Raw genomic sequence first — 555,627 nt, 5'->3', positions numbered from 1 at the left:
ACATCCCACAGAAAAACTTAATTTTACCTGGCGCAGTGTCCTGAGCTTTCTGGAAGGTCTCCCTGAACTCCTGAGAGGATTTGGCGGAATCTTTACTTTCCTTGCGATACTCACTCCCAACGTCCAAGGATTTCTAGGCAGGGTGAAGGGAAGAGCACAGAGACAGAAATGAATTATTATACTGCACCTTCAATCTAGTAGACTGCAGTATCCATCACTGTATAGGTAGTCCCTGACTTATGACGTTGATCCGTTCCTACGGGTCATCGTAAGCTGAATTTCGCGTAAGTCGGGATATTCTAATTCAGTGTTTTTCAACCATTGTGCCGTGAGACATGGTCAGGTGTGCCGCGAAGAAGGAAGCTCAGGTTCTGGTCTCACAACTTTTTGCTGAGAGAAAGAAAGAGTGAGAGAAAGAAAGAAAGAGAGAGAGAAAGCAAGAGAGAGAGAAAAGAGAGAGAGAGAAAGAAAGTGAGAGAGAAAGAAAGTAAGAGAGAAAGAGCAAGAGAGAGAGAGAAAGAAAGCAAGAGAGAGAGAGAAAAGGAGAGGAAGGGAGAGAGAGAGAGAAATGAGCAAAAAGGGGAGGAAAAAAGAGAAATGAGAAAATGATTGAGACAGAGAATGAGAGGAAAGAGAGAGAAACAAAAGAGAGAGAGAGAAGTGACTCTTGATTTAAAGCATATGATAAAAAGCACCCAAAAAATAAGAGAGAAAAAACCCAGCGCTCACCTGTTTTTAGAAATGGTTCAAGGGTATGTATACACACACACACACACACACACACATACAAGAGGGAGGAGACAGGGATGGAAAAAAGAGAGGAGAGTGTCTTAGTGTCGTTTTGTTTCCTTTTGGTTGGTGGTGTGCCCCAGGATTTTGTAAATGTAAAAAATGTGCCGTGGCTCAAAAAAGGTTGAAAATCACTGTTCTAATTTACACGAACGGAGGCAGCAGCAGAAAGGGATGAACAGCTGGTCCTTCTCGGCGCTGTGTTGCTGCAGCCTCCGAGGCCACCCACCACGGAGATCCCCTCGCCCGAACGGAGGCAGCAGTGGCCTCCGAGGCTGCAGCAACGCAGCGCCTAGAAGGACCGGCTGTTGATCCCTTGGAGCCGCCGCTGCCGCCGCTACCTCTATTCAGGCAAAAGGGTCTCTGCAGGGTCTCCGAAGCTGCCGCCGCCCACCACGGAGGTCCCCTCGCCTGAACGGAGGTGGTGGCATGGCTTCGAGGGAGCTTCGCCTCCGCTGCTGTCCTAACAACGAAACATCGTAAGTTGGGGATGACATAACCCGGGGACTACCTGTAGTTGAAAAATGAGAATTTTATTTATTTTATTTATTTATTGGATTTGTATGCCGCCCCTCTCCATAGACTCAGGGTGGCTAACAACAATGATAAAAACAGCATGTAACAATCCAATTAATAAAGCAACTAAAAACCCTTATTATAAAACCAAACATACACACAAACATACCATGCCTAACTTGTAATGGCCTAGGGGGAAAGAATATCTTAACTCCCCCATGCCTGGCGGCATAAGTGAGTCTTGAGTAGTTTGCGAAAGACAGGGAGGGTGGGGGCAGTTCTAATCTCTGGGGGGAGTTGGTTCCAGAGGGCCGGGGCCGCCACAGAGAAGGCTCTTTCCCCGCGGCCCGCCAAACGACATTGTTTAGTCCAGTGTTTCCCAACCTTTTTTGAGCCGCGGCACATTATTCACACTTACAAAATCCTGGGGAACATTGAGTGGGGGGGAGCGGGGGGGAGCGAGGGGGCTAAAAAGTTTGGACAAAAAAACCCTCTCTTCCTCCCTTTCGCCCTATTTCTCTCTCCCTCTTTCTTTCCCTCTCTCTTCATCCCTCTTTCTTTCTTCCTTTCTTTTTTGCTCTTTCTCTCACCCTCCTTCCCTCCCTCTTTCTCTTTTTCTTACTTTCTCTCCCTCTCTTGCATTCTTTCTCTCTCTCTCTTTCTCTCTCGTGCACCATGCCGGCAACAGAGGGAGAAAGAGAGAGCGGAGAGAGAGTGGAGGGTGGCTTGCCGGTCCACGGCCCCCTGGATCAGCGGCCCTGCATGGTCCCAGCGCGGACTCCGCCATCACTTTCGCCTCCGCCTAAGAGGCAGCAGCCACATTCAACCCTTCACCCTCCCAGGTGTCCATGGCGCTCAGCGCCCGGCCACGTGCCGCCTCCGCCTCCCACCCGACTTCTACCTGCAGGAACGGGTGGTGGGGCGCCACGAAGGGCGGCGCTTTGAGGCCACCACGGCACCGTTGTCATCACGGCGCAAAGCCACGCAGTCCCGGATTGCTTGCTTCTCCAGCTAGCAAGCCGGCTGCCTGGGAAAGCGGCGCGCTTTTGAAACACGTGCTTTTGAAACGCGGCGCTTTCTTGGGCAGCCGACTTTGCTGGCCGGAGAAGGAAGCGATTCAGGACTGCGTGGCTTTGCGCCACTTCAAAAATTTCTGCAGGGGCGGGGGGTTCCTAATAGCTGTGCAGGCGCACGCCCACGCAGCTTAGAAACAACAGTGGCCGGCGCCCTCCCACCGGGCCCCAAAAGTTCACTTCCCGTCACTGCCAGGGAAGCTCCAGCCAGGCCAGGCTCGCGGGACACCTGGCCATGTCCCGCGGCACACTAGTGTGCCGTGGCACACTGGTTGGGAAACACTGGTTTAGTCGACAGGACCCGCAGAAGGCCAACTCTGTGGGACCTTATCGGTCGCTGGGATTCGTGCAGCAGCAGGCGGTTCCGGAGGTATTCTGGTCCAATGCCATGTAGGGCATTAAAGGTCATGACCAACACTTTGAATTGTGACCGGAAACTGATCGGCAGCCAATGCAAGAATGGAAGAATTGCTCCAAATACATGGGAGAATAAAATAACTGGACAAAAAATTCTGCTACAGAGGAATTGACAACTTCAGTGGGATCGCCCTTAGAACAATTGACCCGATTACATTCTCCCACCTGCAACTCTTCTTTCATCTTTTCCTCCTCCTGGGTCAGCAAGAAGCCTTCGGCCAGGGACACCGCCTGGGAACTGGTCTCTGCTCCACACTCCCGCACCCATGTTGCCATCTCTGGGGGAAGGACTGCCAGCAATTGCTCCAGGAGCACCAGGTCCAGCATCTGAGCCTTGGTGTGTTTCTCTGGCTGCAGCCACTGATGACAAAGGTAGTGAAGCTGAGTGCAAACATCTCGGGGACTCTTCCCTTCCTGGAACTTCACTTTCCTGAACCGAAAGTGTTTGACTTCTGATTTGTTGGCTTCCTCTTCTTGAGTCTTGTGTACATTCTTCCCACAGCTCCAAGACCGAGTAGCTTTAAAGCCTTTTCCAGTTACTGTATCTGCTGGGTGTTGTCCCTCCATCTTCTTTCTGGTCTCTAATCCTACTCTGCAATGGATGGATGGTCTTATTAATCGCCAAAGATCTGGACAAATCTTTCAACCTTCTTTCCACACTAGATACTTAGGACTTCAACGGAACCAGGGAAATTTCCAACTTGCATATCTGAAATGAAAAACAAAAGAAACTTCCAGACATATTGGATGACCAACATAACAACTGAACATCCTGAAAATCCAGAATAAGAAATTATCATTTATCCACCAATATGCTGGAGAAATCTCTCAGTAAGTAGACCAATGTATCTCTGTGTGGAGAAAATTCTGTAGTATCTTCTGGATCAACTTTTATCAAACATAGAAACATAGAAACATAGAAACATAGAAGTCTGACGGCAGAAAAAGACCTCATGGTCCATCTAGTCTGCCCTTATACTATTTTCTGTATTTTATCTTAGGATGGATATATGTTTATCCCAGGCATGTTTAAATTCAGTTACTGTGGATTTATCTACCACGTCTGCTGGAAGTTTGTTCCAAGGATCTACTACTCTTTCAGTAAAATAATATTTTCTCATGTTGCTTTTGATCTTTCCCCCAACTAACTTCAGATTGTGACCCCTTGTTCTTGTGTTCACTTTCCTATTAAAAACACTTCCCTCCTGGACCTTATTTAACCCTTTAATATATTTAAATGTTTCGATCATGTCCCCCCTTTTCCTTCTGTCCTCCAGACTATACAGATTGAGTTCATTAAGTCTTTCCTGATACGTTTTATGCTTAAGACCTTCCACCATTCTTGTAGCCCGTCTTTGGACCCGTTCAATTTTGCCAATATCTTTTTGTAGGTGAGGTCTCCAGAACTGAACACAGTATTCCAAATGTGGTCTCACCAGCATTCTATATAGCGGGATCATAATCTCCCTCTTCCTGCTTGTTATACCTCTAGCTATGCAGCCAAGCATCCTACTTGCTTTCCCTTCCGCCTGACTGCACTGTTCACCCATTTTGAGACTGTCAGAAATCATTACCCCTAAATCCTTTTCTTTTGAAGTATTTGCTAACACAGAACTGCCAATACAATACTCAGATTGAGGATTCCTTTTCCCCAAGTGCATTATTTTACATTTGGAAACATTAAACTGCAGTTTCCATTGCTTTGACCATTTATCTAGTAAAGCTAAATCATTTACCATATTACAGACCCCTCCAGGAATATCAACCCTATTGCACACTTTAGAGTCATCGGCAAATAGGCAAACTTTCCCTACCAAACCTTCCCCTATGTCACTCACAAACATATTAAAAAGAATAGGACCCAGAACAGACCCTTGTGGCACACCGCTTGTAACCTGACTCTGCTCAGAATACTCGCCATTAACAATAACTCTCTGATGTCTATGCTTCAGCCAGCTGCAAATCCATTGAACTATCCAGGGATTAAGTCCAATCTTCACTAATTTATCTATCAGCTCTTTATGTGGAACCATATCAAAGGCTTTGCTGAAGTCCAGATAGGCAATATCCACGGCACCACCTTCATCCAACACCTTTGTGACATAGTCAAAGAAATCAATGAGATTAGTCTGACATGATTTGCCTTCAGTAAAGCCATGCTGATTTGGGTCCAATAAGTTATTGTTTTTTAGGTGCTGATTTATCCTCTTTTTGAGTAGAGTCTCCATCATTTTAACTACAACTGATGTCAAGCTAACTGGCCTGTAGTTACCAGCTTCTTCTCTACTGCCCTTCTTGTGAATAGGCACAACACTGGCCATTCTCAAATCCTCAGGAACTTCTCCTGTTAACAAGGATTGGTTAAACAAATCAGTCAGGGGGGTAGCAATGACAGATCTGAGTTCTTTAAGAACTCTGGGGTGGATGCCATCTGGACCCATTGCCTTATTTATCTTTAATCGTTCAAGTTCTTCTAAGACATTGGCTTCTAAGATCACTGGAGCTGAATCCGTACAGCTGGAAGCAATGCTATATCCCTCTATAGTATTATTTTGTACGGTGTCTTTTGAGAAAACTGAACAGAAGTAGCTATTGAAATGGTCAGCGATCTCCTTATTCCCATTAATGCATGTATTATTCCCGGTACTAAGTTTCGTGATGCCGCAGTTTTTCTTCTTCTTATCACTAATATATCTGAAGAAGGTTTTATTCCCCTTCTTTACAGATTTGGCAATTTCTTCCTCTTGAGGCTTTAGCAGCATATATTATCTGTTTCGCCTCCTTCTGTCTCATTTTATACACCTCCCTATCAGCTATACTTCCAGACTCTTTATACCTCCTATAGGCAGCCTTTTTTTCATTGACTATAGCCCTTACATCATTGCTAAACCATAGCGGTTTCTTCTTCCTTTTACCTTTAGTTATTTGTCTTACATACAGTCCAGTGGCTTTTAAGATGGCCTTTTTAATACAGTCCACTGGGTGCTCACTCCTGCCATTTTATCCCTCCCCTTTAATTCATTTTCTAAATATTCCCCCATTGCATTAAAATTTGTTTTTCTGAAATCCAATACTTTGGTTGCATTATAGGATTGCTCACAATTAGTTTTTACATCAAACCACAAACATAGATGGTCACTGCATCCTAAATTTTTTCCCACCTTGACATCTGAAACCCAATTCCCATTCGTAAAAACTAAATCTAGAATATTCTCCCCTCTAGTTGGTGTCTTAACCAGCTGTGCCAGAGCTGCTCCTGTAAAGGCCTCTACTGTACTATATTCTTATTTTTGCATGTTAGGGCACTGGGGATATTCCAGTCAACATCAGGCATGTTGAAATCACCCATAACCACAATATCTCCCTTTACTGCCATTTGGGTAATTTCATCCACCATCTTGTTGTCATATTCCTCGGATTGCCCTGGAGGCCTATAGATCACCCCAATTCTAATGACAGAACCTTCTTTATTTTGCATGCAAATCCAGAGAGTCTCTAGATCTTGACATGTATTGTGAATTAGTGTTGTTTTTAGACTTTCTTTAATATAAATGGCTACTCCACCTCCCCTTCTCTCTATTCTCTCCTTCCTATACAGTGTATATCCTGGTATGGATATTTCCCATTCATTAGAATCCTTAAACCATGTCTCAGTTATGGCAACCAGGTCCAAATTATCTCTATATATTATGGCCATTAATTCACAGAGCTTGTTGCTCAAGCTTCGAGCATTCGTGCACATTACCCGAAGAACATTATTTTCATTATTAGTTTGCCCCTTATCATCAACAACTACATCTATTTCATTTGCAGCTCCCTTTTCATAAGCTTCCAAAAACTGCTTTATCCTCATTGGTCGGGGACAGGGACTAAAACATATTTTAAAAGTATTTAAAGTATTTAAACGTTTTAGATTTCTGTATATTTATTGATTGATTGATTGATTGATTGAATGATTAATTAATTAATTGGATTTGTATGCCGCCGCTCTCCGTAGACTCAGGGAGGCTCACAACATGTCAATAAAACAATACTGCATACAAATTACAATCGGATCCAATTAATATAGCTAATTAACTAAAAACATTATAGAAATTAAGTATCGCAATCATTCATTCAGTACAACCAAACATATTAGACATTCAATGGCCATACAATGGCCTAATGATTTATTCATATAGTTCTGAGGGCCGATTGTAATGTTAAAAAAAATAACCTCTGTAGAATCCAAATCATAAATGTCTCCGGTCACGCACAGCAATTGAACTGTTTTTCTATATTTTTAATCAATATTTGAACTTCCAGTATAATTTTAGACAGCAGTACCCCATTAACCTCCTGGCCCAAACGGCTATGGATACTCTAGAAATCACAACAAACACAATCTAATATAATCCTGAGAGTCAGAACGGTTGATCAGTGGAACAGCTTCCCTCCAGAATGTGAATGCCCCCAACACTGGACGTTTTTAAGCAGATGTTGGATGACCATCTGTCTCAAGGGTTTCCTGCCTAAGCAGGGAGTTGACTAGAAGACCTCCAAGGTCCCTTTCAACTCTGTAGTTGTTATTTATTATTATTATTATTATTATTATTATTATTATTATTATTATTATTATTATCACCCATTCCCTCCCATGTTGACGGTATGACTGTAACTTGTTGCTTATATCCTAAGATTTTTATTATTATTGCTTCTTCATTGCTTATTTGACCCCTATGACAATCATTAAGTGTCGTACCACATGATTCTTGACAAATGTATATTTTATTTTATGTACGCTGAGAGCATATGCACCAACACAAATTCCTTGTGTGTCCAATCAAACTTGGCCAATAAAAATTCTATTCTATTATTATTATTATTATTATTATTAATTATTATTATTATTATTATTAATAATGGAATAATACCAAAACCAATAAACCAGCTATGGCTTAACATGATGTTTTGATTCATGAATCTCCTGGAAAGAGGCTTCCCACTTTTAACCTAATCCTGAATGGCTGTCAGATTCCCATGGTGCCAGGCATGGTGCCAGGCAGAACTTAGTAGGAGGTGTTTTTGAATTTAAATTTGGCTGACCCTTTGCTGGGTGTTGGTGGAAACAAAGAGCTTTGGGCAATTCCTAATATGGCTGTTGTTTGTTATGTAGAATAGATGGCCCAGCTATTAACAAAGGTGAGCTGGGCCATTCCTTGATGACCCATTGACAAAGGTGGGGGCTACTAGGAGTGAGGCTTTTTATAGAAACATAGAAGATTGACCTCAGAAAAAGACCTCATGGTCCATCTAGTCTGCCCTTATACTATTTCCTGTATTTTATCTTAGGATGGATATATGTTTATCCCAGGCATGTTTAAATTCAGTTACTGTGGATTTATCTACCACGTCTGCTGGAAGTTTGTTCCAAGGATCTACAACTCTGTCAGTAAAATAATATTTTGCTTCTGATCTTTCCCCCAACTAACCTCAGATTGTGCCCCCTTGTTCATGTGTTCACTTTCCTATTAAAAACACTTCCCTCCTGAACCTTATTTAACCCTTTAACATATTTAAATGTTTCAATCATGTCCCCCCCTTCCCTTCTGCCCTCCAGACTATACAGATTGAGTTCATTAAGTCTTTCCTGATAAGTTTTATGCTTAAGACCTTCCACCATTTTTGCAGCCCGTCTTTGGACCTGTTCAATTTTATCAATATCTTTTTGTAGGTGAGGTCTCCAGAACTGAACACAATATTCTAAATGTGGTCTCACCTGCCCTCTATACAGCGGGATCACAATCTCCCTCTTCCTGCTTGTTATACCTCTAGCTTCCTTGCATAAAAGCATGTTTCTGGGGATCTTCTATATTTATTAATTTATTATATTTATTTATTTATATATTGGATTTCCGAGGACTCGGGGCGGCTCACAACATATAAAATATGCAATACATAATATAATGCAATTAACTAATTAAAAACCTAACCCACCCACCCCCAAAACCATAAAAATACAACCCTTCCATTCACTCCACATTTTTCCAGCGCATTCACTGGGCAGGGGGCAAAGATCTAATGGCCCCATATAATGTTCTGCCTTTTAAAATATTTCCTAGAATATTTCATTTTCCTAGAAGAGGGGTGGGAGCTCACTTCCTACACTGATTTTCCTCCTGGAGGCAACGCAGAGGGTCTGGAGCTTTGGTTTCTTCCCTGCCTGCTCCATGCATGTACCGGGGCGGCAGGGCAACATGGGACAACGGGCTCCCCGCCTTCCACGGCTCCATACCTGATGGAAGACTTACATGCCTCCACGCACGGTTCAGCCCAGGAAGTTTGGCAGGATAGAAAAGTTCTCGACCCCGGAGTCAGCTCTTGGTCCCCACGCTTCCTCGCGGCTTCTTGGCTTCGTCGAAACGCTCCGCCTAAGCTCTCAGCGAAGACCGTGGAAAGGTCGGACTCGCTCCCAGACTTTTCCGAAAAAAGTCCCGCCTCTCTCTTTTAAGTTTGAGGAAAAAAGGCGGGCGCATGCTCAGTTCCCACCACACTATTCCAATGCCTGCGGACAGAGCCCCCTGGTGGATACGGCCCTCAATGCAAGAGTTCTATGCAAGGGGAGAGGCGATGAAGTTCCATGGCTCTTCAATAACATTTTCTTCATTGGGTTGTCAACCCGATGAAGAAAATGTTATTGAAGAGCCATCCTAAGATAAAATACAGGAAATAAGTATAAGGCCAGACTAGATGGACCATGAGGTCTTTTTCTGAGGTCAATCTTCTATGTTTTTATGAAAAAGACTCACTCCTAGTAGCCCCCACCTTTGTCAATGGGCCATCAAGGAATGGCCCAGCTCACCTTTGTTAATAGCTGGACCAATCTATTCTGCATAACAAACAACAGCCATATTAAGAATTGCCCAAAGCTCTTTCTTTCCACCATCACCCAGCAAAGGGTCAGCCAAATTTAAATTCAATAACACCTCCTACAAAGTTGCTTCTGCATGGCACCATGGGAATCTGACAGCCATTCAGGATTAGGTTAAAAGTGGGAAGCCTCTTTCCAGGAGATTCATGAATCAAAACATCATGTTAAGCCATAGCTGGTTTATTGGTTTCGGTATTATTCCATTAATAATAATAATAATAATAAATAATAAATAATAAATAATAATAATAATAATAATAATAATAATAATAATAAATAACAACAACAACAGAGTTGGAAGGGACCTTGGAGGTCTTCTAGTCCAACCCCCTGCTTGAGACTACACTACTTGAGACAGATGGTCATCCAACATCTGCTTAAAAACGTCCAGTGTTGGGGGCATTCACAACTTCTGGAGGCAAGCTGTTCCACTGATCAACCGTTCTGACTGTCAGGATTATATTAGATTGTATTTTGTTGTGATTTCTAGGGTATCCATAGCCGTTTGTGCCAGGAGGTTAATGGGGTACTGCTGTCTAAAATTATACTGGAAGTTCAAATATTGATTAAAAATATAGAAAAGCAGCTCAATTGCTGCTCGGGACTGGAGACATTTATGATTTGGATTCTACAGAGGTTATTTTTTTTAACATTGCAATCGGCCCTCAGAACTATATGAATAAATCATTAGGCCATTGTATGAAACATAGAAACATAGAAGACTGACGACAGAAAAAGACCTCATGGTCCATCTAGTCTGCCCTTATACTATTTCCTGTATTTTATCTTACAATGAATATATGTTTATCCCAGGCATGTTTAAATTCAGTTACTGTGGATTTACCAACCATGTCTGCTGGAAGTTTGTTCCAAGGATCTACTACTCTTTCAGTAAAATAATATTTTCTCATGTTGCCTTTGATCTTTCCCCCAACTAACTTCAGATTGTGTCCCCTTGTTCTTGTGTTCACTTTCCTATTAAAAACACTTCCCTCCTGAACCTTATTTAACCTTTTAACATATTTAAATGTTTCGATCATTTCCTCCCTTTCCCTTCTGTCCTCCAGACCAGTGTTTCCCAACCGTTTTTGAGCCGCGGCACATTATTCATATTTTCAAAATTCTGGGGAACACTGAACGGGGGGGAGGGGGGGGCTAAAGAAAAGTTTGGACAAAAAAAAATCTCTTCTTCCATTTCACTCTATTTCTCCCTCCCTCTTTCTCTCTCTTCCTTCCTTCCCTTCTTTCTCTCTCTCCATCCCTCTTTCTTCTTTCTCTCTTTTTTGCTCTCTTTCTCTCTCCCTCCTTCCCTCCCTCTATGTCTTTCCCTCTCCCTCCTTCCCCCCTCTCTTTCTCTCTCTCTCTTGCTTCCTTTCCCTCTCTTTCTCTTTCTTTCTTTCTCTCTCATTCTCTCTCCCCTCCTTTCTCTCTCTCTCTCTTTCTCTCTCGTTCACTACACCGGCAACAGAGAGAAAAAGAAAGAGAGAGAGAGAGCTGGAGCCCCTCGCCCTCCCAGACCTCCCAGCGCCCGGCCACGCGCCACCTCCCGTTAGCCCGGCCGACTTTTCCCTGCTGCCGTTTTCTCTTCATGGCGCAAAGCCACACAGTCCCGGACTCCCGGATCGCTCGCTTCTCCGGCCAGCAAGCCGGCTGCCCGGAAAAGCATCGCGCTTTTTCAATGCACGGCGCTTTTCTGGGCAGATGGCTTTGCTGACCGGAGAAGCGAGCGATCTGGGAGTCAGGGACTGTGTGGCTTTGCGCCATGAAGAGAAAACGGCAGCAGGGAAAAGTCGGCCATTTTCTCTTCATGGCGCAAAGCCACACAGTCCCGGACTCCTGGATTGCTCGCCCCAAGGCAGGAGGCGGCGGCGAAGGAGAGGGGGCGGATCGCGCCCCAAGGCAGAAGGCGGCGGCGGAGGAGAGGGGGCGGATCGCGCCCCAAGGCAGAAGGCGGCGGCGGAGGAGAGGGGGCAGATCGCGTCCCAAGACAGGAGGTGACGGCGGCGGAGGAGAGTGGGCGGATCGGGCGGGCAATGGGGCAGGGTGGAGAAGCCAGGGGCGCGTTTGGCCGGAGGCACCGTGGGGAGGCAGAGGCGGCCGCGGCTCCCTTTACTCCTACTGCCGCACCTCCCCGCCCCTGCCTCCTTTTTCCCGCCTTCCTTCTTTGGGGCCCAGCAGGAGAACGCCGGATACGGCGGTCCGGCAGTGCCCCGCCCAGCTGGAGCTTCTCTAGGTCCTAGCTTCGCGGCACACCTGACCGTGTCTTGTGGCACACCGGTTGGGAAACGCTGCTCCAGACTATACAGATTGAGTTCATTAAGTCTTTCCTGATATGTTTTATGCCTAAGACCTTCCACCATTCTTGTAGCCCGTCTTTGGACCCGTTCAATTTTGTCAATATCTTTTTCTAGGTGAGGTCTCCAGAACTGAACACAGTACTCCAAATGTGGTCTCACCAGCGCTCTATATAAGGAGATCACAATCTCCCTCTTCCTGCTTGTTATACCTCTAGCTATGCAGCCAAGCATCCTACTTGCTTTCCCTACCGCCTGACTGCACTGTTCACCCATTTTGAGACTGTCAGAAATCACTACCCCTAAATCCTTCTCTTCTGAAGTTTTTGCTAACACAGAACTGCAAATACAATAGATTGGGGATTCCTTTTCCCCCAAGTGCATTTTTTTACATTTGGAAACATCAAACTGTCTCTTCTCATTCTTTCCCTCTTCAATAAAATATAAAAGAAAATGGAGTTCTTTGCTTGTCTCAGTGTAGCCTTTCCCTGTCCTTTCTTTGAGAGAGGAGTGGCCCCAATGCTGAGAAAAAAGATGTGCTTCTGCCTGGTTTTGATCCAAGGACCTTTTGCATGTGAGGCAAATGCTATAACCACTGCACCACTGAAACCGCAGATATGGGCTGTTCTCAGCCAGCATGCCCATATCTTTTATAAGGGCAGACTAGACGGACCATGAGCAGTGTTCCCTCTAATTTTTTTGGAAGGTGGGCGGAAAAATATAGTGTCTGAGCGGCAGTCCCTTCAAGACTGGGCGGTACAGAAATATTAAATAAACAAACAAACAAACAAACAAACAAACAAACAAATAAAAAACCCACCCTGTTTTGCATCAGAGAATTTCAAAATAAAATACTGTACTGTGTGTCTATAACAGTGAGCTCATAATACGGCAACTCTATCAATATCAAAATGCCACTTAAATAGTTGAGCTAGTTTCAAACTAGATTTTGATTTTCTTTCTCTCTTCCGTACTCCCATTCTTTTTCTTTCTCTTTTCCTTCCTCTCTTTTTTCTATCTGTTTCTCTCTTCCTCTCTTCCTCTCTCTCTCCTTCCCTCTCACTCTTTCCCTCTTGGCTTCTGGGCAAGTTTGAAAAACTCTGAGTTGATGATGATTTTTAAGTGAGCAATTGCTCACTGCTCAGCTTAGAGGGAACTATGACCATGAGGTCTTTTTCTGCCGTCAATTTTCTATGTTTCTATGTTTTGCTGGCCATCCCACAGCATAAGAGGGGAGATGTTAAGGAGATGTTATTTTTTATGTTTCCTCCCCCTTTTACATTCTGAAATAAATACCTGTAATACGATTATTTAAATCCTAGCAAGAAAAAGCACTGACTGTGAGAGAATCCAAACCCACAAACTTAGATCTCTGTATCATGCCATCAAGCAGGACCCCCCCTCCCCCGGGTGGGCTCGAACCACTGGTTAACAGCCAGATGTGCTAACCCCTTGCATCACAGAGACTTGGCACAGGGCTTGGCATCAGCCTCCCTCAGTCAGGGGATGCATACCTTGTGCAAGGTTGAAGGTAACTACTTCACCTTCAACCGCAACAACACACGAGCACATAATAGATACAAACGAAATGTTAACCGTTCCAAACTAGACTGCAGAAAATACAACTTCAGCAATAGAGTGATCAGTGCCTGGAATGAACTACCTGACTCTGTGATTTCTTCCCCAAACCCCAAAATCTTTAACCTTAGATTGTCCACAGTTGACCTCTCCCCTTTTCTAAGAGGGGCGTGCACAAGTGCACCATTGTGTCTATCATCTCTGTCCTACTGTCTTATTGTCTTATTCTTTTATCTGTTATCTAATGCAGTGTTCCCTCGATTTTCGCGGGTTCAAACTTCGCGAAAAGTCTATACCACGGTTTTTCAAAAATATTAATTAAAAAATACTTCGTGGTTTTTTCCCTATACCATGGTTTTCCCCGCCCGATGATGTCATATATGTCATTGCCAAACTTTTGTCCGCCTTTAATAAATATTTTTTTAATAAACTTTAATAAATAACCCTGGTGAGTAATAATCTAAATGGATGCTAAGGGAATGGGAAATTGCAATTTAGGGGTTTAAAGTGTTAAGGGAAGGCTTGTGATACTGTTCATAATCAAAAATAGTGTATTTACTTCCGCATCTCTACTTCACGGAAATTCGACTTTCGCGGGCGGTCTTGGAACACATCCCCCGCAAAAATCGAGGGAACACTGTACATGCTTGATGAAATTTTTTTTAAAAAGTGCTTCATTTTGGCTTTCGTACTGTGGATTTCTTTCTCCCACTGAAAACAAAATCTGGGATGGAACTTAGAAGGGATTGTTCTTATTGATTGTGTGTCTTCTGATCAATGTACATTATTGCTGTCTACCCAGCCCCACTTATAGATGCTCAGGTGGAGGGAGCTGAGGGGGAAGCCTGGGCCAGGTCTCTGTGGCGCAATGGGTTAGCGCGTCTGGCTGTTAACCAGAAGGACGGTGGTTCGAGCCCACCCAGGGATGGCCTGCTTGAGGTTTCAAATATGAAGTGGCTGGATTTTTAATGCACTAGGTCAGTGATCGTGAACCTTTTTTTTCTCGGGCGCCGAAAGAGTGTGGGCATGAGCTATTGCCCTTGCCCGAGTGCCCACATTCATAATTCAATGCCTGGGGAGAGCAAAAACAGCTCCCCCTGCCCCCTGGAGGCCAGAAATGGCCTATTTTCCAACTTCTGGTGGGCCCAGTAGGCTCGTGTTTCACCCTCCCCAGACTCCAAAGGCTTCCCTCGAAGCCAGGGGAGGGTAAAAATGCCCTCCCCATCCCCCAGAGGCTCCCTGGAAGCCAAAAACACCCTCCCAGAGCCTCTGTGCAAGCCAAAAATCAGCTGGCCGGCACACTCATGCATGTTCAAGCTGAGCAAGGGCAACGGCTCGCGTGCCAGCAGATATGGTCCACCATCACTGCATTAGGCTCTTCATATGAGGGCTTCAATTCCCATCCTGTCAATGCTTTTTTTCCCCCTTACTGAAACATAAATATTTGTTCATCTATTGGATCAGCTTTATCTTCCCAAAGGCATAAGGGAGATGAAGACACTCTAGGCAGGGCTGGGCAACTATGGCAACTTTACGACCTGTGGACTTCAACCCGAAAGTCCAAAATTCATAATGTTGCCATAGTTGCCCACTTCTGCCTATTAGTATCTTTTTGTGGGTTACTGCTGGCCACCCAACGCCCTTTTTAGGCAAAGTTAACGCAGCCCAAATGAACCTGGGCTGGGCGCTCTCCTTGGTCCTGAAACACTGGCCCTTTCCCAATAGCAAGCTCTTTCTTTGAGTCTGTCCTTATGCAATCCATGGCTTTCTTGCGACTCCTTGAATTAGAATCAGAATAGACCTGGACATTGGAGCAGTGGTGAAATCTACTTATCTTCTGTTGTGGTTAGCTCTGGCCCAGCTCCTGCCCCTAGGACTGTGGATGTGGGGGAGACATCCACATGCTGCAGGCCTGTTTTGCCCCCCCCCCCCCCGTGGAATCTGCTGATGAAGGCTCCTCTGAACAAGAAGACATGAGTGACAGGGAGGAGCAGAGTGGGGCAGACAGCTCAGAAGGAGATCAATTATCTAGCTCCTCCTTGGATTCAGAACAAGAGTTAATGATGCAGCCACGCATGCGGAGAGCGATGCATAGGCAACAATAACTGAGAGATTATTATCAAAGAAAATGAGGCCACCTGTGGTTGGGTGGGGCTGTGGTAATTAGTGAGGCTGCTATAAATAGCAGCCTGGGGTTTGGCCATTGTGGAGGATTATCTGATCGTTGTGTTTCATGACTGCTTTACTGACTTTGACCTTTTGCGTGCTGATTTTCCCCCGCTTTGAAACTAAACCAGAGCAAAGTGTGTGTCACTTTGTGAAAGAAGAAGGACTGTGAATTGCCTCACAGCTGCAAGCTAAGTATCACAGAACTGATAAGGGACTTGTACAAATTACCAGTTTGTTTGGAGACGAGTGCTCTTTGCTATACCAAAAGAGGGCTTGGTTTAAGTGAATTTTCGGTATAAAGAACATTGTTTTGAATTTTCAAATGTGTGTGTGTCTGAAATTTGTACCTGTGAATTTTTGGGAGGATTCTACCAGAGAGCCCGACAGAACATCTTCCCTACTGGTTCAGAACCGCACCCTTTGAGGATGCGCACCCACCACCATTGTATGCGCTTTTTCACCCTCTATGCATGCACAGAGTGTTAAAAACAAGAAAATGGTGATGTCTATGCAGGTGGGTGGAGCCTCATGCTGCTGCCACTATGGGTTCTCTGAACCACTGATGGCTACCGCTATCAATAAACCGGGCCAAACCAGTAGCATTTCATCCCTGCCTTCTAGCCCAACTCCCTACTCAAGCATGAGACCATACCATTTCATACAGGTGACTATCTAGTGGCAAGCTGTTCCTCTGGTTAATTGTCATCACTTTTAGGAAGTTTCTCCTCAATTCCTAATTGTTTCTCACCTTGATTAGTTTCCATCCATTATTTCTTGTCCTGCCCTCTGATGCTGTTGGAAGAAATTTCCATCTGTCAAGCCGGTGCAGAAGTTGGTGATAAATCAATGGCTTGCCACATTATCTATAGAAGACCTGATGTTTATGGGAACTTATAATGATAATAATAATACAAGATCACAGGTGGGCCACCATTTTGAACACCCCTTAATTAAATCCTTAAATCCTCCACTATCCCATCAGAGCTGAAGAAGCGTCCTGGATGAGAAGCGAAACATCTTCAAAGAAAAAAGAACAAGAAAGTCCAGTTGTCTCCTGAAAAAGCACCTTTGGGACAACCATGACATGGATGCCTGAGAATCTCTACCGACTTTTGGACACATAGACATTAATGACATCTATAGATTGTACAGTACGTACAGTATGACTGTAACTTGTTGCTTGTATCCTAAGATTTTTATTAATATTGATTGTTTCTTCATTGCTTATTTGACTCCTATGACCATCATTAAGTGTTGTACCTCATGAGTCTTGACAAATGTACATTTTCTTTTATGTACCCTGAGAGCATCTGCACCAAAGACAAATTCCTTGTGAGTCCAATCACACTTGGCCAATAAAGAATTCTATTCTATTCTATTCTATTCTGTTCTATACTATACTATTCTATACTATACTATTCTATTCCTGTCTACTCTACTCTATTCTAGACTATGCTATGCAAAGGAGAATAACACCCAGCCTAAAAAAAAAAGATCAAAAAGATTCAACCACCTCTCCAGCAGCAATCAGCACCCAGATCAGCGTGGGTTAACTCCAAGGTTAACATCAGATCAATAATCAAGTAAACAACAACCCAGAGGTCTTCAAACTTGGCATCTTGAAGACTTGTGGACTTCAACTCCCAGAATTCTCTATGCTGGCCGGAGAATTCTGGGAGTTGAAGTCCACAAGTCTTCAAGTTGCCAAGTTTGGGGACCCCTGTCCAGAGATCTTCAAACTTGGCAATTTTGAGACTTGTGGACTTCAACTCCCAGAATTGTCCCGCAAGCTGCCTGTGGAATTCTGGGAATTGAAGTCACAAGTCTTAAAGTTGCCAAGTTTTTGAGTCCCTGTTCTAATCTAATGTCCACAATCCCAGACCCCCATTGGAACATAATATCCTTGCAGGGTCCTCAAGCTTTGCGCACAGGATCCTACAGGATCTCAGTGGTCCCTCTCTCCCCGGATCCTCTCTCCCCGGAAGAGCTCCCTCCCTATCCCCGCCTTCCAAGAGAACTGAGCATGCGCCGGCGTCTTCTCCAAAACAGAAACAGAAGGCGGGATTCCCGAGGCTTTTTCCAGCAAAGACTTGAAGAGCTGTTCGCCCTTTCTGCGGTCTCCGGTTGTGCGCTCCCCTCACACACACAACTGTGAGTCTTCCTAGGAAACGAAGAGGCTGCAGGGAAATGTTGCACTTGGAGATCGGGGTTCAGTGATGGGCGCTGGAGGCTCTTTGCATGGAGGGGGAGGGGGAGAGATCGTCTTTGCAAAAGAGAGATTCGAGCCTCTAAGTCAGTGTTGACTCCTGGACAGTTTCCCTGCCTATTTCCTGGCTCCGTTTCCAGAAGGGGTTTCCCTCCCCTCCCCCTTCCAAGGACGAGAGAAGCGAGCAGTCGGAGTCCCTCCTGTTAGCTTTGCATGCAAGGCTGCCTCTCCACGTGCGAGGAGCTGGTGCAAGGACTTGTTCTTAACTATGCACGTTAGAAATGATATCACACTATCTTTTAAATTGTATTAAATATATAAATATTGTAAATTATATCATATTAAATTATGATTAGGCAGAGAGAGACATTTGGTTCAAGCATAATGCTCAGAAACCAACTTTTGGCATAAAAGCATGGAGCCCATCCCAGCTCTCAGCCCAATCTGCTTCACAGGGATGTTGTTCTGGGGAAAGTAGTAATGTATAAAAATAACAAGAAGACATAAGAATAAAAATTAATTTTTAATAAAAACTAGGAAGTAGAAATTAAAAATACATGGATGAGGGTCGCCCAGAAAGTAATGCACCACATTTTTTCCTCTCAGCCTACAGTAATGGTATGGATGCGAAACTTTAGATATACATTATTTCAATTGTCAGGAGTGCGTGTGTAAATTTTGTGTTTATTCAGACAGCGTAGCAGTTGTTTGAAATGGCGTCTGTTCGTGATGTACGTTACAAGCGTGGGTCATCACTGAATTTCTCACTGGAGAGAAAGAAATTGTTGGGAACATTCAACAACATTTGTTTACAGTTTATGGAGAATCTGCAGTCGACAGAAGTACGTTTAGTCGCTGGGCACAGAGGGTGAAGATATTAGAAGACGGAAATGCCTTTGTGACCAGAACAAGGAGTGGTACTTAAAGGGCATACATGACCTTGTATCTCGCTGGTGGAAGGCCATAGAACGGGATGGAGATTACGTTGAAAAATAGGGAGTGTACAAAAAACATCATTATTTCTTCTGTATAAGTTTCATTATCTTCAATAAATAATTGTTGAAGAAAAAAATGTGGTGCATTACTTTCTGGGCAACCCTCGTAAATGTGTTTTCCAATATTTTGATAGACATTGATCTTGAAGGGTTCACTGCAATGTCCCCCATATGTAGGCAGTGCAAGCTAAATACAGTGTTCCCTCGATTTCCGCGGGGGATGCGTTCCGAGACCACCCACGAAAGTCGAATTTCTGCGAAGTAGAGATGCAGAAGTAAATACACCATTTTTGGCTATGGACAGTATCATAAGCTTTCCCTTAACACTTTAAATCCCTAAATTACCATTTCCCATTCCCTTAACAACCATTTACTCACCATTATTACTGGTATTCACCATTGAATAAGACACTTAGTGATCCTGATATTTATAAACATAATTATTTATTAACAATAATTATTATTTTTGATATTTATTTGCAAAAATTATTAGTTTGGCGATGATGTATGATGTCATAGGGCGGGAAAAACTGCTATAGAAAAACAACCGCAAAGTATTTTTTAATTAATATTTTTTGAAAAACCGTGGTATAGGCTATTCGCGAAGTTCGAACCCGCGAAAATCGAGGGAACACTGTAATAAGATTTCACCTCCTTCCAAGACTTTGGTGGGTGGACACATATTTCTTCACTTAATCTTCCCTTCCCTCTCTTTCCCATTATTCCATTTTTTTCCATTTCAGGTATCTAAGCTCAAAATATTTTCTGCTTCTTCTGGAATCTTAAGTATCTTGTCTGGGAAGAGAGCTGAATGGCCTTGCAAAATTTGGCCCCACCTCTATCTAACGGAAAAACCTATGAAAATCCTTGGGTCCATTTTGGAGCTGGATTAGAGATCAGAAAGAAAATGGAGGGACAACACCCAGCAGATGCAGAAATTAGAAAACACTGTCCAGCTGCTCAGCCATGGAGCTGTGGGAAGAACGGGGCAAGTCCTGGGCGGAAGAGCCACGAAGAGGCTTCCAATAGTCCAGAGGTTCAATGCTGTCACTTCAGAAAAATGCAGTTTCAGGAGGGGAGTCGTCCCCGAGATATTTGCACTCGGCTTCACTACCTTTGTCATCAGTGGCTGCAACCAGAAAAACACACCAAGGCTCAGATGCTGGACCTGGTGCTCCTGGAGCAATTGCTGGCGGTCCTTCCCCCAGAGATGGCAAGATGGGTGCAGGAGTGTGGAGCAGAGACCAGTTCCCAGGCGCTGTCCCTGGCTGAAGGCTTCTTGCTGACCCAGGAGGAGGAAAAGATGAAAGAAGAGTTGCAGGTGGGAGAATGTAACCATGGCAACTCTAAAGAGGATCCCTCTGAATTTGTCCATCCTTTTGTGGCAGAGTTTTCTGGGATTATTATTAAGGGTATTTGTTCTATTTTTCCAGACGATGTATTTGATGCAATTCTTCCATTCTGTTTCAGCAATGGACATTGGGGTCTGCTAGTTTGAAGGTGCCATATGATAATTCAATTCTATCTCTGTGTTCTTCTTTTGTTTCTTGTATTAAATCATCTGCAGAAATCTGTGGAAGCTGTGACTGAGTATAGAGAGGAGGGGAAAGATTCATTCAGATCTTCTCAAGAGTTGATCTTCAGGGAGAACTTCCAGAAAGATCAAAGTCAAGACACTACGCAAGGTAAGAAAAGCTCTTTCTGTATGAGGTGAGATTTCAACATTTAGCTGATTCTTTTGTTCCACTTTATTGGAGTGTCCCTCTTTAACAAATCTGCTTCCACCGTTTTTTAATCTTTCTCGCAGAGAGTAGAAAGCTGTCCTTGGATTCTTTAGATTCACCTCTTTGTGATGGAGCTGAAACGCTACTTCAGGTAAGGAGGAGACTCACAAAAGGCCCCTGGATCAGAAGGCTCCTCCTTCTGTCTCTCAGGGTTTTTCTCACGCACCATTACAAAAAATATACAGTGAACCCTCGATCATCGCGAGGGTTCCGTTCCAGGACCCCAAGCGATCATCGATTTTTCGCGAAGTAGCGGTGCGGAAGTAAAAACACGCACATGCGCAGATGGTGTTTTTACTTCCACCGCCCTTCGCCCGCCCACCCCGTTGCTCGCGCCTGGGGTTTCCCCGCGCGCGCGCCGCCCGCCCACGCCATTGCTGGGGCCGCTTCCCAGCTGGGAAGCGAAGCTGGGGTCCCCGCGCGCGCGCCCGCCCACGCTACGAGCGGCATTTCACCTTCCCTCCCAGGCAAAAAGATGCCGGCATTCTGGGCTGATGGGGTCGGACTTCCCAGGCGGAAGGCGTGCCCCTCTCCCCGCATCTTTTTGCCTGGGAGGGAAAGTGAAATGCCGCTCGTAGCAGCTGCTAGAGCCGCCGGCATTTCACTTTCCCTCCCAGGCAAAAAGATGCCGGGGCACGCCTTCCGCCTGGGAAGTCCGGCCCCATCATCCCAGAATGCCGGCATCTTTTTGCCTGGGAGGGAAAGTGAAATACCGGCGGCTCTAGCAGCTGCTACGAGCGGCATTTCACCTTCCCTCCCAGGCAAAAAGATGCCGGCATTCTGGGCTGATGGGGTCGGACTTCCCAGGCGGAAGGCGTGCCCCTCTCCCCGCATCTTTTTGCCTGGGAGGGAAAGTGAAATGCCGCTCGTAGCAGCTGCTAGAGCCGCCGGCATTTCACTTTCCCTCCCAGGCAAAAAGATGCCGGGGCACGCCTTCCGCCTGGGAAGTCCGACCCCATCAGCCCAGAATGCCGGCATCTTTTTGCCTGGGAGGGAAAGTGAAATGCCGCTCGTAGCAGCTGCTAGAGCCGCCGGCATTTCACTTTCCCTCCCAGGCAAAAAGATGCCGGCATCTTTCCCTCGCTGCAGCCGCGCGCCCCTCGCCTTCGCCTCACCTGACGGAGCCTTCTCCGTCCCTTTCCTGCTGCACCGGTCTGGGGCCAAGTGGGCGGGGGGCGGCCGGGACCTCGCCTGTCTCCGCCGCCCGCATCGCCCCTCCGGCGGGCCGGCCTCCCCCGCCCGCCTCTGCTGCAAGCGCACGAAAAAAAAGAGAGAAGGCTTCTACCAGAAGCCGGGGACGGCGGGCAGGGGCATGAAGGATCTCTTGCGGGGGAAAAGCCGCTAGCCAGCTTTCGGAGCTCCTCCGCCATCACCCGCTTCTGGTAGAAGCCTTCTCTCTTTTTTTTCGTGCGCTTGGCGAGGAAAGGCAGGCGGGGAGGAGGCGACGGGGCCAAAGGGGGCCGAGGGAAGCTCGGCTGCGGTCGAGAGAGAAACGGCTTGGGCTCGCCGCAAGAAAAAAAAGAGACAGGCTTTTAGTTTTGGCTGCGGGGGGAGGGAATCCCGCCGCAAGGTAAGCTTCGGGGCGGGGCGGGCGGGGCCCTTTTGTGCCAGTCGGGGAGGCGGTGGCGGCTGCAGCAGAGGCGGGCGGGGGAAGCCGGTCCGCCGGAGGGGCGATGCGGGCGGCGGAGACAGGCGAGGTCCCGGCCGCCCCCCGCCCACTTGGCCCCAGACCGGTGCAGCAGGAAAGGGACGGAGAAGGCTCACTGGCAGCCCTTGCCCATCGCCGCGCCTTCGCTTCCCCCCCTCCCCCGCTGGATCCGGCAGCGTGCTGAGGGGAATTGCCGCGGACTGGAGGCAGTGAGGCAGACCGGCTCCGAGGCGAGCGGCCGGAGCTGCGCCCTCCTTCGCCCGCCAGGTGAGGCGAAGGCGAGGGGCGCGCGGCTGCAGCGAGGAGCCGAAGATCCGGGCGGGGAAGACCCAGGGAAGGTTCCTTCGTCCGCCTAGCAGCTGATCTGCTTGGCAGCGCAGCACCAGCGAGGAGCCGAAGATCTTCGGCTCCTCGCTGCTGCTGCGCTGCCGAGCAGATCAGCTGCTAGGCGGCCGCTCGAGAGCAAGAGGGGGAGAGATAGAGAAAGAGAGAGAAGGAAAGAAAGAGATGAGAGAGGGAGGAAGAGAGTGTGAGAGAGGAAGAAGCAACATAGAGAAAGAGGGGGAAGACCCAGGGAAGCCTCTGCCCGGCGGGGAAACTCCACCATCTACACATGCGTGGAAGGGCACGCATGCGCAGATGGTGGAGTTTACTTCCGGGTTGAAAACTAGCGAAATAGCCCTTTCGCGATCCTTGAGGACGCGAAACTCGAGGGTTCACTGTATATCCTTTTTTGCCCTTTGAAAAGCATATTCGGGACGGTCGTCACCTGGTGATTGAGAATCCCCCTATAGGCATATAGAGTTCTATTGCAACCTCTTTTAATTCCTCCATGAGGGTGTTGGTGTTGGAGTCCATTAGTCCCTGAGTGGATGAAGTGAGCCATTGGAAAACACGTCAGGTGGGTTTTGCCAGTATTTTGCTCTGCCCACTCTGAAAATAATAGAATAGAATAGAATAGAATAGAATTTTATTGGCCAAGTGTGATTGGACACACAAGGAATTTGTCTTGGTGCATATGCTCTCAGCGTACATAAAATAAAATGTACATTTGTCAAGAATCGTGGTACGACACTTAATGATTGTCATAGGGGTGAAATAAGCAATGAAGAAACAATATTAATAAAGCAACAAGTTACAGTCATGGGAGTCACGGACCAGAATGGGAGTCACGGACCAGGAGTGGATTTAAGACCCAACTACCAATTGACCAAGAATATTGAAGAATGGGATGCTCTAAGGCTGTGGTGGTGAACCTATGGTACAGGTGGTACACGAGACGTTGCCCTAGCTCAGCTCCAACATGCAGGTGTGTGCTGGCCAGCTGTTTTTTGGCTTGCACAGGGGCGTTTTGGGCTTCCAGAGGGCCTCTTTGGGGGGGTGTCTTTTTAGCCTCCCTCAGCGCCAGGGAAGCCTTTGGAACCTGGGGAGGGCGAAACGTGAGCCTACTGTTGTTCTGGTTTCTGGTAGAAATTTAGCAATTCCAAATAACTCTTATTAAATGTATTGTTTCATGAATAAAGAAACTCCATTTATTTCTCTGCTCTTCTGGAATTCAAACACATTCCATACAGGCACTTGGTCCGTTATCTCCCGTAGCTGCATTTCTCACATTCCTTCTCCTGCTCCATTTAACAAGATTTATTGTCCTAACAGCATGATTTCTAAAAACAGCACAACTGTTGGCTAACAACAAAGAATACTTTTTGTTTACTTGAGAGCGGCAAGAAGCACCTCCATTTTTCCCTGTGGCAACATTGAAACTCCACCCTTCTTCTCCACTGACCCCCTGATGTGCCAAATACATCACTACAGTATTTAGCCCATTCCTCTCCTTAATATCTTCTTTCAGACCTCTGTTCTCTACGTTTTTGGGCCCTTCTGAATTTAGGGTTAACCCAGCGAGCGTCTGATTCTCCCTCGCTAGATCCTGAACCCATAGCCCCATCCTGTGGCTGGCCTCCCACCTGTTCTACTACCTTTAACCCCGGGGCCCCCACTAATTCATAAACGCTATCTGAATCCGAGTCCTCAATATCTTCATCATCCTCCAACTGATCAGGAGTATGTACAACAACTGTGCCCACCAGATGTAGGGAAACAGGGTAATTCCGGTAGCAGGCGGACCCAGACTTTTGGCACCTGAGGGAAAAAAGCTTCGCCATCACTGCCCTAAGGCATTGCAAACACTCCCAGCTTCATCAAACATGATTCATTTGGTCCATCAGCCAAAAGTGGTGAGATCTCATTCTGAAATCTGCAGAAGGTACCAATTTTGTCCACGTAATCTCTTTTCCTAAAATTGGTGAAAGAAAACTATAAAATTGTTATTGGAATTATCTGTTAATAAGGAAACCTTTGTCCTTGCTCAGGACGTTCTGTCTTTGGAGGACGTGGCTGTGTATTTCTCAGAGGAGGAGTGGTCTCAACTGGACGCTGACCAAAAAGCCCTCCATGAAAAAGTCATGCTGGAGAATTCCAGGAATCTGTTTTCACTGGGTAAGAAGACATTTCTGTGCTCAGAAATAGAAGAGAGTTAAATGTTATTTCTGGGGAGGGAAATCCTTTATTGACAGTGCATTCAGCAAGCATTCATAGCCTCTTCACTGTGTAGAATTTTGTTATGAGTCTACAGTTGTTGAAATTCATTTTTTTTCTTATTCATCTACACTTGGTACCTGATGATGATGATGATAGTAATGTGAAAACAAAAAATTTAGAAATCTCTGTAAATGTATTAGTTTCTAGCCTAGAGTTTTAATCTTTTGAGGAAACCAACTTTATAGAAAAAAGAAATTTATTGAAAGAAAGATTGGCAGACTGCCTAGCCTGGCTTTTTACCTAAAGAATTTTCCTAAAGTGTTCTGCTCATGAAATACAATTTTATGGGGTCCCTGAGGTGTAGAGATGGGGGCCAGGTGGAGGATGTGTGTAGCATATGGTGGGAGAGTTTTGCACATGCGGAAGGTAAACCCACCAAGTAGCCACGGTTAATCACTGTACCTAATTGAAGTCTTCAAGGAAAAACACTGCAGCAGGCTTTCTTGTAAAAATATATTTTACTTTTCTTCTTATCAAAATACTTCTCTAAATAAACTATCAACTTTGCATTTAATCACTTTATCAAACTATCTACAATACCCTCATATAACTCTTACTACATCCACCACTGCAACCACTAAGCAGTAATTACTAACTACAAACCACCCAGCACAAAACCACTCTGTTACAAACCACACCCATGCAAGGATGTTACTCCTATTATATAGGTTACAGCCAATCAGGTTGCAGCACAATTAGCAAACCCATGATTACATACTGATTATGGCTGACATCAGCCTCCCCTATGGTTGCAAACCATTTAAAGCAGTACGTCATGATACGAACCTCTCATCATACTAACTTTTTGAGATACGAACACGGGGTTCGGAACTTTTTTCACCTTATGAACCTGCCGCCGTGAGCACTGAACCCGGAAGTTCGGCAAAGGTTCGGATTAGGAAGGCCTCCGAGAAGCGCTGCCGCCTGTCTGTCACCTTCCGAAACAGCTTGGGGGGCTTCTCGGAAGTTAGGCAAAAGTTCGGGTTTGGGGTTTGCCCGGCTGTCACCTTCACAGAAGAGCCGTGGAGCTGTCGGCTGGTTTGGAGGCTCAAACAGAGGTGGGGAATCCCAATAGGGAATTCCAGGGGTGGAGCTTTGACATCACGGAGATGTCCTCCCTGACCGGCCGAAATCTGGACTCCAGACAATGCTCTTGTTTTTTCTATCTTTTGCTGCTTGGGAAACTACAAAAAGCAATAAACACTATGAAGGAAGTCAGAGATCTGTGCATCCTGCCACAATTTGCCTCTGAGGAAGAGGCTGAATGTACTGAGCAAGGTTCTGCCTACCAGGATTCAGGATCCGTGATGGCCCTTAGTTGCCTTAACTGACCGGATGACCTCTGGGAGGGATGTTTAGAGATATGCCCACTTGTGTACCGAGTTGGTCGTTAGTCTTAAGTTGAGGGTGGGGAGATAGTGCCATCCAGAAATTCCCCCTGACTTTCAAAGATTCTGCTCTGTAGACAGGTGGAGATCAGACTTTGATTGAAGATGGGATCTGGTGGGTAGGTTGCTGCCCCAGCATGACAAGGTGTCCGATGCGCTTTGAAAGTTTGTGGCACACGGAATTGTCCCAGGTCAAAGATGAGATCAGGGCTGCCATCCCATCCTGTTATAGGGCTATGATTTCACTTGGAAATGGGTCTTTCCTATAGTCTTTGTTTCGGCTCTTCAAGTTTGGGAACAAAACCACTGAAATCCATTTATGATTCTTTGGCTAAATTTCAGAAGAAAAGTTTTGATTGTTCCCTTTTCTTGCTACAGTTTTTCTTTTTCTCTTTCAAGGTTTTAATGGGCAAGAAAACAAGAATTGCAAGGAGGAACACCAAGCAATCCATCACACAGGAGATTATCAATGCATAGAGTATGGAAAGAGCTCTACCCGTAGTACTGGTCTCAGTTCCCACAAGAGGAGCCACACAGGAGAAAGACCTTATAAGTGCATGGAGTGTGGAAAGACCTTTATTTCTACCGCTGGTCTTAATTCCCACAAGAAGATCCACACAGGAGAGAAAGCCTATCAATGCATGGAGTGTGGAAAGAGCTTTGGCCATAGCAGTGATCTTCTTCGACACAAGAGGATCCACACAGGAGAAAGACCTTATAAGTGCATGGAGTGTGGAAAGACCTTTATTTGTACCACGGGTCTTAATTCCCATAGGAAGATCCACATAGCAGAGAAATCCTATCAATGCATGGAGTGTGGAAAGAGCTTTACCCATAGTAGCGGTCTCTCTTTCCACAGGAAGAGCCATACAGGAGAAAGACCTTATCAATGCCTGGAGTGTGGAAAGAGTTTTGTCTGTAGCAGTCAACTTCTTCGACACAAGAGGAGCCACACAGGAGAAACACCTTATAAATGCATGGAGTGTGGAAAGAGCTTTGGCTGTAGCAGTGATCTTCTTCGACACAAGAGGAGCCACACAGGAGAAAGACCTTATAAGTGCATGGAGTGTGGAAAGACCTTTATTTGTACCACTGGTCTTAATTCCCATAGGAAGATCCACATAGCAGAGAAATCCTATCAATGCATGGAGTGTGGAAAGAGCTTTACCCATAGTAGCGGTCTCTCTTTCCACAGGAAGAGCCATACAGGAGAAAGACCTTATAAATGCATGGAGTGTGGAAAGAGTTTTGTTTGTAGCAGTCATCTTCTTCGACACAAGAGGAGCCACACAGGAGAGAAATCCTATCAATGCACAGAGTGTGGAAAGAGCTTTACTCGTAGTAATGATCTTGATTTTCACAAGGGGAGCCACACAAGAGTCACATAAAAGTTTGAAGTGTGGAAATGGCTTTCAAAAGAGTTATGATCTCACTTTACATAAAAGGTTCCCTTTGTGAGAAAAAAAGACATGGCTCCATGGAGTGAGGAAAGAATTTGTAAGGAGTAAAGCTCTTACTTGCCATAGAAACATCCACACACAAGATCAACGATATGAATAAAGGAATTGTGGAAAAAGCTTCAATAGAAATTTCTGAAAGAAAATCAATATGGTTTCTGTAAAGGCAAATTGTGTCTTACTAAGTTGTTAGAATTCTTTGAGGGTGTTAATAAACACACAATGAGGGTTTTTAGTGGGTATATATCTATATACACATAGTAAAATACATGATGAAGGTTATAGAGGAGATACTCATAGTAAAATATATCTAAGAAATAATAGAAAAGAAGGTATAGTAATAGGCATACAAATCCAATAAATAAATAAATAGAACATATCAATGAAAGAATAGAAGAAGAGATGTAGGAATAGAGGAAAGGTATAGGAGATGTAGGAGAGCAATAGGACAGGGGACAGAAGGCACTCTAGTGCACTTGTACTCACCCCTTACTGACCTCTTAGGAATCTGGATAGGTCAACCGTAGATAATCTAAGGGTAAAGTGTTGGGGGTTTGGGGATGACACTATGGAGTCCGGTAATGAGTTCCACGCTTCGACAACTCGGTTACTTAAAGTCATATTTTTTACAGTCAAGTTTGGAGCGCTTAATATTAAGTTTAAATCTGTTGTGTGCTCTTGTGTTGTTGTGGTTGAAGCTGAAGTAGTCGCCGACAGACAGCACGTTGCAGCATATGATCCTGTGGGCAATACTTAGATCTTGTTTAAGGCATCTTAGTTCTAAACTTTCTAGGCCCAGGATTGAAAGTCTAGTCTCATAGGGTATTCTATTTCGAGTGGAGGAGTGAAGGGCTCTTCTGGTGAAGTATCTTTGGACATTTTCAAGGGTGTTAATGTCTGAGATGCGATATGGGTTCCAAACAGATGAGCTGTATTCGAGGATGGGTCTGGCAAAAGTTTTGTAAGCTCTGGTAAGTAGTGTGAGATTGCCAGAGCAGAAGCTACGTAGGATTAGGTTTACAACTCTTGAAGCCTTCTTGGCTATATTTTTGCAGTGGGCTTTGGTACTTAAATCTTTTGTTATTAGTATACCAAGGTCCTTAACCGAGTGGGGATTGTCTGTGATAATTTGATTATTCAGTTCGTATTTGGAGTTCAGATTCTTCTTCCCAATGTGTAGGACAGAGCATTTGCTAGTTGAGATTTGGAGTTGCCATGTGTTAGACCACTCAGAAACAGCGTCAAGGTCTTTTTTGAGAGTACTGTAGTTGTGTTATCGGTGGTGTTGAAGAGTTTTACATCGTTGGCGAAGAGGACACAGTTTGTTTGTTTGTTTGTTGATTTGATTTGATTTGATTTGTATGCCGCCCCTCTCCGGAGACTCGGGGCGGCTAACAGCAATAATAAGACAGCGTACAATAATAATCCAATAATAAAAACGATTAAAAACCCATTAATATAAAACCCAAACATACATACAGACATACCATGCATACAATTGTAAAGGCCTAGGGGGAAAGAGTATCTCAATTCCCACATGCCTGGCGGCAGAGGTGGGTTTTAAGTAGCTTATGAAAGGCAAGGAGGGTGGGGGCAATTCTAATCTCTTGGGGGAGTTGGTTTCAGAGGGCCGGGGCCGCCATAGAGAAGGCTCTTCCCCTGGGTCCCGGCAGCGGCATTGTTTCGTTGACGGGACCCGGAGAAGACCCACTCTGTGGGACCTAACTGGTCGCTGGGATTCGTGCAGCAGAAGGCGGTCTCTGAGATAATCTTGTCCGGTGCCATGAAGGGCTTTATAGGTCATAACCAACACTTTGAATTGTGACCAGAAACTGATCGGCAACCAATGCAGACTACGGAGTTTTGGTGTAACATGGGCATATTTGGGAAAGCCGATGATTGCTCTCGCAGCTGCATTCTGCACTATCTGAAGTTTCCGAACACTTTTCAAAGGTAGTCCCATGTAGAGAGCGTTACAATAGTCGAGCCTCGAGGTGTGAGTGACTGTGAGCAGTGACTCCCGGTCTAAAGAGGGTCGCAACTGGTACACCAGGCGAACCTGGGCGAACGCCCCCCTCGCTACAGATGAAAGATGTTTCTCTAATGTGAGCTGTGGATTGAGGAGGACGCCCAAGTTGCGAACTCTCTTTGAGGGGGTCAATGATTCTCCCCCCAGGGTAATGGACGGACAGATGGAATTGCTTGTGATGTAATCGCAAAGGTCATTGATGTAGAGAATGAAGAGCGTTGGTCCCAGTACACTACCTTGGGAACACCGCTTTTAACTGGGATGGGGGTGGATATGGTGCTTCCTATTTTGACCACTTGTTGTCTGTTTGACAGGAATGCTGTAATCCAGCTATGGAGGGATCCTGAGATGCCATAGGATTTGAGTTTTAGGAGTAGTTTGTCGTGGACCACTGAATCAAAGGCTTTGCAGAAGTCAATATAAATTGCATCTGTAGATTTCCCTTGAAATCTACAGGGGAGAGGCAGATATGGCGGGGGACACAGAGCTAGCCGTTCCAGGGGAACAAGAGATCGTTGCGTAATAACGATCCCTTGTTCCGGCTCTGTGAACCCAATCCTGGGTGCTGGTGATGAGTGTAATTCTGGCCCTGGGCTCAAGCTGCTGCTACTCAATGCCAGGTCGGTGGTAAATAAAGCTCTCCTCATCCGGGATCTGATCCTGGATGAGGAGGCCGACCTGGCATGTGTTACTGAAACCTGGCTGGGCCCAGAGGGAGGAGTCCCTCTCTCTGAAATTTGCCCAGCCGGGTTTCAGATATGGCATCAGCCTCGACCCCAGGGAAGGGGGGGAGGAGTGGCTATTATAGCCAGGGAGAGCCTTGGCTTGCGTAGACTCGTTGCTCCAGAGATTGCGGGCTGCGAGTCCCTCCTGGTGAAGTTGGACTTAGGGGTCCAGGTGGGCTTGTTTCTCACGTACCTGCCTCCCAGCTGCGTGTCACAAGCCCTGCCTGTGCTACTCGAGGAGGTAGCCGGGTTGGCGGTGGGGTTCCCCAGACTTATTGTCTTGGGGGACTTTAACCTGCCGTCGCTCGGTGAAACCTCTGGACTGGCACAGGAGTTCATGGCCACCATGACAGCCATGGACCTGACCCAAGTAGTACAGGGTCCGACTCATGAGGGGGGGGCATGCACCCGACATGGTATTCCTCTCTGAGCAACTGAGTAATGGTCTGAGACTAAGAGGCTTAGAAGTGTTGCCTGTGTCATGGTCAGACCATTTTCTACTGCGGCTTGACTTCCTGGCTCCAATCCTTCCCCGCAGGGAGGCGGAACCGATTAAGCTGTTCCGCCCCAGACGCCTGATGGATCCAGAGGGCTTTCAGAAGGCGCTTGGGGTTATTCCAGATACACTCGTACACAGTTCGGCAGAGTCTCTGGCTGAGGCCTGGAACAAGGCTGCAGCGGAGGCTCTTGACCGAATTGCGTCGTTGCAACCTCTCCGCGGCACTAGACCCCGTAGAGCTCCATGGTTCAACGAGGAGCTCCGGGAGGTGAAACGCCAGAAGAGACGTCTAGAGAAGCGATGGAGGAAGAGTAAGTCCGAATGCGATCAAACACTTGTAAGAGCACATGTTAAGACTTACAAAGTGGCGCTCAAGGCGGCAAGATGCGCGTATCATTCCGCCTTGATTGCATCAGCGGAATCCCGCCCGGCCGCTCTGTTTAGGGTGACCCGCTCCCTTCTTAATCAGGGGGGAGTTGGGGAGCCCTTGCAGAGTAGCGCCGAGGATTTTAACACGTTTTTCGCTGATAAAATCGCTCGGATCCGAGCGGACCTCGACTCCAATTGGAATACAGAGTCGACTGACAACGAGTCAGTTGAGGTGACTGGGGCACGTACTTGTCCACCTGTCTGGGAAGAGTTTGATCTGCTGACACCTGATGAAGTGGACAAGGCCATTGGAGCTGTGAGTTCCGCCACCTGTTTACTGGATCCGTGTCCCTCCTGGCTGGTTTCGGCCAGCAGGGAGGTGACACGGAGCTGGGTCCAGGAGATTGTCAACGCTTCTTTGGGGAGGGGGTCCTTCCCGGATCCCTACAAGGAGGCACTTGTGCGCCCCCTCCTCAAGAAGCCTTCCCTGGACCCAGCCATTCTCAACAACTATCGACCAGTCTCCAACCTTCCCTTTATGGGGAAGGTTGTTGAGAAGGTGGTGGCGCTCCAGCTCCAGCGGTCCTTGGAAGAAGCCGATTATCTAGGTCCTCAGCAGTCAGGATTCAGGCCCGGCTACAGCACGGAAACTGCTTTGGTCGCGCTGATGGATGATCTCTGGCGGGCCCAGGACAGGGGTTTATCCTCTGTCCTGGTGCTTCTTGACCTCTCAGCGGCTTTCGATACCATCGACCATGGTATCCTTCTGCACCGGCTGGAGGGGTTGGGAGTGGGAGGCACTGTCCTTCAGTGGTTCTCTTCCTACCTCTCTGGCCGGTCGCAGTCGGTGTTAGTGGGGGGTCAGAGGTCGACCTCTAGGTTACTCCCTTGTGGGGTACCTCAGGGGTCGGTCCTCTCCCCCCTACTATTTAATATCTACATGAAACCGCTGGGTGAGATCATCCAAGGGCATGGGGTGAGGTATCATCAGTATGCAGATGATACCCAGCTTTACATCTCCACCCCTTGTCCAGTCGGCGAAGCAGTGGAAGTGATGTGCCGGTGCTTGGAGGCTGTTGGGGTCTGGATGGGTGTCAACAGACTCAAATTCAACCCGGATAAGACAGAGTGGCTGTGGGTTTTGCCTCCCAAGGACAATTCCATCTGTCCATCCATCACCCTGGGGGGGGAGTCACTAACCCCCTCAGAGAGGGTCCGCAACTTGGGCGTCCTCCTCGATCCACAGCTCACATTAGAGAAACATCTTTCAGCTGTGGCGAGGGGGGGCGTTTGCCCAGGTTCGTCTGGTGCACCAGTTGCGGCCTTATTTGGACCGGGAGTCACTGCTCACAGTCACTCATGCCCTCATCACCTCGAGGCTCGACTACTGTAACGCTCTCTACATGGGGCTACCTTTGAAAAGTGTTCGGAAACTTCAGATCGTGCAGAATGCAGCTGCGAGAGCTATCATGGGCTTTCCTAAATCTGCCCATGTCACACCAACACTCCGCAGTCTGCATTGGTTGCCGATCAGTTTCCGGTCACAATTCAAAGTGTTGGTTATGACCTATAAAGCCCTTCATGGCACCGGACCAGAATATCTCCGGGACCGCCTTCTGCCGCACGAATCCCAGCGACCAATTAGGTCCCACAGAGTTGGCCTTCTCCGGGTCCCGTCAACTAAACAACGTCGTTTGGCGGGACCCAGGGGAAGAGCCTTCTCTGTGGCGGCCCCGACCCTTTGGAATCAACTCCCCCCAGATATCAGAGTTGCCCCCACCCTCCTAGCCTTTCGTAAGCTCCTTAAAACCCACCTCTGTCGTCAGGCATGGGGGAATTGACATGTTCCTTCCCCCTAGGCTTATAAAATTTGTGTATGGTATGCTAGTGTGTATGATTGGCTTTTAACTTGTGGTGTTCTTAAAATTAATTTAATATTGGATTTGTCTTGTATTGCTGTTGCTGTGAGCCGCCCCGAGTCTGCGGAGAGGGGCGGCATACAAATCTGATTAAACTTAAACTTAAACTTAAACTTGATCTAGATGAGTTGTCCATATATTTTTGCAGTGGAGGAGCTTCAGGTTGCAGGATAGTTTTTTTCTGAAACCAAATTGTTTGTTAGAGAGCAAATCATTAGTTTCTAGATGGAGAGTAATTGATTTGTTTATAATTGATTCCATGACTTTGCATAGGACGCAGCATAGTAAAATTGGTCTGTAGTTATCTACAAGAAAGGGGTCTCCTTTTTTGAAGATGGGAATGACCATTGCTTTCGACCATAGCTTAGGAAGTGTGCTGGTTCTGAAGGATTTTTCAAAAATTATGCTTAGTGGTTCAGCTATGGCAGAAGAGAGTTTTTTTAGGAAGTAAGCACATAGACCATCTGGTCCGACTGATAGAGAAGGTTTAAGGTCACGTAATGCTTTTTCAACTCGGTCTTCAGTGAAGTCTACTTGGGTTAAGTCGTTGAGGGAGTTTGAGGTGCGATTGATGAAATTGGGGGATGAGCCATTGCTGTTAACCAAGACAGAGCCAAAGAAAGAGTTGAGGAGGTTGGCTTTGGATGAATCATCATGGTATTCTTTGTTGTTGGGTCCTTTGAGAGGTGGGATAGGTGTAGAGTCTTTGAGTTTATTATTGACAAAGTTGTAGAAAGCTCTATTAGATTTGGTGCGTTGGAGGTTTTCCTCTTGTTTGTTTGTTTATTTATTCGATTTATATGCCGCCCTTCTCCTTGCTGTAGTAGTTAAGGGCATTCTGTTTTTATTTTATTGCAAATGCTTTTATATCGGCTTTTGAAATGGGAAACTTGTCCTTTTTTGTTTTTCCTCCAGAGAGATTTTTTTCTTGTTTGTAATTTTCTTATTGAGATGGGGAGGTTATTTTTTTTGTTTATGGTACATGTTAGAGGTACATGAAGTCTGATGATAATTTTCATTTTGAGTAGGAATGTGTTGTAGAGGTCATCAGTAGTGTAGCATTCAGAGAATAGTTTTCCAGTTTAATGTTGAGAGGTGGGCTTCAATGAGTTCGTAGTTTGCTTTTTTGAAATTTGATTTTTGCTGTTGTATTATTTTGGTGGATCATAGTGTGGCTTAAGTTGAGACTGAAATTTATCATGCTGTGGTCGCTGCTGGAAAATGGTTCTGTTATTTGTAAGCCATATATTGCACTTTTGCTGTTGCAGAAAAATGAGATCCAGACAGTTATCAAGTCTGGTATTGTTAGTTACCAATTGGTCGAGTCCCAGATAGGTGACGGTATTATATATAGTAGAATGGATGGGTTCCATTTAGTTGATATTGTAAATTTTGACTTTCAAAAGGCTTTGGACAAAGTCCCTCACCAAAGGCTCCTAGAAAAGCTCTTCAGCCATGGAATTAGAGGACAGGTCTTGTCCTGGATTGGTAACTGGCTAAATTGTAGGAAGCAGAATGTGGCAATAAATGGACAATTCTCAGGATGGAAAGAAGTGAGAAGTGGTGTACCCCAAGGTTCAGTTTTGGGACTTTTACTTTTTAATTTATTCATTAATGATCTGGATGTAGAAGTAAATAGTGAGGTAGCAAAGTTTGCTGACGACACTAAATTGCTCTGGTTAGTGAAATCAATGTTCCCTCTAATTTTTTTTCGGGGTGGGCGGAAAAATATAGTGTCTGAGCAGCAGTCCCCTTGGGACTGGGTGACAGAAGTATAAATAAATAAATAAATCCCTTCTTTTTATTAAAATAAATTAATAATAAAACAAAACAAGAATGTATTACTATTAAAACTAAAACAACCATCAAAACCAAAAACATAACTATTAATAAAAACAGGTCAGGGCTGGGTTTTTTTAAAATCTGTTATTATTTCAGTGCTTTTAACATATGGTTTAAATCAAGAGTCACTTCTCTTTGTTTTTCTTTCTTTCCTGTCATTCTCTGCCTCAATCATTTTCTCATTTCTCTTTTTTTCTCCCATTTTTTCTATAATTTCTCTCTCTTCCTCCCACTCTTCTCTCTCTTGCTTTTTCTCTCTCACTCACTCTTCCTTCCTCTCTCCTCTTTCTTTCTTTCTTGCTCTCTCTCACTCTCCCTTCCTATCTTCTCTTTCTCTCCCCTTTTGTTCTCTCTCTTTTTCTCAGTTTGTCTCCCTCTCTCCTTTCTCTCTCTCTCTCCCTTGTTCGCTTTCTGGTTTTCTTTCTCTCTCTCTCTCTTGTTTTCTTTCTCTTGCTCTCTCTCTCACTCTTTCTCTCCCTCTCTTGCTTTCTCTCTCTCACACACACATTTTCTCTCTTGTTCTCTCTCTCGCTATCTCTCTCCACCCTTTCTATCTCTCTCATTTTCTCTCTATCTTGCTCTGCTATTCTCTCTTTCTCTCTTCCTTTCTTCTCTGCGGAGGCCGGCGAAGGTTTTTACTTTGAATGTTCCGGGTGGGCTGACAGGGGGATGGGGAACACACGCAGCCACGCGCCCGACATTCAAACTAACCTTCGCCGGCCTCCGCTGTGAGAAGAACGCCTGCCCCACCTCTCCTGCAGCCCCTTTGCTGACAGCCCGGGCGAAAGTGCTCTAGGAGAAGGGACTGCGAGAGGGACGGGGCGGGTGTCGCAAAGCGTTCGGAGCGGCCGGATCAAGAGGACGAGAAGGAGGAGTAGAAAGAGGGGTGGATCAGGCGGGCGGGCGGGGTGCAGCGGAGAAGCCAGGGAAGTGAGGGATCCGGAGGCACTGGGGGGGCGGGGGCGGCTGTGGCTCCTTGCGCGGCCCTGAAAAGGTGCGTGGGGGGCTGTTTTGGGGTGCGCAGGCACACACCTTAGAGCAGTGATTGTCAACCTTTTTTGAGCTGCGGCACATTTTTTACATTTACAAAACCATGGGGCACATTGAGGGGGGGGGCTAAAAAAAGTTTGGACAAAAAAATTCTCTCTTTTCCTCCCTTTAGCTCTATTTCTCTCTCCCACCTTCCCTCCCTCTCTCTCTCCTGCTTTCTTTCTTTCTTGCTCTCTTTCTTTCTTTCTCTCTTGTTCTCTTTCTCTCTTGCTTTCTTTCTCTCTCTTTCTTTCTTTCTCTCTCTCTTGCTTTCTTTCTCTCTTGTTCTTTCTCTTTCCTACTCTCTCTCTTTCTTGCTCTCTCTCTTTCTTTCTCTCTTGTTCTCTTTCTCTCTTGCTTGCTTTCTCTTGCTTGCTTTCTCTCTCGTTCTCTTTCTCTCTCTTTCTCTCTCTCTTGTTTTCTTTCTCTCTCTGAGCTTCGCGGCACACCTGACTATGTCTCGCGGCACACTAGTGTGCCACGGCACACTGGTTGAAAAACACTGCCTTAGAGGATACAGTGATAAAAAGTGGAATTGTCAGGAGCTCCAGAAGGATCTCTTCAAACTGAGTGAGTGGGCAACAAAGTGACAAATGCATTTTAACCTAAACAAGTGCACAGTTATGCATATCGATTTTGGGGTTTTGGTGGACAGCTCAATGAAGATGTCAACCCAGTGTGCAGCAGCAGTAAAAAAAGCAAATTCCATGCCTGCCATGATTAGGAAGGGAATTGAAAATAGGTCGGCAACTGCTGTATTGCCTCTGAAACCAGGTTGCAACGCCTTAGTCACTTCAGCCTTGAAAGATGGCGTTGAAGAGATGACTTGATCGAATCTATATATTATTATTATTATTTTTAATTAAAATTGTATGCCACCCCTCTCTGAAGACTCATGCATGGGATAGAAAAGATGGATAGAGAAATATTCTTTTCTCTATCACACAATACTAGGAGGTGGGGGCACTCCCTAAAGCTCTTAGGTAAGAAAGTGAGGAGAAAGGGAAATATTTCTTCACCCAGAGAGTCATTGGTTTATGGAATTCACTTCCAGAAGAGGTCACGACAGCTGTCAGCCTGGATAGCTTTAAGGCAGGATTAGACAAGTTCATAGATGCCAAATGTATCTGTGCTTATTGAAATGGATGTCCAAGTGTCACCTCTATGTTGGTTGAGGCAGGAAGGGTTCCCTTGGGTACCATTTGTTGGGTGTCAAGGAAAAGGGAGGGTTTTGCCTTCTCTTTCTGCTCAAGATCCCCATGGACAATTGGTGGGCCACTGTGTGACATAGAATGCTGGACACGATGGGCTTTGGCCTGATTCAGCATGGCCCTTATGTTCTTAAAAATCCAGGAGCATCTCGCCTTATGAGTGCAATTGACCCCAGTTTTTAAATATCCCCCTCCCCAATTTTATGACTGTTCTAGCCCCGTTTCTTAAGTGAATCACCGGAGTTAGGACCACTTGTGAAATGAATTTGCCTTCCACATTGGCTTGGCTTGTCATAAGGTTACAAGAGGTGATGACATGATCCAGGGATAATGCAACTGTCTTGAATCGGTTGCCAAGCATCCAAAGTTTGATCAGGTGATCTTGGAGGGTCATAAGTTTGAAAAGTGGTCATAAATCACTTTCTTCAGTGTTTCTGTAAGTTTGAGCAACTTATAAATTGTAATAAATCGACAACTGTGCCCATACTTGTCTAAAATTTAATATACCATAACTTAGTACAATTTATTTGTGGTTATCTGATACCTCTTGCTGCTTCCTCAGTACTTTTATGGGCCAAATATCTGGACCGAGCCCTTTCTCTGGCTGTTCTGCCATTCCCATCCTTACTTGTCTGAGGAAGGCTCAAGTGAGAGGTCGGATTTCTCCTTCCGGATTGTTGGCTGTTGCACGTAAAGTAGTTCAGTTTCCGAGGATCACAGCCTGTTCCTTTAGCAGCTAAGATTTATTTTCACACACAGTTACTTAATGAGTCTGTTGAGTCTGAACTGATCCCACCATTGCCACCACATTTGTCACAGGATCTTTTTAAACTAATTGTCCTCACCCCCCCCAGACGGTGGCGTGTTTGGAAGTGGGTCACGCAAATAGTGTATGAACCTATTTCCACTTGCACAAGTAGCACGGAAATCTCCATTTGTGTGAGAGGGGGATGTGTGAGCCAGCTGCTTCCACAAATGGACCTGCACACACAACCATGTTCCTGCGGGTTGTAGAGGGCCATCCTCTCTCTCCGACCCTCCCACCGGTCGCTGGGCTACCAAACCCAGTCCTCGGAGAGGGGCGAAATACAAATCCAATAAATAAATAAGAAACAAACCAAATAATGTTGAAACTCATAAGAAAGAGTACAGAAAACAGCAATCAACATGATCAGGGTTAGGAAGCTAAAAAGTGGTGAACTATTGCAGGAAATGGGCATGTCTAGTCCATTGAAGGACCAGGGGAAACATGATAGCAGTAGTCCAGTCCTTGAGGGGCTGCCACAGAGAGGACGGGGTCAAGCTATTTTCCAAGGAGGGGGTCAAGGAGAGATTCAACCTGGGAGTAAGGAGAACTTTTCTGACTTGAGAAAAATCAACCAATGGAACAGATGTTGCCTTCAGAAGTTGTGGGAGCTTCATCACTAGAAGCTTTGAAGAAGAGACTGAATTGCCAGCTGTCTGAAACGGTGTAGGGCCGTGATGGTGAACCTATGGCAATGATGGCGAACTAAGGAACAGGTGCCACAGGTGACAGGTGGAGCCATATCTGCTGGTAAGTGATGTGTTGCCCTCGCTCAGCTCCAACGTGCATTTGTGTGCCGGCAAGCTGATTTTTGGCTTGCACAGAGGCTCTGGAGGGGCATTTTTGGCTTCCAGAGAGCATCCGGGTGGTTGGGGGAGGACGTTTTTACCCTCCTGCATCTGAAGGGAAAGCCTTTGGTGCCTGGGAAGGGAGAAACACAAGGATTCTGGGCCCACTAGAAATTGAGTAACAGGCTGTTTTCAGCTTCCAGAAATCCTCTGAGGGTGGGGGAAGCTATTTTTACCCTCCCCAGGCATTGAATTATGAGCGTGGGCACTCGCGCAAGCACAATAGCGTACACACATGCTCCTTCGGCACCCAAGGAAAACAACGTTCGCCATCACTGACCTATCGCATTCATGGCACAGGTGGCACCCATAGTCATATTTGTTGGGACACAAGCTGTTCCCCATGCTCAGCTCCAAAGCTGAAGGAAGGACTTTGGTGCCTGGGAAGGGTGAAACACGAGCCTGCTGGGCCCACTAGAAATTGGGAAACAGGCTGTTTTCAGCTCCAAAGCATGTGTGGGCACTTGTCAACTGATTTTTGGCTTGCATGGAGGTTCTGCGAGAGCCTTTTTGCCCTCTGGAGGGCCTCCAGGTGGGCAGAAGAGGGCTGTTTTGCCCTCCCCAAGCTCCATGAAAGCCTTTGGAGCTGGCGAGGGCAAAAATGGCCCTGCTGGGCCTGCTGGAAGTCAGGAAATGGGGGACCGTGGGCACGTGGAGGGGTATTGAATATGGGTTTGGGCACACTTAGAACCCACCCCTTTTATGACATTACATGACATACTACATAACATCATATATCAGCTTCTCTAAAGACCTATGTGTACTAATCAGGAACTTGCGAATATACAGTAATAATAAACCTTGGTTCAACTCTCAAAACAACACTACAGAGCACTGCACACTAAGACAACTTGACACAAGAATAGATTTTTCCTTAACGCCATCACAAATTATTCTCTCAACACTGTCAAACTATTTACTAAGTCTGCACTATTATTACTGCTAGTTTTTTTCCCATCATCCCTATCACCCATTTCCTCCCTCTTGTGACTGTATGACTGTAACTTGTTGCTTGTATCCTTAAGATTTTTATTAATATTGATTGTTTCCTCATTGCTTATATGACCCCTATGACAATCTTAAATTCTATAGTCATGATTCTTGACAAATGTATACTTTGTTTTATGTACACTGAGAGCATATGCACCAAAGACAAACTCCTTGTGGGTCCAATCACACTTGGCAAATAAAGAATTCTATTCTATTGTAATTAAAAATTAAAAATACATGAAACTTTTCAAATTATTAGTAGGAGAGAATACTTCAGGTTTTCAGCTTCCTTAAAATATTCAAATATTGTTCATTGACAATTCCATTGAAACATGTGTCAGCAATGTGCAACAGCTGCCAAAAAAGCCAACCCAGTTCTTGGCTGCATTAACAGGGATAGAATCAAGATCACGTGAAGTGTTAATACCTCTTTATAAGGCCTTGGTGAGGCCACATTTGGAACACTGCATTCAGTTTTGGTCACCACAATGCAAAAAGGATGTTGAGACTCAAGAAAGAGTACAGAGAAGAGCAACAAATTTGATTAGGGGACTGGAGGCTAAAACATGAAGAATGGCTGCAGGAACTGGGTATGTCCATTTTAATGACAAGAAAGACCAGGGGAGATTATAGGTTTTTAAGAAGATGCTGGATAATCAATTGTCTGAAATAATGTCGGGTGTCCTGCCTATGCAGGGGGTTGGACTGGAAGGCCTTCAAGTTCCCTTCCAACATTATTATTATTATTATTATTATTATTATTATTATTATTATTATTATTATTATTATGTTGCTTCTTAACCATAATTTTTCCTCCATCCTTTCTTTCATTAATTGCAGCTCAATCTCCTTTTTCTTCAACCGTCATCTCCAAATCCAGACTAATCTTTTCAAACCACTGAAATGTGCATTACTTTTGGCAAGAAAAAAAATATTCTTCTTACACCAAAGGTTCCTGCTAAAATTTGCTGAGGCGTATTCTCTACTGAACACCAGAATAAAACTCTTCATGTCTCTTATTTACTGTTCCCTTGCATTATTTGAGCTTTATATTTATTTTTCAGCATTTGCCTTCCTTAATTTTCCAGTTTTTCTCTAGTTACATATGTGACTTTATTCCCTCTGTGTTCATTTGTCCATAATCGGGCCTTGTTCTGAGGTAAAAAAATTTGAAGGTCTACACGTTTGAGGTTTCCCTTCATTTTGGTACTTTTCTTTTGATGCCTTTTTTTATCAGGATCGATACTTCAGGATTATTCACATTATTACAGTCTGCCTTTGGTGTTTCCAAACCTCCTTGTCTGCCCAAAGGCATCCAGGCAGCTATAATAACTGAACTCGTTAAAGAAAAAATACAAAAAAATACAAGGGGCGAACATAAGTGCACTGATGTGCCTAACGTCCCCTGTCCAATTACCTTTCCTTTTCTCATACTGTATATCCTATATATTCTCTCCCTCTCATCCACTCCTCTTCTTTTTTACTTACTATCCCTATATATACTACTTAATGTTTATTTCATTCCATATGTATTGTATATTGGACAAAGCATAAATAAAATAAAATAAAATAAATCTTAATTTTCCTCAAAGTGTCTCCGCCTTCCAAGAGAACTGAGCATGCGCGGGCCTCTTTCCTAAATAGAAACAGAAGGCGGGAATCCCGAGGCATTTTCCAGCAAAGACTTGAAAAGCTGTTCATCTTTTCTGCGGTCTCCGGTTGTGCTCTCCCCTCACACGCACAACCGTGAGTCTTCGGGCGAGTCTTCCTAGCAAACGAAGAGGCTGCAGGGAAATGTTGCACTTGGAGATCGGGGTTCAGTGATGGGGCTTTTCTCCCGCGCTGGAGGCTCTTTGCATGGAGGGGGAGGAGGAGAGATCGTCTTTGCAAAAGAGAGATTCGAGCCTCTAAGTCAGTGCTGACTCCTGGACAGTTTCCCTGCCTATTTCTTGGCTCCGTTTCCAGAAGGGGTTTCCCTCCCCTCCCCCTTCCAAGGACGAGAGAAGCGAGCAGTTGGAGTCCCTCCTGTTAGCTTTGCATGCAAGGCTGCCTCTCCACGTGCGAGGATCTGGTGCAAGGACTTGTCTATGCACGTTAGAAATGATATCAAAGTATATTTTAAATTATATTAAATATATAAATATTGTAAATTATATCATATTAAATTATGATGAGGCAGAGAGAGACATTTGGTTCAAGCACAAGGCTTAGAAAGCAATAGATTTCTAGTCCAACTTTTGGCATGAAAGCCTGGAGCCCATCCCAGCTCTCAGCCCAATCTGCTTCACAGGGATGTTGTTCTGGGGAAAGTAGTAATGTATAAAAATAACAAGAAGACATAAGAATAAAAATTAATTTTTAATAAAAACTAGGAAGTAGAAATTAAAAATACATGGATGAGAGTCGCCCAGAAAGTAATGCACCACATTTTTTCCTCTCAGCCTACAGTAATGGTATGGATGCGAAACTTTAGATATACATTATTTCAATTGTCAGGAGTGCGTGTGTAAATTTTGTGTTTATTCAGACAGCGTAGCAGTTGTTTGAAATGGCGTCTGTTCGTGATGTACGTTACACGCGTGGGTCATCACTGAATTTCTCACTGGAGAGAAAGAAATTGTTGGGAACATTCAACAACATTTGTTTACAGTTTATGGAGAATCTGCAGTCGACAGAAGTACGTTTAGTCGCTGGGCACAGAGGGTGAAGATATTAGAAGACGGAAATGCCTTTGTGACCAGAACAAGGATTGGTACTTAAAGGGCATACATGACCTTGTATCTCGCTGGTGGAAGGCCATAGAACGGGATGGAGATTACGTTGAAAAATAGGGAGTGTACAAAAAACATCATTATTTCTTCTGTATAAGTTTCATTATCTTCAATAAATAATTGTTGAAGAAAAAAATGTGATGCATTACTTTCTGGGCAACCCTAGTAAATGTATTTTCCAATACAGTGGTACCTCGAGATACGAGTTTAATTCGTTCCGGACCTGGGCTCTTAAGTCGAGCAGCTCTTATCTCGAACGACTTTTCCCCATAGGAATTAATGTAAATAATTTTAATTGGTTCCAGCCCTCAAAAAACTCACAAAGTTAGTCTAAATTATGCAGAAAGACATGTTTTTAATGAAGAAATGTACATGTACACATAAATGAATAATGAAGTTTCTTTCACTTAACTTGTAAACTTTCTTAAACTTTTAAATTTACATATGTTCAACTTCTCTGCCACCCAATCCTGTAGGACAGAGGTCCCCAACCCTTTTTGCACCAGGGACCGGCTTTAAGCGATCAAGAGAGGAATGGGTGAATGAATGGACGGAGGGTGGGAAGGAAGGAAGAAAAGAGGGAAGGGACAGGAACAGAGGAAGGAAGCAAGGAAACTTATGAAAGGGGAGAGTAAGAGAGGAATGAGTGAAGGGAGGGAGGGAGGGAAGAAGGTGGGAAGGAGAAAGAAAAGAAGAAATAGAGGAAGGGAAGGTAAAAGAGAGAAAGAAAAAGAGCAAGAAAGAAAGCTGCAAGCACCCCCCCGAGCCCCCCAGGCCGGCTGCAACCTTTTAAAACACGCGCGCCGCTTCGCAGCTGTCTCCTGAAGCCGAACGCGGAAGTTAGCGTTTGGCTTCAGGAGACAGCTCCTTGGCGCTTGTATCTCGAATTTGGGCTTGTAAGTAGAACAAAAATATCTCTCCCCTCCCAGCTCTTATCTCGAGTTGCTCTTAAGTAGAGCAGCTCTTATGTCGGGGTTCCACTGTATTTTGATAGACATTGATCCTGAAGGGTTCACTGCAATTTCCCCCATATGTAGGCAGTGCAAGCTAAATAATAAGATTTCACCTCCTTCCAAGACCTTGGTGGGTGCAGACATATATCTTTACTTAATCTTGCCTTCCCTCTCTTTTCCATTATTCCATTTTTTTCCATTTCAGGTATCTAAGCTCAAAATATTTTCTGCTTCTTCTGGAATCTTAAGTATCTTGTCTGGGAAAAGAGCTGAATGGCCTTGGAAAATTTGGCCCCACCTCTATCTAACGGAAAAACCTATGAAAAATCCTTGGGTCCATTTTGGAGCTGGATTAGAGATCAGAAAGAAGATGGAGGGACAACACCCAGCAGATGCAGAAATTAGAAAAGACTCACCAGCTGCTCAGCCATGGAGCCGTGGGAAGAACGGGGCAAGTCCTGGGCAGAAGAGCCACGAAGAGGCTTCCAATAGTCCAGAGGTTCAATGCTGTCACTTCAGAAAAATGCAGTTTCAGGAGGGGAGTCGTCCCCGAGATGTTTGCACTCGGCTTCACTACCTTTGTCATCAGTGGCTGCAACCAGAAAAACACACCAAGGCTCAGATGCTGGACCTGGTGCTCCTGGAGCAATTGCTGGCGGTCCTTCCCCCAGAGATGGCCAGATGGGTGCGGGAGTGTGGAGCAGAGACCAGTTCCCAGGCGGTGTCCCTGGCTGAAGGCTTCTTGCTGACCCAGGAGGAGGAAAAGATGAAAGAAGAGTTGCAGGTGGGAGAATGTAACCATGGCAACTCTAAAAAGGATCCCTCTGAATTTGTCAATCCCTTTCTGGCAGAGTTTTCAGGGATTATTAACTCCTAAGGGCATTTGCTCTCTTCTTCCAGAGGATTTGGGGCAATTCTTCCATTCTGTTTCAGCAATGGACATTGGGGTCTGCTAATGTCAAGGTGCAGTATGAGAGATAATTTATTTCCATCTGTGTTCTTTGTCTCTCGTTCTGCATCATCTCCAGAAATCTGTGGAAGCTGTGACTGAGTATAGAGAGGAGGGGAAAGATTCATTCAGATCTTCTCAAGAGTTGATCTTCAGGGAGAACATACAGAAAGATCAAAGTCAAGACACTACGCAAGGTAAGAAAAGCTCTTTCTGTGTGAGGTGAGATTTCAACATTTAGCTGATTCTTTCGTTCCACTTTATTGGAGTGTCCCTCTTTAACAAATCTGCTTCCACCGTTTTTTAATCTTTCTCGCAGAGTGGAAACCTGTCCTTGGATTCTTCAGATTCACCTCTTTGTGCTGGAGCTGAAACGCTACTTCAGGTAAGGAGGAGACTCACAAAAGGCCCCTGGATCAGAAGGCTCCTCCTTCTGTCTCCCAGGGTTTTTCTCACACACCATTACAAAAAAATATGTCCTTTTTTGCCCTTTGAAAAGCATACAGTGGTACCTCTACCTAACAATGCCTCTACTTAACAACCTTTCTAGATAATAACCGGGTGTTCAAGATTTTTTTGCCTCTACTTAAGAAACATTTTCTACTTAAGAACCGAAGCCCAGAAAAATTTCCCAGGAAATTTGAGAGCGGCACAAAGGCCTGGCCAGTTTCCTGCCATTCCCCCTGGGTTTCTCCCTCTGGCGCAGTGTATGGGAGGCAGCCTCGCACTGGGTGTATGGGAGGCATGTGCTCCTCCTTGCTTCTTCAGGGACCCCCCCCCCCTTTTTAAGCCTCTGCTTCTTCCTTTAGCAGCAACTGTCCTCCTCCTCTTCTTCCTCCTCCTCCCACCCAAATTCTGAGCTTTTATTTCTTTCCTAATGGGTTTGCACGCATTATTTGCTTTTATATGGATTCCTATGGGAACAATTGCTTCTACTTACAAACATTTCTTCTTAAGAACCTGGTTACGGAACGAATTAAGTTCTTAAGTAGAGGTACCATTGCATTTGGGACGGCCGTCAGCTGGTGATTGTGAATCCCCCATAAGCATATAGAGTTCCATTGCAACCTCTTTATTAATTCCTCCATGAGGGTGTTGGAGTTGGAGTCCATTAGTCCCTGAGTGGATAAAGTGACCTTTGGAAAACATGTCAGGGGGGTTTTGCCAGTATTTTGCTCTGCACACTCTAGAAAGAAAAGAATAGAATAGAATAGAATTTTATTGGCCAAATGTGATTGGACACACAAGGAATTTGTCTTGGTGCATATGCTCTCAGCATACATAAAATAAAATATACATTTGTCAAAAATCATGTGGTACGAGACTTAATCATTGTCACATGGGTCAAATAAGCAATGAAGAAACAATATTAATAAAAATCTTAGGATATAAGCAAAAAGTTACAGTCATGGGAGTCACGGACCAGGAGTGGATTTAAGACCCAACTACCAATTAACCAAGAATATTAAAGAATGGGATGCCCTAAGGCTGTGGTGGCGGACCTATGGCAAGGTGGCACACGAGACGTTGCCCTAGCTCAGCTCCAACATGCAGGTGTGTGCTGGCCAGCTGTTTTTTGGCTTGCACAGGGGCGTTTTGGGCTTCCAGAGGGCCTCTTTGGGTGGGTGTCTTTTTAGCCTCCCTCAGCTCCACAGAAGCCTTTGGAACCTGGGGAGGGCGAAACGTGAGCCTACTGTTGTTCTGGTTTCTGGTAGAAATTTAGCAATTACAAATAACTCTTATTAAATGTATTATTTCATGAATAAAGAAACTCCATTTATTTCTCTGCTCTTCTGGAATTCAAACACATTCCATACAGGCACTTGGTCCGTTATCTCCCGTAGCTTCATCTCTCACATTCCTTCTCCTGCTCCACTTAACAAGATTTATTGTCCTAACAGCATGATTTCTAAAAACAGCAGAACTGAGGGCTAACAACAAAGAATACTTTTTGCTTACTTGAGAGCGGCAAGAAACACCTCCATTTTTCCGTTCAACAACGTTGAAACTCCACCCTTCTTCTCCACTGACCCCGACGTGCCAAATACATCACTATAGTATTTAACCCATTCCTCTCCTTAATATCTTCTTCCAGACCTCTGTTCTCTACGTTTTTGGTCCCTTCTGAATTTAGGGTTAAACCAGCGAGTGTCTGATTCTCCCTCGCTAGATCCTGAACTCATAGCCCCATCCTGAGGCTGACCTCCCACCTGTTCTACTACCTGTAACCCCAGACACCCCACTAATTCATAAACGCTATCTGAATCCGAGTCCTCAATATCTTCATCATCATCCAACTGATCAGGAGTATGTACAACAACTGTGCCCACCAGACGTAGGGAAACGGCAATTCCGGTAGCAGGCGGACCCAGACTTTTGGCACCTGAGGGAAAAAAGCTTCATCATCACTGCCCTAAGGCATTGCAAACACTCCCAACTTCATCAAACATGATTCATTTGGTCCATCAGCCAAAAGTGGTAAGATCTCATTCTGAAATCTGCAGAAGGTACCAATTTTGTTCACGTGATCTCTTTTCCTAAAATTGGTGAAAGAAAACTATAAAATTATTATTGGGATTATCCATAATTAAGGAAACCTTTGCCCTTGTTCAGGACGTTTTCTCTTTGGAGGACGTGTCCGTGTATTTCTCAGAGGAGGAGTGGTCTCACCTGGACGCTGACCAAAAAGCCCTCCATGAAGAAGTCATGCTGGAGAATTCCAGGAATCTGTTTTCTCTGGGTAAGATCCTCTTTCTGTGCTCAGAAATAGAAGAGAGTTAAATGTTATTTTTGGGGAGGGAAATCCTTTATTGACAGTGCATTCAGCAAGCACTCACACACCCCTTCACTGTGTAGAATTTTGTTATACTGCGGCATGAGTCTACAGTTGTTGAAATTCATTATTTTTCTCATTCATCTACTTTTGATACCCAAAGATGACAATGATGTGATAACAAAAATTTGAGAAATCTCTGTAAATGTATTAGTTTCTAACCTGGTGTTTTAAGCTTTTGAGCAAACCAACTTTATGGAAGAAAGAAATTTATTGAAAGAAAGATTGGCAGACTGCCTACCCTGGCTTTTTACCTAAAGTGTTCTGCTCATGAAATACAAAATGCCTATTTCATATAAGATTTTATCAAGCCCCTGAGGTGTAGAGATGGGGGCCAGGTGGAGGATGTGTGTAGCATATGGTGGGAGAGTTTTGCACATGCGGAAGGTAAACCCACCAAGTAGTCACGGTTAATCACTATACCTAATTGAAGTCTTCAAGGAAAAACACTGTAGAAGGCTTTCTTGTAAAAATATATTTTATTTTTTTTCTCATCAAAATACTTCACTTTACATTTAACCACTATATCAAACTATCTAAAATACTCTCATATAACTCTTACTACATCCACCACTGCAACCACTAAGCACTAATTACTAACTACAAACCATCCAGCACAAAACCACTCTATATCAAAACTACTCTATAACAAAACCACTCTATAAGAAGCCACTCTTTAACAAATCACTCTATAACAAACCACACCCATGCAAGGGTGTTATTCCTATTATATAGGTTACAGCCAATCAGGTTACAGCACAATTAGCAAACCCTTGATTACATACTGTTATGGTTGACATCAGCCTTTCCTATAGTTACAAACCATTTTGATTTGTAGGTTTTTATTGTTCCTTTTTCTTGCTACAGCTTTTATTTTTTCTTTTTCAAGGTTTTAATGGGCAAGAAAACAAGAATTGGAAGGAGGAACCCCAAGCAATCCATCTTAATTCTGACAAGAGGATCCACACAGGAGAAAGACCTTATAAATGCACAGAATGTGGAAAGAGCTTTAGCCATAGGAGTAATCTTCTTCGACACAAGAGGAGCCACACAGGAGAAAGACCTTATAAATGCATGGAGTGTGGAAAGACCTTTACTTGTAACACTGGTCTTAATTCCCACAAGAAGATCCACACAGGAGAGAAATCCTATCAATGCACGGAGTGTGGAAAGAGCTTTACCCATAATAGCGGTCTCTATTTCCACAGGAAGAGCCACACAGGAGAAAGACCTTATAAATGCATGGAGTGTGGAAAGAGCTTTGGCCGTAGCAGTCATCTTCTTGAACACAAGAGGAGCCACACAGGAGAGAAACCCTATCAATGCATGGAGTGTGGAAAGAGCTTTGGCCATAGCAGTGATCTTCTTCGACACAAGAGGAGCCACACAGGAGAGAAACCCTATCAATGCATGGAGTAGGGAAAGAGCTTTACTCGTAGTGATGGTCTCAGTTCCCACAAGAGGAGCCACACAAGAGTCACATAAAATTTGAAGTGTGGAAATGGCTTTGAAAAGAGTTGTGATCTCACTTTACATAAAAGGTTCCCTTTGGGAGAAAAAAAACATATGGATCCATGGAGTGAGGAAAGAATTTGTAAGGAGTAAAGCTCTTAGAAACATAGAAACATAGAAGACTGACGGCAGAAAAAGACCTCATGGTCCATCTAGTCTGCCCTTATACTATTTCCTGTATTTTATCTTACAATGGATATATGTTTATCCCAGGCATGTTTAAATTCAGTTACTGTGGATTTACCAACCACGTCTGCTGGAAGTTTGTTCCAAGGATCTACTACTCTTTCAGTAAAATAATATTTTCTCATGTTGCCTTTGATCTTTCCCCCAACTAACTTCAGATTGTGTCCCCTTGTTCTTGTGTTCACTTTCCTTTTAAAAACACTTCCCTCCTGAACCCTATTTAACCCTTTAACATATTTAAATGTTTCGATCATGTCCCCCCTTTTCCTTCTGTCTTCCAGACTATACAGATTGAGTTCATTAAGTCTTTCCTGATACGTTTTATACTTAAGACCTTCCACCATTCTTGTAGCCCGTCTTTGGACCCGTTCAATTTTGTCAATATCTTTTTGTAGGTGAGGTCTCCAGAACTGAACACAGTACAGTGTACTCCAAATGTGGTCTCACCAGCGCTCTATATAAGGGGATATAAGGGGATAGTGAAGGTAACTAAATACCACTACTGGTGCAGAGACTCATACAGATTTCCTCCTGTGGTGAGACTTCTGGGGTCTAACCAGATTGGAATTCTGAGTAAAACTTTTACCACAGTCAGAACATTCAAAGGGTTTCTCTCCTATATGAGTCCTCTGGTGTTTTACTAGGTTGGAATTCTGACTGAAACTTTTACCACAGTCGGGACATTCAAAGGGTTTTTCTCCTGTATGAATCCTCTGGTGCTGAACCAGCTCGGAATTATAACTGAAACCCTTCCCACAGTCAGGACATTTCAAGGGTGTCTCTCCCATATGAGTCCTCCGGTGTCTAACCAGGTTGGAATTCCTACGGAAACCTGTCCCACAAAGAGGACATTCAAAGGGTTTCTCTCCTGTGTGAATCCTCTGGTGTTGAACCAGGCTGGGACTTTGACTGAAACCTTTACCACTCTTACTTGTCATAGAAACATCCACACACAAGATAAACCATATGAATAAAGGAATTGTGGAAAAAGCTTCAATAGAAATTTATGAAATAAAATCAATATGGTTTCTGCAAAGGCAAATCATGTGTTACAAACTTGTTAGAATTCTTTGAGGGTGTAAATAAACACATAGATGAAGGGGAACCGGTTGATATTGTATATCTTGACTTTCAAAAGGCTTTTGACCACGTTCCTCACCAAAGGCTCCTAAAAAAGCTCTTCAGCCACAGAATTAGAGGACAGGTCTTGTTCCAGATTGGTAACTGGCTAAATTGTAGGAAGCAAAGGGTGGCAATAAATGGATAATTCTCAGGATGGAAAGAAGTGAGAAGTAGTGTACCCCAAGGTTCAGTTTTGGGATAATTTATTCATTAATTATCTGGATGTAGAAGTAAATAGTGAGGTAGCAAAGTTTTCTAAATTGCTCTTGGTAGTGAAAAGTGGAACTGTTTGTCGGGAGCTCCAGAAGGATCTCTCGAAATTGAGTGAGTGGGCAACAAAGTGGCAAATGAATTTTAATCTAAACAAGTGCAAAGTTATGCATATCGGGAGAAAGAACCGCAATTATAGGTACCAAGCTTTCTGAGAACCCAAGAAAGGGATTTTGGGATTTTGGTGGACAGCCCAATGAAGATGTCAATCCAGTGTGCAGCAGCAGTAAAAAAAGCAAATTCCATGCCTGCCATGATTAGGAAGGGAATTGAAAATAGGTCGGCAACTGCTGTATTGCCTCTGAAACCAGGTTGCAACGCCTTAGTCTCTTCAGCCTTGAAAGATGGTGTTGAAGGAGAGACTTGATCAAAGTGTATATAATAATAATAATAATTTATTAAATTTGTATGCCGCCACTCTCCGAAGACTCATGCATTGGAGAGAAAAGATGGAGAGAGAAATATTCTTTTCTCTATCACACAATACTAGGAGGTGGGGGCACTCCCTAAAGCTCATAGGTAAGAAAGGACAAAGGGAAATATTTCTTCACCCAGAGAGTCTTTGGTTTATGGAATTCACTTCCAGAAGAGGTCGTGACAGCTGTCAGCCTGGATAGCTTTAAGGCAGGATTAGACAAATTCATAGATGCCAAATGTATCTGTGCTTATTGAAATGGATGTCCAAGTGTCACCTCTATGTTGGTTGAGGCAGGCAGGGTTCCCTTGGGTACCATTTGTTGGGTGTCAAGGAAAAGGGAGGGTTTTGCCTTCTCTTTCTGCTCAAGATTCCCATGTACAATTGGTGGACGACTGTGTGGCATAGAATAATAATAATAATAATATATTAGATTTGTATGCCGCCACTCTCTGACGACTCGGAGTGGCTCACAACAACAACGTGCAATAGAAATCCAATGATTAAAAACAAAACAGTTAAAAACCCTTAATTTAAAAACAATCGGTCACTGGGATTTGTGCGGCAGAAGGCGGTCCCGAAGGTATTCTGGTCCGATGCCGTGAAGGGCTTTATAGGTCATAACCAACAGTTTGAATTCTGACTAGAAACTGATTGGCAACCAATGCAGAGTGTTGATGTGACATTGGTATATCTGGGAAAGCCCATGATTGCTCTCGCAGCTGCATTCTGCACGATCTGAATTTTCCAAACATTCTTCAAAGGTAGCCCCATGTAGAGAGTGTTACAGTACTCGAACCTTGAGGTGATGAGGGCATGAGTGATTGAGCAGTGACTCCTGGTCCAGGTAGATCCGCAACTGGTGCACCAGGTGACCCTGAGCAAACACCCTTCTCGTCACAGCCGAAAGATGGTTCTCAAATGTTAGCGGTGTATCGAGGAGGACGCCCAAGTTGTGGAGCCTCTCCGAGGGGGTCAATAATTCCCCCTCCCGGGTAATGGACGGACAGATGGAATTGTCCTTAGGAGGCAAAACCCAGAGCCTTGTCTTGTCAGGGTTGAGTTTGAGCCTGTTGACACCCATTGAGACCCTAACTGCCTCCAGGCACTGGCACATCACTTCCACTGCTTCGTTGACGACATGGGGTGGAGATGTACAACTGGGTATCATCAGTGTACTGATGATACCTCACCCTATGTCCCTGGATGATCTCACCCAGCGGTTTCATGTAGATATTAAATAGCAGGGGGGAGAGGACCGACCCCTGAGGCACCCCACAAGGGAGAGACCTAGAGGTCGACCTCTGACCCCCCACTAACACCGACTAAGTCCAACCGGAAAGGTAGGAGGAGCACCACTGAAGAACAGTGTTCCCCACTCCCAACCCCTCCAGCCGGCACAGAAGGATACCATGGTCAATGGTATAGAAAGCCGCTGAGAGGTCAAGAATCACCAGGATGGGATAAACCCCTGTCCCGGGCCCGCCAGATATCATCCATCAATGTGACTAAAGCAGTTTCCGTGCTGTAGCCAGGCCTGAGTCCTGACTGCTGAGGGCCTAGATAATCGGCTTCTTCCAAGGACCGCTGGAGCTGGAGAGCCACCACCTTTTCAACAACCTTCCCCAAAAAGGGAAGGCTGGAGACCGGACAATAGTTGTTGACAATGGCTGGGTCCAGGGAAGGCTTCTTGAGGAGAGGGCGCACAAGTGCCTCCTTGTAGGGAGCCGGGAAGGACCCTTCCCCAAAGAAGTTTTGACAATCTCCTGGACCCAGTTCCGTGTCACCTCCCTGGTGGCTGAAATCAGCCAGGAGGGACACGGATCCAGCAAACAGGTGGCGGAACTCACAGCTCCAATGGCCTTGTCCACTTCTTCAGGTGTTACCAGATCAAACTCTTCCCAGACAGATGGACAAGGATGGGCCCTAGTCACCTCGACTGACTCGTTGTCAGTCGACTCTTATCCAATCGGAGTCGAGGTCCGCCCGGATCCGAGCAATTTTATCAGCGAAAAATGTCTTAAAATCCTCAGCACTGCTCTGCAAGGGCTCCCCAGCTCCCCCTGGTTAAGAAGGGAGTGGGTCATCCTAAACAGAGCAACCGGGCGAGATTCTGCTGATGCAATCAAGGCAGCATGATATGCGCATGTTGTCGCCTGGAGCGTCACCTTGTAAATCTTAATGTGAGCTCTTACAAGTGTTCGGTCAAATTCGGACTTATTCATCCTTCATCACTTCTCTAGACGTCTCTTCTGGCATTTCAACTCCTGGAGCTCCTCGGTAAATCATGGAGCTCTACAGGGTCTAGTGGCACAGAGAGGTCGCAATGGCGCAATCCGGTCAAGACCTTCCGCTGCAGCCTTGTTCCAGGCCTCAGCAAGAGACTGCCAAACTGTGGACGAGTGCATCTGGAATAACCCCAAGAGCCCTCTGAAAGCCCTAAAGGTCCATCAGGCGCTTGGGGTGGAACCACCTAGTTGGTTCCGCCTCCCTGCGGGGGAGGATTGGAGCCAGGAAGTCAAGCTGTACTAGAACATGGTCTGACCATGAAAAAGGCAACACTGGACATGATGGACTTTGGCCTGATTCATCATCGCTCTTCTTATGTTCTTAGAAATCCAGGAGTATCTCGCCTTATGACTGCAATGGAGCCCAAAATTTCTGTTGTTGAAACAGTTTTTAAATATCCCCCCCCCCAATTTTACGGTTTCTCTTGCCCCATTTCTTAAGTGAATTGCTATAGTTAGTACCACTTGTGAAATGAATCTGGCTTCCCCATCGACTTGTTTGTCATAAGGTTACCAAAGGTGATCACATGATCCAGGAACAATGCAACTGTCTTGAATCGGTTGCCAAGCATCCAAAGTTTGATCAGGTGACCTTGGGTATGTTGCAACCATCGTAAGTGTGGAAAAGGGTCATAAATCACTTTCTTCAGTTTTTCTGTAAATTTGAGCAAATTGTAAATGAATTGTAGTAAATCGACAACTGCCTATGGTTGTCCAAAATTTCATATAAGTACCATTTTAGTAATAATTCACATGAATTGTATGCCTTAGATATGCATCTATAAATTGCCTTTCTAGTGCAATAGGGAATAAAGTGAATCCCTAATCCTGATTGTGGTTTTTGCAAAGTCGAACTACTCAAAAGTGTCCTCTACATCAGCGCCGCGAGACACGGTTAGGTGTGCCGCAGGAAGCTCCAGCTGGGCGGGACACTGCCAGTGCCGGACCGCCAGTGCCTCCGACCTGGAGCTCCCACTCGCAGCTGTCCCCCAGCTACTGCCCGATGCAGCTGTTTCCGGTGCTCTCCTGCTGGGCCCCAAAGAAGGAAGGCAGGAAAAAGGAGGCAGGGGTGGGGAGGTCCGGCAGTAGGAGTAAAGGGAGCCACGGCCGCCCCTGCCTCCCCACGGTGCCTCTGGCCAAACGCGCCCCTGGCTTCTCTTCCCTGCCCCATTGCCCGCCCGATCCGCCCACTCTCCTCCGCCGCCACCGCCTCCTGTTTTGGGGCGCGATCCGCCCCCTCTCCTCCGCTGCCGGAGAGAGAATGAAGGGCGCCGTTGTCTTCGCCTCCGCCCCCCGGCTCCCCTCGCCCTCTCAGACGTCCCCAGCGCCCGGCCACGCGCCGCCTCCCGTTAACCCAGCTGACCTTTCCCTGCTGCCGTTTTCTCTTCATGGTGCAAAGCCACACAGTCCCGGACTCCCGGATTGCTCGCTTCTCCAGTCAGCAAAGCCATCTGCCCAGGAAAGCGCCGCGCCGCGCTTGCTGGCCGGAAAAGCGAGCGATCCGGGAGTCCGGGACTGTGTGGCTTTGCGCCATGAAGAGAAAACGGCAGCAGGGAAAAGTCGGCCGGCTAACGGAAGGCAGCGCGTGGCCGGGCGCTGGGGATGTCTGGGAGGGCGAGGGGGCTGATGGCTCTTAGCTGCAGAGCCGGTGGGCGGAGGCGAAGACAACGGCGCCCTCCATTCTCTCTCCAGCTCTCTCTCTCTCTTTCTTTTTCTCTCTGTTGCCGGCGTGGTGAACGAGAGAGAAAGAGAGAGAGAGAAAAAGGAGGGGAGAGAGAATGAGAGAGAAAGAAAGCAAGAGAAAGAGAGGGAAAGAAAGCAAGAGAGAGAAAGAGAGGAGGGAAGGAGGGAGAGGGAAAGACATGGAGGGAGGGAAGGAGGGAGAGAGAAAGAGCAAAAAGGAGGAAGAAGGAAAGAAGGATGGAGAGAGAGAAAGAAGGGAAGGAAGAGAGAGAAAGAGAGAGGGAGAAATAGAGTGAAATGGAGGAAGAGATATTTTTTTGTCCAAACTTTTCTTTAGCCCCGCCCCCCTCCCCCCCCCACCCCCCCTTCAGTGTTCCCCATAATTTTGAAAATATGAATAATGTGCCGTGGCTCAAAAATGTTGGGAAACACTGCTCTACATGGAGAAGTATTCTTGATCTTTTTTTTTTCATTATATTGTTCCTGATATTCCAAAATATCAAACACAATTATCACATTATTCTTCAAGTATGTTTTAGATAAAAAAACAAGCCACAATTTTCCTAGAGGTTATCCGATACCTCTTGATGTTGCTTCAGTACTTTTGTTGGACTAAGAATCTGGGCTGAGCCCTTTCTCTGGCTGTTCTGCCGTTCCCATCCCTGTTCCTCTGAGGAAGGCTCAAGTGAGAGGTCTGGGTTTCTCTATCCAGATTGTTGGCTGTTGCTTGCAGTCTTTGTGTGAGGGACACATTCTGTTCCTTTAGCAGCTAAGACTTTTTTTCACACACAGTTACTTAATGAGTCTCTTGAGCCTGAACCGATCCCACCATTGCCACCACATTTGTCACAGGATCTTTTTAAACCAATTGTCCCCAACCTCCCAAAGAGTGGCGTGTTTGGAAGTGGGTCACGCAAATAGTGTATGAGCCTAGTTCCACTTGTGCAAGTAGCATGGAAATCTCCATTTGTGTGAGAGGTGGATGTGTGAGCCAGCTGCTTCCACAAATGGACCTGCACGCACAAACATGTTCCTCCTGGTTATAGAGGGTCATCCTCTCTCTCCCACCCTCCGACCGGTCGCTGGGATACCAAACCCAGTCCTCGGAGAGGGGTGGAATATAAATCCAATAAAAAAGTAAGAAACAAACCAAATCATGTTGAAATTCATAAGAAAGAGTACAGAAAACAGCAATCAAGATGATCAGGGTTAGGATGCTAGAAAGTGGTGAACTATTGCAGGAAATGGGCATGTCTAGTCCAGTGAAGGACCAGGGGAGACATGATAGCAGTGGTCCAATCCTTGAGGGGCTGCCACAGAGAGGACGGGGTCAAGCTTATTTTCCAAGGAGGGGGTCAAGGAGAGATTCAACCTTGGAGTAAGGAGAACTTTTCTGACTTGAGAAAAATCAACCAATGGAACAGATGTTGCCTTCAGAAGTTGTGGGAGCTTCATCACTAGAAGCTTTGAAGAAGAGACTGAATTGCCATCTGTCAGAAACGGTGTAGGGCCGTGATGGTGAAACTATGGCAATGATGGCGAAGTATGGAACAGGTGCCACGGGTGCTGGTAAGTGATGTGTTGCCCTCGCTCAGCTCCAAGATGCATTTGTGTGCCGGCCAGCTGACTTTTGGCTTGCACAGAGGCTCTGGGAGGGCATTTTTGGCTTCCAGAGAGCATCGGGGTGATTGGGGGAGGAGGTTTTTATCTTCCCGCAGCTGAAGGAAAGTCTGGTCCCTGGGAAGGGAGAAACACGAGGATACTGGGCCCACTAGAAATTGAGAAACAGGCCGTTTTCAGCTTCCAGAAAGCCTCCGAGGGTGGGGGAAGCTATTTTTGCCCTCCCCAGGCATTGAATTATGAGTGTGGGCACTCGCAGAAGCACAATAGCGCGCAAACATGCTCCTTCGGCACCCAAGGAAAAAAAGGTTTGCCATCACTGACCTATCGCATGCATGGCACAGGTGGCACCCATAGTCATATTTGCTGGAACACAAGCTGTTCCCCATGCTCAGCTCCAAAGCTGAAGGAAAGACTTTGGTGCCTGGGAAGGGAGAAACACGAGCCTACTGGGCCCACTAGAAATTGGGAAACAGGCTGTTTTCAGCTGCAAAGCATGTGTGGGCACCTGTCAACTGATTTTTGGCTTGCACGGAGGCTCTGCGAGAGCCTTTTTGCTCTCTGGAGGGCCTCCAGGGGGGCAGAAGAGGGCCGTTTTGCCCTCCCCGAGCTCCATGAAAGCCTCCTGAGCTGGGGAGGGCAAAAATGGCCCTACTGGGCCCACTGGAAGTCAGGAAATGGGGGACAGTGAGTACGTGGAGGGGTATTGAATATGGGTGTGGGCACACTTAGAACCCACCCCTTTTATGACATAACATGACATACTACATAACATCATATATCAGCTTCTCTAAAGACCTATGTGTACCAATCAGGAACTTGCGAATATACAGTCATAATAAACCTTGGTTCAACTCTCAAAACAACACTACAGAGCACTGCACACTAAGACAACTTGACACAAGAACAGATTTTTCCTTAACACCATCACTCTGCTAAACAAGTTATTCCCTCAACACTGTCAAACTATTTACTAAGTCTGCACTATTATTACTGCTAGTTTTCCCCCCCATCATCCCTATCACCCATTTCCTGCCACTTGTGACTGTATGACTGTAACTTGTTGCTTGTATCCTTAAGATTTTTATTAATATTGATTATTTCCTCATTTTTTATATGACCACTATGACAATCTTAAGTGCTGTACTCATGAGTCTTGACAAATGTATATTTTGTTTTATGTACACTGAGAGCATATGCACCAAAGACAAATTCCTTGTGCATCCAATCACACTTGCCAATAAATAATTCTATTCTGTTCTTTTCTATTCTATACTGTTCTGTTCTATTCTATTCTAACTAAAAATTAAAAATATGTGAAACTTCTCAAATTATTTGTAGGAGATAATAGCTCAGCCTTTCAGCTTCCTTAAAAATATTCAAATATTGTTCATTTGAAAGTTCAGTATTAAACAGGTGAAAAGTCACTGATTATGGTTTCCTAATCATTATCGCATTTTTTTCATAATGGAAATGATACAATTAGACAGGTTGAACGTGATATGTAGAGAAACGTGCTGGAAAGAACAGAGCCAGAATAAGAAGTTACGGCCATTCTTTAAGTTAAGGCTCTACATTTAGGCAAGAAAAACAAAATGCACAGGTGCAGTATATGTGGCACATTCCTCAACAGTAGTAATTGTAAGAGGCCTAGTAGATAACCATTTAAATATGGTTATCCATATTTAATTATCCATATCCCCCAGTTAGTTGGGGGAAAGATTAAAAGTAACGTGAGAAAATAAGTTTACTGAAAGAGTAGTAGATGCTTGGAACAAGCGTCCAGCAGACATGATTGGTAAATCCACAGTAACTGAATTTAAACATGCCTGGGATAAACATATCCACCCTAAGATAAAATAGTATAGACTAGATGGACCATGAGGTCTTTTTCTGCCATCACTCTTCTATGCTTGTATGTTTCTAAATATGAGCCAGAAATGTGCAGCAGCTGCCAAAAAAGCCAACCCAATTCTAGGCTGCATTAACAGAGGGATAGAATCAAGATCACGTGACATGGTAATACATCTTTACAAGGCCTTGGTAAGGCCACATTTGGAACACTGCATTCAGTTTTGGTTGCCACAATGCAAAAAGGATGTTCAGACTCTGGAAAGAGTACAGAGAAGAACAAAGATGATTAGGCGACTAGAGGCTAAAACATATGAAGAACGGTTGCAGGAACTGGGTATGTCTAGTTTAATCAAAAGATGGTTTTACAGAAGTTGTAAATACACCAACACTATATGTTTTTAAGATGTTGGATAATCATTTGTCTGAAATAATGTAGGGTGTCCTGCCTAAGCAGGGGGTTGGAGTAGACGGCCTCCAAGGTCCCTTCCAACTTTATTATTATTATTATTATTATTATTATTATTATTATTTCAATACAACACAGCAAACGAAATCACTGCTGGATTTCGTAATTCATCACCAGTCGGGCGCTTCCCAAGCATCTAGGACTGCGTGATGTAGCGGCGAATTATGTTTGCCGATCTCAGTAAAGTGGCCTTTTGCAATTTACAGACAGAGATTTTGTCAATTCCGAGGGTTTTCAAATGTCCGCTGAGATCCTTTGGCACTATGACCAGCGTGCCAAGTACCACTGGGATCACTTTCACTGGCTTATGCCAGAGATGTTGCAGCTCGATTTTTAGATCTTCGTATTTCACTAATTTCTCTAGTTGCTTCTCCTCAATTCTGCTGTCCCCTGGGATTGCGATGTTGATGATCCATACTTTCTTTTTCTCCACAATCGGGATGTCTGGTATGTTATGTTTCAGAATTCGGTCAGTCGGAAGTCAGAAGTCTCACAGTAGATTTGCTTCGGGCTTATGATCCCACCAGTTCTTTGCATTGGTTAATGGTAGTTCCATTTATATAATTATTAATTATATTATTATTATTATTATTATTATTATTATTATTATTTTGCTTCTTAACCACAATTATTCTTCCCTCCTTTCTTTAATTGCACCTAAATCTCTTTTTTCTTCAACGGTCATCTCCAAATCCAGACTAATTTTTTCAAACCACTGAAATGTTCATTACTTTTGGCAAGGAAAAAAAATTCTTCTTACACCAAAAGTTCCTGCTAAAATTTGCTGAGGCGTATTCTCTACTGAACACCAGAATAAAACTCTTCATGTCTCTTATTTATTTTTCCCTTGCAATATTTGAGCTTTATATTTATTTTTCAGCATTTGCCTTAATTTTCCACTTTTTCTCTAGTTACATATTTATTTGTTTATTTATTTGTTGGACTTGTATGCCGCCCCTCTCCGAAGACTATGTGACTTTATTCCCTCCGTCTTCATTTGTCCATAATCGGGGCTTGTTCTGAGGTAAAAAAAATTGAAGGTCTACACGTTTGCGGTTTCCCTTCATTTTGGTACTTTTCTTTTGATGCCTTTTTTTATCAGGATCGATACTTCAGGATTATTCACATTATTACAGTCTGCTTTTGTTGTTTCCAAGTCTCCTTGGCTGCCCAAAGGCATGAATATTAAAAGGCAGCTGTAATAATTGAACTCGTTAAAGGAAACGCAATACAAATCTTTATTTTCCTCAACCTGTCGTTTCTTTTTGTCCAGAGATCTTCAAACTTGGCAACTTTAAGACTTGTGGACTTCAACTCCCAGAATTGTCCAGCAAGCTGCCTGTAGAATTCTGGGAATCGAAGTCACAATCCCTATCTCCGCCTTCCAAGAGAACTGAGCATGCGCCGGCGTCTTCTCCAACACAGAAACAGAAGGCGGGATTCCCGAGGCATTTTCCAGTAAAGACTTGAAAAGCTGTTCACCTTTTCTACGGTCTCCGGTTGTGCTCTCCCCTCACACACACAACTGTGAGTCTTCAGGCGAGTCTCCCTAGCAAGCGAAGAGGCTGCAGGGAAATTTTGCACTTGGAGATCAGGGTTCAGTTATGGAGCTTTTCTCCCGCGCTGGAGGCTCTTTGCATGGAGGGGGAGGAGGAGAGATCGTCTTTGCAAAAGAGAGATTCGAGCCTCTAAGTCAGTGTTGACTCCTGGACACTTTCCCTGCCTATTTCTTGGCTCCGTTTCCAGAAGGGGTTTCCCTCCCCTCCCCCTTCCAAGGACGAGAGAAGCGAGCAGTTGGAGTCCCTCCTGTTAGCTTTGCATGCAAGGCTGCCTCTCCACGTGCGAGGAGCTGGTGCAAGGACTTGTTCTTAACTATGCACGTTAGAAATGATATCAAAGTATCTTTTAAATTATATTAAATATATAAATATTGTAAATTATATCATGTTAAATTATGATTAGGCAGAGGGAGACATTGGGTTCAAGCACAAGGCTTAGAAACCAAGAGGTTTCTAGTCCAACTTTTGGCATAAAAGCCTTGATCCCATCCCAGCTCTCAGCCCAATCTGCTTCACAGGGATGTTGTTCTGGGGAAAGTAGTAATGTATAAAAATAACAAGAAGACAACAGAATAAAAATTAATTTTTAATATAAACTAGGAAGTAGAAATTAAAAATACATTTTGTGTTTATTCAGATAGTGTAGGTGCAGCAGTTTTTTGAAAGGACGTCTGTACGTGATGTACGTTACAAGTGTGTGTCATCATTGAATTTCTCACTGGAGAGAAAGAAATTGTTGGGAACATTTGCCAATGTTTGTGTACAGTTTATGGAGAATCTGCAGTTGACAGAAGTACGGTTAGTCGCTGGGCACAGAGGGTGAAGCCATTAGAAGATGGAAATGCCTTTGTGACCAGAACAAGGAGTGGTACTGAAAGGGCATACATGACCTTGTGTCTCGCTGGTGGAAGGCCATAGAACGGGACGGAGATTACGTTGAAAAATAGGGAGTGTACAAAAAACATCATTATTTCTTGTGTATAAGTTTCATTATCTTCAATAAATAATTGTTGAAGAAAAAAATGTGATGCATTACTTTCTGGGCAACCCTCGTAAATGTGTTTTGCAATATTTTGATAGACATTGATCCTAAAGGGTTCACTGCAATTTCCCCCATATGTAGGAACAGCAAGCTAAATAATAAGATTTCGCCTCCTTCCAAGACCTTGGTGGGTGCATACAAAATTCTTTACTTAATCTTGCCTTCCCTCTCTTTTCCATTATTCCATTTTTTTCCATTTCAGGTATCTACGCTCAAAATATTTTCTGCTTCTTCTGGAATCTTAAGTATCTTGTCTGGGAAGAGAGCTGAATGGCCTTGGAAAATTTGGCCCCACCTCTATCTAACGGAAAAACCTATGAAAATCCTTGGGTCCATTTTGGAGCTGGATTAGAGATCAGAAAGAAGATGGAGGGACAACACCCAGCAGATGCAGAAATTAGAAAACACTCTCCAGCTGTTCAGCCATGGAGCTGTGGGAAGAACGGGGCAAGTCCTGGGCAGAAGAGCCACGAAGAGGCTTCCAATAGTCCAGAGGTTCAATGCTGTCACTTCAGAAAAATGCAGTTCCAGGAGGGGAGTCGTCCCCGAGATATTTGCACTCGGCTTCACCACCTTTGTCATCAGTGGCTGCAACCAGAAAAACACACCAAGGCTCAGATGCTGGACCTGGTGCTCCTGGAGCAATTGCTGGCGGTCCTTCCCCCAGAGATGGCCAGATGGGTGCGGGAGTGTGGAGCAGAGACCAGTTCCCAGGCGGTGTCCCTGGCTGAAGGCTTCTTGCTGACCCAGGAGGAGGAAAAGATGAAAGAAGAGTTGCAGGTGGGAGAATGTAACCATGGCAGCTCTAAAGAGGATCCCTCTGAATTTGTCAATCCCTTTCTGGCAGAGTTTTCTGGGATTATTAACTCCTAAGGGCATTTGCTCTCTTCTTCCAGAGGATTTGGGGCAATTCTTCCATTCTGTTTCAGCAATGGACATTGGGGTCTGCTAATTTCAAGGTGCAATATGACAGATAATTTATTTACATCTGTGTTCTTTGTCTCTCGTTCTGCATCATCTCCAGAAATCTGTGGAAGCTGTGACTGAGTATAGAGAGGAGGGGAAAGATTCATTCAGATCTTCTCAAGAGTTGATCTTCAGGGAGAACATCCAGAAAGGTCAAAGTCAAGACTCTACGCAAGGTAAGAAAAGCTCTTTCTGTGTGAGGTGAGATTGCAACATTTAGCTGATTCTTTCACGCCACTTTATTGGAGTGTCCCTCTTTAACAAATCTTCTTCCACCCTTTTTTAATCTTTCTCGCAGAGAGTAGAAAGCTGTCCTTGGATTGTTCAGATTCACCTCTTTGTGATGGAGCTGAAACGCTACTTCAGGTAAGGAGGAAGATCACAAAAGGCCCCTGGATCAGAAGGCTCCTCATTCTGTCTCCTGGAGTTTTTCTCACACACCATTACAAAAAAATATATATCCTTTTTTGCCCTTTGAAAATCATATTTGGGACTGCCGTCACCTGGTGGTTTAGAATCCCCCATGGGCATATAGAGTTCTATTGCAACTGCTTTTAATTCCTCCATCAGGGTGTTGGAGTCAGTCCATTAGTCCCTGAATGGATAAATTGAGCCATTGGAAAAGATGTCAGGTGGGTTTTGCCAGTATTTCGCTCTGCCCACTCTAGAAAGAATGGGAGTCACGGACAATGAGTGGATTTAAGACCCAACTACCAATTGACCAAGAATATTTTAGAATGAGATGCCGTAAGGCATTCCAAACACTTCCAGCTTCATCAAACATGATTCATTTGGTCCATCAGCCAAAAGTGGTGAGATCTCATCTGAAATCTGCAGAAGATACCAATTTTGTTTACGTGACCTCTTTTCCTAAAATTGGTGAAAGAAATCTATGATCCCGCTATATAGAGCGCTGGTGAGACCACATTTGGAATACTGTGTTCAGTTCTGGAGACCTCACCTACAAAAAGATATTGACAAAATTGAATGGGTCCAAAGACGGGCTACAAGAATGGTGGAAGGTCTTAAGCATAAAACGTATCAGGACAGACTTGATGAACTCAATCTGTATAGTCTGGAGGACAGAAGGAAAAGGGGGGACATGATCGAAACATTTAAATATGTTAAAGGGTTAAATAAGGTCCAGGAGGGAAGTGTTTTTAATAGGAAAGTGAACACAAGAGCAAGGGGACACAATCTGAAGTTAGTTGGGGGAAAGATCAAAAGCAACATGAGAAAATATTATTTTACTGAAAGTGTAGTAGATCCTTGGAACAAACTTCCAGCAGACGTGGTAGATAAATCCACAGTAACTGCATTTAAACATGCCTGGGATAAACATATATCCATCCTAAGATAAAATACAGAAAATAGTATAAGCGCAGACTAGATGGACCATGAGGTCTTTTTCTGCTGTCAGACTTCTATGTTTCTATGTTTCTATCAAATTGTTATTGGGATTATCCGTTAATAAGGAAACCTTTGTCCTTGCTCAGGACATTCTGTCTTTGGAGGACGTGGCCGTGTATTTCTCAGAGGAGGAGTGGTCTCACCTGGATGCTGACCAAAAAGCCCTCCATGAAGAAGTCATGCAGGAGAATTCTAGGAATCTGTTTTCTCTGGGTAAGAACCCCTTTCTGTGCTCAGAAATAGAAGAGAGTTAAATGTTATTTCTGGGGAGGGAAATCCTTTATTGACAGTGCATTCAGCAAGCATTCATAGCCCCTTCACTGTGTAGAATTTTGTTATGCTGCTACTGTTGTTGAAATTCATTATTTTTTCTCATTCATCTACTCTTGGTACCCAATAATGATGATGATGTGAAAACAAAATTTTTTGCAATCTCTGTAAATGTATTAGTTTCTAGCCTGGTGTTTTAAACTTTTCAGCAAACCAACTTTATGGAAGAAAGAAATTCATTGAAAGAAAGGTTGGCAGATTGCCTAGCCTGGCTTTTTACCTAAAGAATTTTACCTAAAGTGTTCTGCTCATGAAATACAAAATACCTGTTTCATATAAGAATTTATGGAGTCCCTGAGGTGTAGAGGTGGGGGCCAGGTGGAGGATGTGTGTAGCATATGGTGGGAGAGTTTTGCACATGCAGAAGGTAAACCCACCAAGTAGCCACGGTTAATCACTATACCTAATTGAAGTCTTCAAGGAAAAACACTGCAGCAGGCTTTCTTGTAAAAATGGAGGAGGAATGTCAGGCCGAGGAAGAGGGAGAACAGCCTGAGACCCCCGGGGGGATCTCTCCCCAGCGAGTAGCCTGGAGTCCTTAGATGAGAACGCACAAGCCATCATCGATATGAGGCAGAGAAGAGCAGCACAACGAAGGGGACAATTAGCCAGGTATTTCCATCCCTAATAGGCAACAGCTGGGTTTGCATGTGGTTATCCCCAGAAAGGTTGAAAAGGCAGGCCCGCCCTTCCTGTATTGTGGAGAGTTATCTTTTGGGAGTTCTGTGACCTTGCTTCGATCCTTGGCATCTCTGATTCTGGTTTGTGGCTTCGAAGGCTGAAAACTTGGGGGAGGCGTGGGTTTTATTATCTACAGTGGTGTGTGTGCCAGCAAGAAGCCTGTTGTATTGTCTGGCCATCGTGACTCTTCTGTGAAGCCTCATAGCATTCCAGTTTGTAAGAACAGTTTTTGTTCTCTGTGTTTGTTTTCAAAGAGATAAAGTGACTTTGCTTTTTACCAGCGTGTCTGGCTGCTTTTTTCAGTTGGTGTTGAAGTCTGGGGGTACCCAGACAGAACACTTGCGAACTTTTTTCGCCTTACGAACCCGCAAGCGCTGAACCCAGAGGTTTGACAAAGGTTCGGGTTCAGGAGGCCTCGGAGAAGCGCCGCCGCCCATCTGTCACCTTCCGAAACAGCCGGGGGGCTTCTCGGAAGTTAGGCAAAAGTTCGGGTTTGGGGTTTGCCCAGCTGTCACCTTCACAGAAGAGCCGTGGAGCTGTCAGCTGGTTTGGAGGCTCAAACAGAGGTGGGGAATCCCAATAGGGAATTCCAGGGGTGGAGCTTTGACATCACGGAGATGTCCTCCCTGGCCGGCCGAAATCTGGACTCCAGACAATGCTCTTGTTTTTTCTATCTTTTGCTGCTTGGAAAACTACAAAAAGCAATAAACACTATGAAGGAAGTCAGAGATCTGTGCATCCTGCCACAATTTGTCTCTGAGGAAGAGGCTGTATCTACTGAGCAAGGTTCTGCCTACCAGGATTCAGGATTCCCTCCTGAACCTGGTCGCTGAGTCCGTGATGGCCCTTAGTTGCCTTAACTGACCGGATGACCTCTGGGAGCGATGTTTAGAGATATGCCCACTTGTGTACCGAGTTTGTCGTTAGTCTTAAGTTGAGGGTGGGGAGATAGTGCCATCCAGAAATTCCCCCTGACTTTCAAAGATTCGGCTCTGCAGACAGATGGAGATCAGACTTTGATTGAAGATGGGATCTGGTGGGTAGGTTGCTGCCCCAGCATGACAAGGTGTCCGATGCACTTTGAGAGTTTGTGGCACCATGGAATGGTCCCAGGTCAAAGGTGAGATCAGGGTTGCCATCCCATCCTGTTATAGGGCTATGATTTCACTTGGAAATGGGTCTTTCCTATAGTCTTTGTTTCGGCTCTTCAAGTTTGGGAACAAAACCACTGAAATCCATTTATGACTCTTTGGCTAAATTTCAGAAGAAAAGTTTTGATTGTTCTCTTTTCTTGCTACAGTTTTTCTTTTTCTTTTTCAAGGTTTTAATGGGCAAGAAAACAAGAATTGCAAGGAGGAACACCAAGCAATCCATCACACAGGAGATTATCAATGCATAGAGCATGGAAAGAGCTCTACCCGTAGTACTGGTCTCAGTTCCCACAAGAGGAGTCACACAGGAGAAAGACCTTATAAATGCACAGAATGTGAAAAGAGCTTTATCCATAGCAGAAATCTTCTTCGACACAAGGCGAGCCACACAGGAGAAAGACCTTATAAGTGCATGGAGTGTGGAAAGACTTTTATTTGTGCCACTGGTCTTAATTCCCACAAGAAGATCCACACAGGAGAGAAACCCTATGAATGCGTGGAGTGTGGAAAGAGCTTTACCCATAGTAGCAGTCTCTCTTTCCACAGGAAGAGCCATACAGGAGAAAGACCTTATCAATGCATGGAGTGTGGAAAGAGCTTTGGCTGTAGCAGTCATCTTCTTCGACACAAGAGGAGCCACACAGGAGAAAGACCTTATAAGTGCATGGAGTGTGGAAAGACCTTTATTTGTACCACTGGTCTTAATTCCCACAAGAAGATCCACACAGGAGAGAAACCATATCAATGCATAGAGTGTGGAAAGAGCTTTACCCATAGTAACGGTCTCTATTTCCACAGGAAGAGCCATACAGGAGAAAGACCTTATAAATGCATGGAGTGTGGAAAGAGCTTTGTCCATAGCAGTAATCTTCTTCGACACAAGAGGAGCCACACAGGAGAAAGACCTTATAAGTGCATGGAGTGTGGAAAGAGTTTTGTCTGTAGCAGTCAACTTCTTCGACACAAGAGGAGCCACACCAAAGAGAAACCCTATCAATGCATGGAGTGTGGAAAGAGCTTTGGCTGTAGCAGTCATCTTCTTCGACACAAGAGGAGCCACACCAAAGAGAAACCCTATCAATGCATGGAGTGTGGAAAGAGCTTTGGCTGTAGCAGTCATCTTCTTCGACACAAGAGGAGCCACACAGGAGAAAGACCTTATAAGTGCATGGAGTGTGGAAAGACCTTTATTTCTACCACTGGTCTTAATTCCCATAGGAAGATCCACATAGCAGAGAAATCCTATCAATGCATGGAGTGTGGAAAGAGCTTTACCCATAGTAGCGGTCTCTCTTTCCACAGGAAGAGCCATACAGGAGAAAGACCTTATAAATGCATGGAATGTGGAAAGAGTTTTGTCTGTAGCAGTCATCTTCTTCGACACAAGAGGAGCCACACAGGAGAGAAACCCTATCAATGCACAGAGTGTGGAAAGAGCTTTACTCGTAATAATGATCTTGATTTTCACAAGAGGAGCCACACAAGAGTCACATAAAAGTTTGAAGTGTGGAAATGGCTTTGAAAAGAGTTATGATCTCACTTTACATAAAAGGTTCCCTTTGTGAGAAAAAAAGACATGGCTCCAGGGAGTGAGGAAAGAATTTGTAAGGAGTAAAGCTCTTACTTGCCATAGAAACATCCACACACAAGATAAACCATATGAATAAAGGAATTGTGGAAAAAGCTTCATTAGAAATTTCTGAAATAAAATCAATATGGTTTCTGCAAAGGCAAATCATGTCTTACTAAGTTGTTAGAATTCTTTGAGGGTGTAAATAAACACACAATGAGGGTTTTTAGTGGGTATATATCTATATACACATAGTAAAATACATGATGAAGGTTATAGAGGAGATATTCATAGTAAAATATATCTAAGAAATAATAAAAAAGAAGGTATAGTAATAGGCATACAAATCCAATAAATAAATAAATAGAACATATCAATGAAAGAATAGAAGAAGAGATGTAGGAATAGAAGAAAGGTATAGGAAATATAGGAGAGCAATAGGACAGGGGACGGAAGGCACTCTAGTGCACTTGTACTCACCCCTTACTGACCTCTTAGGAATCTGGATAGGTCAACCGTAGATAATCTAAGGGTAAAGTGTTGGGGGTTTGGGGATGACACTATGGAGTCCGGTAATGAGTTCCACGCTTCGACAACTCGGTTACTGAAGTCATATTTTTTACAGTCAAGTTTGGAGCGGTTAATATTAAGTTTAAATCTGTTGTGTGCTCTTGTGTTGTTGTGGTTGAAGCTGAAGTAGTCGCCGACAGACAGGACGTTGCAGCATATGATCTTGTGGGCAATACTTAGATCTTGTTTAAGGCATCTTAGTTCTAAACTTTCTAGGCCCAGGATTGAAAGTCTAGTCTCATAGTCTCATTCTATTTCGAGTGGAGGAGTGAAGGGCTCTTCTGGTGAAGTACAGTGGTACCTTAAGATACGAACTTAATTGGTGCCGGGGGGGAGGTTCGTAAGACGAAAGGTTCGTAAGATGAAACATTGTTTCCCATAGGAAACAATGTAAAGTCAATTAATCCGTGCAACCAAACCCCCCCCCCCCCGCAAAAAAACGGCTTTCCGGCTGTTTTAAAAGGTGACAGCCGGCCTGGGGGGCTTCCCAGCACCACCCCGAACCCGGGTTCGGGGTTCGGGGAGGTGCTGGCAAGCCCCCCAGGCCGGCTCCGACCTTTTAAAAGAGCCGCGCCGCTTCCCATCTGTCTCCTGAAGCCGAACGGCAAAGCCGAACTTCCGCGTTCGGCTTCAGGAGACAGCTGTGAAGCGGCGCGGGTGTTTTAAAAGGTCGCAGCCGGCCTGGGGGGCTTGCCAGCACCCCCCTGAACCCCGAACTTTTGCCGAACTTCCGGGTTCGGGGTTCGGGGGGTGCTGGCAAGCCCCCCAGGCCGTGTGCGACCTTTCAAAACACCCGCGCCGCTTCGTAGCTGTCTCCTGAAGCCGAACGCCAAAGCCGAACTTCCGCGTTCGGCTTCGGGAGACAGCTGCGAAGCGGCGCGGGTGTTTTAAAAGGTCGCAGCCGGTCTGGGGGGCTTCCCAGCAACCTCCCGAACCGAACCCAGGGTTCAGCAAAATTTTGCCTCTTCTTACGAACTTTGTTCGAGTTACGAACCGGCATTCGGGAGGCTTCTGGGAAGCCCCGCCGCCCGGCTGTTACCTTTTAAAACAGCCGCGCGGCTTCCCAGCAGTCTCCGAACGCAGGTTCGTAACTCGAAAAAAGTTCGTAAGAAGCGGCAAAATTTTTCTGAACCCCGGGTTCGTATCACGAGTTGTTCGTAAGACGAGGGGTTCGTATCTTGAGGTACCACTGTATCTTTGGACATTTTCAAGGGTGTTAATGTCTGAGATGCGATATGGGTTCCAAACAGATGAGCTGTATTCGAGGATGGGTCTGGCAAAAGTTTTGTAATCTCTGGTAAGTAGTGTGAGATTGCCAGAGCAGAAACTACGTAGGATTAGGTTTACAACTCTTGAAGCCTTCTTGGCTATATTTTTGCAGTGGGCTTTGGCACTTAAATCTTTTGTTATTAGTATACCAAGGTCTTTAACCGAATGGGGATTGTCTGTGATAATTTGATTATTCAGTTCGTATTTGGAGTTCAGATTCTTCTTCCCAATGTGTAGGACAGAGCATTTGCTAGTTGAGATTTGGAGTTGCCATGTGTTAGACCACTCAGAAACAGCGTCAGGGTCTTTTTGAAAAGTAGTTGTGTTATTGGTGGTGTTGAAGAGTTTTACATCGTCGGCGAAGAGGACACAGTTTATTTATTTATTGATTTGATTTGATCTGTATGCCGCCCCTCTCCAGAGACTCGGGGCTGCTAACAGCAATAATAAGACAGCGTACAATAACAATCCAATAATAAAAATGATTAAAAACCCATTAATATAAAACCCAAACATACATACAGACATACCATGCATAAAATTGTAAAGGCCGAGGGGGAAAGAGTATCTCAGTTCCCACATGCCTGGCGGCAGAGGTGGGTTTTAAGTAGCTTACAAAAGGCAAGGAGGGTGGGGGCAATTCTAATCTCTGGGGGGAGTTGGTTCCAGAGGGCCAGGGCTACTACAGAGAAGGCTCTTCCCCTGGGTCCCGCCAAGCGACATTGTTTAGTTGACGGGACCCGGAGAAGACCCACTCTGGGATCTAACTGGTCGCTGGGATTCGTGCAGCAGAAGGCGGTCCCTGAGATAATCTGGTCCGGTGCCATGAAGGGCTTTATAGGTCATAACCAACACTTTGAATTGTGACCAGAAACTGATCGGCAACCAATGCAGACTGCGGAGTGTTGGTGTAACATGGGCATATTTGGGAAAGGCCATGATTGCTCTCGCAGCTGTATTCTGCACGATCTGAAGTTTCCGAACACTTTTCAAAGGTAGCCCCATGTAGAGAGGGTTACAGTAGTCGAGCCTCGAGGTGATGAGGGCATGAGTGACTGTGAGCAGTGACTCCCGGTCCAAAGAGGGTCGCAACTGGTGCACCAGACGAACCTGGGCAAACCCCCCCCTCGCCACAGCTGAAAGATGTTTCTCTAATGTGAGCTGTGGATCGAGGAGGACACCCAAGTTACGAACCCTCTCTGAGGGGGTCAATGATTCTCTCCCCAGGGTAATGGACGGACAGATGGAATTGCTTGTGATGTAATCGCAAAGGTCATTGATGTAGAGAATGAAGAGCGTTGGTCCCAGTACACTACCTTGGGGAACACCGCTTTTAACTGGGACGGGGGTGGATATGGTGCTTCCTATTTTGACCAATTGTTGTCTGTTTGAAAGGAATGCTGTAATCCAGCTATGGAGGGATCCTGAGATGCTATAGGATTTGAGTTTTAGGAGTAGTTTGCCGTGGACCACAGAATCAAAGGCTTTGCAGAAGCCAATATAAATTGCATCTGTAGATTTCCATATATTTTTGCAGTGGAGGAGCTGCAGGTTGCAGGTTCTGAAGGATTTTTCAAAAATTATGCTTAGTGGTTCAGTTATGGCAGAAGAGAGCTTTTTTAGGAAGTAAGCATATAGACCATCTGGTCCGACTGATAGAGAAGGTTTAAGGTCACGTAATGCTTTTTCAACTCGGTCTTCAGTGAAGTCTACTTGGGTTAAGTCGTTGAGGGAGTTTGAGGTGCGATTGATGAAAATGGGGGATGAGCCATTGCTGTGAACAAAGACAGAGTCAAAGAAAGAGTTGACGAGGTTAGCTTTGGATGAGTCATCATGGTATTCTTTGTTGTTGGGTCCTTTGAGAGGTGGGATAGGTCTAGAGTCTTTGAGTTTATTATTGACAAAGTTGTAGAAAGCTCTATTAGATTTGGTGCGTTGGAGGCTTTCTTGTTTATTTATTTATTTATTCGATTTATATGCCGTCCTTTTCCTTGCTATAGTAGTTAAGGGCATTCTGTTTTTATTTGATTGCAAATGCTTTTATATCGGCTTTTGAAATGGGAAACTTGTCCTTTTTTGTTTTTCCTCCAGAGAGATTTTTTTCTTGTTTGTAATTTTCTTATTGAGATGGGGAGGTTATTTTTTTTGTTTATGGTACATGTTAGAGGTACATGAAGTCTGATGATAATTTTCATTTTGAGTAGGAATGTGTTGTAGAGGTCATCAGTAGTGTAGCATTCAGAGAATAGAGTTTTCCAGTTTAATGTTGAGAGGTGGGCTTCAATGAGTTCGTACTTCGCTTTTTTGAAATTGAATTTTGGTGTTGTATTATTTTGGTGGTTCATAGTGTGGCTTAAGTTGAGACTGAAGTTTATGATGCTGTGGTCGCTGTTGGAAAATGGTTCTGTTATTTGTAAGCCATATATTGCACTTTTGCTGTTGTAGAAAATGAGATCCAGACAGTTATCAAGTCTGGTATTGTTAGTTACCAATTGGTCGAGTCCCAGATAGGTGACGGTATTATATATAGTAGAATGGATGGGTTCCATTTACAGTGGTACCTCGAGATACGAGTTTAATTCGTTCCGGACCTGTGCTCTTAAGTCGAGCAGCTCTTATCTCGAACGACTTTTCCCCATAGGAATTAATGTAAATAATTTTAATTGGTTCCAGCCCTCAAAAAATTCACAAAGTTAGTCTAAATTATGCAAAAATACATGTTTTTAATGAAGAAACTTGTAAACTTTCTTAAACTTTTAAATTTACATATGTACACAGTAGCCTAATCATCTGTTTTTGCCTTTTTGGCTGCACTTTCACTTGGAGCAGCTCTTTTTGTAAAAAATGTGTCCAATGACATCTGCTTTTGCCTGCTTTTCAAAATGTTGCGAAAGTGAGTCAATGAGGTGTCATTGAAAAGTGCTGCTGAACGACTCGTGGCTACTTTCTCTGGGTGATTTTTTTCCACAAAACTGACAACGTTCTCCCATTGCGCTAGCATCGCTTTTATCTCACTGGTAGGAATGGCTTTCTGTGGTTCCTGCATCTCTTCCTCACTGCTGCTCATCTCTTGGGTCAGATCCGTCTGTTGCATCTCATGGAGCGCCTTCAGGTCCTCTGTAGAGAGCGGTTCTTCATGCTCTTCGAGAAGCTCATTGATGTCACCCTCGTCTACCTCCAGACCCATACACTTACCGAGTGACACAATCTCCTCCAATGGGGTGTCAGTCTCGGTGATGTCCTCGGTCTCACCCTCGGGCTCAGCAGAGTCCCTTGGTGCAACAGCAGCAGGCCACAACTTCTTCCACGCCGAGTTCAGGTTTCGCCTTGACACTTCTTGCCAGGCAAGGTCAATGATGTTAAGGCAAGAAACGATGTTAAAATGATCCTTCCAAAACTCACGCAGTGTCAAGTTGGTGTTCTCTGTTACATCGAAACATCGGCGGAACAGATGCTTCGTGTACAGTTTCTTGAAGTTAGCTATGACCTGCTGATCCATTGGTTGCAGGATTGAAGTCGTGTTGGGTGGGAGAAAGACAACCTTCACAAATTGAAATTCTTCAAGGATGTCGTCTTGAAGAGCAGGTGGGTGGCCTGGAGCATTGTCGAGCAGCAGTAAGGCTTGTAGGGGGAGTTCATTAGCCAGAAGATATTCCTTCACCGTAGGACCAAAAGCAAGATTTACCCAGTCCACAAAGAACTGCCTCGTTACCCATGCCCTTGCATTGGAGCGTCACAGGACATGGAGTCTTTCCTTTAGGATTTTGTGCGTCTTGAACGCGCGAGGATTCTCCGAATGGTACACGAGAAGTGGCTTCACTTTACAGTCACCCGACGCGTTTGCACACAATGCAAGGGTTAGACGGTCCTTCATGGGCTTATGTCCTGGCAGGCTCTTTTCCTCGGCAGTAATGAAAGTCCTACGGGGCATTTTCTTCCAAAACAGCCCAGTCTCATCACAGTTAAAGATCTGTTGAGAGACATAGCCTTCTTGTTCAACCAGGCTAGCAAAATGCACAACAAACTCCTCCGCTGTCTTGATGTCTGCACTCGCTGCCTCCCCATGCCGAACCACTGAGTGAATGCCACTTCTTTTTCTGAACCTGTCAAACCACCAATTGGCTTGCCTTGAACTCATCTGGATCTCCCGACGAGGATGGTTCATTGCTCTTCAGATCGGCGAATATCGCACGAGCCTTCTCGTTGATGACCGCCTCTGTTATTGTATCTCCGGCCAGCTCCTTTTCTTTTATCCAAATTAGCAATAACCTCTCCATCTCTTCATGAACAGACGTCCTGAGTTGGGAAATTATTGTCGCTCCTTTTGCTGGTTTAACACCTTTAAGGATGTCCTTCTGCTTCAGGATTGTACAGATGGTGGATGTGCTGCGTTGGAACTTCCTCGCAAGGTCAACAACACGAGTCCCTTTTTCGTGCAAATTAATGATCTCCTGCTTCGCTTCTATGGATATCATCATCTTCTTCTTCTTCTCAGCGGCCTTTTTTGGAGCCATCCTCGCTCTAAACACCGACACCACCGAGACAACTGGAAGCCAACTAGGAAGTTCGGCTCCTATCCCGAATTTGCCTGCAAGCAGAAAAATTAAAATCAGCCAAGTAAGAAAGTTTTAATGCCAACACTTAGAAGGTCCTATTGGTCAGCACTTTGACCCACAAGCCTATTTGCTCCTTCTGGGGGAAGCCTCTGACCATCCTTTGATAGGACTAGAATTAGAGAAAGTGGATGTAGAAATCCTATTTATTCTATGGTCTCAGAAATGGAGTGCAGAATGAATAAATCATTAAAGCTGATGTTTCTTCTGACCTTGCTAGGCCAAGTCAGGAAATGTAGACATTACAAGAACTTAATAAGATGATAAGCTGAGAGCTTTCCTTCCCTTCCTCTTTTTACCCAAAACAATCAACATGGCAAACTTTCAACTTCTCTGCCCCCCAATCCTGTAGGACAGAGGTCCCCAACCTTTTTTGCACCAGGGACCGGCTTTAAGCTAGACCAGTTTTCCATGGCCCGGTGGTGGTGGGGAGCTAGCTGTCAGCGGCGCCGTAAAAGGGGTGATCAAGAGAGGAATGGGTGAATGAATGGACGGAGGGTGGGTGGGAAGGAAGGAAGGAAAGAGGGAAGGGACAGGAACAGAGGAAGGAAGCAAGGAAACTTATGAAAGGGGAGAGTAAGAGAGGAAGGAGTGAAAGAAGGGAATGAGGGAGGAAAGAAGGGAGGAAGGAAGGAGAGAAAGAAAGAAAGCAAGAGAAAGAAAGAAGAATGAAAGAGCAAGAGAGAAAAAGAAAGAGAGAAAGAAAGAAAGAAAGAGAAAGAAAAGAAAGCAAGAGAAAGAAAGAATGAAAGAGAGAAAAAGAAAGCGAGAAAGAAAGAAAGGAGAAAGAAAGAAGAATGAAAGAGCAAGAGAGAAAAAGAAAGAGAAAGAAAGAAGAATGAAAGAGAGAAAAAGAAAGAGAGAAAGAAAGAAAGAAGGAGAAAGAAAGAAGAATGAAAGAGCAAGAGAGAAAAAGAAAGAGAGAAAGAAAGAGAGAAAGAAAGAAGGAGAAAGAAAGAAGAATGAAAGAGCAAGAGAGAAAAAGAAAGAGAAAGAAAGAAGAATGAAAGAGAAAGAAAGAAGAATGAAAGAGAAAGAGAGAAAAAGAAAGAAGAATGAAAGAAGAATGAAAGAGAGAAAAAGAAGAATGAAAGAGAAAGAAAGAAGAATGAAAGAGAAAGAAAGAAGAATGAAAGAGAAAGAAAGAAGAATGAATAAAGAGAGAAAGAAAGGCAACTTCAAAGAAAGGCTCACTGAGCATCTCTCACTCTCTCTCTCTCTTTCTCTCCCCCCTCTCCCTTTCCCTCCCTCTTTCTCTTCCTTCCTTCCCTTCTTTCTCTCTCTCCATCCCTCGCCCTCTGACTTCCCTCCCTTGCTGCTGAAGGGACGAGCGCGGGCACGAACGTGCGCGGGGGCCGCTAGAAGAAGGTTTTTTGCTTTTTTTCCCCCCGCGTCTCGCAGCGAAAGTGCCCCGGGGTTTTTTGCTTATTTTTTCTTGCTTATTTTTTCCCGCGTCTCGCAGCGAAAGTGCCCCGGGTTTTTTTGCTTATTTTTTCTTGCTTATTTTTTCCCGCGTCTCGCAGCGAAAGTGCCCCGGGTTTTTTTGCTTATTTTTTCTTGCTTATTTTTTCCCGCGTCTCGCAGCGAAAGTGCCCCGGGTTTTTTTGCTTATTTTTTCTTGCTTATTTTTTCCCGTGTCTTGCAGCGAAAGTGCCCCGGGTTTTTTTGCTTATTTTTTCTTGCTTATTTTTTCCCGCCTCTCGCAGCGAAAGTGCCCCGGTTTTTTTGCCCCCCCCCCCGCCTCTCGCAGCGAGTGCTTGTCCGTGCGGTTTTTTTGCCCCCCCCCCCCCGCGCGCCTCTCGCAGCGAGTGCTTGTCCGTGCGGTTTTTTTGCCACCCCCCCCGCCCGCCTCTCGCAGCGAGTGCTTGTCCGTGCGATTTTTTTGCAACCCCCCCGCCCGCCTCTCGCAGCGAGTGCTTGTCCGTGCGGTTTTTTTTGCCACCCCCCCGCCCGCCTCTCGCAGCGAGTGCTTGTTCGTGCGGTTTTTTTGCCCCCCCCCCCGCCCACCTCTCGCAGCGAGTGCTCGTCCGTGCGGTTTTTTTGCCACCCCCCCACCCGCCTCTCGCAGCGAGTGCTTGTCCGTGCGGTTTTTTTGCCCCCCCGCCCGCCTCTCGCAGCGAGTGCTTGTCCGTGCGGTTTTTTTGCCACCCCCCGCCCGCCTCTCACAGCGAGTGCTCGTCCGTGCGGTTTTTTTGTTCCCCCCCCCCCCGCCCGCTTCTGCACCCCCAGCAGAAGCCAAGGACTCACCAAGAGCTGGATACTGAGAAGAGCCAGGCTGGTTTGCTTTGCTTCCGAGCTGATGCAGAGCCGAATAAAGCGTCACGCCCCCCTGACGCTTTTGGCGGCAAAAGAGCCCAGCATCGCTTCGGAAGCCGCCGAAAGCGTCAGAGGGGCGTGACGCTTTGTTCGGCTCTGCATCAGCTCGGAAGCAAAGCAAGCCAGCCCGGCTCTTCTCGGCTCGTATCCCGAATGGAAGCTCGTGAGTCAAGCAAAAATTTCTCTACTCTCCCAGCTCGTATCTCGAGTAGCTCGTAAGTAGAGCTGCTCGTATGTCGGGGTTCCACTGTATAGAGGTCAGTATTTCATTTCATAGTCACAAATAATTAATTCTAGGAAAAAAATCTTACTGAAAATGTTGAAACTAGATTAAAGACTGCTAGGTTTTAGCCATAAAAATTTGTTGCCATGTAGGTATGAGAAAACTTTATATAACTTGCATCAAGCTGGCAATTGAAAATATACCGAAGATTTTTGTAAGGAAAATGTTAATTTACTTTCATTAATATTAACCACAACTTTAGAAAGCAATTTAAACTGAATACATTATAACATTTCTTGCTTAAATCATTTCATAAATCAACTACATCTGTTGTTTTAAAAATTATTTATTTTTTAAAAAATCTGTTGATTTAAAAATTTTTGTCCAATTTCTCACATGTCAGTATTGACAATAACAGAGAAACAGCAAGTTCCTGAATTTAATTATTGATGTTAGAAATGCTGGAAGGTTCCCCTTCCCCTGCCGGATAAAAACTTGTAACTTTTACAACCTCACAATATGCTGAAATCTGGTAAATGAACATTTTCTCATTCCTCTGCTTGCCTATCTACTTACCATACATCTGTTAAAGCTAGAGAGGTTTTGCAGCAGCAATCACAGAAAGAAATTTATATGTACCGAGCAGAAGAAACATATTACCCATATTACATTAGCTAATTTGCCTTCTGTCTAACTTGGCGCATCTTCATTTAACGGTATATTCTAAGATTAGAGGCACATAGTTTCAGTTCAGACAGCTATAAACCTTGAACTAATTCCTGTAATGAGAAGGGTGTAGCTACAATTGGAATCTCATTTAGTTTATAGTGCTAAAGATTTCCAAGAGTAAGCATTTTTATCTGTTTCTCAGAAGAGGTTATTCAGCATATCAGAGCACCATAGCTTATTCTGCAGTATTGAATAGGATAGATAAAGTTACTTTTCAGTTTTGGTTACATAAATCCTTGTCCTGTTTTAATGATCTTTGAAACAATGCTGTAACAGCTCTTTTGTAGCGTCTCAAAAATGGAAAATGGAGTGGCGGTACCTGATGATGTCAAACAACCTGGAGGGCTGGCGCATAGAGTGAATACTTATTTTTAAGGACAGTTAAATTCAGAGTACTGTAGTTGATATTGTAAATTTTGACTTTCAAAAGGCTTTGGACAAAGTCCCTCACCAAAGGCTCCTAGAAAAGCTCTTCAGCCATGGAATTAGAGGACAGGTCTTGTCCTGGATTGGTAACTGGCTAAATTGTAGGAAGCAGAATGTGGCAATAAATGGACAATTCTCAGGATGGAAAGAAGTGAGAAGTGGTGTACCCCAAGGTTCAGTTTTGGGACTTTTACTTTTTAATTTATTCATTAATGATCTGGATGTAGAAGTAAACAGTGAGTTAGCAAAGTTTGCTGACGACACTAAATTGCTCTGAATAGTGAAAAGCAATGTTCCCTCTAATTTTTTTTCGGGGTGGGCGGAAAAGTATAGTGTCTGAGCGGCAGTCCCCTTGGGACTGGGTGACTGAAGTGTAAATAAATAAATAAATAAATAAATCCCTTTTTTATTAAAATAAATTAATAATAAAACAAAACCAGAATCTACTACTATTAAAACTAAAACAACCAGCAAAACCAAAAACGTAACTATTAATAAAAACAGGTCAGGGCTGGGTTTTTTTTCTCTCTGTTATTATTTAAGTGCTTTTACCATATGCTTTAAATCAAGAGTCACTTCTCTCTGTTTTTCTCTCTTTCCTGTCATTTTGTGCCTCAATCATTTTCTCATTTCACTTCCCCCCTTTTTTTCTATCACTTCTTTCTCTCTCCCTTTCTTCCACTCTTCTCTATCTCTCTTGCTTTTTCTCTCTCTCTCTCTTTCACTCTTCCTTCCTCTCTCCTCTTTCTTTCTTGCTCTCTCTCACTCTCTCTTCCTTCTTTCTCTCCCCTCTTGTTCTCTCTTTTTCTCAGTTTCTGTCTCCTTGTCTCCTTTCTCTCTCTCTCTCCCTTGTTTGCTTTCTGGTTTTCTTTCTTTCTCTCTCTTGTTTTCTTTCTCTTGCTCTCTCTCTCACTCTTGCTCTCTCTCTCTCTTGCTTTCTCTCTCTCACACACACATTTTCTCTCTCTTGTTCTCTCTCTCTCTATCTCTCCACCCTTTCTATCTCTCTCTCTTTCTCATTTTGCTCTGTCTCTTATTCTCTCTTTCTCTCTCTTCCCTTCTTCTCTGCGGAGGCCGGCGAAGGTTTTTTAGTTTGAATGTTCCGGGTGGGCTGGCAGGGGGATGGGGAACACATGCGCCCGACATTCAAACTAACCTTTGCCGGCCTCCACTGTGAGAAGAACGCCTGCCCCACCTCTCCTGCAGCCCCTTTGCTGACACCCCGGGCGAAAGTGCTCTAGGGGAAGGGACTGCGAGAGGGGCGGGGTGGGCGTTCCCAAAGCGTTCGGAGCGGCTAGCGGCCGGATCAAGAGGACGAGAAGCCGCAGCTGCCACTGCTGCGGGAGGAGCTGCGTCCCAAGGCGGGAAGCGGAGGAGTAGAAAGAGGGGCGCATCAGACGGGCGGGTGGGGTGCAGCAGTGAGAAGCCAGGGGCACAATGGGGCCGGAGGCACTGGGGGGCAGGGGCAGCCGCGGCTCCTTGTGCGGCCTTAGAAAAGGGTGCGTGGGGGGGCTGTTTTGGGGTGCACAGGCACATACCTTATACAGTGATGAAACGTGGAATTGATTGTAGGGAGCTCCAGAAGGATCGCTTCAAATTGAGTGAGTGGGCAACAAAGTGGCAAATGCATTTTAACCTAAACAAGTGCAAAGTTATGCATATCGATGTTAGGTTTTTGGTGGACAGCCCAATGAAGATGTATACCCAGTGTGCAGCAGCAGTAAAAAAAGCAAATTCCATGCCTGCCATGATTAGGAAGGGAATTGAAAATAGGTTGGCAACTGCTGTATTGCCTCTGAAACCAGGTTGCAACGCCTTAGTCTCTTCAGCCTTGAAAGATGGTGTTGAAGGGGTGACTTGATCAAAGTCTATATATTATTATTATTATTATTATTATTATTATTATTATTATTATTATTATTATTATTATTTAAATTTGTATGCCGCCCCTCTCCGAAGACTCATGCATGGGATAGAAAAGATGGATAGAGAAATATTCTTTTCTCTATCACACAATACTAGGAGGTGGGGGCACTCCCTAAAGCTCATACGTAAGAAAGTGAGGACAAAGTGAAATATTTCTTCACCCAGAGAGTTATTGGTTTTTGGAATTCACTTCCAGAAGAGGTCACGACAGCTGTCAGCCTGGATAGCTTTAAGGCAGGATTAGACAGATTCATAGATGCCAAATGTATCTGTGCTTATTGAAATGGATGTCCAAGTGTCACCTCTATGTTGGTTGAGGCAGGCAGGGTTCCCATGGGTACCATTTGTTGGGTGTCAAGGAAAAGGGAGGGTTTTGCCTTCTCTTTCTGCTCAAGATCCCCATGGACAATTGGTGGGCCACTGTGTGACATAGAATGCTGGACACGATGGGCTTTGGCCTGATTCATCATGGCCCTTATGTTCTTAAAAATCCAGGAGCATCTCGTATTATGACTGCAATAGAGCCCAGTTTTTTAATATTTCCCCCCATTTTATGACTGTTCTTGCCCCGTTTCTTAAGTGAATCACCGGAGTTAGGACCACTTGTGAAATGAATTTGGCTTCCCCATTGGCTTGTCTTGTCATAAGGTTACAAAAGGTGATGACATGATCCAGGGACAATGCAACTGTCTTGAATCGGTTGCCAAGCATCCAAAGTTTGATCAGGTGATCTTGGAGGGTCATAAGTTTGAAAAGTGGTCATCAATCACTTTCTTCAGTGTTTCTGTAAGTTTGAGCAAATTGTAAATTGTAGTAAATTGACAACTGCCCATAGTTGACTAAAATTTAATATACCGTAAGTACAATTTATTTCTGGTTATCTGATACCTCTTGCTGCTTCCTCAGTACTTTTATGGGCCAAATATCTGGACCGAGCCCTTTCTCTGGCTGTTCTGCCTTTCCCATCCTTGCTTGTCTGAGGAAGGCTCAAGTGAGAGATCGGATTTCTCCTTCCGGATTGTTGGCTGTTGCACGTAAAGTAGTTCAGTTTGCGAGGATCACAGCCTGTTCCTTTAGCAGCTAAGATTTGTTTTCACACACAGTTATTTTATGAGTCTCTTGAGTCTGAACTGATTCCACCACATTTATCACTGGATCTTTTAAACCAATTGTCCCCAACCCCCCAGACGGTGGCATGTTTGGAAGTGGGTCACGCAAATAGTGTATGAACCTAGTTCCACTTGCGCAAGTAGCACGAAAATCTCCATTTGTGGGAGAGGTGGATGTGTGAGCCAGCTGCTTCCACAAATGGACCTGCACGCACAACCATTTTCCTGCTTGTTGTAGTGGGCCATCCTCTCTCTCCCACCCTCCCACCGGTCGCTGGGCTACCAAACCCAGTCCTCGGAGAGGGGCGGCATACAAATCAAATAAATAAATGATTAACAAACCAAATAATTTTGAAACTCATAAGAAAGAGTACAGAGAATAGTAATCAAGATGATCAGGGTTAGGAAGCTAAAAAGTGAACTATTGCAGGAAATGGGCATGGCTAGTCCAGTGAAGGACCAGGGGAGACATGATAGCAGTGGTCCAATCCTTGAGAGGCTGCCACAGAGAGGACGGGGTCAAGCTATTTTCCAAGGGAGGGGGTCAAGGAGAGATTCAACCTGGGAATAAGGAGAACTCTTCTGACTTGAGAAAAATCAACCAATGGAACAGATGTTGCCTTCAGAGGTTGTGAGAGCTTCATCACTAGAAGTTTTGAAGAAGAGACTGAATTGCCATCTGTCAGAAACGGTGTAGGGCCGTGATGGTGAACCTATGGCAATGATGGCGAAGTATGGAACAGGTGCCACAGGTGACATTTGGAGCCATATCTGCTGGTAAGGGATGTGTTGCCCTCGCTCAGCTCCAAGGTGCATTTGTGTGCCGGCCAGCTGATTTTGGCCTTCAAAGAGGCTCTGGGAGGGCATTTTTGGCTTCCAGAGAGCATCCGTGTGATTGCGGAGGACGTTTTTACCCTCCTGCAGCTGAAGGAAAGACTTTGGTGCCTGGGAAGGGGGAAACCCGAGGATACTGGACCCACTAGAATTTTCAGCTTCCAGAAAACTTCCGAGGGTGGGGGAAGCTGTTTTTGCCCTCCCCAGGCATTGAATTATGAGTGTGGGCACTCGCTCCTTCGGCACCCAAGGAAAAAAAAGGTTCGCCATCACTGACCTATCGCATGCATGGCACAGGTCGCACACATAGTCATATTTGTTGGAACGCAAGCTGTTCCCCATGCTCAGCTCCAAAGCCTCTGGAGGTGGGGAGGGCAAAAATGTCCTTACTGGGCCCACTGGAAGTCAGGAAATGGGGGACTGTGGGCACGTGGAGGGGTATTGAATATGGGTGTGGGCACACGTAGAACCCACCTCTTTTATGACATAACATGACATACTACATAACATCATATATCAGCTTCTCTAAAGACCTATGTGTACCAATCAGGAACTTGCGAATATACAGTAATAATAAACCTTGGTTCAACTCTCAAAACAACACGACAGAGCACTGCACACTAAGACAACTTGACACAAGAACAGATTTTTCCTTAACACCATCACTCTGCTAAACAAATTATTCCCTCAACACTGTCAAACTATTTACTAAGTCTGTACTACTATTACTACTAGTTTTTTTTCATCATCCCTATCACCCATTTCCTCCCACTTGTGACTGTATGACTGTAACTTGTTGCTTGTATCCTTAAGATTTTTATTAATATTATTTCCTCATTGCTTATAGGACCCCTAGGACAATATTAAATTCTGTACTCATGATTCTTGAAAAATGTATGCTTTGTTTTATGTACACTGAGAGCATATGCACCGAAGAAGAATTCCTCGTGGGTTCAATCACAATTGGCAAATAAAGAATTCTATTCTATTCTAATTAAAAATACATGAAACTTTTCAAATTATTATTAGGAGAGAATACTTCAGGCTTTCAGCTTCCTTAAAATATTCAAATATTGTTCATTGACAATTCCATTTAAACATGTGCCAGCAATGTGTAACAGCTGCCAAAAAAGCCAACCCGATTCTAGGCTGCATTAACAGGGATGGAATCAAGATCACGTGAAGTGTTAATACCTCTTTATAAGGCCTTGGTGAGGCCACATTTGGAACACTGCATTCAGTTTTGGTCACGACAATGCAAAAAGGATGTTGAGACTCAAGAAAGAGTACACAGAGAAGAGCAACAAAGTTGATTAGGGGACTGGAGGCTAAAACATGAAGAATGGCTGCAGGAACTGGGTATGTCTAGTTCAATGACAAGAAAGACCAGGGGAGACTATAGGTTTTTAAGAAGATGTTGGATAATCACTTGTCTGAAGTAATGTAGGGTGTCCTGGCTATGCAGGGCGTTGGACTGAAAGGCCTTCAAGTTCCCTTCCAACATTATTATTATTATTATTATTATTATTATTATTATTATTATTATTATTATTATTAATTAAGTTGCTTCTTAACCACAATTTTTTCTACATCCTTTCATTAATTGCAGCTAAATCTCTTTTTTCTTCAACCCTCATCTCCAAATCCAAAGTAATATTTTCAAACCACTGAAATGTGCATTACTTTTGGCAAGAAAAAAAATATTCTCGTTACATCAAAGGTTCCTGCTAAAATTTGCTGAGGCGTATTCTCTACTGAACACCAGAATAAAACTTCATGTCTCTTATTTATTGTTCCCTTGCAATATTTGAGCTTTATATTTATTTTTCAGAATTTGCCTTCCTTAATTTTCCATTTTTTCTCTAGTTACATATGTGACTTTATTCCCTCCGTCTTCATTTGTCCATAATTGCGGCTTGTTTTGAGGTAAAAAATATTTAAGGTCTACACGTTTGAGGTTTCCCTTCATTTTGGTACTTTTCTTTTCATGCCTCTTTTTTATCAGGATCTATACTTCAGGATTATTCACATTATTACAGTCTGCCTTTGGTGTTTCCAAACCCAAAGGCATCCAGGCAGCTATAATAACTGAACTCGTTAAAGAAAAAATACAAATCTTAATTTTCCTCAAACTGTCTCCGCCTTCCAAGAGAACTGAGCATGCGCCGGCATCTTCTCCAAAACAGAAACAGAAGGCGGGATTCCCGAGGCATTTTGCAGCAAAGACTTGAAAAGCTGTTCACCTTTTCTGCGGTCTCCGGTTGTGCTCTCCCCTCACACACACAACTGTGAGTCTTCGGGCGAGTCTTCCTAGCAAACGAAGAGGCTGCAGGGAAATTTTGCACTTAGAGATCGGGGTTCAGTGATGGGGCTTTTCTCCCGCGCTGGAGGCTCTTTGCATGGAGGGGGAGGGGGAGAGATGGTCTTTGCAAAAGAGAGATTCGAGCCTCTAAGTCAGTGTTGACTCCTGGACAGTTTCCCTGCCTATTTCCTGGCTCCGTTTCCAGAAGGGGTTTCCCTCCCCTCCCCCTTCCAAGGACGAGAGAAGCGAGCAGTCGGAGTCCCTCCTGTTAGCTTTGCATGCAAGGCTGCCTCTCCACGTGCGAGGATCTGGTGCAAGGACGTGTTCTTAACTATGCACGTTAGAAATGATATCAAAGTATCTTTTAAATTATATTAAATATATAAATACTGTATTGTAAATTATATCATATTAAATTATGATTAGGCAGAGAGAGCCATTTGGTTCAAGCACAAGGCTCAGAAACCAAGAGATTTCTAGTACAACTTTTGGCATAAAAGCCTTGAGCCCATCCCAGCTCTCAGCCCAATCTGCTTCACAGGGATGTTGTTCTGGGGAAAGTACTAATGTATAAAAATAACAAGAAGAGATAAGAATAAAAATTAATTTTTTATAAAAACTAGGAAGTAGATATTAAATTACATGGATCAGGGTCGCCCAGAAAGTCATGCACCACATTTTTTCCTCTCAGCCTACAGTAATGGTATGGATGTGAAACTTTAGATATACTGCACATTATTTCAATTGTCAGGAGTGCGTGTGTAAATTTTGTGTTTATTGAGATAGATAGTGTAGGTGCAACAGTTGTTTGAAAGGGCGTCTGTACGTGATGTACGTTACAAGCGTGTGTCATCATTGAATTTCTCACTGGAGAGAAAGAAATTGTTGGGAACATTGGCCAACGTTTGTGTCGTTTATGGAGAACCTGCAGTTGACAGAAGTACGGTTAGTCGCTGGGCACAGAGGGTGAAGCCATTAGAAGACGGAAATGCCTTTGTGACCAAAACAAGGAGTGGTACTGAAAGGGCATACATGACCTTGTGTCTCGCTGGAGGAAGGCCATAGAACGGGACGGAGATTACATGGAAAAATAGGGAGTGTAGAAAAAACATCATTCTTTCTTGTTTGAAAATTCCATTGTGTTCAATAAATAATTGTTGAAGGAAAAATGTGCATTACTTTCTGGGCAACCCTCGTAAATGTGTTTTCCAATATTTTGATAGACATTGATCTTGAAGGGTTCACTGCAATTTCCCCCATTTGTAGGCAGTGCAAACTAAATAATAAGATTGCACCTCCTTCCAAGACCTTGGTGGGTGCAGACATATTTTTTTACTAAATCTTCCCTCTCTCCCATTATTCCATTTCCCCCCCCCCATTTTAGGTATGTAAGCTCAAAATATTTTCTGCTTCTTCTGGAATCTTAAGTATCTTGTCTGGGAAGAGAGCTGAATGGCCTTGGAAAATTTGGCCTGACTTCTACCTAACGGAAAAACCTATGAAACTCCTTGGGTCCATTTTGGAGCTAGATTAGAGATCAGAAAGAAGATGGAGGGACAACACCCAGCAGATGCAGAAATTAGAAAACACTCTCCAGCTGCTCAGCCATGGAGCCGTGGGAAGAACGGGGCAAGTCCTGGGCGGAAGAGCCACAAAGAGGCTTCCAATAGTCCAGAGGTTCAATGCTGTCACTTCAGAAAAATGCAGTTTCAGGAGAGGAGTCGTCCCCGAGATATTTGCACTCGGCTTCACTACCTTTGTCATCAGTGGCTGCAACCAGAAAAACACACCAAGGCTCAGATGCTGGACCTGGTGCTCCTGGAGCAATTGCTGGCGGTCCTTCCCCCAGAGATGGCCAGATGGGTGCGGGAGTGTGGAGCAGAGACCAGTTCCCAGGCGGTGTCCCTGGCTGAAGGCTTCTTGCTGACCCAGGAGGAGGAAAAGATGAAAGAAGAGTTGCAGGTGGGAGAATGTAACCATGGCAACTCTAAAGTGGATCCCTCTGAATTTGTCAATCCCTTTCTGGCAGAGTTTTCTGGGATTATTAACTCCTAATGGCATTTGCTCTCGTCTTCCAGATGATTTGGGGCAATTCTTCCATTCTGTTTCAGCAATGGACATTGGGGTCTTCTAATGTCAAGGTGCAGTATGACAGATAATTTATTTACATCTGTGTTCTCTGTCTCTCGTTCTGCATCATCTCCAGAAATCTGTGGAAGCTGTGACTGAGTATAGAGAGGAGGGGAAAGATTCATTCAGATCTTCTCAAGAGTTGATCTTCAGGGAGAACATCCAGAAAGATCAAAGTCAAGACTCTACGCAAGGTAAGAAAAGCTCTTTCTGTGTGAGGTCAGATTTCAACATTTAGCTGATTCTTTCACGCCACTTTATTGGAGTGTCCCTCTTTAACAAATCTGCCTCCACCGTTTTTTAATCTTTCTCGCAGAGAGTAGAAAGCTGTCCTTGGATTCTTCAGATTCACCTCTTTGTGATGGAGCTGAAACGCTACTTCAGGTAAGGAGGAAGATCACAAAAGGCCCCTGGATCAGAAGGCTCCTCCTTCTGTCTCCCAGGGTTTTTCTCACACACCATTACAAAAAATATATATCCTTTTTTGCCCGTTGAAAAGAATACAGTGGTACCTCTACCTAAGAATGCCTCTACTTAACTACTTTTCTAGATAAGAACCGGGTGTTCAAGATTTTTTTGCCTATTCTTAAGAAACATTTTCTACTTAAGAACCCAAGCCCAGAAAAATTTCCCAGGAAATTTGAGAGCGGCACGAAGGCCTGGCCGGTTTCCTGCCATTCCCCCTGGGTTTCTCCCTCTGGCGCAGTGTATGGGAGGCAGCCTCGCACTGGGTGTATGGGAGGCATGAGCTCCTCCTTGCTTCTTCAGGGACCCCCCCCTTTTTTTAAAGCCCATAAGCATATAGAGTTCCATTGCAACCTCTTTTTTAATTCCTCCATGAGAGTGTTGGAGGTGGAGTCCATTAGTCCCCGAGTGGATAAAGTGAGCCATTGGAAAACATGTCAGGTGGGTTTAACCAGTATTTTGCTCTGCCCGCTCTAGAAAGAATAGAATAGAATAGAATTTTATTGGCCAAGTGTGATTGGACACACAAGGAATTTGTCTTAACTACCAATTGACCAAGAATATTTTAGAATGGGATGCCCTAAGGCTGTGGTGACGAACCTATGGCACAGCTGGCACACGAGACGTTGCCCTAGCTCAGCTCCAACATGCAGGTGTGTGCTGGCCAGCTGTTTTTTAGCTTGCACAGGGACGTTTTTGGCTTCCAGAGGGCCTCTGGGGGGGATGTAAAGGCAAACAGCCCTCCCCCAGTGGGTCGACCTCTAGGGAGGCACAGAATGCCATGATTGCCACATCAGAATGAAGCAGTGGAGAAAGTTTTCTCAATGAGACGACCTCGATTGTATCAAGATCTCTCCTTTTATTGTATTTTACTTTTCCTGACATGTGGTACAGAATAACCAATCCGCGAACGCCACATACATTAAACCATCCTCCAACTACCATTCACTCATGCACTGTATAAGGCAACCTCCTCGTGACTTCCCTATAGATAATTAACGGAAGCTCCAATCTTTGCCTTTTCCTCGATTGTGTGTTTACTGGTGATTAGCAAAGGAATGAGAGTAAGGCATATATTTCCTTATATGGAAGTTAGCTATAGGTTTTCTTCATGTTGTATATCAAGTTAATTATTTTCCACGTGGTCATGGATTCTGCAGCTTGCTTACTCAGTCTGGACTTTGCTGCCTTAACCCTGCTGTTCTGTTCGAAAAAAGTTCCTAATGTTATGTTCCCGGGTCACCCTGACCCGGACCGAAAACTCTTCATTTGCAGTGCTTATGTTTGGTCTTTTTGAAAGCTTTTTTCACCTGGAAACATGTTTGAACATTTCTGCACACAATGGAATGAAAATTGAACTGAAAAAATTAATCCTTATTGGTTTATTTTGCACATAAATGTGCCTCCCCCCCCGTTTTTGTGAAAGTTTTTTCAATTTATGGATAGTTTTGCTTGCAAAATCCATTCTATTTTACTAAAGTTGGTGTGGGATTGGTAGCTTGAACATTTCTGCACACAATGATATGAAAATTGAACTGAGAAAATTAATCCTTATTGGTTTATTTTGCTCATAAATGGGCCCCCATGCTTATACTCAAATAGGCTTATACTCGAGTAGGCTTATACTCGAGTATAAAATGATATGGTCTTATATTCAAAAATAAACCAATAAGAATCATTTTTTTTCAGTTCATTTCTATTTTTCTTATGCTTAGGATTGTTCAATTTAGTATATCAAAACTTTTGAGTTTATTGATAATTTTGCCTGCAAAATGCATTCTATTTTACTATTCTATTTTGGTGTGGGATTGGTAGCTTGAACCTTTCTGAACATAATGATATGAAAATTAAACTGAAAAAATGATCCTTATTGGTTTATTTTGCTCATAAATGGGCCCCCATGCTTATACTCAAATAGGCTTATACTCGAGTAGGCTTATACTCGAGTATAAAACAATAAACCAATAAGAGTCATTTTTTTCAGTTCATTTATATTTTTCTTATGTTCAGGATTGTTCAATTTAGTATATCAAACCTTTTGGGGGAAAATTCCTTAGGGATTTGTAGCCTTAAAAAATATAAATTGACACGAAATTCAGAAAGGATGGGGGGAGGGGCTTTTTGATCAAAATAAAAATATAAGTCTCAATTTTTCCAGTTCAATTTTCATATCATTATGTTCATAAATGTTCAAACTAGTTTTCCAGTTGAAAAAGTTTTCAAAAAGATTAAATTCAAGTACCTAAAAAAAATATTTTTGGTCCTGTCATATACAAACAGAAACAGATTTGAAGTTATGATTTTTTTTTGCCCAGAAAACAATTAGCCACCACCCCAAAAATATTTTTTGATGACCAGCATTGTTAAATTGAGTAAATGAATGCCTAAGATTTTAAAGAATATTTCGGATTTGGAGCATAAAAAAATAAAAAGTGAAAATGATTGCAAGCAGCCGAGGGGGGGGGGGGAGGCCTTATTTCTGATGTTAAAAAACCAGTAAGAATCATTTTTTTCAGTTCCTTTATATTTTTCTTATATTCAGAAATGTTCAAGCTACCAATCCCACACCAACTCCAGTAAAATAGAATGGATTTTGCAAGCAAAACTATCCATAAATTGAAAAAAAATCACAAAAACGGGGGGGGGCGGCACATTTATGTGCAAAATAAACCAATAAGGATTAATTTTTTCATTTCAATTTTCATATCATTGTGTGCAGAAATGTTCAGACTACTTTCCAAGTGAAAAAAGTTTTCAAATTGACCAAACATAAGCACTTCAAATGAAGTGTTTTCGGTCCGGGTCGTATGTGACCCGAACATAACATTAGGAACTTTTTTTGCTCAGCAAAAACTAAGCCCCCCACCCCCCCAAAAAAATTCTCATAGAGAGAACCCCTGAAATGATGAAAAGTCATGAAATTTCAAGTTTCAGATATGCAGGGAAAATTTTTTACAGGGACTCAAACTTGGCTTCGGGTCGCATACGACCCGAACAGAACAGCAGGGTTAATATAGTGGAAAAATAAGGTTTATACAGCACCCATTAGGCTAAAACATCACCCTCCAGTAATATTCCATGCCTAAAAACTTATGATTACAACATGGGTGTGTCTTTTTAGCCTCCCTCAGCTCCACGGAAGCCTTTGGAACCTGGGGAGGGCGAAACATGAGCCTACTGTGCTCACCAGACGTTGTGAAACAGGGCAATTCCGGTAGCAGGCGGACGCAGACTTTTGGCACCTGAGGGAAAAAACCTTCGCCCTAAGGCATTGCAAACACTCCCAGCTTCATCAAACATCATTCATTTGGTCCATCAGCCAAAACTGATGAGATCTCATTCTGAAATCTGCAGAAGATACCAATTTTGTTTACGTGACCTCTTCTCCTAAAATTGGTGAAAAAAACCTATAAAATTGTTATTGGGATTATCCATTAATAAGGAAACCTTTGTCCTTGCTCAGGACGTTCTGTCTTTGGAGGACGTGGCCGTGTATTTCTCAGAGGAGGAGTGGTTTCAACTGGACACTGACCAAAAAGCCCTCCATGAAGAAGTCATGCTGGAGAATTCCAGGAATCTGTTTTCTCTGGGTAAGATCCCCTTTATGTGCTCAGAAATAGAAGAGAGTTAAATGTTATTTCAGGGGTGGGAAATACTTTATTCACAGTGCATTCAGCAAGCATTCATGCCCCCTTCACTGTGTAGAATTTTTTTATGCTGCGGCATGAGTCTACAGTTGTTGAAATTCATTTTTTTCTCATTCATCTACACTTGGTACCTGATGATGATGATGATAATGATGTGGAAAAAAAGTTTTAGAAATCTTTGTAAATGTATTTGTTTCTAGAATATTGTTTTAATCTTTTGAGCAAACCGACTTTATGGAAGAAAGAAATTTATTGAAAGAAAGCCTGGCTTTTTACCTAAAGAATTTGTGTTTGTAGCATATGGTGGGTGAGTTTTTCACCTGCAGAAGGTAAATACATCAAGTAGCCACAGTTAATCACCATTCCTAATTGAAGTCTTCAATAAAAAACACTGTAGCAGGCTTTCTTGTAAAAATATATTTTACTTTTCTTCTCATCAAAATACCTCTCTCACCTTTACGTTTAACTACTATATCAAACTATCTACAATACTCTCATATAACTCTTACTACATCCACCACTGCAACCACTAAGTACTAACTACAAACCATCCAGCACAAAACCACTCTATAACAAAACCACTCTATAACAAACCACACCCATGCAAGGATGTTACTCCTATTATATAGGTTACAGCCAATCAGGTTGCAGCATAATTAACAAACCCTTGATTACATACTGTTATGGCTGACATCAGCCTTCCCTATAGTTACAAACCATTTTGATTTGTAGGTTTTTATTGTTCCCTTTTCTTGCTACAGCTTTCATTTTTTCTTTTTCAAGGTTTTAATGGGCAAGAAAACAAGAATTGGAAGGAGGAACACCAAGCAATCCATCTTAATTCTGACAAGAGGATCCACACAGGAGAAAGACCTTATAAATGCATGGAGTGTGGAAAGAGCTTTGGCCATAGCACTAATTTTCTTCGACACAACAGGAGCCACACAGGAGAAAGACCTTATAAGTACATGGAGTGTGGAAAGACCTTTATTTGTACCACTGGTCTTAATTCTCACATGAAGATCCACACAGGAGAGAAACCATATCAATGCATGGAATGTGGGAAGAGCTTTACCCGTAGTACTTATCACAGTTCCCATAAGAGGAGCCACACAGGAGAAAGACGTTATAAATGCACAGAATGTGGAAAGAGCTTTGGCCATAGCAGTAATCTTCTTCAACACAAGAGGAGCCACACAGGAGAAAGACCTTATAAGTGCATGGAGTGTGGAAAGACGTTTATTTGTACCACTGGTCTTAATTCCCACAACAGGAGCCACACAGGAGAAAGACGTTATAAATGCACAGAATGTGGAAAAAGCTTTGGCCATAGGAGTACTCTTCTTCGACACAATAGGACCCACACAGGAGAAAGACCTTATAAGTGCATGGAGTGTGGAAAGACCTTTATTTCTACCGCTGGTCTTAAATCCCACAAGAAGATCCACACAGGAGAGAAACCCTATCAATGCATGGAGTGTGGAAAGAGCTTTGGCTGTAGCAGTGATCTTCTTCGACACAAGAGGAGCCACACAGGAGAGAAACCCTATCAATGCATGGAGTGTGGAAAGAGCTTTGGCCATAGCAGTAATCTACTTCGACACAAGAGGAGCCACACACGAGAGAAACCCTATCAATGCATGGAGTGTGGAAAGAGCTTTGGCCGTAGTGATGGTGTCAGTTCCCACAAGAGGAGCCACACAAGAGTCACATAAAATTTGAAGTGTGGAAATGGCTTTGAAAAGAGTTGTGATCTCACTTTACATAAAAGGCTCCCTTTGGGAGAAAAAAAACATATGGATCCATGGAGTGAGGAAAGAACTTTGTAAGGAGTAAAGCTCTTACTCGCCATAGAAACATCCACACACAAGATAAATGATATGAATAAAAGAATTGTGGGGAAAGGTTCAATAGAGATTTCTGAAATAAAATCAATATGATTTCTGCAAAAGGAAATCATGTCTTACAAATTTGTTACAATTCTTTGAGGGTGTAAATAAACACATAGATGAAGGGGAACTGGTTGATATTGTATATCTTGACTTTCAAAAGGCTTTTGACCACGTTCCTCACCAAAGGCTCCAAAAAAAGCTCTTCAGCCACGGAATTAGAGGACAGGTCTTGTTCCGGATTGGTGACTGGCTAAATTGTAGGAAGCAAAGGGTGGCAATAAATGGACAATTCTCAGGATGGAAAGAAGTGAGAAGTGGTGTACCCCAAGGGTTCAGTTTTGGGACCTTTACTTTTTAATTGATTCATTAATGATCTGGATGTAGAAGCAAATAGTGAGGTAGCAAAGTTTACTGACGACACTAAATTGCTCTGGATAGTGAAAAGCAATGTTCCCTCTAATTTTTTCCGAGGTGGGCGGAAAAGTATGGTGTCTGAGCGGCAGTCCACTTGGGACTGGGTGACATAGAAGTATTAATTAATTAATTAATTTATCCCTTTTTTATTAAAATAAATTTATAATAAAACAAAACCAGAATCTATTACTATTAAAACTAAAACAACCAGCAAAACAAAAAACATAACTATTAATAAAAACAGGTGAGCGCTGGGGGGAATTTTCTCTGTTATTTAAGTGCTTTTACCATATGCTTTAAATCAAAAGTCACTTCTCTCTCTGTTTCTCTCTCCTGTCATTCTCTGCCTCAATCATTTTCTCATTTCACTTTTTCCCCCTTTTTTCTATCACTTCTTTCTCTATCTCTTCCTTCCACTCTTCTCTCTCTCTTGCTTTTTCTCTCTCACTCACTCACCCTTCCTCTCTCCTCTTTCTTTCTTGCTCTCTCTTCCTTCCTATCTTCTCTTTCTCTCCCCTCTTGTTCTCTCTCTCTTTTTATCACTTTCTGTCTCCCTCTCTCCTTTCTCTCTCCCTTGTTCTCTTTCTCTCTCTGGTTTTCTTTCTCTCTCTTGTTTTCTTTCTCTTGCTCTCTCACTCTTTCTCTCTCTTGCTTTCTCTCACACATTTTCTCTCTAGTTCTCTCTCTCGCTATCCCTCTCCACTCTTTCTATCTCACTTTCTCATTTTCTCTCTCTTGCTCTGTCTGTTATTCTCTCTCTCTTCTCTCTTTCTCTCTCTTCCTTTCTTCTCTGCGGAGGCCGGCGAAGGTTTTTTAGTTTGAATGTTCCGGGTGGGCTGGCAGGGGGATGGGGAACACACGCGCCCGCGCGCCCTACATTCAAACTAACCTGCGGCCTCCGCTGTTAGAAGAACGCATGCCCCACCTCTCCTGCAGCCCCTTTGCTGACAGCCCGGGCGAAAGTACTCTCAGGGAACAGATTGCAAGAGGGGCGGGCGTTCCCGAAGTGCTCGGAGCGGCTAGCTGCCGGATCAGGAGGACGAGAAGCCGCAGCCGCCACGGCCGCAGAAGGAGCTGCGCCCCATAGCAGGAAGCAGAGGAGTAGAAAGAGGGGTGGATCAGGCGATCGGGTGGGATGCAGCTGCGAGAAGCCAGGGGCACGAGGGGGCCGGAGGCACGGGGGGGCGGGGGCGGCCACGGCTCCTTGTGCAGCCTTGGAAAAGGGTGCTCAGGGGGCTGTTTTCCGGTGCGCAGGCACACACCTTAGAGGATACAGTGGTGAAAGGTGGAATTGATTGTCGGGAGCTCCAGAAGGATCTCTTCAAATTGAGTGAGTGGGCAACAAAGTAGCAAGTGCATTTTAACCTAAACAAGTGCAAACTTATGCATATTGATTTTGGGGTTTTGGTGGACAGCTCAATGAAGATGTAAACCCAGTGTGCAGCAGCAGTAAAAAAAGCAAATTCTATGCCTGCCATGATTAGGAAGGGAATTGAAAATAGGTCGGCAACTGCTGTATTGCCTCCGAAACCAGGTTGCAACACCTTAGTCTCTTCAGCCTTGAAAGATGGCGTTGAAGGGATGACTTGATCAAAGTGTATATTATTATTATTATTATTATGTCAGTACAAAACAGCAAACGAGATCACTATGCTGCATTTCGTATTTCATCACCAGTCGGGCGCTTCCCAAGCACCTAGGACTGCGTGATGTAGCACCGAATTATGTTTGCCGATCCCAGTAAAGCGGCCTTTTGCAATTGACAGGTTGAGATTTTATCAATTCCGATGGTTTTCAAATGTCCGCTGAGATCCTTTGGCACTGGGCCCAGCTTGCCAAGTACCACTGGGACCACTTTCACGGGCTTATGCCAGAGTCGTTGCAGCTCAATTTTTAGATCTTCGTATTTCACTAATTTCTCTAGCTGCTTCTCCTCAATTCTGCTGTCCCCTGGGATTGCGATGTCGATGATCCATACTTTCTTTTTCTCCACGATCACAATGTCTGGTGTGTTATGCTTCAGAATTCGGTCAGTCTGAAGTCCCACAGTAGTCTTGCTTGCTCATTTTCGACCACTTTTTCAACCTTATGATCCCACCATTTCTTTGCCACTGGTAAATGGTAGTTCCGGCACAAGTTCCAGTGGATCATCTGTGCCACAGCATCATGTCCATGTTTGTAGTCAGTCTGTGCGATCTTTTTGCAGAAGCCGAGTATGTGATCTATTGTTTCATCTGTTTCGTTACACAGTCGGCACTTTGGATCGTCTGTTGATTTTTCAATTCTGGCTTTGACAGCATTTGTTCTAATGGCCTGTTCTTGTGCCGCCAGTATTAGACCTTCTGTCTCCTTTTTGAGTGTTCCACTTGTAAGCCATGACCAGGTCTTTACTTTATCCACTTTGTCTTCAATCTTCTTCAAGAACTGCCCATGCAATGCTTTGTTCCGCCAACTGTCCATACGACATTGAGTTACAGTTTTTCTGTACTGGTCCTATGTTTGCTTCACCTTGAGGCATATTATTATTATTATTATTATTATTATTATTATTATTATTATTATTATTTATTAAATTTTTATGCCGCCCCTCTCCGAAGACTCATGCATGGGATAGAAAAGATGGATAGAGAAATATTCTTTTCTCTATCACACAATATAGGAGGTGGGGGCACTCCCTAAAGCTCATAGGTAAGAGAGGACAAAGGGAAATATTTCTTCACCCAGAGAGTCATTGGTTTTTGGAATTCACTTCCAGAAGAGGTCACGACAGCTGTCAGCCTGGATAGCTTTAAGGCAGGATTAGACAGATTCATAGATGCCAAATGTATCTGTGTTTATTGAAATGGATGTCCCAGTGTCACCTCTTTGTTGGTTGAGGCAGGCAGGGTTCCCTTGGGTACCATTTGTTGGGGTGTCAAGGAAAAGGGAGGGTTTTGCCTTCTCTTCCTCCTCAAGATTCCCATGTACATTTGGTGGGCCACTGTGGGACATAGAATGCTGGATGTGATGGGCTTTGGCCTGATTCAGCATGGCCCTTATGTTCTTAAAAATCCAGGAGCATCTCGTATTATGACTGCAATTGAGCCCAGTTTTTAAATATTTCCCCCCCCCCCCATTTTATGACTGTTCTTGCCCCGTTTCTTAAGTGAATCACCGGAGTTAGGACCACTTGTGAAATGAATTTGGCTTCCCCATTGGCTTGTCTTGTCATAAGGTTAGAAAAGGTGATGACATGATCCAGGGACAATGCAACTGTCTTGAATCGGTTGCCAAGCATCCAAAGTTTGATCAGGTGATCTTGGAGGGTCATAAGTTTGAAAAGTGGTCATTAATCACTTTCTTCAGTGTTTCTGTAAGTTTGAGCAAATTGTAAATTGTAGTAAATTGACAACTGCCCATACTTGTCTAAAATGTAATATACCGTAAGTACAATTTATTTGTGGTTATCTGATACCTCTTGCTGTTTTCTCAGTACTTTTATGGGCCAAATATCTGGACCGAGCCCTTTCTCTGGCTGTTCTGCCTTTCCCATCCTTGCTCGTCTGAGGAAGGCTCAAGTGAGAGATCGGATTTCTCCTTCCGGATTGTTGGCTGTTGCGCGTAAAGTAGTTCAGTTTGCGAGGATCACAGCCTGTTCCTTTAGCAGCTAAGATTTGTTTTCACACGCAGTTATTTAATGAGTCTCTTGAGTCTGAACTGATTCCACCACATTTATCATTGGATCTTTTAAACCAATTGTCCCCAACCCCCCAGACAGTGGCGTGTTTGGAAGTGGGTCATGCAAATAGTGTATGAGCCTAGTTCCACTTGCACAAGTAGCACGGAAATCTCCATTTGTGGGAGAGCTGGATTTGTGAGATAGGTGCTTCCACAAATGGACCTGCACGCACAAACATGTTCCTGTGGGTTGTAGAGGGCCACCCTCTCTTTCCCACCCTCCCACCGGTTGCTGGGCTACCAAACCCAGTCGTCGGAGAGGGGCGAAATACAAATCAAATAAATAAATAATAAACAAACCAAATAATGTTGAAACTCTTAAGAAAGAGTACAGAGAATAGCAATCAAGATGATCAGGGTTAGGAAGCTAGAAAGTGGTGAACTATTGCAGGAACTGGGCATGTCTACTCCAGTGAAGGACCAGGGGAAACATGATAGCAGTGCTCCAATCCTTGAGGGGCTGGCACAGAGAGGACAGGGTCAAGCTTATTTTCCAAGGAGGGGGTCAAGGAGACATTCAACCTGGGAGTAAGGAGAACTTTTCTGACTGAGAAAAATCAACCAATAGAACAGATGTTGCCTTCAGAGGTTGTGGGAGCTTCATCACTAGAAGCTTTGAAGAAGAGACTGAATTGCCATATGTCAGAAACGGTGTAGGGCTTTGATGGTGAACCTATGGTAATGATGGCGAACTATGGGACAGGTGCCACAGGTGACAGGTGGAGCCATATCTGCTGGTAAGTGATGTGTTGCCCTCGCTCAGCTCCAACGTGCATTTGTGTGCCGGCCAGCTGATTTTTGGCTTGCACAGAGGCTCTGGGAGGGCATTTTTGGCTTCCAGAGAGCATCTGGGTGGTTGGGGGAGGACGTTTTTACCCTGAAGCCTTTGGTGCCTGGGAAGGGAGAAACACGAGCCTACTGGGCCCACTAGAAATTGGGAAACAGGCCGTTTTCAGCTCCAAAGCATGTATGGACACCTGCCAATTGATTTTTGGCTTGCACGGAGGCTCTACGTGCGCCTTTTTGCCCTCTGGAGGGCCTCCAGGGGGGCAGAAGAGGGCCGTTTTGCCCTGCCCAAGCTCCATGAAAGTCTCGAGCTGGGGAGGGCAAAAATGGCGCTACTGGGCCCACTTGAAATCAGGAAATGGGGGACTGTGGGCACATGGAGGGGTATTGAATATGGGTGTGGGCACACTTGGAACCCACCCCTTTTATGACATAACATGACATACTACATAACATCATATATCAGCTTCTCTAAAGACCTATGTGTACCAATCAGGAACTTACGAATATACAGTAATAATAAACCTTGGTTTAACTCTCAAAACAACACTACAGAGCACTGCACACTAAGACAACTTGACACGAACAGATTTTTCCTTAACGCCATCACTCTGCTAAACAAACCATTCCCTCAACACTGTCAAACTATTTACTAAGTCTGCACTACTATTACCACTAGTTTTTTTCATCATTCCTATCACCCATTTCCTCCCACTTGTGACTATATGACTGTAACTTGTTGCTTTCTTTTATGTACACTGAGAGCATATGCACCAAAGACAAATTCCTTTTGGGTCCAATCACACTTGGCAAATAAAGAATTCTATTCTATTATATTCTATTCTATTCTAATTAAAAATTAAAAATACATGAAACTTTTCAAATTATTAGTAGGAGAGAATACATCAGGCTTTCAGCTCCCTTACAATATTCAAATATTGTTCATTGACAATTCCATTTAAACATGTACCAGCAATGTGCAACGGCTGCCAAAAAAGCCAACCCGGTTCTAGGCTGCATTAACAGGGATAGAATCAAGATCACGCGAAGTGTTAATACCTCTTTATAAAGCCTTGGTGAGGCCACATTTGGAACACTCCATTCAGTCTTGGTCACCACAATGCAAAAAAGATGTTGAGACTCAAGAAAGAGGACAGAGAAGAGCAACAAAGTTGATTAGGGGACTGGAGGCTAAAACATGAAGAATGGCTGCAGGAACTGGATATGTCTAGTTTAATGACAAGAAAGACCAGGGGAGACTATAGGTTTTTAAAAAGATGTTGGATAATCACTTATCTGAAATAATGTGACTGTATTACTGTAACTTGTTGCTTGTATCCTTAAGATTTTTATTAATATTGATTATTTCCTCATGACCCCTAAGACAATCTTAAATTCTGTACTCATGATTCTTGATAAATGTATACTTTGGTTTATGTACACTGAGAGCATATGCACCAAAGACAAATTCCTTGTGGGTCCAATCACACTTGGCAAATAAAGAATTCTATTCTATTCTATTTTATTCTAATTAAAAATTTAAAATAAATGAAACTTTTCAAATTATTAGTAGGAGAGAATACTTCAGGCTTTCAGCTTCCTTAAAATATTCAAATATTGTTCATTGACAATTCCATTTAAACATGTGCCAGAAATGTGCAACAGCTGCCAAAAAAGCCAACCCGGTTCTAGGCTGCATTAACAGGGATAGAATCAAGATCACGCGAAGTGTTAATACCTCTTTATAAGGCCTTGGTGAGGCCACATTTGGAACACTGCATTCAGTTTTCGTCACCACAATGCAAAAAGGATGTTGAGACTCAAGAAAGAGGACAGAGAAGAGCAACAATGTTCATTAGGGGACTGGAGGCTAAAACATATGAAGAATGGCTGCAAGAACTGGATATGTCTAGTTTAATGACAAGAAAGACCAGGGGAGACTATAGGTTTTTAAGATGTAATGTAGGGTGTCCTGCCTATGCAGGGGGTTGGACTGAAAGGCCTTCAAGTTCCCTTCCAACATTATTATTATTATTATTATTATTATTATTATTATTATTATTATTATTATTATTATTATTATTATTATTATATTATTATTATGTTGTTGTTGTTGTTGTTGTTTCTTAACCACATTTTCCAACATCCTTTCATTAATTGCAGCTAAATCTCTTTTTTCTTCAACCGTCATCTCCAAATCCAAACTAATATTTTCAAACCACTGAAATGTGCATTACTTCTGGCAAGAAAAAAATTCTTTTTACACCAAAGGTTCCTACTAAAATTTGCTGAGGCGTGTTCTCAACTGAACACCAGAATAAAACTCTTCATGTCTCTTATTTATTGTTCCCTTGCAATATTTGAGCTTTGTATTTATTTTTCAGCATCTATTTATTCATTTATTTATTCCCTCCATCTTCATTTGTCCATAATTGCGGCTTGTTTTGAGGTAAAACATTTTTTAACGTCTATACGTTTGAGGTTTCAATTCATTTTGGTACTTTTCTTTTCATGCCTCTTTTTTATCAGGATCTATACTTCAGGATTATTCACATTATTACAGTCTGCCTTTGGTGTTTCCAAACCTCCTTGTCTGAACTCGTTAAAGAAAAAATACAAATCTTAACTTTCCTCAAACTGTCTCCGCCTTCCAAGAGAACTGAGCATGCGCCGGCGTCTTCTCCAAAACAGAAACAGAAGGCGGGATTCCCGAGGCATTTTCCAGCAAAGACTTGAAAAGCTGTTCACCTTTTCTGCGGTCTCCAGTTGTGCTCTCCCCTTACACACACAACTGTGAGTCTTCGGGCGAGTCTTCCTAGCAAACGAAGAGGCTGCAGGGAAATTTTGCACTTGGAGATCAGGGTTCAGGGATGGGGCTTTTCTCCCGCGCTGGAGGCTCTTTGCATGGAGGGGGAGGAGGAGAGATGGTCTTTGCAAAAGAGAGATTGGAGCCTCTAAGTCAGTGTTGACTCCTGGACAGTTTCCCTGCCTATTTCTTGGCTCCGTTTCCAGAAGGGGTTTCCCTCCCCTCCCCCTTCCAAGGACGAGAGAAGCAAGCAGTTGGAGTTCCTCCTGTTAGCTTTGCATGCAAGGCTGCCTCTCCACGTGCGAGGAGCTGGTGCAAGGACGTGTTCTTAACTATGCACGTTAGAAATGATAACAAAGTATCTTTTAAATTATATTAAATATATAAATACAGTATTGTAAATTATATCACATTAAATTATGATTAGGCAGAGAGAGCCATTTGGTTCAAGCACAAGGCTCAGAAACAAGAGCATTTGGCATAAAAGCCTTGATCCCATCCCAGCTCTCAGCCCAATCTGCTTCACAGGGATGTTGTTCTGGGGAAAGTAGTAATGTATAAAAATAACAAGAAGACATAAGAATAAAAAATAATTTTTAATAAAAACTAGGAAGTAGAAATTAAAAATACATGGATGAGGGTCGCCCAGAAAGTAATGCACCACATTTTTCCTCTCAGCCTACAGTAATGGTATGGATGCAAAACTTTAGATATACATTATTGGAATTGTCAGGAGTGCGTGTGTAAATTGTGCATTTATTCAGACAGCGTAGCAGTTTTTTGAAATGGCGTCTGTTTGTGATGTATGTTACAAGCATGTGTCATCACTGAATTTCTCACTGGAGAGAAAGAAATTGTTGGGAACATTCGCCAACGTTTGTGTCGTTTATGGAGAATCTGCAGTCGACAGAAGTACGGTTAGTCGCTGGGCACAGAGGGTGAAGCCATTAGAAGACGGAAATGGCTCCATGACCAAAACAAGGAGTTGTACTGAAAGGGCATACATGACCCTGTGTCTCGCTGGAGGAAGGCCATAGAACGGGACGGAGATTATGTTGAAAAATAGGGAGTGTAGAAGAAACATCATTCTTTCTTGTGTGAAAATTCCATTGTGTTCAATAAATAATTGTTGAAGAAAAAAATGTGGTGCATTACTTTCTGGGCAACCTTCGTAAATGTGTTTTCCAATATTTTGATAGACATTGATCCTGAAGGGTTCACTGCAATATCCCCCATATGTAGGGACAGCAAGCTAAATAATAAGATTTTACCTCCTTCCCAGACCTTGGTGGGTGCAGACATAATTTCTTTACTTAATCTTGCCTTCCCTCTCTTTTCCATTATTCCATTTTTTTCCATTTCAGGTTTCTAAGCTCAAAATACTTTCTGCTTCTTCTGGAATCTTAAGTATCTTGTCTGGGAGGAGAGCTGAATGGCCTTGGAAAATTTGGCCCCACCTCTATCTAACGGAAAAACCTATGAAAATCCTTGGGTCCATTTTGGAGCTGGATTAGAGATCAGAAAGAAGATGGAGGGACAACACCCAGCAGATGCAGAAATTAGAAAAGACTCACCAGCTGCTCAGCCATGGAGCCATGGGAAGAACGGGGCAAGTCCTGGGCGGAAGAGCCACGAAGAGGCTTCCAATAGTCCAGAGGTTCAATGCTGTCACTTTAGAAAAATGCAGTTCCAGGAGGGGAGTCATCCCCGAGGTATTTGCACTCGGCTTCACTACCTGTGTCATCAGTGGCTGCAACCAGAAAAACACACCAAGGCTGAGATGCTGGACCTGGTGCTCCTGGAGCAATTGCTGGCGGTCCTTCCCCCAGAGATGGCAAGATGGGTGCAGGAGTGTGGAGCAGAGACCAGTTCCCAGGCGGTGTCCCTGGCTGAAGGCTTCTTGCTGACCCAGGAGGAGGAAAAGATGAAAGAAGAGTTGCAGGTGGGAAAATGTAACCATGGCAACTCTAAAGAGGATCCCTCTGGATTTGTCAATCCCTTTCTGGCAGAGTTTTCTGGGATTATTAACTCCTAAGGGCATTTGCTCTCTTCTTCCAGAGGATTTGGGGCCATTCTTCCATTCTGTTTCAGCAATGGACATTGGGGTCTTCTAATGTCAAGGTGCAGTATGACAGATAATTTATTTCCATCTGTGTTCTTTGTTTCTCGTACTGCATCATCTCCAGAAATCTGTGGAAGCTGTGACTGAGTATAGAGAGGAGGGGAAAGATTCATTCAGATCTTCTCAAGAGTTGATCTTCAGGGAGAACATCCAGAAAGATCAAAGTCAAGACTCTACGCAAGGTAAGAAAAGCTCTTTCTGTGTGAGGTGAGATTTCAACATTTAGCTGATTCTTTCATTCCACTTTATTGGAGTGTCCCTCTTTAACAAATCTGCTTCCACCGTTTTTTAATCTTTCTCGCAGAGAGTAGAAAGCTGTCCTTGGATTCTTCAGATTCACCTCTTTGTGAAGGAGCTGAAACGCTACTTCAGGTAAGGAGGAAGGTCACAAAAGGCCCCTGGATCAGAAGGCTCCTCCTTCTGTCTCCCAGAGTTTTTCTCACACACCATTACAAAAAAATATGTCCTTTTTTGCCCTTTGAAAAGCATACAGTGGTACCTCTACCTAACAATGCCTCTACTTAACAACCTTTCTAGATAATAACCGGGTGTTCAAGATTTTTTTGCCTCTACTTAAGAAACATTTTCTACTTAAGAACCGAAGCCCAGAAAAATTTCCCTGGAAATTTGAGAGCGGCACAAAGGCCTGGCCAGTTTCCTGCCATTCCCCCTGGGTTTCTCCCTCTGGCACAGTGTATGGGAGGCAGCCTCGCACTGGGTGTATGGGAGGCATGTGCTCCTCCTTGCTTCTTCAGGGACCCCCCCCCCCCCGCTTTTTTAAAGCCTCCGCTTCTTCCTTCAACAGCAACTGTCCTCCTCCTCTTCTTCCTCCTCCTCCCACCCAAATTCTGAGCTTTTATTTCTTTCCTAATGGGTTTGCACGCATTATTTGCTTTTATATGGATTCCTATGGGAACAATTGCTTCTACTTACAAACGTTTCGTCTTAAGAACCTGGTTACGGAACGAATTAAGTTCTTAAGTAGAGGTACCATTGCATTTGGGACGGCCGTCAGCTGGTGATTGTGAATCCCCCATAAGCATATAGAGTTCCATTGCAACCTCTTTTTTAATTCCTCCATGAGGGTGTTGGAGTTGGAGTCCATTAGTCCCTGAGTGGATAAAGTGACCTTTGGAAAACATGTCAGGGGGGTTTTGCCAGTATTTTGCTCTGCCCACTCTAGAAAGAAAAGAATAGAATAGAATAGAATTTTATTGGCCAAATGTGATTGGACACACAAGGAATTTGTCTTGGTGCATATGCTCTCAGCATACATAAAATAAAATATACATTTGTCAAAAATCATGTGGTACGAGACTTAATCATTGTCACATGGGTCAAATAAGCAATGAAGAAACAATATTAATAAAAATCTTAGGATATAAGCAAAAAGTTACAGTCATGGGAGTCACGGACCAGGAGTGGATTTAAGACCCAACTACCAATTAACCAAGAATATTAAAGAATGGGATGCCCTAAGGCTGTGGTGGCGGACCTATGGCAAGGTGGCAAGGTGGCACACGAGACGTTGCCCTAGCTCAGCTCCAACATGCAGGTGTGTGCTGGCCAGCTGTTTTTTGGCTTGCACAGGGGCGTTTTGGGCTTCCAGAGGGCCTCTTTGGGTGGGTGTCTTTTTAGCCTCCCTCAGCTCCACGGAAGCCTTTGGAACCTGGGGAGGGCGAAACATGAGCCTACTGTTGTTCTGGTTTCTGGTAGAAATTTAGCAATTACAAATAACTCTTATTAAATGTATTATTTCATGAATAAAGAAACTCCATTTATTTCTCTGCTCTTCTGGAATTCAAACACATTCCATACAGGCACTTGGTCCGTTATCTCCCGTAGCTTCATCTCTCACATTCCTTCTCCTGCTCCACTTAACAAGATTTATTGTCCTAACAGCATGATTTCTAAAAACAGCAGAACTGAGGGCTAACAACAAAGAATACTTTTTGCTTACTTGAGAGCGGCAAGAAACACCTCCATTTTTCCGTTCAACAACGTTGAAACTCCACCCTTCTTCTCCACTGACCCCCTGACGTGCCAAATACATCACTATAGTATTTAACCCATTCCTCTCCTTAATATCTTCTTCCAGACCTCTGTTCTCTACATTTTTGGTCCCTTCTGAATTTAGGGTTAAACCAGCGAGCGTCTGATTCTCCCTCGCTAGATCCTGAATTCATAGCCCCATCCTGTGGCTGACCTCCCACCTGTTCTACTACCTGTAACCCCAGACACCCCACTAATTCATAAACGCTATCTGAATCCGAGTCCTCAATATCTTCATCATCCTCCAACTGATCAGGAGTATGTACAACAACTGTGCCCACCAGACGTAGGGAAACGGCAATTCCGGTAGCAGGCGGACCCAGACTTTTGGCACCTGAGGGAAAAAAGCTTCGTCATCACTGCCCTAAGGCATTGCAAACACTCCCAACTTCATCAAACATGATTCATTTGGTCCATCAGCCAAAAGTGGTAAGATCTCATTCTGAAATCTGCAGAAGGTACCAATTTTGTTCACGTGATCTCTTTTCCTAAAATTGGTGAAAGAAAACTATAAAGTTATTATTGGGATTATCCATAATTAAGGAAACCTTTGTCCTTGTTCAGGACGTTTTCTCTTTGGTGGACGTGTCCGTGTATTTCTCAGAGGAGGAGTGGTCTCACCTGGACGCTGACCAAAAAGCACTCCATGAAGAAGTCATGCTGGAGAATTCCAGGAATCTGTTTTCTCTGGGTAAGATCCTCTTTCTGTGCTCAGAAATAGAAGAGAGTTAAATGTTATTTCTGGGGAGGGAAATCCTTTATTGACAGTGCATTCAGGAAGCATTCACACACCCCTTCACTGTGTAGAATTTTGTTATACTGCGGCATGAGTCTACAGTTGTTGAAATTCATTATTTTTCTCATTCATCTACTTTTGATACCCAATGATGACAATGATGTGATAACAAAAATTTGAGAAATCTCTGTAAATGTATTAGTTTCTAACCTGGTGTTTTAAGCTTTTGAGCAAACCAACTTTATGGAAGAAAGAAATTTATTGAAAGAAAGGTTGGCAGACTGCCTACCCTGGCTTTTTACCTAAAGAATTTTACCTAAAGTGTTCTGCTCATGAAATACAAAATGCCTATTTCATATAAGATTTTATCAAGCCCCTGAGGTGTAGAGATGGGGGCCAGGTGGAGGATGTGTGTAGCATATGGTGGGAGAGTTTTGCACATGCGGAAGGTAAACCCACCAAGTACCCACGGTTAATCACTATACCTAATTGAAGTCTTCAAGGAAAAACACTGCAGCAGGCTTTCTTGTAAAAATATATTTTATTTTTTTTCTCATCAAAATACTTCTCTAAATAAACTATCACTTTACATTTAACCACTATATCAAACTATCTAAAATACTCTCATATAACTCTTACTACATCCACCACTGCAACCACTAAGCACTAATTACTAACTACAAACCATCCAGCACAAAACCACTCTGTTACAAACCACACCCATGCAAGGATGTTATTCCTATTATATAGGTTACAGCCAATCAGGTTGCAGCACAATTAGCAAAACCTTGATTACATACTGTTATGGTTGACATCAGCCTTTCCTATAGTTACAAACCATTTTGATTTGTAGGTTTTTATTGTTCCTTTTTCTTGCTACAGCTTTTATTTTTTATTTTTCAAGGTTTTAATGGGCAAGAAAACAAGAATTGGAAGGAGGAACACCAAGCAATCCATCTTAATTCTGACAAGAGGATCCACACAGGAGAACGACATTATAAGAGCATGGAGTGTGGAAAGAGCTTTGGCCATAGCACTAATCTTCTTCGACACAAGAGGAGCCACACAGGAGAAAGACCTTATAAGTGCATGGAGTGTGGAAAGACCTTTATTTGTACCACTGGTCTTAATTCTCACAAGAAGATCCACACAGGAGAGAAACCCTATCAATGCATGGAATGTGGGAAGAGCTTTACCTGCAGTATTGATTTCAGTTCCCATAAGAGGAGCCACACAGGAGAAAGACCTTATAAGTGCATGGAGTGTGGAAAGACCTTTACTTGTACCACTGGTCTTAATTCCCACAAGAAGATCCACACAGGAGAGAAATCCTATCAATGCACGGAGTGTGGAAAGAGCTTTACCCATAATAGCGGTCTCTATTTCCACAGGAAGAGCCACACAGGAGAAAGACCTTATAAATGCATGGAGTGTGGAAAGAGCTTTGGCCGTAGCAGTCATCTTCTTCAACACAATAGGAGCCACACAGGAGAGAAACCCTATCAATGCATGGAGTGTGGAAAGACCTTTGGCCGTAGCAATCATCTTCTTGAACACAAGAGGAGCCACACAGGAGAGAAACCCTATCAATGCATGGAGTGTGGAAAGAGCTTTGGCCATAGCAGTAATCTTCTTCGACACAAGAGGAGCCACACAGGAGAGAAACCCTATCAATGCATGGAGTGTGGGAAGAGCTTTGGCCGTAGCAATATTCTTCTTCGACACAAGAGGAGCCACACAGGAGAGAAACCCTATCAATGCATGGAGTGTGGGAAGAGCTTTGGCCGTAGCAATATTCTTCTTCGACACAAGAGGAGCCACACAGGAGAGAAGCCCTATCAATGCATAGAGTAGGGAAAGAGCTTTACTGGTATTGATGGTCTCAGTTCCCACAAGAGGAGCCACACAAGAGTCACATAAAATTTGAAGTGTGGAAATGGCTTTGAAAGGAGTTGTGATCTCACTTTACATAAAAGGTTCCCTTTGGGAGAAAAAAAACCATATGGATCCATGGAGTGAAGAAAGAATTTGTAAGGAGTAAAGCTCTTATTTGCCATAGAAACATCCACACACAAGATAAACCATATGAATAAAGGAAATGAGAAGTAGTGTACCCCAAGGTTCAGTTTTGGGAACTTTACTTTTTAATTTATTCATTAATGATCTGGATGTAGAAGTAAATAGGGAGGTAGCAAAGTTTGCTGACGACACGAAGTTGCTCTGGGTAGTGAAAAGTGGAACTGTTTGTCGGGAGCTCCAGAAGGATCTTTCGAAATTGAGTGAGTGGGCAACAAAGTGGGAAATGAATTTTAATCTAAACAAGTGCAAAGTTATGCATATCGGGATAAAGAACCCCAATTATAGGTACCAACTGATAGGTACCAAGCTTTCTGAGAACCCAAGAAAGGGATTTTGGGGTTTTGGTGGACAGCCCAATGAAGATGTCAACCCAGTGTGCAGCAGCAGTAAAAAAAGCAAATTCCATGCCTGCCATGATTAGGAAGGGAATTGAAAATAGGTCGGCAACTGCTGTATTGCCTCTGAAACCAACGCCTTAGTCTCTTCAGCCTTGAAAGATGGCGTTGAAGGGGTGACTTGATCGAAGTCTATATATTATTATTATTATTTTTAATTAAAATTGTATGCCACCCCTCTCTGAAGACTCATGCATGGGATAGAAAAGATGGATAGAGAAATATTCTTTTCTCTATCACACAATATAGGAGGTGGGGGCACTCCCTAAAGCTCATAGGTAAGAAAGTGAGGAGAAAGGGAAATATTTCTTCACCCAGAGAGTCATTGGTTTATGGAATTCACTTCCAGAAGAGGTCACGACAGCTGTCAGCCTGGATAGCTTTAAAGCAGGATTAGACAAATTCATAGATGCCAAATGTATCTGTGCTTATTGAAATGGATGTCCAAGTGTCACCTCTTTGTTGGTTGAGGCAGGCAGGGTTCCCTTGGGTACCATTTGTTGGGTGTCAAGGAAAAGAACCGTTGTACCTACCTGAACGGTCTTCTCAGTGCACTGGAAGGAGAGTCCAATATGGGTTATTCTCAATCCTATTGGTCGAGACTGAGTTTAAAATTAACATACTATTAGGCACCGCCCCTTGCCTGCCCCCAGTGAGCTCAGTTTTAAAACGAAAGGTAGTATAATCCAACACAATTTTATTGAACCATTATCTATATATATATATAACAATAACAACCAACCAAGCCCAGCTTCCCTGAAACAATCTAATGCTGGGTGGGTTTGGACTCTCCTTCCAGTGCACTGAGAAGACCGTTCAGGTAGGTACAACGGTTCTTCTCCATTGCATCTGGAAGGAGAGTCCAATATGGGATATACCCAAGTTCCAATCAAATGGGAGGGAGATTGTTAGTCAGGGCAGCTGGAGAGGAACACACCCTCTGTAATACCCTTCTCCCAAAAGATGCCTCAGCTGAAGCATAGGCATCCAGTCTGTAATGTCTAGTGAATGTAGAAGGAGTCTTCCACGTCGCAGCCCGGCAGATGTCCTCAATCGAGGCTTGAGTCCTCCAAGCCGCAGACGTGGCTGCACTGCGAGTAGAGTGCGCCGTGACCCCTTGAGGTGGATCCTGAGCTCTAGCCTTATACGCCTCCCCTATGCAGTCCCGGATCCATCGACTAATTGAACTGGGGGAGACGCCCAGACCCTTTTTTGGATCTGCAAATGATACAAACAATGACTCGGACCTTCTAAAGGCCTCAGTCCTTCTGATGTAGATTTTAACAGCTCGCCTAACATCTAGTTTGTGCCACCTAAGTTCTGTAGGATGGCTCCCCTGCGAGCAAAAGTCCGGCAAAATTAGTTCTTGCTTCCTATGGAAAAGCGAGTTGACCTTAGGAAGGAATGACGGGTCTAAACGTAGAACCACCCTGTCCGGATAAAATATACAAAGGTCTGGTCTGATGGATAATGCAGACAGATCCGATACACGTCTGGCTGAAGTGACAGCCACTAAAAAGGCCGTCTTGATGGAAAGAAATTTGAGCTGAACAGATCTTAGAGGCTCAAAGGGAGGCCCAGTCAAGGCCTTCAACACCAGAGATAAGTCCCACGATGGAAGCCTATGAAGAGGCGGGGGATGGCTGTTTGAAGCTCCTTTTAGAAAGTCCCGTATCCAAGGGTGAATCGCTAAGGAGCGGAACTCCGGTAGTCTGATAACGGTTGCCAATGCAGCCACCTGTCTCCTAAGAGTGTTTGGAGACAGTCCTTTTTCAAGGCCTGACTGCAAGAATTCTAGGACTGTCAGTATCTGGGCTCTTTCTGGTTGTATGTCTTTCCCGGTGCAGAACTTACAGAAGGCCGACCACGTGGCCTGGTAAATCCGGGATGTTGACGGCCGTCGGGCGGCCTGCATTGTGTCAATGATGCTGTCCGGCAAACAATGCTCCCTCAGTTTGTTCCTCTCAAATGCCAAACGGCTAATTGGAGCCATTGAGGGTCTGGGTGGAATACTGACCCCTGACTGAGTGAGATTATCTTGTCTGGAATCCTCCAAGGTGGGGAGATCGACAGGGCTACTAAGTCCGAGAACCACGGGCGGCGTGGCCAATGTGGTGCAACCAGTAGCACTTCCGCTTCCTCCAGTATAATCTTGTCTATCACTCTCTGGACCAAATTTGTCGGAGGGAAGGCGTACAGCAGACCGCGAGGCCAGCTCGACCGTAGGGCGTCTGCCTTCTCTGCCATGGGAGAGTGGAACCGAGAATAGAACCTGGGGAGCTGTGTATTGTTGTGAGTGGCGAACAAGTCCAACAGCGGTGTCCCGAATCGTAGTGTGATCTTGTGGAACAATTGCGGGTCCAGCCTCCACTCTGTGGGGTCCAAGGTGGTTCGACTGAGCCAATCGGCCTGGACATTGTTGACGCCTGCTATGTGCTCCGCGGATAGAGAAGCCAGGTTGAACTCGGCCCATGTGAAAAGGGCCATGGTCTCCCTCATGAGGCGAGGGGACCTCGTGCCTCCCTGATGGTTGAGGTAAGCTTTTGTGGCCACATTGTCCGTTAGGACTAAGACGTGTTGACCCCGAACCAAGGTTACAAAATGCTGGAGCGCTAAAAACACAGCCCTGAGCTCTAGAAGGTTGATGTTCACAGGAAGGAGATCCTCCCTGGTCCAGAGTCCCTGGGCTACCTGGGAACCGATGTGTGCGCCCCAACCCGACAAACTTGCATCTGTAGTCATGACTAGTTGGTCGGGAGCCAGGAAGGAACAACCCTGGAACAGTGCTGGAGAAGTCCACCAGTCCAAGGAGGTCTTGACGCTCCTTGGTAGCCTGATCAGCCGGTTTGACTGGCTGAGTTTCGCCTTCTGGGCCGGTAGCAGCAATCCTTGTAATGGACGAATGTGATGCCTGGCCCATGGCACAATCCCTATACAGGAAACCATGGTTCCCAGAACCCTGGACAAAAGGGCTAGGGATACCTTTGGTTGTCTCTGGATGGAAGTTATCAAGGCCAAGATATTGTCCAGTCTGTCTGGAGAAAGCGACACTGTGCACGTCGTGGTGTCTATCACTGATCCCAGATGTAGAAGTCTTGTAGCCGGGATCAATTGGCTCTTGGGAACGTTGATGGTAAAGCCGTGTTCTTCCAAGAATGTCATCGTAAGTTGGAGATCTCGGTGCGCTCCTGCCTGGGACTTGGACAACACGATGATATCGTCCAAGTATGCCATCAGGCGGACGGACCGTGTACGAAGATGAGCTGTGAGCACATCGAGTAATTTTGTGAAGGTACGAGGGGCCGATGATAGGCCGAATGGCATGGCCCGGTATTGATAATGCTTCCCTTCCACACAAAATCTTAGATACCTGCGATGTGGGAATATCGGCACATGTAAATAAGCTTCCTTCAGATCCAAGGAAGTGAGAAAGTCCTGAGGCCGTACTGCCGCCAGAATAGTATGCAAGGTGTGCATCCTGAATCTGCGGTAGAGGATGAATTGATTTAACAATTTCAGATTCAGAATTAAGCGACAGCCCCCGGATGCCTTGGGGACTATGAACACCATAGAATAAAATCCCCTGCCCTCTGTGTGTTTTGGCACAGGCTCTATGGCTTGAATCTGAAGGAGGTGACTTACTTCCTGAAGCAATTCCTTCCGTTTGGAAGGGTTCTTTGGCGTGGGACAGTGTAAGAATCGGTTGGGCGGGGGCTGAATGAATTCCAACCGTAGTCCTTGTGTCACTGTCGATAGAGCCCATTTGTCTGAAGAGGTGGCCAGCCAGGAGGCGCTGAAAAGGTGTAATTTCCCTCCTACTGGCTGCGTCAGAGCAAAGTCATTTGGATCGCTTAAACCCACGCTGGTTGGAACCTCGAAATGGGCGTCTGTTAGACTGATAGCCTCTGGCCCTGTCTTGAAAGGGGGTACGGTCATTCCTGTAGGTATTCTGACCGAAGTTGCCCTGGGGAAAAGATCTAAACTGCTGGTTTGACCGTGAGGTGTCCCAACGAAAGGACTGACGTCGGTTGTATGGAGTCTGACGACGATCCTGACCCCTCCTGGACCTGGGAAGGATCTTCCGTTTGTCCTTGTCCTCTATGAGGACCTTCTCTAATATGTCGCCAAACAGCTGAGACCCCTGAAAAGGCGATGATGCCAGACGCCATTTTGATTTGGTGTCAGCTTGCCAACTGCTCAGCCATAGTAGTCGGCGTGATGCAAGAGTAGCAGACATCCCTCTCCCCGCAAACTTGGCAGCATGTAAGGTGGCATCGGCGGAAAATTCTGCCGCCGCCAACAACTTACTAAGGTCCTGGCGCATCCGTCCTTCCTCCGGCCCCAGGCGAGACATCATGTCCTCGATCCAGACGATGGAGGCTCTATTAAAAAACGATGCAGCCGCTGCTGCGCGGAACCCCCATCCGGCCATCATGTGGGTCTTCCTGAGGAGCACCTCAGCCTTCTTGTCCTCTGGCTTCAAGTTATCACCCATCTCTGCGGGAACCAGAGCATTGGAAACCAGTGTCACCACCGGTGAATCTATTGGGGGGAATTGGAGAAGAGCCTCTACTTCGTCGTCAAACGTGTAGAACTTCCTCTCTACCACTGATGGCCCCTGGGCTGCTGCCGGATATTGCCACGGTCTTTTAATACTTTGTACAAAAATTTCCGATGCCGGAACATGGTCTATTTCAGGCTTAGGCTCCTTCAGCAGAGTAGAGGATCTAGATGGCACGGCCTGCGATGGTTGGGCCGGATCCTTCAACTCCATAGTCTGTCTTGCCTTATATAAAAGAGTCCTGAAGGAGGACTGCTTGAACAGTCCCGCCACTTGAGGTTGTTCTGGAGGTGCCTCATCCTCTGACATATCATAGTCTTTATCACTATCCTCCATTAACACAGGTTCCTCAAGTACAGATCCTAAACCCGAAAGGGGCGGTGCAGACCAGAGGTCCCGGGTCGTGGCTTGCCTTGGCTGTTGGGGCCCTTGCTGTGCTCCCACTGCTATGCCCTTGGTATAGACATTGGAAAGTAGTTCCTGGAAGGCCGGTGGCATATCCTGCCACGTATCAGGATTGTCCCTGAGCCCCGCAGCTGTAGGGGTGAAGGTAGCTGCTGGGACAGCTTTGGCCTGAGGTGAAAAACCCCATACAGGTCTCTCCTGGGTGGCTGATCCCGGCCTGCTTCTGGGAACCTGAAGCTGAGTCAGGGCTGGGTGATCAGGAGACCAGTCTCTCTCCACCCTCTCTCTTGGGGTTTGTGGGCCAGCAGGCACATCAAGGCATAACGATGGTCCAGGCCTAGGCAGTGGAACACTGTGGAGTGCAGCCTCCAACTTTTGTTCAAGGGCCTGAATTCGCCTCTCGGCCTCCTTGATGGCTGAGGAAGAGGACTGGGATGATTTAGCCTTTATCTTCCCCTTATCTTTGGGCTTGGCCACCGGGGCAGGAACTGCAGATCCCAAGACAGGGGCTGGGTCTGTATTGCCACAGGAATCCATAATACTCACAGTATAAGTAGGAATCAGAGTATTAAAAGCAATTAACGCACAGAGCTGAATTAATTATGCTCTCTCTCCTCAGATTGATAAACTCCCTCAAAATGGCTTCTCGGAGCTACTGCGCAGTGCGCATGCGCCTGTCAGCCCTTCCAACCGTTCTTCGCGCCTAAAACAGGACGCTGAGACAATGAAGGGAGAGGAGGGGGGGGGGGAAGTTCCCCTTCGGGCGCTCAAAATGGCGGGCGCTGTCTGAGGCAACATAAAAACAGAGGGTTCACAGCCCTTTCCTTCGCCGGCTCTTTCCCCCTGGCGGATCCTGCCTCCGCATTCTCGGCTTGCCGCGAGGCCTCTGGAAAGCGCTCTCCTTGCTTCCGGCGCTCGGCTTGGCCGCCGAACATATGATCGGCGGTAGGAGCACTTTGAAGAAGCCGCGTTGCTTCTGAGAGCGGCGGCAGCGTTCCCGGCGGCTCCGAACTAGCGCCAAACAGCAACTGATTCCCCTGGGTACAGGGTAGTGCTGGGAGAAGTAAATTGTCTTCGGGGGACTCCGCGTCCCCGAGTCTCCCAGTGGGGGGGGCGGACCCCCCCACCTTCGACTCCCAGCCGAGTTTGGCCACGGAGGCCAGTGACACCAGGCTGCTCCCCTTATGGGACGGTACCCTCTATGAGGGAAGAGGTCTCCTGGGGAAAACTCGGTGGGGGAGTCTGCCCACGGAGGGCAAAAACGCCTTCCATCCTTTGCATCATCTGTAGAAACAGAAACAAAAGGAAGAAAGGCAGTTAAAACAAGTAAAAAACAGAATTAAATAACATTTTCTTTATTACAACTAACTCATACGTCTCGATACTTAGACTGAGTTTTAAAACTGAGCTCACTGGGGGCAGGCAAGGGGCGGTGCCTAATAGTATGTTAATTTTAAACTCAGTCTCGACCAATAGGATTGAGAATAACCCATATTGGACTCTCCTTCCAGATGCAATGGAGAAGGGAGGGTTTTGCCTTCTCTTTCTGCTCAAGATTCCCATGTACAATTGGTGGACGACTGTGTGGCATAGAATAATAATAATAATAATAATAATAATAATAATAATAATTTATTAGATTTGTATGCCGCCACTCTCTGACGACTCGGAGTGGCTCACAACAACAACGTGCAATAGAAATCCAATGATTAAAAACAAAACAGTTAAAAACCCTTAATTTAAAAACAAACGGTCACTGGGATTTGTGTGGCAGAAGGCGGTCCCGAAGGTATTCTAGTCCGATGCCGTGAAGGGCTTTATAGGTCATAACCAACAGTTTGAATTCTGACTGGAAACTGATTGGCAACCAATGCAGAGTGTTGATGTGACATGAGTATATCTGGGAAAGCCCATGATTGCTCTCGCAACTGCATTCTTCAAATGTTAGCGGTGTATCGAGGAGGACGCCCAAGTTGTGGAGCCTCTCCGAGGGGGTCAATAATTCCCCCTCACGGGTAATGGACGGACAGATGGAATTGTCCTTAGGAGGCAAAACCCAGAGCCTTGTCTTGTCAGGGTTGAGTTTGAGCCTGTTGACACCCATCGAGACCCTAACAGCCTCCAGGCACTCCCACATCACTTCCACTGCTTCGTTGACGACATGGGGTGGAGATGTACAGCTGGGTATCATCAGCGTACTGATGATACCTCACCCATGTCCCTGGATGATCTCGCCCAGCGGTTTCATGTAGATATTAAATAGCAGAGGGGAGAGGACCGACCCTTGAGGCACCCCACAAGGGAGAGACCTAGAATTCGACCTCTGACCCCCCACTAACACTGACTACGTCTAACTGGAAAGGTAGGAGGAACACCACTGAAGAACAGTGTTCCCCAGTCCCAATCCCTCCAGCTGGCATAGAAGGATACCATGTCCAATGGTATAGAAAGCCGCTGAGAGGTCAAGAATCACCAGGACAGGGGAAAAACCCCTGTCTCGGGCCAGCCAGTGATCATCCATCAACGTAACTAAAGCAGTTTCCGTGTTGTAGCCAGGCCTGAGTCCTGACTGCTGAGGGCCTAGATAATCGGCTTCTTCCAAGAACCGCTGGAGCTGGAGAGCCATCACCTTCTCAACAACCTTCCCCAAAAAGGGAAGGCTGGAGACTGGACAATAGTTGTTGACAATGGCTGGGTCCAGGGAAGGCTTCTTGAGGAGGGGGCGCATAAGTGCCTCCTTGTAGGGAGCCGGGAAGGACCCCTCCCCAAAGAAGTTTTGACAATCTCCTGGACCCAGTTCCGTGTCACCTCCCTGGTGCCCGAAACCAGCCAGGAGGGACACAGATCCAGCAAACAGGTGGCGGAATTCACAGCTCCAATGGCCTTGTCCACTTCATCAGGTGTCACCAGATCAAACTCTTCCCAGACAGATGGACAAGGACGGGCCCTAGTCACCTCGACTGACTCGTTGTCATTCGAGTCTTATCCAATTGGAGTCGAGGTCCGCCCGGATCCCAGCAATTTTATCAGGGAAAAATGTCTTCAAATCCTCAGCACTGCTCTGCAATGGCTCCCCAGCTCCCCCTGGTTAAGAAGGGAGTGGGTCATCCTAAACAGAGCAGCCGGGCGAGATTCCGCTGATGCAATCAAGGCAGCATGATATGTGCATCTTGCCGCCTTGAGCGTCACTTTGTAAATCTTAATGTGAGCTCTTACATGTGTTCGGTCAAATTCGGACTTATTCATCCTTCATCACTTCTCTAGACGTCTCTTCTGGCATTTCAACTCCCGGAGCTGCTCGGTAAACCATGGAGCTCTACAGGGTCTAGTGGCACAGAGAGGTCGCAATGGCACAATCCGGTCAAGAGCCTCCACTGCAGCCTTGTTCCATGCCTCAGCAAGAGACTCTGCCGAACTGTGGACGAGTGCATCTGGAATAACCCCAAGAGCCCTCTGAAAGCCCTAAAGGTCCATCAGGCGCTTGGGGTGGAACCACCTAGTTGGTTCCGCCTCCCTGCAGGGGAGGATTGGAGCCAGGAAGTCAAGCTGTAGTAGAAAATGGTCTGACCATGACAAAGGCAACACTGGACACGATAGGCTTTGGCCTGATTCATCATCGCTCTTCTTATGTTCTTAGAAATCCAGGAGGATCTTGCCTTATGACTGCAATTGAGCCCAAAATTTCTGTTGTTGAAACAGTTTTTAAATATACCCCCCTCCCCAATTTTACGATTTCTCTTGCCCCGTTTCTTAAGTGAATCACCACAGTTAGTACCACTCGTGAAATGAATCTGGCTTCCCCATCGGCTTGTCTTGTCATAAGGTTACCAAAGGTGATCACGTGATCCAGGAACAATGCAACTGTCTTGAATCGGTTGCCAAGCATCCAAAGTTTGATCAGGTGAACTTGGGGATGTTGCAACCGTCGTAAGTGTGGAAAAGGGTCATAAATCACTTTCTTCAGTTTTTCCGTAAATTTGAGCCAATTGTAAACGAATTGTAGTAAATCGACAACCACCTATGGTTGTCCAAAATTTCAGATAAGTGCCATTTTAGTAATAATTCACATGAATTGTATGCCTTAGATATGCATCTATAAATTGCCTTTCTAGTGCAATAGGGAATAAAGTGAATCCCTAATCCTGATTGTGGTTTTTGCAAAGTCGAACTACTCAAAAATGTTCTCTACATGGAGAAGTATTCCTGATCTTTTTTTTTTCCATTATATTGTTCCTGATATTCCAAAATATCAAACACAATTATCGCATTATTCTTCAAGTAGGTTTTAGATTAAAAAACAAGCCACAATTTTCCTAGAGGTTATCCGATACCTCTTACTGTTGCTTCAGTACTTTTGTTGGGCTAAGAATCTGGGCTGAGCCCTTTCTCTGACTGTTCTGCCGTTCCCATCCCTGTTTGTCTGAAGAAGGCTCAAGTGAGAGGTCTGGTTTCTCTATCCAGATTGTTGGCTGTTGCTTGCAGTCTTTGTGTAAGAGACACATTCTGTTCCTTTAGCAGCTAAGACTTTTTTTCACACACAGTAGTTACTTAATGAGTCTCTTGAGTCTGAACCGATCCCACCATTGCCACCACATTTGTCACAGGATCTTTTAAACCAATTGTCCCCAACCCCCCAGACAGTGGCGTGTTTGGAAGTGGGCCGCGCAAATAGTGTATGAGCCTAGTTCTACTTGCACAAGTAGCACGGAAATCTCCATTTGTGTGAGAGGTGGATGTGTGAGCCAGCTGCTTCCACAAATGGACCTGCACGCACCAACATGTCCCTGCTGGTTATAGAGGGCCACCCTCTCTCTCCCACCCTCCCACCGGTCGCTGGGCTACCAAACCCAGTCCTCGGAGAGGGGCGAAATACAAATCAAATAAATAAATAATAAACAAACCAAATAATATTGAAACTCATAAGAAAGAGTACAGAGAATAGCAATCAAGATGATCAGGGTTAGGAAGCTATAAAGTGGTGAACTATTGCAGGAAATGGGCATGGCTAGTCCAGTGAAGGACCAGGGGAGACATGATAGCAGTGGTCCAATCCTTGAGAGGCTGCCACAGAGAGGACGGGGTCAAGCTATTTTCCAAGTAGGGGGTCAAGGAGAGATTCAACCTGGGAATAAGGAGAACTTTTCTGACTGAGAAAAATCAACCAATGGAACAGATGTTGCCTTCAGAAGTTGTGGGAGCTTCATCACTAGAAGCTTTGAAGAAGAGACTGAATTGCCATCTGTCAGAAACGGTGTAGGGCCATGATGGTGAACCTATGGCAATGATGGCAAACTATGGAACAGGTGCCACAGGTGACATGTGGAGCCATATCTGCTGGTAAGTGATGTGTTGCCCTTGCTCAGCTCCAAGGTGCGTTTGTGTGCTGTCCAGCTGATTTTTGGCTTGCACAGAGGCTCCGGGTGATTGGGGGAGGACGTTTTTACCCTCCCGCAGCTGAAGGAAGGACTTTGGTGTCTGGGAAGGGAGAAACACGAGGATACTCGGCGCACTAGAAATTGAGAAACAGGCCGTTTTCAGCTTCCAGAAAGCCTCCGAGGGTGGGGGAAGCTGTTTTTGCCCTCCCCAGGCATTGAATTATGAGTGTGGGCACTCGTGCAAGCACAATAGCGCATACACACGCTCCTTCGGCACCCAAGGAAAACAACATTCGCCATCACTGACCTATCGCATGCATGGCACAGGTGGCACCCATAGTCATATTTGCTGGAACACAAGCTGTTCCCCATGCTCAGCTCCAAAGCTGAAGGAAGGACTTTGATGCCTGGGAATGGAGAAACACGAGCCTACTGGGCCCACTACAAATTGGGAAACAGGCTGTTTTCAGCTCCAAAGCATGTGTGGGCACCTGTCAACTGATTTTTGGCTTGCACGGAGGCACTGCGAGAGCCTTTTGGGCTTCTGGAGGGCCTCCAGGGGGGCAGAAGAGGGCTGTTTTGCCGTCCCCGAGCTCCATGAAAGCCTCTGGAGCTGGGGAGGGCAAAAATGGCCCTACTGGGCCCACTGGAAGTCAGGAAATGGGGGACCATGGGCACGTGGAGGGGTATTGAATATGGGTGTGGGCACACTTAGAACCCACCCCTTTTATGACATAACATGACATACTACATAACATCATATATCAGCTTCTCTAAAGACCTATGTGTACCAATCAGGATCTTGCGAATATACAGTAATAATAAACCTTGGTTCAACTCTCAAAACAACACGACAGAGCACTGCACACTAAGACAACTAGACACAAGAATAGAATTTTCCTTAACAAATTTCTCTAGCTGCTTCTCCTCAATTCTGCTGTCCCCTGGGATTGCGATGTCGATGATCCATACTTTCTTTTTCTCCACAATCAGGATGTCTGGTATGTTATGTTTCAGAATTTGGTCAGTCTGAAGTCAGAAGTCTCACAGTAGATTTGCTTCGGGCTTATGATCCCACCAGTTCTTTGCATTGGTTAATGGTAGTTCCATTTATATAATTATTAATTATATTATTATTATTATTATTATTATTATTATTATTATTATTATTTTGCTTCTTAACCACAATTATTCCTCCCTCCTTTCTTTAATTGCACCTAAATCTCTTTTTTCTTCAACGGTCATCTCCAAATCCAGACTAATTTTTTCAAACCACTGAAATGTGCATTACTTTTGGCAAGAAAAAAAAAATTCTTCTTACAGCAAAAGTTCCTGCTAAAATTTGCTGAGGCGTATTCTCTACTGCGGTGTTTTTCAACCAGTGTGCCGTGGCACACTATTGTGCCGTGAAACATGGTCTGGTGTGCCGCGAAGAAGGAAGCTCAGGTTCCAGTCTCGCAACTTTTTGCTGAGAGAGAGAGAGAGAAAGAAAGCAAGAGAGAGAGAGAAAGAGAGAGAAAGAAAGCAAGAGAGACAGAGAGAGAAAAAGAGAGTGAGAGAGAGAAAGCAAGAGAAAGAGAGAAAAGAGAAACAGAGAAAGCAAGAGTGATAGAGAGAGAAAGCAAGAGAGAGAGAGAGAAAAGGAGAGGAAGGGAGAGAGAAATGAGCAAAAAGGGGAGGAAAAAAGAGAAATGAGAAAATGATTGAGACAGAGAAGGAGAGGAAAGAGAGAGAAACAAAAGAGAGAGAAGTGACTCTTAATTTAAAGCATATGATAAAAAGCACCCAAAGAATAAGAGAGAAACCCCCCCCAACCCTCACCTGTTTTTGGAAATTGTTCAAGAGTGTGTATACACACACAATGGTGGGGAGGAGACGGATGGAAAAGGAGAGGAGAGTGTCTTAGGGTGTCATTTTGTGTCATTTTGGTTGGTGGTGTGCCCCAGGATTTTAAAATGTAAAAAGTGTGCCGCGGCTCAAAAAAGGTTGAAAATCATTGCTCTACTGAACACCAGAATAAAACTCTTCATGTCTCTTATTTATTTTTCCCTTGCAATATTTGAGCTTTATATTTATTTTTCAGCATTTGCCTTCCTTAATTTTCCACTTTTTCTCTAGTTACATATGTCAGAGGTCCCCAACCTTTTTTGCACCAGGGACCGGCATTAAGCTAGACCAGTTTTCCATGGCCCGGTGGGGGGGGGGGGGCGCTTTGGTCATATGGGGGTGGGGTTCATTTCCTCTTTCTCTCATTCCCTCTTTCTATCCTTTCTATCTCTCACTCTTTCCTTCTCTCCCTCCCTTTCTCTCTCTTTCCTTTCTCTCATTCCCTCTTTCTATCCTTTCTATCTCTCACTCTTTCCTTCTCTCTCTCCCTTTCTTTCTCTTTCCTTTCTCTCATTCCCTCTTTCTATCCTTTCTATCTCTCACTCTTTCCTTCTCTCCCTCCCTTTCTCTCTTTCCTTTCTCTCATTCCCTCTTTCTATCCTTTCTATCTCTCACTCTTTCCTTCTCTCCCTCCCTTTCTCTCTTTCCTTTCTCTCATTCCCTCTTTCTATCCTTTCTATCTCTCACTCTTTCCTTCTCTCCCTCCCTTTCTCTCTCTTTCCTTTCTCTCATTCCCTCTTTCTATCCTTTCTATCTCTCACTCTTTCCTTCTCTCTCTCCCTTTCTCTCTCTTTCCTTTCTCTCATTCCCTCTTTCTATCCTTTCTATCTCTCACTCTTTCCTTCTCTCCCTCCCTTTCTCTCTTTCCTTTCTCTCATTCCCTCTTTCTATCCTTTCTATCTCTCACTCTTTCCTTCTCTCCCTCCCTTTCTCTCTCTTTCCTTTCTCTCATTCCCTCTTTCTATCCTTTCTATCTCTCACTCTTTCCTTCTCTCTCTCCCTTTCTCTCTCTTTCCTTTCTCTCATTCCCTCTTACTCTCTATCCTTTCTATCTCTCACTCCTTTCTCTCCCTTTCTCTCTCTTTCCTTTCTCTCATTCACTCTTTGTCTCCTGGGGCTGCCTGCGCCTGCCCTGCACCCCCCACCGCGGAGGGAAAGCATTTGGTATCGGCACCGCCAACCCCCCCCTCCACGAGCAGCAAAAGCCTAAGCGGCGGGGTGCGCCCTTTGCATTTCGGCATTGGCGCTCTCCCCTCCACGAGCAGCAAAAGCCTCAGCGATGGAGCAGAAAGGCAAACGACGCGATCAGTCGCTGAGGCTTTTGCTGCTCCTGGAGGAGAGAGCGCCAATGCCGAAATGCAAAGGGCGCACCCCGCCGCTTAGGCTTTTGCTGCTCCTGGAGGGGGGGAGGATTTAATCCTCCCCGCCCCCCCGGCAGCCAAACCTCGCTGAGGCTTTGGAGTTCGGGCAATCCGACGGAGTTCCCGCTCCCACCAACGCTCTGCAGCCGCGCCAGAGCCACCACCACGAGAAAGCTTTCCAAGACCCATCAACGTCCCGCTGGAAGCTGCCCTCCCGCCAGCCGCGCCGCCCCGGAGCCCCGAAGGCTCGCAGCAGAGGGAGGCAAAGCGGCGCGCGGCAGCCACAACAAGCCCGCACTTGTTGCGCGATGGGAGCGCGAGGACGACCGCAGGCGCGACCCGGGCAGCCTTTCGACCGACTCGCTTTCGCCGCGCCCGGATAGCGGCGGCGTCTCCTGGGGCTGCCTGCGCCTGCCCTGCACCCCCCACCGCGGAGGGAAAGCATTGCCGAAATGCACCCCGCCGCTTAGGCTTTTACTGCTCCTGGAGGGGGGGAGGATTTAATCCTCCCCGCCCCCCCGGCAGCCAAAGCTAGCTGTCAGCGGCGCCGCGGACCGGCTGAAAAACCCCAGCGGCCCGGGCCCGGTCCGCGGACCGGCGGTTGGGGACCTCTGACATATGTGACTTTATTCCCCCGTCTTCATTTGTCCATAATCGGGCTTGTTTTGAGGTAAAAAAATTTCAAGGTCTACACGTTTGAGGTTTCCCTTCGTTTTGGTACTTTTCTTTTCATGCCTCTTTTTTATCAGGATCTATACTTCAGGATTATTCACATTATTACAGTCTGCCTTTGGTGTTTCCAAACCTCCTTGTCTGCCCAAAGGCATGAATATTAAAAGGCAGCTGTAATAATTGAACTCGTTAAAGGAAACTCAATAAAATCTTAATTTTCCTCAACCTGTCATTTCTTTTTGTCCAGAGAACTTTAAGACTTGTGGACTTCAACTCCCAGAATTGTCCCGCAAGCTGCCTGTGGAATTCTGGGAATCGAAGTCACAAGTCTTAAAGTTGCCAAGCTTTTGAGTCCCTGTTCTAATCTAATGTCCACAATCCCAGACCCCCATTGGAACATAATATCCTTGCAGGGTCCTCAAGCTTTGCGCACAGGATGCTCCCCGGTCTCCCCGGATCCTCTCTCCCCGGAAGAGCTCCCTCCCTATCTCCGCCTTGCAAGAGAACTGAGCATGCGCCGGCGTCTTCTCCAAAACAGAAACAGAAGGCGGGATTCCCCAGGCATTTTCCAAGAGAGAGTTAAAAAGCTGTTCGCCCTTTCTGCGGTCTCCGGTTGTGCTCTCCCCTCACACACACAACCGTGAGTCTTCGGGCGAGTCTTCCTAGCAAACGAAGAGGCTGCAGGGAAATTTTGCACTTGGAGATCGGGGTTCAGTGATGGGGCTTTTCTCCCGCGCTGGAGGCTCTTTGCATGGAGGGGGAGGGGGAGAGATCGTCTTTGCAAAAGAGAGATTCGAGCCTCTAAGTCAGTGTTGACTCCTGGACAGTTTCCCTGCCTATTTCTTGGCTCCGTTTCCAGAAGGGGTTTCCCTCCCCCTCCCCCTTCCAAGGACGAGAGGAGCGAGCAGTTGGAGTCCCTCCTGTTAGCTTTGCATGCAAGGCTGCCTCTCCACGTGCGAGGACGTGTTCTTAACTATGCACGTTAGAAATGATATCAAAGTATCTTTTAAATTATATTAAATATATCAACATTGTAAATTATATCATATTAAATTATGATTAGGCAGAGAGAGCCATTTGGTTCAAGCACAAGGCTTAGAAACCAATAGATTTCTAGTCCAGCTTTTGGCATAAAAGCCTTGAGCCCATCCCAGCTCTCAGCCCAATCTGCTTCACAGGGATATTGTTCTGGGAAAAATAGTAATGCATAAAAATAACAAGGCATAAGAATAGAAATTATTTTTTTAAAAAAACTAGGAAGTAGAAATTAAAAACACGTGGATGAGGGTTGCCCAGAAAGTAATGCACCACATTTTTCCTCCCAGCCTACAGTAATGGTATGGATGCAAAACTTTAGATATACATTAGCGTAGCAGTTTTTTGAAATGGCGTCTGTACGTGATGTACGTTACAAGCGTGTGTCATCATTGAATTTCTCACAGGAGAAAGAAATTGTTGGGAACATTGGCCAACGTTTGTGTACAGTTTATGGAGAATCTGCAGTCGACAGAAGTACGGTTAGTCGCTGGGCACAGGGTAAATCCATTAGAAGACGGAAATGGCTCCGTGACCAGAACAAGGAGTGGTACTGAAAGGGCATACATGACCTTGTGTCTCGCTGGAGGAAGGCCATAGAACGGAACGGAGATTACATGGAAAAATAGGGAGTGTAGAAGAAACATCATTCTTTCTTGTGTGAAAATTCCATGGTGTTGAATAAATAATTGTTGAAGAAAAAATGTGCATTACTTTCTGGGCAACCCACGTAAATGTGTTTTCCAATATTTTGATAGACATTGATCCTGAAGGGTTCACTGCAATTTCCCCCATATGTAGGAACAGCAAGCTAAATAATAAGATTTCACCTCCTTCCAAGACCTTGGTGGGTGCAGACATATTTCTTTACTTAATCTTCCCTTTCCTCTCTTTCCCATTATTCCATTTTTTTTCCATTTCAAGTATCTAAGCTCAAAATATTTTCTGCTTCTTCTGGAATCTTAAGTATCTTGTCTGGGAAGAGAGCTGAATGGCCTTGGAAAATTTGGCCCCACCTCTATCTAACGGAAAAAACTATAAAAATCCTTGGGTCCATTTTGGAGCTGGATTAGAGATCAGAAAGAAGATGGAGGGACAACACCCAGCAGATGCAGAAATTAGAAAACACTCTGCAGCTGCTCAGCCATGGAGCCGTGGGAAGAACGGGGCAAATCCTGGGCGGAAGAGCCACGAAGAGGCTTCCAATAGTCCAGAGGTTCAATGCTGTCACTTCAGAAAAATGCAGTTTCAGGAGGGGAGTCGTCCCCGAGATATTTGCACTCGGCTTCACCACCTTTGTCATCAGTGGCTGCAACCAGAAAAACACACCAAGGCTCAGATGCTGGACCTGGTGCTCCTGGAGCAATTGCTGGCGGTCCTTCCCCCAGAGATGGCCAGATGGGTGCGGGAGTGTGGAGCAGAGACCAGTTCCCAGGCGGTGTCCCTGGCTGAAGGCTTCTTGCTGACCCAGGAGGAGGAAAAGATGAAAGAAGAGTTGCAGGTGGGAGAATGTAACCATGGCAACCCTTGTGCCTGTACAATATTGTTTTATCACTTGTTGTGAGCCGCCCCGAGTCTTCGGAGAGGGGCGGCATACAAATCTAATAAATTATTATTATTATTATTATTATTATTATTATTATTATTATTATTATTATTATTAAGAGGATCCCTCTGAATTTGTCAATCCCTTTCTGGCAGAGTTTTCAGGGATTATGAACTCCTAAGGGGCATTTGTTCTGTTCTTCCAGAGGATTTGGGGCAATTCTTCCATTCTGTTTCAGCAATGGACATTGGGGTCTGCTAATGTCAAGGTGCAATATGATAATTCAATTCTATCTCTGTGTTCTTCTTTTGTTTCTTGTATTAAATCATCTGCAGAAATCTGTGGAAGCTGTGACTGAGTATAGAGAGGAGGGGAAAGATTCATTCAGATCTTCTCAAGAGTTGATCTTCAGGGAGAACATCCAGAAAGATCAAAGTCAAGACTCTACGCAAGGTAAGAAAAGCTCTTTCTGTGTGAGGTGAGATTTCAACATTTAGCTGATTCTTTCGTTCCACTTTATTGGCGTGTCCCTCTTTAACAAATCTGCCTCCACTGTTTTTTAATGTTTCTCGCAGAGAGTGGAAAGCTGTCCTTGGATTCTTTAGATTCACCTCTTTGTGATGGAGCTGAAACGCTACTTCAGGTAAGGAGGAAAGTCACAAAAGGCCCCTGGATCAGAAGGCTCCTCCTTCTGTCTCCCAGGGTTTTTCTCACACACCATTACAAAAAAATATGTCCTTTTTTGACCTTTGAAAAGCATGTTTGGGACTGCCATCACCTGGTGATTGAGAATCCCCTATAGGCATATAGAGTTCTATTGCAACTGCTTTTAATTCCTCCATAAGGGTGTTGGAGTCAGTCCATTAGTCCCTGAGTGGATAAAGTGAGCCATTGGAAAAAATGTCAGGTGGGTTTTGCCAGTATTTTGTTCTGTCCACTATAGAAAGAATGGGAGTCATGGACAAGGAATTGATTTAAGACCAGGAATTGATTTAAGACCCAACTCCCAATTGCCCAAGAATATTTTAGAATGAGATGCCGTAAGGCATTCCAACCACTTCCAGCTTCATCAAACATGATTCATTTGGTCCATCAGCCAAAAGTGGTGAGATCTCATCTGAAATCTGCAGAAGATACCAATTTCGTTTACGTGACCTCTTCTCCTAAAATTGGTGAAAGAAAACTGATCCCGCTATATAGAGCACTGGTGAGACCACATTTGGAATACTGTGTTCAGTTCTGGAGACCTCACCTACAAAAAGATATTGACAAAATTGAACGGGTCCAAAGACGGGCTACAAGAATGGTGGAAGGTCTTAAGCATAAAACGTATCAGGAAAGACTTAATGAACTCAATCTGTATAGTCTGGAGGACAGAAGGAAAAGGGGGGACATGATCGAAACATTTAAATATGTTAAAGGGTTAAATAAGGTTCAGGAGGGAAGTGTTTTTAATAGGAAAGGGGACACAAGGGGACACAATCTGAAGTTAGTTGGGGGAAAGATCAAAAGCAACATGAGAAAATATTATTTTACTGAAAGTGTAGTAGATCCTTGGAACAAACTTCCAGCAGACGTGGTAGATAAATCCACAGTAACTAAATTTAAACATGCCTGGGATAAACATATATCCATCCTAAGATAAAACACAGGAAATAGTATAAGGGCAGACTAGATGGACCATGAGGTCTTTTTCTGCCGTCAGTCTTCTATGTTTCTATCAAATTGTTATTGGGATTATCCGTTAATAAGGAAACCTTTGTCCTTGCTCAGGACGTTCTGTCTTTGGAGGACGTGGCCGTGTATTTCTCAGAGGAGGAGTGGTCTCACCTGGATGCTGACCAAAAAGCCCTCCATGAAGAAGTCATGCAGGAGAATTCCAGGAATCTGTTTTCTCTGGGTAAGATCCTTTTTCTGTGCTCAGAAATAGAAGAGAGTTAAATGTTATTTCTGGGGAGGGAAATCCTTTATTGACAGTGCATTCAGCAAGCATTCATAGCCCCTTCACTGTGTAGAATTTTGTTATGCTGCTACTGTTGTTGAAATTCATTATTTTTTCTCATTCATCTACTCTTGGTACCCAATAATGATGATGATGATGATGATGTGAAAACAAAAATTTTTGCAATCTCTGTAAATGTATTAGTTTTTAGCCTGGTGTTTTAAGCTTTTGAGCAAACCAACTTTATGGAAGAAAGAAATTTATTGAAAGAAAGGTTGGCAGATTGCCTAGCCTGGCTTTTTACCTAAAGAATTTTACCTAAAGTGTTCTGCTCATGAAATACAAAATACCTGTTTCATATAAGATTTTATGGGGTCCCTGAGGTGTAGAGGTGGGGGCCAGGTGGAGGATGTGTGTAGCATATGGTGGGAGAGTTTTGCACATACAGAAGGTAAACCCATCAAGTAGCCATGCTTAATCATTATACCTAATTGAAGTCTTCAAGGAAAAACACTGCAGCAGGCTTTCTTGTAAAAAATATATTTTACTTTTTTTCTTATCAAAATACTTCTCTAAATAAACTATCAACTTTACATTTAATCACTTTATCAAACTATCTACAATACTCTGATATAACTCTTACTACATTCACCACTGCAACCACTAAGCAGTAATTACTAACTACAAACCACCCAGCAGAAAACCACTCTATAACAAGCCACTCTATAACAAACCACACCATGTTACTCCTATTATATAGGTTACAGCCAATCAGGTTGCAGCACAATTAGCAAACCCATGATTATATACTTATTATGGCTGGCATCAGCCTTCCCTATAGTTACAAACCATTTACTTGCATTGTAATATTACCTCCACAAATGAACTTATTCCCGACCGCATATTGCCTACCCTAAGCAGGCCCCTATGCCTACCTGAGATCACCCGTTCACATGGCTAGGATGATCTAAGACACTGTCCCTGGCTGATAAGGGATCTCATCTAGGTTGTAACTGTAGGATTGGTGAGGGAAAGATTGGAGGGGAAACTCAGCAATGAAAATACTGTTGTCTTTTCTATCTTTTGCTGCTTGGAAAACTGTACAAAAAGCAATAAACACTATGAAGGAAGTCAGCGATCTCTGCATCCTGCCACAATTGGTCTCTGAGGAAGAGGCTGAATGTACTGAGCAAGGTTCTGCCTACCAGGATTCAGGATCCGTGATGGCCCTTAGTTGCCTTAACTGACCGGATGACCTCCGGGAGGGATGTTTAGAGATATGCCCACTTGTGTACCGAGTTTGTAATTAGTCTTAAGTTGAGGGTGGGGAGATAGTGCCATCCAGAAATTCCCCCTGACTTTCAAAGATTCCGCTCTGCAGACAGGTGGAGATCAGACTTTGATTGAAGATGGGATCTGGTGGGTAGGTTGCTGCCCCAGCATGACAAGGTGTCCGATGCACTTTGAGAGTTTGTGGCACACGGAATTGTCCCAGGTCAAAGGTGAGACCAGGACTGCCATCCATCCTGTTATAGGGCTATGATTTCAGTTGGAAATGGGTCTTTCCTATAATCTTTGTTTCGGCTCTTCAAGTTTGGGAACAAAACCACTGAAATCCATTTATGTCTCTTTGGCTAAATTTCAGAAGAAAAGTTTTGATTGTTCCCTTTTCTTGCTACAGCTTTCATTTTTTCAAGGTTTTAATGGTCAAGAAAACAAGAATTGCAAGGAGGAACACCAAGCAATCCATCACACAGGAGATTATCAATGCCTGGAGTATGGAAAGAGCTCTACCCGTAGTACTGGTCTCAGTTCCCACAAGAGGAGCCACACAGGAGAAAGACGTTATAAATGCACGGAATGTGGAAAGAGCTTTGGCCGTAGCAGTCAACTTCTTCGACACAAGAGGAGCCACACAAAAGAAAGACCTTATAAGTGCATGGAGTGTGGAAAGACCTTTATTTGTACCACTGGTCTTAATTCCCACAAGAAGATCTACACAGGAGAGAAATCCTATGAATGCATGGAGTGTGGAAAGAGCTTTACGCATAATAGCGGTCTCTATTTCCACTTGAAGAGCCATACAGGAGAAAGACCTTATAAATGCATGGAGTGTGGGAAGAGCTTTGGCCGTAGCAGTCAACTTCTTCAACACAAGAGGAGCCACACAGGAGAGAAACCCTATCAATGCATGGAGTGTGGAAAGAGCTTTGGCCGAAGCAGTCATCTTCTTCGACACAAGAGGAGCCACACAGGAGAAAGACCTTATAAGTGCATGGAGTGTGGAAACACCTTTATTTCTACCTCTGGTCTTAATTCCCACAAGAAGATACACACAGGAGAAAGACATTATAAATGTACGGAGTGTGGAAAGAGCTTTACCCGTAGTACTGGTCTCATTTCCCATAAGACGAGCCACACAGGAGAAAGACCTTATAAATGCACGGAATGTGGAAAGAGCTTTGGCCATAGAAGTCATCTTCTTCGACACGAAAGGACCCACACAGGAGAAAGACCTTATAAGTGCATGGAGTGTGGAAAGACCTTTATTTGTACCACTGGTCTTAATTCCCACAAGAAGATACACACAGGAGAGAAATCCTATCAATGCATGGAGTGTGGAAAGAGCTTTACCCATAGTAGCGGTCTCTATTTCCATAGGAAGAGCCATACAGGAGAAAGACCTTATAAATGCATGGAGTGTGGAAAGAGCTTTGGCTGTAGCAGTGATCTTCTTCGACACAAGAGGAGCCACACAGGAGAGAAACCCTATCAATGCATAGAGTGTGGGAAGAGATTTGGCCGTAGCAGTCATCTTCTTCGACACCAGAGGAGCCACACAGGAGAGAAACCCTATCAATGCATGGAGTAGGGAAAGAGCTTTACTCGTAGTGATGGTCTCAGTTCCCACAAGAGGAGCCACACATGAGTCACATAAAATTTGAAGTGTGGAAATGGCTTTGAAAAGAGTTGTGATCTCACTTTACATAAAAGGTTCCCTTTGGGAGAAAAAAAACATATGGATCCATGGAGTGAGGAAAGAATTTGTAAGGAGTAAAGCTCTTATTTGCCATAGAAACATCCACACACAAGATAAACCATATGAATAAAGGAATTGTGGAAAAAGGTTCAATAAAGATTTCTGAAATTAAATCAATATGGTTTCTGCAATGGTAAATCATGTCTTACAAACTTGTTAGAATTCTCTGGGGGTGTAAATAAACACATAGATGAAGGGGAATTGGTTGATATTGTATATATTGACTTTCAAAAGGCTTTTGACCACGTTCCTCACCAAAGGCTCCTAAAAAAGCTCTTCAGCCACAGAATTAGAGGACAGGTCTTGTTCCAGATTGGTAACTGGCTAAATTGTAGGAAGTAAAGGGTGGCAATAAATGGACAATTCTCAGGATGGAAAGAAGTGAGAAGTGGTGTACCTCAAGGTTCAGTTTTGGGACCTTTATTTTTTAATTTATTCGTTAATGATCTGGATGTAGAAGTAAATAGTGAGGTAGCAAAGTTTACTGACGACACTAAATTGCTCTGGATAGTGAAAAGCAATGTTCCCTCTAATTTTTTCCGAGGTGGGCGGAAAAGTATGGTGTCTGAGCGGCAGTCCACTTGGGACTGGGTGACATAGAAGTATTAATTAATTAATTAATTAATCCCTTCTTTTTTATTTAAAGACATTAATAATAAAACAAAACCAGAATCTATTACTATGAAAACTAAAACAACCAGCAAAACCGAAAACATAACTATTAATAAATACAGGTGAGGGCTGGGGGTTTTTTTCTCTGTTATTATTTAAGTGCTTTTACCATATGCTTTAAATCAAGAGTCGTTTCTCTCTCTTTCCTGTCATTCTCTGCCTCAATCATCTTCTCATTTCACTTTTTTCTCCCCTTTTTTCTATCATTTCTTTATCTCTTCCTTTCACTCTTCTCTTTCTATTGCTTTTCCTCTCTCACTCTCTGGTTTTCTTTCTCTTGCTCTCTCTCTCTCACACACATTTCCTCTCTCTCTTGTTCTCTCTCTCGCTATCTCTCCCCACCCTCTCTAAATCTCTCTCTCATTTTCCTCTCTATCTTGCTCTGTCTGTTATTCTCTCTCTCTCTCTTCTCTCTTTTTCTCTCTTCCTTTCTTCTCTGCGGAGGCCGACGAAGATTTTTTAGTTTGAATGTTCCGGGTGGGCTGGCAGGGGGATGGGGAACACACGCGCCCGCGCGCCCAACATTCAAACTAACCTTCTGCGGCCTCCGCTGTGAGAAGAATGCCTGCCCCATCTCTCCTGCAGCCCCTTTGCTGATAGCCCGGTTGAAAGTGCTCGCAGGGAACGGACTGCAAGAGGGACGGGGCGGGCGTTCCCAAAGCGCTCGGAGCGGCTAGCGGCCGGATCAGGAGGACGAACAGCCACCACTGCCGCGTAAGAAGCTGCGCCCCAAGACGGGAAGCGGAGGAGTAGAAAGAGGATCGGGCGGGCGGGGTGGGGTGCAGCGGCGAGAAGCCAGGGGCACGAGGGGGGCGGAGGCACTGGGGGGGCAGGGGCGGCCACGGCTCCTTGTGCAGCCTTGGAAAAGGGTGCACGGGGCTGTTTTGGGGTGCGCAGGCACACACCTTTGAGGATACAGTGCTGAAATGTAGAATTGATTGTCGGGGAACTCCAGAAGGATCTCTTCAAATTGAGTGAGTGGGCAACAAAGTGGCAAGTGCATTTTAACCTAAACAAGTGCAAAGTTATGCATATCGATTTCGGGATTTTGGTGGACAGCTCAATGAAGATGTAAACCCAGTGTGCAGCAGCAGTAAAAAAAGCAAATTCCATGCCTGGCATGATTAGGAAGGGAATTGAAAATAGGTCGGCAACTGTTGTATTGCCTCTGAAACTAGGTTGAAACGCCTTAGTCTCTTCAGTAGTAGATCCTTGGAACAAACTTCCAGCAGATGTGGTAGATAAATCCACAGTAACTGAATTTAAACATGCCTGGGATAAACATATATCCATCCTAAGATAAAATACAGAAAATAGTATAAGGGCAGACTAGATGGACCATGAGGTCTTTTTCTGCCGTCAGACTTCTATGTTTCTATGTTTCTATGTTTCAGCCTTGAAAGATGGCGTTGAAGGGGTGACTTGATCAAAGTGTATATTATTATTATTATTATTATTATTATTATTATTATTATTATTATTATGTCAGTACAACACAGTAAACGAGATCACTATGCTGGATTTCGTATTTCATCACCAGTCCGGCGCTTCCCAAGCACCTAGGACTGCGTGATGTAGCGGTGAATTATGTTTGCCGATGCCAGTAAAGCGGCCTTTTGCAATTGACAGGTGGAGATTTTGTCAATTCCGATGGTTTTCAAATGTCCGCTGAGATCCTTTGGCACTGCGCCCAGCATGCCAAATACCACTGGGACCACTTTCACGGGCTTATGCCAGAGTCGTTGCACCTCGATTTTTAGATCTTCGTATTTCACTAATTTCTCTAGCTGCTTCTCCTCAATTCTGCTGTCTCCTGGGATTGCGATGTCGATGATCCATACTTTCTCTTTCTCTACGATCACATTGTCTGGTGTGTTATGCTTCAGAATTCGGTCAGTCCGAAGTCGGAAGTCCCACAGTAGTTTTGCTTGCTCATTTTCGACCACTTTTTCAGCCTTATGATCCCACCAGTTCTGTGCCACTGGTAAATGGTAGTTCCGGCACAAGTTCCAGTGGATCATCTGTGCCACAGCATCATTTCTATGCTTGTAGTCAGTCTGTGCAATCTTTTTGCAGCAGCCGAGTATGTGGTCGATTGTTTCATCTGTTTCTTTACAGAGTCGGCACTTTGGATCGTCTGTTGATTTTTCAATTCTGGCTTTGACAGCATTTGTTCTAATGGCCTGTTCTTGTGCCGCCAGTATTAGACCTTCTGTCTCCTTTTTGAGTGTTCCACTTGTAAGCCATGACCAGGTCTTTTCTTTATCCACTTTGCCTTCAATCTTCTCCAAGAACTGCCCATGCAATGCTTTGTTCCGCCAACTGTCCATACGACATTGAGTTACAGTTTTTCTGTACTGGTCCTTAGTTTGCTTCACCTTGAGGCATATTATTATTATTATTATTATTATTATTATTATTATTATTATTTATTAAATTTGTATGCCGCCCCTCTCCGAAGACTCATGCATGGGATAGAAAAGATGGATAGAGAAATATTCTTTTCTCTATCACACAATACTAGGAGGTGGGGGCACTCCCTAAAGCTCATAGGTAAGAAAGTGAGGACAAAGTGAAATATTTCTTCACCCAGAGAGTCATTGGTTTTTGGAATTCACTTCCAGAAGAGGTCACGACAGCTGTCAGCCTGGATAGCTTTAAGGCAGGATTAGACAGATTCATAGATGCCAAATGTATCTGTGTTTATTGAAATGGATGTCCAAGTGTCACCTCTATGTTGGTTGAGGCAGGCAGGGTTCCCATGGGTACCATTTGTTGGGTGGCAAGGAAAAGGGAGGGTTTTGCCTTCTCTTTCTGCTCAAGGTTCCCATGGACAATTGGTGGGCCACTGTGTGACATAGAATGCTGGACGTGATGGGCTTTGGCCTGATTCAGCATGGCCCTTATGTTCTTAGAAATCCAGGAGCATCTCGTATTATGACTGCAATTGAGCCCAGTTTTTAAATATTTCCCCCCCATTTTATGACTGTTCTTGCCCCGTTTCTTAAGTGAATCACCAGAGTTAGGACCACTTGTGAAATGAATTTGGCTTCCCCATTGGCTTGTCTTGTCATAAGGTTACAAAAGGTGATGACATGATCCAGGGACAATGCAACTGTCTTGAATCGGTTGGCCAGCATCCAAAGTTTGATCAGGTGATCTTGGAGGGTCATAAGTTTGAAAAGTGGTCATAAATCACTTTCTTCAGTGTTTCTGTAAGTTTGAGCAAATTGTAAATTGTAGTAAATCGACAACTGCCCATAGTTGACTAAAATTTAATATACCGTAAGTACAATTTATTTCTGGTTATCTGATACCTCTTGCTGCTTCCTCAGTACTTTTATGGGCCAAATATCTGGACCAAGCCCTTTCTCTGGCTGTTCTGCCTTTCCCATCCTTGCTTGTCTGAGGAAGGCTCAAGTGAGAGATCGGATTTCTCCTTCCGGATTGTTGGCTGTTGCACTTAAAGTAGTTCAGTTTGCGAGGATCACAGCCTGTTCCTTTAGCAGCTAAGATTTGTTTTCACACACAGTTATTTAATGAGTCTCTTGAGTCTGAACTGATTCCACCACATTTATCACTGGATCTTTTAAACCAATTGTCCCCAACCCCCCAGACGGTAGCATGTTTGGAAGTGGGTCACGCAAATAGTGTATGAACCTAGTTCCACTTGCGTAAGTAGCACGAAAATCTCCATTTGTGGGAGAGGTGGATGTGTGAGCCAGCTGCTTCCACAAATGGACCTGCACGCACAACCATGATCCTGCTGGTGTAGAGGGCCATCCTCTCTCTCCCACCCTCCCACCGGTCGCTGGGCTACCAAACCTAGTCCTCGGAGAGGGGCAAAATACAAATCAAATAAATAAGTAATAAACAAATGAAATAATGTTGAAACTCATAAGAAAGAGTACAGAGAATAGCAATCAAGATGATCAGGGTTAGGAAGCTAAAAAGTGGTGAACTATTGCAGGAAATGGGCATGTCTAGTCCATTGAAGGACCAGGGGAGACATGATAGCAGTGGTCCAATCCTTGAGGGGCTGCCACAGAGAGGACGGGGTCAAGCTATTTTCCAAGGGAGGGGGTCAAGGAGAGATTCAACCTGGGAATAAGGAGAACTCTTCTGACTTGAGAAAAATCAACCAATGGAACAGATGTTGCCTTCAGAGGTTGTGGGAGCTTCATCACTAGAAGCTTTGAAGAAGAGACTGAATTGCCATCTGTCAGAAACGGTGCAGGGCCATGATGGTGAACCTATGGCAATGATGGCGAACTATGGAACAGGTGGCACAGGTGACATTTGGAGCCATATCTGCTGGTAAGGGATGTGTTGCCCTCGCTCAGCTCCAAGGTGCATTTGTGTGCCGGCCAGCTGATTTTGGCCTTCAAAGAGGCTCTGGGAGGGCATTTTTGGCTTCCAGAGAGCATCCGTGTGATTGCGGGAGGACGTTTTTACCCTCCTGCAGCTGAAGGAAAGACTTTGGTGCCTGGGAAGGGGGAAACCCGAGGATACTGGGCCCACTAGAAATTGGGAAATAGGCCGTTTTCAGCTTCCAGAAAACTTCTGAGGGTGGGGGAAGCTGTTTTTGCCCTCCCCAGGCATTGAATTATGAGTGTGGGCACTGGTGCAAGCACAATAGCGCACACACACGCTCCTTCGGCACCCAAAAAGGTTCGCCATCACTGACCTATCGCATGCATGGCCAGCTGATTTTGGCCTTCAAAGAGGCTCTGGGAGGGCATTTTTGGCTTCCAGAGAACATCCGTGTGATTGCGGGAGGACGTTTTTACCCTCCTGCAGCTGAAGGAAAAACTTTGGTGCCTGGGAAGGGAGAAACCCGAGGATACTGGGCCCACTAGAAATTGGGAAATAGGCCGTTTTCAGCTTCCAGAAAACTTCTGAGGGTGGGGGAAGCTGTTTTTGCCCTCCCCAGGCATTGAATTATGAGTGTGGGCACTGGTGCAAGCACAATAGCGCACACACACGCTCCTTCGGCACCCAAAAAGGTTCGCCATCACTGACCTATCGCATGCATGGCACAGGTGGCACACATAGTCATATTTGTTGGAACGCAAGCTGTTCCCCATGCTCAGCTCCAAAGCTGAAGGAAAGACTTTGGTGCCTGGGAAGGGAGAAACACGAGCCTACTGGGCCCACTAGAAATTGGGAAACAGGCTGTTTTCAGCTGCAAAGCATGTGTGTGCACCTGTCAACTGATTTTTGGCTTGCACGCAGGCTCTGCGAGAGCCTTTTTGCCCTCTGGAGGGCCTCCGGGGGGGGCATAAGAGGGCCGTTTTGCCCTCCCCGAGCTCCATGAAAGCCTCTGGAGCTGGGGAGGGCAAAAATGTCCCTACTGGGCCCACTGGAAGTCAGGAAATGGGGGACTGTGGGCACATGGAGGGGTATTGAATATGGGTGTGGGCACACGTAGAGCCCACCTCTTTTATGACATAACATGACATACTACATAACATCATATATCAGCTTCTCTAAAGACCTATGTGTACCAATCAGGAACTTGCGAATATACAGTAATAATAAACCTTGGTTCAACTCTCAAAACAACACGACAGAGCACTGCACACTAAGACAACTTGACACAAGAACAGATTTTTCCTTAACACCATCACTCTGCTAAACAAATTATTCCCTCAACACTGTCAAACTATTTACTAAGTCTGCACTACTATTACTACTAGTTTTTTTCATCATCCCTATCACCCATTTCCTCCCACTTGTGACTGTATGACTGTAACTTGTTGCTTGTATCCTTAAGATTTTTATTAATATTATTTCCTCATTGCTTATAGGACCCCTATGACAATATTAAATTCTGTACTCATGATTCTTGAAAAATGTATACTTTGTTTTATGTACACTGAGAGCATTTGCACCAAAGAAGAATTCCTCGTGGGTTCAATCACACTTGGCAAATAAAGAATTCTATTCTATTCTAATTAAAAATTAAAAATACATGAAACTTTTCAAATCATTACTAGGAGAGAATACTTCAGGCTTTCAGCTTCCTTAAAATATTCAAATATTGTTCATTGACAATTCCATTTAAACATGTGCCAGCAATGTGTAACAGCTGCCAAAAAAGCCAACCCGATTCTAGGCTGCATTAACAGGGATGGAATCAAGATCACGTGAAGTGTTAATACCTCTTTATAAGGCCTTGGTGAGGCCACATTTGGAACACTGCATTCAGTTTTGGTCACGACAATGCAAAAAGGATGTTGAGACTCAAGAAAGAGTACACAGAGAAGAGCAACAAGGTTGATTAGGGGACTGGAGGCTAAAACATGAAGAATGGCTGCAGGAACTGGGTATGTCTAGTTCAATGACAAGAAAGACCAGGGGAGACTATAGGTTTTTAAGAAGATGTTGGATAATCACTTGTCTGAAGTAATGTAGGGTGTCCTGCCTATGCAGGGCGTTGGACTGAAAGGCCTTCAAGTTCCCTCCCAACATTATTATTATTATTATTATTATTATTATTATTATTATTATTATTATTATTATTATGTTGCTTCTTAACCACAATTTTTCCTCCATCCTTTCATTAATTGCAGCTAAATCTCTTTTTTCTTCAACCGTCATCTCCAAATCCAAACTAATATTTTCAAACCACTGAAATGTGCATTACTTTTGGCAAGAAAAAAATATTCTTGTTACACCAAAGGTTCCTGCTAAAATTTGCTGAGGCGTATTCTCTACTGAACACCAGAATAAAACTCTTCATGTCTCTTATTTACTGCTCCCTTGCAATATTTGAGCTTTATATTTATTTTTCAGCATTTGCCTTCCTTAATTTTCTAGTTTTTCTCTAGTTACATATGTGACTTTATTCCCTCCGTCTTCATTTGTCCATAATTGCGGCTTGTTTTGAGGTTTCCCTTCATTTTGGTAGTTTTCTTTTCATGCCTCTTTTTTATCAGGGTCTATACTTCAGGATTATTCACATTATTACAGTCTGTCTTTGGTGTTTCCAAACCGAAAGGCATCCAGGCAGCTATAATAACTGAACTCGTTAAAGAAAAATACAAATCTTAATTTTCCTCAAACTGTATCCGCCTTCCAAGAGAACTGAGCATGCGCCGGCGTCTTCTCCAAAACAGAAACAGAAGGCGGGATTCCCGAGGCATTTTCCAGGAAAGACTTGAAAAGCTGTTCACCTTTTCTGCGGTCTCCGGTTGTGCTCTCCCCTCACACACACAACTGTGAGTCTTTGGGTGAGTCTTCCTAGCAAACGAAGAGGCTGCAGGGAAATGTTGCACTTGGAGATCGGGGTTCAGTGATGGGGCTTTTCTCCCGCGCTGGAAGCTCTTTGCATGGAGGGGGAGGAGGAGAGATGGTCTTTGCAAAAGAGAGATTCGAGCCTCTAAGTCAGTGTTGACTCCTGGACAGTTTCCCTGCCTATTTCCTGGCTCTGTTTCCAGAAGGGGTTTCCCTCCCCTCCCCCTTCCAAGGACGAGAGAAGCGAGCAGTTGGAGTCCCTCCTGTTAGCTTTGCATGCAAGGCTGCCTCTCAACGTGCGAGGAGCTGGTGCAAGGACTTGTTCTTCACTATGCACGTTAAAAGTGATATCAAAGTATCTTTTAAATTATATTGAATATATAAATATTGTAAATTATATCATGTTAAATTATGATTAGGCAGAGAGACAAATTTGGTTCTAGCACAAGGCTTAGAAAGCAATAGATTTCTAGTCCAACTTTTGGCATGAAAGCCTGGAGCCCATCCCAGCTCTCAGCCCAATCTGCTTCACAGGGATGTTGTTCTGGGGAAAGTAGTAATGTATAAAAATAACAAGAAGACATGAGAATAAAAATTAATTTTTAATAAAAAACTAGGAAGTAGAAATTAAATTACATGGATGAGGGTTGCCCAGAAAGTAATGCACCATATTTTTTCCTCTCAGCCTACAGTAATGGTATGGGTGCGAAACTTTAGATATACATTATTTGAATTGTCAGGAGTGCGTGTGTAAATTTTTTGTGTTTATTCAGATAGATAGTGTAGGTACAGCAGTTTTTTGAAAGGACGTCTGTAGGTGATGTACGTTACAAGCGTGTGTCATCATTGAATTTCTCAGTGGAGGGAAAAAAATTGTTGGGAACATTCAACATTTGTGTTCAGTTTATGGAGAATCTGCAGTCGACAGAAGTACGGTTAGTCGCTGGGCACAGAGGGTGAAGCCATTAGAAGACGGAAATGCCTTTGTGACCAGAACAAGGAGTGGTACTGAAAGGGCATACATGACCTTGTGTCTCTCTGGAGGAAGGCCATAGAACGGGACGGAGATTATGTTGAAAAATAGGGAGTGTACAAAAAACATAATTATTTCTTGTGTATAAGTTTCATTATCTTCAATAAATAATTGTTGAAGAAAAAAATGTGGTGCATTACTTTCTGGGCAACCCTCGTAAATGTGTTTTCCAATATTTTGATAGACATTGATCTTGAAGGGTTCACTGCAATGTCCCCCATATGTAGGGAGAAAAAACTAAATAATAAGATTTCACCTCCTTCCAAGACCTTGGTGGGTGCAGACATATTTCTTCACTTCCCTTCCCTCTCTTTTCCATTATTCCATTTTTTTCCATTTCAGGTACTAAGCTCAAAATATTTTCTGCTTCTTCTGGAATCTTAAGTATCTTGTCTGGGAAGAGAGCTGAATGGCCTTGGAAAATTTGGTCCCACCTCTATCTAACGGAAAAACCTATGAAAATCCTTGGGTCCATTTTGGAGCTGGATTAGAGATCAGAAAGAAGATGGAGGGACAACACCCAGCAGATGCAGAAATTAGAAAACACTCACCAGCTGCTCAGCCATGGAGCCGTGGGAAGAACGGGGCAAGTCCTGGGCGGAAGAGTCACGAAGAGGCTTCCAATAGTCCAGAGCTTCAATGCTGTCACTTCAGAAAAATGCAGTTTCAGGAGGGGAGTCGTCCCCGAGATGTTTGCACTCGGCTTCACTACCTGTGTCATCAGTGGCTGCAACCAGAAAAACACACCAAGGCTCAGATGCTGGACCTGGTGCTCCTGGAGCAATTGCTGGCGGTCCTTCCCCCAGAGATGGCAAGATGGGTGCGGGAGTGTGGAGCAGAGACCAGTTCCCAGGCGGTGTCCCTGGCTGAAGGCTTCTTGCTGACCCAGGAGGAGGAAAAGATGAAAGAAGAGTTTCAGGTGGGAGAATGTAACCATGGCAACTCTAAAGAGGATCCCTCTGGATTTGTCAATCCCTTTCTGGCAGAGTTTTCTGGGATTATTAACTCCTAAGGGCATTTGCTCTCTTCTTCCAGAGGATTTGGGGCCATTCTTCCATTCTGTTTCAGCAATGGACATTGGGGTCTGCTAATTTCAAGGTGCAGTATGACAGATAATTTATTTCCATCTGTGTTCTTTGTCTCTCGTTCTGCATCATCTCCAGAAATCTGTGGAAGCTCTGACTGAGTATAGAGAGGAGGGGAAAGATTCATTCAGATCTTCTCAAGAGTTGATCTTCAGGGAGAACATCCAGAAAGATCAAAGTCAAGACTCTACGCAAGGTAAGAAAAGCTCTTTCTGTATGAGGTGAGATTTCAACATTTAGCTGATTCTTTCGTTCCACTTTATTGGAGTGTCCCTCTTTAACAAATCTGCTTCCACCGTTTTTTAATGTTTCTCGCAGAGAGTGGAAAGCTGTCCTTGGATTCTTTAGATTCACCTCTTTGTGCTGGAGCTGAAACGCTACTTCAGGTAAGGAGGAAAGTCACAAAAGGCCCCTGGATCACAAGGCTCCTCCTTCTGTCTCCTAGGGTTTTTCTCACACACCATTACAAAAAAATATATCCTTTTTTGCCCTTTGAAAATCATATTTGGGACTGCCGTCACCTGGTGGTTGAGAATCCCCCATAGGCATATAGAGTTCTATTGCAACCACTTTTAATTCCTCCATCAGGGTGTTGGAGTCAGTCCATTAGTCCCTGAATGGATAAAGTGAGCCATTGGAAAAGATGTCAGGTGGGTTTTGCCAGTATTTTGCTCTGCCCACTCTAGAAAGAATGGGAGTCACGGACAATGAGTGGATTTAAGACCCAACTACCAGTTGACCAAGAATATTTTAGAATGAGATGCCCTAAGGCATTGCAAACACTCCCAGCTTCATCAAACATCATTCATTTGGTCCATCAGCCAAAAGTGGTGAGATCTCATCTGAAATCTGCAGAAGATACCAATTTTGTTTACGTGACCTCTTTTCCTAAAATTGATGAAAGAAAACTATGATCCCGCTATATAGAGCGCTGGTGAGACCACATTTGGAATACTGTGTTCAGTTCTGGAGACCTCACCTACAAAAAGATATTGACAAAATTGAATGGGTCCAAAGACGGGCTACAAGAATGGTGGAAGGTCTTAAGTATAAAAAGTCCAGGAGGGAAGTGTTTTTAATAGGAAAGTGAACACAAGAACAAGGGGACACAATCTGAAGTTAGTTGGGGGAAAGATCAAAAGCAACATGAGAAAATATTATTTTACTGAAAGTGTAGTAGATCCTTGGAACAAACTTCCAGCAGACGTGGTTGGTAAATCCACAGTAACTGCATTTAAACATGCCTGGGATAAACATATATCCATCCTAAGATAAAATACAGAAAATAGTATAAGCGCAGACTAGATGGACCATGAGGTCTTTTTCTGCTGTCAGACTTCTATGTTTCTATGTTTCTATCAAATTGTTATTGGGATTATCGGTTAATAAGGAAACCTTTGTCCTTGCTCAGGACATTCTGTCTTTGGAGGACGTGGCCGTGTATTTCTCAGAGGAGGAGTGGTCTCACCTGGATGCTGACCAAAAAGCCCTCCATGAAGAAGTCATGCAGGAGAATTCCAGGAATCTGTTTTCTCTGGGTAAGAAGACATTTCTGTGCTCAGAAATAGAAGAGAGTTAAATGTTATTTCTGGGGAGGGAAATCCTTTATTGACAGTGCATTCAGCAAGCATTCATAGCCCCTTCACTGTGTAGAATTTTGTTATGCTGCTACTGTTGTTGAAATTCATTATTTTTTCTCATTCATCTACTCTTGGTACCCAATAATGATGATGATGATGATGATGTGAAAACAAATTTTTTTCCAATCTCTGTAAATGTATTAGTTTCTAGCCTGGTGTTTTAAGCTTTTGAGCAAACCAACTTTATGGAAGAAAGAAATTCATTGAAAGAAAGGTTGGCAGATTGCCTAGCCTGGCTTTTTACCTAAAGAATTTTACCTAAAGTGTTCTGCTCATGAAATACAAAATACCTGTTTCATATAAGATTTTATGGAGTCCCTGAGGTGTAGAGATGGGGGCCAGGTGGAGGATGTGTGTACCATATGGTGGGAGAGTTTTGCACATGCAGAAGGTAAGCCCACCAAGTAGCCACGGTTAATCACTATACCTAATTGAAGTCTTCAAGGAAAAACACTGCAGCAGGCTTTCTTGTAAAAATATATTTTACTTTTTTTCTTATCAAAATACTTCTCTAAATAGACTGTCAACTTTACGTTTAACCACTTTATCAAACTATCTCCAATTCTCTCATATAACTCTTACTACATCCACCACTGCAACCACTAAGCACTAATCACTAACTACAAACCACCCAGCAGAAAACCACTCTATAACAAACCACACCCATGCAAGGGTGTTACTCCTATTATATAGGTTCCAGCCAATTAGGTTTAAAGCACAATTACCAAACCCATGATTACATACTGAATATGGCTTACATCAGCCTTCCCTATGGTTACAAACTATTTACAGTAGTATCTCGTGATACGAACCCCTCGCCATACGAACATATCGAGATACGAACCCGGAATTCTGAATTTTTTTGCGTCTTACTGTTGTGATTCAGTCTGAGGCTCCTCAGGGAACGGCTGGAACTCTGCCGGCTCCATGCTCAGAGGGGGAGGACGAGGAACAGGAGGAGGAGGAGGACCAGGCAGACGGGGAGGAGTAATGTCAGGCCGAGGAAGAGGGAGAACAGCCTGAGACCCCCGGCGGGGAGGTCTCCCCAGCGAGTAGCCTGGAGTCCTTAGATGAGAATGCACAAGCCATCATCGATATGAGGCAGAGAAGAGCAGCACAACGAAGGGGACAATTAGCCAGGTATTTCCATCCCTAATAGGCAACAGCTGGGTTTGGGTGTGGTTATCCCCAGAAAGATTGAAAAGGCAGGCCCACCCTTCCTGTATTGTGGAGAGTTATCTTTTGGGAGTTCTGTGACCTTGCTTCGATCCTTGGCGTCTCTGATTCTGGTTTGTGGCTTCGAAGGCTGAAAACTTGGGGGAGGCGTGGGTTTTATTATCTACAGTGGTGTGTGTGCCAGCAAGAAGCCTGTTGTATTGTCTGGCCATCGTGACTCTTCTGTGAAGCCTCATAGCATTCCAGTTTGTAAGAACAGTTTTTGTTCTCTGTGTTTGTTTTCAAAGAGATAAAGTGACTTTGCTTTTTACCAGCGTGTCTGGCTGCTTTTTTCAGTTGGTGTTGAAGTCTGGGGGCACCCAGACAGAACACTTGTGAACTTTTTTCGCCTTACGAACCCGCCACCGCAAGCGCTGAACCCAGAGGTTCGACAAAGGTTCGGGTTCAGGAGGCCTCGGAGAAGCGCCGCCGCCCATCTGTCACCTTCCGAAACAGCCGGGGGGCTTCTCGGAAGTTAGGCAAAAGTTCGGGTTTGGGGTTTGCCCGGCTGTCACCTTCACAGAAGAGCAGTGGAGCTGTCAGCTGGTTTGGAGGCTCAAACAGAAGTGGGGAATCCCAATAGGGAATTCCAGGGGTGGAGCTTTGACATCACGGAGATGTCCTCCCTGGCCGGCCGAAATCTGGACTCCAGACAATGCTGTTGTTTTTTCTATCTTTTGCTGCTTGGAAAACTACAAAAAGCAATAAACACTAGGAAGGAAGTCAGAGATCTGTGCATCCTGCCACAATTTGTCTCTGAGGAAGAGGCTGTATCTACTGAGCAAGATTCTGCCTACCAGGATTCAGGATTCCCTCCTGAACCTGGTCGCTGAGTCCGTGATGGCCCTTAGTTGCCTTAAGTGACCGGATGACATCTGGGAGGGATGTTTAGAGATATGCCCACTTGTGTACTAAGTTTGTCGTTAGTCTTAAGTTGAGGGTGGGGAGATAGTGCCATCCAGAAATTCCCCCTGACTTTCAAAGATTTCGCTCTGCAGACAGGTGGAGATCAGACTTTGATTGAAGATGGGATCTGGTGGGTAGGTTGCTGCCCCAGCATGACAAGGTGTCCGATGCTCTTTGAGAGTTTGTGGCACACGAAATTGTCCCAGGTCAAAGGTGAGATCAGGGCTGCCATCCCATCCTGTTATAGGGCTATGATTTCAGTTGGAAATGGAACTTTCCTATAATCTTTGTTTCGGCTCTTGAAGTTTGGGAACAAAACCACTGAAATCCATTTATGACTCTTTGGCTAAATTTCAGAAGAAAAGTTTTGATTGTTCCCTTTTCTTGCTACAGTTTTTCTTTTTCTCTTTCAAGGTTTTAATGGGCAAGAAAACAAGAATTGCAAGGAGGAACACCAAGCAATCCATCACACAGGAGATTATCAATGCATAGAGCATGGAAAGAGCTCTACCCGTAGTACTGGTCTCAGTTCCCACAAGAGGAGCCAGACAGGAGAAAGACCTTATAAATGCACAGAATGTGAAAAGAGCTTTATCCATAGCAGAAATCTTCTTCGACACAAGGCGAGCCACACAGGAGAAAGACCTTATAAGTGCATGGAGTGTGGAAAGACTTTTATTTGTGCCACTGGTCTTAATTCCCACAAGAAGATCCACACAGGAGAGAAACCCTATCAATGCGTGGAGTGTGGAAAGAGCTTTACCCATAGTAGCAGTCTCTCTTTCCACAGGAAGAGCCATACAGGAGAAAGACCTTATCAATGCATGGAGTGTGGAAAGAGCTTTGGCTGTAGCAGTAATCTTCTTCGACACAAGAGGAGCCACACAGGAGAGAAACCCTATCAATGCATAGAGTGTGGAAAGAGCTTTGTCCGTAGCAGTAATCTTCTTCGACACAAGAGGAGCCACACAGGAGAAAGACCTTATAAGTGCATGGAGTGTGGCAAGAGTTTTGTCTGTAGCAGTCATCTTCTTCGACACAAGAGGAGCCACACCAAAGAGAAACCCTATCAATGCATGGAGTGTGGAAAGAGCTTTGGCTGTAGCAGTCATCTTCTTCGACACAAGAGGAGCCACACAGGAGAAAGACCTTATAAGTGCATGGAGTGTGGAAAGACCTTTATTTGTACCGCTGGTCTTAATTCCCATAGGAAGATCCACACAGGAGAGAAACCCTATCAATGCGTGGAGTGTGGAAAGAGCTTTACCCATAGTAGCGGTCTCTCTTTCCACAGGAAGAGCCATACAGGAGAAAGTCCTTATAAATGCATGGAGTGTGGAAAGAGCTTTGTCTGTAGCAGTCATCTTCTTCGACACAAGAGGAGCCACACAGGAGAGAAACCCTATCAATGCACAGAGTGTGGAATGTGCTTTACTCGTAGTAATGATCTTGATTTTCACAAGGGGAGCCACACAAGAGTCACATAAAAGTTTGAAGTGTGGAAATGGCTTTGAAAAGAGTTATGATCTCACTTTACATAAAAGGTTCCCTTTGTGAGAAAAAAACATGGATCCATGGAGTGAGGAAAGAATTTGGAAGGAGTAAAGCTCTTACTTGCCATAGAAACATCCACACACAAGATAAACCATATGAATAAAGGAATTGTGGAAAAAGCTTCAATAGAAATTTATGAAATAAAATCAATATGGTTTCTGCAAAGGCAAATTGTGTCTTACTAAGTTGTTAGAATTCTTTGAGGGTGTTAATAAACACACAATGAGGGTTTTTAGTGGGTATATATCTATATACACATAGTAAAATACATGATGAAGGTTATAGAGGAGATATTCATAGTAAAATATATCTAAGAAATAATAGAAAAGAAAGTATAGTAATAGGCATACAAATCCAATAAATAAATAAATAAATAGAACATATCAATTAAAGAATAGAAGAAGAGATGTAGGAATAGAAGAAAGGTATAGGAGATGTAGGAGAGCAATAGGACAGGGGACAGAAGGCACTCTAGTGCACTTGTACTCACCCCTTACTGACCTCTTAGGAATCTGGATAGGTCAACCGTAGATAATCTAAGGGTAAAGTGTTGGGGGTTTTGGGATGACACTATGGAGTCCGGTAATGAGTTCCACGCTTCGACAACTCGGTTACTAAAGTCATATTTTTTACAGTCAAGTTTGGAGCGCTTAATATTAAGTTTAAATCTGTTGTGTGCTCTTGTGTTGTTGTGGTTGAAGCTGAAGTAGTCGCCTACAGGCAGGACGTTGCAGCATATGATCTTGTGGGCAATACTTAGATCTTGTTTAAGGCATCTTAGTTCTAAACTTTCTAGGCCCAGGATTGAAAGTCTAGTCTCATAGGGTATTCTATTTCGAGTGGAGGAGTGAAGGGCTCTTCTGGTGAAGTATCTTTGGACATTTTCAAGGGTGTTAATGTCTGAGATGCGATATGGGTTCCAAACAGATGAGCTGTATTCGAGGATGGGTCTGGCAAAAGTTTTGTAAGCTCTGGTAAGTAGTGTGAGATTGCCAGAGCAGAAGCTACGTAGGATTAGGTTTACAACTCTTGAAGCCTTCTTGGCTATTGTTGCAGTGGGCTTTGGCACTTAAATCTTTTGTTATTAGTATACCAAGGTCCTTAACCGAGTGGGGATTGTCTGTGATAATTTGATTATTCAGTTCGTATTTGGAGTTCAGATTCTTCTTCCCAATGTGTAGGACAGAGCATTTGCTAGTTGAGATTTGGAGTTGCCATGTGTTAGACCACTCAGAAACAGCGTCAAGGACTTTTTGGAGAGTAGTTGTGTTATCAGTGGTGTTGAAGAGTTTTACATCGTTGGCGAAGAGGACACTGTTTGTTTGTTTGTTTGTTTGTTTGTTTGTTGATTTGATTTGATTTGATTTGAGATTCGGGGCGGCTAACAGCAATAATAAGACAGCGTACAATAATAATCCAATAATAAAAACGATTAAAAACCCATTAATATAAAACCCAAACATACATACAGACATACCATGCATAAAATTTTAAAGGCCCAGGGGAAAAGAGTGTATCAATTCCCCCATGCCTGGCGGCAGAAGTGGGTTTTAAGTAGCTTATGAAAGGCAAGGAGGGTGAGGGCAATTCTAATCTCTTGGGGGAGTTGGTTCCAGAGGGCCGGGGCCGCCACAGAGAAGGCTCTTCCCCTGGGTCCCGCCAAGCGGCATTGTTTCGTTGACAGGACCCGGAGAAGACCCACTCTGTGGGACCTAACTGGTCGCTGGGATTCGTGCAGCAGAAGGCAGTCCCTGAGATAATCTTGTCCGGTGCCATGAAGGGCTTTATAGGTCATAACCAACACTTTGAATTGTGACCGGAAACTGATCGGCAATCAAGTTTGCGAGGATCACAGCCTGTTCCTTTAGCAGCTAAGATTTGTTTTCACACACCAGTAGTTACTTAATGAGTCTCTTGAGTCTGAACTGATTCCACCACATTTATCACTGGATCTTTTAAACCAATTGTCCCCAACCCCGCAGACGGTGGCATGTTTGGAAGTGGGTCACGCAAATAGTGTATGAACCTAGTTCCACTTGCGCAAGTAGCACGGAAATCTCCATTTGTCTGAGAGGTGGATGTGTGAGCCAGCTGCTTCCACAAATGGACCTGCACGCACAACCATGTTCCTGCTTGTTGTAGTGGGCCATCCTCTCTCTCCCACCCTCCCACCGGTCGCTGGGCTACCAAACCCAGTCCTCGGAGAGGGGCGGCATACAAATCAAATAAATAATTAACAAACCAAATAATGTTGAAACTCATAAGAAAGAGTACAGAGAATAGCAATCAAGATGATCAGGGTTAGGAAGCTAAAAAGTGGTGAACTATTGCAGGAAATGGGCATGTCTAGTCCATTGAAGGACCAAGGGAAACATGATAGCAGTAGTCCAGTCCTTGAGGGGCTGCCACAGAGAGGACGGGGTCAAGCTATTTTCCAAGGAGGGGGTCAAGGAGAGATTCAACCTGGGAGTAAGGAGAACTTTTCTGACTTGAGAAAAATCAACCAATGGAACAGATGTTGCCTTCAGAAGTTGTGGGAGCTTCATCACTAGAAGCTTTGAAGAAGAGACTGAATTGCCAGCTGTCTGAAACGGTGTAGGGCCGTGATGGTGAACCTATGGCAATGATGGCGAACTAAGGAACAGGTGCCACAGGTGACAGGTGGAGCCATATCTGCTGGTAAGTGATGTGTTGCCTGCTGGGCCCACTAGAAATTGGGAAACAGGCTGTTTTCAGCTCCAAAGCATGTGTGGGCATTTGTCAACTGATTTTTGGCTTGCATGGAGGTTCTGCGAGAGCCTTTTTGCCCTCTGGAGGGCCTCCAGGTGGGCAGAAGAGGGCTGTTTTGCCCTCCCCAAGCTCCATGAAAGCCTTTGGAGCTGGGGAGGGCAAAAATGGCCCTGCTGGGCCTGCTGGAAGTCAGGAAATGGGGGACCGTGGGCACGTGGAGGGGTATTGAATATGGGTCTGGGCACACTTAGAACCCACCCCTTTTATGACATTACATGACATACTATATAACATCATATATCAGCTTCTCTAAAGACCTATGTGTACTAATCGGGAACTTGCGAATATACAGTAATAATAAACCTTGGTTCAACTCTCAAAACAACACTACAGAGCACTGCACACTAAGACAACTTGACACAAGAATAGATTTTTCCTTAACGCCATCACAAATTATTCTCTCAACACTGTCAAACTATTTACTAAGTCTGCACTATTATTACTGCTAGTTTTTTTCCCATCATCCCTATCACCCATTTCCTCCCTCTTGTGACTGTATGACTGTAACTTGTTGCTTGTATCCTTAAGATTTTTATTAATATTGATTGTATCCTCATTGCTTATATGACCCCTATGACAATCTTAAATTCTATAGTCATGATTCTTGACAAATGTATACTTTGTTTTATGTACACTGAGAGCATATACACCAAAGACAAACTCCTTGTGGGTCCAATCACACTTGGCAAATAAAGAATTCTATTCTATTGTAATTAAAAATTTAAAATACATGAAACGTTTCAAATTATTAGTAGGAGAGAATACTTCAGGTTTTCAGCTTCCTTAAAATATTCAAATATTGTTCATTGACAATTCCATTGAAACATGTGTCAGCAATGTGCAACAGCTGCCAAAAAAGCCAACCCAGTTCTTGGCTGCATTAACAGGGATAGAATCAAGATCACGTGAAGTGTTAATACCTCTTTATAAGGCCTTGGTGAGGCCACATTTGGAACACTGCATTCAGTTTTGGTCACCACAATGCAAAAAGGATGTTGAGACTCAAGAAAGAGTACAGAGAAGAGCAACAAATTTGATTAGGGGACTGGAGGCTAAAACATGAAGAATGGCTGCAGGAACTGGGTATGTCCATTGTAATGACAAGAAAGACCAGGGGAGATTATAGGTTTTTAAGAAGATGCTGGATAATCAATTGTCTGAAATAATGTCGGGTGTCCTGCCTATGCAGGGGGTTGGACTGGAAGGCCTTCAAGTTCCCTTCCAACATTATTATTATTATTATTATTATTATTATTATTATTATTATTATTATTATTATTATGTTGCTTCTTAACCATAATTTTTCCTCCATCCTTTCTTTCATTAATTGCAGCTCAATCTCCTTTTTCTTCAACCGTCATCTCCAAATCCAGACTAATCTTTTCAAACCACTGAAATGTGCATTACTTTTGGCAAGAAAAAAAATATTCTTCTTACACCAAAGGTTCCTGCTAAAATTTGCTGAGGCGTATTCTCTACTGAACACCAGAATAAAACTCTTCATGTCTCTTATTTACTGTTCCCTTGCATTATTTGAGCTTTATATTTATTTTTCAGCATTTGCCTTCCTTAATTTTCCAGTTTTTCTCTAGTTACATATGTGACTTTATTCCCTCTGTGTTCATTTGTCCATAATCGGGCCTTGTTTTGAGGTAAAAAAAAAATTAACGTCTACACGTTTGAGGTTTCCCTTCATTTTGGTACTTTTCTTTTGATGCCTTTTTTTATCAGGATCGATACTTCAGGATTATTCACATTATTACAGTCTGCCTTTGGTGTTTCCAAACCTCCTTGTCTGCCCAAAGGCATCCAGGCAGCTATAATAACTGAACTCGTTAAAGAAAAAATACAAAAAAATACAAGGGGCGAACATAAATGCACTGATGTGCCTAACGTCCCCTGTCCAATTACCTTTCCTTTTCTCATATATCCTATATATTCTCTCCCTCTCATCCACTCCTCTTCTTTTTTACTTACTATCCCTATATATACTACTTAATGTTTATTTCATTCCATATGTATTGTATATTGGACAAAGAATAAATAAAATAAAATAAAAGAAATCTTAATTTTCCTCAAAGTGTCTCCGCCTTCCAAGAGAACTGAGCATGCGCGGGCCTCTTTCCTAAACAGAAACAGAAGGCGGGATTCCCGAGGCATTTTCCAGCAAAGACTTGAAAAGCTGTTCATCTTTTCTGCGGTCTCCGGTTGTGCTCTCCCCTCACACACACAACCGTGAGTCTTCGGGCGAGTCTTCCTAGCAAACGAAGAGGCTGCAGGGAAATGTTGCACTTGGAGATCGGGGTTCAGTGACGGGGCTTTTCTCCCGCGCTGGAGGCTCTTTGCATGGAGGGGGAGGAGGAGAGATCGTCTTTGCAAAAGAGAGATTCGAGCCTCTAAGTCAGTGTTGACTCCTGGACAGTTTCCCTGCCTATTTCTTGGCTCCGTTTCCAGAAGGGGTTTCCCTCCCCTCCCCCTTCCAAGGACGAGAGAAGCGAGCAGTTGGAGTCCCTCCTGTTAGCTTTGCATGCAAGGCTGCCTCTCCACGTGCGAGGATCTGGTGCAAGGACTTGTCTATGCACGTTAGAAATGATATCAAAGTATCTTTTAAATTATATTAAATATATAAATATTGTAAATTATATCATATTAAATTATGATGAGGCAGAGAGAGACATTGGGTTCAAGCACAAGGCTTAGAAAGCAATAGATTTCTAGTCCAACTTTTGGCATGAAAGCCTGGAGCCCATCCCAGCTCTCAGCCCAATCTGCTTCACAGGGATGTTGTTCTGGGGAAAGTAGTAATGTATAAAAATAACAAGAAGACATAAGAATAAAAATTAATTTTTAATAAAAACTAGGAAGTAGAAATTAAAAATACATGGATGAGAGTCGCCCAGAAAGTAATGCACCACATTTTTTCCTCTCAGCCTACAGTAATGGTATGGATGCGAAACTTTAGATATACATTATTTCAATTGTCAGGAGTGCGTGTGTAAATTTTGTGTTTATTCAGACAGCGTAGCAGTTTTTTTAAATGGCGTCTGTTCGTGATGTACGTTACAAGCGTGGGTCATCACTGAATTTCTCACTGGAGAGAAAGAAATTGTTGGGAACATTTGCCAATGTTTGTGTACAGTTTATGGAGAATCTGCAGTCGACAGAAGTACGGTTAGTCGCTGGGCACAGAGGGTGAAGATATTAGAAGACGGAAATACCTTTCTGACCAGAACAAGGAGTGGTACTTAAAGGGCATACATGACCTTGTGTCTCGCTGGTGGAAGGCCATAGAACGGGACGGAGATTACGTTGAAAAATAGGGAGTGTACAAAAAACATCATTATTTCTTCTGTATAAGTTTCATTATCTTCAATAAATAATTGTTGAAGAAAAAAATGTGATGCATTACTTTCTGGGCAACCCTAGTAAATGTGTTTTCCAATATTTTGATAGACATTGATCCTGAAGGGTTCACTGCAATTTCCCCCATATGTAGGCAGTGCAAGCTAAATAATAAGATTTCACCTCCTTCCAAGACCTCGGTGGGTGCAGACATATATCTTTACTTAATCTTGCCTTCCCTCTCTTTCCCATTATTCCATTTTTTTCCATTTCAGGAATCTAAGCTCAAAATATTTTCTGCTTCTTCTGGAATCTTAAGTATCTTGTCTGGGAAGAGAGCTGAATGGCCTTGGAAAATTTGGCCCCACCTCTATCTAACGGAAAAACCTATGAAAATCCTTGGGTCCATTTTGGAGCTGGATTACAGATCAGTAAGAAGATGGAGGGACAACACCCAGCAGATGCAGAAATTAGAAAACACTCTCCAGCTGCTCAGCCATGGAGCCGTGGGAAGAACGGGGCAAGTCCTGGGCGGAAGAGCCACGAAGAGGCTTCCAATAGTCCAGAGGTTCAATGCTGTCACTTCAGAAAAATGCAGTTCCAGGAGGGGAGTCGTCCCCGAGATATTTGCACTCGGCTTCACTACCTTTGTCATCAGTGGCTGCAACCAGAAAAACACACCAAGGCTCAGATGCTGGACCTGGTGCTCCTGGAGCAATTGCTGGCGGTCCTTCCCCCAGAGATGGCAAGATGGGTGCAGGAGTGTGGAGCAGAGACCAGTTCCCAGGCGGTGTCCCTGGCTGAAGGCTTCTTGCTGACCCAGGAGGAGGAAAAGATGAAAGAAGAGTTGCAGGTGGGAGAATGTAACCATGGCAACTCTAAAGAGGATCCCTCTGGATTTGTCAATCCCTTTCTGGCAGAGTTTTCTGGGATTATTAACTCCTGAGGGCATTTGTTCTCTTCTTCCAGAGGATTTGGGGCAATTCTTCCATTCTGTTTCAGCAATGGACATTGGGGTCTGCTAATTTCAAGGTGCAGTATGACAGATAATTTATTTCCATCTGTGTTCTTTGTTTCTCGTACTGCATCATCTCCAGAAATCTGTGGAAGCTGTGACTGAGTATAGAGAGGAGGGGAAAGATTCATTCAGATCTTCTCAAGAGTTCATCTTCAGGGAGAACATCCAGAAAGATCAAAGTCAAGACTCTACGCAAGGTAAGAAAAGCTCTTTCTGTGTGAGATGAGATTTCAACATTTAGCTGATTCTTTCGTTCCACTTTATTGGAGTGTCCCTCTTTAACAAATCTGCTTCCACCGTTTTTTAATCTTTCTCGCAGAGAGTAGAAAGCTGTCCTTGGATTCTTTCGATTCACCTCTTTGTGATGGAGCTGAAATGCTACTTCAGGTAAGGAGGAGACTCACAAAAGGCCCCTGGATCAGAAGGCTCCTCCTTCTGTCTCCCAGGGTTTTTCTCACGCACCATTACAAAAAATATATATCCTTTTTTGCCCTTTGAAAAGCATATTTGGGACGGTCGTCACTTGGTGATTGAGAATCCCCCTATAGGCATATAGAGTTCTATTGCAACCTCTTTTAATTCCTCCATGAGGGTGTTGGTGTTGGAGTCCATTAGTCCCTGAGTGGATGAAGTGAGCCATTGGAAAACACGTCAGGTGGGTTTTGCCAGTATTTTGCTCTGCCCACTATGAAAAGAATAGAATAGAATAGAATAGAATTTTATTGGCCAAGTGTGATTGGACACACAAGGAATTTGTCTTGGTGCATATGCTCTCAGCGCACATAAAATAAAATGTACATTTGTCAAGAATCATGTGGTACGACACTTAATGATTGTCATAGGGGTGAAATAAGCAATGAAGAAACAATATTAATAAAGCAACAAGTTACAGTCATGGGAGTCACGGACCAGAATGGGAGTCACGGACCAGGAGTGGATTTAAGACCCAACTACCAATTGAACAAGAATATTGAAGAATGGGATGCCCTAAGGCTGTGGTGGTGAACCTATGGTACAGGTTGTACACGAGACGTTGCCCTAGCTCACCTCCAACATGCATGTGTGTGCTGGCCAGCTGTTTTTTGGCTTGCACAGGCGCGTTTTGGGCTTCCAGAGGGCCAGGGAAGCCTTTGGAACCCGGGGAGGGCGAAACGTGAGCCTACTGTTGTTCTGGTTTCTGGTAGAAATTTAGCAATTCCAAATAACTCTTATTAAATGTATTGTTTCATGAATAAAGAAACTCTATTTATTTCTCTGCTCTTCTGGAATTCAAACACATTCCATACAGGCACTTGGTCCGTAATCTCCCGTAGCTGCATTTCTCACATTCCTTCTCCTGCTCCACTTAACAAGATTTATTGTCCTAACAGCATGATTTCTAAAAAACAGCAGAACTGACGGCTAATAACACAGAATACTTTTTGTTTACTTGAGAGCAGCAAGAAGCACCTCCATTTTTCCCTGTGGCAACGTTGAAACTCCACCCTTCTTCTCCACTGACCCCCTGACGTGCCAAATACATCACTACAGTATTTAGCCCATTCCTCTCCTTAATATCTTCTTTCAGACCTCTGTTCTCTACGTTTTTGGGCCCTTCTGAATTTAGGGTTAACCCAGCGAGCGTCTGATTCTCCCTCGCTAGATCCTGAACTCATAGCCCCATCCTGTGGCTGGCCTCCCACCTGTTCTACTACCTGTAACCCCGGGGCCCCCACTAATTCATAAACGCTATCTGAATCCGAGTCCTCAATATCTTCATCATCCTCCAACTGATCAGGAGTATGTACAACAACTGTGCCCACCAGATGTAGGGAAACAGGGCAATTCCTGTAGCAGGCGGACCCAGACTTTTGGCACCTGAGGGAAAAAAGCTTCGCCATCACTGCCCTAAGGCATTGCAAACACTTCCAACTTCATCAAACATGATTCATTTGGTCCATCAGCCAAAAGTGGTGAGATCTCATTCTGAAATCTGCAGAAGGTACCAATTTTGTCCACGTAATCTCTTTTCCTAAAATTGGTGAATGAAAACTATAAAATTGTTATTGGGATTATCTGTTAATAAGGAAACCTTTGTCCTTGCTCAGGACGTTCTGTCTTTGGAGGACGTGGCCGTGTATTTCTCAGAGGAGGAGTGGTCTCAACTGGACGCTGACCAAAAAGCACTCCATGAAGAAGTCATGCTGGAGAATTCCAGGAATCTGTTTTCTCTGGGTAAGGACCCCTGTATGTGCTCAGAAATAGAAAAGAGTTACATTTTATTTCTGGGGAGGGAAATCCTTTATTGACAGTGCATTCAGCAAGCATTCATAGCCTCTTCACTTTGTAGAATTTTGTTATGAGTCTACAGTTGTTGAAATTCATTTTTTTTCTTATTCATCTACACTTGGTACCTGATGATAGTAATGTGAAAACAAAAAATTTAGAAATCTGTGTAAATGTATTAGTTTCTAGCCTAGAGTTTTAATCTTTTGAGGAAACCAACTTTATAGAAGAAAGAAATTTATTGAAAGAAAGATTGGCAGACTGCCTAGCCTGGCTTTTTACCTAAAGAATTTTCCTAAAGTGTTCTGCTCATGAAATACAATTTTATGGGGTCCCTGAGGTGTAGAGATGGGGGCCAGGTGGAGGATGTGTGTAGCATATGGTGGGAGAGTTTTGCACATGCGGAAGGTAAACCCACCAAGTAGCCACGGTTAATCACTGTACCTAATTGAAGTCTTCAAGGAAAAACACTGCAGCAGGCTTTCTTGTAAAAATATACAGTGATCCCCCGCTCTTTGCGAGGGTTCCGTTCCAGGACCCCCCGCAACGAGCGGGTTTTCGCGAAGTAGCGCTGCGGAAGTAAAAACACCTTCTGCGCATGTGCAGATGGTGTTTTTACTTCCGCAGCGCTAGCGAGGAGCCGAAGATTGGGGGCGGCGCGGGTGTTTTAAAACGTCCCCGCCGAGATGGGGGGCTCGCTAGCACCCCCCTAACCCGGGTTGGGGGTTCGGGGGTGTGCTAGCGAGCCTCCCATGTCGGCGGGGATGTTTTAAAACACCCGCGCGACTTTCCAATGAGTCCCGAAGACAAACGCGTTGTCTTCGGGACTCATTGGAAAGTGGCGCGGGTGTTTTAAAACATCCCCGCCGACATGAGGGGCTCGCTAGCACACCCCCAAACCCGGGTTGGGGGCTCGGGGGTGTGCTAGCGAGCCTCCCATGTCGGCGGGGATGTTTTAAAACACCCGCGCGACTTTCCAATGAGTCCCGAAGACAAACGCGTTGTCTTCGGGACTCATTGGAAAGTGGCGCGGGTGTTTTAAAACATCCCCGCCGACATGGGAGGCTCGCTAGCACACCCCCGAACCCCCAACCCGGGTTTGGGGGTGTGCTAGCGAGCCCCTCATGTCGGCGGGGATGTTTTAAAACACCCGCGCCACTTTCCAATGAGTCCCGAAGACAACGCGTTTGTCTTCGGGACTCATTGGAAAGTCGCGCGGGTGTTTTAAAACATCCCCGCCGACATGGGAGGCTCGCTAGCACACCCCCGAACCCCCAACCCGGGTTTGGGGGTGTGCTAGCGAGCCCCTCATGTCGGCGGGGATGTTTTAAAACACCCGCGCCACTTTCCAATGAGTCCCGAAGACAACGCGTTTGTCTTCGGGACTCATTGGAAAGTCGCGCGGGTGTTTTAAAACATCCCCGCCGACATGGGAGGCTCGTTGCACACCCCCGAACCCCCAACCCGGGTTTGGGGGTGTGCTAGCGAGCCCCTCATGTCGGCGGGGATGTTTTAAAACACCCACGCCACTTTCCAATGAGTCCCGAAGACAACGCGTTTGTCTTCGGGACTCATTGGAAAGTCGCGCGGGTGTTTTAAAACATCCCCGCCGACATGGGAGGCTCGCTAGCACACCCCCGAACCCCCAACCCGGGTTTGGGGGTGTGCTAGCGAGCCCCTCATGTCGGCGGGGATGTTTTAAAACACCCGCGCCACTTTCCAATGAGTCCCGAAGACAACGCGTTTGTCTTCGGGACTCATTGGAAAGTCGCGCGGGTGTTTTAAAACATCCCCGCCGACATGGGAGGCTCGCTAGCACACCCCCGAACCCCCAACCCGGGTTTGGGGGTGTGCTAGCGAGCCCCCCATGTCGGCGGGGATGTTTTAAAACACCCGCGCCACTTTCCAATGAGTCCCGAAGACAACGCGTTTGTCTTCGGGACTCATTGGAAAGTCGCGCGGGTGTTTTAAAACATCCCCGCCGACATGGGAGGCTCGCTAGCACACCCCCGAACCCCCAACCCGGGTTTGGGGGTGTGCTAGCGAGCCCCTGATGTCGGCGGGGATGTTTTAAAACACCCGCGCGACTTTCCAATGAGTCCCGAAGACAACGCGTTTGTCTTCGGGACTCATTGGAAAGTCGCGCGGGTGTTTTAAAACATCCCCGCCGACATGGGAGGCTCCCTAGCACACCCCCGAACCCCCAACCCGGGTTTGGGGGTGTGCTAGCGAGCCCCTCATGTCGGCGGGGATGTTTTAAAACACACGCGCGACTTTCCAATGAGTCCCGAAGACAACGCGTTTGTCTTCGGGACTCATTGGAAAGTCGCGCGGGTGTTTTAAAACATCCCCGCCGACATGGGAACCCCCAACCCGGCTTCTGGTAGAAGCCTTCTCTCTTTTTTTTCGTGCGCTTGGCGAGGAAAGGCAGGCGGGGAGGAGGCGACGGGGCCAAAGGGGGCCGAGGGAAGCTCGGCTGCGGTCGAGAGAGAAACGGCTTGGGCTCGCCGCAAGAAAAAAAAGAGACAGGCTTTTAGTTTTGGCTGCGGGGGGAGGGAATCCCGCCGCAAGGTAAGCTTCGGGGCGGGGCGGGCGGGGCCCTTTTGTGCCAGTCGGGGAGGCGGTGGCGGCTGCAGCAGAGGCGGGCGGGGGAGGCCGGCCCGCCGGAGGGGCGATGCGGGCGGCGGAGACAGGCGAGGTCCCGGCCGCCCCCCGCCCACTTGGCCCCAGACCGGTGCAGCACGAAAGGGAAGGAGAAGGCTCACTGGCAGCCCTTGCCCATCGCCGCGCCTTCGCTTCCCCCCCTCCCCCGCTGGATCCGGCAGCGTGCTGAGGGGAATTGCCGTGGACTGGAGGCAGTGAGGCAGACCGGCTCCGAGGCGAGCGGCCGGAGCTGCGCCCTCCTTCGCCCGCCAGGTGAGGCGAAGGCGAGGGGCGCGCGGCTGCAGCGAGGAGCCGAAGATCCGGGCGGGGAAGACCCAGGGAAGGTTCCTTCGTCCGCCTAGCAGCTGATCTGCTAGGCAGCGCAGCACCAGCGAGGAGCCGAAGATCTTCGGCTCCTCGCTGCTGCTGCGCTGCCGAGCAGATCAGCTGCTAGGCGGCCGCTCGAGAGCAAGAGGGGGAGAGATAGAGAAAGAGAGAGAAGGAAAGAAAGAGATGAGAGAGGGAGGAAGAGAGTGTGAGAGAGGAAGAAGCAACATAGAGAAAGAGGGGGAAGACCCAGGGAAGCCTCTGCCCGGCGGGGAAACTCCACCATCTACGCATGCGTGGAAGGGCACGCATGCGCAGATGGTGGAGTTTACTTCCGGGTTGAAAAATCGCGAATTACCCTGTTCGCAATGGTCGGGGACGCAATAACCGGGGGATCACTGTATTTTACTTTTCTTCTTATCAAAATACTTCTCTAAATAAACTATCAACTTTGCATTTAATCACTTTATCAAACTATCTACAATACCCTCATATAACTCTTACTACATCCACCACTGCAACCACTAAGCAGTAATTACTAACTACAAACCACCCAGCACAAAACCACTCTGTTACAAACCACACCCATGCAAGGATGTTACTCCTATTATATAGGTTACAGCCAATCAGGTTGCAGCACAATTAGCAAACCCATGATTACATACTGATTATGGCTGACATCAGCCTCCCCTATGGTTACAAACCATTTAAAGCAGTACGTCATGATACGAACCTCTCATCATACTAACTTTTTGAGATACGAACCCGGGGTTCGGAACTTTTTTCACCTTATGAACCTGCCGCCGTGAGCGCTGAACCCGGAAGTTCGGCAAAGGTTCGGGTTAGGAAGGCCTCCGAGAAGCGCCGCCGCCTGTCTGTCACCTTCCGAAACAGCTGCGGGGGCTTCTTGGAAGTTAGGCAAAAGTTCAGGTTTGGAGTTCGCCCGGCTGTCACCTTCACAGAAGAGCCGTGGAGCTGTCAGCCTGTCGGGAGGCTCAAACAGAGGTGGGGATTCCCAATAGGGAATTCCAGGGGTGCAGCTTTGACATCACGGAGATGTCCTTCCTGGCCGGCAGAAATGTGGACTCCAGACAATGCTCTTGTTTTTTCTATCTTTTGCTGCTTGGAAAACTCTACAAAAACCAATAAACACTATGAAGGAAGTCAGCGATCTGTGCATCCTGCCATAATTTGCCTCTGAGGAAGAGGCTGAATGTACAGAGGAAGGTTCTGTCTACCAGGATTCAGGATCCGTGATGGCCCTTAGTTGCCTTAACTGACCGGATGACCTCTGAGAGAGGGATGTTTAGAGTTATGCCCACTTGTGTACCAAGTTTGTCTTCAGTCTCAAGTTGAGGGTGGGGAGATAGTGCCATCCAGAAATTCCCCCTGACTTTCAAAGATTCGGCTCTGCAGACAGGTGGAGATCAGACTTTGATTGAAGATGGGATCTGGTGGGTAGGTTGCTGCCCCAGCATGACAAGGTGTTCAATGCGCTTTGAGAGTTTGTGGCACACGGAATTGTCCCAGGTCAAAGGTGAGACCAGGGCTGCCATCCATCCTGTTATAGGGCTATGATTTCAGTTGGAAATGGGTCTTTCCTATAATCTTTGTTTTGGCTCTTCAAGTTTGGGAACAAAACCTCTGAAATCCATTTATGACTCTTTGGCTAAATTTCAGAAGAAAGGTTTTGATTGGTCCCTTTTCTTGCTACAGTTTTTCTTTTTCTTTTTCAAGGTTTTAATGGTCAAGAAAACAAGAATTGCAAGGAGGAACACCAAGCAATCCATCACACAGGAGATTATCAATGCATAGAGTATGGAAAGAGCTCTACCCGTAGTACTGGTCTCAGTTCCCACAAGAGGAGCCACACAGGAGAAAGACCTTATAAATGCACAGAATGTGGAAAGAGTTTTGTCTGTAGCAGTCAACTTCTTCGACACAAGAGGAGCCACACCAAAGAGAAACCCTATCAATGCATGGAGTGTGGAAAGAGCTTTGGCTATAGCAGTCATCTTCTTCGACACAAGAGGAGCCACACAGGAGAAAGACCTTATAAGTGCATGGAGTGTGGAAAGACCTTTATTTGTACCACTGGTCTTAATTCCCACAAGAAGATCCACACAGGAGAGAAACCCTATCAATGCATGGAGTGTGGAAAGAGCTTTACCCATAGTAGCGGTCTCTCTTTCCACAGGAAGAGCCATACAGGAGAAAGGCCTTATAAATGCATGGAGTGTGGAAAGAGCTTTGTCCATAGCAGTAATCTTCTTGAACACAAGAGGAGCCACACAGGAGAGAAACCCTATCAATGCATGGAGTGTGGAAAGAGCTTTGGCCGTAGCAGTCATCTTCTTGAACACAAGAGGAGCCACACAGGAGAAAGACCTTATAAGTGCATGGAGTGTGGAAAGAGTTTTGTCTGTAGCAGTCAACTTCTTCGACACAAGAGGAGCCACACAGGAGAAAGACCTTATAAGTGCATGGAGTGTGGAAAGACCTTTATTTGTACCACTGGTCTTAATTCCCACAAGAAGATCCACACAGGAGAGAAACCGTATCAATGCATGGAGTGTGGAAAGAGCTTTACCCATAGTAGCGGTCTCTCATTCCACAGGAAGAGCCATACAGGAGAAAGGCCTTATAAATGCATGGAGTGTGGAAAGAGCTTTGTCCATAGCAGTAATCTTCTTCAACACAAGAGGAGCCACACAGGAGAGAAACCCTATCAATGCATGGAGTAGGGAAAGAGCTTTACTCGTAGTGATGGTCTCAGTTCCCACAAGAGGAGCCACACAAGAGTCACCTAAAATTTGAAGTGTGGAAATGGCTTTGAAAAGAGTTGTGATCTCACTTTACATAAAAGGTTCCCTTTGGGAGAAAAAAAGACATGGCTCCATGGAGTGAGGAAAGAATTTGTAAGGAGTAAAGCTCTTACTTGCCATAGAAACATCCACACACAAGATAAACCATACGAATAAAGGAATTGTGGAAAAAGCTTCAATAGAAATTTATGAAATAAAATCAATATGGTTTCTGCAAAGGCAAATCATGTCTTACTAAGTTGTTAGAATTCTTTGAGGGTGTAAATAAACACACAATGAGGGTTTTTAGTGGGTATATATCTATATACACATAGTAAAATACATGATGAAGGTTATAGAGGAGATATTCATAGTAAAATATATCTAAGAAATAATAAAAAAGAAGGTATAGTAATAGGCATACAAATCCAATAAATAAATAAATAGAACATATCAATGAAAGAATAGAAGAAGAGATGTAGGAATAGAAGAAAGGTATAGGAAATATAGGAGAGCAATAGGACAGGGGACGGAAGGCACTCTAGTGCACTTGTACTCACCCCTTACTGACCTCTTAGGAATCTGGATAGGTCAACCGTAGATAATCTAAGGGTAAAGTGTTGGGGGTTTGGGGATGACACTATGGAGTCCGGTAATGAGTTCCACGCTTCGACAACTCGGTTACTAAAGTCATAGTTTTTACAGTCAAGTTTGGAGCGGTTAATATTAAGTTTAAATCTGTTGTGTGCTCTTGTGTTGTTGTGGTTGAAGCTGAAGTAGTCGCCTACAGACAGCATGTTGCAGCATATGATCTTGTGGGCAATACTTAGATCTTGTTTAAGGCATCTTAGTTCTAAACTTTCTAGGCCCAGGATTGAAAGTCTAGTCTCATAGGGTATTCTGTTTCGAGTGGAGGAGTGAAGGGCTCTTCTGGTGAAGTATCTTTGGACATTTTCAAGGGTGTTAATGTCTGAGATGCGATATGGGTTCCAAACAGATGAGCTGTATTCGAGGATGGGTCTGGCAAAAGTTTTGTAAGCTCTGGTAAGTAGTGTGAGATTGCCAGAGCAGAAGCTACGTAGGATTAGGTTTACAACTCTTGAAGCCTTCTTGGCTATATTGTTGCAGTGGGCTTTGGCACTTAAATCTTTTGTTATTAGTATACCAAGGTCCTTAACCGAGTGGGGATTGTCTGTGATAATTTGATTATTCAGTTCGTATTTGGAGTTCAGATTCTTCTTCCCAATGTGTAGGACAGAGCATTTGCTAGTTGAGATTTGGAGTTGCCATGTGTTAGACCACTCAGAAACAGCGTCAAGGATTTTTGGAGAGTAGTTGTGTTATCGGTGGTGTTGAAGAGTTTTACATCGTTGGCGAAGAGGACACAGTTTGTTTGTTTGTTGATTTGATTTGATTTGATTTGTATGCCGCCCCTCTCTGGAGACTCGGGGCGGCTAACAGCAATAATAAGACAGCGTACAATAATAATCCAATAATAAAAATGATTAAAAACCCATTAATATAAAACCCAAACATACATACAGACATACCATGCATAAAATTGTAAAGGCCTAGGGGGAAAGAGTGTATCAATTCCCCCATGCCTGGCGGCAGAGGTGGGTTTTAAGTAGCTTATGAAAGGCAAGGAGGGTGGGGGCAATTCTAATCTCTTGGGGGAGTTGGTTCCAGAGGGCCGGGGCCGCCACAGAGAAGGCTCTTCCCCTGGGTCCCGCCAAGCAGCATTGTTTCATTGACGGGACCCGGAGAAGACCCACGCTGTGGGACCTAACTGGTCGCTGGGATTCGTGCAGCAGAAGGCAGTCTCTGAGATAATCTTGTCCGGTGCCATGAAGGGCTTTATAGGTCATAACCAACACTTTGAATTGTGACCAGAAACTGATCGGCAATCAATGCAGACTGCGGAGTGTTGGTGTAACATGGGCATATTTGGTAAAGCCCATGATTGCTCTCGCAGCTGCATTCTGCACGATCTGAAGTTTCCGAACACTTTTCAAAGGTAGCCCCATGTAGAGAGTGTTACAATAGTCGAGTCTTGAGGTGATAAGGGCATGAGTGACTGTGAGCAGTGACTCCCGGTCCAAAGAGGGTCGCAACTGGTGCACCAGGCGAACCTGGGCGAGCGCCCCCCTTGCCACAGCTGAAAGATGTTTCTCTAATGTGAGCTGTGGATCGAGGAGGACACCCAAGTTGCTTGTGATGTAATCGCAAAGGTCATTGATGTAGAGAATGAAGAGCGTTGGTCCCAGTACACTACCTTGGGGAACACCGCTTTTAACTGGGTCGGGGGTGGATATGGTGCTTCCTATTTTGACCACTTGTTGTCTGTTTGACAGGAATGCTGTAATCCAGCTATGGAGGGATCCTGAGATGCCATAGGATTTGAGTTTTAGGAGTAGTTTGTCGTGGACCACTGAATCAAAGGCTTTGCAGAAGTCAATATAAATTGCATCTGTAGATTTCCCTTGATCTAGACGAGTTGTCCATATATTTTTGCAGTGGAGGAGCTTCAGGTTGCAGGATAGTTTTTTTCTGAAACCAAATTGTTTGTTAGAGAGCAAATCATTAGTTTCTAGATGGACTGATTTGTTTATAATTGATTCCATGACTTTGCATGGGACGCAGCATAGTGAAATTGGTCTGTAGTTATCTACAAGAGAGGGGTCTCCTTTTTTGAAGATGGGGATGACCATTGCTTTGGACCATAGCTTAGGAAGTGTGCTGGTTCTGAAGGATTTTTCAAAAATTATGCTTAGTGGTTCAGCTATGGCAGAAGAGAGCTTTTTTAGGAAGTAAGCACATAGACCATCTGATCCGACTGATAGAGAAGGTTTAAGGTCATGTAATGCTTTTTCAACTCGGTCTTCAGTGAAGTCTACTTGGGTTAAGTCGTTGAGGGAGTTTGAGGTGCGATTGATGAAATTGGGGGATGAGCCATTGCTGTTAACAAAGACATAGCCAAAGAAAGAGTTGAGGAGGTTGGCTTTGGATGAATCATCATGGTATTCTTTATTGTTGGGTCCTTTGAGAGGTGGGATAGGTCTAGAGTCTTTGAGTTTATTGTTGAGAAAGTTGTAGAAAGCTCTATTAGATTTGGTGCGTTGGAGGTTTTTCTCTTGTTTGTTTGTTTGTTTATTTATTTATTCGATTTATATGCCGCCCTTCTCCTTGCTGTAGTAGTTAAGGGCATTCTGTTTTTATTTTATTGCAAATGCTTTTATATCGGCTTTTGAAATGGGAAACTTGTCCTTTTTTGTTTTTCCTCCAGAGAGATTTTTTTCTTGTTTGTAATTTTCTTATTGAGATGGGGAGGTTATTTTTTTTGTTTATGGTACATGTTAGAGGTACATGAAGTCTGATGATAATTTTCATTTTGAGTAGGAATGTGTTGTAGAGGTCATCAGTAGTGTAGCATTCAGAGAATAGTTTTCCAGTTTAATGTTGAGAGGTGGGCTTCAATGAGTTCGTAGTTTGCTTTTTTGAAATTTGATTTTTGGTTTTGTATTATTTTGGTGGATCATAGTGTGGCTTAAGTTGAGACTGAAATTTATTATGCTGTGGTCGCTGCTGGAAAATGGTTCTGTTATTTGTAAGCCATATACAGTGATCCCCCGCTCTTTGCGAGGGTTCCGTTCCAGGACCCCCCGCAATGAGCGGGTTTTCGCGAAGTAGCGCTGCGGAAGTAAAAACACCATCTGCGCATGTGCAGAGGGTGTTTTTACTTCCGCAGCGCTAGCGAGGAGCCTAAGATTGGGGGCGGCGCGGGTGTTTTAAAACATCCCCGCCGACATGAGGGGCTCGCTAGCACACCCCCAAACCCGGGTTGGGGGTTCGGGGGTGTGCTAGCGAGCCTCCCATGTCGGCGGGGATGTTTTAAAACACCCGCGCGACTTTCCAATGAGTCCCGAAGACAAACGCGTTGTCTTCGGGACTCATTGGAAAGTCGCGCGGGTGTTTTAAAACATCCCCGCCGACATGGGAGGCTCGCTAGCACACCCCCGAGCCCCCAACCCGGGTTTGGGGGGTGCTAGGAAGCTCCCATTGTTGGCGGAGACCTTTTAAAACACTCGCGCGGCTTCCAAACCGAGTCCTGAAGCCAAGCGCAGAAGTTCGCCTTTGGCGCTTGGCTTCAGGACTCGGTTTGGAAGCCGCGCGAGTGTTTTAAAAGGTCTCCGCCAACAATGGGAGCTTCCTAGCACCCCCCAAACCCGGGTTGGGGGCTCGGGGGGGGTGCTAGGAAGCTCCCCATGATGGCGGAGACCTGTTAAAACACTCGCGCGGCTTCCAAACCGAGTCCTGAAGCCAAGCGCAGAAGTTCGCCTTTGGCGCTTGGCTTCAGGACTCGGTTTGGAAGCCGCGCGAGTGTTTTAACAGGTCTCCGCCATCATGGGGAGCTTCCTAGCACCCCCCCCGAGCCCCCAACCCGGGTTTGGGGGGTGCTAGGAAGCTCCCATTGTTGGCGGAGACCTTTTAAAACACTCGCGCGGCTTCCAAACCGAGTCCTGAAGCCAAGCGCCAAAGGCGAACTTCTGCGCTTGGCTTCAGGACTCGGTTTGGAAGCCGCGCGAGTGTTTTAACAGGTCTCCGCCATCATGGGGAGCTTCCTAGCACCCCCCCCAGCCCCCAACCCGGGTTTGGGGGGTGCTAGGAAGCTCCCATTGTTGGCGGAGACCTTTTAAAACACTCGCGCGGCTTCCAAACCGAGTCCTGAAGCCAAGCGCCAAAGGCGAACTTCTGCGCTTGGCTTCAGGACTCGGTTTGGAAGCCGCGCGAGTGTTTTAACAGGTCTCCGCCATCATGGGGAGCTTCCTAGCACCCCCCCCCAGCCCCCAACCCGGGTTTGGGGGGTGCTAGGAAGCTCCCATTGTTGGCGGAGACCTTTTAAAACACTCGCGCGGCTTCCAAACCGAGTCCTGAAGCCAAGCGCCAAAGGCGAACTTCTGCGCTTGGCTTCAGGACTCGGTTTGGAAGCCGCGCGAGTGTTTTAACAGGTCTCCGCCATCATGGGGAGCTTCCTAGCACCCCCCCCCCAGCCCCCAACCCGGGTTTGGGGGGTGCTAGGAAGCTCCCATTGTTGGCGGAGACCTTTTAAAACACTCGCGCGGCTTCCAAACCGAGTCCTGAAGCCAAGCGCCAAAGGCGAACTTCTGCGCTTGGCTTCAGGACTCGGTTTGGAAGCCGCGCGAGTGTTTTAACAGGTCTCCGCCATCATGGGGAGCTTCCTAGCACCCCCCCCAGCCCCCAACCCGGGTTTGGGGGGTGCTAGGAAGCCCCCCATGCCGGCGGGAAGACCCAGGGAACGTTCCTTCGGCCGCCCAGCAGCTGATCTGCCGGAACGCAAACTCCACCATCTACGCATGCGTGCAGATGGTGTTACTTCCGGGTTGAAAACTCGCGATATAGCCGTTTCGCAATGATCGGGGTCGCGATACCCGGGGGATCACTGTATTGCACTTTTGCTGTTGCAGAAAAATGAGATCCAGACAGTTATCAAGTCTGGTATTGTTAGTTACCAATTGGTCGAGTCTCAGATAGGTGACGGTATTATATATAGTAGAATGGATGGGTTCCATTTAGTTGATATTGTAAATTTTGACTTTCAAAAGGCTTTTGACCAAGTCCCTCACCAAAGGCTCCTAGAAAAGCTCTTCAGCCATGGAATTAGAGGACAGGTCTTGTCCTGGATTGGTAACTGGCTAAATTGTAGGAAGCAGAATGTGGCAATAAATGGACAATTCTCAGGATGGAAAGAAGTGAGAAGTGGTGTACCCCAAGGTTCAGTTTTGGGACTTTTACTTTTTAATTTATTCATTAATGATCTGGATGTAGAAGTAAATAGTGAGGTAGCAAAGTTTGCTGACGACACTAAATTGCTCTGGTTAGTGAAATCAATGTTCCCTCTAATTTTTTTTCGGGGTGGGCGGAAAAATATAGTGTCTGAGCAGCAGTCCCCTTGGGACTGGGTGACAGAAGTATAAATAAATAAATAAATCCCTTCTTTTTATTAAAAGAAATTAATAATAAAACAAAACAAGGATGTATTACTATTAAAACTAAAACAACCATTAAAACCAGAAACATAACTATTAATAAAAACAGGTCAGGGCTGGGTTTTTTTAAAATCTGTTATTATTTCAGTGCTTTTAACATATGGTTTAAATCAAGAGTCACTTCTCTCTGTTTTTCTTTCTTTCCTGTCATTCTCTGCCTCAATCATTTTCTCATTTCTCTTTTTTTCTCCCATTTTTTCTATCATTTCTCTCTCTTCCTCCCACTCTTCTCTCTCTTGCTTTTTCTCTCTCACTCACTCTTCCTTCCTCTCTCCTCTTTCTTTCTTTCTTGCTCTCTCACTCTCCCTTCCTATCTTCTCTTTCTCTCCCCTCTTGTTCTCTCTCTCTTTTTCTCAGTTTCTGTCTCCCTCTCTCCTTTCTCTCTCTCTCTCCCTTGTTCGCTTTCTGGTTTTCTTTCTCTCTCTCTCTCTTGTTTTCTTTCTCTTGCTCTCTCTCTCACTCTTTCTCTCCCTCTCTTGCTTTCTCTCTCTCACACACACATTTTCTCTCTTGTTCTCTCTCTCGCTATCTCTCTCCACCCTTTCTATCTCTCTCATTTTCTCTCTATCTTGCTCTGCTATTCTCTCTTTCTCTCTTCCTTTCTTCTCTGCGGAGGCCGGCGAAGGTTTTTACTTTGAATGTTCCGGGTGGGCTGACAGGGGGATGGGGAACACACGCAGCCACGCGCCCGACATTCAAACTAACCTTCGCCGGCCTCCGCTGTGAGAAGAACGCCTGCCCCACCTCTCCTGCAGCCCCTTTGCTGACAGCCCGGGCGAAAGTGCTCTAGGAGAAGGGACTGCAAGAGGGACGGGGCGGGTGTCGCAAAGCGTTCGGAGCGGCCGGATCAAGAGGACGAGAAGCCGCAGCGGAGGAGTAGAAAGGGGGGTGGATCAGGCGGACGGGCGGGGTGCAACGGAGAAGCCAGGGAAGTGAGGGATCCGGAGGCACTGGGGGGGCGGGGGCGGCTGTGGCTCCTTGCGCGGCCCTGAAAAGGTGCGTGGGGGGCTGTTTTGGGGTGCGCAGAAACACACCTTAGAGCAGTGATTGTCAACCTTTTTTGAGCTGCGGCACATTTTTTACATTTACAAAACCATGGGGCACATTGAGGGGGGGGGGCTAAAAAAAGTTTGGACAAAAAAATTCTCTCTTTTCCTTCCTTTAGCTCTATTTCTCTCTCCCACCTTCCTTCCCTCCCTCTCTCTCTCCTGCTTTCTTTCTTTCTTGCTCTCTTTCTTTCTTTCTCTCTTGTTCTCTTTCTCTCTTGCTTTCTTTCTCTCTCTTTCTTTCTTGCTCTCTCTCTTGCTTTCTTTCTCTCTTGTTCTTTCTCTTTCTTACTCTCTCTTTCTTGCTCTCTCTTGTTCTCTTTCTCTCTTGCTTGCTTTCTCTTGTTTGCTTTCTCTCTCGTTCTCTTTCTCTCTTTCTCTTTCTCTCTCTCTTGTTTTCTTTCTCTCTCTGAGCTTCGCGGCACACCTGACTATGTCTTGCGGCACACTAGTGTGCCACGGCACACTGGTTGAAAAACACTGCCTTAGAGGATACAGTGATAAAAAGTGGAATTGTCAGGAGCTCCAGAAGGATCTCTTCAAACTGAGTGAGTGGGCAACAAAGTGACAAATGCATTTTAACCTAAACAAGTGCACAGTTATGCATATCGATTTTGGGGTTTTGGTGGACAGCTCAATGAAGATGTCAACCCAGTGTGCAGCAGCAGTAAAAAAAGCAAATTCCATGCCTGCCATGATTAGGAAGGGAATTGAAAATAGGTCGGCAACTGCTGTATTGCCTCTGAAACCAGGTTGCAACGCCTTAGTCACTTCAGCCTTGAAAGATGGCGTTGAAGAGATGACTTGATCGAATCTATATATTATTATTATTATTTTTAATTAAAATTGTATGCCACCCCTCTCTGAAGACTCATGCATGGGATAGAAAAGATGGATAGAGAAATATTCTTTTCTCTATCACACAATACTAGGAGGTGGGGGCACTCCCTAAAGCTCTTAGGTAAGAAAGTGAGGAGAAAGGGAAATATTTCTTCACCCAGAGAGTCATTGGTTTATGGAATTCACTTCCAGAAGAGGTCACGACAGCTGTCAGCCTGGATAGCTTTAAGGCAGGATTAGACAAGTTCATACATGCCAAATGTATCTGTGCTTATTGAAATAGATGTCCAAGTGTCACCTCTATGTTGGTTGAGGCAGGAAGGGTTCACTTGGGTACCATTTGTTGGGTGTCAAGGAAAAGGGAGGATTTTGCCTTCTCTTTCTCCTCAAGATTCCCATGTACAATTGGTGTGACATAGAATGCTGGAAGTGATGGGCTTTGGCCTGATTCAGCATGGCCCTTATGTTCTTAAAAATCCAGGAGCATCTCGCCTTATGAGTGCAATTGACCCCAGTTTTTAAATATCCCCCTCCCCAATTTTATGACTGTTCTAGCCCCGTTTCTTAAGTGAATCACCGGAGTTAGGACCACTTGTGAAATGAATTTGCCTTCCACATTGGCTTGGCTTGTCATAAGGTTACAAGAGGTGATGACATGATCCAGGGATAATGCAACTGTCTTGAATCGGTTGCCAAGCATCCAAAGTTTGATCAGGTGATCTTGGAGGGTCATAAGTTTGAAAAGTGGTCATAAATCACTTTCTTCAGTGTTTCTGTAAGTTTGAGCAACTTGTAAATTGTAATAAATCGACAACTGCCCAAGTGCCCATACTTGTCTAAAATTTAATATACCGTAACTTAGTACAATTTATTTGTGGTTATCTGATACCTCTTGCTGCTTCCTCAGTGCTTTTATGGGCCAAATATCTGGACCGAGCCCTTTCTCTGGCTGTTCTGCCATTCCCATCCTTGCTTGTCTGAGGAAGGCTCAAGTGAGAGGTCGGATTTCTCCTTCCGGATTGTTGGCTGTTGCACGTAAAGTAGTTCAGTTTGCGAGGATCACAGCCTGTTCCTTTAGCAGCTAAGATTTATTTTCACACACAGTTACTTAATGAGTCTGTTGAGTCTGAACTGATCCCACCATTGCCACCACATTTGTCACAGGATCTTTTTAAACTAATTGTCCTCACCCCCCCCCAGACGGTGGCGTGTTTGGAAGTGGGTCACGCAAATAGTGTATGAACTTATTTCCACTTGCACAAGTAGCACGGAAATCTCCATTTGTGTGAGAGGGGGATGTGTGAGCCAGCTGCTTCCACAAATGGACCTGCACACACAACCATGTTCCTGCGGGTTGTAGAGGGCCATCCTCTCTCTCCGACCCTCCCACCGGTCGCTGGGCTACCAAACCCAGTCCTCAGGGGCGAAATGCAAATCCAATAAGTAAGAAAAAAAAATAATGTTGAAACTCATAAGAAAGAGTACAGAAAACAGCAATCAAGATAATCAGGGTTAGGAAACTAAAAAGTGGTGAACTATTGCAGGAAATGGGCATGGCTAGTCCAGTGAAGGACCAGGGGAGACATGATAGCAGTGGTCCAATCCTTGAGGGGCTGCCACAGAGAGGACGGGGTCAAGCTTATTTTCCAAGGGTGGGGGTCAAGGAGAGATTCAACCTGGGAGTAAGGAGAACTTTTCTGACTTGAGAAAAATCAACCAATGGAACAGATGTTGCCTTCAGAAGTTGTGGGAGCTTCATCACTAGAAGCTTTGAAGAAGAGACTGAATTGCCAGCTGTCTGAAACGATGTAGGGCCGTGATGGTGAACCTATGGCAATGATGGCGAACTAAGGAACAGGTGCCACAGGTGACAGGTGGAGCCATATCTGCTGGTAAGTGATGTGTTGCCCTCGCTCAGCTCCAACGTGCATTTGTGTGCCGGCCAGCTGATTTTTGGCTTGCACAGAGGCTCTGGAGGGGCATTTTTGGCTTCCAGAGAGCATCCGGGTGGTTGGGGGAGGACGTTTTTACCCTCCTGCAGCTGAAGGAAAGACTTTGGTGCCTGGGAAGGGAGAAACACGATACTGGGCCCACTAGAAATTGAGAAACAGGCCGTTTTCAGCATCCAGAAAGACTGGGGGTTGGGGAAGCTATTTTTGCCCTCCCCAGGCATTGAATTATGAGTGTGGGCACTCATGCAAGCACAATAGCACACACACACGCTCCTTCGGCACCCAAGGAAAAAAAGGTTCGCCATCACTGACCAATCACATGCGTGGCACATGTGGCACCCATAGTCATATTTGTTGGAATGCAAGCTGTTTTCCATGCTCAGCTCCAAAGCTGAAGGAAAGACTTTGGTGCCTGGGAAGGGAGAAACACGAGCCTACTGGTCCCACTAGAAATTGGGAAACAGGCTGTTTTCAGCTCCAAAGCATGTGTGGGCACCTGTCAACTGATTTTTGGCTTGTATGGAGGCTCTGCGAGAGCCTTTTTACCCTCTGGGGGGCCTCCAGGGGGGCAGAAGACGGCCGTCTTGCCCTCCCTGAGCTCCATCAAAGCCTCTGGAGCTGGGGAGGGCAAAAATGGCCCTACTGGACCCACTGGAAATCAGGAAATGGGGGACTGTGGGCACGTGGAGGGGTATTGAATATGGGTGTGGGCACACTTAGAACCCACCCCTTTTATGACACAACATGACATACTAGATAACATCATATATCAGCTTCTCTAAAGACCTATCTGTACCAATCAGGAACTTGTGAATATACAGCAATAATAAACCTTGGTTCAACTCTCAAAACAACACGACAGAGCACTGCACACTAAGACAACGTGATACAAGAATAGATTTTTCCTTAATGCCATCACTCTGCTAAACAAATTATTCCCTCAACACTGTCAAACTATTTACTAAGTCTGCACTACTATTACTACTAGTTTTTTCTCATCATCCCTATCACCCATTTCATCCCACTTGTGACTGTATGACTGTAACTTGTTGCTTGTATCCTTAAGATTTTTATTAATATTGATTTTTTCCTCATTGCTTATATGATGTATCAGACAATCTTAAATTCTGTACTCATGATTCTTGACAAATCTATACTTTGTTTTATGTACACTGAGAGCATATGCACCAAAGACAAATTCCTTGTGGGTCCATTCACACTTGGCAAATAAAGAATTCTATTCTATTCTATTCTATTCTATTCTATTCTAATTAAATTTTAAAAATACATGAAACTTTTCAAATTATTACTAGGAGAGAATACTTCAGGCTTTCAGGTTCCTTAAAATATTCAAATATTGTTCATTGATAATTCCATTTAAACATGTGCCAGCAATGTGCAACAGCTGCCAAAAAAGCCAACCCGATTCTAGGCTGCATTAACAGGGATGGAATCAAGATCACGTGAAGTGTTAATACCTCTTTATAAGGCCTTGGTGAGGCCACATTTGGAACACTGCATTCAGTTTTGGTCACCACAATGCAAAAAGGATGTTGAGACTCAAGAAAGAGTACAGAGAAGAGCAACAAATTTGATTAGGGGACTGGAGGCTAAAACATGAAGAATGGCTGCAGGAACTGGGTATGTCCATTTTAATGACAAGAAAGACCAGGGGAGACTATAGGTTTTTAAGAAGATGCTGGATAATCAATTGTCTGAAATAATGTCGGGTGTCCTGCCTATGCAGGGGGTTGGACTGGAAGGCCTTCAAGTTCCCTTCCAACATTATTATTATTATTATTATTATTATTATTATTATTATTATTATTATTATGTTGCTTCTTAACCGTAATTTTTCCTCCATCCTTTCATTAATTGCAGCTCAATCTCCTTTTTCTTCAACCGTCATCTCCAAATCCAGACTAATCTTTTCAAACCACTGAAATGTGCATTACTTTTGGCAAGAAAAAAAATATTCTTCTTACACCAAAGGTTCCTGCTAAAATTTGCTGAGGCGTATTCTCTACTGAACACCAGAATAAAACTCTTCATGTCTCTTATTTATTGTTCCCTTGCAATATTTGAGCTTTATATTTATTTTTCAGCACTTGCCTTCCTTAATTTTCTAGTTTTTATCTAATTACATATGTGACTTTATTCCCTCCGCCTTCATTTAGTCCATAATTGCGGCTTGTTTTGAGGTAAAAAATATTTAAGGTCTACACGTTTGAGGTTTCCCTTCATTTTGGTACTTTTCTTTTGATGCCTCTTTTTTATCAGGATCTATACTTCAGGATTATTCACATTATTACAGTCTGCCTTTGGTGTTTCCAAACCCAAAGGCATCCAGGCAGCTATAATAACTGAACTCGTTAAAGAAAAAATACAAATCTTAATTTTCCTCAAACTGTCTCCGCCTTCCAAGAGAACTGAGCATGCGCCGGCATCTTCTCCAAAACAGAAACAGAAGGCGGGATTCCCGAGGCATTTTGCAGCAAAGACTTGAAAAGCTGTTCACCTTTTCTGCGGTCTCCGGTTGTGCTCTCTCCTCACACACACAACTGTGAGTCTTCGGGCGAGTCTTCCTAGCAAACGAAGAGGCTGCAGGGAAATTTTGCACTTAGAGATCGGGGTTCAGTGATGGGGCTTTTCTCCCGCGCTGGAGGCTCTTTGCATGGAGGGGGAGGGGGAGAGATCGTCTTTGCAAAAGAGAGATTCGAGCCTCTAAGTCAGTGTTGACTCCTGGACAGTTTCCCTGCCCATTTCCTGGCTCCGTTTCCAGAAGGGGTTTCCCTCCCCTCCCCCTTCCAAGGACGAGAGAAGCGAGCAGTTGGAGTCCCTCCTGTTAGCTTTGCATGCAAGGCTGCCTCTCCACGTACGAGGAGCTGGTGCAAGGACTTGTTCTTCACTATGCACGTTAAAAGTGATATCAAAGTATCTTTTAAATTATATTGAATATATAAATATTGTAAATTATATCATGTTAAATTATGATTAGGCAGAGAGAGGCATTTGGTTCAAGCACAAGGCTTAGAAACCAAGAGGTTTTTAGTCCAACTTTTGGCATAAAAGCCTTGAGCCCATCCCAGCTCTCAGCCCAATCTGCTTCACAGGGATGTTGTTCTGGGGAAAGTAGTAATGTATAAATATAACAAGAAGACATAAGAATAAAAATTAATTTTTAATAAAAAACTAGGAAGTAGAAATTAAATTACATGGATGAGGGTTGCCCAGAAAGTAATGCACCACATTTTTTCCTCTCAGCCTACAGTAATGGTATAGGTGCGAAACTTTAGATATACATTATTTGAATTGTCAGGAGTGCGTGTGTAAATTTTGTGTTTATTCAGATAGATATTGTAGGTACGGCAGTTTTTTGAAAGGACGTCTGTACGTGATGTACGTTACAAGCGTGTGTCATCATTGAATTTCTCACTGGAGGGAAAAAAATTGTTGGGAACATTCAACAACATTTGTGTTCAGTTTATGGAGAATCTGCAGTCGACAGAAGTACGGTTAGTCGCTGGGCACAGAGGGTGAAGCCATTAGAAGACGGAAATGCCTTCGTGACCAGAACAAGGAGTGGTACTGAAACAGCATGCATGACCTTGTGTCTCGCTGGAGGAAGGCCATAGAACGGGATGGAGATTACGTTGAAAAATAGGGAGTGTACAAAAAACATCATTATTTCTTGTGTATAAGTTTCATTATCTTCAATAAATAATTGTTGAAGAAAAAAATGTGCATTACTTTCTGGGCAACCCTTGTAAATGTGTTTTCCAATATTTTGATAGACATTGATCTTGAAGGGTTCACTGCAATTTCCCCCATATGTAGGGAGAAAAACCTAAATAATAAGATTTCACCTCCTTCCCAGACTTTGGTGGGTGCAGACATATTTCTTCACTTAATCTTGCCTTCTCTCTCTTTCCCATTATTCCATTTTTTTTCCCATTTCAGGTACTAAGCTCAAAATATTTTCTGCTTCTTCTGGAATCTTAAGTATCTTGTCTGGGAAGAGAGCTGAATGGCCTTGGAAAATTTGGCCCCACCTCTATCTAACGGAAAAACCTATGAAAATCCTTGGGTCCATTTTGGAGCTGGATTAGAGATCAGAAAGAAGATGGAGGGACAACACCCAGAAGATGCAGAAATTAGAAAAGACTCTCCAGCTGCTCAGCCATGGAGCCGTGGGAAGAACGGGGCAAGTCCTGGCCAGAAGAGCCACGAAGAGGCTTCCAATAGTCCAGAGGTTCAATGCTGTCACTTCAGAAAAATGCAGTTCCAGGAGGGGAGTCGTCCCCGAGATATTTGCACTCGGCTTCACTACTGTTGTCATCAGTGGCTGCAACCAGAAAAACACACCAAGGCTCAGATGCTGGACCTGGTGCTCCTGGAGCAATTGCTGGCGGTCCTTCCCCCAGAGATGGCCAGATGGGTGCGGGAGTGTGGAGCAGAGACCAGTTCCCAGGCCGTGTCCCTGGCTGAAGGCTTCTTGCTGACCCAGGAGGAGGAAAAGATGAAAGAAGAGTTGCAGGTGGGAGAATGTAACCATGGCAGCTCTAAAAAGGACCCCTCTGGATTTGTCAATCCCTTTCTGGCAGAGTTTTCTGGGATTATGTCCTAAGGGCATTTGCTCTCTTCTTCCAGAGGATTTGGGGCCATTCTTCCATTCTGTTTCCGCAATGGACATTGGGGTCTGCTAATGTCAAGGTGCAGTATGACAGATAATTTATTTCCATCTGTGTTCTTTGTTTCTCCTACTGCATCATATCCAGAAATCTGTGGAAGCTGTGACTGAGTATAGAGAGGAGGGGAAAGATTCATTCAGATCTTCTCAAGAGTTGATCTTCAGGGAGAACATCCAGAAAGGTCAACGTCAAGACTCTACGCAAGGTAAGAAAAGCTCTTTCTGTATGAGGTGAGATTTCAACATTTAGCTGATTCTTTCGTTCCACTTTATTGGAGTGTCCCTCTTTAACAAATCTGCCTCCACTGTTTTTTAATCTTTCTCGCAGAGAGTAGAAAGCTGTCCTTGGATTCTTTAGATTCACCTCTTTGTCATGGAGCTGAAATGCTACTTCAGGTAAGGAGGAAGATCACAAAAGGCCCCTGGATCAGAAGGCTCCTCCTTCTGTCTCCCAGGGTTTTTCTCACAAACCATTACAAAAAATATATGTCCTTTTTTGCCCTTTGAAAAGCATATTTGGGACTGCCGTCAGCTGGTGATTGAGAATCCGCCATGGGCATATAGAGTTGTATTGCAACCGCTTTTAATTCCTCCATAAGGGTGTTGGAGTCAGTCCATTAGTCCCTGAATGGATAAAGTGAGCCATTGGAAAAGATGTCAGGTGGGTTTTGCCAGTATTTTGCTCTGCCCACTCTAGAAAGAATGGGAGTCACGGACAAGGGGTGGATTTAAGACCCAACGACCAATTGACCAAGAATATTTTAGAATGAGATGCCCTAAGGCATTCCAAACACTTCCAACTTCATCAAACATCATTCATTTGGTCCATCAGCCAAAAGTGGTGAGATCTCATTCTGAAATCTGCAGAAGATACCAATTTTGATTACGTGACCTCTTCTCCTAAAATTGGTGAAAGAAAATTATAAAGTTATTATTGGGATTATCCATAATTAAGGAAACTTGTGTCCTTGTTCAGGATGTTCTGTCTGTGGAGGACGTGGCCGTGTATTTCTCAGAGGAGGAGTGGTCTCAACTGGATGCTGACCAAAAAGCCCTCCATGAAGAAGTCATGCAGGAGAATTCCAGGAATCTGTTTTCTCTGGGTAAGAAGACATTTCTGTGCTCAGAAATAGAAGAGAGTTACATTTTATTTTATTGACAGTGCATTCAGCAAGCATTCATACCCCCTTCACTGTGTAGAATTTTGTTATGCTGCTACCGTTGTTGAAATTCATTTTTTTTCTCATTCATCTACACTTGGTACCCAATAATGATGATGATGATGTGAAAACAATTTTTTTTAGAAATCTCTGTAAATGTATTAGTTTCTAGCCTGGTGTTTTAAGCTTTTGAGCAAACCAACTTTATAGAAGAAATATATTTACATTTATCAAACTATCTACAATACTCTCATATAACTCTTACTACATCCACCACTGCAACCACTAAGCACTAATCATTAACTACAAACCACCCAGGAGAAAACCACTCTATAACAAACCACACCCATGCAAGGGTGTTACTCCTATTATATACGTTACAGCCAATTAAGTTGAAAGCACAATTACCAAACCCATGATTACATACTGAATATGGCTTATATCAGCCTTCACTTTTCTTGCTACAGTTTTTCTTTTTCTTTTTCAAGGTTTTAATGGTCAAGAAAACAAGAATTGCAAGGAGGAACACCAAGCAATCCATCACACAGGAGATTATCAATGCATAGAGTATGGAAAGAGCTCTACCCGTAGTACTGGTCTCAGTTCCCACAAGAGGAGCCACACCGGAGAAAGACGTCATAAATGCACGGAATGTGGAAAGACCTTTATTTCTACCTCTGGTCTTAATTCCCACAAGACAAGCCACACAGGAGAAAGACCTTATAAGTGCATGGAGTGTGGAAAGACTTATATTTGTACCACTGGTCTTAATTCCCACAAGAAGATCCACACAGGAGAGAAACCCTATCAATGCGTGGAGTGTGGAAAGAGCTTTACCCATAGTAGCAGTCTCTCTTTCCACAGGAAGAGCCACACAGGAGAAAGACCTTATAAATGCATGGAGTGTGGAAAGAGTTTTGTCTGTAGCAGTAATCTTCTTCGACACAAGAGGAGCCACACAGGAGAAAGACCTTATAAGTGCATGGTGTGTGGAAAGACCTTTATTTGTACCACTGGTCTTAATTCCCACAAGAAGATCCACACAGGAGAGAAACCCTATCAATGCGTGGAGTGTGGAAAGAGCTTTACCCATAGTAGCGGTCTCTCTTTCCACAGGAAGAGCCATACAGGAGAAAGACCTTATAAATGCATGGAGTGTGGAAAGAGCTTTGTCCGTAGCAGTAATCTTCTTCGACACAAGAGGAGCCACACAGGAGAAAGACCTTATAAGTGCATGGAGTGTGGAAAGAGTTTTGTCTGCAGCAGTCAACTTCTTCGACACAATAGGAGCCACACCAAAGAGAAACCCTATCAATGCATGGAGTGTGGAAAGAGCTTTGGCTGTAGCAGTCATCTTCTTCGACACAAGAGGAGCCACACAGGAGAAAGACCTTATAAGTGCATGGAGTGTGGAAAGACCTTTATTTGTACCACTGGTCTTAATTCCCACAAGAAGATCCACACAGGAGAGAAACCCTATCAATGCATGGAGTGTGGAAAGAGCTTTGGCTGTAGCAGTAATCTTCTTCGACACAAGAGGAGCCATACAGGAGAAAGACCTTATAAATGCATGGAGTGTGGAAAGAGCTTTGTCCATAGCAGTCATCTTCTTCGACACAAGAGGAGCCACACAGGAGAGAAACCCTGTCAATGCACAGAGTGTGGAAAGAGCTTTACTCGTAGTAATGGTCTTGATTTTCACAAGGGTAGCCACACAAGAGTCACATAAAAGTTTGAAGTGTGGAAATGGCTTTGAAAAGAGTTATGATCTCACTTTACATAAAAGGTTCCCTTTGGGAGAAAAAAAACATGGATCCATGGAGTGAGGAAAGAATTTGTAAGGAGTAAAGCTCTTACTTGCCATAGAAACATCCACACACAAGATAAACCATATGAATAAAGGAATTGTGGAAAAAGCTTCAATAGAAATTTCTGAAAGAAAATCAATATGGTTTCTGCAAAGGCAAATTGTGTCTTACTAAGTTGTTAGAATACTTTGAGGGTGTTAATAAACACACAATGAGGGTTTTTAGTGGGTATATATCTATATACACATAGTAAAATACATGATGAAGGTTATAGAGGAGATACTCATAGTAATATATATAGCTAAGAAAGAATAGAAAAGAAGATATAGTAATAGAACATATCAGTGAAAGAATAGAAGAAGAGATATAGGAATAGAAGAAAGGTATAGGAGATATAGGAGAGCAATAGGACAGGGGACGGAAGGCACTCTAGTGCACTTGTACTCGCCCCTTACTGACCTCTTAGGAATCTGGATAGGTCAACCGTAGATAATCTAAGGGTAAAGTGTTGGGGGTTTGGGGATGACACTATGGAGTCCGGTAATGAGTTCCACGCTTCGACAACTCGGTTACTGAAGTCATATTTTTTACAGTCAAGTTTGCAGCGGTTAATATTAAGTTTAAATCTGTTGTGTGCTCTTGTGTTGTTGTGGTTGAAGCTGAAGTAGTCGCCTACAGGCAGGACGTTGCAGGATATGATCTTTTTTTTTTTTTTAATTATTTTATTATTAAAATGAAAACATTTACATCATATAATACAACATATGGTACAATTCGAAACATAAGAACAAACAGTACAGAAAAAGAAAAAAAAGAAAAACAAACGAAAAACCTATAGACAAAACGAGTAAAAGTGTCGGCGAGTAAACGGGAGTTGTATTGAGAACGAAAATTGGGTCCAATTGTATATGCTCATTACCATGTTTCGAGGATTATATCAGAAGGGTTCAATGCCAGAGTTGAAATAAACACATTGCGGAGAAGTTAACAGATATTAATAAATCTTCATATCTAAATATATATAACGTCTCGTGCTATTTTATGAGATAATAAAATGGTTTATACCAGATTTGTAACAGTTCGAAGTGGTGTCAAAAATCACAATCTTATAGCCTATTGTTCTCGCTTTTGCTTCCTAGCCAGTTATAAAAAGGGTCCCAACACTCGTTGAACGTAGCCGAGGATTCATTTCTAACTTGTGAAGTCAATTTTGACATTTCTGCACAGTATAATATTTTTTTAATTATTACTTCATTTGGGGGTACTTCTTCGTTCTTCCACCACTGCGCATATGAGAGTCTAGCTGCGGTTGTTAAATGAATGATTAGGTGTACTTGGGATTTCGGTAGATTTTGTCTGATTATGCCCAATAGAAAGCATTCAGGAGTTTTGTCAAGTGATAAATTTAACATTTCATCGATCCAAATTCCGATCTTATTCCAAAATAAATTAGCTTTGGTACATTGCCATCATAAGTGGAAGTAGGTGCCTAATTCTCGTTGGCATTTCCAACAATTTGGAGAGAGTTTGTTATTTGATTTAGTTAACTTGATTGGGGTAATATGCCATCGGTAATACAGTGAACCCTCGAGTTTCGCGTGTTCAAGTATCGCGAAAGGGCTATTTCGCGAGTTTTCAACCAGGAAGTAAACTCCACCATCTGCGCATGCGTGCCCTTCCACGCATGCATAGATGGTGGAGTTTCCCCGCCGGGCAGAGGCTTCCCTGGGTCTTCCCCCTCTTGCCCCCGTAAGACCCCAGCGGCGGCGCGAGCAACGGCGTGGGCGGGCGGCACGCGCTTGGGGACATCCCAGCTCCGCTCCCCAGCTGGGGAAAGCGCGCGCGTTTGGGGACTCCCTAGATCCGCTCCCCAGCTGGGGAGCGGATCTAGGGAGTCCCCAAACGCGCGCGCTTTCCCCAGCAACGCGCGCGCGGTGGGGACTCCCTAGATCCGCTCCCCAGCTGGGGAGCGGATCTAGGGAGTCCCCAAACGCGCGCGCTTTCCCCAGCAACGCGCGCGCTTTCCCCAGCAACGCGCGCGCGGTGGGGACTCCCTAGATCCGCTCCCCAGCTGGGGAGCGGATCTAGGGAGTCCCCAAACGCGCGCGCTTTCCCCAGCAACGCGCGCGCTTTCCCCAGCAACGCGCGCGCGGTGGGGACTCCCTAGATCCGCTCCCCAGCTGGGGAGCGGATCTAGGGAGTCCCCAAACGCGCGCGCACCCCAGGCGCCAGCAACGGGGTGGGCGGGCGAAGGGCGGGCGGCAGTGGAAGCAAAAACACTATCTGCGCACGCGCAGATGGTGTTTTTACTTCCGCACCGCTACTTCGCTAAAAATCGATCATCGCGTGGGGTCCTGGAACGGAACCCTCGCGATGATCGAGGGTTCACTGTACATTTTGATCAAGTTTTCTTTATAGGAAGTGGCGATAGTCAATTTATAATTCCTAGACCAAAGTGTTTGCCACTCCTCCTCTTTAATCTCGTTTTTGAGGTCCAGGTTCCATTTCTTAACGTTAATTTTTGTATTAAAGTTGTCCAATTCATTGTAAGTTAAGTAACAATAGAAATTTTTAATTAGCTTTTCTTGAGGGCCTATACATAGCTTGTCCAGAAGGGCATTTTTCCTTATCCCAGATATTTTTTTGTCTTTGTTGTATTTAGATTGGATCTGGAGGTATTCCCACCATTCCACTTTTTGACCCAAATTTTCTAGTTCTAGCCTTGTTTTAATTGTCCCATTTGAGTTTAGAATGTCATTATATCTTATTATGTTGTTTCTTTTGTGTAAATTTGGATGTACGTAGGCTTCTAACGGGGCATACCACATGGGAATTCCTATATATAATTTAGTTTTGATTTTTTTCCAAGTGTTGATTAGTGATTTCCTTATCAAATGGTTAGAGAAATATTTGTGGGTTGTCGGTTTTTCGTCCCAGAGATAATAGTGCCACCCTAAATGGAGGTCGTGGCCTTCTAAGCTAAGAAGTCTGGTATTAATTAGGCTCATCCACTCTCTCGTCCATGCCAGGGAAGCGGCAATATAATAATCCTTCCAGATTGGAAGAGCCAGTCCTCCCTCTTCTTTCTTACCTTGTAAATATTTCAGTCGAATTCGGGGGCGTTTGTTTTGCCAAATGAAATTGTTAGTTAATTTAGTCAGATTATTAAAAAAAACCTGTTTTAATTGTATGGGGATTGTTTGGAATAAAAACAGAATTTTGGGTAATGTATTCAGTTTAATGGCTGCAATCCTCCCGAGTAGGGAAAGTTGTAAGTTCCTCCATTTTGACAAGTCTGCTTGTATTTGGTCTATTAGAGTATCATAGTTGTTTGATTTTAAGCTAGACACTCTGTTTGTCAAATTGATGCCGAGGTATTTAATTTTTGTAGCTATTTGGATGTCCAATTTAGCTGATAATATATCTTTCTGTGATTGTCGCATATTTTTGGTTAGAATTTGGGTTTTAGTTTTATTTATTTTGAGGCCTGCCACTGTACCATAATCTTCCAGGACTTCTAATAATTTGGGACCTGAGTCTAAAGGATCTTCTAAAATAAATACCAGGTCATCTGCGAAAGCTTGGAGCTTATAGGTTTCTTTCTTACAATTTAATCCCCTTATATCTTCCTTGTCTCTAATAATTCTCGTTAGTACTTCAAGGGTTAAGATAAATAATAAAGGAGACAGTGGACATCCTTGTCTTGTACCCTTGTAAAGAGAGATTTTTGTCGATGTGTCCCCATTGAGAATAATATAAGCTGATTGGACAGAGTAGATGGCTTTTATTGCATTTATAAATTTGGGACCAAATTCCATATATTCTAGTTGTTTAATCATGAATTTCCAGGACACATTGTCGAAAGCCTTCTGGGCGTCAAGGAATATTAGCGCCACTTGTTTTTCGTTATGAGCTTCATAATACTCCAGTGTGTCTAACACAATTCTGATATTATTTTTGAGCTGTCTCCCGGGAAGAAAGCCATTTTGGTCCAAATGTATAAAATAGTTTAGAAATCCTTTAATTCTATTCGCTAGGGTGGAGGTGAAGATTTTATAATCGGCGTTTAAAAGAGAGATCGGGCGGTAATTAGATATATCTGTATGGTCTGTATCTTTTTTTGGAATTAACGCTAGGTTTGCTTCTGTCCATGAAGTTGGGATTTTACCTCTGTCTAAGGCCTCATTCAGTGTTTCTAACAGGGCCTTTTCCATTTCTATAGGCAGATCTTTATATAGTTCTATGGGAAGCCCATCCGGCCCTGGTGCTTTTTTGGTTTTTTGATTTTTTATTGCTTCCTTTAATTCCGTGTCAGTGATCGGTTTATTTATTATGTTGACCATTTCTTGTGGAACTTTGGGTAGTTTGGCCTGTTCTAGAATTTCTTGCATTTTTGGCTCTTGAGTGTTATTTTGTGTAATATCAGTATACTCGTAAAGTTTACTGTAGAAATCGCCAGCAATCTTTTTCTTCCTTTCCAGGTCGTGACATAGTTCCCCATTTTTGTTTTTAAGACAATTTATAAGTTTCTTTTCTTTTTGCTTTCTGAGTTTATTGGCTAACCATTTGCTAGGTTTATTGGCATTTTCAAAATTATATTGGTTAGTTCTTTTAATTTGTTGTGCCAAATTTTGTTGATCTATTAGATTTAGTTGATGTTTGATTTGTAGCATGTTTTGTTTAATTTCTTTTTTGGGGGGAAATTTCTGAAGTTCTTCTTCTAAGGCCCTATAATCTTCCTCTAATTTAGCCGATTTCTGATTTTTTAGCTTAAATTCTTTGGCCATATATGAAATCGCTATCCCTCTGATAACAGCTTTGGCTGTGTCCCAAACATTTTGGAGATTTGTATGGTCTTTGGGGTTTTCTTGAAAGAAATAGTTCATTTCAGTTTGGAATTTTTCCTTAAAATCTTCCTGAGTTAATATGGATTTTTGAAGAGACCATCTGCAGCACTGTTTAGTTCCTTTCCAAGTTACTTTGAGTGCATTGTGGTCTGAGATATAACTAGAATCGATCTCTGTCGAGTAAATTTTGGTATTAATTTCTGTTGTTACCCAAACCATATCTAATCTTGACCAAGATTGGTGCCTATCGGAATAGAAGGTATATTTTTTAAGATTGGGGTTTCTATCTCTCCAACTGTCTTTCAATTTTAGTTCTTTAATTAATTCAAAAAAAGCTTTCGGTAATATTCTTTTCTTTTGTTTGGTCATCTTGTCATTTTTATAATCCAGTTCGGTATTAATTATACCGTTAAAGTCTCCTACTAGACAGATATTATCTGTGGAGTGCTCTTTAATAATATTTAACAATCTTTTATAAAATCTTTCTTGGCCTTCATTCGGAGCGTAGATATTAATTAGTGTTATTGTATCTCGTTCTATAGTTAATTCTAAGATTAAAATTCTGCGCTCCCTGTCTTTGTATTTCAATTTAGCTTGGATGTTCGAATTGATGTAGCATATTACACCCCTTTTTTTTTCTGCGGCCAAAGATGTAAACAACTTCCCAAGTTTATTTCTTTGGAGTAGATGTTCAAATTTATGTTTAATATGGACTTCTTGCATTGCAATGATGTCGAAATTTAATTTGGCAATTTTATTTAAAATTTGATTTCTTTTTTTGGGGGCATTCAGTCCATTTATATTAATTGTATATAACTCGATTCCCTTGTTTGGTTTTTCCTGAGCCAGGTTTAGGTTATCTATATTTAGGTCTTGTTGCCCTAGTACTTCTTGTTTCTTTTGGATATCCTGTATAGCCATTATTACCTGAGGTTAAACTATCAGTGGCCTGACTTCCCTCCAAACTGAGTGGGGTCTGCTCTGTGGATGGTGGACTGGTTGGTTGGGGGTTCCTTGATTCTTTACTCTCTTGTATATCGGAAGACCGTTCAGTGGGGAAGTTTTTATCGTAAAATTCTTCTGCTTTTTCGACCGAATCGATTTTTAGCTTTCTGTCTTGCCAGGTCACTAGCATGCCCTCAGGGACCAGCCATCTAAAGTTTACATTGTGCCTGGTCAGTTTGGCTGACAAAAAGGTGTAGGGTCTACGTAAATCTCTGACGTGTTTTGGAACTTGTTTAAGGATTACCAATTGTATCCCCTTGAATTCTATGGGGTCATCCCTAGCTCTGTGCAATATTTAGTCTCTAACTGATTTTTTAACAAATTTGATGTGTACTTCTTTAGGGAGGTTATGGCGTCTGGCGTAGTTGGTGTTTATTCGGTAAACTTCATCTATTTCGTTGAGCATTGTATCCTTTTCAATGCCCAGAGCCTTTGAAAGAATATCGGCCATAGTGTCTGGTAGGTCTTCACTTTTCTCCTCCCTAAGATTTTGGAATCTAAGATATTGATTCGCTTTCTCGCTCTCTAATTGTATCACTGTATTTTCAAGTTCTCTGTTGGCATGGACTAGTTTATCTGTCAGGTCTTCCAATTGTTTATGGTCCTGATCAATTTTGTCTTCTAGATCTTGAATCCTTTTATCTTGTTTAATCATTTGCTGTTGGAAAGCCTCATGCCTTTTGTCCATATTTTGCATCCTCTCTTTTAGCTCTGCTGTGTCATTTCTAACCTCACCGAGTTCTTTTTTGATATCTTGGTGGTTCCTAAGCATTAGCTCCTGCATTTGAAGCAGCGTGGCTTGAAGGTCTTTATATGAGTTAGATCTCTCTCTGGGTAACATATCTTCCAGAGATCTCTGAGTAGAGGGACTCGGTATGGCTGAAGTAGATTGATTGGTTGGTTTCCTCCCAGAACCCACTCTGGACAAATTTGAAAGGCTTGTCATTTTTTCGATGGACCACCAACTAGCCCACTTGTACAATTGTCTTATGGTCCGATCCAGAGTTTAGTTTAAATAGTATATACTGCTGGACTTTTAGTTGTTATAGAAGCGAGAGGGCAGTTCCAGATAAATCTATCGAAGGGCCTTAGTACAAATAGCAATGGAAACCTATAACCAGTTAAAGGGAGTAGAAGAAGAAATAGTGAGTAAGAAAGTAGTAAGATAGGTTAATTTCAGTTATTTTATATGAATATAGATTATAAGGGTAGTTCTTCTTTTTAGTGAAAGAGAAAAAGGAAGGAAAGAAGAGGCGAAAGGACAGGATCAAGCCGGTTTTATATTAATTACTTATATATATTGTATAGTTTGAGTATATAGATTATTAAGAGGATAAGGCCTAGACTTGATTGAAGTTAGTTTCTGAGAAAAGTTATGTCTTACTAAATACCAATAGAAAATCAATAGATAGAATAATACATATAAACTTAATCAGAATAATACAATACGTAAATCTTATCTAATATTCCTTTTGTTAAACTATAGTAACTTTGTACTTAATAGATAATACAGTGATCCCTCGATTAGCACGGTCTCGATTAGCGCGAAACGCTGCAACGCGGTTTTTCAAAGAATATTAATTAAAAAATAATTAATAATAAAATAATCAAAATAATAATCAGTCTTATATGTTTCTATGTTTCTATAAGTCCGCGCTAGTTCTCTCTCTCTTTCTCTCCCTGTTGCCGGCGTGGTATATGAGAGAGAAAGAGAGAGGCAGAGGTCGGGCGCATTACCGGGAGGTGGAGGCGGCGTGGGGACGCTGGGTGCCGGGGACACCGAGGAGGGGGTGGACGTGGCCTCTCAGCTGCAGAGCCGAACAAGGGCGGAGGCAACGGCGGAGTCCGGTGCTGGGGCCATGCGGGGCCGCTCATCCAGGGGGGCGTGGACTGGCAAGTCGCCCTCCTTTCTCTTTCTTTCTCTCTCTTATACCACACCGGTAACAGGGAGAGAAAGAGAGAGAGCGGAGGGCACCTTGCCGGTCCACGCCCCCCTAGATGAGCGGCTCCGCATGGCCCCAGCGCCGCCCAGGCAAAGGGGAAACCCCAAGATCGCTTGCCGCTTGCCGTATTGCAGCGAAGGAGGCGAAGCAAGGCTCCAAGCTGCAATACGGCAAGCGGCAAGCGATCTTGGGGTTTCCCCTTTGCCTGGGCGGCGGGAAGACCAAGGGAAGGTTCCTTCAGCCGCCCAACACCTGATCCGCTCCGCAGCGCGGCAGCAGCGAGGAGCCGAAGATGGGGTTTCCCCTTTGCCTTTACCCCATCTTCGGTTCCTCGCTGCTTCCGCGCTGCGGAGCAGATCAGCTGTTGGGCGGCTGAAGGAACCTTCCCTTGGTCTTCCCCGCCGCCCACACGCAAACTCCACCATCTGCGCATGTGCGGCCATGAAAAAAAAATGGCGCGCATGCGTAGATGGTGTTTTTTACTTCCGCACCACTATAACGCGGAAATCGATTAGCGCGGGAGGTCTTGGAACGTAACCCCCGCGCTAATCGAGAGATCACTGTATTCAAAAGAGAAAATCACTTAAGGGGTTAGTATTATAATCAAATAGCCTATGAGGGAATCAATGGGTTAATGGACTCCTAACAGAATATTCTATACATGGGGAAATTAAGTTCAATTAATATGTACAGTAACTAGTTAAATGGTACACTGGATGATTAGTTAGATGATTAATTCATTAAAATAAGTTCAATAGGTTCAATAAATTTTAAATATCAGTTAATATGTACAATAATTATTTAAATGATACACTTGGTAGCAGTTAATATCCTATTATAGTACGTATAGTAAATATTAAGGGCAATAAATTCATTAGGGTAAGTACAGTGAATTTTTAAGTAATCAGTATATTGAGTGTTTAATATAAATTGTAAAATTATAAGTTATAAAACGGTTATTGGACAATATAGAGACCTTGTGTTAGTTATCAAATATAGTCAGGGGTATAGCAAAATTTTGATGTTAAAAAGATATTTGTTATACCATTAATTAGTATATCAGACCGTTCTGCGTTCTCCAGATCTAGGTCGTAAAGTTCTAGTAAAATTTCGATGTTGTGTAAGTTGGTGCTTATGTGCTGAGTTGGTTAGGAAAATAGATAGTCTGCTGAGTATAATCGATGTTAACTTGTCCGCTCCAAGGATCTTCTGTCGCAAGTGTATTATAAATATATTCCACCCCTGGAGCTTCTCAAAATCTGTCCAGATTGTTAGGGGGGTTAGAAAGCAACTCCTTCCTCGCTGTCAGTTTTCCCAGCGTGAGAAATGAAGACGGACTGTGACTCAGCAACAGAAGGGGAGATCGAAAGGAAAAACAAGAACCAGGAAGCAGCTGAGTCACGCTGAGTCACACTGTTCACGCTGATGAAACGGAGCCTCAAGATGAGTTTCAGAAGTCAGGGAAGACAAAACGGGAACACATCTAAAACGATAGAGAAACCCTCTGGGACGTCAGATCTTCATATTATATTATACAAACTTCGCGTGATGTTAGAGGATAGAATAACTGCCAGAAGCTGTAAAGACCCAGAACACTTGGTCGCCGCCAGCCGGAAAGAGGAAGAGGACGGCTCCTCCTTCTCTCTTCTCTGGTCGGAGCTAGTGGTTTTTCAAGCTCAGAAGACGCAGCCCAGAAGAGTGGGAGAAGAAAAATCTCCAGTTGTAAAATCTCCAATACGATCTCAGACTGGTATGTTTTGATTCAACTCCGCCGTCTCGTTCGCCTCCGCTAGTCACCTTGTAGTCTTGACCAGCTGGGAGCTCTCTAGGCCGCCATGTAGCTCCTAGCTTACAGGCACTCCGTCGTATGGGGATAGATCGCTCCGTCGATCGGGCAGCCGCCTCGGAATCAGACTAGCGTCACCCCCAATCCGTCACACCCCTAATCGCAGGGTCTGTAGCCCTCGGGGACCGAAGAGAACCTGTAAAAACGGAGGTGTATAACGGAGCTCCGCTCCACACCGTCCATTCAGCTCCGCCGCTGGCTCCGCCCCGCCGCAGGATATGATCTTGTGGGCAATACTTAGATCTTGTTTAAGGCATCTTAGTTCTAAACTTTCTAGGCCCAGGATTGAAAGTCTAGTCTCATAGGGTATTCTATTTCGAGTGGAGGAGTGAAGGGCTCTTCTGGAGAAGTATCTTTGGACATTTTCAAGGGTGTCAATGTCTGAGATGCGATATGGGTTCCAAACAGATGAGCTGTATTCGAGGATGGGTCTGGCAAAAGTTTTGTAATCTCTGGTAAGTAGTGTGAGATTGCCAGAGCAGAAGCTACGTAGGATTAGGTTTACAACTCTTGAAGCCTTCTTAGCTATATTGTTGCAGTGGGCTTTGGCACTTAAATCTTTTGTTATTAGTATACCAAGGTCCTTAACCGAGTGGGGATTGTCTGTGATAATTTGATTATTCAGTTCGTATTTGGAGTTCAGATTCTTCTTCCCAATGTGTAGGACAGAGCATTTGCTCGTTGAGATTTGGAGTTGCCATGTGTTAGACCACTCAGAAACAGCGTCAAGAACTTTTTGGAGAGTACTTGTGTTATCGGTGGTGTTGAAGAATTTTACATCGTTGGCGAAGAGGACACAGTTTTTTTGTTTGTTTGTTTTTTTGTTTGTTGATTTGATTTGATTTGATTTGATTTGTATGCCGCCCCTCTCCGGAGACTCGGGGCGGCTAACAGCAATAATAACACAGCGTACAATAATAATCCAATAATAAAAACGATTAAAAACCCATTAATATAAAACCCAAACATACATACAGACATACCATGCATAAAATTGTAAAGGCCCAGGGGAAAAGAGTGTATCAATTTCCCCATGCCTGGCGGCAGAGGTGGGTTTTAAGTAGCTTATGAAAGGCAAGGAGGGTGGGGGCAATTCTAATCTCTTGGGGGAGTTGGTTCCAGAGGGCCGGGGCCGCCACAGAGAAGGCTCTTCCCCTGGGTCCCGCCAGCGGCATTGTTTCGTTGACGGGACCCGGAGAAGATCCACTCTGTGGGACCTAACTGGTCGCTGGGATTCGTGCAGCAGAAGGCGGTCCCTGAGATAATCTTGTCCGGTGCCATGAAGGGCTTTATAGGTCATAACCAACACTTTGAATTGTGACCGGAAACTGATCGGCAATCAATGCAGACTGCGGAGTGTTGGTGTAACATGGGCATATTTGGGAAAGTCCATGATTGCTCTCGCAGCTGCATTCTGCACAATCTGAAGTTTCCGAACACTTTTCAAAGGTAGCCCCATGTAGAGAGCGTTACAATAGTCGAGCCTTGAGGTGATGAGGGCATGAGTGACTGTGAGCAGTGACTCCCGGTCCAAAGAGGGTCGCAACTGGTGCACCAGGCGAACCTGGGCGAATGCCCCCCTCGCCACAGCTGAAAGATGTTTCTCTAATGTGAGCTGTGGATCGAGGAGGACGCCCAAGTTGCGAACCCTCTTTGAGGGGGTCAATGATTCTCCCCCCAGGGTAATGGACGGACAGATGGAATTGCTTGTGATGTAATCGCAAAGGTCATTGATGTAGAGAATGAAGAGCGTTGGTCCCAGTACACTGCCTTGGGGAACACCGCTTTTAACTGGGTCGGGGGTGGATATGGTGCTTCCTATTTTGACCACTTGTTGTCTGTTTGACAGGAATGCTGTAATCCAGCTATGGAGGGATCCTGAGATGCCATAGGATTTGAGTTTTAGGAGTAGTTTGTCGTGGACCACTGAATCAAAGGCTTTGCAGAAGTCAATATAAATTGCATCTGTAGATTTCCCTTGATCTAGAGTAGTTGTCCATATATTTTTGCAGTGGAGGAGCTGCAGGTTGCAGGATAGGTTTTTTCTGAAACCAAATTGTTTGTTAGAGAGCAAATCATTAGTTTCTAGATGGACTGATTTGTTTATAATTGATTCCATGACTTTGCATGGGACGCAGCATAGTGAAATTGGTCTGTAGTTATCTACAAGAGAGGGGTCTCCTTTTTTGAAGATGGGGATGACCATTGCTTTCGACCATAGCTTAGGAAGTGTGCTGGTTCTGAAGGATTTTTCAAAAATTATGCTTAGTGGTTCAGTTATGGGTAAAATAACTGATTCAGTGACTTTCTCAGAGGTGTTACCGGTTTGTGGCCTGGAGGGTAAAACAAGTTGTATCAGAGAGTTTAATGTGTGGTTAAGGCAGTGGTGTAAAGCTGAAGGTTTTGGTTATGTAAGTCATGATGTCAGTAGATGGTCTAATAGGGAGTTGTTTAAGAGGGATGGTTTGCATCCATCATACAGAGGTACCCAGGTGCTCGGTGAGGAATTCAGAGCTTTTTTGGACAGGCATTTAAACTAGGTAAAGGGGACAGAGATGTACCAGATGTGGAGGATTTCTGTCCCCGACCAATGAGGATACATCAGTTTCTGGAAGCTTATGAAAAGGGAGCTGAAAATAAAATAGATGTAGTTGTTGATGATAAGGGGCAAACTAATAATGAAAATAATGTTCTTCGGGTAATGTGCACGAATGCTCGAAGCTTGAGCAACAAGCTCTGTGAGTTAATGGCCATAATATCTAGAGATAATTTGGATCTGGTTGCCATAACTGAGACATGGTTTAAGGATTCCAATGAATGGGAAATATCCATACCAGGATATACACTGTATAGGAAGGATAGAATAGAGAGAAGGGGAGGTGGAGTAGCCATTTATGTTAAAGAAAGTCTAAAAACAATACTAATTCAAAATACATGTAAAGATCTGGAGACCCATTGGATTTGCATGCAAAATAAAGACGGTTCTGTCATTAGAATTGGGGTGATCTATAGGCCTCCAGGGCAATCTGAGGAACATGACAACAAGATGGTGGATGAGATTACCCTAATGGCAGTAAAGGGAGATATTGTGGTTATGGGTGATTTCAACATGCCTGATGTTGACTGGAATATCCCCAGTGCCCTTACATGCAAAAGTAAGAATATAGTAGAGGCCTTTACAGGAGCAGCTATGGCACAGCTAGTTAAGACACCAACTAGAGGGGAGAATATTCTAGATTTAGTTTTTACAAATGGGAATCGGGTTTCAGAGGTCAAGGTGGGAGAAAATTTAGGTTGCAGCGACCATCTATGTTTGTGGTTTAATGTAAAAACTGATTGTGAGCAATCCTATACTGCAACCAAAGTATTGGATTTCAGAAAAACAAATTTTAATGCAATGGGGGAATATTTAAATAATGAATTAAAGGGGAGGGATAAAATGGCAGGAGCGAGCACCCAGTGGACTGTATTAAAAAAGGCCATCTTAAAAGCCACAAGACTTTATGTAAAGCAAGTAACTAAAGGTAAAAGGAAGAAGAAACCGCTATGGTTTAGCAATGATGTAAGGGCTATAGTCAATGAAAAAAAGGCTGCCTATAGGAGGTATAAAGAGTCTGGAAGTATAGCTGATAGAGAGGTGTATAAAATGACACAGAAGGAGGCGAAACAGATAATATATGCTGCTAAAGCCTCAAAAGAGGAAGAAATAGCAAAATCTGTAAAGAAGGGGGATAAAACCTTCTTCAGATATATTAGTGATAGGAAGAAGAAAAACTGCAGCATCACAAAGCTTAGTACCGGGAATAATACATGCATTGATGGGAATAAGGAGATCGCTGACCATTTCAATAGCTACTTCTGTTCAGTTTTCTCAAAAGACACCTTACAAAATAATACTATAGAGGGATATAGCATTGCTTCCAGCTGTACGGATTCAGCTCCAGTGATCTTAGAAGCCGATGTCTTAGAAGAACTTGAAAGATTAAAGATAAATAAGGCAATGGGTCCAGATGGCATCCACCCCAGAGTTCTTAAAGAACTCAGATCTGTCATTGCTACCCCCCTGACTGATTTGTTTAACCAATCCCTGTTAACAGGAGATGTTCCTGAGGATTGGAGAATGGCCAGTGTTGTGCCTATCCACAAGAAGGGCAGTAGAGAAGAAGCTGGAAACTACAGGCCAGTTAGCTTGACATCAGTTGTAGTTAAAATGATGGAGACTCTACTCAAAAAGAGGATAAATCAGCATCTAAAAAACAATAACTTATTGGACCCAAATCAGCATGGCTTTACTGAAGGCAAATCGTGTCAGACTAATCTCATTGAGTTCTTTGACTATGTCACAAAGGTGTTGGATCAAGGTGGTGCCGTGGATATTGCCTATCTGGACTTCAGCAAAGCCTTTGATACGGTTCCACATAAAGAGCTGATAGATAAATTAGTGAAGATTGGACTTAATCCCTGGATAGTTCAGTGGATTTCAAGCTGGCTGAAGCATAGACATCAGAGAGTTATTGTTAATGGCGAGTATTCTGAGCAGAGACAGGTTACAAGCGGTGTGCCACAAGGGTCTGTTCTGGGTCCTATTCTTTTTAATATGTTTGTGAGTGACATAGGGGAAGGTTTGGTAGGGAAGGTTTGCCTATTTGCCGATGACTCTAAAGTGTGCAATAGGGTTGATATTCCTGGAGGGGTCTGTAATATGGTAAATGATTTAGCGTTACTAGATAAATGGTCAAAGCAATGGAAACTGCAGTTTAATGTTTCCAAATGTAAAATAATGCACTTGGGGAAAAGGAATCCTAAATCTGAGTATTGCATTGGCAGTTCTGTGTTAGCAAAAACTTCAGAAGAGAAGGATTTAGGGGTAGTGATTTCTGACAGTCTCAAAATGGGTGAGCAGTGTGGTCGGGCGGTAGGAAAGGCAAGTATGATGCTTGGCTGCATAGCTAGAGGTATAACAAGCAGGAAGAGGGAGATTGTGATCCCCTTATATAGAGCGCTGGTGAGACCACATTTGGAGTACTGTGTTCAGTTCTGGAGACCTCACCTACAAAAAGATATTGACAAAATTGAACGGGTCCAAAGACGGGCTACAAGAATGGTGGAAGGTCTGAAGTATAAAACGTATCAGGAAAGACTTAATGAACTCAATCTGTATAGTCTGGAAGACAGAAGGAAAAGGGGGGACATGATCGAAACATTTAAATATGTTAAAGGGTTAAATAGGGTTCAGGAGGGAAGTGTTTTTTAACAGGAAAGTGAACACAAGAACAAGGGGACACAATCTGAAGTTAGTTGGGGGAAAGATCAAAGGCAACATGAGAAAGTATTATTTTACTGAAAGAGTAGTAGATCCTTGGAACAAACTTCCAGCAGACGTGGTTGGTAAATCCACAGTAACCGAATTTAAACATGCCTGGGATAAACATATATCCATTGTAAGATAAAATACAGGAAATAGTAAAAGGGCAGACTAGATGGACCATGGGGTCTTTTTCTGCTGTCAGACTTCTATGTTTCTATGTTTCTATCAAATTGTTATTGGGATTATCCATAATTAAGGAAACCTTTGTCCTTGCTCAGGACATTCTGTCTTTGGAGGACGTGGCCGTGTATTTCTCAGAGGAGGAGTGGTCTCACCTGGACGCTGACCAAAAAGCACTCCATGAAGAAGTCATGCAGGAGAATTCCAGGAATCTGTTTTCTCTGGGTAAGAAGACATTTCTGTGCTCAGAAATAGAAGAGAGTTAAATGTTATTTCTGGGGAGGGAAATCCTTTATTGACAGTGCATTCAGCAAGCATTCACACACCCCTTCACTGTGTAGAATTTTGTTATGCTGCTACTGTTGTTGAAATTCATTATTTTTTCTCATTCATCTACTCTTGGTACCCAATAATGATGATGATGTGAAAACAAAATTTTTTGCAATCTCTGTAAATGTATTAGTTTCTAGCCTGGTGTTTTAAGCTTTTCACCAAACCAACTTTATGGAAGAAAGAAATTTATTGAAAGAAAGGTTGGCAGATTGCCTAGCCTGGCTTTTTACCTAAAGAATTTTACCTAAAGTGTTCTGCTCATGAAATACAAAATACCTGTTTCATATAAGAATTTATGGAGTCCCTGAGGTGTAGAGGTGGGGGCCAGGTGGAGGATGTGTGTAGCATATGGTGGGAGAGTTTTGCACATGCAGAAGGTAAACCCACCAAGTAGCCACGGTTAATCACTATACCTAATTGAAGTCTTCAAGGAAAAACACTGCAGCAGGCTTTCTTGTAAAAATATATTTTACTTTTCTTCTTATCAAAATACTTCTCTAAAAAGACTGTCAACTTTACACTTAACCACTTTATCAAACTATCTACAATACTCTCATATAACTCTTACTACATCCACCACTGCAACCACTAAGCACTAATCACTATCTACAAACCACCCAGCAGAAAACCACTCTATAACAAACCACACCCATGCAAGGGTGTTACTCCTATTATATAGGTTACAGCCAATTAGGTTGAAAGCACAATTACCAAACCCATGATTACATACTGAATATGGCTTACATCAGCCTTCCCTATGGTTAAAAACTATTTACAGTAGTATCTCGTGATACGAACCCCTTGCCATACGAACTTATCGAGATACGAACCCGGGATTCTGAATTTTTTTGCGTCTTCTTACTGTTGTGATTCAGTCTGAGGCTCCTCAGGGAAGGGCTGGAACTCTGCCGGCTCCATGCTCAGAGGGGGAGGAGGAGGAGGAGGAGGAGGACCAGGCAGACGGGGAGGAGGAATGTCAGGCCGAGGAAGAGGGAGAACAGCCTGAGACCCCCGGGGGGATCTCTCCCCAGCGAGTAGCCTGGAGTCCTTAGATGAGAACGCACAAGCCATCATCGATATGAGGCAGAGAAGAGCAGCACAACGAAGGGGACAATTAGCCAGGTATTTCCATCCCTAATAGGCAACAGCTGGGTTTGCGTGTGGTTATCCCCAGAAAGGTTGAAAAGGTAGGCCCGCCCTTCCTGTATTGTGGAGAGTTATCTTTTGGGAGTTCTGTGACCTTGCTTCGATCCTTGGCGTCTCTGATTCTGGTTTGTGGCTTCGAAGGCTGAAAACTTGGGGGAGGCGTGGGTTTTATTATCTACAGTGGTGTGTGTGCCAGCAAGAAGCCTGTTGTATTGTCTGGCCATCGTGACTCTTCTGTGAAGCCTCATAGCATTCCAGTTTGTAAGAACAGTTTTTGTTCTCTGTGTTTGTTTTCAAAGAGATAAAGTGACTTTGCTTTTTACCAGCGTGTCTGGCTGCTTTTTTCAGTTGGTGTTGAAGTCTGGGGGCACCCAGACAGAACACTTGCGAACTTTTTTCGCCTTACGAACCCGCAAGCGCTGAACCCAGAGGTTCGACAAAGGTTCGGGTTCAGGAGGCCTCGGAGAAGCACCGCCGCCCATCTGTCACATTCCGAAACAGCCGGGGGGCTTCTCGGAAGTTAGGCAAAAGTTCGGGTTTGGGGTTTGCCCAGCTGTCACCTTCACAGAAGAGCCGTGGAGCTGTCAGCTGGTTTGGAGGCTCAAACAGAGGTGGGGAATCCCAATAGGGAATTCCAGGGGTGGAGCTTTGACATCACGGAGATGTCCTCCCTGGCCGGCCGAAATCTGGACTCCAGACAATGCTCTTGTTTTTTCTATCTTTTGCTGCTTGGAAAACTACAAAAAGCAATAAACACTATGAAGGAAGTCAGAGATCTGTGCATCCTGCCACAATTTGTCTCTGAGGAAGAGGCTGTATCTACTGAGCAAGGTTCTGCCTACCAGGATTCAGGATTCCCTCCTGAACCTGGTCGCTGAGCCCGTGATGGCCCTTAGTTGCCTTAACTGACCGGATGACCTCTGGGAGGGATGTTTAGAGATATGCCCACTTGTGTACCGAGTTTGTCGTTAGTCTTAAGTTGAGGGTGGGGAGATAGTGCCATCCAGAAATTCCCCCTGACTTTCAAAGATTCGGCTCTGCAGACAGATGGAGATCAGACTTTGATTGAAGATGGGATCTGGTGGGTAGGTTGCTGCCCCAGCATGACAAGGTGTCCGATGCTCTTTGAGAGTTTGTGGCACACGGAATTGTCCCAGGTCAAAGATGAGATCAGGGCTGCCATCCCATCCTGTTATAGGGCTATGATTTCAGTTGGAAATGGGTCTTTCCTATAATCTTTGTTTCAGCTCTTCAAGTTTGGGAACAAAACCTCTGAAATCCATTTATGACTCTTTGGCTAAATTTCAGAAGAAAAGTTTTGATTGTTCTCTTTTCTTGCTACAGTTTTTCTTTTTCTTTTTCAAGGTTTTAATGGTCAAGAAAACAAGAATTGCAAGGAGGAACACCAAGCAATCCATCACACAGGAGATTATCAATTATAGAGCATGGAAAGAGCTCTACCCGTAGTACTGGTCTCAGTTCCCACAAGAGGAGCCACACAAGAGAAAGACCTTATAAATGCACAGAATGTGAAAAGAGCTTTATCCATAGCAGAAATCTTCTTCGACACAAGGCGAGCCACACAGGAGAAAGACCTTATAAGTGCATGGAGTGTGGAAAGAGTTTTGTCTGTAGCAGTCAACTTCTTCGACACAAGAGGAGCCACACAGGAGAAAGACCTTATAAGTGCATGGAGTGTGGAAAGACCTTTATTTGTACCACTGGTCTTAATTCCCACAAGAAGATCCACACAGGAGAGAAACCCTATCAATGCGTGGAGTGTGGAAAGAGCTTTACCCATAGTAGCAGTCTCTCTTTCCACAGGAAGAGCCATACAGGAGAAAGACCTTATCAATGCATGGAGTGTGGAAAGAGCTTTGGCTGTAGCAGTCATCTTCTTCGACACAAGAGGAGCCACACAGGAGAAAGACCTTATAAGTGCATGGAGTGTGGAAAGACCTTTATTTGTACCACTGGTCTTAATTCCCACAAGAAGATCCACACAGGAGAGAAACCATATCAATGCATAGAGTGTGGAAAGAGCTTTACCCATAGTAACGGTCTGTATTTCCACAGGAAGAGCCATACAGGAGAAAGACCTTATAAATGCATGGAGTGTGGAAAGAGCTTTGTCCATAGCAGTAATCTTCTTCGACACAAGAGGAGCCACACAGGAGAAAGACCTTATAAGTGCATGGAGTGTGGAAAGAGTTTTGTCTGTAGCAGTCAACTTCTTCGACACAAGAGGAGCCACACCAAAGAGAAACCCTATCAATGCATGGAGTGTGGAAAGAGCTTTGGCTGTAGCAGTCATCTTCTTCGACACAAGAGGAGCCACACCAAAGAGAAACCCTATCAATGCATGGAGTGTGGAAAGAGCTTTGGCTGTAGCAGTCATCTTCTTCGACACAAGAGGAGCCACACAGGAGAAAGACCTTATAAGTGCATGGAGTGTGGAAAGACCTTTATTTCTACCACTGGTCTTAATTCCCATAGGAAGATCCACATAGCAGAGAAATCCTATCAATGCATGGAGTGTGGAAAGAGCTTTACCCATAGTAGCGGTCTCTCTTTCCATAGGAAGAGCCATACAGGAGAAAGACCTTATAAATGCATGGAATGTGGAAAGAGTTTTGTCTGTAGCAGTCATCTTCTTCGACACAAGAGGAGCCACACAGGAGAAAAACCCTATCAATGCACAGAGTGTGGAAAGAGCTTTACTCGTAGTAATGATCTTGATTTTCACAAGAGGAGCCACACAAGAGTCACATAAAAGTTTGAAGTGTGGAAATGGCTTTGAAAAGAGTTATGATCTCACTTTACATAAAAGGTTCCCTTTGTGAGAAAAAAAGACATGGCTCCATGGAGTGAGGAAAGAATTTGTAAGGAGTAAAGCTCTTACTTGCCATAGAAACATCCACACACAAGATAAACCATATGAATAAAGGAATTGTGGAAAAAGCTTCATTAGAAATTTCTGAAAGAAAATCAGTATGGTTTCTGCAAAGGCAAATTGTGTCTTACTAAGTTGTTAGAATTCTTTGAGTGTGTTAATAAACACACAATGAGGGTTTTTAGTGGGTATATATCTATATACACATAGTAAAATACATGATGAAGGTTATAGAGGAGATATTCATAGTAAAATATATCTAAGAAATAATAGAAAAGAAAGTATAGTAATAGGCATACAAATCCAATAAATAAATAAATAAATAGAACATATCAATTAAAGAATAGAAGAAGAGATGTAGGAATAGAAGAAAGGTATAGGAGATATAGGAGAGCAATAGGACAGGGGACGGAAGGCACTCTAGTGCACTTGTACTCACCCCTTACTGACCTCTTAGGAATCTGGATAGGTCAACCATAGATAATCTAAGGGTAAAGTGTTGGGGGTTTGGGGATGACACTATGGAGTCCGGTAATGAGTTCCACGCTTCGACAACTCGGTTACTGAAGTCATATTTTTTACAGTCAAGTTTGGAGCGGTTAATATTAAGTTTAAATCTGTTGTGTGCTCTTGTGTTGTTGTGGTTGAAGCTGAAGTAGTCGCCGACAGACAGGACGTTGCAGCATATGATCTTGTGGGCAATACTTAGATCTTGTTTAAGGCATCTTAGTTCTAAACTTTCTAGGCCCAGGATTGAAAGTCTAGTCTCATAGGGTATTCTATTTCGAGTGGAGGAGTGAAGGGCTCTTCTGGTGAAGTACAGTGGTACCTTAAGATACGAACTTAATTGGTGCCGGGGGGGAGGTTCGTAAGACGAAAGGTTCGTAAGACGAAACATTGTTTCCCATAGGAAACAATGTAAAGTCAATTAATCCGTGGAACCAAAAAACCCCCCGCAAAAAAAACGGCTTTCCGGCTGTTTTAAAAGGTGACAGCCGGCCTGGGGGGCTTCCCAGCACCACCCCGAACCCGGGTTCGGGGTTCGGGGAGGTGCTGGCAAGCCCCCAGGCCGGCTGCGACCTCTTAAAAGAGCCGCGCCGCTTCCCATCTGTCTCCTGAAGCCGAACGGGAAAGCCGAACTTCCGCGTTCGGCTTCAGGAGACAGCTGCGAAGCGGCGCGGGTGTTTTAAAAGGTCGCAGCCAGCCTGGGGGGCTTGCCAGCACCCCCCTGAACCCCGAATTTTTGCCGAACTTCCGGGTTCGGGGTTCGGGGGGTGCTGGCAAGCCCCCCAGGCCGTCTGCGACCTTTCAAAACACCCGCGCCGCTTCGTAGCTGTCTCCTGAAGCCGAACGCTAAAGCCGAACTTCCGCGTTCGGCTTCGGGAGACAGCTGCGAAGCGGCGCGGGTGTTTTTAAAGGTCGCAGCCGGCCTGGGGGGCTTGCCAGCACCCCCCTGAACCCCGAACTTTTGCCAAACTTCCGGGTTCGGGGGGTGCTGGCAAGCCCCCCAGGCCGTCTGCGACCTTTCAAAACACCAGCGCCGCTTCGTAGCTGTCTCCTGAAGCCGAACGCTAAAGCCGAACTTCCGTGTTCGGCTTCGGGAGACAGCTGCGAAGCGGCGCGGGTGTTTTAAAAGGTCGCAGCCGGCCTGGGGGGCTTCCCAGCAACCTCCCGAACCGAACCCGGGGTTCAGCAAAATTTTGCCTCTTCTTACGAACTTTGTTCGAGTTACGAACCGGCATTCGGGAGGCTTCTGGGAAGCCCAGCCGCCCGGCTGTTACCTTTTAAAACAGCCGCGCGGCTTCCCAGCAGTCTCCGAACGCAGGTTCGTAACTTGAAAAAAGTTCGTAAGAAGAGGCAAAATTTTTCTGAACCCCGGGTTCGTATCACGAGTTGTTCGTAAGACGAGGGGTTCATATCTTGAGGTACCACTGTATCTTTGGACATTTTCAAGGGTGTTAATGTCTGAGATGCGATATGGGTTCCAAACAGATGAGCTGTATTCGAGGATGGGTCTGGCAAAAGTTTTGTAATCTCTGGTAAGTAGTGTGAGATTGCCAGAGCAGAAACTACGTAGGATTAGGTTTACAACTCTTGAAGCTTTCTTGGCTATATTTTTGCAGTGGGCTTTGGCACTTAAATCTTTTGTTATTAGTATACCAAGGTCTTTAACCGAATGGGGATTGTCTGTGATAATTTGATTATTCAGTTCGTATTTGGAGTTCAGATTCTTCTTCCCAATGTGTAGGACAGAGCATTTGCTAGTTGAGATTTGGAGTTGCCATGTGTTAGACCACTCAGAAACAGCGTCAAGGTCTTTTTGAAAAGTAGTTGTGTTCGGAGAGGGGCAGCATACAAATCGAATAAATAATAATAATAATAATAATAATATTGGTGGTGTTGAAGAGTTTTACATCGTCGGCGAAGAGGACACAGTTTATTTATTTATTGATTTGATTTGATCTGTATGCCGCCCCTCTCCAGAGACTCGGGGCTGCTAACAGCAATAATAAGACAGCGTACAATAACAATCCAATAATAAAAATGATTAAAAACCCATTAATATAAAACCCAAACATACATACAGACATACCATGCATAAAATTGTAAAGGCCGAGGGGGAAAGAGTATCTCAGTTCCCACATTCCTGGCGGCAGAGGTGGGTTTTAAGTAGCTTACAAAAGGCAAGGAGGGTGGGGGCAATTCTAATCTCTGGGGGGAGTTGGTTCCAGAGGGCCAGGGCTACTACAGAGAAGGCTGTTCCCCTGGGTCCCGCCAAGCGACATTGTTTAGTTGACGGGACCCGGAGAAGACCCACTCTGGGATCTAACTGGTCGCTGGGATTCGTGCAGCAGAAGGCGGTCCCTGAGATAATCTGGTCCGGTGCCATGAAGGGCTTTATAGGTCATAGCCAACACTTTGAATTGTGACCGTAAACTGATCGGCAATCAATGCAGACTGCGGAGTGTTGGTGTAACATGGGCATATTTGGGAAAGCCCATGATTGCTCTCGCAGCTGTATTCTGCACGATCTGAAGTTTCCGAACACTTTTCAAAGGTAGCCCCATGTAGAGAGCGTTACAGTAGTCGAGCCTCGAGGTGATGAGGGCATGAGTGACTGTGAGCAGTGACTCCCGGTCCAAAGAGGGTCGCAACTGGTGCACCAGACGAACCTGGGCAAACGCCCCCCTCGCCACAGCTGAAAGATGTTTCTCTAATGTGAGCTGTGGATCGAGGAGGACACCCAAGTTACGAACCCTCTCTGAGGGGGTCAATGATTCTCTCCCCAGGGTAATGGACGGACAGATGGAATTGCTTGTGATGTAATCGCAAAGGTCATTGATGTAGAGAATGAAGAGCGTTGGTCCCAGTACACTACCTTGGGGAACACCGCTTTTAACTGGGACGGGGGTGGATATGGTGCTTCCTATTTTGACCAATTGTTGTCTGTTTGAAAGGAATGCTGTAATCCAGCTATGGAGGGATCCTGAGATGCTATAGGATTTGAGTTTTAGGAGTAGTTTGCCGTGGACCACAGAATCAAAGGCTTTGCAGAAGCCAATATAAATTGCATCTGTAGATTTCCATATATTTTTGCAGTGGAGGAGCTGCAGGTTGCAGGTTCTGAAGGATTTTTCAAAAATTATGCTTAGTGGTTCAGTTATGGCAGAAGAGAGCTTTTTTAGGAAGTAAGCATATAGACCATCTGGTCCGACTGATAGAGAAGGTTTAAGGTCACGTAATGCTTTTTCAACTCGGTCTTCAGTGAAGTCTACTTGGGTTAAGTCGTTGAGGGAGTTTGAGGTGCGATTGATGAAATTGGGGGATGAGCCATTGCTGTGAACAAAGACAGAGTCAAAGAAAGAGTTGAGGAGGTTGGCTTTGGATGAGTCATCATGGTATCCTTTGTTGTTGGGTCCTTTGAGAGGTGGGATAGGTCTAGAGCAGTGGTCCCCAACGTTTTTTCCACCAGGGACCAGTTTCAGCAAGACAATTTTTCTATGGCCCAGTGGGGGTGGAAAGGGGCGTGGTTGGGGGCGGGATTAAGCATGGGGGTGCTGGTCCTCCCCGCCCTTCTTTCCCGCCATCGTCCTGTGGCCGGCAAAACCTGCCTCCCAGCCCTCTTGCCCAGCGGGAGCTAAGCGCTGGAGAGAGGGGGTCAGGCTGGCCCTCCTGCCTCCCCCCAGCCAAAAACGCAAAAGCGCCCCGCGGCAGAAGCCAAAAGAGGCTTGAGCCTCTCGGTCCTTCCCGCCCCTCTGTCCCATCCATCGTCCTGTGGCCGGCAGAACCTGCCTCCCGAGGCCTCTTGCCCAGCGGGAGGCGAAGCGCTGGAGGGAGGGGGTGGCGGCATGAGGGCCGGCAGCTGCTGACTCCACGGACCGGTGCAACATGCCCCGCGGCCCGGTACTGGTCCGCGGCCCGGTGTTTGGGGACCCCTGGTCTAGAGTCTTTGAGTTTATTATTGACAAAGTTGTAGAAAGCTCTATTAGATTTGGTGCGTTGGAGGCTTTCTTGTTTATTTATTTATTTATTCGATTTATATGCCGTCCTTTTCCTTGCTGTAGTAGTTAAGGGCATTCTGTTTTTATTTGATTGCAAATGCTTTTATATCGGCTTTTGAAATGGGAAACTTGTCCTTTTTTGTTTTTCCTCCAGAGAGATTTTTTTCTTGTTTGTAATTTTCTTATTGAGATGGGGAGGTTATTTTTTTTGTTTATGGTACATGTTAGAGGTACATGAAGTCTGATGATAATTTTCATTTTGAGTAGGAATGTGTTGTAGAGGTCATCAGTAGTGTAGCATTCAGAGAATACAGTTTTCCAGTTTAATGTTGAGAGGTGGGCTTCAATGAGTTCGTACTTCGCTTTTTTGAAATTGAATTTTGGTGTTGTATTATTTTGGTGGTTCATAGTGTGGCTTAAGTTGAGACTGAAGTTTATGATGCTGTGGTCGCTGTTGGAAAATGGTTCTGTTATTTGTAAGCCATATATTGCACTTTTGCTGTTGTAGAAAATGAGATCCAGACAGTTATCAAGTCTGGTATTGTTAGTTACCAATTGGTCGAGTCCCAGATAGGTGACGGTATTATATATAGTAGAATGGATGGGTTTCATTTACAGTGATACCTCGAGATACGAGTTTAATTCGTTCCGGACCTGTGCTCTTAAGTCGAGCAGCTCTTATCTCGAACGACTTTTCCCCATAGGAATTAATGTAAATAATTTTAATTGGTTCCAGCCCTCAAAAAATTCACAAAGTTAGTCTAAATTATGCAAAAATACATGTTTTTAATGAAGAAACTTGTAAACTTTCTTAAACTTTTAAATTTACATATGTACACAGTAGCCTAATCATCTGTTTTTGCCTTTTTGGCTGCACTTTCACTTGGAGCAGCTCTTTTTGTAAAAAACGTGTCCAATGACATCTGCTTTTGCCTGCTTTTCAAAATGTTGCGAAAGTGAGTCAATGAGGTGTCATTGAAAAGTGCTGCTGAACGACTCGTGGCTACTTTCTCTGGGTGATTTTTTTCCACAAAACTGACAACGTTCTCCCATTGCGCTAGCATCGCTTTTATCTCACTGGTAGGAATGGCTTTCTGTGGTTCCTGCATCTCTTCCTCACTGCTGCTCATCTCTTGGGTCAGATCCGTCTGTTGCATCTCATGGAGCGCCTTCAGGTCCTCTGTAGAGAGCGGTTCTTCATGCTCTTCGACAAGCTCATTGATGTCACCCTCGTCTACCTCCAGACCCATACACTTACCGAGTGACACAATCTCCTCCAATGGGGTGTCAGTCTCGGTGATGTCCTCGGTCTCACCCTCGGGCTCAGCAGAGTCCCTTGGTGCAACAGCAGCAGGCCACAACTTCTTCCACGCCGAGTTCAGGTTTCGCCTTGACACTTCTTGCCAGGCAAGGTCAATGATGTTAAGGCAAGAAACGATGTTAAAATGATCCTTCCAAAACTCACGCAGTGTCAAGTTGGTGTTCTCTGTTACATCGAAACATCGGCGGAACAGATGCTTCGTGTACAGTTTCTTGAAGTTAGCTATGACCTGCTGATCCATTGGTTGCAGGATTGAAGTCGTGTTGGGTGGGAGAAAGACAACCTTCACAAATTGAAATTCTTCAAGGATGTCGTCTTGAAGAGCAGGTGGGTGGCCTGGAGCATTGTCGAGCAGCAGTAAGGCTTGTAGGGGGAGTTCATTAGCCAGAAGATATTCCTTCACCGTAGGACCAAAAGCAAGATTTACCCAGTCCACAAAGAACTGCCTCGTTACCCATGCCCTTGCATTGGAGCGCCACAGGACATGGAGTCTTTCCTTTAGGATTTTGTGCGTCTTGAACGCGCGAGGATTCTCCGAATGGTACACGAGAAGTGGCTTCACTTTACAGTCACCCGACGCGTTTGCACACAATGCAAGGGTTAGACGGTCCTTCATGGGCTTATGTCCTGGCAGGCTCTTTTCCTCGGCAGTAATGAAAGTCCTACGGGGCATTTTCTTCCAAAACAGCCCAGTCTCATCACAGTTAAAGATCTGTTGAGAGACATAGCCTTCTTGTTCAACCAGGCTAGCAAAATGCACAACAAACTCCTCCGCTGTCTTGATGTCTGCACTCGCTGCCTCCCCATGCCGAACCACTGAGTGAATGGCACTTCTTTTTCTGAACCTGTCAAACCACCCATGGCTTGCCTTGAACTCATCTGGATCTCCCGACGAGGATGGTTCATTGCTCTTCAGATCGGCGAATATCGCACGAGCCTTCTCGCTGATGACCGCCTCTATTATTGTATCTCCGGCCAGCTCCTTTTCTTTTATCCAAATTAGCAATAACCTCTCCATCTCTTCATAAACAGACATCCTGAGTTGGGAAATTATTGTCGCTCCTTTTGCTGGTTTAACACCTTTAAGGATGTCCTTCTGCTTCAGGATTGTACAGATGGTGGATGTGCTGCGTTGGAACTTCCTCGCAAGGTCAACAACACGAGTCCCTTTTTCGTGCAAATTAATGATCTCCTGCTTCGCTTCTATGGATATCATCATCTTCTTCTTCTTCTCAGCGGCCTTTTTTGGAGCCATCCTCGCTCTAAACACCGACACCACCGAGACAACTGGAAGCCAACTAGGAAGTTCGGCTCCTATCCCGAATTTGCCTGCAAGCAGAAAAATTAAAATCAGCCAAGTAAGAAAGTTTTAATGCCAACACTTAGAAGGTCCTATTGGTCAGCACTTTGACCCACAAGCCTATTTGCTCCTTCTGGGGGAAGCCTCTGACCATCCTTTGATAGGACTAGAATTAGAGAAAGTGGATGTAGAAATCCTATTTATTCTATGGTCTCAGAAATGGAGTGCAGAATGAATAAATCATTAAAGCTGGTGTTTCTTCTGACCTTGCTAGGCCAAGTCAGGAAATGTAGACATTACAAGAACTTAAAAAGCTGATAAGCTGAGAGCTTTCCTTCCCTTCCTCTTTTTACCCAAAACAATCAACATGGCAAACTTTCAACTTCTCTGCCACCCAATCCTGTAGGACAGAGGTCCCCAACCTTTTTTGCACCAGGGACCGGCTTTAAGCTAGACCAGTTTTCCATGGCCCGGTGGTGGTGGGGAGCTAGCTGTCAGCGGCGCCGTAAAAGGGGCGATCAAGAGAGGAATGGGTGAATGAATGGACGGAGGGTGGGTGGGAAGGAAGGAAGGAAAGAGGGAAGGGACAGGAACAGAGGAAGGAAGGAAGGAAACTTATGAAAGGGGAGAGTAAGAGAGGAAGGAGTGAAAGAAGGGAATGAGGGAGGAAAGAAGGGAGGAAGGAAGGAGAAAAAGAAAGAGAAAGAAAGAAAGCAAGAGAAAGAAAGAAGAATGAAAGAGCAAGAGAGAAAAAGAAAGAGAGAAAGAAAGAAAGCAAGAGAAAGAAAGAAGAAAGAAAGAGAAAGAAAGAAGAATGAAAGAGAGAAAAAGAAAGACAAAGAAAGAAAGGAGAAAGAAAGAAGAATGAAAGAGCAAGAGAGAAAATGAAAGAGAAAGAAAGAAGAATGAAAGAGAGAAAAAGAAAGAGAGAAAGAAAGAAGGAGAAAGAAAGAAGAATGAAAGAGCAAGAGAGAAAGAAAGAAAGAGAGAAAGAAAGAAAGAAGGAGAAAGAAAGAAGAATGAAAGAGCAAGAGAGAAAAAGAAAGAGAGAAAGAAAGAAGAATGAAAGAGAAAGAAAGAAGAATGAAAGATAAAGAAAGAAGAATGAAAGAGAAAGAAAGAAGAATGAAAGAGAAAGAAAGAAGAATGAAAGATAAAGAAAGAAGAATGAAAGAGAAAGGAAGAAGAATGAAAGAGAAAGAAAGAATGAAAGAGAAAGAAAGAAGAATGAAAGAGAAAGAAAGAAGAATGAAAAAGAAAGAGAGAAAAAGAAAGAAGAATGAAAGAGAGAAAAAGAAGAATGAAAGAGAAAGAAAGAAGAATGAAAGAGAAAGAAAGAAGAATGAAAGAGAAAGAAAGAAGAATGAAAGAGAAAGAAAGAAGAATGAAAGAGAAAGAAAGAAGAATGAATAAAGAGAGAAAGAAAGGCAACTTCAAAGAAAGGCTCACTGAGCATCTCTCACTCTCTCTCTCTTTCTCTCCCCCCTCTCCCTTTCCCTCCCTCTTTCTCTTCCTTCCTTCCCTTCTTTCTCTCTCTCCATCCCTCGCCCTCTGACTTCCCTCCCTTGCTGCTGAAGGGGCGAGCGCGCGCACGAACGCGCGCGGGGGCCACTAGAAGAAGGGGTTTTTTGCTTTTTTTTTTCCCGCGTCTCGCAGCGAAAGTGCCCCGGGTTTTTTTGCTTATTTTTTCTTGCTTATTTTTTCCCGCCTCTCGCAGCGAAAGTGCCCCGGGTTTTTTTGCTCATTTTTTCTTGCTTATTTTTTCCCGCGTCTCGCAGCGAAAGTGCCCCGGGTTTTTTTGCTTATTTTTTCTTGCTTATTTTTTCCCGCGTCTCGCAGCGAAAGTGCCCCGGGTTTTTTTGCTTATTTTTTCTTGCTTATTTTTTCTTGCTTATTTTTTCCCGCCTCTCGCAGCGAAAGTGCCCCGGTTTTTTTGCCACCCCCGCCCGCCTCTCGCAGCGAGTGCTTGTCCGTGCGGTTTTTTTGCCACCACCCCCGCCCGCCTCTCGCAGCGAGTGCTTGTCCGTGCGGTTTTTTTTGCCACCCCCCCCCGCCCGCCTCTCGCAGCGAGTGCTTGTCCGTGTGATTTTTTTGCAACCCCCCCCGCCCGCCTCTCGCAGCGAGTGCTTGTCCGTGCGTTTTTTTTGCCACCACCACCCCGCCCGCCTCTTGCAGCGAGTGCTTGTCCGTGCGGTTTTTTTGCCAGCCCCCCCCCGCCCGCCTCTCGCAGCGAGTGCTTGTCCGTGCGGTTTTTTTGCCACCACCACCCCGCCCCGCCTCTCGCAGCGAGTGCTCGTCCGTGCGGTTTTTTTTGCCACCCCCCCCCCCACCCGCCTCTCGCAGCGAGTGCTTGTCCGTGCGGTTTTTTTGCCACCACCCCCCGCCCGCCTCTCGCAGCGAGTGCTCGTCCGTGCGGTTTTTTTTGTTTTCCCCCCCCCGCCTGCTTCTGCACCCCCAGCAGAAACCAAGGACTCACCAAGAGCTGGATACTGAGAAGAGCCGGGCTGGTTTGCTTTGCTTCCGAGCTGATGCAGAGCCGAATAAAGCGTCACGCCCCCCTGACGCTTTTGGCGGCAAAAGAGCCCAGCATCGCTTCGGAAGCCGCCGAAAGCGTCAGAGGGGCGTGACGCTTTATTCGGCTCTGCATCAGCTCGGAAGCAAAGCAAGCCAGCCCGGCTTTTCTCGGCTCGTATCCCGAATGGAAGCTCGTGAGTCGAGCAAAAATTTCTCTACTCTCCCAGCTCGTATCTCGAGTAGCTCGTAAGTAGAGCTGCTCGTATGTCGGGGTTCCACTGTATAGAGGTCAGTATTTCATTTCATAGTCACAAATAATTAATTCTAGGAAAAAAATCTTACTGAAAATGTTGAAACTAGATTAAAGACTGCTAGGTTTTAGCCATAAAGCTGCTGTGCGTTTAACTGCTTTATAGCAATTAGTGTTTCTTACCACAAAAATGTGGTGATTTAGAAGGGATTCTAGGTGGCAGCCAGGAAAACAGTGCCTATCGGGGCTTAATTTTTCAAGTGTGAAATAAAAATAATTCAGCATTTTTCTATGAATTACAATTAAAAAAATTTGTTGCCATGTAGGTATGAGAAAACTTTATATAACTTGCATCAAGCTGGCAATTGAAAATATACCGAAGATTTTTGTAAGGAAAATGTTAATTTACTTTCATTAATATTAACCACAACTTTAGAAAGCAATTTAAACTGCATACATTATAACATTTCTTGCTTAAATCATTTCATAAATCAACTACATCTGTTGTTTTAAAAATTATTTATTTTTTAAAAAATCTGTTGATTTAAAAAATTTTGTCCAATTTCTCACATGTCAGTATTGACAATACAGTGATCCCTCGGTTAGCGCGGGGGTTACGTTCCAAGACCTCCCGCGCTAACCGATTTCCGCGTTATATTGGATGCGGAAGTAAAACCACCATCTGCGCATGTGCACCATTTTTTTCATGGCCGCACATGCGCAGATGGTGGAGTTTGCGTGTGGGCGGCGGGGAAGACCAAGGGAAGATTCCTTCAGCCGCCCAACAGCTGATCTGCTCCGCAGCGCGGAAGCAGCGAGGAGCCGAAGATGGGGTAAAGGCAAAGGGGAAACCCCATCTTCTCGCTGCTGCCGCGCTGCGGAGCGGATCAGGTGTTGGGCGGCTGAAGGAACCTTCCCTTGGTCTTCCCGCCAGATCACTTGCCGCTTGCCAGTCCACACACGCCCCCCTGGATGAGCGGCCCCGCATGGCCCCAGCGCCGGACTCCGTTGCCGAACGGCGAAACCGGAAGGGGCGAGGTGGGGGAGAACGGGAGGCTCAGCATTCCGGCAGTCGCAGCGCTGGCTGTCAACTTTTCTTTTTAGCACTGGGGAGGCAAGTCAGCTCCTGCCCAGTTTTAAAAAGAAAAGTTGACAGCCAGCGATTGTTCCGCTGCCGCCAGCATGGAGCCCACGGGGGATTCGCCTTCCTCCCACCCGCAGCCGAGACTGATTGTGGGCTCCTTCGCAACCTCGGAGAGCTTCCAGGGCATGAAAGCTCACGAAAACCAGGAAGCTCTCCGAGGTTGCGAAGGAGCCCACGATCAGTCGGCTGCCGGCGGGAGGAAAGCGAATCCCCCGTGGGCTCCATGCTGGCGGCAGCGGAACAATCGCTGGCTGTCAACTTTTCTTTTTAAAACTGGGCAGGAGCTGACTTGCCTCCCCAGTGCTAAAAAGAAAAGTTGACAGCCAGCGCTGCGACTGCCGGAATGCTGAGCCTCCCGTTCTCCCCCACCTCGCCCCTTCCGGTTTCGCCGTTCGGCAACGGAGTCCGGCGCTGGGGCCATGCGGGGCCGCTCATCCAGGGGGGCGTGTGTGAATGCCACGGGGCTGGGCTCGGCTCCCCCCTCGGCTCCCCCCCCTTACCAGCCCCGCCGCGGAAGGCTCCATTCTGTTCCCTGCTGGCCCGATTGAGCGGCCGGCGGTCTCCATTCAGGGAACAGACGTCCACCCCCTCCTCGGAGTCCCCGGCACCCAGCGTCCCCACGCCGCCTCCACCTCCCGGTAATGCGCCCGACCTCTGCCTCTCTCTTTCTCTCTCATATACCACGCCGGCAACAGGGAGAGAAAGAGAGAGAGAACTAGCGTGGACTTATTTTTTATTTTTTAATATTTTATTTTTTTAATTAATATTTTTTGAAAAACCGCGTTGCAGCGTTTCGCGCTAATCGAGAACGCGCAAATCGAGGGACCACTGTAACAGAGAAACAGCAAGTTCCTGAATTTAATTATTGATGTTAGAAATGCTGGAAGGTTCCCCTTCCCCTGCCGGATAAAAACTTGTAACTTTTACAACCTCACAATATGCTGAAATCTGGTAAATGAACATTTTCTCATCCCTCTGCTTGCCTATCTACTTACCATACATCTGTTAAAGCTAGAGAGGTTTTGCAGCAGCAATCACAGAAAGAAATTTGTATGTACCGAGCAGAAGAAACATATTACCCATATTACATTAGCTAATTTGCCTTCTGTCTACCTTGGCGCACCTTCATTTAACGGTATATTCTAAGATTAGAGGCACATAGTTTCAGTTCAGACAGCTATAAACCTTGAACTAATTCCTGTAATGAGAAGGGTGTAGCTACAATTGGAATCTCATTTAGTTTATAGTGCTAAAGATTTCCAAGAGTAAGCATTTTTATCTGTTTCTCAGAAGAGGTTATTCAGCATATCAGAGCACCATAGCTTATTCTGCAGTATTGAATAGGATAGATAAAGTTACTTTTCAGTTTTGGTTACATAAATCCTTGTCCTGTTTTAATGATCTTTGAAACAATGCTGTAACAGCTCTTTTGTAGCGTCTCAAAAATGGAAAATGGAGTGGCGGTACCTGACGATGTCAAACAACCTGGAGGGCTGGCGCATAGAGTGAATACTTATTTTTAAGGACAGTTAAATTCAGAGTACTGTAGTTGATATTGTAAATTTTGACTTTCAAAAGGCTTTGGACAAAGTCCCTCACCAAAGGCTCCTAGAAAAGCTCTTCAGCCATGGAATTAGAGGACAGGTCTTGTCCTGGATTGGTAACTGGCTAAATTGTAAGAAGCAGAATGTGGCAATAAATGGACAATTCTCAGGATGGAAAGAAGTGAGAAGTGGTGTACCCCAAGGTTCAGTTTTGGGACTTTTACTTTTTAATTTATTCATTAATGATCTGGATGTAGAAGTAAACAGTGAGTTAGCAAAGTTTGCTGACGACACTAAATTGCTCTGAATAGTGAAAAGCAATGTTCCCTCTAATTTTTTTTCGGGGTGGGCGGAAAAGTATAGTGTCTGAGCGGCAGTCCCCTTGGGACTGGGTGACTGAAGTGTAAATAAATAAATAAATAAATCCCTTTTTTATTAAAAGAAATTAATAATAAAACAAAACCAGAATCTACTACTATTAAAACTAAAACAACCAGCAAAACCAAAAACGTAACTATTAATAAAAACAGGTCAGGGCTGGGTTTTTTTTTCTCTGTTATTATTTAAGTGCTTTTACCATATGCTTTAAATCAAGAGTCACTTCTCTCTGTTTTTCTCTCTTTCCTGTCATTTTGTGCCTCAATCATTTTCTCATTTCACTTCCCCCCCTTTTTTTCTATCACTTCTTTCTCTCTCTCTTTCTTCCACTCTTCTCTATCTCTCTTGCTTTTTCTCTCTCTCTCTCTTTCACTCTTCCTTCCTCTCTCCTCTTTCTTTCTTGCTCTCTCTCACTCTCTCTTCCTTCTTTCTCTCCCCTCTTGTTCTCTCTTTTTCTCAGTTTCTGTCTCCTTGTCTCCTTTCTCTCTCTCTCTCCCTTGTTTGCTTTCTGGTTTTCTTTCTTTCTCTCTCTTGTTTTCTTTCTCTTGCTCTCTCTCTCACTCTTGCTCTCTCTCTCTCTTGCTTTCTCTCTCACACACACATTTTCTCTCTCTTGTTCTCTCTCTCGTTATCTCTCCACCCTTTCTATCTCTCTCTCTTTCACATTTTGCTCTGTCTCTTATTCTCTCTTTCTCTCTCTTCCCTTCTTCTCTGCGGAGGCCGGCGAAGGTTTTTTAGTTTGAATGTTCCGGGTGGGCTGGCAGGGGGATGGGGAACACATGCGCCCGACATTCAAACTAACCTTTGCCGGCCTCCACTGTGAGAAGAACGCCTGCCCCAACTGTCCTGCAGCCCCTTTGCTGACACCCCGGGCGAAAGTGCTCTAGGGGAAGGGACTGCGAGAAGGGCGGGGTGGGCGTTCCCAAAGCGTTCGGAGCGGCTAGCGGCCGGATCAAGAGGACGAGAAGCCGCAGCTGCCACTGCTGCGGGAGGAGCTGCGTCCCAAGGCGGGAAGCGGAGGAGTAGAAAGAGGGGCGCATCAGATGGGCGGGTGGGGTGCAGCAGTGAGAAGCCAGGGGCACAATGGGGCCGGAGGCACTGGGGGGCAGGGGCAGCCGCGGCTCCTTGTGCGGCCTTAGAAAAGGGTGCGTGGGGGGGCTGTTTTGGGGTGCGCAGGCACATACCTTATACAGTGATGAAACGTGGAATTGATTGTCGGGAGCTCCAGAAGGATCGCTTCAAATTGAGTGAGTGGGCAACAAAGTGGCAAATGCATTTTAACCTAAACAAGTGCAAAGTTATGCATATTGATGTTATGTTTTTGGTGGACAGCCCAATGAAGATGTATACCCAGTGTGCAGCAGCAGTAAAAAAAGCAAATTCCATGCCTGCCATGATTAGGAAGGGAATTGAAAATAGGTCGGCAACTGCTGTATTGCCTCCGAAACCAGGTTGCAACACCTTAGTCTCTTCAGCCTTGAAAGATGGTGTTGAAGGGGTGACTTGATCAAAGTCTATATATTATTATTATTATTATTATTATTATTATTATTATTATTATTATTATTATTTAAATTTGTATGCCGCCCCTCTCCGAAGACTCATGCATGGGATAGAAAAGATGGATAGAGAAATATTCTTTTCTCTATCACACAATACTAGGAGGTGGGGGCACTCCCTAAAGCTCATACGTAAGAAAGTGAGGACAAAGTGAAATATTTCTTCACCCAGAGAGTCATTGGTTTTTGGAATTCACTTCCAGAAGAGGTCACGACAGCTGTCAGCCTGGATAGCTTTAAGGCAGGATTAGACAGATTCATAGATGCCAAATGTATCTGTGCTTATTGAAATGGATGTCCAAGTGTCACCTCTATGTTGGTTGAGGCAGGCAGGGTTCCCATGGGTACCATTTGTTGGGTGTCAAGGAAAAGGGAGGGTTTTGCCTTCTCTTTCTGCTCAAGATCCCCATGGACAATTGGTGGGCCACTGTGTGACATAGAATCCTGGACACGATGGGCTTTGGCCTGATTCATCATGGCCCTTATGTTCTTAAAAATCCAGGAGCATCTCATATTATGACTGCAATAGAGCCAAGTTTTTTAATATTTCCCCCCATTTTATGACTGTTCTTGCCCCGTTTCTTAAGTGAATCACCGGAGTTAGAACCACTTGTGAAATGAATTTGGCTTCCCCATTGTCTTGTCTTGTCATAAGGTTACAAAAGGTGATGACATGATCCAGGGACAATGCAACTGTCTTGAATCGGTTGCCAAGCATCCAAAGTTTGATCAGGTGATCTTGGAGGGTCATAAGTTTGAAAAGTGGTCATCAATCACTTTCTTCAGTGTTTCTGTAAGTTTGAGCAAATTGTAAATTGTAGTAAATTGACAACTGCCCATAGTTGACTAAAATTTAATATACCGTAAGTACAATTTATTTCTCGTTATCTGATACCTCTTGCTGCTTCCTCAGTACTTTTATGGGCCAAATATCTGGACCGAGCCCTTTCTCTGGCTGTTCTGCCTTTCCCATCCTTGCTTGTCTGAGGAAGGATCAAGTGAGAGATCGGATTTCTCCTTCCGGATTGTTTGCTGTTGCACGTAAAGTAGTTCAGTTTGCGAGGATCACAGCCTGTTCCTTTAGCAGCTAAGATTTGTTTTCACACACAGTTATTTAATAAGTCTCTTGAGTCTGAACTGATTCCACCACATTTATCACTGGATCTTTTAAACCAATTGTCCCCAACCCCCCAGACGGTGGCATGTTTGGAAGTGGGTCACGCAAATAGTGTATGAACCTAGTTCCACTTGCGCAAGTAGCACGAAAATCTCCATTTGTGGGAGAGGTGGATGTGTGAGCCAGCTGCTTCCACAAATGGACCTGCACGCACAACCATTTTCCTGCTTGTTGTAGTGGGCCATCCTCTCTCTCCCACCCTCCCACCGGTCGCTGGGCTACCAAACCCAGTCCTCGGAGAGGGGCGGCATACAAATCAAATAAATAAATAATTAACAAACCAAATAATTTTGAAACTCATAAGAAAGAGTACAGAGAATAGTAATCAAGATGATCAGGGTTAGGAAGCTAAAAAGTGAACTATTGCAGGAAATGGGCATGGCTAGTCCAGTGAAGGACCAGGGGAGACATGATAGCAGTGGTCCAATCCTTGAGGGGCTGCCACAGAGAGGACGGGGTCAAGCTATTTTCCAAGGGAGGGGGTCAAGGAGAGATTCAACCTGGGAATAAGGAGAACTCTTCTGACTTGAGAAAAATCAACCAATGGAACAGATGTTGCCTTCAGAGGTTGTGAGAGCTTCATCACTAGAAGTTTTGAAGAAGAGACTGAATTGCCATCTGTCAGAAACGGTGTAGGGCCGTGATGGTGAACCTATGGCAATGATGGCGAACTATGGAACAGGTGCCACAGGTGACATTTGGAGCCATATCTGCTGGTAAGGGATGTGTTGCCCTCGCTCAGCTCCAAGGTGCATTTGTGTGCCGGCCAGCTGATTTTGGCCTTCAAAGAGGCTCTGGGAGGGCATTTTTGGCTTCCAGAGAGCATCCGTGTGATTGCGGGAGGACGTTTTTTACCCTCCTGCAGCTGAAGGAAAGACTTTGGTGCCTGGGAAGGGGGAAACACGAGGATACTGGGCCCACTAGAAATTGGGAAATAGGCCGTTTTCAGCTTCCAGAAAACTTCCGAGGGTGGGGGAAGCTGTTTTTTGCCCTCCCCAGGCATTGAATTATGAGTGTGGGCACTCGCTCCTTCGGCACCCAAGGGAAAAAAAGGTTCGCCATCACTGACCTATCGCATGCATGGCACAGGTCGCACACATAGTCATATTTGTTGGAACGCAAGCTGTTCCCCATGCTCAGCTCCAAAGCCTCTGGAGGTGGGGAGGGCAAAAATGTCCCTACTGGGCCCACTGGAAGTCAGGAAATGGGGGACTGTGGGCACGTGGAGGGGTATTGAATATGGGTGTGGGCACACGTAGAACCCACCTCTTTTATGACATAACATGACATACTACATAACATCATATATCAGCTTCTCTAAAGACCTATGTGTACCAATCAGGAACTTGCGAATATACAGTAATAATAAACCTTGGTTCAACTCTCAAAACAACACGACAGAGCACTGCACACTAAGACAACTTGACACAAGAACAGATTTTTCCTTAACACCATCACTCTGCTAAACAAATTATTCCCTCAACACTGTCAAACTATTTACTAAGTCTGTACTACTATTACTACTAGGTTTTTTTCATCATCCCTATCACCCATTTCCTCCCACTTGTGACTGTATGACTGTAACTTGTTGCTTGTATCCTTAAGATTTTTATTAATATTATTTCCTCATTGCTTATAGGACCCCTATGACAATATTAAATTCTGTACTCATGATTCTTGAAAAATGTATACTTTGTTTTATGTACACTGAGAGCATATGCACCGAAGAAGAATTCCTCGTGGGTTCAATCACACTTGGCAAATAAAGAATTCTATTCTATTCTAATTACAAATTAAAAATACATGAAACTTTTCAAATTATTACTAGGAGAGAATACTTAAGGCTTTCAGCTTCCTTAAAATATTCAAATATTGTTCATTGACAATTCCATTTAAACATGTGCCAGCAATGTGTAACAGCTGCCAAAAAAGCCAACCCGATTCTAGGCTGCATTAACAGGAATGGAATCAAGATCACGTGAAGTGTTAATACCTCTTTATAAGGCCTTGGTGAGGCCACATTTGGAACACTGCATTCAGTTTTGGTCACCACAATGCAAAAAGGATGTTGAGACTCAAAGAGTACACAGAGAAGAGCAACAAAGTTGATTAGGGGACTGGAGGCTAAAACATGAAGAATGGCTGCAGGAACTGGGTATGTCTAGTTCAATGACAAGAAAGACCAGGGGAGACTATAGGTTTTTAAGAAGATGTTGGATAATCACTTGTCTGAAGTAATGTAGGGTGTCCTGCCTATGCAGGGCGTTGGACTGAAAGGCCTTCAAGTTCCCTTCCAACATTATTATTATTATTATTATGTATTAAGTTGCTTCTTAACCACAATTTTTCCTCCATCCTTTCATTAATTGCAGCTAAATCTCTTTTTTCTTCAACCCTCATCTCCAAATCCAAAGTAATATTTTCAAACCACTGAAATGTGCATTACTTTTGGCAAGAAAAAAAATATTCTTGTTACACCAAAGGTTCCTGCTAAAATTTGCTGAGGCGTATTCTCTACTGAACACCAGAATAAAACTCTTCATGTCTCTTATTTATTGTTCCCTTGCAATATTTGAGCTTTATATTTATTTTTCAGAATTTGCCTTCCTTAATTTTCCAGTCTTTCTCTAGTTACATATGTGACATTATTCCCCTCCGTCTTCATTTGTCCATAATTGCGGCTTGTTTTGAGGTAAAAAATATTTAAGGTCTACACGTTTGAGGTTTCCCTTCATTTTGGTACTTTTCTTTTGATGCCTCTTTTTTATCAGGGTCTATACTTCAGGATTATTCACATTATTACAGTCTGTCTTTGGTGTTTCCAAACCCAAAGGCATCCAGGCAGCTATAATAACTGAACTCGTTAAAGAAAAAATACAAATCTTAATTTTCCTCAAACTGTCTCCGCCTTCCAAGAGAACTGAGCATGCGCCGGCGTCTTCTCCAAAACAGAAACAGAAGGCGGGATTCCCGAGGCATTTTCCAGGAAAGACTTGAAAAGCTGTTCACCTTTTCTGCGGTCTCCGGTTGTGCCCTCCCCTCACACACACAACTGTGAGTCTTCGGGCGAGTCTTCCTAGCAAACGAAGAGGCTGCAGGGAAATTTTGCACTTGGAGATCGGGGTTCAGTGATGGGGCTTTTCTCCCGCGCTGGAGGCTCTTTGCATGGAGGGGGAGGAGGAGAGATCGTCTTTGCAAAAGAGAGATTCGAGCCTCTAAGTCAGTGTTGACTCCTGGACAGTTTCCCTGCCTATATCTTGGCTCCGTTTCCAGAAGGGGTTTCCCTCCCCTCCCCCTTCTAAGGACGAGAGAAGCGAGCAGTCGGAGTCCCTCCTGTTAGCTTTGCATGCAAGGCTGCCTCTCCACGTGCGAGGAGCTGGTGCAAGGACTTGTTCTTAACTATGGACGTTAGAAATGATATCAAAGTATCTTTTAAATTATATTAAATATATCAATATTGTAAATTATATCATATTAAATTATGATGAGGCAGAGAGAGACATTTGGTTCAAGCACAAGGCTTAGAAAGCAATAGATTTCTAGTCCAACTTTTGGCATGAAAGCCTGGAGCCCATCCCAGCTCTCAGCCCAATCTGCTTCACAGGGATGTTGTTCTGGGGAAAGTAGTAATGTATAAAAATAACAAGAAGACATAAGAATAAAAATTAATTTTTAATAAAAACTAGGAAGTAGAAATTAAAAATACATGGATGAGAGTCGCCCAGAAAGTAATGCACCACATTTTTTCCTCTCAGCCTACAGTAATGGTATGGATGCGAAACTTTAGATATACATTATTTCAATTGTCAGGAGTGCGTGTGTAAATTTTGTGTTTATTCAGACAGCGTAGCAGTTTTTTGAAATGGCATCTGTTCGTGATGTACGTTACAAGCGTGGGTCATCATTGAATTTCTCACTGGAGAGAAAGAAATTGTTGGGAACATTTGCCAATGTTTGTGTACAGTTTATGGAGAATCTGCAGTCGACAGAAGTACGGTTAGTCGCTGGGCACAGAGGGTGAAGATATTAGAAGACGGAAATACCTTTGTGACCAGAACAAGGAGTGGTACTTAAAGGGCATACATGACCTTGTGTCTCGCTGGTGGAAGGCCATAGAACGGGACGGAGATTACGTTGAAAAATAGGGAGTGTACAAAAAACATCATTATTTCTTCTGTTTAAGTTTCATTATCTTCAATAAATAATTGTTGAAGAAAAAAATGTGATGCATTACTTTCTGGGCAACCCTAGTAAATGTGTTTTCCAATATTTTGATAGACATTGATCCTGAAGGGTTCACTGCAATTTCCCCCATATGTAGGCAGTGCAAGCTAAATAATAAGATTTCACCTCCTTCCAAGACTTTGGTGGGTGGACACATATTTCTTCACTTAATCTTGCCTTCCCTCTCTTTCCCATTATTCCATTTTTTTCCATTTCAGGTATCTAAGCTCAAAATATTTTCTGCTTCTTCTGGAATCTTAAGTATCTTGTCTGGGAAAAGAGCTGAATGGCCTTGGAAAATTTGGCCCCACCTCTATCTAACGGAAAAACCTATGAAAATCCTTGGGTCCATTTTGGAGCTGGATTAGAGATCAGAAAGAAGATGGAGGGACAACACCCAGCAGTTGCAGAAATTAGAAAAGACTCTCCAGCTGCTCAGCCATGGAGCCGTGGGAAGAACGGGGCAAGTCCTGGGTGGAAGAACCACGAAGAGGCTTCCAATAGTCCAGAGGTCCAATGCTGTCACTTCAGAAAAATGCAGTTTCAGGAGGGGAGTCGTCCCCGAGATATTTGCACTCGGCTTCACTACCTTTGTCATCAGTGGCTGCAACCAGAAAAACACACCAAGGCTCAGATGCTGGACCTGGTGCTCCTGGAGCAATTGCTGGCGGTCCTTCCCCCAGAGATGGCAAGATGGGTGCGGGAGTGTGGAGCAGAGACCAGTTCCCAGGCGGTGTCCCTGGCTGAAGGCTTCTTGCTGACCCAGGAGGAGGAAAAGATGAAAGAAGAGTTGCAGGTGGGAGAATGTAACCATGGCAGCTCTAAAGTGGATCCCTCTGGATTTGTCAATCCCTTTCTGGCAGAGTTTTCTGGGATTATTAACTCCTGAGGGCATTTGCTCTCTTCTTCCAGAGGATTTGGGGCCATTCCTCCATTCTGTTTCAGCAATGGACATTGGGGTCTGCTAATTTCAAGGTGCAGTATGACAGATAATTTATTTCCATCTGTGTTCTTTGTTTCTCGTACTGCATCATCTCCAGAAATCTGTGGAAGCTGTGACTGAGTATAGAGAGGAGAGGAAAGATTCATTCAGATCTTCTCAAGAGTTGATCTTCAGGGAGAACATCCAGAAAGATCAAAGTCAAGACTCTACGCAAGGTAAGAAAAGCTCTTTCTGGGTGAGGTGAGATTTCAACATTTAGCTGATTCTTTGGTTCCACTTTATTGGAGTGTCCCTCTTTAACAAATCTGCCGTTTTTTAATCTTTCTCGCAGAGAGTAGAAAGCTGTCCTTGGATTCTTTTGATTCACCTCTTTGTGATGGAGCTGAAACGCTACTTCAGGTAAGGAGGAGACTCACAAAAGGCCCCTGGATCAGAAGGCTCCTCCTTCTGTCTCCCAGGGTTTTTCTCACGCACCATTACAAAAAATATATATCCTTTTTTGCCCTTTGAAAAGCTTATTTGGGACGGTCGTCACCTGGTGATTGAGAATCCCCCTATAGGCATATAGAGTTCTATTGCAACCTCTTTTAATTCCTCCATGAGGGTGTTGGTGTTGGAGTCCATTAGTCCCTGAGTGGATGAAGTGAGCCATTGGAAAACACGTCAGCTAGGTTTTGCCAGTATTTTGCTCTGCCCACTCTGAAAAGAATAGAATAGAATAGAATAGAATAGAATTTTATTGGCCAAGTGTGATTGGACACACAAGGAATTTGTCTTGGTGCATATGCTCTCAGCGTACATAAAATAAAATATACATTTGTCAAGAATCATGTGGTACGACACTTAATGATTGTCATAAGGGTGAAATAAGCAATGAAGAAACAATATTAATAAAGCAACAAGTTACAGTCATGGGAGTCACGGACCAGAATGGGAGTCAGGACCAGGAGTGGATTTAAGACCCAACTACCAATTGATCAAGAATATTGAAGAATGGGATGCCCTAAGGCTGTGGTGGTGAACCTATGGCACAGGTGGTACACGATACGTTGCCCTAGCTCAGCTCCAACATGCAGGTGTGTGCTGGCCAGCTGTTTTTTGGCTTGCACAGGCGCGTTTTGGGCTTCCAGAGGGCCTCTTTGGGGGGGTGTCTTTTTAGCCTCCCTCAGCGCCAGGGAAGCCTTTGGAACCTGGGGAGGGCGAAACGTGAGCCTACTGTTGTTCTGGTTTCTGGTAGAAATTTAGCAATTCCAAATAACTCTTATTAAATGTATTGTTTCATGAATAAAGAAACTCCATTTATTTCTCTGCTCTTCTGGAATTCAAACACATTCCATACAGGCACTTGGTCCGTAATCTCCCGTAGCTGCATTTCTCACATTCCGTCTCCTGCTCCACTTAACAAGATTTATTGTCCTAACAGCATGATTTCTAAAAAACAGCAGAACTGACGGCTAATAACACAGAATACTTTTTGTTTACTTGAGAGCGGCGAGAAGCACCTCCATTTTTCCCTGTGGCAACGTTGAAACTCCACCCTTCTTCTCCACTGACCCCCTGATGTGCCAAATACATCACTACAGTATTTAGCCCATTCCTCTCCTTAATATCTTCTTTCAGACCTCTGTTCTCTACGTTTTGGGGCCCTTCTGAATTTAGGGTTAACCCAGCAAGCGTCTGATTCTCCCTCGCTAGATCCTGAACTCATAGCTCCATCCTGTGGCTGGCCTCCCACCTGTTCTACTACCTGTAACCCCGGGGCCCCCACTAATTCATAAACGCTATCTGAATCCGAGTCCTCAATATCTTCATCATCCTCCAACTGATCAGGAGTATGTACAACAACTGTGCCCACCAGATGTAGGGAAACAGGGCAATTCCGGTAGCAGGCGGACCCAGACTTTTGGCACCTGAGGGAAAAAAGCTTCGCCATCACTGCCCTAAGGCATTGCAAACACTCCCAACTTCATCAAACATGATTCATTTGGTCCATCAGCCAAAAGTGGTGAGATCTCATTCTGAAATCTGCAGAAGGTACCAATTTTGTCCACGTAATCTCTTTTCCTAAAATTGGTGAAAGAAAACTATAAAATTGTTATTGGGATTATCTGTTAATAAGGAAACCTTTGTCCTTGCTCAGGACGTTCTGTCTTTGGAGGACGTGGCCGTGTATTTCTCAGAGGAGGAGTGGTCTCAACTGGACGCTGACCAAAAAGCACTCCATGAAGAAGTCATGCTGGAGAATTCCAGGAATCTGTTTTCTCTGGGTAAGGACCCCTGTATGTGCTCAGAAATAGAAAAGAGTTACATTTTATTTCTGGGGAGGGAAATCCTTTATTGACAGTGCATTCAGCAAGCTTTCATAGCCCCTTCACTGTGTAGAATTTTGTTATGAGTCTACAGTTGTTGAAATTCATTTTTTTTCTTATTCATCTACACTTGGTACCTGATGATGATGATGATAGTAATGTGAAAACAAAAAATTTAGAAATCTGTGTAAATGTATTAGTTTCTAGCCTAGAGTTTTAATCTTTTGAGGAAACCAACTTTATAGAAGAAAGAAATTTATTGAAAGAAAGATTGGCAGACTGCCTAGCCTGGCTTTTTACCTAAAGAATTTTCCTAAAGTGTTCTGCTCATGAAATACAATTTTATGGGGTCCCTGAGGTGTAGAGATGGGGGCCAGGTGGAGGATGTGTGTAGCATATGGTGGGAGAGTTTTGCACATGCGGAAGGTAAACCCACCAAGTAGCCACGGTTAATCACTGTACCTAATTGAAGTCTTCAAGGAAAAACACTGCAGCAGGCTTTCTTGTAAAAATATATTTTACTTTTCTTCTTATCAAAATACTTCTCTAAATAAACTATCAACTTTGCATTTAATCACTTTATCAAACTATCTACAATACCCTCATATAACTCTTACTACATCCACCACTGCAACCACTAAGCAGTAATTACTAACTACAAACCACCCAGCACAAAACCACTCTGTTACAAACCACACCCATGCAAGGGTGTTACTCCTATTATATAGGTTACAGCCAATCAGGTTGCAGCACAATTAGCAAACCCATGATTACATACTGATTATGGCTGACATCAGCCTCCCCTATGGTTACAAACCATTTAAAGCAGTACGTCATGATACGAACCTCTCATCATACTAACTTTTTGAGATACGAACCCGGGGTTCGGAACTTTTTTCACCTTATGAATCTGCCGCCGTGAGCGCTGAACCCGGAAGTTCGGCAAAGGTTCGGGTTAGGAAGGCCTCCGAGAAGCGCCGCCACCTGTCTGTCACCTTCCGAAACAGCTGGGGGGGCTTCTTGGAAGTTAGGCAAAAGTTCAGATTTGGAGTCCGCCCGGCTGTCACCTTCACAGAAGAGCCGTGGAGCTGTCAGCCTGTCGGGAGGCTCAAACAGAGGTGGGGATTCCCAATAGGGAATTCCAGGGGTGCAGCTTTGACATCACGGAGATGTCCTTCCTGGCCGGCGGAAATGTGGACTCCAGACAATGCTCTTGTTTTTTCTATCTTTTGCTGCTTGGAAAACTCTACAAAAAGCAATAAACACTATGAAGGAAGTCAGCGATCTGTGCATCCTGCCATAATTTGTCTCTGAGGAAGAGGCTGAATGTACTGAAGAAGGTTCTGCCTGCCAGGATTCAGGATCCGTGATGGCCCTTAGTTGCCTTAACCGACCGGATGACCTCTGAGAGGGATGTTTAGAGTTATGCCCACTTGTGTACCAAGTTTGTCTTTAGTCTCAATTTGAGGGTGGGGAGATAGTGCCATCCAGAAATTCCCCCTGACTTTCAAAGATTCTGCTCTGCAGACAGGTGGAGATCAGACTTTGATTGAAGATGGGATCTGGTGGGTAGGTTGCTGCCCCAGCATGACAAGGTGTCCGATGCACTTTGAGAGTTTGTGGCACACGGAATTGTCCCAGGTCAAAGATGAGATCAGGGCTGCCATCCATCCTGTTATAGGGCTATGATTTCAGTTGGAAATGGGTCTTTCCTATAATCTTTGTTTCGGCTCTTCAAGTTTGGGAACAAAACCTATGAAATCCATTTATGACTCTTTGGCTAAATTTCAGAAGAAAAGTTTTGATTGTTCCCTTTTCTTGCTACAGTTTTTCTTTTTCTTTTTCAAGGTTTTAATGGTCAAGAAAACAAGAATTGCAAGGAGGAACACCAAGCAATCCATCACACAGGAGATTATCAATGCATAGAGTATGGAAAGAGCTCTACCCGTAGTACTGGTCTCAGTTCCCACAAGAGGAGCCACACAGGAGAAAGACCTTATAAATGCATGGAGTGTGGGAAGAGTTTTGTCTGTAGCAGTAATCTTCTTCGACACAAGAGGAGCCACACAGGAGAAAGACCTTATAAGTGCATGGAGTGTGGAAAGACCTTTATTTGTACCACTGGTCTTAATTCCCACAAGAAGATCCACACAGGAGAGAAACCCTATCAATGCTTGGAGTGTGGAAAGAGCTTTACCCATAGTAGCGGTCTCTCTTTCCACAGGAAGAGCCATACAGGAGAAAGACCTTATAAATGCATGGAGTGTGGAAAGAGCTTTGTCCGTAGCAGTAATCTTCTTCGACACAAGAGGAGCCACACAGGAGAAAGACCTTATAAGTGCATGGAGTGTGGAAAGACCTTTATTTGTACCACTGGTCTTAATTCCCACAAGAAGATCCACACAGGAGAGAAACCCTATCAATGCGTGGAGTGTGGAAAGACCTTTATTTGTACCACTGGTCTTAATTCCCACAAGAAGATCCACACAGGAGAGAAACCCTATCAATGCGTGGAGTGTGGAAAGAGCTTTACCCATAGTAGCGGTCTCTCTTTCCACAGGAAGAGCCATACAGGAGAAAGACCTTATAAATGCATGGAGTGTGGAAAGAGCTTTGTCCGTAGCAGTGAACTTCTTCGACACAAGAGGAGCCACACAGGAGAAAGACCTTATAAGTGCATGGAGTGTGGAAAGAGTTTTGTCTGTAGCAGTCAACTTCTTCGACACAAGAGGAGCCACACAGGACAAAGACCTTATAAATGCATGGAGTGTGGAAAGAGCTTTGTCCATAGCAGTAATCTTCTTCAACACAAGAGGAGCCACACAGGAGAGAAACCCTATCAATGCATGGAGTGTGGAAAGAGCTTTACTCGTAGTGATGGTCTAAGTTCCCACAAGAGGAGCCATACAAGAGTCACCTAAAATTTGAAGTGTGGAAATGGCTTTGAAAAGATTTGTGATCTCACTTTACATAACAGGTTCCCTTTGGGAGAAAAAAAACATATGGATCCATGGAGTGGGGAAAGAATTTGTAAGGAGTAAAGCTCTTACTTGCCATAGAAACATCCACACACAAGATAAACCATATGAATAAAGGAATTGTGGAAAAAGCTTCAATAGAAATTTCTGAAATAAAATCAATATGGTTTCTGCAAAGGCAAATCATGTCTTACTAAGTTGTTAGAATTCTTTGAGGGTGTTAATAAACACACAGTGAGGGTTTGTAGTGGGTATATATCTATATACACATAGTAAAATACATGATGAAGGTTATAGGGGAGATACTCATAGTAAAATATATCTAAGAAATAATTAAAAAGAAGGTATAGTAATAGGCATACAAATCCAATAAATAAATAAATAAATAAATAGAACATATCAATGAAAGAATAGAAGAAGACATGTAGGAATAGAAGAAAGGTATAGGAGATATAGGAGAGCAATAGGACAGGGGACGGAAGGCACTCTAGTGTACTTGTACTCACCCCTTACTGACCTCTTAGGAATCTGGATAGGTCAACCGTAGATAATCTAAGGGTAAAGTATTGGGGGTTTGGGAATGACACTATGGAGTCCGGTAATGAGTTCCACGCTTCAACAATTCGGTTACTAAAGTCATATTTTTTACAGTCAAGTTTGGAGCGGTTAATATTAAGTTTAAATCTGTTGTGTGCTCTTGTGTTGTTGTGGTTGAAGCTGAAGTAGTCGCCGACAGACAGCATGTTGCAGCATATGATCTTGTGGGCAATACTTAGATCTTGTTTAAGGCATCTTAGTTCTAAACTTTCTAGGCCCAGGATTGAAAGTCTAGTCTCATAGGGTATTCTATTTCGAGTGGAGGAGTGAAGGGCTCTTCTGGAGAAATATCTTTGGACATTTTCAAGGGTGTTAATGTCTGAGATGCGATATGGGTTCCAAACAGATGAGCTGTATTCGAGGATGGGTCTGGCAAAAGTTTTGTAAGCTCTGGTAAGTAGTGTGAGATTGCCAGAGCAGAAGCTACGTAGGATTATGTTTACAACTCTTGAAGCCTTCTTGGCTATATTGTTGCAGTGGGCTTTGGTACTTAAATCTTTTGTTATTAGTATACCAAGGTCCTTAACCGAGTGGGGATTGTCTGTGATAATTTGATTATTCAGTTCGTATTTGGAGTTCAGCTTCTTCTTCCCAATGTGTAGGACAGAGCATTTGCTAGTTGAGATTTGGAGTTGCCATGTGTTAGACCACTCAGAAACAGCGTCAAGGACTTTTTGGAGAGTAGTTGTGTTATCGGTGGTGTTGAAGAGTTTTACATCGTTGGCGAAGAGGACACAGTTTGTTTGTTTGTTTGTTTGTTGATTTGATTTGATTTAATTTGATATAATTTGATTTGTATGCCGCCCCTTTCCGGAGACTCGGGGCGGCTAACAGCAAGAATAAGACAGCGTACAATAATAATCCACTAATAAAAATGATTAAAAGCCCATTAATAGAAAACCCAAACATACATACAGACATACCATGCATAAAATTGTAAAGGCCTAGGGGGAAAGAGTGTATCAATTCCCCCATGCCTGGCGGCAGAGGTGGGTTTTAAGTAGCTTATGAAAGGCAAAGAGGGTGGGGGCAATTCTAATCTCTTGGGGGAGTTGGTTCCAGAGGGCCGGGGCCGCCACAGAGAAGGCTCTTCCCCTCGGTCCCGCCAAGCGGCATTGTTTCGTTGACGGGACCCGGAGAAGACCCACGCTGTGGGACCTAACTGGTCGCTGGGATTCATGCAGCAGAAGGCAGTCCCTGAGATAATCTGGTCCGGTGCCATGAAGGGCTTTATAGGTCATAACCAACACTTTGATTTGTGACCTGAAACTGATCGGCAATCAATGCAGACTGCGGAGTGTTGGTGTAACATGGGCATATTTGGGAAAGCCCATGATTGCTCTCGCAGCTGCATTCTGCACGATCTGAAGTTTCCGAGCACTTTTCAAAGGTAGCCCCATGTAGAGAGCGTTACAATAGTCGAGCCTTGAGGTGATAAGGGCATGAGTGACTGTGAGCAGTGACTCCCGGTCCAAAGAGGGGCGCAACTGGTGCACCAGGTGAACCTGGGCGAACGCCCCCCTCGCCACAGCTGAAAGATGTTTCTCTAATGTGAGCTGTGGATCGAGGAGGACACCCAAGTTGCGAACCCTCTCTGAGGGGGTCAATGATTCTCTCCCCAGGGTAATGGACGGACAGATGGAATTGCTTGTGATGTAATCGCAAAGGTCATTGATGTAAAGAATGAAGAGCGTTGGTCCCAGTACACTACCTTGGGGAACACCGCTTTTAACTGGGTCGGGGGTGGATATGGTGCTTCCTATTTTGACCACTTGTTGTCTGTTTGACAGGAATGCTGTAATCCAGCTATGGAGGGATCGTGAGATGCCATAGGATTTGAGTTTTAGGAGTAGTTTGTCGTGGACCACTGAATCAAAGGCTTTGCAGAAGTCGATATAAATTGCATCTGTAGATTTCCCTTGATCTAGAGGAGTTGTCCATATATTTTTGCAGTGGAGGAGCTTCAGGTTGCAGGATAGTTTTTTTCTGAAACCAAATTGTTTGTTAGAGAGCAAATCATTAGTTTCTAGATGGACTGATTTGTTTATAATTGATTCCATGACTTTGCATGGGACGCAGCATAGTGAAATTGGTCTGTAGTTATCTACAAGAGAGGGGTCTCCTTTTTTGAAGATGGGGATGACCATTGCTTTGGACCATAGCTTAGGAAGTGTGCTGGTTCTGAAGGATTTTTCAAAAATTATGCTTAGTGGTTCAGCTATGGCAGAAGAGAGCTTTTTTAGGAAGTAAGCACATAGACCATCTGGTCCGACTGATAGAGAAGGTTTAAGGTCACGTAATGCTTTTTCAACTCGGTCTTCAGTGAAGTCTACTTGGGTTAAGTCGTTGAGGGAGTTTGAGGTGCGATTGATGAAATTGGGGGATGAGCCATTGCTGTTAACAAAGACATAGCCAAAGAAAGAGTTGAGGAGGTTGGCTTTGGATGAATCATCATGGTATTCTTTGTTGTTGGGTCCTTTGAGAGGTGGGATAGGTCTAGAGTCTTTGAGTTTATTGTTGAGAAAGTTGTAGAAAGCTCTATTAGATTTGGTGCGTTGGAGGTTTTTCTCTTGTTTGTTTGTTTATTTATTTATTCATTCATTCATTCATTCATTCATTCATTCAATTTATATGCCGCCCTTCTCCTTGTTGTAGTAGTTAAGGGCATTCTGTTTTTATTCGATTGCAAATGCTTTTATATCGGCTTTTGAAGTTGAAAACTTGTCCTTTTTTGTTTTTCCTCCAGAGAGATTTTTTTCTTGTTTGTAATTTTCTTATTGAGATGGGGAGGTTATTTTTTTTGTTTATGGTACATGTTAGAGGTACATGAAGTCTGATGATAATTTTCATTTCGAGTAGGAATGTGTTGTAGAGGTCCTCAGTAGTGTAGCATTCAGAGAATAGTTTTCCAGTTTAATGTTGAGAGGTGGGCTTTAATGAGTTCGTAGTTCGCTTTTTTGAAATTGAATTTTGGTGTTGTATTATTTTGGTGGTTCATAGTGTGGCTTAAGTTGAGACTGAAGTTTATGATGCTGTGGTCGCTGTTGGAAAATGGTTCTGTTATTTGTAAGCCATATATTGCACTTTTGCTGTTGCAGAACATGAGATCCAGACAGTCATCAAGTCTGGTATTGTTAGTTACTAGTTGGTCGAGTCCCAGATAGGTGACGGTATTATATATAGTAGAATGGGTGGGTTCCGTTGTTTAGTTGATATTGTAAATTTTGACTTTCAAAAGGCTTTTGACAAAGTCCCTCACCAAAGGCTCCTAGAAAAGCTCTTCAGCCATGGAATTAGAGGACAGGTCTTGTCCTGGATTGGTAACTGGCTAAATTGTAGGAAGCAGAATGTGGCAATAAATGGACAATTCTCAGGATGGAAAGAAGTGAGAAGTGGTGTACCCCAAGGTTCAGTTTTGGGACCTTTTTAATTTATTCATTAATGATCTGGATGTAAAAGTAGATAGGTAGCAAACTTTGCTGACGACACTAAATTGTTCCAGGTAGTAAGAAGTGGAACTGATTGTCGGGAACTCCAGAAGGATCTCTTGAAATTGAGTGAGTGGGCAACAAAGTGGCAAATGCATTTTAACCTAATCAAGTGCAGAGTTATACATATCGGGGCAAAGAACCCCAATTATACCTACCAACTGATGGGGACCAAGCTTTCTGAGACCCCAAGAAAGGGATTTTGGGGTTTTGGTGGACAGCTCAATGAAGATGTCAACCCAATATACATCAGTAAAAAAAAGCAAATTCCATGCTTGGCATGATTAGGAAGGGAATTGAAAATAGGTCGGCAAGTGCTGTATTGCCCCTGTACAAATCAATGGTGAGACCACATTTGGAGTACTGTGTACAGTTCTGGTCACCGCACCTCAAGAAGGATATATTGGAACTGGAAAAGGTGCAAAAAGCCAACAAGAATGGTCAAGGAAATAGAGCACCTCCTTTATGAAACCAGGTTGCAACGCCTTGAAAGACAGCATTGAAGGGGTGACTTGATCCAAACTTTTTTTATTTTTTCTCTCCAATCGCAATATAATTAAAAATACCAATAACATCAAGTTGCTTTGCATTAAATTCATTTTACAAATTCTGGTATACGTGAACCAGTGCTGCCACCTCGACTTTTAACAGGTGGATAAAAAACAGCTGCTCACTTTCTTATGCTATACAAAAATGCTAAAAACTAAAACCTCTTTTAAGCTGTTCAATATTTTAGTTATCTCAAGCTGAATAGGCTGTAAAGTTTCAAATTTCTCCATATCTCTTCTAAATCAATTTTCACATACATTCAGAAACCTTTTTAAGTGATAATCGCCCATTAATAAGAAACCTCTAGGGAAAAAAAACACCAAGCAAATTTCAGTGTCCGATTCAAAGGGGGAAAAAAACAAAAGAAAACCAACCAAACAGGTATTATCTCCTAATACAGTGAACCCTCGAGTTTCGCGTCCTCAAGGATCGCGAAAGGGCTATTTCGCTAGTTTTCAACCCGGAAGTAAACTCCACCATCTGCGCATGCGTGCCCTTCCACGCATGCGTAGATGGTGGAGTTTCCCCGCCGGGCAGAGGCTTCCCTGGGTCTTCCCCCTCTTGCCCCGGTAAGACCCCAGCGGCGGTGGGCTGGAGCGCGAGCTTGGGGCAGCCTAGCTCCGCTTCCCAGCTGGGAAGCGGAGCCGGCAACAGCGTGGGCGGGCGGGCGGCGCGCGCGAGCTTGGGGCAGCCTAGCTCCGCTTCCCAGCTGGGAAGCGGAGCCGGCAACAGCGTGGGCGGGCGGGCGGCGCGCGCAAGCTTGGGGCAGCCTAGCTCCGCTTCCCAACTGGGAAGCGGAGCCGGCAACAGCGTGGGCGGGCGGGCGGCGCGCGCGAGCTTGGGGCAGCCTAGCTCCGCTTCCCAGCTGGGAAGCGGAGCTAGGGTTTCCCCAAGCGCGCGCGCACCCCAGGCGCGAGCAACGGGGTGGGCGGGCGAAGGGCGGGCGGCAGTGGAAGTAAAAACACCATCTGCGCACGCGCAGATGGTGTTTTTACTTCCACACCGCTACTTCGCGAAAAATCGATCATCGCTTGGGGTCCTGGAACGGAACCCTCGCGATGATCGAGGGTTCACTGTAGTGCCCAATTAGCCAAATTACAAAATTCCAAGACCTAATTAATAATTCCTTTATAAAGGAATTAAAAACAAATAAAAATTAACTAACAAAGAGAAAACAAAATGTAAGATTAAGAAATAAAATACAGTGTTCCCTCGATTTCCGCGGGGGATGCGTTCCGAGACCGCCCGCGAAAGTCGAATTTCCGTGAAGTAGAGATGCGGAAGTAAATACACCATTTTTGGCTATGGACAGTATCACAAACCTTCCCTTAACACTTTAAACCCCTAAATTACCATTTCCCATTCCCTTAACAACCCTTTACTCACCATTATTACTGGTACTCACCATTGAATAAGACACTTAGTGATCCTGATATTTATAAGCATAATTATTTATTAACAATAATTATTTTTTTTGTTATTTATTTGCAAAAATTATTAGTTTGGGGAAAAACCCGCAAACTATTTTTTAATTGATATTTTTTGAAAAACCGTGGTATAGGCTATTCGCGAAGTTCGAACCCGCGAAAATCGAGGGAACACTGTACCAAAAAGGGAAATTTTAGAAAGAAAAGAAATTAAAAGAAAGGTTAAAAAAAGAAGAAATAAGAAGAAGAAGGAAGGTACACACCGAGAAAGAAAGGAAGGGAAGAAAAGAAAATATAAAAAAGAAAAAGAGGAAGAAGTAGGAACTTCCTCCTCTTCTTACACTTCACCTCCTACCTACCTATAATGCCAATGAATTTCATGGAACCTTTAGGTTCAACCAAAAGTCCTTATTAATTATAAATTTTTCAATTTCTTACTCTCATTTCCAAATGCTTACATGAAATCATTAATTATCCATCAACTTTCTTACACACTTTCCAAAGGTGTTACATTGTTACGTTAAAAAGAAAAAACCCCAACCAAATCCAAGAAAAGGAAATTTCTCTGAAAACCCATTGGAATCAGATTATATAATAATAATAATAATAATAATTAATAATAATAATAATATAGTAGATTTGTATGCCGCCCCTCTCTGAAGACTCGGGGCGGCTCACAACAATAATAAAAACAATATATAGCGATACATTCGGGACCGCCTTCTGCCGCACGAATCCCAGCGACCGGTTAGGTCCCACAGAGTCAGTCTTCTCCGGGTCTCATCAACTAAACAATGTTGTCTGGCGGGACCCAGGGGAAGAGCCTTCTCTGTGGCGGCCCCGACCCTCTGGAACCAGCTCCCCCCAGATATCACAGATGCCGCCACCCTCCTTGCCTTTCGTAAGCTTCTTAAAACCCACCTCTGTCGTCAGGCTTGGGGGAACTGAACTACCCTTTCCCCCCCCCTAGGCCGATACAATTTATGCATGGTATGTTTGTGTGTATGTTTGGTTTTAAATAAGGGTTTTTAATTATTTTAAACATTAGATTTGTTATATGCTGTTTACTACTGTTGTTAGCCGCCCCAAGTCTACGGAGAGGAGCGGCATACAAATCTAATAAATAAATAAATAAACAAATCTAATATTAAAAAAGAAGCATATAAAACCCTATCATATTTAAAAACCAAACAACACATACACACCAAACATAAAATATAAAAAAGCCTGGGGGAAAGATTTCTCAACTCCCCCATGCCTGGCGGTATAGGTGGGTCTTGAGTAGTTTACGAAAGACAAGGAAGGTGGGGGCAGTTCTAATCTCCGGGGGGAGTTGATTCCAGAGGGCCGGAGCCGCCACAGAGAAGGCTCTTCCCCTGGGGCCCGCCAAACGACATTGTTTAGTCGACAAGGCCAACTCTGTGGGACCTTATCGGTCCCTGGGATTCGTGTGGTAGTAGGCGATTCCGGAGGTATTCTGGTCCAATGCCATGTAAGGCTTTAAAGGTCATAACCAACACTTTGAATTGTGACCGGAAATTGATTGAAATTGAGGACTCGGGGTGGCTCACAGCATGTACAGAAAAAACGAAACAATAATAACAATCCAATTATACCTTAAAAAAATAATCTTAAAATTCTAATTAAAAACTATCAATATCATTCATTCAGCAGTCAAACTAAGCATTCATCGGTCAGGGGGGATGGTCTAAGGAACCCCAGGCCTGGCGGCAAAGATGAGTTTTTAAACTTTCGGAAGGCAAGGAAGGTGGGGGGCAGTACGAATCTCTGGGGGGAGCTGATTCCAGAGGGCCGGGCCCCCCACAGAGAAGGCTCTTCCCCTAGGTCCTGCCAGCCGACGTTGTTTGGTTGACGGGACCCTAAGGAGACCAACTCTGTGGGACCTCACCGGTCGCTGGGATTCGTGCGGCAGAAGGTGGTCCCAGAGGTAATCTGTTCCTATGCCATGTAGGACTTTATAGGTCATAACCAACACTTTGAATTGTGTCCGGAAACAAATTGGTAGCCAATGTAGTCCGCGGAGTGATGGTGAGATATGGGCATTTCTTGGAAGGCCTAAGACTGCTCGCGTGGCTGCATTTTGGACGAGCTGAAGTTTCCGAACACTCTTCAAGGGTAGCCCCATGTAGAGAGCATTGCAGTAGTCGAACCTCGAGGTGATAAGGGCATGAGTGACTGTGAGCAGTGACTCCCGGTCCAGATAGGGCCGCAACTGGTGCACCAGGCGGACCTGGACAAACATCCCCCTTACCACAGCCAAAAGATGATGCTCTAATGTCAGCTATGGATCGAGGAGGACTCCCAAGTTACAGACCCTCTCTGAGGGGGTCAATAATTCCCCCCCCCAGGGTGATGGGCGGACAGATGGAAGTGTCCTTGGGAGGCAGTACCCACAGCCACTCTGTTTTGTCTGGATTGAGTCTGAGCCTGTTGACACCCATCCAGACCCTGACAGCCTCCAGACATTGGCACATCACTTCCACTGCTTTGCTGAATGGACATGGGGTGGAGATGTACAGCTGAGTATCATCAGCGTACTGATGGTAACTCACCCCATGCCCTTGGATGATTTATTTACAGTTCATTCAGCAAGCATTCATACTCCCTTCACTTTCTATAATTTTGTTATGCTGCAGCATGATTCTACAGTTGCTAAAATTCATGGACTCTTTATGTTTGCCATCAAAACAGCTTAATTAAAAAGATATTGACAAAATTGAACGGGTCCAAAGACGGGCCACAAGAATGGTGGAAGGTCTTAAGTATAAAACGTATCAGGAAAGACTTAATGAACTCAATCTGTATAGTCTGGAGGACAGAAGGAAAAGGGGGGACATGATCGAAACATTTAAATATGTTAAAGGGTTAAATAAGATTCAGGAGGGAAATGTTTTTAATAGGAAAGTGAACACAAGAACAAGGGGACACAATCTGAAGTTAGTTGGAAAGATCAAAAGCAACGTGAGAAAATATTATTTCACTGAAAAAGTAGTAGATGCTTGGAACAAACTTCCAGCAGACGTGGTTGGTAAATCCACAGTAACTGAATTTAAACATGCCTGGGATAAACATATAACCATCGTAAGATAAAACACAGGAAATAGTATAAGGGCAGACTAGATGGACCATGAGGTCTTTTTCTGCCGTCAGACTTCTATGTTTCTATGTTTAATTAGATTTATGATTCTTTGGATAAATTTCAGAATAAAATATTTGATTGTTCCCTTTTCTTGCTACAGTTTTCATTTTTCTTTTTCCAGGCTTTAATGGGCAAGAAAATAAGAATTGCAAGGAGGAACACCAAGCAATCCATTCGAAAGGGGAGGAAAGGACATTTGTAGATCTGATGCCTCCAAACAACGAAACAAATAAATCACAAAGTGGAGTTAAAAAAGGTCTTTCTTGGGTCAGTTGGCTTCCTAAACCTACAGTGATCAACAAGCGGGGAAGATGTTATAAATCCAGGATTTGTGGAAAGAGATTTAATAAATCTGATCATCTCATATCTCATAAAAAGGCACATTCAGAAGAGAAACGATTGACCTGAATGGAGTGTGGAAAGACCTTTACTTGTAGCAGTAGTCTTAATTCCCACAAGAGAATCCACCTAGGAGAGAAGCCCTATCAATGCATGGAGTGTGGAATGACCTTGACTAATAGCAGTAGTCTTAAGGCCCACAAGAGGATCTACACAGGAGAGAAGCCCTATCAATGCATGGAGTGTGGAATGACCTTGACTAATAGCAGTAGTCTTAAGGCCCACAAGAGGATCTACACAGGAGAGAAGCCCTATCAATGCATGGAGTGTGGAATGACCTTGACTAATAGCAGTAGTCTTAAGGCCCACAAGATGATCTACACAGGAGAGAAGCCCTATCAATGCATGGAGTGTGGAATGACCTTGACTAATAGCAGTAGTCTTAAGGCCCACAAGAGGATCTACACAGGAGAGAAGCCCTATCAATGCATGGAGTGTGGAATGACCTTGACTAATAGCAGTAGTCTTAAGGCCCACAAGAGGATCTACACAGGAGAGAAGCCCTATCAATGCATGGAGTGTGGAATGACCTTGACTAATAGCAGTAGTCTTAAGGCCCACAAGAGGATCTACACAGGAGAGAAGCCCTATCAATGCATGGAGTGTGGAATGACCTTGACTAATAGCAGTAGTCTTAAGGCCCACAAGAGGATCTACACAGGAGAGAAGCCCTATCAATGCATGGAGTGTGGAATGACCTTGACTAATAGCAGTAGTCTTAAGGCCCACAAGAGGATCTACACAGGAGAGAAGCCCTATCAATGCATGGAGTGTGGAATGACCTTGACTAATAGCAGTAGTCTTAAGGCCCACAAGAGGATCTACACAGGAGAGAAGCCCTATCAATGCATGGAGTGTGGAATGACCTTGACTAATAGCAGTAGTCTTAAGGCCCACAAGAGGATCTACACAGGAGAGAAGCCCTATCAATGCATGGAGTGTGGAATGACCTTGACTAATAGCAGTAGTCTTAAGGCCCACAAGATGATCTACACAGGAGAGAAGCCCTATCAATGCATGGAGTGTGGAATGACCTTGACTAATAGCAGTAGTCTTAAGGCCCACAAGAGGATCTACACAGGAGAGAAGCCCTATCAATGCATGGAGTGTGGAATGACCTTGACTAATAGCAGTAGTCTTAAGGCCCACAAGAGGATCTACACAGGAGAGAAGCCCTATCAATGCATGGAGTGTGGAATGACCTTGACTAATAGCAGTAGTCTTAAGGCCCACAAGAGGATCTACACAGGAGAGAAGCCCTATCAATGCATGGAGTGTGGAAAGATCCTCTGTTATTCTCAGTCTCTTATAATCCACCAAAGGCATCACACAGGAGAAAGACCTTATAAGTGCATGGAGTGTGGAAAGACCTTTACTTGTAGCAGTAGTCTTAAGACCCACAAGAGGATCCACCCAGGAGAGAAACCCTATCAGTGCATGGAGTGTGGAAAGAGCTTTACTCGTAGTAATGGTCTAAATTCCCACAAGAGGAGCCACACAGGAGAAAGACCTTATAAATGCATGGAGTGTGGAAAGCCCTTGACTAATAGCAGTAGTCTTAAGACCCATAGGATCCACACAGGAGAGAAACCCTATCAATGCATGGAGTGTGGAAAGAGTTTTACTCAAAGCAATGGTCTAAATTCCCACAAGAGGAGCCACACAGGAGAAAGACCTTATAAATGCATGGAGTGTGGAAAGCCCTTGACTAATAGCAGTAGTCTTAAGACCCATAGGATCCACACAGGAGAGAAACCCTATCAATGCATGGAGTGTGGAAAGAGTTTTACTCAAAGCAATGGTCTCATTTTACACAAGAGGATCCACACAGGAGAGAAACCCTATCAATGCATGGAGTGTGGAAAGAGCTTTGCCCGTAGTGGTCATCTTCATCGCCACAAGTGGAGCCACACAGAAGAAAAGCAAATATCAGTGCATGGAGTATGGAAAGAGCTTTACTCATAGTAATGGTCTTAATTCCCACAAGTGGAGCTACACAAGAGTCATATAAAAGTTTGAAGTCTGGAGATGGCTTTAGAAAGAATTGTGATCTCACTTTACATCATCATCATCATCATCATCATGTTAATAATAATAATTTATTAGATTTGTATGCCGCCCCTCTCCGAAGACTCGGAACGACAGAAAAGGATCTCAATGGGAGAGAAAAAAACCTAGTTTTTAAATATTTTTTCTCCATTTTATGATTTTTCTTGCCACATTTCTTAATTAAATCACCATAGTTGCTAACTCACTAACACTTGTGAAATAAATCTAGCTTCCCCATCGGATTGTCTTGTCATAAGGTTACAGAAGGCGATCACATGATCCAGGGACACTGCAACTGTCATGAATCGGTTACCAAGCATCCAAAATTTGATCAGGTGACCTTGGGGATGTTGCAACAGTCGTAAGTGTGAAAAATGGTCATAAATCACTTTTTTCAGTACTTCTGTAAATTTGAGCAAATGAATTGTAGTCAGCCGACCACTGCATATACTGGCCTAAAATCTCATGCAATTACCACTTGAGTGATCATTCAAACAGTACCTTCCTAGATATGCATCCATAAATTGCCTTTCTCTGGCTGTTCTGCCTTTCCCATCCTTGCTTGTCTGAGGAAGGCTCAACTGAGAGGTCTGATTTCTCTTTCCAGATTGTTGGCTGTTGCTTGCAGTCTTTTAGTGTGTGAGGGACACATCCTGTTCCTTTAGCAGCTGAGATTTGTTTTCACATGCATTGCTACATAACAAGCCTCTTGAGTCTGAACCTATTCCACCACTGCCACCACATTTGTCAAAGGGTCTTTTTAAACCAGTTGTCCCCAACCCCTAGACTATGGCATATTTGGAAGTGGGCTGCTCAAGTAGTATATGGACATAGTTCCAATTGCACAAGTAGCAGGCTCACACGGAAATCTCCATTTGTGTGAGAGGTGATCCCCTTATATAGAGCGCTGGTGAGATCACATTTGGAATACAGTGTTCCCTCGCTTTTCACGGGGGATGCGTTCCAAGACCACCCGCGAAAGTCGAATTTCCGCAAAGTAGAGATGCAGAAGTAAATACACTATTTTTGGCTATGAACAGTATCCCAAGCCTTCCCTTAACACTTTAAACCCCTAAATTGCAATTTTCCATTCCCTTAGCAACCATTCAGATTAATACTCACCATGTTTATTTATTAAAGTTTATTAAAAAAAATATTTATTAAAGGCACACGAAACTTTGGCGATGATATATGACGTCATCGGGTGGGAGAAACCGTGGTATAGGGAAAAAACCCACAAAGTATTTTTTAATTAATATTTTTGAAAAACCGTGGTATAAACTTTTCGCGAAGTTCGAACCCGCGACAATCGAGGGAACACTACTGTGTTCAGTTCTGGAGACCTCACTTACAAAAAGATATTGACAAAATTGAACGGGTCCAAAGACGGGCTACAAGAATGGTGGAAGGTCTTAAGCATAAAACGTATCAGGAAAGACTTCATGAACTCAATCTGTACAGTCTGGAGGACAGAAGGAAAAGGGGGACATGAGCGAAACATTTAAATATGTTAAAGAAGAGGTCCCCAAACTTGGCAATTTTAAGACTGGTGGACTTCAACTCCCAGAATTCTCCATCCAGCTGTGTGGGCTGGAGAATTCTGGGATTTGAAGTCTACAAATCTTAAAGTTGCCAAGTTTGGGGGCCCCTGTGTTAAAGGGTTAAATAAGGTTCAGGAGGGAAGTGTTTTTAATAGGAAAGTGAACACAAGAACAAGGGGGACACAATCTGAAGTTAGTTGGGGGAAAGATCAAAAGCAACATGAGAAAATATTATTTTACTGAAAGAGTAGTAGATCCTTGGAACAAACTTCCAGCAGACGTGGTTGGTAAATCCACAGTAGCTGAATTTAAACATGCCTGGGATAAACATAACCATTGTAAGATTAAATACAGGAAATAGTATAAGGGCAGACTAGGTGGACCATGAGGTCTTTTTCTGCCGTCAGTCTTCTATGTTTCTATGTTTCTATGTTTCTATGTTTCTAGGTGGATGTGTGAGCCAGCTGATTCCATAAATGGAGCTGCACACTCAAACATGTTTCTGCTGGTTGTAGAGAGCCATCCTCTCTCCCATCCTCCCCCCGGATGCTGGACTACCAAACCAGAAAGTTTGGTTACTGCTGTTATAAATCCTATCCAATTTGATTGAATTGAGTCCAAACATTCATTAAAAGTACTGAATTCTAGACAGTTTAAAATCTTTGTCTGCCAATAAGGGTGGTACAGAAATTTTATTTTGAAAAACGATCAAAGGTACAAAAGAAAATGATACAACATTCAAGTTCATTCTGTGCCTTTTTTCTTTCTTTTCTTCTTTTCAGTATAATTACCGTATTTTTCAGAGTATAAGATGCACCTTGTTACCCGTAAAAAAAGGGTGAAAATTTGGGTGTATCTTATACACTAAATGTAGACCCACCCAGCCACCTCCACCCTTTGGTCTCTGCCTCAGCAATTTACCTCCTTGCAGCAAACAGAGCAGAGGCTGTTTAAACCAAGCAACTGGTTACCAGGCTCCTGACCCTCAGCTGATTGAGGCTGCAGGCAGGTCACGTGCTAAAACTGAAAGTGAAAATAAGGGGGGGAGTGGGAGCATGATTAGGTTAAGTAAACTCAGAATGAGATACTACTCTTCAATACCTTGATAAATTTATCTATCTATCTATCTATCTATCTATCTATCTATCTATCTATCTATCTATCTATTGACTGGATTTGTATGCCGCCCCTCTCCGGAGACTCGGGGCGGCTAACAGCAATAATAAGACAGCGTATAACAATAATCCAATACAAAAAGCAATTAAAACCCATTATAATAAAAAACCAAACATACATGCAGACATACCATGCATAAAATTGTAAAGGCCTAGGGGGAAAGGGTATCTCAATTCCCCCATGCCTGGCAGCAGAGGTGGGTTTTAAGGAGCTTACGAAAGGCAAGGAGGGTGGGGGCAATTCTAATCTCCGGGGGGAGTTGGTTCCAGAGGGCCGGAGCGCCACAGAGAAGGCTCTTCCCCTGGGTCCTGCCAAGCGGCATTGTTTAGTTGACGGGACCCGGAGAAGGCCCACTCTGTGGGACCTAACTGGTCGCTGGGATTCATGCAGCAGAAGAGTCATCCACTCCTCTGCTCAGAGAGGGGAGGCATACAAATCTAATAAATAATAATAATAATAATAACAACAACAACAACAGTGTTCTCATTTCATAGAAGATATTAGCGAGACTCTGAGGAAGAGACAGAATGTACTGAGCAAGGTTCTTCCTATTAGGATTCAGTATTCCCTTCTGGATCTGGTCAATGGATTTCTGATGGCACCAAGACTGGATGGCTCTAAGGGGGATGTTCCCTTGTTAAAGATATACTCAATTGTGTAACAAGTTTGTCATTAGTCTTAAATTGAGAGTGGGGAGATGTTACCATCCAGAAATTCACTTTCACTTTCAAAGTTTTTGCTATGCAGATAAAGTGGAGATGAGACATTTGTTGAAGGTGGGAGCTGGTGGGTTATGTTGCTGCCCCAGCATGACATAGTGTCCAGTGCACTTTGGAATTCTATAGCACCATGCAGTCGTCCCGGGTCAAAGATCAGTGCAGGGCTGTGATCCCGTGGATCTTTGCTATGATCTTCATTTGGACTCTTCATGTTTGCCAACAAAACAGCTTAAATACATTTATGATTCTTTCGCTAAATTTCAGAATAATTTTTTGGATTGTTCCCCTTTCTTGCTTCAATTTTCATTTTTCTTTTTCCAGGCTTTAATGGGCAAGAAAGTAAGAATTGCAAGGAGAAACACCAAGCAGTCCATTTAAAAGGGGAGCGAAGGACATTTATAGATCAGATGCAACCAAATGGATGAAACAAAGAAATCACAAAGTGATGTTAAAAAAGGTCTTCCTTGAGTAAGTTGGCTTCCTAAAGATACCATGATCAAGGAGAGGAAAACACTACATAAATCCTGGGTGTGTTTCTCATAAAAAGGCACATTCAGGAAAGAAACGATTGACCTGCACGGAGTGTGGAAAGACCTTTACTTGTAGCAGTATTCTTAATTCCCACAAGAGAATCCACCCAGGAGAGAAGCCCTATCAATGCATGGAGTGTGGAAAGAGCTTTACTCGTAGTAATGGTCTCAATTCCCACAACGGCCGCCAGCGGTAGACATAGGCAGTGGGAGAAGGACTGGAACGGATTTGAACGGATTGGAGCAGGAGAAGAAAATGGGGACATTTAAAATAAAAACCTTTGCCGGCCTCTGCACTTTTGTCGCTCCCCACCCCCAACTCCAATGCACGGCTCCGTTGCACGGCCTTGGAAAAGACTGCGCAGGGGATTGTTTTTGCGGGTGTGCGTGTGTAAAATCTTGTGTGCTGCCGCGGGCTGGATAAATAGCTTCAGCGAGTCGCATGCGTCCCGTGGGCCGTAGTTTGGGGATCACTGCACCAGAGTATAAGACGCCCCTTAGCTTTGGGGAAGGAAAACAAGGAAAAAGGTCTCTGCCTCCCAACAAACAGAAAACGGTACAGATGATATACACTGTTTGCTATGTATTTCTCTGCATGGGTGTCTGACCCATAGAAATAGCAAAGAACTGAAGAAATGGCAGTATTTTATTTATTTATTTTATTTTATTGGATTTATATGCCGCCCCTCTCCGAGGACTCGGGGTGGCTCACAGCATGTATAGAAAAACAGGAAACAATAATAACAATCCAATTATACCTTAAAAAACAATTAAAATTCTAATTAAAAACTATCAATATCATTCATTCGGCAGTCAAACTAAGCATTCATCAGTCAGGGGTGAAGGTCTAAGGCAGTGTTTCCCAACCTTTTTTGAGCCGCGGCACATTATTCACATTTACAAAATCCTGGGGAACACTGAGCGGGGGGGGGGGGGTGTAAAAAAAGTTTGGACAAAAAATATCTCTCTTCCTCCCTTTCGCTCTATTTTTCTCTCTCCCTCTTTCTCTCTCTCTCTCTCCCTTCCCTCCTCTTTCCCCTCTCTCTCCATCTCTCTTTGTTTCTCCCTTCCTCCCTCTCTTTTTTGCCCTCCTTCTCTCTCCCTCCTTCCTTCCCTCTGTCTTTCCCTCACCCTCCTTCCCCCCTCTTTCTCTCTCTCTCTTGCTTTCTCTCTCTTGCTGTCTTTCTCTCTTTATCTCTTCCCCCTCTCTCTCCCTCTCTCTTTCTCTCTCTAGCTATCTCTCTTTCTCTCTCTCTCTTTCTCTCCCCCTCTCTCTTGCTATCTCTCTTTCTCTCTCTCTTTTGCTTTCTCTCTTTCTCTACCCCCTCTCTCTCCTTCTTTCTCTCCCCCCTCTCTCCCTCTCTCTTTCTCTCTCTCCCTCTCTTGCTATCTTTCTCTCTCTCCCCCCTCTCTCCCTCTCTTGCTATCTCTTTCTCTCCCCCTCTCTCCCTCTCTCCTTCTCTCTCTCCCTCTCTTGCTATCTCTTTCTCTCTCTTTCTCTCCCCCCTCTCTCCCTCTCTTTCTCTCTCTCCCTCTCTTGCTATATCTTTCTCTCTCTTTCTCTCCCCCCTCTCTTCCTCTCTCTCTCCCTCTCTTGCTATCTCTTTCTCTCCCCCCTCTCTCCCTCTCTCCTTCTCTCTCTCCCTCTCTTGCTATCTCTTTCTCTCTTTCTATCCCCCTCTCTTCCTCTCTCTTTCTCTCTCTACCTCTCTTGCTATCTCTCTCTCCTTCTTTCTCTCCCCCTCTCTCCCTCTCTCTTTCTCTCTCTACCTCTCTTGCTATCTCTTTCTCTCTCCCCCCTCTCTCTCCCTCTCTTGCTATCTCTTTCTCTCCCCCATCTCTCCCTCTCTCCTTCTCTCTCTCCCTCTCTTGCTATCTCTTTCTCTCCCCCATCTCTCCCTCTCTCCTTCTCTCTCTCCCTCTCTTGCTATCTCTTTCTCTCTTTCTATCCCCCCTCTCTTTCTCTCTCTTTCTCTCCCCCCTCTCTTTCTCTCTCTCCCTCTCTTGCTATATCTTTCTCTCTCTTTCTCTCCCCCCCTCTCTTCCTCTCTCTATTTCTGTCTCTCCCTCTCTTGCTTTCTCTTTCTCTCCCCCCTCTCCCCCTCTCTCTTTCTCCCAGTATCCGTGGGGCGACGGCAGGGTGATCAGCTTGAGGCGGAGCTCCAGAACGGAGTCACAGACGGCGGTGGCTAGAAGCCGTACATTTCTGGCGTTGCGCTGGGCATGGACGTGGGGCTTGAGCCTCTGTCCTGGTCCAGCCAGCAGGCAATGCCAGCCACGCAATTCCAGCATTTCCAGCTGCTGCCGTCGGTGCCTCTGTTCCTCTGTTCCGGAGCTCCGCCTCCGGAACAGAGGAACAGAGGCACCGACGATCACCCTGACGTCGCCCCGCGGCTACTGGGAGAAAGAGAGAGGGAGAGAGGGGGGAGGGAAAGAGAAAGCAAGAGAGGGGGAGAGAGAGAGGGACCACCCTGCCACCACCCCACGGCATGGCTCCTGCCCGCTGCCGCTGCCGCCGCCATCACCCTCCCCCCGTGCGCCGCCCTCCCGCTGCCCTCCCACCAAGCCCCAAAGCTCACCTGCTGACAGGGAAGCTCCAGCCGGGCAGGGCGCCGCAACTGCTGGAAAACTTGGAAGGCGCAAAGAAGCAAGCTCAGCTTCCGGTATCACAACTTTTTTCTCTTCGCAAAAAGTTGCGAGACCAGAAGCTGAGCTTATTTCTTCGCGGCACACCTGACCATGTCTCGCGGCACACCAGTGTGCCGCGGCACACCGGTTGGGAAACACTGGTCTAAGGAACCCCAGGCCTGGTGGCAAAGATGAGTTTTTAAACTTTTTCGGAAGGCAAGGAGGGTGGGGGCAGTACGAACCTCTGGGGGGAGCTGATTCCACAGGGCCGGGGTCCCCACAGAGAAGGCTCTTCCCCTAGGTCCCGCCAGCCGACATTGTTTGGTCGACGGGACCCTAAGGAGACCAACTCTGTGGGACCTCACCGGTCATTGGGATTCGTGCCGCAGAAGGCGGTCTCGGAGATAATACGGCAGTATATTAATGCCAGAAAGCTTTCTTAAATATAGACACTATTACATTTCATATTTAAAGATCTTTAAAACTAATGTGGCTTTCTGGAAGTATTCTCTGCTATTTAAAAGAAAATAGAATAGCACCGGGTCTCTTCAGGTGAAGCATTTATTTTAAAAAGCTTCATTTTGTTAAGTTGTTTAGAACAATAATAAAGCAGTCTTTAAAAAAATAAGTCTAATAATTTGAACATTCTATAGACATTTATAGTTATTGACTTACTTCCTTGCAGTTTCAGTAGTCCAACATTGCCAGCAATCCACCTCCCAGCAATTTGCCTCCTTGCAACTAGTTACACTTTCAGTTCTAGCTGCCTGTGCTGAATCGTTTGTATGTCGAGAGGCCGATAATCACTTGTTCTGCTAATCAAGCTCTGCGCTGTTTGCTGCAAGGAGGTAAATTGCTGAGGCAGAGACCAAAGAATGGGGGTGAGTGGATGGGGCTACATTTGGTATATAAGAGACACTCAGGTTTTCATGCTCTTTTGGGGGGTAAAAATGTGCATCTTATACTCCCCAAAATACGGTAGTTGCCAAGCATCCGAAGTTTGATCAGGGGACATTGGGGACACTGCAACGGGCAGTTGAGCTGACTGAAAACCTGAGACAGACCTGACAACCCAAGGTCATCAGCTGGGAAAGTCCAAGTTAGTTAGATTGTTTCCAAAACAAAAGGAATACCAATACGGGTGAACAATTGACAGTGGGAATCTAGGGGACAAAAGGAAAGTGTCAAGCCGCTGCAGATGTTGGAGATAAATCAGGGGCTTGCCACATTATCTGTTTATGGGAACTCAGGAGGGGTGAATTCATGAGGGAGCAGATGCAGACATAAATCATTCTTTCAAGAAGTTCAAGGCCATCATATGTCCACCACCAGAGTGGAAGTGGAAGGAGTTGCCACACTGGCACAATCTGAGTGAGCAACGTGACAAGTTTGTGGGTTGGGGGCAAGACATGTGAGATTTGGGTTCCCTGTGGTGGTGCCAGGATGGCTCTGGAATTAAATGGGAATTTTAAACAATGCCTTGACTTAGACTCTGATTTACATTTGGATGTTACCTGGAACCCTGACTACCCAAATTTCAAAGACTCGGGGCGGCTAACAACAATGATAAAAACAGCATGTAACAATTCAATCCAATACTAAAATAACTAAAAAAAAACCCTTATTATAAAAACCAAACATACATACAGACATACCATGCGTAAATTGTAAGGCCTAGGGGAAAAGAATATCTCAGTTCCCCCATGCCTGACGGCAGAGATGGGTTTTAAGAAGTTTACGAAAGACGAGGAGGGTGGGGGAAATTCTAATCTCTGGGGGGAGTTGGTTCCAAAGGGCCGGGGCCACCACAGAGAAGGCTCTTCCCCTGGGTCCCGCCAAATGACATTGTTTAGTCGACGGGACCCGGAGAAGGCCCACTCTGTGGGACCTGACTGGTCGCTGGGATTCGTGCAGCAGAAGGCGGTCCCTGACTTTTACTAAGTCTTTTTCCTCCCACTTGCCACTGTATGACTGTAACTTGTTGCTTGTATCCTAAGATTTTTATTAATATTGATTGTTCTTCATTGCTTATTTGACCCCTGTGACAGTCATTAAGTGTTGTACCACATGATTCTTGACAAATGCATCTTTTTCTTTTATGTACGCTGAGAGCATCTGCCCAAAGACAAATTCCTTGTGTGTCCAATCACACTTGGCCAATAAAGAATTCTATTCTATTCTATTCTATTCTATTGACACTTAACCACCCTGCTATTTTGACAACATTCCAAGTCTGCGGAGAGGAGCAGCATACAAATCTAATAAAACAATAATAATAATAATAATAATAATAATAATAATAATAATTTTGATGCCTTTGGGGAATCCCTAGAGACCCTTCAGAGAAGCTGATCTTGAGTAAAGGGATTGTTGAGTTCCCACAGAGACTTTCTCAATCTTTGCAAGATCGCAGATGGTTCTTAGAGATTAAAAAGTGGAAAATCTAGAAACTGACGCCTGCTGGAGATGCCACTTCCCGTCTAGAGAGGCAACGTTAGAGGGAAAGTTTCCTTCCAGTCCAGAGATCAAACTTGGCAACTTTAAGACTTGTGGACTTCAACTCCCAGAATTGTCCAGCAAGCTGGCTGTAGAATTCTGGGAGTTAAAGTCAACATGTTTTAAAAGCCGCCAAATTTGTTCTAATCTAATGTCCACCATACCAGACCCGCATGGAACACGACGTCCTGGGGACTTGCAGGGCCTTCAAGCTTTGCGCACAGGATCCTCTAGGGGGCTCCCTTCCTCCCTATCTCTGTCTTAAAAGAGAACTGAGCATGCGCCAAAGTCTTTCCCAAGACAGGAGAGGGGAATTTGAAAAGCTGTTCGCTATTTCTATCAGCTGTGCGATTCTATGCCACCGCCCCACGTGCCAGGGAGGTGAGAAACCAAAGCGCACCATTTGTTTGCGGGGGCCCCGGGATGGGGAAAACACGAGGGTCGCAGTAAAGAGGACTTACCTGCATTTCCACGCTTTGCATGGAGGGAGAGGAGGAGACGTCGTCTTTGCAAAGGTGCCTCTAAGTCAGTATTGATTCCTGGACAGTTTCCCTGCCTATTTCTTGGCCCCGTTTCCAGAAGGGCTTTCCCTCCCCTCCCCCTTCCAAGGAGCGAGGCGTCGAGTCCCTCCTGTTGGCTTTGCATGCAAGTCTACAACTCCATTTGCAAGGACTTGTTCTTAACTATGCAAGCATAGAAGTTATATTAAAAGTTTGTGTGTATCTGCGTTTGCCTGTTTACAATGTATATGAATTTACCCTTCCTAATAAAAATTATTTTAAAAAAAGAAATTATATTAAACTATCTTTTAAATTATATTAAATACAGTATAAAATATTATAAATCACATTAAACAATGTTTAAGCATAGGGAGCCATTTCGTTCATTGGTGAAAGCACAAGGTTTAGAAACCACGAGATTAAGTTTCTAGCCCAACATTTGGCACGGAAGCCTTGAGCTCCTCCCTGCTTTCATCCCAATTTGCTTCACAGAGTATAGTAAGTATAGTAAGGAGTATAATTGCTGCTTAAAATAATGTATAAAAATAATAAGACATAAGAGTAAAAATTATTTTTTAATAATAACTAATCAGTAGAAATCAGAAATACCTGTTTGTTTGTTTGTTTGTTTGTTTGTTTGTTTGTTTGTTTGTGGTATTTATAAGCCGCCCAATTCCAATAGGACTCTGGGCGACTCACAAATATGTTTAAATGTGTAGAAATGTATTTTCCAATATTTTGATAGACATTGATCCTGAAGGGTTCACTGCAATTTACCCCCTATGTAGGGAGAGCCAGCTAACTAATAATATGTCAGCTCCTTTCCAGACCTTGGTGGGTTCATACAAATTTATTTCCTTAATAATCTTCCCTTCCCTGTCTTCCCTATTGTTCCATTTTTTCCCCATTTCAGGCATGTAAGCTCAAAGTTTTTTCAGCTTCTTCTAGAATCCTAACTATCTTGTCCGGGAAGGGAGCTGAATGGCCTTGGGAAATTTGGCCAGACCTCTTGTGAATAGAAAGAATTGTGGAGATCCTTGGTCCATTTTGGTGCTGCATTAGAGGCAAGAGAGAGGATGGAGGGACAACACCCAGCAGATGCAGAACTTAGAAAAGGCCCTCCAGCTGTTCAGCCTTGGAGCTGTGGGAAGAATGGGGCAAATACTGGGCAGAAAAGCCACGAAGAGGCATCCAATAGTTCAGAGGCCCAATGCTGCCACTTCAGAAAAATGCAGTTTCAGGAGGGGAGCCGTCCCCGAGATGTTTGCACTCAACTGCACCAGCTTTGTTGTCAATGGCTGCAACCAGAAAAACACACCAAGGCTCAGATGCTGGACCTGGTGCTCCTGGAGCAATTGCTGGCGGTCCTTCCCCCAGAGATGGCAAGATGGGTGCGGGAGTGTGGAGCAGAGGCCAGTTCCCAGGCGGTGTCCCTGGCCGAAGGCTTCTTGCTGACCCAGGACGAGGAAAAGATGAAAGAAGAGTTGCAGGTGGGAGAATTTAATCATGGCGACTCTAAAGAGGATCCCTCTGGATTTGTCAATTCCCTTGTGGCATAATTTTCTGGGATTATTAACTCCTGAGGGCATTTGATCTCTTCTCCCAGGGGATGTATGTGGAGCATTCTTCCATTCTCTTTCAAGTTTCAGCCATGGACATTGGGGTCTGCTAGTGTGAAGGTGCAGTATGATAATTCAATTTTATCCCTGTGCTCTTCCTTTGTTACTTGTGTCACATCTCTAGAAATCCATGGAAGCTGGAACTGGGAATCCCGAGGAAGGGAAAGATTCATCCAGACCTTCTCAACACCTGACCTTCAGGGAGAACTTCCAGAAAGATCAAAGTCAAGACGCTACGCAAGGTAAGAAAAGCTCTTTCTGTGTGAGGTGGGATTTCAACATTTAGCTGATTCTTTCGTTCCACTTTTTTGGAGCCTCTCTCTTTAACAAACCTGCTTCCACTATTTTTGTCTTTCTCATAGAGAGTAGGAAGCTGTCCTTAGACTTTTTGGAATCACCTCTTTGTGGTGGAGCTGAAGACCTAGCTGAACCGCTACTTCAGGTGAGGAGAAAGATTGGAAAAGGTCCCTGGATTTCATTTTGTGCCCACCAAACACTTCCAGCTTCATTAAACCATGATTTATTTGGTCCATAACCCAAAAGTGGTGAGATCTTGTTAGGTGAATGAGGAGTAAGCTGTGCTACCTTTGCACACAGAAAAACATGAAGGTATCCAGTTAATATTCCAGAGATAGGAATAGTACTTCAAATAACCAGACCACGTGCATTAAATATATAAACATTACTGTATTTACAATAGGCAAATATCATAGTAACAATCCTAGTCATTCACAAATACAGCAATCAATACTCTCAATACATATACATTAGAGAAGCATCTTTCAGCTGTGGCGAGGGGGGCGTTTGCCCAGGTTCGTCTTGTGCACCAGTTGCAACCCTACTTGGACCGGGAGTCACTGCTCACAGTCACTCATGCCCTCATCACCTCGAAACTCGACTACTGTAACGCTCTCTACATGGGGCGACCTTTGAAAAATGTTCGGAAACTTCAGATCGTGCAGAATGCAGCTGCGAGAGCAATCATGGGCTTTCCCAAATATGCCCATGTTACACCAACACTCCGCAGTCTGCATTGGTTGCCGATCAGTTTCCGGTCACAATTCAAAGTGTTGGTTATGACCTATAAAGCTCTTCATGGCACCAGACCAGATTATCTCAGGGCCCGCCTTCTGCTGCACGAATCCCAGTGACCAGTTAGGTCCCACAGAGTGCATCTTCTCCGGGTCCCGTCAACTAAAGAATGTCGCTTGGCGGGACCCAGGGGAAGAGCCTTCTCTGTGGCGGCCCTGGCCCTCTGGAACCAACTCCCCCCAAAGATTAGAATTGTCCCCACCCTCCTTGCCTTTCGTAAGCTGCTTAAAACCCACCTCTGCCGTCAGGCATGGGGGAATTGAGACCCTCTTCCCCCTAGGCCTTTACAATTCTATGCATGGTATGTATGTATGTTTGGTTTTTTTATATTAATGGGCTTTTAATTATTTCTAACATCAGACTACTATTGTACACTGCTTTATTGTTGCTGTTAGCCGCTCCAAGTCTCCGGAGAGGGGCGGCATACAAATCCAATCAATCAATCAATCAATCAATAATAAATAATAAATAAACAAACAAACAAACAAACAAATAAATAAATAAACAATTCAAGCCTCAATCAATAAATATACAGACTAACATTAGAACATACAGTTCTTACTATACATAGTAGTTCTTATAATAGAATAGTCATATAGAGAAACCGGCATAGAATCAGAGAGATATCAAGGAGACTCTCAAAGCTCCAGGCTCCAAGATAGAGAGACGCTGCTGACTCCCTCTTATAGCTGATTGCAACACCAGGTCTTAAAGCGGTAGTATGCTAATTTCTTTAAGCCTGCTGTTCTGTTCGGGTCGTATGTGACCCGAAACCAAGTTTGAGTCCCCTGTAAAACATTTTCCCTGCATATCTGGAACTTGAAATTTCATGACTTTTCATCATTTCAGGGGTTCTCTCTATGAGAATTTTTTTGTGGGGGTGGGGGGCTTAGTTTTTGCTGGGCAAAAAAACTCCCTAATGTTATGTTCCCGGGTCTATTTGACCCGGACTGCAAATTGATCATTTTAGATACTTATATTTGGTCTTTTTGAAAGCTTTTTTCATCTGGAAAGAAGTTTGAACATTTCTGCACACAATTGAATGAAAATTGAACTGAAAAAATTAATCCTTATTGGTTTATTTTGCACATAAATGTGCCTCCCCCCCCCGTTTTTGTGAAAGTTTTTTCAATTTATGGATAGTTTTGCTTGCAAAATGCATTCTATTTTACTGGAGTTGGTGTGGGATTGGTAGCTTGAACATTTCTGAATATAAGAAAAATATAAAGGAACTGAAAAAAATGATTCTTACTGTTTTTTTAACATCAGAAATAAGGCCTCCCCCCCCCCTTTGGCTGCTTGCAACCATTTTCACTTTTTATTTTTTTATGCTCCAAATCCGAAATATTCTTTAAAATCTTAGGCATTCATTTACTCAATTTAACAATGCTGATGATCAAAAAAATATTTGTGGGGGTGGGGGAAAATTTTTTTTCTTGGCAAAAAAAAAGTCACGTTTACTCTGTTCGGGTCATATAGACCCGGATCAAAATGATTTTTTTTAGGTACTTGAATTTGGTCTTTTTGAAAACTTTTTCCACTGGAAAACTAGTTTGAACATTTATGAACATAATGATATGAAAATTGAACTGGAAAAATTGAGACTTATATTTTTATTTTGATCAAAAATCCCCTCCCCCCATCCTTTTTGAATTTCGTGTCAATTTATATTTTTTAAGGCTACAAATCCCTAAGGAATTTCCCCCCAAAAGGTTTGATATACTAAATTGAACAATCCTGAACATAAGAAAAATATAAATGAACTGAAAAAAATGACTCTTATTGGTTTATTGTTTTATACTCGAGTATAAGCCTACTCGAGTATAAGCCTATTTGAGTATAAGCATGGGGGCCCATTTATGAGCAAAATAAACCAATAAAGATCATTTTTTCAGTTTAATTTTCATATCATTATGTTCAGAAAGGTTCAAGCTACCAATCCCACACCAAAATAGAATAGTAAAATAGAATGCATTTTGCAGGCAAAATTATCAATAAACTCAAAAGTTTTGATATACTAAATTGAACAATCCTAAACATAAGAAAAATAGAAATGAACTGAAAAAAATGATTCTTATTGGTTTATTTTTGAATATAAGACCATATCATTTTATACTCGAGTATAAGCCTACTCGAGTATAAGCCTATTTGAGTATAAGCATGGGGGCCCATTTATGAGCAAAATAAACCAATAAGGATCATTTTTTTCAGTTCAATTTTCATATCATTATGTTCAGAAAGGTACAAGCTACCAATCCCACACCAACTTTAGTAAAATAGAATGGATTTTGCAAGCAAAACTATCCATAAATTGAAAAAACTTTCACAAAAACGGGGGGGGGGGAGGCACATTTATGTGCAAAATAAACCAATAAGGATTAATGTTTTCAGTTCAATTTTCATTCCATTGTGTGCAGAAATGTTCAAACTTGTTTCCAGGTGAAAAAAGCTTTCAAAAAGACCAAATATAAGTACCTAAAATGATCAATTTGCAGTCCGGGTCAAATAGACCCGGGAACATAACATTAGGGAGTTTTTTCGAACAGAACTTAACCGGACATTGCTGACTTACGTTACATATTTGGAAAACCCAACTAGTTATACACACAGTACTAACAGGTCTCATTCTGACTTCTGCAGAAATGCTCATTTTTTTTCACATAACCTCTGTCCTAAAATTGGTGGAATTATCTCATTATTCTTGGGATTATCTGTTAATAAGGAAACTTGTGTCCTTGTTCAGGATGTTGTGTCTTTGGAGGAAGTGACCGTGTATTTCTCAGAGGAGGAGTGGTCTCAACTGGACGCTGACCAGAAAGCGCTCCACAAAGAAGTCATGCTGGGGAATTCCAGGAATCTCTTTTCTCTGGGTAAGAAGACATTTCTGTGCTCAGGGACACAGGGGCTTGAATGTTATTTCGAGAGGGGAAAAAATCCTTTAATTACAGTCCATTCAACAAACATTCATACCCCCCTTCACTTTGTAGAATTTTGTTATGCTGCAGCATGATTCTGCAGTGGTTGAAATTCATTTCTTTCTCGTTAATCTACACTTGGCACCCAATAATGACAAAGGGAATACAAAATTTTAGGAATGTCTTAAATATATTAGTTTCGTCCCCAGGGAAGTGGGGGAGGAGTGGCTATTGTAGCCAGGGAGAGCCTCCATCTGCGTACATTCGTTGCTCCTGAGATCGCGGGTTGTGAGTCACTCCTTGTGAAGTTGGACAGAGGTTCAGGTGGGCTTGTTACTCACGTACCTGCCTCCCAGCTGCGTGTCAACAGCCCTGCCTGTGCTGCTCGAAGAGGTGGCCGGGTTGGCGGTGGAGTTCCCCGGACTCATTGTCCTGGGGGACTTCAATCTGCCGTCGCTCGGCGGTTCCTCAGGATTAGCACAGGAGTTCACGGCCACCATGACAGCCATGGACCTGACTCAAGTAGTTCAGGGTCCGACTCACGAGGGTGGACACACACCCGACATGGTATTTCTCTCGGAGCAATTGAATAGTGGTCTGAGACTAAGGGGCTTAGAAGCATTGCCTTTGTCATGGTCAGACCATTTTCTACTGCGGCTTAACTTCCTAGCTCCAATCCTCCCTTGCAGGGAGGCGGAACCGATGAGGAGGTTCCGCCCCAGACGCCTGATGGACCCTGAGGGCTTTCAGAAGGCGCTTGGGGTTTTACCAGATTCGCTTGTCCTCAGCTCGGCAGAGTCCCTTGCTGAGGCCTGGAACAAGGCTGCAGCGGAGGCTCTTGACCGAATTGCGCCACTGCGACCTCTCTCTGGCACTAGACCCTGTAGAGCCCCATGGTTCAACGAGGAGCTCTGGGAGTTGAAACGCCAGAAGAGACGTCTAGAGAAGCGATGGAGGAAGAGTAAGTCCGAATCCGATCGAACACTTGTAAGAGCTTTTATTAAGACTTACAAAGTGGCGCTCAAGGTGGCAAGATGCGCGTACCATGCCGCCTTGATTGCATCAGCGGAATCCCGCCCGGCTGCTCTGTTTAGGGTGACCTGCTCCCTTCTAAATCAGGGGGGAGTTGGGGAACCCTTGCAGGGCAGTGCCGAGGAATTTAACTCATTTTTCGATGATAAAGTTGCTCGGATCTGAGCGGAACTGGACTCCAATTGCATAGCAGTATCGGCTGACAATGAGTCAGTCGAGGCGACTGGGGCTAAACGTCTTTGTCCATCTGTCTGGGAGGAGTTTGACTTGGTGGCACCTGATGAAGTGGACAAGGCCATTGGAGCTGTGAGTTCTGCCACCTGTTTACTGGATCCGTGTCCCTCTTGGTTGGTTTCGGCCAGTCGAGAGGTGACACGGAGCTGGGTCCAGGAGATTGTCACCGCCTCCTTGGGGAGGGGGTCCTTCCCGGCTCCTTATAAGGAGGCATTTGTGCGCCCCCTCCTCAAGAAGCCTTCCCTGGACCCAACCGTGCTTAATAACTACCGTCCAGTCTCCAACCTTCCCTTTATGGGGAAGGTTGTTGAGAAGGTGGTGGCGCTCCAACTCCAGCGGTCCTTGGAAGAAGCCGATTATCTAGGGCCTCAACAGTCGGGTTTCAGGCCCGGTTACAGCACGGAAACTGCTTTGGTCGCGTTGATGGATGATCTCTGGCGGGCCCGGGACAGGGGCTTGTCCTCTGTCCTGGTGCTTCTTGACCTCTCAGCGGCTTTCGATACCATCAACCATGGTATCCTTCTGCGCCGACTGGAGGGGTTAGGAGTGGGAGGCACTGTTCTCCAGTGGTTCTCCTCCTACCTCTCCGGTCGGTTGCAGTCGGTGTTAGTGGGGGGTCAGAGGTCGACCTCTAGATTTCTCCCTTGTGGGGTGCCTCAGGGGTCAGTCCTCTCCCCCCTGCTATTTAATATCTACATGAAACCGCTGGGTGAGATCATCCAAGGGCATGGGGTGAGGTATCATCAATATGCGGATGATACCCAGTTGTACATCTCCACCCCATGTCCAGTCAATGAAGCAGTGGATGTGATGTGTCGGTGCCTGGAGGGTGTTGGGGACTGGATGGGTGTCAACAAACTCAAACTCAACCCAGACAAGACGGAGTGGCTGTGGGTATTGCCTCCCAAGGACAATTCCATCTGTCCGTCCATTACCCTGGGGTGGGAACTATGAACCCCCTCAGAGAGGGTGCGCAACTTGGGCGTCCTCCTCGATACACAGCTGACATTGGAACATCATCTTTCGGCTGTGGCGAGGAGGGCGTTTGCCCAGGTTTGCCTGGTGCCCCAGTTCCGGCCCTATTTGGACAGGGAGTCATTGCTCACAGTCACTCATGCCCCTATCACCTCGAGGTTCGATTACTGTAACGCTCTCTACATGGGGCTACCTTTGAAAAGTGTTCGGAAACTTCAGATCGTTCAGAACGCGGCCACGAGAGCCATCGTGGGGCTTCCCAGATTCGCCCACATTTCTACAACACTCCGTGGCCTGCATTGGCTGCCGATCAGTTTCCAGTCACAATTCAAAGTGTTGGTCATGACCTTTAAAGCCCTACATGGCACTGGACCAGAATACCTCCGGAACCGCCTGCTACCGCACGAATCCCAGCGGACGATAAGGTCTCACAGAGTTGGCCTTCTCCAGATCCCGTCGACTAAACAATGTCGTCTGGTGGGCCCCAGGGGAAGAGCCTTCTCTGTGGCGGCCCCGACCCTCTGGAACCAGCTCCCCCCAGATATCACAGATGCCGCCACCCTCCTTGCCTTTCGCAAGCTCCTTAAAACCCACCTCTGTCGTCAGGCATGGGGGAATTGAAATTTCCCTTCCCGCTAGGCTTATAGAATTTATACATGGTATGCTTGTATGTATGAGTGGTTCTTTAAATTGGGGTTTTTTAGATTATTTTTAATATTAGATTTGTTTACATTGTCTTTTTATATTGTTGTTAGCCGCCCTGAGTCTTCGGAGTGGGGCGGCATACAAATCTAATAAAGAAAGAAAGAAAGAAAGAAAGAAAGAAAGAAAGAAAGAAAGAAAGACAGACAGACAGACAGACAGACAGACAGACAGAAAGACAGACAGACAGACAGACAGACAGACAGACAGACAGACAGAAAGACAGACAGACAGAAAGACAGAAAGAAAAAAAGAAAGAAAGAAAGACAGACAGAAAGAAAGAAAGACAGACAGACAGAAAGAAAAAAAGAAAGAAAGAAAGACAGACAGAAAGACAGAAAGACAGAAAGAAAAAAAGAAAGAAAGAAAGACAGACAGAAAGAAAGACAGACAGACAGACAGAAAGACAGACAGAAAGAAAAAAAGAAAGAAAGAAAGACAGACAGAAAGAAAGACAGACAGACAGAAAGACAGACAGAAAGAAAAAAAGAAAGAAAGAAAGACAGAAAGACAGACAGAAAGAAAGACAGACAGACAGAAAGAAAGAAAAAAAGAAAGACAGACAGACAGAAAGAAAGACAGACAGACAGACAGACAGAAAGAAAGACAGACAGACAGACAGACAGAATGACAGAAAGAAAGAAAGAAAGAAAGAAAGAAAGAAAGAAAGAAAGAAAGAAAGAAAGAAAGAAAGAAAGACTCTTGGGGTGTAGAAATGGGGGCCAGGTGGAGGGTGTGTGCATCCTATCACCTACTCTAAAGGGGCCCCTATGCCTACATGAGATCACCCACTTCACATGGTCAGGATGATCTAAGACACTATACCTGGCTGGTAAGGGATCTCATCTAGGTCGTAACTACAGGAGGCTCTGAAGAATTGGTGATAGAAAGATTGGTGGAGGGGAAACTCACCAATGAAAACGCTGTTGCTCTTTTCTATCTTTAGCTGCTTGGAAAACTGTATAAGAAGCAATAAACACTATGAAGGCAGTCAGACATCCTTGCATCCTGCCATAATTTGTCTCTAACTCCGTCACTGAGGAAGAGGCTAAATGACCTGAGCAAGTTTCTCCCTACCAGGATTCAGGATTCCCTGCTGAACCCAATCGCTGGGTTCCTGATGATCTTTAGTCGCTATAACCAACCAGGGGACCTCTGAGAGAGATGCTCCCTTAGAGATACGGTCACTTGAGTTTGTCATTAGTCTTAAGTTGAGGATGGGGAGATAGTGCCATCCAAAAATTCCCCCTGACTTTCAAAGGTTCGGCTCTGCAGACAGGTGGAGATCAGACTTTGATTGAAGATGGGATCTGGTGGGTAGGTTGCTGCCCCAGCATGACAAGGAGTCCGATGCACTTTGAGAGTTTGTGGCACCATGGAATGGTCCCAGGTCAAAGATGAGATCAGGGCTGCCATCCCATCCTGTTATATGGGGATCATTTCAGTTGGAAATGGGTCTTTCCTATACAGTGATCCCTCGAGTTTCGCGATCTCGATCTTCGCGAAACGCTATATCGCAATTTTCCCCACGATGACGTCACTCCCTTCCTTTCTCATCTTTCTTTCTCTCTCTCCTTCTCTATCTTGCTTCTTCCTCTCTCACACTCTCTTCCTCCCTCTCTCATCTCTTTCTTTCCTTCTCTCTCTTTCTCTATCTCTCCCCCTCTTGCTCTCGCGATAATCGAGGGATCACTGTAATCTTTGTTTGGACTCTGAAATTGATTGATGATTCTTTGGCTAAATTTCAGAAGAAAAGTTTTGATTGTTCTCTTTTCTTGCTATAGTTTTCATTTTTTTTCTTTTTTCTTTTTCCAGGCTTTAATGGGCAAGAGACTGAGAGTTGCAAGGAGGAACTATATGAACTATATGAATGCATGGAGTGTGGAAAGAGCTTTACTCATAGCAGTATTCTTAATACCCACAAGAGGAGCCACACAGGAGAGAAACTATATCAATGCATGGAGTGTGGAAAGAGCTTTACTCATAGCAGTATTCTTAATATCCATAAGAGGAGCCACACAGGAGAAAAACTATATCAATGCATGGAGTGTGGAAAGAGCTTTACTCATAGCAGTACTCTTAATATCCATAAGAGGAGCCACACAGGAGAAAAGCCTTACCAATGCATGGAGTGTGGAAAGAGCTTTACTCATAGCAGTATTCTTAATACCCACAAGAGGAGCCACACAGGAGAGAAACTATATCAATGCATGGAGTGTGGAAAGAGCTTTACTCATAGCAGTATTCTTAATATCCATAAGAGGAGCCACACAGGAGAAAAACTATATCAATGCATGGAGTGTGGAAAGAGCTTTACTCATAGCAGTACTCTTAATATCCATAAGAGGAGCCACACAGGAGAAAAGCCTTACCAATGCATGGAGTGTGGAAAGAGCTTTACTCATAGCAGTATTCTTAATATCCATAAGAGGAGCCACACAGGAGAAAAACTATATCAATGCATGGAGTGTGGAAAGAGCTTTACTCATAGGAGTACTCTTAATATCCATAAGAGGAGCCACAGAGGAGAAAGACCTTCTTATCAATGCATGGAGTGTGGAAAGAGCTTTACTCGTAGCAGTAATCTTAATATCCATAAGAGGACCCACACAGGAGAAAGACCTTATCAATGCATGGAGTGTGGAAAGAACTTTGCTCAAAGAAAGTATCTTCTTCAACACAAGAGGACCCACACAGGAGAAAGACCTTATCAATGCATGGAGTGTGGAAAGAACTTTGCTCAAAGCGGTCAGCTGTTTCAACACAGGAGGACCCACAAAGGAGAGAAACTATATCAATGCATGGAGTGTGGAAAGAGCTTTATTCATCATTCTAGTCTTCATCGCCACAAGAGGAGCCACACAGGTGAAAGACCTTATCAATGCATGGAGTGTGGAAAGAGCTTTTCTCATAGAAATGGCCTTAATTCCCACAAGAGGTGCCACGCAAGAGTCATATAAAAGTTTGAAGTGTGGAGAGGGCTTTAGAAAGAGTTGTGATCTCACTTTACATAACAGGATCCATACGGGAAAAAATACATACGGATCCATGGAGTGAGGAAAGAACTTTGGAAGAAATAAAGCTCTTATTTGTCATATAAAGATCCACACACAAGAGAAACTATATGAATAGAGGGATCTCAACCTATGACTGCAATTGAGCCCAAAATTTCTGTTGCTGTGAGACAGTTTCTAAATATTTTTCCCCCATTTTATGATTTTTCTCATCACATTTCTTAAGTAAATCACAGTAGTTGCTAACTTAGTAACATTTGTAAAATGAATCTCGCTTCCCCCTTGGTTTGGTTTGTCATAAGGTTATAAAAGGCCATCACATGATCCAGGGACAATGTCATAAATAAGTTGCCAAGCATCCAAAATTTGATCAGGTGACCTTGGGAATGTTGCAACGGTCATAAGTGTGAAAAATAGTTATTTTTTCAGTGCTTCTGTAAATTTGAGCAATTAGTAAATAAACTACAGTAAGTCAACAGTCACCTATAGTTGTCTAAAATTTCATACAAGTACCATTTGAATAATAATTCAAATAAATCAGATACACATTCATAAATTGCCTTTCTAGTGCAAACCACAACGTGGTGAATTATTATTATTATTATTATTATTATTATTATTATTAATCAGATTTGTATGCCGCCCCTCTCCGAAGACTCGGGGCGGCTCACATCCCTAATCCTGCTTGTGGTTTTTGCAAAGTTGAAATACTCAGAAGTTTTCTCTGCACATAGAAGTTTTCCTGATTTTTTTCCCCATTATATTGTTCCTGATATTCCAAACTCTCAAACAGAATTATCACATTATTCTTTCAAGTATGTTTTAGATAAAAAAGCAAACCACAACTTTATTTGAGGTTTTCCGATACCTCTTGCTGTTGCCTCAGTACTTTTGTGGGGCCAAATACCTGGGCCGAGCCCTTTCTCTGGCTCTTCTGCCCTTCCCATCCGTGCTTGTCTGAGGAAGGCTCAACTGAGAGATTTGGCTTCCCCTTCCGGATTGTTGGCTGTTGCACGTAAAGTATTTCAGTTTGCGAGTCTGTTCCTTCAGCTGCTAAGATTTGTTTTCACACACAGTGGTTACTACTTAGTCTCAGTTCAGTCTCTTGAGTCTGAACCGATCCCACCATTGCCACCACATTTGTCATAGGGTCTTTGGAAACCAGTCGTCCCCAAACCCCCAGACTGGCGTGTTTGGAAGTAGGCTGCGCAGATAGTGTGTGAACATAGTTTCACTTGCACAAGTTGTAGGCTGACACAGAAATCTCCATTTGTGTGAGGGGTGGATGCAGGGGTGGGCAGCAGGCAGGACAGGGTGGAACACAGTTAAACCAGTGGAAATTTATTTATTTATTGGATTTGTATGCCGCCCCTCTCTGAAGACTCGGGGCGGCTCACAACATGAATGAAGCTGTGTGCCCAGCTCCAGCTGACCATCCCACCCTCCTACCCTCCTCCTCCTTCTTGGAAAGTGGCAGGGAGACCAGCAACCGCAGGAGTTGCAGGGGGCCCATTTCCTCCCCATCTTTTCTCAACAGCTGATTGACACCTGTTCCCCTAGATACCCAGACTGAGGCAGGGAGTGACCCAGGAAGGAGCGTGCGGGAAACGCGAAGCAAATTGTCACCCCAGAGAGCGACACAGGTGAGGTTGTAAGTCGAGGACTTAACAGTTCACTTGAAGGATGATGATCGTTCAAGCCCCTCCCACCTGGTCACATGGTCGGCAAGCCATTCAATTTCCTACCCAGTCACATGACTATCAAGCCACACCCACAAAATAAGCCACACCCACAGCGTGGCAGTAAAAATTTTGGCTGCCCATTACTGGGTGGATGTGCGAGCCAGCTACTTCCACAACTGGAGCTGCGTGCACGCACACACATGTTCCTGCTGCTTTTAGAGAGCTATTTATTTATTGATTCGTTGATTGATTTGATTTGATTTGATTTGTATGCTGCCACTCTCTTCTACCCTCTCACTGGTCGCTGGGCTATCAAATCAGAAAGTTTGGGTACTGCTATTATAAATCCTATTCAATTTGATTGATTTGAGCCCAAATATTCATCAAATGTCCTGGATTCTAAACAGTACAGTTCTAGAATTTTCTGTCTCCCAATAAGGGTTGTACAGATACTTTATTTTGAAAAAATACCCACGGTACAAAAGAGAAATATACAATATACAATTCAATTCAATTTATTATATTTGTATGCCGCCCCTCTCCGCAGACTCGGGGCAGCTCACAGCAATAATAAAAATCAATATACAATGGTGAATCTAATAAGATATCTAAAAACCCTTATTTAAAACAATACATTCACACAAACATACCATGCATAAACTATATAGGCGATGGCTATATAGCTATATAGGAGATGGCTCAGTTCCCCCATGCCTGACGGCAGAGGTGGGTTTTAAGGAGCTTGCGAAAGGCAAGGAGGGTGGGGGCAGTCCTAATCTCTGTGGGGAATTGGTTCCAGAGGGCCGGGGCCGCCACAGAGAAAGCTGTACCCCTGGGTCCCGCCAAATGACATTGTTTAGTCGAGAGGACCCGGAGAAGGCCAACTCTGTGGGACCTAACCGGCCGCTGGGATTCGTGCGGCAGAAGGCAGTCCCGGAGATATTCTGGTCCGATGCCATGAAGGGCTTTATAGGTCATAACCAACACTTTGAATTGTGACCGGAAACTGATCGGCAACCAATGCAGACTGTGGAGTGTTGGTGTAACATGGGCATACCTAGGGAAGCCCATGATTGCTCTCGTAGCTGCATTCTGCACGATCTGAAGTTTCCAAACACTTTTCAAAGGTAGCCCCATGTCGAGAGCGTTACAGTAGTTGAACCTCGAGGTGATGAGGGCATGAGTGACTGAGCAATGACTCCCGGTCCAGGTAGGGCCGCAACTGATGCACCAGGTGAACCTGGGCAAACGCCCCCCTCGCCACAGCTGAAAGATGGTTCTTTCAAGGTTCTTACAAGGTCTTTCTCTGTCTTCTTTCTTTACTTTTCAGTATAATTATCATATTTTTTGTAATATAAGACACCTTTTTAACCCCTAAAAAGAGGGTGAAAAACCTGGGTGCATCTTATACAGATTTATTATTCTACTCTACTCTAGATGTTAGGGGAAAAGTTTCCTTCTAGTTTAACACCCATCACATGGCAACTCCAAATCTCAACTAGCAAATGCTCTGTCCTACACATTGGGAAGAAGAAGCTGAACTCCAAATACGAACTGAATAATCAAATTATCACAGACAATCCCCACTCGGTTAAAGACCTTGGTATACTAATAACAAAAGATTTAAATGCCAAAGCCCACTGCAACAATATAGCCAAGAAGACTTCAAGAGTTGTAAACCTAATTCTATGTAGCTTCTGCTCTGGCAATCTCACACTACTTACCAGAGCTTACAAAACTTTTGCCAGACCCATCCTCGAATACAGCTCATCTGTTTGGAACCCATATCGCATCTCAGACATTAACACCCTTGAAAATGTCCAAAGATACTTCACTAGAAGAGCCCTTCACTCCTCCACTCGAAAGAGAATACCCTATGAGACTAGACTTTCAATCCTGGGTCTTGAAAGTTTAGAACTAAGACGCCTTAAACAGGATCTAAGTATTGCCCACAAGATCATATGCTGCAATGTCCTGCCTGTCGGCGACTACTTCAGCTTCAACCACAACAACACAACAGATTTAAACTTAATGTTAACCGCTCCAAACTTGACTGTAAAAAATATGACTTCAGTAACCGAGTTGTGGAAGCGTGGAACTCATTACCGGACTCCATAGTGTCATCCCCAAACCCCCAACATTTTACCCTTAGATTATCTACGGTTGACCTATTCAGATTCCTAAGAGGTCAATAAGGGGTGAGTACAAGTGCACTAGAGTGCCTTCCGTTCCCTGTGCTATTGCTCTCCTATATCTCCTATACCTTTCTTCTATTCCTATATCTCTTCTTCTATTCTTTCATTGATATGTTCTATTACTATATCTTCTTTTCTATTCTTTCTTAGATATATTTTACTATGAGTATCTCCTCTATAACCTTCATCATGTATTTTACTATGTGTATATAGATATATACCCACTAAAACCCTCATTGTGTATTGGACAAAATAAATAAATAAAATAAAATAAATAAATAAATAAAATCATCCCAGACTCGCATAGAACATGATGCCCTACACTTTGCAGGGTCTTCTCGCAATGCGCATAGGATCCTCTAGGGGGCTCCCTGCAAGAGCCGGACAGCCCTTCCCCTCCGTCCCCCCCTTACAAGAGAACTGAGCATGCGCCGGATCTTTCCCAAGTCAAAGAGAAGCATTTTTCAGCAAAGGCTTCAAAGCTTCTCCGCTCTTTCTGCAGAGCCCGATTGCGCCTTTGGGCAAAGGAAAAGGTTGGAAGGGAAGGCCTGGGCTTGGAGAGCCAGACGTGAGTCGGGGTTCGGTGACGGGAGGTGGGGAGGGCTTTGTCCCGCTGGAGGCTCCCATTCATAAGGCTTGGAGTGGTGGAAAGGGGGAGAGCCCGTTGTCCCATGTTCCCCTGCCGCCTATGTGCGTGCATCTTCGCGTCTTTCGCTTTCCCCCCCCCCCCGGGGGAGGGGTGGACCAGGGGCGCAGAAAAGAGGATTTACGCTCCATTTCAAAGCTTTGCATGGAGGGAAGGCAGGAAAAGTCGTGCTTTGCAAATGAGAGATTTGTGCCTCCAGTCTTGAGTCCCGGACATATTCCTGCATGTTTCTTAGCCCCGTTTTCAGAAGGGGTTTCTCTCTCCTGCCCCTTCCCAGGCTTTAACTCCGCGTGCAAGGACTTGTTCTTAACTGTGCGGCCATTAAACCCTCTATTAAATTATATTAAATAATATTATAGTCAGCCATAGAGAGCCATTTGGTTCAGTAATGCAGTGTTTGGACTTCAACTCCCAGAATTCCCCAGCCAGCGAATGCTGGCTGGGGAATTCTGGGAGTTGAAGTCCAGATATCTTCAAGTTGCCAAGGTTGGGAAACACTGCGGTAATGGAAGGACAAGCGTTTGAAACCAGATTGACTTCTGGTCCAGGGGGCTGCAACCGGAAGAGCCCTTTGGATCGTTTCTTTCAGAAATCAAATCAAATACAGTACATAAATAAACACAAAAGCTGAGGGGGAGTGGCCAATTTAACGTCACTTCCGCTTAGTCATATGGCCTCCTCTGCCCAGGTTTATTGGCTCCCGGTGTTTTCTTTTGGAAATGGTCTCTCCCTCCCATTTTTCTTTTTTGTCTCTTTTTCCTCTCTCTCTTTCTTTCCCTCCCCCTTCTCTCTGATTTAGTTCTCTCTCATTCTCTCCCTCAGCTCTCATTTCTCTCCCTCTCCCCATTCTCTCATTTGCTTCTCTCTTTTTCCTCTCTCATACTCTCCCCACCGTCGTTTACCTCTTTCTCTCTCTTTTCTTCCCTTTTTCTCTCTCTCATTTCTCTCTCTCACACATTCTTATTTTTTTCTTTCTCTTCCTTCTCTCTCTCATTCTCCCCTCTCTTTCCCCTCTTTCATTTTCTCCTTCCAGCTCTCTCATTTCTCTGGACCTCTCCCCATTCCTCCCCCCCTCTCACTTTCTCTCTCATTTGTTTCTCTTGTTTCTCTCTCTTATTCTCTGCCTCCACCATTTACCCCTTTCTTTCTTTCTCTCTCTTTCTTTTCTCCCCTTTTCTCTCTCATTTCTCTCTCTCTCTCTCTCATTATTTCCTTTCTCTTATTATTTAGATTTGTATGCCGCCCCTCTCCGCAGACTCGGGGCGGCTCACAACAGAATAAAAACAATTCATGACAAATCTAAATTATAGTTTAAAATATTTAAAAACCCCATTTACTAAACAAACATACATACAAACATACCATGCATAAATTGTATATGCCCGGGGGAGATGTCTCAATTATGTTTTATACATGGGTTATTTTGGTATCAGAGCTTGATATTTACACCTGCTAAGTAGCAGTATACTTGATTTGCAGTTCGTTCACTTATAACAGTATTTTCCCTTTGTTAATTGTTACACATCCATCTTGTTGACTTTTCCGTTTAACATATCCGTATTTGTGAGATTATTTTCATTTTCTCTATTTTCTCTATGGTATAATAGTGCCTTATAATAACAATATTTCCTCTTATTCACCTTTTAATTTTTCTCTCTAGAGTCAACCTTGAGCCGGTGGTGAGATTTGAACTATAGTGCAGCCATAGAAACAATTAAATTATATTACATTAAGTTATTTTAAGCCATTTGATTCAGTGATGAAAACAGAAGGCTTTGAAACCAGGAGATGAACTTTCTAGTCCAACCTTTGCCATGAAAGACTTGAGCCCATCCCAGCTCTCAGCCCAATCTACATCACAGGGCTGTCGTTGTGGGGAAAATAATAAGAAGGAGCATTGTGTATAATATCTGCCTAGAGTAATTTATAAAAATAATGCAGAAGTATAAGGATAAAAACTATTTTTTTAAAAAAAAATAAAAGCTAGAAAGTAGAAATCAAAAACATATTTAAATGTATTTTTCCAATATTTTGATAAGATATTGAAATCCTGAAGCACATGATGTATCGGGACTTTCCCCCCCTTGTTAGACCAGGAATGGCATGATGCATCCGGCCCTTAGGCCTCTAGCTTGACAGTCTTATCCTGAAGGGTTCTGTGCAATCTCCCCCACATGTCGAGAGGTCAGTAGTTCAATTAATCACTCTAGTAAACATCCTGAATTATTTTCTTTTCCATTTCAGGTAGGTAAGCTGGAAATATTTTCTGGTTCTTCTGGAATCTTAAGTATCTTGTCTGGGAAGGGAGCTGAATGGCCAGGAAAAATTTGGCCAGACCTCTTGTGAATGGAAAGACCTGTGAAGATCCTTGGGTCCATTTTGGAGCTGGATTAGAGACCAGAGAGAAGATGGAAGGAGAATACCCAGCAGATGCAGAAATTAGAAAAGGCCCTCTAGCTGCTCAGTCTTGGAGCCGTGGGAAGAACGGGGCAAGTCCTGGACAGAAGAGCCACGAAGAGGCATCCAATAATACAGAGGCCCAAGGCTGTCACTTCACAACAATGCAGTTTCAGGAAGGGTGGGGCCCTCGAGATGTTTGCACTCAACTTCACTACCTTTGTCATCAGTGGCTGCAACCAGAAAAACACACCAAGGCTCAGATGCTGGACCTGGTGCTCCTGGAGCAATTGCTGGCGGTCCTTCCCCCAGAGATGGCAAGATGGGTGCGGGAGTGTGGAGCAGAGACCAGTTCCCAGGCGGTGTCCCTGGCCGAAGGCTTCTTGCTGACCCAAGAGGAGGAAAAGATGCAAGAAGAGTTGCAGGTGGGAGAATTTAACCATGACAGCTCTAAAGAGGATCCCTATGGATTTGTCAATCCCTTTCTGATGGAATTTTCTGGGATTATTATTAAGGGTATTTGTTCTAGAGGATGTGTTTGGGGCAATTCTTCCATTCTGTTTCGAGTTTCAGCAATGGACTTTGGGGGCTGCTAGTTTGAAGGTGCCGTGTGATAATTCATCTCTATCTCTGTGCTCTTCATTTATTTATTTTATTTATTTATTTTTATTTATTCATTTGTCCAATACACAAATACATAGGAAGAAAAATAGACATGTAGTAATATATATAAGGGTAAAGTGAACTTCGGGGAGAGGATATATGAAGGAAAGAAAATATATATGATAAGTGAGAGAAAGGAAAGACAATTGGACAGGGGACGAAAGGCACACCAGTGCACTTATGTACGCCCCTTACTGGCCTCTTAGGAACCTGGAGAGGTCAATCGTGGAGAGTCTTAAGGGAGAAATGTTGGGGGTTAGGGGTTGACACAATTGAGTCCGGCAATGAGTTCCACGCTTCGATAACTCGATTGTTGAAATCATATTTTTTACAGTCAAGTTTGGAGCGGTTCGTATTAAGTTTGAATCTGTTGCGTGCTCTTGTGTTGTTGCGGTTGAAGCTGAAGTAGTCAAAGTAGTCTTCCTTTGTTTCTTGTGTAACATCATGTCCAGAAATTCATGGAAGCTGTGACTGAGTATCCTAAGAGGGGGAAAGATTCCAGATCTTCTCAAGAGCTGCTCTTCGGGGAGAACTTCCAGAAAGATCAAAGTCAAGATGCTACGCAAGGTAAGAAAAGCTCTTTCTGTGTGATTGTGATTTTCAATATTTAACTGATTATTTCGCGCCACTTTATTGGATTTTCTCCCTTTAACAAATCTGCTTCCATTGTTTTTTCTCTTTCTCATAGAGAGTAGAAAGCTGTCCTTGGACTTTTTAAAATCACCTCTTTGTGCTGGAGCAGAAGAATTAGCAGAACCGCTACTTGTGGTAAGGAGAAACATCAGAAAAGGACCCATTAAATCCCCACTAATTTAATTTTGTTCTGGAATTAAATGTATAAAATTGCTGTTTCTAAACAATACAAAGTTGACATCAGGTCATTGAACATAGAAACATAGAAGTCTGACGGCAGAAAAAGACCTCATGGTCCATCTAGTCTGCCCTTATACTATTTTCTGTATTTTATCTTAGGATGAATATATGTTTATCCCAGGCATGTTTAAATTCAGTTACTGTGGATTTATCTACAACGTCTGCTGGAAGTTTGTTCCAAGGATCTACTACTCTTTCAGTAAAATAATATTTTCTCATGTTGCTTTTGATCTTTCCCCCAACTAACTTCAGATTGTGTCCCCTTGTTCTTGTGTTCACCTTCCTATTAAAAACACTTCCCTCCTGGACCTTATTTAACCCTTTAACATATTTAAATGTTTCAATTATGTCCCCCCTTTTCCTTCTGTCCTCCAGACTATACAGATTGAGTTCATTAAGTCTTTCCTGATACATTTTATGCTTAGAAACATAGAAACATAGAAGTCTGAAGGCAGAAAAAGACCTCATGGTCCATCTAGTCTGCCCTTATACTATTTCCTGTATTTTATCTTAGGATGGATATATGTTTATCCCAGGCATGTTTAAATTCAGTTACTGTGGATTTATCTACCACGTCTGCTTAAGACCTTCCACCATTCTTGTAGCCCGTCTTTGGACCTGTTCAATTTTGTCAATATCTTTTTGTAGGTGAGGTCTCCAGAACTGAACACAGAATTCCAAATGTGGTCTCACCAGCACTGTATATAACGGGAACATTCATACTTCACATAAACATCATACGTATACCATAGTATCTTTTCAAGTATTAACATAAATTATACATTATTATCCAATAAACAGACACAAACCTATCAGGAAAGACTTCATGAACTCAATCTGTATAGTCTGGAGGACAGAAGGGAAAGGGGGCACATGATCGAAACATTTAAATATGTTAAAGGGTTAAATAAGGTTCAGGAGAGAAGTGTTTTTAATAGGAAAGTGAACACAAGAAAAAGGGGACACAATCTGTGGTTAGTTGGGGGAAAGATCAAAAGCAATGTGAGAAAATATGATTTTACTGAAAGAGTAGTAGATGCTTGGAACAAACTTCCAGCAGACGTGGTTGGTAAATCCACAGTAGCTGAATTTAAACATGCCTGGGATAAACATATATCTTTTGCAACTTTTTTGATGATTGATATTAGTTACTAACAAAATACTGCATTTTATTCATAGAAAATTAGATGGTACACTGTGTTGTTTGAATGTATGTTGAGAGAAAAATTTAAAAAAATTACCCCCCCCCAAAAAAAACAGTGCTTCCTTCCTCTGTCCCTCCATTCATTTCATTCTTCCTTCCTTCCTTCCTTCCTTCCTTTCTTCCTTTCTTCCTTGTTCCCTCCATTTCTCCTTCCTTCCTTCCTTCCCTCCTTCATTCCTCTCCACTTCTCCTTCCCTCCCTCTCTTTCCCTTTTCTTTCTTTCTTTCTCTCTCTCTTTTCCCTGTGCTCTTGTCACTCACCGCCGGGCCGGATAAATGGCCTCAGTGGGCCGCATGTGGCCCGCGGGCCGTAGTTTGGGGACCGCTGACTTGGGCCATCGGCCAAAAGCATTGAGATTGCCTTCTGAATTCTGCAGAAGATGCCCGTTTTGTTCACTAGATCTCTTTCTTATAATTCGTGCAAGAAAATTGTCAAATCATTCTTCAGATTATCTGTTAATAGCGATACCTGTTTCCTTGTTCAGGGTGTTGTGTCTTTTGAGGAAGTGGCCGTGTATTTCTCCAAGGAGGAGTGGTCCCAACTGGATGCTGACCAGAAAGCCCTCCACGGAGAAGTCATGCTGGAGAATTCCATGAATTTGTTTTCTCTGGGTAAGGACCCCTTTCTGTGCTCAGAAATAGAAGAGAGTTAAATGTTATTTATTTTGGGGGGGGGGGGTCATTTATTTACAGTGCATTTGGAATGTATTCAGGCCCTCTTTACTTTTGTCAATTTTGTTGTGCTGTTGTCAGCGTTACAAATAGCATCTGAGAAATAAACCAAGTCCCAGTCCAATTCTGTCAATCAGAGCTGGATTTATTAACAGAACCATGTTAGAAACATAGAAACATAGAAGACTGACGGCAGAAAAAAACATCATGGTCCATCTAGTCTGCCCTTATACTATTTCCTGTATTTTATCTTAGGATGGATATATGTTTATACCAGGCATGTTTAAATTCAGTTACTGTGGATTTATCTACCACGTCTGCTGGAAGTTTGTTCCAAGGATCTACTACTCTTTCAGTAAAATAATATTTTCTCATGTTGCTTTTGATCTTTCCCCCAACTAACTTCAGATTGTGTCCCCTTGTTCTTGTGTTCACTTTCCTATTAAAAACACTTCCCTCCTGAACCTTATTTAACCCTTTAATATATTTAAATGTTTTGATCATGTCCCCCCTTTTCCTTCTGTCCCCCAGACTATACAGATTGAGTTCATTAAGTCTTTCCTGATACGTTTTATGCTTAAGACCTTCCACCATTCTTGCAGCCTGTCTTTGGACCCGCTCAATTTTGTCAATATCTTTTTGTAGGTGAGGTCTCCAGAACTGAACACAGTATTCCAAATGTGGTCTCACCAGCATTCTATATAGCGGGATCATAATCTCCCTCTTCCTGCTTGTTATACCTCTAGCTATGCAGCCAAGCATCCTACTTGCTTTCCCTACCGCCTGACTCCACTGTTCACCCATTTTGATACTGTCAGAAATCACTACCCCTAAATCCTTTTCTTTTGAAGTATTTGCTAACACAGAACTGCCAATACAATACTCAGATTGAGGATTCCTTTTCCCCAAGTGCATTATTTTACATTTTGGGGAAAAGGAATCCTCAATCTGAGTATTGTATTGTATTGTATTGTTAGCTATGCCATTGTCATTCCGATTCTGAATCCTTCCCAGAATCCCACCTAGGTTAAGTTCACCTTACATCCCCCACACCCACAAGTTCATCACGAGAGCCAGTCTGTGTGCAGGGGGCTTATCAACTTCCTCTTCTCTTCAGTTGAGGCAGAACAAACGGTGGCCTTGGCTTGGAGAAAGGAATCTTTGGTTGTGTCTAGTAACTTTTCCCTCTGACTACTCACTACCTCTCCCATCCCCCCCTTGTGTTGTGTCAGGCTGAACTCTCTAACTGCACATGAAGACTTCGGCCTGACAGCTGCACCATGTTACTACAATTGTTGAAATTCACTTTTTCCCCCTTAATCTACATTCAATACCCAATGTTCTGTCGGGCTCTCTGGTAGACTTCTCCCAAAAATTCACAGGTACAAATTTCAGACACACACACGTTTGAAAATTCAAAACAATGTTCTTTATAATGAAAATTCACTTAAACCAAGCCCTCTTTTGGTATAGCCTAGAGCACTGGTCTCCAAACAAACTGGTAATTTATACAAGTCCCTTATCAGTTCTGTGATACTTAGCTTGCAGCTGTGAGGCAAGTCACAATCCTTCTTCTTTCACAAAGTGAAACACACTTTGCTCTGGTTTAGTTTCAAAACGGGGAAAAAGCAACACACCAAGGTCGAAGTCAGCAAGGCAGGCACAAAACACAACGATCAGATAATCCTCCACAATGGCCAAACCCACAGGGTGCTCTTTATAGCAGCCTCACTAATTACCACAGCCCCACCCAACCACAGGTGGCCTCATTTTCTTTGATAATAATCTCTCAGTTGTTGCTGCCTATGCATCGCTCTCCGCATGCGTGGCTGTATCATTAACTCTTGTTCCGAATGCAAGGAGGAGCTAGATAATTGATCTCCTTCTGAGCTGTCTGCCACACTCTCCTCCTTCCTGTCACTCATGTCTTCTTGGTCAGAGGAGCCTTCATCAGCAGATTCCACCGGGAGCAAAACAGGCCTGCAGCATGTGGATGTCTCCCCCACATCCACAGTCCTTGGGGCAGGAGCTGGGCCAGAGCTAACCACAAAACCCAATAATGACAAAGTGAAAGCAGAATCTTAGAAATGTCTGCATAATTATTAAAAAGAAAAAAAATGAAATATCACATTGGCATAAGTATTCAGATAATTTCACTCAGTCCTTTGGCTGGTGAGACCACATTCGGAATACTGTGTTCAGTTCTGGAGACCTCACCTACAAAAAGATATTGACAAAATTGAACGGGTCCAAAGACGGGCTACAAGAATGGTGGAAGGTCTTAAGCATAAAACGTATCAGGAAAGACTTAATGAACTCAATCTGTATAGTCTGGAGGACAGAAGGAAAAGGGGGGACATGATCGAAACATTTAAATATGTCAAAGGGTTAAATAAGGTCCAGGAGGGAAGTGTTTTTAATAGGAAAGTGAACACAAGAACAAGGGGACACAATCTGAAGTTAGTTGGAAAGATCCAAAGCAACATGAGAAAATATTATTTTACTGAAAGAGTAATAGATCCTTGGAACAAACTTCCAGCAGACGTTGGTAAATCCACACTAACTGAATTTAAACATGCCTGGGATAAACATATATCCATCCATATACTACAAAAAATAGTATAAGGGCAGACTAGATGAATCATGAGGTCTTTTTCTGCCATCAATCTTCTATGTTTCTATGTAGTACTGCAGGCGACTTCTGCTGTCCCATTTCCAACCAGAATTTCTGGAGCTCAGTCAGAGTGATAATTGGGTTCTTGGTCACGTCTCCTACCAAGGCCCTTCTACCCCGATTGTTCAGTTTGATTGGGGAACCAACTTTTGGAAGAGTCCTGGTTGTGCCAAACATCTTCCATTTGAGAATTAGGGAGTCCATTTTGCTCTTGGGAACCTTCAATGCAGCAGAAATTTTAGGGTAGCCTTCCCCAGATCCATTCCTTTGCAATAATCCTGCCTTTCAGCTCTGCAGGCAGTTTAATTTAATTTATTAAAGTTATGAGCCGCCCAACTCCTACCGGACTCTGGGGAGCGTACAACAGATAAAAACAATATAAAAGCCCTGAAATAAAAGCATTCATTTTTTCTTGGCTGGAGCTAGGTGTTAATGCTCAACAGCCCCAGGACTGGCGGCAGAGCCAGGTTTTTGCAACTTTCCAGAAGGCCAGGAGGGTGGTGGCGGTACGGTTCTCTGGGGGCAGGTGGTTCCAGAGAGCTGGCACCACCACAGAGAAGGCCCTCCCCCACGGTACTGCCAATGACATTGTTTGGCTGGTTGGACCCGGAGAAGGCCAACCCTGTGGGCCCTAATTGGTCGCAGGGACGTATGAGGCTGTTTCTTTGACCTCATGGCTTTTGGTCTGCTTACCAAATGGATTCTCAGCTGTGAGGCCTTCTGGGGAGAGCTGTGTGTCTTTCCAAATCTCATCCAATCAATTAAATTGACCACAGGTGAACCTGAAATTTGAAAAATTGAAAAAATGCATAGCCTGACTTTTTACATAAAGATTTTTATTTTTAAAAAATGCTTTCTGCTCTTAAAATACAGATTTCATGGAAGACATTAGCAAGGTTCTGAGCGACAGGCATAATTATAATAATTATAATAATAATAATAATAATAATAATATAATAATAATAATAATAACAACAACAATAATAATTTATTATTATTATTATTATTATTATTAATTAGATTTATTAGATTAGATTATGATCCCGCTACATAGAATGCTGGTGAGACCACATTTGGAATACTGTGTTCAGTTCTGGAGACCTCACCTACAAAAAGATATTGACAAAACTGAACAGGTTCAAAGACGGGCTACAAGAATGGTGGAAGGTCTTAAGCATAAAACGTATCAGGAAAGACTTAATGAACTCAATCTGTATAGTCTGGAGGACAGAAGGAAAAGGGGGGACATGATCGAAACATTTAAATATATTAAAGGGTTAAATAAAGTCCAGGAGGGAAGTGTTTTTAATAGGAAAGTGAACACAAGAACAAGGGGACACAATCTGAAGTTAGTTGGGGGAAAGATCAAAAGCAATATGAGAAAATATTATTTGACTGAAGGAGTAGTAGATCCTTGGAACAAACTTCCAGCAGACGTGGTAGATAAATCCACATTAACTGAATTTAAACATGCCTGGGATAAACATAGATCCATCTTAAGATAAAATACAGGAAATAGTATAAGGGCAGACTAGATGGACCATGAGGTCTTTTTCTGCCGTCAGACTTCTATGTTTCTATGTATGCCGCCCCTCTCTGCAGACGTGGGGCGGCTCGCAACAACAATAGTACAATATAACAAATCTAATATTTAAAAAACATCTAAACCCCATCATTAAAACCATACAACACAAGCATATCATACATAAACTATATAAGCCTGGGGAGGGGGGAGGGGTTGTATCTCAACTCCCGCAGGCTTCATGCTGGGATGGTGTGGCCTATCCTGAACCTGGTCACTGGGTTCCTGATGGCCCTCATCTTCCAGATGAGTCCTTGGAGGAATGTTCCCTTCTTAGAGATATGCCCACTTGTGTGCTGAGTTTGGCTTTAGTCTTTAAGTTGAGGGCGGGGAGTTACTGCCATCCAGAAATTCCCTTTGCCATTCAAAGAGGCTGCTCTGCAGACAATCCCAGCGACCAGTTAGGTCCCACAGAGTTGGCCTTCTCCGGGTCCCGTCAACTAAACAATGTTGTTTGGCGGGACCCAGGGGAAGAGCCTTCACTGTGGCGGCCCCGACCCTTTGGAACCAACTCCCCCCAGATATCAGAGTTGCCCCCACCCTCCTAGCCTTTCGTAAGCTCCTTAAAACCCACCTCTGTCGTCAGGCATGGGGGAATTGATACTTTCTCTCCCCCTAGGTTTATAAAATTTATGCATGGTATGCTAGTGTGTATGATTGGTTTCTAAATTTTTTAAATTAACTTAAGTATTAGATTTGTTTACATTGCATTATTATTGCTGTGAGCCGCCCCGAGTCTGCGGAGAGGGGCGGCATACAAATCTGATTAGATAGATAGATAGATAGATAGATAGATAGATAGATAGATAGATAGATAGATAGATAGATAGATAGATAGGTTGATAGATAGGTTGATAGATAGGTTGATAGATAGATAGATAGATAGATAGATAGATAGATAGATAGATAGATAGATAGATTAATAGATAGATAGATATAGATAGATTAATAGATAGATGATAGATAGATAGATAGATAGATAGATAGATAGATAGATAGATAGATAGGTTAATAGATAGATAGATAGTTAGATAGATAGATAGATAGATAGATTGATTGATAGATAGATAGATAGATTAATAGATAGAGAGATAGAGAGATAGATTAATAGATAGATAGATAGATAGATAGATAGGTTAATAGATAGATAGATAGATTAATAGATAGATAGATAGATAGATTAATAGATAGATAGATTAATAGATAGATAGATAGATAGATAGATAGATAGATAGATAGGTTGATAGATAGGTTGATAGATAGATTAATAGATAGATAGATAGATTAATAGATAGATAGATTAATAGATAGATAGATAGATAGATAGATAGATACATAGATAGGTTGATAGATAGATAGATAGATAGATAGATAGATAGATTAATAGATAGATAGATAGATTAATAGATAGATAGATAGATAGGTTAATAGATAGATAGTTAGATAGATAGATAGATTAATAGATAGATAGATTAATAGATAGATAGTTAGATAGATAGATAGATAGATAGATAGATAGATAGATAGATTAATAGATAGATAGATAGATAGATAGATTAATAGATAGATAGATAGGTTAATAGATAGATAGATAGATAGATTAATAGATAGATAGATAGATTAATAGATAGATAGATAGATAGATAGATTAATAGATAGATAGATAGATAGATAGATAGGTTAATAGATAGATAGATAGATAGATTAATAGATAGATAGATTAATAGATAGATAGATAGATAGATAGATAGATAGATAGATAGATAGATAGATAGATAGATAGATAGATAGGTTGATAGATAGGTTGATAGATAGGTTGATAGATAGATAGATAGATAGATAGATAGATTAATAGATAGATAGATTAATAGATAGATAGATAGATAGATAGATAGATAGGTTGATAGATAGGTTGATAGATAGATAGATAGATTAATAGATAGATAGATTAATAGATAGATAGATAGATTAATAGATAGATAGATAGATAGATTAATAGATAGATAGTTAGATAGATAGATTAATAGATAGATAGATAGATAGATAGATTAATAGATAGATTAATAGATAGATAGATAGGTTAATAGATAGATAGATAGGTTAATAGATAGATAGATAGATTAATAGATAGATAGATAGATAGATAGATAGATAGGTTGATAGATAGATAGATAGATTAATAGATAGATAGATAGATAGATAGATAGATTAATAGATAGATTAATAGATAGATTAATAGATAGATAGATAGGTTAATAGATAGATAGATAGATAGATAGATTGATAGATAGATAGATAGGTTGATAAATAGATAGATAGATAGATTAATAGATAGATAGATAGATAGATAGATAGATAGATAGATAGATTAATAGATAGATAGATAGATAGATAGATAGATTAATAGATAGATTAATAGATAGATTAATAGATAGATAGATAGGTTAATAGATAGATAGATAGATAGATAGATTGATAGATAGATAGATAGGTTGATAAATAGATAGATAGATAGATTAATAGATAGATAGATAGATAGATAGATAGATAGATAGATAGATAGATAGATAGATAGATAGATAGGTTAATAGGCATGATACGGTGTCCAATATACTTCAGGTGTTTGTGGCACCATGGAATTGTCCCAGGTCACCGATTAGTTCAGGGCTGTGATCCAATCCTATTGGAATAAAAATATACAATTTTCCCTTTTTCTTTTTCAAAGGCTTTAATAGGCAACAGAATAAGAATTGCAAGCAGGGACACCAAGCGATCCATTCGAGAGGAAGGGAAAGGAAATTTGATGATCGGACGCATACAAAGAATGTTGAAACGAAGCCATCACAAAGTGGAATTAACAATGGTTTTCCTCTGGTCAGTTGGCTTCCTTATCGTACAATCATTGACCAAGGAGAAAGAACATATAAGTCCATGGACTGTGGAAACAGTTTCAATAAATCCAATCCAACCACGTGCCGGGAGTGTGGAAAGACCTTCTGTGATGTCCACTCTCTGAGAAAGCACGAAAGGAAACACAGAGGAGAAAGGCCTTATAAATGCATGCAGTGTGGAAAGACCTTTACTTCTAGCAGTAGCCTGAAATCCCACAATTTGATCCACACAGGAGAGAAGCCGTATCGATGCATGGAGTGTGGAAAGGGTTTTAGGAAGAGTGGCAACCTTAATGCTCACAAGAGGATCCACACAGGCGAGAAGCCGTATCAATGCATGGAGTGTGGAAAGACCTTCTGTTACCACCGTTCTTTTATTACTCATCAAATGAACCACAAAGGAGAAAGACCTTATGAATGCACGGAGTGTGGAAAGACCTTTATTTGTGGCAGTTACCTTAAATCCCACAAGAGGATCCACACAGGAGAAAGACCTTATAAATGCGTGGAGTGTGGAAAGAGCTTTACTCGTAGTAGTGACCTTAATTCCCACAAGAGGATCCACACAGGGGAAAGCCCTTATAAATGCATGGAGTGTGGAAAGACCTTTGCTCGTAGTAAGGATCTCAATTCCCACAAGAGGATCCACGCAGGAGGAAGACCTTATAAATGTGTGGAATGTGGAGATTGCTTTAAAAGGACTTGTGATCTCATGACCCATAAAAACAGACACATTAGAGAAAAAAGCCATATGATTGCATGGAGTGGAACTTTGTAAGGAGTAACGCTTTTACTCGCCAGAGAAGCATCCACACACAGGAGAACCCATATCAATAAAGGAATTGTGGAGAGAGCTCCAATAGAAATGCATGTACAGTGATACCTCATCTTACAAACGCCTCGTCATACAAACCTTTCGAGATACAAACCCGGGGTTTAAGATTTTTTTGCCTCTTCTTACAAACTATTTTCACCTTACAAACCCACCGCCGCCGCTGGGATGCCCCGCCTCTGGACTCCCGTTGCCAGCGAAGCACCCGTTTTTGCGCTGCTGGGATTCCCCTGAGGCTCCCCTCCATGTGAAACCCCACCTCCGGACTTCCGTTGCCAGCGAAGCACCCATTTTTGCACTGCTGGGATTTCCCTGAGGCTCCCCTCCATGTGAAACCCCACCTCTGGACTTCCGTTGCCAGCGAAGCACCCGTTTTTGCACTGCTGGGATTCCCCTGAGGCTCCCCTCCATGTGAAACCCCACCTCCGGACTTCCGTTGCCAGCGAAGCACCCGTTTTTGCACTGCTGGGATTTCCCTGAGGCTCCCCTCCATGTGAAATCCCACCTCTGGACTTCCGTTGCCAGCGAAGCACCCGTTTTTGCGCTGCTGGGATTCCCCTGAGGCTCCCCTCCATGTGAAACCCCACCTCCGGACTTCCGTTGCCAGCGCAGCACCCGTTTTTGCACTGCTGGGATTCCCCTGAGGCTCCCCTCCATGTGAAACCCCACCTCCGGACTTCCGTTGCCAGCGCAGCACCCGTTTTTGCACTGCTGGGATTCCCCTGAGGCTCCCCTCCATGTGAAACCCCACCTCCGGACTTCCGTTGCCAGCGCAGCACCCGTTTTTGCACTGCTGGGATTCCCCTGAGGCTCCCCTCCATGTGAAACCCCACCTCCGGACTTCCGTTGCCAGCGAAACACCCGTTTTTGTGCTGCTGGGATTCCCCTGCAGCATCGCAAAAACACAGAAGTCCAGAGGTGGGGTTTCCTATGGAGGGGAGCCTCAGGGGATTCCCAGCAGTGCAAAAACGGGCGCTTCGGCTGGCAAAAGGGGTGAATTTTGGGCTTGCATGCATTAATCGCTTTTCCATTGATTCCTATGGGAAACACTGTTTCGTCTTACAAACTTTTCACCTTAAGAACCTCGTCCCGGAACCAATTAAGTTTGTAAGACGAGGTATCACTGTAGTTCTTGGTGTATGGCTGCAATTGTGCTTCTGTTGCTCGGCGAAACGGTTATTTAGTGAGTTTTGCCCCATTTTACGACTTTCCTTGCCACATTTTTTTAAGCGAACCGCTGTAGTTGTTAAGTTAGTAATACTAACTGGCTCCCATCATTGGATTTGCTTGTCAGAAGCTCACAAAAGATGATCACATGATCCAGGGACACTGCAGCTGACATGAATCGGTTGCCAGGAATCTGAAGTTTGATCAGGTGATGACCATCAGGATGCTGCAGTGGTCAAAAGTGCGGAAAATGGTCATAATTCACATTTTTCAGTGTTTCTAAAACTTTGAATAATCACTGCATGAATTAGTAAATCGAGGACGGTCTATAGTTGCCTAAAATATCATGCAAGGACCATTTGAGTAATAATCCAGATAATCTGTGGATCTTCTTAGATGTGCGTGAATAAATTGCCTTTCTTGCGCAAACCTGAACAGTGTGGATCCCTAATCCTACTTGTAGTTTTTGTTAAGTCCAAATAGATAAAGGCCTTTTCTACAAGTAGAAATATTCCTGATTGTTTTTCATTGTATTATTTCCAATATTCTAGAATACTACACACAATTATCACATTTAAAGCCCTACATGGCATTGGACCAGAGTACCTCTGGAACCGCCTGCTACCGCATGAATCCCAGCGACCGATAAGGTCCCACAGAGTTGGCCTTCTCTGGGTCCCGTCGACTAAACAATGTCGTTTGGTGGGCCCCAGGGGAAGAGCCTTCTCTGTGGCGGCCCCAGCCCTCTGGAATCAACTCCCCCCGGAGATTAGAACTGCCCCCAACCTCCTTGTCTTTCGTAAATTACTCAAGACCCACCTATATCGCCAGGCCTGGGGGAACTGAGACACCTTCCCCAGGCTTTTATATTTTATGTTTGGTATGCATGCGTTGTTTGGTTTTAAATGATGGGGTTTTATATGTTTTTTTTCTCTTTTAATATTAGATTTGTTCCACTGTAACATTGTTTTTATTATTGTTGTGAGCCGCCCCGAGTCTTCGGAGAGGGGCGGCATACAAATCTAATAAATTATTATTATTATTATTATTATTATTATTATTATTATTATTATTGTTGTTGTTATACAATTATGTTTTAGTTTAAAAAGAAAAAAAACCCTCACAACTTTGTTAGAGGTTATCTGATTCCTCTTGCTGTTGCCTGAATATTTCTGTTCTGATATTGGGCCTTTCCCTTTATCTGGCTGTTCTACCTTCTCCATCCCTGCTTGTATGAGGAAGACTCTGGTGAGAGTTCTGATTGCCGTATCCAGAATATTGGATTCCACCAATTTCTCATGGGTTCTTTTTAAACCAGGAGTCACCAAACCACAAGTGCTTGTTTAGAACTAGGCTGTACAAGCAGTGGGTGAGTGTGTTCCCATGTAGCTACACTTGTGCAATTGGCAGGCACTCACGCTGATGTGTGAAGCTCCATTTGGGTGAGTGGCAGGTGCACAAGCCAGCTACTTCCACAAATGGAGCTGTGTATGGAATTATCTTCTCTCCCTCCCCGTTCCCCCCGAAAGGTTACAGTACTACTACAGTTATCAGTAGTAGTGGATTCTAGATGGTTTCTCCTGTTACGGATTACAAATTGTGGAGACGTTTTATTTTGAAAGAAAATATGGAAGATACATTAAAAAAACCAAACACAAACTGTAGTGATGTTTCCTGATTGGGTAAAAGTTTAAGAGGGAAAAGCCAAGCTGTTGATTGGTTGCTGGTTATTGTTACAAATGCTGTTCCCTTATAAATAAAGATGCCCTGTTGTCAGGCAGCTGATTCCTGTCAAGTTCCTTCTTTAAATAAATGTTGCTCACCGTTGGTTTGTCGCCTCTCTGTCTTTGACATAACACAAACAATGTGGGGGAGAATTGCCCGCGATGAGCCTAGAAGTGGCTCACAGGGCCACACTAGAGACATTATTATTATTATTATTATTATTATTATTATTATTATTATTATTATTATTATTATTTAGATTTGTATGCCGCCCCTCTCCGCAGACTCGGGGCGGCTCACAACAATAATAAAACAATGTACAGAGAACAAATCTAATATTTAAAAATCTAAAAACCCATTATTTAAAAGAACATATAACACAAGCATACCATACCTAAAACTATATAGCCCTGGGGGAGATGTCTCAATTCCCCCATGCCTGACAGCAGAGGTGGGTTTTAAGGAGTTTGCAAAAGACAAGGAGGGTGGGGGCAATCCTAATCTCCAGGGGGAGCTGGTTCCAGAGGGTCGGGGCCGCCACAGAGAAGGCTCTTCCCCTGGGTCCCACCAGACGACATTGTTTAGTCGACGGGACCCGGAGAAGGCCAACTCTGTGGGACCTATCCGGTCGCTGGGATTCATGCAGCAGAAGGCGGTCTCGGAAATATTGTGGCCCGATGCCATGAAGGGCTTTATAGGTCATAACCAGCACTTTGAATTGTGACCGGAAACTGATCGGCAACCAATGCAGACTGCGGAGTGTTGGTGTGACATGGGCATACCTGGGAAAGCCCATGATTGCTCTCGCAGCTGCATTCTGCACGATCTGAAGTTTCCGAACACTTTTCAAAGGTAGCCCCATGTAGAGAGCATTACAGTAGTCGAACCTCGAGGTGATGAGGGCAGGCAAACCTGGGCAAACAGCCCCCTCACCACAGCTGAAAGATGTTTCTCTAATGTGAGCTGTGGACTGAGGAGGATGCCCAAGTTGTGGACCCTCTCTGAGGAGGTCAATAATTCCTCTCCCTCCAGGGTGATGGATGGACAGATTGTATGGCCATTCCCTGCCATCTCAGCCCACTCCAGCTGGACACTACCCCAGCTGCGTACAGAGGAAGTGCTGAGCGTGCAAAGTCCAGAGTGCTGAGTGTGCCATGGAGGCAGTAGAAGCCCTAGTGGCGGGTGGTGACGTCGCAGCTGGCACTGTGCCCCCAAGTGCTTTCCTTTTCATCGGGATGCCCCCTGCCACTACCTTCGAAAGCCACAGCAGTTGGCAGCTCTTATACACTCTCCCCCTCCCCTTGAACCTTCCTGGGAATGGAGGGAAGGAATGAGATGGGAATGAGAATGAGGGAGGCAGGAAGTGAGTGAAAAAGGAAGGGGATGGGAAGAGGGAGGCAGGAAGTGAGTGAAAAAGGAAGGGGATGGGAAGAGGGAGGCAGGAAGTGAGTGAAAAAGGAAGGGGATGGGAAGAGGGAGACAGGAAGTGAGTGAAAAAGGAAGGGGATGGGAAGAGGGAGGCAGGAAGTGAGTGAAAAAGGAAGGGGATGGGAAGAGGGAGGCAGGAAGTGAGTGAAAAAGGAAGGGGATGGGAAGAGGGAGGCAGGAAGTGAGTGAAAAAGGAAGGGGATGGGAAGAGGGAGGCAGGAAGTGCGTGAAAAAGGAAGGGGATGGGAAGAGGGAGGCAGGAAGTGCGTGAAAAAGGAAGGGGATGGGAAGAGGGAGGCAGGAAGTGAGTGAAAAAGGAAGGGGATGGGAAGAGGGAGGCAGGAAGTGAGTGAAAAAGGAAGGGGATGGGAAGAGGGAGACAGGAAGTGAGTGAGAAAGGAAGGGGATGGGAAGAGGGAGGCAGGAAGTGCGTGAAAAAGGAAGGGGATGGGAAGAGGGAGGCAGGAAGTGAGTGAAAAAGGAAGGGGATGGGAAGAGGGAGGCAGGAAGTGAGTGAAAAAGGAAGGGGATGGGAAGAGGGAGACAGGAAGTGAGTGAGAAAGGAAGGGGATGGGAAGAGGGAGGCAGGAAGTGCGTGAAAAAGGAAGGGGATGGGAAGAGGGAGACAGGAAGTGAGTGAGAAAGGAAAGGGGATGGGAAGAGGGAGGCAGGAAGTGCGTGAAAAAGGAAGGGGATGGGAAGAGGGAGGCAGGAAGTGAGTGAAAAAGGAAGGGGATGGGAAGAGGGAGGCAGGAAGTGCGTGAAAAAGGAAGGGGATGGGAAGAGGGAGGCAGGAAGTGAGTGAAAAAGGAAGGGGATGGGAAGAGGGAGGCAGGAAGTGAGTGAAAAAGGAAGGGGATGGGAAGAGGGAGGCAGGAAGTGAGTGAAAAAGGAAGGGGATGGGAAGAGGGAGGCAGGAAGTGAGTGAAAAAGGAAGGGGATGGGAAGAGGGAGGCAGGAAGTGAGTGAAAAAGGAAGGGGATGGGAAGAGGGAGGCAGGAAGTGCGTGAAAAAGGAAGGGGATGGGAAGAGGGAGGCAGGAAGTGAGTGAAAAAGGAAGGGGATGGGAAGAGGGAGGCAGGAAGTGAGTGAAAAAGGAAGGGGATGGGAAGAGGGAGGGAGGAAGTGAGTGAAAAAGGAAGGGGATGGGAAGAGGGAGGCAGGAAGTGAGTGAAAAAGGAAGGGGATGGGAAGAGGGAGGCAGGAAGTGCGTGAAAAAGGAAGGGGATGGGAAGAGGGAGACAGGAAGTGAGTGAAAAAGGAAGGGGATGGGAAGAGGGAGACAGGAAGTGAGTGAAAAAGGAAGGGGATGGGAAGAGGGAGACAGGAAGTGAGTGAAAAAGGAAGGGGATGGGAAGAGGGAGGCAGGAAGTGAGTGAAAAAGGAAGGGGATGGGAAGAGGGAGGCAGGAAGTGCGTGAAAAAGGAAGGGGATGGGAAGAGGGAGACAGGAAGTGAGTGAAAAAGGAAGGGGATGGGAAGAGGGAGGCAGGAAGTGAGTGAAAAAGGAAGGGGATGGGAAGAGGGAGGCAGGAAGTGAGTGAAAAAGGAAAGGGATGGGAAGAGGGAGGCAGGAAGTGAGTGAAAAAGGAAGGGGATGGGAAGAGGGAGGCAGGAAGTGAGTGAAAAAGGAAGGGGATGGGAAGAGGGAGGCAGGAAGTGAGTGAAAAAGGAAGGGGATGGGAAGAGGGAGGCAGGAAGTGAGTGAAAAAGGAAGGGGATGGGAAGAGGGAGGCAGGAAGTGCGTGAAAAAGGAAGGGGATGGGAAGAGGGAGGCAGGAAGTGAGTGAAAAAGGAAGGGGATGGGAAGAGGGAGGCAGGAAGTGAGTGAAAAAGGAAGGGGATGGGAAGAGGGAGGGAGGAAGTGAGTGAAAAAGGAAGGGGATGGGAAGAGGGAGGCAGGAAGTGAGTGAAAAAGGAAGGGGATGGGAAGAGGGAGGCAGGAAGTGCGTGAAAAAGGAAGGGGATGGGAAGAGGGAGACAGGAAGTGAGTGAAAAAGGAAGGGGATGGGAAGAGGGAGACAGGAAGTGAGTGAAAAAGGAAGGGGATGGGAAGAGGGAGACAGGAAGTGAGTGAAAAAGGAAGGGGATGGGAAGAGGGAGGCAGGAAGTGAGTGAAAAAGGAAGGGGATGGGAAGAGGGAGGCAGGAAGTGAGTGAAAAAGGAAGGGGATGGGAAGAGGGAGGCAGGAAGTGCGTGAAAAAGGAAGGGGATGGGAAGAGGGAGACAGGAAGTGAGTGAAAAAGGAAGGGGATGGGAAGAGGGAGGCAGGAAGTGAGTGAAAAAGGAAGGGGATGGGAAGAGGGAGGCAGGAAGTGAGTGAAAAAGGAAGGGGATGGGAAGAGGGAGGCAGGAAGTGAGTGAAAAAGGAAGGGGATGGGAAGAGGGAGGCAGGAAGTGAGTGAAAAAGGAAGGGGATGGGAAGAGGGAGGCAGGAAGTGAGTGAAAAAGGAAGGGGATGGGAAGAGGGAGACAGGAAGTGAGTGAAAAAGGAAGGGGATGGGAAGAGGGAGGCAGGAAGTGAGTGAAAAAGGAAGGGGATGGGAAGAGGGAGGCAGGAAGTGAGTGAAAAAGGAAGGGGATGGGAAGAGGGAGGCAGGAAGTGCGTGAAAAAGGAAGGGGATGGGAAGAGGGAGGCAGGAAGTGAGTGAAAAAGGAAGGGGATGGGAAGAGGGAGGCAGGAAGTGAGTGAAAAAGGAAGGGGATGGGAAGAGGGAGGCAGGAAGTGAGTGAAAAAGGAAGGGGATGGGAAGAGGGAGGCAGGAAGTGAGTGAAAAAGGAAGGGGATGGGAAGAGGGAGGAAGGAAGGAGATTGGAATGAGAGGTCAGTAAATGTTGTATTGTCTCTGTACAAATCGATGGTGGGACCACACTTGGAGTGCTGTGTACAGTTCTGGTCACCGCACCTGAAGAAGGATATAATGGAACTGGAAAAGGTGCAAAAAAAAAAAGGCAACAAAAATGATAAAGGAAATGGAGTACCTCCGTTATGAAACCAGGTTGCAACGCCTTGGTCTCTTCAGCCTTGAAAGACGGCATTTTAAGAGGTGACTTGATTGAACAGTATAAAATCATGGAAGGATCAAAAAAGTAGATATAGAAAAAACAGAATACCCTACGAGACTAGACTTTCAATCCTGGGTCTTGAAAGCCTAGAACTAAGACGCCTTAAACAAGATCTAAGTATTGCCCACAAGATCATATGTTGCAATGTCCTGCCTGTCAAAGACTACTTCAGCTTCAACCACAACAACACAAGAGCACACAACAGATTCAATCTTGATATTAACCGCTCAAACTTGACTGTAAAAAATACGACTTTAGTAATCGGGTTGTCGAAGCGTGGAACTCATTACTGGACTCCGTAGTATCATCCCCTAACCCCCAACACTTTAGCCTTAGACTATCCATGGTTGACCTCTCCAGATTCCTAAGAGGTCAGTAAGGACTGTACATAAGCGCACCAGAGTGCCTTCCGCCCCCTGTCCTATAGCCTCTCCTATATCTCGTATTTCTTCTCTACTATATCCTCTATAACCTTCATTGTGTATTATTGTGTATTGGACTAACTAGATAGATAGGTAGGTAGGTAGGTAGGTAGGTAGAGAGAGATATATAAAGATGAGAGAGAGAGAGAGAGATAAAGATGATAGAGAGAGAGAGATAAAGATGAGAGAGAGAGAGAGATAAAGATGATAGATAGATAGATAGAGACAGAGAGAGATAAAGATGAGAGAGAGAGAGAGAGAAAGATAATAGAGAGAGAGAAAGAGAGAGAGAGAGAGATAAAGATGATAGATAGATACATAGATAGATAGATAGAGAGAGAGGGAGATAAAGATGATAGATAGAGAGAGAGAGAGAGATAAAGATGATAGATAGATACATAGAGATAAAGATGATAGATAGATAGATAGATTGAGAGAGAGATAAAGATGATAGATAGATAGATTGAGAGAGAGATAAAGATGATAGATAGATAGAGAGAGATAAAGATGATAGATAGATAGAGAGAGAGAGAGATAAAGATGATAGATAGATAGATAGATAGATAGATAGATAGAGAGAGAGAGAGAGAGAGAGAGAGAGGGAGAGAGATAAAGATGATAGATAGATAGAGGGAGAGGGAGAGAGAGATAAAGATGATAGATAGATAGAGAGAGAGAGAGAGAGAGAGAGAGAGATAAAGATGATAGATGGATGGATGGATGGATGGATGGATAGATAGATAGATAGATAGATAGATAGATAGATAGATAGATAGATAGATAGATAGATAGATAGATAGACAGACTTTCCTTCCTCGTTTGACACACACACATACCCCTGGTATTTTGACAGGATTTTGCTCATTTTTTGACGCCTCCTGGAAATCCATAGAGACCCTTCAGAGAAGCTGCTCTTCAGGGAAGGGATTTTTGGGTCTCCTCCACAAGAGATTTTATCAATCTTCACAAGATCGCAGGTGATTAAAAAGAGAAAAACATGACGTCCTCCAAGGGTCTCCTCGCAATGCGCCAAGGATCCTCTAGGGGGCTTTCTACAAGAGTCGGATAGCTCCTTCCCGCCCCCCCATACAAGAGAACTGAGCATGCGCCAACCTGTTTTTTCCCCCCAGAAAAGAAGAGGTGCGTCCTACCCGAGCCATTTTCCACCAAAGGCCTGAAAGCTTCTCTGCTTTTCCTACAGAGGCGGGTTGCGCCTTCGGGTGAGCCTTTCAGGGAAGGGAAGAGGCTGCAGGGAATCCTGGGCTTGGAGTGCAAGACGTGAGTCGGGGTTCAGTGGCGGGGGTGGGGGGGCTCCCATTCATCTGGCTTGGAGTGGTGGGGAGGGGGAGGGGGAGAGCCAGGGGTCCCATGTTCCCCTGCCGCCCCTCTGCATGCATCGAAGAAAGCAAAACTTCGCGCCCTTTGCTTTGCCCCCCAAGGGGGGGGGAGGGAATAAGGTCGAAGAAAAGAGGATTTATCCTCCATTTCGACGTGAAAAGCTTTGCATGGAGGGAGAGGAGGAGAGATCGTCTTTGCAAAAAAGAGATTTGTGCCTCCAAGTCAGTCTGGAGTCCTGGACAGTTTCTTGCATATTTCTTGGCCTTGTTTTCATAAAGGGTTTTCCCTCTCCTCCCCCTTCCTAGGCCGAGAGAAGCGAGCGGTGGGAGTCCCCCCTGCTGGCTTTGCATGCAACGAGTTGGGAGCAAGGAATGCAGCCATAGGAAAAAAAATACTAATCTCTCTTTTATATGGTATGATATTAAATTACTTTAAGCCAGGGAGAGCCATTTGTTTCCGTGATGAAAGCACAAGGCTTTGAAAAGCAGGAGATGAACTTCTTCTAGCCCAACCTTTGCCATGAAAGCCTTGAGCCCATGCCAGCTCTCAGCCCAATCTACAGGGCTGTTGTGTGGGAAATAGTAAGAAGGAGCATAGAAACATAGAAGACTGACGGCAGAAAAAGACCTCATGGTCCATCTAGTCTGCCCTTATACTATTTCCTGTATTTTATCTTACAATGGATATATGTTTATCCCAGGCATGTTTAAATTCAGTTACTGTGGATTTCCCAACCACGTCTGCTGGAAGTTTGTTCCAAGGATCTACTACTCTTTCAGTAAAATAATATTTTCTCATGTTGCCTTTGATCTTTCCCCCAACTAACTTCAGATTGTGTCCCCTTGTTCTTGTGTTCACTTTCCTGTTAAAAACACTTCCCTCCTGAACCCTATTTAACCCTTTAACATATTTAAATGTTTCGATCATGTCCCCCCTTTTCCTTCTGTCTTCCAGACTATACAGATTGAGTTCATTCAGTCTTTCCTGATACGTTTTATGCTTAAGACCTTCCACCATTCTTGTAGCCCGTCTTTGGACCCGTTCAATTTTGTCAATATCTTTTTGTAGGTGAGGTCTCCAGAACGGAACACAGTATTCCAAATGTGGTCTCACCAGCGCTCTATATAAGGGGATCACAATCTCCCTCTTCCTGCTTGTTATACCTCTAGCTATGCAGCCAAGCATCCTACTTGGAATAGAATTTTATTGGCCAAGTGTGATTGGACACACAAGGATACATTTGTCAAGAATCATGTAGTAGGACACTTCATGATTGTCATAGGGGTCAAATAAGCAATGAAGAAGCAATATTGATAAAAATCTTAGAATGTAAGCAACAAGTTACAGTCATACAGTCAACGTGGGAGGAAATGGGTGATGGGAATGATGAGAAAAACTAGTAGAAGTGCAGATTTAGTAGAAAGTCTGACAGTGTTGAGGGAATTATTTGTTTAGTAGAGTGATGGCGCTTGGAAAAAAACTGTTCTTGTGTATAGTTTCTGCCTAGAGTAATTTAACCCTAACCCTTTGCTAAATCAGGCATGGCATGGTGTATTTGGCTCTTAAGCTGCTAGTTTGATAGTCCTCTCCTGAAGGGTTCTGTGCATTTTCCTCCACATGTAGAGATTGATTGATTGATTGATTTGATTTGATTTGTATGCCGCCCCTCTCCGCAGACTCGGGGCAGCTCACAGCAATAATAAAAACAAAATATGCAGTAACAAATCTAATATTTAAAAATATCTAAGAACCCCTTATTTAAAAGCAAAACATACACACAAACATACCATGCATAAACTGTATAGGCCCGGGGGAGATGTCTCAATTCCCCCATGCCTGATGACAGAGGTGGGTTTTAAGAAGTTTACGAAAGGCAAGGAGGGTGGGGGCAATCCTAATCCCTGGGGGGAGCTGGTTCCAGAAGGTCGGGGCCACCACAGAGAAGGCTCTTCGCCTGGGTCCCGCCAGACAGCATTGTTTAGTCGACGGGACCCAAAGAAGGCCAACTCTGTGGGACCTAACTGGTCACTGGGATTTGTGCGGCAGGAGGCGGTCCCTGAGATATTGTGGTCCGAGATATCAAGCTAACGACTATATTTTGCACCGGAATATAAGACACACTTTAGTTTTTGGGGAGGAAAATAGGGAAAAGAATCTGCTTACCAGGTACTGTATTCATCTGGCTAGCGTCCTTAGCCTGGTCAGCTTCAGCACATTATTTTATCCCCTGGTTAAGGGCTTAATTTTTTTTTTAATTCTGAGAGAATAACAATGAAAGAGCTTGCAAACTAGTAAAAGCTGGGAACATCGTTAGCATCTGGAAAGAAACAGTCTGAACAAATAGAGCAATGGAAAAAAACCCTGCAAAGATTTAAGGCTTGGAAACCGTTCTTCTTTGCAGAGAGTAACAGTGAAAGAGCTTGAAAGCTGCTAAGAGCTGGGTACATTTTTAGCACCTGGTTAGGGCTGGAAAGAAACATTTAGAGCAGTGTTTCCCAACTTTGGCAACTTGAAGATATTTGGACTTCAACTCCCAGAATTCCCCAGCCAGTGAATGCTGGCTGGGGAATTCTGGGAGTTGAAGTCCAAATATCTTCAAGTTGCCATGGTTGGGAAACACTGATTTAGAGCAAGTAAAACAATGGGGAAAAAGTACAAAGACTGGGTTTGGAATACATTCTTCACAGAGAGTAACAATGAAAGATCTTGGGTACATTAATAGCACCTGGTTAGGGCTGGAAAGAAATATCTGGAACAAATAAAGCAATGGGGGGAAAAACCCTACAAAGACGGTTTGAAATAGATTCTTGGCAGAGATTAACAATGAAAGAGCTTGCAAGCTGGTAAAAGCTAGGAACATTGTTAGCACCTGGTTAAGGCTGGAAAGAAACATTTGGAGCAAATAGAGAATGGGGAAAAAAAATAATCAAAGAAAGTGTTTAGAATAGATTCTTGGCAGAGACTAACAATGAAAGAGCTTGCAAGGCGGTAAAAGCTGGGAACATTGTTAGCACCTGGTTAGAGCTGGAAAGAAACATAGAAACATAGAAGACTGACGGCAGAAAAAGACCTCATGGTCCATCTAGCCTGCCCTTATACTATTTCCTGTATTTTATCTTACAATGGATATATGTTTATCCCAGACATGTTTAAATTCAGTTACTGTGGATTTACCAACCACGTCTGCTGGAAGTTTGTTCCAAGCATCTACTACTCTTTCAATAAAATAATATTTTCTCATGTTGCTTTTGATCTTTCCCCCAACTAACTTCAGATTGTGTCCCCTTGTTCTTGTGTTCACTTTCCTATTAAAAACACTTCCCTCCTGAACCTTATTTAACCCTTTAACATATTTACCGTATATACTCGAGTATAAGCCGACCCGAGTATAAGCCGAGGCACCAATTTTTGCCACAAAAACTGGGAAAACGTATTGACCCGAGTATAAGCCGAGGTTAGAAAATGCAGTGGCTACTGGTAACTTATAAAAATGGAAAACAATAAAATTACATTAATTGAGACATGTTTTAGAATATTTATTTTAAAGAAAACCAGTAAACTAGCTCTGTAAATTTAAAAGAGGGTAAACAAATTAACAATATTAACAATAAATTAAAAAGTAAAAAAAGTAGCTCGATCAGGAACAAAGCTAAAACCTAAGAGTTAAAATCCTTCAAAACTGGATTCCTTCTCATCATTAATTGGATTTACATTATTGTTCTGTTTTTATATATGCTGTGAGCCACCCTGAGTCCTTGGAGAGGGATTGCATACAAATCCAATTAAATAAACAAACAAACAAACAAACAAACAAATAAGTGTATCCAAAGAAGAGCTTCAGCATTAGCTGCTGTGAGGTTATCAGCATAGAAAACCAAATAGATAGATAGATAGATAGATAGATAGATAGATAGATAGATAGATAGATAGATATAGATAGATAGAAAGATAGACAGACAGACAGACAGAAAAATAGATAGATAGATAGATAGATAGATAGATAGATATAGATAGAAAGATAGATAGACAGACAGACAGACAGAAAAATAGATAGATAGATAGATAGAAATAGATAGATAGATAGATATAGATAGAAAGATAGATAGATAGATAGACAGACAGACAGATAGAAAAATAGATAGATAGATAGATATAGATAGAAAGATAGATAGACAGACAGACAGATAGAAAAATAGATAGATAGATAGATAGATAGATAGATAGAAATAGATACAGATAGATAGATAGATAGATAGATAGATAGAAAGAAAAATAGTTAGATAGAAAAATAGATAGATAGAAATAGATACAGATAGATAGATAGATGATAGATAGATAGATAGATAGATATAGACAGATAGATAGAAAGATAGACAGACAGATAGAAAAATAGATAGATAGATAGATAGATAGAAATAGATACAGATAGATAGATAGATAGATAGATAGAAAAATAGATAGATAGAAAAATAGATAGATAGAAAGATAGACAGATAGAAAAAGAATTCCTGTCTAGCTCTGCCTCATAACACATTATTAGATCCTATCCAAGCAAGGACAGCAACTACCACAAAATACCATTTTTTAAACAGTTTAAATCCTTTCAAAGGAGGGGGAGGAGAATCTGACAGCAGGGGGCCTTTTTAATCCGACTCACCATTGCAAATGGCTGCCTTCTTTGCTTGAGTTAGGGAGAGGAACTACGGCGTGCCAGAGGGGACAAAAGCTGGTGCCTCCTCGCTCTGGCTCAAGCAATGGCGCCCTCGTGTGGTGACTTTGTCAATGACCCGAATATAAGCCGAGGCTGTGTTTTTCAGCCTATTTTTGGGGCTAAAAAACTCGGCTTATACTCGAGTATATACGGTAAATGTTTCGATCATACCTCTAGCTATGCAGCCAAGCATCCTACTTGCTTTTCATACTGCCCGACCACACTGCTCACCCATTTTGAGACTGTCAGAAATCACTACCCCTAAATCCTTCTCTTCTGAAGTTTTTGCGAACACAGAACTGCCAATGCAATACTCAGATTGAGGATTCCTTTCCCCCAAGTGCATTATTTTGCATTTGGAAACATTAAACTGCAGTTTCCATTGCTTGGACCATTTATTTAGTAAATCAAAGACAGTGTTTGGAATACATTCTTGGCAGAGGTTAACAATGAAAGAGCTTGCAAGCCGGTAAGAGCTGGGAACATAAAGATGCTCAATACTTCAATTAATCACCCTAGTAATTATTTGTTTTCCATTTCAGGTATGTAAGCTGGAAATATTTTCCGGTTCTTCTGGAATATCTTCTTAAATATCTTCTTAAATATCTTTTCGGGGAAGAGAGCTGAATGGCCTTGGAAAATTTGGCCAGACCTATTGTGAACAGAAAGACCTGTGGGGATCCTTGGGTCCATTTTGGAGCTGGATTAGAGACCAGACAGAAGATGGAGGGACAACACCCAGCAGATGCAGAAATTATAAAAGATCCTTCAGCTGCTCAGCCTTGGAGCTGTGGGAAGAACGGGTCAAGTCCTGGGCAAAAGAGCCAGGAAGAGGCATCCAATAGTTCGGAGGTCCAAAACTGCCACTTCGCAGAAATGCAGTTTTGGGAGGGGTGGGGTCCTCGAGATGTTTGCACTCAGCTTCACCAGCTTTGCTGTCAGTGGCTGCAACCAGAAAAACACACCAAGGCTCAGATGCTGGACCTGGTGCTCCTGGAACAATTGCTGGCTGTCCTTCCCCCAGAGATGGCAAGATGGGTGCGGGAGTGTGGAGCAGAGACCAGCTCCCAGGCGGTGTCCCTGGCTGAAGGCTTCTTGCTGACCCAGGAGGATGAAAAGATTAAAGAAGATTTGCAGGTGGGAGAATGTAATTATGGCAGCTCTAAAGAGGATCCCTCTGAATTTGTCAATTCCTTTCTGGCAGAATTTTCTTGGATTATTTACTCCTAAGGGGCATTTGTTCTATTCTTCCAGCAGATGTATTGGGGGCAATCCCAGCGACCAGTTAGATCCCACAGAGTTGGCCTTCTCTGGGTCGCGTCGACTAAACAATGTTGTTCGGCGGGACCCAGGGGAAGAGCCTTCTTTGTGGCGGCCCCAGCCCTCTGGAACCAACTCCCCCCAGAGATTAGAATTGCCCCCACCCTCCTCGCCTTTCGTAAGCTCCTTAAAACCCACCTCTGCCGTCAGGCATGGGGGAACTGAGATATTCTTTCCCCCTAGGCCTCTACAATTTATGCATGATATGTTTGTTTGTATGTATGTTTGGTTTTATAAATAAGGGTTTTTTAGTTGTTTTAGTATTGGATTGTTACATGCTGTGTTTATCCCTGTTGTTAGCCGCCCCGTGTCCACGGAGAGGGGCGGTATACAAATCCAATAAATAAATAAATTCTATTTTGAGTTTCAGCAATGCACATTGGGGGCTCCTAGTTTGAAGATGCAGTGTGATAATTCATTTCAATCTCTGTTTTTTTCCTTTGTTTCTTGCATCACATCATGTCCAGAAATCCGTGGAAGCTGTGACTGAGTATCCTAAGGAGAGGAGAGATTCACTCAGAGCTTCTCAAGAGCTCCTCTTCAGGGAGAACTTCCAGAAAGACCAAAGCCAAGGCGCTATGCAAGGTAAGAAAAGCTCTTTCTGTGTGGTGTGAATTTTCAACGTTTAACTGATTTTTCATGCCACTTTACTGGATTGTCTCTCTTTAAATCTGCTCCCGTTGTGTTTATCTTTCTCATAGAGACTAAAAAGCAGTCCTTGGACTTTTTGGAATCCTCTCTTTGTGCTGGTGCTGAAGGATTATCTGAACCTCTACTTCAGGTAAGGAGTAGAAAAATCACAAAAGCCCCTGAATCTTGGATGGATTTTATTTTGTTCTAGAGTGCAATGGGAGAGATGGAAAAAATGTGGGAAACAACATAAAATTGACTATGTCATCGGCATTCCAGGAAAACCAGTTGAAAATGTTTTACAGATGTCATCTCCCACTGGCAAGGCTTGCTAAGATGTTTTCAAATAGGTCACCAACGTGCTGGAAGTATAAAAAGGCATATGGAACGTATTACCATTTGTGGCGGACGTGTCCATCTGCAAAAAAATATTGGACCAAAATTAGAAAATTGTTGGAAGACATAATCCCATAGACTGGTGTTGTGGTTAGCTCTGGCCCAGCTCCTGCCCCAAGGAATGTGCAGGTGGATGTGGGGGAGACATCCACATGCCGCAGGCCTGTTTTGCTCCCGATGGAATCTGCCGATGAAGCCTCCTCTGACCAAGGAAGCATGAGTGACAGGGAAGAGGGGAGTTTGGCAGACAGCCCAGGAGGAGATCAATCATCTGTATCATCTTTGAGTTCTGAACAAGAATTAATGATACATCCATGCATGCATAGAGTGATGCATAGGAGACAACAACTGAAGGATTATTACAAGAGAAAATGAGGCCACCTGTGGTTGGGTGGGGCTGCTGTAATTAGGGCTGCTGCTATAAATAGCGGCATGTGAGTTTGGCCCTTGTGAAAGAGTATTTGATCGCAGTTCTTCAGGAATCCTGTGTTGCTGTTTTCTGGACATTGTTGATTTTTCACGCCTTTGAAACCAAAGCAGAGCACGTGCGTGTGTGTGTGTGTGTGTGTGTCATTTCCTTGGAAGAAGGGGTGTGAAGTTTCTTCACAGCTGCTAGCTAAGTACTTAATGACTGCTTAAGGTTAATTGTACAGACTACCCGGTTGTTTTGGGACGAGTGCTCTTTGCAATACAAAAAGAGTGCTTAGTTTATTTTGAATTTTGTGATAAAGAACATTGTTTTGAATTTTCAAACGTGTGTGTGTCTGAAATTTGTACCCTTGAATTTTCGGGAGGCTCCTACCAGAGAGCCCGGCAGAACAACTGGAAACCGTAGGGAATATTGTTGGGAATATTTAATAGAAAATACATTAAAGAAATACAAATATAATTACGGCTGCAAAAATAGCATATTCACAGAACTGGAAAAATGAAAACATACCAACTGAGGAAGAACTGATAAAAAAAAATTCTGGACTGTGCATGGAATAAGCTAATGAATCATAGAATCATAGAGTTGGAAAGGGACCTCCAAGGTCATCAGGCCCAACCCCCTGCTCAATGCAAGATTCGTTAAACCATCCCAGAAAGAAGAAGATAAAGGAAAAGGAAGATACAGATTACTCTGCAGTATGGGATAAACGGTATAACTGGCTGGAGATTAGAAATAGTAAGCAAGAATGAATGAATGGGGAAATAATATAAAAGGTACAATGTTTGTAAAATAGTGTAGATCTATAACTAATATACATGAATGTTCTCTCGAGCTCTCTGGCAGAATCCTCCCGAAAATTCAGATACAAATGTCAGACACAAACAGGTTTGAAAATTCAAAACAATGTTGTTTATACCGAAAATGCAAATAAACGAAGCCCTCTTTTTGTATAGCAAAGAGCACTGGTCTCCAAACAAACTGGTAATTTGTACAAGTCCCTTATCAGTTCTGAGATACTTAGCTTACAGCTGTGAGGCAATTCACAGTCCTTCTTTTTTCACAAAGCTCTGGTTTAGTTTCAAAGCGGGGGAAAATCAGTACACAAAAAGTCAAAGTCAGTAAAGCAGTCACAAAACACAACGATCAGATAATCCTCCACAATGGCCAAACCCACTAATTACCACAGCCCCACCCAACCACAGGTGGCCTCATTTTCTTTGATAATAATCTCTCAGTTGTTGTTGCCTATGCATCGCTCTCCGCATGCGTGGCTGTATCATGAACTCTTGTTCTGAATCCAAGGAGGAGCTAGATAATTGATCTCCTTCTGAGCTGTCTGCCACACTCTCTTCCTCCCTGTCACTCCTTTCTTCTTGGTCAGAGGAGCCTTCATCAGCAGATTCCACCGGGTGGCAAAACAGGCCTGCGGCATATGGATGTCTCCCCCACATCCACAGTTCTTGGGGTAGGAGCTGGGCCAGAGCTAACCACAACACCGAAGAAATATATACACCCTGTTTTCCCCAAAATAAGACATCCCCTGATAATAAGCCGGGGTGGCGCAGCAGGTAGAGTGCTGTACTGCAGGCCACTGAAGCTGACTGTAGATCTGAAGGTCAGCGGTTCAAATCTCATCACCGGCTCAAGGTTGACTCAGCCTTCCATCCTTCCGAGGTGGGTAAAATGAGGACCCGGATTGTGGGGGCAATAAGCTGGCTCTGTTAAAAAGTGCTATTGCTAACATGTAAGTATAAGGAGAAGGGTGGCATAAAAATCGAATAAATAAAATAAAATAAATTGGGCTTTTGAGTGCATGACAATAAGGCCAAGCGCTTATTTTCTGGGAAACATGGTAGAAATAAAGGATAACAGGATAATAAAGATAAACTTATGTAAAGAAGATTAGGCGGGAAAGAATGTAAATAATAGAATACTACCATTACGAAACTGCTTAAAAAGGGAATATATGTTGTGTGTTGGTATTTGTCATGTTTTCAAAATATTTTTTAAAAAAACAATGAGATCTGAATTCTGCAGAAGATGCCCATTTTGTTCACTAGATCTCTTTCCTAGAATTGGAAGAAAATCATCACATTAGCTTTGGGATTATCTGTTAATGGAGTGACTTCTTTCCTTGTCCAGGATGTTGTATCTTTTGAGGAAGTGGCTGTATATTTCTCGGATGAGGAGTGGTCGCAATTGGATCCTGCACAAAAAGCTCTCCACGGAGAAATCATGCAGGAGAATTCAAGGAATCTGTTTTCACTGGGTAAGAAGCCCTGTCTGTGCTCAGAAATATTAAATGGCTTGTGTAAGACGCTGTCGTGCGGGTGTGTGTGTGTGATTTTATTATATTAATTTATTATAGGACTCTTCTTCCATTAGTTTTAGTTGTTTTTATATGAGGTTTTATATTCTCTAAGCCGTCTTGAATGTCATGTGCGAATAGGCAGAAATATAAATTGCCTAAATAAATAAACATAAATTGATTTTAACCTTCGTGTTCTGCTCAAAAACACATCCTAAAGTTCTGTTCCTGGGTCTATTTGACGCAGACCACAAATTGTTCATTTTAAGTACTTATATTTGGGCTTTTTGAAAGCTTTTTTCACTTGGAAACAAGTTTGAACATTTCTGCACACAATGGAATGAAAATTGAAATTAATGCTTATTGGTTTATTTTGCTGATAAAATGCGCCCTCCCTTTTTGTGAATATTTTTCAATTTATAGATAGTTTTGCCTGCAAAATGCGTTCTATTTTACTAAAGTTGGTGTGGGATTGGTAGTTTGAACATTTCTGAACATAGTGAAATGTTATTTTTTTTGGGGGGGGGGAATCATTTATTTACAGTGCATTTTGAATCCATTGAGCCCCTCTTCACTTTTGTCAACTTTGTAAAGCTATAGCATGTTACTGCAGTCAATGAAAAAAATGTTGTTGTTGTTATTATTATTATTAGTAGTAGTAGTAGTAGTAGTCTGCCCCTCTGAAGATTCGGGGTGGTTCACAGGATACAATATAAAACAGTCAAAACAAAGACAATTCTAATTAATTAAAAAACTACGTAAGCTAAAAAACCCAATATATTAAAATCAGTCAAACAAATTCAATCACAGCCATACATCACATTTATTGGCCAGAGGGTCTAGATCTAATTGCCCCAAGCCTGGCGACATAAGTGAGTCTTGAAGAAAGGCGAGGAGGGTGGGGGCAGTGCGAATCTCTGGGGGGAGCTGATTCCAGAGGGCCGGTGCCCTCTGCAATGTGTTCTACATGGGGCTGCCTTTGAAGAGTGTTCAGAAACTTCAGATCGTGCAAAATGCAGCCGTGCGAGCGGTCATGGGCCTCCCCAAACACGCCCATGTCTCCCCAACACTCCGCAGTCTGCATTGGTTGCCGATCGGTTTCCAATCACAATTCAAAGTGTTGGTTATGACCTATAAAGCCCTTCATGGCATCGGACCAGAATATCTCCGGGACCGCCTTCTACTGCACGAATCCCAGCGACCGGTTATGTCCCACAGAGTTGGCCTTCTCCGGGTCCCGTCGACGAAACAATGTCGTCTTGTGGGACCCAGGGGAAGAGCCTTCTCTGTGGCGGCCCTGACCTTCTGGAATCAACTCCCCCCTGGAGATTAGGATTGCCCCCACCCTCCTTGCCTTTCGCAAACTCCTTAAAACCCATCTCTGTCATCAGGGATGGGGAAATTGATTCCCCTGGGCCGTTCCCGTTTTATGTATGGTTTGTATGAGATGTATGATTGTTTTTATATTAAGGGTTTTTAAATTGTTTTAATCATTGGATTTACACTGTTTTGTTGTTGTGAACCGCTCCAAGTCTTCGGAGAGTGGCAGCATACAAATATAATTAATAATAATAATAATAATGATAATAATAATAATAATATACTACATATATATGTGTGTGTGTGTGTGTATGTTCTGCCGGCATGTCCCAACCGCCCGTAATTACAGGGTAATTAGTCCAGAAAGACACACACCACACAATAGAAGGAAAACCAAAAGTCTTTATCAACAGAAAAGCAGGAAAAACTCCCTTATAAAATGTCAAAGGGATTTTCTGATACACACAAGGCACAGGTTAAATGCAATCCAATTTCTCACCCAGTAACTGGGAAATTGAGTCCAATTCCAAAGTCCAGAAAGTTTCTAGCCTGGTGTCTTAAGCATTTGACCAAAGTGATTTTATACAAGGGAGAAATTTATTGAAAGGAAATTTGGGAAACTGCATAGCTTATTATTTTTTAAAAGATCTTTTTAATGCTTTCTGCTGATAACATGCATAATACTTATTTCATGGAATACATTAGTAAGAATCTGAGACACAGGCTTCATGCAGGGATGGTGTGACCTATCCTAAACCAGGTTCCGGCTAGTTCAGGGTTGTGATCCAATCCTATTGGAATGAAAATATACCATTTTCCTTTTTCTTTTCCAAAGGCTTTAATGGGCAAGAGAAGAAGAATTGCAAGCAGGAACACCAAGCGATCCATTTGAAAGAGGAGGAAGATCAGATGCAACCAAAGGGTGATGAAACGAATCAATCACAAAGTGGAATTGAAAAAAGTCTGTCTTGGGTCAGTTGGCTTCCTAACCCTACAGTGATCGATACGGGAGAAATACCATATAATACAATGGAGTCCGGAAAGAGGTTCAATAAATCCGACCATCTCTTTTCTCATAAGAAGACACTTTCAGAAGAGAAGCGATTTATCTGCACCGTGTGTGGAAAGGCCTTTACTCGTAGCAATTATTTTAATTCCCACAAAATGATCCACACGGGAGAGAAACCATATCAATGCCTGGAGTGTGGAAAGACCTTTATTCTTAGCACTCAACTTAATCGCCACAAGAGGATTCACATAAAGAAACCATATCAATGCATGGAGTGTGGAAAGCCCTTTTCTTGCAGCGCTCAACTTAACCGCCACAAGAGGATCCACACAGAAGAGAAACCGTATCAATGCACGGAGTGTGGAAAGGCCTTTACTCGTAGCAATTACCTTCATGTCCACAAAATGATCCACAAAGGAGAGAAGCCATATCAATGCATGGTGTGTGGGAAAGGCTTCAAGAAAAAGTCTAACCTTAATCGCCACAAAAAGATCCATATAGATGAGAAACCCTATCAGTGCATGGAGTGTGGGAAGAACTTTGCTCGTATCAGTCAACTTAATTCCCACAAGGGGATCCACACAGTAGAGCAACCATATCAATGCATGGAGTGTGGAAAGAGCTTTGCTAGTAGCAGTCATCTTAATTCGCACATTTTGTTCCACACAGGAGACAGGCCATATCAATGCATGGAGTGTGGGAAGGGTTTTAAGAAAAGTTCTAACCTTAATTCCCACAAGAGGATCCACACTGGGGAGAAGCGATATGAGTGCACGGTGTGTGGAAAGACCTTTACTTGGAGCAATAGTCTAAGTTCCCATATGAGAAACCACTCGGGAGAAAGACCTTACAAATGCATGGAGTGTGGAAAGACCTTCCGTTTTAATAATTCCTTTATAATCCATCAAAGGAAACACAAAGGAGAACGGCCTTATAAATGCACGGAGTGTGGAAAGACCTTTACTTGTAGTAGTAGTCTTAATTCCCACAAGAGGACCCACACAGGAGAAAGGCCTTATAAGTGCATGGAGTGTGGAAAGACCTTTACTTCTAGTAGTAATCTTAATTCCCATAAGACCATCCACACAGGAGAAAGACCTTATAAATGCACGGAGTGCGGAAAGTGTTTTGCTTATAATAGTGGTCTTAATTCCCACAAGATCATCCACACAGGAGAAAAACCTTATAAATGCCTGGAGTGTGGAAAGACCTTTACTCGTAGTAGTGACCTTAATTCCCACAAGAGGATCCACACAGGAGAGAAACCCTATCAATGCATGGAGTGTGGGAAGAGCTTTCTCCGTATTCATGATCTTAATTCCCACAAGAGGATCCACACAGGAGAAAGAGCTTATAATTTTTTTCCAGTCCCGGTCATGGTGGATGCAGAAGGAGAGATTGAGTACTCCGCGATCGACTACGGCTTTTTACCGTCAGCGAATATAGCAGAGGGGAACTACCTTTGCTAAGGCTGTATATCCAGCTCTGTACTTTAACCAGGACTTGTTGAAATAGGTGTGGAGGAGACCTGGAAAGAGCTGTTGGAGGCTTGAGCCCAAAAGAGCAAAGCGGAGACAGGTGGAATAAGATGGAGCCCAACACTTGGAGCTAAGAGACGTGAGAACAATTTAAACCGTTGATTGAACCAGCGGAGCCAACAGAGTACCCCCGAGGGTTGCCACTAGGAACATCTCCTGGCTACTGTGGTTAACAACCTGCATGGTTGTTAGAGTGGGAATTGGAGGGAGGGCTGACTTGCTTGGCATGGAGTGTTGGCCGCTGAAAGCTACACAAAAATTGTGATTGTTATGGCTGCTGTTAGATTCTGACATCTGAAGCAGTGACTTAATGACTGGGCACCCTCCAACACCAGGGTTAATAACGTCAAGGGAGGTTGTAGCCCCCGAGTGAGTGTAGCCAGCAGATTCGCCTGGGATGTGAAAAAATAATTTCTCACGCATTGAAGATCTGCAACTGCTGTTGTTTCTCCTGTCGTCGTCAGGCTGGATTACAGTTCCGCAGTAATTATATGCATCGAGAGAGGGAACTATTGGAGCCCCTGTTTCTGGGACAATCCGAACTTCGGGAATAAAATTGCAACAACTTAGAACTTTAAGAACAAGGATCAGGGGCTTGAAACTAAGGACAGGAGTTGTAACATCTTGCGTGGCCATTATCCTAACATTAAGCCTGCAACTGGAACTTATTACACCAATTTTTCTGCCCTTCCTTCCTGTGAAACTCTGTATTTCCATCTCACTGGGTTCTGTATTGACTCTGCTAACCCTACTTAGATTTTTAAAGGGCCCCTTTGATGATATTATATTGACATCATCCGCAGATCCTTGTCCAAGAGTGGGTTGCTCCATCAAGCCCATCCATCGATTGGAGTGGTTATTGTTTTATCGTTTCATCTTATATGCCTTGCATGAATTTTTAATGTAACCCTTTGACGTATTGTTTTAAATTGGGGGTAGTTATTTTTATACTGGGATGGGGTGGGTCTAGGGAGTGAGTGTCTATGTGGGGAAGTGAATGGTTACAGGAAGGAATGAGTGGGGTGACTGGAGGGGATGAGGGTCCTGGGGGCGAAGGCCAGTGACCGCCTGCTGAGTGTTTTAAGAGAAGCAGGTGGGGGCCCAACTATGTAACCCCCAGATCGTTGTGAATGAGTGTGCAGGCTTGCTGGGCGGTAGGTAGCCTGGTGGAGGTGGGGGGGAACCTCGGGGTGAGAGCCAAGGCATTACGAACCTGACTGGGGGGGCGATTTGGTCCTCTAGTGCAGTGTTTCCCAGCCTTTTTTGAGCCACGGCACATTATTCATATTTTCAAAATCCTGGGGAACATTGAGCCGGGGGGGGGGGGGACCAAAAAAAAGTTTGGACAAAAAAAAACTCTCCCTCCCTTTCGCTCTATTTCTCTCTCCCTCTTTCTCTCTCGCCCTTCCTCTTTCTTTCCCCCTCTCCATCCCTCTTTGTTTCTCCCTTCCTCTCTTTTTTGCTCTCCTTCTCTCCCTCCTTCCCTCCATGTCTTTCCCTCACCCTCCTTCCCCCTTCTTTCTCTCTCTCTCTTGCTGTCTTTCTCTCTTTCTCCTCCCTCTCTCTCTCTCTTGCTATCTCTCTCTCTCTCTCTTGCTTTCTCTCTCTCTCCCCCCTCTCTTGCTATCTCTTTATCTCTTGCTATCTCTCTTTCTCTCTTTTGCTTTCTCTCTCTTTCTCTCCCCCCTCTCTCTCCCTCTCTCTTTCTCTCTCTCCCTCTTGCTATCTCTTTCTCTCTCCCCCATCTCCCTCTCTCTTTCTCTTCCTCTCTTGCTATCTCTTTCTCTCTCTTGCTATCTCTTTCTTTCTCTCTTTCTCGTACACCACGCTGCAGCAGCGGCATTGGGCAGTAGCCGTGGGGCGGCAGCAGGGTGGTCAGCTGTGAGGCGGAGCTCTGGAACGGAGGCACCAACGACAGTGGCTGGATGTGCTGCTAGACGCCGTACATGCTGGCGTTGCGCTGGGCATAGACGTGGGGCTGGAGCCTCCGTCCCGTCCCGGCCAGCAGGCAAGTGCCAGCCACGCAATTCCAGCATGTCCAGCCGCCGCCATCGGTGCCTCCGTTCTGGAGCTCCGCCTCACAGCTGACCACCCTGCCATCGCCCCACGGCTACTGTCCGCTGCCGCCGCCGTTGCCCTCCTGCTGCGGACGCCCTCCCACCAGGCCCCAAAGCTCACCTGCTGCCACCGCCAGGGAAGCTCCAGCCAGGAGGGGCGCTTCAGCTGCCGGAAAACTTGGAAGGTGCAAAGAAGGAAACTCAGCATCCAGTCTCACAACTTTTTGCTCTTCACACTCTCAGCAAAAAGTTGTGAGACCAAAAGCTGAGCTTCTTTCTTCGCGGCACACCTGACCATGTCTCGCGGCATACCAGTTGGGAAACACTGCTCTAGTGCAATGTTTCCCAACCTTGGCAACCTGAAGATATCTGGACTTCAACTCCCAGAATTCCCCAGCCTGGGGAATTCTGGGAGTTGAAGTCCAAGTATCTTCAAGTTGCCAAGGTTGGGAAACACTGCTCTAGTGCTTGCAAAGTCCTGCAAACATCTTTGCTGCAAACCTTTTGCCTTTGTACAGCTCCTCTGCAAATGACCCCCACAAATGTAGCAACTCTTGACCTCTGGCCGTTCTCTGTAGGATTTTTGCAGCCCTCCTGGAAATTCCCTCTCCTGGCTGGTGGTCGCTAGAGAACGCAGGCCATTTGTTGCAAGTTCCACCAACAGTTGGCCGATTCTGCTCTCCTCTCAGAGGTTTATTTTGGGAATGGCAACCTTTTCTTTTCTCAAACTCATTCAGCAAGCAGGACTCCAAGCTTTCTAAATTCAGGTCTCCTTCTGGCTTGCTCTCAAATGTAGCAGAAATAGTGTTCCAGTTCTCATCAAAACTGTTCAGTACAAGAGGAGTTTTGTGATTCAGGGAAGGTAATTCCCCTCTACTGTAATTCCAGAAATAAAGATTGCATTTCTACCAAAAGCTCTTCCGTAGTGTCCCCTGGCCCTAAATAGGTTTCTCAATAACTGCGACATTGCAAGCAGATTCATTCACGTGGGTGGCTCTCAATTTTTGCCAAAGCTTTTTAGTTGACTTTATATCTGCCACAAATTGTTCATCTTGGAGACTTAGAACAATATAAGCCGTAGCCTTTCTTCTCTGCTGCTGTAAGTACTTGTGGGGGGTTCTCAACAATGTCCCACAACTCTTTTGCCTTAAAATAGTACTCCATCTTAGCAGCCCATATCAAATACAGTAATAACTCGTCTTACGAACCTAATAGGTTCCCAGGGGAGGTTCGTAAGGCGAAAAGTTCGTAAGGCGAAACGTTGTTTCCCATAGGAAACAATGTAAAATGAATTAATCCGTGCAAGGAAAAAAAAACCTCTGCCGCTCAGCTGTCACTTTTTGAAACAGCTGGGCGCTTCTCAGTGTTCTCCCAATGCCGAACCCGGAAGTTCGGCAAAAGTTCGGGTTCGGGTGGCCGCCGAGAAGCCCCGCCGCCCGGCTGTCACCTTTTGAAACAGCCGGGGGGCTTCTCGGCATCCTCCCAAACCCGAACGCCAAACCCGAACTTTGCCGAACTTCCGGGTTCAGTGTTCGGGAGGCCACCGAGAAGCCCCGCCGCCCGGCTGTCATCTTTTGAAACAGCTGGGGGGCTTCTCGGCGGCCTCCCGAACGCCGAACCCGGAAGTTCGGGTTTGGCGTTCAGGTTCGGGAGGACGCCGAGAAGCCCCCCAGCTGTTTCAAAAAGCGACAGGCGGGCGGCAGGGCTTCTCGGTGGCCACCCGAACCGGCTGTCGCCTTTTGAAACAGCTGGGGGGCTTCTCGGCGTTCCCCTGAACGCCGAACCCGGACATTAGGCAAAAGTTCGGAGTCAGTGTTTGGGTTCAGGAGGACGCTGAGAAGCCCCGCCGCCCGGCTGTTAGTTTTTCAAAAGAGCCGCGGAGCTGTTGGGTCGGTCAGGAGGCTGGAAAGGAGGCGGGGAATCCCAATAGGGAATTCCATGGGCGGAGCTTTGACGTCACAAAGATGTCCTTCCTGGAGTCCATGTTTCGGCCGGCCAGCCTCCTGAGTGGCCCGACAGCTCCGCGGCTCTTTTGAAAAGCTAACAGCCGGACGGTGGGGCTTCTCAGCGTCCTCCTGAACCCGAACGCCGACCCCAAACTTTTGCTGAAGTTCCGGGTTTGGCATTCAGGAGAACACCGAGAAGCCCCCCAACCACCGTCCCCTGTAAGCTGTGTGCGTGAGTGCGCGCACGCTCCAAAATACCCCCGTGTGAACCCTTTTCCTTGGTTGCGCACTCCCCATCCCCCTGCCAGCCCACAGGGAGGTGTGGGCAGTAGGAGGGAGCTGCGGCCACCCCTGCCTCTCCATGGTGCCTCTGGCCCCCTCGCGCTCCTGGCCTCTCAGCCCTGGCCTCCGCCCGCCCAATCTGCCCCCTCTCCTCCGCCGCCCCCTGCCTTGAGGTGCGACTTCTTGCAGTGGCGGCGGCGGCTTCAGCTCCTCGGGACGAAAGCGCTCCGAGCCAGGGGGCTGCGAGAGGGGTGGGGCGGGCTTTCCCGAAACGGATGGAGAAAGCCCTCTCTCGCAGCCCCCTGGCTGGGAGCGCTTTCGCTGCGAGTGAGGGCTTTCTCCGTCCGTTTCGTGAATGCCCGCCCCGCCCCTCTCGCAGCCCCTTCGCTGGGAGCGCTTTCGTCCCAGACTTCCAGCAAGGGGGCTGCAGTAGAGGCAGGGCAGGCGTTCCCGAAACCCGGCCGACTTTTCCCTGCTGCTGGAGCCGTTTTTTCTTCATGGCGCAAAGCCACACAGTCCCGGGCGCTGGGGATGCCTGGCAGTGCGAGGGGGTTGATGGTTGCTGCCGAGCCAGGCGGAGGCGAAGACAACAGTGCCCTCCACTCTCTCCATCTCTCTCTCTCTCCTTTTCTCTCTGTTGCTGGCGTGGTGAACGAGAGAGAAAAAGGAGGGGAGAGAAAGAAAGAAAGAGAAAGGGGAAGGAGGGAGAGGGAAAGACATGGAGGGAAGGAGAGAGAGAGAAAGAGCAAAAAAGGAAGGAAGGAAGGGAGAAAGGAAGAGGGATGGAGGAAAGAGGAAGGGAGAGATAGAAAGGAGAGAGGGAGGGAGGAAAGGGAGGGAGAGATAGAAAGGAAAGTGGGAGGGAGAGAGAAAGGAAAGGGTGGGAGAGATACAGGAAAGAGGGAGGGAGGAAAGTGGGAGGGAGAGATACAAAGGAAAGAGGGAGGGAGAGATAGAAAGGAGGGAGAAGGGGGTAGTAGCCAGTAGGATAGGGAGAGGGAAAAGGAAGGGCTTGGAGAAAAGCAGGGGGAGAGAAAGATAGAAAGTCTTCTATGTTTCTATGTTTCTATTGTCTTGGCTCAGCTCCAACGTGCATGTGTGTGGAGGCCAGCTGATTTTTGGCTCACACAGGCTCTGGAAGCGCGTTTTTTAGCTTCCAGGGGGACAGGGAGGGCGTATTTACCCTGCTTCAGCTCCAGGGAAGTCTTTGGAGCCTGGGGAGAGCGAAACAGGACCCTACTGGGCCCAGCAGAAATTGGGAAACAGGCATCCAGAGAGACTTTGGGGTGTGGGGGAAGCTGTTTTCACCCTCCCCATGCATTGAAATATGCACATGTACAAATGCGCACCCCCATGGTCTTTTACCACCCGAGGGAAAAATTGTTTGCCATCACTGTCCTTTCTTATCCTATCCTGTATAAATTTGAAAAGGCTGCTATAATAATTCAAAAAGAAAAATCAATACAAATCTTATTTTTCCTCAACTTGTTCCTTTCCTCTCTGTTTCTCTGCCAGCCCCTGATCTCCCCTCAAGTCAAGGCTGTGTTTGCCATCAGCCACAAGATAAAAGCCGAGTTTCATAGAGAGACTTTTTTTTGTCTTTTGACACACACTCCCCTGTCATTTTGACAGAATTATACTCACTTTTGATGCCTCCTGGAAATCCCAAAAGACCCTCCAGAGACGTTTATAGAAACATAGAAGACTGACGGCAGAAAAAGACCTCATGGTCCATCTAGTCTGCCCTTATACTATTTTCTGTATTTTATCTTAGGATGGATATATGTTTATCCCAGGCATGTTTAAATTCAGTTACTGTGGATTTCCCAACCACGTCTGCTTGGTAAATCCACAGTAGCCGAATCTTCAGGAAAGGGGTTTTTGAGTCTCCACTAGAGATTTTATAACTCTCCATAAGATCGCTGATGATTCTTAGACTTCAGTTCTGGAGACCTCACCTACAGAAACATATTGATAAAATTGAATGGGTCCAAAGACGGGCTACAAGAACGGTGGAAGGTCTTAAGCATGAAACGTATCAGGAAAGACTTAATGAACTCAATCTGTATAGACTGGAGGACAGAAGGAAAAGGAGGGACATGATCGAAACATTTAAATATGTTAAAGGGTTAAATAAGGTTCAGGAGGGAAGTGTTTTCAATAGGAAAGTGAACACAAGAACAATGGGGCACAATCTGAGGTTAGTTGGGGGAAAGATTAGAAGTAATGGGAGAAAATATTATTTTACTGAAAGAGTAGTAGATCCTTGGAACAAACTTCCAGCAGACGTGATCGGTAAATCCACAGTAACTGAATTTAAACATGTCTGGGATAAACATATATCCATCCTAAGATAAAATACAAGAAATAGTATAAGGGCAGACTAGATGGACCGTGAGGTCTTTTTCTGCCGTCAATCTTCTGTGTCTATGTTTCTATTAAAAAGTGGAAAATATGACGTCTTCTCGCAATGCGCAAAAGATCCTCTAGGGGGCCTCCTTGCAAGAGTCGGACAGCTCCTTCCTGCCCCCATACAAGAGAACTGAGCATGCGTCAACCTGTTCCAGGAAAGGAGAGATGCGTCCTTCCCGAGCCATTTTCCAGCAAAAGCTTCAAAGCTTCTCCGCTCTTTCTGCAGAGCCTGGTTGCGCCTTTGGGCAAAGGAAGAGGTTAGAAGACCTGGGCTTGGAGAGCCAGACGTGAGTTGGGGTTCAGTGGCGGGATGGGTGGGGGTGAGGGCTTTTCTCCTGCACTGGAAATTCCCATTCATCAGGCTTGGAGTGGTGGAAAGGGGGAGGGGGAGAGCCAGTGGTCCCATGTTCCCCTGCCGCCCCTCTGCATGCACGGGAGAAAGCAAAGCTGCGCACTCTTTTCTTTCCCCCCAGAGGGGGAAAAAAACCCAGGGTCGAATAAAAGAGATTTACGCTCCATTTCGACGAGAATAGCTTTGCATGGAGAAAGAAGAGGAGAGGTCGTCTTTACAAAAGAGAGATTTGTGCCTCCAAGTCAGTCTTGAGTCCTGGTCAGTTTCATCACTATTTCTTGACCCCGTTTTTAGAAGAGGTTTCCCTCCCTCCCTCTTCCTAGGCAGAGGGAAGCCAGCGGTTGGAGTCTCTCCTGATGGCTTTGCATGCAAGGCTGCAACTCCGTGTGCCAGGAGTTAGTTAGTTATTTGTCAAGCATTTATAAGGTAGTAGGCAGTGGTGGGCTCCTACAGGTGCGGTAAGGCAGTGTTTCCCAACCTTCCCAACCTTGGCTCTCTACATGGGGCTACCTTTGAAGAGTGTTCGGAGACTTCAGATCGTGCAGAATGCAGCTGCGAGAGCAATCATGGGCTTCCCCAGGTATGCCCATGTCACACCAACACTCTGCAGTCTGTATTGGTTGCCGATCAGTTTCTGGTCACAATTCAAAGTGTTGGTCATGACCTATAAAGGCCTTCATGGCATGGGACCAGAATATCTCTGGGACCGCCTTCTACCGCATGAATCCCAGTGACCAGTTAGGTCCCACAGAGTGGGTCTTCTCCAGGTCCCGTCAACAAAACAATGTCGTTTGGCGGGGCCCAGGGGAAAAGCCTTCTCTGTGGCGGCCCCAGCCCTCTGGAACCAACTCCCCCCGGAGATTAGAATTGCCCCCACCTTCCTTGCCTTTCGTAAGCTCCTTAAAACCCATCTCTGCCGTCTGGCATGGGGGAACTGAGATACTCTTTCCCCCTAGGCCTTTTTACAATTTATGTATGGTATGTTTGTTTGTAGGGATGTTTGGTTTTTACAATAAGGGTTTTTAAGTTGTTTTAGTATTGGATTTATATGATGTTTTTTATTACTGTTGTTAGCCGCCCCGAGTCTACGGAGAGGGGCGGCATACAAATCCAATAAATAGATAGATAGATAGATAGATAGATAGATAGATAGATAGATAGATAGATAGATAGATAGATAGATAGATAGATAGATAGATAGATAGATAAGATAGATAGATAGATAGATAGATAGATAGATAGATAGATAGATAGATAGATAAGAAAGATAGATAGATAGATAGATAGATGATAGATAGATAGATAGATTAGATAGATAGATAGATAGATAAGATAGATAGATAGATGATAGATAGATAGATAGATAAGATAGATAGATAGATAGATAGATAGATAGATTAGATAGATTAGATAGATAGATAGATAGATAGATAAGAAAGATAGATAGATAGATGATAGATAGATAGATAGATTAGATAGATAGATAGATAGATTAGATAGATAGATAGATAGATAGATAGATGATGATGATAGATAGATAGATAGATAGATAGATAGATAGATGATAGATAGATAGATAGATAGATGATAGATAGATAGATGATAGATAGATAGATAGATTAGATAGATAGATAGATAGATAGATAGATGATAGATAGATAGATAGATAGATGATGATGATAGATAGATAGATAGATAGATGATAGATAGATGATGATGATAGATAGATAGATAGATAGATGATAGATAGATAGATAGATTAGATAGATAGATAGATAGATGATAGATAGATAGATTAGATAGATAGATAGATGATAGATAGATAGATAGATTAGATAGATAGATAGATAGATAGATGATAGATAGATAGATAGATTAGATAGATAGATAGATAGATAGATAGATGATAGATAGATAGATAGATAGATGATGATGATAGATAGATAGATAGATAGATGATAGATAGATAGATAGATAGATAGATAGATGATAGATAGATAGATAGATGATAGATAGATAGATTAGATAGATAGATAGATGATAGATAGATAGATAGATAGATTAGATAGATAGATGATAGATAGATAGATAGATAGATAGATAGATGATGATGATAGATAGATAGATAGATGATGATGATAGATAGATAGATAGATGATAGATAGATAGATAGATAGATGATAGATAGATAGATTGATAGATAGATAGATAGATTAGATAGGATAGATAGATAGATGATAGATAGATAGATAGATGATAGATAGATAGATAGATAGATAGATGATGATGATAGATAGATAGATAGATAGATGATAGATAGATAGATAGATAGATGATAGATAGATAGATAGATAGATAGATAGATAGATAGATACATACATACATACATACATACATACATACATACATACATACATACATACATACATACAGTCAGTTTATTCAGTTCTGTCCTGAAAGGTTCTGTGCAATTTTCCTCACATGTAAACAGATCAAGCTAAGTAATAAGACTCCCCCCCCCTGCATCCCAGACATTGGTAGGTTAACCCAAATACCCTTTTTTTAAAAAAAAATTATTCCCTCACCCTTCCTCTTCTTCTTTTGATAATGATGCTCAGTATTTTAATTAATCACTCTGGTTAAAAACCCTGAATTATTGGTTTTCCATTTCAGATATACAGTATAAGCTGGAAAAATTTTCCGGTTCTTCTGGAATCTTAAGTATCTTGTCTGGGAAGGGAGCTGAATGGCCTTGGAGAATTTGGCCCCACCTCTTGTGAGCAGAAAGACCTGTGGAGATCCTTGGGTCCATTTTGGAGCTGGATTAGAGACCAGAGAAAAGATGGAGGGAGAACAACCATCAGATGCAGAAAATAGAAAAGATCCTCCAGCTGCTCAGCCTTGGAGCTGTGGGGCAAGTCCTGGGCAGAAGAGCCATGAAAAGGCATCCAATAGTTTGGAGGTCCAAAACTGCCTCTTTACAAAAATGCAATTTCAGGAGGGGTGGGGCCCTCGAGATGTTTGCACTCAGCTTCACTACCTTTGTCATCAGTGGCTGCAGCCAGAAAAACACACCAAGGCTCAGATGCTGGACCTGGTGCTCCTGGAGCAATTGCTGGCTGTCCTTCCCCCAGAGATGGCAAGATGGGTGCGGGAGTGTGGAGCAGAGACCAGTTCCCAGGCGGTGTCCCTGGCCGAAGGCTTCTTGCTGACCCAGGAGGAGGAAAAGATGAAAGAAGAGTTTCAGGTGGGAGAATGGAACCATGGCAGCTCTAAAGAGGATCCCTCTGAATTTGTCAATCCCTTTCTGGCAGAGTTTTCTGGGATTATTTACTCTAAATATCATCTGTTCTGTTCTGTTCTTCCAGTATTTGGGACAATTCTTCCATTCTGTTTCGAGTTTCAGCAATGGATGTTGGGGGGCTGCTAGTTTGAAAGTGTATTATGATAATTCATTTCCTTTGTTTCTCGCATCACATTATGTCCAGAAATCAATGGAAGCTGTGACTCAGTATCGTAAGAATGGGAAAGATTCGCTCAGATCTTCTCAAGAGCTGCTCTTCAGGGAGAACTTCCAGACACATCAAAGTCAAGACTCTACGCAAGGTAAGAAACGCTCTCTCACTCTCTGATGTGAGATTTCAACATTTAGCTCATTCTTTCGCTCCACTTTATTGGAGTCTCTCTCTTTAACAAATCTGTTTCCAGTGTTTTTCTCTTTCTCGTAGAGAATAGAAAGCTGTTCTTGGACTTTTTAGAATCATCGCTTTGTGCTGGAGCGGAAGGATTAGCTGAACCGCTACTCCAGGTAAGGAGAAATAAGACTGGAAAAGGTCCCTGAATCTTGGATGGATTTCATTTCACTGTACAGTTCAATATATAAAATTCACAACACTTCAAAAGAGACATTGAAACTCTGGAGAAGGTGCAAAAAAAAGCAACCAAGATGATTAAGGGATTGGAAACCAAGACTTACGAAGAGAGACTGAGGGAACTGGGCATGGATAGCCTAGAGAAAAGGAGGGCCAGAGTGGACATGATAGCAGTCTACAAGTATACGAGGGAATGTCACAGAGAGGAGGGGATCACTTTATTCTCCAGGGCATCGGAGGGCCGGACAAGGCACAACGGCTGGAAGCTGACCAAGGAGAGATTCAACATGGAGATAAGGAGGAACTTCCTGATAGTCAGAGCAATCAACCAATGGAACAACCTACCAGCGGACATTGTGAACTCCAACACTCTGGACATTTTTAAGAGAAGATTGAACTGCCACTTGACTGGTGTACTATAGGGTTCCTGCTTGGGCAGGGGGTTGAACTTGATGGCCTTCATGGTCCCTTTCAACTCTAATAATCAATCAATCAATTAATTAATTAATTAATTAATTGCTGGGTCTAAGCCAGTGATGGCAAACCTATGGCACAGGTGGCATGCAGAGCCATATCTGCTGGCATGTGAGCTGTTGCCCCAGCTCAGCTCAAACATTCATGTTTGTGCCAGCCAGCTGATTTTTAGCTCGGACAGAGGCTCTGGGAGGGTGTTTTGGGCTTCCAGAGAGCCTCCGGGTGGATGTGGGAGGGTGTTTTTACCTTCCCTGGGCTCCAGGGTAGCCTTAGGAGCCTGGGGAGGGCAAAACACAAGCCTACTGGGCTCACCGTAAGGTGAGAAACAGGCCGTAATATTTTCACCCTTCCCAGGCATTGAATTGTGGGTGTGAGCATTCACGCAAGCCCGATAATGTGCACACACGCTCTTTCGGCAACTGAGGGGGAAAAAGGTTTGCCATCATTGGTCTAAGCCAGCTTTCTAATGTGGTGACCCCTTAATAAAGCTCCTCATGTTGTGGTGACCCCCAATCATAAGCCTAGCGCCAATTTTCCCAACAGAGCTTTAAGCTGATTGGTAGGAAGGTCAGAGGGACACCCCCACTGTAAATGCCTGATTGGTCGGATTGTAAAAATATGCTCCAAAGCACCAGAATGAAAGCTATAGTTCCTAACACCATGGGAAATTTGTCTTTTCTCATGGTCTTAGGGGACCCCTGCGAAATGGTCGCCTAAGACCATGGGGAAAGACAAATGTCCAATGGTGTTAGCAACTAAAGCTTCTATTCTGGCATCTCGGAACATATTTTTACAATCCAACCTGTTGTGGTTAGCTCTGGCCCAGCTCCTGCCCCAAGGAATGTGCAGGTGGATGTGGGGGTGTTAAAAAAATTCCCCAGACCCATCAGACCAGGTTCACCAGTGGGGACTAATAGCACCACCTAAACCTTGTATCACCATATTTGCCATAAGACCCTGGATCACAAGATCCAGATTCTCCAAAAAGAACCTATTGAACCACAAAAACCTTGAGGCCCTGTTTAACCAGGTTCACCAGGCTTGCCTGGAGATTCCTGGTTAAACAGGAAAAACAAATATTTTAAAAAAAAACCAGCAACACCACTAAAGCCAGCAGGGCTGACTACTACTAATATCAGCTTGTCCTGGAGTACCTTCTTCACCAGGTACACCAGATTTACTTTTGTTATCAACAGTATCAGGTTATTCATCCCAACCACTGTATTCCCTTATTTATGTTATTCCAATATCCATGTTTTAGTATATACACTCATTCACACTCAATCAAAAACAAACTTTCTTTCACAATGAATGAAAAACAGTTATGCATCCTTTCATGCATATGTCCAACATTTTTCTCACACTAAGTTAAATTATTAGTTGACCTTCTTCTTCCCTACTGCCTCTTTTACAGCACCTCATCTTTACTCAATAATCCACATCTTATACAGGCATTTCTTATAATCAGTCACACCGATCATTCAGCTTTATTTTTCTCAGACAGCATATAAAAACCCCTACTTATCACATACATTGCTTACTACCACTGCTTGTTAAATCTCTTCTATCCAATTTTGTTACATTTGTAAAGCAACCCCCTTTCACAAAACCTTTCCCAGTTCACTTACTAGCAGCTAAACAAAATTATACTATAAACAGACACCCTACCAGTCTATACTAATCCATTCAAATGCCTTCAGCCTCTAACACCTTCCTTCACCACAGGAAATCATCAATCCAAAACTATCAAAACTACCAGTCTTCTAAATCACAACAGGTTTATCTAATGTAGCTACACACTTTTTATTACATTCTGTAGCTAACCCAACATTTACTACCACAAACAACCCAAATACCAGCACTACTATTATAACAGCCAGAGTTAGAAGGGACCTCAAAGGTCATCTAATCCAACCCCCTTTCTTCAGCAAACAGCTCTCTACCAATTCATAAAAATGACAACAGGCAAACCGCTCCACTATGTAATCGCTGGCTTCATTCCAGCATCCTCATACGTATCATCCCACATCATATCTTCTAACAGTTTTCACATAGGAGTATTTCTTCATCAATAAACAATATAAAAAAACGGAACCACAATCCCAAACATATGTATAAACACTACTTACAAAACAACCACACTTCCCTGCATTCTCTCAGATTACAAACCACAGAGAGAAAATAATGTATAAAAGAAAAAAATGTTGCACAATCAACATTCATACACTCATAAACAACTTTCTCTTCCCTTAAAACAGAGCCAAAGCCAGAAATACGTTACCATACAGTGCAAAAATCTATTGTCACAGAACCAATTTATCTAAATCTACACGAGCTTCTCAGCTGTATTCAATGATGCCACAGATTTAATCCAGAAAACAAGTATCTATCATCGAATTCTACTCAATTGTGAAATTTTTCCTAAAATGTTTAGCTTCCTTACGAGCATTGTAAAATCCAGCAACAATTGTCACAGCAACAATTAAATATTTTCATTTCATAACACCACAAGACTCCCTACCAGTACTTCATTTCATTTATCAGATTTGTGTACAATTCATAGTTCATAATCAAAGCTTTTTACAATAAAATAAAACATGATTCCCCTCATCTTGAATCTCAAGATATCCTTCAAAATCTCCCAGCTAGCAATTTTCTTATGGACATACAATAAGAGACTATTACCTCCAACAGATATACAAGGCAATTGTTAAAGAAAATCCAATTCCTGCTATGTATCTTGACTAGATTGTTTTAGAGATACAGTGTTAGCTTTTCCTTTAACTTAATAAGTAATTACTAGTAACTTAGTAGGCTTGACATTCCATCTCAGTTCTCTGATTCAAACCAAGATAAACACTTATATAAAAAACATCAAAAATAGCCAGTTATTGTCCTCAATACTGGACTCCAGTTCATCATATGTAAAACATACACTCTACTATGCATAGAAAAAAAAAAAACCCCTCTTTCATATCCACATCTATACACTAATCTTGGAATTCACCAATACGGAATTCCCTCCAACTGCCACATAAAGTCATTAAAAAAAACCCATTATAACTCTTTCTCATCCTCAACCTCTTAATATACATAACAAATAAACGTAACAACTCAGCCACAGAACTGCAAACCTTTCGCCTGTGTATTAAACACATGCCATCTATCCCAATACAATATTTAAATTCTCTACTCTCTCAAATAACCAATATCCACAAATCCCCTTATCTCCAGCTGCTTATAAACCAAGCCTGCTGCAATCAATTAATTCTCCTTCAAACCTACTGCACCAAACTATCCCAGGAACAATAATAGCCCCTCAACAATTAACAACTTACCTCCTCAAAAAGAAAACACAGCCTGTCAACCCACTTAACTTCAAAACAGCCTCACATTCTCACATTCCTTGTCTTAAACAAGCAATACTATAAACCCTACACATACAGTCTCAACTCCTATTCATCAAACAAAAAAAAAAACCCCTTAGTACTTACCATCTGCTCACCCGAAACATCTATCTTTGATTATTAATCACATTTATCAAAAGCTCTATTTCTCAAGAATTCAAGAATATCAGTTAGACTTCCCTACACCTCTTGCAATAATCTTTTCGCTCTACCAGCAATATAACTATAACCATATGTATTACACTTCTTAAATCATACCAGCAAAAGGACAAAATATTACATAGCACAGCAGCTATCTCCCCATAAAGACACCATTCTGCTCTTCAAGATACAACTTACCAGCAGCCGTCATCCTTTGTCAGAGAGGGGGAAAGAAAAAGAAAGAAGAAAAACAAAACAAAACACATACTTCTACCACAGCATCTGCTGTCAGTTTTAAGTAGACGAAACCCATTCCTAGCATACGCTATGTCCTAAATTTAAAGTCAACACCCATATTTTTGTTCCATAATAAAACCCCTGTTTCATTATGACATAAACGTTCACCCTGAAGTGAAACATAAGCAAGCCGATATTCAACTATGTAAATATCCACTCTGATCCCTTTAAAACTCTTTCTCCACAGTGTCACCACCCAACATGTGTTTTAAATTAGTTCTCGTGCACAAGAACCCAGCACAAATATAGAGACATTTCTCTCACATGCTCTGCGTGCCCACATGTATTCAATCATGCTACTACATATCACCAACTCAGGATCAGACCCCTTGGCCACCTTTACTCACCAAGGACGCTTGCTCTCGCCGGCAGCTGCAATTTTTCCCCGGGAAACCTCCTATTCTCTTGGCCTCTCAGTTCGAAAAGAAGCTAATTCCTGGACATGGAAGCAAGAGAAAACCAGCCACTGGAAAAAACTCCAGTAAGGGCCCTGCCAGGTTTCTCTCGTCCTCCATCCAGGAAAAAAGTTCTCGGGCCCTAAAGTTGGGCGCCAATTGTTAAAAAAATTCCCCAGACCATGAGAATAAAAGCTAAAAGACCACATGATATATATATCATATAAACATTTATTAAACATAACATATATCAACACATAACATATATCAACACATAACATAAAGACACCAATATGATACCACTGTATCATATCAGGACCAATTAAAGACACCCAAAAGGTGTACTCAAAAAGGTAAAGTACCTAACTTCAAGAACCATCTTTTATAGGAGTTTCATGTCTAATTTACACCCCCTTCCTCCTGTCCATATATGGGGTTGTCTTGCATTCAATTTCATCATAGTTCCTTGGAACTCTCTAGATTAATCCATCAAGTTATTTATCCTGTTTACGAATGTTTATTGGCCTCAACAATAGGATTTCTTCATCTTGTTACAGGATGTAAACATGTTTTTGTACATTCTTGCTTTTCTGGCAAGAACTACTGTCCAAAAGGTCGGAAGTTTAGTACTCTAATAAGAGTGTTTTGTATCCATCTAGGCCTTAGATGCCTAGATTCTATAGATTCTTTAGATTATTTTCTCAGGGGGAGACATCCACATGCCGCAGGCCTGTTTTGCTCCTGATGGAATCTGCCGATGAAGCCTCCTCTGACCAAGGAAGCATGAGTGACAGGGAAGAGTGGAGTTTGGCAGACAGCCCAGGAGGAGACAACAACTGAAGGATTATTACAAGACAAAATGAGGCCACCTGTGGTTGGGTGAGGCTCCAATAATTAGGGCTGCTGCTATAAATAGCAGCTTGTGGGTTTGGCCGTTGTGAAAAAGTATCTGATCGCAGTTCTTCAGGAATCCTTTGTTGCTGTTTTCTGGACTTTGTTGATTTTTCACACCTTTGAAACCAAAGCAGAGCAACGTGTGTGTGTGTGTGTTTGTGTGTGTCTCACTTTGTTGGAAGAAGAAGGGGTGTGAGGTTTCTTCACAGCTGCTAGCTAAGTACTTAATGACTGCTTAAGGGAAATTGTACAGACTACCGTGTTGTTTTGGGACGAGTGCTCTTTGCAATACAAAAAGAGTGCTTAGTTTATTTTGAATTTTGTGATAAAGAACATTGTTTTGAATTTTCAAACGTGTGTGTGTCTGAAATTTGTACCCTTGAATTTTCAGGAGGTTCCTACCAGAGAGCCCGGCAGAACACCAACCAATCAGGTGCTTACAGGGGTTGTCCCTCTGACCTCTTGCCAATCAGCTTAAAGATCTGTTGGAAGAATTGGCGCTAACTTATACTTGGGGGTCACCACACATTGAGGAACTGTATTAAGGGGTTGCGGCATTAGAAAGGTTGAGAACCACTACTGCTGTAGAAGATGCCCATTTTGTTCACTAGAGAGCTTTCCTAGAATTGGTGGAAGAAAGTTACCAAATTATTGTTGGGATTATCCATTAATAGGGAAACCTGTTTCCTCGTTCAGGATTTTTTGTCTTTTGAGGAAGTGGCTGTGTATTTCTCGGAGGAAGAGTGGTCTCAACTGGATACTGACCAAAAAGCCCTCCACACAGAAGTCATGCTGGAGAATTCCAGGAATCTCTCTTCTCTGGGTAAGAACCACTGTCTGTGCTCAGAAATAAGAAGGGGGTTAAATGTTATTTTGGGGGGGGGGGGAGAATTGGAATGTATTGAGGCCCTTTTCACTTTTGTCAACTTTGTTATGCTGCAGCATGTTGCTACAGTCATTAGAAACATAGAAACATAGAAGTCTGATGGCAGAAAAAGACCTCATGGTCCATCTAGTCTGCCCTTATACTATTTTCTGTATTTTTATCTTACAATGGATATATGTTTATCCCAGGCATGTTTAAATTCAGTTACTGTGGATTTATCAACCACGTCTGCTGGAAGTTTGTTCCAAGCATCTACTACCCTTTCAGTAAAATATTATTTTCTCATGTTGCTTCTGATCTTTCCCCCAACTAACTTCAGATTGTGTCCCCTTGTTCTTCTGTTCACTTTCCTATTAAAAACACTTCCCTCCTGAACCTTATTTAACCCTTTAACATATTTAAATGTTTCCATCATGTCCCCCCTTTTCCTTCTGTCCTCCAGACTATACAGATTGAGTTCATTAAGTCTTTCCTGATACGTTTTATGCTTAAGACGTATCAGGAAAGACTTAATGAACTCAATCTGTATAGTCAATCCTATTGGAGTCAATTCTATTGGAATGAAAATACACAGTTTTCCCTTTTCTTTTCCAAAGGCTTTAACAGGCAAGAGAATATGAATTGCAAGCAAGAACATCAAGTGATCCATTGGAAAAAGGGGGAATGGAAATTTGAAGATCAGATGCAACCAAAGAATGATGAAACAAAGCAATCGCAAAGTGGAATTGAAAGAAGTCTTTCGTGGGTCAGTTGGCTTCCTAACCAAACAGTGATCGATACAGGAGAAAAACCATATAATACGACAGAGTGTGGAAAGAGGTTCAATAAATCCGACCATCTCTTTTCTCATAAAAAGACACTTTCAGAAGAGAAACGATTTACCTGCACGGAATGTGGAAAGGCCTTTACTCGTAGCACTCAGCTTAATCGCCACAAAATGACCCACACTGGAGAGAAACCATATCAATGCACGGAGTGTGGAAAGAGCTTTACTCGTAGCAGTCATCTTAATTCCCACAAGGGGATCCACAGGGTAGAGAAACCATATCAATGCATGGAGTGTGGAAAGCATTTTAGGAAAAGTACTAACCTTAAATCCCACAAGAGGATCCACACTGGAGAGAAGCCCTATGAATGCACAGAGTGTGGAAAGACTTTTACTTGGAGCAATGGTCTAAATTCCCACAAGAGACTCCACTCAGGAGAAAGGCCTTATGAATGCATGGAGTGTGGAAAAACTTTCCGTTTTAATAATTCTTTTATAATCCATCAAAGGAATCATAAAGGAGAACGGCCTTATAAATGCATGGACTGTGGGAAGACCTTTACTTGTAGTAGTACTCTTAAATCGCACAAGAGGATCCACACAGGAGAACGACCTTACAAATGCATGGAGTGTGGAAAGACCTTCACTCGTAACAGTTATCTCAATTCCCACAGGACCATTCACACAGGAGAAAGACCTTATAAAAGTGTGGAAGGTGCTGTTGGCTTTAAAAGGACTTGTGATGCTTTTAAAGGGCACTGCAGCTGACATTAGTCAGTTGCCAACCATCTTAAATTTGATCAGGTGTCCAACGGGATGCTCCAATGGTCATAAGTGTGAAACATGGTCATGTCACTTTTTCAGTGTTTCTAAAACTTTGAATCATCACTATATAAACTTTATTAAATTGAGGACTACCTATAGTTGTCTAAAATATCATGCAAGGGCCATTTGAGTAATAATTCAGATATTCTGTAGCTCTTCTTAGACATGCATGCATAAATTACCTTTCTTGTGCAAACCAGAACAATGTAGATCCCTAATCCTGTTTGTGGTTTTTGTTAAGTCCAAATAGACAAAGGCCTTGTCTACGTGTTGAAATATTCCTGATTGTTTTTCATTCTATTGTTTCAAATATTCCTAAATACCAAACGATTATCATGTTGTTGTTTAATATGATTTTAGTTAAAAAGAAAAAAAAATAGAATTATCTGATATCTTTTGCTGTTGCCTGAATATACAGTTGTTATTATTATTATTATTATTATTATTATTATTTATTAGATTGGTATGCCGCTTCTCTTTGAAGATTCAGAGCGGCTCACAACAATAAAACACAGTACAAATCCAATTATTTAAAAAAGTTTAAAAACCCTTACTATAAAAACAAACATACCATGCATAAAACGGAACGGCCCAGGGGAATCAATTTCCCCATGCCTGATGGCAGAGGTGGGTTTTAAGGAGTTTGTGAAAGGCAAGGAGGGTGGGGGCAATCCTGATCTCTGGGTGGAGTTGATTCCAGAGGGTTGGGGCCACCACAGAGAAGGCTCTTCCCCTGGGCTTACGTCTTACGAATCCCTCGTCATACGAACTTTTTGAGATACGAACCCGGGGCTTAAGATTATTTTGCCTCTTCTTCTGAACTATTCTCACCTTACAAACCCGCCACCGCCGCTGGGATACCCCATCTCCGGACTTCCATTGCCAACCGAAGCGCTCATTTTCGTGCTGGTGGGATTCCCATGAGGCTCCCCTCCATGGGAAACCCCACCTCCAGATTTTGCGATGCTGCAGAGGAATCCCAGCAGCGCGAAAACATGCATTTCGGCTGGCAAAAGGGGTGAATTTTGGGCTTGCACGCATTAATCGCTTTTCCATTGATTCCTATGGGAAGCATTGTTTTGTCTTACAAAGTTTTCACCTTACGAACCTCATCCTGGAACCAATTAAGTTCGTAAGACAAGGTATCACTGTATCTGTTCTGATACTGGACCAAGTTTTTGGGCGTTTCCCTTTCTCTGGCTGTTCTACCTTCTCCATCCCTGCTTGTCTGAGGAAGACTCCCTTAAGAGTTCTGATTACCGCATCTAGAATGTTGGATGCCAGCAATTTCTTCTTCTTTAAATATTTTTATTATTTTATTATTTTCAAAATAAAAGACATAACATGTCAAACAAACATAAAACAGACAAAACGTAACACATAACATAAAAAGGAGCTACAATGGATCCGCTCAGTCTTCTTAATACAAAAAGGAAAAACTAATTATAGTTTAGATCAATTCAGAAAAGTAAACATTTCTATAAAATATCTTTATATAATATATTCTGTCTAATAAATTTAACTATTAAACTCTTTGTTTTAACATCTTTAAACATTTCTTTTATTCCACCAACTATAAACCTTTTGCCAAGTTTTATAAAATTCTGTTTCTACTTGGTTATTCAACCGCCTCGTCATCATATCTAATTCTGCGCATTCCATAATCCTACTAAAGACCTCCTCATCCTTGGGGATCTCCATTTCTTTCCATCTTTGCAAAAACAATCCTTGCAGCTACTAAAATATGAATTATTAAATAATATATTTCTTTTTTATCTTCAGAAGAAGAGGATTTAGGGGTAGTGATTTCTGACAGTCTCAAAATGGGTGAACAGTGCAGTCAGGTGGTAGGGAAAGCAAGTAGGATGATTGGCTGCATAGCTAGAGGTATAACAAGCAGGAAGAGGGAGATTGTGATCCCCTTATATAGAGCGCTGGTGAGACCACATTTGGAATACTGTGTTCAGTTCTGGAGACCTCACCTACAAAAAGATATTGACAAAATTGAACGGGTCCAAAGACGGGCTACAAGAATGGTGGAAGGTCTTAAGCATAAAACGTATCAGGAAAGACTTAATGAACTCAATCTGTATAGTCTGGAGGACAGAAGGAAAAGGGGGGACATGATCGAAACATTTAAATATGTTAAAGGGTTAAATAAGGTCCAGGAGGGAAGTGTTTTTAATAGGAAAGTGAACACAAGAACAAGGGGACACAATCTGAAGTTAGTTGGGGGAAAGATCAAAAGCAACATGAGAAAATATTATTTTACTGAAAGAGTAGTAGATCCTTGGAACAAACTTCCAGCAGACGTGGTAGATAAATCCACAGTAACTGAATTTAAACATGCCTGGGATAAACATATATCCATCCTAAGATAAAATACAGAAAATAGTATAAGGGCAGACTAGATGGACCATGAGGTCTTTTTCTGCCATCAGACTTCTATGTTTCTATCTTTATTATTTGTGATACCTAATTAAAAAAAATTCAAATTAAGCCAACGCTTGTCTTCACAACTAACAGCTGTACAGTCATGGCTTGAGGCACCAAACGCTGGGAGTGGGTGGAGTCACAGGGTGGTGCACATTACATGCTAAATAGGTGGAGGGAACCCTGGGAAGCTACTGCTGACAAAGTTCTCATTCATGTAATGATGGTTGATGAGTGCCAGAAGTTGGTGAATTAATTGTGTGCAGCATGAGTGTGTTCGAGCCTTTTTATTCCAACAGCTTCATGGAACCTGACAGGTTTTCAGCCCCCATATCTAACAAAGAGGTCCAGGTAAGGACAGAGGGGATTGAAGAACGCTGGGGAGCTGGCTGAGGAGTCAGTAGAATAGAATAGAATAGAATAGAATAGAGTTTTTATTGGCCAAGTGTAATTGGACACACAAGGAATTTGTCTTGGTGCAGATGCTCTCAGTGTACATAAAATAAAATATACATTTGTCAAGAATCATGTAGTAGGACACTTCATGATTGTCATAGGGGTCAAATAAGCAATGAAGAAGCAATATTAATAAAAATCTTAGGATATAAGCAACAAGTTACAGTCATACAGTCAACATGGGAGGAAATGGGTGAAAGGAATGATGAGAAAAACTAGTAGAATAGAAGTACAGATTTAGTAGAAAGTCTGACTGTTGAGGGAATTATTTGTTTAGTAGAGTGATGGCGTTCGGGAAAAAACTTCTTGTGTCTAGTTGTCTTGGTGTGCAGTGCTCTGTAGCGACGTTTTGAGGGTAGGAGTTGAAACAATTCGTGTCCAGGATGTGAGGGGTCAGTAAATATTTTCCCCGCCCTCTTTTTGACTCGTGCAGTATACAGGTCCTCAATGGAAGGCAGGTTGGCAGCAATTGTTTTTTCTGCAGTTCTGATTCTCCTCTGAAGTCTGTGTCGGTCCTGTTGGGTTGCAGCACCAAACCAGACAGTTATAGAGGAGTGCTCTCTGTGCCTACTCCAGGATGGCTAACTTCAGAGTGGATCCTGATGTAAGGCCAAAGGAGAGACTAACGTTGCCCAAGTGCTTGGATGTGGATGTGGAGCTGACATTCCTCAGGAAAGGTGGAGACAAGAGGGAGATACTGGAGGTTGGTGGCAGGTTTCTATGGGTCCTTCTACATATGGGAAGCCCCCTCCAGCGCTATCACCCATCAAAAGCCACTTCACCCAGTGGAGAGAGTGACACATATCTGAAGACCAGTGGAGCTATTCAACAGTGTTAAGAACATAAGAAGAGCCATGCTGAATCAGGCCAAAGCCCATTGAGACCAGCATTCTGTGTCATACAGTGGCCCATCAATTGTCCATGGGGATCTTGAGCAGAAAGAGAAGGCAAGACCGTCCCTTTCCCTTGACCCTCAACAAATAGTACTCAAGAGAATCCTGCCTGCCTCAACCAACATAGAGGCAGCACTTGGACATCTGTTTCAATGACCACCGATACACTTGGCATCCATGAATCTGTCTAATCCTGCCTTGAAGCTATCCAGGCTGACAGCTGTCACGACCTCTTCTGGAAGTGAATTCCATAAACCAACGACCCTCTGGGTGAAGAAATATTTCCCTTGATTTGTCCTCACTTTCTTACCTATGAGCTTTAGGGAGTGCCCCCTCATCTTAATATTGTGTGATAGAGAAAATAATTTTTCTCTATCCACCTTTTCTATCCCATGCATGATTTTATACACGTCGAACCTAGACAATGGATGTTATAAGGGAGATCTGCTGGCTTACAGGATACTGGAACGGGAATGTGGTGGCAACCCTCTGAGACTGGAGGGAATATCCAGGTACAGAGCGAACCTCCCTGGGCCTCCTCCCCTTGTTTTATTACATCAGAGCCGGGTCCTAGCACTTCAGGTTTGGGTCTTCAGTTCACCGGGCCTATACCAAGGGCCCCACCTGGACAAAGTTGTTCTGGAGGACATACTACAGTTTATGCATGGTATGTTTGTGTGTATGTTTGCTTTTAATAAGGGTTTTTTTAGTGTTTTTTTTAATTATTAGATTTGTTGTTCATTCTTTTATTGTTGCTGTGAGCCGCCCTGAGTCTACAGAGAGGGGCGGCATACAAATCTAATAAATAAATAAATAGTGTCAGGTCTGAGTGGACAGGGGCAGGGTCTGATTTATTTATTTATTTGTTTGTTTGTTTGTTTGTTTGTTTATTAGATTTGCATGCCGCCCCTCTCCGTAGACTCAGGGCGGCTCACAGCAATAATAAACAATATATAACAAATCTAATAATTTAAGAGAAACACTAAAAACCCCATTATTAAAAGCAAACATAAGCACAAACATACCATACATAAACTGTATAGGCCCGGGGGAGATGTTTCAATTCCCCCATGCCTGACGGCAGAGGTGGGTTTTAAGGAGTTTACGAAAGGCGAGGAGGGTGGGGGCAGTTCTAATCTCTGGGTGGAGCTTGTTCCAGAGGGTCAGGGCCGCCACAGAGAAGGCTCTTCCTCTGGGTCCCGTCAAACGACATTGTTTAGTTGACGGGACCCGGAGAAGGCCAACTCTGTGGGACCCAATCGGTCGCTGGGATTCGTGCGGCAGAAGGCGGTCCCGGAGATATTCTGATGGTCCACTAGGATCCCCCTGTAATGAAAATGATGTTTGACAGCAACCCAGATAGAGCTAAGCTGTTTGTTGTGCAGGCTGATGCTAGTAGCGTGGCTGGGGCTGCAGTACTGTTGCAAACAAATGAGCAGGGAATGTTGTAACCATGCACATACACCTCCAGGAAGTTAAACAACACGGAATGCAAATGGGTGATTTGGGAGAAGGAAGCCTTTGCAGTTCGGTGGGCTCTGCTGACATAGCAACATCTATTGGAAGGTTACACTACAAGATCTGGAAAGAGCACAAATTTGGAGGCTCTTCAGGCCCCACATAGATTTTCACCAAAACCAAGTTACTGACTGACTGACTTAGATTTATAAGCTGCCAGCTCCAGACGGACTGGGTGGCATATAAATCTAGATGGGCTCTATTATTACTATTACTATTATTACTATTATTATTATTATTATTATTATTATTATTATTATTATTATTATTATCATCATCGCCATCATCATCATCATCATTAATATTATTATTTGATGATGATGATGATGATATATGGTTTGTTAGGTTGCGTGATTTTATTTTTTATAATAATGGATTTTAAATTGTTTTCTAACATTAGATTTGTACATGTTGTATTATTGTGAGCTGCTCCGAGTCCTCGGAGAGGGGCGGCATACAAATCTAATTTTAAAAAATTATTATTATTATTATTATTATTATTATTATTATTATTATTTATTAGACTTGTATGGCGGCATACAAATCTAATAAATAAATAAATAAATACAATACAATACAATACAATATAATACAATACAAAACAATATATGTACAAATCTAATAATTAAAACGATGACTAAAATCCCATATACTTGTTATTTTTGGGGGGGAGTTGTTTTCTTCTTTTGGTCCTTTGTGAATCACTTCGGTATTATGACTATGTATATATGTAGCCTGTATTTCTGTTTTTAAATAATTCAATAAAGATTTATTTTTAAAGTGGAAAACATGACGTCCTCCGCCCTTTCAGGGTCTTCACGCAATGCGCAAAGGATCCTCTAGGGGGCCTCCTTGCAAAAGCCGGACAGCTCCTTCCTGTCCCCATACAAGAGAACTGAGCATGCGCCAACCTGCTCCCCAGGAAAGGAGAGATGCGTTCTTCCGGAGACATTTTCCAGCAAAGGCTTCAAAGCTTCTCCGCTCTTTCTGCAGAGCCCAATTGCGCCTTTGGGCAAAGGAAGAGGTTGGAAGGCAAGGCCTGGGCTTGGACAGCCAGACGTGAGTCGAGGTTCAGTGACGGAAGGGGGGGGGGCACTTTCCCATTCATCAGGCTTGTGGTGGGAAGGGGGAGAGCCAGTGGCCCCATGTTCCCCTGCCGCCCCTCTGCATGCAGGAGAGAAAAGCAAAGCTTCCCGCCCTTCGCTTTGCCCCCGGGGGGGGGGGGGACCAGGGTCAAATAAAAAAGGATTTACGCTCCATTTTGACGGGGAAAGGTTTGCATGGAGGGAGAGGCGGAGAGATCGGCTTTGCAAAAAAGAGATTTGTGCCTCCGAGTCAGTCTTGAGTCCTGGTCAGTTTCCTGCCTATTTCTTGGCCCCGTTTTTAGAAGAGGTTTCCCTCTCCTCCCCCTTCCCAGGCGGAGAGAAACGAGCGGTCGGTGTCCCTCCTGCTGCCTTTGCACGCAAGGTTGCAACTCCGTGTGCAAGGACCTGGGAGCATGGAGTGCAGCCATAGACTGTCTTTTAATTTATAATGTATTACATTATGATTAGCCAGAGAGAACCATTTGGTTCAGCGATGAAAGCACAAGGCTTTGAAACCAGGAGATGAACTTCTAGTCCAACCTTTGCCATGAAAGACTTGAGCCCATCCCAACTCTCAGCCCAATCTATTTCACAGAGTTGTAGTTGTGGGGGAAATAGTAAGAAGGACCATTATGTATAATTTCTCCCTAGAGTAATTTATAAAAATAATACAGAGCTGTAAGAAATTTTTAAAAATATTTAATTTATTTATTTGTTTGTTTATTTATCTATCTCTATCTATCTATCTATCTATCTATCTATCTATCTATCTATCTATCTATCTATCTATCTATTAGATTTGTATGCCACCCCTCTCCGTAGACTCGGGCGGCATACAAATAAAAACTAGGATGTAAAAATCAAAAACATGTACTGTAAATGTATTTTTCCAATATTTTGATAAAGATTAACATCCTGAAGCAGGGGATGTTAAACCCAAGTCCTCATGTGACATATCTGGACTTTCTTCCCCTTTGATAAACCCGTCATGGCATAATGCATCTGGTCCTCAGACCGCTAGTTTGGTAGTTCTGTCCTGAAGGGTTCGGTGCATTTCCCCTCCGCGTATAGAGAGATCAAGATAACTAATAAGATAACCCCCCTCCCAGACATTGGTAGGTTAATCCAAATTTCTTTTTTTCCCCTTCCCTCTCTCCTCCACTTCTCTTTACTCTCTTGATAAGGATGCTCAGTAGTTCAATTAATCACCCTAGTAAACACTCTGAATTATTTGTTTTCCATTTCAGATATATAAGCTGGAAATATTTTCTGGTTCTTCTGGAATCTTAAGTATCTTGTCTGGGAAGAGAGCTGAATGGCCTTGGAGAATTTGACCAAACCTCTTGTGAACAGAAAGACCTGTGCGGATCCTTGGTTCCATTTTGGAGCTGGATTAGAGACCAGAAAGAAGATGGAGGGACAACACCCAGCAGATGCAGAAATTAGAAAAGACCCTCCAGCTGCTCAGCCTTGGAACTGTGGGGCAAGTCCTGGGCAGAAGAGCCACAAAGAGGCTTCCAATAGTCCAGAGGTTCAATGCTGCCACTTCAGAAAAATGCAGTTTCAGGAGGGGAGTCGTCCCCGAGATATTTGCACTCGGCTTCACTACCTTTGTCATCAGTGGCTGCAACCAGAAAAACACACCAAGGCTCAGATGCTGGACCTGGTGCTCCTGGAACAATTGCTGGCGGTCCTTCCCCCAGAGATGGCAAGATGGGTGCGGGAGTGTGGAGCAGAGACCAGCTCCCAGGCCGTGTCCCTGGCTGAAGGCTTCTTGCTGACCCAGGAGGATGAAAAGATGAAAGAAGAGTTGCAGGTGGGAGAATGTAATTATGGCAGCTCTAAAGAGGATCCCTCTGGATTTGTCAATCCCTTTCTGGCAGAGTTTTCTGGGATTATTAACTCCTAAGGGCATTTGTTCTGTTCTCCTAGAGGATGTATTTGGGGCAATTCTTCCATTCTGTTTTGAGTTTCAGCAATGGGGGCTTCTAGTTTGAAAGTGCCACATGATAATTCATTTATATTTATGTTCTCTTCCTTTGTTTCTTGCATCACATCATGTCCAGAAATCCATGGAAGCTGTGACTGAGTATAGAGAGGAAGGGAAAGGTTCATTCAGATCTTATCAGGAGCTGCTCTTCACGGAGAACTTCCAGAAAGGTCAAAGTCAAGACGCTGTGCAAGGTAAGAAAAGCTCTTTCCATGTGGTGTGAATTTTAAATATTTAACTGATATTTTTTGCTCCACTTTATTGGAGTTTGTCTCTTTAACAAACCTGTTTCCACTATTTTTTATCTTTCTCATAGAGAGTAGAAAATTGTTCTTGGACTTTTTAGAATCCTCTCTTTGTTCTGGAGCTGAAGGATTAACTGAACCGCTACTCCAGGTAAGGAGAAATAAGACTGGAAAAGGTCTTGGATGGATTTCATTCTACGGTTCAATGTATAAAATTGATGTTTCTACGCAATACAATTTTGATATCAGGTCAGTGAACATTCACACTCAGTTTAGCCCACCCTCTCCCTTCTGAGGGGATTCTTTGTGGGTCACTTTCTCTTCTCCACTCCTGCTTCACCATCAGATTTCGTTGACCAGCATCTTCTGTCTCCCAGGGTTATTCTCAGATACCATTACAAAAAATAAAATAAAATAATACTCCCTTTTTGTCTATTGAAAAGCATATTTTTGATATGGAAACAGTATATAACCTTCAGGATGCATGGAGAGAGATACACAGGATATATATCAATATACATTTTACTGATGTGCGCATCAATTTTGGTCCGGGGTTGATATGGCCTGGATGACAGCTGAACACCACCAGATGGATTCAAAACTGGCTGACCAACCACACTCACCCTTTAGTGCTCAGTGGAACTGCATCTATATGGAGAATCACCAACAAATTCAAATATATTGCTCAAAAAAATAAATAACTCAAATAACACATCCTAGATCTGAATGAATGAAATATTCTCATTAAATATTTCATTTGCACAGCAGCATGTGAAATTGACTGTCAATCAGGGATGCTTCCTAAGTAGAAAGTTTGATTTCACAACATTTTGATTTACTTGAAGTTATATTCTGTTTTTTAAGTGTTCCCTTTATTTTTTTGAACAGTGTATATTATCAGGCATCTATCTTAATTTGGTGAAAAGATTGGATGGATTTAAGAAATAAAAGGATCTTAGTTATAGAAGGATCCTATGGAATGAAAAGTATAAAATGCATAGCTACTTTCAAAAGCCTATAGTAAGGAATGCACTCTTACAGATTTTTTGGGGGGAGAGTATTATAAAAATCCCAATGTGGTTATCCACAATAGAAACATCCAAATGTAATTGATACAGATAAGATAATTAGATACAAGGATTTATTAAACAAACAGGAAAACCTGAAAGCAAAACAAGAATTGGAACATGACCTAGGTAGGGGGAATTAATTGGCGGATGTAGATACAAACCCAGTCTAAATACAGATAAAGAGGATTAAAATAAATGAAATGCAAAAGGATCAGCAAGAATTGGACAAAATTATAGAAGGTACATTTGAAAAATTAATAAGCAAAATATAAAAATATTTCTTGAGATATAAAATGGATGAGATCGTCAAAGAAACAATGACTAAATGGGCCAAGAATTTCAAATATAATATAAAATTGGAGAAATGGGAAAAGCGTGGGAAACAAATATAAAATTTGCTGTCATTGGCATTCAAGGAAAACGAGTTGAAGATGTTTTACAGCCAGCAAGGCTTGCTAAGATGTTTCTGAATAGCTCACAATAGCTTGTGCTGGAAATTTTTTTAAAAGCATGCAGAACCTATGTCCATCTGCACAAAAAATATTGAACCAAAATTAGAAATGGTAGGAAGAAATAATCGACCAGCTTGATCAAACATAATTTAGCTGTGCTGTCAGCCAAAAGAGGTGAGATGTTAATTCTGAATTCTGTAGAAGATGACCATTTTGTTCACTAGATCTCTTTTCTAGAATTGGTGGATGAAAATTATTGCATTAGAAACATAGAAACATAGAAGACTGACGGCAGAAAAAGACCTCATGGTCCATCTAGTCTGCCCTTATACTATTTCCTGTATTTTATCTTACAATGGATATATGTTTATCCCAGGCATGTTTAAATTCAGTTACTGTGGATTTACCAACCACGTCTGCTGGAAGTTTGTTCCAAGGATCTACTACTCTTTCAGTAAAATAATATTTTCTCATGTTGCCTTTGATCTTTCCCCCAACTAACTTCAGATTGTGTCCCCTTGTTCTTGTGTTCACTTTCCTATTAAAAACACTTCCCTCCTGAACCTGAAAAAATTAGTCTTGGGATTATCTGTTAATAGAGAAACTTGTGTCATTTTTCAGGCTGTTGTGCCTTTTGACGAAGTGGCTGTCTATTTCTCGGAGGAGGAGTGGTCTCACCTGGACGCTGACCAAAAAGCACTCCACACAGAAGTCATGCTGGAGAATTCCAGGAATCTCTTTTCTCTGGGTAAGAATCACTGTCTGTGCTCAGTAATATAGTGAAAGGAGTTAAACGTTATTTCGGGGGGGGGGGGGGGGTGGGTCATTTATTTACAGTGCATTCGGAAGGTATTCAAGCCCCCTTCACTTTTGTCCACTTCGTTATGCTGCAGCATGTTACTACAATAATTGAAATTCACTTTTTTTGTCCTTAATCTATACGTAGTACGAAATAATGATGTGATAAACTTTGCACGCCTGGCTTGGGGATTTTCTGCCATTTTTGCTTGCAAATCATCTCAAGGAGATGTGCAGGGCAGCCGCTTGGTCATTTCCAACATCCTTTATTCACCGCTATAAGATTGACATTTAGGCTTTGGCGGAAGTAGTCTTCGACCACAGGGTACTACAACAGATGCATTTTCAGGGGCAATCTTCTGGCCAGACTTAACCCTCCCTCTTTGATATGTGGCTTTGACATGTGCCATATTTGAATGTTTGGCTCCACCCACTATGGAAAAGGGGCATTGGTGATATGCCTCTTCTCGTAGGGATGAGTCAACATCCAATCCCACTCCAGACGAGTCTGGGCTAGTATTTGGGACCCTTTTTCTTGTAATTTGTAATTATTCTATGATTATGGTTATCCAGTTGGGGGAACACACAACATATTGTATATTTTATATGTTGTGAGCCGCCCCGAGTCCTTGGAGAGGGGCGGCTTAGAAATCCAATAAATAAATAAATAAGTCTGCAGTGGGTCTCCACCAAAAGATGGGGAAATGGATGCAAAGGCGGAGATATATTTATTTATTTATTCATTTGTTCAATACACAAATACATAGGAAGAAAAATAGACATGTAGTAATATATATAAGGGTAAAGTGAATTTAGAGGAGAGGATATATGAAAGAAAGAAAATATATATGATAAGTGAGAGAAAGGAAAGACAATTGGACAGGGGACGAAAGGCACACCAGTGCACTTATGTACGCCCCTTACTGGCCTCTTAGGAACCTGGAGAGGTCAATCGTGGAGAGTCTAAGGGAGAAGTGTTGGGGGTTAGGGGTTGACACAATTGAGTCCGGTAATGAGTTCCATGCTTCGATAACTCGATTGTTGAAGTCATATTTTTTACAGTCAAGTTTGGAGCGGTTCGTATTAAGTTTGAATCTGTTGCGTGCTCTTGTGTTGTTGCAGTTGAAGCTGAAGTAGTCATTGACCGGTAGGACGTTGCAGCATATGATCTTGTGGGCAATAGTCAAATCGTGTTTTAGGCGCTGTAGTTCTAGGCTTTCTAGGCCCAGGATTCTTAGAGTGGAGGAGTGAAGGGCTCTTCTGGTGAGATATCTTTGGACATTTTCAAGGGTGTTGATGTCCGAGATGTGGTATGGGTTCCAGACAGATGAGCAGTAGTCTAGGATGGGTCTGGCAAAAGTTTTGTAGGCTCTTGTGAGTAGTGTGAGATTGCCTGAGCAGAAGCTGCATAGGATGAACTAGAAGGCACAGTTCTGATTGGACGGATGGATGGTGTCATCCCATACTTGGATATTGGCTCCACCCTACAAGAAGAAGCTATCAGGTGAGAACCAACGCCCCATGTCATCCAATCAATTGAATTGATCACAGGTGAACTCCAATCATGGCATAGAAACATGTCAGCGGCAATCTTCAGAAATGGGAGGCACCTGAGCTAAATTCCAAGGGCTGTTGCAGAGAGTCAGAATACTGATGTTAATGTGATATTTCAGTTTGTTTTTCTTTTTAATAAACTTACAGACATTTTTAAAATTCTGTTTTAACTTTGCCAAAATTCAGTACTGAGTGTAGATTAACAGGAGAGAGAGTAGAATCAGGCTGCAATATAATAAAATTGAAAATAGTGAAGAGGGTCTGAGTACATAATGAATGCACTCTATATGCTTCCTTTATTTATTTTTAAATAATATGGGCAGTGGACATACCCAATGTTCTTTCCTCCTGTTGTATTCCCTGGGGGGGGGATGGGATACTGTGAAATGGATTGAGCTGACAGAGATTGACCCAAAGTCACCCAGACAACATTAACGTTAATGGTAGAACTAATACTCAGAATCACCCAGTTTCTAGCCTGGTGCCTTAACCATTTGACCAAAGTGATTTCATACAAGGTGGAAATTTATTGAAAGGAAATTTGGGAAACTGCATAGCTTCTTTTTTTAAAACAAAAGATATTTTAATGCTTTCTGCTCATAAAAGCAATACAGTGGTACCTCTACTTACAAACGCCTCTACTGACGAACTTTTCGAGATACGAACCTGGTGTTTAAGATTTTTTTGTCTCTACTTCCAAACCATTTTCACCCTATGAACCTGAGCGGCCGCCGCTGGGATGCCCCGCCTCCAGACTTCCGTTGCCACCCAAAGTGCCCATTCCTGCACTGCTGGGATTCCCCTGAGGCTCCCCTCACTGAGAATCCCTTCAAAGGTGCTTTGAATCCCAGTGAGGAGAGCCTCAGGGAAATCCCAGCAGCAAAAGAACTGGGGCTTTGGCTGGCAAAGGAAGTCAGGAGGCGGAGATTCCCAGCAAAGGGAGCTCAGAGGAATCCCAGCAGCAAAAGAACGGGAGTTTGGCTGGCAAAGGAAGTCAGGAAGCAGGGATTCCCAGCAAGGGGAGGCTCAGAGGAATCCCAGCAGCAAAAGAACAAGGGTTTGGCTGGCAAAGGAAGTCTGGAGGCGGGGATTCCCAGCAAGGGGAGGCTCAGAGGAATCCCAGGAGCAAAAGAATGGGAGTTTGGCTGGCAAAAGAAGTCAGGAGGCAGGGAATCCCAGCAAGGGGAGGCTCAGAGGAATCCCAGCAGCAAAAGAACGGGAGTTTGGCTGGCAAAAGAAGTCAGGAGGCAGGGATTCCCAGCAAGGGGATGCTCAGAGGAATCCCAGGAGCAAAAGAACGGGAGTTTGGCTGGCAAAGGAAGTCAGGAGGTAGGGATTCCCAGCAAGGGGAGGCTCAGAGGAATCCCAGGAACAAAAGAACGGGAGTTTGGCTGGCAAAAGAAGTCAGGAGGCAGGGATTCCCAGCAAGGGGAGTCTCAGAGGAATCCCAGCAGCAAAAGAACGGGAGTTTGGCGGGCAAAGGAAGTCAGGAGGCGGGGAATCCCAGCAAGGGGATGCTCAGAGGAATCCCAGCAGCAAAAGAACGGGAGTTTGGCTGGCAAAGGAAGTCAGGAGGTAGGGATTCCCAGCAAGGGGAGGCTCAGAGGAATCCCAGCAGCAAAAGAACGGGAGTTTGGCTGGCAAAAGAAGTCAGGAGGCAGGGATTCCCAGCAAGGGGATGCTCAGAGGAATCCCAGCAGCAAAAGAACAGGGGTGACTTTTGGGGTGGGTTTGCACTCATTATTTGCTTTTACAGTGATTCATATGGGGGAAATTGTTTCTTACAAACCTTTCTACTTACGAACCTGGTCATGGAACAAATTAAGTTTGTAGGTAGAAGTACCACTGTACTCATTTCATAGAAGAGAATAGTAAGAATCTGAGAGACAGGCTTCATGCCGGGATGAAATGGCCTATTCTGGACCAGGTTCTGGCTAGTTCAGGGTTGTGATCCAATCCTATTGGAATGAAAATATACCATTTTCCTTTTTCTTTTCCAAAGGCTTTAATGGGCAAGAGAAGAATTGCAAGCAGGAACCCCAAGCGATCCATTTGAAAGAGGAGGAAGATCTGATTCAACCAAAGGGTGATGAAACGAATCAATCACAAAGTGGAATTGAAAAAAGTCTGTCTTGGGTCAGTTGGCTTCCTAATCCTACAGTGATGGATATGGGAGAAAGACCATATAAATTGACGGAATGTGGGAAAAGTTTCAATAAAACCGACCATCTCTTTTCTCATAAAAAGACACTTTCAGAAGAGAAACGATTTATCTGCACGGATTGTGGAAAGACCTTTACTCGTAGCAATTATCTTAATGCCCACAAAATGATCCACACGGGAGAGAAACCATATCAATGCATGGAGTGTGGAAAAACCTTTATTCTTAGCACTCAACTTAATCGCCACAAGAGGATCCACACGGGAGAGAAACCATATCAATGCACGGAGTGTGGAAAGAGCTTTTCTTGTAGCACTCATCTTAATCGCCACAACAGGATCCACACGGAAGAGAAACCATATCAATGCACGGAGTGTGGAAAGAGCTTTGCTCGTAGTGGTCAACTTAATTCCCACAAGGGGATCCACACAGTAGAGAGACCCTATCAATGCATGGAGTGTGGAAAGAGCTTTGCTAGTAGCAGTCATCTTAATTCCCACAATTTGTTCCACACAGGAGAGAAGCCATATCAATGCATGGAGTGTGGAAAGAGCTTTAGGAAAAGTACTAATCTTAATTCCCACAAGAGGATCCACACTGGAGAGAAGCCGTATGAATGCACAGAGTGTGGAAAGACCTTTACTTGGAGCTATAGTCTAAATTGCCACAAGAGAAACCACTCAGGAGAAAGACCTTATGAATGCATGGAGTGTGGAAAGACCTTCCGTTTTAATCATTCTTTTATAATCCATCAAAGGAACCACAAAGGAGAACGGCCTTATAAATGCATGGACTGTGGAAAGACCTTTACTTCTAGCAGCCAATTCCATCGCCACGAGAGAGTCCACACAGGAGAAAGACCTTATAAATGCATGGAGTGTGGAAAGACCTTTACTCGTAGCAGTTATCTTAATTCCCACAAGACTATCCACACAGGAGAAAGATCTTATATATGCATCGAATGTGGAAAGACCTTTACCTATAGTAGTAGTCCCGATTCCCACAAGACCTTCCAAAGACCTTATAAATGTGTGGAGTGTGGAGATGACTTTAAAAGGACTTGTGATCCTTTTAAAGGACACTGGGAAGGAGGGAGGGAGGGACAGAGGGAGGAGATTGGAATGAGAAGGTGGGAGGTTCTGAGTGAACTGCATTAGCACTTAATAATAATAATAATAATAATAATAATAATTTATTAGATTTGTATGCCGCCCCTCTCCGAAGACTCAGGGCGGCTCACAACAATAATAAAACTGCGTGACAATGTAAACAAATCTAATATTAAAAAACATCTAAAAACCCCTCATTTAAATACCATGCAACACACGCATTCCATACATAAAACTATAAAAAGCCTGGGGGAGATGTCTCAATTTCCCCATGCCTGGCGATATAGGTGGGTCTTAAGTAGTTTGCGAAAGACAAGGAGGGTGGGGGCAGTTCTGATCTCTGGGGGGAGTTGATTCCAGAGGGCCGGAGCCACCACAGAGAAGGCTCTTCCCCTGGGGCCCACCAGACGACATTGTTTAGTTGACGGGACCCGGAGAAGTCCAACTCTGTGGGACCTAATCGGCAGCTGGGATTCATGCAGTTAGTTGGGGGAAAGATCAAAAGCAACGCGAGAAAATATGATTTCACTGAAAGAGTCGTAGATCCTTGGAACAAACTTCCAGCAGACGTGGTTGGTAAATCCACAGTAACTGAATTTAAACATGCCTGGGATAAACATATATCCATTGTAAGATAAAATACAGGAAATAGTATAAGGGCAGACTAGATGGACCATGAGGTCTTTTTCTGCCGTCAGTCTTCTATGTTTCTATGCATCAGAAGACGGTCCCGGAGGTATTCTTTTTATACTCGGCCACCAGCAATCGTGCTAGCTTTGCTATCCCCTTGCCCCCCTCCTGGCCTCTCCCATGGTGGTCTCCCATCTGAAATCTGACAATGCTATGCTTACAAAGCCAGGTCTTGCATGGAAATGCTTGCCCTCCATTGCCCAGGGCTCTGGGCAGCCAATGCCTTATTAAGGGGGTCCTCCATGTGCCCTGAGAGGGATGGCTACGCTCCTCTGGTGGACAAGGCTTTGGTTTTCATCCTGGCCTCCCCTTCCTCTGTTGGAGACTTCTGGGTCCCCACTCCCAGCCTTGACTGGGCTATAATAGGCGGTGGATGCTGCTGCATGTGGAAGCGTGAGAGAGAAATTTTGCAGGAAGGTTCAACTTTTGCCTTGACAGATCTCTGGAGAGGAGGAAGCACACATACCTGGATACAAGGATTTCCTTTTTGGAAAGGGCCAGCCTCTCTTGTGAAGGAGTGCTGCTCCCCTGCCACCTACTTTTGCTTTCCAAAGAATTGCCAAGGCATAAATTGGACTCTTCTCCCTGTAAACTTTCTCCTCCATGCTTTCACACTCAACAGTGTCATCTCTCCATCTGTTGCTTTGCTGGGAGATGTGCCAGACAGGGAAATAAACACCAAGTATGTTTGAGATTGGAAGAAGAACATCTTGGTCATCCTGTGCACACACAGATATCAATCCAAGCTTAGTGACGGCATTTGAGCATCCAAACTGCCGATCGTGCCTAGGCTTGGGGGATAAGGCATCACATTTATCCTGCTGTCAGGCTGAAGCCAGCGTTTTGAGTCGGAGACTCTGGCCTGCCAGAAGTAGAATAGTACTGTGGGAATTGGGGAGGGTGGTTGCATGAGAGAGAAAAAATGCTAGCCACAACAAATTACTTCCAGAGATTCAAGGTCATCTTTTGTTCAGCACCAGCCGGAAGTACATGGGAGGATCATGGATGTTGAGAGAATTGGAGTGGTCCTTGTGATGAACCTGTGGGGATGGGGACAAGGGATGGACTTTAACCTGGGTGGAGAACTGTAGGAAAAGTTTGTGGCCAACATTGACTCTGTTAATAAATTGGAACTTGGAAGAAGGCCAAGGTTTGGACTCTGATTTATTTCTCGGATGTTAATTGGAATGCTGACATTAACCCAGTTGGGGCACTGTTTGGGGTCCTAAGCCTCAACCATCGTTTCCAGAATCAGGTGTAATGGAAAAGAAAGAACAAGCCAAGGAACCAGCTGTGGGAGGCACTGGAATCTTTAATCTTCCTCCTCTAGAAGCAACAGCTGGTTTGGAAGCTATGGAGGGGGAGTGACTAGGGGCTAGATTAGATTAGATTAGATTTATTGGATTTATATGCCGCCCCTCTCCGCAAACTCGGGGCGGCTCACAACAAAGTAAAAACAATACATAATAACAAATCCAATACCCACCAATCCAATTACAATGTTAAGCTGAAAAATTCATAAAAAACAACCCCAGAATATTAAAAAACAAGCACACAATCAATCTAACACCAAAACAACATGGGCAATTGGGAGATGTTTCAGTTCCCCCATGCCTGACGGCAGAGGTGGGTTTTAAGGAGTTTGCGAAAGGCAAGGAGGGTGGGGGCAATCCTAATCTCAGGGGGGAGTTGGTTGCAGAGGGTCGGAGCCGCCACAGAGAAGGCTCTTCCCCTGGGTCCCGCCAGACGACATTGTTTAGTCGACGGGACCCGGAGAAGGCCAACTCTGTGGGACCGAGGCAGAAACAACTGGCCCCTGGATCCCTTTCCTAGGAAGAGTAGACCTTCCAGGGCATAGTGGGGGAGGGGGGTAGAGCCTGTCTCTAAACCAATAATGGGGTGCCCAGGTGGGGGCTGCACGGGCATCGAAGCCTGAGTGGAGGCCGTCAAAAAACGCAGTTGCCATCCTATTCAAAGGTGAAGGCTCTCCGCCAATGTCTTGCAGTCAATCGCTGGTGAATCTCCACAACCAATTCAAGCACCTAAGTGTAAGTGGGATGAATCCAAAAAGGTGCCCAGAACCTCACAAATGTCTTCTGCCCCTCACCACATTCTTTTTCCCAAACTTGGGTATGGGCGCCTGTGGAAGTGGCGACACCCCCTCGTTTCAGACCGTAGCAAGTGAGACTGCAAGAGGTTCCGCCTCAGGGTTGAAGACCACCTGGGTGACCCTTCACTCTGAGCCAAAGACGGCTCCTTGACCCAATTTTAGGAGCTCGCAAAGAGGGCATTGGGGGCATCACCAGTTGCAGCATCAGCGTTTTTGACCCAGGAATAAGTGGGTCATAGTCTATACAATTGTTTAGTGTGTCCAAACAATGGGATAGACTATGGAATGCCAAAAGGCATTCGTGAGGCTAAAGAGGCTTTTTGCAAAAGAGCGCATCCTGCAACACCCAGATCCATAGCACAAATTTGTGATCTTACAGGCTGGATTCTACAAAGCTATAATTTCTCTCTAATGAGCAGACAAAATGCTTTTTGCTTCTCCTTATCTCTGGGTCAGGTTAAAGCTAATTTCACAGTTTTATCATGAAATATCAAAAGCTTACTTCTCCGGAGAGGGCGTACCCCTCAATCGGAGATCACTCTCTTAAGGATTCCATATAAGCGGTAGAAGTGCTTGAGGAACAATTTTGTTAGATGTCTAGCTGACGGTAGTCCAGAGCAGGCAACGAAATGGGCTTGCTTGGAAAACAAGTTGATAACATTCCAAATACAGTATTCCCTTTGCTATCTGGCAGTTCAACTATAAAGTCCATGGCTGTTTCCTCCCATGGTTTGCTGGGATTGGCTACTTGCCGCAATAATGCCGGTTGTTTCCCTGGTCGGGTTTTCCTGATAGCACAGGTGGCAGTTTCCCAGATATTATTATTATTTCGTCAATACAACACAGCAAACAAGATCACTATGCTGGATTTCATATTTCATCACCAGTCGGGCGCTTCCCAAGCACCTAGGAATGTGTGATGTAGTGGCAAATTATGTTTGCCAATCCCAGTAAAGTGGCCTTTTGCAATTGACAGATGGAGATTTTTTCAATTCCGATGGTTTTCAAATGTCCGCTGAGATCCTTTGGCACTGCTCCCAGCAAGCCAAGTACCACTGGAACCACTTTCACTGGATGATGATGATGATGATGATGATTATTATTATTCATTAGATTTGTATGCCACCCTTCTCCGAAGACTTAGTCTTCTGCCTCAGTGTTTATTTTTGGTCATGTGAGATGGAAGGTTTTTAGAAATCCAAAGTGTCCTTCCAGTTTGGAGTCGTGACTTCGCTGGAGCACACCAAACCTGACCCTGGCAGACACGTATAGTTTGGGCCCTTTCCAATTCAAGCCTCCTCTCATGGTCGGGATGTCCTTATTGTCATTGAGCCCTGGCTCGTTAGGCAGGACTGGCTTCAACCTTCGCAGTCCATTCTTCCTGGCTCCATGTGCTTGGCCATTTGCTTTGGCCTCTCGTAAGGACACGGGCTGCTAGTTCCCCTTAGAGGAGGGAATACTGACTGCTTCTTTGTGGGAGGAGAAGATTACCGGATGGAACTCCTCTTTGCCTGTCATATTGTGCCTTTTTTTTTTTTTTGCTTTTTTCCCTTGATTATTTTTATTTATTTATTTATTTGTCAAACAAGTATAGTATTATAGTACATATTAACATAACATAACAAGTAGAACGTAGTAATAGAAAGGATAATAAGACAGTAGGACAGGGACATTAGGCACATACGTGCGCTTATGCACTCTTCCTGGATAAAGCATCGACTAGGAGATTTCCCCCCACTGTGCTTCGGTTCAAACTTGAATTGCCTGAAATATTGTGCCCAGCGTACTTGTTTGGGTGAGAGTTTCGGGGTGGTGGGGTGGTTTTCAGGGCCTTGAGGTTCTTATGATCTGTCCACACCTCAAACGGCATCTTGCTCCCTTCTAGGAATTGCCTCCAAGTAAGCAGCACCCAACAAACAGCATAGGCTTCTTTTTCCCAGATGGCTCATTTCCTTTCTGTTGTTGTGAGTTTTTTCAAAAAGTAAGCACATGGCCCGTTGCATTATCCTGTAACAGCCTTTCTTGGATGTTGTGTCCAGTAAACAGTTAGGTTTGGTTACCCGCCCCTTATTCCTTGGGCGGGAAAATACACATACTGGATTGGTTGGCTCGGCCTGGTAGCAGGGATATAAATAGCTGCCAGGCACGGCCATGTTCTTCTTTATTTATTTATTTATTTATTGGATTTGTATGCCGCCCCTCTCCGTAGACTTGGGGCGGCTAACAATAGTAATAAAAAACATCATATAAATCCAATACTAAAACAACTAAAAACCCTTATTGTAAAAACCAAACATCCCTACAAACAAACATACCATGCATAAATTGTAAAGGCCTAGGGGGAAAGAATATCTCAGTTCCCCCATGCCTGACGGCAGAGGTGGGTTTTAAGGAGCTTATGAAAGGCAAGGAGGGTGGGGGCAATTCTAATCTCCGGGGGGAGTTGGTTCCAGAGGGCTGGGGCCGCCACAGAGAAGGCTTTTCCCCTGTGTCCCGCCAAATGACATTGTTTTGTTGACGGGACCCGGAGAAGGCCAACTCTGGGACCTAACCGGTCACTGGGATTCATGCGGCAGAAGGCAGTCTCGTAGATACCCTGGTCCGGTGCCATGAAGGGCTTTATAGGTGATAACCAACACTTTGAATTGTGACCGGAAACTGATCAGCAACCAATGCAGACTGCGGAGTGTTGGTGTAACATGGGCATTTTTGGGAAAGCCCATGATTGCTCTCGCAGCTGCCATTAGCTCTGTTACAATTACCGTTACAATTCTCTTTATGTAGTAATAAACCTTCCTGATTGTTCTCGGCCTTAGATTGATGAATCTAACATTGGATGTTAATTGGAACGCTGACGCCCACCTTGAGTTAGCCAGTGCAACTTATTTCATCCTGACCCAGCTGTCCCAAGTCAGCCACACCCAGTGAATGGTATCAAATCGACTCTGCCTACACCCTGCCAGCCTCTAATTTGTCATAGACTTACATGCAACTGGCTCTTTGAGGGGAACCATTATGCCGATGCCATCCCTAATTGAATTGAGTTTGACATCCCTACTTTGCACCATCCCCATGAACATGTGATTGTATCCTCTCACAAAATAAGCCAGAATGAGGAGAATAATTGCTCTCACTAAAGCCAGAATGAGGGGAAGCTCATGAAATGCATGTTCAAAAAATCCCTTTCTCAAGTACCTTTTTTGCCTTTCTATTATATGACAAGGTTTAGGAGAAAGTCTAAATGTGAATTGAATTTAATTATGGTAAATATCACTGGTATGGTTATTCATGGTTAAATTCCATTTTGTTCTAACAGAAATCAAAAATAAATGAAACTTTTCAAAAATTTGTGAGAGGCAATACTCCAGGACATGGTGTCCTTGGAAAATATTTATTAAAATATTGTTCATAGATGGTTCTGTATCAAAGAGGTAAAAAGGCACTGATTATGGTTTCCTAATCATGTCCTTTTTTTAATAATGGCAGATTGACAAAATTAGGTTGGACTTAATATGTAGAGCAACAAATATTATTTTACTCCAAAGTACTCAGATTTACCGAGATGTATTTCCTACTCAACAAGAAAAAAAACCCCTTATTCATGTCTTCTTCTTTTTTGCCTCGTACTATTTGAGCTTTATTTTTCTTTTTAGTATTGGCCTTCCTTCATTTCGTAATTCCACTTTCTCCCAATCATTTCTCCATCATGGCTCATTTTGAGGTAAAAAAAATTCAAAGGTGCACAAGTTTAAGCTTTCAATCCTTTTTGGATCTTTTCTTATGTTGCCTCAGCTGAAACTGCCCAGGGAGCTGCTAATACAATTCTACGGAGGAATTATTGAGTTTGTCATCTGAACCTTTGTAACTGTCTGGTTTGGTTCTGCAACCCAACAAGATAGACACAGAATTCAGAAGATAATTAGAACTGCAGAAAAGGCAATTGCTACCAATCTGCCTTCCCTTGAGGACCTATATACTGCATGAGACAAAAAAAGGGGTCTGTGAAAATATTTACAGACCCTTCATTCACATCCTGAACATACCGGTAATTTGTATCAACGACCCTCAGTGCAATGCTATAGAGCACTGCACAAGAAAACAACTAGGCAAAAGTTTTTCCTGAATGCTATCACTCTGCTAAAACAATTCCCCCAATATGTCAATTTAGTATCAACAGCCCTCAGTGCAATGCTATAGAGCACTGCACAACAAAACAACTAGGCACAAGTTTTTCCTGAATGCTATCACTCTGCTAAACAATTCCTCCAATATGTCAATTTAGTATCAACAGCCCTCAGTGCAATGCTATAGAGCAGGGGTCTCCAACCGCCGGTCCGCGGACCGGGACCGGGCCGTTGGGGGTTTTCAGCCGGTCCGCGGCGCCAGGGCCCCCTCGGCCTTTCCGCGTTGCCTTCGCCGGCAAAGGCTTTTCTTATTTTGAATACGTATTCCGAGTGGGCTAGCAGGGAGATAGGGAGCGCGCGCAAAACCGCCCGTGCGCCCCCGACATTGAATATCACCTTCCGCCGGCCCCGCCTCTCATGCAAACCCCCTTGCTGAGAGCCCGGGGCGAAAGTCCTCTCGGCAAATGTGAGGCGGGCAGGGCGTGCGCGCGTCACCGCTGAGAAGAACGGAGAGAGAACGAGAGTGAGTGAAAGCAACAGACAGCAAGATAGAAAGTGAGAAAGAGAGAGTGAGAGAAAGGGGGGGAGAGAAAGAGATAGCAAGAGAGAGAGAACAAGAGAGAGAAAGAGCGTGAGAAACAAAACAAGAGAGAAAGTGAGAGAGAGAGAAAGCAAAAGAGACAGAAAGAAAACAAGAGAGAGAAAGTGAGAAGAAGAGAGAGAAAGAGGGGGAGAGAGAGAGAAAGAGAGAGGGGGGAGAGAGAGAAAGAGAGGGAGAAAGAGAGGGAAAGGGGGGAGAGATAGCAAGAGAGGGAGAGAGAAAGAGAGAGGGAAAGGGGGAGAGAGGGGGGAGAGAAAGAGGAGAGAAAGGAAGAGGAGAGAAAGGAAGAGAAAGAAAGAAAGAAAGAGGGATAGAAAGAGAGAGAGTGAGAGATGCTCAGTGAGCCTTTCTTTGAAGTTGCCTTTCTTTCTTTCTTTCTTTCTTTCTTTCTCTTTCTTTCTTTCTTTCTCTTTTTCTTTCTCTCTTTTACCTTTCCTTCCTCTATTTCTTTTCTTTCTCCTTCCTACCTTCTTCCCTCCCTCCCTCCAGTCCTTCCTCTCTTACTCTCCCCTTTCATAAGTTTCCTTGCTTCCTTCCTCTGTTCCTGTCCCTTCCCTCTTTCCTTCTTCCTTCCTTCCTTCCTTCCCTCCCTTCCTTTCCTCCCTCCATTTCTTGCTTTCCTTTTCCTTCCTCCCTTCTTTCCTCCCTCATTCCCTTCTTTCACTCCTTCCTCTCTTACTCTCCCCTTTCACACCTTTCTTTGCTTCTTTGCACCCTTCTTCTGTTCCTGTACCTTCCCTCTTTCCTTCCTTCCTTCCCACCCTCCGTCCATTCATTCACCCATTCCTCTCTTGATCGCCCCTTTTACGGCGCCGCTGACAGCTAGCTCCCCCCCCCCCCACCGGGCCATGGAAAACTGGTCTAGCTGAAAGCCGGTCCCTGGTGCAAAAAAGGTTGGGGACCTCTGCTATAGAGCACTGCACAACAAAACAACTAGGCACAAGTTTTTCCTGAATGCTATCACTCTGCTAAACAATTCCCCCAATATGTCAATTTAGTATCAACAGCCCTCAGTGCAATGCTATAGAGCACTGCACAACAAAACAACTAGGCACAAGTTTTTCCTGAATGCTATCACTCTGCTAAACAATTCCTCCAATATGTCAATTTAGTATCAACTACCCTCAGTGTAATGCTATAGAGCACTGCACAAAAAAACAACTAGGCACAAGTTTTTCCTGAATGCTATCACTCTGCTAAACAATTCCTCCAATATGTCAATTTAGTATCAACTACCCTCAGTGTAATGCTATAGAGCACTGCACAAAAAAACAACTAGGTACAAGTTTTTCCTGAATGCTATCACTCTGCTAAACAATTCCCCCAATATGTCAATTTAGTATCAACAGCCCTCAGTGCAATGCTATAGAGCACTGCACAACAAAACAACTAGGCACAAGTTTTTCCTGAATGCTATCACTCTGCTAAACAATTCCTCCAATATGTCAATTTAGTATCAACTACCCTCAGTGTAATGCTATAGAGCACTGCACAAAAAAACAACTAGGCACAAGTTTTTCCTGAATTCTATCACTCTGCTAAACAATTTCCTCAATATGTCAATTTAGTATCAACTACCCTTAGTGCAATGCTATAGAGCACTACACAACAAAATAACTAGGCACAAGTTTTTCCTGAATGCTATCACTCTGCTAAACAATTCCTCCAATATGTCTAAGGGCAGACTAGATGGACCATGAGGTCTTTTTCTGCAGTCAGTCTTCTATGTTTCTATGTCAATTTAGTATCAACTACCATCAGTGCAATGCTATAGAGCACTGCACAACAAAACAACTAGACACAAGTTTTTCCTGAATGCTATCACTCTGCTAAACAATTCCCCCAATATGTCAATTTATTCACTAAGTCTGCATTACTATTGCTGTTAATCTTCTCATTGTTCCTATCACAAATCTACTACCACTTATCGCTGTATGACTGTAATTTGTTGCTTGTATCCTTACAATTTCTATTAATATTGTTTCCTGGTTGCTTATTTGAACCCTTTGACAATCATTAAGTGTTGTACCTCATGATTCTTGACGAAGGTATCTTTTCTTTTATGTACACTGAGAGCATAAGCGCCAAAGGCAAATTCCTTGTGTGTCCAATCACCCTTGGCCAATAAAGAATTCTATCCTATCCTGTATACATTTGAAAAGGCTGCTATAATAATTGAAAAAGAAAACTCAACACAAATCTTAATTTTCCTCAACTTGCTGCTTTCCTCTCTGGGTCTCTGCCAGCCCCTGATCTCCCCTCACGTCAAGGCTGAGTTTGCCACCAGCCACAAGATACAAAGCGACTTTTCTTCCTTGGCTCTTGACCGCCCTGCAATTTCTGACAGGATTTTGCTCATTTTTTTATGCCTTCTGGGAATCCCTAGAGGCCCTTCGGAGACTGCTCTTCAGCAAAGGCATTTTTGAGTCTCCACAAGAGATTTTATCTATCTTCACAAGATCTGAGAGATTAAAAAGTGGAAAACATGGCGTCCTGCGCCCTTTCTCGCAATGCGCCAAGGATCCTCTAGGGGGCGTCCTGTAAGAGCCGGGCAGCTCCTTCCCTGTCCCCATACAAGAGAATTGAGCATGCGTCAACCTGTTTCCTAGGAAAGGAGAGATGCGTCCTTCCCGAGGCGTTTTCCAGCAAAGCTGCTTTGCTTTTTCTACAGAGCCCGATTGCGCCTTTCAAGCAAGGGAAGAGGCTGCAGGGAAATCCTGGACTTGGAGTGCAAGACGTGAGTCGGGGTTCAGTGACGGAAGGGGAGGGGGGCTTTTCTCCCGCGCTGGAGGCTCCCATCCATCAGGCTTGGAGTGGTGGGAAGGGGGAGGGGGAGACCCAGTGGTCCCATGTTCCCCTGCCGCCCCTCTGCATGCACGGGAGAAAGCAACGCTTCGCGTCCTTAGCTTTGCGATGAAAAGAAAAGAGGATTTACACTCCATTTTGACGGGAAAAGCTTTGCATGGAGGGAGAGGAGGAGAGATCGTCTTTGCAAATGAGAGATTTCTGCCTCCAAGTCAGTCTTGAGTCCTAGACAGTTTCTTGCCTATTTCTTGGCCCCGTTTTCAAAAAAGGTTTCCCTCTCCTCCCCCTTCCTAGACCGAGAGAAGAGAGCAGTCGGAGTTCCCCCTGTTGGCTTTGCACGCAAGAGGTCAACTCCGTGTGCAAAGAGTTGAGTGCAAAGAGTGCAGGCATGGAAATTATATTAAACTGTCCTTTAAATTATAATATTTTAAATTATGTTTAGCCAGAGAGAGGCATTTGGTTCAGTGATGAAAGCAGAAGGTTTTGAAACCAGGAGATGAACTTCTAGTCCAACCTTTGCCATGAAAGCCTTGAGCCCATCCCAACTCTCCACTCAGTCTACTTCACAGGACTGTTGTTGTGGGGCAAATAGTAAGAGGGAGCATTGTGTATAATTTCTGCCTATATAATCCTAACCCTTCGCTAAATCGGGCATGGCGTGGCATTTTTAAAAAAAGTCATTACAGTATTTCTATTAATTGGATTAGAAGTGTTTTATGTATTGTATTTTTTATTGAAATGTTGTAAGCTGCCCCGAGTCCACAGAGAGGGCCGGCATATTAAGTCCAATAAATAAATAAATATATGATGTATTCGGCCCTTAGGCCGCTAATTTGAAAATCCTGTCCTGAAGGATTCTGTGCAATTTCCCCCACATGTAGAGAGATCAAGCTAACTAATAAGATCCCCCTCCCTATCCCAAACATAGGTAGATTAATCAAAATTTCTTTTTCTGATTTTTTTCCTTTCCTCTCCCTTTCCAATAATAATAATAATAATAATTATTATTATTATAATAATATAATAATAATATAATAATAATATAATAATAATATAATAATAATAATAATAATAATAATAATAATAATAATAATAATAATTGGAAGGGACCTTGGAGGTCTTCTAGTCCAACCTCCTGCTTAGGCAGGAAACCCTACATTACTTCAGACAAATGGTTATCCAACATCTACTTTAAAATTTCCAGTGTTGGGGGATTCACAGCTTCTGGAGGCAAGCTGTTCCACTGATCAACCCTTCTGACTGTCAGGAAATTTCTCCTTACTTCTAAGTTACTTCTCTTCTTGTTTAGTTTCCACCCATTGCTTCTTGTTCTACCCTCAGGTGCCTTGGAGAATAGGTTGACTCCTTCTTCTTCGTGGCAGATATTGAGATATTGGAAGACTGCTATCATGTCTCCCCTGGTCCTTCTTTTCATTAAACCATCCATGCCCAGATTGTGCAACCGTTTTTAATATGTTTTAGCCTCCAGTCCCCTAATCATCTTTGTCGCTTTTCTCTGAACTTTTTCTAGAGTCTCAACATCCTTTTTGCATCATGGTGACCAAAACTAAATGCCGCATTCCAAGTGTGGCCTTACCAAGGCCTTATAAAGTGGTATTAACACTTCACGTGATCTTGATTCTATCCCTCTGTTAATGCAGGCTAGAATCGTGTTGGCTTTTTTGGCAGCTGCTGCACACAGCTGGCTCATATTTAAATCGTTGTCCACTAGGGCTCCAAGATCCCTCTCACAGTTACTACTGTTGAGCAATGTACCACATATACTGTACTTGTGCATTTTGATTTTCTTGCCTAAATGTAGAATCTTACTTTTTTCACCATGGAATTTCATTTTGTTAGACAGTTCCCATTGTTCAAGTTTGTCAAGATCCTTCTGTATTTTGTACCTATCTTCTGGATTCCTGCCAGTTTGGAGTCATCTGCAAATTTGATAAGTTCCCCATCTATTCCCTCGTCCAAGTCATTGATGAAGATGTTGAAGAGTACTGGGCCTAAAACAGAGCCTTGGGTTACTCCACTGCATACATCCCTCCATGTAGATGTAGTTCCATTGAGCACTACACATTGAGTGCGGTTAGTCAGCCAGTGCAATTAGTTAACCTTCTCTTTCCTCTTCATAAGGATGCTCAGTAGTTCAATTAATCACCCTTGTAAACACTCTGAATTATTTTTTTTTCCATTTCAGATATGTAAGCTGGAAATACTTTCCAATTCTTCTGGAATCTTAAGTATCTTGTCTGAGAAGAGAGCTGAATAGCCTTGAAAAATTTGACCAGACTTCTCATGAACAGAAAGACCTGTGGGGATCCTTGGGTCCATTTTGGGGCTGAATTACAGACCAAAGAGAAGATGGAGGCACAACACACAACAGATGGAGAAATTAGAAAAAGCCCTCCAGCTGCTCAGCCTTGGAGTTGTGGGCCACGTCCTGGGCAGAAGAGCCAAGAAGAGGCATCCAGTAGTTCAGAGGTCCAATGTTGTCATTTCACAAAAATGCAATTTCAGGAGGGATGGGGCCCTCGAGATGTTTGCACACAGCTTCACTACCTTTGTCATCAGTGGCTGCAACCAGAAAAACACACCAAGGCTCAGATGCTGGACCTGGTGCTCCTGGAGCAATTGCTGGCTGTCCTTCCCCCAGAGATGGCAAGATGGGTGCAGGAGTGTGGAGCGGAGACCAGTTCCCAGGCGGTGTCCCTGGCCGAAGGCTTCTTGCTGACCCAGGAGGAGGAAATGATGAAAGAAGAGTTGCAGGTGGGAGAATGTAATCATGGCAACTCTAAAGAGGATCTCTTTGAATTTGTCAATTCCTTTCTGGCAGAGTTTTCTGGGATTATTTACTCCTAAGGGGCATTTGTTCTGTTCTTCCAGAGGATGTATTTGGGGCAATTCTTCCATTCTGTTTCTAGTTTTAGCAGTGTACATTGAGGGCTGCTACTTTGAAAGTGTAGTATGGTAACTTATTTCCATCTCTGTGCTCTTCCTTTGTTTCTCGCATCACATCATGTCCAGAAATCCGTGGAAGTTCTGACTGAGTATCCTAAGGAGAGGAGAGATTCATTCAGATCTTCTCAAGAGCTGCTGTTCAGGGAGAACTTCCAGACACATCAAAGTCAAGACACAACGCAAGGTAAAAAAAAACCTCTCTCATTCTGTGATGTGAGATTTCAACATTTAGCTGATTCTTTCACTCCACTTTATTGGAGTCTCTCTCTTTAACAGACCTGCTTCCAGTATTTTTATCTTTCTTATAGACAATAGAAAGCTGTCCTTGGACTTTTTAGAATCACCTCTTTGTGGTGGAGCTGAAGGATTAGCTGAACTGCTACTTCAGGTAAGGAGAAGAAAGACTGGAAAAGGTCTTGGATGGATTTCATTTTGTTCTAGAGTTCAAAGTATAAAATTGCTGGTTCTAAGCAATACAAATTTCATATCAGGTCATTGAACATTCACATTCAGCTTAACCTACCCTCTCCTTTCCAAGGTGGTCCTTTGTGAGTCACTTTCTCCACCCCTCCTTTGTCAGTGTTCCAAATAACATCTGAGGAATAAATCAAGAGTTCAAACCTTGGCCTTCTTCCAAGTTCCAATTTATTAACAGAGCCATCGAACTATAGTCAACCTAATACTAACTTTTCCTACAGTTCTCCACCCAGTTTAAGTTTTATCCCTCGTCCCTGTTCTGCCTGGCTCTCTGGTAGAAGCCTCCCAAAAATTCCAGTGTACAAATTTCAGACACACACACACACACACACACACAAGTTTGAAAATTCAAAACAATGTTCTTTATCACAAAATTCAAAATAAACTAAGTACTCTTTTTGTATTGCAAAGAGCACTCGTCCCAAAACAACCAGGTAGTCTGTACAATTAACCTTAAGCAGTCATTAAGTACTTAGCAGCTGTGAAGAAACTTCACACCCCTTCTTCCAACAAAGTGAGACACACACACACACACACGTTGCTCTGCTTTGGTTTCAAAGGCGTGGAAAATCAACAAACAAAGTCCAGAAAACAGCAACACATGACTCCTGAAGAACTGAGATCAGATACTCTTTCACAACGGCCAAACCCACACGCTGCTATTTATAACAGCAGCCCTAATTACTGGAGCCCCACCCAACCACAGGTGGCCTCATTTTCTCTTGTAATAATCCTTTAGTTGTTGTCTCCTATGCATCACTCTATGCATGCGTGGATGTGTCATTAATTCTTGTGCAAAATCCAGGGATGATACAGATGATTGATCTCCTCCTGGGCTGTCTGCCAAACTCCCCTCTTCCCTGTCACTCATGCTTCCTTGGTCAGAGGAGGCTTCATTGGCAGATTCCATCAGGAGCAAAACAGGCCTGCGGCATGTGGATGTCTCCCCCACATCCATTCCTTGGGGCAGTAGCTGGGCCAGAGCTAACCACAACAGTCCCCAAACTCACAAGTCCATCACATGGAACACTCCAGTTCTCTCAACGTCCACGATCCTCCCCTGTATGTCCGGCTGGTGCTGAACAAAGAATGGCCTCAAATCTCTGAAAAGAATTTGTTGTGGCTAGTATCTTTTCCTCTCATGCAAACACCCCTCCCTAATTCCCACAATAGACTTCTATGCCGCCCTGAGTCGGTTGAGAAGAGCAGCCTAGAAGTCAAATGAACAGATAAATAAATAGAAATTATGGCTTCGGCCTGACACCTACATTCTCCCTTCCAAAGGGGTCATTTGTGAGTCACTTTCTCCACCCTTTGAAATTATTTTCAAAGATGTATTTTTCAAGAGGATATAGTTGAAGATAAAGTCAAGCAATACATAGAGACAATAAATATGAGTAAAATTACCGAAGTGCAAAATGAAATGTTAAATAGACCAATAACTACAACAGAATTTGAAGCTGTATTGAAAAAAAACCAATAAAATGCCAGGCCCAGCCGGGCTTCCTGTGGAGGTATATAAGAACACACAAGTGTCCTTAGAATGGATTATGTTGGAGATACATAATGAGGCTCTTGAGGCGAAGATACCAATAACCTGGACAGAAGCAATCAATATTCTTAACCCTAAGGAAGACATGAATCACTAACAAATACAAAACTATAGACCAATTTCACTATTAAACACAGATTATAAGATATTTACATTTATAGTAGCAGAGAGAATTAAAAGAATTTTGGATAAATATATTAATCCAGACCAAAATGAATTTCTAACAGGACAACAGATAAAAAACATGAGGTTTATAATGAATAATCCTGAAAAGCAAGCTATACTGGTTTTCCTCAAAGCCCAAAAAGCTTTCAATAGTTTAAAGTGGACATTTATTACAATGCAATTAAAATATATGGGGCTACCTTTGAAAAGTGTTCGTGCAGAATGCAGCTGCGAGAGCAGTCATGGGCTTTCCCAAATATGCCCATGTTACACCAACACTCCGCAGTCTGTATTGGTTGCCGATCAGTTTCCGGTCACAATTCAAAGTGTTGGTTATGACCTATAAAGCCCTTCATGGCACCGGACCTGATTATCTCAAGGACCGCCTTCTGCTGCACGAATCCCAGCGACTAGTTAGGTCCCACAGAGTGGGTCTTCTCCGTGTCCCATCAACTAAACAATGTTGTTTGGCGGGACCCAGGGGAAGAGCCTTCTCTGTGGTGGCCCCGGCCCTTTGGAACCAACTCCCCCCAGAGATTAGAATTGCCCCCACCCTCCTTGCCTTTCGTAAGCTTCTTAAAACCCACGTCTGCCGTCAGGCGTGGGAGAACTGAGATAGTCTTTCCCCCTAGGCCTCTACAATATATGCATGGTATTTTTGTATGTATGTTTGGTTTTATAATAAGGGTTTTTTTAGTTGTTTAGTATTGGATTGTTACATGCTGTTTTTTGTCACTGTTGTTAGCCGCCCCGAGTCTGCGGAGAGAGGCGGCATACAAATCCAACAAATAAATAAATAAATAAATAAATAAATAAATAAAATAAATATGGAATTTGGGACAAAATTTGAAAGGATAATTGAAAAAGATCTATACTAAATGAACAGCTAGTGTAATTATGAATGATGATATTGCAGAAAGGTTCAATATAACTAAGGGGCAAGGATGCTGACTTTCTCCTCTTCTATTTATTTTATCATTAGAAACATTTTTGACAAAAATTAGAGACGGTCAAGAATACAGGGTTTAAAAATTAGGAAAGAAGAATATAAGGTACCTTAATGGATGAAATAAACTGTTGTCAAAAATGTCAGGTAGTTTCTGCCAGTAATTTGCTCTGCCCACCTTAGGAAGAATGGGAGTCACTGATAAGTAGTGGGTTTAAGATCCAAATATCAGTAGGATGCACTGAAAGACATTCCCAAGACTTCCAGCTCGATCAAACATAATTCAGATATGCCGTCAGCCAAAAGAGGTAAGTTCTTAATTCTGACTTGTATAAAAGATGGCCATTTTATTTATTTATTTATTAGATTTTTATGCAGCCCCTCTCCGAAGACTCGGGGCGGCTAACAACAATAAAAAAGACAATGTAAACAAATCTAATATTAAAAATAATCTAAAAAACCCCAATTTAAAGAACCACTCATACATACAAGCATACCATGTATAAATTCTATAAGCCTAGGGGGAAGGGAAAATTTCAATTTCCCCATGCCTGACGACAGATCTCTTTCATAGAATTGGGGGAAGAAAATTATCCAATTATTCTTCAGATTATCTGTTAATAGGTAAACTTATTTCCCTGTTCAGGATGTTGTGTCTTTTGAGGAAGTGGCTGTGCATTTCTCTGAGGATGAGTGGTCTCAGCTGGATCCTGCCCAGAAAGCTCTCCATGGGGAAGTCATGCTGGAGAATTCCAGGAATCTGCTTTCTCTGGGTAAGAATCACTGTCTGTGCTCAGTAATATAGTGAAAGGAGTTAAACGTTATTTCTGGGGGGGGGGGGGGGGATCATTTATTTACAGTGCATTGGAAGGTATTCAAGCCCCCTTCACTTTTGTCCACTTCGTTATGCTGCAGCATGTTACTACAATAATAATAATAATAATAATAATAATAATAATAATAATAATAATTTTATTATTATTATTATTATTATTTATTAGATTTGTATGCCACCCCTCTCCGTAGCATGTTACTACAGTCAATGAAATTCAGTTTTTTTTGTCCTTAATCTGCACTCAGTACCCAATAATGACAAAGTGAAAGTAGAATTTTAGAAATGTCTGCATATTTATTAAAATGAAAAAAACTGAAATATCACATTGGCATAAGTATTCAGACCCTTTCACTCAGTACTTTGTTGAAGCACCTTTGGCAGCATGTAGAGCCTTGTCCTTTTGGATATGATGGGACCAGTTTGCACACCTGGACTGGAGGATATTCTGCCATTCTTGCTTGCAAATCCTCTCAGGCTTGGGTCCTTTTCAGGTCCTTCCAGAGATTTTAAATAAGGTTCAAGTCAGGCTGGGCTACTCTAAGACATGAAGCGTAGACATCAGAGAGTTATGGTTAATGGCGAGTATTCTGAGCAGAGACAGGTTACAAGCGGTGTGCCACAAGGGTCTGTTCTGGGTCCTATTCTTTTTAATATGTTTGTGAGTGACATAGGGGAAGGTTTGGTAGGGAAGGTTTGCCTATTTGCCGATGACTCTAAAGTGTGCAATAGGGTTGATATTCCTGGAGGGGTCTGCAAAAACTAGATAAATGATTTAGCTTTACTAGATAAATGGTCAAAGCAATGGAAACTGCAGTTTAATGTTTCCAAATGTAAAATAATGCACTTGGGGGAAAGGAATCCACAGTCTGAGTATTGTATTGGCAGTTCTGTGTTAGCAAATGATGAGAAATGATTTAGCTTTACTAGATAAATGATTTAGCTTTACTAGATAAATGGTCAAAGCAATGGAAACTGCAGTTTAATGTTTCCAAATGTAAAATAATGCACTTGGGGAAAAGGAATCCACAGTCTGAGTATTGTATTGGCAGTTCTGTGTTAGCAAAAACTTCAGAAGAGAAGGATTTAGGGATAGTGATTTCTGACAGTCTCAAAATGGGTGAACAGTGCAGTCAGGCAGTAGGGAAAGCAAGTAGGATGCTTGGCTGCATAGCTAGAGGTATAACAAGCAGGAAGAGGGAGATTATGATCCCGCTATATAGAGTGCTGGTGAGACCACATTTGGAATACTGTGTTCAGTTCTGGAGACCTCACCTACAAAAAGATATTGACAAAATTGAACGGGTCCAAAGACGGGCTACAAGAATGGTGGAAGGTCTTAAGCATAAAACATATCAGGAAAGACTTAATGAACTCAATCTGTATAGTCTGGAGGACAGAAGGAAAAGGGGGGACACGATCGAAACATTTAAATATGTTAAAGAGTTAAATGAGGTCCAGGACGGAAGTGTTTTTAATAGGAAAGTGAACACAAGAACAAGGGGACACAATCTGAAGTTAGTTGGGGGAAAGTTCAAAAGCAACATGAGAAAATATTATTTTACTGAAAGAGTAGTAGATCCTTGGAACAAACTTCCAGCAGTCGTGGTTGGTAAATCCACAGTAACTGAATTTAAACATGCCTGGGATAAACATATATCCATCCTAAGATAAAATACAGGAAATAGTATAAGGGCAGACTAGATGGACCCTGAGGTCTTTTTCTGCCGTCAGTCTTCTATGTTTCTATGTTTTCTATTTGTGAACCGTGCTGGCATAGCAGTTATAATGCAATACTGCAGAGTACTTCTGCTGTCCCATCTCCAACCAGAATTTCTGAAGCTCAGTCAGAGTGACTATTGGGTTCTTTGCCACCTGTCTTACTAAGGCCCTTCTACCCTGTTTGGTCAGTTTGATTGAGCAACCAGCTGTTGGAAGAGTCCTGGTTGTGCCAAACATCTTCCATTTGAGAATTAAGGAATCCATTTTGCTCTTAGGAACTTTCAGTGCAGCAGATATTTTATTTGCAATATATTCCTTTGCAATAATCCTGTCTCTTAGCTCTGCCTGCAGTTCCTTTGACCTTGTGGCTTTAGGCCTGTTAATGTATGCATTGAGGCCTTCTATGGAGCTCTGTGTGTCTTTCCAAATCTCATCCAATCAATTGAATTGACTACAAGGTGAACTCCAATAATGGCATAGCAGCAATCATGAGAAATGGAAGGCACCTGGACTAAATTTCAAGTACTGTTGCAAAGTGCTGTTTCAAATGATGTTAATGTGATATTTCTGTTTTTTTTTCTTTTTAATAAACTTACAAACAGTTCGTTTTTACTTTGTCATCATTGGGTACTGTTGTGTTTGGGCCTGGGCCAGCCGTTGCTCCCACAGATGGGAGAGATGCGGCACAAAGTGAATGCGAAAGCCTGGCTGACAGCCAGGAAGATGTGGCAGCCAGCCAGGAGGACGAGGCCACTGGAACGCAGGATTCAGCAGACAGCCCAGGGGATATGGCATGCAGTCCCTCAGACAGTCTTTCGTCCCTGGGTTCTTCTGCAGATCAATATATTGATCTGCGTAGCCGAAGAGCTATGCAAAGAAGGGATCGCTTTAAGGAGTATTACAAGTCATTATAGGAGCACCTGGGCTGGGTGTGGTTCTTATACTGAGGGCTGGGTGTGGTTCCCTTAATGAGGGCTAAAGGGATAAAAGGGAACAAAGGCTAAGGCAAACTGTGGCTGTTTATCTGTGTTATTTTGTGGTTCCTGCTCTGAAGTTTCTGTTCCATGCTGTTGGAGTTTTCAACTCAGCTTTTTCAGACAAGTGGGAAGTGAAACCTCTGGGACTTGTTGTTTGCTCCAAAGATTCAAAAGGACTCCTGAAACGTCTCTGCTCATTCCAGGTTGTCTTTGTTTGTTTTTTCCTGTGTTTTTGTATGCGGCTGAAGTAAGCCTTGCACTCTCATTGTTTTCGGACACTAAGAACTGTTTTTGAGTAACCCTTTTTTGTTTATCTAATACAAGTTTGCTGATTAGCAGAGCACGTGTGTGTTTGATTTCTTTTCCTTGGACTGTTACGCATTGCCTGAGCCCAGTCAGGCAGGACAGGTACTGAGTGTAGATTAATGGGGAAAATGGATTTCAACAAATGGAGAATCAGGCTGCAGCATAATAAAACTGACAAAAGTGAAGGGGATCTGAATACATTCTGAAGGCTCTCTGTATGCTTCATTTATTTTTTATAAATAATATAGGCATTGCATATACACAATATTTCTCCTGTTGTTTTCTCTGGGGGGGGGGGTGTCCCTATGAAATGGGTTGAGCTTGGAGAGATTGGCCCAAAATCACCCAGCCAGCATTCATGCTAATGGTAGAACTAGTATCGAGAATCACCCAGTTTCTACCTTGATATCTTAACCATTTGACCAAAGTGCCTTTATACAAGAGGGAAATTTATTGAAAAGAAATTTGGGGAACTGCAGAGCTGCATTCTTTTTTTAAAATGATTTTTAAATGCTTTCTGCTCATAAAATGCATAGTACTCATTTCATAGAAGACATTAGTAAGAATCTGAGAAACAGGATGGTGTGGCCTATCATGAACCAGGTTCTGGCTACCAGGATTCGGTATTCCCTCCTGAACATCATCACTGCCTACCTGAGCTGCTATAACCAAGACTAGATAAGCCCTGAGAGGGATGTTCCCTTCTTAGAGATATGCCAATTTTTGTACCATGTTTGGCCTTAGTCTAAGTTGAGCGTGGGGGTCAATTGCCATCCAGAAATTCCCCTTGACTTTCAAAGATTCTGCTCCATAGACTAGAGGATATGACACTTTTATTGAAGCTGGGAGGAGCTGGGTATGTTGCTGCCCCAGCATGATATGGTGTCATGCTGTATACAGCACTATGGAATTGTCCCACGTCATTTTCCAATTAAATGTCCAGACTTTCTCCCATGTTTGTAAATCGATCTCTCTTCCTAAATTTTTGCACCAGCTTATCATATTATCTTTTAACGTCTGGTCTATATTTTTATAACCTCATTAAAAGAAAATCAAATTAAGATGTTTTACAGATGGCATTTGCCACCAAATAGAATAGCAAAAATGTTTCCTGATATGTCCCCTAATTGTTGGAAATGTAAGCGAGAAATGGGCTCCTTTTATCATCAGTAGTGGACATGCCAAAAAACTAAGTCATATTGGAATACAATAGAAAAGTGGATAAAAGAAATTACTTTACAAGATATTAAGAAAACACCAGAATTTTTTTTATTTGGCATAACGAATCAAAAATTTAAAAAGGATATTTTTTAAAAAAATCATACATATTTTAACAGCAGCTAGAATAGTATTTGCACAGAATTGGAAGGGAGGAGATATTCCCGAGGAAGATGATGTAATAAATAAAATTATAGAGTGCCAAAATGAACATGATGACAAGGCGGTTAAATAACCAGGACGAATCAGAAGTTTATGAGATCTGGAATAAATTGTATATATGGTTAAGTAAAAGAGAAAAAACAAAATTTTGATGATTTGAAAGCATGTATGGATATTAAAAACAGTTTTATCTTGTTAATTTTACACGAAAGAAGGATATAACAACAATTTTTTAATATATATCTGATTTACTATATTAATCTTATAAGCTAAGAGTGATTTTTTTTCCCTGTATTAGTGAGACTTCAAAAACAAGTGGGGTAATTGTAACCCCAAATAGTTGTTTTACGTATGTACGTTATGTTTGTCTTTTTACGAAAATTTAATAAAGTTGTTTTTTTTTTTAAATTAAAAAAGGAATTGTCCCACGTCACCAATTAGTTCAGGGTTGTGATCCAATCCTATTGGAATGAAAATACTGTATACAATTTTCCTTTTTCTTTTCCAAAGGTTTTAACGGGCAAGAGAATAAGAATTGCAAGCAGGAAGACCAGGCGATCCATTTGAAAGAGGGGGAGAGGAAATTTGAAGATCGGATGCAACCAAAGAGTGATGAAACAAAGCAATCACAAAGTGGAATTAATAAAAATCTTTCCTGGATCAGTTGGCTTCATAATCCTACAGTGATCGATACGGGAGAAAGACCATATAAATCGACAGAGTGTGGAAAAAGGGTCAATAAAACCGACCATCTCTTTTCTCATAAAAGGAGACTTTCAGAAGAGAAACGATTTATCTGCACGGAATGTGGAAAGGCCTTTACTCGTAGCAATTATCTTAATATCCACAAAATGATCCACACGGGAGAGAAACCGTATCAATGCATAGAGTGTGGAAAGACTTTTGTTCTCAGCATTCAACTTAATCGCCACAAGAAGATCCACACAGAAGAGAAACTATATCAATGCTTGGAGTGTGGAAACAGCTTTTCTTGTAGTACTCATCTTAATCGGCACAAGAGGATCCACACAGAAGAGAAACCACATCAATGCATGGAGTGTGGAAAGAGCTTTGCTCATAGCAGTCAACTTAATTCGCATAAGGGGATCCACATAGTAGAGTGTCCATATCAATGCACGGAGTGTGGAAAGAGCTTTACTTGTAGCAGTCATCTTAATTCCCACAATTTGTTCCACACAGGAGAGAAGCCATATCAATGCATGGAGTGTGGAAAGGGTTTTAGGAAAAGTACTAATCTTAATTCCCACAAGAGGATCCACACTGGAGAGAAGCCGTATGAATGCACGGAATGTGGAAAGACTTTTGCTTGGAGGAATAGTCTAAATTGCCACAAGAGAAGCCACTCAGGAGAAAGACCTTATAATTGCACGGAGTGTGGAAAGACCTTCCGTTTTAATAACTCTTTTATAATCCATCAACGGAATCACAAAGGAGAACGACCTTATAAATGCATGGACTGTGGGAAGACCTTTACTTCTAGCAGTCAATTTCATCGCCACAAGAGAATGCATTCAGGAGAAAGACCTTATAAATGCATGGAGTGTGGAAAGAGCTTTACTTATAGTAGTAGTCTTAATTCCCACAAAAGGATCCACTCAGGAGAAAGACCTTATATATGCATGGAGTGTGGAAAGAGCTTTACTCGTAGCAGTTGTCTTAATTCCCACAAGAGGATCCACATAGGAGAATGACCTTATAAACTCGTGGAAGGTGGAGATGGCTTTAAAAGGAGTTGGGATCCTTTTAAAGGATACTGCAGCTGACATGAATGAGTTGCCAAGTTTTCCCAGGGAGGGAATTAGAAGAATTAAACCAGATAGAGATAAACAAGGAAGATGTTGTTGCATGCCTCTCTAAACTAAATGTCAACAAATCGCCGGGTCCAGATGGCATCCACCCTAGAGTTCTCAAGGAACTCAAGTGTGAAATTGCTGAACTTCTAGCTCAAATATACAATCTTTCTCTAAGATCAGGCATTGTACCTGAGGATTGGAGGGAGGCAAATGTAACCCCGATCTTCAAGAAAGGATCCAGAGGTGATCCAGGAAACTATAGACCAGTCAGTTTAACCTCAGTTCCAGGTAAAGTGATGGAAACCATTATTAAAGATAAAATTACTGGGCTCATAGAAAAACAGGCATTGATGAAAGAAAATCAACATGGTTTCTGCAAAGGCAAATCATGTCTTACTAACTTCTTAGAATTCTTTGAGGGTGTAAATAAACACACAGATAAAAGGGACCCAGTTGATATTGTATATCTTGACTTTCAAAAGGCTTTTGACAAAGTCCCTCACCAAAGGCTCCTAGAAAAGCTCTTCAGCCACGGAATTAGAGGACAGGTCTTGTCCTGGATTGGTAACTGGCTAAATTATAGGAAGAAAAAGGGTGGCAATAAATGGACAATTCTCTGGATGGAAAGGTGTAAGAAGTGGTGTACCCCAAGGTTCAGTTTTGGGACCTTTACTTTTTAATTTATTCATTAATGATCTGGATGTAGAAGTAAATAGTGAGGTAGCAAAGTTTGCTGACGACACTAAATTGTTCCGGGTAGTGAAAAGCAGTGTTCCCTGTAATTTTTTTGGGGAGTGGGCAGAAAAGTATAGTGTCTGAGTGGCAGTTCCTTCGGGACTGGGCGGCACAGAAATATTAAATACATAAATAAATAAACAAATAAATAAATTAAAAACCCACCCTGTTTTGCCTCAGAGAATTTCAAAATAAAATACTGTACTGTGTGTCTATAACAGTGAGCTCATAATAGGGCAACTCTATCAATATCAAAATGCCACTTAAATAGTTGAGCTAGTTTCAAACTAGATTTTGATTTTCTTTCTCTCTTCCTTACTCCCATTCTTTTTCTTTCTCTTTTCCTTCCTCTCTTTTTTCTATCTGTTTCTCTCTCTTCCTCTCTCTCTCCTTCCCTCTCACTCTTTCCCTCTCGGCTTCTGGGCAGGTTTGAAAAACTCTGAGTTGATGATGATTTTTAAGTGAGCGATTGCTCACTGCTCAGCTTAGAGGGAACTATGGTGAAAAGTGAAACTGATTGTCGGTAGCTCCAGAAGGATCTCTTGAAATTGAGTGAGTGGGCAACAAAGTGGCAAATGCATGTTAACCTAAACAAGTGCAAAGTTATGTACATTGGGGCAAAGAACCCCAATTATACCTACCAACTAATGGGGACAAAACTTTCCAAGACAACCCAAGAAAGGGATTTTGGGGTTTTGGTGGACAGCTCAATGAAGATGTCAACCCAGTGTGCAGCAGCAGTAAAAAAAGCAAATTCCATGCTTGGCATGATTAGGAAGGGAATCAAAAATAGGTTAGCAAGCATTGTATTGCCTCTGTACAAATTGATGGTGAGACCACACTTGGAGTACTGTGTACAGTTCTGGACACCGCACCTCAAGAAGGATATAATGGAACTGGAAAAGGTGCAAAAAAGGGTAACAAGAATGATAAAGGAAATGGAGCACCTCCCTTATGATACCAGGTTACAACGCCTTGGTCTCTTCAGCCTTGAAAGACGGCGTTTAAGGGGTGACTTGATCGAAGTGTGTAAAATCATGCATGGGATAGAAAAGATGGATAGAGAAAAATTATTTTCTCTATCACACAATACTAGGACAAGGGGGCACTCCCTAAAGCTCATAGGTAAGAAAGTGAGAACAAATCAAGGGAAATATTTCTTCACCCACAGGGTCGTTGGTTTATGGAATTCACTTCCAGAAGAGGTCGTGACAGCTGTCAGCCTTGATAGCTTCAAGGCAGGATTAGACAGATTCACGGATGCCAAGCATATAGATGGTTATTGAAACAGATGTCCAAGTGCTGCCTCTATGTTGGTTAAGGCAGGCAGGATTCCCTTGAGTAACACTTGTTGCGGGTCAAGGGAAAGGGAGGGTCTTGCCTTCTCTTTCTGCTCAAGATCCCCATGGACAATTGGTGGGCCACTGTGTGACACAGAATGCTGGACTCGATGGGCTTTGGCCTGATTCAGCACGGCTCTTCTTATGTTCTTATCTGAAATTTGATCAGGTGACCATCAGGATGCTGCAACGGTCATAAGTATGAAAAATTGTCATAAGTCACGTTATTCAGTCCTTTTTAAAAAACTTTGAATAATAACTGTATGAACTGTAGTACTGTACATCAAGGACTACCTATAGTTGCCTAACATATCATACAAAAACCATTTGATTAATAATCCAAATAAACTGTAGCTCTTCTTAGATATGGGTGCATAAATTGCCTTTCTTGTGCAAATCAGAACAGTGTGTATCCCTGCTTGTGGTTTTTGTTAAGTCCAAACAGACGAAGGCCTTTTCTGCATGTAGAAATATTCGTGATTGGGGTTTTTTTTTTTTTTGAAAATAGTTTTTATTGAGTTTAAAACAAACCAACATACAAAATTGTTTTTCATTCTATTATTTCAAATATTCCAAAATACCAAACACAATTATCATATTGTTGTCCAATTATGTTGTAGGATAAAAAGAAAAATAACCCATAACTTACTTAGAGGTTATCTGATGCCTTTTGCTGTTGCCTGAATGTTTTTGTTCTGATATTGAGCCAAAATAAGACGGAGTGGCTGTGGGTTTTGCCTCCCAAGGACAATTCCATCTGTCCATCCATTACCCGGGGGGGGGAATTACTGACCCCCTCAGAGAGGGTCCGCAACATGGGCGTCCTCCTCGATCCACAGCTCACATTAGAGAAACATCTTTCAGCTGTGGTGAGGGGGGCGTTTGCCCAGGTTCGTCTGGTGCATCAGTCCTATCTGGACTGGGAGTCACTGCTCACAGTCACTCATGCCCTCATCACCTCGAGGCTCGGCTACTGTAACGCTCTCTACATGGGGCTACCTTTGAAGAGTGCTTGGAAACTTCAGATCGTGCAGAATGCAGCTGCGAGAGCAATCATGGGCTTCCCAAGGTATGCCCAAGTCACACCAACTGTATGTATGTTTTTTATATATTGGGGTTTCTTGTTTTTTAGACTTTCCTAAATGTATTATTGTTATTTTAGATTCTAACTATTAGATTTGTCATTGTATATTGTGTTATTATTGTTGTGAGCCACCCCGAGTCTACGGAGAGGGGCGGCATACAAATCTAATAAATTGAATTGAATTGAATACAAGCAATGAGTTCTTTTGATGTTTGTCTTTTTATACTAGTTTAGACATGCCAAACACAAGTCCCCTGGATCAGAATCTTCCCATGATGAAGTTAGATGTGGCCCATAGTCTCACCCTCGAGAAAGCCCCTGCCATGGATGAAGAAGTACACAGAAACTTACATGGCCAACTGACCCGTGCGTGCTTCAGTGAAGAGGCTGCCCGATAGGCCTCCAGGACTGTTAACAGACTGTGGCCAGGCCCACGGCTCCCTGGAAGGCTATGTCTATGGACTTTATTGTGCACCTGCTGGAGAGTGTTTGGAATACTGTGATTATTAAAGACTTATTTTCCAAACAAGCGCATTGTATGGCATGTCCTAGGATCCCTTCTGTTTGGCTAGCTTCTTTGTACGGCATCTAAATACAGGTTGCATGGTGTTCCAAAACAAATAATCTCAGATCAGGGAAATAAATTGACATCAAAATTTTGGCATGAAGAGCCAGGGTAGCGCAGCAGGTAGAGTGCTGTACTGCAGGCCACTGAAGCTGACTCATAGATCTGAAGGTCAGCGGTTCAAATCTCATCACCGGCTCAAGGTTGACTCAGCCTTCCATCCTTCCGAGGTGGGTAAAATGAGGACCCAGATTGTGGGGGCAATAGCCTAGCTCTGTTTAAAAAAGTGCTATTGCTAACATGTTGTAAGCCGCCCTGAGTCTAAGGAGAAGGGCAGCATAAAAATTGAATGAATGAATGAATGAATAAATAAATAAATAAATAAATTCCTGAGCTCGTTAGGATCCTCCTAGGGTTTTAGCTCCACCCATAATCCTCAAGTGGAAGGAGCCCGTGAAGTCCAAATGAGGTCCTGGCACAGTGCCTTTGATGCTACATGAACTATCAACAAATCAATTGGTTTGAAGATTTACCTTTTGCTGAGGTGGCATGCAATAAATCTGTACACAACTGGCAGTCAGCAGAAGGGGTGTGCACAAGCGCACCATAGTGCCGACTGTCCCTGTCGTACTGTCCTATTTTCTTCTTTTATCCTTACTTTCTACTTATGTTTATGCAAACTACAATCCTATACTTTTTTGACTAAATAAAATAAACAAACTGTTGTGGTTGGCTCTGGCCCAGCTCCTGCCCCAGGGAATGTGGAGGTGGATGCAGGGGAAACATCAATATGTCATAGGCCTGTTTTATTGCCGACAGAGTCAGGTAGAGAAGTTTCCTCGGACGAAGAGGAAGGTGGGAGTGACTTGGAAGAGGGGGGCTTGGCACACAGCCCAGGAAGCCAATCTCCATGATCTTCTGTCGATTTGGATGCGGAAGTCTTGTACCCACGCAGGCGCAGACTTATGCATCGGAGAGACCAATTGAAGAAATATTACAGGAGATAAGAGAGGCCACCTGTGTTTGAGTAGGGCTCCAGTAATTAGTGCTGCTGATATAAATAGCAGCGTGTGGGTTTGGCCGTTGTGGAAGATTATCTGATCGTTGTTCTTCAGGACCGTGCCTTGCTGTTTCCGGACTTTGTTTGTTGATTTTTCACGACTTTGAAACCAAAGCAGAGCAAAGTGTGTGTGTGTTTCACTTTGTGGAAGAAGAAGGGCTGTGACGTTTCTTCACAGCTGCAAGCTAAGTACTTAAGGACTGATTAAGGGAATTGTACAGACTACCAGGTTGTTTTGGGACGAGTGCTCTTTGCAATACAAAAAGAGTGCTTAGTTTATTTTGAATTTTGTGATAAAGAACATTGTTTTGAATTTTCAAATGTGTGTGTGTGTCTGAAATTTGTACCCTTGAATTTTCGGGAGGCTCATACCAGAACCCGGCAGAACAGGTTTGAGGATCCTCATACTTGCAAATCATGGACACTTAACTGGTGAAAGGCCTCTTATGTGAGAAATTCGTCACATGCATATCAATGTATCCTATATGAAATTTTTTTTTTAATTCCTCTCACAAAATAAGCCAGAATGAGGGGATGCCCATGAAATGCATGTTCAAAGAACCACTGCCCCACTTTCTCAAGCATTTTTGCCTTTATATGATATGACAAGGATTGGGGGAGACGACTAAATTTTAGTTAAATTATATTAATTAAATATCAGTGATATGGTTATTCATGAGATGTTATTAAATTCTGTTTTGTTCTGAATTAAAAATACATGAAACTTTTGATTGTAACTGTGGAAGGCGATACTTCAGGCTTTCAGAGTATTGGGCCACTTTGGAAATATTTATTGAAATACAGTATTGTTTACTGATGGTTCTAGATCAAATAGGTAAAAGAACAGTGATTTTGGTTTTATAATCATGACAATTGCTTTCATAATGGAAGACTGACAAAATTAGACAGGTTGTCTTTAGGAGCCTTGATATGTAAAGAAATGGGTTGCAAAGAATGGAGGCAGAATGAGAAGTTAAGGCCATTCTTTTAAAATAGCTTCTTAACCACAATTTTCCCTCCATCCTTTCTTTCATTAATTATAGCTAACTCTCTTTTTTCTTGCACTGTCCTCCTCAAAATCCAGACTAATCTTTTCAAACCAGTAAAATCTTGATTATCTTTGACTGGAAAAAAATATTTTACTCCAAAGCTCTTTAAGTTCCTACTGAAATTTCCTGAGGTGTATTCCCCACTCAACAACCAAAATAAAATATTCATGGGGTGTTTTTTTTGCCTCATAGTATTTGAGAATTATACTTATTTTTCAGTATTTGCCTTCTGTCTTTTTGTAATTCTACTTTTTCTCTAGTCACACAGGAGACTTTATTATCCCAATCTTCATTTCTCCATCATGGTGCCTTATTTTGAGGTAAAAAAATTTAATGGTCCACAAGTTTGAGCTTTCTTTCCTTTTTGAAAGTTCTTTTTAATGGTTCTTTTTCATTGGGATAATTTAATTATTTATTTATTAATCCATCCATCCATTCATTCATTCGGATTTCTAGGCCACCCTTCCCTGCAAACTCAGGACATTTGTTATTCTCATTATTACCGGCTGCCTTTAGTATTTTGAAGCCTACCTGGCTACCCAAAGGGATGAATCTGAAAAGGAAGATGTAATCATTGAACTCACTAAAGAAAATCAAAACAAATCTTAATTTTCCCCAGCCTGTGGCTTTCCTCCCTGATTTCCCCTCACTTCAAGGCTGAGTTTCCCATCAGCCACAAGAAACAGGCTGGGTTTCATAGAGAGACTTTTCTTCCTTGACTTTTGATCGCCCTGCCATTTCTGACAGGATTTTGCTCATTTTTGATGGCTCCTAGAAATCCCTAGAGGCCCTTCAGAGAAGCTGCTCTACAGGAAAGTCTCCACAAGAGATTTTCTCCATCTTCATAAGATGGTTCTTAGAAATTAAAAAAAAGGGAAATATAGAAATAGATGCTTGACGAAGAGACCACTTCCTTTCTAGATAGGCCATATTAGAGGGAACCTTTCCTTCAAGTTTAACGCCCAATCATCCCAGACCCACAATGGAACAAGACGTCCTGAGCCCTTGCAGGGTCTTCTCGCAATGCGCAAAGGATCCTCTAGGGGGCTCCCTAGAAGAGACGAGGGGCTCCTACTGCGCGCCGGCCTTACAAAGAGAACTGAGCATGCGCCGGTCTCTCCCCCCAAGTCAAGAGAGATCCGTGCGTCCCGATGCCTTTTCCAGCAAGGGCTTGAAATTCTTTTCCGTTCTTTCTACAGTGAGCGATTCTGCCTTTGGGTGAGAGCCTGTCTAGCGAAGGGAGGAGGCTGAAGGGAATCCTTGCACGGTCCGAGATCCAGACGTGATTCGGTGTTTAGTGATGGGAAAGGGGGGGGGGGGGGGCTCGCTTGGACACCTGCGAAACTTCCACGAGACTTGCTGTCGTGGGGTGGAGAAGAGGGAGCAGTGGTCCCATGTTCCCCTGCCGCCCGTGTGTATGCACAGGCCAGGCAGGGGAGAAAGCAAACGTCGGACCCTTTCCATTGCCCGTAGAGGGGGGAAAACCAGAATCTCAGAAAGGAGGGAGCCATTTACCCTCCATTTCGATGGGGAAACCTTTGTGTGGGAGGAAGATGAGGGAAACGTCGCCTTTGCAAAACAGAGATTTGTGCCTCCAAGACCGTCTTGTGTCAGGGGACCGGGACAATTTCCTGCAAATCTCCCGGCCCCCGTTTTTCAGAAGGGATCAGGCCAGTGTTTTTGTCAAGCTTGGCCTTTGTTGTAAATCCTGGGTGTTGCAACCCATTGTTTATTTATTTACTACTGGGTTTAGGGAGCCCCCCAATGTCAATTGCTATTCGCAAACTGGAACGTTTATGGATTGAATTATGCAAATGGTTGCTCTTAACTATGAAGCCATAGAAATGATAATATTATAGTTAGCCTTAGAAAGCCTTTTGAAAGCACAAGGCTTGAAATTTAAGAGATTAACTGCTAGTCCAACCTTTGGCAGGACAGTAGATGATGATGATGATTATTATTATTAATTATTATTATTATTATTTATTAGATTTGTATGCTGCCCCTCTCCGCATACAATTAAACAATTCATGACAAATCTAATAGATTTAAAAAACATTTAAAAGATTGTTATGGGGAAAATAGTAAGAAGGGGATGTATAAATTATGCATAAATTATGTATAAATTCTGCGTAGAGTAAATAATAATGGCAACAATAACATACAAATTAATTTTTAATAGAAACTAGGAAGTAGAAATAAAAAATATTTTCCCAATATTTTGATAGATATCCTAAGGCAGTGTTTCCCAACCTTGGCAACTTGAAGATATCTGGACTTCAACTCCCAGAATTCCCCAGCCAGCATTTGTTGGCTGAGGAATTCTGGAAGTTGAAGTCCAAATATCTTCAAGTTGCCAAGGTTGGGAAACACTGTCCTAAGGGATCTCTGCAATTTCCCCCATATGTAGAGAGACCAATTTAACTAATAACTTTTCCCCCTATCCCCCCCTACATCCAAGACTTTGGTAAATTCATCCGTATTTTTCCTTCCTTTTCCTCTTCCCTTCTCTCTGTTGATAAGGGTGTTCAGTGATGAAAGCATTAGGTTTCAAAGCAAGAGATTAATTTCTACTCTACCTTTTGACATGAAAGCCTTGAGCTATCCTAACTCTCAGCCCAGTCTACTTCACAGGGCTGTTGTGGGGATGGGAAATAGTAAGAAGGAGCATTATGTATAATTGCTGCCTATAGTAATTGATGATGATAATAATAATAGTTACAATAATAACAATAACAGTAATACTGTACTACAGAGGACATAAAAATCAAATTTTAGTTATTTCTCTGCAATTTCCCCATATGTAGCATAATCAAGGTAATTAAGATCCCCCCCAGGCATTGGTAAGTTCATCCCAATTACTTTTTTTCCCCTTCCCTCTCTTAATATGTATACTCAATTAATTACATTAATAAACAATCTAAATTATTTCCCATTTCAGGCATGTAAGCTGGAATTTTTTTCTGCTTCTTCTGGAATCTTAAGGATCTTATGTGGGAAGAAATCTGAATGGCCTTAGAAAATTTTCCCAGACCACTTGCTAACAGAAAAACCTGTGGAGTCCGTTTTGGAGCTGTACTGGAGACCAGAGAGAAGATGGATGGACAATACTCAGCAGATGCAGAAATTAGAAAAAGCCCTCCAGCTGTTCAACCTTGGAGCTGTGGGAAGAATGGGGCAAGTCCTGGGCGGAAGAGCCATGAAGAGGCTTCCAATAAGGCCCAAGACTGTCACTTCATAAAAGTCCAGTTTCAGGAGGGGAGTCGTCCCCGAGATATTTGCACTCAGCTTCACTACCTTTGTCATCAGTGGCTGCAGCCAGAAAAACACACCAAGGCTCAGATGCTGGACCTGGTGCTCCTGGAACAATTGCTGGCTGTCCTTCCTCCAGAGATGGAGAAATGGATACGGGAGTGTGGAGCAGAGACCAGTTCCCAGGCGGTGTCCCTGGCCGAAGGCTTCTTGCTGACCCAGGAGGAGGAAAAGATGAAAGAAGAGTTGCAGGTGGGAGAATGTAACCATGGCAGCTCTAAAGAGGGTCCCTCTGGATTTGTCAATTTCTTTCTGGGTGAATTTTCTGGGATTATTTACTCATCAGGGCATTTGTTCTGTTCTTCCAGAGGATGTATTTGAGGTATCCTGTTCTGAATTTCAGCAATGGATATTGGGAGCTGCTAGTATGATAATTCATTTCCATCTCTGTTCTCTTCCTTTCTTGCATCACATCATGTCCAGAAATCGGTGGAAGCTGTGACTGAGTATCCGAAGGAGGGGAAAGGTTCATTCATATCTTCTCAGGAGCGGCTCTTCAGGGAGAACTTCCAAAAAGATCAAGGTCAAGACGCCATGCAAGGTAATAAAAACTTTCTCGCTCTATGATGTGAGATTTCAACATTTAGCTAATTCTTTTGCTCCACTTTATTGAAGTCAGTAATTGTTGTGGTTAGTTCTGGCCCAGCTCCTGCCCCAAGGAGTGTGGAGGTGGATGTGGGGGAGACATCCACCTACCACAGGCCTGTTTTGCTCCTGGTGGAGTCTGCCGGCGAAGGCTCCTCTGATGAGGGAAGCGTGAGTGACAGGGAAGAGGGGAGTTTGGCAGACAGCCCAGGAGGAGATCAATCATCCTTATCATCCCTGGATTCTGAACAAGAACTTATGACGGACCCACGCATGCGTAGAGTGATGCATAGGAGAGAACAACTGAAGGATTATTACAGGAGATAAGTGAGGCCACCTGTGGTTGGGTGGGGCTGCTGTAATTAGTGCTACAGATAAAAAGAGCAGCGTGCTGGTTTAGTCTCGTGGAAGTTTATCTGATTCATAGTTTCGTCAAGATCGTGGTTTTGCTGTTTCCCTGTTCAAGACTGTGTGCGGAATTTCTGGACTTTGGAATTGGACTCAATTTCCAAGTTACTGGGAATCTCACTTGCACGAACGTGGATTGCATTTAACCTGTGTCTTGTGTGTACCGGAAAATCCCTTTGACATTTAAAAAGGGAGTTTTTCCTGCTTTTCTGTTGATAAAGACCTTCTGCTTTCCTTCTATCTTGTGGTGTGTATCTGTTTGGTCTAATTACCCTGTAATTATGGGCGGTTGGGACACGCTGGCAGAACAGTAATGGGCTGCTACCAGAACAGTCAGGTGCTCCACTCCGGTAACGATATGCACGGATGCCCCTGTGCAAGATTTGGCTACTGTACATGGACAGCAGGCAAAATCTTGTGTGAAGATGTTCGTGCAAGTGAGGTTTTGCTGCTTTTTGCCGCTTTTTTGCTTCTGGGCATACACAGAAGGAAAAATATCGGTGAAAAGCGCCAAAATCTTGCGCGTCCTCACATATGCGCAGAAGCCAAATCTCACACTGATGGGCACACCTGCGCCCACCTGACGCACACGGCCTTGCGATGGCCTCAAAGAGTGCACCGGTAGCGGCAAAGACAGCAGTCCTTTGCTGATTGGACTGCCTCTCTTTAACAACTCTGCTTCCAGTATTTTTCTCTTTTTCATAGAGAGTAGAAAGCCGTCCTTGGAGTTTTTAGAATCACCTCCTCTGTGTGGTGGAGCTGAAGGATTAGCTGAACCACTACTCCAGGTAAGGAGAAATAAGATTGGAAAAGGTCCCTGAATCCTGGATGGATCTGTTCTGGGTCCTATTCTTTTTAATATGTTTGTGAGTGACATAGGGGAAGGTTTGGTAGGGAAGGTTTGCCTATTTGCCGATGACTCTAAAGTGTGCAATAGGGTTGATATTCCTGGAGGCGTCTGTAATATGGTAAATGATTTAGCTTTACTAGATAAACGGTCAAAGCAATGGAAACTGCAGTTTAATGTTTCCAAATGTAAAATAATGCACTTGGGGAAAAGGAATCCACAATCTGAGTATTAGCAATCTGTGTTAGCAAAAACTTCAGAAGAGAAGGATTTAGGGGTAGTGATTTCTGACAGTCTCAAAATGGGTGAGCAGTGTGGTCGGGCGGTAGGAAAAGCAAGTAGGATGCATGACTGCATAGCTAGAGGTATAACAAGCAGGAAGAGGGAGATTGTGATCCCCTTATATAGAGCGCTGGTGAGACCACATTTGGAATACTGTGTTCAGTTCTGAAGACCTCACTTACAAAAAGATATTGACAAAATTGAACAGGTCCAAAGATGGGCTACAAGAATGGTGGAAGGCCTTAAGCATAAAATGTATCAGGAAAGACTTAATGAACTCAATCTGTATAGTCTGGAGGACAGAAGGAAAAGGGGGAACATGATCGAAACATTTAAATATGTTAAAGGGTTAAATAAGGTTCAAGAGGGAAGTGTTTTTAATAGGAAAGTGAACACAAGAACAAGGGGACACAATCTGAAGTTAGTTGGGGAAAAGATCAAAAGCAACGTGAGAAAATATTATTTTACTGAAAGAATAGTAGATCCTTGGAACAAACTTCCAGCAGACGTGGTTGGTAAATCCACAGTAACTGAATTTAAACATGCTTGGGATAAACATATATCCATCCTAAGATAAAATACAGGAAATAGTATAAGGGCAGACTAGATGGACCATGAGGTCTTTTTCTGCCGTCAGTCTTCTATGTTTCTGTGTTTCTATGAATTCTGCAGAAGATGCCCCGTTTGTTCACGTGATCTCTGTCCTAGAATTGATGGAAGAAAATTATTTTTGGAATTATCTGTTAATAAGGAAACTTGTGTCCTTGTTCAGGATGTTGTGTCTTTTAAGGAAGTAGCGGTGTATTTCTCCAAGGAGGAGTGGTCTCAACTGGACGCTGACCAAAAAGCCCTCCATGGAGAAGTCATGCTGGAGAATTCCAGGAATCTCTTTTCTCTGGGTAAGGATTCCTTTCTGTGCTCAGCAATGTAGAGAAGGGTCCTGAATATTATTTCGGGGGGAGGGGGGGAATAATTTATTTACAGTGCCTTCAGACCTCTTTCACTTTGTAGTATTTTGTTATACTGTAGCCTGATTCTGCAGTTGTTGAAATGAGTACAGTGCTACCTTGTCTTACAAACTTAATTGGTTCCGGGATGAGGTTCTTAAGGTGAAAAGTTTGTAAGATGAAACAATGTTTCCCATAGGAATCAATGGAAAAGCGATTAATGCGTGCAAGCCCAAATTTTTTTTGCCAGCCGAAGCAGGGGAATCCAGCATCACAAAAACGGGTGCTTCGCTGGCAACGGAAGTCTGGAGGTGGGGTTTCCCAGCGAAGGGAGCATCAGTGAAATCACAGCATCTCCAGACCACTGTGTTTTTGCGATGCTGCGATTTCACTGAGGCTCCCCTTGCTGGGAAACCCCACCTACAGATTTCCGTTGCCAGCAAAGCGCCCGTTTTTGCGATGCTGGATTCCCCTGCTGGGATTCCCCTGCAGCATCACAAAAACACGGAAGTCCGGAGATGAGGTTTCCCATGGAGGGGAGCCTCAGGGAAATCCCAGCAGCGCAAAAACGGGTGCTTCGCTGGCAACGGAAGTCTGGAGGCGGGGCATCCCAGCAGCGGCGGTGGGTTTGTAAGGTGAAAATAGTTTGTAAGAAGAGGCAAAAAAGTCTTAAACCCCGAGTTTGTATCTCAAAAAGTTTGTATGATGTGGCGTTTGTAAGACGAGGTATCACTGTATTTTGTATTTTATGAACAGAAAGCATTTTTTAAAAAACACGTTATTTTATGTAATAAGGAAGATTATGCAAATTTCAAATTGTTCTTTGAATAAACTTCCTTCTTCCATAAAATCAGTTTAGTCAAATGGTTCCTGCAAAGTGCTTCTGGGCATTTTGCCAACCACCATAAGCTTGCTGATATTTACAAGAATGCTTACTTAGCCTTGAATTATTATTTTGTGGACTCATGCTTGTTAGAAATAAGTTTAATATTACAATGCAAGTAAATGGTTTGTAATCATAGGAAAAGCTGTTGTAAGCCATAATCATCAGGTCATCATGGGTTTGCTAATTGTGCTGCAACCTGATTGGCTGTAACCTATGTAATAGGGGTAACACCCTTGCATGGGTGTGGTTTGTTACAGAGGGTTTGTTATAGTGGTTTGTTATAGTAGAGAGAGGTTTGTTATATAGTGGTTTATGCTGGGTGGTTTTTAGTTTAATAGTTAGTGCTTAGTGGTTGTAGCGGTGGACGGAATAAGAGTTATATCAAAGTATTGTGGATAGTTTATTATAGTGGTTAAATGTAAAGGTTTATTTAGAGAAGCAGTTTGATAAGAGGAAAAGTAAAATATATTTTTACAAGAAAGCCTGCTGCAGTGTTTTTCATTGAAGACTTCAATTAGGTATAGTGGTTAACTGTGGCATATAAAACCCTATCAGATTTAAAAAAACAAACAACACATACATACCAAACATAAAATATAAAAAGCCTGGGGGAAAGATGTCTCAACTCCCCCATGCCTGGCGGTAAAGGTGGGTCTTAAGTAGTTTACAAAAGACAAGGAGGGTGGGGGCAGTTCTAATCTCCGGGGGGAGTTGATTCCAGAGGGCTGGGGCCACCACAGAGAAGGCTCTTCCTCTGGGGCCCGCCAAACGACATTGTTTAGTCGACGCGACCCGGAGAAGGCCGACTCTGTGGGACCTTATCGGTCGCTGGGATTCGTGCGGTAGCAGGCGGTTCCAGAGGTACTCTGGTCCAATGCCATGTAGGGCTTTAAAGGTCATTACCAACACTTTGAATTGTGACCGGAAACTGATCGGCAGCCAATGCAGGCCACGGAGTGTTGTAGAAACGTGGGCGAAAAAAAATAAAGGAATGGATTCAGAAAGTATTCAGATCCCGTTCACTTTTGTCAATTTTGTCATGCTGCAGGCTGATTCAAGATAGCGCGGTCTGGAATGGAGCTGCATTGGGCCTTGGCATCTTAGCCAGCCGTGCAAACTTTGGTGGGATGGTGGGGAGCTGCAGCAAGCTCCAGGGATGGGGTGGGCAGTGGGGCTAGCGCGACTGCAGGAGGAGGTAGCTCAGCTAGGGTGCAGGGCAGGCACCACATGGGAACTGGGAAGCTTAGGCGGCATAGTTCCCTCTAAGCTGAGCAGTGAGCAATCGCTCACTTAAAAATCATCATCAACTCAGAGTTTTCCAAACCTGCCCAGAAGCCGAGAGGGAAAGAGTGAGAGGGAAGGAGAGAAAGAGGAAGAGAGGAAGAGAGAGAAACAGATAGAAAAAAGAGAGGGAGGAAAAGAGAAAGAAAAAGAATGGGAGTAAGGAAGAGAGAAAGAAAATCAAAATCTAGTTTGAAACTAGCTCAACTATTTAAGTGGCATTTTGATATTGATAGAGTTGCCCTATTATGAGCTCACTGTTATAGACACACAGTACAGTATTTTATTTTGAAATTCTCTGAGGCAAAACAGGGTGGGTTTTTTATTTGTTTGTTTGTTTATTTGTTTGTTTGTTTATTTATTTATTTATTATTTCTGTGCCACCCAGACATGAAGGGACTGCCGCTCATACACTATACTTTTCCGCCCCCCCCCAAAAAAAATTAGAGGGAACACTGTTAGGCGGTGGTGAGTAAGTGAGTGAGGTGGGTGGCAAGCGGGTGGGGTCGAAAACAGGGCAACGAAGAAAGTGGCAATCAGGGGACTGGTTTGGGGGCGTGGCCAGCCAGCGTCGAATTTTCTCCTAACAGTTCTAGCGAACCAGTCCGAACCAATAGAAACCCTCCACTGATACACAGTTTTCATTTTTTTCTTTTTCAAGGTTTTAATAGGCAAAAGAATAAGAATTGCAAGGAGGAAGACCAAGCGATCTATTCGAAAGGAGGGGAAAGGAAATTTGTAGATCGGATGCAACCGAAGAGCGATGAAACAAAGCCATCTCAAAACGGGTGGGGTCTTCCTCGGGTGAGTTGGCTTCCTAACCCTACAGTGACTGATACGGGAGAAAGACCATATAAATCCATGGAATGTGGAAGACAGTTCAATAAACCGGATCATCTCTTTTCTCATAAAAAGGCAGATTCGGAAGAATTATCGAATATCTGCAGACAGTGTGGAAAGACCTTCTCTTATCATTATTCTCTTAGAAGACACGAAAGGATCCACACAGGACAAAGACCTTATAAATGCATGGAGTGTGGGAAGACCTTTACTTGTAGCAGTAGCCTGAAATCCCACAATTTGATCCACACGGGAGAGAAGCCGTATCGATGCATGGAGTGTGGAAAGGGTTTTAGGAAGAGTGGCAACCTTAATGCCCACAAGAGGATCCACACAGGAGAGAGACCCTATCAATGCATGGAGTGTGGGAAGACCTTCTGTTATCATCATTCTTTTAAAACCCACAAAAGGAATCACAGAGGAGAATTGCCTTATGAGTGCTTGGAGTGTGGAAAGACCTTTACGTATAGCAGTAGTCTTAAAACCCACGAGAGGATCCACACAGGGGAAAGACCGTATAAATGCACGGAGTGTGGAAAGAGCTTTACCCGTAGTAGTGATCTTAATTACCACAAGAGGATCCACACAGGAGAAAAGCCATATCAATGTGTGGAATGTGGAGGTGGCTTTAGAAGGAGTTGTGATCTCATCTCCCATAAATGGGTCCATATGGGAGAAAAAAACCATATAAATGCATGGTACCAGAGAAGCATCCACGCATGGGATAAAGGAACTGTGGAGCGACCTCCAAGAGAAATCCAGATAGTCCTTGATGTATGACTGCAATTTATCCAAAAAATTCTGTTGCTAAAGGAAGTAGTTATTAGAAACATAGAAACATAGAAGACTGACAGCAGAAAAAGACCTCAGGGTCCATCTAGTCTGCCCTTATACTATTTCCTGTATTTTATCTTAGGATGGATATATGTTTATCCCAGGCATGTTTAAATTCAGTTACTGTGGATTTATCTACAACGTCTGCTGGAAGTTTGTTCCAAGGATCTACTACTCTTTCAGTAAAATAATATTTTATCATGTTGCTTTTGATCTTTCCCCCAACTAACTTCAGATTGTGTCCCCTTGTTCTTGTGTTCACTTTCCTATTAAAAACACTTCCCTCCTGGACCTTATTTAACCCTTTAACATATTTAAATGTTTCAATCATGTCCCCCCTTTCCCTTCTGTCCTCCAGACTATACAGATTGAGTTCATTAAGTCTTTCCTGATACGTTTTATGCTTCAGACCTTCCACCATTCTTGTAGCCCGTCTTTGGACCCGTTCAATTTTGTCAATATCTTTTTGTAGGTGAGGTCTCCAGAACTGAACACAGTATTCCAAATGTGGTCTCACCAGCATTCTATATAGCGGGATCATAATCTCCCTCTTCCTGCTTGTTATACCTCTAGCTATGCAGCCAAGCATCCTACTTGCTTTCCCTACCGCCTGACTGCACTGTTCACCCATTTTGAGACTGTCAGAAATGACTACCCCTAAATCCTTTTTATTAAGTGCATTTAGCCCTGTTTTAAGACTTTCCATGCCATATTTGTTAAACGAATCATTTGTAGTTCAGTTATGGGTCGCTCCTGCTTCTAAGACCCAGTAGCGCCGATGGTAGAAGGCTTTGTAGACTTTACAGTTCTGGAGATTTCATGATTAATGTGCGAGTGGTTTTTGCTTTTATATATATAGATACAAAAGAGAAACAGAGAATAAAATAGAATTTTTTATTGGCCAAGTGTGATTGGACACACAAGGGATTTTTCTTGCTGCAAACATACACAGAAACAGTGAGTTCTTTTTATGTTGGTGTTTTATAATAGATCGGACATGTCAAACACAAGTCCTGTAGATCACAACCTGCCCATGATGATGTTAGATGTGGCTCATAGGCTCACCCAAAGCAGTGCTTCCCAACCTTGGCAACTTGAAGATATCTGGACTTCAACTCCCAGAATTCCCCAGCCAGCATTTGCTGGCTGGGGAATTCTGGGAGTTGCAGTCCAGATATCTTCAAGTTGCCAAGGTTGGGGAACACTGCCCTAGAGACAGCAGAGGGATTTCCTCTGCCGCCTCAGCCCAGCCCAGCTGGACACTACATCTGGGTGTACGCACAGGAGTTGGCGAGCGTGCAATGCCTGGAGTTCCGAGTGGACCGTGGAGGTGTTAGAGGCCTTAGTGGTGGGCTCTGTGCTGCTGTTGTATGTCATTGTGACCCACTCCCCATCCTGGCCTTGCAGCTGGTCCTGTGCCCCTAGGCGCCCCTACATGAGATAGCTGTGGCGCCTGAAAGCTCTGCCACCCTCTTCCTCAACCCTTGTCTCTTGCTGGGCATGGAGGGAGGAAGAGGGAGGGAGGAGATTGGAATTATTATTATTATTATTTATTGGATTTGTATGCCGCCCCTCTCCGTGGACTCGGGGCGGCTAACAACAGTGACAAAAACAGAATGTAAAAATCCAATACTAAAACAGCTAAAAACCCATGTTATAAAACCAATCATACATACAAACATGCCATGCATAAATTGTAGAAGCCTAGGGGAAAAGATTATCTTAGTTCCCCCATGCCTGACGGCATAGGTGGGTTTTGAGGAGCTTACGAAAGGCAAGGAGGGTGGGGGCTATTCTAATCTCTGGGGGGAGTTGGTTCCAGAGGGTCGGGGCCGCCACAGAGAAGGCTCTTCCCCTGGGTCCCGCCAACCGACATTGTTTAGTCGACGGGACCCGGAGAAGGCCAACTCTGTGGGACCTAACCGGTCGCTGGGATTCGTGCGGCAGAAGGCGATCTCGGAGATTTTATTTATTTATTATTTAGATTTGTATAGATTTGTATTCAGGTCCGGTGCCATGAAGGGCTTTATAGGTCATAACCAACACTTTGAATTGTGACCGGAAACTGATCGGCAGCCAATGCAGACTGCGGAGTGTTGGAGTAACATGGGCATATTTGGGAAAGCCCATGACTGCTCTCGCAGCTGCATTCTGCACGATCTGAAGTTTCCGAACACTCTTCAAAGGTCGCCCCATGTAGAGAGCGTTACAGTAGTCGAGCCTCCAGGTGATGAGGGCATGAGTGACTGTGAGTAGTGACTCCCGGTCCAAATAGGGCCGCAACTGGTGCACCAGGCGAACCTGGGCAAACGCCCCCCTCGCCACAGCTGAAAGGTGTTTTTCTAATGAAAGGGTAGGAGGATCTGAGTGAACTCTTGCCCTAGCACTCGGTCACTAGCAACCCTTCTAGCTTCGCCATCCCCTTTCCCCCCTCCTCCTGCCCTCTCCAATGGTGGTTTAATGCTTTGCTTAAAAAACTCTCGCATGGTTCTGGCACACTTTGTTCTCTCACACCCACTATGAGCAACATGCCCAAGAAGAGCAAGCGCAGCAGCAGCAGCAACCACAAGGAAACTGCAAACTTTCTCCTCCACCCTTCCACATTCAACAGTTATTATTATTATTATTATTATTATTATTATTATTATTATTATTGATTAGATTAGATTAGATTTATTGGATTTATATGCCGCCCCTCTCCGCAAACTCGGGGCGGCTCACAACAATAATAAAAACAGTACATAGTAACAAATCCAATGCCCACCAATCTAATTACAATTTTAAGTTAAAAAATTCATAAAACAATCCCAATATATATAAAAAACAGGCGCACAGTCAATCAATCAAACGGCAAAACAACATGGGCCAGGGGGAGATGTTTTAGTTCCCCCATGCCTGACGACAGAGGTGGGTTTTAAGGAGTTTACAAAAGGCATTAGATTAGTATGCCGCCCCTCTCCATAGATTCGGGGCAGCTCACAACAACAAAACAATATACAACAAATCTAATAATTTAAAAGTCACTAAAAAGCCCCTTATTAAAAGCAAAAACATGCACACAAACATAACCATGCATAAACTGTATAGGCCCGGGGGAGATGTCTCAATTCCCCCATGCCTGACAACAGAAGTGGGTTTTAAGGAGTTTACGAAAGGCAAGGAGGGTGGGGCCAATTCTAATCTCCAGGGGGAACTGGTTCCAGAGGGTCGGGGCCACCACAGAGAAGGCTCTTCCCCTGGGTCCCGCCAGACATTGTTTAGTCCAGTGTTTCCCAACCTTTTTTGAGCCGCGGCACATTATTCATATTTTCAAAATTCTGGGGAACACTGAGGGGGGGGGCGGGGGGGGCTAAAGAAAAGTTGGGACAAAAAAAAATCTCTTCCTCCATTTCACTCTATTTCTCCCTCCCTCTTTCTCTCCCTTCCTTCCCTTCTTTCTCTCTCTCCATCCCTCTTTCTTTCTTCCTCTCTTTTTTTGCTCTCTTTCTCTCTCCCTCCCTCCTTCCCTCCCTCTATGTCTTTCCCTCTCCCTCCTTCCCCCCTCTTTCTCTCTCTCTCTTGCTTTCTTTCTCTCTCATTCTCTCTCCCCTCCTTTTTCTCTCTCTCTCTTTCTCGTTCACCACGCCGGCAACAGAGAGAAAAAGAAAGTGAGAGAGCCGGAGAGAGTGGAGGGAGAGAGCCGGCGGCTGTTGTCTTCGCCTCCGCCAGCCGGCTCTGCAGCTAAGAGGCAGCAGCGATCAGCCCCCTCGCCCTCCCAGACGTCCCCAGCGCCCAGCCATGTGCCGCCTCCCGTTAGCCCGGCTGACTTTTCCCTGCTGCCGTTTTCTCTTCATGGTGCAAAGCCACAGTCCCGGACTCCCGGATCGCTCGCTTCTCCAGCCGGCTGCCGGAAAAGCATCGCACTTTTTCAATGCGCGGTGCTTTCCTGGACAGATGGCTTTGCTGACCGGAGAAGCGAGCGGTCCAGGAGTCCAGGACTGTGTGGCTTTGCGCCATGAAGAGAAAACGGCTCGGGCAGCAGGGAAAAGTCGGCCGTTTTCTCTTCATGGCGCAAAGCCACACAGTCCCAGACTCCCGGATTGCTCGCCCCAAGGCAGGAAGCGGCGGTGGAGGAGAGGGGGCCCCAAAACAGGAGGCGGCGGAGGAGGAGAGGGGGCGAATCACGCCCCAAGGCAGAAGGCGGCGGAGGAGGAGAGGGGGCGAATCGTGCCCCAAGGCTGGAAGCGGCGGCGGAGGAGAGGGGGCAGATCATGCCTCAAGACAGGAGGCGGCGGCGGCGGCAGAGGAGAGGGGGCGAATCGCGCCCCAAGGCAGAAGGCGGCGGCGGAGGAGAGGGGGCGAATTGCGCCCCAAGGCAGAAGGCGGCGGCGGAGGAGAGGGGGCGAATCGCACCCCAAGGCAGGAAGCGGTGACGGAGGAGAGGGGGCAGATCATGCCCCAAGACAGGAGGCGGCGGCGGAGGAGGAGGAGAGGGGGCAGCTTATGGGGAACGGTGCTCGCAGCTGTCCCCCGGCTACTGCCAGATGCCGCTGTTTCCTGCTGGGCCCCAAAGAAGGAAGGTGGGAAAAAGGAGGCGCGAATAATGAAGCTCTCCTTTTTCCCACCTTCCTTCTTTGGGGCCCAGCAGGAGAGCGCCGGAAACAGCTGCATCGGGCAGTAGCCGGGGGACAGCTGCGAGTGGGAGCTCCAGGTCTGAGGCACCGGCGGTCCGGCGCCGGCAGCGCCCCGCCCAGCTGGAGCTTCCCTAGGCTTCGCGGCACACCTTGCTGTGTCTCGCGGCACACTAGTGTGCTGCGGCACACCGGTTGGGAAACGCTGGTTTAGTCGACGGGACCTGGAGAAGGCCAACTCTGTTGGACCTAACCGGTCGCTGGGATTCGTGCGGCAGAAGGCGGTCTCGGAGATATCCTGGTCTGATGCCATGAAGGGCTTTATAGGTCATAAGCAACACTTTGAATTGTGACCGGAAACTGATCGGCAACCAATGCAGTGTTATCTCTTTGCCTGTTGCTTTGCTGGGAGGTGGTACCGAACAGGGAAATAAACACCAACTATGTCTGAGATTGGGAGAAGAACATCTTTGTGCAGGAAGGGGTTCCTACTCACCACCGCTACTGGTGGAATGTGTGCACAACTTTGAGTGATCGATAGGTGGGCAGGGCGTCCCAGTGAGACTTTGCCTCTGTGCCTGCGCAGGAAGCAAAATCTCATGAGAAAACACGTGTGAGAGATTTCGGTGATTTTTTGCTTCCACATATGCGTGGAAGCAAAAGAAGCCGAAATCTAACTGTCCTCTCAATAGATTTTGATTCCTGCGCATGTGCAGAAGTAAAATCTCACCAGGACGTGCATGCCCACCCATGCCAGTGTTGTGGTTAGCTCTGGCCCAGCTCCTGCCCCAAGGACTGTGGATGTGGGGGAGACATCCACATGCTGCAGGCCTGTTTTGCCCCCGGTGGAATCTGATGATGAAGGCTCCTCTGACCAAGAAGACATGAGTGACAGGGAGGAGGAGAGTGTGGCAGACAGCTCAGAAGGAGGTCAATTATCTAGCTCCTCCTTGGATTCAGAACAAGAGTTAATGATACAGCCATGCATGCGGAGAGCGATGCATAGGCAACAACAACTGAGAGATTATTATCAAAGAAAATGAGGCCACCTGTGGTTGGGTGGGGCTGTGGTAATTAGTGAGGCTGCTATAAAGAGCAGCCTGTGGGTTTGGCCATTGTGGAGGATTATCTGATCCTTGTGTTTCGTGACTGCTTTACTGACTTTGACTTTTTGTGTGCTGATTTTTCCCCGCTTTGAAACTAAACCAGAGCAAAGTGTGTGTCACTTTGTGAAAGAAGAAGGACTGTGAATTGCCTCACAGCTGCAAGCTAAGTATCACAGAACTGATAAGGGACTTGTACAAATTACTAGTTTGTTTGGAGACAAGTTCTCTTTGCTATACCAAAAGAGGGCTTAGTTTAAGTGAATTTTCATTATAAAGAACATTGTTTTGAATTTTCAAACGTGTGTGTGTCGAAAATTTGTACCTGTGAATTTTTGGGAGGAGTCTACCAGAGAGCCCGACAGAACAGCTAGTAAGGGGCCCAATACTGGTTCTGTGCACGCACGCACATGCCAATCCAAGCTTGGTGACTTATCAACATCTGAGGTTTCAAGCTGCCAATTATGCCTGGGATTGAGGAAAAAGACCAAATATACCTCATCCTTGAGTTAGCCTGTGAAACTTATTTCATCCTGTCTCAGTTGCCCCAAGTCAGCCACACCCAATGCGTGGTATCAAACCGCCCATGCCACCTAGCCACAGCCACCCAGCCTCTGAGTTTTCATATATAAGCCGAGGTGGCGCAGCAGGTATAGCGCAGTACTGCAGGCCACTAAAGATAGATCTGTAGGTCAGCTGTTCAAATCTCATCACCAGCTCAAGGTTGGCTCAGCCTTCCATCCTTCCGAGGTGGGTAAAATGAGGATCCGGATTGTGGGGGCAATACACGGGCTCTGTTAAAAAGTGCTATTGCTAACATGTAAGCCGCCCTGAGTCTAAGGAGAAGGGCGGCATAAAAATCGAATAAATAAAATTTAAAAAATAAAATAAATTGGGCTTTTGAGTGCATGACAATAAGGCCAAGCGCTTAATTTCTGGGAAACATGGTAGAAATAAAGGATAACAGGATAATAAGGATAAACATATGTAAAGAAGATTAGGTGGGAAAGAATGTAAATAATAGAATACTACCATTACGAAACTGCTTAAAAAGGGAATATATGTTGTGTGTTGATATTTGTCATGTTTTCAAAATATTTTTTTTAAAAACAATGAGATCTGAATTCTGCAGAAGATGCCAATTTTGTTCACTAGATCTCTTTCCTAGAGTTGGAAGAAAATCATCACATTAGTCTTGGGATTATCTGTTAATGGAGGTGGGTAAAAGGTGGGTAAAAGGACCCGGATTGTGGGGGCAATATGCTGGCTGTTTTTTAAAAAGTGCTATTGCTAACATGTTGTAAGCTGCCCTGAGTTTAAGGAGAAGGGTGGCATAAAAAATCGAATGGATGGATAAATGATAGATAGATAGATATATATATAGATATATAGATAGATAGATAGATAAAAATGATAGATACATAGATACATAGATAGATACATAGATAGATACATAGATACATGATTGATTGATTGATAGATAGATGTTAGATAGATAGATAGACAGACAGACAGATGATAGATAGATACATAGATAGATGATAATTACATAGATAGATAGATAGATAGATAGATAGATAGATACATAGATACATAGATACATAGATACATAGATGATAGATAGATAGAGACATAGATAGATGATAGATAGATAGATAGATAGATAGATAGATAGATACATAGATGATAGATAGATAGAGACATAGATAGATGATAGATAGATAGATAGATAGATAGATACATAGATAGATAGATACATAGATACATGATTGATAGATAGATAGATGTTAGATAGATAGACAGACAGACAGACAGACAGACAGACAGATAGATGATAGATAGATACATAGATAGATGATAATTAGATAGATAGATAGATAGATAGATAGATAGATACATACATACATACATACATACATACATACATACATACATAGATGATAGATAGAGACATAGATGATAGATAGATAGATAGATAGATAGATAGATAGATAGATAGATAGATACATACATACATACATACATACATACATAGATACATAGATAGATACATAGATAGTCTTACATGAGACTGGCCCTTTGAGTGGAATCATTATGCTGATGCTGCCGCCCTCAATGAAATTGAGTTTGACACTCCTGAATTGCACCAACCCCATGAACGTGATTGTATTGCGTATGGAAAACTTCATTCTTCTCACAAAATAAGCCATAATGAGGGGAAGCCCATGAAAGCATGTTTCAAAACCCCTTTTTCAAGTACTATTTGGATTTCTATTACATGACAAGTTTTAGGGAAAAGTCTACATGTTAATTAAGTTTAATTAAATATCACTGGTATGGTTATTCATTATTAAATTCAATTTCGTTCTAACTAAAAATTAAAAATACATGAAACTTTTTGAAAGATTTGTGGGAGGCAATACTTCAAGCTTTCAGCTTTCTTGAAAATATTTATTCAAATATTGTTCAGTGATGGTTTTGCATCAAACAGTTAAAAATATGGTTTCCTAATTATGTCAATTTTTTCATAATGGAAAACTGACAAAATTAGTCAGGTTGTGTTATGTCCCTAGCAACAGCAGGGGGAGCTATTTGGCGGGAATAGCATAACATCCCCATTGGTTGGGTTCCGGGTATAAATATCCTGTCAAGTTGTGTAAGTTTACCTGAGTTTCTGTTAATAAAGTTGTGTTGCATCTGCTGCTGGCTGTCTCGGTGAGTCACTACAGGTTGGACTTGATACATAGAAAAATGGGCTGGAAAGAACAGAGACAGAATGAGAAGTTAAGGCCGTTCTTTTAAAATTGCTTCTTAAACACAATTTCCCTCCATCCTTTTTTCATTCATTGTAGGTAAATCTAATTTTTCCTGCATTGTCATCTCCAAATCCAGGCTAATCTTTTCAAACCAGTGAAAGCTTCATTACTTTTGGCTAAAAAAATTGTTCTACTCCAAAGATCCTACTAAAATCTTGTGAAGCATATTCATTACTCAAATTTTTGCCTCAAACAGTGAGCTTTATATTTATTTTTCAATATTTGCCTTCCTTCACTTTGAAATTCCATTTTTTTCTCTAGTCACATTTGATAGTATTTGTTGTGGTTGGCTCTGGCCCAGCTCCTGCCCCAAGGAGTGTGGAGGTGGAAGTGGGGGAAACAGCCACATGCCTCAGGCCTGTTGCTCCCGGTGGAGTCTGCCAGTGAAGGCTCTTCTGATGAGGGAAGCATGAGTGACAGGGAAGGGGGGAGTTTGGCAGACATCCCAGGAGGAGATCAATCATCCTTAACATCCCTGGATTCTGAACAAGAACGTATGACAGACCCACGCATGCGTAGAGCGATGCATAGGAGAGAACAACTGAAGGATTATTACAGGAGATAAGTGAGGCCACCTGTGGTTGGGTGGGGCTGCTGTAATTAGTGCTACAGATAAAAAGAGCAGCGTGCTGATTTAGCCTAGTGGAAGTTTATCTGATTCATAGTTTCGTCAAGATTGTGGTTTTGCTGTTTCCCTGTTCAAGATTGTGTGTGGACTTTCTGGACTTTGGAATTGGACTCAATTTTCCAGTTACTGCGTGAGAAATTGGATTGCATTTAACCTGTGCATACCAGAAAATCCCTTTGACATTTAAAAAGGGAGGTTTTTTTCTGCTTTTCTGTTGATAAAGACTTTTGGTTTTCCTTCTATCGTGTGGTGTGTGTCTTTCTGGACCAATTACCCTGTAATTACGGGCAGTTGCGACACACCGGCAGAACAGTATTCATCCAATCTTCATTTCTCCATGATGGCGGCTTGTTTTGAGGTACATATTTTTAAAAGTCCAGCTTTCCCTCCATTTTGGGAGTTTTCTTTTCATGCCTCTTTTTCAATAGGCTCTATTCTTCAGGATTATTCACATCAAACCCTCCTTGGATGCCCAGAGATATACATTTAAAAAGGAAGCTATAATTGAATAAGAAAATTAATTCATATCTTAATTTTCCACAACCTGTGGCTTTACTCCCTGTGTCTCTGCCAGCCTCCTGATCTCCCCTCACTTCAAGGCTGAGTTTGCCACAAGACACAGGCTGGGTTTCATAGAGAGATTTTTGTTCCTTGTCTTTTGATCACCCTGCCATTTCCGACAGGATTTTGCTCATTTTTGAGAGGCCCTTCAGAAAAGCTGCTCTTCAGGAAAGGGATTTTAAAGTCTCCACAAGATATTTTGTCAATCTTCACAAGATGGTCCATAGAGATTAAAAAGTGAAAAATCTAGAAACTGATGCTTGACGGAGAGGCCACTTCCTTTGTAGATAGGCAACATTAGAGGGAACAGTTCATTCAAGTTTAACAGCCATCACCCCAGACTCACAATGGAACATGACGTCCTGAGGGTCTTCTCGCCATGCGCAAAGAATCCTCTAGGGGGCAGTTTACAAGAGCCCGGCAGCTCCTTCCCTGTCGTTGTCTTACTAGGGAACTGAGCATGCGCCAACCTGTTTCCCAGGAAAGGCGGGATGCGTTCTTCCGGGGACATTTTTCAGCAAAGGCTTCAAAGCTTTTCCGCTCTTCCTACAGACCCTGATTGCGCCTTTTGGGTGAGGTTTTCGGGGGAGGGAAGAGGTTGGAAGACCTGGACTTAGGGAGTCATACGTGAGTCGGGGTTCAGTGACGGAAGGGGAGGGGGGCTTTTCTCCCGCGCTGGAGGCTCCCATCCATCAGGCTTGGAGTGGTAGAAAGGGCGAGGGGGAAACCCAGTGTCCCATGTTCCCCTGCCGCCCCTCTGCATGCACGGGAGAAAGCAAAGCTTCGCGCCCTTCGCTTTGTCCCCGGGGTGGGGGGGAAACCCAGGGTCGCAGAAAAGAGGATTTACATTCCGTTTCGACAGGAAAAGCTTTGCATGGAGGGAGAGGAGGAGAGTTGGTCTTTGCAAAGGAGAGATTCGCGCCTCCAAGTCAGTCTTGAGTCCTGGGCAGTTTTCCTGCCTCTTTCTCATCCCCGTTTTCAGAATGGGTTTCCCTCCCTTCCCCCTTCCTAGACCGAGACGAGCGAGCATGCAAGGTGGCAACTCCACGTGCGAGGAGCTGGGTGCAAGGAGTGCAAAGACTTGTTCTTCACTATGCAGGCATAGAAATGATATTAAACTATCTTTTAAATTATATTAAGTGTATAAATATTTCAAATTATATTATATTAAATTATGATGAGCCATTTGGGTCAGTGGTGAAAGCAGAAGGCTTTGAAAGCAGATTAACTTCTAGTCCAGCCTTTGCCATTAAAGCCTTTATTTTATTTATTTATTTATTCATTTATTTTGTCCAATACACAATGAGGGATTTAGTGGATATATATACTGTACACACACATAGTAAAATACATGATGAAGGTTATAGAGGAGATACTCATAGTAAAATATATCTAAGAAAGAATAGAAAAGAAGATATAGTAATAGAACATATCAATGAAAGAATAGAAGAATAGATATAGGAATAGAATAAAGGAATAGGAGATATAAGAGAGTAATAGGACAGGGGACGGAAGGCACTCTAGTGCACTTGTACTTGCCCCTTACTGACCTCTTAGGAATCTGGATAGGTCAACCCTGGACAGTCTAAGGGTGAAGTGTTGGGGGTTTGGGGATGACACTATGGAGTCCGGTAATGAGTTCCACGCTTTGACAACTCAGTTACTGAAGTCATATTTTTTACAGTCAAGTTTGCAGCGGTTAATATTAAGTTTAAATCTGTTGTGTGCTCTTGTGTTGTTGTGGTTGAAGCTGAAGTAGTCGCCAACAGGCAGGACCTTGTTAGTACTGGGTACACGTGTGTTAGAGTTTGCCACTGTAAATTTGTACTTAAAGAGTTAATGTGCACTTAAAGAGTTAACTTGTACTTGAAGAGTTAATATCACTTCCTCATTGAAGCTATAAAAGCTTATTCTGCTCAGTCATTTCCTTTTCACTTTGCCTGAGAGAGGGGGAGTTGTGTTTTCGCTTGGTGCGTATCTTCTTTTCTTTTTTTTTTGAAAATAAATTTATTAAATATATACAATAAAAACCAAATACAGAAAGACAAAATAGATATGCATATTGTACATTTTTTACACTCTACTTATGTAGTAATTGGGGAGTGGGAGAAGGGGGTTGTGAAGGGAGGGAAGTAGATATAGAAGGAAGGGGGATAGGGAAAAGAAGGAGGCGGGATAGAGAAGCGAAAACCAGCGTTAGAGCTGGGTCTTTCATGATTTGCCGCCTGTAGTTGGTGTGTTTTACCCTAAGGCTTTATCGATATGTTTTGAATGTAGTTTTTAGTGCCAATATATATAATTCATTTAGGGGTTTATTTTCTTTGTAAAGTTGGAGTTCGTGTCGATTGATGTTTACAGTTTGTTGTTTCAGTTTGATGTTATGATTTGTGATGTAAATTGCTATTTTTTCAAGTTGCTTTTGTTGGATATTTTTCTTGATGAGTAATTTTTAGATAATTCCTTTTTTTTAACCAGAGGTACCATTTATCCCAAGCTTTGTAGAAATCTGTCTCATCCTTGTTTTGCAGTTCCATTGTTAGTTTGGACATTTCTACGCATTCCATTATTTTAATCAAGAGTGATAGAGTAGTTGGGTTTTTTTCTTGCTTCCAAAATTGTGCATATAAAATCCGTGCGGCTGTAATAATATGGATTATAATATATCTGTTTTCTTTACTAAAATTTTGTCTTGTGATTCCTAGTAGAAATAGTTCGGGTTTCGCATGGATAGTCTGAGAAGTAATTTGTTCTAGTATAGTTTTAATTTTTCCCCAATATTTTTGGGTGGTTTCACATGTCCACCAGATGTGATAATATGTACCTGGTTTTTCTCTGCATTTCCAACATAATGGTGATAGATTTGGATACATTTTTGCAAGTCTAGCAGGTGGCAAGTGCCATCTGTAGAACATTTTATAATGGTTTTCCTTATATGAGGTTGCCATCCTTAGTTTATAGTTAGCAGTCCAAATTTTTTCCCATTCGTTTAAATAAATTGTGTACCCAAAGTTTTGTGACCACGCTATCATAGATCCTTTAACTATTTCTTCAACAGTATCGTGTTGAAGGAGGATATTGCCCCGAGTCTTCGGAGAGGGGCGGCATACAAGTCCAACTAATAAATAAATAAATAAATAAATAAATAAATAAATAAATAAATAAATTGTATATATTTGATATTTGCTTTTTTTGTGGACCAAAAATTATTTTATCGAGGGGGTTATTTTTTGGGAAGTCTGATTTGTTCTTATCTTCATTATATTTTGATTTTATTTGTAGGTAGTGTAGCCAATCTACTTTAATACCTTTTTCCATGTTTTTGCTTAGGGATTAGCTCATTATTTTCGTTTAGTAGTTGCTCGTATGTTATAATTTTATCAGGGGTTAATGCATTCGGGTATATAATGGCTTCTGTTGGTGAAATCCATTTTGGGATGCAGAGGTAGTGGTTTTTTTTAATGAAGTGCGTATCTTCTTGTATTAGCTTCGTGCTTATTATCTATATTGTATTTTGCTTTGTGTTTCTAATCTTGTAATTGCTCAGTGATTATTATCCTGTATTTGCTTCGTTTTCATTATGGAAAAATTGACATAATTAGGAAACCATATTTTTAACTGTTTGATGCAAAACCATCACTGAACAATATTTGAATAAATATTTTCAAGAAAGCTGAAAGCTTGAAGTATTGCCTCCCACAAATCTTTCAAAAAGTTTCATGTATTTTTAATTTTTAGTTAGAACGAAATGGAATTTAATAATGAATAACCATACCAGTGATATTTAATTAAACTTAATTAACATGTAGACTTTTCCCTAAAACTTGTCATGTAATAGAAATCCAAATAGTACTTGAAAAAGGGGTTTTGAAACATGCTTTCATGGGCTTCCCCTCATTATGGCTTATTTTGTGAGAAGAATGAAGTTTTCCATACGCGATACAACCACGTTCATGAGGTTGGTGCAATTCAGGAGTGTCAAACTCAATTTCATTGAGGGCGGCAGCATCAGCATAATGACTCCACTCAAAGGGCCAGTCGCATGTAAGACTATCTATGTATCTATCTATGCATCTATGTATGTATAGTAGTCCCTCGCTATACCGCACTTCACCTACTGCGGCTTCACTTCATCGCGGGTTTCTGAGGAAGTCGATCGGCAGATTTAAACAGCCCGCCGAACTCGATCGGCAGGTTGTTCAAAAAAAAAAAAAATCTAAAATTGTAAATACTGTATTTAAATACTGTATCTAAAATAAATACTGTGTGGGAAGGGTTTATAAACACTTAAAACAATGAAAACTTACCAAACAATTACAATATAAATACTTAAATAAGTACTATCAGTCGATAAATTCCCCATCACGGATTTCACCTATCGCGGCCAGGTCTGGAATGTAACACCAGCGATAGGTGAGGGACTACTGTATGTATGTATGTATGTATCTATGTATCTATCTATCTATCTATCTATCTATCTATCTATCTATCTATCTATCTAACATCTATCTATCATCTATCTATCTATCTATCTATCTATCTATCTAACATCTATCTATCATCTATCTATCTATCTATCTAACATCTATCTATCATCTATCTATCTATCTATCTATCTATCATCTATCTATGTATCTACAGTGTTCCCTCGATTTTCGCGGGTTCGAACTTCGTGAAATATCTATACCACGGTTTTTCAAAAATATTAATTAAAAAATACTTCGCGGTTTTCCCCCTATACTGTACCACGGTTTTTCCCACCCAATGACGTCATATGTCATTGCCAAACTTTCATCCGCCTTTAATAAATATTTTTTTAATAAACTTTAATAAATAAACATGGTGAGTAATAATCTAAATGGTTGCTAAGGGAATGGGAAATTGAAATTTAGGGGTTTAAAGTGTTAAGGGAAGGCTTGTGATACTGTTCATAGCCAAAAATAGTGTATTTACTTCTGCATCTCTACTTCGCGGAAATTTGACTTTCGCGGGCAGTCTTAGAACGCATCCCCCACGAAAATCAAGAGAACACTGTATCTATCTATCTATCTATCTATCTATCTATCTATCTATCTATCTATCTATCTATCTATCTATCATCTATGTATCTATCTAACATCCATCTATCTATCTGTCTGTCTGTTAGTACAGGGTACATGTGTGTTAGGGTTTGCCACTGTAAACTTGTACTGTCACTTTAAATGTTACACTTGCTACTGTAAAACTTGTACATAAAGGGTTAATATTATTCCAGGCTGGTATGTCATTAGAGGGCGCCAGTAATCCATCCCTCAAATGAGGCTGTGATGCACATTTCTGCTCAGTCATTTCTCCAATGCCTTCAGAAGGGGGAGTTGTGTTTTATGCTTTGTTCATATCTTCTTGTATTAGCTTCGTGCTTATTATCTATATTGTATTTTGCTTTGTGCTTCTAATCTTGTAATTGCTCAGTGATTATTATCCTGTATTTGCTTCGTGCTTATTCTGGATTGTTTTTCTATACTGTTTATATGTAAGTAATACTTATTTAACTAAGTCTGTGTCTTGGCTTTATCACACATCCACGCTCTGTTAAAATTCTCTGCTCGGCGATGTTGAAGGTTTCATAGCCTAGCTATACCGAGACAAAGCAACAATATGATCTTGTGGGCAATACTTAGATCTTGTTTAAGCCTTGAGCCCATCCCAGCTCTAAGCCAAATCTACTTCACAGGGCTGTTGTTGTGAAGAAAATAGTAAGAAGGAGTGTTATATTTCTGCCTACAATAATTTATAAAATAGTAAGACGTAAGGAATTTTTTAAAAATAAAACTAGGAAGTAGAAATGAAAAATACATGTGAATGTGTTTTCCAATTCAGTGATACCTTGTCTTACGAACTTAATTGGTTCCGGGACGAGGTTTGTAAGGTGAAAAGTTTGTAAGACGAAACAACGTTTCCCATAGGAATCAATGGAAAACCTATTAATGCATGCAAGCCCAAAACTCACCCCTTTTGCCAGCCAAAGTGCCCGTTTTTGCACTGCTGGGATTCCCCTGAGGCTCCCCTCCATGGGAAACCCCACCTCCGGACTTCCGTGTTTTTGTGATGCTGCAATTTCGCTGAGACTCCCCTCACTGGGAAACCCCACCTCCGGACTTACCTTGCAAGCGAAGTGCCTATTTTTGTGCTGCTGGGATTCCCCTGCAGCATTGCAAAAACACAGAAGTCCAGAGGTGGGGAGGGGAGCCTCAGGGGAATCCCAGCAGCGCAAAAACGGGCGCTTCGCTGGCAACAGAAGTCCGAAGGCGGGGCCTCCCAGTGGCGGCAGCTTGGGTTTGTAAGGTGAAAATAGTTTGGAAGAAGAGGCAAAAAAATCTTAAACCCCAGGTTTGTATCTCGAAAAGTTTGTATGACGAGGCGTTTGTAAGACGAGGTATCACTGTATTTTGATAGACATTGATCCTGAAGGGTTCCCTTCAATTTTCCCCATATGTAGGGAGAGCAAGTTAGCTAATATAAGATCACCTCCTTCCCAGACTTTGATGGGTGCAGACAAATTTATTTAACCTTCTCTTCCCTTCCTTCCTCCCCATTTTTTCCAGATCAGCTCAAAATATTTCCCATTTCTTCTGGAATCGTTAAGTGTCTCTTCTGGGAAGAATGCTGAATGGCCTTGGAAAATTTGGCCATATCTTTTGTGAACAGAAAAACCTGTGGAAAACCTTCGGTCCATTATGGAGCTTTATTAGAGACCAGAGAGAAGATGGAGGGACAACACCCAACAGACGCAGGAATTCGAAAAGGCCCTCCAGCTGCTCAGCCTTGGAGCTGTGGGAAGAATGGGGCAAATTCTGGGCAGAAGAGCCACAAAGAGGCTTCCAATAGTCCAGAGGCCCAAGGCTACTTCAGAAAAATGCAGTTTCAGGAGGGGAGTCGTCCCCGAGATGTTTGCACTCAGCTTCACCAGCTTTGTTGTCAGTGGCTGCAACCAGAAAAACACACCAAGGCTCAGATGCTGGACCTGGTGCTCCTGGAACAATTGCTGGCTGTCCTTCCCCCAGAGATGGCAAGATGGGTGCGGGAGTGTGGAGCAGAGACCAGTTCCCAGGCGGTGTCCCTGGCCGAAGGTTTCTTGCTGACCCAGGAGGAGGAAAAGATGAAAGAAGAGTTGCAGGTGGGAGAATGTAACCATGGCAGCTCTAAAGAGGATCCCTCTGGATTTGTTAATTTCTTTCTATCAGAATTTTCTGGCATTATTAACTCCTGAGGGCATTTGTTCTGTTCTTTTAGAAGCATGTACAGTGATACCTCGTCTTACAAATGCCTCATCATACAAACTTTTCGAGACACAAACCCGGGGTTTGATTTTTTTTCCTCTTCTTACAAACTATTTTCACCTTACAAACCCACCACTGCTGCTGGGATGCCCCGCCTCTAGACTTCCGTTGCCAGCAAAGCACCCGTTTTTGCGCTGCTGGGATTCCCCTGAGGCTCCCCTCCATGGAAACCCCCACCTCTGGACTTCCGTGTTTTTGTGATGTTGCAGGGGAATCCCAGCAGGGAAATCCCAGCAGGGAAATCCCAGCAGTGCAAAAACGGGTGCTTCGCTGGCAACGGAAGTCCAGAGGTGGGGTTTCCCAGCGAGGGGAGCCTCAGTGAAATCGCACCATCACAAAAACACAGAGTCCAGAGGTGGGATTTCGAGGACTTCAGTGTTTTTGCGATGCTGGGATTTCACTGATGCTCCCATTGCTGGGAAACCCCACCTACGGACTTCCACTGCCAGCGAAGCGCTCGTTTTTGCGATGCTGGGATTCCCCTGCTGGGATTCCCCTGCAGCATCGCAAAAAGACAGAAGTCCGGAGGTGGGGTTTCCCATGGAGGGGAACCTCAGGAGAATCCCAGCAGCACAAAAACGGGCGCTTCGGTTGGCAAAAGGGTTGAATTTTGGGCTTGCACGCATTAATCGCTTTTTCATTGATTCCTATGGGAAACATTGTTTCGTCTTAAAAACTTTTCACCTTAAGAGCCTCATACTGGAACCAATTAAGTTTGTAAGACAAGGTATCACTGTATTTGGGGCACTTCCTCCATGCTAGTTTTAAAGTGTAGTATGATAATTCATTTCTATTTCTGTTCTCTCCCTTTGTTTCTCCCATCACATCATGTCCAGAAATCTGTGGAAGCTGTGACTGAGAATCCTAAGGAGGGGAAAGGTCCGTTCATATCTTCTCAAGAGCTCCTCTTCAGGAAGAACTTCCAGAAAGACCCAAGGGAAGACACTATGCAAGGTAAGAACAGCTCTTTCTGTGTGAGTTGAGATTTCCACATTTAGTTGATTATTTCGCACCACTTTTTTGGAGTCTCTCTCTTTAACAAATCTGCTTCCACTGTTTCTTTCTTTCTCATAGAGAGTAGAAAGCTGTGGTCGGAGTTTTTAGAATCACCTCTTTGTGGTGGAGCTGAAGGAATAGGACTACTTCAGGTAAGGAGGAGAAAGTCTCCTTCGGTAGTCTCCGTTCTTTGGAAAAGGTTCATAAATCTTGGATGGATTTCATTTTGTTCTAGAGTTCAGTGTATAGAATTGGTGGGTCTAAGAAACACAAATTTGATATTGGGTCACTAAACATTCACACACAGTTTAGCCCAGCCTCTCCCTTCGGAGCGGATCCTTTGTGAGTCGCTTTCTCCTCCTCTCTTCCTTCATTATCAGATTTCATTGACCAGACTGTTGTCAGCATCGAGGTTCTTCTATCTCCCAGGGTTATTCTCACACACACTATTATATCCCTTTTTGCCTTTTAAAAAGCATCTTTTGGACTCAGGTTGGCTTGGCCAGTATTTTGCTCTGCCTATCCTAGGAAGAATGGGAGTCATGGATAAGTGCCGGATATAAGAGCCAACTACCTGGGTTTTAAGCTTTGCTCATAACTGTCATTTTAGTTTCCACAAGAGGAGGCACACAGGAGAGAGGCCTTATAAATGCATGGCGTATAGAAACTTGGAGTAGTCATTTTCATCACCTCAAGAATATTTTAGTTGGCTACACCGTAAAGCATTCCAAACACTTCCAGCTTGAACAAACATGATTTAGTTGGCCATCAGCCAAAAGCAGTGAGATCTTTCTGAATTCTGCAGAAGATTTTGTTCACTGGATCTCTTTCCTAGAATTGGTGGAGAAAAATTATACCATTATTCTTGGGATTATCTATTAATAAAGAAACTTGTGTCCTTGTTCAGGATGTTGTGTCTTTTGAGGAAGTGACCGTGAAGTTCTCCAAGGAGGAGTGGTCTCTACTGGACGCTGGCCAAAAAGCACTCCATGATGAAGTCATGCTGGAGAATTCCAGGAATCTCTTTTCTCTGGGTAATAACCACTTTCTATGCTCAGAAATATAAAGAAGGGAATTAAATGTTATTTCTGGGGAGGGAAATCATTTATTTACAGTGCATTCAGAAAACATTCATACCCCCTTCACTTTGTAGAATTTTGTTATGCTGCAGCATGATTCTGCAGTTCTTTAAATCCATTATTTTCTCGTTAATCTACAGTTGGCAGCCAATACAGTAGTCCCTCGCTATACCGCGCTTCACCTACTGCGGCTTCACTTCATCGCGGGTTTCTGAGGAAGTCGATCAGCAGATTTAAACAGCCCGCCAAACTCGATTGGCAGGTTTTTTTTAAAAAAAAAAATCTAAAATTGTAAATACTGTATTTAAATACTGTATCTAAAATAAATACTGTATGGGAAGGGTTTATAAACACTTAAAACAATGAAAACTTACCAAACAATTACAATATAAATACTTAAATAAGTACTATCAGTCGATAAATTCCCCATCGCGGATTTCACCTATCGCGGCCAGGTCTGGAACGTAACACCAGCGATAGGTGAGGGACTACTGTAATGACAAAGAGAAAACACAATTTTAAAAATGTCAGTAATTGTATTAGTTTCTAGCCTGGTGTCTTAATCTTTTGACCAAATGGACTTTATGGCAGAAGGACATTTATTGAAAGAAAAATTAGAGAACTGCATAGCCTGGCTTTTTGCACAAAGAAAATTATATTTTATATTTAAAATAGGTTTCTGTTCATGAAATACAAACTACTCATTTCATAGAAGATAGTAGCAAGAGTCTGAGGAAGAGGCTAAATGTTCTGAGAAAGGTTCCACCTGCCAGCATTCAGGATTCCCTTCTTAACCTAATCACTGGGTTCCTGATGGCCCTGAGCTGCTATAACTAAGACGGTATGAGCCCTGAGAGGGATATTCCCTTCCTAGAGATATGCCCACTTGTGTACTGAGTTTGGCCTTAGTGTTAAGTTTAGAGTGGGGGGGTATTGCCATCCAGAAATTCCCTTTGACTTTCAAATATTTTGCTATGCAGACAAGTGGAAATGGAATGGAATGGAATAGAATAAAAATAGAATTCTTCATTGGCCATGTAATTGGACGCAAATCGCGAATAGAATTTGTCTTTGGTGCGTACGCTCTTGGTGTACATAAAATAAAATTACATTCGTCAAGAATGATAAGGTACAATAGTTAATGATAGTCTGGGTACAAACAAGCAATCAAATCAAATAAGGAACCAATCAATATAAATTGTAAGAGTACAAGCAACAAAAATATGGTCATACAGACATTAGGAGGAGGAAATGGGTGATGGGAATGATGAGAAGACTAATGGTAATGCCAATTTCGTTTGGCAGTGTTGAGAGAATTATTTGTTTAGCAGAACGATGGCATTCGGGTAAAAACTGTTCTTGTCTCTAGTTGTTATGGTGTGCAGTGCTCTATAGCATCATTTAGAGCAGGGGTCCCCAAACATTTTACACAGGGGGCCAGTTCACTGTCCCTCAGACTGTTGGAGGGCCGGACTATAAAAACCCCCTATGCACACTGTGAACAAATACAATATTTAAAATAAAGAAGTAATTAAGTAATAAAGTAATTTATACTTCTTTATTAACGAGTAAATTTAAACTTAAATCAACAAGCTCCCTCCATTTCTCCTTCCTTCCTTCCCTCCTTCCTCTCCACTTCTCCCTTTTTTCCTTCTCTCTCGTTTGTTTCATTTTCTTCTCCCTCGTTCTTTCCCTCCATCATTTTCTCATTTCTCTCTCTGTCTCTCCCTCTTCCTTTCTCTCTCTCCCTTTCTTCCTTTCTCTCTTTCTCTCTGTCCTTTTCTCTTTATCTCTCTTGCTTTCCTCCTCTTCTCTCTTTCACTCACTCTCTTTCTATCTCCCTTTTTCTCCCTCTTTGTCTCTCCCTTTCTTTCTCTCTCTCCCTTTCTATATCTCTTCCTTTCTCTCTCCCTCTATCTCTCCCTCTCCCTCTCTTTCTCTCCTCTTTTTCTCACTCACTCTCTTTCCATCTCTCCTTCTTTGTATCTCTCTTTCTCTCTCTCCCTTTCTATCTCTCCTCTTCCTTGCTCTCTCCCTTTCTTTCTCTCTGTCCCTCTTTCTTTCTCTCTTTCTCTCATTCACTCTATCTCGCTTTGTATCTCTCCCTCTTTCTCTCTCTCCATCTCTATCTCTCCCTCTTTCTCTCTCTCTCTCCCTTTATATCTCTCCTCTTCCTTTCTTTCTCTCTTTCTCTCTGTCCCTCTCTTTCTCTCTCTTGATTTCTTTGTCTTCTCTCTCTTTCTCACTCCCTCTTTGTATCTCTCACTCTTTCTCTTTCTCTCTATCTCTTACTCTTACTCTCCCTTTTTATCTCTCCTCTTTCTTTCTCTCCCCCCCTTTCTTTCTCTTCCTTCCTTCCCTCTCCACTTCTCTTTCCCTCTGTCTCTTTCCCTTTTTGTTCTTTTGGTCCACTTCTCTCTTTCTCTGCTTCTCCGGCGGGCACCGCCTCCGCGCCCTCCCCTTGGCTCTGCCCCCACGGCAGCTGCTATTGATGCAGCGACAGCGGTGGCTCTTCTCGGACCAGGGCCCACCAGCGGGTTCCGCTTTCCGCGCAACTCCAGCCTTCTTCCACCCCGGCCGGCGCGACCACCTCGCCGCTGACAAAGGCGGTGGGGACTGCCCTGTTCCTCTTCAGGGCCTCTTTGACAGCCCTTCCCGGCAGAGGCACCGCGTCTACCTCCCCAACAGCTCCCACCGCCGGCGCGCAGCTCTGCTCACCCGAAGCCTGGCGTTGATGCTGGAGAGTGGGCTTCGGGCTCTCGGCATCAGTGGCCGCCACGAGGCTGTTGTTGATGTCGTGGTGGCTGACCTGCGTTTTTAAAATGCGCCGCTTTCCTGCGCTGCTTTCCTGGGCAGCAGGCTCTACTGGCCAGTGCAGGACGGCCGCCACAACAACAACAACAGCACCATGGCGGTCACTGATGCCGAGAGTTGTCAAAGAGGCCCTGAAGGGGGACAGGGCGGTCCCTGCCACCTGTGTCAGCGGCGAGGTGGCCGCGCCGGTAGGGGCAGGAGAATACTGGCGTTGCATCAACGCCAGGCTTCGGGTGAGCAGAGCTGCGCGATGATGGCAGGAGCTGTTAGGGAGGAAGACGCAGCACCTCTGCCGGGAAGGGCTCTCAAAGAGGCCCTGAAGAAGGACAGGGCAGTCCCCGCCGCCTGTGTCAAGCAGCGAGGTGTGCTCACCTTGTGACGCGGGGGGGAGGCGGTGGAAGTCAGGGGTTTGCAAGCAGCCGCCTCCCCCCTCCACACACACACACTTAGCCATGGCGCACTTAGCTGTGACTTTCAGTGGACAGTTTTTGAATCGCCTTTTCCTGAATCTCCCGTCCACTCACTGCGGAGGAGGAGGTGGGGAGGAGGAGGAGGAGGTGGAGAAGCAAGGGGCGGGGAGGAAAGTGGGCCTGCAATTGGCCTCTTTCTTTCTTGCCTTTAGGGAGAGGAACTGTTACTGCTCTGCCACAGGGCAGCAACAGTTTCTCTCCCTAAAGGCGGCAAAAGAAGGGGCCAATTGCAATCCTATTATATGGAGATCATTTCATTTGGAAGTGGGTCTTTGCTATAATCTTAGTTTGGATTCTTCATGTTTGCCAACAAAACAGCTGACAAAAAATTTGACAATTTGGCTAAATTTCAGAAGAAAAGATTTGTTTGTTCCCTTATTTTTGCTAAAGTTTTCATTTTTTTCTTTTCTAAGGCTTTAATGGGCAAGAGAATAAGAATTACAAGGAGGAACATGAAGCAATCCATTTAAAGGAGGGTGACCGAAAATTTGTAGATCAGATGCATCCAAAGAGTGATGAAACAACACAATTGAGAAGTTCAATTAAAAAGAAAAGCCTTTTTCGAGTCAGTTACCTTCCTAACCATAAAGTGATTGATACAGGGGAAAGACCATGTAAATCCCTGAAGTGTGGAAAGTCCTTCCATTATAATTATAATGTTACAAGACATCAAAGGATCCACACAGCAGAACGACCTTATCAATGCTTAGAGTGTGGAAAGGCCTTTCATTATAAGAGTGACCTTAATCGGCACAAGAGGATCCACACAGGAGAAAGACCTTATAAATGCATGGAGTGTGGAAAGAGCTTTACTAATAGCAGTTATCTTCATGTCCACAAAAGGATCCACACAGGAGAAAGACCTTTTAAATGCATGGAGTGTGGAAAGAGCTTTGCTTTTAGCACTTATCTTGATGTCCACAAGAGGATCCACACAGGAGAAAGACCTTATAAATGCACGGAGTGTGGAAAGAGCTTTTCACGTAGCAATAGTCTTGATATCCACAAGAGGGTCCACACAGGAGAAAGACCTTATAAATGCATGGAGTGTGGAAAGAGCTTTATTTGTAGTAGTAATTTTAATTACCACAAGAGGATTCATACAGGAAAAAGACCTTATCAATGCACGGAGTGTGGAAAGAGCTTTACTCTTAGCAATGATCTTAGTCGCCACAAGATGAAGCATGAGAAGCCTCATCAATGCATGGAGTGTGGAAAGGCCTTTAAATATAGGAGTGACCTTAATCGCCACAAGAGGATCCACACAGGAGAAAGACCTTATAAATGCATGGAGTGTGGAAAGAGCTTTACTAATAGCGGTTATCTTCATGTCCACAAAAGGATCCACACAGGAGAAAGACCTTTTAAATGCATGGAGTGTGGAAAGAGCTTTGCTTTTAGCACTTATCTTGATGTCCACAAAAGGATCCACACAGGAGAAAGACCTTATCAATGCACGGAGTGTGGAAAGAGCTTTTCTCGTAGTAATAATCTTGATGTCCACAAGAGGATCCACACAGGAGAACGACCTTATAAATGCATGGAGTGCGGAAAGAGCTTTATTTATAGCGGTTATCTTGATATCCACAAAAGGATACACACAGGAGAAAGACCTTATCAATGCACGGAGTGTGGAAAGAGCTTTTCTCGTAGAAATGATCTTAGTCGCCACAAGAGGATCCACACAGAAGAGAAACCATATTAATGCATGGAGTGTGGAAAGAGCTTTACTCATAGTAATGGTCTCCATTCCCACAAGAGTCATATAAAAGTTTCAAGTGTGGAGACGGCAGAAAGAGTTGTCATCTCACTTTAGTCCCTCCGGAATTGGACAGGCTATAAATGTAACAAATTAAATTTAATAAATTAATTTACATAAAAGATCCATACGGGAGGAAAAAACTTATGAATCCATGGAGTGAGAAAAGAATTTTGCAAGGACGAAATCTCTCAATTGCCATAGAACATCCACACACAATAGAAACGATGTGAATAAAGGAATTGTGGGAAAAGCTTCAATAGAAATCTAGGAGGATCTCACCTTATTATTGCAATTGAACCCCAAATTTCTTTTTCTAAGCAAGTTTTAAAATATTTTTTCTCCATTTTACAATTTTTCTTGCTACATTTCCTACGTGAATGACTGTAGTTGTCATCTGGCTTTCCCATTTGCTTGGCCTGTCAGTAGGTTACAAAAGGTGTTCACATGATCCAAGGACACTGTAACACTCATAAATACGTTATCAAGTGTTGTGGTTCAGCCTGCGGCTGCTCAGGAACCGGCTGTGTCTCTGCTGGCTCCATGCCCGGAGGAGGATGACAGAGAAGAGGAGGGGGCTGAACAGTCGGACGGGGGAGAGGAAAATCAGGAATGGGATGAAGGAGAACACCGCCCCGGGCGGTGGGCTCCCTCCAGCCAGTAGTTTGGAGTCATTAGGTGATGAGGCTCAAGCCGTCATTGACATGCGACAGAGACGGTCAGATCAAAGAAAGGAGCAATTAAAGAAGTATTATCAGCACTGAATTAGGAACAGCTGGGTTTGGGTGTGGTCCTCCTTAGCAGGGTTTAAAAGGCAGGCAAGCCCTTGAAGCCATGTGGAGTGTTATCAGTTTGGAGTTGTGTTATGCTATCTTGTTTCTCCGCGTCTCTGTTCCTGGCTTGTGGCCCAGCAGCTTTGGAAGACCCGTGGGAGGTGTAGGTCTGCTATCTACAGCCTCGACTTGGCAGCAAGAATTCTGTATTGCTGCATGGACTTTTGCCTTCGTGGATATATCTGAAGATACAGCATTTTCCTGTTTGTAAGGACATTTTCTGTTACCTGTGTTTTTCTTGAATTTTATAAAACTGCCTTTGCCTTTTACCAGTGTGCCTGGCTTCTCTTTTTGGGTTGGTATTGGCTTCTGGAGTGACCCAGACAGAACACCAAGCATCCGAGGTTTTATCAAGTTAACATGGGGATGTTGCAACGGTCGTAAGTGTGAAAAATTGTTCTTTTTTCATTGGTTCCGTAAATTGGAGCAATTAGTAAATGAACTGTAGTAAATCGACAATTGCTTACAATTGTCTAAAATCTCATACAAGTACCATTTGAATAATAATTCAAATTAATTTTATACCTTCTTAAATAGGCATTCAAAAATTGTCTTTCTAGTGCAAACCAGAACAAGGTGAACTCCCAGTCTTGCTTGTGGTTTTTACCAAGCCCAAATACTTTTCTTTATACAGTATAGAGAAATATTCCTGGTTGGGTTTTTTTAATTATATTTTTCCTGATATTCCAAAATATCAAACAGAATTATCACATTGTTTTTCAACTATCTTTTAGATTAAAAAAAAACAAACCACAATTTTTGGCTATTGCTTGCAGTCTTTCAGTGTGTAACGGAAACATCCTGTTCCTTTAGTTGCTAAGATTTGTTTACACACACAGTAGTTAATTAATTACTCTATTGAGTCTGAGCCCATCCCACCATTGTCCCTAACCCCCCAGCATAGTCCAATTGTTTAAGTAGCATGCTCACACGGAAATCTCCATTTGTGTGAGAGGTGGATGTGTGAGCCAGCTGCTCCCAAAAATGGAGCTGCAAATGTTTATTTATTTATTTATTTATTTATTTGTTGGACTTGTATGCCGCCCCTCTTCGAAGACTCGGGGCGGCTCACAACATGTAAAAACAGTCACAACAATCCAATTAATTAAAATTTAACGATTTAAGAAAAGAAACCCCATATGATAACAGACACACACACAAGCATATGTACACGTGTCCCTGATGCTTGTAGGAAGCGATCCTCTCTCTCCCACACACCCCGAGTCTTTATAACTTCTACCAAGCCAGAAAATTTCAGTAGATGCTATTTTAAATTACAGGCTAGAAGAATGGTGGAAGGTCTTAAGCATAAAACGTATCAGGAAAGACTTAATGAACTCAATCTGTATAGTCTGGAGGACAGAAGGAAAAGGGGGGACATGATCGAAACATTTAAATATGTTAAAGGGTTAAATAAGGTCTAGGAGGGAAGTGTTTTTAATAGGAAAGTGAACACAAGAACAAGGGGACACAATCTGAAGTTAGTTGGGGGAAAGATCAAAAGCAACATGAGAAAATATTATTTTACTGAAATAGTAGTAGATCCTTGGAACAAACTACCAGCAGACGTAGTACATAAATCCACAGTAACTGAATTTAAACATGCCTGGGATAAACATATATCCATCCTAAGATAAAATACAGAAAATAGTATAAGGGCAGACTAGATGGACCATGAGGTCTTTTTCTGCCGTCAGACTTCTATGTTTCTATACCCAATTTGCTTAAATTGAGCCGAAACATTTATCAAAAATACTGGATTCTACACCGTTTTAAGTTTTCTGTCTCCCGATGAGGGTTGTGTGGATATTTTAGTTTGAAAAAAATATCCAAGGTAGAAAAGAGAAATATAATAATAATAATTTATTAGATTTGTATGCTGCCCCTCTCTGAGGATTCAGAGCAGCTCACAACAGCAATAGTATTACAATAGAATTCAAATCCAATCTTAAAATCCTAAATTAAAAACCACTTGTTACAAAAAAACCCTAGCAATTCTACACAAGCACCCATCTCAAATGCTTAAGTCAGAAGGGTGGGGGGACAAGTTATAGATGGGTCTTCAAGGCAATTCGAATCTCAGGGAGGAGTTTATTCCAGAGTGCCGGGGATGCCACCGAGAAGGCCTAGGTCCTGCCAGACATTGTTTAGTCGACGGGACCCGGAGAAGGCCAACTCTGGGACTTAATCGGCCGCTGGGATTTGTGCGGCAGAAGGCGGTCCCATAGTTATTCTGGTTCGATGCCATTTAGGGCTTTATAGGTCATTACCAACATTTTGAATTGTGACTGGAAACTGATCGGCAGCCAATGCAAGCCGCGGAGTGTTGACGAGACATGGGCGTACCTAGGGAGACCCATGACAGCTCGCGTGGCCACATTCTGCACAATCTGAAGTTTCCGAACAATTTTCAGAGATAGCCCCATGTAGAGATGGTTGCAGTAGTCGACCCTCGAGGTGATGAGGGCATATGTGACTGAGCACAGACTCCCTGCCAAGATAGGGCCACAACTGGTGCACCAGGCGAACCTGGGCAAATGCCCTCCTCGCCACAGCTGAAAGATGATGTTCTAATGTTAGCTGAGGATCGAGGAGGACACCCAAATTGCGGACCCTTTCTGAGGTTGTCAATAATACCCATCCAGGGTAATGGACGGACAGATGGAATTGTCCTTGGGAGGCAGAACCCACAGTCATTCCGTCTTGTCAGGGTTCAGTTTGAGCCTGTTGACACTCATCCAGACCCCAACAGCCTCCAGGCACCGGCACATCACTTCTATTGATTGCTTCACCGACTGGACAGGCTGGTGCAGAGTTTATGCCTGTGCAGGGACCCTTTTTGGCTGAGTGGATAAATACTGTATTTTTCGGACTATAAGACGCACTGTATTATAAGACGCACCAAGATTTTGAAGGGGGAAAAAGTCTGGTTTTTGCCCTCCCCAACCCCAAGGAACACTCTGCAGGCCTGCCAAAATGGGCCCGTTTTTCGCCTCCCAAACCCCCTCATGTTGTGCTTTTGATCTCCCGAGCTCTCAGGAGCAGTCTTCAGGCCTCCCAAACTCTGGACATTAAATTCTTCCAAAAAATGGGCCTGTTTTGGGTAAAAACCGACGCACAGGATGCGCTTTCAGGATGCCAAAAATGGTTGTATTCAATATATAAGACACCAAAATTTCCACCCTTTTTTGGGGAGGGGAGTGTATCATACTCCAAAAAGTACAGTACTCTAAATGCCCACTGGCTCCTGCGTCGCAAGGCTTTAGAACAGTGGTTCCCAAACTTTTTTTGACCATGCTCCACCTAAACATCTCTAAACTCCTGCTGCCCCTCACCCCGTGATATAGTTCTTACTATTGAAAAAGTGAATTCCTACTCGTGGATGAAGCCTAAAAGTCCATTAACTTGGTTTAAACAAGGTTCCAGTTGCCCCCATTAAAAATCAAATTGCCCCTCTGTGGAGCATGGGCCCCAAGTTGGGAACCACTGCTTTAGAATAAGCATAGGAAGCGCAGAAGAGGGAACCCCAGAAACTTTACAATAGAGGACAAAGTGCACCTGTCCACAAAGCCCCTAAAATTGGGGCACCCCTGCAAGGAGTTCAGTCTTGCCGCCTTAACTTGGATTAAAGAATGGATAACACTAGAAAATAGAAGAATATTAAATTTAGAAGGTCATGATCTTATGCTTGGTTGGCATGCCTTTATTTGGTACGACAAGGATAAAATGCATTCTTATTTTAAAAAACATACAATAAGAAAGTATTTATTAGAAGTTTGGAAAGATATAAAGAAAGATCATTTTTTTAACTATTCCTGACTGGATCTCACCATTAGAGGCAATCAGCCACCCCAATTTGATGCATTAAAGAAAGGTATTAAAATATAAAGAATTAATAGATGATCAAATGAAATTAAAATCAAGATATAATTTACAGGAAGAGGGGATAAAAATAGATTGGTGGCAATATACCCAGATACAGTCCAGATTCCAAAGAGATAGTAAAATATATACATTTAATAAGAGTAAAAAAAATTTAGGTAGCTTGTTAAATACAAACCAAAGAAAATTAATAGGGAAAGCATATAAAGATATGATTGAATATAAAAATATAGATTTGACTTTAAAAGACAATATGATAACTTGGTGTAAAAATACAGGCAGAGAAATTGACGTAGAAACCTGCGAGAAAGTCTGGATTACAAATTGGAAAATGACAAAATCAGTTTCATTAAAAGAAAATCAGATTAAGGTGTTTTATAGGTGGCATCTCCCACCAAATAGAATTGCCAAGATGTTCCCAAATATGTCCCCCAAATGTTGGAAATGCAAAAAAGAAATAGGTTCCTATTATCATCAGTGGTGGAGATGTCATAAAGCTAAATTATATTGGAAAATGATAGAAAAATTGATTAAAGAAATTACATTACAAGAAATTTTTAAAAACCCAGAATTTTATTTATTAGGCATAACAAAACAGAAATACAAGAAAGATATTTTTTACTTAGTTATTCATATTTTGACGGCGGCCAGGATAGTCTATGAAAAAAATTGGAAGGGAGAAAACACTCCCAAGGAAGAAGAGGTAATAAAAAAAATCTTAGACTGTGCAGAGAGGGATATGATGACTAGACGGTTGAATAATCAAGAAGAATCAGAATTTTACGTCATTTGGAATAAAATTTATAAATGGATAAATGAGAGGAACAACAAAAATTAAATACTATGGAAAAGTCAAAACTTATTAAAATAATTTCTTTTGTTTTTTCTTAATTTTCTTTGGTGTAACGTTTGAATTATATAAAACAAAACTCTTCATTTAAATTAGTACTGTATGTTGATTTAATAAATTAGTAGTATATTATTTTTCTGGATTAAAATAGACTTCAGTAACGAGAGGGGTAATTGTAACCCCAACTATATGTTAAATGTTTGTGTGTCTGTGAATTTTATGAAAATCAATAAAGTTTATTTTAAAAAAATTGGGGCACCCTTGCAAGGAGTTCAGTCTTCAGTATATTTATTTATTTATTAATTAATTAATTTATTAGATTTCTATGCCCCTTTTCTCGAGGTGACTCAGGGTGGCGTATTACATTAGGCATGGCACAATATGTAAGAAATCTAAACTACTATTAAAAAATATACCAATTACTGAAAAGTATTAAAAAACGTATCTCTGGAGGGAGTTCGTTCCAGAGGTTAACCTTAATTACTTTTGGCTAATAAAAATCTACTCTTACTACAAAGGTCTTAAGGTTCCTTCTAAAATCATTCATTATTCAACGTCTCTCTCTCTCTCTTTTTTTTTTGGCCTCATAGTATGGTATTTTAAATTTATTTTTCAGTATTTGCCATCCCTCATTTTGTAATTTCTACTTTTTCTCTAGTCACATATGAGATTTTATTCTCCCAGTCTTCATCTCCCCATCATAGCAGCTTGTTCTGAGGTAAAGAAATTTAAATATCCAGAAATTTAATCTTTCTCTCCATGTTGGTACATATGATGCCACTTTTTCATTGGGATCTAGGCTTACTCTCATTATTACAGATGTGTTTAGTGTTTGTAACCTTCCTTGGCTGCCCGTAGGCATGAATTTGGAAAGGCAGGTATAATATTTGAAAAAGAAAAATCAATACAAATTTGAATTTTCCTCAGCCTGTGGCTTCCCTCCCTGTACCTCTGCCAGCCCCCTGATCTTCCCTCACTTGAAGACCGGGTTTGCCATCAGCCACAAGACACAGGCTGGGTTTCATGGGGAGACTTTTTTTCTTTGTCTTTTGACTCCCCTGCCATTCCTGACAGGATTTTGCTCATTTTTGATGCCTCCTGGAAGTCCCTAGAGGCCCTTCAGAGAAGCTGCTCTTCAGGGAAGGGATTTTTGTGTCTCCACAAGTAATTTTATCAATCTTCACAAGATGGTTCATAGAGATTAAAAAGTGAAAAATCTAGAAACTGATGCTTACGGAGAGGCCCCTTCCTTTGTAGATAGGCAACATTAGAGGGAACAGTTCCTTCAAGTTTAACGGCCATTGACGTCCTGAGGGTCTTCTCGCCATGCGCAAAGAATCCTCTAGGGGGCTGTTTGCATGAGCCCGGCAGCTCTTTCCCTGTCGTTGCCTTATAAGGGAACTGAGCATGCGCCAACCTTTTCAGCAAAGGTTTCAAAGGTTCTCCGCTCTTTCTACAAACCCTGATTGCGCCTTTTGGGGGAGGTTTTCGGGGGAGGGAAGACGTTGGAATGGAAGACCTGGACTTGGAGAGTCATACGTGAGTCGGAGTTCAGTGACGGAAGGGGAGGGGGGCTTTTCTCCTGCGCTGGAGGCTCCCATCCATCAAGCTTGGAGTGGTGGAAAGGGCGAGGGGGAAACCCAGTGGTCCCATGTTCCCCTGCCGCCTCTCTACATGCACGGGAGAAAGCAAAACTTCGCGGCCTTCGCTTTCTCCCCGGGGAAAAAAAAAACAACGGGGGTCGCAGAAAAGAGGATTTACATTCCGTTTCGACAGGAAAAGCTTTGCATGGAGGGAGAGGAGGAGAGTTGGTCTTTGCAAAGGAGAGATTCGCGCCTCCAAGTCAGTCTTGAGTCCTGGGCAGTTTTCCTGCCTCTTTCTCATCCCCATTTTCAGAATGGGTTTCCCTCCCTTCCCCCTTCCTAGACCGAGACGAGCGAGCATGCAAGGTGGCAACTCCACGTGCGAGGAGCTGGGTGCAAGGAGTGCAAAGACTTGTTCTTCACTATGCAGGCATAGAAATGATATTAAACTATCTTAAATTATAAATATTACAAGTTATATTAAATTATGATGAGCCTTTTGGGTCAGTGGTGAAAGCAGAAGGCTTTGAAAGCAGATTAACTTCTAGTCCAGCCTTTGCCATTAAAGCCTTTATTTTATTTATTTATTCATTTATTTTGTCCAATACACAATGAGGGATTTAGTGGATATATATATACACACGCATAGTAAAATACACGATGAAGGTTATAGAGGAGATACTCATAGTAAAATATATCTATGAAAGAATAGAAGAAGAGATATAGGAATAGAATAAAGGTATAGGAGATATAGGAGAGCAATAGGACAGGGGACAGAGGGCACTCTAGTGCACTTGTACTCGCCCCTTACTGACCTCTTAGGAACCTGGATAGGTCAATCATAGATAATCTAAGGGTAAGCTGTTGGGGGTTTGGGGATGACACTATGGAATCCGGTAATGAGTTCCACGCTTTGACAACTCAGTTACTGAAGTCATATTTTTTACAGTCAATTTTGGAGCGGTTATTATTAAGTTTAAATCTGTTGTGTGCTCTTGTGTTGTTGTGGTTGAAGCTGAAGTAGTCGCCGACAGGCAGGACATTGCAGCATATGATCTTGTGGGCAATACTTAGATCTTGTTTAAGCCTTGAGCCCATCCCAGCTCTAAGCCAAATCTACTTCACAGGGCTGTTGTTGTGAAGAATATAGGAAGAAGGAGTGTTATATTTCTGCCTAGAATAATTTATAAAATAATAAGACATAAGAAATGTTTTTTAAAATAAACACTAGGAAGTAGAAATCAAAAATACATGTGAATGTGTTTTCCAATATTTTGATAGACATTGATCCTGAAGGGTTCCCTTAAATTTTCCCCATATGTACGGAGAGCAAGTTAGCTAATATGAATTCACCTCCTTCCCAGACTTTGGTGGGTGCAGACAAATTTATTTAACCTTCTCTTCCCTTCCTTCCTCCCCATTTTTTCCACATCAGCTCAAAATATTTCCCATTTCTTCTGGAATCTTTAAGTGTCTCTTCTGGGAAGAGTGCTGAATGGCCTTGGAAAATTTGGCCATATCTTTTGTGAACAGGAAAACCTGTGGAAAACCTTTGGTCCATTATGGAGCTTTATTAGAGACCAGAGAGAAGATGGAGGGACAACACCCAACAGATGCAGGAATTCAAAAAGGCCCTCCAGCTGCTCAGCCTTGGAGCTGTGGGAAGAATGGGGCAAATTCTGGGCAGAGGAGCCACAAAGAGGCATCCAATAGGTCAGAGGCCCAAGGCCACTTCAGAAAAATGCAGTTCCAGGAGGGGAGTCGTCCCCGAGATATTTGCACTTGGCTTCACCACCTTTGTCATCAGTGGCTGCAACCAGAAAAACACACCAAGGCTCAGATGCTGGACCTGGTGCTCCTGGAACAATTGCTGGCGGTCCTTCCCCAAGAGATGGCCAGATGGATACGGGAGTGTGGAGCAGAGACCAGTTCCCAGGCGGTGTCCCTGGCCGAAGGCTTCTTGCTGACCCAGGAGGAGGAAAAGATGAAAGAAGAGTTGCAGGTGGGAGAATGTAATCATGGCAGCTCTAAAGTGGATCCCTCTGGATTTGTTAATTTCTTTCTATCAGAATTTTCTGGCATTATTAACTCCAAAGGGCATTTGTTCTGTTCTTTTAGAAGCAAGTATTTGGGGCACTTCCTCCATGCTTAGAGATATCTCCCTCGGGCCTATACAATTTATGTATGGTATGCTTGTGTGTATGTCTGTTTAATAATGGGGTTTTAAAATATTTTATATTGTAAATTATTAGATTTGTTTTAAACTGTTTTTATTGTGTTGTGAGCCGCCCCGAGTCTACGGAAAGGGGCAGCATACAAATCTAATAAATAAATAAATGCTAGTTTGAAAGTGTAGTATGATAGTTCATTTCTATCTCTGTTCTCTCCCTTTGTTTGTCCCATCACATCATGTCCAGAAATCTGTGGAAGCTGTGACTGAGAATCCTAAGGAGGGGAAAGGTCCGTTCATATCTTCTCAAGAGCTCCTCTTCAGGAAGAACTTCCAGAAAGACCCAAGGGAAGACCCTATGCAAGGTAAGAACAGCTCTTTCTCTGGGAGGTGAGATTTCCACATTTAGTTGATTATTTCGCACCACTTTTTTGGAGTCTCTCTCTTTAACAAATCTGCTTCCACTATTTATTTATTTCTCATAGAGAGTAGAAAATTGTCGTTGGAGTTTTTAGAATCACCTCTTTGTGGTGGAGCTGAAGGAATAGGACTACTTCAGGTAAGATAGAGAAAGTCTCCTTCGGTAGTCTCCGTTCTTTGGAAAAGGTTCATAAATCTTGGATGGATTTCATTTTGTTCTAGAGTTCAATGTATAAAATTGCTGGTTCTAAAAAATACAAATTTGATATCGGGTCACTGAATATTCACACTCAGTTTAGCCTAACCTCTGAGGAGACGTCCTTCCTGGCTGGCCGAAATGTGGACTCCAATAAGGACGTCTTCATAACGTCAAAGGTCCGCCCCTGGAATTCCCTAATGGGATTCTCCACCTCTGTTTGAGCCGACCGGCCGACAGCTCCACAGCACTTCTGCAAAGGTGACAGCCGGGCGGTGCCGCTTCTCGGCGGCCTCCCGAACCCGAATGCCAAACCTGAACTTTTGCCGAACCAATGTCCCTTTCTTCACTTCCTCCAAGGAGGTTCCGGCTTGGTTCTGATGGAGCCAAAGCCGCCAGGCGAGAGGGATTCAGGGTTCCCCTGAGGAGCGAGTTCAATGTATAAAATTGGTGGGTCTAAGAAACACAAATTTGATATTGGGTCACTAAACATTCACACACAGTTTAGCCCAGCCTCTCCCTTCGGAGCGGATCCTTTGTGAGTCGCTTTCTCCTCCTCTCTTCCTTCACTATCAGATTTCCTTGACCAGACTGTTGTCAGCATCGAGGTTCTTCTATCTCCCAGGGTTATTCTCACACACTATTATATCCCTTTTTGCCTTTTAAAAAGCATTTTTGGGACTCCCGTGACCTGATGATTGAGAATCCCTCATGGGCATATAGAATTCTATTGCAAGCTCCTGCAACTCCTTCACGAACGTGTGGAGTTGGGATTCATTGGTCCCTCAGTGGATAAAGTAAGCCATTGGAAAACATCTCAGGTTGGCTTGGCCAGTATTTTGCTCTGCCTGTCCTAGGAAGAATGGGAGTCATGGATAAGTGCTGGATATAAGAGCCAACTACCTGGGTCTTAAGCTTTGCTCATAACTGTCATTTTAATTTCCACAAGAGGAGGCACACAGGAGAGAGGCCTTATAAATGCATGGCGTATAGAAACTTGGAGTAGTCATTTTCATCACCACAAGAATATTTTTGTTGGCTACACCGTAAAGCATTCCAAACACTTCCAGCTTGAACAAACATGATTTAGTTGGCCATCAGCCAAAAGCAGTGAGATCTTTCTGAATTCTGCAGAAGATTTTGTTCACTGGATCTCTTTCCTAGAATTGGTGGAGAAAAATTATACCATTATTCTTGGGATTATCTATTAATAAAGAAACTTGTGTCCTTGTTCAGGATGTTGTGTCTTTTGAGGAAGTGACCGTGAAGTTCTCCAAGGAGGAGTGGTCTCTACTGGACGCTGGCCAAAAAGCACTCCATGAAGAAGTCATGCTGGAGAATTCCAGGAATCTCTTTTCTCTGGGTAACAACCACTTTCTATGCTCAGAAATATAAAGAAGGGAGTTAAATGTTATTTCTGGGGAGGGAAATCATTTATTTACAGTACATTCAGAAAACATTCATACCCCCCCTTCACTCTGTAGAATTTTGTTATGCTGCAGCATGATTCTGCAGTTCTTTAAATCCATTATTTTCTTGTTAATCTACACTTGGTAGCCAATAATGACAAAGAGAAAACACAATTTTAGAAATGTCAGTAATTGTATTAGTTTATAGCCTGGTGTCTTAATCTTTTGACCAAATGGACTTTATGGCAGAAGGACATTTATTGAAAGAAAAATTAGAGAACTGCATAGCTTGGCTTTTTACACAAAGGAAATTATATTTTATATTTAAAATAAGTTTCTGTTCATGAAATACAAACTACGCATTTCATAGAAGATAGTAGCAAGAGTCTGAGGAAGAGGCTAAATGTACTGAGAAGACTAATGGTAATGCCAATTTCGTTTGGCAGTGTTGAGAGAATTATTTGTGTAGCAGAGCGATGGCATTCGGGGAAAAACTGTTCTTGTGACTAGTTGTTATGGTGTTCAGTGCTCTATAGCAGCGTTTCCCAACCGGTGTGCCGCGAAGCTCCTAGGGAAGCTCCAGCTGGGTGGGGCGCTGCTGGTGCCGGACCGCCGGTGCCTCCGACCTGGAGCTCCCACTCGCAACTTTTCCCCCGGCTACTGCCCGATGCTGCTGTTTCCGGCACTCTCCTGCTCGGCCCCAAAGAAGGAAGGCGGGAAAAAGGAGAGATTCATTCTTCGCGCCTCCTTTTTCCCACCTTCCTTCTTTGGGGTCCAGCAGGACAGCGCCGGAAACAGCAGCATCGGGCAGTAGCCGGGGGACAGCTGCGCGTGGGAGCTTCAGGTCGGAGGCACCAGCGGTCCGGCACCGGCAGCGCCCCGCCCAGCTGGAGCTTCCCTGGCGTCGGCGGCAAGTGTCCTTTGGGGCCCGGTGGGAGGGCACTGGCGGTGGAAGCGAGAGGGTGCCGGCTGCAGCGCCCCAGGCAGTCGCGGGGAGATGGCGGTGGCGAGAGGGAGCTCCAGGGTGGAGGCACCGACGGTGACGGTTGGACATGCTGCTGGAGACGTACATGCTTTTCCTCGGTCGCACGTTCCCCATCCCCCTGCCAGCCCGCGGGGGGGCGGGCAGGGAGATGCGGGCAGTAGTAGGGAGCTGCGGCCGCCCCTGCCTCTCCATGGTGCCTCCGGCCTCCTCGCGCTCCTGGCCTCTCGGCCCTGCCCCCCGCCCGCCCGATCTGCCCCCTCTCCTCCTCCACCGCCCCCTGCCTTGGGGCGCGAATTCTCTCGCGGCAGCGGCTGCAGCTCCTCAGGACGAAAGCGCTCCCAGCCAGGGGGCTGCGAGAGGGGCGGGGCAGGCTTTCCCAAAACGGACGGAGAAAGCCCTCTCTCGCAGCCCCCTGGCTGGGAGCGCTTTCGCTGCGAGAGAGGGCTTTCTCCGTCCGTTTCGGGAATGCCCGCCCCGCCCCTCTCTCGCGCACCCCTTTTTTGGTTGGCAAGGAGTCCTTTGCCACATCCCGCAGTTCGCACTCAGCTCGAGGCCGCTTTCCCTGGCTACGCTCGGAACCGACAGGGCGCTGCTCTTTCTCTCTCTCTCTCTCCCGTGAGGCGGGGGAAGGGGAAAAAAAGGCAAAAAACCCCTTCTTGCAGCGGGTCCGCGCTCGTGCCCGCGCTCGTCTCTTCAGCAGCGAGGGAGGGAAGTCAGAGGGCAAGGGAGCGAGCGAGCGCTCTTGTCCTCGGTGCCCTCTACAGCCTGCCTTCCTTCTTTGCCGCCGCTGTGGGACAGAGCGAAAGATAGAAAGGAAAGAGGGAGGGAGAGATAGAAAGGAAAGAGGGAGGGAGGGAGGAAAGAGGGAGGGAGAGATACAATGGAAAGAGGGAGGGAGAAATAGAAAGGAAAGAGGGAGGGAGGAAAGAGGGAGGGAGAGATAGAAAGGAAAGAGATAGAAAGGAAAGAGGGAGGGAGGAAAGTGGGAGGGAGAGATAGAAAGGAAAGAGGGAGGGGGAGATAGAAAGGAAAGAGGGAGGGAGGGAGGAACGAGGGAGGGAGAGATACAATGGAAAGAGGGAGGGAGGAAAGAGGGAGGGAGAAATAGAGTGAAATGGAGGAAGAGATTTTTTTTTGTCCAAACTTTTCTTTAGCCCCCCCGGCGTCCCCCCCGCCCGAGAGAGAGAGACAGAGAGAGAAAGAGAGACATAGCAAGAGAGAGAGAGAAAAAGAAAGAGATAGCAAGAGAGAGAGAGAGAAAGAGATAGCAAGAGAGAGAGAGAGAGAAAGAGATAGCAAGAGAGACAGAGAGAGAGACAGAAAGAGATAGAGAGCGCGAAAGAAAGAGATAGCAAGAGAGACAGAAAGAGAGAGAAAGAGAGATAGCAAGAGAGAGAAAGAGAGACAGACAGAGAGAGAAAGAGATGGCAAGAGAGACAGAGAAAGAGAGAGAAAGAAAGACATAGCAAGAGAGAGAGAAAGAGAGAGAATGAAAGAGAGATAGCAAGAGAGGCAGAGAGAGAGCAAGGGAGAAAGACAGAGGGAAGGAAGGAGGGAGAGAGAAAGAGAGCAAAAAAGAGAGGAAGAAAGGGATGGAGAGAGAGAAAGAAGGGAAGGAAGGGGGAGAAATAGAGTGAAATGGAGGAAGAGATTTTTTTTTTGTCCAAACTTTTCTTTAGCCTCCCCGGGCCCCCCCCTGCCCCCCCGTTCAGTGTTCCCCAGAATTTTGAAAATATGAATAATGTGCCGCGGCTCAAAAAACGTTGGGAAACACTGCTCTATAGCATCATTTACAGCAGGGGTCCCCAAACATTTTACACAGGGGGCCAGTTCACTGTCCCTCAGACTGTTGGAGGGCCGGACTATAAAAAAAACCTATGCACACTGCACATACCTTATTTAAAGTAAAAAAACAAAATGGGAACAAATACAATATTTAAAATAAAGAAGTAATAAAGTAATTAAGTAATAAAGTAATTTATACTTCTTTATTAACGAGTAAATTTAAACTTAAATCAACAAACTCCTTCCATTTCTCCTTCCTTCCTTCCCTCCCTCCCTCCTTCCTCTCCACTTCTCTCTTCCCTCCCCTTTTTCCTTCTCCCACGTTCTTTCCCTCCATCATTTTCTCATTTCTCTCTCTTTCTGTCTCTCCCTCTTCCTTTCTCTCTCCCCCTCTCTCTCCTTCTTTCTCTCTGTCCTTTTCTCTTTCTCTCTCTCGCTTTCCTTTTCTCTCTTTCTCTCACTCACTCTTTCTATCTACCTTTTTCTTCCTCTTTTTCTCCCTTTCTTTCTCTCCCTTTCTATCTCTCCTCTTCCTTTCTCTCCCTCTCTCTCTCTCTCTCTCTCTTTCTCTCTCGTCTCTTTTTCTCACTCACTCTTTTTCCATCACTCCCTCTTTCCATCTCTCCCTCTTTCTCTCTCTCTATCTTTCTCTTTCTCTCTCTACCTTTCTATCTCTCCTCTTCCTTGCTCTCTCCCTTTCTATCTCTCCCTTTCTTTCTTTCTTTCTTTCTTTCTTTCTCTCTGTCCCTCTCTTTCTCTCTGTCCCTCTCTTTCTCTCACTCACTCTTGAAAGCATTCCGCCCTGCCCCGGTGGGTCGCCCTCGGGGAAGGCACAGCATGCCATGAATTGTCACATCAGAATGAAGCGACAGAGAGAAAGTTTTCTCGGAGGACGACCTTTAATGCATCAAGACCTCTCCTTTTTATAGTATATCACAGTTCTGACATGTGGTACAGAATAACCAATTGCGAATGCCACATACATTTTAAACCAGCACCATATAAGGCAAACTTCTTACATTCCTTGCCTTTTCCCATAGATTGGAATGAGAGTGAGGCATATATATTTCCTTATATGGAAGTTCTATGGGTTATTCTTCATCTTGTATGCCAAGTCCATACATGGTCTGCAGCTTGCTTACTGAGCCTAGACTTTGTTGCCTTTCCATGGAGGAAGAATTAAGATTTTAATCAGCACATAATTTAGCTTAAAACATCACTCTCCAGTAATATTTTATTTCCAAATTCCAGTGCTTATAAATCTATGATTACAACATCTCCTCTGTTTTTATTTTTAAAGAAGCATGATTATTGAGAGGAAAGGATCCAAAAATATTTTGGCTTCTGCCAAAAAGGCAGTTTGTCCCAATTAATTTTGCAGTACCCATGATCACGAAATTGGTAAACAAATGAAGAATTTAAAAAGCAGAGTCATCTTCTTCCCCTGGCATTTCTGGTGGTACTTTCATTTTTAGTGGATCATCATAATATGGCTCAGGGGGAAATAGAAGTGGTTGTCTTATGCTTTGTACCACATTAATTTTTATACTATCTCTATACATAGTCATCAATGAAGGAATGCATTGAATACAACAACACAAACAAATAAAACAGATAACAATCAAAACAATAGCTACTATCAATTTTCGCCATTATAGTATTAAACATGGCAAGTGTCCAATTATTTAATAAATGTAAATCTCTATAATTCATTGCCACTCCTAATGAAAGAATAAGGACTCTGGCAATTTGCGTCCATATGTTGCCACCTTCTGTAAGGGGTGGCTGTTCTCTTTGCTTACGCAATCGACCATGAGGAATAGTGGTATGAACAGAAATTGCTGGTACCATCATGCCTAAAAGTACAAGTACCAGTATGATTGACTATAAACTCTCTATAGGCATAGTTATCACAAAGTAGCCAAAGTGAATCCTGTAAAGCAACAAAGGCTTGTGTTTGCTGAGAGAAATTAAAATACGTAACATAATGTCACAAGAAATATCGTTTCAATGAGGTATTAAACTGACTAGGAAATGAGTAAACATCATTAACCCTTGAGGATAAATTTTTACATTGCACTGTATGGTAAAATGTAAACTCACATAACGAACAAATGTCCACCTCAGTCTGATTTGGTAAAGTGGTATTTTGGTGAAAGCATACCCAAGCTAAGTGTTGTATAGAAATATAGACTTTACCGGTTGCTCTACATGACCGGCTTCTAATGCTTTCCTTGGGTTGGTCGTCCTTAAATGGGAAACCCATTAAGGGAATTCCTATCTGCCTTGAGCAGGCGTATGAGAACAAATCCAGAGGGAATAACATGACAAACCCAGTGGTGGAACGATAGGGATTTAAATTCCTCTGGGTAGGTGGTAACAGGCAGTAGTGATTACCGCATTAAACTAAGCATATTTGCTGACTGTACGTTCATTACAAAAGGCAAAAGACAATACATAGTATCATTAATACAAACAATACAAAATAATAACAAAATTTTTCCAAGTCATTGGAGCCATGAGTTCATCCCATATTGAAAGATGATATCCTGGCATCTCTGTGCAAAATTTGACATCCTTTTGGTGGAAGGTATCTTGGTGGGTCCTCAGAACAGCAATCATCATAGGTAGGAGGGTGCTCTTGCCTAGTTTCCTGGTCAGGCATAGAGACAGCCTCTGTAGAATCAGTCATCGTCATGGACATCTGAAACAGGATCAGGGACTTCCCCTTTTTTATTAATTTTTTGGGAAATATAGTCTTACGTGTCTTCCAGGGACCCAAAGCACACGACCGTCCAATTATGTGGCAGCGTAACCTCGCCCCCAAGTACTGACGTCAGCTGGACCACGCCAAGTCGGATCAGGCAGTTCTCAATAGTAGACTGGTGGTCGAACTAGGGAGGACGAGGGAGCTGAAAAATTACGTTCAACTGCAGACAATTAAGTGATTCCGGAAAGATTCAAAAATTTAAAAGTGAACAAAGAAATGTTAATAATGTCTTGCACCGCCGGGAGGCTGGGGGACCTTTACCCTTTAATCCAGATTGGTTTGTCAATTTTGAGTTCTTTTGGGCGTCCCAACGATGCAAAAGTCCAAATGCAATGATTAAGTGGCCTCACCCCTTTGGGGGGTGGCCATAATAAACCCTGAAAAATTATCAACATGAATTTATTTCCAGGGGGCAAATGAAGGATATTGCGTTACATCCATTTGCCAAATTTGCGCAGCCTTAATGCCCTGGGGATTAACCCCCATAGGGATAGAAATCCCTTGTTTACTACACTCAGGGCATTGTTATATAATGGCTGTTGCTTCATTTAATGAAATACCAAATTGTTTAATGAGCGCTTTTTATTTTAATGAAAAAATGCATGTCTCTCCCATGGAGTGGGAGCCACAAGGAAATAAAAAGCAGAGCCAGCTTCTGCTGGCAGCTTCTGCAGCCAGCATCCACACGATCATTTCCTTCCTGTAATATGCCAGGAAATGGCTGGTGGCTGCAAATGTGGGCAACAAAGAAAAATGTTGTCATTGATGAACTAATGTGTACGAAACAATGTTCACAAAAAAGACTCCACAGAAGGAGAAAGATAGGCTTCAAAAATATTTTGAACTATCTGAGTAACGTACAAACTATCTAGTATCATATTAAAGAACTGATCTTTAAACTAAATAAAAGCTAAAATAGTTGCAGCAAGCTCAGCACGCTGGGCTGAGGTTTGGGCGAGGGGGTGTAGTCAAAACCTTCCATTTCCCCTGAAGTTGCCAAGTACAAGCACCAAATTTTTTTTTACTGAGTGCATCTGGCAGAGGTTGAGGGGAGCAGGGAAGTTGCCTTTTACAGGAACCATTTTTATCAAAGACAATCTAGGGTCTGAGGGTAGGTGATACAATACTTGACTTGGCCAATCTGCCAAGGCAAATTGGAGATCTGAGAATTCAAAAAAAAAAAAATCATATACTCAATGGACAAAGAACAAAAAGTTAAAAAGTTTCCATGCCAATCAAAAATCTACAATGCTTGCATCCCTTAGTAATCAAAGTGGCAAAAAGCAATGGGTTTTTGAGAAATGGTTTTTGAACCAATTCAACAAGAGCAGCCAATTTTTCTTAAAGGCCACTGACCCACCCATGCAGGGGTATCATTTAAAAGAGTAAAAGAAAGAGGAGTAACAGACATGACAAAGAGTAGAAACATTAGTGTAAAATCAAACATGCATCAAATTGTGACATCAAATCTCTTCCCCACAAATTTAAATTGAGTGGCAAAATAACAGGTTTGACCCTTACTTTTGAATCTGGGGAGGTTACTAAAAGCCACTCCCTACTGAATCAGGAATAGCAGTAGCAATAAGTAGAGAGAAAGTCTTTCAATGGAGAATCCACAATACACACACAAGAGAGATCAAAAGAGTAAATCAAGAAAAAGGTGAGGCAAGAAATGTGAAATGAGTTCACGATGTGAATAACAAAAGCAAAGTTGAAGGGAGATTAGAACTGCTAGAATGATCAATAGAAAAAATAAGTTGAACCTGGGATTTGCATGTCCACAGTTTATTTAGCAAAAAGTTTCATTGAAATCACAAAAGAAAAAATGGAAAGAGTTTTCAGCCTTCCTGGTGGGGCTGGCTGTCCAGATAACCAGTTTCCTGCAGCTGCTGCTGGGGGGGGGGGGGGGATTTAACAGGACACTGATTAACCCTCCCAAAGCATTTTTTACAATAAGGGAAAAAGTTCAAAGTTTAATATTAATTAATTTTGTAGCTGCCCCTCCAATCACCTGGGGCAAAGGTACATATGCCAGTAATGCTATGAATGAAATCTAAAACCAAATGGCTTTGAATGCCATAGAGATTAACAACTGGTTTCAGGTTTCTAAGAATTTTAACAGGCAAAGCACAAAAAGAGGATATCTCCTAGAATATTTCCTATTCTTCAAGCTTGCTCTAACCCTTAGACTATAGCACCTTTATTTCCAATTCTGGTGCTATTGGAGCAGAAAAAATTACAGGATACATTTTGGAAGTCTCTGTTTGCACTTTTTGTGCTGATTCATTTGGCAGGGGGGGGGGATCCATGCCCCCCTTTCTTTACACTATCATGAATTTAAAGACATTCCATAACATGTGGAGAGTATTTTCAGGGGTGCTTTTGGCACGCCATGAAAATAAGCTTCCAATTTTATCCAAATTGAACAATTTTAGCATGCCCTTTTCCAGATAGGTGAAACAATTTTAATAAATATACTTTAGTAAATGAACTAACTCCCTTTTTAAAGGCAAAAACAAATTTTCCCATTATTTTTCAAAATTAAATAAGGATGACCTGGTTATTTCCCTGAATTCCTTAAAATGCTCTATCTGCAAACTTAAGAAAATCCAGATCCTATACTCACGGAAGAGGGTGCTTCGTCACAGCCAGCCCTCGGGTGCACAGACACTTTTATCTCCCTTTTGTTTCTTTCTTCTCTGTCGATGAGTCAGGACGAACCAGGAAACATGTCTTTTATCTAGATCACATCGGATAGGGCACCAGATGAAAGCATTCCGCCCTCCCCCGGTGGGTCGCCCTCGGGGAAGGCACAGCATGCCATGAATTGTCACATCAGAATGAAGCGACAGAGAGAAAGTTTTCTCGGAGGACGACCTTTAATGCATCAAGACCTCTCCTTTTTATAGTATATCACAGTTCTGACATGTGGTACAGAATAACCAATTGCGAATGCCACATACATTTTAAACCAGCACCATATAAGGCAAACTTCTTACATTCCTTGCCTTTTCCCATAGATTGGAATGAGAGTGAGGCATATATATTTCCTTATATGGAAGTTCTATGGGTTATTCTTCATCTTGTATACCAAGTCCATACATGGTCTGCAGCTTGCTTACTGAGCCTAGACTTTGTTGCCTTTCCATAGAGGAAGAATTAAGATTTTAATCAGCACATAATTTAGCTTAAAACATCACTCTCCAGTAATATTTTATTTCCAAATTCCAGTGCTTATAAATCTATGATTACAACACACTCTATCTCTCTTTGTATCTCCCCCTCTTTCTATCTCTCCATCTCTCTCTATCTCTCCCTCTTTCTCTCTCTCCATTTATATCTCTCCTCTTCCTTTCTCTCCCTCTTTCTCTCTTTTTCTCTCTCTCTCTGTCCCTCTTTCTCTCGATTTCTTTTTCTTTCTCTCACTCCCTTTCTATCTCTCTTCTTTCTCTCTCTCCCTTTATCTCTCTCCCCCTCTTTCCCCCCCTTTCTTTCTGTTCCTTCCTTCCATCTCCACTTCTCTTTCCCTCCCTCTCTTTCCCTTTTCTTTCTTTTGGTCCACTTCTCTCTCCCTCCGCTTCTCCGTCGGGCACCGCCTCCACGCCCTCCCCTTGGCTCTGCCCCCACGGCAGCTGCCATTGATGCAGCGACAGCAGTGGCTCCTCCTGGACAAGGACCCACCAGCGGGTGCCACTTTCCATGCAACTCCAGCCTTCTTCCACCCCGGCCGGCGCGACCACCTCGCCGCTGACAAAGGCGGTGGGGATCGCCCTGTTCCCCTTCAGGGCCTCTTTGACAGCCCTTCCCGGCAGAGGCACCGCGTCTGCCTCCCCAACAGCTCCCGCCGCCAGCGCGCAGCTCTGCTCACCCGAAGCCTGGCATTGACGCTGGAGAGTGGGCTTTGGGCTCTCGGCATCAGTGGCCGCCACGAGCCTGTTGTTGTTGTTGTGGTGGCTGCCCTGCGCTTTTAAAATGCGCCGCTTTTCTGGCAGCCGGCTTTACTGGCCAGTGCAGGGTAGCCGCCGCAACAACAAGAACGGCACCGTGGCGGTCACTGATGCCGAGAGCTGTCTAAGAGGCTCTGAAGGGGGACAGGGCGGTCCCTGTCACCTGTGTCAGCGGCGAGGTGGCCGCGCCGGTTGGGGCGGGAGAAGACTGGCGTTGCGTCAACACCAGGCTTCGGGTGAGCAGAGTTGTGTGACGGTAGCAGGAGCTGTTAGGAAGGAAGACGCAGCACCTCTGCTGGGAAGGGCTCTCAAAGAGGCCCTGAAGAGGGACAGGGCAGTCCCTGCCACCTGTGTCAGCGGCGAGGTGTGCTCACCTTGTGACGCGGGGGGGAGGCGGTGGAGGTTTGCAAGCAGCCGCTTCCCCCCTCCACACACACACTTAGCCATGGCGCACTTAGCTGTGACTTTCAGTGGACAGTTTTTGAATCGTCTTTTCCTGAATCTCCCGTCCACTCACTGCGGAGGAGGAAGTGGGGAGGAGGTGGAAAAGCAAGGGGCGGGGAGGAAAGTGGGCCTGCAATTGGCCTCTTTCCGTCTTGCCTTTAGGGAGAGGAACTGTTACTGCTCTGCCATAGGGCAGCAACAGTTTCTCTCCCTAAAGGCGGCAAAAGAAGGGGCCAATTGCAAGCCGGCTTTCCTCCCCATCCCCTTGCCTCTCCACTTTCTCTTCGCTCAGCAGCCGACCGTGGTGAGTGGACAGGTGATTCGGGAGCGTATTGTATCCATCGGTAAAATCTCATGTGCTGCCGCGGGCCATTTAAAAGACCTCAGCGGGCCGTAGTTTGAGGACTGCTGATTTAGAGCATTTGAGTTCAAACAGTTTGTGTCCAGGATGCGAAAGGTAAGTAAATATTTTCACAATTCTCTTTTTGACTTGTGCAGTATACAGGTCCTCAGTGGAAATCAACTTGGGAGCAATTCTCTATTTCTCCTGTTCTAATTATTCTCTGAAGTCTGTGTCTGTCTTGATGGGTTGCAGAAACAAACCAGACTGTGATGAAGGTGCAGATGACATACTCAACAATTCCTGTGTAGAACTCTATCAGCAGCCTCTTGGGCAGCTTCAGCTTTCTGAATTGGCTTTTATTGAAGTTGGGAGGTGCTTGGTATGTTGCTGCCCCAGAATGACACAGTGTCCAATGCAGTTTGGGAGTTTGTGGCACCATAGAGTTGTCCCTGTGATCTAATCCTATTATATGGAGATAATTTCATTTGGAAGTGGGTCTTTGCTATAATCTTAGTTTGGATTCTTCATGTTTGCCAACAAACAGGTGACAAAAAAATTGACAATTTGGCTAAATTTCAGAAGAAAAGATTTGTTTGTTCCCTTATTTTTGCTAAAGTTTTCATTTTTTTTCTTTTCTAAGGCTTTAATGGGCAAGAGAATAAGAATTACAAGGAGGAACACCAAGCAATCCATTTAAAGGGGAGTGACCGAAAATTTGTAGATCAGATGCATCCAAAGAGTGATGAAACAAGGCAATTGAGAAGTTCAATTATAAAGAAAAGCCTTTTTCGAGTCAGTTGGCTTCCTAACCATAAAGTGATTGATACAGGGGAAAGACCATGTAAAGCCCTGAAGTGTGGAAAGGCCTTCCGTTATAATTACAACGTTACAAGACATCAAAGGATCCACACAGCAGAACGACCTTATCAATGCTTAGAGTGTGGAAAGGCCTTTAAATATAGGAGTGACCTTAATCGCCACAAGAGGATCCACACAGGAGAAAGACCTTATCAATGCACGGAGTGTGGAAAGAGCTTTTCTCGTAGCAATCATCTTGATGTCCACAAGAGGATCCACACAGGAGAAAGACCTTATAAATGCATGGAGTGCGGAAAGAGCTTTATTTATAGCGGTTATCTTGATATCCACAAAAGGATCCACACAGGAGAAAGACCTTATCAATGCACGGAGTGTGGAAAGAGCTTTTCTCGTAGTAATAATCTTGATGTCCACAAGAGGATCCACACAGGAGAAAGACCTTATCAATGCACGGAGTGTGGAAAGAGCTTTTCTCGGAGTGATAATCTTGATCTCCACAAGAGGATCCACACAGGAGAAAGACCTTATAAATGCATGGAGTGCGGAAAGAGCTTTATTTATAGTCGTTATCTTGATATCCACAAAAGGATACACACAGGAGAAAGACCTTATCAATGCACGGAGTGTGGAAAGAGCTTTTCTCGTAGCAATGATCTTAGTCGCCACAAGAGGATCCACACAGAAGAGAAACCATATTAATGCATGGAGTGTGGAAAGAGCTTTTCTCGTAGCAATGATCTTAGTCGCCACAAGAGGATCCACACAGAAGAGAAACCATATCAATGCATAGAGTGTGGAAAGAGCTTTTCTCATAGCAATGATCTTAGTCGCCACAAGAGGATCCACACAGAAGAGAAACCATATCAATGCATGGAGTGTGGAAAGAGCTTTTCTCGTAGCAATGATCTTAGTCGCCACAAGAGGATCCACACAGAAGAGAAACCATATTAATGCACGCAGCGTGGAAAGAGCTTTTCTCGTAGCAATGATCTTAGTCGCCACAAGAGGATCCACACAGAAGAGAAACCATATCAATGCATGGAGTGTGGAAAGAGCTTTTCTCGTAGCAATGATCTTAGTCGCCACAAGAGGATCCACACAGAAGAGAAACCATATTAATGCACGGAGTGTGGAAAGAGCTTTTCTCGTAGCAATGATCTTAGTCGCCACAAGAGGATCCACACAGAAGAGAAACCATATCAATGCATGGAGTGTGGAAAGAGCTTTTCTCGTAGCAATGATCTTAGTCGCCACAAGAGGATCCACACAGAAGAGAAACCATATTAATGCATGGAGTGTGGAAAGAGCTTTTCTCGTAGCAATGATCTTAGTCGCCACAAGAGGATCCACACAGAAGAGAAACCATATCAATGCATGGAGTGTGGAAAGAGCTTTTCTCGTAGCAATGATCTTAGTCGCCACAAGAGGATCCACACAGAAGAGAAACCATATTAATGCACGGAGCGTGGAAAGAGCTTTTCTCGTAGCAATGATCTTAGTGGCCACAAGAGGATCCACACAGAAGAGAAACCATATCAATGCATGGAGTGTGGAAAGAGCTTTTCTCGTAGCAATGATCTTAGTCGCCACAAGAGGATCCACACAGAAGAGAAACCATATCAATGCATGGAGTGTGGAAAGAGCTTTTCTCGTAGCAATGATCTTAGTCGCCACAAGAGGATCCACACAGAAGAGAAACCATATCAATGCATGGAGTGTGGAAAGAGCTTTTCTCGTAGCAATGATCTTAGTCGCCACAAGAGGATCCACACAGAAGAGAAACCATATTAATGCACGGAGCGTGGAAAGAGCTTTTCTCGTAGCAATGATCTTAGTCGCCACAAGAGGATCCACACAGAAGAGAAACCATATTAATGCACGGAGCGTGGAAAGAGCTTTTCTCGTAGCAATGATCTTAGTCGCCACAAGAGGATCCACACAGAAGAGAAACCATATCAATGCATGGAGTGTGGAAAGAGCTTTTCTCGTAGCAATGATCTTAGTCGCCACAAGAGGATCCACACAGAAGAGAAACCATATCAATGCACGGAGTGTGGAAAGAGCTTTTCTCGTAGCAATGATCTTAGTCGCCACAAGAGGATCCACACAGAAGAGAAACCATATTAATGCACGGAGTGTGGAAAGAGCTTTTCTCGTAGCAATGATCTTAGTCGCCACAAGAGGATCCACACAGAAGGGAAACCATATTAATGCATGGAGTGTGGAAATAGATTTATTCATAGTAATGGTCTCCATTCCCACAAGAGTCATATAAAAGTTTCAAGTGTGGAGACGGCAGAAAGAGTTGTCATCTCACTTTAGTCCTTCCGGAATTGGACAGGCTATAAATGTAACAAATTAAATTTAATAAATTAATTTACATAAAAGATCCATACGGGAGGAAAAAACTTATGAATCCATGGAGTGAGAAAAGAATTTTGCAGGGACGAAATCTCTCAATTGCCATAGAACATCCACACACAATAGAAACCATGTGAATAAAGGAATTGTGGGAAAAGCTTCAATAGAAATCTAGGAGGATCTCACCTTATGATTGCAATTGAACCCCAAATTTCTTTTTCTAAGCAAGTTTTAAAATATTTTTTCTCCATTTTACAATTTTTCTTGCTACATTTCCTACGTGAATGACTGTAGTTGTCATCTGGCTTTCCCATTTGCTTGGCCTGTCAGTAGGTTACAAAAGGTGTTCACATGATCCAAGGACACTGTAATGCTCATAAATACGTTATCAAGTGTTGTGGTTCAGCCTGAGGCTGCTCAGGGACCGGCTATGTCTCTGCTGGCTCCATGCCCGAAGGAGGATGACAGCGAAGAGGAGGGGGCTGAACAGTCGGACAGGGGAGAGGAAAATCAGGAATGGGATGAAGGAGAACAGCATGAGAGCCCCGGGCGGTGGGCTCCCTCCAGCCAGTAGTTTGGAGTCATTAGGTGATGACGCTCAAGCCGTCATTGACATGCGACAGAGACGGTCAGATCAAAGAAAGGAGCAATTAAAGAAGTATTATCAGCACTGAATTAGGAACAGCTGGGTTTGGGTGTGGTCCTCCTTAGCAGGGTTTAAAAGGCAGGCAAGCCCTTGAAGCCATGTGGAGTGTTATCAGTTTGGAGTTGCGTTATCCTGTCTTGTTTCTCGGCATCTCTGTTCCTGGCTTGTGGCCCAGCAGCTTTGGAAGACCCGTGGGAGGTGTAGGTCTGCTATCTACAGCCTCGGCTTGGCAGCAAGAATTCTGTATTGCTGCATGGACTTTTGCCTTCGTGGATATATCTGAAGATACAGCATTTTCCTGTTTGTAAGGACATTTTCTGTTACCTGTGTTTTTCTTGAATTTTATAAAACTGCCTTTGCCTTTTACCAGTGTGCCTGGCTTCTCTTTTTGGGTTGGTATTGGCTTCTGGAGTGACCCAGACAGAACACCAAGCATCCGAGGTTTTATCAAGTTAACATGGGGATGTTGCAACGGTCGTAAGTGTGAAAAATTGTTCTTTTTTCATTGGTTCCGTAAATTGGAGCAATTAGTAAATGAACTGTAGTAAATCGACAATTGCTTACAATTGTCTAAAATCTCATACAAGTACCATTTGAATAATAATTCAAATTAATTTTATACCTTCTTAAATAGGCATTCAAAAATTGTCTTTCTAGTGCAAACCAGAACAAGGTGAACTCCCAGTCTTGCTTGTGGTTTTTACCAAGCCCAAATACTTTTCTCTATATAGAGAAATATTCCTGGTTGGGTTTTTTTTATTATATTTTTCCTGATATTCCAAAATATCAAACAGAATTATCACATTGTTTTTCAACTATCTTTTAGATTAAAAAAAAACAAACCACAATTTTTGGCTATTGCTTGCAGTCTTTCAGTGTGTAACGGAAACATCCTGTTCCTTTAGTTGCTAAGATTTGTTTATACACACAGTAGTTAATTAATTACTCTATTGAGTCTGAGCCCATCCCACCATTGTCCCCAACCCCCCAGCATAGTCCAATTGTTTAAGTAGCATGCTCACACGGAAATCTCCATTTGTGTGAGAGGTGGATGTGTGAGCCAGCTGCTCCCAAAAATGGAGCTGCAAATGTACACGTGTCCCTGATGCTTGTAGGAAGCGATCCTCTCTCTCCCACACACACCGAGTCTTTATAACTTCTACCAAGCCAGAAAATTTCAGTAGATGCTATTTTGAATTACGGGCTAGAAGAATGGTGGAAGGTCTTAAGCATAAAACGTATCAGGAAAGACTTAATGAACTCAATCTGTATAGTCTGGAGGACAGAAGGAAAAGGGGGGACATGATCGAAACATTTAAATATGTTAAAGGGTTAAATAAGGTCTAGGAGGGAAGTGTTTTTAATAGGAAAGTGAACACAAGAACAAGGGGACACAATCTGAAGTTAGTTGGGGGAAAGATCAAAAGCAACATGAGAAAATATTATTTTACTGAAATAGTAGTAGATCCTTGGAACAAACTACCAGCAGACGTAGTACATAAATCCACAGTAACTGAATTTAAACATGCCTGGGATAAACATATATCCATCCTAAGATAAAATACAGAAAATAGTATAAGGGCAGACTAGATGGACCATGAGGTCTTTTTCTGCCATCAGACTTCTATGTTTCTATACCCAATTTGATTAAATTGAGCCGAAACATTTATCAAAAATACTGGATTCTACACCGTTTTAAGTTTTCTGTCTCCCGATGAGGGTTGTGTGGATATTTTAGTTTGAAAAAAATAACCAAGGTAGAAAAGAGAAATATAATAATAATAATTTATTAGATTTGTATGCTGCCCCTCTCTGAGGATTCAGAGCAGCTCACAACAGCAATAGTATTACAATAGAATTCAAATCCAATCTTAAAATCCTAAATTAAAAACCATTTGTTACAAAAAAACCCTAGCAATTCTGCACAAGCACCCATCTCAAATGCTTAAGTCAGAAGGGTGGGGGGACAAGTTATAGATGGGTCTTCAAGGCAATTCGAATCTCAGGGAGGAGTTTATTCCAGAGTGCCGGGGATGCCACCGAGAAGGCCTAGGTCCTGCCAGACATTGTTTAGTCGACGGGACCCGGAGAAGGCCAACTCTGGGACTTAATCGGCCGCTGGGATTCGTGCGGCAGAAGGCGGTCCCATAGTTATTCTGGTTCGATGCCATTTAGGGCTTTATAGGTCATTACCAACATTTTGAATTGTGACTGGAAACTGATCGGCAGCCAATGCAAGCCGCGGAGTGTTGACGAGACATGGGCGTACCTAGGGAGACCCATGACAGCTCGCGTGGCCACATTCTGCACAATCTGAAGTTTCCGAACAATTTTCAGAGATAGCCCCATGTAGAGATGGTTGCAGTAGTCGACCCTCGAGGTGATGAGGGCATATGTGACTGAGCACAGACTCCCTGCCAAGATAGGGCCACAACTGGTGCACCAGGCGAACCTGGGCAAATGCCCTCCTCGCCACAGCTGAAAGATGATGTTCTAATGTTAGCTGAGGATCGAGGACACCCAAATTGCGGACCCTTTCTGAGGTTGTCAATAATACCCATCCAGGGTAATGGACGGACAGATGGAATTGTCCTTGGGAGGCAGAACCCACAGTCATTCCATCTTGTCAGGGTTCAGTTTGAGCCTGTTGACACTCATCCAGACCCCAACAGCCTCCAGGCACCGGCACATCACTTCTATTGATTGCTTCACCGACTGGACAGGCTGGTGCAGAGTTTATGCCTGTGCAGGGACCCTTTTTGGCTGAGTGGATAAATACTGTATTTTTCGGACTATAAGACGCACTGCATTATAAGACGCACCAAGATTTTGAAGGGGGAAAAAGTCTGGTTTTTGCCCTCCCCAACCCCAAGGAACACTCTGCAGGCCTGCCAAAATGGGCCCGTTTTTCGCCTCCCAAACCCCCTCATGTTGTGCTTTTGATCTCCCGAGCTCTCAGGAGCAGTCTTCAGGCCTCCCAAACTCTGGACATTAAATTCTTCCAAAAAATGGGCCTGTTTTGGGTAAAAACCGACGCACAGGATGCGCTTTCAGGATGCCAAAAATGGTTGTATTCAATATATAAGACACACCAAAATTTCCACCCTTTTTTGGGGAGGGGAGTGTATCATACTCCAAAAAGTACAGTACTCTAAATGCCCACTGGCTCCTGCGTCGCAAGGCTTTAGAACAGTGGTTCCCAAACTTTTTTTGACCATGCTCCACCTAAACATCTCTAAGCTCCTGCTGCCCCTCACCCCGTGACATAGTTCTTACTATTGAAAAAGTGAATTCCTACTCGTGGATGAAGCCTAAAAGTCCATTAACTTGGTTTAAACAAGGTTCCAGTTGCCCCCATTAAAAATCAAATTGCCCCTCTGTGGAGCATGGGCCCCAAGTTGGTAACCACTGCTTTAGAATAAGCATAGGAAGCGCAGAAGAGGGAACCCCAGAAACTCTTTACAATAGAGGACAAAGTGCACCTGTCCACAAAGCCCCTAAAATTGGGGCACTCCTGCAAGGAGTTCAGTCTTGCCGCCTTAACTTGGATTAAAGAATGGATAACACTAGAAAATAGAAGAATATTAAATTTAGAAGGTCATGATCTTATGCTTGGTTGGCATGCCTTTATTTGGTACGACAAGGATAAAACGCATTCTTATTTTAAAAAACATACAATAAGAAAGTATTTATTAGAAGTTTGGAAAGATATAAAGAAAGATCATTTTTTAACTATTCCTGACTGGATCTCACCATTAGAGGCAATCAGCCACCCCAATTTGATGCAGGAAAGAAAGGTATTAAAATATAAAGAATTAATAGATGATCAAATGAAATTAAAATCAAGATATAATTTACAGGAAGAGGGGATAAAAATAGATTGGTGGCAATATACCCAGATACAGTCCAGATTCCAAAGAGATAGTAAAATATATACATTTAATAAGAGTAAAAAAAATTTAGGTAGCTTGTTAAATACAAACCAAAGAAAATTAATAGGGAAAGCATATAAAGATATGATTGAATATAAAAATATAGATTTGACTTTAAAAGACAATATGATAACTTGGTGTAAAAATATAGGCAGAGAAATTGACGTAGAAACCTGCGAGAAAGTCTGGATTACAAATTGGAAAATGACAAAATCAGTTTCATTAAAAGAAAATCAGATTAAGGTGTTTTATAGGTGGCATCTCCCACCAAATAGAATTGCCAAGATGTTCCCAAATATGTCCCCCAAATGTTGGAAATGCAAAAAAGAAATAGGTTCCTATTGTCATCAATGGTGGACATGTCATAAAGTTATATTATATTGGAAAATGATAGAAAAATTGGTTAAAGAAATTACATTACAAGAAATAGAAAAAAAATCCAGAATTTTATTTATTAGGTATAACAAAATAGAAATACAAGAAAGATATTTTTTACTTAGTTATTCATATTTTGACGGCGGCCAGGATAGTCTATGCACAAAATTGGAAGGGAGAAAACACTCCCAAGGAAGAAGAGGTAATAAAAAAAATCTTAGACTGTGCAGAGAGGGATATGATGACAAGACGGTTGAATAACCAAGAAGAATCAGAATTTTATGTCATTTGGAATAAAATTTATATATGGATAAATAAAAGGAAAAACAAAAATTAAATGCTATGGAAAAGTCAAAACTTATTAAAATAATTTCTTTTGGTTTTTTAAAATTTTCTTTGGTATAATGCTTGAATTATATAAAACAAAACTCTTCATTTAAATTAGTATGTTGATTTAATAAATTAGTAGTATATTGTTGTTCTATATTAAAATAGACTTCAGTAACGAGAGGGGTAATTGTAACCCCAACTATATGTTAAATGTTTGTGTGTCTGTGAATTTTATGAAAATCAATAAAGTTTATTTAAAAAAAATTGGGGCACCCTTGCTAGGAGTTCAGTCTTCAGTATATTTATTTATTTATTCATTAATTAATTTATTAGATTTCTATGCCCCTTTTCTCGAGGTGACTCAGGGTGGCGTATTACATTAGGCATGGCACAATATGTAAGAAATCTAAACTACTATTAAAAAATATACCAATTACTGAAAAGTATTAAAAAACCCATATACAGTCATGCGCCTTCATCCAATTGGATCATGCATAGTATCGGCCCGAGACCTCATCACTCACGGCCCCCATGCCTGCCGGCAGAGGTAGGTCTTAAAAGCTTTCCGAAAGACCAGGAGGGAGGGGGTGGTACGTATCTCTGGAGGGAGTTTGTTCCAGAGGTTAACCTTAATTACTTTTGGCTAATAAAAATCTACTCTTACTACAAAGGTCTTAAGGTCCCTACTAAAATCTCCCGAGTCATTCATTATTCAACGTCGAAAATAAAACTATGTCTCTCTCTCTCTCTCTTTTTTTTTTTGGCCTCATAGTATGGCATTTTAAATTTATTTTTCAGTATTTGCCATCCCTCATTTTGTAATTTCTACTTTTTCTCTAGTCACATATGAGATTTTATTCCCCCAGTCTTCACCTCTCCATCATAGCAGCTTGTTCTGAGGTAAAGAAATTTAAATATCCAGAAATTTAATCTTTCTCTCCATGTTGGTACATTTGACACCTCTTTTTCATTGGGATCTAGGGTTACTCTCATTATTACAGATGTGTTTAGTGTTTGTGACCTTCCTGGGCTGCCTGTAGGCATGAATTTGGAAAGGCAGGTATAATACTTGAAAAAGAAAAATCAATACAAATTTGAATTTTCCTCATCCTGTGGCTTCCCTCCCTGTATCTCTGCCAGCCCCCTGATCTTCCCTCACTTCAAGACCGGGTTTGCCATCAGTCGGAAGACACAGGCTGGGTTTCATAGGGAGACTTTTTTTCTTTGTCTTTTGACTCCCCTGCCATTCCTGACAGGATTTTGCTCATTTTTGATGGCTCCTAGAAGTCCCTAGAGGCCCTTCAGAGAAGCTGCTCTTCAGGGAAGGGGTTTTTGTGTCTCGGCAAGTAATTTTATCCATCTTCACAAGATGGTTCATAGAGATTAAAAAGTGAAAAATCTAGAAACTGATGCTTACGGAGAGGCCCCTTCCTTTGTAGATAGGCAACATTAGAGGGAACAGTTCCTTCAAGTTTAACGGCCATCATTCCAGACCCACAATGGAACATGACGTCCTGAGGGTCTTCTCGCCATGCGCAAAGAATCCTCTAGGGGGCTGTTTGCATGAGCCCGGCAGCTCTTTCCCTGTCGTTGCCTTATAAGGGAACTGAGCATGCGCCAACCTTTTCAGCAAAGGTTTCAAAGGTTCTCCGCGCTTTCTACAAACCCTGATTGCGCCTTTTGGGGGAGGTTTTCGGGGGAGGGAAGACGTTGGAAGGGAAGACCTGGACTTGGAGAGTCATACGTGAGTCGGAGTTCAGTGACGGAAGGGGAGGGGGGCTTTTCTCCTGCGCTGGAGACTCCCATCCATCAAGCTTGGAGTGGTGGAAAGGGCGAGGGGGAAACCCAGTGTCCCATGTTCCCCTGCCGCCCCTCTGCATGCACGGGAGAAAGCAAAACTTCGCGGCCTTCGCTTTCTCCCCGGGGAAAAAAAACAACGGGGGTCGCAGAAAAGAGAATTTACATTCCGTTTCGAGAGGAAAAGCTTTGCATGGAGGGAGAGGAGGAGAGTTGGTCTTTGCAAAGGAGAGATTCGCGCCTCCAAGTCAGTCTTGAGTCCTGGGCAGTTTTCCTGCCTCTTTCTCATCCCCGTTTTCAGAATGGGTTTCCCTCCCTTCCCCCTTCCTAGACCGAGACGAGCGAGCATGCAAGGTGGCAACTCCACGTGCGAGGAGCTGGGTGCAAGGAGTGCAAAGACTTGTTCTTCACTATGCAGGTATAGAAATGATATTAAACTATCTTTTAAATTATATTAAGTGTATAAATATTACAAGTTATATTAAATTATGATGAGCCTTTTGGGTCAGTGGTGAAAGCAGAAGGCTTTGAAAGAAGATTAACTTCTAGTCCAGCCTTTGCCATTAAAGCCTTTATTTTATTTATTTATTCATTTATTTTGTCCAATACACAATGAGGGATTTAGTGGATATATATATGCGCACACATAGTAAAATACACGATGAAGGTTATAGAGGAGATACTCATAGTAAAATATATCTATGAAAGAATAGAAGAGATATAGGAATAGAAGAAAGGTATAGGAGATATAGGAGAGCAATAGGACAGGGGACAGAAGGCACTCTAGTGCACTTGTACTCGCCCCTTACTGACCTCTTAGGAATCTGGATAGGTCAATGATAGATAATCTAAGGGTAACCTGTTGGGGGTTTGGGGATGACACTATGGAATCCGGTAATGAGTTCCACGCTTTGACAACTCAGTTACTGAAGTCATATTTTTTACAGTCAATTTTGGAGCGGTTATTATTAAGTTTAAATCTGTTGTGTGCTCTTGTGTTGTTGTGGTTGAAGCTGAAGTAGTCGCCGACAGGCAGGACATTGCAGCATATGATCTTGTGGGCAATACTTAGATCTTGTTTAAGCCTTGAGCCCATCCCAGCTTTAAGCCAAATCTACTTCACAGGGCTGTTGTTGTGAAGAATATAGGAAGAAGGAGTGTTATATTTCTGCCTAGAATAATTTATAAAATAATAAGACATAAGAAATGTTTTTTAAAATAAACACTAGGAAGTAGAAATCAAAAATACATGTGAATGTGTTTTCCAATATTTTGATAGACATTGATCCTGAAGGGTTCCCTTAAATTTTCCCCATATGTAGGGAGAGCAAGTTAGCTAATATAAGATCACCTCCTTCCCAGACTTTGGTGGGTGCAGACAAATTTATTTAACCTTCTCTTCCCTTCCTTCCTCCCCATTTTTTCCACATCAGCTCAAAATATTTCTCATTTCTTCTGGAATCGTTAAGTGTCTCTTCTGGGAAGAGTGCTGAATGGCCTTGGAAAATTTGGCCATATCTTTTGTGAACAGAAAAACCTGTGGAAAACCTTCGGTCCATTATGGAGCTTTATTAGAGACCAGAGAGAAGATGGAGGGACAACACCCAACAGATGCAGGAATTCAAAAAGGCCCTCCAGCTGCTCAGCCTTGGAGCTGTGGGAAGAATGGGGCAAATTCTGGGCAGAGGAGCCACGAAGAGGCATCCAATAGGTCAGAGGCCCAAGGCCACTTCAGAAAAATGCAGTTTCAGGAGGGGAGTCGTCCCCGAGATATTTGCACTCAGCTTCACCAGCTTTGTTGTCAGTGGCTACAACCAGAAAAACACACCAAGGCTCAGATGCTGGACCTGGTGCTCCTGGAACAATTGCTGGCGGTCCTTCCCCCAGAGATGGCAAGATGGGTGCGGGAGTGTGGAGCAGAGACCAGTTCCCAGGCGCTGTCCCTGGCCGAAGGCTTCTTGCTGACCCAGGAGGAGGAAAAGATGAAAGAAGAGTTGCAGGTGGGAGAATGTAATCATGGCAGCTCTAAAGTGGATCCCTCTGGATTTGTTAATTTCTTTCTATCAGAATTTTCTGGCATTATTAACTCCAAAGGGCATTTGTTCTGTTCTTTTAGAAGCAAGTATTTGGGGCACTTCCTCCATGCTAGTTGGAAAGTGTAGTATGATAGTTCATTTCTATCTCTGTTCTCTTCCTTTGTTTCTCCCATCACATCATGTCCAGAAATCTGTGGAAGCTGTGACTGAGAATCCTAAGGAGGGGAAAGGTCCATTCAGATCTTCTCAAGAGCTCCTCTTCAGGAAGAACTTCCAGAAAGACCCCAGGGAAGACCCTATGCAAGGTAAGAACAGCTCTTTCTGTGGGAGGTGAGATTTCCACATTTAGTTGATTATTTCGCACCACTTTTTTGGAGTCTCTCTCTTTAACAAATCTGCTTCACTATTTATTTATTTCTCATAGAGAGGAGAAAGCTGTCGTCGGAGTTTTTAGAATCATCTCTTTGTGGTGGAGCTGAAGGAAGAGGACTACCTCAGGTAAGGAGGAGAAAGTCTCCTTCGGTAGTCTCCGTTCTTTGGAAAAGGTTCATAAATCTTGGATGGATTTCATTTTTTTCTAGAGTTCAATGTATAAAATTGCTGGTTCTAAGAAATACAAATTTGATATTGGGTCACTGAACATTCACACTCAGCTTAGCCTAACCTCTCCCTTCTGAGGAGATGTCCCCACCTCCGTTTGAGCCTCCCGACCGGCCGACAGCTCCACAGCACTTCTGCAAAGGTGACAGCCGGGCGGTGCCGCTTCTCGGCAGCCTCCTGAACCCGAATGCCAAACCTGAACTTTTGCCGAACCAATGTCCCTTTCTTCACTTCCTCCAAGGAGGTTCCGGCTTGGTTCTGATGGAGCCAAAGCCGCCAGGCGAGAGGGATTCAGGGTTCCCCTGAGGAGCGAGTTCAATGTATAAAATTGGTGGGTCTAAGAAACACAAATTTGATATTGGGTCACTAAACATTCACACACAGTTTAGCCCAGTCTCTCCCTTCGGAGCGGATCTTTTGTGAGTCGCTTTCTCCTCCTCTCTTCCTTCACCATCAGATTTCATTGACCAGACTGTTGTCAGCATTGAGGTTCTTCTATCTCCCAGGGTTATTCTCACAGACACTATTATATCCCTTTTTGCCTTTTAAAAAGCATCTTTGGGACTCCCGTGACCTGATGATTGAGAATCCCTCATGGGCAACCTCACCCAAAGGTGCAACTAGGGTTTCTTGCAACTCCTTCATGAACGTGTGGAGTTGGGATTCATTGGTCCCTCAGTGGATAAAGTAAGCCATTGGAAAACATCTCAGGTTGGCTTGGCCAGTATTTTGCTCTGCCTATCGTAGGAAGAATGGGAGTCATAGATAAGTGCTGGATATAAGAGCCAACTACCTGGGTCTTAAGCTTTGCTCATAACTGTCATTTTAATTTCCACAAGAGGAGGCACACAGGAGAGAGGCCTTATAAATGCATGGCGTATAGATACTTGGAGTAGTCATCTTCATCTCCACAAGAATATTTTATTCGGCTACACCGTAAAGCATTCCAAACACTTCCAGCTTGAACAAACATGATTTAGTTGGCCATCAGCCAAAAGCAGTGAGATCTTTCTGAATTCTGCAGAAGATTTTGTTCACTGGATCTCTTTCCTAGAATTGGTGGGAAAAAATTATACCATTATTCTTGGCATTATCTATTAATAAGGAAACGTCTGTCCTTGTTCAGGATGTTGTGTCTTTTGAGGAAGTGACTGTGAAGTTCTCCAAGGAGGAGTGGTCTCTACTGGACGCTGGCCAAAAAGCCCTCCATGAAGAAGTCATGCTGGAAAATTCCAGGAATCTCTTTTCTCTGGGTAACAACCACTTTCTATGCTCAGAAATATAAAGAAGGGAGTTAAATGTTATTTCTGGGGAGGGAAATCATTTATTTACAGTGCATTCAGAAAACATTCATACCCCCCTTCACTCTGTAGAATTTTGTTATGCTGCAGCATGATTCTGCAGTTGTTTTAATCCATTATTTTCTCGTTAATCTACACTTGGCAGCCAATAATGACAGAGAAAACACAATTTTAGAAATGTCAATAAATTTATTAGTTTCTAGTCTGGCGTCTTAACCTTTTGACCAAACTGTCTTTATGGTAGAAGGACATTTATTGAAAGAAAAATTAGAGAACTCCATAGCCTGGCTTTTTACACAAAGGAAATTATATTTTATATTTAAAATAAGTTTCTGTTCATGAAATACAAACTACTGTACTCATTTCATTATTATTATTATTATTTATTAGATTTGTACGCCCCCTCTCCGCAGACTCGGGGTGGCTCACAACAGTGATAAAAACAATATATAATGACAAATGTAATAATTAGAATCTAAAAAAATAATACATTTCAAAATCTAAAAAGCAAGGAACCCCAATATAAAAAACATACATACAGTCATATCATGCGCAAAAACTACATAGGCAGGGGGAGATGTCTCAGTTCCCCCTCGCTTGACAGAGGTGGGTTTTAAGGAGTTTACGACAGGCAAGGAGGGTAGGGGCAGTTCTAATCTCTGGAGGGAGCTGATTCCAGAGGGTCGGAGCCGCCACAGAGAAGGCTCTTCCCCTGGGTCCCGCCAGATGACATTATTTAGTCGACGGGACCCAGAGGAGACCAATTCTGTAGGACCTAACCGGTCACTGGGATTTGTGCGGCAGAAGGCGGTCTCGCAGATATCCTGGTCCGTTGCCATGAAGGGCTTTATAAGTAATGACCAACACTTTGAATTGTGACCGGAAACTGATCGGCAACGAATGCAGACTATTCGATCCACAGCTAACATTAGAGCACCATCTTTCAGCTGTGATGAGGAGGGCGTTTGCCCAGGTTCGCTTGGTGCACCACTTGCGGCCCTATTTGGACCGGGAGTCACTGCTCACAGTCACTCATGCCCTCATCACCTCGAGGCTCGAATACTGTAACGCTCTCTACATGGGGCTACCTTTGAAGAATGTTCAGAAAATTCAGATTGTGCAGAATGCAGCTGCGAGAGCAATCATAGGGTTTCCTAGATATGCCCATGTCTCATCATCACTCCGCGGCCTGCCCTGGCTGCCGATCAGTTTCCGGTCACAATTCAAAGTGTTGGTTATGACCTATAAAGCCCTTCATGGCATCAGACCAGAATATCTCCAGGACCACCTTCTGCCACACGAATCCCGGGGACCAATCATGTCCCACAGAGTTGGCGTTTTCCGGGTCCCGTCGACAAAACAATGTTGTCTGGCGGGCCCAGGAGAAGAGTCTTCTCTGTGCTGGCCCCAGCCCTCTGGAATCAACTCCCCCCAGAGATCAGAACTCCCCCACCGTCCTTGCCTTTCGCAAATTACTGAAAACCCACCTATGCCACCAGGCTTGGGGGACATAACTGACCCTTAGCTGTTTCATTTTATGTATGGTTTAATTGGATGGTATGACTGTTTTTTATAATGGGTTTTTATAATTGTTTTTAATATTAGATTTGTGTCTTGTATTTTGTTGTTAGCCGATCCGAGTCTTTGGAGAGGGTCAGCATACAAGTCTAATAAATTATTATTATTTTTATTATTATTATCATCATTACCTCGAGGGTCGACTACTGTAATGCTCTCTACATGGCGCTACCTTTGAAGACTGTTCGGAAACTTCAGATTGTGCAGAATGCAGCTGCGAGAGCAATCATGGGCTTCCCCAGATATGCCCATGTCACACCAACACTCCGCAGTCTGCATTGGTTGTCGATCAGTTTCCGGTCACAATTCAAAGTGTTGGTTATGACCTACAAAGCCCTTAATGGCATCGGAGCAGAATACTTTCGGGACCGCCTTCTGCCGCTCGAATCCCAGCGACCAATTAGGTCCCACGGAGTTGGCCTTCTCCAGGTCCCGTCGACAAAACAATGCCATCTGGCAGGACCAAGGGGAAGAGCCTTCTCTGTGGCAGCCCCGACCCTCTGGAATCAACTCCCCTTGGAGATCATTACCGCCCCACCCTCCTTGCCTTTCACAAACTCCTAAAAAACCACCTTTGCCGCCAGGCATAGGGAAATTGATTCCCCTTGGCTGCTCTGTTTTATGTATGGTTTGTTTGGGTTGCATGAATGTTTTTAATCAAGGGCTCTTTTTAACTGTTCTGCTTTTTTAATAATTGGATTTGTATTTTGTGTTCCTGTTGTGAGACGCTCCGAGTCTTCCGAGAGGGGCGGCATACAAATCAAGTCAATCAATCAGTCAATCAATCAATCAATCAATCAGTCAATAAATACTCAGTAATTCAATAAACTGTATCAGCAGCTCCTTGGGCAGGTTCAGCTTTCTGAATTGGCTTTTATGGAAGTTGGGAGGTGCTTGGTATGATGCTGCCCCAGAATGACACAGTGTCCAATGCACATTGGGAGTTTGTGGCACCATAGAGTTGTCCCCTGTCAATGATTAGATCAGGGCTGTGACTTAATCCTATTATATGGGGATCATTTCACTTAGAAATTTATTTATTTATTTATTTATTATTTAGATTTGTATGCCGCCCCTCTCTGCAGACTCGGGGCGGCTCATAGCAAGATACAACAAATCATGACAAATCCAAATAAATTTAAAATATTTTAAAAGATTTAAAAAGAACCCCATTTACTAACAAACACACACACAAACATACCATGCATAATTTGAACATGCCCGGGGGAGGTGTTTCAGTTCCCCCATGATTGACGGCAAAGGTGGGTTTTAAGGAGTTTACGGAAGCCAGGGAGAGTAGGGGCAGTTCTAATCTCAGGGGGGAGTTGGTTGCAGAGAGTCGGGGCCGCCACAGAGAAGGCTCTTCCCCTGGGGCCCGCCAACCGACATTGTTTAGTTGACGGGACCCGGAGAAGGTCCACTCTGTGGGACCTAATCGGTCGCTGGGTCTTTGCTATAATCTTAGTTTGGAATTTTCATGTTTGCCAACAAAACAGCTGGCAACAAATTGACAATTTGGCTAAATTTCAGAAGAAAAGTATTTTTGTTCCCTTACTTTTGCTATAGTTTTAATTTTTTTTTCTTTTCCAAGGCTTTAATAGGCAAGAGAATAAGAATTGCAGGGAGGAACACCAAGCCATCCATTTGAAAGGGGGTGAAAAGAAATTTGTAGATCAGATGCATCGAAAGAATGAAGAAACAAGGCAATCGAGAAGTGCAATTAAAAAAAAAAGTATTTCTCGGGTCAGTTGGATTCCTAACCATGCAGTGATGGATACAGGGAAAAGACCATGTAAATCCATGGAGTGTGGAAAGACCTTTAATTGTAGGAGTAATTATAATTCCCACAAGACCAATCCCACAGGAGAAAGACCTTATCAATGCACGGAGTGTGGAAAGACCTTTACTCGTAGCAGCCATCTTGATCGCCACAAGAGGATCCACACAGGAGAGGAACCATATCAATGCATGGAGTGTGGAAAGAGCTTTACTCGTAGTAATGGTCTAAATTCCCACAACAGGATCCACACAGGAGAAAGACCTTATAAATGCATGGAGTGTGGAAAGACCTTTACTCGTAGCAATAATCTTGATCGCCACAAGAGGATCCACACAGGAGAAAGACCTTATCAATGCATGGAGTGTGGAAAGAACTTTGTTCAAAGCAGTCATCTTGATCTCCACATGAGGAGTCACACAGGAGAAAGACCTTATAAATGTATGGAGTGTGGAAAGACCTTTACTCGTAGCAATCTTCTTGATCGCCACAAGAGGAGCCACACAGGAGAAAGACCTTATCAATGCATGGAGTGTGGAAAGAACTTTGTTCAAAGCAGTCATCTTGATCTCCACATGAGGAGTCACATAGGAGAAAGACCTTATAAATGTATGGAGTGTGGAAAGACCTTTACTCGTAGCAATCTTCTTGATCGCCACAAGAGGAGCCACACAGGAGAAAGACCTTATCAATGCATGGAGTGTGGAAAGAACTTTGTTCAAAGCAGTCATCTTGATCTCCACATGAGGAGTCACATAGGAGAAAGACCTTATAAATGTATGGAGTGTGGAAAGACCTTTACTCGTAGCAATCTTCTTGATCGCCACAAGAGGATCCACACAGGAGAAAGACCTTATCAATGCATGGAGTGTGGAAAGAACTTTGTTCAAAGCAGTCATCTTGATCTCCACATGAGGAGTAACACAGGAGAAAGACCTTATAAATGTATGGAGTGTGGAAAGACCTTTGCTCGTAGCAATCTTCTTGATCGCCACAAGAGGAGCCACACAGGAGAACGACCTTATAAATGCATGGAGTAAGGAAAGAGCTTTACTCAAAGTAATGGACTTCATTCCCACAAGGGAAGCCACACAAGGGTCATATAAAAGTTTGATGTGGAGGTGGCTTTAGAAAGATTAGTCCTTCGGGAATTGGGCAGGTTATAAATTTAATAAATGTAAATTAATAAATTTATCTAGCTGTTGTGCCTTTCTCATCCCTGCTTGTCTGAGGAAGGCTCAAGTGAGAGGTCTGATTTCTCCATCCAGATTGTTGGCTGTTGCTTGCAGTCTTTCAGTGTGTGAGAGACAGATCCTGTTCCTTTAGCCGCTGAGATTTGTTTTCACTCCAAGTCCTCGGAGAAGGGCGGCACACAAGTTTAATAAAGATAGATAGATAGATAGATAGATAGATAGATAGATAGATAGATAGATAGATAGATAGATAGATAGATAGATAGATAGAGAGAGAGAGAGAGAGATAAATAGATAAGAGAGAGATAGATAGATAGATAGATAGATAGATAGATAGATAGATAGACAGACAGACAGAGGTAGACAGAGATAGATAGATAGATAGATCGAGAGATCGAGAGATCGAGAGATAGATGATACATAGATAGATAGATAGATAGACAGAGATTGATAGATGATAGACAGAGATAGATAGATAGATAGAGATAGATAAATAGATAGAGATAGATAGATGATAGATAGATAGATAGATAGATAGACAGATAGACAGAGATAGATAGATAGATAGAGATAGATGATAGATATAGATAGATAGACAGATAGATGATAGATGATAGACAGAGATAGATAGATAGATAGATAGAGATAGATGATAGAGATAGATAGATTGATGATGATGATAGACAGAGATAGATAGATAGATAGATAGATAGATGATAGATAGACAGAGATAGATAAATAGATAGAGATAGATAAATAGATAGAGATAGATAGATAGATAGATAGATAGATAGATAGATAGATAGATAGATAGATAGATAGATAGATAGATGAGTCTGAGCCCATCCCACCATTGCCACCACAATTGTCATAGGGTCTTTTTATTTTTATTTTCAAATATTTTTTATTATTTTCAAAGAAAAACAAACAAAGACATACAACATTGAACATTTAAGGAGCTACCATTGCTCCGCTTATCATAGAAGTCTAACTAATACAGAATATAAAACACTCTAACTATTACCAGATCTAAGCAGAAAAGCCACACTTGAAGATTACATTATTGTTAAGTTTAATTATAGATTTTTAAAGTTAAAATTATTAATTAAATTTCTTTATATATATATATTTTAAAGTAAAAATAAAAAATAATATACTTATATGAATGTATATATATCAAAGAGCAATAAACAAATTATTAGTAATACAAAAAAAAGATAATATAAAAACTTCTAAGTTAGTTGTAATATAAACTATATAATTCTATCTTATAGTTTTAAAATAGTCTTTTATTCTTATATATTTAATTTTTAATACTGTTTTTAACATTCCACCAATCATATACTTTATCCCAAATTTTATAAAATTCGGTTTCGGTTTGGTTGTTCAAACGTTTAGTCATCATATCTAGTTCTGCACACTCTATAATTTTTTTAAACACCTCAGTATCTTTCGGTATCGTCTTTTCTTTCCATTTCTGCACGAATGTTATTCGTGCCGCCATCAATATATGTATTATTAAATAGTAAATTTCTTTTTTATACTTTGTATTTGAAATACCCAATAGAAAAAATTCAGGGGATTTTTTAATCTCCTTTGTTATTTCTTTTATCCAATTCTCTACTTTATTCCAAAATATTTTTATCTCCGGACAGGTCCACCATGCATGGTAGTATGTGCCAATTTCTTTTTTACATTTCCAACAAATGGGCGATACCGAAGGAAACATTTTAGATATTCTGTATGGTGGAAGGCGCCATCTATAAAACATCTTAATTTGATTTTCTTTGAAAGAGATTGATTTTGTTATTTTCCAATTATACATCCATATCTTTTCCCAAGTGTCTAAATCAATCTCTTTTCCAAAATTTTTGCACCAACTGATCATATTATCTTTCAATATCCAACCTATCGTTCTATGATTTAGTAAATATTTATAAACATTTCCAATTGTCTTTGTTTGGTTTTGAAATAATAATTTGCCCAGTACATTATTTTCTTTTTTAAAAATATAAGTCTTTACGTCTATTTGATATCTAGAACTAATCTGCATATAATGCCACCAATCTAAATCTATACCTAACTCGTATAACTCTTGTTTTGTTCTTAATTTTAAGTGATTATCTAACAAGTCACTATATTTCCAAATCTTACCTTTTCCTTTAAGATTTGGGTGTACTATAGCTTCAAGGGGTGAAACCCATTCTGGCATTACTAAAAAGTGATTTTTCTTTATTTCATTCCACACTTCTATCAATGCCTTTCTAATAACATTATTTTTAAAATATGAGTGGGTTCTTAACTTATCATACCATACAAATGCATGCCACCCAACCATCAAGTCGTGACCTTCTAGGTTGAGCAATCTTTGATTTTCTAATGTCAGCCATTCTTTTATCCATGTCAGGGCTGTGGCATGATAATATAATTTCCAATTTGGAAGACCTAAGCCTCCTCTTTCCTTACAATCTTCTAATGAATTTTGTTTTATTCTTGATTTTTTGCCTTGCCAAATAAATTTTCTTATTATCTTATTCAATTCAACAAAGAATTTCGTTCCTGGATTTATTGGAATCACTTGAAAAAGAAACAATATTTTTGGGAGAATATTCATTTTAACTGTAGAAATTCTTCCTACAAATGATAATTGTAGATTACTCCATGTTTCTAAGTCTTTTTAAATCTTTTTTAATGTCATAGGGTCTTTTTAAACCAGTTGTCCCTAACCCCCAGCTGTGGCGTGTTTGGAAGTGGGCTACGCAAGTAGTGTATAAACGTAGTTCCAATTGCATAAGTAGCAGGTTCACACGGAAATCTCCATTTGTGTGAGAGGTGGATGTGTGAGCCAGCGACGCCCACAAATGGAGCTGCAAATGTACACATGTCCCTGATGCTTGTATAAAGCGATTCTCTCTCCCTCCCTATCTTTATAACTTCTACCAAGCCAGAAAGTTTCAATACTGCTATTTTGAATCATATCCAGTTTGATTGAATTGAGCCTAAACATTCATCAAAAATACTATCCATCCATCCATCTATCTATCTATAAAATATTCTAGACAGTTTTAAGACTTGGTGGCCCGGCTGGGATGGAAAAGAGGAGATCTTTTTGTGTGGGTGGCAGGTGTGAGCTAGTGTTTGCAGCTTCATTTGTGTAAGTAGCGGGTGAATAAATTGAGCATTGAATGCATGTGCTCATTCATCTCACATACAAGTGGAGTTATATGTTATGCTGTGTACTGACGTCTATATTCTTGGACCCCAGGCCCTGAGCCTCATTCTGTTCAGAATTGGGATGCACAGATAGTGAGTACAAGTGTGCAACTTCACTTGTGTGAGCTCCAGGTAAGTTCACATGTGTGGGAAGCTCCATTCATATGTCTGCCACTCATGTAAATGGAGCTATGCATGTTTGTGCATACCTGCCTCTCAAACATAACCATCACTACCAGGAGTACTGATTTCTGACAGTCTCAAAATGGGTGAGCACTGCGGTCGGGCAGTAGGAAAAGCAAGTAGGATGCTTGGCTGCGTAGCTAGAGGTATAACAAGCAGGAAGAGGGAGATTGTGATCCCCTTATATAGAGTGCTAGTGAGACCACATTTGGAATACTGTGTTCAGTTCTGGAGACTTCACCTACAAAAAGATTGACAAAATTGAACGGGTCCAAAGACGGGCTACAAGAATGGTGGAAGGTCTTAAGCATAAAACCTATCAGGAAAGACTTAATGAACTCAATCTGTATAGTCTGGAGGACAGAAGGAAAAGGGGGGACATGATCGAAACATTTAAATATGTTAAAGGGTTAAATAAGGTTCAGGAGGGAAGTGTTTTTAATAGGAAAGTGAACACAAGAACAAGGGGACACAATCTGAAGTTAGTTGGGGGAAAGATCAAAAGCAACGTGAGGAAATATTTCACTGAAAGAGTAGTAGATCCTTGGAACAAACTTCCAGCAGACGTGGTTGGTAAATCCACAGTAACTGAATTTAACCATGCCTGGGATAAACATATATCCATCCTAAGATAAAACACAGGAAATAGTATAAGGGCAGACTAGATGGACCATGAGGTCTTTTTCTACCGTTTCTATGTTTCTATCCCTTTTCTCTTCCTAGCCGGGCCGCCAATCCACCATCCACCTCCTAGAAATGGAGCCTGTGAATGCCCAAATGCAGCCCTGGAGGACTGACTTCAATGTCACATGAATCGCCACCGAATCAGTTGGGTTGAACTTTTCCCTTTCGCTGAGTTGGCATCCAATAACTACACAGCAACATCATTTTACCCCCTTTTAAGTGGTCACTGGTGCAGAGTTTATGCCTATGCAGGGACCCTTTTTTGGCTGAGTGGATAAGACGCACCAAGATTTTAAAGAGGAAAACAAAGAAAAAAACCTCTGGTTTTTGCCCTCCCCAACCCCAAGGAACACTCTGCTGGCCTGCCAAAATGGGCCCGTTTTTCGCCTCCCAAACCCCCTTATGTTGTGCTTTTGCTCTCTTGAGCTCCCAGGAGCAATCTTCAGGCCTCCCAAATTCTGCACATACAATTCTTCCAAAAAACAGGCCTGTTTTTGGCAAAAACTGAAGTAGACCCAGAGACAGGGTTTTGAGCAATCGGTACTTTTATTCAGCTCAGAGAACAAGTGACAGCTCAGCAAGGTAAAGTGACAATTCAGCGAGTACCGACTGACTCTGCCTGGAGAAACCGCTCCTTTTATATATTTGCGGTTCCCGCCAAAGCTAGAGCCGGCCGCGTCTGAGCCAATCAGGAGCGACTTCCTGCTTGGGCTCAGACAGCGCTGAAAGAGGAACAAACTATTTACAGAGTTACAAGGTAGCCATTACAGGATACAACACCCCTCCCCTCATAGTTGGACACATCCATCAAGAAAGCCATGTGACAAAGTCGTCCAATCGGTGGGGCCTCTGAGGAGCTCGCGCTGACCTGCGCAGTTCAATTTCTCCTTCGCCACTGACTGTGGAGGATGGCTCGCCGCTGTTCTCCCGGTGTGGCGGACTTGGCCTGGCGGGCCCAACGAAGGCTTCGGAGGACGAGGATGGTTCGGCGTCGCTGGATGGTTCCCCCTGGCCCGATAAGTCTCTTTGCGTGTCTCTTATTTCGGGCAATGTACTAAAGTCTGTTGAAGGGGGAGAGTCCATGTCAGCGGTTTGTGGCAATTGATTTTCTGTTCGCTTCCGAATGTGGTCTATGTGTCGTTTCCACAAACGACCATCCTCTAGTTTAACAACATAGGTCTTAGGTGCATTTTGCTTAACAATAATTCCCTTCATCCAGTTTACATTTCCATCAAAACTTTTTACATATACATTTTGTCCCAAATACATTTCTCTTTCAGGTTTTGTACACATTTGGTTATTATTAACACAGAACCTTGGGTTTAACCTGTCTAGTGGTGACCTCAACTTCCTTCCCATCAATAACTCTGCAGGGCTTACATGTGTGTGCGAGTTAGGGGTAATGTGTTGGGTGAGTAAGAATTGGTCCAAGTTCTGTTGCACATCCCCAGGGCCTGACCTGCGCAATGCCTCCTTTGCCACCCGTACGTAACGTTCTGCCAATCCGTTAGCCCAGGGCGAATAAGGCGAGATGAGGGCATGCCTGACCCCCTAGGCCATCTAGGAACAATTCGAATTGCCTGGCTGTTAGCTGTGGCCCATTGTCAGACACTAAGAGATCTGGGCAACCATGGGATGCAAACAGTCTGCTCAATACTTTGATAGTGGCACTTGTGGTTATGTTGTTCATTGCTATTATTTCCAACCATTTGGAGAAGGCATCAACCACTATTAAAAAATACTGAGACCCCACTGGGCCAGCAAAATCAATGTGGATTCTAGACCAAGGACCAGCAGGCTGTTCCCACTCAGCCGGAGTTGTTTTGGGGGGACTGGGCCGTGACTCTTGGCACGGATCACACTTTGAAACCCAACTTTCAATATCAGCATCCAGCCCTGGCCACCATAAATGCCCCCTTGCCAGGCTCTTCATCCTGACAATCCCAGGATGACCCACATGTAACATTTTGAGTACCTTTCCCCTTAGGCTTTTGGGGATGATCACTCTATCCCCCCACAGCAAACAACCTTTTACATACGATAACTCAAGTCTTTTGTTTTTAAAATCACACAATTCAGGTTTCACAACATCATTTTGCCATCCCTTTAGAACACAGTTCACCACTTGTTTAAGGATTTGATCTTGCTGCGTGTGTGCAGCTACCTCTTTTGCTGTGGTTAGTGGGTTTTCCTCGAGTTCTATCATTAACACATCTGTGGAAGGAACAGGGTCTTCCACTAAGTCTGTTATGGGGCATCTGCTGAGACCGTCTGCATGATTGATTTCCTTCCCCCCCTTGTGGGTGAGCTCATACTGATACCCTGAGAGGAAAAGAGCCCATCTGATTAGTCTTGGAGACATAAAAGGTGGAGTGGGCTTGTTGGGGGCTAGCAGGCCTAGTAGGGGTTTGTGGTCAGTGACTAGCTCAAAGCTTCTTCCAAAAATGTAATTGTGAAACTTCTTTACCCCTGCCACTAATGCTAGAGCCTCCTTGTCTAACTGGCTATAATTCCTTTCTGTGCTGGTCATGGTTCTTGAAAAAAATGCTATTGGGGCCTCTGTCTTATTAGGTAGAACGTGAGCTAGGACTCCTCCTATGCCGTACGGCGAAGCGTCGCACGTGAGCCTAATGGGTAGTGAAGCACTATATTGGACTACTACACTTTTAGAAGTTAATAAATTTTTTATTTGAGAAAAAGCTTCACGTTCAGTTTTCCCCCATGTCCAGCGGGCTTCCTTCTGGAGTAAACGATGGAGAGGCTCTGCTACTGTTGCCTTCTGCTTTAAAAAAACGGAATAAAAATTAAGGAGGCCCAAAAATGCCTGCAACTCATTCTTATCTCGTGGCTCTGGGGCTTCTCTAATTGCTCTCAGCTTCTCTGTTGTGGGGTGGATACCTTCCTTATCTATTTTATATCCTAGGAATTCTATACTGTTGGTTCCCCAGACACATTTATCAGGCTTGATTCTTAAACCTTTGTCCTGTAACCTCTTAAGTACTTCCCTTATTCTTTTGTTTACTTGTTCCTGGTTTTCCCCTGCAATTAAGATGTCATCAAAGTATGGAATGGCCCCATTTACCCCTGACAATAGGCGTTCCATAATGCTCTGGAATATTCCTGGGGCTATGCTTACCCCAAACTGTAACCTCGTGCATTTGAAAGCCCCCCTGTGCGTTACAATTGTTTGAGCGTTTGCTGTTTGTTCATCGACCGGAAGTTGCTGGTAAGCTTGCGCCAGGTCGATCTTTGCGAACCTTTTTCCCTCCCCCAGGGAGTGTAGCAGTTGTTGCACAACCGGGATGGGGTAGGGGTGGTGTTGGAGTGCCTTGTTTAGGGTCGATTTGTAATCAGCGCAAACTCTTAAAGAGCCATCTGGCTTCAGAGGGGTAACTATGGGAGTTTCCCATGGCCCCTGTTCCACAGGGACCAAAATACCTTGGCTAATGAGTTTGTCCAGCTGTATGTCTAGTTTGGGGAGGAGCGGCAGGGGGACCCTGCGAGGTTTTAGTCTGATCGGTGGGACCTTGGGGTCAATAGAGAAAGATATAGGGGGCCCCTTATACAATCCCAGTGTGGGGCTGAACACTTCAGGGAACTCTTTCACAAAGTTAGGCATATCATAACAGTTTACATTACACACACCCGAAATCTCGATCCCCAGTGGTTCCATCCATGCTAAACCCAGAAGAGAGTGCTTGGCCCCTGTTACAATAAGCATGGGAAGGGTACATTTAACATTCTTGAATGCGATAGGTACATTTGCTGTTCCCAAGACCGAGATTACTCCCCCCTGAAAGTCTCTAATCACCAAAGAGGTTTGATTTAGGTCAGCCTTAGATACATTAGGCATATACAGTTTAAATTTTTCCCAGGGCATGATGGTATATCTAGAGCCCGTATCCAGCTCCATTGAGCAAGGTTGGTTATTGAGTAACAGTGATATAACAATTTTAGCCCCTTTTTTGGTTGCCGTGTTATTCACGGAAAATTGAGAGTTACCTCTATAGTAGTCGCGGTTAGCGGTTGAGTAGTTCCTTTGACCCGCGTTGCGGAATGGTCTCCTTTCTCGCGCTTGGGGGTTCTGGTTTTGAGGTCGCTGGTATTGCGGTGTGGCAAATGTTTCCTCTGGCGCTGTTGCTCTGCATGCGATGGCGATGTGGCCTCTCCGGTTGCAACGGCGGCATGTAGCGTCTCGGAAGGGGCATCGATGGCGCTGATGATTTCCCCGGCAGCCCGCGCAGGGGGCTGGGTGAGTAGCTCTCAGGTGTCTCGGCTGGTCTTGCACCAGGAGGCAGTTGTCTCCGCTGGGAATTTGTTGGCTGTTGTCTGTTTCCACGGCGCTGGGAGACGCGGAGTCGATTTTTGCAATGAGTTCTCGCCTTCCGTGCTCTTTCAATTCTCTCGCCGCTGCGTCGGCTGCTTCTGCGGTTTGCGCCAGTTTAATCACGGTTTGTAGGCTCGGCTCTTCTTCGATGAGGAGTTTATTTCTCACCGTGCTGCTTTTCATGCCGAAAACCAAGGCGTCGGTGAGGCGAGCTTCCGGGTCTTTAAACTTGCCTTGAGCAAGTACCGTTCGAAGCCGCGTTGTAAACTGGCTGATCGACTCAGTTTCCCTCTGAGCCATCATGTGGAATTGATGCCGAAAAACCATGGCTGGTTTGGTCGGCTTGAAATGGCTCGCCAGTTTTTGTTGTAGGACGTCCCACGCTGTGGCTCTTGCTTGTTCCGGTTCGGTGAGAGTTTGGGCAAGTCTACGGATTTCTGCGCCGCAGTAGTTAAGGAAAATAGCCCGTCTGCGATCGGCTTCGGCGTCCTGCATTCCCGCCGCCTCGAGGAAGATCTCGAAGGTGGCCATGTACTCGTCCCATGTCGATTTCTCGGGATCGAAGAGTTCCGGAGCCTGGCCGATCTGGATTTTGTCCATGTTGCACGCGAAGTTTCTTCCGTCCGTTCGTCGCCAGTGAAGTAGACCCAGAGACAGGGTTTTGAGCAATCGGTACTTTTATTCAGCTCAGAGAACAAGTGACAGCTCAGCAAGGTAAAGTGACAATTCAGCGAGTACCGACTGACTCTGCCTGGAGAAACCGCTCCTTTTATATATTTGCGGTTCCCGCCAAAGCTAGAGCCGGCCGCGTCTGAGCCAATCAGGAGCGACTTCCTGCTTGGGCTCAGACAGCGCTGAAAGAGGAACAAACTATTTACAGAGTTACAAGGTAGCCATTACAGGATACAACAAAAACTGATGCACAGGATAGGGTTTTCGGGATGCCAAAAATGGTTGTATTTAATATATAAGACACACCAATATTTCCACACTCTTTTGGGGAGGGGAATGTGTCTTGTACTCCGAAATGTACAGTACTTTAAAGGATACCTGGCTCCTGCTTCTCAAGGATTTATTTATTTATTCTTTGTCCAATACACAATACATATTTATTTATTTATTCCATTTTTATGCCGCCCTTCTCCTTAGACTCGGCGCAGCTTACAACATGTTAGCAATAGCACTTTTTTAACAGAGCTAGGCTATTGCCCCCACAATCCGGGTCCTATGGAAGAGAATAGACATTGAGTAATATATATATAAAGATAATATGTAAAATAGAGGAGAAAATCTATGAGAGGAAGAAAATATATATGATATATGAAATAAAGGAAAGACAATTGGACGGGACGTTAGGCACACCAGTGCACTTATGTACACCCCTTACTGGCCTCTTAGGAACTTGGAGAGGTCAATCATGGATAGTCTAAGGGAGAAACGTTGGGGGTTAGGGGTTGACACTATTGAGTCCAGTAATGAGTTCCACGCTTCGACAACTCGATTGTTAAAGTCATGTTTTTTACAGTCAAGTTTGGAGCGGTTAATATTAAGTTTGAATCTGTTGTGTGCTCTTGTGTTGTTGCAGTTGAAGCTGAAGTAGTCGTTGAATAGGTTTAGAATAAGCATGGGATGCACAAAAGGGAGAACCCCAGAAATACTTTACAATAGGGGACATAGTGAACCTATCCACAAAGTCCCTAAAATTGGGGTACCCCTGCAAGCAGTTGAGTCTTAAGTATATACTCTAGGCCAGTGGTGGATAACTCTTTTGTTTATTTGTTTGTTTATATTTTATTTGATTTATGTGCCACCCAACTCCTGAAGGATTCTGGGTGGCTTTTCCTATTGCGTGCCAAACCTGGGGGGAATGGGGAGGTTCACACATGTGCGTGCCACACCCATAATACAATGCCCCCTGTATTCCCTCTCCCATTCATGCACACACGACCCACACACACACATATCCCACCCCCTTATGCATGCATGCATGATTCCATTGCTCCCCACGCAGGCGTGCACAACCCTGAGCTCCCATTGTTCCCTCAAAACCATGTACGACAACCCCCTCCCCATGCCTGCACGCCACACCCCCACCATCCGTTTTGGGCCGGGCAAGCCGCCTGGGACAAAAAATGGGCTGCAGGGGCGGATGCCATTAGAATATGGAAGAGTGTCAGTGAAATGCGCCCCCCCAGCCTGCCACCGAGAACCAGCCAGCCCTGCCCCCTTCTCCCAAGGGAATGAATCCGCTTCCTGTCCGGCATGTTTCTTATGGACACTCCTTTGGCCGGGACTCCACTCCTTTGGCAGCGCTGCTTGTTCTAGTGGCTGCCAATGGGGGGATTTTTATTTGACTTGTTCATTGTATGTACTGTACTATTTATTGTTGTAAGCCGCCCTGAGTCCCATTGGGATTGGATGGCATAGAGGTCAAATAAATTAAATTAAATTAAATTTCTCCTCCAACATCCTGGGCACAAAGAGCAAAGTAAGAACTGGTGCATAGCCCTAGGAGAGCAACAGGGGCAGGATTGTTTGTTCAAGTATTGTCCAAGGATGGTGAAAGGGCAGTGGTTTTGGTTTTGTATTCATTTGATAAAATTGAACGGGTCCAAAGACGGGCTACAAGAATGCTGGAAGGTCTTAAGCATAAAACTGATCAGGAAAGACTTAATGAACTCAATCTGGAGTCTGGAGGACAGAAAGGAAAGGGGGGACATGATTGAAACATTTAAATATGTTAAAGGGTTAAATAAGGTTCAGGAGGGAAGTGTTTTTAATAGGAAAGTGAACACAAGAACAAGGGGACACAATCTGAGGTTAGCTGGGGGAAAGATCAGAAGCAACGTGAAAATATTTTACTGAAAGATTAGTAGATGTTTGTAACAAACTTCCAGCAGCCATGGTTGGTAAATCCACAGTAACTGAATTTAAACATGCCTGGGATAAACATATATCCATCCTAAGATAAAATACAGGAAATAGTATAAGGGCAGACTAGATGGACCATGAGATCTTTTTTTGCCATCAATCTTCTATGTTTCTATTACTGTATGTCCATTTTTTTTCATAATGGAAGACTGACAAAATTAGACAAGTTGAACTTAGAAGGAGCCTTGATATGTAGAGAAATGAGCTGAAAAGAATGGAGGCAGAATGAGAAGTTAAGGCCATGCTTTTTAACAATTTTCCATCCTTCCATCCTTTCACTAATTGTAACTAAATTTCTGTTTTCTTGTGCTGTCACCTCCAAATCCAGACTAATCTTTTCAAACCAGCGAAATTTTTATTACTTTTGGCTAGGAAAAATATTCTCTTACTACAAAGGTCTTAACCCTGCTGCTCTGTTCGGGTCGTATGTGACCCGAAGCCAAGTTTGAGTCCCTGCATATCTGAAACTTGAAATTTCATGACTTTTCATCATTTCAGGGGTTCTCTCTATGAGAATTTTTTTGGGGGGTGGGGGGTTTCTTTCTTACTGAAAAACAAAAAGTCACACTTCTTCTGTTCCCGGGTCACCCTGACCCGGACTGAAAACTATTCATTTTAAGTGCCTATGTTTGGTCAATTTGAATACTTTTTTCACTTGGAAAGTAGTCTGAACATTTCTGCACACAGTGATATGAAAATTGAAATGAAAAAAGTAATTCTTATTGGTTTATTTTGCTGATAGAATGCATGCCCCCCCGTTTTTGTGAAATATTTTTCAATTTATGTATAGTTTTGCTTGAAAAATGTGTTCAATTTTACTAATGTTGGTGTGGGATTGGTAGTTTGAACATTTTTGAATATAAGAAAAATATAAATGATCTGAAAGAAATATTTCTTATTGGTTGTTTACAATCATAAAAAAGCCCCCCCCCTTGGCTGCTTGCAAACATTTTCACTTTATATTTACTCAGGCTTCAAATCCGAAATATTTTTAATATCTTATGCATTCATTTACTCAATTTAACATTGCTGATCATCAAAATAATATTTTTGGGGTGGTGGCTAATTCTTTTCTGGGGGGAAAAAAAATCATGTCGAGTCTGTTTCTGGTTGTATATGACTGGACCAAAAAGAATTTTTTTAGGTACTTGAATTTGGTCTTTTTGAAAACTTTTTCCACTGGAAAACTAGTTTGGACATTTATGAACATAATGATATGAAAATTGAACTGAAAGAATTGAGGCTTATATTTTTATTTTGATCAAAAAGCCCCTCCCCCCATGTTTTCTGAATTTCGTGTCAATTTAAATTTTTTTTAGGCTAGAAATCTCTAAGGAATTTCCCCAAAAAAGTTTTGCTATACTAAATTGAACAATCCTGAACATGAGAAAAATAGAAATGAACTGAAAAAAATGATTCTTGTTTATTTTTGTCACAAAAGCCCCCCCTCGGCCTTGATATAATTGAACACCGGGGGGGGGGACTTTTATGTGCCAAATAAACAAGTATGCATCAATTTTTCCAGTTCAATTTTCATATCATTATGTTCAGAAATGATTAAACTTGTTTCCAAGTGAAAAAAGCTTTCAAAAAGACCAAATATAAGTACTGTACCTAAAATGATCAATTTGCGGTCCGGGTCAAATAGACTTGGAACATAAGATTAGGGAGTTTTTTCGAACTGAATAGCTTAAGGGTCCTACTAAAATCTCCTGAGTCATATTCATTACTCAACAATGAAAATAAAACTATTCGTCTTTTTTTTGGCCTTCTATTATTTGAGCTTTATATTTACTTTTCAGTATTTGCTTTGCTTCATTTCATTTCTACTTGTTCTCTAGTCACATATGAGCTTTTATTCTCCCAATCTTCATTTTTCCATCATGGCAGCTTGTTTTGAGGTAAAGAAATTTAAAGGTCCACAAATTTAATCTTTCTCTCCATGTTAGTACTTTTATTTTGACGCCTTTTTTTCATTGGGATCTAGGCTTACTCTCATTATTGCGGATGCATTTAGCGTTTCTAACCTTCCTTGGCTGCCTTCAGGCATGAATTTGAAAAGGCAGGTATAATATTTGAAAAAGAAAAATCAATACAAATCTGAATTTTCCTCAGCGTGTGGCTTCCCTCCCTGTATCTCTGCCAGCCCCCTGATTTCCCCTCACTTCAAGACCGGGTTTGCCATCAGCCACAAGACACAGGCTGGTTTCGTAGGGAGACTTTTCTTCCTTGTCTTTTAACAAACCCGCCATTTCTGACAGGATTTTGATGCCTCCTTGAAATCCCCAGAGACCCTTCAGAGAAGCTGCTCTTCAGCGAAGGGATTTTTTGTGTGTCTACAATAAATTTTATCACAAGATTGTGTATTGGACAAAATAAATCAATAAAAGTAAAATAAAAAAGATCACAGATGACTCTGAGAGATTAAAAAGTGGAAAACATGACGGCCTCCGCCCTTTCGCAATGCGCCAAGGGTCCTCTAGGGGGCTCCCTGCAAACAGTCGGACAGCTCCTTCCTGCCCCCATACAAGAGAACTGAGCATCCTGTTCCCCAGGAAAGGAGGGGTGCGTCCTTCCGGAGACATTTTCCAGCAAAGGCTTGAAAGCTTCTCTGCTCTTCCTACAGAGCCTGGTCTTTCAGGCAAGGCAAGAGGCTGCAGGGAAGTCCTGGGCTTGGAGAGCCAGACGTGAGTCGGGGTTCAGTGACGGAAGGGGGGGGTGGCGCTTTCACATTCATCAGGTTTGTAGTGGTGGAAAGGGGGAGGGGGAGAGGCAGTGGACCCATGTTCCTCTGCCGCCCCTCTGCATGCACGGGAGAAAGCAAAGCTTCGCTCTTCGCTTTGCCCCCGGGGGAAAAAAAACCAGGGTCGAAGAAAAGAAAATTTACGCTGCATTTCGACGTGGAAAGCTTTGCGTGGAGGGAGTTGCGGAGAGGTCGTCTTTGCAAAAAAGAGATTTGTGCCTCCAAGTCAGTCTTGAGTCCTGGTCAGTTTCCTGGCTATTTCTTGGTCCCATTTTCAGAAGGGGTTTCCTTCTCCTCCCCCTTCCTAGGCCGGGAGAATCGAGCAGTAGAAGTCTTTCCTGCTGGCTTTGCATGCAAGGCTGTAACTCTGTGTGCAAGGAGCTGGATGAATTGGATGAAAGGAGTGCAGCCATAGAAATGATATTAAACTGCCTTTTAAATTATAATATATTAAATTATTTTTAGCCAGAGAGAGCCATTTGTTTCAGTGATGAAACCAGAAGGCTTTGAAACAGGACATTAACTTCTTTCTATAATGATGATGATGATGATAATAATAATAATAATAATAATAATAATAATTATTATTATTATTATTATTATTATTATTATTATTATTATTATTATTATTAATTAGATTTGTATGCCACCCCTCTCCGTAGACTCGGGGCGGCTAATAACAACAATAAAACAGCGTATGACAAATCTAATATTTAAAATAACTAAAAACCCTTATTAAAAACCAAACATACACACAAACATACCATGCATAAATTGTATAGGCCTGGGGGGAAGGAATATCTCAATTCCCCCATGCCTGACGACAGAGGTGGGTTTTAAGGAACTTACGGAAGGCGAGGAGGGTGGGGGCAATTCTGATCTCTGGGGGGAGTTGGTTCCAGAGGGTCGGGGCCGCCACAGAGAAGGCTCTTCCCCTGGGTCCCGCCAGACGACATTGTTTAGTCGACGGGACTCGGAGAAGGCCAACTCTGTGGGACCTAACCGGTCGCTGGGTTTTAACTTCTAGTCCAACCTTTGCCATGGAAACCTTGAGCCCATCCCAACTCTCACCCCTATCTACTTCACAGGGCTGTTATTGTGGGGAAAATAGTAAAAAGGAGCATTGTGTATAATTTCTAGAGTAATTTAACCATAACCCTTTCCTAACCAGACATGGCATGATGTATCCAGCCCTCAAGCAGCTAGTTTGACAATCCTGTCTTGAAGAGTTCTGTGCAATTTTCCCCACATGTAAAGAGATCAAACTAACCAATAAGATCCCACTCCCCCATCCCAGGCATTGGTAGATTAATCCAAATTTCTTTTTTTGATTTTTTTCCTTCCCTCTCACTTCCCCTTCTCTTTCCACTCTTGATAAGGATGCTCAGTACTTCAATTAATCACTTAGTAAACACTCTGAATTATTTGTTTTTCATTTCAGACATATAAGCTGGAAATATTTTCTGGTTCTTCTTATCTGGGAAGAGAGCTGAATGGCCTTGGAAAATTTGACTAGACCTCTTGTGAGCAGCAATAATTGTGGAGATCCTTGCATCCATTTTGGAGCTATGCTAGAGACCAGAGAGACGATGGAGGCAGAATACACAGCAGATACAGAAATGAGAAAAGATCCTCCAGCTGCTCAGCCTTGGAGCTGTGGGCCAAGTCCTGGGCAGAAGAGCCACGAAGAGGCAGAGGTGCAATACTCTCACTTCACAAAAATGGAGTTCCAGGAGGGGTGGGGACCCCGAGATGTTTGCACTCAGCTTCACTACCTTTGTCGTCAGTGGCTGCAACCGGAAAAACACACCAAGGCTCAGATGCTGGACCTGGTGCTCCTGGAACAATTGCTGGCTGCCCTTCCCCCAGAGATGGAGAAATGGGTGCGGGAGTGTGGAGCAGAGACAAGTTCCCAGGCGGTGTCCCTGGCTGAAGGCTTCTTGCTGACCCACGAGGAGGAAAAGATGCAAGAAAAATTGCAGGTGGGAGAATGTAACCATGGCAGCTCTAAAGAGGATCCCTCTGGATTTGTCAATTCCTTTCTGGCAGAGTTTTCTGGGATTATTTACTCATTGGGACATTTTTTTTATTCTTCCAGAGGATGTATGTGGGGCAATTCTTCCGTTCTGTTTTGAGAATGGATATTGGGGGCTATTAGTTTGAAGGTGCGGTATAATAATAATAATAATAATAATAATAAGCCGGTGAAAGTGGTCCCAGTGGGACATGGCACGATGGGCGCAGTGCCAAAGGATCTCAGCGGACATTTGAAAACCATCGTAATTGACAATATCTCCATCTGTCAATTGCAAAAGGCCGCTTTACTGGGATCGGCAAACATAATTCGCCGCTACATCACGCAGTCCTAGGTGCTTGGGAAGCGCCCGACTGGTGATGAAATACGAAATCCAGCACAGTGATCTCGTTTGCTGTGTTGTATTGACATAATAATTATTAGATTTGTATGCTGCCCCTCTCCGGAGCGGCTCACAACAATATCATAACATTAATTCCCAAAGAAGACATAGACTGACAAAAAATTTAAAATTACAGTCCAATCTCACTGTTGAGTCTAAATTATAAAATATTCACAATAATCACAGTGGAATGACTTAAAAAATATTAAATAAAATTATTTACATAGATCAAAACGGATTCCTTCCATTTAACGGCAGATAAATGATAATACAAGAATTATATTAAACACATTATACTAAACACAATTTGCTCTGATACTGGTTGATGCATGTTAAGCCTTTGAAAATTTGAATTGGCAATTTCTTAATATAGAATTGGACATCAGACATCAATTGGACATATGCAATTGGTTTCAGTTCACAGAGGCTGAGGCAGGGACTCTGAGGCTGAGTGAGAGAACGATTAATTCTGTTGCTTGAATTCAAAAGGGCTGGTGAGAAACTAGTGGCTGTTAAAGCCATTTTAACTAGTACAGTAGTACCTCTAGATACGAGCTGCTCTACATGCGAGTATTTCAAGATACGAGCTAGGAGGGGAGAGACATTTCTGTTCTACTCCCGAGCTCAAATTCGGAATACGAGCCGAGTGTCCACTAGGTGGCGCAAGAATCCTTGCTTTTGGTTATCTCGGAGAGGAAAAAGTTATTTGTTCCAGAATACGAGTTGCCTCGAGATACAAGCTCCATTATGGAATGAATTATGCTCGTATCTAGGGGTACTACTTTACTGTAAAAGCCATTTTCTATTTCTGTTGCTTGAATTCACTAGTGGCTGGGAAAAAGGGGAAGTGGAAACGACCATTTTCATTTGCAGTTTGAATTCAGACAGAGCATTCACAGAGCCAGGGGGAGGAACTTCTGGCTGGGAAGTAGAATAAAGGAGAGGATAGGCCATTTCCCATTCATTCAGTTTCAGTTCACAGAGGCTGAGGCTGGGACTCTGAGGCTGAATCATATAGCTGTAAACCAAAAATAGTAATAATACATTCAGGGGCAGTGCGCTTGAGACTGTGATTCTATTTTACTTCAAAATTACTGGCTTAGTTCAGTGTTGTACTTGTTTTACAGCTGTGTAAAATTTTTAAATTTTAATTACAGGGGTTGTTGATTTTCTTGTAAAGTACTTGTTTTTCATTAAATTGTTAAGATGTCTGGCTTGGTGCAGTGTAACACTTGTTTGGCTGTTGTGTTCCATAGTACCTTGTGGAACTTGGGGTGCTGCCATCTTTGCATAAGGACAACTAGTTTATTTATTTATTTATTAGATTTGTATGCCGCCCCTCTCCAAAGACTCGGGGCAGCTAACAACAATAAAGAAAACAATGTAACAAATCTAATATTAAAAAGTAATCTAAAAAAAACCCAATTTAAGAGACCAATCATACAAACAAGCATACCATGTATAAATTCTATAAGCCTAGGGGGAAGGGAAAAAAATTCAATTCCCCCATGCCTGACGACAGAGGTGGGTTTTAAGGAGCTTGCGAAAGGCAAAGAGGGTGGGGGCAACTCTGATATCTGGGGGGAGCTGGTTCCAGAGGGTCGGGGCCGCCACAGAGAAGGCTCTTCTGGGTCCCGCCAAATGACATTGTTTAGTCGACGGGACCCGGAGAAGGCCAACTCTGTGGGACCTAACCGGTCGCTGGGATTCGTGCAGCAGAAGGCGGTCCCGGAGATATTCTGGTCCAATGCCATGAAGGGCTTTATAGGTCATAACCAACACTTTGAATTGTGAATAGTTTATATAGTGATATCGCTAGGTTGCAGTCCTTAGTTTGTACCCAGAAGTGGAAAGATTCTCCCAGCCACGTGCTGTAATGCAGCCATGTGTGCAGCCTCCACTTCCTCAGCACCCCTCAAAGAGAAGGGCTGTATGGACAACTGTTGGTTCAGGAAGATTACGTGCAGTGGAGCACAGACACAGCAATTTTGGTCTCACTTTATCTAATTCCTATAACGTTATTGCAGATTTAAATAGTGAGGTTGCTGCGGACATTAGCGAGGTAGAGGATGAGGGGATGTTCCAAAGGGAAGTTGTTGTAGGAGAGGTACATAGTGTTATTAAACCATCAGGTGCAGTTAGTGGAAATAAAAAGAGGATGCATTTTCTTGTGGGTGACTGGACTGTTAGAGGTGTTGATTTGGGACAGAGTAAGGATGTGGTGAGGCTGATGAAATGTCTCCCATGGGCCACTGCCAGCAGAAGACGGATTGCATATACAGTGATCCCCCGGGTATTGCGATCCCGATCATTGCGAAACGGCTATATGGCGATTTTTGAACCCGGAAGTAAAAACACCATGTGCGCATGTGCGCCCTTTTTTCTATGGGCACGCATGCGTAGATGGCGCCGGGCAGATCAGCTGCTGGGCAGCTTCCCTGGGTCTTCCCCCTCTTGCTGGCGGGAGGGCGAGCGGCGGGCATCAGCGAGGAGTTTCCCCACCGCCCACGCAAACTCCTCGCTGCCGCTCGCCCGCCCTTCGCCCGCCCACGCCGTTCGCTCGCGCCGCTTCCCAGCTGAGTCCTGAAGCGAATTGGCTTCAGGACTTAGCTGGGAAGCGGCGCGAGCGAGCGGCGCGAGCGAATGGCTTGTCCGCCGCCCGCCCTTCGCCCGCCCGCCCTTCGCCCGCCCACGCCGTTCGCTCGCGCCGCTTCCCAGCTGAGTCCTGAAGCGAATTGGCTTCAGGACTCAGCTGGGAAGCGGTGCGAGCGAACGGCTTGTCTGCCGCCTGCCTGCCCGCCCGCCCTTCGCCCGCCCACGCCGTTCGCTCGCGCCGCCTCCCAGCTGAGTCCTGAAGCGAATTGGCTTCAGGACTCAGCTGGGAAGCGGCGCGAGCGAATGGCGTGGGCGGGCGAAGGGCGGGCGAGCGGCAGCGAGGAGTTTGCGTGGGCAGTGGGGAAACCCCAATCTTCGGCTCCTCGCTGCTGCGGCGGAAGTAAAAACACCATCTGCGCATGCGCAGATGGTGTTTTTACTTCCGCAGCGCTACTTCGCGAAAAACCGATCATTGCGAGGGGTCCTGGAACGGAACCCTCGCAATGATCGGGGGATCACTGTATTGTGAAGGCTGTAAGTAAAGATAATAACGTTGATGTGGTGGTGCATCTTGGCACAAATGATTTGTCACAGAGAAATGTTAATTGAGTAAAAAGAGATTTCCAATGTCTTAGTGTGGAGCTGGGCAGAATAACTGATTCAGTGACTTTCTCAGAGGTGTTACCAGTTTGTGGTCAGGAGGATAAAACAACTTGTATTGCAGAGTATAATGAGTGGTTAAGGCAGTGGGGTAAAGCTGAAGGTTTTGGATATGTTAGTCATGATGTTAGTAGGTGGTCTAATAGGGAGTTGTTTAAGAGGGATGGTTTGCATTCATCATACAGAGGTACCCAGGTGCTTGGTGAGGAGTTCAGAACTTTTTTGGACAGGTATTTAAACTAAGGGGACAGAGATGTAACCGATGTGGATGAGTTCGGTCCCCGGCCAACAGGGATAAATCAGTTTGTTGAAGTTTATGAAAAGGGAGGTGTAAATGAAATAGATGTAGTTGTTGAGGATAAGGGACAAACAAATAATGATAATAATGTTCTTTGGTTAATGTGCACGAATGCTTGAAGCTTGAGCAACAAGCTCTGTGAGTTAACGGCCATAATATCTAGCGATAATTTGGATCTGGTTACCATAACTGAGAAATGGTTTAAGGATTCTAATGAATGGGAAATATCCATACCAGGATATACACTGTATAGGAAGGATAGAATAGAGAGAAGGGGAGGTGGAGTAGCCATTTATGTTAAGGAAAATCTACATGTAAGGAGCTGGAGACTCTCTGGGTTTGCATGCAAACTAAAGAGGGTTCTGTCATTAAATTTGGGTTGATCTATAGGCTTCCAGAGCAATCTGAGGATTATGACAACAAGATGGTGGATGTGAAATTACCCAAATGGCAGTAAAGGGAGATATTGTGGTTATGGGTGATTTCAACATGCCTGATGTTAACTGGAATATCCCCAGTGCCCTTACATGCAAAAGTAAGAATATAGTGGAGGCCTTTACAGGAGCAGCTCTGGCACAGCTGGTTAAGACACCAACTAGAGGGGAGAATATTCTAGATTTAATTTTTACAAATGTGAACCGGTTTCAGAGGTTAAGGTGTGAGAAAACGCAGGTTGCAGTGACCACCTATGTTTGTGGTTTGATGTAAAAACTGATTGTGAGCAATCCTATACTACAACCAAGGTATTGGATTTCAGAAAAACAAATTTTAATAAAATGGGGAAATATTTAAATAAATATTGAATTAAAGGGCAAGGATAAAATGGCAGGAGCAAGTGCCCAGTAGACTGTATTAAAAAAGGCCATCTTAAAAGCCACTGGACTGTATGTAAGACAAATACCGTATATACTCGAGTATAAGCCGAGTTTTTTAGCCCCAAAAATGGGCTGAAAAACACAGCCTCGGCTTATACTCGGGTCATTGACAAAGTCACCACACGAGGGCGCCATTGCTTGAGCCAGAGCGAGGAGGCACCAGCTTTTGTCCCCTCTGGCACGCCGTAGTTCCTCTCCCTAGCTCAAGCAAAGAAGGCAGCCATTTGCAATGGTGAGTCGGATTAAAAAGGCCCCCTGCTGTCAGATTCTCCTCCCCCTCCTTTGAAAGGATTTAAACTGTTTAAAAAATGGTATTTTGTGGTAGTTGCTGTCCTTGCTTGGATAGGATCTAATAATGTGTTATGAGGCAGAGCTAGACAGGAATTCTTTTTCTATCTGTCTATCTTTCTATCTATCTATTTTTCTATCTATCTATTTTTCTATCTATCTATCTATCTATCTATCTATCTGTATCTATTTCTTTCTATCTATCTATCTATCTATTTTTCTATCTGTCTGTCTATCTTTCTATCTATCTGTCTATCTATCTATCTATCTATCATCTATCTATCTGTATCTATTTCTATCTAACTATTTTTCTTTCTATCTATCTATCTATCTATCTATCTATCTATCTATCTATCTGTATCTATTTCTATCTAACTATTTTTCTTTCTATCTATCTATCTATCTATCTATCTATCTATCTATCTATCGGTATCTATTTCTATCTATCTATCTATCTATCTATCTATTTTTCTATCTGTCTGTCTGTCTGTCTATCTATCTTTCTATCTATATCTATCTATCTATCTATTTCTATCTATCTATCTATCTATTTTTCTGTCTGTCTGTCTGTCTATCTATCTTTCTATCTATATCTATCTATCTATCTATCTATTTCTATCTATCTATCTATTTTTCTGTCTGTCTGTCTATCTTTCTATCTATATCTATCTATCTATCTATCTATCTATCTATCTATCTATCTATCTATCTATCTATCTATTTGGTTTTCTATGCTGATAACCTCACAGCAGCTAATGCTGAAGCTCTTCTTTGGATACACTTATTTGTTTGTTTGTTTGTTTATTTATTTAATTGGATTTGTATGCAATCCCTCTCCAAGGACTCAGGGTGGCTCACAGCATATATAAAAACAGAACAATAATGTAAATCCAATTAATGATGAGAAGGAATCCAGTTTTGAAGGATTTTAACTCTTAGGTTTTAGCTTTGTTCCTGATCGAGCTACTTTTTTTACTTTTTAATTTATTGTTAATATTGTTAATTTGTTTACCCTCTTTTAAATTTACAGAGCTAGTTTACTGGTTTTCTTTAAAATAAATATTCTAAAACATGTCTCAATTAATGTAATTTTATTGTTTTCCATTTTTATAAGTTACCAGTAGCCACTGCATTTTCTAACCTCGGCTTATACTTGGGTCAATACGTTTTCCCAGTTTTTGTGGCAAAAATTGGTGCCTCGGCTTATACTCGGGTCGGCTTATACTCGAGTATATACGTAACTAAAGGTAAAAGGAAGAAGAAACCGCTATGGTTTAGCAATGATGTAAGGGCTATAGTCAATGAAAAAAGGCTGCCTATAGGAGGTATAAAGAGTCTGGAAGTATAGCTGATAGGGAGGTGTATAAAATGAGACAGAAAGAGGCAAAACAGATAATATATGCTGCTAAAGCCTCAAAAGAAATTGCCAAATCTGTAAAGAAGGGGGATAAAACATTCTTCAGATATATTAGTGATAGGAAGAAGAAAAACTGCAGCATCACAAAGCTTAGTACTGGAGATAAAAGAAAATACACTGTATCATACAACACATAATAAGAACGGCGAGCATTACATTTATCCAAAACTGGAACTCGAATGCAATGATCATAAAAAAAGGTGCTGAATGTGCAGAGATGAATAAACTAACAATGGAATTGAAAGAGAGAGAGGAAAAAATGTATTATAAAATATGGAACCAATGGTATGATTGGCTCGAAAAGAAAAGTAAAGTTAATGTGTAAAGTAATATAGAAAGATAATAAAATGTAATAAATGTAATCTTAGAATCTAAATCGTTGTAAAACAAAGTATAAAAAGTTTAAAATGAATAGATGGGCATAATTATTAATTTTAAAACCATATCTTTAAATATGGAAAACGTAGAATTGAGAAAGAAATTCTGATATTGTGAAGCTATATTAGTGGAACCATAGTTGGTTTTTTAAAGATGAAAAATGTCAATAAAATTCTTTTTTTTTAAATGCAGTATGATAGATAATTTATTTCTATGTCTGTGCTCTTCCTTTGTTTCTTGAATAACATCATGTCCAGAAATCTATGGAAGCCCTTACTGAATATCCAAAGGAGGGGAAAGGTCCATTCATATCTTCTCAAGAGCTGCTCTTCAGGGAGAACTTCCAGACATATCAAAGTCAAGACACTACGCAAGGTAAGAAAATCTCTTTCTGTGGGATGTGAGATTTCCAGATTTAACTGATCATTTGACATCACTTTATTGGAGTCTTTAACAAATCTGCTTCCACTGTTATTTATCTTTCTCACAGAGAGTAGAATATCGTCCTTGGAGTTTTTAGAATCACCTCTTTGTGGTGGAGCTGAAGGATTAGCTGAACCACTACTTCAGGTAAAGAGGAGAAAATTCAGATAAAGCCCCCTGAATCTTGGATTGATTTGTTCTAGAGTTAAATGTATAAAATTGCTGTTTCTGAGCAATACGGATTTGACACCCGGTCATTGAACATTCACGCTCAGCTTAGCTTCCTCTCCCTCCTGGGGGGATCCTTCGTGAGTTGCCTTCTCCACCCATCCGGCTTCACCATCAGGTTTCATTCATCACAGTGTTGTCCATATTTATTTATTTATTTATTTATTTATTGTTAGAGTTGGAAGGGACCATGCGGGTCATCAAGTCCAACCCCCTGCCTAAGCAGGAACCCTATAGCATCCCAGCCAAATGGCAGTCCAATTTCCTCTTAAAAATGTCCAGAGTATTGGAGTTCACAACGTCCGCTGGTAGGTTGTTCCGCTGGTTGATCATTCTGACCGTCAGGAAGTTCTTCCTTATTTCCAGGTTGAATCTCTCCTTGGTCAGCTTCCAGCCGTTGTTCCTCGTCCGGCCCTCCAGTGCCCTGGAGAATAAAGTGACCCCCTCCTCTCTCTGGCAACCCCTCGTATACCTGTAGACTGCTATCATGTCCGCTCTGGCCCTCCTTTTCTCTAGGCTATCCATGCCCAGTTCCCGCAGTCTCTCTTCATAAGTCTTGGTTTCTAGACCCCTGATATTGGGGATCTGTTGCAGTATAGCAAATTATGTTAGAATAGGATTGTATTAAATCTGGATTTCTAGCATATAAATAAACTTTGTTTATTGTGAGCCCTTTTGTTTCCCATATATATATATATATATGGGAAACAAAAGGGCTCACAATAAACAAAGTTTATTTATATGCTAGAAATATATATATATATATATAAATAAAACAAAAGGGCTCACAATAAACAAAGTTTCACCACTCCGGACAGGACATTATAGGATCAAAGGGGGGAATTTTCATTGCCTGGAGCACACAACAGCAGGGCAATTAAGGAAGATTAGCCAGATAAAGAATAAACCTTCAGAGAAATTAGGTGTGAATAAACATCTGCTCTCAGGAAGTTTCCAGGTCTTGATATCTATGGGAAAGGAACAACTCCAAAGATACGTTTGAAGTTGTATGGCTGGATGTATCATTTGACATGTATATGTAATTATACCCCATTTCCATATGTTCCCAAATAAATGGGAGCACATGGCTCTACACCATGTCACTCTACCCAGAGAATGTGTCCAGGTTCTTCTTTCTAGGATTTGCGTTCGTGGGTGACCCCACACACGGCTGGGTTGCTCTTAGCCTCTTTTGAGGGCATCGTCTTCATTGGGGACTTTGACAGCATCCACAGGGATCCTCCTTCTGTCTCCCAGGATTGTTTTCATACACCATTACAACAACAACACCTGTGGAGTTGGGTCCCTCGGTTGATAAAATAAGCCATTGGAAAGCAGGTCAGGTGCGTTTTGCCAGTAATTTGCTCTGTCCAGCCTAGGAAGGATGGGAGTCACTACTGTAACGCTCTCTACATGGGGCTACCTTTGAAAAGTGTTCAGAAACTTCAGATCGTGCAGAATGCAGCTGCGAGAGCAGTCATGGGCTTCCCAAGGTATGCCCATGTTTCACCAACACTCCACAGTCTGCATTGGTTGCCGATCAACTTCCGGTCACAATTCAAAGTATTGGTTATGACCTTTAAAGCCCTTCATGGCACTGGACCAGAATATCTCCGAGACTGCCTGCTGCCGCACGAATCCCAGCGACCGATTAGGTCCCACAGAGTGGGCCTTCTCTGGGTCCCGTCAACCAAACAATGTCGGTTGGCGGGTCCCAGGGGAAGAGCCTTCTCTGTGGCGGCCCTGGCTCTCTGGAACCAACTCCCCCCAGAGATTAGAACTGCCCCTACTCTCCTTGCCTTTCGTAAGCTCCTTAAGACCCACCTTTGTCGTCAGGCATGGGGGAACTGAGACATTTCCCCCGGGCATATACAATTTATGAATGGTATGTTTGTAGGTATGTGTGTTTAGAAAATGGGGTCTTTTAAATATTTTTAAACAGTAATTTAGATTTGTTATAAATTGTTTTCACTTTGTTGTGAGCCGCCCCGAGTCTGCGGAGAGGGGCGGCATACAAATCTAAATAATAAATAAATAAATAACGTACTGAATTTAAGACCCAGCTACCAATTGACCAAGAATATTTCAGTGGGTTACACCATAAGCCATTCCAAATACTTCCAGCTATGAAATGTAATTTTGTTGTGCCATCAGCCAAAAGGGTTGAGAACTTAATTCTGAATTCTTTAGAAGATTCCCACCGTTGTTCACTGGATCTGTTTCCTAAAATTGGCACCAGAAAATTACCAAATTGTTCTTGGGATTATCTGTTAATAGAGAAACTTGTGTCCTTGTTCAGGATGCTGTGTTTTTTGAGGAAGTGGCCGTGTATTTTTCGGAGGAGGAGTGGTCTCAACTGGATGCTGACCAAAAAGCACTTCATGAAGAAGTCATGATGGAGAATTCCAGGAATCTCTTTTCTCTGGGTAAGAACCCCTGTCTGTGCTCAGAAATATAAAGAAGGGGGTTAAATGTTATTTCGGTGTGTCTGTGTGTGTGGATGGAACAGTCTTCACTTTTTAAAACTTTGTTACGCTGCAGCATGTTACTACAGTCGTTGAAATTCACTGTTTTTGTCCTTAATCTGCACTCAGTACCTAATAATGTCAAAATGAAAAGAGAATTTTAGAAATATCTCCAAATTTATTAAAAAGAAAATGATGAAATATCTCATTGGCATAAGTATTCAAACCCTTTCGTTCAGTACTTTTTTGAAGCCTGTTTGGCAGCATGTACAGCCTTGACCTTTTGGATGTGACCTGAGAAGCTTTGCTGGATTGGGGGATTTTCTGCCATTCTTCTTTGCAAATCCTCTCAAGTTTGGTCAGGTTGCATGGCGATTGTCAGTGGACAGCCGTTTTCAGGTCCCTCCAGAGATGTTAAACAAAGGTTCAAGTCAGGCTGGGCCACTCTAGGACATTGCTTTGATGGCACAATAGTTAGAATGCAGTACGGCAGGTTACTTCTGCTGTCCCATCTCCAACCAGAATTTCTGGAGCTCAATCAGAGTGACCATCGGTTTCTTGGTCAGCTCTCTTACTAAGGCCCTTCTATCCCGATTGCTCAATTTGATTGGGGTACCAGATTTGGAAGAGTCCTAGTTGTGCCAAACATCTTATTTACCGCCAGGCATGGGAGAGTTGAGACACCTTTCCCCCAGGCCTTTTTATACTTCGTTTTATGTTTGGTATGAATGTGCTGTTTGGTTTTTGTTTTGTTTTTAAAATAATGATAGGGTTTTATATGTTTTTTAATATTAGATTTGTTCCACTACTATATTGTTTTTATTACTGTTGTGAGCCGCCCCGAGTCTTCGGAGACGGGTGGCATACAAATCTAATAAATAATAATAATCTTCCATTTGAGAATTGTGGAGTCCATTTTGCTCTTGGGAACCTTCAGGGCAGCAGAAATTTAGCAGAACGCAGCAGAATATCATCATTCAATGCAGTAGAATATCATCACTGCCTACCTGATGGCCCTGAGCTGCTATAACCAAGACTAGATAAGCCCTGAGAGGGATGTTCCCTTCTTAGAGATATGCTGATTTGTGCACCAAGTTTGGCATTAGTCTTAAATTGAGGATGAGGGGTATTGCCATCCATAAATTCTCCCTGACTTTCAAAGATTCTGTTCTGCAGGTAAGTGGAGATGAAACATTTATTGAAGGTGGGAGCTGGTGGGTCTGTTGCTGCCCCAGCATGACAGTGCATCCAATGCACTTTGGGAGTTTGTGGCATCGAAGTCAACGAAGCAGTGGAAGTGATGTGCCGGTGCCTGGAGGCTGTTGGGGCCTGGATGGGTGTCAACAAACTCAAACTCAACCCAGACAAGACGGAGTGGCTGTGGGTGTTGCCTCCCAAGGACAATTCCATCTGTCCGTCCATTACCCTGGGGGGGGAATTATTGACCCCCTCAGAGAGGGTCCGCAACTTGGGCGTCCTCCTCGATCCACAGCTGACATTGGAACATAATCTTTCGGCTGTGGCGAGGAGGGTGTTTGCCCAGGTTTGCCTGGGGCACCAGTTGCAGCCCTATCTGGACAGGGAGTCATTGTTCACAGTCACTCATGCCCTCATCACCTCGAGGTTCGATTACTGCAACGCTCTCTACATGGGGCTACCTTTGAAAAGTGTTCGGAAACTTCAGATTGTGCAGAATGCGGCCGCGAGAGCCATTGTGGGGCTTCCTAGATTCGCCCACGTTTCTTCAACACTCCCTGGCCTGCACTGACTGCCGATCGGTTTCCGGTCACAATTCAAAGTGTTGGTAATGACCTTTAAAGCCCTACATGGCATTGGGCCAGAATACATGCGGAACCGCCTTCTACCGCACGAATCCCAGCGGCCAATAAGGTCACACAGAGTTGGCCTTCTCCGGGTCCTGTCGACCCAAACAATGTCATTTGGCGAGGCCCAGGGGAAGAGCCTTCTCTGTGGCGGCCCCGGCCCTCTGGAATCAACTCCCCCCAGAGATTAGAACGGCCCCCACCCTCCTTGTCTTTCGCAAACTACTCAAGACCCACCTTTGTCGCCAGGCATGGGGGAGTTAAGATATTTCTTCCCCTAGGCCATTACAAGTTATGCATGGTATGCTTGTGTGTATGTTTTTATAATTAGGGTTTTTAGTTGTTTTATTAAATTGGATTTTTACATATTGTCTTTTACCATTGTTGTTAGCCGCCCTGAGTCTGCGGAGAGGGGCGGCATACAAATCCAATAAATAAATAAAATAAATAAAATGATGAAATTGTCCCAGGTTAAAGATTAGATCAGGGTTGTAATCCAATCCTATTCGAATGAAAATATACAATTTCTCTTTTTCTTTTCCAAGGCTATTATGGACAAGAGAATGCTTGTAGCAGTTATCTTAATTCCCACGAGAGGATCCACACTGGAGAAGGACCTTATCAATGCATGGAGTGTGGAATCAGCTTTGCTTGTAGCAGTCTTCTCAATTCCCACCATTTGTTCCACACAGCCGAGAACCCATATCAATGCATGGAGTGTGGGAGGACCTTTGCTAGTAGAAATAGTCTCAATTCCCACAAGATAATCCACGCTGAAAAGAAGCCGTATGAATGCACGGAGTGTGGGAAGACTTTTAATTGGAGGAATAGTCTTAATTCCCACAAGAGAAGCCACTCAGGAGAAAAACCTTACAAATGCACGGAGTGTGGAAAGGCCTTCCGTTTTAATAATTCTTTTATAATCCACCAAAGGAATCACAAAGGAGAACGGCCTTATAAATGCATGGACTGCGGAAAGACCTTTACCTCTAACAGTCAGTTTCATCGCCACGAGAGGATCCACACAGGAGAAAGACCTCATCAATGCGCGGAGTGTGGGAAGACCTTTACTCGTAGCAGTTATCTTAATTCTCACAAGATCATCCACACAGGAGAAGGACCTTATCAATGCGCGGAGTGTGGAAAGACCTTTACTCGTAGCAGTCACCTTAACTCCCACAAGATCATCCACACAGGAGAAAGACCTTATACATGTCTGGACTGTGGAAAGACCTTTACTCGTATCAGTTATCTTAATTCCCACAAGAGGGTCCACACAGGAGAAAGACCTTATAAATGCATGGTCTGTGGAAAGACTTTTCCTTCTAGCAGTCAGTTACATCGCCACGAGAGGGTCCACACGGGAGAAAGACCTTATCAATGCATGGAGTGTGGGAAGACCTTTACACGTAGCAGTTATCTGAATTGCCACAAGAGGATCCATACAGGAGAAAGACCTTATAAATGTGTGGAATGTGGAGATGTCTTCAGAAAGAGTTGCGATCTCAATTCCCATAAAATGATCCATACGGGAGGAAAAAACCACGTGGATACATGGAGTGGAGCTTTGTAAGGAGCAGTGGTTTGATTCGCCAAAGAAGCATCCACACATGGGGTTATAGATGAGAAGATTACTTGCGCACCTGTGTCTTTTGACTTTTTTGCCTTGTTGTTTGTAGCCACTCATTGGTTTCAGGTCATTTTCTGTGTCGTTTGTTCCTATAGAGCAGAGGTCCCCAACCTTTTTTGCACCAGGGACCGGCTTTAAGCTAGACCAGTTTTCCATGGCCCGGTGGGGGTGAGGCGTCGGGCGGGTCTTAGTGACGCAGCCCTCCACACTTCTCCACAGGGCGGGGAGAATCAGGAGGCTCCTTTGGCGGCTGGGGGCTGCCTGGCTTTGTGATTTTGGCTGGGGGGGGGAGTTAGGAAGGTCCTACTTCTCCCCCCCCAGCCAAAAATTCAAAGCCTATCTGCTGGATACGGGCAATGAGTGGGACAGAGCGGTGCGGAAGCCTCTTGCAGCAGCTGCCACAGCCACCGGCTTCCGCGCCGCTCGTCCCACCCATCGCCCGTATCCAGCAGAAGCTGCTGCCCGAGTGCTCTTGGCCGGCGGGAGGCGAAGCACTGGGGTGGGGGGGCTGTCGGGACATCCCCCACCCCAGCACTTTGAATCCCGCCGGCCAAGAGCACTCGGGCAGCAGCTTCTGCCAGGATTCAAAGTGCTCCGCCCCCCTCCCAGCCTCCGGGCCGCCGCTCGGCTGTCGTTTTGTAGAGAAGCGAGAAGCGGAGGAAGAGCTGGATGCTGGAGGTGGTGGAGGAAGGCGAATGCGGCCCGGAGGCTGGGAGGGGGGCGAAATATTGGAGGAGGAGAGAGGCAGCCTCCACGCTTTCCTTTCGGAGGAGGAGCTAAGTGGCCAGAGAAAGGAATCAATATAAAAGCGCCGCTGGGCAAGGAACGTCTTTGGCCACTTAGCTCCTCCTCCGAAAGGAAAGCGTGGAGGGCTGCGTCACTAAGACCCGCCCGACGCCCCACTCCGTCCTGCATAATGTTCTCTGCCGGGAGCTGTGAGCTGTCACGGCTATGGCAGAAAACATTATAAATCCACACAGAGCGAGCTCTGACCAGGCGCAGGGCCGCGAAGCTAGCTGTCAGCGGCGGCGCGGACCGGCTGAAAAACCCCAATGTCCTGGTCCGCGGACCGGCGGTTGGGGACCTCTGCTATAGAGCAGGGGTCCCCAAACTTGGCAACTTTTAAGACTTGTGGACTTCAACTCCCAGAATTCTCCAGCCAGCATAGCATAACTTAGCAGGCTGGAGAATTCTGGGAGTTGAAGGCCACAAGTCTTAAAGTTGCCAAGTTTGAAGACCTCTGCTATAGAGAGTACTAAGAGGGATAATAGTCTGTGGGTTTTATTATTTTGGTTAGTGCCCCTATTACGGCTGTGATTTTAGCTCCAGAGAGACAGCACAGTTCTCTGGATTGATTGTCTGGTCCAGTGATTTTCAACCTTTTTTGAGCCGCGGCACATTTTTTACATTTAAAAAATCCTGGGGCACACCACCAACCAAAATGACACCCTAAGACACTCTCCTCTCTTTTTCCATCCCTGTCTTCTCTCCCCCTTGTGTGTGTATGTGTGTGTGTGTGTGTGTGTATACACACTCTTGAACCATTTCCAAAAACAGGTGAGGGCTGGGTTTTTTCTCTCTCTTATTCTTTGGGTGCTTTTTATCATATGCTTTAAATCAAGAGTCACTTCTCTCTCTCTCTTTTGTTTCTCTCTCTTTTTCCTCATTCTCTGTCTCAATCATTTTCTCATTTCTCTTTTTTCCTACCCTTTTTGCCCATTTCTCTCTCTCCCTTCCTCTCCTTTTCTCTCTCTCTCTCTTTCTTTCTCTCTCTTTCTTGCTTTCTTTCTCTCTCTCTCACTCTTGCTTTCTCACTCTTGCTTTCTCTCTTTCTCTCTCTCTTGCTTTCTTTCTCTCTCTTTCTTGCTTTCTTTCTCTCTCTCTCACTCTTGCTTTCTCTCTCTTGCTTTCTCTCTTTCTCTCTTGCTTTCTTTCTCTCTCTTTCACTCTCTCTTTCTCTCTCAGCAAAAAGTTGCGAGACTGGAACCTGAGCTTCCTTCTTCGCGGCACACCTGACCATGTCTCGCGGCACATTAGTGTGCCACCGCGCACTGGTTGAAAAACACTGGTCTGGTCTACAGACAATGGCAGGTTCAGTTCCTTTGAGGATTGAATCTCCTATTACAAGCACTCTCCTTTTTTTTCGGTCTGGGGTTATTTGTGGACTTTTTTTCTTTGTCATAGTGGCATTTGGTGGTGTTGCTTTGCCGAGGATTCTTTCTGGTGGTGCTTTTTTATGGGTCTCTAAGTTTTCTTCCATTGGGGGTCCTTGTTATTGACTTAGAGCTGGTGGGGTTGGATCTAGATGGATTGATTGAGAGTGTGTTTTTGCGTTTTTCTGTGGGTGACATGTGTCCATCTGTTTTCTGCCTCTAATGGGTCAACTCTTACAGAAGTTGTTTGGTCATTTTTATGTTCAGTTTGTGCAGATTCTTTTTTGCAGGGTTTGGGGTTTCTCGTTTTGTTGGTTGAGTTTCCGATTCGTTAGAATTTCTTCTAGGCTGCTGGTTCCCAACATGGAGCCCAGGCCCCACAGGGGGGCAATTTGATTTTTAATATGGGTAATTGGAACCTTGTTTCAACCAAATTAATGGGCTTTTAGGCTTCCTCCGCGTGAGTAGTTCACTTTTTGAATAATAAGAACTACAGTGATACCTCATCTTACAAACGCCTCGTCATACAAACTTTTCAAGATACAAACCCGGGGTTTAAGATTTTTTGCCTCTTCTTACAAACTATTTTCACCTTACAAACCCACCGCCGCCGCTGGGATGCCCCGCCTCTGGACTTCAGTGAAACACCCGTTTTTGCACTGCTGGGATTCCCCTGAGGGTCCCCTCCATGGGAAACCCCACCTCCTGACTTCCGTGTTTTTGTGATGCTGCAGGGGAATCCCAGCATCGCAAAAATGGGCACTTCGCTGGCAATGGAAGTCCGGAGATGAGGTTTCCCAGCAAGGGAAGCCTCAGTGAAATCACAGCATCGCAAAAACACAGAGGTCCGGAGGTGGGGTTTCGAGGACCGGTGTTTTTGCGATGCTGCGATTTTACTGATGCTCCCTTTGCTGGGAAACCCCGCCTCCGGACTTCCATTGCCAGCGAAGCGCTCGTTTTTGCGATGCTGGGATTCCCCTGCTGGGATTCCCCTACAGCATCACAAAAACACGGAAGTCCAGAGGTGGGGTTTCCCATGGAGGGGAGCCTCAGGGGAATCCCAGCAGCGCAAAAACGGGCGCTTCGGCTGGCAAAAGGAGTGAGTTTTGGGCTTGCACGCATTAATCGCTTTTCCATTGATTCCTATGGGAAACATTGTTTCGTCTTACAAACTTTTCACCTTAAGAACCTCGTCCCGGAACCAATTAAGTTTGTAAGATAAGGTATCACTGTATATGTCGGGGGGCGGGAGGAGGACGTAGGGTTTTAGGCATACTTACGTGGGGGATAGCTAAAAAAATGTTGGGAACCACTGCTCTAGACCTTTTACTTCTAGTAACTCGATTATTTAACATTTTGTACATATGTAGTTTGGGTAATCTGCGAGCATAAGTGTGTAACATGGAACATGTTCTGCAGATTACAATAGCATCAGTTCCTTCTTCCATGAGTGGATTTTTTTAAAAGGAACTTGAGAGTGAAGATGTAGAGTTGGTTTGTTTGTTTTTTTACAGATTTGTATAAAGAAAAGTGGTGCGCTTTTCCCAGCAGTTCAGGTCGCTCCAATACAGGCTCCACTGAAATACTCAGGATCCTTCTTCGTCTGTCCCAGCCACATGATGGTTGATCGCTCAGGAAGTTACCGGCTGGGCTCCTCAGGGGTTTGCTCTCTGGGCTTCCCTGGGGTCTCCTCTCAGGATCTGCTTCTTTCCATACGAATAAAGGAATTGTGGAGAGAGCTCCAGATAGTCCTTAGTGTATGACTGCAATTGAGCCCAAAATTTCTGTTGCTGAACGAAACAGTTATAAGTATGTTTTGCCCCGTTTAAGTCTTTGCTTGCCAGATTTGTTTAGTGACTCATTGTAGTTAAGTTAGTAATACTGTTATGAAATGAATCTGGCTTCCCCATTGGATGTGCTTGTCAAGCCCTCAAAACATGATTACATGTTTCAAGGACACTGCAGCTGACATAAATCAGTTCCCAAGAGTCTGAAATTTGATCAGCTGACCATCAGGATGCTGCAACGGTTATAAATTTGAAAATTGATCTCTTTTTAAATTAAATTTATTTTCAAAAATTTATTTATTTTTTAAAATATAAACACACACACAACATAAAACAGGTGCTCTGTGAGTAGTGCCCAGTAGTGTGAAAAATTGTCATGTTTTTCAGTGCTTCTATAATCATTATATGAACTGTATCAAGGACTACCTATAGTTGCCTAAAATATCATTAAGAGTAATAATCCACGCAAATTGTAGCTCTTCTTTATTGTCCATATTGTAATGGCGGCGAGAATTGTTTACGCACAAAATTGGGAATTGAATAGGATACCAACAGAAAGAGAAATAACAAGGAAGATTATGCATTGTGCTGAAATGAATAGACTTACTTTAAGACTTAAAGATAAAGAAGATTCAGAATATTATAGAATCTGGGGGAAATTTTATGACAGGATGGAAGTTAAAAGTATCTAAAGTATATGAATAATTTTTCTTTTTCCCCCCAAAAAAGGTAACATATTGAAAAATTGTGGATAGACACCCAGATGGGGGGGAAAATGGTAACAGCACTACTTACTAATGTAACACAAATCTAAGATAGTTTATGTTTTTATATTATTTTATATGGGAAAACTATTTCCATTAGGGAATCAGCTAAATGTTGGAGTGAGGGGGGTTCTTTTTCCCCCTTTTCTTTTCTCTTACTGTTTCCCCGTAAATAATTATGAATATGGGATTTATAGAATGTGAGATATTAAGGATATATTTGGGAGGTTTTCTCTCTTTTTCTTTGTTTCTGTTTGTAAAGTTTAGTATTACTTATAATACTGGAGAGATGGAACTTTGGGAGGGGAGGTGGAAGGTAGAAAGTAAAGAAACTCCTTAAAGCACATTAATGATATGGGAATTTGGCATATGTATGTGGTTGGATATAGGTATTGTGTTTTATTACTTACATATGTTTTGTCTTAAGGTGGAGAAATAAAATTAAAAAAATTATACCCTAAATAAAATAACACTGAAGGGAAAAAATAATAAGTGTGAAAAATGGCCATAAGTAACGTTATTCAATTTAAAAAAAAACTTTGAATAATCATTATATGAACTGTAGTAAATCAAGGACTGCCTATAGTTGTCTAAAATATCATGCAAGTTCCATTAGAATAATAATGCTGTGGCCTGAATGTTTCTGATATTGGGCCAAGTATCTGGGCCTTTCCCTTTCTCTGGCTGTTCTACCTTCTCCATCCCGGCTTGTGTAAGGAAGACTCCCTTAAGAGTTCTGATTGCCTCATCCAGAATGTTGGATTCCATCAATTTCTCATGGGGTCTTTTTAAAGTGTTGGTCATGACCTTTAAAGCCCTACATGGCATTGGACCAGAATACCTCCGGAACCGCCTTCTACCGCACGAATCCCAGCGGCCAATAAGGTCCCACAGAGTTGGCCTTCTCCAGGTCCCGTCGACCAAACAATGTCGTTTGGCGGGCCCCAGGGGAAGAGCCTTCTCTGTGGCGGCCCCGGCCCTCTGGAATCAACTTCCCCTGGAGATTAGAACGGCCCCAACCCTCCTTGTCTTTCGCAAGTTACTCAACACCCACCTATATCGCAAGGCATGGGGGAACTAAGACACCTCCCCCAGGCTTTTTACATTTCATGTTTGGTGTGTATGTGCTGTATGGTTTTTAATTATTGGGGTTTTTACATATTTTTATTATTAGATTTGCCCCATTGTTATACTGTTTTTATTACTGTTGTGAGCCGCCCCGAGTCTTCGGAGAGGGGCGGCATACAAATCTAATAAATAATAATAATAATAATAATAATAATAATAATAATAATTATTATTATTATTATTATTATTATTATTATTATTATAGTAGAACCCCGACTTACGAGACTAATTGGTTCCGGAAGGAGGCTCGTAAGTCGGAACGCTCGTATGACAAAACATTGTTTCCCATAGGAAACAATGTAAAGTCAATTAATCCGTGCAACAACAAAAAAAAACCGCTGCCGCCGAACGCGGAAGTTAGCGTTCGGCTTCAGGAGACAGCTGCGAAGCGGCGCGCGTGTTTTAAAAGGTTGCAGCCGGCCTGGGGGGCTTGCCAGCACCCCCCCCGAGCCCCCCAGGCTGGCTGCAACCTTTTAAAACGCGCGCCGCTTCACAGCTGTCTCCTGAAGCCGAACGCTAACTTCCGTGTTCGGCTTCAGGAGACAGCTGCGAAGTGGCGCGCGGGATACGAGCGCCAAGGAGCTGTCTCCTGAAGCCGAACGCTAACTTCCGCGTTCGGCTTCAGGAGACAGCTGCGAAGCGGCGCGCGGGATACGAGCGCCAAGGAGCTGTCTCCTGAAGCCGAACGCGGAAGTTAGCGTTCGGCTTCAGGAGACAGCTCCTTGGCGCTCGTATCCCGAATGTGAGCTCGGGAGGCGAACAAAAATGTCGCTCCCCTCCCAGCTCTTATCTCGAGTAGCTCGTAAGTAGAGCTGCTCGTATGTCGAGGTTCCACTGTATTATTAAACCAGGAATCCCCAACGCACAGGATGTGGCCTGTTTGGAACTAGGCTGCACAAGCAGTGGGTGAGCGTTTGGGCACGAAGCTCCGCTAGTGCAAGTGGCAGCCACTCACGCTGTTGTGCAAAGCTCCATGTGGATGAGCAGCAGGTGCACAGTACAGCTACTTCCAGAAAAGGAGCTCTGCATACATTAGGGGTTGTAATTTCTGACAGTATCAAAATGGGTGAGCAATGTGGTCGGACGGTAGGGAAAGCAAGTAGGATGCTTGGCTGCATAGCTAGAGGTATAACAAGCAGGAAGAGGGAGATTGTGATCCCACTGTATAGAGCGCTGGTGAGACCCCATTTGGAATACTGTGTTCAGTTCTGGAGACCTCACCTACAAAAAGATATTGATAAAATTGAACGGGTCCAAAGACGGGCTACAAGAATGGTGGAAGGTCTTAAGCATAAAACGTATCAGGAAAGACTTAATGAACTCAATCTGTATAGTCTGGAGGACAGAAGGGAAAGGGGGGGACATGATCGAAACATTTAAATATGTTAAAGGCTTAAATAAGGTCCAGGAGGGAAGTGTTTTTAATAGGAACGTGAACACAAGAACAAGGGGACACAATCTGAAGTTAGTTGGGGGAAAGATCAAAAGCAACATGAGAAAATATTATTTTACTGAAAGAGTAGTAGATCCTTGGAACAAACTTCCAGCAGACGTGGTAGATAAATCCACAGTAACTGAACTTAAACAGGCCTGGGATAAACATATATCCATCCTAAGATAAAATACAGAAAATAGTATAAGGGCAGACTAGATGGACCATGAGGTCTTTTTCTGCTGTCAGTCTTCTATGTTTCTATGCGTCTGCCTGCCACTTGCAAAAAACCATCCTCTCTCTTTTCTGCACCCAAAGTCCGAAAGATTAGGGACTATTGTTTTTAATCATCAACTATACCCGAACGTTTATCAAAAGTTCTGGATTCTTTTTTTTTTGTTAATTTATTAACAGTTTTATTTACAAGAATATATGCAATAAACACAACAACAATACAAATAGCAATACAATATTGGACAAAGAAAAGAAAAGATTTTAAAAGTTCTGGATACTTGATGGTTTCTCCCTATCTGGGTTGCAGAGATCACAAGTCCCTTGGATCAGAACCTGCCCATGATGAGGAGGCTCACCTTAGAGACAGCAGAGGGCTGTTCCCCCGCTGCCTCAGCCCACCCTACCCCAGCTAGATGTTACTTCTGGGTTCGTGCAAGGTCTGGAGTAGCAAATGGGCCATTGAGCAGCAGAGGCCCCGATGGCAGGCACTGCTCTGCTGCTTTCCATCACTGCAGCCCACTCGTCAGCCCGGCCTCGCAGCTGGTCCTGTGGCCCCAGGCGTTGCCCATTTCACCGGGCTGTCCCAACCCCAGGTGGGAAAGCTATGTCAACCGACAGCTCTGCCACACCCTACCCTTGTCCCTTCCTGGGGATAGAGGGAGGGAGGAGATTGGAATGAGAGGGTGGGAGGATCTAAGTGAACTCCTGCCTTAGCACCTGACCACCAGCAATCCTGCTAGCTTTGCCATCCCCTTTCCCCCCTCCTGGCCTTTCCCCTGGTGGTCTCCCATCCAAAATCTGAGGATTCTTACTTAAAAACGCGGGTCTCGCATGGAAATGCTTGCCCTCCATTGCCCAGGTCTCTGGGCAGCCAGTGCTCTATTCAGGGGTCCTCCATGTGCCCTGAGAGGGATAGCAAGGTTCCTCTGGTGGGCGAGGCTTTGGTGCTAATCCTAATCTCACCTTCCTGTTCTGGAGACATCCCGATCCCCACTCCCAGCCTTGACCGGCCTATAATAGGCAGCGGATGCTGCTGCATGTGGAAGCGTGGAGGAGAAAGTTTGCAGACAATAGTTTCCTGCAGATCCAACTGCATTCGTGCAGAAGGCAGCTGCGAGAGCAATCATGGGCTTCCCCAAATATGCCCATGTTACACCAACACTCCGCAGTCTGCATTGGTTGCCGATCAGTTTCCGGTCACAATTCAAAGTGTTGGTTATGACCTATAAAGCCCTTCATGGCACCGGACCACATTACCTCAGGGACCGCCTTCTGCTGCACGAATCCCAGTGACCGGTTAGGTCCCACAGAGTGGGTCTTCTCCAGGTCCCATCAATTAAACAATGTCGCTTGGCGGGACCCAGGGGAAGAGCCTTCTCTGTGGCAGCCCCGGCCCTCTGGAACCAACTCCCCCCAAAGATTAGAATTGCCCCCACCCTCCTCGCCTTTCGTAAGCTCCTTAAAACCCACCTCTGCCGTCAGGCATGGGGGAACTGAGATACTCTTTCCCCCTAGGCCTTTACAATTTTATGCATGGTATGTCTGTATGTATGTTTGGTTTTTATAATAAGGGTTTTTAAATGTTTTAATATTGGATTGTTATATGCTGTTTTTATTACTGTTGTTAGCCGCCCCGAGTCTACAGAGAGGGGCGGCATACAAATCAAATAAACAAACAAACAAACAAACTTTTGCCTTGACAAATCTCTGGTGAGGAGGAAGTGTGCCCCAACAAGACAGGACCTTTTCCACACATAACTGGACACAAGGATTTCCTTTCGGAAATGGCCAGCTTCTCTTTTGCAGGACCGCTGGGGAGTGCTGCTCCCCTGCCACCTTCGCTTGCTCACCAAAGATCGGTCAAAGCAGAAGTTGGACTCCTCCTTGCAAACTTTCTCCTCCATCCTTCCACAGTCAACAGTGACGTCCCTCCACCTGTTGCTTTGCTGGGAGAAGGTTCCATACAGGGAAATAAACACCATGTATGTTTGAGATTGGGAGAAGAACATCTCCTTGGTTGTCCAGTATACACACACACATGTCAATCCAAGCTTGGTGACTTATCAACACCTGAGCTTCCAAACTGCCAATCATGCCTGGGCTTGGGGGGAAAAAAGCATCGAATTTACCCCACCTTGAGTTAGCCAGTGCAACTTATTTCATCCAGATTCAGCTGTCTCTCAAAGATGTTAAGGTTCCTACTCAGATTTCCTGAGGTATATTCGCTACTCAATATGAAAAAAAATTATTCATGTCTTCTTCTTTTTTGCCTTGTATTATTTGAGCTTTATATTTATTTTTCAGTGTTTCATTTTATAATTCCACTTTTTCTCTAGCCACATATGAAACTTTGTTCTCCCAATCTTCATTTTTTATTTATTTATTTATTAAATTTGTATGCCGCCCCTCTCCACAGACATTTCTCCATCATGGCTTGTTTTGAGTTAAAAAAAAATTAAAGGTGCACAAGTTTAAGCTTTCATTCTCTTTTGGATATTTTCTTATGATGCCTCAGGAAGCTCAAACTGCCCAAGGAGCTGCTGAAACAGTTTCACAGAGGAATTATTGAGTCTGTCGTTTGCACATCTATAACTGCCTGGTTTGGTTTTGTACCCCAAGATAGACACAGACTTTAGAGGATAATTGGAAATGCAGAAATAAACAGTTACTGCCAACCTGCCTTTCATGAGGACCTGTATACTGCACAAGTCAAAAAAAGGTCTGTGAAAATATTTACAGACCCTTTGCATCCTGGACATAAATTGCTTCAACTAATACCCTCAAAATGGCACTATAGAGCACTGCACACCAAAAACAACTAGACACAAGATGTTTTTTTCCTGAATGCCATCACTCTGCTAAACAATTCCCTCAACACTGTCAAACTATTCATTAAGTCTGCATTACTATTACTATTAATCTTCTCATCGTTCCTATACCACATATTCTCCCGCTTGATTTATGATTACGTGATTGTAATTTATATTGATTATTGCCTAGTATGATTTGATTACTTATTTGTACCTTATGACTCATTAAGTGTTGTACTTTATGGTTCTTCTTGACAAATGTATATTTTCTTTCATGTACATTGAGCATATTCACCGAAGATAAATTCCTTCTACGTCCAATCACACTTGGGCAATAAATAATTCAATTCTATTTTATTCTGTATAAATTTGAAAAGGCCGCTATAATAATTGAAAAAGAATAACCAACACAAATGTTAATTTTCCTTAACCTGTGGCTTCCCTCCCTGTGTCGCTGCCAGTCCCCTGATCTCCCCTCACTTCAAGGCTGATTTTGTATTCAGACACAAGACACAAGCTGGGTTTCATAGAGAGACTTTTCTTCCTTGTCTTTTGACACACACACATCCGCCATTTCTGACAGGATTTTGCTCATTTTTGATACCCTCCGTGGGATTCTTAGAGACCCTTCAGAGAAGCTGCTCTTCAGCAAAGGGATTTTTGAGTCTCTACAAGAGATTTTATCAAACTTCACAAGATCACAGATGATTCTTAGAGATTAAAAAGTGGAAAATCTTTTCTTTTATGTACAGAGAGCATATCCACCTAAGACAAATTCCTTGTGTGCCCAATCACACTTGACCAAATTCTATCCTATCCTATCCTGTATAAATTTGAAAAGGCTGCTATAATAATTGAAGAAGAAAATTAAAAAAAAACCCAAATCATAATTTCCCTCAACCAGGCTGTCACATTCTCCCTGTGTCTCTACCAGCCCTCTGATCTCCCCTCATTTCAAGGCTGTTTGCCATCAGGCTGGGTTTCATGTTCCTTGTCTTTTGACACACACACACACACTCAGCGCCATTTTGACAGGATTTTGATGCCTCCTTGAAATCCCTAGAGACCTACAAATAAGCTGCTCTTCAGCAAAGGGATTTTTGAATCTCCACAAGAGATTTTAACAATCTTCACAATATCACAGATTATTCCAAGAGATTAAAACATGAGAAACATGACGTCCCCCGCCCTTTCAGGGTCTTCACGCAATGCGCCAAGGATCCTCTAGGGGGCTCCTTGCAAGAGCCGGTGAGCTCCTTCCCGCCCCTATACAAGAGAACTGAGCATGCGCCAATCTGCTCCCCAGGAAAGGAGAGATGCGTCCTGCCGGAGACATTTTCCAGCAAAGGCTTCAAAGCTTGTCCGCTCTTTCTGCAGAGCCCGATTGCGCCTTTGGGCAAGGGAAGAGGTTGGAAGGGAAGGCCTGGGCTTGGAGAGCCAGACGTGAGTCCGGGTTCAGTGACGGAAGGGGGGTGTCTTTCCCATTCATCAGGCTTGTAGTGGTGGAAAAGGGGGGGGGGGGAGAGCCAGTGGCCCCATGATCCCCTGCCGCTCCTCTGCATGCAGGAGAGAAAAGCAAAACTTCCCGCTCTTCGCTTTGCCCCCAGGGGAAAAAAAAACCAGGGTCGAAGAAAAGAAAATTTACGCTCCATTTCGATTTGAAAATCTTTGCATGGAGGGAGAGGCGGAGAGATCGTCTTTGCAAAAAAAAAAATATTTGTGCCTCTAAGTCAGTTTTGAGTCCTGGTCAGTTTCCTGCCTATTTCTTGGCCACATTTTCAGAAGGGGTTTCCCTCTCCTAGGCCGGGAGAAGCGAGCAGTAGAAGGCTTTGTATGCAAGGCTGTAACTCCGTGCGCAAGGAGTTGGATGAAAGGAGTGCAGCCATAGAATTGATACTGCCTTTTAAATTATAATATATTAAATTATGTTAACCAGAGAGAGCCATTTGGTTCAGTGATGAAAGCAGAAGTCTTTGAAACAGGACATTAACTTCTTTCTATAATAATAATAATAATAATAATTATTATTATTATTAATTAGATTTGTATGCCGCCCCTCCGAAGACTGGGGCGGCTCACAACAATAATAAAAAACAATGTTACAGTGGAACAAATCTAATAGTAAAAGATAAAAAGACATATAAAACCCTATCATTTAAAACCAAACAACACGTACATACCAAACATAAAATATAAAAGCCTGGGGAAGGTGTCTCAGTTCCCCCATGCCTGGCGATATAGGTGGGTCTTGAGTAATTTACGAAGTCCAACCTTTGCCATGAAAGCCTTGAGTCCATCCCAATTCTCAGCCCAATCTACTTCACAGGGCTGCTGTTGTGGGGAAAATAATAAGAAGGAGCATTATGTATAATTTCTCCCTTGAGTAATTTACATTATGACATGTAATCATAACCCTTTGCATGATATATCCTGCCCTCAGGCCTCTAGTTTGACAGTCCTGTCCTGTATGGTTCTGTGCAATTATCCCTATATGTAAAGAGATCAAGTTAACTAATAAGATCCCCCTCCCTGTCCCAGATGTTAGTAGGTTAATCCAAAATTCTTTTTTAAATTTTTTTTGTCCCTTCCCTCTCCTCTCCCCTCCTCTTTCCATTCTTGATAAGAAGGCTAAGTAGTTCAATTAATCACCCTAGTAAACACTCTGACTTATTTGTTTTTCATTTCAGAGATATAAGCTGGAAATATTTTCTGGTTCTTATTTTCTGGGAAGAGAGCTGAATGGTGTTAGAAAATTTGGCCAGACCTCTTGTGAACAGCAAGAATTGTGGAGATCCTTTGGTCCATTTTGGAGCTGTATTAGAGAACAGAGAAACAATGGAGGCAGAACACACAACAGATGCAGAAATTGGAAAAGATCCTCCAGCTGATCAGCCTTGGAGTTGTGGGCCACGTCCTGGGCAGAAGAGCCACGAGGAGGCCTCCAATAGTTCAGAGGTCCAATGCTCTGACTTTACAAAAATGGAGTTCCAGGAGGGGTGGGGACCCCGAGATGTTTGCACTCAGCTTCACTACCTTTGTCGTCAGTGGCTGCAACCAGAAAAACACACCAAGGCTCAGATGCTGGACCTGGTGCTCCTGGAACAATTCCTGGCGGTCCTTCCCCCAGAGATGGAGAAATGGGTGCGGGAGTGTGGAGCAGAGACCAGTTCCCAGGCGGTGTCCCTGTCCGAAGGCTTCTTGCTGACCCAGGTGCAGGAAAAGATGAAAGAAGAGTTTCAGGTGGGAGAATGGAATCATGTTAAAGGGTTAAATAAGGTTCAGGAGGGAAGTGTTTTTAATAGGAAAGTGAACACAAGAACAAGGGGACACAATCTGAAGTTAGTTGGGGGAAAGATCAAAAGCAACATGAGAAAATATTATTTTACTGAAAGAGTAGTAGATCCTTGGAACAAACTTCCAGCAGACGTGGTTGGTAAATCCACAGTAACTGAATTTAAACATGCCTGGGATAAACATATATCCATCATAGAAACATAGAAACATAGAAGTCTGACGGCAGAAAAAGACCTCATGGTCCATCTAGTCTGCCCTTATACTATTTTCTGTATTTTATCTTAGGATGGATATATGTTTATCCCAGGCATGTTTAAATTCAGTTACTGTGGATTTATCTACCACGTCTGCTGGAAGTTTGTTCCAAGGATCTACTACTCTTTCAGTAAAATAATATTTTCTCATGTTGCTTTTGATCTTTCCCCCAACTAACTTCAGATTGTGTCCCCTTGTTCTTGTGTTCACTTTCCTATTAAAAACACTTCCCTCCTGAACCTTATTTAACCCTTTAATATATTTAAATGTTTCGATCATGTCCCCCCTTTTCCTTCTGTCCTCCAGACTATACAGATTGAGTTCATTAAGTCTTTCCTGATACGTTTTATGCTTAAGACCTTCCACCATTCTTGTAGCCTGTCTTTGGACCCATTCAATTTTGTCAATATCTTTTTGTAGGTGAGGTCTCCAGAACTGAACACAGTATTCCAAATGTGGTCTCACCAGCATTCTATATAGCGGGATCATAATCTCCCTCTTCCTGCTTGTTATACCTCTAGCTATGCAGCCAAGCGTCCTACTTGCTTTCCCTACCGCCTGACTGCACTGTTCACCCATTTTGAGACTGTCAGAAATCATTACCCCTAAATCCTTTTCTTTTGAAGTATTTGCTAACACAGAACTGCCAATACAATACTCAGATTGAGGATTCCTTTTCCCCAAGTGCATTATTTTACATTTGGAAACAATAAACTGCAGTTTCCATTGCTTTGACCATTTATCTAGTAAAGCTAAATCATTTACCATATTACAGACCCCTCCAGGAATATCAACCCTATTGCACACTTTAGAGTCATGGCAAATAGGCAAACTTTCCCTACCAAACCTTCCCCTATGTCACTCACAAACATATTAAAAAGAATAGGACCCAGAACAGACCCTTGTGGCACACCGCTTGTAACCTGACTCTGCTCAGAATACTCGCCATTAACAATAACTCTCTGATGTCTATGCTTCAGCCAGCTGCAAATCCATTGAACTATCCAGGGATTAAGTCCAATCTTCACTAATTTATCTATCAGCTCTTTATGTGGAACCATATCAAAGGCTTTGCTGAAGTCCAGGTAGGCAGTATCCACGGCACCACCTTCATCCAACACCTTTGTGACATAGTCAAAGAAATCAATGAGATTAATCTGACATGATTTGCCTTCAGTAAAGCCATGCTGATTTGGGTCCAATAAGTTATTGTTTTTTAGGTGCTGATTTATCCTCTTTTTGAGTAGAGTCTCCATCATTTTAACTACAACTGATGTCAAGCTAACTGGCCTGTAGTTACCAGCTTCTTCTCTACTGCCCTTCTTGTGGATAGGCACAACACTGGCCATTCTCCAATCCTCAGGAACATCTCCTGTTAACACTGATTGGTTAAACAAATCAGTCAGGGGGGTAGCAATGACAGATCTGAGTTCTTTAAGAACTCTGGGGTGGATGCCATCTGGACCCATTGCCTTATTTATGTTTAATCTTTCAAGTTCTTCTAAGACATCGGCTTCTAAGATCACTGGAGCTGAATCCGTACAGCTGGAAGCAATGCTATATCCCTCTATAGTATTATTTTGTAAGGTGTCTTTTGAGAAAACTGAACAGAAGTAGCTATTGAAATGGTCAGCGATCTCCTTATTCCCATCAATGCATGTATTATTCCCGGTACTAAGCTTTGTGATGCTGCAGTTTTTCTTCTTCCTATCACTAATATATCTGAAGAAGGTTTTATCCCCCTTCTTTACAGATTTTGCTATTTCTTCCTCTTTTGAGGCTTTAGCAGCATATATTATCTGTTTCGCCTCCTTCTGTCTCATTTTATACACCTCCCTATCAGCTATACTTCCAGACTCTTTATACCTCCTATAGGCAGCCTTTTTTTCATTGACTATAGCCCTTACATCATTGCTAAACCATAGCAGTTTCTTCTTCCTTTTACCTTTAGTTATTTGTCTTACATACAGTCCAGTGGCTTTTAAGATGGCCTTTTTTAATACAGTCCACTGGGTGCTCGCTCCTGCCATTTTATCCCTCCCCTTTAATTCATTTTCTAAATATTCCCCCATTGCATTAAAATTTGTTTTTCTGAAATCCAATACTTTGGTTGCATTATAGGATTGCTCACAATTAGTTTTTACATCAAACCACAAACATAGATGGTCACTGCATCCTAAATTTTCTCCCACCTTGACATCTGAAACCCAATTCCCATTCGTAAAAACTAAATCTAGAATATTCTCCCCTCTAGTTGGTGTCTTAACCAGCTGTGCCAGAGCTGCTCCTGTAAAGGCCTCTACTATATTCTTACTTTTGCATGTAAGGGCACTGGGGATATTCCAGTCAACATCAGGCATGTTGAAATCACCCATAACCACAATATCTCCCTTTACTGCCATTTGGGTAATTTCATCCACCATCTTGTTGTCATATTCCTCGGATTGCCCTGGAGGCCTATAGATCACCCCAATTCTAATGACAGAACCTTCTTTATTTTGCATGCAAATCCAGAGAGTCTCTAGATCTTGACATGTATTGTGAATTAGTGTTGTTTTTAGACTTTCTTTAATATAAATGGCTACTCCACCTCCCCTTCTCTCTATTCTATCCTTCCTATACAGTGTATATCCATCCTAAGATAAAACACAGGAAATAGTATAAGGGCAGACTAGATGGACCATGAGGTCTTTTTCTGCCATTAGTCTTCTATGTTTCTATGGCAGCTCTAAAGAGAATCCCTCTGAATTTGTATATTCCTTTCAGGCAGAATTTTCTAGGATTATTTACTCCGAAGAGGCATTTGTTCTGTTCTTCCAGAGGATGTATTTGGGGCAATTCTTCCATTCTGTTTTGAGTTTCCTCAATGGATATTGGGGACTGTATTTTGAAGGTGTGGTATTATAACATTAATTCCCAAAGAAGACACAGACAATAAAAAAATTTAAAATTACAGGCCAATCTCACTGTTGAACATAGGTTATAAAATATTCACAATAATCACAGCGGGACGACTTAAAATATTAAAATAAAATTATTTACATAGATCAAAACACATTCCTTACATTTAACAGCAGATAAATGATAACACAAGAATTATACTAAACACAATAGAAGCCCACATAGATAAACAATTTGCTCTGATACTGGTTGATGCACATTAAGCCTTTGAGAATTTGAATGGGCAATTTCTTAATATACAATTGGACATGATGAAATTTGGAGGAAAATTTAGTGATCATGGCAATATATTGAAGTCAAACAGCAAATATAGTGGTACCTCATGATACGAACCCCTCGTCTTACGAACAACCCGAGATACAAACCCGGGGTTCAGAAACTTTTTGCCTCTTACGAACTTTTTTCTTACAAACCCTCCGCCGCCGCGAAGCCCCACCACCCGGCTGTCACCTTTTAAAACAGTCAGGGGGCTTCTCGGAGGCCTCCCGAACGCCGAATGCCAAACCCGAACTTCCTGGTACGGCATTCAGGAGGCCTCCGAGAAGCCCCCCCGGCTGTTTTAAAAGGTGACAGCTGGGCGGCGGGGCTTCTCAGCGGCCTCCCGAACCCGAACTTTTGTCGAACTGAAAAATGCTCGGAAACTTCAGATCATGCAGAATGCAGCTGCGAGAGCAATCATGGGATTCCCTAGGTATGCCCATGTTACACCAACACTCCGCAGTCTGCATTGGTTGCCGATCAGTTTCCGGTCACAATTCAAAGTGTTGGTTATGACCTATAAAGCCCTTCATGGCATCGGACCAGAATATAGCCGGGACCGCCTTCTGCCGCACGAATCCCAGCGGCCGGTTAGGTCCCACAGAGTTGGCCTTCTCCGGGTCCCGTTGACTAAACAATGTCTGTGGCGACCCCGACCCTCTGAAACCAGCTTCCCCCAGAGATTAGAATTGCCCCCACCCTCCTTGCCTTTCGTAAACTTAAAACCCACCTCTGCCATCAGACATGGGGGAACGGAGACATCTCCCCCGGGCTTATACTGTTTATGCATGGTATGTTTGTGTGTATGTTTGCTTTTATTAATGGGTTTTTTAGTGTTTTTTAAATTATTAGATTTGTTTTTACTTTGTCTTTATTATTGCTGTGAGCCGCCCCGAGTCTACGGAGAGGGGCAGCATACAAATCTAATAAATAAAATAAATATTCTACAGATGTCATTTACCATCAGCAAGAGTGGCCAAAATGTATTGAACTATACCACCCAAAGGTTGGAAATGCAATTACATACAAGGGACATTCTACCACATGTAGACTAAAAAATTGAGATGAGGCCAGAATTTTTTCTATTGGGAATAATAAAAGAAAATATTAGAAAGGAAGTTTATTGTATCATACAATACATAATAAGAGCAAGCGAGAATTGTTTTTTTATTTTATTTTAATTGCAGTATGATCATTCACTTCTGTCTCTGTTCTCTTCCTTTCTTTCCCGGATCATATCATGTCCAGAAATCTGTGGAAGCCGTGACTGAATATCCAAAGGAGGGGAAAGGTCCATTCATATCTTCTCAAGAGCTGCTCTTCAGGGAGAACTTCCAGACATATCAAAGTCAAGACACTACGCAAGGTAAGAAAATCTCTTTCTGTGGGATGTGAGATTTCCAGATTTAACTGATCATTTGACATCACTTTATTGGAGTCTTTAACAAATCTGCTTCCACTGTTATTTATCTTTCTCACAGAGAGTAGAATATCGTCCTTGGAGTTTTTAGAATCACCTCTTTGTGGTGGAGCTGAAGGATTAGCTGAACCGCTTCTTCAGGTAAAGAGGAGAAAAATCAGATAAAGCCCCCTGAATCTTGGATTGATTTGTTCTAGAGTTAAATGTATAAAATTGCTGTTTCTGAGCAATACGGATTTGACATCAAGTCATTGAACATTCATGCTCAGCTTAGCCTCCCTCTCCCTTCTGGGGGGATCCTTCGTGAGTTGCCTTCTCCACCCATTCAGCTTCACCATCATATTTCATTCATCAGAGTGTTGTCCATATTGGGGATCCTCCTTCTGTCTCCCAGGGTTGTTCTAACACACCATTACAACAGCAACAATTAAAAAAATGCAGTAGTACCTCGTGATATGAATCCCTCGTCATACGAACTTTTCGAGATACGAACCCGGGGTTCAGAAAATGTTTGCCTCTTCTTACGAACTTTTTTTGCCTTATGAACCCGAACACAGAACCTGGAAGTTCGGCAAAAGTTCGGGTTCGGGAGGCCGCTGAGAAGTGCCGCCGCCCGGCTGTCTCCTTTGCAGAAGAACCGCGGAGCTGTCAGACGGTCGGGAGGCTCAAACGGAGGTGCGGAATCCCAATAGGGAATTCCATGGGCGGAGCTTTGACGTCACAGAGACGTCCTTCCTGGGCAGCTGAAATGTGGACTCCAGGAAGGACGTCTTTGTGACGTCAAAGCTCCGCCCATGGGATTCCCCACCTCCGTTTGAGCCTCCCGACTGGCCGACAGCTCCGCGGCTATTCTGCAAAGGGGACAGCCGGGCAGCGATGCTTCTCGGCGGCCTCCCGAACCCGAACTTTTGCCGAACTTCCAGGTTCGGCATTCAGGAGAACGCCGAGAAGCCCCCCGGCTGTTTCGGAAGGTGACAGCCGGGGGGCGGTGCCTAGCGGAGCGCCGTTTTTGCGATTATTATTTTTTTGCTTGCACGCATTAATTGATTTTACATTGTTTTCTATGGGAAACATTGTTTCTTCTTACGAACTTTTCGCCTTACGAACCTCCTCCTGGAATCAATTAAGTTCGTAAGACGACGTATCACTGTACTCCTTTTTTGTCAACCTTCATGAAGGTGTGAAGTTGGGTTACATTGGTCCCTCAGTGGATAAAATGAGCTATAGGAAAACATGTCAGGTTCCAGTAATTTACCAACTGACCAAGAATATTTTAGTTGGTTACACCATAAGGCATTCCAAATACTTCCAGTCTGATTAAACATAATTTAGTTGTGTCTTCAGACTAGAGTTGAGATCTTAACTCTGAATTCTGTAGAAGATTCCCATGTTGTTCACTGGATCTCTTTCCTAGAATTGGTGCCAGAAAATTACCAAAAATATTTTTTGGATTATCTGTTAATTAGAGAAACATGTTTCCTTGTTCAGGATGTTCTGCCATTTGAGGACGTGGCTGTGTATTTCTCAGAGGAGGAGTGGTCTCAACTGGATGCTGACCAAAAAGCACTCCATGAAGAAGTCATGCTGGACAATTCCAGGAATTTCTTTTCTCTGGGTAAGAACCCCTGTCTGTGCTCAGAAATATAAAGAGGGGAGTTAAATGTTATTTCGGGGGGTGGGGGTGGAAATATGGAACATATTGAGGCCCTCTTCACTTTTGTCAACTTTTTTATTTATTTATTTATTTATTGGATTTGTATGCCACCCCTCTCCGAAGACTTGGGGCGGCTAACAGCAATAACAAGACAGCATACAATAATAATCCAATACTAAGAACAATTAAAAACCCATTATTATAAAAACCAAACATACGTACAGACATACCATGCATAAAATTTTAAAGGCCTAGGGGGAAAGAGTATCTCAATTCCCGCATGCCTAGCGGCAGAGGTGGGTTTTAAGTAGCTCACGAAAGGCAAGGAGGGTGGGGGCAATTCTAATCTCTGGGGGGAGTTGGTTCCAGAGGGCCAGGGCTGCCACAGGGAAGGCTCTTCCCCTGAGTCCCACCAAGCGGCATTGTTTGGTTGACGGGACCTGGAGAAGACCCACTCTGTGGGACCTAAATGGTCGCTGGGATTCATGCAGCAGAAGGCGGTCCCTGAGATATTCTGGTTCGGTGCCATGAAGGGCTTTATAGGTCATAACCAACACTTTGAATTGTGACCGGAAACTGATCGGCAACCAATGCAGACTGCGGAGTGTTGGTGTAACATGGGCATATTTGGGAAAGCCCAAGATTGCTCTCGCAGCTGCATTCTGCACGATCTGAAGTTTCCGAACACTTTTCAAAGGTAGCCCCAATGTAACTTTGTTATGCTGCAAGCTGCATCTACAGTTGTCGAAATTCAGTTTTTTTTCTCATTTATCTACACTTTGTACCCAATAATGACAAAGTGAAAAGAGAACTTTAGAAATGCCTGTAAATTTATTAAAAAGAAAAAAACTGAAATATCACATTGGCATAGGTACTCAGACCCTTTCATTCAGTATTTTGTCATTGAAGCATCCTTGACAGCACGTATAGCCTTGTCTTTTTGGGTATGATGTGACAAACCTGGATTGGGGGATTTTCTGCCATGCTTGCTTGCAAATCCTCTCGGGCTCAATCAGGTTGCATGGCGATTGTCAGTGGACAGCCGTTTTCAGTTCCCTCCAGAGATGTTAAATAAGGTTCAAGTCAGGGTGGGCCACTCGAAGACATTTGTGAACCGTGCTGGCACAGTGGTTAGAATGGTGCACCAGTTGCGGCCCTATTTGGACCGGGGAGTCATTGCTCACAGTCACTCATGCCCTCATCACCTCGAGGTTCGACTACTGTAACGCTCTCTACATGGGGCTACCTTTGAAAAGTGTTCGGAAACTTCAGATCGTGCAGAATGCACCTGCGAGAGCAATCATGGGCTTCCCTAGGTATGGCCATGTTTCACCAACACTCCGCAGTCTGCATTGGTTGCCGATCAGTTTCCGGTCACAATTCAAAGTGTTGGTCATAACCTATAAAGCCTTTCATGGCATTGGACCAGAATATCTCCGGGACTGCCTTCTGCCGCACAAATCCCAGCAACCAGTTAGGTCCCACAGAGTTGGCCTTCACCGGGTCCCGTCGACTAAACTATGTCGTCTGGTGGGACCCGGGGGAAGAGCCTTCTCTGTGGCGGCCCCGACCCTCTGGAATCAGGACTGCCCCCACCCTCCTTGCCTTTCGTAAACTTCTTAAAACCCACCTCTGTCGCCAGGCATGGGGGAACTGAGACATTCCCCCCACTTGCCTATGTAGCTGTATGTTTGATATGTTTGTGTGTATGCTTTTTTATATACTGGGGTTTTTAGGCTTTTTAATGTAAAATTGTTATTTTAAACTTTAATTTGTTTTCGCTGGAATATTGTTTTTATTATTGTTGTGAGCCGCCCCGAGTCTTTGGAGAGGGGCAGCATACAAATCTAATAAATTGAATTGAATTGAATATTAGATTTGTTACTGTATATTGTTTTTATTATTACTGTGAGCCGCCCCGAGTCTGCGGAGAGGGGTGGCATACAAATCTAATTAATAATAATAATAATAATAATAATAATAACAATGCAGTACTGCAGGCTACTGCTACTGACGGATCTCCAACCAGAATTTCTGGAGATCAGTCAGAGTGACTATTGAATTCTTGGTCACCTCTCTTACTAAGGCCCTTCTATCCCAATTGCTCAGTTTGATCAGGGAACCAGCTGTTGGAAAAATCCTGGTTGTGCCAAACATCTTCCGTTTGAGAATTATGGCGTCCAATCAATCATTCATTCATTTATTGATTGATTTGATTTGATTTGATTTGATTTGTATGCCGCCCCTCTCCGTAGACTCGGGGCTGCTAACAACAATAATAAAACAGCATATGACAAATCTAATATTAAAATAACTAAAAACCCCTTATTAAAAATCAAACATATACACAAACATACCATGCATAAATTGTATAGGCCTGGGGGGAGGAATATCTCAATTCCCCCATGCCTGACGACAGAGGTGGGTTTTAAGGAGCTTACAAAAGGCGAGGAGGGTGGGGGCAAATCTGATATCTGGGGGGAGCTGGTTCCAGAGGGTCGGGGCCGCCACAGAGAAGGCTCTTACCTCGTGTCCCGCCTAACGACATTGTTTAGTCGACGGGAGCTGGAGAAGGCCCACTCTGTGGGACCTAACTGGTCGCTGGGATTAACCACAGATGAACCGGAAATTGGAAAAAAATTTCATAGCCTGGCTTTTTACGTAAAGATTTTTATTTTAAAGAATGCTTTTTGCTGTTAAAATGAACAATACTCATTTCATAGAAGACTTTAGCAAGACTGTGTTAGCAAAAACTTCAGAAGAGAAGGATTTAGGGGTAGTGATTTCTGACAGTCTCAAAATGGGTGAGCAGTGTGCTCTGGCAGTAGGAAAAGCAAGTAGGATGCTTGGCTGCATAGCTAGAGGTATAACAAGCAGGAAGAGGGAGATTGTGATCCCCTTATATAGAGCGCTGGTGAGACCACATTTGGAATACTGTGTTCAGTTCTGGAGACCTCACCTACAAAAAGATATTGACAAAATTGAACGGGTCCAAAGACGGGCTACAAGAATGGTGGAAGGTCTTAAGCATAAAACGTATCAGGAAAGACTTAATGAACTCAATCTGTATAGTCTGGAGGACAGAAGGGAAAGGGGGGACATGATCGAAACATTTAAATATGTTAAAGGGTTAAATAAGGTTCAGGAGGGAAGTGTTTTTAATAGGAAAGTGAACATATGAACAAGGGGACACAATCTGAAGTTAGTTGGGGGAAAGATCAAAAGCAACGTGAGAAAATATTATTTCACTGAAAGAGTGGTAGATCCTTGGAACAAACTTCCAGCAGACGTGGTTGGTAAATCCACAGTAACTGAATTTAAACATGCCTGGGATAAACATATATCCATTGTAAGATAAAATACAGGAAATAGTATAAGGGCAAACTAGATGGACCATGAGGTCTTTTTCTGCCGTCAGTCTTCTATGTTTCTATGTTTCTGAGGGACAGGCTCTATGCAGGGATGGTGTGACCTATCCTGAATCTGGTCACTGGGTGCCTGATGGACCTCAGCTGCTTTACCCAAGACTGGATGACCTTTGAGAGGGTTGTTCCTTTATTAGAGATATGGCCATTTGTGTACCAATTTTGGCATTAGCCTGAGTTGAGGGTGGGTAGGCATTGCAATCCATATACAGTGATACCTCATCTTATAAACCCCTCGTCATACAAACTTTTCGAGATACAAACCCGGGGTTTAAGATTTTTTTGCCTCTTCTTCCAAACTATTTTCACCTTACAAACCCAAGCCTCTGTCACTGGGATGCCCCGCATCTGGACTTCTGTTGCCAGCGAAGAACCCGTTTTTGTGCTGCTGGGATTCCCCTGAGGCTCCCCTCCATGGGAAACCCCACCTCCCTGTGTTTTTGCGATGCTGCAGGGGAATCCCAGGAGCGCAAAAACGGGCGCTTCGCTGGCAACGGAAGTCCGGAGTTGGGGTTTCCCAGCGAGGGGAGCCTCAGCGAAATCGCAACATCACAAAAACACGGAAGTCCGGAGGTGGGGATTCCCATGGAGGGAAGCCTCAGGGGAATCCCAGCAGCGCAAAAACGGGCGCTTCGGCTAGCCAAAGGGGTGAGTTTTGGGCTTGCACACATTAATCGCTTTTCCATTGATTCCTACGGGAAACATTGTTTCATCTTACAAACTTTTCACCTTACAAACCTCGTCTCGGAACCAATTAAGTTCGTAAGGCAAGGTATCACTGTATTCCCTTTGACATTCAAAGATTTTGCTCTGCGGACAGGTGGAGATCAGACTTTTATTGAAGTTGGGATCTGGTGGGTAGGTTGCTGCCCCGGCATGACATGGTGTCCGATGCAAGTTGGGAGTTGAAATTGTTCCTGGGTCAAAGATTATTTCAGGGTTGTGATCCAATCGTATTGGAATGGAATTATACAATTTCCCTTTTTTTCTTTTTCAAGGCTTCCACGGGCAAGAGAATACGAATTTGAAGCAGGAACGCCAAGCGATCCCTTTGAAATGGGGGGAAACCAAACCTGAAGATCAGATGCAACCAAAGAGTGATGAAACAAAGCCGTCACAAAGCGGAATTAACAACGGTTTTCCTCTGGACAGTTGGCTTCCTTATCATATAATCATTGATACGATGGAAAGACCGTATACATCCATGGAGTGTGGAAAGAAGTTTATTAAATCTGACCCACTCATTTCTCATATAAAGTCACCTTCAGAAGAGAAACAATTTATCTGCCTGGAATGTGGAAAGACCTTTTGCGATAACGACTCTCTTAGAAAACATGAAAGGAATCATAAAAGAGAACGGCCTTTTAAATGCACGGAGTGCGGGAAGGCCTTTACTTGTAGCAATAATCTTAATCGCCACCAAAGGATCCACACAGGAGAGAAGCCATATCAATGCACGGAGTGTGGGAAGACCTTTACCCGCAACAGTTATCTGGATTCTCATAAGAGGATCCACACGGGGGAGAAGCCATATCAATGCACGGAGTGTGGGAAGGCTTTTAGGAAGAGTCACCACCTGACCTCCCATAATAGGATTCACAAAAGAGAAAAACCTTATAAATGCTTGGAATGTGGAAAGACCTTTACTTCTGGCAATAGCCTGAAATCCCATAAGAGGATCCACACGGGAGAAAGGCCTTATAAATGCATGGAGTGTGAGAAAACCTTCCGTTTTAACCATTCTTTTATAAGACATGAAATGATTCACAAAGCGGAAAGGCCTTATAAATGCCTAGAGTGTGGGAAAACCTTTACCTGCAGCAGCAGTCTTAATTCCCACAATTTGATCCACACAGGAGAGAAACCATATCAATGCATGGAGTGTGGGAAGGGTTTTAGGAAGAGTGGTAACCTTAACACTCACAAGAGGATCCACACAGGGGAGAAACCCTATCAATGCATGGAGTGTGGAAAGACCTTCTGTTACCACCGTTCTTTTATAACTCATCAAATGAACCACAAAGGAGAAAGACCTTATGAATGCACGGAGTGTGGAAAGACCTTTATGTGTGGCAGTTATCTTAAATCCCACAAGAGGATCCACACAGGAGAAAAACCTTATCAATGCGTGGAATGTGGAAAGAGTTTTACTCGTAGTGGTGATCTTGATTCCCACAGGAGGATCCACACGGGAGAAAGACCTTATAAATGCATGGAGTGTGGAAAGAACTTTACCCGTAATAATGATCTTAATTACCACAAGAGGATCCACCTAGGAGAAATACCTTATAAATGTGTGGAATGTGGAGATGGCTCTAAAAGGATTTGTGATCTAACGACCCCTAAAAGGATCCATGCTGATGAAAAAAACCTTATGAGTGCATGGAGTGGAGCTTTGTAAGGAGTAATGCTTTTTACTCACCAGAGAAGCATCCACACATGGGACAAACCATAGGAATAAGGGAATTGTGGAGAGAGCTTCAGTAGAAATCCAGATAGTCCTTGGTGTATGACTGCAATTGAGCCCAAAGGTTCTGTTGCTAAGCGAAATACAGTGGTACCTCATCTTACGAACGCCTCTTCTAACGAACTTTTCAAGATACGAACCCAGTGTTTAAGATTTTTTTGCCTCTTCTTCCGAACTATTTTCACCTTACAAACCCAAGCAGCTGCTGCTGGGATGAAGGGGAGGGGCGGCTTGGAGAAGGAAAGATTTTGCAGAGAACAACGTGCTTGCAAAGGCACTGAAAGGGTGTCTTTTTAAGAAAGAAAAGGGAGGGGCGGCTTGGAGGAGGAAAGATTTTGCAGAGAACAACATGCTTGCAAAGGCACTGAAAGGGTGTCTTTTTAAGAAAGAAAAGGGAGGGGCGGCTTGGAGGAGGAAAGATTTTGCAGAGAACAACGTGCTTGCAAAGGCACTGAAAGGGTGTCTTTTTAAGAAAGAAAAGGGAGGGGCGGCTTGGAGGAGGAAAGATTTTGCAGAGAACAACGTGCTTGCAAAGGCACTGAAACGGTGTCTTTTGAAGAAAGAAAAGGGAGGGGCGCCCCCCTTGCCTTTCTTCCTTCCCACTCACCCTTTAGCCTAGCCTTGCTTCTTCCATCCGCCCCCTTTAGCTGCTCCTCCCTGCCCTCTGTTCGCCTCCCTTCTAAAGTTTGGGATTTTCCTGAAGGATTTGCAGGCATTATTTGATTCCTATGGGAAACATTGTTTCATCTTACGAACTTTTCACCTTACGAACCTCCTCCTGGAACCAATTAAGTTCGTATCATGAGGTACCACTGTAGTTATTAAGTGTGTTTCACCCTTTTTTACAACTTTTCGAGCCATCTTTGTTAATGATTGGTTATTAAGTTAGTAACATCCTTGTGAAATGAACCTTCCTTCCTCATTGGATTTTTCTTGTCGGAAGCCCTGAAAAGATGATCACATGACCCAGGGACATTGTAGCTGACATGAATCAGTTGCCAAGCACCTGAAGTTTGATCAGTTGACCGTTGGGATGCTGCAACAGTCATAAGTGTGAAAAATGGTCCTAAGTCACTTTTTCAGTGTTTCTATAACTTTGAATAATCACTATATGAAATGTAGTAAATCGAGGACTACCCATAATTGTGTACAATATCATGCAAGGACTATTTGAATAACAATCCAGAAAAACTGGCTCTTTTTAGACATGCATGCATAAATTAGCCTTTCTCGTGCAACCAGACCAGTGTGGATCCCTAATCCTGTTTGTGGTTTTATAGGTCCAAATAGACAAAGGCCTTCTCTACATGCAGAAATATTCCTGATTGTTTTTTATTACATTGATCCAAATATTGCAAAATACGAAACACAATTATCACATTGTTCTTCAGTTATGTTTTAGGTTAAAAAGAAAAAATAAATCCACAAAAGTTTGTTAGAGGTTATCTGATAACTTTTGTTGTTATCTGAAAGTTTCTCTTCTGATATTGGGCCAAGTATCTGGGCTTTTCCCTTTCTCTGGCTGTTCTACCTTTTCCATCTCGGCTTGTATGAGGAAGACTCCCTTAAGAGTTAGTTTATTTATTCATTCATTTATTCACTTATTTATTCACTTATTTATTCATTCATTCATTTTTTTATTTTCTTTCTTTCTTTCTTTCTTTCTTTCTTTCTTTCTTTCTTTCTTTCTTTCTTTCTTTCTTTCTTTCTTTCTTTCTTTCTTTCTTTCTTACGTACTTACGTACTTAGGTACTTACTTACTAGATTTGTATGCCGCCCCTCTCCGCAGACTCGGAGCAGCTCACAACAAAAAAAAGTACAAATCCAATACCTAAAAACACTTTAAAACCCTTAATATAAAAACAATCATGCATCTCATACAGACCATACACAAAGCGGAAGCAGCCCAGGAGAATCAATTTCACCATGCCTGGCGACAGAGGTGGGTTTTGAGGAGTTTGCGAAAGGCAAGGAGGGTGGGGGCAGTCCTAATCTCTGGGGGGAGTTGATTCCAGAGGGTCGGGGCCGCCACAAAGAAGGCTCTTCCCCTGGGTCCTGCCAGATGACATTGTTTCGTCGACGGGACCCGGAGAAGGCCAACTCTGTGGGACCTAACCGGTCGCTGGGATTTGTGCGGCAGAAGGCGGTCCCGGAGATATTCTGGTCCTGATTGCTGGGTCCAAAATGTTGGGTACCACCAAATTTCTCATGGGTTATTTTTAAACCAGGACACACAGGCTGTGGTCTGTCCGGAACTGGGCCAAGCGAGCAGCGGGTGAGCGGGTGTGCATGTAGCTCCATTTATGCCAATGGAAGGCAAATCTACCTTTGGGCGAGTGGCGGGTGCACAGCCCAGCTATTTCCACAAATAGAAACATAGAAGACTGACGGCAGAAAAAGACCTCGCGGTCCATCTAGTCTGCCCTTATACTATTTCCTGTATTTTATCTTAGGATGGATATATGTTTATCCCAGGCATGTTTAAATTCAGTTACTGTGGATTTACCAAATACATCTGCTGGAAGTTTGTTCCAAGGATCTACTACTCTTTCAGTAAAATTATATTTTCTCATGTTGCCTTTGATCATTCCCCCAACTAACTGCAGAGTTGTGCATTTGTCTGCCTCTTGCACAGAAACATCCTCTGCCTCGCCCCCACCCATAAAAAACCCAAAAAGGTTAGAGCAGTGATGGGGGATCTTTTTTCCCTCGGGTGTCGAAAGAACGTGGGAACATGCTATTGTATATGCGCAAGTGCCCACACCCATAATTCAATGCCTGGAGAGGGCGAAAACAGTTTCCTCTGCCCCCCCAGAGGCCCCCTGGAGGCCGGAAATGGTCTGTTTTTCAACTTCTGGTGGGCCCAGTAGGCTCGTGTTTTGCCCTTCCCAGGCTCCAAAGACTTCCATGAAGCCGGGGGAGGGTAAAAATGCCCTCCCCATCCCGCTGGAGGCTCTCTGGAAGCCAAAAACGCCCTCCCAGAGCCTCTGTGTAAACCAAAAATCAGCTGGCCGGCACACACATGCACCTTCGAGCTGAGCTAGGGCAATAGAAACAGAAACATAGAAGACTGACGGCAGAAAAAGACCTCATGGTCCATCTAGTCTGCCCTTATACTATTTCCTGTATTTTATCTTACAATTGATATATGTTTATCCCAGGCATGTTTAAATTCAGTTACTGTGGATTTACCAACCACGTCTGCTGGACGTTTGTTCCAAGGATCTACTACTCTTTCAGTAAAATAATATTTTCTCATGTTGCTTTTGATCTTTCCCCCAACTAACTTCAGATTGTGTCCCCTTGTTCTTGTGTTCACTTTCCTATTAAAAACACTTCCCTCCTGGACCTTATTTAACCCTTTAATATATTTAAATGTTTCGATCATGTCCCCCCTTTTCCTTCTGTCCTCCAGACTATACAGATTGAGTTCATGAAGTCTTTCCTGATACGTTTTATGCTTAAGACCTTCCACCATTCTTGTAGCCCGTCTTTGGACCCGTTCAATTTTGTCAATATCTTTTTGTAGGTGAGGTCTCCAGAACTGAACACAGTATTCCAAATGTGGTCTCACCAGCGCTCTATACAGCGGGATCACTGTCTCCCTTTTCCTGCTTGTTATACCTCTAGCTATGCAGCCAAGCATCCTACTTGCTTTTCCTACCGCCCAACCACACTGCTCACCCATTTTGAGACTGTTAGAAATCACTACCCCTAATGTATGCAGAGCTCCATTTCTGGAAGTATTATTTTTTTATTTTATTTTATTTATTTTATTTGTCAAACAAGTATAGCATTATAGTACATATTAATATAACATAAGTAGAACGTAGTAATAGAAAGGATAATAAGACAGTAGGACAGGGACATTAGGCACATAAGTGCACTTATGCACGCCCCTTACAGACCTCTTAGAAAAAGGGAGAGGTCAATTGTAGATAATGTAAGGTTGAAGATTTTGGGGTTGGGGGAAGCAACAACAGAGTCAGGTAATGAGTTCCAGGCGGTGACCACTCTATTGCTGAAATCGTATTTTCTGCAGTCAAGTTTGGAGCGATTTACATTCAGTTTGTATCTATTACGTGCTCTTGTGTTGTTGCTAAAGGTGAAGTAGTCACTGACAGTACATTATGATGTATTATTTACTTACTTACTTACTTACTTACTTACTTACTTACTTACTTACTTACTTACTTATTTTGTCCAATGCACAATGAGGGTTTTAGTGGGTATATATATATATGTATACACATAGTAAAATACATGATGAAGATTATAGAGGATATACTCATAGTAAAATATATCTAGGAGAGAAGAGAAGATATAGGAATAGAATATATCAATGAAAGAATAGAAGAAGAGATATAGGAATAGAAGAAAGATATAGGAGAGCAATAGGACAGGGGATGGAAGGCACTCCAGTTCACTTGTACTCGCCCCTTATTGACCTCTTAGGAATCTGGATAGGTCAACCATGGATAATCTAAGGGTAAAGTGTTGGGGGTTTGGGGATGACACTATGGAGTCAGGTAATGAGTTCCATGCTTCGACAACTCGGTTACTGAAGTCATTTTTTAAAAGTCAAGTTTGGAGCGGTTAATATTCAGTTTAAATCTGTTGTGTGCTCTTGTGTTGTTGTGGTTGAAGCTGAAGTATGAACAACAGTTAAACCAGTTTGGAGACAATCAACCAATGGAACAGAAGTTGTGGGAGCTTCATTACTGGAAGCTTTGAAGAAGAGACTGGATTGCCCTCTGTCAGAACTGGTGTAGGGTCTCCTTTTGGGAGGGCGGGGGGGGAGGTGGATCCGATGACCTACGAGCTCCCTTCCTACTCTGTTAATCTCTTTTTTAAAAATTCCCATGATGTTCTAAGCCCCTTGCAGTGATCTCAGCCGTTGCGCCCAGGATCCTCTAGGGGGCACTGTGAAAGAGGGCGGGGGCAGCTCCCTCGCACGCCCCTCTTACAAGAGAACTGGGCATGCGCCTGCCTCTTCTCCAAGCCGAGAGAGTCGTTTGCATCGCGAGGCATTTCCAGCTTAGGCCTGAAAGTGTTTATTGTTTCTGATTCTGCTCACCCCCCCTCCCCACCTTCTCCCTCGCCACGAGCCTAGACGTTGCGGGGAAGTCTTGCGCGGTCCGAGATTCAGACGTGAGTCGGGGTTCGGTGATTGATGGGGGGGGGGTTGCATGGAGACGTAAAACTTCCATGAGACTTGGAGTCGTGGGATGGAAGAGGGCGGGGGTGGTGGTGAGAGCAACGGTTTCCATGTTCCCCTGCCCCCCCCCCGTGGAGGGAGGGGAGAAAGCAAAATTTCCGATGCTGCTTAGGGCGGGCGGGGGCGATGTTGCAGAAAGGAGGGGAGCCATTTGCCCTCCATTTGGATGGGAAAAAACCTCTGCATGGGAGGGAGAGGAGGAGGGGTCGTCTTTGCAAAACAAAGAGATTTTTGCCTCCATGTCAGCCTTGATTCCTGGACAATTTGGTGCATAGAAACATAGAAAACTTGCGGCAGAAAAAGACCTCATGATCCATCTAGTCTGCCCTTATACTATTTTCTGTATTTTATCTTAGGATGGATCTATGTTTTCCCCAGTCATGTTTAAATTCAGTTACTGTGGATTTACCAACCACGTCTGCTGGAAGTTTGTTCCAAGGATCTACTACTCTTTCAGTCAAATAATATTTTCTCATGTTGCTTTTGATCTTTCCCCCAACTAACTTCAGATTGTTTCCCCTTGTTCTTGTGTTCACTTTCCTATTTAAAAGAATTCCCTCCTGGACCTTATTTAACCCTTTAACATATTTAAATGTTTCGATCATGTCCCCCCTTTCCCTTCTGTCCTCCAGACTATACAGATTGAGTTCATGAAGTCTTTCCTGATACGTTTAATGCTTAAGACCTTCCACCATTCTTGTAGCCCGTCTTTGGACCCGTTCCATTTTGTCAATATCTTTTTGTAGGTGAGGTCTCCAGAACTAAACACAGTATTCCAAATGTGGTCTCACCAGCGCTCTATATAGCAGGATCATAATCTCCCTCTTCCTGCTTGTTATACCTCTAGCTATGCAGCCAGAGCTATGCATATTTCGTGGCTCCATTTTGCACCCCTTTCCTCCTTCCTGGGCAGGAGAGAAGCTAGCTGCTGCAGTCCCCCCTGCTGTTTTTCCCCCTGCAAGGGTTCAACTCCGCATGCAAAAAGTCGGGGTGCAAAGACTGCTTTCCTGTTTTTCCTGTCGCCCAGTTTTGTTATACACAGGGAGTTGCTCCTTGGGCTGAGATGCATCGTTCACACACACACACACACACACACACACACACACACACACACACTGCCCAATTAGTCCCCTGGGCCTTTTTAAAGCTTGGCTGTTGAACTACCTGTTTGGTTTGTTAACTTAGTAAATGGATTTCGAGAGACCCTCGTGTCAATATGCTGGTTGTGACATAGAAACATAGAAGACTGACGGCAGAAAAAGACCCCATGGTCCATCTAGTCTGCCCTTTTACTATTTCCTGTATTTTATCTTACAATGGATATATATATATATATATGACCTGGGACATTTATGATTTGGATTGTGCAAATGGGTTGCTCTTCGCAATGCAGCCATAGAAATAATATTAAACTGTGTATTATATCAAATAGTTGTAGTTATAGTTTATTAGATTTGTATGCCGCCCCTCTCCGAAGACTCGGGGCGGCTCACAGCATAGCAGTAATACAATACATTACAAATCTAACAATAAAAAATTAGATCCATTTTAAAAGACATTAATAACATAATAGAACCCCTAGCTATGCAGTCACACACATTCAACCTAATCTATCATGCAGTAAGGCCAAAAATATAACAAAAAGCAGGAAAGATGGTAATTATCCTCACGCCTGGCAATAAAAGTGGATCTTAAGCATTTTACGGAAGGCGAGGAGGGAGGGGGGCTATTCGAATTTCTGGAGGGAGTTGATTCCAGAGGGCCGGGGCCGCCACAGAGAAGGCTCTTCCCCTAGGCCCCGCCAGCCAAAATGCAATTATAGTTAGCCAGAGAGAGCCATTTGGGTCTTTTATTTTGAAATGTAAACAGAAAATATGCAAGCATAAACGTTAGCAAAATAATGTAAAAATGTATACAGTGAACCCTCGAGTTTCGTGTCCTCAAGTATCGCGAAAGGGCTATTTCGCGAGTTTTCAACCCGGAAGTAAACTCCACCATCTGCGCATGCGTGCCCTTCCACGCATGCGTAGATGGTGGAGTTTCCCCGCCGGGCAGAGGCTTCCCTAGGTCTTCCCCCTCTTTCTCTATATTGCTTCTTCCTCTCTCACACTCTCTTCCTCCCTCTCTCATCTTTCTTTCCTTCTCTCTCTTTCTCTATCTCTCCCCCTCTTGCTCTCGAGCGGCCGCCTAGCAGCTGATCTGCTCGGCAGCGCAGCAGCAGCGAGGAGCCGAAGATCTTCGGCTCCTCGCTGGTGCTGCGCTGCCGAGCAGATCAGCTGCTAGGCGGACGAAGGAACCTTCCCTGGGTCTTCCCCGCCCGGATCTTTGGCTCCTCGCTGCAGCCGCGCGCCCCTCGCCTTCGCCTCACCTGGCGGGCGAAGGAGGGCGCAGCTCCGGCCGCTCGCCTCGGAGCCGGTCTGCCTCACTGGCCGCTTGCAGCTGAGCCTCGGCAGAAGGCGAGGGGCGTGCGGGGAGCTGCCTGAAAGGAGGCGGGCGACGGAGGGCGCAGCTCCGGCCGCTCGCCTTGGAGCCGGTCGGCCGTGCGCCCCTTGCCTTCGCCTCGCCGCTGCACCCTCCTTCCCCCGCCCTTTTTGACTGCCCATCTGCCCCACGGCCTCTCCCCCCCCTTCAAAACAAAAAACCCCCCCGCTGAGCCGGAGGGAACTCCTGACGTTCGGGCAGCAAAAAGAAGCGCAGGGCAGCCCCCGCTGAAAGCGCGCAGAGCCGGTGACACACAGGAGCGGGAGAACCGCACGCGCGCACACACACACCGGAGAGCCACGGGAGAGAGCCCCGTTTCCTCAGAGCGGCGTTGCCTTCAGCGCCGCATCACCCGGCAAGGTTCTTCCCAAAGCCGCCGAAAGGGGGAAAAAACAGCCCCCCAAAACCCCGGGCCGCCTTGGCATCGCCACCCAGCCGGCCGCACACGGACCCTCCCTTCAGTCCTCGCCCGAGAGAGCCACGAACGGTACTCCCGGCGAAGGGTGGCGGTTTTTCCAGTCCGCGGCAATTCCCCTCAGCACGCTGCCGGATCCAGCGGGGGAGGGGGGGAAGCGAAGGCGCGGCGATGGGCAAGGGCTGCCAGTGAGCCTTCTCCGTCCCTTTCCTGCTGCACCGGTCTGGGGCCAAGTGGGCGGGGGGCGGCCGGGACCTCGCCTGTCTCCGCCGCCCGCATCGCCCCTCCGGCGGGCCGGCCTCCCCCGCCCGCCTCTGCTGCAGCCGCCACCGCCTCCCCGACTGGCACAAAAGGGCCCCGCCCGCCCCGCCCCGAAGCTTACCTTGCGGCGGGATTCCCTCCCCCCGCAGCCAAAACTCAAAGCCTGTCTCTTTTTTTTCTTGCGGCGAGCCCAAGCCGTTCCTCTCTCGACCGCAGCCGAGCTTCCCTCGGCCCCCTTTGGCCCCGTCGCCTCCTCCCCGCCTGCCTTTCCTCGCCAAGCGCACGAAAAAAAAGAGAGAAGGCTTCTACCAGAAGCCGGGTGATGGCGGAGGAGCTCCGAAAGCTGGCTAGCGGCTTTTCCCCCGCAAGAGATCCTTCATGCCCCTGCCCGCCGTCCCCGGCTTCTGGTAGAAGCCTTCTCTCTTTTTTTTCGTGCGCTTGGCGAGGAAAGGCAGGCGGGGAGCGGAGCTGGCAACGGCGGGTGAAGGGCGGGCGGCGGTGGAAGTAAAAACACCATCTGCGCATGCGCGGATGGTGTTTTTACTTCCGCACCGCTACTTCGCGAAAAATCGATCATCGCTTGGGGTCCTGGAACGGAACCCTCGCGATGATCGAGGGTTCACTGTATATCTCCCTCAGAGCAGTGTTTCCCAACCCTGGCAACTTGAAAATATTTGGACTTCAACTCCCAGAATTCCCCAGCCAGCGAATGCTGGCTGGGGAATTCTGGGAGTTGAAGTCCAGATATCTTCAAGTTGCCAAGGTTGGGAAACACTGCCTTAGAGCTTCTAATTGAAATTGGGATGTAAATTGAAATTAATTAGAGCTTCTAATTGAAATTGGGGTGTAAATATCTAAACTGTGGTTTTTGTGTTTGTCTTATATGCGTGTTTTGTTTTAAATATTTTTTTTTTAAAAAGGGAGCACAAGGCTTGAAACCAAGAGATTAACTTCTAGTCCAAATTTTGGCATGAAAGCCTTGAGCCCATCCCAACTCCCAGTCTAGTCTACTTCACAGGGCTGTTGTTGTGCAGAAAATAGTAAGGAGAACTTCCTAGAGCAGGGGTCACCAACCTTTTGGACCCCAGAGACCACTAAATTCATAATTTTAGATCCCACAGACCACTACTATGAATCCAGTGTGGCACTTGCTGAAGTCTCTCGACTGCCAATGAGGGATGAGGTCCTTCAGGCACTCTACCCTCCCACCCCTTTGCCTCTTTCTGATTCTCTTTCATTCTGTCTCTGTCTCTCTTCTCTCTCATTCTGATTCTCTCTTTCATGCTCTCAGGCTCTCATTCTCTCTCATACTGATTCTCCGATTCTCTTTTATTCTCTCTGTTGCTCACTCTCTGTTTCTCTCATTCTCTCTTTCATTCATTCTCTCTCTGTCTCTCTCATTCCCTCTCTTTCATTCTCATTCTTTCTGTCTCCCATTTTCACTCTCATTTTGATTCCCCCCCCCCACTTTCTCTCTTTCCCCTACCCCTATTCTGATAGAAACATAGAAGATTGACAGCAGGAAAGGACCTCATGGTCCATCTACTCTGCCCTCATACTATTTCCTGTATTTTACCTTAGGGTGGATATATGTTTATCCCAGGCATGTTTAAATTCAGTTACTGTGGATTTACCAACCACGTCTGCTAGAAGTTTGTTCCAAGGATCTACTACGCTTTCAGTGACATAATATTTTCTCATGTTGCTTTTGATCTTTCCCCCAACTAACTTCAGATTGTGTCCCCTTGTTCTTGTGTTCACTTTCCTATTAAAAACACTTCCCTCCTGAACCTTATTTAACCCTTTAACATATTTAAATGTTTCGATCATGTCCCCCCTTTTCCTTCTGTCCTCCAGACTATACAGATTGAGTTCATTAAGTCTTTCCTGATACGTTTTATGCTTAAGACCTTCCACCATTTTTGTAGCCCGTCTTTGGACCTGTTCCATTTTGTCAATATCTTTTTGTAGGTGAGGTCTCCAGAACTGAACACAGTATTCCAAATGTGGTCTCACCAGCGCTCTATAAAGCGGGATCACAATCTCCCTCTTCCTGCTTGTTGTATCTCTAGCTATGCAGCCAAGCATTCTACTTGATTTCACTACCACCTTACTACACTGTTCACCCATTTTGAGACTCTCAGAAATCACTACCCCTAAATCCTTCTCTTTTGTAGTTTGTGCTAGCACAGAACTGCCAAAACAATACTCAGATTGTGGATTCCTTTTGCCCAAGTGCATTATTTTACATTTGGAAACATTAAACTGCAGTATCCATTGCTTTGACCACTTATCTAGTAAAGCTAAATCATTTGCCATATTACTGACGCCTTCAGGAATATCAACCCTATTGCACATTTTAGAGTAATCGGCAAATAGGCAAACCTTCCCTACCAAAACGTCCTAGCTTCACTAACTTATCTATCAGCTCTTTATGTGGAACCGTATCAAAGGCTTTGCTGAAGTCCAGATAGGCAATATCCACGGCACCACCTTCATCCAACACCTTTGTGACATAGTCAAAGAAATCAATGAGATTAGTCTGACATGATTTGCCCTCAGTAAAGCCATGCTAGTTTGGGTCCAATAAATTATTAGTTTTTAGGTGCTGATTTATCCTCTTTTTTGAATAGAGTCTCCATCATTTTAACTATAACTGATGTCAAGCTAACTGGCCTGTAGTTACCATCTTCTTCTCTACTACCTTTCTTGTGGATAGGCACAACACTGGCCATTCTCCAATCATCAGGAACATCTCCTGTTAAAAGGGATTGGTTAAACAATCCCTATAGCAATCACATATCTGAGTTCTTTATGAACTCCGGGGTGGATGCCATCTGGACCCATTGCCTTATTTGTCTTTAATCATGCAAATTTTTCTAAGACATCCGCCTCTGAGATCACTGGAGCTGAATCCGTACAGCTGGAAGCAATGCTATATCCACACATAGTATTATATTGTAAGGTGTCTTTTGAGAAAACTGAACAGAAATAACTATTCAAATGGTCAGCGACCACCTTATTCCCATCAATGTATGTATTATCTCCAGTACTAAGCTTTGTGATGCTGCAGTTTTTCTTCTTCCTATCACTAATATATCTGAAGAAGGTTTTATCCCCCTTCTTCACGCATTTGGCAATTTCTTCCTCTTTTGAGGCTTTAGCAGCATATATTATCTGTTTTGCCTCCTTCTGTCTCATTTTATACATCTCTCTGTCAGCTATACTTCCAGTATACCTCCTATAGGCAGACTTTTTTCATTGACTATAGCCCTTACATCATTACTAAACCATATCGGTTTCTTTTTCCTTTTACCTTTAGTTATTTGCCTTACATACAGTCCAATGGCTTTTAAGATGGCCTTTTTTAATACAGTCCATTGGGTCCTCGCTCCTGCCAGTGAGATGATTCTCTCTCACCTCACTGGCCGGGCCATTGAGTCAAGAATGTGACCGAGAGACTGAGGTGCCTGGAGCACCAACCAGGGCCATAAAATGCCCATGAGATACAGCAAGAGATGAAGCTTTGCTCCACGTCTGGAGTATGGAGCGAATCTTCATCTCTCTCCCTTCCCTTCTCAGGCCAGTTGAAGAGTGAGTGGGAATGGGGTGTGAGGGGCAGGAACAGCCATTGGTGGGTTCAGCCAACAGGAAACTACAGCAGGGGGAAGAAAGAGGCCCCTTCCACCATTACCTCATTCCGTCCTTCGAGGGCTCCTTGCAAAGTTGCAAGTTGTATGTACCTTCCTCTACAGCAGAGATATCCAGCCCTACTATGAGCTGCCTGGGTGATCTCATATCCAGAACTCTAGCCACAGAACTGGCCATTGGTCACCCCGGAGCAGCCCCTCCACCTGGGTGTTCTGTGGACCACCAACATTTTGTTACAGATCACCAGTGGCCTGCGGACCACCAGTTGGTGACCTGTGACCTAGAGTAATTTGATTATTATTATTTACAATTAATAATAGTACTATTATCTATCCTATCCTAATAGTATTATATTAAGAAATTTAAAGGATAAGGTTTCTTAGAGTGAGTAACCGATTTTAAATATTTCATTACATTGTTAAATTAGATATAAAGAAGTAGATTTTAAATTGTATAATTATATACTGTTGCAGTATTTTAAAAAATCTTAAGCATAGGTTTCTTGTGTTTAATTAATTGACTTCAATTATTATTATTATTATTATTATTATTATTATTTATTGGATTTGTCATATTTTAGTAGTACAGTACATTGATAAAACCTATGGATATTAGAATTGATTTTAATTAAGCGAACTATAATACCAAAATGGAAACATAGATGTAGATGTTATAATATAGTAGTATATTATTAACTGTTTTTCTGTATTAATCTGATCATAGTTAGATTTTTTTCCCTGTATTAGTTAGACTTCTATGATTAGCGGAGCAGTGCTAGCTCCTTTAAATGTTAAATGTTGTTTGTATTGTTTGTTTTTTTAAAAAAATCAAATAAAAATATTAAATAATAATAATAATACCATTATTACTGTATTACAGAAATACAGAAGACCTACAAATTATTTTTTTAAATGAAACTAAGAAGTAAAAATCAAAAACAGATTTTAATGTATTTTTACAGTGTTTTGACCCTGAAGGGTTCTGTGCAATTTTCCCCATCTGTCGCTACATATCAAGCTAATTAATAAGATTCCCACCCCTCCCGTCCCAGAAATTGAGAGGTTAATCCAATTTTTTCTTTTTGAATTTTCCTTCCCTTTCCTTTTGCAGCTTTATTAGAATCCAGAGAGAAGATGGAGGGACAACACCCAGCAGATGCAGAAATTAGAAAAGGCCCTCCAGCTGCTCAGTCTTGGAGCTATGGGAAGAATGGGGCACGTCCTGGACGGAAGACCCACAAAGAAGCATCCAATAGTTCAGAGGCCCAAGGCTACTTCAGAAAAGTCCAGTTCCAGGAGGGATGGGGTCCTCGAGACGTTTGCACTCAGCTTCACTATCTTTGTCGTGAGTGGCTACAACCAGAAAAACACACCAAGGCTCAGATGCTGGACCTGGTGCTCCTGGAACAATTCCTGGCTGTCCTTCCCCCAGAGATGGCCAGATGGGTGCGGGAGTGTGGAGCAGAGACCAGTTCCCAGGCCGTGTCCCTGGTCGAAGGCTTCTTGCTGACGCAGGAGGAGGAAAAAATTCAAGAAGAGTTTCAGGTGGGAGAATGGAATCATGGCAGCTCTAAAGAGGATCCCTCTGAATTTGTCCATTCCTTTTTTTTTTTTTTAAATTAATAGAGTTGAAAGGGACCGTTAGGTCATCGAGTCCAACCCCCTGCCTGAGCAGGAAACCCTACAGCACCCCAGCCAAATGGAAGTCCAATCTCCTCTTGAAGGTGTCCAGAGTTGGGGAGTTCACCACCTCCCCTGGCAGGCAGTTCCATTGGTTGATCGCTCTGATCGTCAGGAAGTTCTTCCTTATTTCCAGGTTGAATCTCTCCTTGGTCAGCTTCCAACCATTGTTCCTCGTCCGGCCCTCTGGTGCCCTGGGGAATAAAGAGACCTCCTCCTCACCGTGGCAACCCCTCAAGTATCTGTAAACTGCTATCATGTCCCCTCTAGACCTTCTTTTTTCTAGGCTGTCCATGCCCAGTTCTCTCAATCTCTCTTCGTAAGTCTTGGTTTCGAGTCCCCTAATCATTTTGGTTGCTCTTTTTTGCACCTTCTCCAGAGTTTCGATGTATTTTTTGTAGTGAGGTGACCAAAATTGGATGCAGTACTCCAGGTGGGGTCTGACCAGGGCATAGTAGAGTGGTATTAGTACTTCCCTGGTCTTGGAGCATATTCCTCTGTTGATGCAGCTTAGGATTGAGTTGGCTTTTTTGGCTGCTGCTGCACATTGCTGACTCATGTTTAGTTGATTGTCCACCAAGACTCCAAGATCTCTTTCGCAGTCACTACTGCTGAGTGGGGTATCTCCCAGGCTGTATGTATGTCTAGGGTTCTTTTTGCCGAGGTGGAGGACTCTGCATTTGTCGGTGTTGAACCTCATTAGTGGAATTTTCTAGTGGAATTTTCTGGGATTATTTACTCAGTGGGACATTTGTTCTGTTCTTCCATTGGGGCAATTCTTCCATTCTGTTTCGAGTTTCAGCAATGGACTTTGGGGGGTGCTAGTTTGAAAGTAGTATAATAATTCATTTCTATCACTGTGCTCTTCCTTTGTTTCTTACATCTCATCATGTCCAGGAATCCGTGGAAGCTGTGACTGAGTATCCTAAGGAGGGGATTGATGCACTCGGATCCCAAGAGCTGCTCTTCAGGGAGAACTTCCAGAAAGATCAAAGTCAAGACACTACTCAAGGTAAGACAGGTTCTTTCGGTGTGAGGTGAGATGCTGATTCTTTTGCTCCACGTTATTGGAGTTTCTCCGCTTCCACTATTTTTATCTTTCTTATAGAGAGTAGAATGGTGTCCTTGGAGTTTTTAGAATCACCTCTTTGTGGTGGAGCTGAAGGATTAACTGAACTGCTATTCCAGGTAAGGAGAAATAAGACTGGAAAAGGTCCCTGAATCTTGCGGTGGATCCTCTTCCTTCTGAGGGGATCCTTTGTGAGTTGCTTTCTCTGTTCTGTCGGGCTCTCTGGTAGACTCCTCCCAAAAATTCACAGGTACAAATTTCAGACACACACACGTTTGAAAATTCAAAACAATGTTCTTTATAATGAAAATTCACTTAAACCAAGCCCTCTTTTGGTATAGCAAAGAGCACTCGTCTCCAAACAAACTGGTAATTTGTACAAGCCCCTTATCAGTTCTGTGATACTTAGCTTGCAGCTGTGAGGCAATTCACAGTCCTTCTTCTTACACAAAGTGAAACACACTTTGCCCTGGTTTAGTTTCAAAGCGGGGAAAAATCGGCACACAAAAAGTCAAAGTCAGTAAAGCATTCACGAAACACAACGATCAGATAATCCTCCACAATGGCCAAACCCACAGGCTGCTATTTATAGCAGCCTCACTAATTACCACAGCCCCACCCAACCACAGGTGGCCTCATTTTCTTTGATAATAATCTCTCAGTTGTTGCTGCCTATGCATCGCTCTCCGCATGCGTGGCTGTATCATTAACTCTTGTTCCGAATCCAAGGAGGAGCTAGATAATTGATCTCCTTCTGAGCTGTCTGCCACACTCTCCTCCTCCCTGTCACTCATGTCTTCTTGGTCAGAGGAGCCTTCATCAGCAGATTTCACCCGGGGGAGGGGGGCAAAACAGGCCTGCAGCATGTGGATATCTCCCCCACATCCACAGTCCTTGGGGCAGGAGCTGGGCCAGAGCTAACCACAACATTTCTCCATCCCTCTTCCTTCACTAGCAGATTTCATTCAGCATCGGGGCTCCTCCTTCTGCCTCCCATGGTTATTCTCAAACACCATAAAGCAAATATTATGTTTTGCCTTTTGAAAAGCATCTTTGGGACTGCCATGATCTGGTGATTGAAAATCGCTGTAGACATATACAGCACTATTACAACCGCTTCCAATTCCTTCAGGAAGGTGTAGAGTTGGGGTACAGTGGTCCCCCAGTGGATAAAGTAAGCCATTGGAAAACATGTCAGGCAGTGGTGGTTCTGCTTACCTTCCCTACCAGTTTGCATCGCAATAGAAGTGCACATTTTGCATGTGTGCACTCACTTCACTCTCACGTGCATAATTTCCTGTAAATGAACCTCTGTGTATGCGCAGAAGCCATTGCGCATGCCTAGAGGGTTTTTCCCCTCCAATCTGCGGCGAGCAGAGGACCGGTTCTGCCAGTCATCACTGCCTGTTTGAAAGAACCTGTCTGAACCTATAGCAACCCACTGCTGGAGTCAGGTAGGTTTTGCCATGATTTTGCTCTTCCTATCCTAGGAAGAAGAAGGGGAGTCACTGACAAGTAGTGGATTTAGGGCCCAGCTACCAATTGTCCAAGAATATTTTCATTGGTTACATTGTAAGGCATTCCAAACACTTCCAGTTTGTTGAAATGTTATTTTGTTGTGCCTTCTGCTAAAAGCGGTGTCATCCTATTCTTCGTAGGCAAACAATGCCCATTTTCTTTCTTTATGTATTTATTTATTCGACTTCTATGCTGCCCAATCCCAAAGGACTCAGGTAATATCTTTCTTGGAATTTTAAGAAAGTTATCCCATGATTTTTAGAATTATTTGTTAATAAGGAAACTTGTGTCCTTGTTTAGGATTTTTTGTCTTTTGATGAAGTGGCTGTGTATTTCTCAGAGGAGGAGTGGTCTCAGCTGGATGCTGACCAAAAAGCTCTCCACACAGAAGTCATGCTGGAGAATTTCAGGAATCTGTTTTCTCTGGGTAAGAATCCCTGTCTGTGCTCAGGAAAGTAGAGAGGGGACTTGAATGTTATTTCTGCGGAAACTCATTTATTTACAGTGCATTCAGAAAGTATTCAGACCTTCATTTTTTTCAATTTCGTAATAATAATAACAACAACAACAATAATTTATTTATTTAATTTATTGGATTTGTATGCCGCCCCTCTCCGCAGACTCGGGGCGGCTAACAACAGTGATAAAAAACACCATGTAACAATCCAATACTACACAACTAAAAAAACCCTTATTATAAAACCAAACATACATACAAACATACCATACGTAAATTGTAACGCCTAGGGGGAAAGAATATCTCAGTTCCCCCATGCCTGAAGGCAGAGGTGGGTTTTAAGGAGCTTGCGAAAGGCAAGGAGGGTGGGGGCAACTCTGATATCTGGGGGGAGCTGGATCCAGAGGGTCGGGGCCACCACAGAGAAGGCTCTTCTCCTGGGTCCCGCCAAACGACATTGCTTAGTCAATGGGACCCGGAAAAGGCCAACTCTGTGGGACCTAACCGGTCGCTGGGATTCGTACGGCAGAAAGCGGTCCCAGCTATATTCTGGTCCGATGCCATGAAAGGCTTTATAGGTCATAACCAACACTTTGAATTGTGACCGGAAACTGATCGGCAACCAGTGCAGACTGCGGAGTGTTGGTGTAACATGGGCATACCTTGGGAAGCCCATGATTGCTCTCGCAGCTGCATTCTGCACGATCTGAAGTTTCCGAACACTTTTCAAAGGTAGCCCCATGTAGAGAGCATTATAGTAGTCGAGCCTTGAGGTGATGAGGGCCTGAGTGACTGTGAGCAGTGAGTCCTGGTCTAGATAGGGCCGCAATTGGTGTACCAGGCGAACCTGGGCAAACGCCCCCCTCGCCACAGCTGAAAGATGTTTCTCTAATGTGAGCTGTGGATCGAGGAGGACGCCCAAGTTGCGGACCCTCTCTGAGGTGGTCAGTACTCCCCCCCCCCCCCAGGGTTATGGACGGACAGATGGAATTGTCCTTGGGAGGCAGAACCCACAGCCACTCCGTCTTATCCGGGTTGAGTTTGAGTCTGTTGACACCCATCCAGACCCCAACAGCCTCCAGGCACCGGCACATCATTTCCACTGCTTCGTTGACTGGACATGGGGTGGAGATGTATAATTTAGAACTTACCCCTGCTTCATTGTTGTCAGTTTCGTTATGCTACAGATTCTACAATTTTTGAAATTCATTTATTTTCTCATTTATCTGCATCCAGTACTCGATAATGACAAAGTGAAAATGAAATTTTAGGAATGCCTGTAGATTTATTAGTTTCTCCTCTGGTGTCTTAACCTTTTGACAAACTGACTTTGTGGAGAAGGGAATTTATTGAAAGAAAAATTGGAAAAACTGCATAGCCTGGCTTGACCTCTGAGAGGGATGTTGTCTTCTAAGACAGTGTTTCCCAACCTTTTTTGAGCCGCGGCACATTATTCACATTTAGAAAATCCTGGGGAACATTGAGCCGGGGGGGGGGGGGGGGGGCTAAAAAAAGTTTGAACAAAAAAAATATCTCTCTTCCTCCCTTTTGCTCTATTCCTCTCTCTCTCCCTCTTTCTCTCTCTCCCTTCCTTCCTCTTTCTTTCCCCCTCTCTCCATCTCTTTGTTTCTCCCTTCCTTCCTCTCTTTTTTGCCCTCCTTCTCCCTCCCTCCCTCCTTCCCTCCCTTTATGTCTTTCCCTCACCCTCTTTCTCCCTCTCTCTTTCTCTCTCTCCGTCTCCTGCTATCTCTTTCTCTCTTTCTCTCCCCCTCTCTCCCTCTCTTTTGCTATCTCTTTCTCTCCCCCCCTCTCCCTCTCTTGCTATCTCTTTCTCTCTCCCCCTCTTCCTCTCTCTTCCTCTCTCTCCCTCTCTTGCTATCTCTTTCTCTCTCTTTCTCTTCCCCCCTCTCTCCCTCTCTTTCTCTGTCTCCCTCTCTTGCTATCTCTTTCTCTTTCTCTCTCCCTCTCTCTTTCTCTCTCTCCCTCTCTTGCTGTCTCTTTCTCTCTCTTTCTCTTCCCCCCTCTCTCCCTCTCTTTCTCTCTCCCCTCTTTCTCTTTCTCCCTCTCCCTCTCTTGCTATCTCTTTCTCTCCTCCCTCTCTCTTTCTCTCAGCAGCTGCAGCGGGTAGTAGCCGTGGGGCGGCGGCAAGGTAGTCAGCTGTGAGGTGGAGCTTCGGAACGGAGGCACCGACTGCGGCAGGCAAGTGGCAGCCACGCAATTCTAGCATGTCCAGCCGCCGCCGTCTGTCCCTCTGTTCTGGAGCTCCGCCTCACAGCTGACCACTCTGCCGCTGCCCCATGGCTACTACCTGCTGCGGCTGCCGCCGCCATCACCCTCCCGCTGCGCGCCACCCTTCCGCTGCCGCTACCCTCCCACCAGGCACCAAAGCTCACCTGCTGCAGCCGCCAGGGAAGCTCCAGCCGGGCAGGGCGCTGCAGTTGCCGGAAAACTTGGAAGGCGCTAAGAAGGAAGCTCAGCTTCTGTTCTCACAACTTTTTGCTCTTCGCAAAAAGTTTTGAGACCAGAAGCTGAGCTGCTTTCTTCGCGGCACACCTGACCATGTGTCACGGCACACCAGTGTGCCGTGGCACACTGGTTGGGAAACACTGTTCTAAGAGATCTGCTCACTTGTGTGACCGAGTTTGGCATTAGCCTAAGTTGAGGGTGGGGAGCTATTGCCGTCGAGAAATGTCCTTTGACTTTCAAAGGATTCTGCTCTGCAGACAAGTGGAGATGAGACTTTTATTGAAGTAGGGAGGAGCTGGGTATGTTGCTGCCCTACCATGGTACGGTGTCCAATATACTTCAAGAACTTATGGCACCATGGAATTGTCCCAGGTCACCGATTAGTTCAGGGCTGTGATCCAAACCTGTTAATATGAGGATAATTAGGGATACTCTCCAAAATGGGTTTTTTGCTATAAGTTTGGACTCTTCATGTTTGCCAACAAAATAACTGAAATGTATTGATGATTCTTTTGCTAAATTTCAGAAGAAAAGTTTTATTGTTCATTTATTTATTCCATTCATTCATTCATTCATTCATTCATTCATTTATTGGATTTATGTGCCGCCCCTCTCTGAGGACTAGGGGCGGATTACAACATATTAAAAACAAATATCCTTTTTAAAAAAAATATATATTTTTATTGATTTTATTAAAATGGACAAAACTGACAAACATACATTTAACATGAAAATGGGGTTGTATCTACCCCGCTTATTCTAGAAGTAAAATTTCAATACAGAGAAAGAATACATTTTTTTAAAAAACTTAAATTCAACTTATTACTTTGAAAAGAAGAAAATTGTTTTACCTTACATAATAAATTTTCATACATAAACTAAATCTAACATAACTCTTAAATCATAACAATGCTAATTCTAACATAAATCTTAAACCATATCACTGTTAATATAACTTTCTTATTTATTTATTCATTATTTCAATATTTCTTCTTATTTATCCATGTTTACTTTTATCCTAAATCAAAATTTAAAATTAATCTAAAATCCCAGTTTCTTAAAAATCAATCTCTCTCATTCAAATAATCAAACATATATTTCATTCATCAGCCGGGGCTAATATCTAATGCAATGTTTCCCAACCTTAGCAACTTGAAGATATTTGGACTTCAACTCCCAGAATTCCCCAGCCAGCATTCGCTGGCTGGGGAATTCTGGGAGTTGAAGTCCAAATATCTTCAAGTTGCCAAGGTTGGGAAACACTGATCTAATGGCCCCAGGCCTGTTGGCACAAGTGGGTCTTCAAGTTCTTGCAGAAGGCGAGGAGGGTGGGAGCGGTACAAATCTCTGGGGGGATATGGTTCCAGAGGGCCGGAGCCCCCACAGAGAAGGCTCTTCCCCTAGGCCCCACCAGACGACATTGTCTAGTTGACGGGACCTGGAGAAGGCTGACTCTGTGGGACCTGACTGGTCGCTAGGAGTCATACGGCAGAAGGCGATCCCGTAAGTAATCTTGCTACAGTTTTCATATTTTCATATTTCTTTTTCAAGGTTTTAATTGGCAAGAGAATGTGAATTGCCAGGAGGAACATCAAGCAAGCCATTCCAAATGGGAGGAAAGCAAATTTGTAGATCAGATGAAACTAAAGAGCGATGAATCGAATAAAACACAATGTGGACTTAAAAAAGATCTTCCTGTGGTCAGTTGGCTTCCTAACCATGCAATGATCTACATGGGAGAAAGTCCTTATAAATGCATGGAGTGTGGAAAGAGCTTTGTTTGTAGCAGTCGCCTTAATTGCCACAAGAGGATCCACACCGGGGAAAGACCTTACAAATGCATGGAGTGTGGAAAGACATTTACTCATAGCAGCCATCTGAATCGCCACAAGAGGATCCACACAGGAGAGAAGCCATATCCCTGCATGAAGTGTGGGAAGACCTTCCGTAATAATTACTCTCTTGTAAATCATCAAAGGATCCACACAGGAGAAACGCCTTATAAATGTATGGAGTGTGGAAAGATGTTTACTTATAGCAGGAGTCTTGATATCCACAAGAGGATCCACACAGGAGAGAAGCCTTATAAATGCAAGGAGTGTGGAAAGAGCTTTAATTATAGCAATAGTCTTAATTCCCACAAGAGGATCCACACGGGAGAGAAACCTTATAAATGCATGCTGTGTGGAAAGACATTTACGCGTAGCAGTCGTCTTAATTGCCACAAGAGAATCCACACAGGAGAGAAGCCATACCCCTGCTTGGAGTGTGGAAAGAACTTCTGTAATAATCTCTCTCTTATAAGTCATCAAAGGAGCCACACAGGAGAAACACCTTATAAATGCACGGAGTGTGGAAAGACGTTTACCTATAGCAGTAGTCTCTATTCTCACATGAAGAACCACACAGGAGTGAAGCCTTATAAATGCACGCAGTGTGGAAAGTCATTTAATTACAACAGTAATCTTAATACCCACATGAGGATCCACACAGGAGAGAAACCTTATAAATGCATGCTGTGTGGAAAGACGTTTACTCGTAGCAGTCGTCTGACTTGCCACCAGAGGCTCCACACAGGAGAGGAGCGATTTCCCTGCTTGGAGTGTGGAAAGGACTTCCATAATAATCATTCTCTTATAAGGCATCAAAGGATCCACACAGGAGAAACACCTTATAAATGCACCGAGTGTGGAAAGACCTTTGCTTATAGCAGTAGTCTTATTTCCCACAAGAGGGTCCACACAGGAGAGAAACCCTATCAATGCATGGAGTGTGGGAAGACCTTTAATTATAGCAGCAGTCTTAATTGCCACAAGAGGATCCACACGGGAGAAAGACCTTATAAATGTTTGCAGTGTGGAAAGACATTTACTCGCAGCAGTCGTCTTACTTGCCACCAGAGGCTCCACACAGGAGAGGAGCCATACCCCTGCTTGGAGTGTGGAAAGAACTTCCATAATAATCACTCTCTCTTAAGACATCAAAGGATCCACACAGGGGAAACACCTTATAAATGCGCGGAGTGTGGAAAGACCTTTGCTTATAGCAGTAGTCTTATTTCCCACAAGAGGATCCACACAGGAGAGAAACCCTATCAATGCATGGAGTGTGGGAAGACCTTTACTTGTAACAGTAGTCTTAATTGCCACAAGAGGATCCACACAGGAGAGAAGCCATATGAATGCATGGAGTGTGGGAAGGGCTTTAGGAAGAGTAGTAATCTTGCCGCCCATAGTAGGATCCACACAGGAGAAAAACTCTATGAATCCATTGAGTATGGAAAGACCTTTACTGATGGAAAGGGAACTTAATTCTACACGGGAGAGAAACCATATCAATGCATGGAGTGCGGTAAGAGCTTTGCTTGTAGTAATGGTCTCAATTCCCACAAGGGCAGCCACACAAGATAGAAGTCATATAAATGTTTGCAGTGTGCAGTGCTTTAGAAAGAGTTGCTATCTCAATTCCCATAAAAAGATCCATACTAGAGGGGAAAATAATCATATGAATTCATAGAGTGAGGAATGAGTTTTGGAAATACAGTAGTAACTCTTTCACTTGCCATAGAAGCATCCACACATGGAGGAAACCATATCAATAAAATTGTGGAAAGAGCTTCAATACAAATCCAGGTGGTTCTTGCTTTACAATTATAATTGAGCCCAAAATTTCTGTTGCTAAATGAGACAATTGAGCTATGCCATTCAGTTCTGGCCAGAAGGAATGAATGTGTTTATTGAATGAATGTTGAGGGATTTTATATTGTTAGACTGTTTTATGCTATTTATATTGCTTGTTTTATTCTGTTTATATTGCTGGTTATATTGCCCAGTGTCCGAAAGGAGTTGGGAGGGCTTATAAATGTAACAAATAAAATGTTTCCCCCCATTTCACCCGTTTGTTTGTCTCGTTTCTTAATTAAATGAATCACTGTAATTATTAAGTTAGTAACACTGTTGTGAAATGAATCTGGCTTCCTCATTGTCTTGTCAGAAGCTCACAAAAGGTGATCAGATGATCCAGGGACACTGCAACCGTCATGATTCAATTGCCAAGCACTTGAAGTTTGATAAGGTGACCTTGGGGATATTGCGACGGTTATAAATGTGAAATAGGTCAGTGGACCCACACCATCGCTTTGGCTGAGCCCGGTCGCTTGCTGAGCTTGGCTCAAATCATTTGGCTCCTGCATCCCTCCCAGCCATCACGGCGGTGGGGATGGTGTGCGCACTGCCTGCTCCGCACTTGCCAGCTGTAGGCGCGGCTCTGCCCTGTCACCTCCCAGCTGGAGAGCTACATTTGTTTGCTTTTTGGCTGCCTCCGAGGTGGGATCTGCACTCAGGCTGCCTAGGTTCCCACCGCGGGGGAAGAGAGGGAGGGGGAACTGAGGGGTGTCTTCCCAACAGGATCCAGGTTGGAGTTGCCTTATTTTGCCTGGATTTCCAACACTTGCTTGCTAGCCTTCCGTCCCCCTCCTCAGCCCAAGTGGTTGGATTCAAACATGTGAAGCTGATAGGAGAGCACGGATGGATGCATGGTTAGATGGGTGGAGGGATAGATGGGATAGATGGTAGATGGATGAATGGATGGATAGATGGAGGGAGGAATAGAGTAGGTAGATGGAGGGATAGATAGATGGAGGGATAGATAGATAGATAGATAGATATATAGATAAATAGATAGATAGATAGATAGATAGGTAGATAGATAGATAGATAGATAGATAGATAGATAGATAGATAGATAGATAGATGTAGGGAGGGATAGGTGGAGGGATAGATGTATAGATAGCTGGGGGAAAAGATGAGAGAGAGAGGCAGCAGAGAGATAGATACCCATTTCCCATCGAAAAGAAAACTTGAGAGCCACTAAATCTGGGTAGGCATTGCTGGGGAGAAGTCACATGTCTTGGATGGGAGTGGTATCAAGTTGGCCACACCCACCCAGGTTTTGTGGCTCCCTCTTGTGGTTGTTTTTTTCTGTCAGAAATCAGTCCAAATGGCTCTTTGAGCATTTAAGGTTGCAAGCCCCTGGGCTAGACAGCTCTTGAACCTGCGACAAGGTGCCATCATAAATTGGTTGTAGTTCTTTAATTGGAGGGCATTGTCAATGTGAATGGTGACCATCCACACTGCTGCAGCTTCTGGTTGCCTCAGACCCCAATTCATCTCCATACTCCTGCATGTGATTGTTAGGAAGAATCCCAGAGTGTTGGGATCCCCTTCATATTTTATTCCAAGTGGAGGAACCTTAGGAATTTGGTGCTTCCGGGGGATGTGCTCTCAATGAGAGGGGAGGGGGGAGCCTGAACAACCACGGCTGTGGAAGCGGCTGTTCCCCCTGCTGCCTCATTGATTTCTCCATGCAGTGGCTGGGCAGGCTTCTAGACAAGGTTTTCCTGCACTCTCCGACTCGGTCACTTCATGCAGCAGTTGCAATGCCTGGCTCAGCATGAGGTGTTTTGTCAGAGTCAGGGCGAAGTTCACCTAGTGAGAGTCACCCCTGGTGGGTGATCCTCCAGGTCTTCCACTTGTCCTATGCCTAGCAACCATCTGGCTCAGATTCATAGGAACGTAGAAACATAGAAGACTGACGGCAGAAAAAGACCTCATGGTCCATCTAGTCTGCCCTTATACTATTTCCTGTGTTTTATCTTAGGGTGGATATATGTTTATCCCAGGCATGTTTACATTCAGTTACTGTGGATTTTCCAGCAGACGTGGTTGGTAAATCCACAGTAACTGAATTTAAACATGCCTGGGATAAAAATATATCCATCCTAAGATAAAATATAAAAAATAGTATAAGGGCAGACTAGATGGACCATGAGGTCCTTTTCTGCCGTCAGTCTTCTATGTTTCACTCATCGTCCAGCTGCAGCTCCCAGTCACTCCGTCTCTTCGTGGTTCTGGGATGGCTGAGGAGAGGTCGATCTCAGGGCTCCAGATTCTTCCTGGTTGCTTCCGTAGGATGCCGTTGAGTGGTCAGCCCCCACAATCGACTGAGGTCTTCAGACTGGCTGAGAAAGAAGATCTTGCCTAATGACGGGCCTGATTCCGTTGAAAACTCAAGAAAGAAAACCCCCAACTCCACTGATTTAGAGAAGAGGTATTTTCACAAGTTTGAAATGACAGCAGCAAAAGCAAGGCAAGATCTGATTCAAAACATATGAAGGTTGTAGATTGAACATCACCCCAAATCGTCCCCCCCCCCCAAGTCCAGCACTGAGAGTCCAATAATCTGGTGTAGAAAAGTTTGTCTATAGGTAACTTCTCCCATCTGGATTTTCAGGATAGCCTTGATGGAGTGTAAACAACTCCACTCCAGTGCCATAATTCATGAATCTTCCTTTCAGTACTTATGGGACCCATTACACACCAGCTCATTTCCCCATCCCAAATACCTAAGCCTTTCTCCGTTTCTATGGCAGCCGGCAGCAAGAAACTGATGCTGAAGATCCAACTGATGGTCCGCAGTCTGGAGGCACTTCCTGGAAGGTCCTTTCAAGGTGTGGGTATATCACAAGAATTTGCCTCCCAAATATAGGTTCAGTGGGCCCAATACTTTTATTGGCTCAACTTCACTCTCTACTGCTGTTTGTGAAGGGGAGATGCCCTCTCCCAAATGCCACAAAACAATAGTGCCAACAAGAAGTCATCAGTTCTATCATTCCTCTCCAGACAAGTAGCAGCACCAGCCCTCATTAGACAATAGGGGACATCACCATCAATGGTGACCAAAAACCTAGCTGTCAACCCTAAAGCTGACTTGACTGACCATTTTGGAGCTTCAGTGTTGCCCTACTGGAGGTGAGGCATGGGGTGGGGGGAATCGAGATAGCTGGGGTTTTGTAGCCAAAACAAAATACTTTCTTGGGAACCAAGGACATTTTCACACCTAGTCAGAAGAAGGAAGGAGTGATGTCACCAGGCAACCAGATGGCACCTATTATTATTATTATTTTTATTATTATTATTATTTAGATTTGTATGCCGCCCCTCTCCGTAGACTCGGGGCGGCTCACAACAATAACAAAGACAATGTAAGAACAAATCTAATAATTTAAAAAACACTAAAAACCCCATTATTAAAAGCAAGCATACACACAAACAAACATACCATGTATAAACTGTATAGGCCCGGGGGAGATGTCTCAGTTCCTCCATGCCTGACGGCAGAGATGGGTCTTAAGAACTTTACGAAAGGCAAGGAGGGTGGGGGCAGTTCTGATCTCCGGGGAGAGCTAGTTCCAGAGGGTCGGGGCCGCCACAGAGAAGGCTCTTCTCCTGGGTCCCACCAAACGACATTGTTTAGTCGACGGGACCCGGAAAAGGCCAACTCTGTGGGACCTAACCGGTCGCTGGGATTGGATCAAGTGACTATTTGGGGAGGGGGAATATTTTAATTAGATGAAAATTGTAAGAACCTTCAGAGTCTGTCTTCACCAGAGCTGTGCCAATATGATATATCCAAAGTAAATTATTATTTGAGGAATTTGGGGGTTTTGTTCGCTATGGGTGTATTACTTGGAGCCCAGAGGTGGTATTCACCAGGTTGAGACCAGTTTTGGAGAACGAGCTGTGGAAATTTTGAGTAGTTTGTAGAACTGGTAAATATCGCATCTGACTGGCTCATTCCTGTTCTGTCGAGCTCTCTGATAGAATCCTCCCAAAAATGCACAGATACAATTTCAGACACACACACGTTTGAAAATTCAAAACAATGTTCTTTATAATGAAAATTCACTTAACCTAAGCCCTCTTTTGGTATAGCAAAGAGCACTTGTCTCCAAACAAACGGGTAATTTGTACAAGTCCCTTATCAGTTCTGTGATACTTAGCTTGCAGCTGTGAGGCAATTCACAGTCCTTCTTTTTTCACAAACACACTTTGCCCTCGTTTAGTGTCAAAACGGGGAAAAATCAGCACACAAAAGGTCAAAGTCAGTAAAGCAGTCACGAAACACAATCAGATAATCCTCCACAATGGCCAAACCCACAGGCTGCTCTTTATAGGTGGCCTCATTTTCTTTGATAATAATCTCTCAGTTGTTGCTGCCTATGCATCGCTCTCCGCATGCGTGGCTATATCATTAACTCTTGTTCTGAATCCAAGGAGGAGCTAGATAATTGATCTCCTTCTGAGCTGTCTGCCACACTCCTCCCTGTCACTCATGTCTCCTTGGTCAGAGGAGCCTTCATCAGCAGATTCCACCGGGGGGGGGGCAAAACAGGCCTGCAGCATGTGGATGTCTCCCCCATATCCACAGTCCTTGGGGCAGGAGCTGGGCCAGAGCTAACCACAACAATTCCCATCCATTATCTGCCTCCCGAGTCCCAGCTGATTGGGAGGAAATGGGATTTTGCCTCCCTACTTCTGGAGTGGGGTGGGAATGGAGATTTTACAGTACCCTTCCCCAACCATGCCCACAGAATGGCAGTAAAAATTTATGAATCCCACTAGTGAGTTTACATGCCAGATGGACACCCAACCCAAAGTTCACACCAAGTGGCCTATATCAGGTGCAGGAGGAGCTTGGAGGTCAAGGCTCATTCCAGGAGATGGTGAGAGAGCATCCTGTGATATTGACCAGGGAGTCAAGGACTGCAATCCTCAAGTAGAGAGCAACAGGACCACTGCTTCCACGTTACTGGCCTTCCGAAAAGATCTGAGGCCGTAAGAATATCTTGTCCTGGCCGAATCATGGTTCGATTGGTATATATGAGTGTATGATTGTATAGTTTAGTCTAGGGGTTTTTATTGTTATTAATATTGATCGACTAGCTTAATGGAGTTTTATTGTTTAATATTTGACTTCATGTTTTGTATTGCTTTATTGTTGTAAGCCGCCCTGAGTACCACATAGAAACAGAAGATTGACGGCAGAAAAAGACCTCATGGTCCATCTAGTCTGCCCTTATACTATTTCCTGTATTTTATCTTAGGATGGATATATGTTTATCCAAGGCATGTTTAAATTCAGTTACTGTGGCTTTACCAACCACGTCTGCTGGAAGTTTGTTCCAAGCATCTACTATTCTTTCAGTAAAATAATATTTTCTCACGTTACTTCTAATCTTTCCCCCAACTAACCTCAAATTGTGCCCCCTTGTTCTTGAGTCCACTTTCCTATTAAAAACGCATGTGCTGGCTCTATTAAAAAGTGCTATTGCTAACATGTTGTAAGCCGTCCTGAGTCTAAGACGGGTGGCATAAAAATCGAATAAATAAATACATGTCAAATAATTAAACAAATAAATAAATAAATGGCTTCTAAAGTGCTTTACGCCCACTGCAATTATGATCTCTGATGTGCCCAGAATGAAGTATCCTGAATTGATTCTTGATAATGCAACTTTTCCTTGAAATTATAACTGGGATCTATCCAAATCATTGCATCTCACTCCGCAGAGTCCTATGTCTCAGTTTGAAGTATCTTTCCAGAGTTGCTGTTCAATAGGCTTTCCCATAAATTGACTCAGCGTTCTGAATAGTTGTCTTCTGGCTGCACATAGGTTTATACAGCAGTGTGGTGGTGCCGTGATTAGAATGCAGCAGAGCAGACTAAGGTAATTCTGGGGATTGCCAGCAGTTCCATCCACCCCAGTTCAAGATTGATTCACCCTTCCATCCTTCAGAGGTCTCCTAGAAGCAGTGTTTCCCAACCTTGGCCACTTGAAGATATCTGGACTTCAACTCCCAGAATTCCTCAGCCAGCGAATGCGAATGCTGGCTGGGAAATTCTGGGAGGAAGTCCAGATATCTTCAAGTGGCCAAGGTTGGGAAACACTGTCCTACAGTGTCACCTCCAAAGGCAGACTAATCTCAGACCTGCAGTCTTTCTTTCATACCAAATGTCTTAAGCTTAATCTTTCCTGAAGCATTTTTCCTCCTCAGCACCTAAATAAAACTATTTTTACTTTTTCTTCTTCATGGAATGAGAGCTTTGTATTTAGTTTTCAGTATTTCCCTTCCCTAATTGTGGGTTTCTATTTTTTCTCCACTCGCTTTATGTGGCATTTTATTCTCCCGCTGCCCATTTTTCCACCATTGGTGCCTTCTTTTGAGGTAAAATTTTTAACAGGCCCACAGGTTTGAGCTCTCTTTCTCTTTTACAACTTAGAAACATAGAAGTCTGACAGCAGAAAAAGACCTCATGGTCCATCTAGTCTGCCCTTATACTATTTTCTGTATTCTATCTTAGGATGGATATACAGTATGTTTATCTCAGGCATGTTTAAATTCAGTTCCTTATCTACCACGTCTGCTGGAAGTTTGTTCCAAGGATCTACTACTCTTTCAGTAAAATAATATTTTCTCATGTTGCTTTTGATCTTTCCCCCAACTAACTTCAGATTGTGTCCCCTTGTTCTTGTGTTCACTTTCCTATTAAAAACACTTTCCTCCTGGACCTTATTTAACCCTTTAACATATTTACTTGTTATCTTTTGATGTCTCCTTTCTATCAGGATCATTTTTATTATTGCCGGTTACTTCTTTGTGTTTCCAACCTCCTTAGCCTCCCAGAGATATGGCAAGTTGTAATAAAATAAGTCATTAAAGGAGCATAAATACAAACCTTAATTTTCCTAACCTCTCCTTTTCCCCCCTGCATTTCAGCCATTTTTCCTTTTATGTCACATCACTTTAGACCTGAGTTTGCCAACAACCACAGGTTGTGTTTCAGAGAGAAGATCTGACAGGTTTTTTACTCATTTTTGAGACCACATTTGGAATACTGTGTTCAGTTCTGGAGACCTCACCGACAAAAAGATATTGACAAAATTGAACGGGTCCAAAGACGGGCTACAAGAATGGTGGAAGGTCTTAAGCATAAAACGTATCAGGAAAGACTTAATGAACTCAATCTGTATAGTCTGGAGGACAGAAGGAAAAGGGGGGACATGATCGAAACATTTAAATATGTCAAAGGGTTAAATAAGGTCCAGGAGGGAAGTGTTTTTAATAGGGAAGTGAACACAAGAACAAGGGAACACAATCTGAAGTTAGTTGGGGGAAAGATCAAAAGCAACGTGAGAAAATATTATTTCACTGAGAGTAGTAGATCCTTGGAACAAACTTCCAGCAGACGTGGTTGATAAATCCACAGTAACTGAATTTAAACATGCCTGGGATAAACATATATCCATCCTAAGATAAAATACAGGAAATAGTATAAGGGCAGACTAGATGGACCATGAGGTCTTTTTCTGCCGTCAGTCTTCTATGTTTCTCTTCAAATTTCCGCAGAGAAGCTGCTCTTGAGAAACGCGACTTTTGAGCCTCCACAGAATTTTCCTCAAAGTTCACAAAGATCCCAGGTGGTTCTTAAGACATTAAAAAGAGGAAAATCTACAAACTGCTGGACATGCCACTTCCTTTCTAGATAGGGAATCCTAGAGAGACTCTTTCCTTCTACTCCAATGCCCATTATCCCTAACTCGCATACAACAGAATATCCTCCGCCCTCCCTGGTGCCTCAGGGTTGCTCCCAAGGATCCACGGTGGGGGAGGGGGGGGCTCCCCAGCAGCCGTTGGAGAAACCGAGCAACCCCCTTCGTCGAATGATAGAGGGAACTGGGCATGCGCTCTTTCTCAGAGCTCGAGGGTGACACGTGCTGCCAGGGGCAAAAGACTGGGAAGGTATTAACCCTTTCCATTCCGCGCCGGACTCCGCTTCCCCTCGTGGCGAGCCTTTCTGGGGGCTGCAGGGAAACCTATACCGGATGCAGAGGTCCCCGCGCGTGGCGGGCTTTTTGGGCGGTGGAAGCGTGCACGAAGAGAAGGAAAAGTTAAATCAGGTTAAGAGCCCGGGGTTCCAAGTTTTCCTGCGGTCCCTGTGCAGGTACAAGCCAGGTAGGGCGGGAAGCAAAGCCCGATGGGGGGACGGGACAAACGAGGATTGCCAGAACGGAGGGAGCCCTCCATTTCGATGGGAAAACCTCTGCAGGGGGGGGGGAGAGAGAGGTTGGCTTTGCAAAACGCAGAGTTGTGCTTCCAAATCAGCCTTTACTCCTGGGCAATTTCTTGCAAATTTCTTGACAAGTTTTCTCTCTTTTTTGCTAGTCGTGAGAAGTGCACAGTTCCGTGTATAAAGAGTTGAGTGCAAGAGTCTGTAAGAACTCGAACTCGGTTTCTTCCTTTCCCCCACTACCTGTATCTCTTTGGTGCCTATGCCGGCCGACAAATAAGGGACCTATTGCAAGAATGGCGGTCCATTGGATGGTGTTTGTTAATTCTGGCTTTTGGATTTGGGCCAGGAGGTTGATGGGCTTCTGTTGCCTCCTTTTTCTACTGGAAATTCAAATGATTGATCTCCTTGTGTAATTGTTTTAGATAGGCACTCACACGAATTTTTATTGCTGGAGATGTTTATAATTCGGATTGTGCAAAGGGCAGGTCTTTTTATACGTAACAGTAGAAATTATTTGAAGAAATAATTAGGAAATAAAAAAACCCCAAACCCCAAATATATTTAAAATGTATTTATCCTATACTATTGATTCCTGGATAGAAGTAGAGCCAGAACAGTGCTACCAAAAAGAGATAAATCTATTTAAAGATTCCCCTGCCTTCCCAGATATTGCTGGCTTCATAAGAATTTCTTAGTTTGTTGATTTGTTTGTCAGTTTAAGGATGTTTCTTTGAACACCATGTGTTCAAAGCCAGTGTTTTTCAACCAGTGTGCCGTGGCACACTAGTGTGCCGCGAGACATGGTCAGGTGTGCCACGAAGCTCAGAGAGAAAGAAAGCAAGAGAGAGAGAAAGAGAGAAAGAAAGCAAGCAAGAGAGAAAGAAAGCAAGCAAGAGAGAGAAAGAGCGAGAGAGAGAGAAAGAGAACAAGAGAGAGAGAAAGAAAGCAAGAGAGAGAGAGAGAAAGCAAGAGAGAAAGAAAGCAAGAGAGAGAGAAAGAAAGAAAGCAAGAGAGAGAAAGAGCGAGAGAGAGAGAGAAAGAGAACAAGAGAGAGAGAAAGAAAGCAAGAGAGAGAGAAAACAAGAGAAAGAGAGAGAGCAAGAGAGAGAAAGAAAGCAAGAGAGAGAGAGAAAGAGGGAGAGAAGGAGAGAGAGAGAAAGACATAGAGGGAGGTAGGGAGGGAGAGAGAAAGAGCAAAAAAGAGAGGAAGGAAGAGAAAGAAAGAGGGATGGAGAGAGAGAGAAAGAAAGAGGAAGGAAGGGAGAAAGAGGGAGGGAGAAAGAAATAGAGTGAAGGGGAGGAAGAGAGAGAGAGAGAGAATTTTTTTGTCCAAACTTTTTTTAGCCGCCTCCCCTCCCCCCCCCCCCCCCGCTCAATGTGCCCCAGGGTTTCGTAAATGTAAAAAATGTGCCGCGGCTCAAAAAAGGTTGAAAATCACTGTTCAAAGCAATGGAAGCTGCAGTTTAATGTTTCCAAATGTAAAATAATGCACTTGGGCAAAAGGAATCCCCAATCCCAGTATTGTATTGGCAGTTCTGTGCTAGAAAAAACTTCAGTAGAGAAGGATTTAGAGGTAGTAATTTCTGACAGTCTCAAAATGGGTGAACAGTGCAGTCAGGCGGTAGGGAAAGCAAGTAGGATGCTTGGCTGCATAGCTAGAGGTATAACAAGCAGGAAAAGGGAGATTGTGATCCCGCTGTAGAGCGCTGGTGAGACCACATTTGGAATACTGTGTTCAGTTCTGGAGACCTCACCTACAAAAATATATTGATAAAATTGAACGGGTCCAAAGACGGCTACAAAAATGGTGGAAGGTCTTAAGCATAAAACTTACCAGGAAAGACTTAATGAACTCAATCTGTATAGTCTGGAGGACAGAAGGAAAAGGGGGGACATGATCGAAACATTTAAATATGTTAAAGGGTTAAATAAGGTTCAGGAGGGAAGTGTTTTCAATAGGAAAGTGAACAGAAGAACAAGGGGGCACAACCTGAGGTTAGTTGGGGAAAAGATTAGAAGCAATGTGAGAAAATATTATTTTACTGAAAGAGTAGTAGATCCTTGGAACAAACTTCCAGCAGACCTGGTTGGTAAATCCACAGTAACTGAATTTAAACGTGCCTGGGATAAACATATATCCATCCTAAGATAAAATACAAAAAAATAGTATAAAGGAAGACTAGATGGACCGTGAGGTCTTTTTCTGCCGTCAATCTTCTATGTTTTCCATTTCAAATCTGTAAGCTGGAAATCCTCCAGCGACTGAAGTATCTGAATGGCATTAGGAGGTTTGGCCAGACCTCTTTTTTTTAGCCAGACCTGGGGAGGGCATGGGTCCATTTTGGTGCTGGATTAGAGATCAGAGTGAAGATGGAGGGACAATGCCCAGCAGACGCAGGAGCTGGAAAAGGCCGTCCAGCTGCTCGGTCTTGGAGTTATGGGAAGAATGGGGAAAGTTCTGGGCAGAAGAGCCAAGAAGAAGAAGCTAGGAATTCGGAGGTCCAATGCTGTGACTTCAGAAAAGTGCAATTTCAGGAGGGGAAGAGTCCCGGAGATATTTCCACCCAGCTTCACCGCCTTTGCTGTCAGTGGTTGCAGCCAGAAAGGTACACCCAGGCTCAGATACTGGAGCAGTTCCTGGCTGTCATTCCCCCCAGAGATGGAGAAATAGGTGCGGGGTATAGTGGAGACCAGTTCCCAGCCGGTGGCCCTAGCTGAAGACTTCTTGTTGACTCAGAAGTCTGAAAAGATGAAAGAAGAGTTGCAGGAGTGAGAACGTAATTGTGGCAGTTATAATTGAATTTGTCAATGTCTCTCTGGTAGAATTTTCTGGGATTATGAACTCCTAAGACCTACAGTGTTCCCTCGATTTTCACGGGGGATGCGTTCCGAGACCGCCCGCGAAAGTCGAATTTCCGCGAAGTAGAGATGCGGAAGTAAATACACCATCTATGGACAGTATCACAAGCCATCCCTTAATACTTTAAACCCCTAAATTACCATTTCCCATTCCCTTAACAACCATTTACTCACCATTATTACTGGTACTCACCATTGAATAAGACACTTAGTGATCCTGATATTTATAAACATAATTATTTATTAACATTTTTTTGTTGTTGTTGTTATTTGCAAAAATTATTAGTTTGGTAATGACGTTTGACGTCATTGGGCAGGAAATACTGTGGTATAGAAAAAACCCCGTGAAGTATTTTTTAATTAATATTTTTTGAAAAACTGTGGTTTAGACTATTCGCGAAGTTCGAACCCGCAAAAATCGAGGTAATACTGTATTCCATTCTTCTTCCAAAGGATGTATTTGAGGCAATACCCTTATACTCACTTTCCAAAATTAGTGATGGACATTAGGGTCTGCTGGATTTATTTATTTATTGGATTTGTATGCCGCCCCTCTCCGTGGACTCGGGGCGGCTAACAACAGTGATAAAAAACAGAATGTAAAAATCCAATACTACAACAGCTAAAAACCCTTGTTATAAAACCAATCATACATACAAACATACCATGCATAAATTGTAGAAGCCTAGGGGGTAGGATTATCTCAATTCCCCCATGCCTGACAGCAGAGGTGGGTTTTGAGGAGCTTACGAAAGGCAAGGAGGGTGGGGGCTATTCTGATCTCCTGGGGGAGTTGGTTCCAGAAGGTCGGGGCCGCCACAGAGAAGGCTCTTCCCCTGGATTGAGAGTGCAGTATGGTAATTCATTTCTATCTCTGTGCCCTTCCCTTCTTTATCGCCCCAGCTAATTTCTAGAAATCTCTGGAAGCTGTGACTGTGTGTCCCAAGGAGAGGATGGATTCATCCAAAGCCTCTCAAGACCTACAGTTAAGGGAGAACTTCCAGAAAAGGCAAACTCTGAACATCACGCCAGGTAACAGAAACTTTTTCCATGTGATGTGAGATTGAGATGTCCCTCCAATTCTTTTGCTTATCTTAAGCAGAATCTATTTCTGGCTATTTCCTGATAACAATCTGTTTTTCCCCCCTCACAGATAATAGAAAGTGGTCCTCAATATTTTTAGAATCATCTCTTTGTGTTGGAGCTGAAACAATGGCTGAAACTCTGCCACAGGTAGTAGAAGAAATATTGGAAATTCAGTTCTTGGAGTTTAATGTGTAACTGTGCTGTTTCTAATACACTGTCAAACTATTTCCTAAGTCTGCGCTACTATTGATCTTCGCATTGGTCCCATCACCCATCTCCTCCCACAAATGACTGTATGACTATAACTTTTTTGCTAGTATCCTTACAATTTATATTGACTGGTTCCTAATATGATTGGATGGATAGCTTATATGTACCTGGACTATCATTAAGTGTTGTACCTTATGATTATTGATGAAATTTTCTTTTATGTACACTGAGAGCATATGCACCAAGACAAATTGCTTATGTGGCCAAGCATACTTAGGCAATAACATTCTATTCTATTCTATTCTATTCTATTCTATGCAATAGCATTCTATTCCATTCTGTTCTATTCTATTCTAGGCAATATTTATTTATTTATTTATTTTATTTTATTTATCTATCATCTATCTATCTATCTATCTATCTATCTATCTATCTATCTATCTATCTATCTATTTATTTATTGGATTTGTATGCCGCCCCTCTCCGTAGACTCGGGGCGGCTAGCAACAGTAATAAAAACAGCATGTAACAATCCAATACTAAAACAACTAAAAAAAACCTTATTATAAAACCAAACATACATACAAACATACCATGCATAAAATTGTAAAGGCCTAGGGGGAAAGAATATCTCAGTTCCCCCATGCCTGGCGGCAGAGGTGGGTTTTAAGAAGCTTACGAAAGGCTAGGAGGGTGGGGGCAACTCATACCTGGGGGGAGTTGGTTCCAAAGGGTCGGGGCCACCACAGAGAAGGCTCTTCTCCTGGGTCCCGTCAAATGACATTGTTTAGTTGACGGACCCGGAGAAGGCCCACTCGGTGGGACCTAACTGGTCGCTGGGATTCGTGCGGCAGAAGGCGGTCTCGGAGATATTCTGGTCCGGTGCCATGAAGGACTTTATAAGTCATAACCAACACTTTGAATTGTGACCGGAAATTGATCGGCAACCACTGCAGACTGCGGAGTGTTGGTGTAACATGGGCATACCTAGGGAAACCCATGACTGCTCTCGCAACTGCATTCTGCACGATCTGAAGTTTCCAAACACTCTTCAAAGGTAGCCCCATGTAGAGAGCGTTACAGTAGTCAAGCCTCGAGGTGATGAGGGCATGAGTGACTGTGAGCAGTGACTCCTGGTCCAGATAGGGCCGCAATTGGTGCACCAGGCGAACCTGGGATAATAACATTCTATTCTTCTAAGCAGGACATTGCAAATTCACCCTGAAATGAAGCTACCTGTTCCTTCCTTCTTCACCCTTCTGATTCAGACTCAGATTTAGTTGGCCAGATGTTGTCTCAGCTGGAGACCTTCTTTCAGTCTCCCAGGGTCATTCCCACATACCATTACAAGCTCTGCAACATTTACACGAAGGTGTGGAGTGGGGATAAGGTTTAGCCGCCTTAGGGAATAAACTAAGCCATTGGCAAAGATGTCAAATGTGTTTCCTACATGTCCTTCTCCTCATCCTTGAAATAATTGAAGTCATTGATAAGTGTTAAGTTTAAGACACAACTATTTATTTATTTATTTATTTATTTATTTATTTATTTATTTATTTATTTATTTATTTATTTATTTATTTATTTTGTCCAATACATAATACACATTGAAGAGAAAGAAGAGGGAGATTATGATCCCGCTATATAGAGTGCTGGTGAGACCACATTTGGAATACTGTGTTCAGTTCTGGAGACCTCTCCTACAAAAAGATATTGACAAAATTGAACGGGTCCAAAGACGGGCTACAAGAATGGTGGAAGGTCTTAAGCATAAAACCTATCAGGAAAGACTTAATGAACTCAATCTGTATAGTCTGGAGGACAGAAGGAAAAGGGGGAACATGATCGAAACATTTAAATATGTTAAAGGCTTAAATAAGGTCCAGGAGGGAAGTGTTTTTAATAGGAAAGTGAACACAAGAACAAGGGGACACAATCTGAAGTTAGTTGGGGGAAAGATCAAAAGCAACATGAGAAAATATTATTTTACTGAAAGAGTAGTAGATCCTTGGAACAAACTTCCAGCAGGCGTGGTAGATAAATCCACAGTAACTGAATTTAAACATGCCTGGGATAAACATATATCCATCCTAAGATAAAATACAGAAAATAGTATAAGGGCAGACTAGATGGACCATGAGGTCTTTTTCTGCCGTCAGACTTCTATGTTTCTAAGATATGTAATAATATAAGTAAAGAAAAGAATAGAAGATAAGATATAAAAGTATAGGTGAACATATTTGAAAGGAAGAAAAGATAAATGAGATAAGGAGAGACAATTGGACAGGGGACAGACCTCTTACTGACCTCTAAGGAACCTGGAGAGGTCAATCGTGGATAGTCTAAGGGAGAAATGTTTGGGGTTATTAATTGACCAAGAAAACTATTTTAGTTGGCTTCATTGAAAGACAGTCCAATTCCTTTTAATTTGATAGAATATATTTCAGTTGTGCCCATCAGCCAGAAACTGAGTGATCTCTTTTTAAATTCTGCAGAAGATGGCCATTTTCTTCACTGGATCTCTCTCTTTGAATTGGTGAAAGAAAACTGCCAAATAATTTTTGGAATTGTCTATTAATAGGAAAACTTGTCTCCTTGTTTAGGATGGTTTGTCCTTTGAAGAAGTGGCCGTGTATTTCTCCGAGGAGGAGTGGTCTCAACTGGATGCTGACCAAAAAGCGCTCCACGGGGAAGTCATGCTAGAGACCATCAGGAATTTGGCTTCTCTGGGTAAGAATCCCTATCTGGGGTCAGAAGCAGAGAGAGGACATGGGGAGTGGGCTCAGATATTATATTACTTTTTGTTTGTTTGTTTGTTTGCTATCTGTCTATCCATCCACCCACCCACCCACCCACCCATTGTTAGCCACCCTGAGTCTACGGAGAGGGGCGGCATACAAATCAAATAAATAAATAAATAAATCTGGCCCACTGGATGCTCTGCACAACCAGCCCGCCCACTCCATTCCTCCGTCAGTCTTTGTTTCCTTATTGCCACGATAGGGTAGGAAGCTGTGTGACGTGTTCAACAGACCAGATCACATGCTTCACCTCCGTGCCTCTGCTGCCCCCTTCAAGCCATGGCAGGTGGGGGTACTGCCACTTCCCAACCCTTATGGGCCTGGCCCCCACAGCCCAACCTTGTCCCCCAGCTCTTGAACACACGACCAGAACGCCAGTGATTTCAAGCTGGTCAGACCCTCCTGCCCCCTCCCTAGGGAAACCACAATGCTCAGTGAAATAGCGTTTGACACCCCTGATTTAACGGTAGATTTAAATAGGATTATTTATTTATTTATTTATTTATTTATTTATTTATTTATTTATTTATTTATTTATTTATTTATTTAGATTTGTATGCCGCCCCTCTCCGCAGACTCGGGGCGGCTCACAGCATAACATAACAGTTTGTATTTATGTATGTATGTATGTATTTATTTATGTATGTATGTATGTATGTATGTATGTATGTATGTATGTATGTATTTATGTATTTATTTATTTATTTATGTATTTATTTATTTATTTATTTATTTATTTATTTATTTATTTATTTATTTATTTATTTATTTATTTATTTATTTATTGGATTCGTTTGCCGCCCCTCTCCGTAGACTCGGGGCGGCTAACAACAGTAATAAAAAACCATCATATAAATCCAATACTAAAAACAACTAAAAAACCCTTATTATAAAACTAAACATCCATACCAACAAACATACCATGCATAAATTGTAAAGGCCTAGGGGGAAAGAATGTCTCAATTCCCCCACGCCTGACGGCAGAGGTGGGTTTTAAGAAGCTTATGAAAGGCAAGGAGGGTGGGGGCAGTTCTAATCTCTGGGGGGAGTTGATTCTAGAGGGCCGGGGCTGCCACAGAGAAGGCTTTTCCCCTGGGCCCCGCCAAGCGACATTACTTTGTTGACGGGACCCGGAGAAGGCCAACTCTGTGGGACCTAACCGGTCACTGGGATTCGTGCGGCAGAAGTCGGTCTCGTAGATACCCTGGTCCGATGCCATGAAGGGCTTTATAGGTGATGACCAACACTTTGAATTGTGATCGGAAACTGATCGGCAACCAATGCAGACTGCGGAGTGTTGGTGTTTCATGGGCATAATATTTTTACCCCTAGGCAAAATGAGTGCAAAAAGAAAAAGCTATTCTGTCGAGTTCAAGAAAGGAATCGTGGAGGATTCTCTGAACAAGAATCTTACGACTTTCTGCAAAGACAGGAAGTTGGACCTCCGAATGGTCCGAAAATGGCGAGCAGAGTACTATAACCTCAGTCAACAGGTGGACGAAGGAAATGCTAAGAAGCGCCGGTGTGGGTCAGGTCGTCACCCCTTGTTTCCTGAGCTGGAAGACATCATCTGCGAATGGATTGCTGACAGGAGAGCAAACGGTTTAGTTGTGCACAGGGCTGGTATTCAAACATTTGCCGTTGCAATGGCACTACAGTTAGAAATACCCCCGGGAGAATTCAAAGCATCAAATCGTTGGCTGGACGGCTTCCTTCGTCGATATAAACTGTCTCTAAGAAGATAGACAGCACTGTTTAAGCTGGACGATATTGATTATTAAACATATGCAGTGATACCTCGTCTTACAAACGCCTCGTGATACAAACTTTTCGAGATACAAAGATTTTTTTGCCCTCTTCTTACAAACTATTTTCACCTTACAAACCCACCGCCGCCGCTGGGATGCCCCACCTCCGGACTTCCGTTGCCAGTGAAGCACCCGTTTTTGCGCTGCTGGGATTCCCCTGAGGCTCCCCTCCATGGGAAACCCCACCTCTGGACTTCCGTATTTTTGTGATGCTGCAGGGGAATCTCAGCAGGGGAATCCCAGCAACGCAAAAACGGGCGCTTCGCTGGCAATGGAAGTCAGGAGGTGGGGTTTCCCAGCGAGGGGAGCCTCAGTGAAATTGCAGCATCGCAAAAACACAGAAGTCCGGAGGTGGGGTTTCGAGGACTTCGGTGCTTTTGCAATGCTGCGATTTCACCGATGCTCCCTTCGCTGGGAAACCCCACCTCCGGACTTCCGTTGCCAGCGAAGCACCCGTTTTTGCACTGCTGGGATTCCCCTGCTGGGATACCCCTGCAGCATCATAAAAACACAGAAGGAAGTCCGGAGGTGGGGTTTCCCATAGAGGGGAGCCTCAGGGGAATCCCAGCAGCGCAAAAATGGGTGCTTCGGCTGGCAAAAAGGGTGAATTTGGGGTTTGCACGCATTAATCGCTTTTCCATTGATTCCTATGGGAAATATTGTTTCGTCTTACAAACTTTTCACCTTAAGAACCTTGTCCCGGAACCAATTAAGTTTGTAAGACAAGGTATCACTGTACTTGCATTCAAGTTCTTTTTGATAGCATCAACTTTTCTAAATTCCGTGTTTTCCTGAAAATACAACTTATCCCCAAAATAAGCCTAGACTGATTTTTGAGGGGATGGGCATAATATAAGTCCTAGCTTCAAAATGAGCCCTAGAGAAGGGTGGGCGAGGCCAGCAAAGGAGGCAGCCCCTTCCCCAATTACCTCATACAGGTTCATGTAGGGATTAGGCCCTGCGGAGGGTGTGTGTCGGAATACTAGAGTGACCTATTGAGTGAATGGTAAATTGAATGTTTTAAAGTTTTTAGGATCTTTTAAAGTCTTTTAATTGTAATTAATTGGATCAAATTGTTTTACTCTGTACTCTATGTTTGTTGTGAGCCGCCCAGAGTCCACGGAGAAGGGCAGCATACCAATCCAATAAATAAATAATAAATAAATAAATAAATACTGCTTACCTTAAGCAGGCCCCTTATGCCTACATGACCTGGATTAAACAATGACACAGATAAAACTGCCATGAGGCTAACACACCAGGCTGCACTTTTATCTGTAGCACTAATTACAGCAGCCCCACCCAACCACAGGTGGCCTCATTTTCTCTTGTAATAATCCTTCAGTTGTTGTCTCCTATGCATCACTAAGCATGCGTGGATGTGTCATTAATTCTTGTTCAGAATCCAGGGATGATACAGGTGATTGATGTCTTCCTGGGCTGTTTGCCAAACTCCCCTCTTCCCTGTCACTCACGCTTCCTTGGTCAGAGGAGACAGATTCTACTGGAAGCAAAACAGGCCTGCGGCATGTGGATGTCTCCCACACCTCCACCTCCACATTGCTTGGGGCAGGAGCTGCGCCGGAGCTAACCACAACAATAACTCTGATCATCCAGTTATTGTCTGTACGTGTTTCGTTTTCAGCACTAAGTAAAATATAGAACAGGAGAGGGAAATAATCTTTTAAGGCTTTCAAGTCTTTTCTTAGTGTATTTTAGTCGGAACGGGTAGATCTGTCCATCACCAGTCTTCCTCCGCTTGTGTGGCCTTTAGAGCTTAAGGCCCACCTTGCTAGGCATAACGAGCGCCTTTAATCTCCAATAGAAAGGGAATCCTTCGCTCCAGCAAGTGGGTGCCTCCAACAAACCAATGCCAGGAATGTCCCTCTTCCCCCCACGTCGTCCTCCAGACGAACTGTGCCCCGAAAGGTCTCCGAAATAAAAGGAAAAAGCAGCCTCGAGAGGGAGACGACCCTCTTTACAGCTGCTGCACCCCAAGCGGTCAACCGACATAGAAGTCAAATAAAATAAATAAATAATTTTTTTAAAAAATGAAATGGTATATTTGTGATGTAAATACATAGAAACATAGAAGACTGACGGCAGAAAAAGACCTCATGGTCCATCTAGTCTGCCTTTATACTATTTTTTGTATTTTATCTTACAATGGATATATGTTTATCCCAGGCATGTTTAAATTCAGTTACTGTGGATTTACCAACCACGTCTGCTGGAAGTTTGTTCCAAGGATCTACTACTCTTTCAGTAAAATAATATTTTCTCATGTTGCTTTTGATCTTTTCCCCAACTAACCTCAGATTGTGTCCCCTTGTTCTTGTGTTCACTTTCCTATTAAAAACACTTCCCTCCTGGACCTTATTTAACCCTTTAACATATTTAAATATTTCGATCATGTCCCCCCCTTTCCCTTCTGTCCTCCAGACTATACAGATTGAGTTCATTAAGTCTTTCCTGATACGTTTTATGCTTAAGACTTTCCACCATTTTTGTAGCTGGTCTTTGGACCTGTTCAATTTTATCAATATCTCCCTCTTCCTGCTTGTTATACCTCTAGCTATGCAGTCAAGCATTGTACTTGCTTTCCCTACTGCCTGACTGCACTGTTCACCCATTTTGAGACTGTCAGAAATCACTACCCCTAAATCCTTCTCTTCTGAAGTTTTTTTTCACTGACTATAGCCCTTACATTATATAAACATAGAAGACTGACGGCAGAAAAAGACCTCATGATCCATCTAGTCTGCCCTTATACTATTTTTTGTATTTTATCTTAGGATGGATCTATGTTTATCCCAGGCATGTTTAAATTCAGTTACTGTGGATTTACCAACCACGTCTGCTGGAAGTTTGTTCCAAGGATCTACTACTCTTTCAGTAAAATAATATTTTCTCATGTTGCTTTTGATCTTTCCTCCAACTAACTTCAGATTGTGTCCCCTTGTTCTTGTGTTCACTTTCCTATTAAAAACACTTCCCTCCTGAACCTTATTTAACCCTTTGATATATTTAAATGTTCCGATCATGTCCCCCCTTTGACTTCTGTCCTCCAGACTATATAGATTGAGCTCATTAAGTCTTTCCTGATACGTTTTATGCTTAAGACCTTCCACCATTCTTGTAGCCCGTCTTTGGACCCCTTCAATTTTGTCAATATCTTTTTGTAGGTGAGGTCTCCAGAACTGAACACAGTATTCCAAATGTGGTCTCACCAGCACTCTATACAGCGGGATCACAGTCTCCCTCTTCCTGCTTGTTATACCTCTAGCTATGCAGCCAGCGCTATGCATCTTTCGTGAGAACCACTGCTTTAGAGAGACGCTCTCCTTCATATCCAGCCCCATCTTCCTTGGCCCCGTGGAACCTGCTCTGGTCCTCCGCACCTTTGCAGGATCCCCTGCCATAGCGCACAGAGTCCACCAGGGGTCTCCCTCGTCAGCGCTTGGAAAGGATGGAAAGTCTCCTTCCGGAAGGAACTGAGCATGCGCCCGGCTCTTTCGCCGACTTAAAACTTTCCGGGAAAGGCTGGGAGCGGGTCTGCTTTTTCTACGGCTCCCCCCCGCTGTGAACCTTCGGTTGAGCCAGGAAGCTGAGAGGCGGTGAGGAATTCTCTTACGGGGGAGATCCAGGCGTGACTCGGAGTGGGTGGGGTGGGGGGCTCTTTTCTCGGACGCTGGAGGCGAGTCTGGAGCATTCAAAGCTTCATCAAGGTCCAGGTAGCGGGGGCGGGGAGGGAGTTTGAGGTCCCATGTTCCCCTGCCACCCCGTGGGAGAAAGAAAGGGACGCGCAGGGTAGCTCAGCACCTGCCGCGTTTTCTCCAGGAAGAAAATCGGTCGCCAGAAAGAGTGGATCCCCCCGTTTCCTTTCCAAAACACACAGGACGTCTGGATTCCTGGACAATTCCCTGCACATTTCTTGGGCCCCTTTTTCAGAAGGGGTTTCTCTCGCCTCCCCTTCCCTGGGCCCAGAGAAGCGACCGGCCAAAGTTCCTCCTGTTGGCTTTGTATGCAAAGCTGCATTTCTTTGTGGAAGGAGTTGAGTGCAAAACGTGTAAGGATGGAACTCTCTTTCCTCCTATCCCCACCATCTCTAAAGAATCTGTTACAGAGGTCTTCAACCTTGGCAAGTTTAAGACCTCTGTGTTAGAAGAATGGCAGTGCATTTCATGGTGGCTTGTTAATTGTGGCTTCTGGAGGTCACCCAGGAGTTTGGGCCAGGAAGTTCATGCATTTCAGGTGCTCCAGGTTTTACTAGAAATTCAAATGTTGATTGAGCTTCCTGCTAAATCGGTTTAGATAGGCACCCACATGGTTATTTTTGTTTGTGTGACTGGAGACATAATTTGGATTATGCAAAGGGTTGTTTCGTTTATGATTTGATACAAATAATTAGGAAATAGGAACCCAAAACATATTTATTTATCCAATACTGTATTTTGATTCCTGAATAGAAGTTGAGGCAGAGGGGTGATAGCAAACTTTCTGCAAACATAATTAAGTATATCTAATAAGATCCTCCCTTCTCCCCTGCTCCCTTTGCAGAACTCGGTGGGTTCATAAGAATTCCTTCCTTCCCTCGTTCCTTCCTTCCTTCCTCCCTCCCTCCCTCCATTTCTCTTTCCTTCCTTCCTCTCTCCATTTCTTCTTCCTTCCTTCCTCCCTCCATCTCTCTTTCCTTCCTTCCTTCCTCCCTCCCTCCCTCTCTCCATTTCTCTTTCCTTCCTTCCTCCCTCTCTCCATTTCTCCTCCCTCCCTCCCTTCCTTCCTTCCTTTTTTAGTGTGATGCTCAGTATTCAATTTTGCAACCATATTGAACATCCTTGTGTTTTTCATTTCAGTTCTGTAAACTGGAGATCTTTGTGGTTCCTCTGCAGACCAGAGTGTGTTGTGAAGGAAGAGGGCTGAATGGCGTTAGGAAGTTCGGCCAGACCTCTTGTGATTAGGAAGACCTGGGAAGATGCACGGGTCCATTTCGGAGTTGGATTAGAGACCAGAGAGAAGATGGAGGGACAAAGCCTAGCAGATGCAGGAGTTGGAAAGGAGGAGGACAAAGCCTAGCAGATGCAGGAGTTGTGTGTGTGATTGGACACATAATTTGGATTATGCAAAGGGTTGTTTCGTTTATGATTTGATACAAATAATTAGGAAATAGGAACCCAAAACATATTTATTTATCCAATATTTTGATTCCTGAATAGAAGTTGAGGCAGAGGGGTGATAGCAAACTTTCTGCAAACATAATTAAGTATATCTAATAAGATCCTCCCTTCTCCCCTGCTCCCTTTGCAGAACTCGGTGGGTTCATAAGAATTCCTTCCTTCCCTCGTTCCTTCCTTCCTTCTTTCCTTCCTCCCTCCCTCCCTCTATTTCTCTTTCCTTCCTTCCTTCCTCTCTCCATTTCTCCTTCCTTCCTCCCTCCATCTCTCTTTCCTTCCTTCCTTCCTTCCTTCCTCCCTCTCTCCATTTCTCTTTCCTTCCTCCCTCCCTCTCTCCATTTCTCCTCCCTCCCTCCCTCCCTCCCTCCCTTCCTTCCTTTTTTAGTGTGATGCTCAGTATTCAATTTTGCAACCATATTGAACATCCTTGTGTTTTTCATTTCAGTTCTGTAAACTGGAGATCTTTGTGGTTCCTTTGCAGACCAGAGTGTGTTGTGAAGGAAGAGGGCTGAATGGCGTTAGGAAGTTCGGCCAGACCTCTTGTGATTAGGAAGACCTGGGAAGATGCACGGGTCCATTTCGGAGTTGGATTAGAGACCAGAGAGAAGATGGAGGGACAAAGCCTAGCAGATGCAGGAGTTGGAAAAGGCCCTCCAGCTACTCAGCCTTGGAGCTGTGGGAAGAATGGGGCAAATTCTGGGCAAAAGAGCCATGAAGAGGCATCCAATAGTTCAGAGGCCCAAGGCTGTCACTTCATAAAAGTGCAGTTCCAGGAGGGGAGTCGTCCCCGAGATGTTTGCACTCAGCTTCACCGCCTTTGCCGTCAGTGGCTGCAGCCAGAAAGACACACCAAGGCTCAGATGCTGGACCTGGTGCTCCTGGAGCAGTTCCTGGCTGTCCTTCCCCCAGAGATGGCAAGATGGGTGCGGGAATGTGGAGCGGAGACCAGTTCCCAGGCGGTGGCCCTGGCTGAAGGCTTCTTGCTGACCCAGGAGGAGGAAAAGATGCAAGAAGAGTTGCAGGTTGGAGAATATCTAAAGAGAATCTATCTGAATTTGTCAATGTCTCTCTGGCAGAATTTTCTGGGGTTACGGGCTGCTAAGATCTCTTATTATTCTTCCAGAGGATGAATTTCTATTCTGGCATTCCAGCTTAGAAACATAGAAACATAGAAGACTGACGGCAGAAAAAGACCTCATGGTCCATCTAGTCTGCCCTTATACTATTTCCTGTATTTTATCTTACAATGGATCTATGTTTATCCCAGGCATGTTTAAATTCAGTTACTGTGGATTTACCAACCACGTCTGCTGGAAGTTTGTTCCAAGGATCTACTACTCTTTCAGTGAAATAATATTTTCTCACGTTGCTTTTGATCTTTCCCCCAACTAACTTCAGATTGTGTCCCCTTGTTTTTGTGTTCACTTTCCTATTAAAAACACTTCCCTCCTGGACCTTATTTAACCCTTTGACATATTTAAATGTTTCGATCATGTCCCCCCCTTTCCCTTCTGTCCTCCAGACTATACAGATTGAGTTCATTAAGTCTTTCCTGATACATTTTATGCTCAAGACCTTCCACCATTCTTGTAGCCCGTCTTTGGACCCGTTCAATTTTGTCAATATGTTTTTGTAGGTGAGGTCTCCAGAACTGAACACAGTATTCCAAATGTGGTCTCACCAGCACTCTATATAAGGAGATCACAATCTCCCTCTTCCTGCTTGTTATACCTCTAGATATGCAGCCAAGCATCCTACTTGCTTTCCCTACCGCCTGACTGCACTTTTCACCCATTTTGAGACTGTCAGAAATCACTACCCCTAAATCCTTTTCTTCTGAAGTATTTGCTAACACAGAACTTAACCAATGGACTTTGTTAAGTTGTTAATGAGATGGTATCTGCTGAGCTGAGTATTCAATACTGATAATTCATGTCTATCTATCTACTCTTCCTTTCTCTCTTATGACCCATCTTCTCCATAAGTCCTTGCAAGCTTTCATCGAGTATCCCCAGGGATGGAAAGATTTGTCGAAATTCTCACAAGAGCTGCTATTCAGGGAAAGCTTCCAGGAGGGTCAAAATCAGGACATCACAACAGGTAACAGAAGCTCTTTCCATGGGATGTGAAGTTTGGACATCCATCCATCTTATTGTTTTGTTCACCTTGAGTGGAATCTCTCTCTCTCTTTTAACAGTCTGCTTCTACCATTTTCTGCCTCACAGATAATAGGAAGCTGTCCTTGGTATTTTCAGAAGGGCCTTTTCTTTGTGGTAGAGCTGAAAGAGTGGCTGAACTTCTACCTCAGGTAAGAGGGGGAATATTGGAAAGGTCCAAAGAAAAACTTGGAATGGATTCATTTTATTCTGTATAATTTTCTTTTTTCCCCAAAATACTTTATTAATTTTCCATAAAAGGACATACAGACTCACAAACATTTAAACACATAGTGTTGTGATTCAGCCTGAGGCTCCTCAGGGACCGGCTGGAGCTCTGCCGGATCCATGCCCAGAGGAGGAGGACAGTGACCAGGAGGGGGAGGACCAGGCAGACGGGGGAGAGGAACGCCAGGAAGAGGAGGACAGAGAGCAGCCTGAGACCCCGGGGGGGGGGGGGGGCTCTCCCCAGCTAGTAGCCTGGATTCATTGGATGAAGACGCACAGGCTATAATAGACATGAGGCAGCGACGTGCAGCTCAAAGACAGGGCCAATTAGAAAGGTATTTCCATCCCTGAATTGGCAACAGCTGGGTTTGGGTGTGGTTCTCCGCAGCAGGGTTGAAAAGGCAGGCCCGCCCTTACAGTCTTGTGGAGAGTTATCAACTGGGAGTCCTGTGACCTTGCTTCGATTCTCAGCGTTTCTGATCTTGGCTTGTGGCCTAGAAGTCTGGAAGACTTGGGGGAGGCGTGGGTTTTATTATCTCCAGCGTTGTTTTTGCCAGCAAGAATCCTGTTTTATTGCCTGGCCTTCGTGAAACCTCTGTGAAGCTTCATCGTGTTCCTGTCTGTAAGAACAGTTTTTGTTACCTGTGTTTGCTTTGAATTATATAAACTGCCTTTGCTTTTTACCAGTGTGTCTGGCTACTCTGTTTGGTTGGTGTTGGCGTCTGGGGGGACCCAGACGGAACACATAGTAGGGGTTACAATTACCCCTCTCTTCTTGAAGTCAATTTTTAATACTGAAAAAAGGATAAATTCTTAAGTCATTAAGTCAACATAGTATTCTAAGTGAAAAGAAGAATTTTGTTTACATATTCTAATAAACATAGGGTTAAGTTAGTAAAAAAAGAAAAACCAACAAAAAATTCCAATAACATTTTGATATATTCATGCAATTTTCGTAACCTTAATTTTAATTTTATTTTTGTCTATCCATGTATAAACTTTATTCCAGATAATATAAAATTCAGATTCTGTATAATTTTCAATGGGTGGTATTGCTGTTTTAGGTCATGACAATTTTTAGATGAGGTCAATGAAAATTCACACGCAGTTTAACCTATTGGTCCCTTCTGATAAGCTTTCTCCACCCTCCTGGTTCAGGTTCATTCATTGACCAGATGATGTCTTGATCGGAGATCTTCCATCTGTCTCTCAGAGTTGTCCCCACTACCATTACAAGCTTTATTAACACTCCCAACACAGATGGATTTTCCCCTTCTGCCAATGATAAGGGGTGAATTGGAGCCAATGCAAGGGGTGGGTTTAATGCCCAACTGTAGATCTATTTTAATTGGCTTCACTGAAAAGTATCACAATCTTCCCATTGTGATGAAATGTGCTTCACTTGGGCCAAATGGGCGATATGATCCCAATCTGAATTCTGCAGAAGATGCTTATTTTGCTGATAGGATCTCTCTGCTTGATGTGGTGAAAGAAAAGTAATTAATTAATTCATTCAATTTAATTAATTAACTTGACTTATACGCCGCCCCTCTCTGTGGACTTGGGGTGGCTCACAACATTTCAATAAAAATACAATATATAAAACACTTTTAAATTTGGGAGTCACTGCTCACAGTCACTCATGCCCTCATCACCTCGAGGCTCGACTACTGTAACGCTCTCTACATGGGGCTACCTTTGAAGAATGTTTGGAAACTTCAGATCGTGCAGAATGCAGCTGCGAGAGCAATCATGGGCTTTCCTAAATATGCCCATGTCACACCAACACTCCACAGTCTGCATTGGTTCCCGATCAGTTTCCGGTCACAATTCAAAGTGTTGGTTATGACCTATAAAGCCCTCCATGGCATCGGACCAGAATATCTCCGGGACCGCCTTCTGCCGCACGAATCCCAGCGACCAGTTAGGTCCCACAGAGTTGGCCTTCTCCAGGTCCCGTCGACTAAACAATGTTTTCTGGTGGGACCCAGGGGAAGAGCCTTCTCTGTGGCGGCCCCGACCCTCTGGAACCAGCTCCCCCCTGAGATTAGGATTGCCCCCACCCTCCTTGCCTTTCGTAAGCTCCTTAAGACCTATCTCTGTCGTCAGGCATGGGGGAATTGAGACATCTTCCCCAGGCCTATATAATTTATGTATAGTATGTTGTGTGTATGTTTTTTAAATTATGGGTTTTTAGCTCTTTGAAATATTAGATTTGTATTTTACATTGTCCTTTGTTATTGCTGTGAGCCACCCCGAATCTACAGAGAGGGGCGGCATACAAATTTAATTAATAAATAAATAAATAAATAAATCCAATTAACAGTAAAATTAATTTAAAATATTATTTTTTAAAAGCTAAACATTTAAAAGTCAAACATTCAGAAACATACTACAACATCCTACACATTCACTGGCCAGGGGTTGGCGGCATAAAAACGTTTTCAAATTCTTACGAAAGGCAAGGAGGGTGTGGGCAGTGTGAATATCTGGGGGGAATTCATTCCAGAGGGCCGGGCCCCCCACAGAGAAGGCTCTTCCCCTAGGACCCACCAAGTGACATTGTCTAGTTGACAGAACCTGGAGGCGGCCAACTCTGTGGGACCTGACCAGACACTGGGATTCGTGTGGCAGAAGGCGGCCCCATAAGTATGTTTATGTTTATGTTTGTTTATGTTTATTTAGATTTGTAATCTGGTCCCATGCCACGTAGGGCTTTATAGGTCATAACCAACACTTTGAACCGGGTCTGGAAACCAATTGGCAGCCAGTGCAGTCCGCGGAGTGCTGGGCATACCTTGGAAGGCCCATGACTGCTCACGTGGCTGCATTCTGCACAATTTGTAGTTTCCGAACACTTTTCAAAGGTATCCCTATGTTCTTGGGTTTATCTGTTAATAGGGAAACTTTTTTCCTTGTTTAGGATGTTCTGTCTTTTGAGGAAGTGGCCGTGTATTTCTCCGAGGAGGAGTGGTCTCAGCTGGATCCTTCCCAAAAAGCTCTCCATGGGGAAGTCATGCTGGAGAATTCCAGGAATTTGGCCTCTTTGGGTAAGAACCCATAACTTTGCTTAGAAACATATAGAAGGCATGGGTGGGTGGAGGGCTTAGATATTTCTGATAAAAAATGATCACTTTTAATTTTTTTTATTTTTTTAAATATATATTTATTAAATTTTTCCATTTTTTTTAAAAAAAAGTACATAATCATATTTACAGATGAATCTACATCATATATGCATTCCTATCGACATTGTATTTATTTATTTATTATTTGGATTTGTATGCCGACCCTCTCCGAAGACTCGGGGCGGCTCACAACAAGTGAAAAAAACAATCCAATACATAATCCAATTAATTAAAATATTAAAAGTTTTTTTAAAAAACCCATATGCTAACAGACACACACACAAGCATACCATGTATAAATTAAACGTGCCCAGGGGGAGATGTTTCAGTTCCCCCATGCCTGACGGCAAAGGTGGGTTTTAAGGAGTTTACGGAAGGCAGGAAGAGTAGGGGCAGTTCTGATCTCCGGGGGGAGTTGGTTCCAGAGAGTCGGTGCCGCCACAGAGAAGGCTCTCCCCCTGGGGCCCGCCAACCGACATTGTTTAGTTGACGGGACCCAGAGGAGGCCCACTCTGTGGGACCTAATTGGTCGCTGGGATTCGTGCGGCAGAAGGCGGTCTCGGAGATATTCTGGTCCGATGCCATGAAGGGCTTTAAAGGTCATAACCAACACTTTGAATTGTGACCGGAAACTGATCGCCAGCCAATGCAGACTGCGGAGTGATGGTGAAACATGGGCATACCTGGGTAAGCCCATGACTGCTCTCGCAGCTGCATTCTGCACGATTTGAAGTTTTTGAACACTTTTCAAAGGTAGCCCCATGTAGAGAGCATTACAGTAGTCGAACCTCGAGGTGATGAGGGCATGAGTGACTGTGAGCAGTGAGTCCCGGTCCAGATAGGGCCGCAACTGGTGCACCAGGCGAACCTGGGCAAACGCCCCCCTCGCCACAGCTGAGAGATGGTTTTCTAATGTGAGCTGTGGATCGAGGAGGACGCCCAAGTTGCGGACCCTCTCTGAGGGGGTCAATAATTCCCCCCCCCCCCAGGGTAATGGATGGACAGATGGAATTGTCCTTGGGAGGCAAAACCCACAGCCACTCTGTCTTAACCGGGTTGAGCTTGAGTCTGTTGACACCCATCCAGGCCCCAACAGCCTCCAGGCACCGGCACATCACTTCCACTGCTTCGTTGACTGGGCATGGGGTGGAGATGTAAAGCTGGGTATCATCCGCATATTGATGATACCTCACCCCATGTCTTTGGATGATCTCGCCCAGCGGTTTCATGTAGATGTTGAATAGCAGGGGGGAGAGGACCGACCCCTGAGGCACCCCACAAGGGAGAGACCTCGGAGCCGACCTCTGACCCCCCACTAACACCGACTGCGACCGGCCAGAGAGGTAGGAGGAGAACCACTGGAGAACAGTGCCTCCCACCCCCAACCCCTCCAGCCGGTGCAGAAGGATACCATGGTCGATGGTATCGAAAGCCGCTGAGAGGTCAAGGAGCACCAGGACAGAGGATAAACCCCTGTCCCGGGCCCGCCAGAGATCATCCATCAACGCGACCAAAGTGGTTTCCGTGCTGTAACCGGGCCTGAAACCCGACTGTTGGGGACCTAGATAATTGTCTTCTAATTACTTTTAGATTTCATGATATTTTATTTCAATGTTTCTTTTGAGTTTCTTTTTTTTTTGTCCATTGGTACCATTTTGTCCAGGTTTCATAATAGTCCGATTCTTTTCGATTATTAAGTTCCATTGTCAATCTGTCCATCTCTGCACAGTCATATATTTTCTTGATGATCTCATTGTCTTCAGGTATTTGCGGATTTTTCCAGTTCTGTGCAAATACAATCCTTGCAGCTGTTGTAATATGCAAGCTTAGATATTTTACATTTTTAGAATAGGTACCTCTCATAATACCCAGTAGAAAAAACTCTGGCGTATATTCTATTTTTGTATTTGTTATTTGACACAACCAATTATTTATTTTCCCCCCAATATTTTCACTTTTTATTTATATGCTGCCTTCACTACTTCTTGAAAGTAAGTTAAGGCACTGGACACACCCAGTATTTTCCCCCAACAACAACACTGCGATATGGATTGTGGTGAGAGACTGGCCCAAAGTTACCCAGCCATCATTCATGCTAAAAGCAGAACTAGTATAGGCAGTCCTTGAATTACAACCAAAATTAAGCCCAAAATTAATGTTGCTAGCAAGAAATTTGTTAAGCAAGTTTTGCTCCATTTTATCACTTTTCTTTCAATTGTTGTTAAATGAATCTCTGCAGTTTAAGTTAGTAACACGTTTGTTAAGTGAATCTGAATTTATTGAATGCAGTGTCCAAAGACCTTTGGGGGTTTGTGGCCACATGGATTTGTCCCGGGTCGTCAAGGGGCTCATACATACTGGAGCTCAAAGATTAGATCAGGCAATTGTCTTAGTTTTGTTGGCAAGTCATTCAATTCTGAAATATGAGAATTGGTGGGAGCCCATTTGGAAACCAGTCTTTGAAAACATTGTAGTTTGGAATCTTCATTTTTGCAACAAACAAACCAAAATATATTGATGATTTTTTTTTGCTAAATTCCAAAAGAAAATATTTGATCATTATCCTAGTTTCCTACATTTTATGCTTTTCTCTTTTAAGGTTATAAGGTTAAAGGCACCTACATGATTTTTTTTGTGACTGGAGACATAATTTGGATTATGCAAAGGTTTGTATCGTTGATGATTTGATACAAATAATTAGGAAATAGGAACCCAAAACATATTTAGATGTATTTATTTATCCAATATTTTGATTCCCAAATAGAAGTTGAGGCAGAGGGGTGATAGCAAACTTTCTGCAAACATAACAAAGTACAGTAGTACCTCTAGATACGGGCTGCTCCACATGCGAGTTACGAGCCACGACAGGAGCGAAATTTCTGTTCGACACCCGAGCTCAAATTTGGGATACGAGCCGAGCTTCCACTAGGTGGCGCAAGAATCCTTGCTTCTGGTTATCTCGGCGGGGAAAAACAAAGTCTAAAGCCATTTGTTCCAGATACGAGTTGATCGACATACGAGCTCCGTTCTGGAACGAATTAAACTCGTATCTAGAGGTACTACTGTATATCTAATAAGATCTCCCCTCCCCCCATTTGCAGAACTCAGTGTGCTCATAAGAATTTATTTTCCTTCCTTCCTTCCTTCCTTCCTTCCTTCCTTCCTTCCCTCCCTCCCTCCCTCCCTCCCTCCTTCCTTCCTTCCTTTTTTGCTAAATTTCAAAAGAAAATATTTGACCATTATCCTAGTTTCCTACATTTTATGCTTTTCTCTTTTAAGGTTATAATGAACAAGTGGATAAGAATTGTAAGGAAGAAGATCAGCTGGTCCATCCGAAAGAGAAAAACAGAAACTCTGCAGATCAAATGCAAACAAAGATTGACGAAACAAACCGATCACAAAACGAAATTAAAAAAAGCTTTCCTTTGGCCAATCGTCTTCTTAGCCATACAGTCATCAACATGGGAGAAATACCCTATAAATTCATGGATTGCGAAATGAGCTTTAATAAATCCGATCATCTCATTTGCCTTAAAGAGACAAATTCAGAAGAGAGACAATATACCTGTATGGAAGACGGAAAGGCCTTTTGTTATGATGACTCTCTTACAATCCATCAAATGAAGCACACTGAAGAAAGACCTTATAAGTGCACGGAGTGTGGGAAGGCCTTTAATTGCAGCATTAATCTTAATTCCCACAAAAGGATCCACACAGGAGAGAAGCCTTATACGTGCATGGAGTGTGGGAAGGCCTTTAATTGCAGCAGCCGTCTGAATTCCCACAAGAGGGTCCACACAGGAGAGATGGGATATCAATGCCCGGAGTGTGGGAAGAGCTTTACTTGTAACAGTCATCTTAACTCCCACAGGAGGATCCACACGGAAGAGAAACCATATCAATGCCTTGAGTGCGGGAAGAGTTTTAAGTGGAACTGTGCTCTCACCTCCCATAAAAGGATCCACACTGGAGAGAAGCCGTATGTATGCATGGAGTGTGGAAAGGGCTTTAGGAAGCATTGCTATCTTACATCCCATAAAAGGATCCACACAGGAGAGAAGCCGTATATGTGCACAGAATGTGGGAAGTGCTTTAAGCAGAATGGGGAACTGGCTTACCATAAAAGGATCCATACAGGAGAGCGGCCTTATAAATGCACGGAGTGTGGAAAGACTTTTACTTGTAACAGTAGTCTTAAAAGCCACAGGTTGATCCACACAGGAGAGAGGCCGTATCGATGTACGGAGTGTGGGAAGGGCTTTAGGAAGAATTGCGATCTTACGTCCCATAAAACGACCCATTCAAGGGAAAAAAACCCTACGAATACATGGAGCGTGGAAAGAACTTTCGAAGAAAATAAACTCTTACTTGCCATACAAAGATCCCCAAGCGGAACAAGCCGTATCAATACAGGTGACGAAAATAACTGAATTGATTTGTGAGATGGTGACTAGAGATAACCAATGGGACTGAGAAAGTGTTTTTCAGTGTAAAACCAATCACATCACTGGCTCCTCCCCATAAACCTGAACACATACATATACAGTGGTACCTCATCTTACGAACGCCTCTTCTAACGAACTTTTCAAGATACGAACCCGGTGTTTAAGATTTTTTTTGCCTCTTCTTCCGAACTATTTTCACCTTACGAACCCAAGCAGTTGCTGTTGGGATGAAGGGGTTTCTTTTTTTCCCCTTTTTTGAAGAAAGAAAAGGGAGGGGCTGCTTGGAGTAGGAAAATTTTGCCGAGAACAAGGTGCTTGCAAAGGAATTGAAAGGGTGTCTTTTTAAGAAAGAAAAGGGAGGAGGGAGGGGCTGCTTGGAGTAGGAAAATTTTGCCGAGAACAAGGTGCTTGCAAAGGAATTGAAAGGGTGTCTTTTTAAGAAAGAAAAGGGAGGAGGGAGGGGCTGCTTGGAGTAGGAAAATTTTGCCGAGAACAAGGTGCTTGCAAAGGAATTGAAAGGGTGTCTTTTTAAGAAAGAAAAGGGAGGAGGGAGGGGCTGCTTGGAGTAGGAAAATTTTGCCCAGAACAAGGTGCTTGCAAAGGAATTGAAAGGGTGTCTTTTTAAGAAAGAAAAGGGAGGGGCGCCCCCCTTGCCTTTCTTCCTTCCCACTCACCCTTTAGCCTAGCCTTGCTTCTTCCACCCGCCCCCTTTAGCTGCTCCTCCCTGCCCTCTGTTCGCCTCCCTTCTAAAGTTTGGGATTTTCCTGAAGGATTTGCACACATTATTTGCTTTTACATTGATTCCTATGGGGAACATTGTTTCATCTTACGAACTTTTCACCTTACGAACCTCCTCCTGGAACCAATTAAGTTCGTATGATGAGGTACCACTGTATATATATGCAGTGTTCCCTCAATTTCCGCGGGGGATGCGTTCCGAGACCGCCCATGAAAGTCGAATTTCCGCAAAGTAGAGATGTGGAAGTAAATACACCATTTTTGGCTATGGACAGTATCACAAGCCATCCCTTAACACTTTAAACTCCTAAATTACCATTTCCCATTCCCTTAACAACCATTTACTCACCATTATTACTGGTACTCACCATTGAATAGTGATCCTGATATTTATAAACATAATTATTTATTAACAATAATTATTTTTTTTTGTTATTTATTTGCAAAAATTATTAGTTTGGCTCAGATGGAAAAAAACGTGGTATAGGAAAAAAACCGCAAAGTATTTTTTAATTAATATTTTTTGAAAAACCGTGGTATAGGCTATCTGCGAAGTTCGAACCCGCGAAAATCGAGGGAACACTGTATTTGAACCGAGGTGGCACAGTGGGAAGACTGCAGTACTGCAGGCCACTAAAGCTAAACCACCAGGTCAGTGGTTCAAATCTCATCAAAGGCTCAAGGTTAACTCAGTCTTCCATCCTTCCGAGGTGGGTAAAATGACCCGGATTGTGGGGGCAATATGCTGGCTCTGTTAAAAAAGTGCTATTGGTAACATGTTGTAAGCTGCCCTGAGTCTAAGGAGAAGGGCGGCATAAAAAGTCTGAATGAATGAATGAATGAATGAACTCTCAAACGCAACCCTGACAAGACGGAGTGGCTGTGGGTTCTGTCTCCCAAGGACAATTCCATCTGTCCGTCCATAACCTGGGGGGCGGAATTATTGACCCCCTTGGAGAGGGTCCCAACTTTGGCGTCCTCCGCGATCCACAGCTTAGATTAGAGCACCACCTTTCAGCTGTGGCAAGGGGGGAGTTTGCCCAGGTTCACCTGGTGCACCAGTTGCAGCCCTATTTGGACTGGGAGTCATTGTTCACAGTCACTCATGCCCTCATCACCTCGAGGTTCGACTACTGCATTGCTCTCTTCATGGGGCTATGTTTGAAAAGTGTTTGGAAACTTCAGATCGTGCAGAACGCGGCTACGAGAGCAATCATGGGCTTTCCCAGATATGCCCATGTTTCGTCAACACTCCGCAGTCTGCACTGGCTGCCAATCAATTTCCGGTCACAATTGAAAGTGTTGGTTATGACCTATAAAGCCCTACATGGCATCGGACCAGAATACCTCCGGGACCGCCTGCTGCAGCAAGAATCCCAGCAACTGATTAGGTCCCACAGAGTTGGCCTTCTCCGGGTCCCGTCGACAAAACAATGTTGTTAGGCGGGACCCAGGGGAAGAGCCTTCTCTGTGGCGGCCCCGGCCCTCTGGAATCAACTCCCCCTGGAGATTAAGACTGCCCCCACCCTCCTTGCCTTTCGTAAACTCTTGAAAACCCACCTATGTCGCCAGTCATGGGGGAATTAATATATCCTTAGCTGTCTTGGTTTATGTATGGCTTGTTTGGGTTATATGATTGTTTTTAAATATGGGTTTTTTAAAACTGTTTTAATATTGGATTTGTATATGATGCTTTTACTTGTTGTGAGCCGCTCTGAGTCCTCGGAGAGGGGCGGCATACAAATCTAATAAATTATTATTATTATTATTATTATTATTATTATTATTATTATTATTTGTTCTGCCTGGCTCTAGGGTAAGAGTCTCCCGAAAATTCAAGGGTACAAATTTCAGACACACACACACACACTTGAAAGTTCAAAAACAATGTTCTTTATCACAAAAATTCAAAAGAAACAAAGCACCCTTTTTGTATTGCAAAGAGCACTCTTCCCAAAACAACCTGGTAGTCTGTAAAATCCCCTTAATCAGTCTTTAAGTACTTAGCTAGCAGCTGTGAAGAACGGTAACAGCCCTCCTTCTTCCTCGAAGTGAAACACACACACACACACACTTTGCTGTGCTTTGGTTTCAAAGTCGTGAAAAATCAACAAAGTCCGGAAACAGCAAGGCACAGTCCTAAAGAACAACGATCAGATAATCTTCCACAATGGCCAAACCAACACGCTGCTATTTATATCAGCAGCTCTAATTACTGGAGCCCCACCCAAACACAGGTGGCCTCTCTTATCTCCTGTAATATTTCTGCAATTGGTCTCTTCTACGCATTCTTGTTAAATCATTTTGTTTATATGATTTTGTAGCTTCCAGTGTTTCCTCTTCTAGGCATACAAATCTAATTAATAATAATAATAATAATAATAAAATAATAATTCTGCGCATGCGTGGGTCTAATACTTCCTCATCCGAATCAACCCAAGATAATGGAGATTGGCTTCCTGGGCTGTGTGCCAAGCCCCCCTCCTCCAAGTCACCCCCACCTTCTTCGTCCGAGGAAACTGCACTACCTGCCTCTGTTGGCAATAAAACAGGCCTATGACATGTTGTTTCCCCTGCATCCACCTCCACATTCCTTGGGGGCAGGAGCTGGGCCAGAGCCAACCATAACAATTATTATTATTATTAATTATTATTATTAAATAAATAAATAAATATCTCAGGGCCAGAATATCTCAGGGACCGCCTTCTGCCGCACGAATCCCAGTGACCAGTTAGGTCCCACAGAGTGGGTCTTCTCCGGGTCCCGTCAACCAAACAATGTCGCTTGGCGGGACCCAGAGGAAGAGCCTTCTCTGTGGCGGCCCCGACCCTCTGGAACCAACTCCCCCCAGAGATTAGAATTGCCCCCACCCTCCTTGCCTTTCGTAAGCTGCTTAAAACCCACCTCTGCCACCAGGCATGGGGGAACTAAGATACACTTTCCCCCTAGGCCTTCACAATTTTCTGTATGGTATGTTTGTATGTATGATTGGTCTTTATATAATGGGTTTTTAACTGCTTTTTTAGTATTGGATTTTGTTGTACTGTTTTACTGCTGTTGTTAGCCGCCCCGAGTCTGCGGAGAGGGGCAGCATACAAATCCAATAAATAAAAAAATAATAAAAAATAAATAAATATTCTATGGAAGAAGTTTCAGATGAAAAGCTCTGAAAACATGTGGCTGATCCAGCTCTATGGAACCAACTACCCCCTTTCCGACGTCCGTACTGTTCCCACTCTACTGACCTTTCATAAGGCCATGAAGACCTGCCTCGGCCGGAGGTCTGGCGGCCATGAGTTGTACACCCTTCGTGGCCAAACTGGTGTGATTATGTCTTTTTATAATAAATGGGTTTTTTACAGGGTTAGTTTTAGATACTATATTCGACTTCGCTTATTACTTTGTATCGTTTGTATTTGTATTTTGTTAGCCACCCCGAGTCCTTCGGGATTGAACGGCATAGAAGCCGAATAAACAAATAAAAGGAGTCACAACTGTGAGAAGTCCAATGCACAGATATGCAGAAGTTTTTCTCCACTGAAGGCGCCAAACTCTTAATTTAAATTTGATAAATTTTACTTATCAATTTAGTCCACAGGCTCTCAAGGCTACGTCCTTTTTCTCTGTTGTGTCTTCCAGATTTCACATTTACCTGTAGAGGGCACTGTTGCTCTGCTCCCCTCTTTTTTCCTCTTAACTGTATACAGTATCTCCAAGCGAGTTATAAAAATGTTAGGTTTATAAGGAAAACAAAGTCCATATAGTTTTATCTATCTATCTATCTATCTATCTATCTATCTATCTATCTATCTATCTATCTATCTATCTATCTATCTAATCTATCTATCTATCTATCTATCTATCTATCTATCTATCTATCTATCTATCTATCTATCTATTAGATTTGTATGCTGTCCCTCTCCGTAGACTCAGGGCGGCTAACAACAATAATAAGACAATATAAACAAATCTAATATTTAAGTTTAATTAAAAACCCTAATTTAAGAAACCAATCATACATACAGACATACCAAGCATAAATTTTATAAGCCTAGAGGGAAGGGAATATCTCAATTCCCCCATTCCTGACGACAGAGGTGGGTTTTAAGGAGCTTACGAAAGGCAAGGAGGGTGGGGGCAATTCTGATCTCTGGGGGGAGCTGATTCCAGGGGGTCGGGGCCGCCACAGAGAAGGCTCTTCCCCTGGTTCCTGCCAAATGATATTCTGCACGATCTGAAGTTTCCGAACACTTTTCAAAGGTAGCCCCATGTAGAGAGCATTATAGTAGTCGAACCTCAAGGTGATGAGGGCATCAGTGACATAATACATGATGTAACAGTGTCCAGATTGTGTGAAAGTTCCATTGGCAGGTCCCACCTTATGAAACAACAGAGGACTCACATATAGGTGGGAGTTGTTTCCAGAGGGTCGGGGCCGCCACAGAGAAGGCTCTTCCCCTGGGTCCCGCCAGACGGCATTGTTTAGTCGATGGGACCCGGAGAAGGCCAACTTTGTGGGACCTAACTGGTCACTGGGATTCGTGCGGCAGAAGGCGGTCCCGGAGATATTCTGGTCCAATGCCATATTAAACTATAGTTCCAAATTTAAGATATTCAGTCTGGATTTCTAACTTTACTCTTCAAGCAGATCCTTATAAGCCAGCTTCTTGGTTTATAATGACCTCAAATGACCTCAAAACCTCTTGTGGCCCATCAGCGGATCGTGCAGCTGATAATGGATCCTGTTCAAGAGGTGACCGACTTGGTGATGCTCCAGTGGTCTGTGCAGCTGGCACCCGAGTCGGACAGTGAGGAGGCTCCAGAAGCAGAGGTTCCGCCAGGGCCTTCGGAACCTCCAGCACCTCATAGCAGTGTTGAGGAAGAAGAGGCTTCTCTTCTTAATGCAGAAGCACGCAGAGCTGCTAAGAGGCAGGAGTGGTTACTCCAGAGGAGGTCTCCTCAGAAGTAAGACTTGAGGCTAATTGGCCACTCCCCTAGTCTATTTAAGGACAGCAGAGAGATCTGAAAGGCTGCAGGAAACAACAGTCTTCGGAGAGGGGCGGCATACAAATCCAAATAATAAATAATAAATAAATAAACATCTGGAAATCTGTGGGTCATTGGCTTCGAGTCTAGGAAAAATCTCTGCTCTGTTTCTCTGCTTCGGTTTGGTTATCAAGAATTATTTCTACACATTTTGCCAACTTTGTGAGATTTTGAAGACTAATTGCTATTCTGTTATTTAAGACTCCCTGAACGTATGACAACTGTTAATGAGGATTAATGTTAATGAGGATTAACAGTTGAGCTTTTGCCAGAAAAGTCTGTTTTTAAGTTCATGTGTGTGTGACCTCTACTAACACATTTATTAGTAGTTGGTGATTGATTAAACTCACTGGGAACAAATGTGTATTTTTATGTTTTTAGCTGGGGCAGAACAAAACCCTTCCTCGCAGCTTTTCTTAGAAACATAGAAACATAGAAGTCTGACGGCAGAAAAAGACCTCATGGTCCATCTAGTCTGCCCTTATACTATTTTCTGTATTTTATCTTAGGATGGATATATGTTTATCCCAGGCATGTTTAAATTCAGTTACTGTGGATTTATCTACCACGTCTGCTGGAAGTTTGTTCCAAGGATCTACTACTCTTTCAGTAAAATAATATTTTCTCATGTTGCTTTTGATCTTTCCCCCAACTAACTTCAGATTGTGTCCCCTTGTTCTTGTGTTCACTTTCCTATTAAAAACACTTCCCTCCTGGACCTTATTTAACCCTTTAATATATTTAAATGTTTCGATCATGTCCCCCCTTTTCCTTCTGTCCTCCAGACTATACAGATTGAGTTCATTAAGTCTTTCCTGATACGTTTTATGCTTAAGACCTTCCACCATTCTTGTAGCCCGTCTTTGGACCCGTTCAATTTTGTTAATATCTTTTTGTAGGTGAGGTCTCCAGAACTGAACACAGTATTCCAAATGTGGTCTCACCAGCATTCTATATAGTGGGATCATAATCTCCCTCTATATAGAATGCTGGTGAGACCACATTTGTGGTCTTCCGGAGGTGGAAAAAAATCCCAATCCCATCTCCGCTTTTGAGTCACAATTTTCTCTGTTATTCTCTGGAGGGCTCTTCTTTAATAAGTTTTTAAAAATCTAAGAGTCTTGTATTATAGGTATCTCACCCAGATCGATCCTACTTTCCTTCCGACTTCTCGCTCTTCCAGTGGCTGTCCCAGCTCTTTAGCACCTCCTAGCTGTCAGTTTAGGGCAGTGTTTCCCAACCTTGGCAACTTGAAGATATTTGGACTTCAACTCCCAGAATTCCCCAGCCAGCATTCGCTGGCTGGGGAATTCTGGGAGTTGAAGTCCAAATATCTTCAAGTTGCCAAGGTTGGGAAACACTGGTTTAGGGAGCCTGGTCCGAATTAATCAGGAAGTTTGTGGGCTCCCTGAGATCAAGGAAGTGTCTCTATGAGGCTTTACTCAGGTCTGATTAGGGCTGCCCAGCAGCTGGGATTTCAACAGTCCCACGTAAATCCCTGTGAGGCACATTGTCTTTCCACGATGTCAGCCATGCCTCCAAGTGAATTACGGTAGTTGTTAAATTATTAAGATGATTGTTCGGAGAATCTGGCTTCTCCATTAGAAACATAGAAACATAGAAGTCTGAGGGCAGAAAAAGACCTCATGGTCCATCTAGTCTGCCCTTATACTATTTTCTGTATTTTATCTTAGGATGGATATATGTTTATCCCAGGCGTGTTTAAATTCAGTTACTGTGGATTTATCTACCACGTCTGATGGAAGTTTGTTCCAAGGATCTACTACTCTTTCAGTAAAATAATATTTTCTCATGTTGCTTTTGATCTTACCCCCAACTAACTTCAGATTGTGTCCCCTTGTTCTTGTGTTTACTTTCCTATTAAAAACACTTCCCTCCTGGACCTTATTTAACCCTTTAATATATTTAAATGTTTCGATCATGTCCCCCCTTTTCCTTCTGTCCTCCAGAGTCCAGACTATACAGATTGAGTTCATTAAGTCTTTCCTGATACGTTTTATGCTTAAGACCTTCCACCATTTTTGTAGCCCGTCTTTGGACCCGTTCAATTTTGTCAATATCTTTTTGTAGGTGAGGTCTCCAGAACTGAACACAGTATTCCAAATGGGGTCTCACCAGCGCTCTATATAGCGGGATCATAATCTCCCTCTTCCTGTTTGTTATACCTCTAGCTATGCAGCCAAGCATCCTACTTGCTTTCCCTACCGCCTGACTGCACTGTTCACCCATTTTGAGACATTTATTTTATTTGTTAGAAGATCGCAAAAGGTTACAACATAACCCCAGGATACCGTAACTGTTCTTAATATGAGTTATTAATATGTCTGAATTTTGGTTACAGGACTATAAGCGTGGTGCAAAGTTCATGAAAAACGGACATCAATCTTTTTCCCCCCAGTGGCATTGGGATTTTGAATGGACACCGAATTACTGTCAGTAAGAGGACTATCTGCATGGCTAGCTTGATGTTTGCTTTGTCAGGCAACACTTTATGATGACCGCTGACCTTGTTGGACCCTAGGAGTATTCTGTCACCTGGAAAAGGGGCAGCCTCATGTCCTAGCAGGGAGAATCAAGGAAGCCATCGATAATTTTATTTATTTATTTATTTATTAGATTTGTATGCCGCCCCTCTCTGAAGACTTGGAGCGGCTCACAACAGCAAAGCACAGTACAAATCCAATGATTAAAACGGTTAAAACCCTTAATATAAAAACAGTCATACATCCCAAAAAAACCATACATAAAATGGGACAGCCAGGGGAAATCAATTTCTCCATGCCTGGCGGCAGAGGTGGGTTTTTAGGAGTTTGTGAAAGGCAAGGAGGGTGGGGGCAGTCCTGATCTCCGGGGGGAGTTGATTCCAGAGGGTTGGGGCCGCCACAGAGAAGGCTCTTCCCTTGGGTCCCGCCAGATGACATTGAGAGAGAAAAGCAAGGAATAGCTGGTTTGGGGGGAAAGGCTGGCTGTTTCAGGACCCTGGAGAGCTCCCAACACAAGTTCCTATGAGTTGCGTTAACCTTGCCTGAAAGGGACACCCCCTCAGATTGATTGGGTGTCTTCATCCTCTTTGCATTCTTAAAGGGAAAGCTCGTGCTAGAGGTAACCCAATATTTAGTTAGAAAAAGGACCGAAGAGTCCTCAGAAGAAGAATCTGATGCATCCCACCCCTTTCATGTTGGAATTGTCAAGCAGGCTATCCCTGAGTGAGCCCGCCACCACCATCCTTCTGATTAACAGCCAGATGTGCTAACTCCTTGTGCCACAGAAATCCAACACAGACCTCACCCTAAACTCCCTCAACTTGAAAATCCATAGCTGGGGCTGGATAGACAGCAATAAGATAGACTAGTCAGAAGGCCCATGATGTTCCTCTCCCACTACCACATGTTAAAATAAACGGGCATAAATATTCCTAACTTTGCGGGAGAGTTTCAATAGCCGTACCAGTGATATAGGAGCATCAAGAAAGGCTGGTCATCCCAAGTGAGCAGACAGTGAAAAATGAAAGCCTGCCTGGGCTTCAACTCCCAGAATTATGAGCCTGAGGGAATATGGAGATTT

At 43.6% G+C, this 555,627-nt stretch overlaps 11 protein-coding genes, 1 long non-coding RNA gene, 1 other non-coding gene and 7 pseudogenes across 17 annotated transcripts; 19 read left to right on the top strand and 1 right to left on the bottom strand.

Annotated features, from left to right (window-relative positions):
- Positions 1-14,431: 14,431 nt before the first annotated feature.
- On the top strand, positions 14,432-14,505 carry TRNAN-GUU (transfer RNA asparagine (anticodon GUU)). Its single transcript has one exon. It is a non-coding gene; the product is annotated as a tRNA-Asn (tRNA).
- Positions 14,506-17,666: 3,161 nt separating this feature from the next.
- On the top strand, positions 17,667-49,200 carry LOC139159969 (zinc finger protein 93-like). The gene is given in 7 exon segments (XM_070737457.1): positions 17,667-17,897; positions 19,691-20,268; positions 20,515-20,632; positions 20,755-20,822; positions 24,752-24,878; positions 26,768-27,747; positions 48,555-49,200. Coding segments are annotated over 6 exon segments (2,331 nt in total). The 5' UTR covers positions 17,667-17,897; positions 19,691-19,758; the 3' UTR covers positions 49,083-49,200.
- An 11,202-nt stretch (positions 49,201-60,402) lies between these two features.
- Positions 60,403-92,300, top strand: LOC139159251 (zinc finger protein 721-like; annotated as a pseudogene).
- A 7,448-nt stretch (positions 92,301-99,748) lies between these two features.
- On the top strand, positions 99,749-106,925 carry LOC139159911 (zinc finger protein 436-like). The gene is made up of 6 exons (XM_070737366.1): positions 99,749-99,883; positions 101,261-101,838; positions 102,083-102,200; positions 102,323-102,390; positions 104,635-104,761; positions 105,711-106,925. The coding sequence occupies exons 2-6, from the start codon at positions 101,329-101,331 to the stop codon at positions 106,658-106,660; spliced, it is 1,773 nt and encodes a 590-aa protein (XP_070593467.1). The 5' UTR covers positions 99,749-99,883; positions 101,261-101,328; the 3' UTR covers positions 106,661-106,925.
- A 15,176-nt stretch (positions 106,926-122,101) lies between these two features.
- On the top strand, positions 122,102-144,613 carry LOC139159970 (zinc finger protein 420-like; annotated as a pseudogene).
- Positions 136,855-196,771, top strand: LOC139159964 (zinc finger protein 585A-like; annotated as a pseudogene).
- Positions 196,772-200,483: 3,712 nt separating this feature from the next.
- Positions 200,484-203,780, bottom strand: LOC139159250 (tigger transposable element-derived protein 1-like). Its single transcript, XM_070736592.1, has 2 exons — positions 202,283-203,780; positions 200,484-200,539 (listed from the first exon to the last, which is right to left on the bottom strand). The coding sequence occupies exons 1-2, from the start codon at positions 203,778-203,780 to the stop codon at positions 200,484-200,486; spliced, it is 1,554 nt and encodes a 517-aa protein (XP_070592693.1).
- Positions 203,781-215,311: 11,531 nt separating this feature from the next.
- LOC139159958 (zinc finger protein 721-like) lies at positions 215,312-255,933 on the top strand. The gene is made up of 10 exons (XM_070737452.1): positions 215,312-215,445; positions 216,834-217,411; positions 217,656-217,773; positions 217,890-217,957; positions 219,699-219,825; positions 221,716-222,741; positions 226,317-226,323; positions 232,846-234,344; positions 243,982-243,985; positions 254,664-255,933. Exons 2-10 carry the CDS (start codon positions 216,902-216,904, stop codon positions 255,631-255,633), a joined length of 4,329 nt encoding a protein of 1,442 aa, XP_070593553.1. The 5' UTR covers positions 215,312-215,445; positions 216,834-216,901; the 3' UTR covers positions 255,634-255,933.
- Positions 255,934-260,023: 4,090 nt separating this feature from the next.
- On the top strand, positions 260,024-297,711 carry LOC139159904 (zinc finger protein 665-like). 3 transcript variants are annotated; one of them, XM_070737356.1, is made up of 7 exons: positions 260,024-260,132; positions 262,455-263,032; positions 263,723-263,837; positions 263,959-264,038; positions 265,832-265,958; positions 273,000-273,838; positions 295,590-297,711. In XM_070737356.1, the coding sequence occupies exons 2-7, from the start codon at positions 262,523-262,525 to the stop codon at positions 296,736-296,738; spliced, it is 2,820 nt and encodes a 939-aa protein (XP_070593457.1). In that variant the 5' UTR covers positions 260,024-260,132; positions 262,455-262,522; the 3' UTR covers positions 296,739-297,711. The 3 variants fall into 3 exon arrangements, with proteins under 3 accessions (XP_070593457.1, XP_070593456.1, XP_070593455.1); XM_070737355.1 differs by lacking the exons at positions 260,024-260,132; positions 262,455-263,032; positions 263,723-263,837; ... (1 more) ...; positions 265,832-265,958; positions 273,000-273,838 and adding exons at positions 282,891-283,024; positions 288,396-288,990; positions 289,641-289,758; positions 289,875-289,954; positions 292,775-292,901 and having other exon boundaries at positions 295,096-297,711; XM_070737354.1 differs by lacking the exons at positions 260,024-260,132; positions 262,455-263,032; positions 263,723-263,837; ... (1 more) ...; positions 265,832-265,958; positions 273,000-273,838 and adding exons at positions 282,891-283,082; positions 288,396-288,990; positions 289,641-289,758; positions 289,875-289,954; positions 292,775-292,901 and having other exon boundaries at positions 295,096-297,711.
- Positions 297,712-298,732: 1,021 nt separating this feature from the next.
- On the top strand, positions 298,733-299,778 carry LOC139159979 (uncharacterized). The gene is made up of 2 exons (XR_011557865.1): positions 298,733-299,178; positions 299,310-299,778. It is a non-coding gene; the product is annotated as an uncharacterized lncRNA (long non-coding RNA).
- Positions 299,779-303,658: 3,880 nt separating this feature from the next.
- On the top strand, positions 303,659-396,354 carry LOC139159963 (zinc finger protein 420-like; annotated as a pseudogene).
- On the top strand, positions 311,790-316,203 carry LOC139159945 (zinc finger protein 716-like). Its single transcript, XM_070737432.1, has 4 exons — positions 311,790-313,321; positions 313,728-313,769; positions 314,033-314,159; positions 314,819-316,203. Exons 3-4 carry the CDS (start codon positions 314,126-314,128, stop codon positions 315,754-315,756), a joined length of 972 nt encoding a protein of 323 aa, XP_070593533.1. The 5' UTR covers positions 311,790-313,321; positions 313,728-313,769; positions 314,033-314,125; the 3' UTR covers positions 315,757-316,203.
- On the top strand, positions 322,019-358,730 carry LOC139163212 (zinc finger protein 585A-like; annotated as a pseudogene).
- On the top strand, positions 361,988-365,263 carry LOC139159953 (zinc finger and SCAN domain-containing protein 23-like). The gene is made up of 3 exons (XM_070737447.1): positions 361,988-362,096; positions 363,820-364,382; positions 364,614-365,263. Exons 2-3 carry the CDS (start codon positions 363,888-363,890, stop codon positions 364,755-364,757), a joined length of 639 nt encoding a protein of 212 aa, XP_070593548.1. The 5' UTR covers positions 361,988-362,096; positions 363,820-363,887; the 3' UTR covers positions 364,758-365,263.
- On the top strand, positions 381,305-390,553 carry LOC139159944 (zinc finger protein 202-like). The gene is made up of 6 exons (XM_070737430.1): positions 381,305-381,390; positions 387,400-387,971; positions 388,971-389,088; positions 389,209-389,282; positions 390,038-390,164; positions 390,350-390,553. The coding sequence occupies exons 2-6, from the start codon at positions 387,465-387,467 to the stop codon at positions 390,502-390,504; spliced, it is 981 nt and encodes a 326-aa protein (XP_070593531.1). The 5' UTR covers positions 381,305-381,390; positions 387,400-387,464; the 3' UTR covers positions 390,505-390,553.
- A 5,882-nt stretch (positions 396,355-402,236) lies between the features above and the next one.
- On the top strand, positions 402,237-421,061 carry LOC139159913 (zinc finger protein 3-like). The gene is made up of 6 exons (XM_070737370.1): positions 402,237-402,356; positions 403,836-404,402; positions 404,818-404,935; positions 405,056-405,129; positions 406,423-406,549; positions 417,510-421,061. The coding sequence occupies exons 2-6, from the start codon at positions 403,896-403,898 to the stop codon at positions 418,385-418,387; spliced, it is 1,704 nt and encodes a 567-aa protein (XP_070593471.1). The 5' UTR covers positions 402,237-402,356; positions 403,836-403,895; the 3' UTR covers positions 418,388-421,061.
- On the top strand, positions 419,231-421,061 carry LOC139159955 (zinc finger protein 391-like). The gene has a single exon (XM_070737450.1). It carries the CDS (start codon positions 419,231-419,233, stop codon positions 419,477-419,479), a length of 249 nt encoding a protein of 82 aa, XP_070593551.1. The 3' UTR covers positions 419,480-421,061.
- Positions 421,062-427,112: 6,051 nt separating this feature from the next.
- Positions 427,113-465,201, top strand: LOC139159962 (zinc finger protein 420-like; annotated as a pseudogene).
- An 11,598-nt stretch (positions 465,202-476,799) lies between these two features.
- LOC139159249 (zinc finger protein 208-like) lies at positions 476,800-546,243 on the top strand (annotated as a pseudogene).
- Positions 522,020-531,146, top strand: LOC139159952 (uncharacterized). Of its 3 annotated transcripts, none has more exons than XM_070737446.1 (5): positions 522,020-522,091; positions 526,125-526,253; positions 526,375-526,454; positions 529,121-529,247; positions 530,651-531,146. In XM_070737446.1, exons 2-5 carry the CDS (start codon positions 526,175-526,177, stop codon positions 531,061-531,063), a joined length of 699 nt encoding a protein of 232 aa, XP_070593547.1. In that variant the 5' UTR covers positions 522,020-522,091; positions 526,125-526,174; the 3' UTR covers positions 531,064-531,146. The 3 variants fall into 3 exon arrangements, with proteins under 3 accessions (XP_070593547.1, XP_070593546.1, XP_070593544.1); XM_070737445.1 differs by having other exon boundaries at positions 522,061-522,249; XM_070737443.1 differs by having other exon boundaries at positions 522,061-522,304.
- Positions 546,244-555,627: the final 9,384 nt, after the last annotated feature.

Source organism: Erythrolamprus reginae, chromosome 2, assembly GCF_031021105.1.
Source record: "Erythrolamprus reginae isolate rEryReg1 chromosome 2, rEryReg1.hap1, whole genome shotgun sequence".
In the NCBI taxonomy this organism is placed as follows: domain Eukaryota; kingdom Metazoa; phylum Chordata; class Lepidosauria; order Squamata; family Dipsadidae; genus Erythrolamprus; species Erythrolamprus reginae.
This window is presented reverse-complemented; position numbering and strand designations above follow the sequence as displayed.

Bases quoted from the DNA above. Each gene is read 5' to 3' on its own strand.
- LOC139159911 (XM_070737366.1), top strand. From the start codon at position 101,329: ATGGCCTTGGAAAATTTGGCCCCACCTCTATCTAACGGAAAAACCTAT. The intron at 102,391-104,634 runs GTAAGGAGGAAG...GTCCTTGTTCAG, and splicing joins GAGCTGAAACGCTACTTCAG to GACGTTTTCTCTTTGGTGGA. The intron at 104,762-105,710 runs GTAAGATCCTCT...TTATTTTTCAAG, and splicing joins CAGGAATCTGTTTTCTCTGG to GTTTTAATGGGCAAGAAAAC.
- LOC139159250 (XM_070736592.1), bottom strand. From the start codon at position 203,780: ATGGCTCCAAAAAAGGCCGCTGAGAAGAAGAAGAAGATGATGATATCC. The intron at 200,540-202,282 runs GTGAGATAAAAG...CTTTGTTCACAG, and splicing joins ACAGAAAGCCATTCCTACCA to CAATGGCTCATCCCCCAATT.
- LOC139159958 (XM_070737452.1), top strand. From the start codon at position 216,902: ATGGCCTTGGAAAATTTGGCCCCACCTCTATCTAACGGAAAAACCTAT. The intron at 217,958-219,698 runs GTAAGGAGGAGA...GTCCTTGCTCAG, and splicing joins GAGCTGAAACGCTACTTCAG to GACGTTCTGTCTTTGGAGGA. The intron at 219,826-221,715 runs GTAAGGACCCCT...TTCTTTTTCAAG, and splicing joins CAGGAATCTGTTTTCTCTGG to GTTTTAATGGTCAAGAAAAC.
- LOC139159904 (XM_070737356.1), top strand. From the start codon at position 262,523: ATGGCCAGGAAAAATTTGGCCAGACCTCTTGTGAATGGAAAGACCTGT. The intron at 263,838-263,958 runs GTAAGAAAAGCT...TCTTTCTCATAG, and splicing joins AAGTCAAGATGCTACGCAAG to AGAGTAGAAAGCTGTCCTTG. The intron at 265,959-272,999 runs GTAAGGACCCCT...TCTTTTTCAAAG, and splicing joins CATGAATTTGTTTTCTCTGG to GCTTTAATAGGCAACAGAAT.
- LOC139159945 (XM_070737432.1), top strand. From the start codon at position 314,126: ATGCTGGAGAATTCCAGGAATCTCTCTTCTCTGG. The intron at 314,160-314,818 runs GTAAGAACCACT...TCTTTTCCAAAG, and splicing joins CAGGAATCTCTCTTCTCTGG to GCTTTAACAGGCAAGAGAAT.
- LOC139159953 (XM_070737447.1), top strand. From the start codon at position 363,888: ATGGCCTTAGAAAATTTTCCCAGACCACTTGCTAACAGAAAAACCTGT. The intron at 364,383-364,613 runs GTGGGAGAATGT...CATCATGTCCAG, and splicing joins AGATGAAAGAAGAGTTGCAG to AAATCGGTGGAAGCTGTGAC.
- LOC139159944 (XM_070737430.1), top strand. From the start codon at position 387,465: ATGGCCTTGGAAAATTTGGCCATATCTTTTGTGAACAGAAAAACCTGT. The intron at 387,972-388,970 runs GTGGGAGAATGT...CATCATGTCCAG, and splicing joins AGATGAAAGAAGAGTTGCAG to AAATCTGTGGAAGCTGTGAC. The intron at 389,089-389,208 runs GTAAGAACAGCT...TCTTTCTCATAG, and splicing joins AAGGGAAGACACTATGCAAG to AGAGTAGAAAGCTGTGGTCG.
- LOC139159913 (XM_070737370.1), top strand. From the start codon at position 403,896: ATGGCCTTGGAAAATTTGGCCATATCTTTTGTGAACAGGAAAACCTGT. The intron at 404,936-405,055 runs GTAAGAACAGCT...TATTTCTCATAG, and splicing joins AAGGGAAGACCCTATGCAAG to AGAGTAGAAAATTGTCGTTG. The intron at 406,550-417,509 runs GTAACAACCACT...TTCTTTTCTAAG, and splicing joins CAGGAATCTCTTTTCTCTGG to GCTTTAATGGGCAAGAGAAT.
- LOC139159955 (XM_070737450.1), top strand. From the start codon at position 419,231: ATGGAGTGTGGAAAGAGCTTTTCTCGTAGCAATGATCTTAGTCGCCAC.
- LOC139159952 (XM_070737446.1), top strand. From the start codon at position 526,175: ATGGATTCATCCAAAGCCTCTCAAGACCTACAGTTAAGGGAGAACTTC. The intron at 526,254-526,374 runs GTAACAGAAACT...CCCCCCTCACAG, and splicing joins AACTCTGAACATCACGCCAG to ATAATAGAAAGTGGTCCTCA. The intron at 529,248-530,650 runs GTAAGAATCCCT...TTTTACCCCTAG, and splicing joins CAGGAATTTGGCTTCTCTGG to GCAAAATGAGTGCAAAAAGA.